The following is a 576,716-nucleotide window of genomic DNA, read 5'->3' on the forward strand; positions in this document are numbered from 1 at the left end:
CGAATTAAGTCAATCAGAGAAAGGCAATTATCATGTGATCTCACTAATATGTGGAATATAAGAAACAAAACAGAGGATCATAGGGGAAAAGCGGAAAAATAAAACAAGACGAAACCAGAGAGGGAGACAAACCATAGGAGACTCAATCATAGGAAACAAACAGGATTGCTGGAGGGGAGAAGAGTGGAGGGATGGGGTAATTGGGTGATGGACATTAAGGAGGGCATGTGATGTAATGAGCACTGGGTATTATATAAATATGATGGATCATAGGCCTGTACCTCTGAAACTAATAAAATATAAATATAAAAAATGTTTAGAAAAATGGTAAATTAAAACTAATTAATTAACATATAATTTATTGGGTTTTAGTCTATTTATTTATTAAAATTATTATGATGATAATTTTCATAATCATATGTCAAAGATAAATTGATTTAAATAAAAAATACAGCACCTGGGACAATGGACTTTTTCTTTTTTTTAACTGGACCTACAATTTCTTTTTACTTTATTAAATTTATCTTTATTTAAAAACCAGAAGTTTAAAATATAAAATTAATTTGTAATGGACAGAAGATTTGAATAGGCATTTCACTAATGACATGCAAATGGCTAATAAGCACATGAAAAGATAAAAACACTGGTAATGTATTGTTTACAATTTTGATAGTGGAAGAATTTCTTTTCTTTTTCTGGCTTGTGGCAGCAGAAGCAAGATAATGAATAGAACAGAAGTGGTAAGTGTCATAGTGAGAGGTATATTTTGCACGATCACTGTAACTCCTAAGTCTGAGTTTCAGAAATTGACGTATGGTGTATGCTGAAACTCCACTCCACGTTCCAACTAAGGCTCAAAGATAAAACTCTGCTGTATCACAGGCTAATAATTGCTTCTGCAAGTGGATTATCCTCTTATTCCTTAGTAACCAAATCCTTGCAATGGGCCCAACTGAAAGCTTTATATCCTAGCCTCCCTTGCACCATCGATGTGGCTAATGAGATATAAATGGAGGAAGACTTTTAGGAACACTCCTTAGGAGTGAGGGGATGAGCATTCTTTCTTTACTCCTTTCTTCATGGGCATCTGATAGCTAGAATTTATCAGCCAGATTGTGAGTAAGTCTTGAGAATGGAAGCTATGCGATGGGAGGGTTGGAAGAAAGATACAGTGAACCTGGGCCTCTAAAGACTTTGAAAAGTCACTATGGTGGTTCTGGTCTGCCTATATACACCTTCTTTTAGATTTAAGGGAGAAATAATTTATTTCTATATTAAGACTCTCTTTGTTTTTTCTGGAATACACAGTGGAGTGTGATTCCTAAAGTATCCATCTGCTAAGCACAGAGAAAGATGAAATGTCCCTGATATCAGAAGAATAAAGCACCTGATTCAGGAATGGTTGCCATTATGAAACAACATCTCAATGGGGCAGCTCTTATAGAATCCACTGTATCTGATGCACTTCCAATATTAGTTAAAGATAAATGTTTATGTTTATGAATCACATAGTCATAAACGGCTCTGAAGGGAAGCTGGTCTAAATACTAAACTTCTGAAATTGAAGTCAGAGAGGACTATTCTGTTTCCCATGCTGTGTCCCCTGGGGATTTTGTTAAAAACAATGCTAAATAAATCCCGCTTCTGAGCCACAAGATGGATCCCACATTGCCATATGTCAATTGTTCTAATTCTTCTGCCTCTAAGGGAGGACTATTTATTTGTTAAAAAGTAATGCTTCCATATACTAAGAAATTCAAACAGTACAATAGAATAGAAGGTATCTTTTAAACTACTAAAACCTCTGGGGCGCCTGGGTGGCTCAATCGTTAAGCGTCTGCCTTCAGCTCAGGTCATGATCCCAGGGTCCTGGGATGGAGCCCCGCATCAGGCTCCCTGCTCAGCAGGAAGCCTGCTTCTCCCTCTCCCACTCCCCCTGCTTGTGTTCCCTCTCTCGCTGTGTCTGTTAGATAAATAAATAAAATCTTAAAAAAATAATAATAATAAACTACTAAAACCTCCATCTTTCTGTTCTATAGATCTTAACTAAGAATTTTTCTCCACTTTATTGAGGTATCATTGACAAAATTGTAAGATATTTAAAGTGAACAATGTGATGATTTGATATATGTATCCATTGTGAAAGGACTCCTCCCAATGAGTTAACACATTCATCACCTCACAGTTACGTTTTTTTTTTTTAGTGAGAACATTTAAGTTTTACTGTCTTAGAAATTTTAAGTATACATTTTTATCTATAGTCACCATGTTATACATTAGATCCTCAGACCTTATTCAAAGAATTTTTTTGTACTTACCTCAGTGCTTAGTATATTTTAGTCTATTTATTTATTAAAAACTATTATGATGATAATAATTTTCATAATCATATGTCAAAGATAAATTAAAATACAATTAAAATGAAAAACCCTCATAATCATTTCACAGGACATTTTGGGATTCAGATGTTGTAATGGGTTGAGTAGCATCCATTTATTTAGATTTGGGTACTCTGGCATCCGAAACTGGTACCTTCTACCCAATAGCTCTCTTCTATATTCACAAATTTATGGAGTGGAGGATTCTCTTAGGAGAAAATCGGCTGGTCCCCTGACTGCTCCACTTTCCAACTAAGGCTCCAAGATATAAAATCTGCCTGTTGAATGGATGTGGCTTTAGCTGAAGCTGGTGGCAGGACAGGACAATGGGACACTTGAGAATACAGTTTCCGCATGTAGAGGAAAGCCTGTGGCAGAGAATTGGGCTCAGTCTCTAAACATAAGTTATTAGAGAGGAATGATGGTTTTGCAAGCATGGACTGGCAACAGAATTCACCCTTGCCCAGTGTATTTATTTCCTGGGGCTGCTGTAACAAAATACCACAAACTTGGTAACAAAACAACAGAAATTTAGCCTCATGAAGCTCTGGAGGCCAAGATTCTGAACAGTGTGTTGGCAGGGCCATCCTCTGTCTGAAGGCCCTAGGAAAGAAGCCTCTCTTGCTCCCCCTGGCTTTGGTGGCTCCTGGAATTCCATGGCAGTACACTCCAATCTATGCCTTTGTTTTCACCTCTCTGTGTCTGTGTCCCTTTCTCTTCTCTTGTAAGAACTAGTCATTGGATTTAAGGCCCATTCTAATCCAGGATGATTGTCTCAAGATCTTTACTTCAGTACATCACAAAGACCCTTTTTCCAAATAAGGTCACATATATAGGTTCTGGGTGGTCATACCTCTTGGGTGGCTGCTATTCATCCCTCTGGAGTCCACCCTCTGGCTCCCCAAAATTTATGCCCATTGCACATGCAAAATACAGTCACCCCATCCCAACGTTGCCCCAAGTCTCAGTCCATCACAGCACCAACACTTAGTCTAAAATCTCATGTAAATATCACCAGCTCAACAGCCCCAAATCTGATCATCTAAATCAGGTATGGATGAGACTCTGGGTATCACCTATCTTGGGACAGAATTCCCCTCCATCTGTGAACCTGTGAACATAGAGCACAAGTTCTTTGTTTCCAAAATACAATAGTGGACAGGTACAGTATGGGCATCTGCATTACAAAAGGGGAAATTAAAAGAAATGAAGGGGTCGCTGGTACTAAGCAAGCTTGGAATCTGACAGGGCCGATTCCATTAGGTTTCAAGGCTTGAGAATAATCCTCTGTGGCTTGAGGTTCCTTCCTTTGTGCCTGTGGCTCCATTATCCCCTGAGTCCTCAGTGGCGGCTCCATTGTCCTTGGCCTCTGGGTCCATGGCAATCCCACCCTGAGGCATTCTAACTTTTTCTTGAAGGTTAGCACATATTTGCAGCTGGGTAGCTCTAGAAATCCACTTCCTGCCTACAGAATTCTAGGAGTGACAACCTTCTTTCATGTTGTCCAGTCTCTGTCCCTATCAGTCCACACTGGCAATGTTTGTGCTGATACAATATCATCAAAACCTTATGGGCCTCCTGTGTATCCCAAGGGGGATCCATATCACTGGACAAGAGGGTTCTCCACAGATACTTCCTAAATGACCTCATCTCTATTCTTGGCTTCTGTTGAGATGGTTGATTAGAAAATGAGTCACACACCTAATCTCTTTAGCAAAATGTTGTCCAGCTACACTCTTGGCTTTTTCTACAGAGCAGGTTTTCTCAACAGTGAATTTCCTAATTTTAGCATCCTTTGCAATATGGATAGACTGAGAACCTCTCAAATCATGAAGTGCTGGTTCCTTTTTGCTTAACAGTACTACTTCCTTAATTTATCTCCTTCCTTTTGCATTTTACTTTAAGCAGCAAGGAAAAATCAGGCAGCACCTTCAATACTTTGGAAATGTCCTCAGCTAAATATTCAGGTTCATCTCTTACAAGTTCTGCTTTTCCAAAGTAGAACACAGTTCATCCAAGTTCTGCTGCTTTTTAACAAGGTTTGCCTTTCCTCCTGTGTCCAATAACACATTCCTCATTTCCTTCTGAGATCTCACCAGAAGTACCTTTAACGTCCATATTTCCACCAGTCAGCTCTGCAAAGCAATCTAGGATTTTTCTGTCAAGCACCTCAAAATGATTTCAGCCTCTATCTATAACCCAATTCCAAAGCCACTGCCATATTTTTAGGTATTTTTTTTACAGCAGCACCCCATTTCTGAATGTCAAAATCTGTATTAATCAGTGTTCTACTAGGGAAAGAGAAATGAAGGAAATATAGAAATCTCATTCTATCTACTAATCCATCTATCTCAATGAATTGGCTTATGTGATTGTGTGGGCTGGCTAGTCCAAAATCTGTAGGACATGTCAGCAGGCTGGAAACTCTCTGACATGTCAGGACCTGAAGTTGCTGTCCACAGGCAGATTTTCTTCTTTCTCAGGGAAATATCAGTTTTGCTCTTTTTTAAAGAAACAGCTTTAATGAGGTATAATTCACCCACTTAAAGTGTATAATTCAATGGTTTTTAGTGTATTCACAGATATATGCAATTATCACCAGTCAATTTTAGAATATTTTTATCACCTCAGAAAGAAACTCCATATTCTTTCCTATTCCTCCTTCCCTACATCTACTCCCTCCACCCCCACAGCCCTAAAGACCCACTAATCTGCTTTCTATCTCTACAAATTTATCTATTTTGGACTTTTATATAATTGGAATCAGATAGTATGTGGTCTTGTAGCTGGGTTCTTTCACTTAGCACAATATTTTTAAGGTTCATCTTTGTTGTAGCATGTATAAATAGTTCACTCCTTTTCATAGCTGAGTAATATTCTACTGAATGGATTATAAAATGAATTATCCAGTCATCCATTGATGGATATTTGGGTTGTTTCCACCTTTTGGCTATTATGAATCATATTGCTATAAACATTTGTGTATAATTTTCTGTGTGGATATATGTTTTTATTTCTCTTGGGTATACACCTAGGAGCAGAATTGCTGGATCATATAAAAACTCATGTTTAATCATTTGAAGAACTGCAAGACCGTATTCCAAAATGGCTGGACCATTTTACATTCTCACCAGCATTTTTGATTGTTCCATTTTCCCACACTCTCACCATTTGTTGGTTATCTGACTTTTTTTTTCCTAGCCATTTTAGTGGGTGTGAAATGGTATCTCATAATGATTTGAATTTACTAATGATGTTTCATATGTTTCCATGTACTTAGTGGCTACAATATACCTTCTTTGGAGGAATAACTATTTGGATACTTTGCTGATTTTTTTATTGGGTTATTTGTCTTATTATTGAGTTGTAAGGGCTCTTTATATATTATATAAGGTATCTTATAAGATATATAATTTGCAAATATTTTCTCCCATTATGTAGGCAATCTTTTCTCTTTGTTGATAGTGTTCTTTGAAGCACAAAAGTTTTTAATTTTGATGAAGTCTAATTTATTTTTTCTTTTGTTGCCTGTGCTTTGGGTGTCATATCTAAGAATTCTTTGGTAAATGCAAGGTCATGAAAATTTTCCCCTACATTTTCTTCTAAGAAAATGTTTTTGTCCTTATATTTAGGTCTTTGATTCATTTTGAGTTAATTTTTGTATATTGTGTGAGATGAGGCACCAACTTATGTTCTTTTGCATGTGACTATCCGGTTGATCCACCACCATTTGTTGAGAAAACTATCCTTTTCTATTGAATGGTTTTGGCATCTTTGTCAAAAATCAGTTGATCACAGCTATATGAGTTTATTGCTGAACTCTCACTCCTATTCCATTTCTCTTCCATTTGTATGTATGTTTATTTTTGTCCATACAATCTTGAATACCCCTGCTTTGTAAATACATTTTGAAATTGAGACATGTGAGTTCTCTTTTATTCTTCTTTTTTAAGATTGGTTTTTCTAAACAATGGATCGTGGATCACCATATCAGAAACTAGTGATGTATTGTATGGTCACTAACATAACATAAAAAAAAAAAAAAAGACCGGTTTTGCTAATTAGAATCCCTTGCAATTACATATCAGTTTTAGAATCAGCTGGGATTTTGATAAAGATTGCTTTGAATCTGCATTTCAATTTGGGGAATACTCCCATTTTAACAATGTTAAATCTTCCAATCCACAAACATGGGATGTTTTTCCATTTATTTAGATCTTTAATTTTTCTTCACAATGTGTTGTAGTTTTCAGATGTTTTAGAATTCTTTTGTTAAGGTTATTTCTAGTATTTTATTCTTTTTGATGCCATTATGAGTGGAATTATTTTCTTAATTTTATGTTGTATTGCTCATTGCAAGTGTACAGAAATAAAATTTATTTTTGTATATTGACCTTGAATCCTACAACCTTCCTGAACTCATTTATTAGTTCTAATAATTTTTTAGTGGATTCTTTAGGATTTTTCTACATATAATACATGTCACCTGCAGATAGACATAGTTTTATTTCTTCCTTTCCAATTTGGATACCATTTATTTCTTTTTCTTGCCTAATTACAATAGCTAGAATTTGAACTAATATGTTGAATATGCACAAGGAGATCAGAAATCCTGTCTTGTTGTTTATATTAAGGGGAAGCATCTTGTTTTCCACCATCAAGTTGGGGGTTTAGCTTTGCTCTCAAGGTCTTTCAACTGATTGAATAATCACCCCACGCCCAGATTACTGGGGATAATCTCCTTTACTTAAAGTCAACTAATTGTAGATGTTAACTACATGTATAAAATAACTGGACAGCAATACCTAGATTAGTGTTTAATTGAATAACTGGGTAGTATAGCCTAGCCAGATTGACACATTAACTGTGACATCCAGGTTCTTTAAAAGGTGGGTGTATTCTGAGAGAAAATGGCTATGTATGTGATGTAAAAGAGGTATAATAGTAAAGTCCATAATGCTTTAGAGCCCCTTGGTCTCGAGCCCTAAGAGGATTAAAAAAGAAGCACTCCCTTTCTCACAAGAGTGTTGTCAAGGACTTCAGCTTTGAAGTGCAGCATTACTGTTTTGGTTTCACTAACATCGGATTTTCTAGGTGGTGTCCTAAAATCTATCTTTTCTTTGAGCTTCAACTTGATAAGCATCCCACAAACACCTCAAATCTAAAATATCAAAACAGAACTAATTTCTCCCTCCCATGATTTCTTTACCTCCTCTATTTTTGCTTCTGTTCTAGTCCCCGCCTCAATGTGTGGTATTATCAAATACATGATCTCTGAATTCAAAATCCTCAGAGTCATCCTAGTTTCTACTCTCTCACTTAACTTCCCAATTAATACTAAAATCCTATAAATTCTTTCCTCTCAGTTTCTTTCAGACAACCTCCTTTTCCATTCCCTCCACTACTGCTGTAAGTCAGTCCCAAATGGTCCTTTCTGCCTAGCGTCATGTTTACCCTTCAGTGAATCCTCCACACCATTACAAGAATGATTTTTCTAAATCCCAAATCTGATGACCCAAATGCTCTGCTTAAAACCCATTGCTGAGAGAAAAAAACTCTAAACCTCAGAGTGTGGTAAATAAGGCCTCCATAGCATGTCCTCATCTTTACTATCTGACCCCCACCAAACAAGCATCAAAACTCCAGCCACACCCAAGTACTTGCATTTTCTTAAATGTGTTATGCTGCTCTCTACCTCTGTACTTTTTTAAAATTTAAATTCAATTTAGTTAACATATAGTGTATTATTAGTTTCAGGGGTAGAATTTAGTGATTTATCAGTTGCATATAACACCCGATGTTCATTACATCAAGTGCCCCTATTAATGCCCATCACCCAATAACCTCATCTCCCAGTCTACCTCCCCTCCAGCAATCCTCAGTTTGTTCCCTATAGTTAAAAGTCTCTTATGCTTTGCCTCCCTCTGTTTTTATCTTATTGTATTTTTTCTTCCCTTCCTCTATGTTCATCTGTTTTTTTTTAAATTCCACATGAATGAAATCATAATGGTATTTTCTTTCTCTGACTATTTCACTTAGTATAATGCCCTCTAGTTCCATCCGTGTCATTGCAAATGGCAAGAGTTCATTCTTTTTGATGACTGAGTAGTATTCCATTATATATATATATATATATATATACACACACCACATTTTCTTTATTCATTCATCTGTTGATGGACATCTGGGCTCTTTCCATATTTTGGCTATTGTCAACATTGTTGCTATAAACATTGGGTGCATGTGCCCCTTTGAATCACTAGTTTTGTATCCTTTGGATAAATGCCTAGTAGTGCATTTGCTGGGTGATAGGGTAGTTCTATTTTTAACTTTTTGAGGAACCTCCATACTGTTTCCAGAGTGGCTGCACCAGTTTGCATTCCCACCAACAGTGTAAGAGGGCTCCCCTTTCTCTGCATGCTTGCCAACATCTGTTGTTTCCTGACTTGTTAATTTTAGCCATTCTGACAAGTATGAGGTGGATCTCATTGTGGTTTTGATTTGTGTTTCCCTGATGCCGAGTGATGTTGAGCATTTTTTCAGGTCAGCCATTTGTATGTCTTCTTTGGAGAAATGTTTGTTCATGTCTTCTGCCCATTTCTTGACTGGCTTTTTGATTTTGGGGTGTTGAGTTTGATAAGTTCTTTATGGATTTTGGATACTAGCTCTTTATTTGATAAGTCATTTGCAAATATCTTCTTCCTTGCCTTTTAGTTTTGTTGATTGTTTCCTTTACTGTGCAAAAGCTTTTTATCCTGATGAAGTCCCAATAGTTCATTTTTGCTTTTGTTTCCCTTGCCCTTGGAGACGTGTCCAGTAAGAAGTTGCTGTGACTGAGGTCAGAGAGATTGTTGCCTGTGTTCTCCTCTAGAATTTTGATGGATTCCTGTCCCACTTTTAGGTCTTTCATCCATTTTGAGTTTATCTTTGTGTATGGTGAAAGAGCATGGTCCAGTGTTACTCTGCATGTGGTCATCCAATTTTCCCAACACAATTTGTTGAAGAGACTGTCTTTTTTCCAGTGGTTATTCTTTCCTGCTTTGTCAAAAATTAGTTGACCATAGAGTTGAGGGTCCATTTCTCTCTATTCTGTTCCATTTATCTATGTGTCTGTTTTTGTGCCAGTACCATACTGTCTTGATGATTACAGCTTTCTATTAAGAGCTTGGAGTCCGGAATTGTGATGCCACCAGCTTTGCTTTTCTTTTTCAACATTACTTTGGCTACTTGGGTCTTTTCTGGTTCCATAAATTTTAGGATCATTTGTTCCAGCTCTCTGAAAAATGTTGATGGTATTTTGATAAGGATTGCATTGAATGCGTAGATTGCTTTGGGTAACATGGACATTTTAACAATACTTGTTCATCCAATCCATGAGCATGGAATATTTTTCCATTTCTTTGTGTCTTCCTCAATTTCTTTTACAGGTGTTCTATGGTTTTCGGAGTACAGATCTTTTACCTCTTTGGTTAGGTTTATTCCTAGGTATCTTACGGTTATTGGTGCAATTGTAAATGGGATCGATTCCTTGATTTCTCTTTCTGCTGCTCCATTGTTAGTGTACTGAAATGCAACAGATTTCTGTGTGTTGATTTTATGTCCTGTGACATTGATAAATTCCTGTATCAGTTTCAGCAATTTTTTGGTGGAGTCTTCCTATCTGTGTACTTTTGATTGGGTTCTTCCATCTCTTTCAAATGCTCTTTTCTCCCTACTGTGTTTCTCCACCTTCATGCATATAGGAGGGCACCTACTTATCTTTTAAGACTCAATATCTAAAGGACATGGTGGAAAGGAAGAGTCTTCAAAGAAAGTTGAGGAAGAATTATACATGAGAAGATATAAGAGAACGTATCGTGCCATGAATAATTTTAGGAAATAATATGGTTACTCAAAAAAGATTGAAATTATAAAACATCAAAATATTTACTTGGGACTCTAAGAAGTTGACAAACTTTTACTTGTTTTTATATTCAACCTTTGTATGAGAATTTTTTTATATGCAAAGTTACTTCATACAGCAAGTTTAATAACTTGCATTGTAGGTATGACAGGAGCAACGTCTATGTATCATATAAAGTCAAAAGAAATTTTCCTCTAAAGAGTGATGTGGACTTTAGTTCTATAGCCAAGGTTATCCATTATCTTTTTGTTTAGGGCAGCCATTTGTGTTAAGTGTCATAGGACCTGCAATTAGCGTATATTGTAATAACTGCATAATATGGTTGTGCTACAGTTTAATAAATTCACTTCTGAGCTTCTGCATAGGATATTTATATTATAACCCCAAAGTAAGTTATTAGACTTTACGATGCACAAGAGAAAGAAAAAAGAGTATACACAAGGGCTTTATGAAGACTCTACTTGTATTTATGTGTATATATGTGCATGTCCAATATTTGTGTGTACATGTAAATATTTATGCATACACAACACATTCTTCTGGTGCAGTTTTAAGTCCGTTTTCTCCTACCCTGTCCTGAGTGGAATGAAGTTAAGCCTGTCTTCATCTTTCTTAAACATTTATGCCCTTGAATATTGTTAATAAGCCATGTCTTAGCCTAGTCACTGTTCAAAAGTTATCTAGTCCTTTTCATTTGTCTTCCTTCTATTTCCCAAATAGTGAAATAATTCCATTTAGAAATTCAAATTCATGGCAGGCTTTAGGGGTACAAAAATGGGGTTCCTTACTTCAAGAAATAGCACTGAAAGTTTCAATAGGGTAGGAAGATTATTCTTCCCTGGGGTTTTTTAGGAGATACTCTTATTTATCCAAATATTCAAATGATCACAGCAATAGTAACACCATTTTGTGTGCCAGGTGTCATTTGAAGAATTTAAAAACACTTAACAATTTTTTTAACAGAACAAGGGGATCTGGTTGCTTTGCACTTCAGAAAACTGCAAACGTAAAAGTTCTTAAAATCTTGGCATTTTTTCTGAAATGGAAAGTCACCCCTGGCTTCAACAGTGTTATAGGCTGTGACATTAACTGATAAGTGAGCCAGAGTGAAGCACCTATTATCCTGTAAGATTACATTCCAGTTATTGCATAAGTACATTTTTCATTATACAAATGTACTTCTGTGATTTTATATCTTTGAGTAGTTTTAACATTAGGAATACTTTACTCTCCGGAAAGATTTTAGTTACAGTAGTATTTACTCAAAAATGGGGGTATGTGCCAAATGATAAGGTCCCCTCAAATCTGTGTTGAAATGAACAGGCTGCAATTCCAGCTCTGCACAATTACTGCATACCAGAAAGTGGAAAGAAGGATCAGCTATACTGGTGGGAATTGCCAAGAATTAGTCTGTGACTTATACATATGAATTTTTCTCTGTGCATATGTAATAAGGGCAGAGTGGCCCGAAGAGAAATAACTTAATATCACATTGGCCACATATCCTGGATCCCAGGTCCCAATTGGGAAGGAGGGAAAGACATTGCCCTTCCTTTACTCATGCCTGCCAGAAGACTGAGATGTCTCTGCAGGACTGAGGAGTGGAGGAAGGGCAAGAAAGGGAGGAACAATTGTGTGTTTTCACACTTCTGGATCAACCCAGATTCTGCTGACCACGGTATGTTGTCCTCATATGGCCTGTATAGAGACCTTGCGAAAAAGAAGGGATGCATATCTAAGAGGTGATGTAAGAACACGTGTTTAACAAACAGCTGTAAGAGCACCAGTGCATTCACTCATCTCCCTAAAAAGAGGATGAGAAGTTGATATATACATTAGGCATGGGGAACTCCATGTTCAAATCTACTTCCTGTGACCACCAAATACCTTATTCTCAAACTCCTTATGATTGAAATAAACTTAGCCTTCCCATCTCATTTGAATATTCTTCAAGCTTTTTCTTGGTTCAAGAAGATCATTAAAACATATTTGGTACCATAAAGCTACTAAAGCTTCCCTTCTACTCTTATGAAATGATATTAGAATGAAAACGACCTCTCTGCTGCCCCCACTTTTGTACTTTCCACTCTAAACTAGTAGCTTGCTGTGATTGCTGCCATTGCTGATGGGGCTCCTCCCCGTGAGCATCTATTTAATGGCTCAGGAGTAACTTACATATACTGGGGCATGATAACAACCCATTGAATGCCCCAATTTCTTAAATCATAACATTTTTAAACCCATGCTACTGAGCAAGAGTGGTGCTTTTTCAGCTAAAAGAAAAAGGTCCAATAAACATTGTAAAATGTTTATTTATAGGTCAGAATTTTATTTATATTCAATCATAATGAATAAGTGTGGGGTTTTTTTGGAGGGGGTGGGATTTTAGAACAATCAATTATTTCAAGGAATTTGCCTGATTTACCTTTTTCTATGTTTCCTTTGTCTTCCCAAAACCTAATGTGACCTGTCCAATATAAGCAAGACATAGAGAGAAATAAATCAGAGAGAAACAAAATCTAGCCTGCCTTACAGTTTTCTGGATTAAATATAATAAAAATCTTTATTTCTTCTGCTAAAAGGAGACATAAGATATTAGGAAAAACTACTTTAGACAAGCTCATACTGAGTTTTATGTGTTTTTAACCTGCATTCTTCTAAAAATTGTTATTGATTCCATTTCTCTAAGGAATAGAGAGGAAGCAATCCAGAGGCATGTTTTCTAGGTAGGATGAATGCCTGGGAGCATTAGCCTGAAACACAAGAATTGGGGAACTAGGGGCACCTGGGTGGCTCAGTTGGTTAAGCATCTGCCTTCGGCTCAGGTCATGATCCTGGGGTCCTGGGATCGAGCCCTACATCGGGCTCCCTACTCAGCGGGGAATCTGCTTCTCCCTCTGCCGTTCCCCCTGCTTGTGCTCTCTCACTTTCTCTCTGTCAAATAAATAAATAAAATCTTAAAAAAAAAAAAAAAGAATTGGGGAGCCATTCATTTGGTTGAAAGCAACTCATCTCTTATCTGGAACTGACCGAGCCGGTTCAATCTACTTAGGTCTCCAGTTAGGAATGCCAAGAGAGATAATGGGCTAGTGAGGCATGTCTAGCCGTTGGGAGGGAATCCGAAACTCCCAGCTCCACGTTGGAACTGTTTGGTAACTGTTGTCAGGCTTCTCTCAGCGGAGCAAGGAACACAGCAGTACCTATTGTTTCTAGTGAGCTAGATAAAACAATGAACACAAACATGGGTTTGTTGGCTCCTGTCTTTCAGCTGTCTCTCTTGGTCACTGTATGGTATTCTTACATCCGGAACTTTTTTGAAGGTAGAAGGAAAAGAGAAAAGTGTATGAGAAGACTTAGAAGTGTGAATGAAAATGAAGTTAGTTCACAAAGGGAGGAAGACCTTTGAGCTGATGTGAAAAAAGTCTCCTCCTTGTCTTCTTTTCCTTCTCTGAATTCTGAATAACTTTGGGGCTCAGAAGATAGCACACGAGAGTGAAAGAAAAAATTTTGCCGGCACCCCACTTTTCTAGAACGAAAAAGATCCAGTGGCTCTCATTCTTCTTTTGAAAACATCCTGAAAGAACAAGTAGGCCAAACGGCTTTCCCCAAGCCATTAACCAAGATAGTGCCAGAAGCAGATTTTCTATCAACTGGTTTAGAAAAGTTGCATATGCTGTTCCATGATTAAAAATGATTTTTTGTTTGTTTTTTAAACATGACCTTAATAATGGAACATAAGGAAGGCTCCTAAATTGTGGCCCTGTTGAAATGTTGTAATTTCATTTACAACCCCAGAGCTTTCCTTTTTGCTGTTTTATTTTTGTCACTTATGTTTTTTCATTCTGTCTTTTTTAAATTAATCAGATCAACATTTACTTATTAAATGTAGAAATTTAAAAAAAGGAATGTTATGATGAGTAGATTTGTAAAATTTATTGTGTGAATTAATATTTCTGTTGGGCTTGGTTATAATGAAGTTACCATTGGCTTTCAAAATTTGTGTGATGGCGCTAAAGCGTGTGGGTTCCATTTCTCCCTATAAAATTTCATTCAGGAATTATTGACACTAAAATTATGAAGTGTATGTAGAATGTGCAATGTTTATAGAAGACTTTATAACATCCTTTATTAGTTATTCTTCACATCACATGTATGTAGTGAGTAAGAATTACCAGGAAAATAATAAAGATAATATCCTCAGACCTGAGACAAAAAATTTGAAAACTCTCTCAATAACAGAGAGTAATGTTCAGGATCAAGGGATAGTTCTAACACTCTAAGTGCACATTTACATCCTTTTTAATGAAAATATGACCTTGAGCCTCAAAGATAGCTTCAGCTCTGGATACAATTTAAAATTACATCTTTATAAAAAATTGAGCCTCAAGTCATCAATTGGAGAGTAAAAGAAGAGTTGAAATTTAGAGAAAATATTGTGGAAGGAGTTTGCTGCAAATTCTTAGAATCCTCAGGACACATGACTCCTTGAAGGGGGAGAGCAAGCCTCTGTGATAGAATGAAGAGGGCAGAAGAGGGCTCCTTCTGCAAGGTAAACAGGGAAACCATCCTCAAAGATAACAGGGACAGGAGAATCCAGAGGGTGAGTGAGCTGAGGAAACATCACTGGTAGGATCAGCCAGCTTTTCCTGAATTTTTATCTCTTTCAGATCCTTCCTGTGTGCCACCTGCCTTGTTAAAGTGAGCCCAAGAAAGTAAGACAAAATGGCAAGAATAAAGAAAACCCTAGAAAATATAGAATAAGCCTCCATTACGGGTCTTTCTGTGGCATATTCAGAGACAAATCATCTGAAAGATGCCTCTGAATATCCAAAACACAAATTTTTATTTTAAGCACAAGGAGAACTTTATCATATTCTGGTCCTGGAATGGGATAGCTCTTTGCATATGTTTTATTTAAGAAAATAAATATGAAAATGGAAAATTATTTAAGTGGGGCAGAAGTTAAGTCTTGGAAATGATCTTAGAATAAAATTTGATGAGGTTACGTAAAGGCAGCTTTGATTTTCAGAAGTTAACAATATCTTAAAAGAAAAACTGTGTATGTGTAAGTGGCAATACATTTTGGAGGACTGATATTTAAGTCCAAAGAAGTTGACAAAACACTCAACTAATTTTTCAAAAAAATTTTTTAATTTAAGTTCAATTAGCCAACACATAGTAGTACAGCATTAATTTTTGATGTAGTGTTCAATGATTCGTTAGTTGCGTATAACACCCAGTGCTCATCACAACACATGCCCTCCTTAATACCATCACCCAGTTACCCCGTCCCCCCACCCACCTCCCTTTCCACAACCCTGAGTTTGTTTCCTGGAGTCAAGAGTCTCTCATGGTTTGTCTCCCTCTCTGATTTCTTCCCATTCAGTTTTCCCTCCCTTCCCCTATTGTTCTCCGTGCTATTCCTTATATTCCACATATGAGTGAAACTATATGATAATTGTCTTTCTCTGATTGACTTATTTCACTTAGCATAATACCCTCCAGTTCCATCCATGTCATGCAAATGGTAGATACCAATTTTTAAAGATTTTTTTCGTATTCTTTCTGGGCTTAAACTGTCATCTAAAGACCCACTGATTTAGCTTTGTCATTGCAGTTAGTGTAATTTTTGTGTTGTGTGATTTGGATATAATCCATATATCACCATGGCATAGTCGATGCATTTATTAGTATCTTTAATAAACATATCCACTATTGAGTTAATAAAAATTATTTTATATAACATTTTATAAGCTTCTACTCCAAAACATAGAGATTGGATTAGAGATGATAACTCTCTATTCCTAAGGTGAGAGCACAAAGACACTTTGGATGTAGTCCTCAACTGCATTCCTATTTCCACTTAGCCATGTAAGGTCTGTGTTATTAACTACAGGGCTGTGAACATGTGAGGATGTGAGTGATATAGTATATTTCATTACTTTTGTAGAATCAACAATCCAAGTCTTTATCTGCTCTCTGCTAGGATTTTGCAAGTAACAAACATCCGATAAAGTTGATGCCATACTAAGTGGTTTAGATTTTATACTGTAAGGGATGAGAGATATTAAAGAATTTTAAAGTGGGAGGTACCTTGATCAATGTAGATTTTTTTTAAAGAGCTGTCTGTTATGGTGTGCTAGATGGATGAGAGGGAGTTGAGTCTGGAAGTTGGAAGAACATGCAAGAGTCTATTGCAAAAGCTACCGAAAGCTTGGAATGCAATAATGAGGATAAGGAAGCAAAAGATGAGATGGATTCAAGAGGCAATTATAAGGAAGACTGAATTAGTCTGAGAGGTGTGAGAGGGACAAGTCAGATTCTTCCTCAAAATTTTGGCTTGGACAACGGTTGATATTACCCACACTACAGGGCATATAGTAGAGGAAGCAGGTTTGGCAAGAGAAGAAAGAATATGGGTAAGTGTGGGATATGTTGAGTGTTCAGTGCCTGAAAGGGCATAAGTGCCATCTAGCAGCAGTCTCCAGCACATTTGGAAATGTGGACCTCAAGTCCAGAAGAAAGATTTGGTCTGGCATATAGATTTGGAAATCGTACAGTTGGTGTTTGGAATCTTGGGAGTAGATGAGCTCAGTGGGAAATAAATTATTGCAAAGGTGATGGTATTGCTTCAGTGAACTTCCTAATGCAGTGTTTTTTCCATAATAAAAATGAAGCTTCAGAAAGCACAGGGAATTTCTGAAGATGAGGCTTTTGGCCCTTTAACTTCGGAGTGGTTGATGACTACTGTTGCCAGTAAAAAGAAAGATAGTTAACATTGTTGCAAAAAGGAACAGGTGGCCCTTTCCTCATCAGTGATCAGTTATTGTGAATGTTTATCTCTATTTCTGCTGAGATCTTGGCCTCCATCCTCCTGGGATGGCTTCTAAAAGTATTGCCCACTAATGTATTCTTGGAATAATAGTGTGGATTTAGGTTGTTATGTGGTACTATAAATCATATGATCTGCTTTATGAACAGCTACCAGAGACATGCCTTTTCTACATTATATTTGCCAACTTCATAAAAGCATAAACCCTGGCTGTGTATCAGGCCCAACCTTACTCAACATCTATAATACTGGTCTGCCTGGGTAACTCACAAAGTCAAAATGCTAAAGCCACATTGGGAGGAACGTTGGAATTGGTCAAAATTTCGTCTCTGAATCAAGACTAACTTAGGCCAATGTGAATCAGTTTCTTGGGAGTTTAGAGTTTGATAGTTAGGAATTTCTGTAAGTGCTTCTGTAATAAATATTTTAAAATATTTTTAACAGAAAAATCTTCAAAATTAAGATATTATGCTGGGGAAATATACAAAATAAGTGTGATGAATATACAAATGTAAAGAGAAAAATTATAGATGAATAAAGCTAATATTTCTTTTCCACAGAATAATTGGCCAAAGAAGAAGAAGAAACCATTTGCACACAAGAAAGAATGAACAATAAATCAATAAGCTTGATCATAGCTATACAAAAATACATTAAAGACCATAGGAGATGATCCTTCTTATGTGTTATATAAAAAATATGAATAAAATAATAAAAACCAAGTATTTGGGGCAGTAGAGAAAGAAGTACAAGTAAGATTTTACAAACTTGTAAAACCTTCCTAGAAAAAATTGGAAATGAAAACAGTAAATATGATAGTACTCAATGATCAATAATCCCACTTTCAGGAATGCAGCCCAAGTAAATGTTTCTAAGAGGAAAAAAAAGTATTTTTTTCCAGATGTTTATGGCAAATTATTCATCATATTAAAAAATTGGAAACAAAATTTAAGGGATGGATTAGCAAATTATAACCTTTATCTTGATAAATGTGTGACCTATGTGGATACTTAGGAAATTATATAAAAAGTAGATTTAAGTAAATAAAATACCCAAGTACCACCACATATTTACAACTACATAAAATTTAAATATAGACGTATGCACCTGTAAAAGATTGGAAAAAATGACATAGCTAGTGTTTTAAAATTAAGTTATAGGGTAGAGTTCTCTAAATACAAAATTAACTAAAAATACTAATGCAGAAGAAAAGATTTTTGAATCTTTATTAGTTGTTTTAAATTTAAGTTCCTTTCAAATTAAATGGGATGGTCAATCATTTTTAGGGGACAGAGAGCAAGATAAGACATAAAAATGAATATCATATTTAACCAAATTCTGAAGTCTTAGTGTAAGGGGTAAATGTACACTCTTAAAAAAACTCAGAAAATCTATAGTGGGTAGCATGCGTCTTTGGAAGGTCTTAATTAAGCCAGCCATTGTTCTGTATGCAATCATGCTAGTTAATTGTTCTTCCCTGTTCTCCTTTTAGATGTGACATCATTGGACAGCTGTTAAGGTTTTAGTTCTAACATTTATCGTGCCATCAAAATGATTTGTGTAGAGGAAAACCTTACTAATTTTGACCTAAGTTGAAATTTGTGATAATTTAGGCAAGATGTGTTTTAGTTCTCTATGTATTAGCATCATACTGACTAGTTTACTAGATCAGGCAAACTCTCCTGTGGCAAGATTCCTCAGGGACAACAGAGAGACTCTGGAAGCCACTCTTCTCCAATCTTCCTTGTCTCTTGTGTGTCCACATGAACTGTTCCTGTCTGAAATCTACCTGTTTTACCTAAGGATTTGCTATCAACCAACACAAAAATATCCCTGGGGGCAATGCTCTAAACCAGAGGTCACAGTCTAGATACTGCCAAGAAGTTGTGTTTTGTTCGATCCATAACAGTGTTTGTGTTTCCCCTCAGAATTTGAAAGCCTTTTGATAGAACATACACTTTCCAGTTCACTGTAGCTCCCACCATCCCTACACCTGGCTACTTCATGCATTTGAGTTCACCACTTTAGCTGTGAAGATACTCTCAGAAAACCATCTCAAAACATTCCACATTTCTTGCTTCACTGTTCTCTAGAAGAGTATTTCCTATCAGAAGTGCTCATTGCCACGTATTTTCTGCTGCTTTGTTTATGTTTATTAACATTTCATGGACACACCCTGGGTTCTTCATTCAACTGTAATTGCTTGAGGGCAGGGATAAGTATTAAATAATTCTGTATCTTCACAGTGCCTAGGAGAATGCCTTTAGTCTAGGTGCTCTGTGGCTATTGAACGACTGGCTGAGAGATAATTGAGGGTAAAAAAAGAGCCTCACATCAGATAGAATGATACTATTATGTTGTCCTTTAAAGCTTGCAAAGCATATGGATTATGTCATTTGATCTTTCCAATCTCCTTGGACAGGAATGGGAGTGGTGACAGGGAACAGGGCGTGAACACCCTGGATTCTGAGAAGGGAGGTAGAAATTAGGATCTGTACATATGCTTATCCAAATACATTTCAAACTAGTGCTTTCACCCCAAGTTTGAGTTTTAAGACCCAAATGTCTAATTACTGCTATGTTATAAGAAATTGTATAGTTGAGGAAGTAGCTATCACTGCTGTACGATATTTATGGCTCCACTCTCTCTAGAAAGAATTGCACTAGACAGAATTGTCCCTGCCCCACGCAGTTGGGCTTGGCCATGGGACTAGTTCTGATTGGTGGGTTGTGGGCAGGAATGAGATGCATCTCTTTCCTTAGGACAAAACATTTGACTGCCAGTTCAAGAAATGCAATCCCTCTCCTTCCTTATGGCTGCTATCCTGGTAGCCCATGTTGCTGTGGACGTGACCTAGGACTGAGGCAACAGAGAATGTTCTCTCAACACAGGGAGAACTATGCCTTGGAGGTTGGCTAGAATCTGCAGGATTTGGAGAGTGTGAGAAGTAATCTTTTCTTGTGTTAAGGATCTGTTGTTTTGGGGCTCTTCACTGCAGCGTAACCTTGACTATCCTGATGAATGGTTCTTGGGACTGGGGTCGGGCATGTTGGAGGAGCTGTTACTGACTGATTCCAGAGTGTGGTTGTCAAGAGTGTGGCCCCAGAGCCCAATTGCCTGTGTTTCTATCCAGCATCATTGCTAGTTCTTGAACTTCTCAGTTCCTCGGGTTTCTTAGCAATAATATGGGATAATAACAGCACCTAGTTCATAGGGCTGTTGTGTGGATGAGTGAATTGCTTAAGGCAAAGCACTAAGAACAGTACTCAGTGAGAGTTATTATTAATATTATCACTAGTCAGAAAACTTCCTAAGATGATCATTCAACTCTCGTGTCTGGTTTCTTACCACCGAATCTGCTTTTCCTTTGTCTCCTATCATAGGGGCATCACAACACTTCAGTTAGTCATGCTCAAAAGTGTGGAATCTTCTTATCATGCTCTATCACCGGCCATATTCAGCCAGTTGCTGGCACTTTTATTTTGGCAATATAAATAAATAAATACAACTGTATAATCTTAAAATATCTTAAAAATCTTAAAATATATCCTCTTTTCTCATTGCCACCACCATAATTCATTAGCACTGCCTAGAGTATAGCAATAGCCTCCTAATTTGTCTGCCTGCATCCAATATTTGGGAAGCGGAATGATCGTAGTAGAAAGAGGATACAACCTGACCTTCTTGTCATACAACCTGACCTTGAACTCCAGCTCTATCTCTTGCCAGCTGTGGGATTTGGGGAAAGTTACTTAATGTCATTATGTCTTTTTCTTCATCTATACAAAGGGATATCTATAATTAATTCATAGGATTGTTGAGACATTATATGAGATAATTAAGGTAAAGCACTCAGTACATAATAAGGGATCAATCATTCTTAATTTGATTCCTTTTTCTCCATTGCATTTAGCCCAAATTGTTGCCAATATTATTTTCCAAAAGTCTAGGCCAGATCAAATTCCTCTCTTTCTCAGAACCATAGAGTGTAAAATAAAATACAGACTCCTTAATATGGAATTCAAGAGCCTCCAGAAGCTGCCTCCATACTTTTAGGACATTCCTCTTTGGTTCTGTGTTCCATCACTTGCTATTACTTGAACATGACTCTGAGATTCTGCCTGTGCTTTCCCTTCAGCTTAGAATGGTCTAGTTCCTTGGTGATTATAGTTAGTAATACTGTATTGTATCTTTGAAAGTTGCTAAGAGAGTAGATCTTTAAAGTTCTCATCACTAGAAAAAGATCATAACTATGTGTGGGGATGGGTGTCAACTAGACTTACTGTGGTGAACATTTTGCAATTTATACAAATATCAAGTCCGGTTATACACTTGAAATTAATATCCTATTATATGTCAATTACATCTAAAAAACAGCCTACTCCTTCTAAGTTCAGAACTAATGCCACATCCTCTGAGGTGTAAGATTCCCTTCATCCCTCTGTATATCAGTTAGTTGTTGCCATGAGATTGCTGCACCATGTGCCACACTAAAACTTGGTGGCTTAGAACATCAAGCACTCATTTCCACAGATCTAAGGGTTGGCTGAAGATGGAAGTAGGCTGGGCTCAGTTAGGGTGTCTAGTTTTGTTCTGCCTATCTCTTCTTTCCTATTAGGACAAGCATGTTAGCCTAGACATGTTCTTCTCATGGCAATGGTAGAGGTTTGAGAGCTCAAGCAAAAATATGTAGGCATCTTGAGACCTGCATATGGAGCTGACACTCCATCAATTTGGCTAATTCTGTTGGTTAAAGGAAGTCACACTGCCAAACCCAAAGTCAAGGTGCCTCTCCCACAATGAAAGGGCACTGCAGGGTTACCTGGCAAAGGGTGTGGTTGTGGGAAGAGATGAAGAATTAGGGCCACTAAAGCAATCTTCCACACTCTATTAGAATGAATGGGTCTTACTTGTGGGGTCTTAGCATCTTTACTTCTGTCTTTATTATAGGGGTTAAATAGTTCTGCATTGATTGTTTCTTTGTTTACATACTGTTTTCCTTGCTTTAAACTTCTGGGAAGCAGGGATGTGTTTGACTTATTCTAGTTTTTCCAACAGTACTTAGCATCTTGCTTTACACATAATCAGTGTTTGGTTAATGTTTTTCAAATTAGTATTTTAAAATTTGGACTAAACTAGCTAACTAACTTAGAGATGTGCTTTAGCATTTTGTAAAAAGAAATTTATGAAGTGGTTTTGTTCAAAAAGGAAGAAATTCAGATATTGCTCCTAAATGTAGGCTAAAGAATTTTCTTCTCTACAGAGTCATTAATTATATATGAATCGGTGCTCACAGCAATCTACCAATGGATAAAAGAAAAAATTTTGCAAAGAAGGAAATTTGGAAGGGTTTATGAAATGTGTTAGTAAACATGGATGCAGAGGAAGAGGTGTTTGTAAGATGTGAGAGAATATACATTTTGAAGTTTTAAAAATGGGCATAATAATTTTTACAGGTTAAGAATAAGGACATTGTATAACTGTGCCTTGCCAAAAATAATCATCAAAAAAGCATTTATTCGTATTCAATGATGATCGGTTGTTACATTGGAGATGGTAAAATGGTGATCCTCTAATTCTCTTATTCCTTAAGCATTTATTAACTAGAATATTTGTAAAGAAGAGCTTTTCTTCCCTCTCTCCACCACCATTTCCTTTAAGTGTCCCTGTGGACTAATGGAGTCTTTTTTATTCAACGTCTCATAATCAATATGGTCATTATTCTTTTTCAAGCTAAAATAGCCCCAAATTTGGCCAGTGGGAGATCCTTTAAGCTGGATCATATGTTCTTTTGACATGTCCCCATTAGTTTTAGAACACTTCCTTGCTTTCAGGCTAAACAAGATGTTCTGGGCTCACCTTGTATTTTCCCTGACTCCACCCAGAATCAAGGATTCCTGGTTCCTTTACCTGGAGAATAGTGTTTAGAAACCAGGATCTGGATGTTCGGGTGTGCTCATTGTTACTGTGAAGTCATTGCTTTTAGGTCCTTTTAGTGGACAGAACTTATATATAAATTTTTTATTTCTGTCCATAATTGTTGTACTAATACCATTACCAACAACAAATAACCTATTCAGAGTTTAAGATTTCTTTTTAATACTCTTTGTTATTAGAAAACAGGAACGTGGGAGCATGGTGTCAAATTATCACCTAGCGGATTACTTAGTAATTACAAAAAGAAAATATACCTTTACAATTGAGAGATCTGGTGGATACCCCCAAATCAATGATCAAATTTGCCATTATCAATAATGGGACACACTGGCATTATGTATCTCCTGATAATTTAATGCATTGGAGAAATTCACAATATTACCTTGCCAGAAATGTTTATCCTTAATTTATTCATGAGGAAAAGAATCAAACAATTCTAGATTGTGAAGATTTCTGTAAGATAATTTTGGCCCAATCTCTCCAAAAATGTCAGTGTCATGAAAGACAAAATCAGATGGAGGAACTATTCTAGATTAAAGGAGACTGAAGAGGCAGGATAACTAAACCTAATAAGGGACATTTATGGGACAACTGTAGATTCTGAATACTGATTTAAGTATAATTATGATCAATGCGTATTGGAGGATATGAAGGAAGGGAATGTGCATATATGTGATACATTAGTTTTTGTTTTTATTTATGAAAGAGAGACAAACTTTTATCTTCCATAGTAGGATGTCAAGAGACAATGAAGAGTAGCAATGTAAGTGTGTCATTTTGAGCTGTGAGGGTGAGTGCTGACAGTTTGAATGAAGATCACTGAGGGGTACCTGTGTGGCTCAGTGGGTTAAGGGTCGGACCCTTGATCTCATCTCAGGTCATGGACTCAGGGTCCTGAGTTCAAGTGCTGTGTTGGGCTCCACGCTGGGCAAGAAGCCTGCTTAAAAAAAAAAAAAAAAAAAGCTGATAGTGGTGGCCTTTAGGGAGGGGGGAGAGGTGGTGGGAGGTCAGAGGACACTGCTATTGTACAACTTGATTATTTTAAACTTTGCTCACACAACTTTGATAAAACTAAAATCTAAATTTAAAAAGAAAATAAATCTCAATTTAAAGACAAAATGAAAAAATGAGTGCACGTGATGAAGAGCTACGGGGGTGAGGGAGGTTGGGGCCAGACTGTGAAGGAACCTGTGCGTAAAGAGGGAGTTTGAACTAAACTCCACTAGTGGGGAGGCTGTTGAGTGTTCAAGCAGGGTCACGGTGATGCAGCTCCTATAAAGATCGAGAAAATTCTTATTCGAATACCTACTGATTTCATCCTTAGGGTCTGCTTAGAAGTTATTCATTCATTTATTCATTCAGGCACCGTGTTGGATGTTGGAAGGGTTGGAGTGAACAAAATGGACCAGCCCCCTGCCCTGGTGGTGCTTACTTTATGTACTGCTCAGGCTGATGTGTAGATTTGGGACATGTGAGGAATAATCACCCCTTGCCTCAGATTGGCACCTCAGAATTCTTTCAAAATGCTACTGTGTATGTGTGTGTGTGTGTGCGCGCGTGCACATGCTCTCCAGTGGAATCCAGCTTAATTCACACAATTTCATATTCATTTTGCAGGACCAATGTCCCCACAAGTGATCGTCAGACACTTCTGTGACTCCGTGTTCTCTCAACAGCCTGCCCGTGTCTCCCTTCTGGCTCTTCTTTCTTGTACCTAAGGCAGGAGATCCCTATGCTTTGTCCTGATGTCCTTTAACTGGGCTCTACATAAGATCCCTTTGCTGTGAATGGGAAGGGTGATGGGAGCAGAGGGACCATCAGAAGTGGGCAGAAGTCAGCATCAATAAAAGCTACTCGGGAAGATAAAAGGACTCTGAAGGGGGTATGAAGAAGAGGGGTTACCTCCCTAGGGGATGATGGCATGACTGCCCCAGGAATAAAGGCCCACACAGAAGGAGGCAGGTTCTAAAATGGAAAGGCAATATTGGGGGAATGGATACCTGGCTCACAAACAAAACTGTTAGAAAATTTCAGAGAAGGACATGAAGTGATGAGAGAGAAGGGAACCTGTGAGAGGAGAGATACAGAATTTATCTCCATTTTGTTTTATCCTTTGCATCATTATTTGACTGCCTGTAATAAGATGTTTGAAAACGCCTCCAGATAGGGATGGGATCTCTCATCCATATTGTCTGTAGTAAAAGAAATTAGGGCATATTTCTCAAGAAGCTTGATCAGTCTGATAATGAAACACCGGGAGTGCATCTTCTGTACGTCATAATGGTGAGACTAGAGGCCATTTTCTCCCCCTTAAAGTATTTAGATGGAAAAAAAGAAGAAAAAAACCACACAAAACCTATTCACCTAGATAAAATCAAGATTCTAAAGGATTTCTTAAAACAAACAAACCAAAAAACCAAAAAACAACAGCTAGGTAGGTCAGAAAAAGTGTTGTCATATCCTCGCTATATTGAAGGAGGAGAAAAACCCAGTAAGTCAGTGCCAACTCTAACTGTGCTTAATTGAGGGTTATTTCCACTCAGGGTGTCTTCTTGCAGGAGTTGAGCGATGCTAGAAACACCACCATGCAAATTCTTCTCTTATCACAAAGAACTTACTATCATATCACAACTTCCATCCACTTTCTAGATTCAGTCATTCTTTTCTCTGCAAGTCTTATTTATTCTTCTCTTCTTTCTCTCCTCCCTTCCGCCCCCACTGTATATTTTGGAAAAGAAAAGGGACCAGGTAGGGAAGGATTAAAGAAATGTTTCTCTGCACATACAATGTGAATGTGTAGAAGTATATTGTTACAATGTACACAGCAGGCTCAAGAAAATGCAGTGGGTAATGAAGACTTTTTTAATTGTTGGGGCCGACAAGCAGGTCTTCAGGTGGGGGGTTAGGGGATGAAGGTTGTTTAACTATCCCTTTGAAAAAAGACTGCCTGGGTTGAATAATTAATATCATTATGATAAGAACAAAATAGAGATTCTTTTAAAAGAGTAATGATGGGAAAAAAAAAAAGTAATGATGGTGGTATCAGGATCTTAGTATGCTTGTGAGAGGTATTAAAATTGAATGCTCTGTGTTTCCTGTACACTCCAGGAGTTGCAAGCAAAAGAAGATGGATTGGAGTCAGCAGAAGGTATTAATATGCATGTTGTCAACTGAGCCTTTAACGAATTATTTTTTCAAAGATAAAATTCGAATATTTTCTCTAGAAACTAAGAAGACTGTTTTACATTAGGTAACGAGCAGAGGCAGACTGACTTTGAAGCTAATGCAACTTCCGATTCCCAGCCTCTCACTTGGGGCCCTTTCTTCTAAGGCTGTGGGAGAGCCCCTAATAATGTGTCCAAAATGTTTTAGTAAAATTTGCAAAAGTAGTATATTTTAACTGCAATCATTTAAGATTGCTGTCTCTTTCCACTCCAACTTTCTCTGATTTCCTCTTATACTGGGTGTCATTGGAGTGGTGGTGAGCATTTTTGAGATGAAGCTAAGTGGAGGCTGAGTTGGCAATAATTTAATTTGGGTTCAGTGAGATATATTTATACGGCTTGCCATCAGTTTCCTATAGAGTTAAGTTATTGCCAGCTTTCTCAATGAAGGAAAAGCTTCCAGGAAAACTCCATCAGCCCCTTGTGCCTTCTCACCCCGCACTGTGACATGAAGTCTCAGAGAACATGTGCTCAGTGCCTCACCCCCTTACCTGAAGCTGTAGCCTGCTTTTGTATTCTGTAACGCTTTTTTTTCCCCTTTCAGATTTGTCTCACAAATAGAATATTTGACAACTTAGAATTTTCTTTAAAGAATCAAAGTGTAATGCTTCCCACTAGAAAGCTGCTCCTGCTTTGTAAGTAGAGAACATCAACATTAAGGTTCTAGAATTTTTCATAGGCTGGGAAGGGAAACCTGAACATAGATTTTAAAAAGTTTCTTTAAGAGTTGATAAAGCTTGAGTTTGTTGCCACTTTGTCTGCAGTTTGGAAAGACACTTTGGGACATTTTAATAAAACAAGTGAGAAATGACAGACTGTTGTTTAGGCCATAGCTGAAGAGTTCTTTATTTTATATACACTTATTTATTGAAGAACTAAGAGAAAATTCATATAATTAATGCATATGAAATAAAAAATGACAAAAAGATTAGCATTGACATCAATAGAAATCAACCTGACATTAAGAAGCAAACTGCAACATTTTTTTTTTCAAATCATACCACAACTGTAAGAAGAAAAGAGAAATTTTGAGTAATGAATAGGCTCCTGGATTGTTTGATAATCCAGTTACAGAAGAGGAGTGAACCAAATGAACACACTGGAAAAAGATTTAAATTTCTGGCTGGTTTGAGACAAAACACTAACATTGATGAAAATAATACAAAACTTGTAATACACTGTCAAGTGGTTAATGATTGGCATCAATTCAAGGGATATTTAATATTAACCACTCTACATGAAAACTTGAAATCCTTGAAATCGTGCAACTTCTATATAAAAGAAATTTGATAAAGGTTTTCCCTAATTTGACAGTGATTCTGAAAAACACATATTGCACTACTACCAATAAGAAATTTTTCTAAATGGTTCATAATGAAAAACAATTTTTGAGGAACCACAGTAAAGGATAGACTTGATTCTTTCTGTTATTTTCATATAAATGATATTATAAATCATAATGCGAAGAACATAAATAAAAAATATAGAAAAGCAAATATTACAGAACATTCAGGCAATAACTAATAAAATTACAATAATGACAAATTTTTGTGGCATTAATATCAAATAATTTTTTATTTCTTGTGATTTATCTTCTTGTTTTAAGTAAATACTTACTTTCACATCAAAATTTCTACTCTTTTCCTTAAAGAGGAACCCCAAATTGTAAACTTCAGGCCTTACCCTGTGGTATCGTTGTTTGATATGAAAGATGTTGTGAGATAAATATACCCCCCTCACCTCCTGCTTTTATTTATGTATTTATGTATTTATATATTTATTTATTGCTGGCCAAGGCATGGGCTTTGCATCTGCTGACTGGGCCATGGACAAGAGTGTTTGCATCTCTTGGGATCCTCTCTTTTGGTCAAGAGAGCTGGCAGAATACCTCCACATTTCATTAGCAGCCTCAGGCAAGAGCTTTTCCTTCAATAAATGATGCTGTGAAATATAATCCAACATCTTGTCTTTTTAGAACATTGCTTTTTGTCCTTCCTGACTAGGAGTTAAGAAATGCATATTTGCAATGTTGAGAAATAGCGTTCCAAATTTCATGAATCAGGATGATCCTTTATTGAAAGGCTTGTGGTCCTTAGAGGCACAGGTCATTCATGAGAAGTGCCAGGGAATGACAGGGAGTCTGAGAAATAAGGAGAGAGGTCTTCTCCCATTGAATGGACAATGGGCAATGAATACCACGGAGAAGAGATGCCACCTTCCACTCACAGGCTGCATGGTTCCTCGAATTAGATCTTCCAGAGCCAGAGTCAGCAAGACTGCTTGGGAAAGCGGTTTCTAATAGTCATTAATAAAACCCCAAACAAACCAAACCTTAATATTTATTGAGGCCCAACCACATGTCTGGAATTGTGCCACTGTTAGAGGAGGTGATTGAGAGGAGGTGCCAGCCAGTTGACCCACAAGCTGGATCTGGGCAACTGGAAGCTCCTTACCCCCTGCTCTGTTCTTGGAATGTGCGTTCTACCCATTGTTCTCACCCTAGGAGCCACTTCAAGGATACAGCTTTGAGAGACTAATGGGTTGAGACCATCTGGACTATATACATGACTGAACCCCATGAAGGCCTCTATAAAACTCTTAAGATTCTGGTGGGCAGGTGTTGAGATCCATTTATCTTGCGGCTGCCCAAGACAAGCCTCGTAGGTAAGTTGTCTTGCTTATTAAAACTGCCACCCACCAATCCGGAGTGATCTGTCTCTTTCTTCAGTCTTTCCTTGCTCTCGTGTACAGCGACCAATTTAGAATTTCACCAGGGGAACTCCTGAGGTTGCTAACCAACAGTCAGGTGCTGGGAATAGATGGATCATGTAGATGCTGGTCTAGCTCCTTAAGTAGTTAAACAAGTAATTGGAAAGTTAGGAGACAGACATACGTTTACAATTTTAAGTTTAGCCTTATGAAATTGCCTTTTTATTATAGGTCAATACTGGTTATTTCGTGTGATTGGCAGTTTCATATGATTGAATACCAGCAGTTTCATATGGTCCAACATAAAGAGCTTATGGCTTTATTATTTTCCTTTTGGGCCAGTTCTTCCCAATGCAAGACCAAATGACCAATTTGGTGTGTGTCGTTATCTCTGGTGCCTGCATCACACATGTCAGTACCATCACCTTGTCATCTGATAACTGATCATACAAATTCCTCTACACATTTCCAAATGCAGGGGGTGGGAGTCAGGGGGATGGTGGTGAGGGCCATACCTCATTTAAAAACTCTTGCAGTTGTTACAGAAATCAATTCAGGCTTGGTTGACTGAAAATATCCTCTGATGAGGTGGGACTTGAGCTAGAAATTGAAGGAGAGGGTAGACTTTATTAGGGAGAGGGAGACTGAGAATTCATTCTTTCCTCTATACTTGCAAAAGTGAATGGGCTGGAATGGAATTCCTGGGTCCAGAAAGGGAAGAAAAGAAAATAGAGAAGAATGGCCCAATTTTGGTGAAGGGAATTGGGACAGGAAGGGGAAGGTGGGCCCTGAGGGGTTTTTGTTTTTGTTTGTTTTTGTTGTTGCTTTTTAAAGTAGGTTAAAGGTCAACCCTTGAGTGAGTTTGGGTCTTATTCTGAAGGTAATGGCATTCCTGGGAGACTTAAGGAAGTGTTTCAGGAAAGCTCCATGGGGTCCTTGCTCTGCATCTTACACCCCTCCTGGAATCCATGTTTTAACAACTGGAAATCTGCACATAGAGTGGTTTGGGTTGGCTGTTGTGTATCAAGGGGCACAGCAACTCTGGAGTGGTTCTATAGTTCTCCAAAGAGGTGGAAGTTCAGCCCTATCCTGTCTTAGAAAAACAGTAATACCATTACTGAGAAAGAATAATTTTGTGTTTGTGTTTCCATATAATGCTCATGCGTTTGTGTGTGCCTTTAAAAATCTTAGATGCAACCATTAAACCTAACAAAAACTAGGAAACATGAAAAGAATTAGGTTCAGATATATTATGACTACTGTCTGGTCTATAGGACCTAATACACATCTGATGTATTTTACATAGATCAAAGCTCCAAATTACTAGGTGTCACTACTTCACACAGGACTATTACCTGTGTGTTTATATGGCTGCTTCTCAGGAACGTTGGTGAGAAGTTCATGATGTAACCAATATGAAAATGGTCCACCACTATAATATGCTGGATCTTTGAAGAGACAACGGATCAGAATAAAAAAGGTGCTTACACGATGACATTAGTATTAAAAATAATAATACAGGTGGTGATAAGTGCTATTAAAACAGAAAACAGTTTAAGGGGGAGAGAAACGAGTGGATGTTTGCGTTTTACAAGAAGGTGGGTTTGTAAATGCCGTGAGATGTAGTTTCATATAAGGATTATTCACCTATCTCATCATTCTCTCTCATCAAGGTCTTTAAATAACAGGATCTACTTTAATAAAAAATGCCAAACTCCTGGAACCTTCACTAGTCGTCAGCAAAGCACACATATAATCTGTACTACACAATTTAGCCCTTAATTGAGTTTGCCTTTCTTTGTTTCCCATTGTTTTCCCGTCAGCCTCGTGGGCTCAAAATAGACCTTAAGCTTCTTGAAGGCAAGAACCCGGCTTTAAACTGCGTCCGGAACATGCGCTGCACGTACGAAGCAGAGGCTGGTTTGTGGAAAAGAGCGCAAGGGTCTTAAATTTCAAACTGCAGCTCCGCCTTTGAGACGCTTTCCGCAGCCGAGTGCGGCCGCCCACCGGGGGCACTGCCTCGCTCCCCACACCCCTTAGCTGCCCTTCCTCATTGCTGTGCCCCAGTGCGGCCAGCAGGAGGCGCCACGGACTCGGGTTAAGCCTTTTCCCCCCTTTCCTACCCCACTTCCCCCAGCACGTGACGTGGGAAGCTGCCTCCGCCGGAGTCTTAGCAATAGGAGTGAGGGGGTGACGGGGTTTGGGGGTGGGGTGGGGTGGGGGGTGTGGAGAAAGAGGACGCGCACGCACACACACACGCTGGGAGCAGAAACATCCTCCCTAGCTTCGTGGGTTTCTCCTCCCACCAGAGCCAGTGTGTGAGAGGTAGGTGGGGGGGGGGGGCGCACGTTTTGGGGTGTGAGACCCAAATCCAGACCAGGCAACCTGTGATCTCCCGCCCAACCCCCGTCCCCGGTGATTAATACCCATTTTTCTTACTCTCCCCCTCCTCCCCCTCCTCGTCTTCCTCTCCCGCTGCCGCGCGGTTGACTTGCACAGCGTGCCCCCGCCCGCTTCCCCTCCCCCGGCTCCGATCATCACCAACTGGAATCTGGGCTCCTGCCTCTCCACCCCCCCCCTTTTTTTTTTGAGAAAGGAAGGTTCCCCCCCAACCCCTTTTCAAAAACCACTTCCTTCGGCTTCTTCACCTCTAGGAAATCTCGGGGCTTTGCTCTTATCGAAAGTGTTCGTCAGGGTGATTTTTGATGACCACAGTCCAGAAGTGCTGGCGTCCGAATGCATTTTCTTTGGCTTTGCCAAGAAGAGTCGTGAACTTCAAAACCCCCGACACGGATTATCAATCCTGCTTTGCAGGAAGGCAAAACCCTCAATCCCCGGCCACCCGCCACCCCTCTCCGGAGCTTCTGCAGTCGCCCGGGCGCTCGGAGTCGGTACGTAAATGTTCGCTTTGGAGTCTCCTGGCTCAGTGTTGAGGTTTGGGGGTGTCAGGGAGATAAAGGGTCGAAGCAGTGGAACCGTTAACTAACCTGCTGTTGGGTGAAGCTCTTGAATCCAGCGGAACCCGGCACTTGCTAATTTGGACGTGGCTTTTTAAAAAAAATATATATTTTTTTACGGTGAAAGGGGAGGGCTCCCTCTGGTCTTTTTTTGGGGGGGGGGGTGTTAATCCCCTTACCGAACAGAGAGGTTGGGCATCGGTGCCCCGGGCCGGAGCCACGCGCCGCGACCATCCGTCCAATCGACACGTTGCAGGTGAAGCCCCGTGCGCTGCACATCAGCGCGGCGGCGGCGTGAGTGTGCGCGGGGGTGAGTGTGCGCGGGGGTGAGTGTGAGTGCGCGCGCGGGGGCGCGTGCGCGTCGGGGGCGTGTGTGTGTGTGCGCGCGCGTGTCAGTGTGCCCCTTCCAAGAAATGCCCAGTGTGCACCCAGTGCACAATCAGAACCCATTCAGCACAAGCGCGGGGTGGGAGGAGGCGCTACCGCTGGAGGCGATGGGGAGAGCGAGACAGACATGTCGGCAGCAATGCAGATGGGGCTGGGGGCCGCACTTGCTGGCGAGTTAAGTGGGGATTGTGCTTCTGCGTGTGTGCGAGTGTGTGGAGTGTGTGTTGCTCGATGGTGCCGCTTCTCCCCCCCTTCCTCCTTCCTGCCCGCTGCCCTCCTTCGCTCGCTCCCTCCCTCTCCCCTCTTCCATTCAGGTTGGCATTCCCACCTCTCATCCATGCCTGTCCCAGGAATGGTATAGCCAGACCTTTTCTGAATTATTTATAGAACGGTGCCGGCAGTTTTCCATCCCTCTCGTGTGCACTCTGTGGGAAATGCGGGGTTTCCTGCCCCTTTTCCTTAAAACGAACTGATATCTTTTTCGGAATGCATTTTTCTCACCCTCCGGGGATACTCGAATCAAACCCTGACCGCCTCTTTTTCCCCCTTAGGAAGGGGACGCTTTGGGAATGACCATGCTCCACGGAGGGACAGAACCGGCCCCCAGCTTCTCTACACAGATCCTCCTCCACTAAAGCTCCAAAAATCAAAAACCGTGATTGCCAGAAGAATCATTAAAAAAATAGCCCAGCCACTAACCTCACATGCAAATGGAATAATTACTCTGGATTCTGCATTGTGAGCTGCTCTCCATATCCTGAATTACCTTTGAATTCAGTCTTTTTTTCTTTGAATTTGCATCTCTTCAAGATACAAGATTAAAACAAAATTCACGCTAAATTGGATTTTAAATTATCTTCCTTTCATTTATCCTTCGTCTTTCTTATGTGGATATGCCAGCGAGAAGAGGAGACTGGACATTCCCAACATGCTCACTCCCTTAATCTGTCCGTCTAGAGGTTTGGCTTCTACAAACCAAGGTAGGGCAAATTCTGTTTTATTTCGTTTCACCTGGGGTAGGGATTCCTTGTTTAGTGGAATTTTTGGAAGAAAAGGCGACAAGATAAGAAAATAATGCTGTTTGGGGGAAAAAGGCTTATTACAAAGGGGGAAATCTCCCCTGTTATATCTTTCCCTTCCTCATCAAACAGGTTTCGGGTTTTGGGGAGGCAGTGGGGGTGGATGTATGTAGGGACGGAAGATGTTGGGTGGCATGAGGGTCTATGTATGTAGACATGCATGGGAGACTTGTGTGATTTTTGAGTTAAATAGCATTTTATTCACCCAGGGCTACAGCTCTGATTTTTATGGGAATCTAGAAAAAAAAAATTTTTTTTTTTTCAGGCTAGCCTTTTCCCCCGTTGCCACTTCCATGCCTGTCTGTCTCCTATTCTCTACCTTCCTAGGAATTTTTTTTTTAATGCCCTTTTAAAAAATGAAAATAATGATTACTGTGGTTGTTGCCCTGAAGTCCACTTGCTGTCTAAAGCATTGACACCGGGCCCAGAGATCCCAGGAGGCCTACTGCAGAGGGACAGGTCTAGGTGGGGAATCTGGCTGGTCTAGGAACACCTGGAATTGAAGGATGCTGCAGGTTAAAAGGACTTCAGTCTCATGCTTGCAAAGAACGAATTCTGTCAGTATTCTCCTTTTAATTGATATTTTTTTCCTGTGCTATTATTTTTGAGCTGTAAATTTCTCCTTCTGTCTACACATCTATTTATACCCACACATCCTCCAAGCAAACTGTTACTTCCACACTCTTGCAAAATGGCTATCTTGCAGAGTTCTAAAATGCTGTGCATGAGGAAGGGGTGCAGAATTCGACACGTGAGTCTTTGTGTTAAACAAAGAGATGTGCCGTTTGCATGTGTTCGTCTTGTACCTTCAAAAGAGAATGAAGACTTTATTTTTTTTCCTCCTCTCGTCAATTTTTACAGTATATGAAATGTGGCTAGGCAGTATTTTTTTTTATGTACTTGAAAAGAGAAATAGGAGAAACGGAAAAGACTTAGCTAATGACTCTTCAGCTAGGCACTCATGCAATGCAAGACAACTCCTGAGGCAATCAGATCATCCACAGGCTGGAGGGCCATGATGGCGAGCTGGTGTGCTCTTCTCCTTGGTCCACTGACCGTACACCCCCAAACTCTAAGGGTGCCCAAATGCAGGAAACGGGTTGAGATAAAGATCTTCAAAATCCTGTAGCAGAATCATGGGTATTGATAGTCTCTTTCAAAGTATTCTCCCCCCAGATCTTTTTTTCTGGCATTTTTAATGACTATACTTTGAAGCAATCCAAAAATACCAAGGGGATGTGGGGGAAGTAGGAGAAGATCTTTGTCCCTCAACATCACACCAGAAGATAGTTCTTTATTGTCCAGAAAGAATGGATATCATCCACACTCACCGCCCCCCCCCCCCGGTTTCGTTCTTTTGAGCATTTAACTGGTAATCTGTACCCATCTGTACTGTCGGCAGAATGGGAGAATGGGATCCCACTTTGAACCATGTTCTCACCATGTCTACAAATAGCTGAGGTTATCTGGTGTGTGTTCACCTTACAGACACCTGAGCTGGTTCTCCATCTGCTTCTACTCCTTCAAGTGGGAGGATGTATTCTTAATTTTACTTCAAAATAGAACAGAGGTATGGGTGAGAACAGCAACTCCATGTGCACTGGTTTCCTACGTACAGATGAGCAAGGTGAGGTGGGTGTCCTTAGGGCCTATGCCCCTTTTCTCATTCCTGGTGCCTGCGAGAGTGCCCTACAGGGACGAGGTCCTTCGTCGTATTGGTTGGTGACCAGGTTGACAGCAGACCTTTGGACAGAGTTTCAGCCACATTCTCCTAGAATGCTCATGGGATTAAGCCAGGTTCTAGGCCATCCTTAGTTGGCCCTAAAGCTAGACAAAGGACAAGAGGTTAAAAGGGGAGGGTGGTGGGGACTGGGTGGTGGGAAAGCTACAAGGAGAAGGGGAGGCGCTTATTAGGATTCAAGGTGGAATCACCACCAACTGGTCTGCACCTTTACTACATCCAAAGCCGTTTTGGATCCCTGATGAGGCAGGTGTGTCCTATCCCCGTGAGCAGTCTTGTCGAGGCTGTGACTCAGTGGTGTTCTAGGCTGTCTCTGGGCCACTGTTCTCTCTCTCTCTGTTTTCCCCCCTCATGGCACAAAGAGCTGACTGGGTTCTATTTTGTCTTCTCTCCTTCTGCCACCCTCCATACAGTGTGGGTTACCTGAGGAAGAAATGTGTCTGCTGGTGGGAGGAAGAGCAAATTTAATTTCAGTTGAGGAGCCTCCGTGATGTACAATTAAGAAAAAAAAATAATAAAAAAACACTAATGGGAAATAAAGACTATTCAGGCAAGCCCTGCCAAGGAGTTTAGATTGGTGATTTGAAGGGAAGCAGAACAACATGGTTGCCTTCTATCCCTGTGTGTTTCAGGTGTAGCAAAGCATGACGGATCTGGGACCACAGAGCCATGTGGCCACCCAGAGATACCTGTTCACGTGCAAAGAGAGGAGCAGGGTGTGCCCCTCAATCGTCTCATTTCTTCTCAGCATTGGTTCCATTCCTAGGAAGCCTGTCTGTCTGAAGAGTCTTGCTTTGCCACTGCATGTGTGTTATTTCGGGCAGGGATGGATGCAGAGAAAGCAAAGAAGTAACGAGGCAAAATTAAGGGAAAGGAGGAGGACCAACACATTTCTCTAGTCACTACTTTGCACACCAAATGCCTTTCTTGTAGGTTGAGTGCGAAGAGCGACTCCCTCTGGTGAGGGGGTGAACGGCAGGTTGATTTTGTATTCCTCTTCACCTCCAGAAGGATGGCTTCAGAACCTTGATCATCTTCTTTGACCTTCATGCGCATGCACCAGCCTTGTGTGAGGAGGGGAAGTGGGCACGTGGGCGGCGGACACACGGACTGAAATCGGTTGGGGGGATGAGTGAAGCCGGACAGGGAGAAACGAGACTGAGCTGATTCAGCCCTCGACCATATCATCATTGCCTTGTAAAAAACATTCTCCCATCCTCTCCATGAATGTGTTGAGCCCCGGATGCAGGGGTTTGCCCCCCTATTTTCGTGTTCAACAATACGAAGATGAAGGTGACATGTTCACGACTGCTAACAAGTTAAAGCAAAAATGTCATGAATGTTTATGGAGTAGGAAATATAGCAGGCAGGGGAAAGGACAGGTTGTATGTGAAGAAACCATAGCAGAAAAATCAGCCTATAAAAGCCAGGGGCAGGAAAGAAGTCAGGGTGGAACTCACCATTCTAAAGGTTGGCAAACTGTTGTTCTGGGCGATAGCCTTTTCTGCTTAATAAGGAAGGCTGGGGCTGACAAAACCACTCATCTCGTGTAACTTGTTGAGGTCAGGAGTGGATACGCTGGAAAGTTAGGTCCTCTTTCCCCCCTGCCATTCTCCAGCCTCCTTAGAAATTCTAGAAATTTCTTCCTTTCAGTAAATTACATTTTCAGTCTCTGGTAGCGTGCATGCTATCGGATATGAGTGTCGTCTCTATAAATAAATATAGATCAAAAAGAGTTACTGGTCTGATGAATTGTTCACGTTTATTAAAGTGCATCCCCTCTTTGAAACCACAGAAGAAGTCTCTAGGGAGAGTAGATTAGTGGTTGAATTGATATTATCTTCCAGAAGGATGCCGAAGCTAGAAGAACCGAATGCAGTTGGGATGAGGGGGAGTGGGCATTAACTCAGAGGAGGTGGGTTTCTGAGGGTGCGCCTGTGGCTGTTAACGGTCTATCTGTGGCCCTTACACCAAATCCACTGTGTGGATGTGCTTTTGGAGTTTTGAGAACCCAGAGAGGTGTGTTTGGAAACCTTTGGTTGGTTCGTGGATGATCTCCAACTACCTTATTTTTGTCTTTTCACTTTTAGTGCGTGAAGCTGAGGTTGGCAGAGTGCATATGTTGGCCCTTTGTTGAAATCCTGCATGACTGCCCCGAGCAGAATGGCCACTCTGCTTTCTGTGCATCACCAGGGCTGGTTCATGATCATTACCATACTTTTATCCTAATTGTGTTTTTATGCTCTGTTTCCCTAAGTTTGTGAGCTCCTTGAGGACAGGGAGGGATATTTATTCATCCTGGAATCATTTGTCCTTAACACAGTGCCTGGCACATAACAGATACTTGAAACAAAAAATACTAGGTAAGTGGAGAGAGGAAGGGAAATATTAATTAACAAATAAGGCTATTTGTTGTTTGTTCTGGCGGGTGTTGTAGGAAGGATGTGAAGGTAAGATGTTAGATGGGATCAAGAAGGTCAGAGCTCCGTGACAGTTGAGAACGCATTTACTCTGACCTTCTCATTTCACAGGTAAAGAAACAAATCCAGGGACACTAGGTGACTGGCTTAGGTTGTGCAGCAGCTTGGTGGTGATGCTCTGTGCACCACACCACTGAACGAGATGCGGAGGTTATCTGCGGGTGTCAAATGGCTACATTGGCGTTTGTCAAACTTTTTTGTCTATAGGAATCACCTGGGGGTCTTGTTAAAAATGGACACACTGATTCGCTAGGTCTGGGGTAGGGCCCAAGATTCTGCATTCCCGACACTCTCCAGTGATGCCAAAGTTGCACGCCCATGCATTCTGGGTCTGCATCGTTCCTGAACCAAATTCTGTGTCATGGTTAACGTTGGCAGCTCCACATATATGTTCTACTTTTGGAACTTTCAGAATTTCTGATTTTTCTTAGAAAAGATCCAAGAGGAGCCTGTGTCTCTAAGGTCACCCATGTCCCCTCTTCTGTCACTCTCCCACCATGTGTGACTTTTTTGCCTCCTCTTCTTTCGTCCTCTGTGCATTCTTATTCTGGCCCTTTTCGTCACTGAGTCTTCTTTTTCTCTTGATGTTCTTCTCTAAAACACTCTAGATAGAGTTTATGTATTTATTAGTGTCTCTTAGTCTCTTTTCTTTGACACTCTATTCCTTTAACTTTATTTTTGTGTCTTTTGCTCCACATTATTCAACAAATGTTTGTTAAGTACCAGTATTTGTTGAACATTGTGTCATGAGAAAGAATTAGCTCTGGTTTGTACCTTCCGGTAGCTCATAATTGAATGGGGGAAACGTGTGTAAAGAGATTATTATATACTTAGGTAAGATCTGTGAGGAGGGAAGTCTGGGAAAATGAGGTGGGCTTCACGGAGGGGTTGACATTTAAACTGTGTCTTTAAGAATAATTAGGAGTTTTGTAGAAGGAGAGAATGGTCAGTTTAGGAGGATGGAGAGCAGATGGAGAGGCAAACTGGTATAAAAGGTCAAGCCTTCTGCTCTTCCTCACATCCCTTAACCTGGGGAGAAGAGCAACACAGAAATGTGCTGGTTCTTTGATTAGGAATTTCTGATTCCAAACGATGAGGCTAGAGAATAAAGTCAGGGTCTTCTGAAAAGGAAAAAAGGAGAGGTTCTTATTTCTGCTTTAGTTATTCTACAGTTAATGAATCCCACTCCTGTTTATTAGACTCACCTTTAGAATGAGCAAATGATTCAATTTTCGTCTTAGACCACTGGATTGCAACTAACTTTGTTGATGGCCATTATAAAGAAAGGGACAGCTGTTAGTTGGTTTGTAGCCAAGGAGAGAGCTGGATCCTAGCCCAGGCCAAGGTACTCGAAATGAAGGACCAGCCTAGCCCCATGTGTTTCCAAAGTAGTGAGGTAGAGAGTTGCCATGCTATTCAGACACTGGCCACTTTCTTTAATGGCAGAAGGGAGCGATGGAAGAAGAGGGGCTCAGTTATTCCCAGGGAATTTACAGAATGCTTTTTGGTAGCCTTTTTAGCTGGCCTGGGGTTTTAGAAGCTTTCTTCATGGAGATGCCCAGGCGTAGAGAGGATGGAAAGACACCTTTAGCACTTGATTGAACGGTAGCTTGGGTGCCTCAGGGAGGATGGATTTGACATGCATGTTCCTCTAAATTTTAGTTGCACTTTTTCTGCTGCCCATCCCTCTCCCTTTCACCCCACCCAACTTCCACCCATTTTCTCTGTATTGTGGTTTGTATTCATTTCATTAGCAAAAGGATCCTAAGCTCCCCTTGAGGACTTTTTAAAGATCTACTGCATATAAAGAGAGTATTCTGAGCCTGAGGTTTGTGGATCAGCCAGTGTCAGCACTGGCTGACTTGAGGGACATTCATTCCAAGGTACCTTGAGGGGCAGGGCCGTGGAGGCACAGTGACAAGGCTGCATGACGAGGGGGGCGGGGAGAGGGGAGAGGGGAGAGGAGGAGACTCCAGGCTGGCCCCGAGGGATCGGCAGACATGGAAGGAAAGAGAAGTACAGGCTTTGACCCTGCTTGGAGTCCAGCTTTACGGGGACGGGAATGTCTGGAGTAGAGCGCTTCCTAGATTAGGATAATTTAAGGTTTTGACTAATTAACTCACTCGACTCATAAAAACCAGGCTGTGTTCCACACACGCCATCCTCCATGTCTTTGTTCCCTGCCTCGCGAGGACGGTGAAGTTCCTTCTTTAGAAAGAAATGTCAAGTTTCCATTTCTCATTAATCTTTATATAGAGTCTATCAGGCCTTCAGCTGGCTAGAATTTCCGAGGAAATCAGATCTTGTTTCTTTTTGAGAGGTGGGACTTCAAAACAATGGTGGATAAAAGCACTGCATTGTTCAGGGAGGGGAGAAGAGAGGCTTCGAGGAAACTTGAAGCTGATGAGGTGATGTCTTTTATCTTTTACTCAAAGCTAATTGGACTCCGTGCAAATGCATAGACGTTCCGAAGCAATCCCCCCACCTTCTAGGGACCTCAGTCTGATCACTGAGCTGCCACGGTCACTGGTGTCTTTGGGTTAGAAGTGAGCTGTGTTCCGTGTGTGTCCCAACATGCACACACCCCATGCACCCATACACGCTAGGCTTGCGAGCATGTGCGTGTATTTGTATAGTGATTTACCTACCAAATCGCAACAGTAAAAAAAAAATCTTAAATGCATTAAATATGTTTGTGGGGTTTAGGTGCGGTAATGCGCACGCGCGCGCACGCGTGTGTGTGTGTGTGTGTGTGTGTGTGTCTGATGTGGGTTAACAAGAATATTAATGCTAATAGGCACCTTGCAGATGATCTATCCTCCACAACCACCATTTTAAAGCTGTGCAAATAGCTCCAAGGTGTAAAGAAGACATACACATGGTGCAGAGCTGCATCCACTGACTCTCTTTCCAGGGCTTTCCCGTTCACTGCCCTGCCTCTTGAGTCCCTTCGGAATGCATGTCTCTTCCGTTAGCTGATGGTGGGCATTTGCTCATCCACATTCCTTCGGAGCCCAGGGTACTCCTGGAGGTGTATTCAGAGATGTTAGGTTTTTCCAAGGTGTCTGGTGGCTGCCTAAATGAATAACGGAGGTGGTGGTGGCCTTGAGAGTCCGAAAGCTTCTTTTTGTTTCTGTGTGTGTGATTTCACTTGTGTGCAAGCCATTGCCTTGGGGCCTCGATTTTCTCATTTCTGAATCAGTGGGACAGGCTAGGCAGTCCTCCTCAATCCCAGCTCAATAACAAAATCACCCGGAGAGCTCCCACGAAAAGAAACAGAAGAGGCTAAACAACAACAACAAAAGCAAAACAATGATATCCATGCCCAGGCCAGACCCCACACCGTGAAATTAAAATCTGTCAGCAAGGGATCCAGGCAGGGATCATTTAAAAATATTCCCCAGGGGATTCTCCTGTGCAGTCATCTTTGAGAATCACCAGGCAAGATGATTGACGCGGGGCGCCTGCTCTCTCTAAACATCACGTTGTCCTAGCACTTTAACCTGTAGAGGGGGACCCCGTCATGGTCAGACTGTCACGTGACCGGCAGAGGGTCCCTGAGCCAGAGGCAGAAGAGGTGGCCGGAACACGAGGGGGTTTAGCGTGCAGAGGGCACACAAGGGGTGCAGCCTGGCGTGGAATTAAGTAAGAGCAGGGCTGTGTTTATTCCTGAGCTCTTTCAACATCAACGGAGGCCTGGTGCGGAAAGTTAGAAAAGTTAGGGAGCTGCTTTCCCTGACACCTGTGAAACAGGTGTGGCTGTAAATTAGGGCGGGTGGCCCTGGGTTCTGCAAACCTCCGCTGTTCCACTTAGTCCTTATTGAGGGCGCCCCATTTCTTGTTTCAGGGAGAAAACCTCATTGCACTCCTTTATAACACTGTCAGTGTAGGAAAACTATTTATAAATGGGGCTGGATAAGCAGACCCTGATTGACTGGTGAGGGGTGTGAATGGTACAATTATCTTAGTGCTGGTTGGAATTCGCTAGCTGTGTCACCCTCCCTCTCAGCGCCTGAACTAGAACATGAAAGGCACAAAGAGGAGGAAGAGGGTAGGAGGCACTGAGCTTCGTTCTTCTTTGACTGTAACTTTAATCACTGCTTATTAGGCTTAGCTGGGTTAATAGTTTTCTAGCTGGGTTAATAGTTTTCTCACATCCTTCCTTTTTGGCTACCTCCCTGCCCATTTTAAAATAAATGTGAGCCTAAATGTAGAGGTAAGAAAAGAGCAGATTTATGGATCTGTGTTCCTTTAAAAAAGACAGACCCGAGGAGAGTGAAAACACTAGTTCTTTTTTGGACATCTACAGATAGTGGTTGGAAATGCGAGAGAAAGGTCATGAGTGTGGTTTGGACTCTCATTGGTGTTCAGTGGGATATGCAGAAGTGGGAGGCATTAAATATTTAGGAGAAACCCAAGAAGTGTACTCACTGATCTGAATTTTTAAATAAATATTAGTTAGCCCTGTGTAAGCAAAACATCCAAATCATTAAGATACTGTAGCCTTTCCCCTTTGTATTTGTTATGCAGATCAGCTTTATCAGTGAGTTCTGCTGGGGGCCAGGATTGATATCTTCAGGGTTCACGGCTCTCTTTTTTATCACCTCCTTAGAAATTCCAGGATTGTTTCTGGGCTTAAAGGGGGAAAGGGAAAAATTTCAGCCCTTATCTGCTTCTTTCTGTGTCTGTTTCCTGGTTTTTCCTTCAACTCCTGTAGGAAGAAGGACTACAGAAGAAATCCTATCCCGGTCAAATATGGGTGCTCAGATACGGAAGGTCTTTCTTGGGTAGGAGAATGTTGGTCCCTTGCATTTTTGAAGAAAAAATACTGAATGGGTTTTCTTGGAGCCTGCATATAGAAGAGAAATCACTTTTGTTTGTTGATTAATTTGTCATTTTTCTATGAGAACAAGATTCATGCTTTATGTCACTTTATGTCCTCAGTGCTTAGCAGAATGCTCTCCGCACTTGGGCAGTGCTCAGAGAATGCTGGTTGTCGATAAAGATGATGATGAAAATGAATGTGCATTGAGGATAAAGTTGACATATTTATACCTTTTATATTTCCATTTCCTTGCCATCCAAGCACATCTTGATGCTTTGGGTGAATTTTACTAGAGTTGAATGGATGAGAGTATCTTTTATGCTAGCTAGAGGCCGACAAAATGAAAATATACCCATTTCTTCGTGTCTCCCCTCTTTGATCTTTATTTTACATTGTGTTCAATGAGGGTATTTCTTCAAAAAGCCCTTCCTCCTCACTAATTATACTTTTCCCCTCTCCTTCTAATTCCGTGTCAATACTGTCCCTTCCTCCGGCCCATCTCAAAGGCTATCTCACCCACGAGGTCTTGCTTGATCTTCCCAACTAGAAATAAGCTCTCCCAAGTTGTTGGTTCACATACTATTTTTACTTTCCCTTTGTTTGTAGCCCTTTTCTTATGCTGGCTTTTGGGGCAAGTCCCTTGAGGGCTTTTTCGTCTCTGTTCCCCCAAACACCTTTACTGCACTGAGCTTTCCAGAACAAATAAGACCATGGTCATTCACCTTCTCAACCTCTCCTATCTCTTCTGCACTATTTACAAAGATGCTTTGATTTCAGCATAAAATTCAAGGTTGTCTCTGAAATGTATGAGTGATCTCTCAGTTGCTGTGGTGGGGAATCTAGTTTATTGATAAATCTGCATTTGTGTGACTATGACAGAGGTGGGGGAAAGGAGCCAGAAGGTCCTGGGATGGGGTAGCCAGAATTTGTAGACCATTTTAGAGATAAACAGTGGAATGAAAATGTAAAGATTTATTGCTGTCGGTCCAAACATAATCGTCATCCAAACGGAATTGGCTTGCCTTTGCTGAAGACAATCTTCTCTTGAAATTGGGCCTGGAATTAGCAATAGATATTTGTAGTGTGCCCATGAGAGCCTGGCGTATGTTCACATATGTTATCACATTTAATCCTTACCATAAGGCTGACGTTATTTTGTTTCTTAGGTGAACAGAGTAAGGATTAAAGAATTCAAGGTCACACAGCTGTGAGCACCCAGGCTTCCAACTACACCCTTGATTGTAACTCCTCGCTCTTTATTTTGTTTATTTATTTTTTTAAAAGATTTTTATTCATTTATTTGAGAAAGAGAGCACACAAGCGGCGGGGGGTGGGGTGGGGACAGAGGCAGATGGAGAAGCAGGCTCCCTGCTGAGCAGGGAGCCCAATGCGGGGCTTAATCCCAGGACCCCAGGATCATGACCTGAGCCGAAGACAGACACTTAACCGACTGAGCCACCCAGGCACCCCACCTCTGCTCTTTAAATTGTAAGGAGCTGCTTCCATGCAAAAAAAAGTAAGGGTTTATGTTGTATGTAGAGGAACCTGTAAGTAGCACATACATTGAAACCTCAGCCCAAGTGACTTCTTCTCGATCATGTCTCTGCGTTTTGCTTTTGGCAAAAAGCAAAGTTGTTTTCAAATGAAAAAAATGGATCCCTACAAAATAGCCAAGCTCTGGACCTTACTTTAATTCGGTGAGGGCCGGGTGAGCGATTCATGGAACTGACAATCAGCATCTCTTTCATTTCACATGATGGTTAAGGCTGGGGCACCATCTTCTCAGCCTAGCTCTACCATTCTTTACATACACTCCACCTCCGAACTTGAACTCTTCTCCCTTTAAGAGGAAACAGTCCTTTCCTACTCATTTGAATTTGGACATTATGAAGAATGTTCATTTTCTGGTGCCCGTTTCTTTCTCAAACCCATTTTACTACTACTTTGGGTGGAAACAAATGGTTAGAGTAAGAGAATGGCAGCCAAAAATGCTGCTTTGTTGTTGGGTTTTAATTGTTAACAGGAATCATTATTATCGCTCTGTGAGTTAGACCTCCCTGCTTCTAAGACGAATATAAGGGAGCTAGTTTTGTTTCAAATCTCTGCATTAACTTTTGATTCAGAGGGCAGTTTATATATAAACATATAATACAAAGGTTAAATTCCATGTCTTTATTTTTCTATCTAAGGCAAGACAGCCTCTGTTGGTGCCACAGAGAGTTCTGGTACCTTAGCCCTACCATGTGCATGTTTTTACACTGCTTTCCAGTGACTCAGTACGGTGGTATTGAGGAGGGAACACTGGCCAGTGGGCCAGGAAACCAGGCCCCTTCTCAACCTCACCTCAGCTCTGTGTGATTCAGGCAGATTACATAACCTTGCTGAGCTTACTTCCTCACCTGCAAAATGAGGTATTTGCGGGGGGGGAGAGGGGGGTTGGCAGTTATTGCCTCGTGGATCAAATGAAACATAAAGAATCCCCTCAAACTACAAGGTTAATATACATACCTACAATATTATTACTCATAACTCCATCCTGCTCAGCATAACAGCCTTCCAGTGGCCTTTAGTTCAGTGTATCCACTCCCGCTGGGCGAGAGAAGAGAAAATATTTGTTGGAGAAGATAGGCAGGTGGGGGCAAAGTCACCAGTATTCCCAGTGCTGAGCAGCCCCAGGCCTGTTGTGACCTGTGGTTTTTAATCTTTGGTCCATGTCTCCTCAGGTTCTCTGTCACAGTATTTATCTAGAAAACTAGATAAAAAACTTGTCAAAAAGGAGAGCAAGGAGACTCTTCCTAGCTTTATGTATAGAACTACTTTTTCCAGGCTTATCTTTTATCTTTACATGACCCAGGAAGAGCAGAGACGGAGCTGGTGACGCAAGCTAAGGAGAAGCTTAGCCACGAAAGGCCATTGTACACTCAGGCCTCTGCCCCTGCCCCTCATTCTGTCTGCAGTCCCTCCCCCAGCTTCCCTCCCTGGCTTCAGTCCTGTTCTGCCTTCAAGAGTCAGCTCGGGGATCTTCTGCTCCAGGTCTTCCTGTCCCCCCAGGCTGGAGGCACCATTCTCTTCATGCTCCCATAGTTCCCCAGTTTGAGATGATGCCCGCCATGTCTCTGTCTCACGCACCTCTAATGTGAATTTCTCAAGGGCAGAAACCGCCTCTCCTCTCTACCCTATGCGTGCCTAGCAGAGTGCTGGCCCATGGGGGACACGTAATAAACAGCTGCTTACAAGGCGTGAGGGCCGACAGGCTTTCCATGCATTTATGAATTTAGGAGTTCCAACTACCCTTGAAGGTAGGTATAATTATTACTTACATTTTATGCATGAGGATTCTAAGGCACGGAGAAGTTAAAACTTGCTCAGCTCAATTGGAGGAGCCAGGATTTGAACCCAGCTCTCTGGCTTGAGCTCACATTCTTTGACTTTATGTTCTACAGCTTTGTAGTAAGTTTTTATGGTTGACCTGAATGATCAGAGACTTAGAAGAAACATATTGTGTGTCCGGTTTTACATAATGAGGACCGTGGAAGGAAGAGAAGACAGTGCACAGTGGGATTTGAAGAGTGGCTAGGACTTGGATCTGTATGAATGTTTGTGGACCTCAGTCTCCTGATGTGCTAATTAAATATAATAATATGAAATATTAATATATAAATTAAAAGATACCTGGGACTTCCAGAAATGCATGGGAATGTGATTAGTATAATTATTGTTGAATTTTGAGTGAAGCGGGTTGTATTTCCAGAGCTTGTGCTTCTGACCTGCTTGCTGTTTACTTTTGGTTTCTTCCGTTTTCCTGGCCACTGTCTCCTCCAGGGACAATTTAGGGGTGCTGGGGGGGTGGTGATGCTGTTGGTCTGCATACTCCTCCATCCATTCTTACTGCAGTCCAATATGGTGATAGATGCAGGAGACAGTGACTGAGACCCAGAACTCAGGAGTCAGACAGTCAGGGTTTCTGTTGTGCCCCTATTAGTTTAGTGGGCAAATGTCTTCAGTTCTCTCTACTCCCAGATTCTTATCATAAGATGAGGTGTTAATAATTCTGGCTTTTGGGGGCGCCTGGGTGGCTCAGTCATTAAGCGTCTGCCTTCAGCCCAGGTCATGATCCCAGGGTTCTGGGATCGAGCCCCACATCGGGCTCCCTGCTCTGCGGGAAGCCTGCTTCTCCCTCTCCCACTCCCCCTGCTTGTGTTCCCTCTCTCGCTGTGTCTCTCTCTGTCAAATAAATAAAATCTTTAAAAAAAAAGAATTCTGGCTTTTGAGTCACTGGGAGAGTTTAGTGAGTTATTTCATTTTGAACAGTACTTGTTATGGAGTAAATATTCAGTAAGTATTAACTACTTTGATGGCCCCTGGTCCCAACCAAGTCAGAGCCAGGTTGAGTGGCAAGGGTGTAATGTAGGTGGCAGTTGGGTCTGAATTAGAGGCTTCCAGATCAAGACTGGCATTGACTTCTTTGAGTATCTCATCAAATCATAACTGGCAAGAGAAGAAAGTACGGCCAGGAGCTGACATGTTCCTAGAATGTTCAGAGGACATGACTTCTTAGTGCAAAAAAGTGCAGAAGATACCCATGGATGGGAACCAGTTACTCAAGGATTTGAGGATTGAAGTGAGCTCTGGGCAAAGTGACCATGAACTGATCAAACATAGGATAAAATGAAAAGCTGTAAGGAAGTATGCAAACAAATAAGTGTAAATTTTGAGAAAGAAAGGAATGCTTTCAATGAAGGAAGGTAAGAGAGGCAAAGACAAACCAACTTGGATGTAATAATGAGAATCGTGTGCATTTCTGGAGTGCTTTATAGTTTACTAAGGGCTTTCTCATATGTCTTTTGGTCTTACCAATAACCCACTAGGAGGAATTCTGGGCAGGAATATTATCTCCATTTTACAGATGAGGAAATTGAGGTCTGAGGTACTCTAGCGATTGTCCAAAATTGCACAGTCAGGAAGAAAAAGAGGTGGAACTCAGTTTCAACTTTTCTGAATCCCAGGCCAGGGCCCTTCCTTCTCTGCCTCTGCCTTGAGAGAGCTGGGGAGAGCAGCTTGTTACCATGGTTGAGAAGCTTGAAGGAAGTCTAATTGGATAAACAAAGAGTTGATTCTAAGAAGAAAATAAATGACTTTCACGGGCAGGTGAAGATGTTCAGAAATAGTAAAAGTTGTGAACCCCGAAAAGGCAAGGTCACATATTATGCAAAAGATATAAGGGTTTGGAGCATGAGAATTATTATTTCACTTCTTTATATTTTTCTTTATGTTCCAGAATTTCTACAATACAGCACATTATTTTCTTTTCTTTTTTTTTTTTAAAGATTTATTTATTTATTTGAGAGAGCGAGAATGAGAGAGAGAGAGAGAGAGAGAGTACATGAGTGGGGGAGGGTCAGAGGGAGAAGCAAGCTCCTCGCTGAGCAGGGAGCCCGATGCGGGACTCAATCCCGGGACTCCGGGATCATGACCTGAGCCGAAGGCAGTCGCTTAACCAACTGAGCCACCCAGGCGCCCCCAGCACATTATTTTCATATTCAGAAAAGATGAGCTAGGAAACAAAAGCAAGAACTTTTTAATTATACCAGGAATTAGATAAAAGGAAATGGGTAAAAGTCATCTGCATAAGGGCAGGAAATATACTCTTACATTCTTAGAAATAGAACAGGGAACTGGTTTACTAATATAGTCACACATCTGTGTGTTTGTGGGTGTGTGTGTATAATCTGGATTCTAGCATGGGTTAGGGAACACAAAACTCAGTTAAAGTTGGAGAGGATTTTACTTTATTTTTTTAATTTTTAATTTTTACTTATTTTATTTATTGTTTTTTTGAGAGAGAAAGTGCATGCACACACACAAGCAGGGGGGAGGGGCAGAGGGAGAGGGAGAGGGAGAGAATCTTAAGCTGGCTCCACCCCTTGAGATCAGGACTTGAGTCAAAATCCAAAGTCAGACACCTAACTGACTGAGCCACCCAGGCGCCCCTTTATTTTATTTTGTCATTTAAATTCAAGTTAGTTAACATATAGTGTAGTATTGGTTTCAGGAGTAGAATTTAGTGATTGATCACTTACATACAATACCCAGTGCTCATCACAACAAAGGCCCTCCTTCGTACCCATCACCCATTACCCCATCCCCCCCCCACCCCATTCCAGCAGCCCTCAGATTGTTCTCTATAGTTAAGAGTCTCTTATGCTTTGCCTCCCTCTCTTCTTTTTTTTTTAACCTTATTTTATATTTCCTTCCCCTCCCCTATGTTCCATCTGTTTTGTTTCTTAAATTCCATGAGTGAAATCATATGGTCTTTGTCTTTCTCTGACCGACTTATTTCACTTAGCATGATACCCTGTAGTTCCATCTGTGTCCTTGCAAATGGCAAGATTTCATTCCTTTTGATGGCTGAGTAATATTCCATTGTACATATATGCCACCTCTTCTTTATCCATTCAGCTGTCGATGGACATCTGGGCTTTTTTTATAGTTTGGCTATTGTGGACATTGCTGCTGTAAGTGCAGGTGCCCCTTCAAATCAGCACTTTTGTATCCTTTGTATCCTTTTATCCTTTGGATAAATACCTAGTAGTGCAATTGCTGGATCATAGGTTATTTTTATCTTTACAAGATCCAAGTCATTTTTAACTTTTTGAGGAACCTCCATACTGTTTTCCACAGTGGCTGCACCAGCTTGCATTCCCACCAACAGGGCAAGAGGGTTCCCCTTCTCTGCATCCTCACCAACATTTCTTGTTTCCTGACGTGTTAATTTTAGCCATTCTGACTGGTGTGGGGTGGTATTTCATTGTGGTTTTGATGTGTATCTCCCTGATGCCCAGTGATGTGGAGCATTTTTTCATGTGTCTCTTAGTCATTTGTATGTCTTTTTGTAAAGTTGGAGAGGATTTAAAACACGAATTAAGAGTGTAATAAATAACCTCAGGTCTTAATGGCACATTCTAAAATGCCTCTAACAAATGGCCCCTGCAGGGCCAAAGGCTGCCATTTGAGAAAATCACAGAGGACTGGAAAGATACCTGAGGGCCAGCGTATAACCTTTTTTAAAAAAGAGATGATGGCTGGACATTAGAAATTCATAAGCCTAAGTGTTAGATTGGAAAAAGTATCAAACGTAATAGTCAGTAACCAAAACCTTGAAGAGACCAGGGCACAGTAACTATCCAAATGGTTTTGTAAAGAACAAACCCTATTAGGCCTGTGATGTTATGAGGATGGGCTTGGAAGGCTACTGTAGGAAACTGACATATGTAATTAAGAGAAAGAAAAAGTAATGAATGTTTTAGATCTGACTTCCCCTGAGAGTCTATCTTTTAAATAGAGAGAATGGGGTAGGCTAAATAGTTGGCGCTCAGAACGGAGACCCATGGGCAGGGGCTGCCCGCAGAGGTGATGCCCTGGCCGTGTGGCTTTTTTCACAGCTGGGGGGCACTTGGATTGAGGTGGGGACCGTGAAGTGCTGTGTTGGCCTTTCACGTCCGAACGGAGGAGGGACTGTGCTCCTGGCTGAGGGGTGAGGAGGTCTTAAGTCAGGGTTGGCTTCGCAGCTGTCCTACAGGAACAGCCCCACTTAAACAGCCTCCGTGCGCCAGGCTGCCAGGCCTAGTTTCCCTGCTTTGTCTCTGCCTCCCCTCCCACTGCTCGTCCACACGCTGCGTGTGATCAGCAATACCTAAAATGTCCGCTCTGGATCCTCTTCTCAGAAAAACCCACCTTTCTGGAAACACTCCCAACATTGCTCACAAAGTATTCCGGCGTTGAGGATCCCCGAGGCCCATCCATGGATGCCAGACTAAGAACCCTTGCTCTAGATCTTGTGTCCAGAGCCCACTCCAGCAGATGTTCCTCCAGTTATTTGTCTCCAGTGGGTGGGGACCTTTGGGGGGAGAATTGTCCTTGGGAGCCCAACTCCTTTGTTCTTCCAGGATTAACCAGCCTCGTGGATTTATTTCCAGAATGTTTATGAGGGCTTGCGCCAAGTGCAGGGCTCTGGGCTCTTTTCTGCTGTGGAATCAGGCATAATGCCTGTCCTCTAAGAGCTGACAGACCAGGAACTGAAATTTGGGCAGATGTAGCTGGAGAAGGAGGCAGAACTGAAGTGTCTTTAAGGTGGTCCATTCTGGCCATCTGGCTTAGAATTGAGCGAGCCAGTGGGGCCACTTGGGAGTTGGGTTCCAGTGCTTTGGAAGGGATGAGTGTAATTCAGATGAAACTGGCATAAAGGAATAGTAGCTTTATGACTCTCCCTACTGCGATAGCCCTCTCCTCATCTATCCCAACTGCCTCCTCGACTCTTGTCGAAGGCCCTGAGAACAAATTCTAGCCAGAGACAAATTCTCCTTTGGGACCCCAGAATGATGACTTCTTGATTTCTGATAGGATCCCCCTCACCTCCCAATGGAGTTGATATTCAGTGGAGATAACCTTTTTAGATTTCGTTCTTACCCTTCTCACGATTGCAGCCTTGTTTCTTGTTTTCTACTGGATGCCTGGTAGTTCCTTTTCAGGACGCCTCGGGTACCAGTGTCCTCAGCATCTCTAAGCTGGTACCGCTGTGGCTTTTAAACCAAGGCAAACCTAGATTTTGAATAGTGTAAGTCCAGAGGTAGACTGAAGCCCCATGACCACCGCTCAGAGAAGCAGCCCATGGGACTCCAGAGCCAGGTCTTTGGTGTTAAAGGGACTTCGGTTCAGAATCCCAAATTTGCCACTTGCCACCAGGTGATCTTGGATGAGGCACTTCATTTTTTGGCCCTCGGCTTCCCTCTTCGGTAAAATGCAGGTTATGTAAAGGTTGGATGAGGGAAGGTATATAAAGTGCCTGGAACTTAGCTCCTTTACCTCTCCCATCTATCTCCCAAGTGAGCAGGGCTGGGAGTTCTCAGTAGGGCAGGAGAAAGAAAGAGTGATTGATTGGTCCTTGCTGGCCTTTCCCATCTTCAGTTTCTCCCACACAAATGTCTACCCCAATTTCTCAGCAATCCTCCTCTGTAGCTCTAGTGCAAAGAGAAGAAGAAATATAGAAGCCAGATGTGTTCCTTTCTGCTTATGAGGGGGACAGAGTGAAGTGTACGGAATCCAGTGGCCCAGGGAATGGGGAGTGTTTTGAAATAAGTCTTGAAAATTAGGTATGTCTAGGGGGTGCAATTTGGGGAGACCTGGGGGTTGAGATCCTTGAGTTTTTAGAGCCAATGGCAGTCACGAGGAAAGAGAGAGAGAGAAAAAAGAGAGCTTGACAAAAGGAAAGAGAGGAAAGCATCATATCCAGGACATGAACTTCAATCAAGTTATTTGGCTTTTCCTCCACTTTTGGAGGGGGGGGAGGAAAAAGACTGGGAGAGGAGAAACGGAAGAGGAAAGGTGGCAAGCAAGGCGGGTAGAGGACGAGGGGGCCAGAAGGAGGTTTCCACTTTGCCGCCAGCGGGGAACGGGTCCGGTGCAGAGTGCCTGTCTAACTGTAGTCCCCAGAGAGGCGCGGTCCCCGCCGCCCCTGCGGCCACCTTCCCAGCCTGGCAGAAGACGGAGTCGGCAGCAGCTTTGGCACGCTTGAGGAGGAGAGTCAGAAAGCGACAGCTGCCCTGCCGCCCCAGGAAGTTCTGTCTGGGCTCCGGGGAGTGTTCGCGATCTCTTTGTGGAGGTCAGCCAGCCCCTCCCCGGGCTTGCTGGGGTGTTACAGGCACCAGGATAACCCAGCACGCTGCGCAGCTCACACGTGCTGTGTGTAACTTGCTCTGTGTACACTTGTCTTCCTCCTGCCTCTAAAGGGTGGCACACAGACATTTCGGGAAGGAGTTAAGCCTTCGGAGTTTACAGAATGTCAGGCGTTCAAATGGCAGATAGAAACCCATTTTGAATGTTTCTCGGTTTGAGAAACCAGGAGCGTCGGCAGTTCAGGGACACTTCCACACAAAACGAACGCGGTTTGCGGAAATCGGAGTTAGCTGCAGGCTGGTGGGATGTTGGTTTATGTGAAACCCTTTGTTTCCATCGGAGGAGGGATGGTATATATTAAAAGCTTCGGGTCCTGGTCTCCCCTTGGTATTGGAATTGGGTGGGAATGAGGCGGGGCGTGGAGGCAAGAAGAGCCTCCCTTTGCTCCTGCCTGGTTCCTCGGCGCCGATGGGCTCCAGCCCAGATGCAGCTGGAGGACGGAGGTGTTGCCAAGTCAAGCCGTGCTCCCCGCAGCTTGCGGGGTGGAAGAGCTGGCTTGGTGCATGTGCGTGCGTGCGTGCGTGTAAGAGACAGAGAGGGACAGAGAATGTGAGAATATGAATGAGCAATTATTTCTTCTCGGGGTACGAGAAACTTTAGAGAATGTTCACAAGGGCACCGATTCTGATTTTCTAGCCGGGCACCAGTATATTTGAAATGATGCCCAGGTGGTTCTAATGCACAGCCAGGCTTGAGAATTGCTATTCCAGACCTTCTGCCCCAGTTCTCCCACACCTGCTCCTTTGTCTCATTTGTGCATAGTTAGGCTTCACCTCCAGCGGTGCTGCCTACAACGTCCACTCCAAGGGAGCAAGGCGGTCCCAATTCCCCGAAATTCCTGGCTATTCTTGTCTGCCAGTCCAATGGACCCACGTTTCCAGAAGACACAGTAGATTGATTAAATAAGTGTTCTTAACCTTGTAATTTTATGCACACAGCTCCTCATGCTGTGGAAATCACTGTTCTTAGATTTTTTCATTGTAAGTGGATTGTTGAGATTGCCCAGAGGGAAAGAACTTTCTCTAATTTTAATAAAACAAGTGTTTATTTAGCTACTCGGTTAAAATAGTCAACTCTTTATTTTCTGCTATATTTCAAAATAGGCACTAAAGAATGTGTAGGTCGGATTCGTGCATTCTTGCTCTTTTCCGCTGAACCTCAGCCACTTACCGGCTAAGATGGATCCTCCCTGTCATCTCCACAGCACCTCATTCAGATCTCAAGAACGTTCCTACCCTAGGGCGCCTGGGTGGCTCAGTTGTTAAGCGTCTGCCTTCGGCTCAGGTCATGATCCCAGGGTCCTGGGATCGAGCCCCGCATCAGGCTCCCTGCTCGGCGGGAAGCCTGCTTCTCCCTCTTGCACTCCCCCTGCTTGTGTTCCTGCTCTCGCTATCTCTCTCTCTGTCAAATAAATAAATAAAATCTTTAAAAAAAAAAGAACGTTCCTACCCTAACTTGCAGTGTGTCTTTCTTACCCTGTACCCTGAAGACCTGGGTTCACCCTCCTCGTGACCTTCAGGCTTTGCTTCCTCTATTTCATTTGAATCACTGACCCTTGACTTGTCCATGTAGAATCCCTTGTCGCTTCCTTCCCTCCCCATTCTGCCACTTTGTGTTTCATCACACTCTAATTTCTCCATTACCGAGCCATCAACCTGCAGTCATATCTGCTTTTGCTGTCGTGTCGCTTGTGCTATTGAGGGCAATTGAAGACAGTCCCAGAGGTGAGCTCACCTGGCCTGCTTCAGAGTCCTTCCTTCCAGAACTCCATCATCACCGAAAGATGGGGTGCCTAGCCTTTTCTTACGAGCCCCAGAATCACATGCTCACCCAGATCTTAAACAACATCACCTCCCTGAGCATCTTCTCCTCCACGTTCCTGCTCACAGTGGATAGGCTCTTGGCTGAGGAAATCTGTACTCTGGTATAAATATCCATGATCATTCTCTTTTTGACATAAACATTCATGCTTACCTTTTGTGTGCTGGAAACTTCGGAGGGGTCCTTTGCTGCATCTTTGGCAACTTGGACAGCCTTTGTTTCTGACGCAGTTCATCCTATCATTTGGAGATCTCTTGTCACACTCAGGGCCCCCACCTTTCCTGACATCATGAAACTCTGTCTTCCCACTGATTCTTTACTGCTGCTTTCAGTGTGGTTGCCTTAATACCTTTATTTATTCAAAACAAAATTCATTCTTTCCCCCAACCTAACCCATCTTTCTGAGGTCCCTATTTCTTGGCTAAGTTCTAGCGTTCTCCCAGAGCCTCAGGCCTGGCCCTGCAGGGATCTTGTAGGTCTCCCTAAGACCTTCTCCCCAGCCCCTGATGGATGCTATGAACTCTGTCTTCAGAGTGCTTTGCATATGACTCCTTTCCACATAAAAGCAGCAGAGCCTTGTGGGAAGAATCATGGACCTTGGAGCCAAACTGCCTGATGTCCGTTCCTAGTGGTGGGACCTTTGAAAAATCACATACCTCTCTGAATCTCGGTTTCCTCATTTATATAATGGACATAATAATAGCACTGCTGGGCGCCTGGGTGGCTCAGTTGGTTAAGCGACTGCCTTCGGCTCAGGTCATGATCCTGGAGTCCCGGGATCGAGTCCCGCATCGGGCTCCCTGCTCGGCGGGGAGTCTGCTTCTCCCTCTCCCACTCCCCGTTTGTGTTCCCTCTCTCGCTGTGTCTTTCTCTGTCAGATAAATAAATAAAATCTTAAAAAAAAAATAATAGCACTGCTGTTTCACAATATTGTTTTGAGGTTTAAATAAATTAATCGCTATGAAGTACTTAGAACAGTGCCTGGCACATTGTGAGTATTCAACAAATAAATGTTGGATATTATTATTACCTAAACGTGAGGGGTTCTCTGGGGATTGTTTTGTCTCTCAGAGGACATTTGGCAATGTCTGGAGACCTCTTTGAGTTTCATGACCAGGGGACTTGGAGGCTGCTGTCATTTAGTGGGTAGAGGCCGGTGATGCCGCTAAGTGTCCTACAGTGCCCAGGACGGCCCCTGCTAAACAGTCGTCCAGCCCAAATCTCAGGAGTGTAGAGGCTGGGAAGCAGCGCTCTACATCTTGGCCCCAGAAGCTGCCACCATCTTCTTAAGGTGTAATCTACTGCCCATTTCTGTTTTTTTTTACTTCGGTCCTCAACTCTTTGGAAGGCTCACTTCATCGTATGGTTTCAGTTACAAAGTGATTTCGATGGTTCTGAAATCTACATTTCCAGCATCCTGAGTATGTCTCCAGCAGTTTTCTAGAACAATCTCCCCGATCACATTCTCTCCATAGTGGAAGATGTTAAAGGTGGAAAAAAGACCCCGTGTTCCTCTCCCTTCTCCATTCAAATGGCCGTCCTTCCCCAATATTTCCACCATTGCCAATGGCACACAGTCCTCACATTGGTTTCCACTGGCTGCGTCTCCAAAAGCGCCCGCTTCTCCTGGTCTACACCAATTTCTGCCAGTTCTTTCTCTGCATTGTTTCTTCTGACCCTCATTTCCATTTCCATGGCTACTGCTTACTGCAGGACTCTGGCTGGCTTCCCTGCCTCCCCTCCTCTCTGCCATCCTCCACACAGCTGCTGGAATTGTCTTTATTAAACACTGTTTTCCTCTGCTCAAGAATCCACAGTGGCTCTCCATTACCACTTATTAGCAAAAGGAAATTCCCCACGAAGCCCTTTATGGCCTGACCTCCCTCTACACTCGCCCCCGCCCCCCACCGCCCCAGCAGCCTTTGGGTTACTCCCTCCAGGTTCCTGGGTGCTCACCTGTCCGAGCTCCTCTTGTCCTTGTCTGTGTGCCTTGGTGTATTACAATTTCCCTCCCTGGAATGCCTTCTTCTCTCCTTTTTGCCAAACCCTGTCTGTCATGTCTTTCAAAAACTGGCTCAATTTGGAAATCCCCTAGGAAACCTTCCCGAATTACCCACCAGATTCTCCTTGTCCTATTACTCAGTATCTCATTTTGGTCTTAAGTACTTATTAAACTCAGCCTACGTTAATTTACACCTGCTGGTGTGTATAAAGAATTCCTAAGTATTTTTAAAGCTTTTCCAAATGTGTATGTTTCATTCCCCCACCGTTTTTTTTTTTTTTTTGCTACTATTTCTTTCTTTCTTTTTTTTTTTTAAAGCGAATTCCCACAGCCCAAATAAAGTGTACTGGATATAGTAGGGCTTCAATAAATGATGTCTCTGTAACTGTCATTTTTTTTTTCTTCTTCAAAGCTCAGGAGGAACTCCAAGGGCATATTTTATGGGTGACTTTAAAAATAACCGACTCTTCCCTTGCTGGTTGTGTTGGTGGTGGGTGGGAGGAGGATGAGGAGGAGGAAAATCTGGGTTTGCCAAACACACACAATGAAATGGCTCTGCTAAAGGGGCTGCCAGTGGGAGCAAGGGTGTGGTGTGAGAAAAACACACTAGGGCCACCGCCTGGGCACTTGCTAATGGAGAGCCTTCCTAGGGATAAAGGAGAGAGGTAGGAATCTTCAAACACCGTGCACTCTGGTTGTCGTCACTTACGAGGGAACACCTAGCTGTGGAGTGTTTTCCAGCAAATGGGTCAATCTTAAATATATTCTCCCATTGGATTTATGAGGGAGATGATGATATTCCATTCTGCAGCCGAGGAAACTAAGGGCAGGAAAGATTAGGAGACTTGCCCCTGGGATTTGTGACTGTTGTGAATTCTGGGTACTTCCCATTGTACCCCATTATCTCCTGCGAGGTAAGGCTTTAGGGTCACCTGTCCAGTTCCGTTTTCTGATAGTACAGATTGGGCTGTGAAAAGTGATTCCCTGATGGCATCAAACTCTGGACAAGTAAAGCTGGACCTTGTATTAGCTCCTCGTTACTGCTCTTTTCACTTTATCGTCAACGCTACATTTTATTCTTAATCCAAGGTACAAATAGATCTCTTCATGACCACCTCAAGGCCAACATTGTCCAACAGAACTTTCTGCCATGATGGAAGTGTTCTGGATCTTTGCATTCCCATGTGATGGCCTCTAGCCATGTGTGGCTGGTGAGACCGGAGAACAGAAATCTGAGTAGTCACAGCAGGCTGTTGGTTTCCACCTTGGACACCACAGCTCTGGACTCATTATTTTCTTATATTTGTCAGAATTAGCAGTTTGCCTAATCTGGGTTTTCACCTCCTCTCCCTTCTCCTTTCACCTGCTTGGGAGGTCACCTTAAACCATGAAGAACTGGAATGTGGGAGCCTGGGTGATCTGCAAGGGAGAGAAGAGAGTTTCTTGTCTGAGAAAGCTGACTTTTTGTCCTTGGGTGGGAAGTGTTTGTGAAAGAGATACCGCCAGTTCTAGGGTCTTCTCTCCTAGCGGCCCCCTGCCTGCGAGCTCAGGACTCAAACCTGTGGAACCTTGGACCTCTTGGGGGAGACAGGTTGAGGAAGGCAGCTGAGCTGTTTCTCAGAGGTTGGTGGAGGGGGCTCTGACGTGGTGAGGTGGCAGCTAGCCAGCCTTCTCTATGTGGCCCGGCAAAAAGGTATTAAGGAGATAGATGTAAATGAGTTCATTTGGTGCTTCTGTCTTTAGTTTCCACTGAGAAACACCTCAGAAGTGCCTAGTGGTTGAAGCCTCTCTTCACAGCTCTCCTTCTCTGTCTCTTGTGTGTTTGTGTCAGCATACGTATACACACATCTTTCTTCCCCATATCTTGCATTGCTGAAGAGGTCCTAGTTACTGTATTTACTGAGGCTGGACCCCCAGAAGAGGCTCCCAGTGGCACACTTGTTACTGCCGAGTCCAGTGGAAGCACCCAAAAATGAGAAACCCCCAAAAATGAGAAACCCCCAAGAGAATAGTTAATAGAAGTGATAGGTTGATAGTATGGCATGGGAGGGCCTGAGCCTCCCTTTGCCTATTTCTTTCCCCATTCTTGTTCACATACTCTGCTCAACTTTGATTTTAATCTAATTCATTATTTATGTCTACAAGGAAAAAAAAATACTGAACTCTTTTTAACCCAGGGGACGTAGGTATTGGCACACTCACCCTAGGTAAATTGAGTCTGTTGACACATGGAAATGAAGGATAGAGGAAGAAAGAACTTTCCTTAGAAATTCAGCCTTTAGGGGTACCTGGGTGGCTCAGTCTTTAAGCGTCTGCCTTCGGCTCAGGTCATGATCCCAGGGTCCTGGGATCGAGCCTCATATCGGGCTCCCTGCTCAGCAGGGAGCCTGCTTCTCAACCTCTCCCATTCCACTTGGCTCATGCTTGCGCTATCTCTCTGTCTCTCTGAAATAAATAAATAAAATCTCAAAAAAAAAAAAAGTTCAGCCTTTAATTACAGTACTAGAGGGAGGGTTCTGAGCTCTGATTCTCCAAGTCCAGAGAAATTGTGGAATAACATGACCTTGACATTAATTGTTTAAGGGACCTAGATGCTACTTACACATGTAAAACTTTATCCTTTGCTCTTCATTGCCATGTCTGTTTACAGGAAAGTAGAAGTGGAATCCTCTGCAAATCATGGGCTTACTGGGGAGCCCTCAGGGGACACTCCGGGTTTTGCTCATGATGTCACAGCTCATTGCTGGGCAGAGAGATGTGACACCACACAGGGGCCTCCGGACTCCATACGGAATGAACATTTGGGGGCAGTGACTTGGAGAACAACCTCTTGTTTTCAGACTGAGGCTTTTAAAACAGAGTGAGGGTATGAGCATTCAGGGGAGCGGTGACAGAGGGAAAGAGTTATTGCCCTGATAAGAGTTTTGTAAAAATTTTCTCTGAGGAATATGGATTTCAAAGCATAACTCAAATTGCTATGAGTTGCCTTTTAAATCAGGGCTCTGATCTCATCTGCCTTCTCTGAAACCTTTAATGGCTCATTATTGCGTGCAGAATGAAGTCCTCGCTGTCCCCCACCGGCATTCACAGGTCTGGCTCTCACGGGCCTGTGCGGCCTCCTGCCCACCGCATGGCTTTGTCCTCGCTCCTCCGCTCTCGTCATCTGTGTGTTCAGCATGTGCCCTTGACAGACACACTTGGCTTTGCTCAAGCCATTCCCTTGTCCCTTCAGGGAGGTCCAGCATCCCTGCCTTCCACTCCAGCCTTGTCAGAATTCTAGCTGTTCCTCAAGGTCCTACTGGAAGCCCACTTCCTCTGAGAAGTCTTCCCATATCCTTCCAACGGGCAGACATTTCTCTGTATCTCTCTCTATTCTCAATGGCGCTTGTCACCGCCAAGTCTTATTTTGGTTATTAATATCTGTGTCTGACTCTACCACTTGATGGTAGGCCCCTGGAGGGCCAGGCTGTGTCTTGTGCATCTTCATGTTCAGCATGGAATCTAGAAAAGTGCACTGCATACCGTAGGCATGTGAAACGGAAGTGTTCTTGGTTGCTCACTGAAAACTGCTGGCTGCTTAGCTTTCTCTCTTCATTTGCTTTTTATATACCTGGTATATATGTTGGACAGTACGTTCGGGCCCACTTGTGAAATCGAGGTAAGGAAGACACTTGCTCCCCGCCCCCACCCCACCCCACCCCCGCCCAGTGTACAAGATGAATTCTCCTCAGTTCATCTCAAAGTCGTTTGGATGCAGAACGGGTTTTAGCAAAGTAGGATAAATGCAGTTTGCTTCAGTTAGAACTGGTTCAGCTTGTTTCTCACTCTTTCAGAACTTCAAAGTAAGGTTGCGGATTTGAATGCCTCACAGGTTCTACTCTATTGGACAGAACCAGGGTAGCAATTTAGGCCAGACGCTAAGCCTGCTGCAGACGTGTGGTGACACCTCAGTCCTTGTTGCTAGCCTTCCCGCATCTTGAACGTTCTTTCAGGGCATGGTTTTGAATGTGTGTTTTCCCGAATGGTATTTACGGGTCAAATCCTGCTACAGGAAGTAGCTTGAAAATGAAAGTCTCTCTAAACCAAAGAATGCCAGGTTTAAAACATGTGACTCATTTGTTTCACTAACATTCAGTTGAATAGGATTTTGGGATTCAAAACTTATGGTCAAATTACTTATAGTTCATTGCAGTATTTCATTTCCTTCAAATATCTTGACGATGTATTGTTAAATCTATAATCAATTTTGTTAAATCCTCTTCTCCCGGGATGGAAAAGAGACCAGGATGGGTGAGCTGAGAAGAAGAATCATTTATATGTACCCTGAGAGGAAAAAAAGGACACCAGCTGACTCTGTCCCTTTATCAAGCTCTATCATGAAGGCATTTCTCTAAAGTGGACACTTTCCCCTGTGATGGGGTAATTGGTGGGCTCAGTTGTAGTTTTTCTTCACTTTTGAAACAAACTGTGCTTTTTTTATGCCCTAAGATTTTTTTTTCCCCCTTCACAGAAGAAAAAGTTATTTTTTTTTCATGTGGTTTTGAATGTCCCCAAATGGTTCCACTGACCTTGGACAGGGCTCAGTCTGCAGATGGTCAGGCTTACTTGCAGGGATCCCGATTACAGACACTGTCGTGCTTCTACCTAGAGGAGCCAGAGCTGCCCTGAGTGTGGGGATGGAGTGCTCACACTCACCCGAGGCCCAGCTCCATACTGCCTGCCTCACCGTCAGTACTCCCTCGGAGTCTGGTCCCTGCAGGGACGTGGCTCCGCTGCTGTCTAGCTTGGCCGGTTCCCTTGGTTGAATTGTGAAGCACAGTCCTGTTGGTTTGCTTGTGCTGAGGCGAGACTTCCGGGATCAAAGTCAGTGTGGGTTAGGCCTGGACCTAGTGGGCAGATTGTACCTGAGAGACGGAGTCACGGAATGTTAGTCCTGAAAGGGACACCACTTTGTGTGGGTGAGGACACTGAGGCCCATGCACTAAGCCAATGTCAAGGTCTATAGCTAGTGCCTCATCCAGGGCCAGAACTCAGGCCGCCTGACTCCCCTTGCAGGGCTTTTAAAATGACATCAGTGAGGGTGCCTGGGTGGCTCAGTTGGTTAAGCGACTGCCTTTGGCTTAGGTCATGATCCTGGAGTCCCGGGATCGAGTCCCGCATCGGGCTCCCTGCTCGGCAGGGAGTCTGCTTCTCCCTCTGACCCTCCTCCCTCTCATGCTCTCTGTCTTTCATTCTCTCTCTCTCAAATAAATAAATAAGAATAAATAAAATCTTAAAAAAAAAATGACATCAGTGATCTACATACTTTTGTGATCTTACATCTCGATTAGGGAGACATTTTGGAATATTTATCCCCAGTGCGTGTATATTTATTAAATAGGAAGACAGAGTCCACATCAGGTAGTTTGAAGGGGAGAGCTTAATGTTGGAAATTAGTTACAAAGGGATTGGAAGAGCTGAAAAGCTAAGCAGGGCCTGACCAACCCCAGACGCAGCCTCAAATCCACAAAGCGGAAAGTCGGTATCCGCCTTTGGGTCGCAGGGAACAAGATGGAAGTTGTCCATCGGGAGCTGGGACAAGTGAGTGGTGGCGGCTTAGCAGAGAATGGAATCCGTGGAGGAGATACAGCCCCTGGGAAGATGCTGATTAAAGCGGAATATCCTAGTTTCTCCTCTCTTTGGGACCCCCTCAATCTCTTGGCAGAGCCTTCATTGTTTAAACCTAACTAGACTCGTCAAAACGAATCAAAACAAACCTACCCAGAGTCTTTTTTGCAACAGAACCTGGGAAATGTGGCCTGCAAGGTTTTGCCCCTGCAACACAGAGCAGTGCAGAGGAAGGGGATGGGGGAGCAGATCTCAGAGCACAGAGGAAAACTGAGGCAAATTGTTTGCCAAAGGTAGCTATGCTCTTCTGCAGTGTGACCTGGCCGCTCTCCTTCACGGATGGAGCCCACGCCCCTCCCCTTGTGTCTGGGCAGCCTGCGACTGCTTCTACCAATCGAGTATGCAGAAAGTGACACTGGGTGACCTCTGAGGCTAGTCAGAAAAGGCCAGGGAGCTTCCCCTTTGTTCTCTCAGTACTCTTATGAGCTCCCAGCTGCCATTCTGTGAGAGGCCACGTGCAGAGGCCATATGTAGGTGCTCCCATTGACAGTCCCAGCTCAGCCCAGTGCCAGCCATGTAAATTAAGAAGTTCCAGATGATTCTAGCACTCAGCCCTTGGAGTCACCTCCCAGCTGCTTGAGTCTTCCCAGCGGAGGCCCCAGAAGGCTTGGAGTTGAGACAAACAGTCCTGCTGTACTCTATCCAAACTTCTAACCCTCATAATTTGTGAGCGTAATAAAAAATTTTTTTTAAGGATTTTATTCATTTATTTGACAGAGACACAGCGAGAGAGGGAACATAAGCAGGGGGAGTGGGAGAGGGAGAAGCAGGCTTCCCACTGAGCAGGGAACCCGATGTGGGGCTCCATCCCAGGACCCTAGGATCATGACCCAAGCTGAAGGCAGACGCTTAATGACTGAGCCACCCAGGCGCCCCATTTTTTTTTTTTTAATACCGCTAGATTTTGGAGATGTTTGTTATATAGCCATATATAACTGGAACACTAGTGACCAGGATGTTTATTTAGTACATAGTTATGTGTATATTAATATGTTGTATCCATTATAAAGCACACACAAAACCAAAAATTAAAAATGGGTGAGATTGGGGCGCCTGGGTGGCTCAGTTAGTTAAGTGTTTGCCTTCAGCTCAGGTCATGATCCCGGGGTCCTGGGATTGAGCCCCACGTGGGCTCTCTGCTCAATGGGAAGCCCGCTTCTCCTCCCTCTACTGCTCCCCCTGCTTGTGCTCTCTTGCTCTCTCTTTCTCTCTCAAATAAATAAATAAAATCTTAAAAACAATGGGTGAGATAAAATTAAATGTAAATAGAAGTTCTTACATTTTCTTCCCATACTATTGAGTAGTCTTGCCCAGTTCTTGGGGTGTTGGAGGCCACACATGGTTCTGTACATTATGTACATGGCCAGAAATATCTGATATTTCTGGTCTTCTAAATAGCCAATGACTACCTCTCCAAACTGTGAGGAAGAGAGATTGGTGGGGGCAGTGATAGAGAGAGGAAGGACATATTGGGGAGGTATCCAGTGAAGGTATGTGGTAAAGAAGAGAGGTAAACATAGGTGACAGAGAGATTCTGTGAGATGGAAAACATAGGTGACAGAGAGATTCTGTGAGATGGAAAACAGGGCTCCTAGATAGGGTGGAGATTTGTTCTGAAGCAGTATTAGGCTTTAGAACATTTAGTTTCATTTCTGTGATGCTGTTCATGAGGACCATCATCATATCCCAATGTGGATTCCTGCAGATACTATATAGTGGTTGGTGGATAGGGATGTATTACAGTCTCATTAACACAACTAGAACTATTATGGAGAGCTGATCCTAGAGTTGAGTGCCTCAGAGGTCTGAATATTTGTAGGAAAAGATTGGGTTGAATCTTTTTTCCTGGAACCTCTGGTGTATTTTGTATGTGCACACAGTATGCACATACAGACACGTACTTAAGGTCTTTACGTACATTTAAATTTTTATATCATTATGTACATGTAGACCTCCTCCTTCACTGCTCTTCTGCTTCAAAAAAACTAAAATATCTTTGGAGTTCTTCTTTCTTGTTGCTATACATACACAGATTACTGTTTAATATAGAGTGTGCTCGTATGTAAAACCCATACAAATAACATACATAATTTATTAAGAGTATTGAGGAGATTTAGAAAAATGGATTTCTTTTTCCTCTCTTTTCTGATGTATTCCCAATAGAATCTGTTTAGCCCCTTCTCACTCTGAATTCCCTTATAGGAATCATGCAGGTCAACCAGCTGCATTGTGTGGTGGCCAGCCACAGTTAGGGTTGTGGTTTCACAGATAAAGTAGACTCTGTCCTTGCCCTGGAGGAGCTCACAGTGTGGAGGGAGAGACAGACAGATGAGTGGAAAATTAAATCCTGTGGTGAGTGCTGTGATGGAAGTAGTTATAGTGTGTGTGGGAGCAGGTGGGATGGACACTCAGTTTCCATGAAGTCTCCTAGAGTCTCGACAAATGGGGGCAATTAGACAGCTTTACCAACCACGAATTGCATGTGCTTGGCTTTTGGAATCAGTGTGCTCTCTCCAATCAGACTGGATTGTTTGACTTGAATATCCTGTTAACGAGACAAGCTTATTTCCCCAAGGGGACCTCTTCAGCCCTTACATTTAGGCTAAATGCTTTTCACATTGGATTTTCGTATTCCGGGTTCCTGTCTACTGCTGGAATACCTTTTCTCTAGCCTGTCTACCAAGTAGAGAGACCTTTTGGGGATGACTGGTTTTTCAGTATTTCTGTTTCATTTCTGACCTTGGCACTCCGTATACGGGAGGTTCTTTGACCATGTCTGGAGTTGGCACATTTAACAAACGAAAACAGAGGACACTCAGTTGAATTGGAATTTCAGATGAACAACAGTAAGTTTTTAGTAAAGTATGTTCCAGGTATTGCAATATTTGCATACCTACACTAAAAATATGTTTTTTTTAAATCATTGAGATTCACATTTAACTGCATGCCCTGTATATTATCTGGAAAGTCATATCACCACCGTCCCTGGCTTCACTCTTCTTGGAGGGTTCACAAGGGAGTGGGAAGTGTTTGCAACTTTTATCTCTAGAAGCACCACTCCTGGGGTGCAGATTTTGTCCTTTGTTTTCCTTTTTCTTCATCAAGCTTAGCTCTTTCTTTCTTTTTTTTTTTTTTTAATGTGGTATGTGGCTGGGCCTGTCAGAGCAACTGTGCTGAACTTACTTCTGATATGAACTCTGGTGATCTTAAAAATCTGGCCTTTTATTGAACTGCTTCTACCAAAGTGATACTGTACCTACAACTTATTTTGCTCCATAAACTTGGAGTGGAAACTCTTTGTAAGGAATGGTGTCCAAAGCATGAGTCAGAGGCAGGAGTGTAGGCTCAGGAAGCAAAGGGCATCATTCACTGTTGGTCAGGGATCTGAGACATGTAATCTGATAGATCAGAAATCCTTTTTGTTTATTTCTTCTTTGTGGACTGTGATCTGGTAAACTAAAACTCCAGGCAAGTAACTTCTAGATAGGCCAGGACTCAAACAAAGGCAATGACAATAATTGAGTGAGCATGCTTTTGTTCACACTACACACCATGCTAAATGCTTTCCATGCGTGTTCACCTTGAATCTTCACAACAGTTGAATGGACCTCAGTACTCTTACCACCCTTATCTTCAAGTGAGGAACCAGGCTTAAAGTGGTTAAATAACTTGCCCAAGGTCACATAGTCAGTGGCCACGCTGGGATTTGAACTCAGGTTAGTTTGGTGATAGAGCTCCCACTTTGAACTATAACCCTAACACTGCAGGGGGATAGGCTGGCCTGGGGGGTCTCAGTAAACACTTGCAGATTGATCTGTCTATTCTTTTTTAATGATTTCTAACAAGGAGTCCCTCACAACCTCTTTAATAAGTTCTCCCACTGTGTGATGCCCCATTTTGACAGGCTGTTCTTCCGTATTTTAATATAATGCTCTTCTTTTGCAGTATAAAACCATTCCTTAGTTTCAGTGGAAATAGCAAACTGATCAGTATCTTCTATATAAAGTGATAACTTTTCTTTTTCCTTCAGCCATCTCTCAGTCTTTTAAGTTCTGTAATCACCGTCACGATCAAAGACCATTCAAGGGCCTATTTCCTGAAGTTTAGTACTCTTTGTGGCTCTCTTTTGAATTTCTTCTCAATTACATGTAGTAAGCGCATAGTAAATATGAATTTGATTGGCTTGGATCTTGCAGCCTTCTCAACTGCAACTACAGCAGAGCCTGGTGCATCGCAGTAGGTGTGTAGTGTTGGGAGGATTTCCTTTGAGCTGTACCCCTCTCTTGTTTCCTTGCTCACCAATGTGTACTACATTCTTCTTGATATGGTGGTCTGTGACCTTATTCAACAATTCCTGAACATGTACACAAATAAAGGGTTTACTAATAACCCTGTGTCCACTAGGGAATGTCTGGTACCCTAGTATAGAGGCCGATGGCAGGATAGATGTCACATGTGGTGTGATCATGAGACCGTAGACCCCTCACAGCTGGAGGGCCCCCACGTTAGCGGCTTTGAGCTGATTGCAGTGTAACCCCTGCAGCTTTCATGCTTCAGTCCTTAGAAGATTTCGGGAGGTCCTGTTGTCCCTCTGGCTGAGTGTTCAGATTGAGGGTCTTGGAAACCTATGGCAGCCCTGAGAAAAAATCAGGAAAAAGGGTGAGGACATTTCCTGCCATTGATCTCAGAGGCCCTGGAGGATGTGGGAGAGCTTTGGAGTTAGAGCCATTGGGAACTCTCTTTTTGGGATTTCTCTGGAGCAGCCAGGAGCTTTTGAGATGTCCCTGACAACTCTTTCACCTACCTGAGGTTTGCGTGCTGTACGGGCTGAAATGCAGATCAGCATCTACCTCCCCCCTGATTTCTCTCCAAGAGTTCTGTGTTCTTTGACCAGTGGACTCAACCCTGATCTGTATCCCCAAGTGCTCTTGGGGTTGAAGCAAGGATCCCCCGATGTCCAGCAACCACACATATTTCTGCTGTCACCTGCTGCAAGGACTAATGGCCTGCCCTCCTGGGGACCTGAGATATGGGGAAAGCAGGACGACCTCTGGGAGCACCCATTAAAGGCCGATTTAGCCAAACTCTCTTTTCCCAAACACTTAGTTCTTTCAAAGAAAGAGTAGTAGGATGGTGAGTTTGTGGTTCCTGGGTTTCCTGAGTAGCTGCCCATCAGTTTAGAGGAATCAAATGGCTGGTGACTCCAAATGGTCCACGTGTCCACGGACTTCCTATTATTCACCGGTTGCCTTTTGGACATTCAGTCTGCTTCTCTGAGGACCACAGGCCCTGATCTATACCGTGAATCAAGGTGCACTGTCTTTGGTATGCGGACGGGATTGATGTAACCTACATTCAGAGGGATTTCAAATTTTATAGCTAGAGGTACAGTTGCTTCTTGCAGAATCCAGGTCTCTTAAGTCTGAACTCCTCTTTGCTTCAGAAACAAGGCTTTTGAATGAACAATCTTTGTTAAGTCACCAGGTTGGCTGTGCCATCACCCCCAACTGTGTTATAGGCTTTGGCATCAGAGCAGAGCCGGATGACTCCGGCAAAAATGAATTTGAGACGATGTGTATATATATACATAATCTAAGACCCAGATCGGTAGGGCTGTGCTTTGTCTGCGAACAAAGAAAAAATAGGCCTTCTTTGCTTTCCATGGTGCTGTCTCAGCAAGGCACACACTTCCGCGTCTTTAGTGCCCCCAGAGGGCTAACAAAGGTTTGCTGTTCTTTCATCGTGGTACATTTTGAATTTAGTGTTTAAGCGCATGGGGCAGGGTTGGATTGATCCTTATGAGAAGAAAGCGTTTACCCGAAGGATCCCCCCTGGCAGGGACTTTCTTTTGGCTCTTGCTATGAGGCAATGTGGCTGTATTTGCCCCAGAACCTTCTTTTTTGTCTCTGTTCAGGTACACTTGGCATTTTGTATTGTATTTGCTCATGCACTAGCTCTGGGTATCATCTCCTTCCTCCCAGCCCTGGGTCTGCATTTAACTGAAAGATCATTGGCTTTCGAATGAACAGATGCCATACTTTCAAGGGTCTGGGTGGAACTGTGGTAACTTTTGTCACAGTTTTCTCGTAGAGGTGTCCTAAGGAGAGTGAATAAAAACAATTTCAGTTTAAAATGGGCTACTTCAAAGACCACATTGCTAAGAGTAAATATTCCAGTGTAGTGGGATTATAGGTAACCTTTTTCTTTCGTCTTTCCTAAAGGCTTAAAATGTGTTTAATTTTACTTTTTAATGAAAATAGCTGTTATTAAAAAGCATCACTGAATAAAAAAAAAAAAATCTGCCACTTCCTTGGTTCCGAGACAGGCCAGTAAGCCTAGAGGGTGATAGATGACATGAGTTTAACATTGTGGAAGCGATTTAGAGAAGAATTCATGCTTCATCCTCAGCTTTGCACTGTATGTCAGTGATGGTTGCCATGGTGATGTTTTTGGTGTCATCAGCAGAAGCTTTGGGCTGCATCTGGGAAATGAGCCACAGCCACAGGTGGAGTCCTATAGGATCACTTTTTATGTTAGGGGTTCAAGTTGAAAAGGAGAGGATAAATGGGTTATTGAAAAATAAAAGATACAGGATGGAGAATCCCCGTGGAGATACTATGTTGCAGGAAGGGGGATAGGATTGCTGTTGGGTGTACAGCGAAGACGTGTGTGGGGTTGTGGCTGTCTCTGCTCCCGTCACTGACCACAGCCCTTCAGCGAGGGGGATGCATGATTTTTGATCTATGTTACAACTGCCCTGGCCAAAGCTGGTTCACGGGCTTAGCTGCTTCTTGGGCCAAGCTGTTGACTCTCCCCTGTGGGGAGATAATGAAGAAAAGAAAGCAATAAGCAGCCAAGATTGGCATAATCCTAGGACAGTTCACGTAGTGAGCCTCAGCCCTTGCCTATGGGGATACAGACAGCGAGGGGGCACTTGCCCTCAAGTTCATGATTTATTAGCTACACTGACCAGACCACAGTCAGTGGGAAAAACAACGGCCTGCAGTATTCCAGAAGTTCTCGGACACAGCAGCCTTCACACTGGAGAGCAGATACTTTTGTGAGTACGTAAAGACTTTCAGGGAGTATGAAGGCATGGAGAATTTTAAGGGACTTAATTTCCAGATCTTCAGTTTTCTAGCGTATTCTTTCCTAAAACCAGTCTGCTTGAGAAAGTGCCACCCTCCCATCCCCCGGCCGTTCATGATCATTCTTTTCTCACTTTTTCAAAAGAAAAGCCTATCTCTCATTTTCTCAGAATTTTACTATATACTTTGCCCTAAGGTGAAAGAATTTCTAGTGGGGCTGCATAAAATGGGTAATTTGAAATATTCGTTTAGGGGGCACTTCCTTTATTCAAGATACCATAAACTACCCTATAACCAGCTTATTGAGAGAGATTTCTAATAAAAGCTTTTACATTTATTTTAAAAATTGTGGTAAAATATACATAAAATAAAATTTAGTAAGATTTTACTATTTAATACTCATCTGCCAAAATTTATAATCTATGTATGTTATTTTCACCAAAGGCTTACAATTAATAGTGGTAATAATATCTCAGTCCAGAGAAAAAACAGTTAAACACATAGAGCCTATGATTACAGGTAATATAAAATAATCATAAACTTCAATTTTTATACATATTTTGGTTGCAAAGTGATATGATAGAGAGTCATCATTAAAGTACTTTCAAGCACAGTATATATATCACATGACCATGAAATCTTGTGGGGGAGATGATGAGAGAATTACAATGTTAGGGAAAAATAGGAATGATAGGAAATTTATGACACCTCAAGAAGGCTTAATCTTATATTTTAAAAGTGGATGGTGGTAGATAACAAGTTACTATGGTATTTGTATTCCATCAAATACATTAAAAACAGCAACGTAACAGTTTATTTAAAAGTGTTAGTATTTACTATATGCCGGAAATTGTATCCTTTGCAGCCATTTAGATTACCAAGAAAAAAATTTTAATGTCCATTTAAAAATGGGCACCGGGGTACATAATTTTAAGAATCCCTTTAGTGGGTAACTGAGCAAAAAAGTTTGAAGATACTATTCATATTACTCCACCCTGAGTTTTTATTTACTTATACTAACTTCATTTTATGTTAACTTTTTATATATTTTATATACTATGTTTTATATATTATATTCAATTTATACTATCTTTTTATATATTATACTAACTTCAAAACCTGACCTTCCTTGTTTCCTGCTTTGACCCACCAGTATCTTTACTCAGTATCTCCACGGAGTGGTCTGCCTCATCCTCTGGAATGTTCCACAGAGCTGCCTAGCGCCGTTCCTAAATTAGGCTTGTTCATCCACTTCCTTGCAATCCTGCATTTTTATAACATGGGCAGTACTCTGGAGTCCATCGTTCTGCACAGCCGTTGCTTGGAATTAAGTTAGATAGATGGTTTCCCTCCAAGTACGAACGCTTCGTACTATGCTTCTGAAATCAAAGTCAGGTGAAGCACCAGTTACTTGTGTGACCTGATCTCATAGACTTCAGTTGGGGTTGGACTGACCTGTTTTCCCACTGCGTTATATTGTCGATTCCGTTCCTTTGACAGAGTAGGCTATGGTGGCACTCCTGGGAGTCTGAGCCCTCACCCTTGCTGACTCTCGGACCACCTGCCTCTCTGTAGCTTTGCTACGCCTGTAGGCACCTGTAGGTGCTGGTCGTAACTGTAGGGACAGGTGCTGTCTACTATGCTCAGTGCAAAGGTGAGCTCTGGAGAGGGAGAAGAGGAGGGGGTGACAGATCTGCTGTCATTGTGTTCCCAGGAACTTAGCGCTGTTTAACAGGTAAGACAGAGGCTCAGGGGTTTGCAACTGTAGCCAGTTCCTGCAGTATCTTTCTCCGGGATCACACAGGCAGAGCCAGACGGAAGCAGTAACACCCAGGAAGGCAACAAGAATCTAGTGATGCAGAAAACACAGCCTTTAGAAAGGAAGTGCAGGTTAGTTACAAACTTGTAACACCTCATAAAAATGCTTGCCTTGCCACTTCTCACTCTTTCTAATGTCATAACAATGATGCATTCAATGGATTCAGCGGATTCAGCGGCGGGAACAAGACGAGTAGCAGGTGCTTAGTTGCATTTTGTTTGGTGGGCTTGGAGATTTTTTTTTTTTTTTTTTTTGCCCCGCCCCGATTTGTTTCAGGCGGTAGACCTCTAAGCCCCTCATTATTAGAGCCAGGTTAGGAATTTGTATCGAATCCCTCTACTCTTGAAAAGTACATAATACTGGAAACAGTTTATTTTTCTAGCCCTAGCTCTCTGAGGAGTGAAGTGCTGTATCATAAACAGCTCCTGTGTTAGAAGAACCACATAGATTAATGCGCTCAATAGTCTAGATCTTGGAAAAATTAAAGCTCTGAGCTTAGAAGAAAATAGGTGAGTGAAGCAGTTCTGTGACCTGGCCCACAGCTCTCTCTCCATCTGAGACACATAGCATCCACATGAAAAATACTTGAATCATCGGGTAAAGGCTTTCACAGTTCTCTCTACGTGAGTGTGAAATGCACAGTAGGGGCGGAGCAGTTTTCAGCAAGTTCCCCCGAGACATGGTCGTACCCCCTGCAGAGGGGGCCGTGCTAGAACCTGGCCTACAGAGGGCACAGTGGCGCGCCCAGCTATCAGAAGGGCACGCTGACGGGCACAACTCTCCCGCTGTTGGGAAGCCAGACTGGGCCCAGAGGCAAGCTTTGTACCTGTGTTATGGTGGGTGGCGTGACCGCGGGACTGGCCTTGCTCTTGTCACCTCTCCTCAGCAGCATGGGGTTAGAGAAGGGTTTTAGGAGATGACTGAAGGCATTTATGGGAAGGGGATGTGTGGTGGTTCAGAGGATGTTAGAGGGAATGAATAAAATTAGCTAAGGTGGGTCATGAATAGGCATCGCTGCGTAAAATGGGGGTTGTCCTTTCTAGATTCGTTTTACAAATGCAAATTCAAGCAGGTAAATCTGCATATACATTGATAAAGCTTTTATGTTCGTTCACTGACTCATTGATTTGGTAGATATTTATTGAGCGTCTACTATGTGCCATGAACTGTTAAATTGCTAGCAACACCGTGGTGAGCTGGCAAGGCCGGGTCCCTGCCCGGGCGAAGCCTTTGCTGCAATGAGAGAGATAATAAACAGATGTGAATATAATGATGTCAGAGACTGATGAATGCTGTTGATAAAACCAAAGACAGATGAGGAGACAAGGTTCTGTTTTAGATAGATGGGGCACGACAGGCCTTTTGGGTAAGGTGACATGGAGCAGAGTCAGGAACCAAATGAGGTGGGTCAAGTAGCTACTCGGGCTGAGAGTATCTCAAGCAGAGGGAGCACGCAGGCAAAGACCCTGAGGCAGGAATATACGTCTTGGTTTAAGAGGAAGCAAGGAGGCTGTGCTGGGAGGACAGTGAGTGGGGTGGAAACAGGGCAGGCAGGTCACGAGGGTGTCAAGGGCCAGCTCACACAGGGCTTTGCGGGCGGTGGCAAGAACTTGGGATTTTATTCCAAATTCAGTGGGGACCCTCTTGAGTAGGGACGTAACATCATCTGACTCCAGGATCCTTTAGGTAAGCAAATGATCATCCAGAAACCAGTCTTTTTTTTTTTTTTTAAAGATTTTATTTATTTATTTGAGAGAGAGAGACTGAGAGAAAGAGCACATGAGAGGGGGGAGGGTCGGGAGGGTCAGAGAGAGAAGCAGACTCCCTGCCGAGCAGGGAGCCCGATGCGGGACTCGATCCCGGGACTCCAGGATCACGACCTGAGCCGAAGGCAGTCGCTTAACCAACTGAGCCACCCAGGCGCCCCTCCAGAAACCAGTCTTATAAATTACCATTTGATTTGCACAGCGAGCCTGATGGGTTCCTTCCATTTCAGATATAAAGGAAGTCGGATAGTCTCGCAGTTACTGGCTTGGACTGTAGGCTCAGACAGACTCACATTTGAATCTTGACTCTGCTTCTTGTGGTTTTATAACTTTGGGCACAGTGCTTAAATGTGGTACGTTTCTCTGTTCTCATCCTTAAAATGATGGAATCGTAATAAGAGCTGCCAACCGGGCTGTTTTGAGGATGGCATGAAATAATACCCCTGACGTGATGGCACAGGGCCGGGCACAGCCCCGGAGCAATGTTCAATGCACAGTGGCCACTGCCCTTCTCCTCCCAGAGGAATAGCCAGGCCCCCCTCACTCCCCAGGGTAGTCCTTGCTCCAGCCCCAGCCCATACTGCCTGCCGCTGAGGAGGGGCTTTTCCCATGGATGGAGATGGGGCGGGCCTCTGCGGGGACGAGAGGGGTCAGGGACATGATCAAAGTGCCAGCCAAGCAAGGTGACAACGGCAGCAACTCTCAGGATGCTCTGTGGTTTATCCTCACGGGGACACATGGTAATGAGATTGGGCTCTATCCCCAAGTACAGTGCTGTGTGCGCAGCAGGCCCTGGATAAATATTTGTTGAGATGAGAATCCTTTAAAGTGATTATCGTCTCTGTTGAAGGATACTGTATTGTATCCCATTAATTTGGATTCCTTTACAGTGTATGAATTCGGACCTGATCTTTATACTTCGTATGAAATGAAGAGATAAGTGACTTACCTCGAGACTTTATATATATATATAAAAAAAAAGATGATTAATTAATTTAGGCCTATCAGGACAGTCTTAATTAATTTGCCTCATTTTATTTTACTTATTATTCAGATTTCTTCATTTAAAATATTATTTGTACAGCCATTAAAAGTCATAAAAGAATTATTTCCAAGAGATTGGAGTTTTCATTAATTTTGATAAGATATTCTAGCCCTTAAAAATTACAAGTGATTTAGATTTAATTACATTATTCAGTGGTATGAGTTTAGGTTCAAAACAGTAAGTGCTCTGGCATATGGCTGAAGAGCTGACAGGGTGTGCTGGCGGTGGTGAGGACTGGAAGAAGAATTTTTCTCAGGCCCTGTTAAGCAATTTCCAGGGCACTAAACAGTGATAGGGGTTGCTGCTTACAAAGTGGATCAGTAGGATGTCCTGAAGTTCAGGGCTGCCCTCCCCACCTGCAATCACATCACTCTTCCAGTGGACAATTCCGGTTCTTTCCCCCAGCCACCTATAACAGACTAATGAAGTCTGTGGTCTCAGAATCCTTTGGTTCCAGTGGGAAAGGTAAAATGGCAGCAGTTGGGGAGACGGGTTTGGATTCGCAGGTGGAAGATGGTCAAAGGCAGTTCTCTTTCAAAGGTTTGTAGACTGGAGGATTGAAGATTGCCTGCCTTGGGGCACACAAACTTGAACCAGTTGTGACTCACATGTACCGTCTTTGACCTTTTGCCCAGGAGAGGGCAGTAACATGCTAACATTGAAGCTTTTCCAGTTGTCCTTAATAGACACTGCGAGAGTCTGTACAGAATTAGTCACAGCTGAGCCTCATTTTCGTTCTCCCCTCATCAACATTCAGTTTTACATTGAGTTGTTGCCACCTTTGGCTCCCATGGTCTGCGCACATACAGACCTGGAAGTGACATTTTCCACCTGTTCATAGGATACGAACAGGCGGGAAATCTGCAATGATGCTTTCTTATGTCTAATGCTGTGAGTGCTGCAGGCCTGGGTCACTGCTTCTTGGTGGATCAAGTTTCAGGGCAGATTTTGCCGCTCTGTCTCAGCCATTGAGGTGGCTGTCGTATCCCCGACTTTTTTAGGCTAGCAAATCATGCTGCCCAGAGTTTACATTCTCCATCCTGCTATAGAGCTCTATACCTTAGAAACAAAAGAAACAAGACAGAGCCAAACAAAACACACCCCTATCCTGTGCCTTACATAGGGTTTGAAAGGAGAGCAGTATTATTATTTTTCTCCCCTTTGTCTTCACAGCAGGAAGATTCGGTGGCCTGCCTCAGCCTTGTCATGCATATGGCTAGGACTGTTGGCTTTTCTCTTGGAGAACTTTTTGGCCCCAGGGTCGTGGGGAAGTTGTGTGCAAGTTGTGGGCATTTTTAGCTTTTGATCAGGCTCAATATGGGTGCATAACATAGTCTCAAAATACTAAAAACAAGGAGGAGGCATTGGAATATAAAATCATCCTCAATAGCTAGCAAAACTGTTCTGATCCTTGTTGGCATTTGGCTTAGCTTTATCTGAAAGCCACAGAAGAGTGTGAATCTCCCCCTAACTCAACTCTCTCTCACCCACCTACTTGTGGGTGTGGCTGCCTTCTCCGGGGCCACCTCAGGGTTCCCACAGGGGACACCAGCATAAGTACAGAGGTTAATGAAGGCAGCTGTGAGGAGCCAAGGGAATCTGTGAGAGAGAGTGCATGGGTTGAGTGGTGGGAGGTGAGGGGAGGAGGGAAGAGTGTGAACTTGAACCTTGCAGGTGGAGCAAGGTACATAGTGAGTCACCTCGTTGCAGGTACCATGTTGGAAGGTGTGTGTAGAGGATGGGTATTAGTAAGATGCACTTGGGTGTGAGAGAGAGAGAGAGGGGGAGAAAGAGAGAGAGGCAATGTGAATACAGAAAGGGAACATTCACTCATCACAGAATGACTTATTTAGCAGAGCAGTTTTTGGATATTAGTGAGATGTGAATTTCACCTCCACTCCCTTCTGTCCACCTTGCCAGGCCACAACCCATTCTTTCCCATTGTTGAGTGTTTAATGATTTCCAGCCATAGGGCTTCCCTGGCTCCTCCTGGGAGCTTGCTTCACACTCTGTTGAGTTTCAAATGTTTCTTGATACTCAGCCTACACTTCCCCTTTGCTCAATTTCACCCCATTATCTCCTAGTTATACCCCTGTACCATCCTCATAAATCAATCTCTTTTGCCACTTCATCATTTTGGTAGTTTGGAGCCTGATCTCTTCGTGTGTGTGTATGTGTGTGTGGTGGGTGAGAGAGGTGGATGGGAGGGCCAATGAGAAGGTGAGAAAAAAATAAAACCACTGGGGGAAAATGCCTTCGGGCAGTGCTAGATGGAGTCCTTTAAAGGTGAGGAGGTTTCCTTATCCTGCTCTTCCATAAATCTTAAAGCAGTCCAAGGTAAACCTCGTCACAGTGGGCCTGAGTGACAGTGTCACTCTCGCAGCCGATGCAGTGGGTGTGAATGGCACGGGGTGGAGAGGTGAGCAGAGTGGAACAGCTCGGAAGGGCAGGCCCTGTTGCAAATGATTTAAATCTTGGTGTCATTTCTCACAGTGAAACTGTAAATATCTCAGGGGACTGGTGAAATTTAGTCATATAATCTGTGGGTTTTAAACTCTTTCTCTGCACAGGTTTGTAAGCTTGCAATGCACGTTCGGCAGGTGGATCAGGAGCCTGTGTTCCTGGGTGCTCAGGTCACGGTGGCTGCTTCCCAGAGACCTCGAGCTGCTACCTTGAGGCTGCAGCTCATCCAGAAACACCCACTTCTCATTTTATATTCTATGGGGTGGAAATATTTCTGGGATTGAGAACACATTTTGTGTTTTTGAACTTGCACCAGAAAATTTTCTGGATGCACCAGAAAATTTTAGAAACTAGATTTTAGGCCACTACTCTACTACAGATCAATAAAGTCGATCAGTAATGATCATATTAATAGGTGGCATTTCAAAGACTACACACGGAATCGGGGCGCTTGGCTGGCTCAGTAGGAAAAGCATGCGACTCTTGATCTTGGGGTTGTGAGTTTTAAGCCCCACATTGGGTGTAGAGATTACTTAAATAAATAAACTTAAAAAAAAAACCCACGAAGACTATATGCAGAATAGACAGGGGGTGAGGAATAGTCCAGTTGTTTCGAGATGGTTTTTATTTTATTCTAATTCTCTACTTTGAAATTTCTTCTCTCTTTCCTGAATGGATATTTGTTGGTCATGTTTGGTGTTGATGGCAAGAAAAGGAGAGAAACATTTAATTACCTTTTTTTAAAAAGAAAATGTAAATCTTATTGAGTTAAAATTTACATAAATAAAATTAACATATTTAAAATGTACAGGTCAGTGACATTTGACAGATATACACAACCACATAACCATTACTCTAATCAAGAAAGAACATTTCAGTCTTCTCGGAAAGTTCCCTCTTACCCCATTTTACTCACAACTCCGTACCCAAGGCCACCATCAGTCTAATTCGTAATCCCTACAGATTAGTTCTTCCTGTTCTAGAATTTCACATAAGTGGAATTAGACATTATGTCATCTTTTGAATCCAGCTTCGTTTGCTCAGCAAAATGTCTGTGATATTTGTCCACGTTATTGTACATATGAATAGTTCCTTCCTTTTTAATGGGTGGTATTTTATCTTGTTTATGAATATACCATAATTTGTTTATTCACATGTTTATAGATGTATGGATTTGTTTCCAGTTTGGGTTACCATGAATAAATCTGTGAAGAATATTCATGTCCAAATCTTTTTATGGACGTATGTCTAGGAGTAGAAATGCTGGGTCATACTGTTACATGTTACAGGTTTTTTTTTGGTTTGTTTGTTCTTTTACTTTCAAGCTGAATATGCCTTTATGTTTAAAATGTATTCCTTATAAACAACATGTAGTTGGGTCTTGCTTTTCTATCTAGCCTGACAATCTCTGCCCTTTAATTGCCCTTTAATGTATATATTTAATGTAATTATTGATGTGGTTGGGTTTGTCTACTGTCATACAATTTGGATTTCATTTGTTTCTTCCGCTTTCCTTTCTGTGTTGCTTCTTTGCTGCCTTCTTTAAGGTTAATAAAATATTGTTTAATGTTTTCCATTTTATTTCTTCCACTGACTTCTTATTTATACCTCTGTTTATTATATTTTCAGTAGTTGCTCTAGGACTAACAGAATGCTTTCTAGTTTATTTAGAATCAATATTGTATCTCTTCATACTTCACATATTACATTGCATATTTCCTGTTTCTCTCTTCCCACTTCCTACCTCACACCAGTGACTTCCCAGCTCTCACTTCCTATTTTCTGATTCCTGCTTCCCACTTCACAAATGTACTCTCACAGTGGCAAAATTTCATTTAACTGTCCACTTTGTTCATTGTAAGACTCTTCTCTTATTTTTTACATCTACACATGTTGTAAACCTTGCCGTATACCATAATCATTTTTGCTTTAATAAACAATGTTATTTTATGTAGATTATGAGAAGAATGACCACCCAGTCATTTATATTTACTCACTTATTTTCCACTCTCAGTGCTCTTCACTTCTTCCTATAGATCTAAGTTTTTGTTTTTGTTTTTTTTAAAGATTTTATTTATTTTTCAACAGAGAGAGAGACAGCAAGAGAGGGAACACAAGCAGGGGGAGTGAGAGAGGGAGAAGCAGGCTTCCCACTGAGCAGGGAGCCCGATGCAGGGCTCAGTCCCAGGACCCTGAGATCATAACCTGAGCTGAAGGCAGATGCTTAACGACTGAGCCACCTAGGTGCCCCTAGACCTAAGTTTTTTAAATCTGGTATTAATTCCCTTATATCCTTTCACTTAGCTTTTATTTATTGAAAATATCTTTATCTTACCACATATTCTTGAGGGATATTTGTTCTAGTAATAGAATTCTGAGTTGACAGTTTTTCCCTCTTCCTTTTTTTTTTTTTTTAAAGATTTTATTTATTTATTTAAAGGAGAGAGATTGAGAGAGAGAGAGAGAGAGCACATGAGAGGGGGCGCACATGAGAGGGGGGAGGGTCAGAGAGAGAAGCAGACTCCCTGCTGAGCAGGGAGCCTGATTCGGGACTCAATCCCAGGACTCCAGGATCATGACCTGAGCCAAAGGCAGTCGTTTAACCAACTGAGCCACCCAGGTGTTCTCCCTCTTCCTTTTAGCTCTTTAGAAATATTGTTCCATTGTCTCTTGTTAACAGTCACTTTCTTTAGCTTTGAAAGTTTGGTTATGGTGTACCTACATGTGATCCTGCTTCAGGTTTCTATTAATCCCGTGTGGGGTTTGCTGAGCTTCTTGGAACTGTAAGTCATTGTTTTTCATTATATTTGGGAAGATTTTGATTGTCATTTCTTCAAATATTTTTTTCTGCTTCAATCTCGTGCTTTTTATCTTTTGAGACTCCAATTATATGTGTGCTAGATCATTTGATATTGTGCCAAATATCAATATGCAGCTCTTTCATTTTTATTGAGTACACCCCCCCTCTTTTTTATTTTTGTGATGTGCTTGGACTCTAGTTCTCCTTACTGCAGTCAGGAAATTGTCTTTAGGCAGAGAGCCAGGGTGAAAAAAAGGAAAGAATAAATCAACGATATTATTAATCTGTCTTCAAGTTCACCAACTCTCGGCCACCTCCAATCTTTTGTTAAGCTGATGCAGTGATTTTTGTTCTTATTTTAGTTATTGTACTTTTTAATGTTCATTTTAAGTTTCATTTGCATCTTTTGATGGTTTCTATTTTTCTACTGAGATTTTCTATTTGTTCACTCATTAAGACCACATTTTCTTTCCTTTAATTATTTGAACATATTTTCCCTTGTTTTAACACATTTATAATAGCTGCTAATAGCTACTTTAAGATTTTTGCTTGCCAAGTCTATAATCTGGATCACATTTTCCATCTTCTTTGTTCGTGTACATAATTTTATTAACAAATGCTGGACATTGTGGATAATTTGTTATAGAGACTCTGGATTCTGTTCTTTTCTTTGGAAAAGTATTAATTCTTATCTTGCAGTATGAATGCTGGCTGATCACCTTGAACATGTGCAAGCTTGGTTTTATGCTTTGTTATTGTGTACCTGTAGAAAGCCTAGGGCATTTCCTAAACACCTCTAACTTGGTGGAACTCAATCTAAATTTTGCCTTTTTGTGAATCTTGTTGGGGTTTGGATTTAGTCTTATTTAGGATGAGATTAGAGTAAGTCTTATTTTAGGGTGTGGTGCTTATCCTAAGGAGTGGCCTTTCTGGAATTTCTACTCTGGCAGGGCTGGAACTCCAAGAGACTCCAGCACTTCCCTTTCCCACTGGTGCTCCACCTCTAGTATCTGTGTTTTACTTTCAACCCTATAGTAGCTGTTATCTAGAAAAATCGTGGGTGTCTTGACCTGAGATATATCCCCAGTCCTCAGCCATGGATTCATAGGGGATCTCATCTTGAGCTTATGGGGACTCTCCCTGTACATTTCTCTCTGCTACTCCACCCTGCAGATTCCAGATTTAGCTGCTAGCAACTCTCACCTCTGCCTCCTTAGCATAGTATGACCACTGTGCTGTGCTGGGAGTTTAGCTGCCTGTACTCCAGGCAGAAAATGGTTTCTAGGCAAAAAGCCAGAGTGATCACAGGCTGATCTCATGAGTTTCCCTCTTTGCAGGAATTGAAATCCTATGCTGCTTTCTGTCGCTTGCCTGGAAATAGTTGCCTCATATATTTTGTCCGGTTTCATACTCGTTTCCAAGAGGAGGGCTAGTCTGATACCAGGTATTTCATCATTGCAAGAAGCAGAAGCCCTCTACTTACTTTTATCTTTAATAATGGCTAGCACTTATTGAATATGTACCTTGTAGCAGATACTCTTCTACTTATTTTATGTATATTACCTCTTTTAATTCTCACTATAGTGCCATGACATTGGTAGTATTGTTACCACCGTTTTATAACTGAGGAAACTGATGTGCAGAGTGTTAAGTAACTTGTGGCAAGAAATCCAGCTAGCAAGTGTCCAAGAGTCTGGATTCAAACTGGGCAATCTGACTTGAGAGTTCATGCTTTTAATCCACATAACCACATACTCCCTGACTTGACAATAGCCAGTGCTCTGGGAATATCACAGTGTCTGTTTTTATTACATAAGATATATTTTCTCTCCTCTAAGGATGAGATGAAGTACTTCATAAATGCAAGTATGATCATTCACATGGGAACCCCCAAGAGAAGGTGTGGCCATGTTATATTCTGGTGTATAGTCAAGTAGTTTTGTAAGTCCTGTTAGTATAACAGTTACTAACCATTGCTTATATTCAAGATTCGTATGGTACAGAGGGCTTAAAATTTCTTACAGGTCACACACACTAGTCTTTTGAACAGCTGAGGTAGAGCCAAACTCACTCAGCCGTGGCTTTTGAAAATCCCAAACTTTATCTTGTGTTTTCATATGCTTTATTCATCTTTGGACCACCTGTTCCTTCTGTCACCTTCGTCCCAGGCGTTCTTGGCTGTCCATTCTTAGATGCTTTGGGTTTTCTTTAGAGGGCAAATGGGAGTAAGCATTTCATCTATTCAGGTGAGGCCAGAACATGAGAAATAAGATGTCAAGCTATTGCCCTACGGTTGGGTTTTTAGCTGGAGATGAAGGAGAATACCAAAGCAGACACTGCTTTCTGGCGGCTGTTCACAGCTGCCTTGATGGATGACCAGAGATAGGGATGTGTGAGCACACAGGGCTTTGCGTATATCTGAACTGAGAGCCATGCTTTCCATATAAAATGCTGGTAAGCCTTACTCTCAGGTGTGTGCCCCTTGAGCAAGGGGAAGCCAAGATTTAGGACTCAGCCATGTGTATTGGGGTCTTGGCTCCTCACCAGTGATACAGCTGTGAATTTTGGCCAGATGCCCCCTTATGTCTCCTCATCATGTTATAATCATTTAATAGCCTCTGGAGGACAGGGGGTTAACCTAGGGGAAGAGATATGCTAACAGAAAAGCAGTGTAGGGTGGCAGATAAGAGACCTGGGTTCTAATCTGATTTTAAAATCACAAGTATCATAATCTTAGGTAAATTCGGTAACTATTCTGAGCTTTGGTTTCATTGATTCTGAAATGGGAATCCTAATACCTGTTGTATCCAACCTTAAGGATTATTGTGAGAGAATGAAATAATATGTGTAAAAACTATATTATCTAACCTAATTTTCTGAGAGCAAGAGAGTCAGTGGTATGCAACTTCTGGCAATTTGGCTATTGTGCATATTCTGATTTTTGGAGGAAATATAAATGGAATCGTTTGGCTGGGAGATTTGGACATCCACAGAGGAGGAACATAGGCAGGCATGGGTTGTCAAGGAGTATTAGGGTTTGAGTCTGTGAGAATAACTGAAATGGGCTGCTGTGATGAGGTGGTGAGTTAATAGACATTTTCTAAAGTCCTGGTGCTCAACACTGTGCCAGATGCTGTGGAGAACATAGCAGAGCTAGGAGGTAAGGGTTCATATCCTCTCTGGGCATGTAGTCTCCTCAAAAGGTAAAACAGGATGATGGTAACAGATGCTTTAGAAAAGTCAGCAATTTGAGTAGGTTGGTGACCAGGAGATACTGAGGGGTAGGAGGAAGTTTTGAGGAGGAGGTAAATATCCACTGTTACTTTTACCAGTCCTCTTCACCTTCAGGCAGGGTGAACCTCATTCTGTCAACTTGCATCAGTTCCTCTCCCAAGTTGGGCTTTTCCAGGGCAGGTACTTCTAAACCCTTTAGCTGAAAGGATCTGGCACAGATTAGGCCGACCCAAGCTTGGGGTCTGGCAGACTGAGTAGATTCGGGTCACGCACCTACAGCCTTTCCTTCAGGGTTTACTGTCCTTTTCCACCATGGGGCTTCCGCTTTGCTTTCTTGGTTTACCTTCTAGCTCCTCCGCAGGACAGGAGCCCACCTCTGAGCCTTAGCTATTTGGGTAGGGTGATGCCCTCTCTGAAGAGGTAGCAGCAATACCTGAGCTATGCCATGGATATGGTTGCCTTGGGGAAGCCAGGGTTGGTAGAGGGTGAAATTAGGCTAGAATTACAAATGCGAGGATATGTGGGTGGGGCTGTATCAGGTAGATGCCTGGGGAAATGGTGATTCAGTGGGTAATTAGCAAAACAAAAACAGATCGGTGTTAAATTAATCTGCTGCCCTTGGAGTTCAAGTAGTGACCAATAAAGGAGATAAATGGCTGTCACATGAAATTGGTTGGATAGAAGGTGCTGCCCCAGGGAAGGGAGCCATCTTCCAGGCCTCCGTGTTTCAGTTAGGGTCCTGGCAGGAAGACCGTGGTGAACTCAGAAGGTTTGGTTGAAGAGAGTTTGATAAAGGGACTATGTACAGAGGTATGGGAAGAAATAAGGGACTCAGCCTGCACTGATGAGTAACAGTCCAGGGGCTAGGAAGCTGTTATCACCCCTGGCTGAAGGAAGAAGGGGAGGGAAACTGGTAGAAGAACTGTAGCTATGGGAGAAGGGCTGCCCAGCTGGAGCTGTGGTCTCTCTCTCTCTCTCTCTCTCTCTCTCACACACACACACACACACAGCCCCTTTGAGTTCAAACAACACTTTACTATCTTCTTGGAGTACCAACACACACATGTCACTAGTTTTAAATGCAATCTTTTTACTCACTTTAACCTGGATCAGGATAGCACAGAAATTAGGCTTTCATAATCTAAGGCCAGACTATTTTCTACTTCGTCCTGATTTTGACCGCTAAGTCTAACACCAAAGTTCCCCCCAACCCTTTTGTTCTTGACTCAGCATTTCTCTGAATCTTTCTAAGTTCTGGAAATTGCCCCTAACTAGTCTTACCCTTTCTGGTGGAAGCTTAGGATAGGCATCCAAGAAAGACTTTTCTGCCTACCCTGCATCAGGACTTCTCTTCCATGATACAATCCTGTTTTTGAATGCATGATACCTCTGAAATAGGGCTTTGCATTAAAACAAATAAACCTGAATGACTGACTGACTGACTGAATGAATGAATGAAAGAAATGCAAACGAAACCTTTGCACAGATTCATGACTGGGGCTTTCTCTTTCCTTCTCAGTTCAACACATCCTTTCTCTGGAAATCCTAGCCTCAGAGTCCAGGCTCCTCTGGGCTAATCCTGTTGCTGGCAGGGACTCCTGAGCCCATGCTCCATCCTTGTACCTTCAGGCTATCTCTTTACACCAGCTCCTTCCTTTTAAAAAATATTTTTCATTTACAATCAATTTAGTTAACATATAGTGTAGTATTAGTTTCAGGGGTAGAAGTTAGTGATTCATCATTTGCATACAACACCCAGTGCTCATTAGATCAAGTGCCCTCCTTAATGCCCATCACCCAGTTACCTCATCCCCCTACCCACCTCCCCTCCAGCAACCCTCAGTTTGTTCCCTGTAGTTAAGAGTCTCTCATGCTTTGCCTCCCTGTTTTTATCTTATTGTATATTTCCTTCCCTTCCCCTGTGTTCATCTGATTTGTTTCTTAAATTCCACATATGAGTGAAATCATATGGCATTTGTCTTTCTCTGACTGTTTCACTTAGCATGATACCCTCTGGTTCCATCCACGTCCTTGCAAATGGCAAGATTACATATTCTTTTTGATGGCTGAGTAATATTACTGTGTGTGTGTGTGTGTGTGTGTGTATACCACATCTTCTTTATCCATTCGTTTGTCAGTGGACATCTGGGTTCTTTCTGTAGTTTGGCTATTGTGGACATGGCTGCTATAAACATTGGGTGCATGTGCCCCTTCGAATCACTATGTTTGTATCCTTTGGATAACTATGTAGTAGTGCAATTGCTGGTCTTAGTGGTAACTCTATTTTTACCTTTTTGAGGAACTTCCATACTGTTTTTCAGAGTGTCTGCACCAGTTTGCATTCCCACCAATAGGGTAAGAGGGTTCCCCTTTCTCTGCATCCTTGCCAACATCTGTTGTTTCCTGACTTGTTAATTTTAGCCATTCTGACCAGTGTGAGGTGGTATCTCATCATGGTTTTGATTTGTATTTATTTCCCTGATGCTGAGTGATGTTGAATATTTTTCCATGTCTGTTGGCCATTTGTATGTCTTCTTTGGAGAAATGTCTGCTCATGTCTTCTGCCCAATTCTTGACTGGATTTTGGTTTTTTGGGTGTTGAGTTTGGTAAGTCCTTTATAGATTTTGGAGACTAGCCCTTTATCTGATATGTCACTTGTGAATATTTTCTCCCTTACCTTTTAGTTTTGTTGATTGTTTCCTCTGCTGTGCAAAACTTTTTATCCTGATGAAGTCCCAATAGTTCATTTTTGCTTTTGTTTCTCTTGCCTTTGGAGATGTGTCCAGCAAGAAGTTGCTGCGGCCGAGGTCAAAGAGGTTGCTGCCTGTGTTCTCCTCTAGGATTTTGATGGATTCCTGTCTCACATTTAGGTCTTTCATCCATTTTGAATTTATTTTTGTGTATGGTGTAAGAAAGTGGTCCAGTTTCATTCTTCTGCATGTGGCCGTCCAGTTTTCTCAATACCATTTGTTGAAGTGACTGTCTTTTTCCCGTTGGATAGTCTTTCCCTATCCTTTGTTGAAGATTAGTTGACCATAGAGTTGAGGGTCCATTTCTGGGGTCTCTATTCTGTTCCATTGATCTATGTGTCTGTTTTTGTGCAAGCACTATACTGTCTTGATGATTACAGCTTTGCAATACAGCTTGAAGTCCAGAATTGTGATGCTTCCAGCTTTGGTTTTCTTTTTCACCATTACTTTAGCTGTTTGGGTCTTTTCTGGTTCCATAAATTTTAGGATTGTTTTGTTTCAGGTCTGTGAAAAATGCTGGTGGAATTTTGTTAGGGATTGCATTGAATGTGTAGATTGCTTTGGGTAACATAGACATTTTAACAATATTTGTTCTTCTAATCCATGAGCATGGAATGCTTTTCCATTTCTTTTTTTTTTTTAATATTTTATTTATTCATTTGAGACACAGAGATACAGAGAGAGAGAGAAAGCATGAGCAGGGAGAGAGGAAGAGGGAGAGGGAGAAGCAGGCTCCCTGCTGAGCCAGGAGCCTGATGTGGGGCTCGATCCCAGGACCCCGGGATCACGACCTGAGCCGAAGGCAGACGCCCAACCATCTGAGCCACCCAGGCGCCCTGCTTTTCCATTTCTTTTTGTCATCCTTGATTTCTTTCATAAGTGTTCTGTAGTTTTCAGAGTACAGATCTTTTACCTCTTTGGTTAGGTTTATTCCTGGCTATCTTACGGTTTTTTCACCAATTTCTTCTATCCTGCTGTTTCTGAACATGTTTCAATCTCCTTTTAAAAACGTCTCCAAAACCTGACCTTGCCTTTTGAGCCATCATCATCTTCACTTACATCAACAATCATCATTTGGCTCGAATTATTTCCTCAGTATCTACTCATCTGTTAATCACTTACAACCCAACTACTGTTGCTATCGGTTTATTGAAACTGAAATCTCTGTCATTGTTGTCTTCTTCTCCAGATCTTATTGACACTTTGTTAGTTCTTTTCTTCCCTTCCTCTCCATCCTACAGAGAATTAAGCAGTGGTCAACTTAGATGTTAGACATTATCTCCTCTCCTCTTTCTCCTGATACAGAAGCCATTTGTATATACCTTTCATGGATAGCCATTCAGCCTCCATTCGAAGGCTTCTAAGGATGACCACTGCTTGATGAGGTAATAGTAACTGTTTGAACATTCTTTTTTTTTTAGAGAGAGAGCATGTGCATAAGTTGGGGGGAGAGGGGCAGAGGGAAAGGGAGAGAGAGAATCCTAAGTAAGCTCCACACTCAGCACAGAGCCCGATGCTGGGCTCTATCTCACAACCCTGAGATTGTGACCTGAGCTGAAATCAAGAGTTGAATGCTTAACCGACTGAGCCACCCAGGTACCCCTGAACATTCTTATATGGGGCATAAACACACCTCCTTCCAACTTTCACTATTCCTTAATTCTCTTTATTCCCTCTCTTTCTGAGAGTTATTATTATTATTAATTGAATTATTCAAATCAGTTCAGTTCACTTTAACAAACATTAACTGAGTGCTTATTCTATATAATGTGCTATGTACTCGATAAGCATAAACAATAAGATTCCAAAAAGGACTTTAAAAATTTTTCCAAAACTAAGGCAAATAAGGAAGGAATTGGTTCAGAGTTTGGGTAAGATGATAAAATGTTAGCAGATGAATGAATTTGGCTCTTGAGTTTATGAGCGAGTCTGATTTCCCATTTATAGGAAATCATTCATTAAACAGACATTTATTATTGCCTGCTAAGTGGTAGGTATTGTTTTAGGTACTGGAGATACAGTGATAAAGAAAACAGACAAAAGCTCTGCTCTATACAACCGATTTGCTAGTGGAGGGCACAGATATTAATTGTGTAAAAGCATTATATAATTTTAGGGGTGCCTGGGTGGCTCAGTTGGTTAAACATTCAGCGTTTGATTTTGGCTTAGGTCATGATCCCAGGGTGGTGAGATGGAGCCCCGCATCAGGCTCTGTGCTCAGCATGGAGTCTGCTTGTTCCTCTCCCTCTGCTCTTCCTCCTGCTTGTGTGCTCTCTCTCTCCCCCAAATAAATAAATAAAATCTTTTTTAAAAAATATGATAAGCATGATATATTTTAAATAATGTTAAATTCCTCAAGTAAAATAAAGGAAGTTCAGGGCTCTTCTGGATAATGTAGTCATGGAAGACCTTGGAGGAGGTGGCATTTGTGTAGATACCTACTAAATCAAAGAGAGTAGTCCATGAGGGAACCAACAGCAAGGGCAAATGCCCAAAGACAGGAATAAGCTTGGCATGTCTGGGTAGTAGCAAGAAGGTCAATATGATTGGAGTATAGTGAACATAAGAATATTAAAAAATGAGATTGGAAAGGTAGATAGAGACCAAATCATGTAGAGCCTTTTAGGTTATCTTAAGAGGCTTGGATTTTTATTTTGTGTGATAGAAAGTTGTTGGAAGACGTGCTTTGATTTATATTTTAATCTAGCAACAGAGTGAACAGTATATAAGGGGAAAGAGACATTCAGGTGGCTGGTTTGTGTAGTCCAGGTGGGAAATGATGGGGATTAAGGCTGTGGAGGTGGTGGGCGGTGTGGGATTCTAGATATATGTTTATTATAGTGTAGTGCTGACTTAACTTGCAGATGGATTGCAAAAGGAAGGGATTGGAGGAAAGAGAGGAATCTTGGGTGACTATGCAGTTGGGTAAATGGTGCTGCTATTAACTGAGATATGGAAGACTTCAGTGGCAGTGATTTTGGTGCAGAAAAAATGTAGTACTTTTTTGTCTGAATTATTTTGAAGTATTTCTGATTTAGACATCTATATGAGCCTTCAGGTTGGAAGAGGTCAGGACTGGAGATATAAATTTGGGAGCCACCAGCATAGAGATGGTATTAAGAGCTATGAATTTGGATGTGATCACTTAGGGAGTGAGCCTCTGTAGCTGAGGGGAAAAACAGAGAGAGAGTCCTATGGCATTCTACTTTTGGAAGTTATGAAAAGCGGGAGAGGCTGGAAGGAGACAGCAAAGACTGACCACCATAGTAGGACGAAACCAGGATACTGCAATGTTGTCGAAGCCAGCAATGAAAGTATTTCACAAATAAGGGGATAGTCAACGTTGTTGATTGTAGATTCGAGAGGAAGATAAGATGGTAAATTGGCCATTGGATTTGGTGGTATGAGGGGGGTTATGAGGACCTTTTTATAAGCAGTTTCAGGAGAAGGTTAAAAGGAGAATGGAACGTGAGTGAATAGTGTTCTGTGAGTATTAGGAGATGAATACCACACTCCTTGTCTTCTTTTGTACACATTATACATGTTGGTTTTTTCTGCTGTTCCTAACATGATCTACTTTTTGGATTTTTTTATTTTTTTCAATCCTTCCTGGTCAGACCACTTCTAAATGAGCTCAAATGTTTCTAGTCCCATCTAGTCCAGAACTGAATATAGTACTCCATGTGTGATCTGTCCCATGTAGAATATATCAGGAAAATGATTTCCTTCATTCTAAGTATTCTACAGTCTATTATTACAGCCTAAGATAGATTGCATTTCTTTTTCTTTTTGACAACCCCATTGAACTTTTGACTGATATCAACCTATCTAAGAACTCTAAATCTTTAACACACATACTCTTTCAAAACTACTCCTTCCTGTTATTTTATAGTCTTTTTTTTTTTTTTTTTTTTTTAGGGATCTAAGTGTTAGACCTGTTGGTTGTCACTGTTGTACTTGATCTTATTTGATTTGGCTTGCCAAGGTCTATTTTGGGTCCAAATTCTGTCAGTCAGCGATTGATCTCATGTTTTTATAAGCGGTCCCTATGCCTTCAGGTCATTAATAAACATGTTACTTGCCTTCACATATTTTGTGGAGGTCAGTGGGCATAAATTATAAATTATTGATACATAAATATGAATGTAGACAGGCCAAAGACTTTTCGAAAACATAATGCAGCCATGAGGGAAGCCACACAAAGTCAGAGGGTCTGTTTCTTACTTGCTGTAGATCAGAGCCAATTTGGCAGCTGCTGTTGTCACCTGGGTGTGTCTGGAGCAGTTCCCCAAAGCTCTTTCCAAGCAGGGTTGGTCCATTCATCTCATCCAGTTGTGAACCTTGCTGACTGCACCATTATTCTGTCTGCCATCCTCTCTCATGGCCTCAAAGATCTTATGGGAACCTTGGACAGATGCCCCACTGAAGTCAAGATTCCTTATATTTACATTTCTCTATGTCACCAGTCTGGCAATCTATCAACAAAGTTTATAATAAGCTTTTATTTAAAGATAAGGTTAATAATAACTTGTAATAACTAATATTTGCTTACTGTACTGTGGTGTTCAGAGTGCTTTAATATATGTTTTCTCACTTAACCATCACAATAACCTTTGTTCCCTAGGAGGCTCCATTTTGCAAGTGAAGAAACTGGTCATCGAAGAAGTTAAGTAGCTTATGTAGGTTTCACGACTGCTTATAAATGGCAGAACCAGGATTCAGACCATTGACATGGGAGCCTGAAAATGGGGCTCTGGGCAGGTTACTGAGGCAGTCTGGTGTTTTCAGGAGATAGGAGACAGAGGAAAGCTGAAGCTTAATGCTCCTGTGGACACTCAGGGCTTTGCTCAGGTATGTGACAGGAGACTGTTTTCAGATATCCATCACTAGTGGGGAAGCTCTTTTTTGGCATATCATGGGGCCTGGCTTTCCCAGATGCAACGGTGGAGGTAAGCAGAGACTATGTTGTTAGGACTTTATGATTACTGGCAGATGGCCAGGGCAGAAATGGACCAATGGTGAACTTGTGCTGCTTCTTGATGGTCACATCTTTCTTTTTCCCCCTTTTTTTTTTTTTTAAACATCCACTTGTTTAACAGCTCTGTTTTAGAGCTGTTAAAAAACAAAATTCAACTGGGTAAATTTGAAGATCTAATTGGCTTTACTAAGCAATTCATGAATCAGTCTGTATCCCATCTAGCAAGTAGAGAGCTCCAAGGAGTTGTATAATATGGAAGGTTTTTATGGGAAGGAGGACAAGGAAGTTATTAGCAAAAGAGAAGGAAAAGGAGTGTTTCAGGCAAGGTTTCTCTTAGGGGTAAGGCAGAGGGTCTTACTAGGTAGATTGTCTCATCTTCCTTTGGGGGATGGAGAGAGCCCATGTGACTAATACCTTATTGGTGCTGACCAGAAAATTCCTGACTTACTGGTTAAGATGATATTTCTGGAGGAAGTTTAAGCTGCAATTAGGTTAGATATTAAGCCCTGGTTTGCTCACCTTGCTTAGCATAAGTGACTCCATTTTGGGACTGCGGTTTTCTTTAAATAGAGCTTTTCTATGAATCTGTGCAAGGTAGAACTGGTCATAAATACGCCACTCTCTAGTTTAGAAGTCCACTCCTCTGAAGGATTAGTGATAGTGATTCCTGAATAAATCTTCAGTTATATAAATGTCCTTAAAAACAAAACTTTGGTACTAGTCAGACCTAGTTCAGTTGAACTAGACTTAGTTTCATACTTAGCTCTGTACTAACTAAATGGAAACTTGGACAAGTTTTTAACCTCTTATTTACTCATCCATAAAATGGAAAAAAATTATAGTACATACTATATATAGTATTGTCTTGGGGACTAAATTAGTTAATGCATATGAAGTCTTACGATTCCTAAGAAGTCAATAAACACTAGCTATTATTGCTTTGCCATTGTTCTGGTCAGTACCTGATGTATTTAATGACTGATTGCTTTTTCACTATTTCTTTTTCCTGGATAAGTTTTCAGTTTTATCTTAACCATGTTTGCCCTGCCCTTTTCAGTTTGAAGATCATTGTCCTTGGTAGAATAGATGAAAAGCAAGATAAAAGTTGAGTGCCGCTGCCTTCTGTCTGTCATCTTTTAACTTCCCACCATCTCACAAGCTGTTTCTGTCACTTCCTGGATCATTTTCTTTTGAACACAGCTTTAACTATTAGTTTTTTACCATTTTTTCTAAGCTTTAGCCACTTTTCTTACAAGTGTATCCTTATGTTTTTATAACTGTCCTGTTTTTATATATTATGAGTATATCTTTAATACATTTTGTTATATATTCTGATTTAATCTCAGAACTTTCTGGGTATCCATATTGTCTCTCGTAAGTATCTTTTGCATTGGGATTATTAGCTGTTATACAGCCAGAATAAAATCATTTAAAGCATTGCATCTCTTTTAAATTACGTTGCCTTCTTAGAAATGTCCATAGGCTCAAATTCATTATTTCCAAATTTTAATTTTCCTTCATAAATCATCTTACTAAATTACACATCTTACTTTCCACAGTATCCCTTTCTTAGCTAGCACAAATTCCAGTAGATGTGATTGTTCACTCACAGGAATATTATTACTTCTACATAACCATCTAGGATAAGGATAGACAAACTTACCACCTACAGGCCATATCTGGTCTGTTATTTGTTTTTGCAAATAAAGTTTTATTGGAACACAGCCACACCCATTTGTTTACACATTATCTATGGTACGTTTGCACTCCAGGGGCAAAATTGAATAGCTGTGACAGACAGAGACCACGCAGCGCACGAAGTGTAAAATATTTACTGTCATTTCATAGAAAAACATTGGCTGGGTGGCCTGGGTGGCTCAGTTGGTTAAACGACTGCTTTCGGCTCAGGTCATGATCCTGGAGTCCCGGGATCGAGTCCCGCATTGGGCTCCCTGCTCAGCAGGGAGCCTGCTTCTCCCTCTGACCCTCACCCCTCTCATGTGCTCTCTCTCTCTCATTCTCTCTGTCTCAAATAAATAAATAAAATCTTTAGAAAAAAAAGAAAAAAAGAAAAACATTGGCTGGCTCCTTCTTAGGGCTTTCTTGAGGAAGATGATTATAAACCCCCTGTAGCAGCTGTCCTCAAAAGATTTCTTAACCTTCTGAGAAACACTGCTGTCAGAAGGAAAAATAAGATGCCGTTTTTTTTTTTTAAAGAATTAAGCTTCTAGCATGTCTAAACAATTGAAATCTCATATCGCTAACATATCTTGCCTTTCTGCCAGTTTTGTGATCTCTTTCAGGAAATATTTTCAATATCCTCTGTCAGGCTACGATGCTTGGTGGTCTACTCTTAACTGTGATATTATTTTCTGTCTTGTTTTATCTTTCATCCAAATACTCTCAGCCATGTATCCTGCTTTGTGAATTTTCACACAAGTCTATTCCTCTTTAAATGCTTTCTATACAAGTTTGTCTTCTTTTTTCCCTAGAGATTTTACTTATTTATTTGAGAGAGGGGGGCGGGGTGAGAGAGAGAGAGGGTACAAGCAAGGAGAGGGGCAGAGGGAGAAGCAGACTCCCCGGTGAGTGGGGAGCCTGATGCGGGACCCGATCCTGGGACTCTGGGATCATGTCCTGAGCTGAAGGCAGACGCTTAACCAACTGAGCCACCCAGGCATCCCTCAGTTTGTCTTCTTAAACATATAGGCAGAGCCAGATAGGAGATAAAGACCTTGACTTTGTTCATTTGCTGCAGACTTGCTCTGCTCCTTACGGTTCAGTTGTTGGACATCCTTCCCTGCTCTCATCCAGGTTCTACCTAACCAACCGGCAGGACGGTCCTGGGGAGGAGGTGGGGCAAGAGGGTCATTGTCCAAGTGGTCTCTGAGTGTATGCTGTCAATTAGAGAAAAAACTAGCCAGGAGAGCAGCTGCCTGGGAAGAAAGGATGGGTACAGGGCTTAGGTGTGGATGGTGGCTTGAGAGTACATCAGCAGGCAAGGTTCAGTAGCCCAGGCATTAAGCAAGGTCCAGAACAAGAGAGATGAACTGGAAGTTACGCGTACAAACTGGGGTTGGATGTTGCTTTTTGCAGTGGGGTGTGTGCAGGTGCAGCTCCTTTAAAATGCTGGATTCTAGCCATTCTCTGACCCCCTCACCTTCGAAGCGTCTGCCTTCTGAATTTGCAGTCCTACCCTGCCCTCTCCCCTGGTCTGGGTGTGCCCCTGCTGGATTTATTTCCTCTCTAAAGCACAGCTTCATACAAACAGGAATTCAGAATCTTGCTTCTTCTTGCCTCTTTTTGTTTGCCTCCCCTGATTCTCAGTCACTGAAGTTTATTCTTTGTGTATCCTCTCAGGTTTTTGTTTTTGTTTTTTTTTCAAATTAAAAACCCTTCAAATTAAAAAGAAGAAAATATTTTAGTCGGGAAAGAATTATGAGAAAAGAAGAGTTAATGGATTAATGGAAAAGCCAGCCACTCTGTATTCTAACAATAGGTCACTCACAGTACTTATTGCAAGAACCATTAAAATCATCAACAGGTCATTAGTGCTGACTTTGAACGAGCTCATCAAAATCTCACTATTAATAGCCTTAATAGCTTTGGAAACTGTTTCAGAAAGCTTGAATTTTAACAGGCAGGAATTAAAAGTAGAGCAAGATGACTGTTGGGCTCCTTGAGTTTTAAGGCCCCAAGGGAAATGCAAGGTGTTTGGGGTCCTTTCCCAAAATGCGAGGTTGTTGTGGAGGGCAGGTAGTTGAGTTCTCTCATAAAACATCTGCTGGTGCCACCGTCGGGACAGAGGTAAAGTGGATGACATACTGGTCTGCCGAGCCAGGCCCACCTTCCTTTTCAAAATGGTGGCACTCAGAAAAGGAAACCGTGCTTTGAAGATGCTGTCAGCAAATATCTCAAAAATGACCGCTGTCCTGCTTTCTTTTACAGTCCTTTCATGACATAACAGATCTCACTTTGTTCGAGCCTTTTCTAACACCGTAGTCCTGAATTACCCCTTCATTTCTTCCTGTGATTCCTGCTCCGTCACGCGCTGTGTAAGAGGATCTTGCAGAAACCGGGGTCCTGGATGGGTCATGTCACACACGACGCCTTGAACTTAGTCTACGGTCAGGACCCGGGAGATGCTGAGAGCTCTAATGCGAGACAAAGGCAAGCCTGCTCTTTCAGCCACTTCTTGTCCCTCTTAGTGTAGGGGTGGTTTTTGCTTCAGACATACATTATGGGATATGTGGATTCTGCCTTATATATGTTGTTAAAGCAAAGATTTCCTTTTTCCTTTGAGCCGTTAGGGGGAAGTTAGCATTTTTATCATTATCTTAATTTTTCCTTTATGACTATAGTCTTAGGGAAGGTTTTGTCCATGTCTATGCCTGGGTCTGTATGGGGGGAGAAGAAGAGAATACCACCTTTGTACGCTAGTCCCTAATTTTATAACTGAGGAAATTAAAGAAACTATAGAAACTATAGATTACTTCAAGAGAGTAAGAAAATCTTACACAGAAATAGAAGAGTTGACATATGAGCATCGCGTACTTTGAGAAATGTGTGCAAATCCTTATGACATGAGAGATGAAGATACAGATGTCAGTATGGATACATATACTCCGGATCTACTTTCTATCCTTTCACTCTGCTTTAACCACTGTGAGGCTGAACCTGGTTTCCCTGATCACTGGACCACCCAAATCAGATTAGGGTTGGCCGCTGGGATGCCTGGGAACAGAGCATCAGCACAATGAGGCTCGAGGCCCACTTCCCCAGTTTTGTCCCTTTTACTTCATTTCTACCATGCTGTGGGGTGCTAATGGCTTCCTCTTTCTCCCAAAGGCCACAGATGCCTTAGAGGGTGACCCCTCTCACAGGGCCAGCTCCTGCAGCGGTCCTTTATTAGCTCCCTTACCTTGCCTCTGTAGGCATCCAGGGGTTGTAACAGCTCCCATTCTTGCCAGACCCAGGGCGTTTCAATCAGCCACCTTGTTGTTTTCCCTTGACTCTGCTCACACCTTTATAAATAGTCTCTTTGTTAAATTTGCGTCAGTCTCCCTATTTGGGATTGCCATCTGTTTCCTTTGGGACCCTACTGATACAATATTAGATATCTTATATCTATATTATATACTTACTATCATGTACTCCTTTTATATGCTGTATGCAGTGTGTACCTTAGGTCTTTCTCAGAACCAGCCAGGATGTTGAGCTGTCTAGTTCCCTCAGAAGCACTGCTCATTGATTCTGGGAGGAAAGAACAACAGGGGTAGGAATCCCTGTTCCATGTAGACTAAAAAATGGTCTTGACTCTCTCCAGTAATGAGAAGAAAATTCCTCTTTCCTTCCAAATTCTCCTTGTAAGTAAGTAGACTTTTTAGTTGTTGATGGGACAGCTCCTTCCCCTGACCCAAAAGCAGTGTAGGTGAATTGTTGTGGAGGCAGTGTAGGGTTTTCTGGGTGACATAAAACATCCAGTTGGGCTGCAGTTAGGCTGGCCTCACCCTTGGTCTTCATCTCCCCTTCTGAGCCTAGGTGGCTGAATGTTTTTGGTAATCAGCAAGTATGGCGCTTAATCATGGAGCAGCTCTTAGCCTCAAGCAAAGATGGTGGCCTCCTTACATGCTCTCCACCCAGGAGAGCAGGGCTCCTGGAAAACAAAGGTAGTATTATCTTAGCATCCATCCCTTTGCCCTGGATAGCCTGATTCGTTTTTATTACACTTCTCTAAACTCCATTGGGTTTATTCTGTCCCTACTCTCTCTCTTTATAAGAAGGCATGTACCTAATAATTCAGACAATGTACTATAGAGGTACTTATCATGATTGTACTTTGCTAATGTCTGATGTTTTGTACTTTATGCAATATAGAACTTTAACAGCATTTAAAAGTGCCTCGTCTCATTGAAATCTCCTGTCTGATTCTCTGCTTTCACCTTAGTTCTAAGGTTAGGTGATTTGTTCTGTTGTGCGAATATTAGAATCATTTCTTTTTCCCAGAAAAAATGTCAATGTGAATTTTTTTTTTCAAGTTGAATCAAAACACTGTAATTTTTAAATCGTTTGCTTTGTCTGTAGTGGTATTTCTTATGCTAGTGCCCAAAAAGGATCTGGAGAATTGCTGAAGGGCCACATAAACAGAATGTGTACTCTATCTACATTTAGTAGAAGCTGCATCTCTAGTTGTTGGGCTTTGTGGTTGTTGTCCACAGAAAATGATACTGACTAATATAAGGTCGGGGAAGACATATATTAGACTTGAAGGGAAAGGAAAGGGGAAAAAAGCCACAGAGTCCAAGGATCAAGTTAGCAGGAATGCATAAATTTCTTTTCTCCCAGAGATAAACCATTGGAATAAATGATTCTTGGTGGTTCTATGGTGTCTGATGTTTTTCTGATACTATGCTTAAGATTCAAGTCCAGGGAGAGGGCATCTTTTTGGCCCAGCATGGGCCATCTCGTTTGACAGTCCCATGGAGATTTTACTCACTGTGGGAGGGGATTTCTTAGCACACAACTTGGGTGTTACCACCGGCAGGAGAGCTGGTGCCTGGCAGGCAAAGCCAACAGATGTCCACTTCAGCATCTCTCTTTAGTCTTCTGTTTATCTCTCTTCCAGATCATTAACTAAGATGTTAAATAAAACTAGACTTACCACGGGTACCACTGGCTCCCCACCAGGCGTTCCTCTGACTATGTACTTTATCACTGATAATTGTTCATTTGCCTTTAGTCAGGTTTTAGCCTCTGTGATGAGCTTCACACAGCTGCCAATTCGAATTTCATGTAAGGAATAAACTTTCATGAGCTGCTATATCAGTTTCGTTTTTAGAGTCAAAATGTATTATTTCATTGACTGTGGGCTCCTCTCTACTAATTTCGTAATCCTACCCCAAATAACAGTTCAATTTGGAAGACCGCCATGTGGCCAAAACATCAGCTTTTCCTAGCCAGCTTAGGTTGTGTGCGTGAGGGCCTGAGCTGGGACGACCAGGGGCACCCTGCGATCTACCATTCTGGCTAATGAACTGAAGACACAATTTCGATTTCAAATGACCTGCTGAAGCACCTCAGTGCTCTCTGAACCATTGAGGAAAGATTGAATTGGACTCAGTATAGTTGTATAATCTAAGCTTATTTTAGGATATTCAAATCCAGGGAAAATAGGTAATGATCATGGCCAATGTGTATGGGGGAGCTTACTCTGTGCCAGACACCTTGCGCTTTGCCTGTATCATCTCTCCTGAGCCTTCACCCCAATCCTAACAACCCTAGGAAGTAGGTATAATTATTATCTTCATTTTCCTGATGCAGAACCTAAGACTTGGAGGCAAAATAACTTGTCTGAGGTTACACATTTAATAATATATATTTTACCAACTTTCACCTCTATGGTGTGTTGCCGCTGGTGCACATGAGTATTTATCGACCTTTCCATCTCTTCACTGATGCCTTAGTGCACTGAGTGAGATATACATTGACTTGGCCAGGCCCTGTTGGAGGCACACAATACAGAACGCACAGCTTAAACATGGTGCCTTCCCTATCGTGAGGGAGCTTACATTATGGTGGGTAAGCTAAGATATTTATAGTAATTCAGTTAATTGAATGCTACATGCTCTGATGTACAGTTCATGGAGCGTGTATAGACTCAACCTGCCTGATGATGTTGTACCATCTAGAATCTTTTCTGGAGCAGAACTCAGGAGAAGCTCAGGTAGGTAGGTAGGTAGGTAGTAGGAAGGATAGATAGATGTACATTGTGTCTCTAAGTCTTGCACCAAGATAGTCATCATTGCAGAGGGTGGTGGAAATATGTTCTTCAGGTACTGAGAGTACAAAGTAGCCTTCTGTAAGAGTTATTTTCTTTTAAGCTCTGTATTTTATCCTAAAATTTTATTTTAAAGTGCCCTTTCTTTCATAGTATTTCAGGGATTATTTTAGTATAAAAACCAGTTCCTAAAAGTAGACACTATGGAAGTAAGACTCAAGAACATGTGCCATATTTCCCCATGCTTTTATATATCTCTGGTGCCCTTAGGGTTGGTATGGGTACTCCAATTTGTGAAGCATGGGATAGACCAATGTATCAGTCAGGATTCACAGAGGCCACCGTGGATATTTTGAATAGGAAGTAGTTGAACACTGGGAATTCGAGGCTCACAAAACCTTTGGGGGAGGGGAGGCCGGGGAAGCCCCATTCAGGAAAAATGTAAGTGTGGGGACTGCAGTGAACCAAGGGGGTGATTCTCGGGAGATGCCTGATGTCACAGGCATGTGCCAATGCCCAGGTACTTGCCTCAACTTGGCCCCAGAGTATAGTAGCTTCTCCTTCTCTTCTGCCTTCCCCATCTTATGCTAATGCCCCTTGCTGGTGGAGTCTAATCAGAAACTTGGCAGGGAGGGCGTTTAGAAAAGGTAGCTTCTAGGCTTTAGAGACCTGGTGCGAGAGGGAGCTTAGAGATGAGAATGGTGCTGGGGACCAACAAACAAATCCTGTGCAATTAAAATATGACATTTTGGCCTAAGATAAAGCAATATCATCTCCTTCCCTGTTTTCCCTGCTGCAGCCCTATCCCCTTGACCTTCCTCCTTGAGAAGATACTGTGCTAAGGAATGATGTTTGAATGGTAGGCATACCAGAGTTGGGGAAATTTAGTTTTATTGATTCTCCTTTTTTATTTCACCTTCCTGCTCTTTACCTTCTTGGTTCTCCCACTCCCTTCTTTAAGGGAGGAGAAGGGCTGTTAGTCACAGGATTGTGTTTGAATTCCTCTGGGGGCTTTTTATCATCTGAGGCCTCTCCAGAGATAAGCTCTTAAGGGGAGACACAGGGTGAAAAGCTGAATTGATTGAAAGGATTTGTAGTGTATTCCTCTGTGGGAATGTGATCTTTCTCCTGTGGTGAAGGGAGTTAAATGCTCCAGCCAGTTCATCTGCAACATCACTGATCTCATTTTCAAGATGCTTCTGATATGGACCCAAAGAAGAAGGTTTGTTTTTTCTCAGTCCCTGAGATCCCATTGGCCTTCAGAATTGGGGGGGAGGGGGCTTTCCATTCCTTTTCAAGAGACTTCTCTTTTTCGCCTCCCAACTTTCAAGCAAGATCTTGGTCAGAAGTTTCCTTTGGCTCATTTTGAGGCTTCCCTTCCTATTTGCAAATGGATATCACCATTTTTTTGATCCAATGAATTAGTTTAAGGTCATAAATCATCTTGAAAGATGGTATCACGTGGGTTTTTGTTTTTGTTGTTGTTATTTTTATAGCTGTCATTAAACCTGTAAGAAAAAAAATGCCATATGGCCTCTACCTGGCATCTTTCATGTCAGACAAGGACGTTATTTCCAAAATGTTGGGACCATTCCATAAGTGGTATTAGGGAATGTTAGTTTAGAAAGGAGTTTTAATTTTAGAAAAGTTGTGAGAGAAACAAATGATTTAATTTATATGCATAAGTATTTTATTGGGATAGTTGGAATAAAATCTATGAAGAAAAGGAGTTTATAATCTTAAACTTGGTTTTGTTTGCTTTCCATATGGGTTGTATATTGGGACTCCTAGAACTCTAAACTGTAAGGCACATTCAGAAGGTCACCAAGTACCAAACTTAGACACTGTGACTCATAAGATTGGAGATAAGGATGGCCAGGTCTACATGCCTATTTATGGGAAGGTTTGGTTATGTGCATGTTAATACATTGAAATCGAGCAGGTAAATATAGAGCTTTTGGGTTCTGCATGTGGAAGAAAAGGAGCTTGGCTCATTGTGGGAATTCCCCAGAAGGGGGATTTGGAAGCAGGTGAATCTCTATTATTAGGTGGAATTAGAAGTCTTTATTCTGTTTGAGAACAAGTGAGGTATTAAATAAGTAAGATAAGGGGCACCTGGGTGGCTCAGTCAGTTAAGCGGCTGCCTTCAGCTCAGGTTGTGATCCCAGGGTCCTGGGATTGAGCCCCACATCGGGCTCCCTGCTCAGCGGAGAGCCTGCTTCTCCCTCTGCCTGTCACTCTGCCCATCTGTGCTCTCTCTCTATGCGTCTGTCAAATAAACAAATAAAATCTTTAAAAAAATAAGTAAAATAAATAAAAATAAGTTGGTTGGACTGCCAGTAGTTTTGAGTGTGTGGAAAGATTGAGAAGGATTCTGGTGAAAGAAAGCTGACTTTCAAGTCAGTTGTTCCAAAAGACATCACAGTTGGAAGGGACTAAGGAATGAATCCTTTTCCAGCTTTATTTTGATAAATTCATTCATTTTGGAACTACAAATCCTATAGGAAAAGATCCCAACTTCATAGTGGGTGGTCTATGAATCAATTTCCACAGGCTTTTAGGGGAGGGAGCAAGTAATAATCCCTTTCATACACTTTCTATTCCCTTAATCAGTGTCTCACTGCAGAATGTGAAATGAATAGAAAATGAAAAGGAACTGGGTTGGTCAACCCTGTTTGTGATTGATAATTAGGAGAGGGATCAGAAGCCAGGAGTTTTGTGGACATTTCACTCAACATGTTCAGATTTCACACACTCAAACTCCTATTAATGGATAAATGAATGGCATTTATTAGAATCAATTGAGCTAAGATTTACTGACTTCTCTTTTTCATATGCTTTACCTTATATCGTTGTATTTAATCTCTTCAGCAATTGCATGAAGTTTATTACTATTTCCCTTTTACAGATTAAAAAAGTAAGGTCCAGAGGAGTTAAGAGACATGTCTGTTTAAATGCACACAAGGAGAAAAGGGGGGACCTGGTCTCAAAAGTTAATCTAATGGATATCTGATGGCCAGTCCAGTGGCCTACTTGGTTCCAGTTTCTGGGGACCTGAATTCTATCATTGATATTGCCAGCTGACCACTGTGATGTCTTTATTTGGGAAATTCTACCCAGCAGGTCCAAAAAGCCTGGTGAGGTGACCTAATTTATAAGAGGATACAAAAAACCCTGCAAAAAAAAATCTGATGTTTTCTAGCATATAGAATAATAAGAAAGCAAAAAGAAGCATTTTTGTATATTCTGGAATTGTCACTTAAAATGAGATATTCCCACAGAATGGGACATATGTTTTTCATCCAACCATTATAGGCAAGTTTTGAATATATATTCAGCTGTAATATTACATAGTTTCCTGAGAATATCCAGCTTCCTTCTGAACTTGGGGGGTAAATTTACCTTCTTAAAAGTTGGCCTCCTAAATGTGGCTTAGAAGATCAATTTTAAGACTCTAATGGCATGTCAGAAAAATTTCCAGCGAGCCCACATTTACCCTGGTCATTGCTGTCTCCTTCCTCCTACCCTGCATCATTCTATTGTACTGTACTTTACAGCTGCTTTTAGCCTCCTGACATTCCTCTCGTTAAATTCACTGTCATGTGGCGTCTCTTCTCTTTTTAAAGTACTGCAACACTTCCCAACATAATCAGTCCACTCTAATGGTCACCAGCTCTCTCTAAAATCTTGGATCAGCATCCTATGGTGAGCTGGCTACCTGTAGCAGTGGTTTTAGGGTGTCTCTTCCAAGAAACAGCAACCACCATTCACCAATATGGTGGATTGCTAGGGCTTTGTAAAAGCCGTAGGAGCCTTGATTTTGTTGGGGAGGAGAAATTTTTCTCTACCCTTCATGATTCTTCTAGCTGGGCTAAGAATTAAATTGACACGGGACAATGAGATTAACAGGAGAAAATCAAATTTAATATTGTACATATGGGGAATCCACACAGATATGAGACTTCAAAGACAGTCAGGCAAAATGAGATATGTTTGTCATCCTGAACTAAAGGAGAAAGGGTGTAGAGGTTTGGGACTTTGAAGGGAAGGGAAGCAATTCACAGGAGGATGAAAAAGAGTGAGTGTTTGGTAAACATTTGCGGGGCCTCAGAAACAATGGGACATACAAAGGAATTTTAACAAGCTGACTTTATTAAATTCCTTCCCGTCTATCACCCCTAATTCATACTATGTTGTAGTTATCTATGGTGATAGCTCTCTTCCTGGAGCAGGTTCTCTTATCTAAATTCCTTTTAAGCAGTTAGGTGGAATTCTTCCTGAGCCTTTTGGCCTTTGATTTTAGCTTGAAATAATCTGTGTGGTTAAGTGGCACATTTTGGGGGTGGCCTGCCCTGGGCCCCTACAATTAGTAGGATCATGGGATTTTGTTTGCAGACCCCACACAGGCAGGAGACTTTTTATAATGGGGTGTGACCCAAGGGAACATGATGTTCTTGGACTGGCTGCATGAATTTGGAAGAGGGCCAAGTGGGCTGGGAAAGACTGGGAAGACTGAGAGGCTCCAAAATGAAATGGGGCCAGTTTTGGGGCTTGCCCCCAGTTTCGAAGGCTCATTTCACCCTCTGTGCTTTTGACTTTCTCCCACATCCTCTTCCTTAAATGTAGCTGCCCCATTCCCAACCTTACCTGACATATTTCTATCCATTCTTCAGTCCCAGCTCAAAGGCTACCTCTTGGTAGAGCTTCCTTGACTTTCTTGTGACACGTCCTGCTCTATTTTCTGTGTTTCCGAACAGCTTGTGTGGACTGTACCTTGTGTGTGGTAATTACTTGTTTATGGATTTGTCTGTAACTGAGCTTGGAGCTCCATTGTCATTTGTGCCCTCCTGGCATGTAGTAAAGACTAGAGAGATATTTATCAAGTGAGCAGATGTGCTTTCCCTCCCATCCTCACTCCTCTTACTTGGGCCAGGGTTTTTTTTTGGTTTTTTTGTTTTGTTTTGTTTTGTTTTCTTTTTGTCTAGGGCAAGTGGCTGAGAACAATCCACACAACACATTTAGCACCTTGGAATGAAGGTTATGAAACGGTGTGAGGCTCACGCATTCCAGACAAGAGGATGAGTCTTCCCTCTTTCAATCCCTTAGGGCCAATCTCAGTTTGGCAAAGATGATAAATTTGTGGATGATTTCAAACCTAACAAACTTTCCGATTGAAAGTAAAAGCTAACTTAATATTCTTTATTGCTTCTTGGAATCTGATCTTGGCAAGATTCATGTAAAAAAATACTGTGAAGTAATTCTTGTGGAATTTTGACTCTGTGAAATGGAAATGCCAGGGATCTCATTTTCAAAAAGGTCCCCAGAGTTTTGCCCCCCATCCTCAGTCAGCGCACGGGCTTTTCCTTGCCGGCCTGAAAGCTCTGCCCTTTGGTGAGATATCCCACAGAGTAATCCCTTGGTGGCAAGGGAAACCCTTAGGGACTGTTAAAAGGATAGTTGCAATTTACATACATTCTTCTTCTTTTTTTTTTAAATTTTATTTTATTATGTTATGTTAGTCACCGTACAGTACATCATTAGTTTTTGATGTAGTGTTCCATGATTCATTGTTTGCGTATAACACCCAGTGCTCCATGCAGTGAGTGCCCTCTTTAATACCCATCACCAGGCTAACCCATCCCCCCACCGCCCTCCCCTCTAGAACCCTCAGTTTGTTTCTCAGAGTCCATAGTCTCTCATGGTTCATCTCCCCCTCCGATTTCCCCCCCTTCATCCTTCCCCTAAGAGGATCATTTTTTTTTAAAATTTTTTTATTGTTATGTTAGTCACCATACAGTACATCATTAGTTTTTGATGTAGTGATCCACGATCCATTGTTTGCATATAACACCCAGTGCTCCATGCAGTGCGTGCCCTCTTTAATACCCATCACCAGGCTAACCCATCCCCCCACCCCCCTCCCCTCTAAAACCCTCAGTTTGTTTCTCAGAGTCCATAGTCTCTCATGATTCTCCCAAATGCAGTGAACCAGGGGAAATGCTGATTTACCTGCATTCTAAAAACAAGTCTTCTAGTTGCCTTGTGATTGAAGGGCATTGGAAATAGCCTTTGAGTGACCTCATTCTCCTGCTCTACCAAACTGCCCTTGATGGAGGCAACAGCAGCCAAATAGAGATAACCAGTCAAGTGGTTGGAGGGTTTAAATGTCTTGCTCCTCAGAAGAGTGGCTGGAGTTCGCACTTTGGCAGCAATTGGCGGTGGTTCTAAGGCTGTGTTGTCCAAAGCAGAATATAGTAGCTGCTGGTCATATGTGGCTACTTACATTTAAATTCATTAAAATGAAATGAAATAAAAATTCAAGTTTCTCCATTGCTGAGCTGCATCTCAAGTGTTCACTGACCACTGCAGATATAAATTGTCATCATTGCAGAAAGTGCTATTGGGCACTGCTGCTCCGAAGAGCTAGAAGCCTGTAATGTTACATCTGCAAGATGCCTGACTTTTCCAGAATGGCCAGGAGCAGTCCCGGGAGGTGCAGCTTAAAATAGAGAGGGAGGTCAGTGAATAGTGTTTGTTTGCCTGTGGCCAGGGGTTGGGTGATGCCTTTGGGTACAACTCTCAGGTCTGAAACACAGCTAGTGGAGAGCGAGGAGGTGGAGTGGTTGAGACTCAAGCTGAAATCTAAGTTATCATGTGACTAACGCATGCCAGGAGTTACACTGGTTGCTTTCACTTTTGTTACCTTACTGTAGCCCCTAAGATAGTGGCTACTTGTCTGCTTTTTACAGCTGAGAAAACTGAGACCCAGAGGATCAAGTCAGGGGTAGTGGGGTCCGAGTTGGAACCTACTGCTTCTAACTCTTAAGTTCAGTGCTTTTCTGGCTTTAGGGGTGGGGAGAGAGAGGAAGGAGCAGATGGGCAAAGGATCATTAGTTAAAAGGGGAGACATTAATTTGAAGAAATCACCCTGTTTGCTTCATCCAGTCATGCCTTGGAGCCTGGTTAGTGCTTGACCACCTGCTCAGGGTCTCTTGTCAAGGGTTGTTGCTAAGGAGGATTTTTCTTCCATGGGAAGCGTAATGAATGGAATGAGGATCTGCTGAATCTAGAGTCAAAGATGAAAACTTAGTATTAATTATGTAGCAGGTACTGTTCAGTGTGCCAGATACTGTTCTGAAGTGTTTTTGCATAAGTAACTGGTTTAATCCATATATCCTATGAGGTAGATACTGTTATTATCCCGATTTTGTGGATGAAGAAACTGAGGCTTGGAGAGAGAGAGAGAATATTGTCCAAGATCACACATGTCCTGACCCTGTGCCCTCAAGCACGCAGCACGGAGCCGGAGGCTCAGGTGAGCCTGTTGTTCTCACAGACCTGATAATGCTCTCTGACACCTTAAAGGTGGCTTCCTGCCAATCATATTAAATCTGTAGCTTTTAGTTCCTCACAGTGTCATTCACACTTCGTTTCCTTTAATCACTAAACATGTGAAAAGTCATTCACTCTCCCCTCGCACTTCATGTATCATCCCTCTCCTCCTTCCTTCTTCTCCAACCTGATGGTCTCCCTTCTCTCTTGCTTTTCTCTTTCTCCTGTTTCTCTGTGAGTGGCAAGAGACCCCGGTTGGCTGTTATTCACTGCATAAGGTTGCTGAATTGCACCCCGAGTGAATGTCAGCCAGTGATGTAAGGGCTGCGGCATCAGCTCCATCTTAATGACCCCCCCCCTTGCCGAGGGGCCATCCGCGGCAAGCCCCCTCCCTGCGTCAGGTGCAGTCCCCGAAGGGAGAGGTGGGCGGCGGGTCACGTGGGGCTCGGTGAGTCCCTGCCCCCTGGACACCCCCACCCCGGCCCCGCGTGTCGGGCGCCGGTTTCTTCTCTGGCTGCGGCCCCGCACGATGTGGCAGAGCTTCACCATGCTGACGGCATGGGCAGTCAAGCCTGCCCTTTCCCAGCTAAAAGCTTTCTTCCTGAGGAGGTGGAAAAAAACCGACAAGAAGGAGAATCAGAGAGCCCGAAGGAAACAGGTACTCGAATACCTTCCTCTGCGGGTCCACAAACCCCTCCACCTCTGGCAAGGGAGACACCCCGCCACTGGCCCCCAGCGGCCTGTGCGAAGTCTTTGCCCTCATTCTGTCAATGTGGGGGTGCCTGGGTGTGCCTCGGGGGCGGAGGAGGAGCCTCAGGCCTAGATTAGGAGTTCTGACAAAGGGAGGGAGAAGAGATCATCCTCCCTCCAAGCCATGGAAGGGAAGGGACCTTCCAGAAAGCCAGAAGATAGGATTTTGATTTATTGCCTGAGGTGAGCAGGTAGCCAAGAAGAATTGTGTAAAAAGTAATAAATATTGACACAAACTGTACAAAGGTTGTGAGTTGGTTCCTGGCTCCTGGGCTGTGAGGTCAGAGCAGACTTCTGAGACTAATTTGCTTTACTGGTCGCCCGAGGCCCCCTTTCAAGCTCACTTCTGGGGCTTCTCCCCTCCCCCACTCCCACCTCCAACTTCTACCAACATTGGTGTTGAGGCTCGGAGTCCAATCCTTTCCCTAGAAAGATTGAACCAACTATGTGATCTGAACCAACTATGTGATCATTCATTCCTTTATTTGAAAATATCATTTTATTCTGCTTTAGGCTCATTATCTCTCACTTTTTTTCTTACAAATTCTGTGCCAACTGCTAGAGATATAAAAATGTATGGGGTGTAGTTGTTTTCTAGGAGAGTTCCTGGTCTCCTTGAGGAGACAGATAAGACTCAGCATAGTGTCCCAGTAGAGGTACTGTAGGGTCTCATATGAGGGCAGATCGGGGCCTGGAGGAGGAGGGCCAGCCCAGGGACATGCAGGGGGTGTTGGAAATGCCTTTTAAGTGAAGGTGATGCTTGGGCTGGCTAGTTAAGGAGGGAAGGACAAGCTGTCCCAGGCCCCCTTCGGCAGGAGTTAAGGCATGGAAATGCGAGAAAGCATGGCAGATTTGGAAATCAAGTAAAGGGCAGCAGGTTTGGAGTAGATGGGCTCCTGAGGAGTCATGCCATTAGAGGAGAATGAAAATTTATGGAAATGCAAACTGCAAAGATCATTTTATGTCACGGTAAGGGATTACTTTGAACTCTATCCTGAGAGCTGTGGGAATCTACTGAAGAATCTTTAAACAGAGGAGTGACACAGTGAAATTTACATTTTATTAAAAAAAATTCCTTGGGAAATGGTGTACCAGATTGCTCAGAGTGGGGTGATCTGGTGGCAGAGCTCGTGGAGGAGAGGCCTTCCTGGGGACCCGGGCCAGAAATGGTGAAGGTCTGAGGCGGAGTCGGGGCAGGAAGATGAGGCAGAGGGAGGACGGGGGTAAAGGGATTAGCTATAGGATGGGCTGTACCTTCTCTGGGGCTGGAGAGAAGGCTGTGTGTTGCTAGAATAATTGTGTCCATGTGTTTGTCCCATTTCATCAAACAAGTCCATTTCATTTTTCATCCTTGCACCTAACACCAAAGCATTATAAAGGCATCTCCTCTTCTCTCTGGAGCAAATTTGGGAGTGTTTATTTGTGTGTCCTATCAGTTTTGTAAGACTAAGCTCTTCAAGGGAGGGCACACAGTGTATTTATCCATCTATTATGTGTGGCATTCAGCACACCAGGGATACTTAATAAGTCTTTAATAATAATAAGATCTGAGCCCCGGGAGCATTATTATATTTGTCAGTGAAGGAATAAGTAGGTTTGGAAGCAGTTTGGCTAAGTTTAGTTTTATAAGAAAAACCTCAATTATTTGAACTTTGGAACATCTTAAAACCCATTCCTGAAACATATTCTGAATGGCTTCTGCTCTTGGTTTTCTTAGGTAAATATTTTAGTTGGCTTAATTGGGTGATTGTTTCCTAAAACATAGGAGGTGGTATTTCTTTGTTGTTTACTAATCTCTGACAATCAACCTGTCTTTAAACAGAGGTTTTTTTTGTTTTTTTTTGTTTTGTTTTTTACCAGGGTGGTTGATATTTTCTAATTCAGGTCCTGTTCTCTTTCCTAATATTTATATAAATTAGAACAGCTACCATTAGTTTGTCTTGTTTGCAACACTCCTTTTTCTCTTGTGTTCACTTCCTTGTCACATTTATCTTTATTACTCTGGGATGTTCCTCCCTACCTTAGGACCCTCTGCCTTTTCTCTTTCTTCCTGAGTCTTTCTAGTCTCTGTCGAAATTTAATGACCAGGAAGCCGTCAGCCATCAGGCCGCCGGATACGATGTATTTTCACGGTGCATCAGAGCTGGGCGCCAGACCGCGCCATGCCCCTGTTGGTTAAAATACATTCAGTTCATATTTTTCCCCGAGACTTCCATAAGCCTGATCAGAAAGTTTTGGTGGATTTAAGAACAAGAGTCACTGTTTCTGGCCCTCCTCCTCCATCTGGGCTGTAGATTACCAGGAGACACAGCACATACCCAGTGGAATTAACCTGAGGGTACTATTATTACTAACCCTTACAATATGAACGTTAGACTTTTGAGCTCCCTTTGTTGAACTTCGGTAGTCCTTATCAAAGATGAGTTCTCAGGAATGGGTGGTGTTCATCTTTATCTACTTGGGCAGTTTCACAGTCGGTCTTGGGTTTTCATGTGGACTTCTGCATATACAGAGAGTAGTAACTCACCTTCAGTGCAGATCTGTGTAACATGACTCCAAATCTGGAACTCCAAAATTCGCCCTTTGTGCTGCCCAAGGATCACTGGCTTTGACCTAGCTTAAGGAGGGTAGAAGGAGAGAAGGAAGTATCTTCATGCTGCTTTCCTGGAGCCTGCCCACGTTAAAAAGTATGAGCCAGTGCCCGTTTATACTACGTACCGCGTGTACCCATAATCCCGGGGCTCCTTCTCCTATCACTTTCACTACTGACCGAGCATTGCTAGATTCCATTAAAGTGGTCCTTTTCTTGGAGAAGTCCAGCAGTGTGCTTGGTGTCGTGCTCTTATCAGACCAGTTTGAAGGTCCTTTCTTCAGTTCCAGGCAATCAGTGAATGCACTGGGGTACATTTTGTGAGACGTCTCAAGCAAGGGGACATGACTTGAAGTAAGTCACATAAAAAACGGTAGAAGTAAGAGGTGTTGTTAATTTGTAGGAGAGAAGTGCAGGGCAGGGTGTGAGTTTTCTTCGAGTATATGAAATGTTGTCATCTGGCAGGGGATTAGTTGTTCTGTGTCTCTCTCCCTGAGGAGCAGAACTAGGTGCAAGGTAAAGGGAGACATTCAGTTCATCATAGGGAAGGACTTTAGAGTGTGATATTTAAGAATTTTTGTGGCAGAATCAAGCTTCTTGAGTTGAAATCCACCATCTGCCGGTTACTAGCCATATAAAATTGGGTTAATTTTTAAACCCTTCTGATCTTTAGTTTCATCCATAAAATGGGGGTATATTAGTATCCATCTTATGAATTGTTATGGTTATCTGAGGACATAATGTCAGTTAAATGCTCTTTATCATGACGCACAGTGAGTGCTTATAGTATTGGCAATTATGAACAGGCTGGACTATCTCAAAATAGTACCTGGGTCTAACAACAGTTTCCAGCGTTTCCTATGACCACTGAACATCATAACTTTCTTTTTTTTCAAATTTGGAATTCTTTGGCATATTTATGTGTGGTTTTCTTTTGTTTTCCTTGGCTGAGGGAAATTGATAGAGAACTGCATGCCTTCCAGAGTAATTTAAATGGCATAGATATTGCTGTGAGGTTTAGGAAAAGTAAAGTATACAGTGTTATGAATTCTAAAGAACTGGAGAATGGGTAGAATGGATGAGGATGCCATTTTGACTTGGGGAAAGTTGAATTAAGATTTTTTTTTAAATAAAGAAGTGAAGTTTTAAGATTATGCCTAATGAAGAGACAACCTCATTCATTTTTTTCTGTTTATTTTTACTCTGAAGTAGAAGAATTATGACTCCTAACGTTAAATAGAATATAAAATAACAACAAAAAAAAGATTTTAAAATATACTGTATGCATTTCCAAGTAAGGCATTCATGGGCAGTAATAAGTAAAATGCCATTTACTTTTTTTTTTTTTTTTAAGATTTTACTTATTTATTTGACAGAGCGGTAGAGAGAGAGAGAGCACAGGTAGGCCGAGTGGCAGGCAGAGGGAGAGGGAGAAGCAGGCTCTCCACTGAGCAGGGAGCCTGATGTGGGGCTTGATCCGAGGACCCTGGGATCATGACCTGAGCCAAAGGCAGACCCTTAACCTACTGAGCCACCCACGCGCCCCTGCCGTTTACTTTTTTTTAAAAGGTGAATTACTTTATCCTGAATTTTAAGAAACATGGAGATAATGAGATGATAAAGGATCATTTTTAAATATTTCTTGAGTTCTTGTTTATGCACTTTAAAAAAATCGAGGCGTAACGTACACACAATAAAGTGAACCATATCAAGTTCACAGTTGGGTGAATTTTTACATATGTATACATCTGGGCAGCCACCCTCCAGATAAAGGTATAAACCATTTCCAACAAGCCAGAGAGTTCCCTCATGCCCTTTCCAAGTCTACTCAGACTTCTGTCAGCCTTAGGTAAGTTTTGCTTGTTCTTGAACTTCATATAAAGGCAATCCAGCAGTATGTATGTACTCTTGTGTCTGGTGGCTTTTGCTTCCTTTCTTATCTGTGAGATTCTTTCGTATGGTTGCATGTAACTAGTTAATGCAAAAAGCTTATTTCTAAATGGCTTTCCGTATTACAAATAAACCTTTGGAAGAAATGTGAGGCTGGAAGGAGTCTTACACAACTTCACGTCCATGTCCTTTGATTTACAAATGAAGCCTCTGAACTAAAGATATTAAGTAATATGCATAGATAATGAATGGCCAAGAAACAGGGTATGCTGTATCTTCACAGAGATAGATCTATTGCAAACATTATTCTCAGTAAGAGTCATGCACATAGTGTCTAAATTATACATAGAAGATGTGAATTATTTAAAATTACAAATTATTATGATATAAATTAATCCTATTCACCATGGGACTGGTTTTTGGGTTGTATACACATTGTGACGATGACATTTTTAGAACAGTTTATTGTGATTTTCCAGACAAGGAAGTCATTGTCATCATGCCTATTCACACAAGTCATAAAGCCCTTATAGACAGCAAAACTGGAATTGCTTCTACTAGAATAAATCCTGAATACACCCATTTCCTCCTCTTGTGTGCGTGTAGGCACGTGCACACTCACACACACACTCACAAGCACACATACACCACCTACAACAGACCATGCGAAAAGACTGCACATTTTCTAGAATATGACCACTCATCTCTATATCACCAAATGGGTGATTGTCTCTCTCCACAACTTGTTGCTCCTGAAACTCAAAATGTTGTTCTTGAAATTGATTGACTGTAGCAAAGCTGTATAATAAAGAAGTGGGAGTAGATGGAAAGGTGGTAAAGCTTTGCCCTTCAGTGGGCTTGGACTTTAAATTTCGATACTGAAGGACAGGAGGTAAGGCCTGGAGTGCCTGTGGAGTTGTTTGTAGTTAGGAGGCCAGGCACAAGCTGGAATGTTTAAAGGACAGATAAATGCCATTTCTTCTCCAGGAATATGGCAATCCGGCTAATTAGTCTGACCCTCTGGCTAAAAACAAATTAAAATACTGGATAAAAAGGATGTCTTAAAAGCATTGAATTGCTAAAAGAGAATAAAGAATTGGGAGGCTGAAGTCCAAGGCTGGGAAAAGCACTGGGAGCTCTGTTTATCCCCTGCAATTTGCTGATCCTCAAAACTGAGAAGCAGTTTTGATGGCCTGGGAGGAAAGGGCAGAAAACAAAACTTGGAATGTGGTCCAAATGGGGAGCCTAGAGAAACCCTCCCATACTGTGTTGGGATCTCTGAGCTACAAATGCCCGCATCACATCCCCAAGCAAGTGCACAGAGAGAGCGGTCTCCTCAAGACTGAGCAGAAGGGGGCTGGAGGTGGGGAAGTGAAAGAAAACCTGTCTCTGAGAAGTTGTTAAGGACAGCAGGCTCAGACCATCAGAGTACTTACAACCTGTATTTGCATAAATGGATGGTCCAGAACCCTCTAGCAGGGAATTTAGTTTGAGGTGGTTCTGGGTTCCTGGTAGTCTTAGGAACCCGGCAGAAACAAATGCAAACTTCTTTGGAGGAAGACACCTTCATCTATGATGAAGACTATGGGACCTACCTCCCCTTTCCATTTTCAAGGGTAGTGAGCAGTACCCTCAGAGATAACTAGCACACAACAAAACCAACACGAAGCAGAAGAAACACCAGAGTGCAGAGACAGATCGGCAAACACTCCAGACTTTGGAATCATCAGACATATATTACAGATAACTATCTTTATGGTACTTAAAGAAATAAAAGGCAAGCTTAAAAATATCTCTGGGAACTAGAAAAGTATAGACTGTATTCTAGAAGATTTGTTAAAAAAAAAAACAAAAAAAACCCAACCAGAGATTTAAGGGATACTGCCTGGGGCTGGAGGGGAGCAGGTGGGCACCCCCAGGCAGGCACGCCCGATTTTCAGCGGGTTTTCCTGCACGTCTTTCTCCTCCTCCACCTTCTTCTCCTCCTCAGGGATCAGTTCTGCTCCGGGTTCAGTTCTTAGTACCTGCAAATTAAACCAATACAAGACAGATTAAGGGGAGAAAAGGAAGGAAAACAGGTATAACTTAATGCCTTGCCTGGAGTCGCACGTACTTAGGTGACAGTTTGCAGAAACCCAGATCTGCAAATTGATGGGCCACAACCCTTTCCAGCCAAAAAATTATTCAAAAATGGCAGAACTGTGTATGGAATGTGAAGAAGAGCTGGAACCATAGCAGAAGAAACTTAAGAGGTTGAGGATGAGGGTGAGGATGACCACGAGCTGATCTTTGTTGGAGAGATGTCAGGTTCAAAACCAGCAACTGCAAATATTTTGAACAGGGTAGACCTCAGCTCATATTTGAGGGGACTAGAGAATGGTGCACTCAGGTATTACTGCTGCATCCCAGCCCGCAAGTCAGCCTAGTGAACCCAACATCAGATGCAGGGGCTGCCTCACCAGTAAATTTTCGCCCTGAAACTAGATCTTTCGATAGTTCTGTTATTGTTCACACTTTGTCTAGACCTGTGTTTCTGAAAGTACATAGTCATCTCAGGGATGCATTGGATATTATTTATCAGTATGTGCAATTTCTGGGCTATCATGGGTAGTCATCCAATATAATTGGTTCAGAAAGCCTAAGTGACATTAGACAATGCCAACCAGGAACTAACTGCCTAACCTGTTCACAAATCAGGCAGTATGCTTACATGAAATAGGTACAGTATCGAAAACTGTGCTATCAATACATGAATGAAAGTCTAATCGGTAATGAAAATTGCACAGTGGCAAGCTACTTAAGATTCTAAACTGGGCCAAGTATTCTTGGTTCTTAATTTAGAAAATTGTTGAGAAGCTATTGTAACATTTCATTCTGAAAACGTACCTTCATAGTTTAATTAGTTTAAAAAACTTAAAAAGTAACTGTTCACGTTAACAGTTTTTATTGAGCTATTAGTATTTGTAAGGCTTTGTGCTAAATGCACTACATAAATCTTCTAATGTCTGTGAAACAAGCACTATTATTATTCTTGTTTTATTTTCTTTTTAAAATATTTAAAAAGATTTATGTATTTTTTTACTCGAGAGAGAGAATGTGCCTGCATGTGGGTGAGTGGGGGGAGGGGCACAGGGAGAGGGAGAGAGGGAATCTCAAGCAGACTCCCTGCTGAGAGAGGAGTCCCATGTGGGGCTCGATCGCATGACCCTGAGATCATGACCTGAGCCGAAACCAACAGTTGGATGCTCAATTGATTGAGCCACCCAGGCACCCTGTTACTCTTATTTGATAGTTGAGGAAACAGAGGCTCACAGAGCTTCAGTAATTCACTGAAGGTCACACAGCTAGCAAATGGTAGATCTGGGCTTTCAGTACAGACTGACTCACAGTTTATGTGTGTATGCAAATAAATACATAGATGTTATGTATCAGTGTATATTTTTTTAAAAATTGAAGCATTGCCTTAGGGCAGCGGTTTTCAAAGTGTAGTCTTCAATCTTCTGGGGTTCCCCTGAGACTCTCTTGTGGGTTTGGGAGACTGTCATAATAATACAAAGATACTCTTTGCCTTTTTCACCGTGTTGGTATTTGCACTGAGGGTGCAAAAGCAGTGGTGGATAAAGTGCTGTCGCCTCAGTATGAATCAAGACAGTGGTACCAGCTGTACCAGTAATTTTATATTAGTCACCACTGTGTACTCACGATAAAAAAATATTGTAGTCATACTCAGTTTCCTTGATGAAGTATTAAAATGTTACTGATGTTAGCTCTCTACCCCTGAATATGTGTGCTTTTAAACTATTTTCTGTGATGAAGTGGGTTGTATGCATAAAGCTGTCTGAAGTAACATGTTTATCTTGCAGAAAAGCACTTGTGTGATTGACTTGTGAGCTCAACCACTCACTTTTTAAAAGTAGAGACCATTTTTACTTGGGGGGGGGAAGCACCAAATAGAACTTCTAGGAGCAAAAAATAAAATAACTGGAGGTAAGAACCATATGATTGATTTAGCAGCAGATTTATATACAACTGAAGAGAGAATTAGTGGAATAGAAGATAAATCAGAAGAATTATCCAGAAGGCAGCCAGGGAGAGACCCTCCCCAGCGTGTCCTCTTTGAAAAAAGAAAATGTAGAAAAGAGGTTAAAATACATGGAGAGTAGAGTGAGAAGTGAGAAGGTAAAGACCTTCTCTGCATATGATCAGAGTTCTAGGAGTAGTGAGAGAAAATAGGTAGAAGCAATATATTTGAAGAGATAATGCCATTGATCATAGATCATACACATAGATCCCATGATCATATCATAAGGGTAAAATTTTTATTTTATCAGAGTTATGTAACAGTTTTTTAAATTTGAATATACCTGAAAACATGACCTTAAAGTAGCTATATTTATCTATATTTATATTTATGTACATTATAAATTAGATTTAGAAGAAGAAAAGATCAAATGTCCAGATTCAAGAGTTATAATGAATACTAAGAAACACAAATAAATGTATTTTTACTTCAGATTTCCAGATGATTTCTGCCTTAAAATTATATCATAATACTACAGCAAAAAATCAACTACATAAGAATATTTTTAAAAGAAGTCATAAAAATGACAGATTAGTATAAAGAAATGATCAGCAGGCTAACTCCTGACTTCTCAAGAGCAACTGCAGAATCCAGAAGATAGTAGAAACTTTATGTGCTGAAAGAAAATAACTAGTACTTTAGAATTTCATATCAGTAAAAATACCCTTTAAGAATGAGGTAAAAGAAAAAAAAGAATGAGGTAAAAGTTCAAAAATTAAGGAAAATAAAAGCTTGAATTTTAGACTCAACACTTCAAGGACATTCTGAAGGTTGTATTTTAGCAGAAGGAACACGAGCTTAAGATGAAAGGTCTGAGATGCACGATGAACAAATATTGAATCTAAATGAGTATTAACCACTTATAACAAAAATAAAAAATGAATAATACCGATAAAATTAAAAATGGGAAAAGTACATTACAAAAATGTATAAATTAGGTGTGGAGGTTAATGGGACTAAACGGTCTTAAGACATTTCTTCTATTTTCTGAGAAAAGGGTACAAATTTTAACGTTAAAGTTTGGTAAATTAAAAAGACATGTTTTAGTTTCAACTATAAACATTAAAACAGTAGCAACTGAGTATAACTTACAATTAGTAGGTGGGAAATAGAAGTGAGAAAAATATTCAGTCATCCAAAAGAAGGAAAAGAAAGAGAGAATGAAAAAAAAAAAAAAAACACATGACAGGCAGTGCAAATAGAAAACACAAGATAACCAATTTAAGCCCGTTAATTACAGAAACTAAAAATGCCCTATTTAAATAAATAATTCTCAGATTGGATTTTAAAAAATCTAATGATATGCTGTTAATGATATGTTACAAGCAACATATCTAAAACATAAGGACACTGGAAAACTAAATATAAAAGATTGGAAAAATACATGCCATGCAATATTAACGAAAAGAATGCTGATTTGGCTGTATTAATATAAGATATTAATAGACGAGTCACTTCAGTGATAAAAACTTCAGTGTACTAGGAAGATCTAAAATTTTTAGATTATATGAACCTAGTAACATGACCTCAAAATATATGATATAATTAACAATTAAGTTGCTGAAGGAAAAATAAAAAAATTCATAATTATGATAGGAGACTTAAAAAAATACTTCCCTCAGTCACAGATAAAACAAGCCAACAATTACCAATATAGATATACAAGATTTGACCAATATGATCAACAAACTTGACATAACAGATATGTGCAGTAAAAGGGTGCAGAATACAAACCGTTTTTTAAGCATATATGAAACATTTAAGAAATTGATCATTTACTAGAACTTAAATCACATCTCATTGAATTTCAAAGGAGTGAAATCGAAGTCAGAAGACCTTATTCTTTCTGATCGCTGTGTAAATATTAAGCTAGAAGTAAGTAGCAAAAGGATAACCAGAAAATCTGATATATTTGGGAAAAATAACTTATGTGTTAAAGGAGAAATCATCATAGAAGTTCAGAAACTATTTTGATTTGAACAATAACAAATTAGTATATGTAGGAAGTGGATAAAACAGTCTTTAGAGAAAAATTTATGGTCTTTAGAGCTTATATTTTTCAAAAGGCTGAAAATTAATAGACATTTGTCTCATGAAGTTAGGTAAAGGGAAATAAGATAACCTAGAAGACTGTGGACAGAAGGAAGGACTCAAGATAACAGTATAAATGAAAGAAATTGATAATAAACATATTCACAAAATCTGAAGTCTTTTTGGAAAAAAAAATCTTACATGCTTAAAATGTCCTGCAAGACTGGTCATGAAAGAATGATAAAAGGCACATGTAATCACTCTATGGAATGAAAAAGAGGGTAACATTAGAAAGGCTACATAAAATAAAAAGATAAATTATTATAAAAACTGTATGCTGATGGTTTTGAAAATGTAGTTGAATAGAAAAATTATTAGAAAATAGAACTCACCAGTACTGATTCACAAGTGAGTAGACAATCTTAAGAATTACGATAATCTTTAATACATTTACTTGGTAGTAAAAGAAATCTTCCTAAAAGGAAAATGCCAGGCTCAGAGAACTTCATTGGCAAGTTTGTCAACCATTAAAGGAAGAAAACTTTTAATCTTACATAAACTCTTCCAGAGAATATAAAAAGAGATGACAGTCCCTAGTTTTGTTTGTTTGTTTGTTTTGGTTTGGTGTTTTGTTAAGGTTTTTAAAATGAGGCTTACATATTCTCAGTACCAAAACTCAGCATGGCAGATTGGTGGAGAGAAGATAGACTTTTTAATTATTAATGCTGGGCATACTGGGCATCTGTATAAAAAAAATGTAAAAGGTTCCTCACTTTTTAGCACATACAAAAACCAATTCTATGTGGATTTGAGATGTAAATGTGAGAGGTAAAACTATAGACCTTATAGCAGCTAGAAGAATATCTCCTGAACTTGGAGTAGGAAAAATTTTTTTTATATAAAGCCAAATATTTCTAATAATAAAAAGCAAGTTTGATATGTTTAACTACATTACATTTGCACTTTTTATATCGTTATATCATAAAGATAACAAAAAGAGAGTGGGTAGATACATTTATAAGATATATAGCTGACAAAAGATCATATTCAGGATTGATTATGCTGTTCAACATGGTAGCCAGTAGCCACATGTGGCTACTTAAATTAAATTAGGTTAGATTAAATTAAATTTACCAAGCAATTCTTTACCTCATTAGCTGTATTTCAAGTGCTCAATAGCCACATGTGCCTACTGGCTACCATACTGTACAGCACTGATTTAGACTTTTAAAAAAATTTTTAAATTCAATTAGCCAACATATAGTACACCATGAGTTTCAGGTGTGGTGTTCAGTGATGCATCAGTTGTGTATTAACACCCAGTGTTCATCACATCACATGCCTTACTGATTTAGATTTTTTAAAGAAATACATATCCAGGGGTGCCTGGTGGTGCAGTCAGTTAAGCATCCAGCTCTTGGTTTCGGCTCAGGTCCTGATCTCAGGGTCCTGGGACCGAGCCTCTCATCAGGCTCTGTGCTTAGCACGAAGTCTGCTTGAGATTCTCTCTCCCTCTCCCTCTGCCCCTCCCACTCGGGTGCTCGCTCTCTCAGTAAATAAATAAATAAATCTTTTATTTTATTTTTTTACGATTTTATTTATTTATTTGAGAGAGAAAGAATGAGAGAGAGCACATGAGAGGGGGGAGGGTCAGAGGGAGAAGCAGACTCCCTGCCGAGCAGGGAGCCCGATGTGGGACTCCATCCAGGGACTCCAGGATCATGACCTGAGCCGAAGGCAGTCGCTTAACCAACTGAGCCACCCAGGCGCCCTAAATAAATCTTTTTAAGAGAAGAAAAGATTAAGAAAAGAAATATATATCCAGAATATACAAAATAGAGTATCTCTATATCTATATAAAGTGTTCATAATTTATAAAGAAATGAATATTCTTGTATAAATTAATAAGAATAAAGTTGACAACTCTCTAGTAAAATGGGTTAGTATAAAGGCTTTAAAAGGCCCTTCTGGAAGGGGATATCTAAATGGCCAATAAACATATGAAAAGATGTCAACCTCATTAGGAAGCAGAGGAATACAAATTAAAACCATTACAGTTGCCATGGTATATTCCACTGATTGGCTGAAATATTTGTACAAATTAATACCAAGTGTTTGTGAGAACATAGATTAAGAGGAACCCTACTGCCTGTGAGAGTGAAATTGGCCCAATTTGGAAAAGTAGTTTGACTTTATATATTAAGTTTGACATATATAGAGGATAAGTTTGAAATTCATAGGCAGGATATATATGTTTATATATACACATACATACATATATCCCCTGTGAATACCACACAGAGGGTAAAAATCTTACAGAAAACATGCGTTATTTTTCCAGGTCTTGGGCAACAGTTGACATGGCAAAATAGCTCCAAACTGAAATTGACCCAAAAGTCTTATCTATGTTCCAATGTAGATAAATAAATTGAAGTACATTCACAGAATGGAACAGTATAGAGCAATTGAGGTAAATGAATCACAGCTGTACCCAACATCATGGCTAAATCTCACACGTCTGATACAGAGTAAAAGAAGCAAAATGTGAAATAATACATGTGGTATGATTCTATTTATGTAATGTTATAAAACTACACCATACTACTTAAGGATATGTCATTAGGGTAAAATTATAAAATAAAAGAAGAAAATGATTATAATACTCAGTAGGGCTGGTGGTTTCTTCTGTTGGTAAGAGAGAGGGTTGTAACAAAGGAAGGGCACATGGGTCTTTTGGGATGGTTCTAATAGGTTATTTTTTATTCTGGGTGGTAGTTATAGGAGTGTTTGCTCTAGAATTATTTGGAAGAATGAATATTTGGAAGAGTGAATACATAAATATTTTATGAACTTCTTATATGAATATTCCACAATAATTAAAAAATGGAAGCCCTGAGCTGCTTATATTTTCTTGAGTATATTTGAAAAGGAGTTATAGAAGAGGGATATTTAAGAGTTATATTAATACATTCAACAAATAGAGCGAGGGAAAGATCATTCTAGGATTGGAACATTATGAAAACAGTATGGAACTGGGAAGACAAGAGCCTGTTTGAGTCCTACCAATAGTACCTGTATCCTTTAGGGGGAGGTGGGAAATATAGGGGAAATAAGGTTGTTACAGGTTAGGTATATGAGATTTTCCTAGACTGGAAACTGTTGTGAAATTATTCTTCAATTAAAAAAGAAAAAACTCTTTGTAGATACATCACCTTCTACAAAGCACATCTGTGGATTTCTTGAAAGAGAGCATAACCCCACTTATGTCCCCATGAGCATCAAACTGAATAAGAAAAATCTTCAACATCTTAACATGCTATTCTTTGTTTATATCACCTAACAGGATGTGGATAGTTGGCAGTTTCCCCATTTCATTTATTTAATTACAGATGAATCATTTGGTTTAACTTACTATTTTGACGTAGAAAATAATCATATCTAATATTTATAGATTTTTTAATGTATGTTTGGCACTTTTAGCAACTATGCCTATGTTGCCTAGAAGAGCTTCTTGGAGCAAAAGGAGACACCCCTCTGGATGTTCCTGCCTATTTTCATTTTCATTTTAATTTGGATTGAACATTGGCTTACGTAAGGCACCTCCCCAATTGCCTTGAGACCAAACACTCTTGAACTTGGCACTGATCCACTCACTTTTGCCAGGTCATATCATAGTGTCTTGTCTCATTTCTACTGAACATTATCCACTTTTTTTTTTTTTTCACTTTGAATGAGTTAGGGGCCACGCACAAGTTAGTGTCATATGTCAATTTAATTAATGTGTTCATAATTCTAACATCCAAATCTTTAATAACGTATTTTGCATTGAGTCAGACAGTGTTGGGCTCTAACTTTGTCTTCACCTTATAAGCTAATGTGACCTGAGGCAAATGATCAGCTTCTCTGAATTTTAACTTTCCTCACCTATAAAATGGGACGATAATTCTTACAGAAGCCTAGCACAGTATCTAATAAAACCTAATGCTCAGTAACTAGTGGTAGCACTAGTAAGTAGTAGTGATAATAGTAGTTCTTATTTGCAGTGGGGGTACCAGGAAATGCAATAGGCAGGTAAGGAAGGACTACATTTGTGCTCTGCCTCTTGAATTCTCCCCATATCCAGCAAGCAGGATGATCTAGCCACGTAGTAGCCATATTGTGGCAACAAAGAGTTCTCTCCCCTGTGGTTAAAAGCACCAGCCTAGGAATCAGGCAGGCCTGGGTGCAAATCCTTGCTCTGCCATTTATTACTGTGTGACTTTTGGCTAGTAACTTAACCTATCTCTAAAAACCTTTGAATATTAAATGCAATTATATGTATAAATGGCTCAGCATAGTGGCTGGCACATAATTATTCAATAAATCATTATTTTTTATTGTTTACCTAGGTATAGTTCTAGTAATCAAGACTATAAGGAGCTAGAAATAGTGAACGGGAAAAATCCCTTTATCTCATTGTCTGACCCTGTTGGGTCCCATTTGCAGCCTGCAGATTTGGTTAGCTGGGAAAGGAGACAGAGAGTAACACAGGCAACTCTTGTGTGTATTTATTGTCATTGTTTCTTTCTCATCTCCCTTCTCCTCGTTAAAAACAAGCCTTATTGGCAAAGCCAGTGGCTAAGATAGCTCTTTCTTTATTATGAAGAGGATGGCCGTGGAAGGTAGGAAGATGAATAAGGACCATATATTTATTGATTTTTATTGTGGTAAAAAAGCAGATAACATAAAATTTATCCTCTTAATTATTTTAAGGTATGCAGTACGATAGTATTAACTGTAACCACACAGTTACGCAAAAGATCTCTAGAACTTTTTCATCTTGTGAAACCGAAACTCTATACTCATTGAACGACAGCTCACCTTTCTTGGCTGCCCCCAGCCTCCGGCAACTTCCATTCTAAGAGTTTGGCTACTTTAATTATCTCTTATAAGTGGAATCATGCAGTCTTTGTCTTTTTGAAACTGGTTTATTTCATGTAGCATAATGTCCTCAAGGTGTATCCATATTGTAGTATATAATAGGATTTCCTTTGGTAAGTCTATTTGCAATTTTTTTTAAGGAACTACTGTGCTGTTTTCCGTAGGGCTGCACCATTTTACATTCTCACCAACAGTGCAAAATAACAGACATGGGTCCCAATTTCTCCACATCCTTGCCAACACTACTTGTTATTGTTATTATTATTATTTTATAATGGCCATCATAATGGATATAAGGTGATAACTCATTGTGGTTTTGATTTATATTTACCTGATGATTAGTGATGTTGAATGTCTTTTCATATCTTTGTAGGTCATTTGTAGATCTTCTTTGGAGAAATGTCTACTCAAGTCCTTTGTCCATTTTTTAATTGGGTTATTTTTGTTGTTGGGTTCCAGAGGTTCTTTATATATTGTGGATATTATCTCTCTAGCAGATATATATTTGTAAATATATGCTCCTATTCCATAGGTTGCCTTTAACTGTTGATTATTTCCTTTGCTGCATAGAGGTTTTTCAGTTTGATGTAGTCCCATTTGTCTATTTTTGCTTTTGTTGCCTGTGCTTTTGGTGTAATATCCAAGGAATCATTTCTAAATCTAATGTCATGAAGCATTTACCCTATTTTTTTTTTCTAGGAGTTTTGTGGTTTCAGGTGTAGCATTTAGGTCTTTAATCCACTTTGAGTTAATTTTTGTATATTGTGTAAGGAAAAAGTTCATCTTCTTTCTTTTGAATGTGGATATCCAGTTTTTCCAGCACTATTTGTTGAAGAGAGTGTCCTTTCCCCATTATGTAGTCTTGGCACCCTTATCAAAGACCATTTGGCCTTACACATGAGGATTTACTTCTAGGCTCTCTATTCTGCCCCATATATCTGTCTTTATGCCAGTATCATACTGTTTTGGTTATTGTAGCTTTGTAATGTATTTGAAATATATTTGAAAATCAGGAAGTATGAGGCCTCTAGCTTTGTGTTTTCTTTCTCATGATTATTTGGCTCTTTGGAATTCTTTGAGATTCCATATCAATTTTAGGATGGTTTTCTATTTCTGCAAAAATATGCCACTGGGATTTTGATAGGGATTGCATTGAGTCTATAGATCACTTTGTATAGTATGGATATTTTAACCATATTAAGTCTTCTAAACCATGAATATGACATATCTTTCCATTTATTTGTGTTTTCTTTAATTTCCTTCAGGAATATTTTGTAGTTTTCAGTGTACAAGTCTTTCGCCTCCTTTGTTAAGTTTATTCCTAAGTATTTTATTATTTTTGATGCTATTGTAAATGGGATCATTTTCCTAATTTTCTTTTCAGATTATTCATTTTTGGTGTATAGAAACACAGCTGATTTTTGTGGATTGATTTTGTGTCCTGCAACTTTGCTGAATTCACTTATTATAAGTTTTTCTATGGAATCTTTAGGGTTTTCTGTATGTAAAATCATGCCGTCTGTGAACACAGATATTTTTACTTCTTTTCCAATTTGGATGCCTTTTATTTATTTTTCTTGCCTAATTACTCTGGCTACAACTTCATCTATGTTGAATAAAAGTGGTGAGAGTAGGCATTGTTGCCTTGTTTCTGATCTTAGAGGAAAAACTCTCAGGTTTTTTTTAAGATTTATTTATTTATTTTAGAGAGAAAGAGAGAGAGAGAAAGTGTGTGTGTGCAGGTGGGGGGAGGGGCAGGGGGAGAGAAAGGTAGAGAATCCAAAGCAGACTCTGTGCTGAGCGCGGAGCCCGACATGGGGCTTGATCTCATGACCCTGAGATCATGACCTGAGCCAAAACCAGAAGTCAGACACTTAACTGACTGAGACACCTAGATGTCCAAAAAACTCAGTTTTTTACCATTGTGTATGATGTTAGCTGAGGGTTTGGTATTTATGTTGAGGTAGTTTTTTTTTTTTTTCCACCTCTAGTTTTGTGTTTTTATCATGAAAGAGTGTTGAATTTTGTCAAATGTTTTTTGCTTTAATTGAAATGATCATGTGATTTTTGCCTTTCATTATATTAATGTGGTTTATTACAGAGATTGATTTTCATATGTTGAACCATCTTTGCATTACAGGAATAAATCCCACTTGGTCATGGCATATAATTCTGTTAATATGCTAATTTGGTATGTTAGTATTTTGTTAAGGATTTTTACATCAGTATTCATCAGGAATATCGGTCTGTAGCTTTCTTGTAGTTTTTGTTTGGTTTTGGTATCAAGATAATGCTGGCCTTACTAAATGAGTTTGGAAGTATTTCCTCTTCAGTTTTTTTTTAAATTTAAGAAGGATTCGTGTTAATTCTTCTTTAAATGTATGGTAGAATTCCCCAGTGAAGCCATCTGGCTTTTCTGTGTTTAGAAGTTTTTGACTATTGATTTGGTCTCCTTACTAGTTACAGGTCTGTTCAGATTTTTTATGTCTTCATGATTATGTCTTGATGGATTGTATATTTCTAAGAATTTATCCATTTCTCCTAGATTTCCCAATTTGTTAGTGTATAGTTATTCATAGTAGTCTCTAATGATAACTTTTATTTCTGTGACATCAATTATAATGTCTCCTCTTTTATTTCTAGTTTTTGTTATTGGAGTTTTATTGATCTTTTCAAAAAAACTCTTTTTTTCCTATTTTTATTTTCTCTATTTTGTTTATTTCTGCTCTAGTCTTTATTATATCCTTTCATCTGCTAATTTTGGGTTTAGCTTGCTTTTTTCCCCCTAGTTCCTTGAAGCATAAAGTTAGGTTGATGATTTGAGATCTTTTCTTCCTTTTTAACATAAGTGTGTAGCACAGTAAAACTTCCATCTTAATACGACTTCAATGCATCTCATAAGTTTTGGCATGTTTTGTTTTTATTTTCAATAAGGACAAAGTTATTAAAATAACCTGGGCCTAGGACATAATTTTTCAGTAGAACTAAATGATTAAGCCATACTTAATTATTGTTATTTTCCCAATAAAAATGTGCTCTCATTATATATCTATCATCTGTCAATCATCTGTCTATCTGTCTCTGGAATGGACTTTCAAGATTACCTAATACAACATCCTTATTTTCCAGAAGGGAGACATAGGCCCAGAGAGATAAGTGTCTTGCCTGAGATCTCCTAGCCACTTACTTTCAAATGTTTAAGGGCTCCCGACTCAGTGGGAGAGCTTATACTTGCTATAAACTGAAAACAGAGTTAGAACTCAGCAGGCTTCAGGAGACCTTACTTGGGAAATGATAAGGAAGGAGGTTAATATTTTAATTTGTTCTCTTGTCAAATATTAAAGATTTGGGAGTCTCTTAGCTGATCATTTTCTGTACTCTTCATTAAACTGTGGTGTTTCTCTCCTCTGTGCCTGCTTGTTTGTAACTTTGGGCTTTATCAGTGCATGATGGGGGGGTTAGGGAATCTTTTTTTTTTTTTTTTTTTAAGTAGGCTCCATCCATGCCCAGTGTGGAGCCCAACATGGCACTTAAATTCACACCCTAAGATTAAGACCTGTGCCGAGATCAAGAGTTGGACGCTTAACCAACTGAGCCACCCAGGCTCCCCTAGGAAATCTTTTATTTAGAGTATGCTAACAGAGAAGGTGGTGGAGCGATTTGGAAAGTTTCTGCAGCAAGGCTCTGGCTGGTCTGGGGCTCTGATTCCCCTGCATGAAAGAGGCATGAGTGAGGCTGACTAACCTGAGAAACTCCGAGGAAATACGTTCTATCGATGAGAAACTTCTCTGATACCTCAGGCTTTTTCCTAATTCTTGTCTGTTTTTCAGAGAGTTGCGGGGAAGTGGGAGGCAGAGGGATGATGATGCTTTAGGGCAGTCGAAAAGAGCAAGGGTTGGAGAAATTTAAATGTTTGCAATATTTTAAATAAGCATCCTCCTCCTCATCATAATCATTATTACAAATAGCATCTGTTATGAGGGCAGAGGTGCCAGGCATTTCTCTGGGTACTTTACATACATTATCTCATTTAATTTTCACAAAAGTTCTGCAAGGTAGGTATTATCTCCAGTTTACAGATCAGAGACCTGTGGATAAGAAAGTTTAAACAGCTTATTCAAGGTCACTCAGTTACTGAATGTCCAAGCCAGGCTTGTTCTGTCTACAGTCCTTGCTAGATGGTGAAATTTGTAATATATAACCTACTTTGCCCATAAAGTGATAATGGTCTTTATGTATGGCGTCCTGAAGGCCCCCTCAAACACATTTTATATTCTGGACTTTTTCAAGGACTTCACTTGTCCACAGAGCCATGAGATCACCATGGGAGGATAATTTAAAAAATGGAGTGGACTTTTTAAATACAACTTAGGGAAATTATTGCCATGTAGTTGTAACTTACGTTCATTTTGGAGATGTATTTCAAATTTTACAAACACCATTATGGCCTTAATGATAGTTTTCTTAAATGATTCCCGTTCTCGTAACTTTATTGAATTCTTTGCATGCCCTTGCTGGCCAGTGGTGATGCCACAGGCCTTCTGAAGGATTAACCCCATTGCTTTGCTCTTTTCATCGGACACCCTGTCTACTGCTTGGTTCTTTTCCAAATGTCTGCCTTGATCTTTAATTACAATCCTCCATGGACTTGTCATAGCCAAGCTCATCCTGCACCTTAGCTTCGTCAGCTCTGCACTCCTGTCCCACTCTTTCTCACTATTACTCATTTCCCTTGGCACGATGCTGCTGTTCTCAGCTCTGAGTTTATTGTCAGTTAAAGGAGATTCTGCATCGGTAGAGTCCTCTGTTAACAATCTATCTCTCCTCTGGAAACCACACTGTAATCCCGTTTGCATACGTTATTTTCTACTTTATTTTCACCATTAAGTTTCTATAGGTAGAAAATACTTGCATATGGAATTTGCCTAAATAGTATCAGTGAAATATAAAGCATATATATTCTAATATATACACATACATTTGGCAAAATAAAAGGGAGTTAAGTTGTTCTGCCCAAGTGATTTAAGTCTTGATTTAATCAATCTGTGCTACCTATACTATTATTCTAATTAATAGGCACAAGGATCTTAAGCCAAAATATACTTCTTTAGATCCCAAAGTTAGAGGAACTGACATAGTATGAAAAGGATCTGAAGATCTACATTTAAAAACTTTTTCTGAAGCCCTCAGATAGTAAGTTTAATCGGTCACCTTGAAATACTTTACACAGGCTAATCACAGCCACCAAGAATCACAAAGCAGGGATACCTAGCCTAATGTTGTAACAAGAACTGTAAAATATTTATAGTCTGCAGAGTTCAGTTTACATTATTAATTCACTTTTCTGTCATTTCTTAAGAACTTCTGAGATTCTTGGCCTTTGAAATTTTGGAAAGAGCTGTTTTGATCGTAGCACACCAACAAAAATACTGTTTTAGCCTCTACTTTCCATTTATTCTGCTAATTGAGTGATTAGTGACCACCCAGGACAGTCATTCACAGATCAAAGAGCTCAGCCACCCACTCCCAACAGCTTTTGAAGTCCCTTCCTTATACAAAATGATTCAAGTGAAGGTGTTCATGTCCTGGGTAGGGTAAGAGCTAGGAGTTACTGCAACTTTATTTCAGCTTTCCTTTCTTATACTCCTAGCACTGGGATATAAACTTGGTGATGTAAATTAGTTTGTAAATTAATAAATTAGAGACTGGTGGTCCAACCATACTGGCTTTGTTATGGGCTGCCCACATAACCCTGAGAAAATTTCTTAACCTCATAATTTCTTTGGGCCTCAGTTTCTTCCTCTGGCAAGAGAGATGTTTCATCTAAACCAAGCCATGCAACTCTTAGTTGCTGTTATAGTCTTTATTATGTGTCTACACAATGCACACACATTCACAATATTTGCACAGTGCACATGGGCCTTTATATGCACACCAAAGAGGTGGAGCACTTTAAATAAACTTGGTAACTCAGAATTAGATCATGACGCTCACTTTATAGAAATGATTCTTTCCAGAATGATTCATTATGTGATTCCTTTAAGTCAGAAGTAGGAAATATCTGACCCTAGACAGATTTATGCACTTATTTTTATTCAGCTAATGGGGTAAATATTTCATATGCTTGTAATTGCTAAGTCCCAACATAACATGTCTTTAAAAAATTTAGTGGCAGTACCTAAAAAGGGATGGGAAGAGGCTGATACTCCATTAATTTGTTTCTCTGCCTTATTTCAGTTTTATTCTTCTTTCCTTCTTTGTCTTTTCCTATTAAATGACTGGTACAGATACTTGAAATGTAAGTAAAATATAACTTTAATAACTTTTTTTCTGATTGAAAGTAACACGCTCATTGTGTAATATTTGGAAAAAATAGAAACATTGGCAGAAAGAAGAAAAAATATCACTCAAATTCTAACAAAGATAATAGTTGTTGACATTTTTGTGTATTTCCTACCAGCATTTTTCTACTTATTTTTGTATAGATTGTATCATACCATTTTTTGTGCTGCTTTTTAATTTAATGCCACAGCATAAGGGTTTTCTATGGTATTAAAAATTCTTAGTAAACATAATTTTTTAGGTTATTTAGCATTCTGTCATATATCTATAGCATAATTTACTTAACCACCTTCTTACTGTCGGCCATTTAATTACTTTCAATTTTTCACTATTATAAATGAAGCTGCAATGAACATTTTGGTGTATAAAGCTTTTCTGTCTATATTTTACATTATTTCCTTAGGATAGATTCCCAGAAATTGAATTTACAGGGTCAAAGGTAGGAACATTTTTAAGGCTCTTGATCTATAATGCCAAATGGCTTTTCCAAAATGTTTTTTTTTTTATCAATTTATACTCTCTATAGTAATATGTGAGAATGCCTTTTTCCACCATATCCTGTCTACTCCCCTCTAAAAACTAAATAAATAATATTTATGATTTGGTAGGTAGAAATTATGCTCTACTGCTAAGTTAATTTGATTTCTATAATTACCAGTGATATTGAACAATTTTCTATATTTGTTAATCATTTGTAATTTCTCTTTTGTGAATTTTCTGCTTATATCTGCAGTATATTTTAAATTCCTGATTATATATATGAACATAATTTTGTGTCATCAGTATATAAATCAGATGAATGCAAACCTGTCTTTTCCTTTAAAAATGTGTTAAATTGCTTGTTTGGTTGTTCTTGGTTGATTTTTTTCCCCTTGGCCATTAGTTTCTCAGAATCATAGTTTTATTCATTCATTCATTCATTCATTCATTCATTTATATGTTAAAGATTTTATTTATTTATTTGACAGAGACATAGCGAGAGAGGGAACGCAAGCAGGGGGAGGGGGAGAGGGAGAAGCAGGCTCCCCGCTGAGCCGGGAGCCCGATGTGGGGCTCGATCCCAGGACCCTGGGATCATGACCTGAGCTGAAGGCAGACGCTTAACAACTGAACCACCCAGGCGCCGCTCAAAATCATAGTTTTAAATAGCAAGCTGTCATGATGAGTCTCTGGGTAGATGGCTTTCAAATATCTGAGTTTTATGTATAGATTTTCAGGCACACCTCTATTAAGTAAAGTGAGATATGTTCATGTATATCTTTTTATAGAGTTTCCAGCTGATGTGTACAGTCTGTAAACTTTGGCATTAGTTAATAATGATTGAACAAAAAATTTAATGAATGTTTTTTATCTACTGTTTCAGTATATTTCTTCCTTTATTTCTGTGGATTATCAAAATCAAAAATCAAAATTTTTTTCACGTTGCTCTTTTCAGTTGACATCACAACTTAAGGACTGTTCTGTGTTACTAAGAACTCCTTTGGAAATAGAATTTTTAATGGCTCCTGCTGCCCATCCCTCACTTCCAGCATCTGTCTTCTACATTATACTCTTCACCAGTACAAGAGAAACAGAGACACACACACTTCTTCAGTAGTTGGTCATATGATTAGAAATCAATGTGTGTACAGGCCCATGAATATTTTATTGATAACAGTGGTGAAGCAGAGTGCATTAGCTATTTTAAAATATGGCTGCTCATCCCTGATGACTGTTCCTCTGAGCTTTGAATACACTAGTTTCATAAAAGAGAATGTACTTTCAAGATGTCTGATGAATCAGTTTGGAGCAAGCTGGAGGATTCACTTCTAAAACCTCAGTAACATTTTGTCTTCCTGGGGAACTAATTAGATAACCTCCATACCCCCAAAGTCTTCAAGAGAACTGTATGATTAAGGTGGGCCACAGCTAGCCCTTGGGACTCTTATTTGAAGCTCTGGTGCTTCACCATATTCTCATGTACCACTAGGTTTTTGAGAGTGTTTTGTATTTACAGGCAGAAGTGTTTTTATACAAGGTGACATGCCTTGCCTTCTAGCACTTCTGCAGAACCAAAAAGGATAAGCAAGTTGTGGGAGAATAGGGAGAATGGGAATAGAGTAGGGAATACAGTTTAATTTTGGCCTGTGTACTTTTTTGGCTTATAGTGCCTGGGAATCTTAGGGCCTCACAGGCCCCCGGGTCACTTAGGGGATCTCATTTATTCCATTCCCAACATAGGAGGGGATAAGTCTAGCCTGTGTGACATTGCATTATGAGAATTTGAAATACTTTTTTAAAAATAATATTCTTTATAAAGGGACTAGGCCTAGAGAACCATGAGGACATTTTATTGAATTTGACAGATAAGCATAAAATACAAATTAGAACTGGGCCATTGGGAGATGGAGCTTCTGATTTCTTTCTTCCCTTATGTTGTTATAGCCCTGAATGAAAACCTTTTCTCAGAGTTAATTTAAGGATCTCGCTTTGGTTCTTTGTGACAGTTGTGTTTAGCCTATGCAATTTTAATTCAATTCCTTTCAATGATTATTTGTATGTGAATCACTAGGATGGCTTCTTTGGGTTGGAATCTGGTCTCTATCATTTTTTTTAACTGGGCAGGTATGGTTGTCATGAGGAACCAATGACGTGGCCATGTTAAGTGCTGAGCATGGTGCCTGGTGAAAATAAGTATAAGTGAATATTACTGTCATTATTTTTATTAGATTGTACACTTCTAAAGCACAAGGCTTGTTTTACCTTTATATTTCTGACAACTTGTAGGTTGTAGGCAAATAACTGTTGAATTTGATTAGTGTCTTCAGTAGTTTCCCTTGGGTCTGAGCCTGTCTTTCTCTCCTGGTAGCTTTGGTGGTGGTGATGGTAATGATGGTGGTGGTGTTTCTGGCAAGGCATGTGTAAGATGCATGTAATTTACTCTTCTGAGGCTAAATAGAGGATTGAACTTTGCAGGTGCCAGTCTGACATCTTTTTCCGGCGCCATTGTCAATTTCACTTCTAAAAGCTTCGTAAACTGCATTCCCTTTTTTTTAAGAAAGGTTGTGTGGCTGCATCTGTACAGTAGGTGAGAGCATTTAAATTTAGAATTACTAAAGGAGACTGTCCGATTTCATGAAGTTAAGAATAAAATTCCAGTTTGGCAGTGAAGTAGTGTGACCCCCATTGCATTTGTAGCATACCTATCAAAAGGCACTAAATAATGTCTTGGAACGACCATTATAGGTCTAAATGTAATTCAGTGGAGCCTGTAATTTTCTCAAGGCTTTGAAGCTTCGTGAAGTTACAAGCTGGTCAGGACCTTGAAGGGAAGAGGAGGAGAGCCTTGATGCAGGGGGATGCGAGGAAGATGCTCTTCCTTCTTGAATAGGAATCACAGTCCCATTAAAAGAAAATGCCAGTCTTGGCAGAAAACATAGATTTGCATATTATTCACTTGCATTTGCTTATTGAGTTCAAGAGGCTCTGTCTTCAAGTATGTAAAATAAATAGTGTAATCTGCTGCAGTTGTGCTCCAATCCAGTATCCAGGGCACTGTACAAATGAAATACTAACACATTTAAAAATGACATTCCAGAAGATGAAAGATGGCAGTCAACTAAAGGTGGCTGCACATCAGTGATCCTGACAGGGAGCAGAGGTAGTGGGGCTTGGCTAGATACAAGATTGAAGACGCCGTTGCCCTCAGGTGTCCTCACCTGCAGAGGAAACCTGCTTGTATGGGTGCTGGACTCCCTGGAGCTTGTGGTTTCCCAGATTATGGATCCCAGGGTTCTGCTTCTCTCCCAGAGAATTAAAGTCTGCATGGTGCCCAAAATGCATGGTCTCCTTTTTTTTTTTTTTTTAAAGATTTTATTTATTTATTTGAGAGTGAGAATGAGATAGAGAGAGAGAGCACGAGAGGGGGGAGGGTCAGAGGGAGAAGCAGACTCCCTGCCGAGCAGGGAGCCCGATGCGGGACTCCATCCCGGGACTCCAGGATCATGACCTGAGCCGAAGGCAGTCGCTGAACCAACTGAGCCATCCAGGTGCCCTGCATGGTCTCCTTTGAAATCCTCACTGGGCTGGGCAGAAGTCACACTGGGTCCAGGGTATTGGTGAGCAGGGCTCTGGACTTGACAGCCACCATCCACTCCATTTCACTGGCTCTTACAGTTTGGTTTTAGAAACCTAAATACTTGAGCTGGTTTAGGAGACAGCAATGACATAAAAAGTGGTGTGGGGGAAGCATAATTCCATAATATTGACAGGCCTTCCTGCGGCACCCCCTCTTCTCAACAGACAGATACACCCTGTAAAAATAGTGTCGGCTGTGTATATGCTACATTATGATGGTCCCCTAACTTCTTTTTCTGACCGGATTGCTGTCCCTAAGCATCCCTAAATAGACTGTCTAGTGCTGCCATTGTGCCCATGGAGTGGTGGCAGTACCGACCCACGAGTCACCAGCAGACAGATTTCAAGATGCAGTTTAGGCTCTGCAGTTTACAAATCCCCAGTATGGCTTTCAGAAGCTATAGAATAATCCATAGGAGATTCTAAGGACAGCGGTCCTAAAGTACTTTGCTTTCCAGAGATGATAGGTAGATGGACAAACTTCACAGGATCAAGAAGATCTGAGAGACCAAGAAGATCTGGGAGAACAGACAGATAGGGCAAGAGGAAATTACTAGAGGCGGGTAGTGATAATGCAGATAATAAGGAGTGGCAGAATGTCCAGGAAAGAGGGAGAAAACACCCATTCCTCATCAGTGTTGAAATAATATCCTTAATGCTTAATGCTAAAGTCCATAGTCCATGAAGATTTGACTTTAAGATGTCATGGGATCTTAGCAGTTGGCACTGGGGGAAGCAGGGGATGAATGAAATGGCGGGTGAGATCAGGGAAAGTAGGACTGATCCAGCAGTCAAGATAGCTTCAAAGAGACATAGGTGGAGGATGCACCACATGATAGTATCCAAAGAGACACGAGGAATGCAGGGCCTTCCTGGGACTCTGGAGAGCTTTGTGTTCACCTAGAAGGAGGAAATGAAAGAGTCAAGCAGAAGGTCAAGGCTCTGGTTGGTGAGCTGGATTTCAAGGCAAGCCTCCAGTTATAGTAGGGGATTGTAGAGCAATCGAGGAAGCTAGTTATGTAGTCAGGGTCGGCGTGGCAGGGGCTGCTGGTGGGCCGCAGGGTCTCAATTCCTCCCAGACATGGTGAGGACAGAGTTAAGATAGACCACTTCAGTCTGCGCTAACTGGAGAGTCTTAGACTATTGCCTTGATCAGACTTCGCTTAGAAGTCTAGAAAAGATAAAGTCTGTTGATCAGGAAGGCTGGAGAATGACTGACTGATGGAGAGCTTTGTTCGCCTGATTATACATCATTGTACCTGTTATCACTGGGTATTTTAGCTTTCTGGGCTCCTATCTACTTGCGGGAAATGCACTTCTTTTTGTCACGTGAATGACAGCCAGGTGTATGCCCATTTTACCAGTGCAAAAATCCATCCTTGGTGCCATTCTGTAAGCACTAGGAGATTGAGAACACAAGCAATTTGGAAAAATATGAGTTTGGCATGGTCTTGGGGAACAGAAATACTTTACTGCTGTTCACATTCTGATTTCACATACCAGCCTCTCTCTTTAGTTTTAGGTAAGTCACTTAACCTCTTGCTCTTGGTTTGTCCATTTACAAACTGGGTGTTTAATACATGCCTACCTTGCAAAGGTTTTGTGAAAATTAATTAGGTAAAGGTTAGAAAGTAGTTAGAAGATGGAGCTCTGATATTATTAAGTTAGGTAATTATACTGTGCCTACCTAAAATTCCCTTAGCAGACTCAGATAAAGCTTCTTTATGCCCTACGCCAAGCTAATAGGTGGCAAAATTGTTTTCTTTGCCTAGAGATGTTATATATATTGATTTTTGGGGTTAAATGTAAGTGTTTGTCCCCTCTTTTTTCTTCTTTTTAAGAGAGACAGTGAGCATGAGTGGGGAGGGGCAGAGGGAGAGAGAGAGAGAGAGAATCTTAAGCAGGCTCCACGCCCAGCACAGAGCCTGACACAGGGCTCTGTCTCACCACCCGAGATCATGACCTGAGCTGAAATCAAGAATCGGATGCTCAACGGACTAAGCCACCCAGGCGCCCCTGTCTTTGTCTCCTTTCATACTCATGCCACTTATTCCCTCTTCCTCTTTCATTTCTTTGCCTTCTCTTTCTAACGCCAGTTGAGCTATTTCATTGTTTGCCCAACTGACTTGGAATTGGGACAAAGGAGCTAATGGGCTTGTAGAGGCGGATGAAGGTGGATGTGGACTTCACCAGTCCTGGGGCCAAGTCCACAGCCACTCACACAGAGCCACTGTCACCATACATTTGAGGATGCGACGTGGTTTTCCTTTCCATTTCAGAGGGAAGGTGCTACATAGATGGAATCCCTGGCCACAGAAGAGGCTTCCGAGGTAAACACCTGGGGGCTTATTGGCCCAAAGAAGCGTTTATTGGCACTCTCACCTCTTCACGACTGCTCCAAAGAAATAAACCATATGAGATTCACAAACCCCCAGTCTCTGTTACTCACTTTCCGTAATTATTACTTGTCCTGGATGAGTGGGTAAGTGTAAGTAAGACTGCAGTAAATCCCCAAAGTGTTCTGAAAGCAGGTCGCTTTGACTAAGAATTGAGTTAGTCTTTTAGGAGTTTTGATTTCGTTTTCTTTCTTTTTTTTTTCTGCTTCCGTTCATGCTATCTCTTGCTGATCTTTTTGTAAGAGTTCTATTGAATTCTGTGCCTTATTCCCCCTCCCCCGCCTTATGTATAGTTTTATATATTAGTTTTTGTACTCGTTTTTTTAAATTTAGTTTCAGGGATAAAGAGAGCAAGCATTCCTTTTCTCCTCCATGACTATTTCTCTATACTTACTTATGAAAACATTTAAAAACCTCAGTGATGGGGGCACCTGGGTGGCTCAGTTGGTTAAGCGACTGCCTTCAGCTCAGGTCATGATCCTGGAGTCCCGGGATCGAGTCCCGCATCGGGCTCCCTGCTCGGCAGGGAGTCTGCTTCTCGCTCTGACCCTCCTCCCTCTCATGCTCTCTGTCTCTCATTCTCTCTCTCTCTCAAATAAATAAATAAAATCTTTAAAAAAAAACAAAACAAAAAAACCTCAGTGATGGTGTATTTTATAAAAATTCATTGAATTGCATATACACTTAAAATGTATGTTTTTGTCTGTGTAAATGTTACTTGTTAAACAAAAAGTTTTTAGGGCACCTGGGTGGCTCAGTTCCTTAAGCGACCGCCTTCGGCTCAGGTCATGATCCCGGAGTCCCAGGATCGAGTCCTGCACCGCTTCTCCCTCTGACCCTCCCCCCTCTCATGCTCTCTCTCTGTCTCTCTTTCTCTCTCTCAAATAAATAAATAAAATCTTTAAAAAAATTCTCAAAAAAAAGTTTTTATGAAGTTACTTTTGTTATTAAAATTCTTATAATCTATTTTCTTCTTTACCCATGTTTTTGTTTCGTCTGTAACATTGAACATTTCTTCAAAAGCATTTCAGCTTGTTTTTGTAATTATTTTCCAGCTTGGAATGTTTTTCTGCGCTGGCATTTTGAGAGGATGTATAGGGTAGTGATTAATAGCAGGGATGCCAGAAATAACTGCCTAACTTCATATCCCAGCTTCTCCATTTAGGAGCAGTGTAACCTGGGGTTACTTAGCTTTAAAACGTATCACCAGAAGTATAACTAAAAAAAGTGTAGCTTAAAAGTTATACTTAACTTTTGCACCCCTCAGTTTATTCATCTCTTAAATGGGCTAAAAATTGCATCTGCCTCAGGGTTGTGTGAAGATGAAGTGAATTATGACATATAAAGCGTTTGGAGCATGGTTATCACACAGTAAGTATTACGTAAGTGTTTAGGAGTGAGGATTGATTCTGTGCAACTCCATCATGGTGCCATCATCATTCAGTGATCTACAGTCATTCTCGAAATTAATCGGTTGAGAAGCACTGAAGGCCCTGGGACTGGCTTGGGTTGCGGAGGTTTATTACTGGGCAAGGATGATGGGCCTCAAGAGGACCCAGGGTGGGGTTGGGGGTGAGTATCAGACCCCCTGCTGGAACCAAGGCAGCTACTGGGCATGTCTCCTTCCCCTGCTGGCTGAAAGAACCATTGTTATCTCGTCTCTGCTTCTCTGTCTATGCCAGTCTGCTGTTTCTCCTTGCCACCCGGCCCTTCCTGCGTGCTTGTCAGTGTTCCTCAGCTCAGAATCACTCACTCCAAGTCATACCTCAGCCTGCCGGCTGTTCAGCCTCACAAGTCCATTGCCCGCAGCTAATTTGTTCAGCTTTTCTGAATGCAAATTGCAGTTCTCCATGGCTTTTCGAAGTAAAGTTCATCATGGGATGAGCTGATGTTGTAAGAGTTCTGCACAAGATGAACTGACCCAGGATGTGGGAAGAAACTCCAAAACTAATTTTTTCTCCCCATTCATGTGAGAATTTGCACTCTTTCTTCCTTCCAGTCTAATTCACTCTCTACTGTCTTGGTTAAGGGCCCATTACTGCCCCGTTCTGTTCTGTTCCACTAAAAAATGCCGATTGTGGCCATAGTTCGAGAAACACTGCTCTGGGGCTTGTGTGTACTGGTGGATTGGATTGGGGAGCCACTGTTTTTTTCTGCACTCCTCTGTTCAGTACGTCTCTACCTGCAGTGCCCCAGTATTACTTGGGGCACTTGTGAAAAATGCCGATCTTCGGAGTTTTATCTCCAGATTCTGCATCACTTTTTCTGGGGTTAAGCCTGCATATCTGCAGATGTTGCCAAGTGCTCACCTTGTTTCTGAGGCAAGTTGCCTGCAGATCGTGTTTGGAGGAACACTGCATTCGATATGAGTTCTCTAATACAAGCTATCTACTTTGCTCCCACTTTTTTCCCTCTGTGCATGAATACTCTGTCTTATGAACAAATTGTATTTTGAAAATCAGTTTCTTAGACTCTCGCTTAAACTTTAGGAAGTTTGGTGGATTCCTATGAGAATATAAAAAGTCTAGTTAAGCCTTCCTTTAGATTTTGTTACCAGCGCTTCCCAGACTCCTTAGGCGGCAGCAGAATTTAGAGATTTCATCTTCATTTAGTTGACACTTAAGTCATTTTTTTTTTTTTTTGGCCCTGATTACTCTTTTTCTGTGGTTTGGTATTTATCTTTCATTGTCTACCAGATTTTCTACAACTCGTAATGCTGACCCTTGGAAATTGGTATAAAACACACAGAACTTACTTTTAAAATTGTCCCCCATCGCTGACTTCTTCCCCAAATGTTGGTGTAGAGGAAAATTTTAATACAGTTTTAGACTCCCACCTTTTCCACATTTTATGGCATTTTACTCTTCACCAATTTCAGATCTATTACCTCCTCTCCAGCAATTTTTTTTTTAAGATTTTATTTATTTATTTGACAGAGAGATATAGAGAGAGCACAGATAGAATGGCAGGCAGAGGGAGAGGGAGAAGCAGGCTCTCCGCCGTGCAGCGAGCCCAACGCGGGGCTCGATCCCAGGACCCCGGGACCATGACCTGAGCCAAAGGCAGACGCTTAACTGACTGAGCCATTCAGGTGCCCCTCCAGCAATTTTTTTTTATGGCCCAATTATCTCCTACATGAATAGCTGTAACCTCCTTGGGTGGCTACTTACTTTCTATTATTCTTTAGTCAGTCTCACAGACTCTGACCAAAGTAACCTGTCACAGGTGCTAATTTAAATGCGCTTCTCCTTTCTCTCAAGTCTCTATGAGCAACCAAGCTCATAGAAGGAATCTTGAAGCAAAGGTGGAAAAAATATTTTCAGTAAAGGAAACCACCACCACCAACAAAAATATAAAACCTGATTATATATACATATTCACAACTAAAAGATTTCATCAAACTAGAAATAGAAGGGAACTTCCTTAACCTGAAAAAAGACATCCACAAAAGCCCTACAGGTAATATCCTACTTAATGCTGAAAGACTGAATGCTCTACCTCTAAGATTAGGAACAAAACAAGATGTTCCCTGTACTTCTCCTGTGAAAAATTGTATTGGAGGTCCTAGCCAGTGTAATGAAAGTAGAAAAAAAAGGTGAAAGGAAAAAAGTAAAACTCTCTGTTTGTGATCATTTATGTAGATGGTAGCAAAGAATATACAAAAAAAAAAAAAAAACCCTACTAAAATGAATAAGGAAGTTTAGTGAGGTCACAGGGTACAATGTCAATATACAAAAATTAATTGTACTTACATATGCTATCAATAAACAATTAGGAATTGAAATATAAAAATAAATTTGTGACATCAAAAACATATTCGTACACAAATACTGAATCACTATGTTGTATACCTAAAACTAATGTTATATGTGAATTATACCTCAAAAAAGGGAAAAGAAATCCCTAATTTCTTTTGGTTACTCTTCCTATAATAAGCCTCTTTCAATCCAAAAAAAGAGAGATATTTTTAGGGCTAAATTTTGTAAAATATCTGACTCAATAGTGAGATGTCAGTTCTCAAATTTTTGTATAGACCCAACACAAGCTCAATAGAAATCCCAGGAAGCTTTTTGTAGAAATTGACAGCTAATTCTAATATTTATACTGAAAAGCAAAAGAAGGCAGAACAATTTGAATAAAAGGATAACGTTGGAAGACATATATTGTTTGATTATAAGGCTTGCTACAAAGCAACAGTAATCAAGATAATGTGGTATTGTCATAAGAATAGACATAAAGATCAGCCAGGCTAAAGAGAGCTCAGAGGTGGACCCACACATATATAGTCAATTTATTTTTATTTTTTTAAATTTTATTTTATTATGTTATGTTAATCACCATACATTACATCATTAGTTTTTGATGTAGTGTTCCATGATTCATTGTTTGCGTGTAACATCCAGTACGCCATTCAATATGTGCCCTTTTTAATACCCAGCACCAGGCTAACCCATCCCCCCAACCCCCTCCACTCTAGAACCCTCAGTTTGTTTCTGAGAGTCCACAGTCTCAGAAGGAAAGAAAAGGAAAGGAAAGGAAAAGGAAGGAAGGAAGGAAGCCATAAGACCAAGTGTTGGTAAAAATACGGAGGAACTGCTGGTGGGAATGCAAAATGGTATAGCCACTTTGGAAAAATCTGGCAATTTAAAAGTTAGAATTACTCTTACCATATAGCCCAGCATTCCCATCCCTAGGTACCCCCTTAAGAGAAATGAAAACATGTGTTTACAAGGAGAACTACGTGTGAATGCTACAGCAGCTTTATTCATAATCATCAAAAGTGGAAACACCCTAAATGTCCATCAACAACGAATGGATAAACATATTGCGGTACATCCATACAAAAGAATATCACTTGCCAATTAAAAGGACAAAGTGCTGATCCTTGCAACAATATTGAGGAATCTCAAAAGCCATTATTTCAAGTGAAGGAAGTCAGATTAAAAAGGCTGCATAGAGTTATGGTGGTTCCATGTACAGTATATTCTGGAAAAGACAAAATTATAGGGACAGCAATCAGATCAGTGGTTGCTAGGGGTGGAAGAGGGCAGAAGGGATTAATTGCAAGGGGGCACTGGGAACGTTTTGGGTGATGGTAATATTCTATGTCTGAATTATGGTGGTGGTTACATACTGCATAGTTTGTCAAAACTTACAGAACTATACACCTGAAAGGGCAAAGTTGGTTTTTTTTTTTTTAAAGAGTTATTTATTTGGGACACCTAGGTGGCTCATCGGTTGAGCATCTGACTCTCGGTTTTAGCTCAGGTCATTGATCTCGGGGTCGTGTGACTGATCCCTGACTGGGCTCTCGTAAATAAATAAATCAATCTTAAAATTGAAAAAAAGAGATTTATTTATTTATTGGAGAGCGAGAATCTCAAGCAGACTCCTTGCTGAGCTTGGAGCCCCACGAGGGGCTTGGTCTCACTACCCTGAGCCAAAATCAGGAGTCACATGCTTAACTGAGCTACCCAGGCACCCCTTGAAAGGGCAAATTTTAATGTGTGCAACTTATACCTCAGTATAATTGACCAAAAAAAAGTTTTATTATTAGTTAAAATTTACATGCTGGTGTATGTATGAATGAATAATTTATTTGTCAGTACCATTTAGTAATACCAAACCTACACATTCGCATAGTACCTTTCCAGTTTGTAAGCTACATCCATACCTGTTTTCCCATGTAAGTCTCACAACCCTGCGAAGTAAGCATTGTTGTTCATGTTTTGGAGATGAGCTACTTCTCTGAGGTTCAGTGAGGCCAAGTGACGTGCTTAAGGTCACATAGTAAGTCCATATTCAAATCCAGGGCTTTTCCCACTATTTCTCATTGCCTCTTAAAAAAAATAGATCATATTTGCCAATTTTGAAAAAAAAATTGTTTGTCATTATGATTTACTTGGCTGTTCTTTCTTCTCCTGGATTAGCTAGGATTTCCTGCTTTGGTGCCTTATACTTATTCTCTGGTCCATACCAATCCCAGGGAGCTTCCCGATGTTTTGCTCAGCCCCCTCCCTGCTCTCACACATCCCCCACCAGAGCTTGTCCATTTCCTCTGAAGTACAGATCTCCTGGGAAAATGCTCTTGATAAGCCCAGAGTCACCCTGTGGCACCCACTCTGTCCCCTTCCTCTTGGCAAATGTGACACATACTCTTTGTGTCATATATAACTAGTCGAGCTCTGCATTATTTCTTCATCTATCTCCTAGAGAAATTTGTGTAAGGGAGAGCCATGTTGACTAGATGAGGAGACAGATGGAAATTTGGAGAATTGGTGTGGGAATGAACAATCACATGACTCGTGGAAGAATGAGTGAATTTCAAGGCATGAATGATTAATTAGGTGCAAGGATAAAGGCTTAGTGGCTCCTTTCATTAAACTCTGTGGAGCCGCGACTGGATCAGTTATGTTCCTTCAGGCTATATTGCTGTATCTCTAAGTAGATTCTGAAGGGAAGAGGAGAATAGGAAAGAAGATGTCAGGGTTTAAAGGTAAAAAAACGTAGTTTTGCAAGTAGAAGAAAGTGATTCCAGTGGGGATATTTTGATGTGGAGTGTGAGAAGAAGCCAGAGGAAAAGATGGTTGTATGAAAACATCAGGACATTGCATTAGGTGATGAAGGAAGAATTTGGTGCTAAAACTGAGGGCTTGACTTAGACCCAAATATAAATTAGACAAACGAAAAGGACAAGGGCACATGAAGAGCTGTGAAAACATTTCAGACGTGTTAACCTTGAAGTGAGGCCTGTTAACTAAACAGATGGATACACGTGTAAAACCAGGCCTTTCTTTGTAGTTTAGGAATGAGTAAGATTTGAGTCAGAGGCTGGGTTAGGGAAGGGGAAAGCGGAGGGTCATGGTTAAATTCTGGGTGGAAATGAAGTCCTCTAGAGAGACAAGGTGAGGAAAGAAGGAGTGGGCCAGAGAAAGTAAGAGTAGAGCAAGAGGCCGCCAGGTGTGAGCCAACCAAGGAGATGCAGAAAGGGCAGGCGGCCGGAGGGATGGCGAAATGGGGAAGAAGCTAATGATAAATCTTGTCAACACAGCCAGGGACAACTGGAACAGCAGAAAAAAGGCGACTAGAATTGTTCACACACACGTGACTAGTGACTCGTGTGTGTCAAGGTCGTTTTAATCAAATGACGTGGATAAAAGGGTGAAGGCCCTCAGAAAGAACTGCAGAAAAGGAAATGTGAAGAAAAAGAGAAGATATTTGAGAAGCAAGGTGAGGAATGAGATGAAGAGGTTGGAGTAGGAAAGACAGAAGGAGTGAAGCTGAGATATTCTTTCTCACACGCACGCTCATTCATCAGCCATAGTGAGGCCAGAGAGAAGTTGAAAACTACACAAAGGCGGCCTGAGGATGAAGGGTTTCGGTGAGGCTCTGGGTTTCTGTGAGAGTTTCAGTGAGGCTGAAGGAGCAAGTGACAGGAACACACAGAAGAGCTGAGGAAGTAGCCTCAGGATGGAGATGAGGGGAAAGAGGAGTCTGGAGTCCAAGGACAGGTGTGGGCAGTAGCCTTGGGTCGCCATATTTAGCTTCATGTCACCGCAGAGAACTGTTTCCACGAATGTTCTTTCAATCAGAAACTCTTCAGCGTATGGTATTTCATAAGTGCTTCGGTTTCTTAATCATTATGAAATTGAGGTCTTAACTGCTAACTGTGGCACTATTATGGGGAGGCCGACGAGGACTTTCAGTGCTGTAGTGAGCCAGCCCAGTTGATTTCCCAAACAGCTCTCCAAGGCAGCTGCAGTTTCCTTCGCCTTGGAAGCTGAGAATGAACTGGATGTAGTGATGGAGGTCTGTTCCTTCCCCTCCTGTTCTTGTATCTCGCTTTTTCTTTTTTTTTTTTTTTAATTTATTTGAGAGACAGCGAGAGAGAGAGCACAAGCAGGGAGAGGGGCAGAGGGAGAAGCAGGTTCCCTGATGAGCAGGGAGCCCGATATGGGGCTTGATCCCAGGACCCTGGGATCATGACCTGAGCTGAAGGCAGACGCTTAACTGCTGAGCCACCCAGGTGTCCCTTGTATCTCCTTTTGTTGCCACTCTGGCAGCGAGTGTCTAAGCGCCTTCACTGACCACCCACATTCCTCTGCGTATCTCTTCAGCTTTATCCCCAGCCTGCCCTTTCCGTGGACTCTATAGCTGCTGGCCAGGCCGCACTGTTGCTCAGCCCTGATAAGCAGGTGCCTCCCTGCTTTTCCACCTTAGTGTCCCCTCACTTGGGTGCCTTCACTCAAGCGTGTGTCCTCCTCACCTTACATCCCCTCAGAGCTGCTTCTGGATGAAGTCATCCTCAGGACTCAAGCCCAGAGCAGTCTCTCTCTGCTCACCTTCCTGCCATGGGTCAGGCCAGGGTTGGGGGGCCAGGTGTGTCTCGTCTCTGTGCCCGAGTGCGTGTCCTTGTGGGCAGACGCCAGGGCTAGACTCCCTGGAACACCACACTGTGATTCACACGATGGGCCTCAACAAGGATTTGTTGATTCATTGGATTTTTGAGGAGAAAGGGATAGGAGCTCTGGTGTGAGGTTGTAGGTCAAGATTTTGCTCTCAAATTCTGATTTGCTCCAGTTTTATTGAGATGTAACGGGAGATAGCTGAACGATTCAACTTACATGTACACCACAGAAGCCTCTGCCATCTCATATATCACAATCTAATTTAAAATTGGAAAGTCAGAGATACCCTGAGTGCGCTCCTTGTATCTGGATGTACAGGTCTCTGCCCATGGATTCTGGCATGGCTCGTAATGGAGTTGAGTCAGGGAGGAGCTTTGGCCTCGGTGGGGCATGGGAAGGAGTGCAGGCCGTGCCAATTGTCCCTGCCCTGCCATTTCCATGGTGATGGCGGACACCGTAATTCAGGCCCGATGTACATGCTGTTCCAACAGTATAAAAATGGCAGGTTCAGAGACAGTGGCTATGTGCTTTTTAAAAACAATATAAAATTTGAAGGGTGACCAAATTGTGACTATATTATTATGGTTACAGCAACGATTCACAGACATTTTCTCATTCTTCTTCCACTTTAATTTCTGCATATTAAGAAAAAAATGCCAAGAACTGTCACATATTGACTTGAAGTATCACCTTTGTGTTTTCTTGTGTTGCTGTATTTCTTGGTTTATACTTCGGCTCATAATTTGTCAGGGAAAATTGATTCTAAAATCCAATTTTTTCTTGCTGCAGATTCCAACCAAATCAAAGAGAAAAAGAAAAAGGAAGTTAGGGTTTCATTAACCAGTCTGTTTCTTCAGCAGTGTGAAGTCCCATTTAATGACCACCTTTTCCTTCATGAAAATGCTCTGCCTTTCTCTGGACTGTGCTTTGTAGTCATTCTGATAATTGTTTGGTGTGTTTTTCTGATTCCTGATTTTTTTTTTTTACATTCCTCATTTTCAAAATGTTCACTTCGGAAGGCTGTTTTCTTGAAATAGTCGACAGATGTTTATCCATTCTTTGCCGAGGGCTAGGCACTTCCACAGCATTGCTGCTTCTGATGCTGCTAACCAGAACCTGAGGATAAGCAGGAAGCTTGATCAAGAGAGGGTGTACTTTATTCTAGGGGTGGGTGGTGGTCGAATTCAGGTCCCACTTTTGCTATTTTGAAACTAAGAGAGGCACCTAGGCGTTCTTGTGGAATGCAGGAGGAATCTGTATTATTTATGATTAGAGCAGGAAACGACACCTTGAATCGGTTTAGTTTGAAGCGAGTTTGGAAAAGGACTGTTTACCAAGGTGTGGACAGTGCACAGAAACTACAAGAAGTAGTACAGTATCCCGGAGCTAGATGCAACTTGGTGTAGTTCCCACCACCTGTAGTCCCAGAGGAGGAAAATGGGAGCAATTTTCGGAATCTGGAGGGGGTGCTGTGTGAAGAGAGCCACGTGGAGAGGGTCATTTTATGGAAGCTGTGACCTTTAGTCAAGTGATACAGCCAACCCACAATGGACCCTCGTGGAGGGAAGCATGAACCGTAAATGCCCTAGACTTGGTCATCTTGTCCCCCCAGGGTTCCTGCGTGTGCTCTCTATTGGTAAAACCAAACCAAACTAGAAGCCACAGGACGAGGAAGCCCATCGATGTGCTTAAAATAGGTCTGTCTCCCAGGGCTCAGAGCAGAGCACTGAGCTTGAGGGGAAAATGGAAGATTGGGGTATTTACAGATTTTTAAAGCTAGAAGAGACTTTGAGAACAACCAGTCCATCTTCCTTGACAAAGAAATAGAGCCACAGACTGGTTGAGTTAATTCTTTCTCAGTTATGTGACTGGTGGGCGGCAGAATTGTTATCGAGCCTGAGATTTTGTGATCCTCAGTTCTGTGTCCCTTCTACTCACCATACTTACAGAGTAATTTGAGAGGAAGGGGAAGAGAGGAAGGAAGGGCAAGGGAAATTAGAGTCATGTTTCAACTTATTAATTCTCTGAGTAGATGCTCAATTCCACATGTGTTGTTAGAGGGATTTAAACAAGGTCAGAGCTCAGTTATAATTGGTTGTGTGCTTAACAAATATGTGTGTGGAAGGCGGTAATAAAACTGGCATTTTATATTAAGGAATATATGAGTGCATCTGGAGTTGGCCTAATAGCCAGCCCACTCAAATTGTGTAGCTTTTGTTCCTTATTGATTCTGGCCTTGCTACTGTGCTCTTTGTGAAGTCTTTTATGGCCTTGGCATCTTGTTTTAAATCTAAGCTTGGAGTGAAGGCTGGATCATGTATGGCTGCCATCTTTCATCAGCAGAATCATCTTAGAACTCAGAGGCCAAGGGCAAGAGGACTAATTATGTACATATGCATAAATCACTCATATAGGCATTGATTCACATAGATATGTACATATGCAAATAAACACTCAGGTATATAAGTAATTACCAGCTAACATTATTGACCTAGGATTCCTATATGATATCTAGAAACTGGAAATGGTATTGCTGTTTGTAGTATTTTCCTTCATGTTATAACCCTTGGGGAATGAAAGAACTAAATGAAAGAACTAAAACAGTGCCTTCATTTCTACATCAGTATTGATGGAGACAGGCAATTCGTTATTGGTATTCTTAGGTACTCTTCATTGGTTCATTTGTGAATAGTCATCAATAAATGTTTATTGAGCACCTGCCATATGCCTGGCACTCTGCTAAGTACAAGAGATAGACAAGGAACACAGATGTAATCCTTGTTCTCACTTCATTAGGCTTTGCTAGAAAGGTACCTTGCTAACTAGAGTAAACCCAGAATTGGGTTTGCCTTTCCTATACTCCATGCAGGGAGAATCACTGTTGATGAGTGAAGATGTGGATTCTAAGGATAAGAAATTAGTGTTTTGATGTAATTGAAGTTGTCATATTACTTTGCACAAAATTTGGTGGCAGTTTGGTGGCTGGAGGGGGAAAAGGGGGAAGTAAGTGCTGCCTGGTTCGAGGATTTAAAACCTACCTTAAATATTGTTTGTATTGGATATCAGGTTATTGCTTGTAGACTAGTTTTTTAAAAAAACAATTTTAGTAATATCATTTGACTTTCTAAATGAATATACAGTAAAACTGACTTTTTTTGGATGTACAGGCCTGTGATTTTTAAAACACTTGTTTGGATTCATCAGCACAATTAGGATTCTAGAACTCCTTCTTGCTGCCCTTTTTTAGCCTCACCCTCCCCAAACCCTAATATGTTTTGACATATGACAACCATTGATACGTTCTCCATTGATGTAGTTTTTATCTTTTTGAGAATGTTACATACATGGAATTATGCCAGATACAACATTTTAAAACTGACTCCATTTAGTCACCATTTTGCCCTTGAGATCCACCCATGTTGTTATGGGCCTCAGTAGCTCTCTTCATCACTGGGTCATGTCCTGTTATTTGTGCCATATTTGATGTACTAATCCACTGAAAGATATTTAGATGGTTTCTAGTTTTTGACAACTGTGGAAAGGTGTTCTATATACAGTTGCATGCAGTGTTTTGTAGAATAAAAGTTTTCAAGTCAGTTAGATAAATACCTTGGAGTGCAGTCTATGTGGTAAACTTGTTCAACATTATGTGAATCATAAAAACAGTCTTCTAGAGTGAGTACACCATTTTCATAACCACCAGCAATGTATGCGAGTTCCACATACATTCTGAAACTTGCTAGCACTTGATATTGATGCTTGAGATATCTCTCTGACATTCTCATAAGTGTGAGGTTAGACTGACTTTTTAAAACAACCCATTTCTAAGGTCAGTGGAAATTGTATGAAAGCTAGAGAGGGTGGTAGGGGAGAGGGAGACTCCTTTCTAAGTAATCTGAGACAAAAGAAACTCCTTATCTCCTTCTGAACAGAGTATATTCACATTCAATGAATAAATGTCAGGTACCTGCTCTTTGCTGGATGCTTTCAAGTAAATCGTTTAATATTCACAACAACTCTGTGAGGTGAGGACAATCATCCCCATTTTATAATGAAGAAAATGATGTCTGGATAATTTAAGTTATTGCCTCCCCTCCCCACAAGGTGTCACATCCAAATTTCAGTTCTAGATCTCTTTGACTTCTAGATCTTTTTTCCTGCACTGTGTCAGTATCATTTTATTAGCAGTTATTATAGCAAAATTCACATTTACGGGATTCAGGGGATGGCTGTCTTAGAAAATTCTAAAGCATATGTAATTAAATTCTAACATAACATAACATGAGACATTCTCTCATTTTAGCACAGCCCTTAAAAAGTCAAAAATAATACCAAGAATTAACTGCAGTTCTATGAAGCACTAGAAATGAACTCTATATGCATAGTGTCACTTAAAGCAAAGTTCCATGGGATTCTAACACACTTCTGTGGATGTAAATTTCAGTGGCAAATATTGCTTGCTTTCTTCACTGTATCATGATACCCTTCTAACTAATATTTTGTTATATATTTTTTAAAGATTTATTTGAGAGAGAGAGAGCGAGAGAGCGAGCACAAGTGTGTGAGCGGCAGGGTAGGGCAAAGGGAGAGGGAGAGAGAATCTCCAGCAGACTCCCCCACCTCCTGAGTGCGGAGCAAGACGGTAGGGCTGGATCCCATGACCCTGAGATCATGACTTGAGCTGAAGTCAAGAGCTGGATGTTCAACCAACTGCACCACCCAGGTGTCCCATATATTTTGTTATTTTTGCAATTTCAGTGTATTGTTTCTTTCTGATCTCCCAGGCAGAATTAGGTGGCCTTCTATGGTGCACTGGGAGTGCTCTGTTATAGCTCTTGTCACATCGTACTTGTAATTTCCTGTCTTTTTGTCTGTTTTGGCCACGATACTGAAGGCTCCTTATAGATTGTATCACGTTCAGTGTTGCATCTCATCGTGTAGCACATTATCTGGCACATAGAAAACATTCAATAAACATTTGTCAAATCAGTCTTCACCGGAATCCTGTGGCAGCAGTGACGAGTCTCACGTTTTGCAGATGAGGGAGCTGAGGGTCAGAGAGGTAAAGAAAACTGATCCAAGATTGCACAGTAAGTTAGGAGTAAACGTAAAGCACGTGTTCTCAACTCCGCAGCTTTCTTCTGCCCGGCACGACATAGCATGATTCTTGTTGTTGGGCGGGGCTGGGGTTTACAGTAGTTTGTCGAGGGTTACAGTGGCTTGGAATATACTGAGGCAGCAGAGCAGGTCATCCTGGGGGACTTGGACGTGGCCTTTTTCAACACCCAAATTTTAGATATATGTTAGCACAGTTGTTTATCTGCATCTGAGAACACCAGTGTTTTCTTGGTAAGTGTCTATAGGTCTAGTCGCCCCAGCCCCATCCCTGGCTCATGATTGCCCTCCCGATATCTTCCTTGGATGTCCTTCCCAGTTGAGATTTTCCTGTTGCGCTGTTCCTGTGCTGCTTTTATCATCCGTCACCCATTTGCGCTGCTCATCCCGCACCCCTTTAATAGTCAGTGACAAGCCAATAATTTTTATTAACACTTGAAAATGCTATTTTGCTGTTAAACCAATACTTGCAATTGCCCTAATCGGCTGCCAAATGGTAGTAATCAGAATCAGGTTTCAAAAGGTTTGGATTTCATCAGGGCTGCCCACACTGTCCTTAACGGCATATAAATTAATTATAATTAAGAACCATGTGCAGATGTTAGAAGAGAAACTTTGAACAATTTTGGTGTCTGCTCTTGCAGAATATTAAAGGGGAAAAAAAAGCCCATGAATGAATTGTTGCTGGTAAGAGTACAGATAATCATCTATGTTTGTATTACGCATTTCTATTAAAATGCACACACAGAAAGTGTTTTATAATCCTTTATTAGTTATCTGTACAACCCTTGTGTTAAGAACTTGGGTGACAGTAGAAACGATCCTTCTACTTTGTACAGAAAGCAGGAAAGAACAGCTCAGATCAAAAAGCCTGGATTTAGCCATTGGAAGTGTTGTAGGACAAGGAAGGCACTCAGATGGTAGGTCAGCTTGGACCAAGTAAGCACAAGAAGGCTCTTATTCAGCAGAAGTCCTAAGAAAGAAAATTTTTCTGCTAAGGAATTCAGTGCCACATTAGCCCTTTGCGGTGATGAGGACATCGTCTTGTAGGGGTTGAAGGGACTGGTGGTCTTTAGAAGGGCATTCTTGCCTGCATTGTGTAGGAGGACTTAATTGTTCATCTGCTGGGTCAAGGGTTTACCTGTATCTTTTCCTTCTCGTCTGTCTTGCTCTTCTCTGATTAAACACTTTCCCAGCAGCAATTTAACTAAGTCCCTCTTTTCTTTGATTTTCTGTATTTGTTGTGGCTACAGTATGTTGAAACGGATTTGGGGTTGGTTCCACACAAGAGTGTCTTTAGATAAGTAAATACCCTAACAGGACCAGGGAGCACTGTTTATTGCCATGCCAGTCACTACATTAGAAATGGAGTCATTTTGCTCATAGGATGTCTAGGTAGAATTTTCTTTCATCACTGGTTTCATGAGCACAGAGTCTCAGCACCTGCCCCAACCTCCCAAACTACCAGGGATTTCTTACCGTGTTCCTTTCTGAAGAAAGAGCGGGGGCAACAGAGTTCAGAAGCTCAAAGAGTGTAATGGCTGATGGTAATAGTGTGAGACTGAGGGGAACAACAATGCAGAGGGAATAACAATGCAGAGAGAAGTTTTAGGTTCTAAGTCAACTGAAATCAAAGATTCGTGCCTTTTATATGTTATTTCTACAGATTTAGAGGATGTTTAGATGATGTTTAGTTGATATTTAGCAGACCCTAAATGCATTTGGAGGATTGAAATTGGGTTTCCAATTTCATATATAGATGGCATTGTAATTCATTTGCTAGAAATAGATATTAGTTTTGTATTTCAGAATGGCATTAGTTAGTACATATTTGACATCTGTGATACTCACACTTTCTGCATCAGATGATTGGTGAACGCATTTATTGCCTAAGCTAAGCATTCTGAGTCAAAAGTACCTTTTTGGTTCAGCATTTTCTCTGCTCCTCTAAATTTGAATTTAGAAAATAAAACTCAAAATTGACTTGGAACTTAAATTTAATTTATGTTAATTAAAAATTTTATTTTGGATCTGTTCTGCAGAGTTGAGTTAATCATACTTCTCAGTTCATGGCACACTTTTATTATTGGCTCAGATAAGGACGTCCTGTTTAATTAATTAGTTCTTTCCGTACCTTTATCTTCCATATACATTTTAGAATAAGTTAATAAAATTCCTTTGAAAATCCTACTGTTATTTTGATGGGATTGACTTGAAGTTATAGATTAATTCGGGAGAAAATAGAACTCTATAATATTGTGATCACATCCATGAATGAGGTATATGATTACATTGTTCAAGCCTTTTTTCATACCCTTTAATAGAGTTTGAAATGTTCTCTGCAGAGGTCTTATGTATTCTTTGTTAATTCCTAAATAACTTAGAGTTGCTTTTGCTGATATGACTATCATATTTTCTAGTTGGTTAAAAGAGAGCTATTGATGTTTTCTAAGAGTATTGTTTATCTAGCAATCACACCGTACCCATGTTAAAAATAATAGTTTTTAAATTCTATTGGATTTCCTATGTAAATAATCATCATATCTTCATATAATGCTAGTTTATTTTTCCTTTCCTTCCCATTCTTCAAAACTTTTGTTTTCAGGGTGCCCGGATGGCTCAGTTGGTTTCGGCTGGGGTCACGATCTTGAAGTCATGAGATCGAGCCCCAGGTTGGGCTCCGCATGCAATGGGGAATCTGCTTGAGATTCTCTCTCTCCCTCTCCTTCTGCCCCTCCCCCCCACTCTCTCTCTCTCCCTCTCTCTAAAATCAATAAATCTTAAAAAAAAAAACCCTTTTGTTTTCTTGACTTCTTTTATTACCAAAATTTCCAGTAGTAGTGATAGCTAGCCACTAACCTTGCCTTTTTCTGAATGCCAAAATGGATGTGATCAAAAGTCTTTAGTATATTCTTGTACCAGGTAAAGATTGATGATCTTCTTCATTTCCTGTTATCAAAGAATTTTTTAAAAACATACGCTAACATTTATATCATAAATAAATGTTTCCCTTAATCAGATGTGTTTCCATCAGTTTTTTTGAGATATTCATGTAAGTATCTCCCTTAATCCATTAAGGTGGTAAATTATTTTGATTTATGTTCTGAAGTTAAGCCGTCCTTACATTCCTGGTATAAACCACACTTGATTATGATTATTATTATTTTTAAAATATACTATTTTTTTGTTTAGCTAATATTTTTTTTAGGATTTTTTTTGTCTTTATATTCATAAATGAAAGGGACCTATAATAATCTTTTCTTCTACCTTAATTATCTAGATTTAGAACTTAAACTTCCCTTGTTTTTCTATTTTGCTCAACTCTTCACTTCTTACTTAAAAGTTTGGTATGCCTCTGGGCATCTGGATGGCTCAGTTAGTTAAGCTTCCAACTTTTGATTTGGGCTCAGGTCATGATCTCAGGGTCGTGAGGTCAAGCCCCCTGTAAGGCTCCATGCTCAGCGTGTGGTGTATTTGGGATTCTCTCTCTCCCTCTCCCCTGGCTCCTTTCCTTGCTCGCTCACTCTCTCTCTCAAATAAATAAATAAAATTGTAAAAAAAAAAATTTGGTAGGCCTCATCTATAAAACCATGCATGCCTGTTTTGCTCTTATTTTGGCAAAGGTGGGGTGCACAGGTGGTGGACTGGTTTTGGTGAATTAGAACTGGGGGACTTTGATAACCATTTCATTTTTTTAATGGTTATTACTATATTTAAATTTTCTATATTTTCTTGAACCTTGTTTTGCTTTTTTTATTAGCTATTTATACATTACGTTTAAAAGCAGTTCATTTTCATAATATACTTTTATTATTTTAAAATTTCCATCATATATATAATATATATATATATACACACACGTTATTATTCCCTTTTCCATTGTCAATTTAATTTACATTTTCTCTCTATTTTCCGTGATTGGTCTTGTCAGAACTTTGTCTATGGTAGTCTTTTAAAGAATCAGCTTTTGGTTTTGTTTTTTCTTTTATTTAGCTTGTGTTTCATTAATTTATGCTTTTATCTTTATGTAATTTCTCCCTAAGGTTGACTCAGGTAATTATTAATTATTTTTCATTTTCTGTTTTATTATAAATGTTCTTAAAGATATAAACTTCTCTGTAAACTGTTTTAGTTGTGCTCTAGAAATTTTGATATTTAATGTTTCCATTGTTATTCTGTTCAAAGAGTTTTTTAGTTTCTTTTAATCTTTCCCTTCACTTTAGAGTTACTTGGTAATCAGTTTTAAAAAAGTGTTTGGATATGTGATTTTTTTTAGCTACCTTTAAAAGTTCACTTGTAATTTAGTCACATTATAGAAAAATGGCAATTGTTTCATATTGATTCTTTGGAATTTATTGAGGCAGTTTTGTAAATTTAATATTTTCCATGTACTTTGAAAGAATATGTACTCTCTATGGTACATGTATATCTGGATCTCTGAACTAGTAGAAGCTTATTACTCAGGCTTTGTTTTTGTTTTTTCTTTTTGAGAGAGAGAGGTGGGGGAGGGGCTGGGAGAGGGGCAGAAGGAGAGGGAGAGAGAGAATCTTAAGCAGACTCCGTGCCAAGGCGGCGGCGGGGGGGGGCTGATTCAGGGTTTGATCTCATGACCCCAAGATCATGACCTGAGCCAGAATCAAGAGTCGGATACTTAACCGACTGAGCCACCCAGGCTCCCCTCAGGCTTTGTTTCTTTGTTTTTTTTTTTTTAAAGATTTTATTTATTGGACAGAGAGAGACACAGCGAGAAAGGGAACACAAGCAGGGGAGTGGGAGAGGGAGAAGCAGGCTCCCCACTGAGCGGGGAGCCTGATGCGGGACTTGATTCCAGGACCCTGGGATCATGACCTGAGCCGAAGGCAGACGCTTAACGACTGAGCCATCCAGGCGCCCCTGTTTTTTTTGATCATTTATGTCATTGCTTATATTTCATCTGTTGGATTTATCTGTTTCTCCCCAGGTATTTTAGTTCATACTTGACACATGTTAAGCCTAGATGTTAAGATTCAGGTATGTTTATGATTATTGTAACTTCTTGGTACCAGTATGTGACATCTCTCATTGTCACTTCTAATGTTTTCACATATGGACTTTATTTTATCTTGATATTAAAATTTTGATAGATATTCCAACCCCCAAGAAGGTTCTATTCATTTATACTTCACTTGACTTACACTGTATGAGACTCCTTGTTTCCCCACACTCTCTAATGTTAGGAATTTTAAGGCCTGTTTTTATTGGTAGCTTGGGAAACTGGACCTGATGTATAGTTCTGGCACTTCTTTTTTTTTTTTTTTTCTTAAAGATTTTATTTATTTATTTGACAAAGAGACAGAGAGAGAGCACAAGCAGTGAGAGCAGCAGAGGGAGAAGGAGAAGCAGACTCCCCACCGAGCAGGGAGCCCGATGTGGGACTTGATCCAGGACCCTGGGATCACGGCCTGAGTCGAAGGCAGATGCCCAACCGACTGAGCCACCCAGGTGTCCTAGTTCTGGCACTTCTAATCTTCATTTCTCTCACTGCATGTCATATTCTAATCACAGTCTTCTTAACTGGTTCACTCCAAACAGCATGGTCCTGACTGCATTACAGGATGGTGCTTGGAAATTTGAGTTAATCATCTATTAAATCACATTTTATCCTTCCCGTTGGTGTTACCCCAGGACTCAGTTTTCTCTGAGGACAGGATTGGCTCAGATCCTCACTCAGATGTGTCTTCCCTTGGAGCCAGTGTGGGCCAAGTGTGGACTGGTTCCTGTTGTAGTTATGTTGTACCAGCTGGAAGCGTGAACCTCAGCTGCTGTGGTCTTCTGCTTGCCGGACATCTGATGACCACTCAGCTTGTGCTTCAGGGAGGCAGAGGGCCAGGCAGTGGGCAGTCACATCTCCAATCCTGTCCCTTTGCTGTTGGTTCTGCTTGTGCACCCCAGTGCCCGAATTCTGGGTGGCATGGTCTGGGGGTGCCGAGCTCCCCTGATTGCCATTACTGACCTTGGCCTGAATGACTCTTGAATTCTGTTGCACTTGACTGGCAAGCCAAGTGCAGCCAAGTAAGCAAGCCAAGCTTGCTGCTAACCTGAAGCATGTTGTTCAGGGAGTTACATCGGTCAGGGAGCTAATATGTCTTGCCCCCCATGACATTCCTGTTAATATTCCTCTCAGCCTCGGTCTGCCTTTCTCTTACCATCTCCCACATGCTGACTTTTTGCTTTCACAAATAGCTAGTCTCCTTGAACAACTTCTGTAGAAGCTTAAAGGTAACATCCTTTGCATCTATAGAGTACTTTATATTCTTCAAAGCACTTCCATATACATTCTATCATTTGATCCTCACAAGAACTCTTTCAGGTATTTAGGTTGGGCATATATCCTGATTTCCCTGCCGAGGACATGGTGATAGTGATTGGGCAACTTGTTCATCCTCAGGGACTTAGTTAATGCAGACCTGGTATCAAAATGCAATTGGGTTTTGGTTGGTGATTTTGTTCATTCATTCATTCATTCATTCATGTATTCATTTATTCATATACTCTTATTATATTGAGAGGTAGGAGAAAGGAAAGAGCAAGGGTTTGGGGATAGACAAATTTTAATACCATCCCTTATTAGTTGTGTGAACTTTGTCATTTACTTATAACCTCTCAGAAGATCAGGTTCCTTCTTTATAATATAGGGAAGAATTATGACTTAAAATGTTTATATGTGATTTAATAATACAGGAAAATTACCTGGCAATAATAGAGTCTGGCTTTATGGTAAATTACAGGTAAAATGTTATTATAAGTACATAATATGTAATATAGGCTACTATTATAGGTAAAAATGGTCAAATATTGACAATTTTATAATGGTAGAAACTCAGTGGTTTATATTTATTGAGTCCTTGCCTATGGTATGTGAGGCCCTGCTAGATCCCAAGCATGCAAATAGAAATGAGAAGAGGTCTTCTTCGTATATATCTTCTCTTAGACTGTGGAGGGTGGAGCCTGTGCCTCTTGAATCCCCCACACCAAGAACAATGTTTGCCCAGGTAGTAGGGGCTCCGTAAATGGTGACTGAGCCTAAGAGCCCCTGCCTGCAAGGAGAATACCAACTAGTTAAGAGAGGCAGTCACATAATCATATGGTTATAATAAGCAGGTATTTAGGTCGATACATGCAAGCTCTCGTGAGAGCCAAGGCAACAGCGCTCAGTTCTACCAAGGGAGAGTGAAGTCCAGGGGCGGGTTGGGGGCAAAGCTGCATGAAGACTAACTGTGGTCTGTGGAAGGGAGCAAAAGCAATTTGCTTACCTTGGACAGCATGCTTTCTCTCAACTGACCCCCTCCTAACGTGTGAAATTGAGTTTGTATTCAAAGCAGCTTCTCTGTTTGTCTCACCGCCCCTTTGTTGCTGGTATCTGCCTTAATGTATTGCTTTGTAAAGTGCTCTGCTCTATCCTTAGTATAAAAGAGACGGTCTGTAAAACCAAGATTCTATTCTTTGGGTGTCACAACTAGCCATTGCATAACAAAGTCTAATATATTGTGTGAGAAGAGATAGGGGAACACAAGAGATAGTTTAAAAAGAGCAAATAAAACATCAAAGTGGGAGAGTGTAGAGTGCATTAAAGTTAATAAACTGTCATGGCAGGGTGGACCACTTTTCAATGTGAAGGAATCTGATTTAGGGACTTGTCAGTGTAGGATCAGAATCTTATTGGAATGAAGCTAGCCGCTGGTTTTGCCAAATTTGAAATCTTTTGGTTCTTCCTGAGAAGCAATCTCTGAAATAGAACAGATTATTCTTATAATTATTATTTTGCCAACAGCTCTTTGAGGTGCTCAACCTGTCTTCCCCTGAATGTTCAGTGCCGCTCACCCCCATATAGCACTACTTTGCTTTAAGCTCCAGGACGAGGAATGCGGGCCCTGGGCCTCTTGCTAGGTTGGATACAATTCATTGACCTGGGTTTCCAGGGTTCACGGAGACCAGAAGACTGTGCTCAGGGTTGAACCACTGAGCTACTCGTCTTATTCATAAGCAATAGACAAGACGATCAATATAGCTCTCCTTCTTGGCAGTGTGGAAGGATGAGCACCACAGCGAGAGTTCCAAAATGTTTTCTGCCAAGAACTGGATTGGATTTTGTGCTTCTTCAGCCACAGAATGTCCCCAGCCTCTCACTCCTGAATCCTTAATGCCCTTTGCAGTCAGTCTGCTCAGACTGAATGCTTCCTTATCTTTCTTTTCAATATCCTCATTGTTTCTTTTTGTTAGTTGAACTCTCAAACTCTCAAAGTTTTTAGATCCCTGGTATCTTACCTTTCCTTTCATGCAAGTAGGAGATATTAAGTAGCACTTTCATCCTTGATCTTGGTAGAAGAATGAAAATCCCTGCTTCTGATTTTGGGTATAGTTTGTAGAATACTTCCTTGGAGAACAAAAATGCTATGTTTACATATTGGCATGCTGGTATTATAGTATCACTGACCTTGGGAAAATTACATAACTGTTTTGAGCTTCAGTTTCTCCATTTGAGAAATGGGGATAAAGATGACTAATTTATAGGATTTCTATGAGGACTGAAGAGATCACATATAAGGAAATGCCTAACACAGTGCACAGAGTATAACAGGTGTGCCATAAATGATTATTTAAAACAAGTCAAAACAACATAAGCAGGATCAGTTCTATTTAAATAAGAAGAGCCTTTAGAGAATGGTGAGAAATGTAAAGAGAAATGACCAAGCTCCATAGGGAGCTGTGTCCTCAGTCTGGTGCATAGTGTAAGATTTAGGGGCATATGGGGAAGCAAAATGCAGGAGTGTGTTATAGGTAAAAGGTGGTGAATTATGTACAAACACGGAATCAGTCATCTCGAGGAAGTTGTTGCTATAGGATGCCATGAAAAATTTTTCTAACGTGGCTCTAACATTACTACAGATATCAATAGTATTTGTCCACATCACCATACTTTGATGTATAACAAATCACAATAAAACTATTCCTTATAGGGGTCCCTGGGTGGCCGAGTTGGTTGGGCATCTGACTCTTGTTCTCAGCTCAGGTCTTGATCTCACAGTCATGAATTTGAGCCTAGTTAAAAACGAAAAACAAAAATCCTATTCCTTGTAATAATTGACAATGTGAGAAGCAGTGTGGTGTAATGCAATGAAATGTAAATTGACGTGAAAACCAGAAGATCTGGATTCGTGTCTGTTTCACTTAATTGGTTCCCAGTGTTGGACTTCTTAGCTTCTTTGAGCCTTAGCTTTAATATCTATAAAAGGGGAATAATAATATCTTTCTTATTTTTTCCCCTCTTGGGTTATTGTCAGGATCAATTGAGATGTTTTTTAAAGTACTGTCCATGTATTGGTTTATGGTGTTTTGTTGTTGTTGTCCCGTAGTAATAAAAGTCAGTTACTAAAAGAGTTGCTGAAGAATTTTTCAGGCTCTTGTCCTCCTTGAGGTGAGCACAAAGTAAAGGGGCTTATGTTTCTTTAGCTCCCAATAGCCAGCTTATCTAGACCATGTTTTGTTCTTAGCCTCTCCTGAGTCCATTGTGCAGTTCATTTGCCTGGTCTCTGCCATTCCCTTGGCCCAAGAGCAATTCAAGGATGGGTTGTGGCAGAAGTGCCAGGGATCACACAGCACCAGAGGGACCCCCGCCTTGGTGTGACTGCCTGGACCACTTGCGTCCTCTTTCCCTCTTTTGCCTGTTTGCTGCTGATGGCCATAGCAATAGCTTTTATTGTCTTGCTTAAGGATTCCTGATGTTTTTGAAAGTTTCATTTTCTTTCTCCCATTCTGCTGAGCAGATACGAGAGATCAGGGACTGGGCTTGAAGATAGACATTGGGTTGATGATCAGTGAAAGGAGATATAAGGCCCTTGACTTGCAGTATCCAGCCCCTTCAAAGATAGGTCGTGGAGTAGAGTCATAATTTAACCACTCTCTTTGTGTTTTCAGGGAGTCGACGAGTTGAAGATGAAGCCCAGAGTAGAGTGCTGTTCTCCCAAGTTCTGGTTGGTGTTGGCTGTCCTGGCCGTGTCAGGCAGCAGAGCTCGTTCTCAGAAGAGCCCCCCCAGCATCGGCATTGCTGTCATCCTCGTGGGCAATTCCGACGAGGTGGCCATCAAGGATGCCCACGAGAAAGATGATTTCCACCATCTCTCCGTGGTACCCCGTGTGGAGTTGGTAGCCATGAATGAGACTGACCCAAAGAGCATCATCACCCGCATCTGTGATCTCATGTCTGACCGGAAGATCCAGGGCGTGGTGTTTGCCGACGACACAGATCAGGAGGCCATTGCCCAGATCCTTGACTTCATTTCAGCCCAGACTCTCACCCCCATCCTGGGCATCCACGGAGGCTCCTCAATGATAATGGCAGATAAGGTAAAAGAGGGCTACAGGGAGGAGAACCTGGGGGCAGGGGTGGTTTGTCTTGAGAACTGAATGACACATGTGTTGTAATGTAAAACTTGATGATGAAAGACGGAAAGTAACCAGAATGCTCTGAGTAAGTAGATAGATCAGGGATCGGTCCCTTCCTTTGGAGATGAAGGTGAGGAAAAGGTGCAGGTATTCAGAGCGCCTACAGTCTTGAACAGGTGTGTGTGTCCATTTGTTTGTAAATGGATTCACTGAAATGACTAAGAGATGTTGAAGCTTATAGTTCTGTGATACATTTTCTTCAAATATGTGTGTGCATAGCTCCTTTAAACCTTTAAAGTAAGGCGTGCTCTGTTCTTTTTTGGAAACACATATTCTACTCCCCCCGCCCCATGCCAGCTTCAGGACTATAAAAAGAAAAAATCCCTTGAGGCAGATTATTTGTCTCCTTGCAGATACAAATGTCGTAGGGAAGTACTTACTGCTAAGGTGTCTGTGCGTGTCACACGGGGATCTACACATTGGAATGGATTTTAATCCATGGAACCAGTAGCAGCTGCATTTTCTCCATGCTTAGATTTGAAGGCATTGGTTCTTAACCTTGGTTTCGCATTGGATCACTTGAGGAGCTTTCAACACTTCTGATGCCTGGGTCCCACGCGCAGAGATTCTGATCGTTGGCCTGCAGTGCAGCCTGGACGGCTGGCTTCTTCTTGAAAGCTTCCCACACGATTCTAGTACGTGATTAAGGTTGCGCACTGCAGCTTTACGGCCTCAAAGAAATCGTAGACTTCTACGTTAACGTGAGGTTAACTTTCTCTGACAAGCTAATTAGGATCTGACAGTGATGTTTATTCTCTAGTTGCGCAGAAGGTGTTTTGTTTGTGGTTCTGTTTTGCTTTTCCATTTTTTACTTATTCAGAGATTTCTCCTTGCCTTAATGATTATTGCTCATTGCTTAGGTACAGCGCTTCTCACATAGGCGTTGTCCTTTGCGGTTATTCATACCTTAGAATGATTCATTTCACCACAAGTGCAGGATTTATTGGCTCTCATCACTTTGGGTTTTTTAAATGGTCTCTATCTTTGCTTTGTCATCTTCTGCTTCTTACCATCACTTTCAAAACTGTCTGTAGTTCTGTACTTAAAGGACGTGCAATGGGGTCACTGATGTTTGTAAATACCTCAAAAGCTAGCACTGACAGCACAAGCATGCTCCTGGGCCAGCTGAGAACACTACAGTGCAGAGTTTAGCAGGCTCAAGTAACCGTGTGTGATCACTACCGCCATCTGTCGGCAGCAGGCAGAGATGACTCTCTTCTGTTTGGGAGCTTCCTTTATTCAGTCTAGGAAAGGTCAAGTTGAAGTACTCAATGGAGGGACCGCGGGTTGCATATGAGAAGGGTATTCTTCCATTGACCTGGGCACAGGTAAAGACATTAGAAAACAAATTATGGCACTAGAAGCCCATGCTGAGAGAGGTGGGATAAACTGAAGCAGAATAGAAAATATAGACCAACTGTGACAAACCCCTTGAGCTTCTGCTTCAGGTAGATTTTTTTTTTTTTTAACATCATTGTCCTTAGCTGATTATGTTATATTTTAGCAGTGGTATTTTGAGAGCACAATGTTGTGCTGAAAGAAGGCCAAGATGGAGGAGCCAAATTTTTGAATCATAAATAAGTGCGTACTTGAGAGCATGACAGGTGAAAATAATTTTTTTTTTTTTTTGGTTATGCAGGCTATCGTGCAATATTTCAGCACTTCCGCCCTCCCGCCCTTGTAGAAAAGGTTATTGGTTACACTGGTTAGTTGTTTCTCTGTTGTACCTCTTACAAATGCATAATAACAACATAATCGATCATATGAGGTAAGACGCAGCCCATGTTGAAAGACTGGGCTCTTTTGTTCATTGATTTGTTCTAGGAGCTTTAGTGTTTCCCGTGTGCTCGAGCACGTAGCACTTTGTATACATTGTCTTATTTAACACTCTTAACAACTCAGTGAACTAAGTGGTATTATTTTTCTCCGTTTGACAGATGGGGAAACTGAGGCTCAGAGAGATTGAAAAAAAACATAGCCCAAATGATGTAGCTAGTAAGTGCAGCCAGGATGTCAGCATTGGTTGCTGGCCCCAAAGGCCACATGCTCTCTTGCCTCTCAAGAAAATGGCGACGCTAGTTAAGGTCTCACATACCTTCCTATTCTTTACTTTATCCTCCCTTGTATAGCACTGTGGTAGATATTACCTAACTAAAAGTAATCCATCACTTGATTCATAATGGCAATCCTGGGATCTGACTAAGGAGAGAAATAATGAAGAGTTGAGATGGAATAGCTCTTAGGTGCAGCCTGAGTCCACAGTGGGCCCCCGGTTCCTACTTCTAGGGGTAAAAGGGAGGATTGAAAGCAGTGAGGTGATGGCAATGAGATTCCTCTCTGGTCTCTCTCCCCTTTCACCTCGCCACCATGGCAACCACACCCAAATATTCCATCTTCTCTTTTTCTCTTTGCAGTAAAAAAAAAAAAAAAAAAAAAGGCAAACAGTGGTTTTTAAGCAATTTCCTAAAATAGCCTAAAAAATATCTGACTTCTAACCTGAAAAGATTTCCAAAAGGGAGGTAGAAAAAAGAAAAGGAAGAAAGAAGGAGGTCCTGATACCACAGAAGCTGGAGGGTGGAAAGCTCAGCCCTGAGGGGTCAGACACCTGAATGGGCTGGAAGCTGCAGAGGAGGGTGAGCAGGGACCACCCGGGCTGAGTGGGCAGCAGCGCCACGATTCCCGGGAGCTGTGCAGAGGGACATTCGCAGGGCTAAGGGATTTGCATGAAGGCAAATAAAGAGTCCCCAGATCTCAGAGAAGTAAGCTTTTGGGGCAAGTTTCAAAAATAAAACATCTCAAGTTCTAAGGCCAGTTTTTTTTTTTTTAAATAGAAGTTTATTTTTAAGTACCATGGACATATTTTACAAACATAGAATGAGGACACAGAGTTTGACAACTGTGAATCAACTGTGCGGCCACAGGACAAAACATTTGAAAATGAAACGGATGCAGAAAATCCAAGAAATCCAGCTTTGCCACGCTTAAGGCCTAGTCTTTGAGGTACAGGTACCATCTGAAGGATGATAAATAAGCCTATTTTGCTTCCCCCTTCTAGGAGATAGGTAATCGCCATGCCATTTTATCTTAGTTTTGTTGTTGTTAGTTTGCTTCAAATAAAGCCCACTTATTAAGTGTTCTTGTGAAAGGTTGTATTATAGGAATAAAATCCCTGATTGAAGGAGTTCGTAATGGAAGAAAACACGGATATAGAGATTTTTGACCAAAGTGGAGAGAGACACAAGGTCAGCATCTGGTCAAATAGCTTGTGCTCACTTTTTTTTTTTTGCATATGCTAATTAATGAGTACAAACATTAATGAGTGTTTTACTTTCCCAATGAGGAAATGTACCTTATACCATGGTGGAAAAAAGCATGAGAGCTAGAAGAGTAGAACCATTAGAAGCTCTGAATTTGGAGTCAGAGCTGGTGTTAACCATCACTTCTAGATGTGGGAATCTGGACTATTCACCAATAATCTAGACTTACTCTAAATATTGATCTCCTTGCCTATATAGTGGGGACCATAATATATATTATAGGGTGGTTGAAGGTTAAATGAGAAAATACATAGCAGGTGCTTCACTAAGTGTCCAGCACAGCATTCTGCAGGCTAAGCTGAAGGTTATTTGGAACAATTTGAAGAAAGGGAAGTTTCATGATACAAGAACAGAATGGGAATTGGATAGAGTCATGGCCAATTGTAGAGACACTTCTGAACTGGATGCTGACGAAGAAAAGAGGTCAGGTGAAAATCTGGGGAAAGGTTCTGATGTGTGAGGTAGGACCCTTGGTCCTTCCCCACCATGAAGCCAAAGCTCATTGGAAGTATAGTCATGCCATAGCCAACATAGGAACATTCAGCTATGGAAGAGCTCTTATAAGGAAAGTACTGCTAGGTGTCTATAACACAAGACTGTTTAGAATAGTAACAGAGACCATTTAAAAATGTATGAGGTGATTTTTGGCAGTTCCCCACCTGAGTATAAAGAGCCTACTTTATTTTGCCTTGTTGTAATTGCTTTTATTCTCCCTGAGATCCTGGATTTAGTATGCCCATCTCAATCTAAATAATGAACTAAAGCTAGATATACTTCCATTTCTTTTCAGGAGGTTTCTCTGCTGATTTGCTGGAATCTTTCTTGGGTTTTCAGATTTTAGCTCAGAGAGGTTAAATAACCCATCCAGGATACCACAGCTTGTGAGCAGTGGGAATGGGATTCAAATCCCAAAAGTACCTATCTTGAAGCTCATGCTTCCTATTGATATAATTCTGCCTCACAGAACCCTAAGTAAGAATTATAAGTCCTGAGTTTCAGTCTCCATTCTCATGAGCTTTGGAAATTTGAACAAACAAATCACATAAACTACGTGATACTCAGTTTACAGTTTATAAGATTTCAATTTTGTTTTCTGCCCTATCCACTTTACAACACTTTGAAGGTAAAATGAAATGAAATATGTGGGAAACTCTGGAAAAGTACTGTACAAACAGTTGCTTTAGGTGAGAGAACAAGGAGCACTGTGACAGGGAATGACAGACCTACCTACTGACATTAGCATTAGGACCAGTGACAATGGTTTGGGCAGCAAGTAAGCAAGGAAAACGGAAAGTGGGAGTTACAGTAGGATCAGGCAAGAGGACACAAGATCTGGTCTTTAATGCTGCAAGAATGGAAGAGAAAAGGGTATGCCAAGCAGAGGGTCAGGGTCTGGAAGTAGATGGGTTGATCAGAGTGAAGTGTAAGGTAGTTAAAACAGGCACCATACTCCATATCTTGTTCCTAATCAAGGGCACGTGAAAATATTCTCACTCTGGTGTCTGTTGTTGGGATTCTTTCTAAATTGTTTGGTTGAGAAATGTTGCTTTGAACAGCACTTTGATTTTTTGTACAGAGCGCTACGTTTTGAATCCAAGTGGGGCTAGGAAGATGGCCTCTACTCTTCATTGGCCCTATCTTTTCTTGCTCTCTCCCATACTGTCTGTGGCTCCCCCAACACTCATCTCACGGCAGTGTTTGGAGAGAGTGGTTGAGCCAGCAGTAACGTGTGACACTATAAATAGACTCTTGCCTTCCAGTTACTCGTATGGGTTTCCGTATCCAGCATAATCTGGAAACCAAGATGGCTATGCTACTCATATTTTACTCTGTTCTTCTTCCTTAATTTTGGTGTCTTTCAGTTTACCTGGCTTGTAGTTGTCTGTCCTATGGTCTTCCTGGGGATTGAATACTTCAAGAGCGAAGTGGTTTTACAGTATGGATGAGGAGAGTTAAGACATAGTGGAGAAGGCAAGAGGGCAAAAAAGCTAATAGAGCGTGCCAATTTTGTGCCAGGCGTGATGCTAATGAGCATTTTAATTCTCATGCGATCCTGTGAGACAAATAGTAGTAGTATTTGCTTTTAGTTGATGTGGAAACCAAATTCGAGTATGTACCACAGCCAAAGTGACACAGCTAGAAGAAGAGTGGGACTGGGATCCAAATCCAAGTATGTTTGTTTGGCTGATTTTGAAACTTGCAGTCCACACACTGAGGAGTCCGAAGAAAGCTGGGGTAGTATTCCCTGCCTGCAAGTCCGCTATTCCTCTCCCATCTTCCCTTCTTCCTTGAGTTATACTTTGGGGAAAGATGGGTGGGCAGCTCTCTCTAAGACCCCGTATACTTTGCAGTGATGCAGCGCTCATGTCTGTGTGAATTCCAGGACTTTCCACCTGTGTCGGTGGAATGGGTGTCTTGTTGGCCGATACACCCTCCCTTTTAGAACTGGAGCTAGGATTTGCTCTCAAGAGACTGGCCAGTTGAAGTCCAGGTGCAGTTTTAATGTTTGGAGAAACTGAGGCCGTGGAAATTACTTTAGGCATTTATAGACATGAAAGCATCTGGTGCTAGAAAGTAACGCATGAGCCATCCTGTGTTTCTCATCCATCCTCCAGGAAAGTGGTGGCGTGTCTACAGGAAGGCGGGGTACGGTATGGAGAGAAGTCAGGCTTTGGAGACGTTAGGCTTGAGCGCTGTGCATTCACCAGATACGTGAGCTTAGTTGTGTGCTGTTTAAGCTCTCTGAGCCTCAGAATTTCCTTTTGCAAGATGGGAACAAAATAACACCTAGTTCTCAGTGGGTAGTGAGCTTTATGAAGCTCTGTAGCCAATGCTTGATAAACAGTAGGCCCTTTCTTGTATTTTCATATACCAGACCATTCTTAATCTTTTGAAGAAAGTGGGATCCTAATGTTTTCCTGTTAACTGAAAGAGAAACCCTTGGGATGTTAATACCCTTCATTTGAGGCCTGGTGGATAAGCAGCAGCTCAGTGGGTTCTGCCTCTACGGTGATGCAGTTATTGATTGTGACACGATCAGGACTTACCAAGATTTTCAAAGCCGGGACATACAGTGATTTCAATAAACTGATACACACAGGATATAAGCAATGAAGATAAGTCAAGAACATTAAAAAAGAAAGCCTAGCAGAATAAAATAGTATTTGAATTTAGGGTCACTCATAGATTTGGAAGTGCTGATATACAAGAAAAAGTGAGTTGTTAGATGAGGGACATATTAAAGGTATTCTGTAGGAGGGTAGTGATATGTTACCTATATGGGGGGGCAGTTAATTCACTAACTATCACCAGTTAGCTTTTAATTGATCATACTGATACCCCTGAAAAGCCCCTTGGGTTATGATTTCTACTTGAAGAATATATTTTTATTCCCCTTTCTGAGACTTCTGTGATTCTTTTTGCCTTGTTCTTAGACATTAGATCTACGTTTTATTCAAAATAATATTTTGATTCTGTGGTTTAAGGGTCCAGCATGCATGAGAATCATGTTAAAGACCAGTTTGATTCCATTTTTCTAAGGACAAAAAAAATTATTGCTACAATTCTCTTTTACAGTGACAAAGAACACCCAAATTATCATGTGTTGTTAGGCGGTTGCAATGAGAAAAGAACTAACACTGATTGGTCATTGACTTTTTGTCAAGCTCTGAGCTAGTCACCTTCTGTGAGCTTAAAAATGTTATTCTGTTTAATTCCCTCATTGCATTTATGAGGTGTGTATTTTGTCCTTTTACACAGATAAGGAAATTGTAGATCAGAGAGGGTAACTGTTTTGCCTAGGACCGTTAGCTAGTGATTTGCTCATAGTGGCTTAAACAAATAGGTGCTTATTGGTGTCTCAGAACAAGGCGCCTGGAGACAGGGACTGCTGGGGGTGATTCAGTGAGGTAGTGATGTCAGGACTGACCTCTGGGATTCCCTTGGTATTTTTTTCATGGTTACGAGGATGCTTCCCCAGCTCTAGGTGTTGTGCCCATACTCAAAGAAGGAGAAGGTGGGGTGTGGGTATTAGATGAGGAGGAGTCTTCTCTACGCCCCTAATCTCATGAGCTCAAACAAAGTCATGTGGCCAACGCTGTGGGGATCGTGAGGCTTTCTGGTGGAAGTGACAAAGGGGCAAGGGTTGGGAATGGCTTTTGGGGTCAGTCCACAGCATCTCTCAAAGGAAGTGAGTGACAGTCTGGGCATTCAACCAGTGTCTGTGTGTTTTCAGAGCTTGAACATCTCTCATGTGTCATTTCTCTTGGTTCACACTAAACCCTGCTTTTGTGCTCTTTGTCTAATCTCCTCACATTTTCTCCAGAACCGGGACCTTGGCTCATCTGTTACTTCTTTTTTTCCCTTAAATATCAGTTTATTCCTTTCTGCTGGCATTTTTTTTCTAGCTTAGTGGTCCTCAGGAGATCTTTGGAAATGTTTTGAGGGGGGAGGTTTTTGATGTCGTCATGACTGCTTTTGTAAAGTGTGTGTGTGCATGTGTCTGTGTGCTTTTGGCCCTTAGAACCAGGAGACCAGGCACACTGAGTGTCCTGCAGTATGTGTGACAGTATCCAACAGTCCAGAATAGTTCTACCCAAAATCCAATTCTTCCCCTCACTGAACATATTCAGATCACTCTCATATTAATAAATAAATATAAAAGCTTTCCTTGACCCTAGTTCTCCCTCCCTCTTTCTTTTCTTTTGACAATTCAGCTCCTTAAAAAGTAGTTACATTGCTGTTTTCACTTGTCTCTCACTTTGTACAAAATGCCAAATCCAATGGACTTTTTGTCATTCTTGACCTTCTGCAGCATTGAACACTGTTGACCCTTTTAGAGCTATTCCAAAAATTATGATGACAAGAGTAATTAGGTTTGTCATACATTTGGTGACAGTGGGAAGGAGAATGACTAGAATTTAGAACATGGGTAGGTCATAGAAGTGGAAATGTCTAGTAAGCCGTTGGATTTGGACTTGGAAGTAAAGGGAGTGATTTGGGCTGTAAATATAGATATGAACTTCATTAGTGAGCAGAGGGTAGTGGAAACCAGGAGGGTGGTGGAGATGGCTCAGAATGAACAAGTGGAATGAGGAGAGAGGTGGGTCAAGGACAGAACCACCTTAGGGTGCACCACTGTTTGAGGGATAGCCAGAGGGGGTGGAGATGATAAAAGAGCCAAGATAATTATCAGAGATAAGACGAGAACAAGAAAAAGGAGGAAAGAGAAGCATTATAAAAACCAAGAGAGAATTCTAAGGGGGGTAGTTACCCAGTCTGGGAATCAACCCAGGACACTCCCTTCCCCCTCAGGATGGTTGTGCAAACAATAAGGAGCCCTGTGATGGTCCTCTTCTCTCCAGGCTCTGTGATGACGTCAAGCTGGCACTCCTTCTCTCTTGTCTGCACTGCCACATGGTAGGGTAGCTGTGTGATCCTTTAGAAACTCAAATCTGATTGTTAGACACTTTTGCTTAAAACTCTGCACTGCTTTCCCACAGCTTGGAATAAGACATCCTCTTTGATCTGGTCCCAGGCTACCTCTCCAGGATTTTCTCTTAACCTCCCCGCCCTTGAAGAGTAATGTTAAGCCACACTAAATTATTTATCGCTCCCTGACTGGTCCTGGCTGTTTTGCATCCCTGTGCCTTTATTTGTGCTATCTCCTCGCCTTAGAATATTCTCTCCCTTGTCCATCCAGAAACACCGACTCACTTTTCAAGAGAGGCTGTGGCACTTCTGTGAACCCTCTTCTGACTCTCATCTTTGCAGGATTTACTTTTATTTTTTTTTCCATTCCACCTGCACCCTATTTATGCTTTTATCTTAACCTGTTTTATTTCCCTAATCTGTCCCACTTGCTATACAATGAGCTCATTGTAGACCAGGGCTATACTTTACCAATTTTTGTATTCCTAACACATGCCATCGTGTCTGATGCATAGTAATAGCTAACATTGATTAAACAATTAACAATGATTAAACTGTGTGCTCTCTATACTATACTGTAATGGGTTGAGTGGTGACCCCCCCCAAAAGATATGTCTATGTCCTAACTCTCATAACCTGGGAATATGACCTGATTTGGAAAAAGGGTCTTTGCAGATGTCGTGAAGTTAAGGATCTCATGATGAGCTCATTTTGGATTAGCCAGGTAGCCCTAAATCCAGTGACAGATGTCCCTATAAGAGGTAGAAGAGGAGAAGACATAGACTCAAAGGTGAGGGTTTTGAAAGAGGGGCAGAGCTTAAAGTTGGTTAGCCACATGCCAAGGAAGCCACTAGAAGCTGGAAGAGGCAAAGGGCATTTTTTTCCCTAGAGCCTTCAGAGGGAGCATGACTCTGACAATACCCTTGATTTCAGAACTTCGGAACTGTGAGAAAATAAATTTTTGTTGCTTTAAGCTGCCAAGTGTGTGGTAATTTGTGATGGCAGCCCTAGGAAAGTAATATCCACACCATAGTTATGAGGGGGTTCTCTGGGATCTCACTGCCGAGGTTGTTTCCTGGGTTAGTTATTTACTGTGTGATCTCTGGCAAAGTACTTAACTTCTCTGAGCCTTAGAGTCCTCCCTGTAAAATGGTGATATAAATAGATCCTATTTCTTAAGGTTATTTTTTTTTAAAGATTTTATTTATTTATTTGAGAGAGAGAGAATGAGAGAGAGAAAGCACAGGAGAGGGGGGAGGGTCAGAGGGAGAAGCAGACTCCCCGCCGAGCAGGGAGCCCGATGCGGGACTCGATCCCGGGACTCCAGGATCATGACCTGAGCCGAAGGCAGTGGCTTAACCAACTGAGCCACCCAGGCGCCCCTATTTCTTAAGGTTATTAAGTATGGTTATTGAAAGTGCTTTGAAAAGACCTGGCAAATAGTAGGACAGTGAGTGTGGGTCTATGAGAGGTTCTCAGTTCAGTCTCCGTTGAGTAAATGAATGAGTGAGGAGGGTGATGTAAATAGAAACCCAAGCCATCACAGTGATCTGAACTCACCTAGTTCTGTGCTGATTGGACGTGCATTTTAGGAGCTCTATCCAAAGGTGGTGCTCTGACATTCTGGACCCCCCGGGGCCTGGACCAATGCTGAAAGGGTGAAGTGTCAGCATTCCGGGTAGCTGCTTCACTGCTGGGGCCTTTGGTGGAACTTTGGGGCGGTGTGGTCTGTGTTTTAGCCCTAGGACTTCCCTTTACACACTCTTTTCCTTGTTTTTGTTCTCGCTTCTTTGTTTTGTGTGTACATGCATGCATGTGCTCGTGTGTGTGCGTGCGCACGTTTGTGTGTTTGCAAATGTGGTTGCTGCTCTCTTTATTCTTTCCAGTTCCCTGGATGGTGCATCTCACCTAGGGCTGCCCTCCCAATCCAAAGTCCTCATGCTTTTAGATTTTTCTTCTTCCCTACCCTCTGGTCAAAACTCCTGCTTCTTTTCTTTTTATTCTCTTTCATTCTGTAATTTTCATAGTCCTTATCACAGCTGTAATTATAATCATAGTAGTTTTTTTTATTAGCTGCCTGCCCTGCTATACTACATGCTTCATAAGGGCAGGAACTATGGCTTTTTCATTTTTATATCCCCAGAACCTAACATATAGCTTGGCACATAGTAAGCCTTTATTACATACTTATTAAATGTATGAATGAATTAATTATTTCAGTGCAGCAGATGTCAGTTGCAATTAAGAGAAAAGTATTTTAAACCCAAATGAAAGTGGATGAGAGAATTAATCTCTGGTTGCTGGAAAATACATTTCTGTCTCTCTCTAGGCTGTTATGCCCATCCCGCCCTTCCTCACATCTGCCAGATACCAGCAGTCAACAACTCGGCACTCACGTCTAGAATTTTAACACTCATGTCCACGTTATTTCTAGCACGCAGACATGGCAAAAGTGTTGCCTCAAGTTAGGGGTGCATTCTGTGGTAGCAGAACAAAACTTCCATGCAAAGCAGTTGGGTGCCTGTGATAATCTTGATTATTAGCCTACTTTCAAAGGAGGAAGCAGAAAAAAATAAGCATTTTTTTTTAAGTTCTGGAAGATAAACATATTTGATTCACATGACATACTAATCAGCAAAATATCACCAACTAAATTTAATCAATGCAATTAGGTTTCCAAAGGTAGTAGCAAGAGGTTTTGGAACTTCTTTTAGCAAACAGCATCTTTTCTCCTTTATTTATTCATTCATTCAAAAAATATTTGTTAGGGGGCGCCTGGGTAGCTTAGTTGGTTAAGCATCTGCCTTTGGCTCAGGTCATGATCCCAGGGTCCTGGGATGGAGCCCTGCATCCTGCTCCCTGCTCAGCGGGGGGTCTGCTTCTCCCTCTCCCTCTGCCCGTCCTGTTTGTGTTCTCTCCATTTTTCTCTCTCTCAGAAAAATTAATAAATAAATAAATCTTTTTTAAAAATAAAAAATATGTTTATTAGGCATCTACCAGACGTCAGGAACTGTCCAAAGTCCTGGAGCGATAGCCCACAAGAGAGACACATCCTCATGGTGCATTGACTGAAAATAAACAAAGATATAAATTAAACAATATTATTATAGCGAGAAGTAAATGTTTTTTTATGAAAATAATAGGAAAGGGGTATTGTGTAGGGCTATTTTAGGGTTGTCAGGGTAGGTCTCATAGGAGGTATGATATGTATGTGAGATATGTATGATGAGAAGGATCAAGATGCATGAAGATGTCAGGAGCAGCATTTTGGCAGAGAGAAGAGCAGGTATGAAGGCCTTGAAAGGGGCATGTTTTTGTTGTTTGTTTTTTTTGGTAAGTATCAGGATGGTCAATAAAATTGAAGGGTGGCGGGCAGTGGGGACAATGGTAGAAAATGAGGCTGAAAGGTGTCGTGGGGTCAGATCATGTAGGGCCTGAGGGTCTTGGTGTGGAGTTGGTTATTTCTCAGTTCATTCCAGAAGGTGTAAGAAGGGAGTGATGTAACTTGACTTAGCAAATTTTTGGATGCTGACAAATAGTATAGTGGATCGAATATATACCTTGGAGCCATTTAAAGTCATGTCTCCACCTTTCAGAAGCTCAGTGACCTTTTGCTCTGTTGTGTGACTTCTGTGAACTGGTTTTTGTTTTGTTTTGTCTTGTTTTCATCGCTATGAGGGAGGAGGTAATATTCATCAACTTCAAAGAGTTATTATGAGATGAAATGAAATAACCTTTAAAGGACTCATTACTTTGCCAGGTGCACACCTGGTTTTGAATAAATGGCTGGTAGTGTCATTTTTAGTAACATTGAAATACAAATTCCTCGTGACTCAGCAATGATTTTCTTTTAATGTATCTATGGATTACAGACCTGCAAACAAATTAGCAAAGTATCGTAGGCAGTCAGAAACACTATGATTGGCTTTCCTCTGAATTAGCTGCCTGTTGTTTTGAGTTGTTGGAGTTCCCATGCACCAGTGTCCTGTGGCCAGTTCCCGGACTTGTGTCTACATACTTACAGTCTGATACATTTTCCCCTTTTTCCAAATGTGGGTGATGGCACTGAGAAGAGAGGCATTGGGAATGGCTCAACTGGGGTAAGATGTTGGGGTGAGAGGTGTGGGCATTGAGAATGGGAGGTAGTGTAATGGTCCCTCCAATCAGTGCAGCCTGCCTTGCCCTGAGGACTTCTGGCACCCCCCATCCCCGACCAAGTCCTCCTGGCCTGCCACCATGTGTTTTGGATGTATTCTGTTACCTTGACAACGTGTCATCCAGAGTTGTAAGGCACGGCAGCCTTCAACCTTTGAGCATCATCGTGTTGCTAAGACAACAGATTTCATGGGAAACCAGTCTCCACTGGAGTTCCTGTGTGCTCCTGCCACCCACCCCGCCCTCCTCCTCCTTCTGCCTGCCCGTCTGTCCACTGCCTTCCATCTGTACTCTCAAGTCTTCTGCCTTCACAGATCCACTGTTTGCACGGTCATTCCAGCTCCCTCTGGCCCCTCGGCCTTTATCCACTTACCACTCACTGTAGTGTTCCCACTACTTATACAAAAGCAAATATTGTCAATTCTCAAAGAATAAAGCTGCATGACTTAAGAAGCTGAGGAGATGGTGGGAATGAAGGAGTTAAAAAACATCCAGAAAGGGGAGAAAAGAGCTTGATAGAGTTTCTTTAGTCCAATTGTACAATGTGTGGAAGTGGTTCTTACGTTGACTGGACCTGAGAATTAACAGAGGATTTTATTTTATTATTATTATTATTATTTTTAATATGAATTTTCTGGTTCCATACCCAAGTATTCTTTTGGAGTAAAGCCCCACTAATTGCTGTTTTCACAAATTTCCCATAAGGGATTCTGAGATACAGCCAGGTTTGGGGACCATTGGTGAGTAGAACACGGCATATTGTTCTGATGATAAAGTTTTGTGATAATCAGTATCTACCTTGTCGAGCTTTTCTGTTTATGGTCCCCAGTGCAGTGCATTCATGTGGCTGCTTAATAATGATTAAAAAGCAGGAAGAGCAGAGAAAGATGAGAAGAAGCTAATGGAGAAGAGGAGAAGAGCAAAGGAGAACGGAAGGGAGGGAGCAATTGGAAATGACAAGGAGAGGCCATGGAATTGGGAATGGGGAAAATCAACCATCAGACGTCAGGTTCAAGGGCTCTCTTGTCTCTGACTTTCAGCTGGAATGCAGGCCGTGAAGTGTCTTGGTCTCCGTCCACTTCCCATGCTCTTTGGGGTGTGTTGGGACTCCTGGGTTTTCCCTGATTAGTGAGAGACCTGTGTGGGGGCTAGATCTAGGGTTTCAGAAGAAGTCAGCTTCTTTTTGTTCCCTCCCTTAAAAAAACCAAGTGCCTACTATGTGTTAGTGCTGCACTTTATAGGAGATAATGCTTTACCTACATCGAGCAGATTTAACCTTCGAAGAAGCCCTAGGATTTCGGCAGTAGGATTATTCTTCTTTTACAGATTGAAGAAACCGAGGGTGAGAAAGGAAGGTAAGTGGCCCATGGTGACAAGCTGGCCACAGCAATGTGGAAACGGGACCCCTGGCCTGAGTGCCAGTAAAGCCCATGGACATCAGCAGTGTGTCGCACTTCCTCTTGAACACTTTCCTTTACTTGGTCTTCTTGGGACATCTAGCTTAACTTGGGAGGAGAATATCCCAACTATCCAGACAGTGGTCAACTTGAGCTGAGGCAAAGGTGATTCCTTCCCTTGCCCAGTCCATCTCGATTAGAACCCAAACATTCAGAACAAGAGGACAGCTCTGAAGGCAGGAAGAGGGTAGGATGAGAGACAAGAAGTAGAAAGGGAAAGAACAGGGCACCTGGGTGGCTCAGTCGTTAAGCGTCTGCCTTTGGCTCAGGTCATGATCCCAGGGTCCTGGGATCAAGCCCCGCATCGGGCTCCCTGCCCAGTGAGAAGCCTGCTTCTCCCTCTCTCACTCCCCCTGCTTGTGTTCCCTCTCTCGCTGTCTCCCTCTGTCAAATAAATTAAAAAAATCTTTAAAAAAAAGGGGGGGGGGAGAAAGGGAAAGAACATTGGATGAGAAAAGGACATGAGACTGAGCAAAACTGCCAGGTCAGTACCAGTCTGATGGGGCCTGGGACTGACGCTGCATGGGAGCCCTGGTTCTTTCCAAACTCTGAACTCTCAAGGGTGGGCCTGGGCCCTGAAGCCCAGGACACTGCCAAGTGGTTGCCCCAGGATTTGACTTCGGGGTCAGATCAGACTCTTCACTGATGTTTCTGGGGTGGCGGGGGTGGATTTTTTTCCCTAGCTTTTGCTGTGTGTCAGGAGAAAGTGAAATCAGATGTACATCAGTCTAAGACTCATCTCTGCAGATGAGAACTTGACAAAGAAGTAATAATATCTCTGTCTCACATCCTGGATGGCTGTAGGTCTTAGAGCAAACTAAATTTCCTATTTCCTGAATAATCTTAGAGAATCAGCTTTAAATACTGTTACCTTGGACCAAAATCCTTACCAGTTCCTAGAGGGGGTAGCCAAAGGCTGATTCAACTGACCCCTCGTCATCCCCTTCCTCCTGGACCTCTCTTTTCGCTGGGCCTTCAGCATGTGCTCTCCCTTTTAGTTTCCCCAGTGATCAAAGGCCTATTTATGTGCAAGAGTGATCGTCAGGTGTCTGAAAGGTATCTGAAAGGTCAGGGTGGAGGGACAGATATCTAGGTGGGCTCAGGCAACACTCGTGAGAGGCAGATTTATCTCTCAGTATGGCAGTCCGTTCCAAAGGGGGAGAGCCCATTTGTCTCCTTCTCTTATGATTGGGACAACACAGAGCACACACAGCATACTCAGTACGTATTTGTTGGTAATGATAGATCCTTTGAAATCAGATGGGAACAGGCCATATGCTCTTGGAAAAGGGCCTACATTGCAAGGTAGGATGGATGAGTGAAGATGTGTTTTTGCAAGTTCTTTTCATCTCTAACATCTGTGATCCTGTGAATAATTCTCTTCCCCTTGGCCCCTGCTGGCTGCTTGCCTGGGATCTCTGCCAGAGCCCTCCCCAGCCACCCCTCTGAATAGAGATCACAGAGGGTCTCCCACTCTGGATGGATGGTTCCAGAAGCCGAAGTTGATACTGAAAGTAGGAAAGAAGGTTTGTATCCCAGGGTCAGAGCCCAGGGGTAGAGAAGTTTGGACAGGAAGTGTGAGTGCCCATTTCCTAGAACCAGGCAGGAGAGGAGTGGGGATCTTCAGCTGAACTTGTCAACAGTAGCAGCTCTGGCTACACACATGTTGCCCATGGAAGCTTTTCTCAGGCTGAGAAGCAGGACCCAAGACAGGGCTCTGCAGGGTAGAGAGCAAGGATGGCACCCAGGGTCCCAGTTCTCATACTGCCTGCCTGCCATACCATTTCCCCAAGGAGAACTAGCCCGTCTGTATGAGAAGAAGCTAAGAGATAGGAAGACTTTTTTTTTTTTAATATTTATTTATTCATTTGAAAGAGAGAGAGAGAGAGCTCACCTGTGCAGGGTGGGAGCGGAGGGGGCACAGGGTGAGGGAGAGGGACAAGCAGACTGCTCTGAGCGTGGAACAGGACATGGGCTCGAACCTATACCCTGAGATCATGACCCCAGCCGGAACCAAGAGTCAGACACTCAATCGACTGAGCCACCCAGGCGCCCCAAGAGATAGGAATACTTCTGTTGTGAATGATCTGGTCTCTGATCACTGTTGTTCTCTGAGCCTAGACTGGTGACAAATGTCACCAAAGAAAACAGTGTGGCCTTTGGGTTCTGGAAGTTCTGTGTTTGGGCTCTGCAGTTTCTGAGCCCAAGGGGAAGTATACTACCTTGAGTAGTGACTGGTGTCGTTTTAGTTCTTCTTAGAGACTAATTCAGCAGTTATTATGGAAACTAGTCTGGGAAGCAAAGAAGGGGATTTGGGCGGAAGGGCACTTCCTCCTCCTTCGGTGCATTCCTTGTGCTCCCTTTGATCCGTTTGCGACGCTCCCCCATCATTACAGTAGGGGCTTCCGATGCTTCCATGAGTTGCACGTATCTAGAGCTGGTTTCTTGTCCGATGGAAGGTGGCAGTCAGTAGAGCTTGACTAGGGGTCATTTCTGTGTTTTGGGGACTTCCAAGGACCTAGGCATGGCTGCCTCTGTCAACCTGATCTCAGTGCTGAGCCCTGGGAAAAGTCACACAATTGGAAAAAGAATGTATTTTCAATTATTTAAAAATTCCCCTTCCCCCTGCTCCTTTCTCCCCTTGACAACTGCTACCTCAGTTAGTTGTCCAGTGGCATTTTTCTGCCTCCTGGCTGCTTAGAGGCTGACGCTGCTCTTTGCATTGTCCCCTGGTGGGGCTTCCCCAAAAACACTCTGTAATTTAGTCTTGGGTCTGTACTCCATGTAGCCCCCCAGTATCTCCTCCTTATAGGTCCCCATCTCATTTCAAACTGGGTGACAGTCTAAACAATCAAGTCCTTGCCAGGGTCTGAATAGAGAAGAGCAACTAACGTGTAACTACCCACGCCCCCCGCCCCCTATGAGCATTTACGTTTTAACTCAGAGGAAGAAATTTGTACGAGTGGAATTTCAGATATTCAGATATCATGTTTGGCCATAAGGGACATACATATTTAAAACAGAAGATATTTTGCTGACGGTCCTGAGGCCAGGCTCTGCTGGGACACCTTGCTGCAAACAGAAATGCTGAAGGGCAGCCCCTTGAGAAGGGTGTAGGTTATCCCTGGCCAAGCAGGGGACAGCACAGACCCTGCTCGGGCACCTTGGAGAGCGTTGTCCTGTTAAAGCGGAAGGCCTCCTAGAGTTCGTTTTGGGAAGTAGAATAGAATCAAGTAGAAGTAGGAAGCCCAGATTAATCAATGAACTCTGTGGATTTCTAGACTGTTTTAATTTTTTAAAAGATTTTTATTTATTTATTTGAGAGAGCGAGAAAGAGAGAGAGAGAGCATGAGCAGGAGGAGGGGCGGAGGGTGGGGGAGAAGTAGACCCCACACTGAGCAGGGAGCCCAATGCGGGACTTGATCCCAGGACCCTGTGATCATGACCTGAGCCAAAGGCAGATGCTTCACTGGCTGAGCCATCCAGGCTCCCCTAGACCGTTTTAACTTTGCAAACTCTACAGAGAGGGCTCAAATCTTACTTGGCACTAAGAATTCTTTGCTGCCTTTTACTGCCCCCTGAGACTCACCTTCTAACCCCGGGTCCTTCTTTGTTTCTCCCGCTCTTAGATTCTTTGATTTCTCCTCTCTGTCCTCCTTTCCCTCCCTTCGCTGCTCCCCGTCCCCCCATCATCTCGTTTCTGGTTCGTGTCTCTCTGTCCTTCTCTCCCCTCGTCCTCTCCCCTGTCTCTTGTGCCCCGCTCTTGCACGGGACTTGGACTTTATGTGGTGCGTGCAGCTGTCTTCATGCTTCATCCTGTCAGCACCGAGGTCCCTCAATGACCTACCTCAGGACCTGGCATAGTTAGAAGTTCCCTGGTGGTCTGGTCTTGACTTTTGGAGCTGACAAACATTAGTTTTACAGTCTGTGGCAAGTTGGCTCAGTTGGTCAGAACTTGGCACGTAACGAGGCCAAGCAAGGATGTGTGCCCTGTCTCTGTAGAGCACTATGAGCTCTCTCCCTCACGGCAGAGACGACCTCCACCCATCAGCTTTCATTTTCACACCCTCGGTCCCAGAGGGGGTGTGGCTGAGGGGTTGTGGCTGGGTCAGTGCCTCATTTATTGATAACGAACATCAGTTATAACATTATATATTTTTAATTAATGTGTTTATTTTGAGGTCGTTGTAGATTCACATTTTATATTTTTTAAGGCCTACAGATAGCATCCCCGGGTTAGCTAAAGTATTCAGGCCCAGGCGGACCTGGACTCAGATTCCGGCTCTCTTCCGCATTAGTTCTGTGACCTTAGCCGGGTTACTTAACTTTTCTCTGACTCACTTTCCTTAGCTGTGAAATAGTAATAAAAAAGAACTGGCCTCTTTCAGTCTCCCTCCGCCTGTACTTCTTCCTCTTCCGCTTTTGTGACTAAATCTATTCTGGTACACTGTTTTTCTTCTTTCTTGTTCTTTCATTTTACCAACGTCTCTAGAACACTCCCCCCCCCCCAACTCTTCTCTTCTCCCTGTTTTGTGCTTCTCTTTCTGTTTTCCTGACTCTTGGCCCATTTTTCATCCTCCATTTCTTGCTTCCTCCATCATCACCCCTCATTGAATTTCACTTCCTTCCCAAGGCACGTTTCTGGATCCATTTCCTCTGTCATTCACTGTTCCTGGGCCCTTCATGGCTTCCGGGAGAATATGCAACCCTTAATTATTTATAAGCATGAGAGAATAATTACAGAAATGATTTAATTACTTTTTTACATAGATCCTAATAGCAACTGCAGGGCTAGGTGATGGTGGAGTTGGAGCATATCAGCAGGCACACTTGATAGGAGGAAAAGCATTGGTTTAAGTGGGTTTGAGGTGGGGGTGCAGCTATAAAGAGTTTATAGAAAGATTTAATCGCATATGTCAAAGAACTGAAAAAAGAATCCCACAATAGGCAATTATGCACAGCTAGGATTATATAAAATGGGAGGTACATGTCACCAGTATCTTAATTAAGGGGAGAGGGACTGGGGCTATTGTTTTAAAAATTCACTTTGGATCAGGTAGGTAGTATAGGGGGTAGAATACTACTGCTCATTTCGGGTGGGTGGGGGGAGCTCCTTCTGGCTCCTCTGTGGGGTTGAATGGGGATATTCTTTTTTTTTTTTATAGATTTTATTTATTTATTTGACAGAGAGAGATAGCGAGAGCAGTAACACAAGCAGGGGGAGTGGGGGAGGGAGAAGCAGGCTTCCTGCTGAGCAGGGAGCCCGATGTGGGACTTGATCCCAGGACCCTGGGATCATGACCTGAGCCGAAGGCAGACGCTTAACGACTGAGCCACCCAGGCGCCCGAATGGGGATATTCATTTAGTGGCATTGGGGCTACAGTGGAAAGAGCCTAGACTGAACTGCAGTCAGGGGGCCTGTTTCTCATCCTTGCTCATAATCAGCGATAGCTGTTTGATCCATCAAGTCCCTTAATCTCTCTTAGTCTTATTTTTTTCTTCTGTAAAATGAAGGGATTGAGATTTATAACATGTAAAATGCTTCACTAAAGGAGAAAATGGCAGAGAAATTAGATGAGGAAGACTGATTTTGATAAACTGAGATCTGGGTGGCCATCATGAGAAGTTTGCAGTAGTCAGCTATAAAAGCCAGGCAGAAAATCCATTCTAGAAGTTTCTGATATGATGTCTAAGAGAAAAGATGTTGAATGAAGGAGAGGGGAGTTAAGTAGGGGGAAGACTCAAAAAAATAGTCAGCATAGGTAGGTTAAAGGTAAACAAAGGAAATGAGGAACAGTGACAAAATATGAACTGTGTTGTCACGTTATGAGTTTTTGAACTGCGTCCTCTCTGAGAGTTGCTGACATTTGGCATACAGAGGGCTGCAACGAGAAGGCTACAGCTCTTTGCATGCAGGAAAGAAGGGAGACAGGCTTCCTGAGGAGGAGTGCGGTATCCTTATCCTCACCCACCCTGGTCCTTATCCCTTCACAGAAGTCCAGGTGAATGTGTCATCGTGCTGTACTTTGTCACACACCGTTCAGCCTGGAGGGGATCTTAGGGGGACTAGTGTGGTCCTCTTATTTCATGGTAGAGGACACTGAGGCCAAGAAAGATTAAGTGACTTGCCTGAGGCCACACCTCGATTCTCTCCTGGAGTTGGGCTCATTTCCCAGATTACCAGGTCAGCCTCTGGTAGGACTTTTACCTCAGCAAAGTACCAATCCTGTCTATCCTGTCTAGTAGTACACAGTCTAGCAGAGAATATGACATAATGAATTGCTGTCCCTCCCCTCTCCTGACTAGAGGTGAGGGATGAATTAAACTGAAATTAGGGTGGGGAGGGAGAGAATGACATTTTTTTTTTAACCTGATTCTCTTGTGTCTGCACTAAATGTGGTCTGAGATGATTGATTAAAAGTATATTAATGAGCAGTCAGATATTGATAAAACTGAATATCATTGAAATAACTTCTGGATTCTCTATGATGGAAGACCTGTATGTTGGGGATTGCATGAATTTATGATAACTCTAGCAAGCAGATTTGGATAAAGTCAATTCTGTCTGCTTGGGACTCTTCAGTGATCAAAGTAACTACCTACAGGCTATAGACAGGTCTTCCCTTTCTTTCAAAAACGGAGCCCTGAGACGACCCCTTCACCTTCTCATCTTGAAGCATCCCTCTAATTAAGATTCTTAGGAAAGAGGGACTCAAGAATGCATGGAACTGGGGGATACATACTGGAAGAGCAAGAAGGCTTCCAGGAGGAAGGAAGAGAGAAAACAGGAGAGAGATCAGAAAAAAACTCCACAGTATGTGTGGCTGGAGATTAAAAAATATAGCCCAGTCTTGTATTTTAAGAGTTTTCACAGTGAGTTTATGTGCTTTCTCTTTTTTTTTATTCTTATGTTAATCCCCATACATTACATCATTAGTTCTAGATGAAGTGTTTCATGATTCATTGTGCACAACACCCAGTGCTCCATGCAGAATGTGCCCTCCTCAATACCCATCACCAGGCTAACCCATCCTCCCACCCCCCCTCCCCTCTAGAACCCTCAGTTTGCTTTTCAGAGTCCATCGTCTCTCATGGTTCGTCTACCCCTCCGATTTCCCCCGCTTCATTCTTCCCCTCCTGCTACCTTCTTCTTCTTCTTCTTTTTTTTTTCTTAACATATATTGCATTATTTGTTTCAGAGGTACAGATCTGAGATTCAACAGTCTTTATGTGCTTTCTCTTAATTCGATACAGTAATTGTATAAGATGGGAAATAGAGCCTTAGATTGTTTCTCTGAGAAACAAAGGTAGCTACTGTCACCACCCCCATTATCCAGAGAAGAAAACTAAGACTCCAACAAGGTAAATGATATATTAAAGACTGAGAAATTATAAGTGGTAGGTCTGGGACTAGAATCTGTCTTCTGGCCCCCAATTTAATGCCTACAGGAGAAGAGAACCACGTAAACAACACTACAGTGTAATCTATGGTGTCTGATCAGGACAGGGGAGTCAAACAGGGTACAGAGGGTTTGGCCTGGGAAGTCTTTGTGGACCTTGGCTGAGGAGATATAAGTTGAATAAAGAGCTCAGATGGGGCTGGAAAAGATCATGAAGTTCCTTATAGGGAAGCAAAAGAAGCTGTGGCTGTAGTAAGTCTCCATGCCGAAGAACCTAGACTATTAGAAAGGTTGGGCAGGTATCTAGGATAGGGATTCATGGGTGAAGGCCCATGCACAGGAATTTAAAGATAAGGGCGAAGATTAAACTTCAGCATTCATGAACAAAAGACAGTAGCATTCAAGCAAAAGATGGCAAACCCAAGTGTACAACATCTCACCTTCTCTATCCTCTCTTGGGGGAAAAAAGAGCCACTATTAAAGCTTTCCACCAGGATACACTTAAACCTGTTCTGAACAAAACCCAGAATGGGCTGGGACATTTTCCCTTCATTAACACTTCATTAAGCTTTGTCAGATATAAGCCTCCTAGCCAGATCCTGGCAAGGGACTCTTACCGAGGTGATAATGAGGAGAAAATGTACTAGGTTCTTGGCCTACTCTGGAGTTGTTGAATGTAGACTGAAATATATTTTGATAACATTGCCTTTAAGATGGATATTAAACATAATTTTACACTGGGCAGTATAAATAGAATACATAGGCACAAACAGAAAGAGAGATGCACACCAACATAACATGATACATTTCAGTGATCTGGTGATTTGTTGCAAGCAAATTATAAAAATCCGAGTTGTTTTGGATTTAGCAACTGATAGGATCTTGATAGATTTACAACTTGTATCCTGTTTTTAAAAATGTCTCTTTCAAAAATAGACATCATAATGTTTGCGTGACTCTTGAAATGTTGTTGCTTCTAGCCCTAATCGATGTATTCTGGCTACTTAATGTTTATCATTTACTAGGGGTTTTATGATTAAATAGTGCTTGCTTTCCAGTAGCTTTTCTAGTGTTCCTAAAAATCCTGTCTCAGTGATTTAATATACTGTGAAAGTCTGAAGGTGCAGACATTTTAAGAGGAAAAAAAGTATGTGTAATCTTTACTTGGAAGAAGCTTCTGATTTGATCATCCACAAAAAATTGGAAAAAAATTTAAAACTGGATCAAACATGAATGGCCCCAGAAATATTTGATGTGGACACAGATAGATAATACTCAGAATAATCAACAATCTAATGTCAACCAAAATTTTGGTGGGGGGGTAGTGTGTGCACATGTCTGTATATTCTGGAGAACATAACAAATGGTGTAATGTGTTTTCAAGGTGTTTTTCCTTGGCCCAGTGTTGATACTTTAGTTTTTTTGTTTTGTTTTGTTTTGTTTTTAAAGCAGCGTTGTGACCATGATAAGGTGGATTTCCTTAAAAAAGGAAAAACCACTCCAGTATTCTAAAGAGCAGCTTATCAGAAATGAGTTGGGAAGGGGAGACGGTGAACATTTATGGAATACTGGCTCTGTATAAGAGCTTGATGTGTATTATCTCATTATAATTCTCTTAATTATTTTTGCTGGTGAGAAGCCATCACTTCCCCCAGTCCTAACTTTCACCTGATTTCCATAATGAACTATAGAAGTTAGCTTTCTTTTCACGGACATTTTCACAAAAAAGTCAACATTTAAATAATGTCATTGAATTACCGTATATTAGCTCCTTGAAAAGTGATCTACGATTAGTTTAGTCACTCAGTCAATGCGAGTGAGCATCCAGTATGTATTGACACGGAGCAAATCACAGAGACTACACAGTGAAGTTGGAGAAATAGACGGACATAAGTAGGATTTTAATCAGTGCTAACATGCAGAATGCATCAGTAGGCACCGAGGCCAGATGAGAAAGACCACATTTGAGAAACCAAGATCAAGGAGGCCATCACAAAAAGTTTGCAGCAGTCAGCTACAAAAACCAGGTGAGGTCACCTTTAACACTTTAAAGACTTGCCGTAGGGCTTGGCAAACCAATGCATGTAAAAGCTGCAGATGTAGATACTGGCACTCAGTAGGCACCTAGTAATGAGCACTCATTAGTGTTCACTGAGTGTGGAAAATGGAAGTAAGTAAGTTAAAACAAAAGACCTAAATACAACACAGCGAAATGCCCGAGTGACCAAATGCAGAAGATATGGAGTGGTGAGTGTGGTGTTAAGAGTATGGTTTTAGTAAGCTCCCAGAAGTCCCTTGACCATTGCAGGGACAGTTCCTTCCCCAAGGCTCCCCTTCTGCTGGGAGTGCTCCAGTCTCAGGGGAGACTTTAGTGCTTCTGGCACACAGCCTCTCTTGTCCATTCCTTAGAGGAGAGGTTTCCTGGTTTCTTGATTCTAGTTATTTTGTAATGAAGATGGCCTTGGTGGAATGATCTAGCAGGATGTCTTTATTTTCCCAATTAAAGGTATTTGTTTAAAAAAACTCTCTACCACATTAAAAAAAGGGGGGGTGGGTATTAAAAACAAAACAAAACTAGGAGGTGCATAATCTCAATATAAGGGACAGTCCTTTTAAATTGAACACCTTCAGTTGTATCAACAACCACTGCGTTGTTCTTATTTTTCTCATTTCTCTGTGGGCCAGTGATAACTTTATCATGGATTGTCATTGATCCATGGACCGATGTTCGGGAAGCACTGGTGTAGATATTATTGCTAGAGGCAACGTTAGCAAGGAAATCACTTCTAAGAGCTATGGATCCAGATGTGTCCCCTGAACGGTTGGTCTGGAGCCTGACAGGTTGGGGGCTCTGTTCATATCCTGCGTCTCTGACAGAAATTGCAGCTCAGCAAAGAATGTGGCACTGAGCTTCTCTGGCATGTTATCATGCTCAGTGGCTGACTGATGAGGCTCAGGGGTTGAGGGGGAGTGAGCGATGTACTCTGTCTTCACTTTAGCAAGCCTTTATTTCTGTCTTGTGGGACATCTTCATCAATAATCTGAGAAAATAAAATACAGACACAACTTTTGTATCTTCTGGTTGGAAGGTTATTTCAGAATTGTGGTGTGGAGGAGAAAGGACCTATCCTGGGTGAGAGTTCTGCCTCTGTCATGACTAGACGTGTGATGCTGGACAAGGTGCGCCATTCACTGGGTCTCAGTTTCCTTGTCCAGAAGAGGAGAATCTTGTCCCCTGGGGCTCACCAAGTTACTTTCAGTGTTCCAAAAACCCAGTAGTAACTTCATATTTACCTACAGCTAGGCTGCTTAGGCTAAGACGACGGTATGTTTCTTTGCTTTGAGTTAACACTGTATCAGCTCATTGATGTACAGTTATCTCACGCTGCTCCAATACCATGGGCACTTAAATGCACGGGGCATTATGTCCTGCCCATAATGAGGACTGATTTTCCTTTACTTCTTCTGGCTCCAGGAGAATCAAGCTGAAGGAGCTGTTCATACATTTACTTTTTAGAAACGTATAAAAAAATGATAGGACAAATGATTCAAAGCTCAGAGTAGAAGGGAAAAAGAAGATTTAGTATATCAAATATAAAAGTCAGCCATGTAATATTATTTTTAAATTAAATCAACAAAGCAATACCCATTGATTTTTGGACATACAAAAGGTGGAAAGTGATTTAACTTGAACTGAATAGGTACTTTGCTGAGTGCTTTATGTTTTATTACATCTGGTTATAGCATTTAACTGTATTAGTGAACGTATTATATTAATGATATTATTTTGATGTTACTGTAATCCTAGAGGTAGATGTTATTAGTCCCATTTTACACAGGAGAAAACTGGGGCCAAGAGGTACTAAATGGTTGTCAAGGTTGCACAGCAGGTGAGAGCTACAACCAGGATTTAAACCAGTCATCTTTGGCTCCAAATCATGAGACTCCCCCTGCACTGATACATTCATTCATTGTCACCTTCTAATGCAGAGTAAGGGTCCAAGGAGCTTTTTTCAGCCCTGGAATCTCGTTTCCTGTTTTATTCTGCTGTGTTTCCTTTTTTCCTTTCCAGTGAGATGACCTTGAATTCCTTTCCAGCCATATGTTTCTAGAATGCTTGGAATTCTTACCAAATGAACAGGTTCCGCAAAGCTGGCCCCAGTGATATGGAGGGGTGCAGTGGGGCAGAACTGAGGCTCCAGAATGAAATAGAGCAGTGCGTCATACACCATGGTAGCATGCATCACGTTCTCTTAGAGATGACGTGGAACATGCCTCACCATTTGAATTACAGGTAGTTCGGTCCTTCATTCCAGGATATACTCTTTCCTCTGGCTAGGTGGGGAGAAACATTACATTGTATTCTGAAGGATTCAAGTATAAAGATATTCCATGATTTCCATATAATATAAACACACACACATATGCAGATTTTCCATTATGGAGATGTTTGACGTTCATTGAATGAGCTGTTTTTGCCTATTCCATCAAGTCAGAGCTTTTGACCTGGTTCTTACTCACTAAAGGTGAATTTTTAAGAGCCAGTTGATGCTGTTGGGTGGCTTTTCTTATGCACATTATTCTTGGTTCTGGGCTTTTCTTGTGCCTGTCCTTGTTTCTCTAAGGACTGTGGACAACAGTGGCATAAATCTGAGGCGTGAAGTCACAAGACCTTTGTCTGACATGTGGGTCTTCCAGTTGGCTCTGCTTCTTGGAGGCTGCATGACCTTGGGCAGATGGCTGAACCTCTCTGAGCCAAAGTTTCTTCATCCATAAAATGCTAATGGATGATGTAATGATTAAAATGAGATAATATATGTGAGACTGCTTTGTTAAGCTGTAAACACTATGCAAGCATTAGGTGTTGTTATTACTCGGGTTAGAAGAATTGAAAAGAACTCAGGGATTTTCACCACGATGACTGTATATGGGGTTACATTTCATCTGGTTGAACCACTTTCAGACTGCCATCATCTGGAAAAGGTTCTGGCCCAAACCTTCCTTCTGTGTAAATAAATCATGGTAAAAGCTGCTCCTGGGCTCCATCACTGTCATTCAGTGACTTCGTAGCCGTTATCCCACCTGTCTCCCTTGCTTTGTGGACGTCTGTGCACATTATGCCATGTAATTAATTTTAAATGATGGAAAATCAGCCTGCCAGGCTGCTGTCAAAACCACCAGATTCTTTGCTGTTTCTCTTACAAGATTCATTCACCTTTTTGCACATGCATGCTCCACATGCCAGAGCTGACTTCACCTGAGTGTGAACGGTCGATGTTATAAACAGAGTCCCTGATGGCACCTTTTTTGCCACGTGTTGGCAGAGCAAGCGGGTGAAAGGGCTGACCAAAAATGGTGCAGGCACTGAGGGCCCCACTCAGGGAATGCAGATCCTGTGACCTCCCCAGAGGAATGCTTCTGAACAAGTCAGCCTGTCAATGAAGGGGAGTGTGTGAGGGCTGGAGTGCCTGGCATGACATTGAAGAGGGGGGAGGAGATGGGGTTTATGCCACCTTGCCTCAGCAAGACACTTGGAATAAGCTAGCAATTCCCTCTCTACGTCTCCCCTGAAATACACTGGCCTCCTGGGCAAAACATCTGGCTTCTCCAACCACTTCCCTCCCTGTGGCTTGGAGGCCATGTTGGAGATCCTCCTGTGTTATGCCTGATCGTGTGACAACTGGTTGAATGAGTGTTTTGACCCTATTAATCCTTCAGGAGGGGACAGGGGAGGGAATAGGTGGTGGGGCGGTGGGGAGAAGAGACAGACCCTGACCTTGCGGGAAGTGGAGGCCCAGGGGTGGGCACTGCAGTCACAAGAGGCCATTTCAGTAATGTGACGGAACAAGCACGTACTGTTCAGACATGTGAAAATGCAGGTTATTTCAATGATGGATGGAGAGCGAACTAGGAAGGTAAGATGAGAGGATAAGAGTTTGACAAGAAAAAGAGTGCCAGAGTCTGGGTTCTGAGGGTCGGGGGTGCTCCAGATAATGGAAGTTTCTCTGGACCAGCTGAATTTAGACTAGTTTTTTTCCTCAGAGAATGAGGCATCTGAGGGAATTTCAAGGGCTTCAGGGGTGGAAAATGGGCCACACGGGTGCTTTGGGCCATGGCTGGCTCTGTTCCAGGCCTGGTCATAGCAGGATTTTAAGAAGTGAATTTGTTAAACACTTGATTTTCCTCTCCTTTTCCCCATTTGGCTCATTCTTTTCCATTCTCACCCCTCTTACATGCAGCCTTTTGCTCCTTTATTTTTTGTAACAATGATTGGTTTCACTTTTCTGCTTGTATCTCCCTCCTAAATTTTTTTGAAGATTTTATTTATTTATTTATTTATTTATTTATTTATTTATTTATTTGAGAGAGAGAGACAGCATGAGTGTGAGGGGCAGAGGGAGAGAGAGAATCTCAAGCAGACTGCGAGCTGACTGTGGAGCCTGATGCTGGGCTCAATCCCAGGACCCTGAGATCATGACCTGAGCTGAAACCAAGAGTCAGATGCTTAACCGACTGTGCCACCCAGGCGCCCCATCTCCCTCCTAAATTTTTAAGTTCTTTGGTAATTTATGGAGATCCAGCTAGAGGAAAAGAAGAATTGCAATCAAGGAACATACTATGTTTTCTGTCACACAGATATTTATTCTTACTCATAGGAAAGGCAGTGCATTCATGGAAGCACCAAGGGAGGCTAGGGGAGGCAGCCTTTAGCCCCTTCACCGATGTTCATCAGCCACACCACATCCCTCCCACAATGTGACTTACCCAAATAAACATACATAATGAATGCAGACACGGTTCGCTATGAAGGCCACCCTCCGCACAACTCCGGAATCAGACTGCCGAGCCCAAGGCCCTCTGTGTGGAAATCCTCAGCCACCACTGAGAATAGGGTGGTGGTTAAGAGCAGTGCCTATGAAAGTCAAGTCACGTTCTGCCCACTTCCAGCTGCTTGAATTTAGGCAATTGCGTTAACCACTTAGAACCTCAGGTTCCTCATTTTAAATCAGGGTGATAATACCAAGCTTGTGGGGTCGACAGTCAAAGAAAGGCCTTACAGTGCTTGGCCTGATGGGAACCCTCTTTATTTGGAGGCTGCACATGGGCCGGGCACTATGCCTCCTCCACAGACGCCTCCTTCAGTCCTCCCAGCCATCCCGTGAGGTACTGTACAAGTGAGGAAATTGAGGACTTCGGGGATTGTGATTTGAGCTGGGCCACGCATTTGTGACGTGACGCAGGAGGAGATTTCCCAGGGAGAGATACATGGTAGGTTGGAGGAGCTGGCCAGGGGTGGGGGGCAAGAGGCGCAGAGGGTGTTTATGGTGGGAGAGGTGTGGTTTCCTAGAGTCTGGGACCTGGTGAGGCCTCTGCCGTGAGGCTTGGCCCTACCAGACCAGAAAAGGCCCATTCTGGGCTGGACTGTATATGGAGCAGAAAGCTTTCTGGGAGGGTGCAGCAGAGTATCTAGTGGAAATTTCAGCTTCCTATGCTAAGACTGAATCTATACAGAGAATGATTTGCTATAACCCAGTGAACATAAAATGGAGAGAAGGAAGCGTGGAATTACAACATATACCTGTTTTCATTATTACTGTTGTCAAACTAAGAGGAGAATGTATTCTCCTCCACAGGTTAACCTGTGATGCACACCTTCTACCCTTTGGGCATCTGGGAGGGCCATGGGGTGTGGGCCTTTTCTTCTTGGTTTCTGGCTTGACCCTCACCTGCTGGAACCGCTCTGTTCACTCTCTTCTGTCTTGAGAAAGCCTGTGGCCCTAACAGGAGAAAATTGAGAAAGGCAAGCCAGGCCAGAAGGCCAGAAAGGATCTTTTTTTAAAAGGAAAGCCTGCAAATGAATGTGGAAGGCAATATGGTTGAGAATTAGTTGCAAGGTAAAATAAATGCTGAACATAAAGTACATAATTTGAGTAATTAATGTTCCAGATGGGAGAACAGCTTTATATTCTTATTCATATTTTCTAAAGGTTCAGAGCCACCCAGTAAACTGTTTCCTGAATTCCTGTCATAGCTGGCTTGATCCCGAAGTACCACACATGGCAGAACTACACTTAGGCATGGCTTCCAGGTGGCTTTTTAATTTCTTCATACATGAAATCCCCTTTTTTGTGTGTGTCCTGAGGCCAGAATTCACAATGGCCACAACCACGGTGCCATGAATGGGTTACAGGTGCGGCCAAATTATTCGTCTGCTCAGCCCCGAGGGGCTGTCGAATCCCCTTGCCCTATGGCACAAGACCACAGTCTCCTTGGGGGTCCTGGGAGGCGGCCTGGGCACAGCACAGCAGGATTGATGCTGGGGCGGTGGTTCTCAGGAAGAAGGTTGAAAAGTCCTGGGTTAGCATCTGTATGCCTTTGGGAGAATCTTTCTTAAGATCCAGGTTAACTATATGCAAATACACTCCCAGCCTGCCCAAATCAGAGAGGAAGGCTCCAGTCCCGAAGGTGCAGCTTCCCTGTCTGAAATCTCCCTTGAAGAAAGGCTGGGCTTGGGCAGCATATCCCTCTGGCCCCAGGCAGGCTTCCGGCCGCTTCTTTCTCTTGCAAACCCTCTACACTCTTCCCTTTCTTCTTCTTCATAGTTGAACTCTTTAACACGATGTTTAAAGGCATGCTTGGCTGCCTTGTGGAGATGCAGAGTTGCCATGGCAATGTGGCCTGTTTTTTCCAAATTAGGACATATTCCTGCCGTCTTTTTTTTTTTTTTTTAAATATGGTATGTTTGCTCTCTCACACAACTCCTTTGCTACATTAAATCCTTCCCTCTCCTTCTCCCCCAGAATGCTAATTTAAGTACCTGTCCCCAGGACTGGATAGTTCCTCAGCCTAAGGAGGCGCCTCCCTCAGGTTCTCCCACCTCCTGTCGTCCCACTCCACGTGGGGCTGTGGTTTTGGAGATGCCATTTCAGTGGCCCTCTGAAAGTCCTGCCTGCTAGCTTTGATCCCAACTCCTGTTCACTCTGGGCTGGGCTGTTAGTGAATACATTTCTGTTTTCTATAAAAACCAGTTGTGAATGGAAAGAGGTAAGGAAAAGACAGCAACAGCTTGAATGTTAAATATTATTCCACAGAAATATCTTCTTAAGCACATGATCATTTTAGGGAGTGTTCCCATGAGAAATGGGGCTCTGGGTAAATGAGGGTGCATACACCTTGACTTTCCCCTTATAAGTCATTTTGGGATCGCAGGAAAATATGAACTTCAAATCAAGCATGCTCTATAATCTGAGAGTAAGGATGGAAATTGGTCAAGGCTTTAAAACGGGAGGAGGCAGTGGATGGAAGTGTTCCATTCCTTGAGGATTATTTCTGCTTCGTAGATTATAGATAGTTCTTTGAGCTACTTGAGTTACTGTCTGTGGTGAAAATGGGGGAAGAAAACCAGGAAGAAAAGTGAGACAGATTTAACTCTCCTTTCTCTCACTTTCCTTCTTGGTGCTCTGTCCTTGTCACCTAAAGGTGAGTTAGAAAAGGTTCCTTTGGTCCCTAGAGCAGAGGCGCACAAAGTCAGCTGCGCTTTGGAATCATCTGGGGAGGTCAAAAATATATAGATGTCCGGGTCCCTCCCACAGGGGGTCTGATGTAATTGTTTTGGGATGCACCCAAATGTAATTTTAAAGAAGAACACTCCAGGTGATTCTAATGTATAACAGAAGTTGAGATCTACTGGCTGAGATGGTGATTGTCTTTGGAAGATGGAAATCATGGCTTCCAAAAACTTGGCTACACAGTAGCCATCTCTGAAATCCTTTTTGCAGGAGAAAAAGGCACATCATTCTCAGGTTTAGTTAGTTCAGCCCCCACCTTCCACCCTACATATCACTTTTAGAAAATGTAAGGTCCTCATGGAACATGACCACTCTTTGACCTGTTAGAGGGGTTCAGGGAGAACACCAATGCAATTAGCTAGGTAAGCAGGCGGGAGCTGTCCCAGGGCCAAGGGTTCCCGGAAGATGGGTGTGGGGGGACAAGAAGGGAACCCAGGCAGTGTCATGGCTTGCTAATGGGAAGACAAGGAGAGGGACATAATGTGCTGTTGTGGTCACTTGTGGGTCAAAAGATGATGCCCTTAGTGATAAGCCTGAGACAAACATGATTTGGCATTTTGATTTACTTCTGGAGCTTGACTGAAAGCTGCTGATGGAACTTCCTGTGGAGGGTATATTCCAGTTCTAGATGTTATCAAATAGGAAAGCTGTGCTCTCCCCTTTTTCTTGCCTTTGCCTGCGGGCAGTGGGCGTTAAGTATAGCAAAATGTAGTGAGTCTTCAAATGACAGAATTATGATCACAGGAAATATCACTAGAATGACCATCAGGTTTGTTTTGTTGTTTCCTCTATGATTTTCATTAGGGAGGGATCCTTGGGTTGTAGGAAGGGCCTGATACCTGCTTTGTCAGGTGATCCTGTAAGGAATCCCTTATCCTCCGGGGATCCTGTGGAGAAATCCCTTATCCTGTGGAGAAATCTCTTATCCTCCTGGGATCTCATTTCCTCCTCTTGGACATGGAGTGGGAATGAGAGTGACGGGGGCTGTCAGGGTCTCTTCAGTTGTAAGGATGTTGTTCCCATCAGTCTCATGTTGGCATCTGCCATTTGCTAAAACTTACCTGTTGGGTGGCAACATGGTGACAGCCCCATCTTAGACCAGGATGACAGATAGGCCAGATGAGAGGAGTTCCAAATTTTGAGTAACTTGGGCTCAGGTGTCATTCAGGAAAATCAATGAGGAAACAACTGAATTTATAACAGAACACGTCTTTAGTTACTTAAAGAACTGGACTTAGGAATCAGGGAAAAGCTATGGAGTAAAATTAGAATAAGGCCAAGATTCTGGGGAGGCAGAGAGGAAGAAGGTTCTGAGGCCCAACCATGACTGTCCGAAGGCAGGTTCTGTTTAACCTCTTGTGAGGACAAATGTCCTAACAATTCTTAGATTTGAGTGCCTGCAACTCTCTGGATGGATTAATTCAAACTGTGCGATGTCTTAGTGGTCAGCCATCTTGCAAATTCAGGGCAGATCCACCTCCACTATCTACTTCCAATTCAAGAGATCGTAGTTTTTTATACCATACCACATGCCAAGTATTGTTTTAGATCCTGTTTGCAAGAAGCTTTACAACCACAGCAACAACTGCAACTTTAACAATGACCATTTGTATACTATATGGAATACAAGTCATTTTCACATGATCCCATTTATTCCTCAAGGCATTTACTCATTCATTCGCTTATTCAGTAAGTGTCTACTGAGCACCTACTGTGTATGTTTTAGGCACTGGGGATACAACCGTGAACACAGTCACTTTCTTCATGTGGTCTGCAGCGGAGCGGGTCATGAAAGAATCACAAGTGAACCTAAAATTCCAACCTTAATAAGTACTAGGAATGTGACATACAGGGTGTGAGCAGACTTTACCCAGCCGCAGCAGTCAGGAATGCCAGCTGGGAAAGAGCATGTGCAGTGGTCACGTCGGGAGAGGGTGTGTGGTCAGTTATGAGAGTCTGAAGAAGACTCGTGGGCCTAGAGCCAGGAAATCAGGGAGACAAGTAAGGAAAACACAAGATGGGAGACCATCACTCTACACCGTTTGCTTTCAGAGTTTCGTGATGGAGAGACTACATCGGATAGGGAACAGCAAAGAACCTCTTCACGAATGCTACTTGAAGGAAGTGTTGTTTTTGAAGAGGGGTCTTGAGGGATGGGCCAGCTCCCTGGAGGTGGAGATGGAGTGGTGGGAAGTGAGGCAGAAGGAGGAGGAGGAGGGTCTACGAAGACCGGCATGCCTGGGAGGGACAGCAAATACCCATTTTGGCTTTTTTGAAAGGTGGATATCAGGGGAGTAACAGAAAATGAGGATGATAAGGTGGAGAACTGACTTTATTCTTTAGGAAGCAGCACATTTTTGAATCCTTGCAGAAGAATACAGAAAACTCCATTTCACTGACATCAAAAAATTCAAATTCAGACAATAATGAGAAACTATATTTTATCCATCAGGGTGACAATTATCTTTTAATTAAAAGACTTTGGGGCGCCTGGGTGGCTCAGTTGGTTAAGCGACTGCCTTCAGCTCAGGTCATGATCCTGGAGTCCCGGGATCGAGTCCCGCATCGGGCTCCCTGCTCGGCGGGGAGTCTGCTTCTCCCTCTGACCCTCCTCCCTCTCATGCTCTCTGTCTCTCATTCTCTCTGTCTCAAATAAATAAATAAATAATCTAAAAAAAAAAAAAAAGACTTCGTATTGGTGACAATGTGGGGGAAATAGACACTCTCATAAAATCAAGGTAAAAATGTAAATTGAAATGACCTTTGTGGAAGACAGTTTGGCAATAAATTTCTTAAAAATATGTACACCCATTATGGTTGTTTAACTCCTAGAAACTGATCCTATGACAAAAGTCCTATCAAAAATATTTATCTGAAATATGGTCATTAGCATTATTTATCACTGTGAGTAATTTGAAACATTTTACATGTTCTGTATTGAGCTGCTTGAATTAAGTCATGGTATGAAGGATAAACAGTCATTAAAAAGCACATTATAGGAGAAAAGACTATTTAATGAAATGGGAAAACATTGTATTCTATAAGTACATGAAAAAACCAGGTTATAATAGCCAACAAATATTTACTGAGTCCCTTCTAGGTTCAGGACACTGTATTAGACCCTGGGGATGGGGTGTAAATTAAAGCCTAAACTCTAGAAGGTCAGAGCCGGTGGGATGGCAGAGATGTACATTCTGAAGGTTTTATCCAGTAGTAGTTTGGTGAGGCATACATCAGAGTACACTGGGGTCCTGTGGAAGACTATCTCCAGTGTAGTGTGTGTTTTTCTGGGGGTGGAGAATGAGCTCGGGAGGAGCGCATGGATGTGAAAATGAACATACTGTGACCATATGGGCATTTATAAAAGGTCGATCTACAGACACCAGAGGAATAAGTTCTTATCTCTGAATGGAGGTAGTATAGATGATGTAAATGGTCTGTGTGTTCTTTGTAATTCCCCCATATCCCACAAGTACTAGATATTCTAGTATTCTTATGGTAAGGATAAATATTTATAAAAAAGGAATGTTTATAAAAAGGGAGGGCTTAGGAAACTTGCTAAATTTTTATGGATTCCATTTTCATTTGCTAACACTACCTCTTTAAGTTTGTTCCCCTGCTTCTACTGGCCAGCACCAATAAATAAACTCACAAAACATGTCCCCTCACCAGGGGAAAAAACAAAACAAAACACCTCTACCTATAGAAGCATGGATGTATTTTGATTTACTTCTGGAGCTTGACTGAAAGCTGCTGATGGAACTTCCTGTGGAGGGTATATTCCAGTTCTAGATGTTATCAAATAGAAAAGCTGTGCTCTTCTATCTTTTATCTTCTCTCTCTTTTCTATCAAATAGAAAAGCTAGTGGAATTTGCATCCTCTGCTCTTAGGGATGGTCAGATAATAAAGACAACAATTTCCTGAAAACCTTATAGAAAGCTAATGAAAAGCAGAGTGCTGCTTATTGGATTTATTTTGGGCCTGCCGACTTGCTTCTCTTAAGCCAGTCAGATTACTTTTTGTTTCTGGGTAAGTCAGCACAGTCTTTACAAGGTTGAGTAAGAAAAGAGACTAAAAATATATAACCAAGGAGGGCGGCTGGCCTGGCCTGACCTGGCGCAGAGATGGGGCCTATAACACTGGTCTGCTGACTGGGTCTGGAGGATAAAATTATGGGGCAGTCACCAGGTTCCCCCACATGAGCCTTTTTTTTCTCCTTTCTCCTGTCCTTGCGTAGTTTGTTGCCTTTCTCCTACTCAATTTCAATGCCTTTCAATCCATCACGTTTATGGAGTGTTGCTGTGAAGCAGCGGGCATTATGTTAGTCTCACTCTCTCTGTCCTTGGCTTTACTCACCAGTCCTGGGCCTTCATGCCTGTTGGGGCCTGAGCTGGCATTTCCAGTGGCCAGAAAGGCTGGTAGCTCCCCATCTAAAAGAGAGGATCACCAGCGATTAGTAAACACAGAGACTTCTCCCACTGCTGATACTGTCATTGGGGGCAATTTAGAATTTACCTGCACTGGTTTGAAAGGAAACCAGAAAATCAACTTACCTGCATTTTTCACTACATAGCTGTTATAAGATATTCGAATGCTTGTGTTGGTTCCAGAGAGGATTAGGGCATTGGGTTTTTTTCTCCAATTCTATTCTCTGTAGTTTTTTGACAACTCTCATTTTCATTTAAGAAATGAAAGAAATGTTATCTCTGCATGTTTGTTACAGCCTCATAAAGCTAGAAGTCATATGTCAAAACAAAACAGAACAACAAATGTATTCCTTAAGGTAGAAGCATGAATAAGTTAACCTTATTTGTTTCATTTTTTGCAATACTAATGGTTTTCTTATCTGAAAACGTCTGTGTTAATGAGTTAAATGAGTCTGTGTGTGAATAAGTCAGAAAAATAATGCAAGTCAGTCACAACACAAGATATAAAAATGAGTTTACTGACTTTGTCCTGCTTTGGTTTTGGACCTCTCCCTGAGTTATAATCCCTTACCTTAGATACTTCCCTCTATAAGAGCCCTTGCGTTTGTCGAGTATCTTTTAAAAATGTGGGAGTTTAAAGGGACTCTGGCTTGTTGACAAACCTCAAACATTTTCTTCTTCTTTTTTTTTAAGATTTTATGTATTTATTTGAGAGAGAGAGGTAGAGAGAGAGCACGAGCAGGGGGAGTGGCAGGCAGAGGGAGAAGCAGGCTCCCCACTAAGCAAGGAGCCCAATGCAGGGCTTGATCCTAGAACCCCAGGATCATGACCTGAGCCAAAGGCAGACGCTTAACCAAAGTAAGCCACCCAGGCACCCCGGCAGACCTCAAACATTTTCTTTTTATTTAAAAAAAAAGGTTTTTTTTTAAAGATTTCATTTATTTATTTAACAGAGAGACACAGCGAGAGCGGGAACACAAGCAGGGGGGGTGGGAGAGGGAGAAGCAGGCTTCCCGCTGAGTGGGGAGCCCGATGTAGGGCTCGATCCCAGGACCCTGGGATCATGACCCGAGCCGAAGGCAGACGCTCAACGACTGAGCCACCCAGGCATCCCTCAAGTCAGTGTTTTACTTGGTAAACATGTCTGAGACCATGCATCCCTGGCTGCTAAGCACCATGGTGGACAGGGTTAGAAAGGTAACAGCTTTATTTTGAGCAGGGGGTAAAGACAAGACAGCACTTCCTCATACATTTTCTGATGACACAGTGACAGATTCACCATCTCTGACTGCCAGATAGTGGGTCTCAGGTGCTTTGTAGAGTGGATTAGAACTGCCACACGTATTCTTGTCTCATATTGGGAAGAAGGAGGAGAGGACATTTTCTTCAAGGTGGCTCCTTTCTTTAAGACAGAGCTGTGTCACAGAGGTTCCATAGTATAAGCATGGAACAACTGCTTTTGTAAAGAGAATCCTCCTATTCTTGCCTCTGAATTCAGGGATATCCTCATCTGAGAAACAAAGAGAGAGGTTTTCTGAAATCTGAACAGGTTGACCCACCAGGGCTGGTGTTCTTTTACCTCCCACATCTCCCTCTTAGAGATTACCATCACCAACGATTCCAATTTTAATTTCAACAAAGATAAATCTCAAATATTCTACCAAGTCTCAGGAAAATCCACATTATCATTAGGTCTTCTCAAATTTATCTGTTAGGCCAGGGCTGCAGATAATGAACGAGGAGTGCGAGTGTTGAATGAACAATTGGAAAGAAAGGGTGTCAGCATCCTTTAGAACTTAGTTACTTCACCGTCTTTTCTCATTCTAGGCCACAGTCTTCTCTTCATGTTTTCAGGATCTTATTAAAAATGAATGGCTTTATTTAATTCAACAAATAGTTATTGAGCACCTAGTATATGCAGCTACTCTTCTAGGTGGCTCTTCAGGGATAAATAGACATGGCTCAGGTCTAGTGGAATTTGCATCCTCTGCTCTTAGGGATGGTCAGATAATAAAGACAACAATTTCAGATAGTGATTAAGTTCTGAAAAGAAAATAAAATGGAATCTTAATACAGAGTGACTAGGAGAGTAGCTAGTTTATATTGTATGTTCAGTGAAGATACTACTGAGGAGGTAAAATTTTAACTGAGATTAAATTATAAGAGGCGCCTATGTGAAGATCTATGATAGACACACCCTAGGAAGAGTTAACAGCGAGGGTAGGGACTCTGATGTGGAATCGTGGAAAAGAAAGAAAGCAAATGTGACTGGAATATAGTGAGCAAAGGATGATTGATAGGACTTGAGTTAAAAAAAAAAAAAGACAGACAGCAGATCATCTATATTCTTACCACGATAAAGACTTTGAATTTAATTCCACATGTTATATGAAGCCATTGGAGGTTTATAAGCACAGACAATATGATCTGATAATATTAAAAAAATGTATGAGACTTTCACTTCCAGCCGTGAAGGAGTAAGGCAATCTGCAATTACCCTTCCACCATAAATAACTAGAAAAGTAGAGGAAAACAAAGAAAACAGCTGATTTTTGACATTGGAAAAAAGCATCATAGGAATATTATTCCTGAGGAAAGGGAATCAAGGTTATCCGAGGCTGTTTACCTAGAGGTAATTCGAGGACTGAGGCACAGGAGTGGTAACCCAAGCAGAGTTCAGCAATCTCACTGAGCTTAAGAAACAGAGATTAGACTTTTGGGAGGCTGGGCAATATTTTTGTGAGACAGAATACCCAAAATGAGAAAGAGGTCCAGAAATATGTATAGAATTCCTCTGAGTCTTTGTCCAGATATCAACCTGTGCATATTTTTGGTGAAATTCTATCAAACTGGACAAGGACAATTTCTGAGGAAATAACAATTATCAAGGAGCCATAAGAAGAACAATTTGAAGCGCTCCCACGGGGCCAGGGACCATTCTAGTTCCCTAAACCCAGAGAAAAAAGAATGCACTGAATATGTGGGCATTCAGTAGAGATCTCAGAAGGGCCTAGCCCTAGAAATGAGGATAAATTTGTGTTAAAATAAAAGCTATTCAAGAATGCTATAAAAAGGAACAAACTAACCTGGGAGTAACTGCCAGAAAATTAGTAGTAATTTAAAAAATTGCTGCAAACACACTTACATTTACGTACATACACAAACCAGGAAATATGACCTGTAAACAGGAAAAAGAACCCCAGCAAAACATAGAAACAGATGCAGAAATAAGATGTTAAAATATGCGTACAAGATACTAAAAGAGGTATTGTAAATATGTTCAAGGATGTAAAGGAAGACATGAACATGATGGGGAAGAAAAATGGAATGTATTTTTAAAAAACCCAGTGGAATTTAAACAAAGGGAAAATAAAACCCTCGATATTTGAATTTAAAAAGTAAACTGGATGGTATTAACAGATTAGACATTGTAATAAAATATAAAGGAACTAGAAGACATAGCAAAAGAAACTATTCAAAATGAAGCACAGAGAGAAAAAAGACAGTAAAATATGAACAGTTTCAGTGACTAGTAGGATAATATCACTCAGTCTAACTTGTATATGATTGGAGGCCAAATGGGAGGGGCAAAGAAAAAAAATACTGAATTAATGCCTAAAATAGAATTCCACATTTGATGAAAACTCTATGAAATTATTTGATAAATACAATTTATGAAAGTTAGAAATCTGCAGATTGAAGAATTTCAGAAAATCCCAAGCATAAAAAAAAAAATGAAGAAAATTACAATTAAGGCACATGATAATGAAATTGCTAAAGACAATTGATAAAGAGAAATATCTTGAAAACAGCCAGAGAAAAAAGGCACATTACATTTAGAGGAACAAAGATAAGAATAGTAGCATACTTCTCATCAGAAAGTATGCAAGACAGGAGAAATAGACCAATGTCTTTAAAATACTGGAGGAAAAGACTTCAACTAAGCATTCTCTACTCAGCAAAAAGATCTTAAATATGAAAGTAAAATAATGACTTTAGTGGGAACAAAATGAATTAATCAGTGATACATTTGTACTTAAGAGATATTAAAGAAAGTTTTTTAGCCAAAGAAAAATGGTACCAGATGGAAATTTGGATCTAGACAAAGGAATGAAGATCATCCTAAATAGTAAATATGTGGGACTTTATAAACATTTTAAAATATCTTCGAAAGATAATTGATTGTCTAAAGCAAAAATAATAAAAATGTATTATGGATTTTAGAATATATACTGAAGCAAAATATATGATAATAATAGTCCTAATAATGGGGGGAGGGGTGAAATTTCCTGTTGTAAGTTTCTTATACTGTCTGTGTAGAAACATAGCATTATTTGAAGAAAGAGTATAATAATTTAAAGATGTATATTGCAAATCCTAAAGATATCATCAAAGCAATGACAAAAGGTATATAGCTAATAAGCCAGTGGTGGAAATAACAAAGTATTATAAAAACCAGTCAACCTAACAAAAGGCAAAAAACAGGAAAAAAAAAGATACAAAGGATAGATGTAAAAATAGAAAACAAATGAGCAGCAAAATGGTAGATTTAGAGCCAAACATATTAATAATTATACTAATGTAAATGTCCTAAATACTCCATTGAAAGGTATAGATTGTCAGATTTGATGAAAACCAAGAAACTGACATTAAATATAGACACAGATAAGTTAAAAGTTAAGAGATAAAACAAGATATATTATATAAGTGCTAATCAAAAGAAATCTGAATATGTAATATTGATATCAGATAAAAATAGACTTGTTGACAGGGAATATTCACAGGTATGAAGAAGAACATTTCATAATGAAAAAGGGCCCATTTTTTTTTCAAGAAGATGTAACAATACTAAATGTGTGTACAGCCACCCACTTCAAAATACATGGAGCAGACACTGATGGGTCACTGTTGGAAAAGAAAAATAAACAAAACTGCATTTGTAGTTTGAGATTTCAACACTTCTTTCATCCATTTACAGAACAAGTATGCCAAAACATATTAAGGATATAGATGAGTTGAAGAACATTATCTACTATCTTGACCTAGTTGACTTTTGGAGAATACTTCATTCAACAACAGGAGAATATATGTTCTTTTCTAGTACATGTGTAGTATTTACCAAGATAGGCAATATTCTGGGCCATGACACAAGTCTCAATAATCTTAAACTGACTGAAATCTTATGAAATGTGTTCTGTGACTACATCAGAATTAACAGAACTGTCTCTGGAAAATACTCAAAATTTGGAAATTAAACAATATACTTCTAAATAATACATGAGTCAAAAAAGAAATCACAAAGGTAATTAGGAAATATTTTAAAGTGAATTACAATAAAAAACATAGTAAGACTTGTGCAGCAATAACTAATGCAGTGCTTAGAGAGTAATTTATAGAATTAAAAGCTTAAATTAGAAAAGAAGCAGGTCAGCAATTAGAAAAGGTACTGCAATCAATGATCTAAGCTTCTATGTTAAGAATCAAGGAAAAGAAAAACCATATTAATCCATAATAAATAGAAGAAAGGAAGTTATAAAGAGAGGAATCAATGAAATGGAAAATGGACAAATGAAAGAAAAATAAGCAATGAAACCCAAAACTACATCTTTGAAAAGATCAATAAAACTGATAAATCTCTAGCAAGACTGACTACATATTAAAGAGATTAAACATCAATTGCCAATATCAGGCATGAAAGAGGGACATCATTATGGATCCTACAGCAATGAGAAGACAAAAAGTAGTATTATAACTAACTTTATGCCAATAAATTTGACAACTTAGGTAAATGGACAAATTCCTTGAAAGACACAAAACTATCAAAGCTCATTTAAGAAGAAAAGACAACCTGAATAATTTTATATCTTTTAAAGAAATGGAATTCCTAGGTAAAATCCTTCTTACAAAGATAACTAAGTCTAGGTGACTTCACTGTTGAATTCCACCAAATATTTAAGGAAAGAGTAATATAAATTCTACACAAATTCTTCTAGGAAAAAGAAGAAGGAACATTTTAAAACTCATAACCAGTGTTACCTTGGTACCAAAATGAGACAAGATATTATATGGATACTGTAAACTAATGTTTCTCATGAACAGAAGCAAACATTTTCAACAAAATGTGAGCAAATATAAATCTAGCAAGGTATAAAAAGATAATACATCATGTCCAAAAGGTGTTTGTCCCAGGAATGCTGGATTGGATCAGCATTTGAAAATCAATCAATGTAATTCACCATACTGACAGGAAAAAAAGAGAGAGAAAAAAACCATATGATCATCTCAGTAGATGCAGAAAATCATTTTGACAAAACTCAACACTCATTCATGATAAAAACTCTCAACAAACTGAGAATAGAAGGAAACTTCCTCAACCTAATGAACTTATCTATGAAAAACCTACAGTTAACATCATACGATATGGTGGAAATAAGGCAAGGATGTCAGCTCTGTTTCTACTTAGCATTATACTGAGGGTTGTAGCATACTCAATAAGTCATGAAGAAAGAAGAAGTAAAAGTATTATTCTTCACACATGACATGATCTTTTTTTGTAGAAAATTCTAGGGAAGCTACATAAAATCAGTAGAACAAACAAATGAATTTAGCCAGGCCACAGGATTTAAAATTGATATATAAGAATCAATTGTATTTTTATGTACTATCAGAGAACAATTGGAAATTTAAGAAATATAAGTAAAATGCTATTTGCAATGGCATTAAAAATGTAAAATGTAGAAAATGTAACTAAGAAGCATTGCTCAGAACTATTGAAGACTAAGTAAATGGAAGGATATATTGTGCTCATGGATCAAAAGATTCAATATTTTAAGATTCAGTTCTTTTTACTATAGTCTTTAGAATCATCTAAATCTCAATCAAAATGTAATTGGGAAATTTTTATATAAATTGACAGTTAATTATAAAGAGTTTATGGGAATACAAAGGACCTAGAATAGCCAATAAAATTTAGAAAAAAGAATGCAGTTGGAGGACTTAGACTATTTGATTTCAAAACTTACTATAAAGCTACAGTAATAAAGATAGCATGCTATTAGCATAAGGACAGATATATAGAGCAGTGGAACGGCATGGGGTTTATAAATGGACCAATACTTCATATAAGTTGATTTTCATTAAAGATTCTAGGGTAATTCTATGGAGAAAAAGACTTTCCAGAAAAAGGTTGGAACAATTGTATATTCATTTGGAAAAAGAAATGATCCTCATCCTTTCCAGGTATCTCTAAGGAACTGAAACTTGAAATCATAGATTATGTTCTTTGGGTGTCATTTATGTAAGAAGGATTGGAACTGTAGTCATCAAATCAACAATCAAAGAAAAGGCTCTTTCTCTATATCAAAAGATCAGCAAATGGATGCACATTTATATATTTTAGATTAAAGTAAGATGTATAAGGAATAAATACTCCTTGCTTTAACCACAGTTTTCTGTCTGATCCTGATCTTGTCACACAAGAGGACTTCTACCTTGTGTAGTTGTCATGAGATTTAATAGGTGTGTCGTAAGGTTTTAAAAATTACCACATACTTTTATTTCTTAGCCATTTATCTCATTAGCCTTTATCTGATTCTGTTATGTTTTGGTTACTTTTCCTCATGAGCACACTTTGTTATACCAAATAGGTTGTAAGCGCATGAACTGTGTACTTCTTTATAGCCCCTATGACCATCCTCCAGTGCCTGATACATTTAGGTCTTCGGCTACTGCTTAACTGACTGACAGTATGGAACCACCCACAGATGCCTTTCAAAATCTGCTAGATTGTTTGGTTCCTTTTGACTGAATTATTGGAAGGGTGGTACCATTATTTTTAACTGAGTATAAGTGTGGTTCCACAATTTTTTCACAGAATTCTCTCTCTTTTTGCACATCTAAATTCCTTTTTGAAGCTCCTTTGTTACTAATTCATAAGCCTTCAGGCCCAGCCCTTTAGGAAATACAGTACAGAAAGAAGAATAGAGAGATGCAGCAAAGTAAATTGCTTTAATCTCATTCCCTGATTTTCATTTGACTTGTTATATATGTTAGAGTTAGGACATACTTCATGGCTAGGATTTAGAATATTTATGGGCAGTTCCTTATTGCTTCATTACCTCCCATATTTATTCTTATAATGGAGAAAGTTAGTAATGTTTTAAAGCCTTAGAAACTCCAAGGAATGGATTTCCTTCATTTTCAGTTTGGTTGGTAGAAACAAACCTGGCTCCTGATAGGATAGCAGGCCTGCAATTCCTGTGAATTCAATAGTTCACTTGATTGTAAGCTGCTTGAAGATAATGGCCATATCTTACTTAATCCTACATGGCTCCAAGGTAACTTTTCACAGTGGCTGGTGTTAAATTTTTTCCTAAATGATGAAATGATCAAGGGTCTGGGGTTACTACATGGGCCAGGGTTGATCCTAGGCAACTGGTAACATAGGGAAAATTTGTTTTATGCTCCTTCCTGCCTCTTTTTATGTAGCTCCTTTCTTCTTTTCTTTTCGTTTTTTCTTTCTTCTCTTCTCTTCTCTTCTCTTCTCTTCTCTTCTCTTCTCTTCTCTTCTCTTCTCTTCTCTTCTCCTTTTCCTTTCCTTTTTCTTTTTAACCTTTCTTCTTTTTTTAACCTTTCTGACTTCTGCCTTCTTCCCTGACACCAGTTCCTGTCTATTACTCAATTGGCCATTAACTAATCCCTGATAACAATGAACTGATCATTAGATTAGCCTTAGCATTTTTTTTATGGGTCATCTGGTCACTTTATTTAAAAAAATTTTTTTTTGTTTTTTGAAGGTTTCTTTTTTATTATGTTCAATTAGCCAACATACAGTACATCATTAATTTTTGATGTAGTGTAGGGCTGGTATCCAAGATCTGTAAAGAACTTCTCAAACTCAGTACCCAAAAAACAAATAATCCAGTCAGTAAATGGGCAGAAGACATGAACAGACACTTCTCCAAAGACATACAGATGGCCAACAGACACATGAAAAAATGTTCAACAGCACTAGCCATCAGGGAAATACAAATCAAAACCACAATGAGATACTATCTCACACCAGTTAGAATAGCAAAAATTAACAAGACAAAAAAAACAAGTATTGGCGAGGATGTGGAGAAAGGGGAACCCTCTTACACTGTTGGTGGGAATGCAGGCTGGTACAGCCACTCTGGAAAACAGTATGGAGATTCCTCAAGGAGTTAAAAATAGAGCCACCTTACCACCTAGCAATTGCACTACTAGGTATTTACCCCAAAGATACAGACATAGTGAAAAGAAGGAGCACATGCACCCCAATGTTTATAGCAGCAATGTCCACAATAGCCTTAGCATTTTATAACATCTTCTTAAAGGCAGAGCGATGCATCTCACAGTCTAAGTTTGGGGTCAGGAATGACCTCTGCCAAGTATGTGGTATGTGTAAGGAATAAACAGAGCCCTCCATCCTGGGACCCTTCTTTACTGTACTCCTTGGTTTCAGAGGAAGAGAATGACTTTGCCTGAGGAGCTCGAGAAGCTCCATGTAAGAAACGATATTTGAGCTGGACCCTGAACAATGAACGGTGAATTTTTTCCAGTGGGGAGGTGATTTGGGGTAAGGGACGGAGGAGGGAAAGAGGAGCAGTAATAAAACATTAGAGAAAAGTAGAACAACAACCTGGGCAGAGGTACAGAGATGAAAGAGCAGGGTATATTTTAGGCACATGGAGTAGTCTTGGGTAAATGGGGCAAATGTTGCATGGTAGGAAGTGGAAGGAGATTGGAAAAAACAGAAAAGCAAAGAAAGCAAAACAACAACAAAAAAAATAGATTGGGTTGGATTGTAAAGGGCCATGTATATGATTCAAAGGAGTCTGACCTGTGGGCAGTGGAATGATCAAATTTCTATTTTAGCAAGCTCTCCTGGTAACAAGGTGGAGGGTGAATTTTTGTGGGCAGGGAGACCAGTTATCAGGCAGTGGCAGTCATCAGTCAAGACATAGTAAAGGCGCAGCAGTGGGGAAGAAGAGAAAGAAGGATTGCCCTTTATATAATTAGAAGATAGAATTGATAGCATTTAGTGACCAAATTCTCCCTTATCCCAGTTCATTTATTCATTAATTCCATCAACATTTATCTGGCCCCCTAATGTAGGCCAAACACTGTGCAAAATACTTGAGAAGTAAATAGGACATGGCTCCTTCCTCTAATAAGCTCAAAGTTCAGTAAGTAAGGTTGACATTTAACAATTAAAATGCAATGCAGTGAGTACTGTAAAAGAGGTAAGCAATATGTGTGCTGTAGGAATACAGAGCAAAAAGGTTTCTAAGAAGCTCATGAGGGTAAATTCGGTATTTTACCCACTGTTGCATCCCTAGCACTTGGTTTGAGTGCTAGGGAACCGACTAGGTGCTTAATAAATATATTGAATAAATATTTGAGTTTGGATGAGGACGTACATGGGCAGAAGAATGACAACTCCTTTTCCTCTCTATTGTAGGCTGGAGAAGACATCTTTCTCTTGGTTTTGAAAATGGAAAATGTATCAGACTGTGCCCCTTGGTGGTGGGCCTTAGGATGGCACTAGATACTTGGTTCTAGACCTTGTCTCCTCTTTTCTCTTAGGGCTCATGTAGATTATTTTGGGGCCTAAAGCCTCTGGGAGCTGGCTAGTAGGGTCAGAATAGCTGTTGGTTTACCCTTTGTTATTATCCTTTGGGATTTTGGAAAGTCCTAGCTTATTCCATCAGAGATAAGGGAAACTAAGGGAGAGGCTTTGTGCAAACTCAGGCCAGAGATTTAAGGAGAGAAATAACCACGGAGGGCCAGGAACCAGAGTAGGAGACTCCTGTGAGGAATGTGAAACCCCAGGATAGGAAGTTTACATTGCTTGTTGGGTGCTCCCATTCACCAGAAGAATCTCCATTTAATTCTCAACTCTGCAAGTTCTGTATTTCATTTTATTAAGGAAGATGGGTTGAGTCAATGATCTCTTAGTGGCAACTAAGAAATCCAACAAATTCTGAAAAACAAAGCATTTCTGTAATTCATTTATTGTTAAAAACTGACCTAATATGAATTCATTTCGCAGCAAAATATGATCTAAAGGGATGTGAAGCTATTTATAGCTTAAGTGAATCTTAAAAGTGTCTATGTTTTTATGTTTTATGGGAGAAACATTTATGTGTTTGATTATAGGGCCTTGCCCTCAATTTCTATAGGGTGATGTTGGATGATAATTCAGTAAAATGGGCCACCATATTGCTTTTTAAAATCTGAAAATTTAAAAGTTATCAAGCTATATCCTGCTCCTAGTGTTTTAGATAAAGGATTGTGGATTTATATTTCCTCTCAGAGATTAGTAAAGGCTTTTGGACTAGATGAGTGTGAGTTGAGGGTTTTTTAAATCAAAGAATAATTGACATACAATATTGTGTTGGTTTCAGATGTACATAGTGATTCGATATTTATATACATGATGAAATGGTCACCACAATAAGTCTAATTACCCTCTATCACCATACAGAGTTGTTACAGTATTATTCACTATATTTCCTATGCTGTACATTATATCTCCATGTCTTTATTTATTTCATAACTAGAAGATTGTACCTCTTCATCCCCTTCACCTGTTCTGTACATCCCGGAGCTGAATTTTGAAGATGCACAGAAACCTTGTTTTGCTTCTCAACAGAAGGTAGTATTATCCCCTACATTGGTTTGCTAGGACTGCTTTGACAAATGTCACAGACTGGGCGGCTTAAACAACAGAACTTTATTTTATCAAAGTTCTGGAGGTTGGAGGTCCCCAAGATCAAGGCGTCAGCGGGTTTGGTCTCTCCTTGCCTTGTGGATGGCCACCTTCTTCCTGTGTCCTCCTATGCTTTTTCCTCTGTGTGTGCCTGTCGCTGATGTCTGTGTGTCAGATCCTCTCCTTATAAAGACCCTGGTCAGATTGGATTAGGGCCCGCTCTGATGGCCTCACTTTAACTTTATCGCCTCTTTAAAGACCCTATTTCCAAATACAGTCACGTTCTGAAGTGCCGAGGACTGGGGCTTCAGCATATACATTTTAGAGGGACAACAGTTCAGCCTATCATACTCCCATGGGGAGTTTGAAAATGTGTGAATGTATTTTTTTGGAGATTACAATGATGGTCGAGTGTTATTCTCACATAATGGGGAGGGGCCAGGGCTGCTTAACAGCCTGTGGTGTAAGAGAGAGCCCTGCTCTATGAACTGTCTGTCCAAAAGGTCAGTAACTCCTCTGGTATGAAACACTCAGGGAGGATCGAAGGAAAGGTGTGGATCAGTCCCTGGGATGTGGTCCGTCATGATGGTTCTGCCTTTGATGGAAAGTTGAGGCCTGGTGATCTTAAAGTAACGAATGTCCTCATCTTAAAACTAATTTCCACCGTCCCCTCTTTATTTACTTTTTAGTTGGTTCCATTAAGCATCATTCCTGGACTTTGTGAAGGAGAAATAAAGCACAAATGGATTTCACTCTATGGAGTTGAGATCGGAGTTGACCCCTCAGTCTCTAGGAATAATGAGGAATTTATACTTTTTATGTTTCCTCAACTCACTCATGACTCTTAGATTGAAATAACAACCCTTTTTAAAAATAAATCCTCCCTTGCCTCTAGGCTTACCGTGGTATGAAATAAAATTGCATGCAGCACTTAGCACAAGTGCTCAAATGGCCAGGGCATGAATTAGGACCCAGAAATGTATCTCTGGCAGGTATGGGCCCTGACGTCCTCCTAGAATGGCCTTTGCTTCCAGCATGTCCCTTCTCTTTCCCACTGGGTCCCTTGCTCCTGCCTGCCCTTTGGTCCCTTGCACGTTTGGAACCCTGAAATGCTTTACAAATACTCTCACATTCATTAGAGCCATCGTAAGTTGTTAATTAAATTATCAACCAGTGCATCCTACAAATGTTAAGAATGACAACGAAGTGAATCTATTTCATGGGCATGCCCTGCCCAGACTGTACTCCGTTTATGTTTTCTTGAGTCATGCTGAATTATTCAGTCCTCTTTTTACAATCTCAACAACCAGAAGAAACAAAAAAACTGTAACAATTGCCGCTACAATACATAAATAAAAATGAATAATTCAGAACTCCTGTCTTCTTCTACTCCCCGTTGTCGAACTCTGATGGATGCCGGCTCTGCTTTCCATTGCGCGGTACTCAGCGAGGCAGGTGGAGGAGAATTTTCAGGTTTGGAAATAAAGACATAGAGCATTTTAATTGTTTCCCCTGAAGAACCATTCCTGAGCTGCTAGCAAGTCATGGCCCGACTTTAATCCTCTGGGCTCACATGTGTAGGCTCTCCTTACCCTCTACCTACTGTCAGGTTATTCTGAAGCGGTTAAAACATCACCACCTTTGCCGAGTCAGCAACGTTTGAAGCCCTTTTGTATTCCCTCTCAACAGTTTTACCAGCCACGGTAGCTTCAGGTTCTCAGATGTGAGGCTTTTGTGCATTTGTGCATGACACATGGTTGGGTCAGTATCCCAAGTGCATTGCATCAGGTGGAGAAGGAACTGAAAAGAGGAATGGGATGCCTAGGGTCCTTGCTTGCTAAATAATCCATGCTTCCTTCTGTTGGAATTTTCTACCTGCTTGTAGAAGACCATTTTTAAACTTTCATTCTACTTTCAAAGTCATAACCAAAGGGATGGAAACAGAAAAAAAAAAAAAAAAATCCTACCAACTCTCCAGTTGACCACCAATGATAAAGATTAGGGGAGAGCCTCTCTGTGCATTCTAATAGTTAATTAAATCTTTCGTGTTTGTATGCTGGCCTCCCAGGCAGACAAAAGAGGATAGAATAACCCGATGCCTGGGTTTAGTAGGCCCATCTCTTTAATATATTACTTGGCAAGATTTTTATTTTTGCAATTTTAGCTTTCGGGGTTTTGGCCTTTAGGTTTTTATTTTTCTCTCTTCATCCATCACCTCCCTCCAGCCCTCAATAAAAGGGAAAGGCAGAATCATCAGATTTTTTTTTTCTCTTCTTTCAGGGACAGTAACGTGTATTAATATAACTAGGCGGAAGCCTGGTTAGGGCCCCGCTTTCTCAGCATACCCTTTAACCATTTGGAGGGGTTGGGGGCATGTGATATGGAGGTGGGTGTTGGAGCAAAAAAGGGAGAGATGCTTCCGTTTCAGAGGGCCTGGAGGCAGAGTCCCTGAGAGCTGTTTCCATAGCAGTGCTATGGAAACCAGGTTCTGCCGCTCACTCCTTCCCAGAGTAGAATTTCCATGCGTCGCATAGCATAGGCTCCAAAAAACCCTGCTGGCATCTCATCCCAACTGTGACTTTATCATTATGACCTCATTGTAACCTACATTCTGACTTCTTTAAATAGGGGTAAATGGAAAAAAAAAATAATAAAGGAACCTAGTCCAAATCACTGGTAGAAACTCTAAACCTTAAACCTTCTGTGCATTTTCCGGTAGGCTGGAGAGAAAAATCAGTTTTACTGTATATCGGTTGGCATTTCCATATGCATCCACTTTTCTGGGTTCCATTTTCTGGCATTGTCAAATCCCATAGTATTATCGATGTCAGCTCCTTATACCTTTTTTTAAAGATATAATTTGTTGAACTAAGCGTACAGGATCTGTTTCTTCAGAGATCTGTCATCTCCTGTCTAGCCACATGTGGTGATCTTATCCTTCGTATGACCTGTACATGTGTGCTGATCTTCACAACGGGGGACCAGATGAAGGACCGTGGGTGATTGCTCTTCACTTTGCAAACGTCTCTCAAGTGTATGCACTTGGCAGAGTTTGTGGCATCATTTCATACATGGAGACCTGCATTTGTGTGTGTGTGTGTTGGGTCTCCTGACATAGGGTGTTGATTTACACTTGCAATGATCACCTACGTGTGGTCTTTTAATGGGAAGATTACTGTGTAGGGAATGACGTCAGGGGAAGCCCATGAATACAGTTCTAGAAGAAAAAAGGCAAAAGTCTATAGCACATTTTTAGAAGGGAGATAGAAAATACACGAGTATTTTAGCCCACCTTTCCACTGCAGAGATAGGCATAGTGGGCTTGAATGAATAGCGCCAGGCAGTATTGTTTGTAGGAAGAGCTTATTTTCTTTGACTTTAAAAACTGGCCATCTTTTTCTTCTTCTCCTTCTCCTTCTTCTTTCTTCTTTCTTCTTTCTTCTTTCTTCTTTCTTCTTACTCCTCTGGTTCTCATATTACACAGAAACATTCCCCAAAGCCCATTATTAGACTGTGAACACATCTTTCCTACGGTCTCTTCAAATGTCTCTAGCACATGTCCCCAGATCTCCCTTCTCTAGTGACTTCGTTTCCCTCCTCAATAAACAACTCACCCTTAATTATTTTTAATCATTTTCTGCTCAAGGAATTTGTGAATCCCTGGATACTCAGTGATTGCTTTATTCTGGTGGTGTCAGAAGTTCCTGTATATATATCTTTTTTATTGTCTGTTCTCAGTGGTGCCTAATACTAGATTAAGTCCTGAAACATAGTCCTGTCATGTGTTTTTTATTTGAGAGGTTTCCGTGGTTTAACCTCAGTACCGATATATTTGCCCACTGGTCTGAGAAAACGTACCTTAAGTAATGCTTATATATTTGCTGCCCACCTAACTTTTTCATTCATCGATTCAACCAATATTCATTTGTTTGTTCATTCATTCAACCACAGATGGATCCCAGTTGTGTAGCATTGTGCCATGTGTCCGTCACATCAGAGAAGCCCAAGATACACAGTTGAACCATATGGGATTGCTGACACTCCGCTGCTTTTGACCTATCAAGGGACAATTTTATCTGCTTTGACCTAAGATAAAGGCATAGAATAAAAAGACCTAGAAAAACAAGGCTGACATTGAAAGATAGTTTTAAAAACCAAAGAAATGGAAGTTCAGGGAGGAGCTGAACATAGTGTTGAGTGACAGGAGGAACTAGAAGATGAGAATCCAAGCCCTCTCAGTACATACGGGTTTCTGTGGAGACCACACCGTAGTCACTAGCCACATGTGGCCATTTCAATTTCAATTTAAATTAGTTAAATTAAAAATTCCCTTCCTTAGTAGTTTGAGCCCCATTTCAAGGGCTCAGTAGTCACGTGGGGCGGGTGGTATTCAGATTGGACAGCACAGATAAAGACATTTCTGTCACCACGGCAAGTTCTATTGAACATTGCTGCCATAGAAAACCCTGATCACTGAAGAACAGAATAGGTCAACAGAACTGAAACTTCCTTGTGAATATCTGTAATGGTAGAGAAAATGTTTGGTGACTTGGATGAGGCTCTGGTTATTCACCTGAAATTTATTAGTTCTCTTCTTAAGCGTAGTAGCTGTTTCCTAACAGTTAGTGGCCCCAGTGAAACTGGTCACAAATCCTAACAGATAAAATCAGCATCACATTAAGAAAACACTTGCAGCATGAGGATTCTCTCCTTTGCTGGCCATCTCAGCCAACCCTCATGGCTGAAAGTTGCATTTGAAGTCTGACCTGGCTCTTCTTTCTCTTTACCGTTCTCTAGCTGAGAGTTACTGCACATGGAGGAATACATTTCTATTTGGGGAAGGGGAAGGCTATCATTTGCCCACCTTCACCTCTTTCGAAAGGGTTTTGTCCTTTAGGCATTAAGTTCCTAAATCCAAACACTTTCCAGGTTACCTGGAAACTCAGATGTTTGATCCCAGCTGTAAATCTCTGCTGTCTGAAATAGATTTGGGTCACTTTTTATCTATGGCAACTTTCTTGTTTTATCCAAAAGGATCCATTTTGGGGAATCCTGAAGGGGTGACATAGTTCATCATTTTTGCCTCTGAGTCATTGCCCACATTGATCTGAAGACTCCACCGGTGGCACATGAGAACACATGTACACAGAAACATAAATACTGTCAGCCTTGTGCTTTTGAAATTTCCCCAAAGGTGAAGCCGCACAGCTTAATTAAAGCAAGGCTGAGAGGAAACTGAAGACCTCTGAGAAGGGTAGTTTTGTCACCTGCGTTGTTAGACTGGACATACCTTTCCTGCTTTGGATGTACTCGCTTCAAAAAGGGAACGCAGTCTAAATTTGCCATTACGTTTACTCTACACCTTAGTGAATGAATTAGCACTTTGGGGTTAAGCAAGCTTGGGTCTAGGTCCTGCATCCGTGACCTCTGGCAGGTGCCTTAATCTTTCTGACCTCCGGTTTCCTTGTTTGCCACAGAACAGCGTAGAGTGCGCATCAGGATGAAATGAGAATATGTATAAAGCCCCGGTGCATAGTAGGTGCTCATGAATTTTAGCTGTTATGATAACCCTTATTTTGCTGCTGCGGCTGTTACTGCTGCCAGCAAAATTTTTAATCCTCACCCTGTTTCCAACTCCCGGTACCCAGAGTCCCCGAGTGGAGTAATGTTTGGGATCTACAGCATTCTCACATGCTTGCCTTGCCATCTGGTTCTCATTTTTGCCCACTCTTATTCTTTCCTTATATCATAATTCTGATATTCAGTATTCAAATGGATGGCTCTTTAAATAACTTTATGGCTTGGTCTTTACTTTGCTTGATTTACAGTTTTACATAAAATTTCCCCGAACTTCTCAATTGCTTACCTCATTGTAGTCTGGATCCCAGTTTACCATGCTTCATGTAATGCCTTTGCTGATCTCTACAGCGGTCACTTTGAGGGCAGGTCCATTATCTTTCCATTCCCAATGCAAATGATTTCATGGTTTTAAATATCATGTCTGTGTGATGGACACCCTGATCCACATATCTGTCTTACTGTTAATTTTCTCTTCCACTTCCATTTCTTTCTGTTGTGATTTAATCTCTTGCAGATACTTCAGATTTAATAGACTAAAACACTGAATTCTTTATTTCATTTGCACTTCTTATTTGTCGGATTTCGTACTCTTCTTCCTCTATTGAATGCCAAGCACTGGAATGGAATCTTGCTAATAGACAATGTTCAAAGTTGAAATAGATTTAGTAGCAGATAAGAGGAAAACTGGAGGAAAAATATGTACAGATGAAAACAGAGGGTTGGGCAGTGCTTAAATAGTGGGAAATGCACATATAAGAGGGGAATAAAATTCTGTCCAAATGCCTGATCCCCAAAGTGGTTTCAGTCAACATTTTGCTAAGAATTTTTTTCCCATATAGAAGAAAAGAAGTGCTTACATTTTCTTGTAGTTTCTTCTGTGGGGCATATCCCTAGGAGTGGTGTTACACAGTGTCTTGACCATAGATTGGGGCTTAGCAAATATTTGTTGAATTGATTTTTTATGGTCAGGTAGACTGATTAACTGAAAAATTTAACCCTACCTATGAACACCACTATATCTTAAAATCATTGGACATACTTCCTTTTTTTTTTTTTTTTTTTTTCCTTTTTTCTTTTCAGACTTCTGTAAAACAGTGGCCATGGATCATGGAGACTTTTAAGGATCTAGAGAAAGCTAGAGACCCCTTTTTCAGAAAAAAGTATCCACATGCCAAATTCTGCATATGGTTTCAGGGGATTCATAGATCCCTTGAGGCCATTCATGAAGCCCAGGCTTAGCATCCCTGCTCCATATTCAGATTTCCCCTGACATCTTCCTCATTCCTTATCTCCATTAAAAGATGACCCCTGTGCCCAGTTCCAAACCAGAAGTCTTAGTGTCATCCTCCACTTTCTGCCCTCCAATCAGGCTACTTGTGTTAGTTGCCAGGTCCTACAGCTTCATATATTAAATGAAATGATTCTATTTAATGAAAGAAAATGTCTTTTGTAGCACTCGCATATGTCATATTGTCCTGAATGTCATTTCGCAGGCATAGGAAGGATGCGTCTTTCTGACAAAAATGGCCATACTTTTTACAACACTGGGTCGTTTGTAAATAGGGCCTCTATCTTACAGAATGAGAATGCGGCAACGTGGAGAGTTTGGTTTTTATCCTGACAGCTCTGTTTTATTTTGGCATCTCCCTCATTATCTCCTTTCACAGTTATACATGTCCAGTGCCCATTTATGGAATTTAGGCCCCTGGTGTTGGCCAATTACCATAGATGTCAATGGTTAATGATTAGACAAATGAATCTTGCTGCTGGATTCAATAAATTCATCCTACTCAATGTGACAAGGAGCTAATGTTTTATTGCCCCCTGGTACCTTAATCCAATTCATACAGTCAGACTTCCCTACACGATGGTAAATCATTGTTTGTGGAGATATTTTAGAGGTATTGGAAAGGAGGAGAAGGCACACTTTCTGCGATCCTCTTGTCATACAGTGTGGGCAACCAGCCCAGGATTTGGATATATGGACAGAAGCAGAGGAGTATTATTTCTTGTTCTCTGATTCATTTGACAGGAGCAATCAACATTTTTGAATACTTACTGTGTGCCAGACCCCATACTGAGCATTTGGATGCAAAAACTGTAAAGAAGGACACAAAATCTGCCTTTATGGTTGTTGTAGTCCAGAGTGGGATATAGACATACAAACTGTTCATTCAGTAGTAAAAGGAATTGTTCTCCTTTTCTGGGGCCTGTAGTAAGGAAGGCAGGCTGCTGACAAAGTACAGAGGCTCACTCACCAGTGAGAAAATCTTTTAGAGTGATCCTGTGTTTATTCAACTACATTTATTCAACAAACATGTACTGAGTGCCCATTGTAGTCTAGACCTTGGGAATACTGAATGGACAAGATAGTCCCTGCTTTGATGAAACTTACATTTTCATGAGGGAGACAGACAGAAAATAGACAACACAAAAATATAACTTGAGACAGAATTAAGCACTAGGAAGAAAGTAAAGCAAGGTAAGGGGATAAAGAAAAATGGAGGATGGGGAGGAGTTTATTCAGAGAGGATGGATAAGGAAGGTCTCTCCAAAGAGGTGGCATTTAAGCAAAGACATGAGGGTGGGAAAGAATGAGGAGCTTTCCAGGTTAAGAGAGCAGCAAGCAGAGAAGCCCTGAAGAAGGAATGAGTTTGGCAGTTGGAGAAAGAAGGAGGCCTCCTGGCTGGAGCAGAGCGGACAGGGGAGGAGGCAGGAGATGAGGTCAGGGAGACAGGCTGGGCCCCACAGACCCAGCAAAGATGTCTGGACCTCGTTCTGCATGTGCAGAGAAGGAGTCGGAGGGTTGTATGTTTACAGAAGAGTACTGAGTGCTGGATGAAGATTAGGTGGTGGAGTAGGGGCACACCAGTGGAATGGGAGACGAATTTAGATAGACTGACTCATTCGTTCAGTATTTTCTAGAGTTCTACTTCATTCTAACTTATTCCTGCCTTTGAGGAGCTCATCTTGTAGTGCACCTTGCTGATATCTCTCTTCCTTTCCCTTGGTGAACTCTTTTGAAATAAACCCTCAAGATGACCAGCTGAAGTGGCTGATACTTCACTTTGTGAGTTCTCTATCTTTGGCATGCGGCTCCCTGTCTTAGATTAGGATTTTCAGATTTTGAGTAATAATAATTGCCACTGTTTTTTATTTCCAATGTCACAGATGCCAGGCATATATTATCATCTCTTTTAATCCTTGCAAAAACTCTGCAATGAAGTTATTGTTATTCTCATTCGACAGAGGAGGACGTGAAACCTCAGAGGGTTGATGTCATGGCCACACGCTAGTACGGGGTAGCTAGGACTTGATCGTAGGCCTCTTGGCTTCCAAACCACATGGCCTTTCTACCACACCACTGTGTCTCGGAGTTGAAGAGCATGGTGAACTGATTTGGGAAGTTAGAAAATTAGTTTTTCTGAGACTGGTATTCTAGAGCCAGTGGTTCTCAACGGAAGGTGACTTTGTCCCCAGGAGACATTTGGCAGTATCTGGTGATATTTTTGGTTATCACAAGTTGAGGTAGAGAGTGCTACTGGTATCTTGTGGGTAGAGGCCAAAGATATTGCTAAACATCCTACAAGGTATAAGAAGACCCCAAAATGTCCACAGTGCCAAGGTTCAGAAATCCTATTTCAGAGTTATTTTTCTGCATACCTGACCTGTTTATAATTTTAATTAGTATATATCATCAGTTATCACCCTGGTTATATTTCTTTGCTCTTGTTCTAAGGAGAAGTTAAGGTTCAACTAGAGAAGGGAGACTCTGTTGCCCAGATGGATTTAGTTTTGTTTTGTTTTTTGTCAATAAGTGGTTGTCTCCCAGCACTGTTTTTTCTATCACTGATGGTAGCCTGGGTTCTGATTCTAGGGCTCAGGAGCCCCTCAGGCGTTCCGAATCATTCTAGTACTTGAAGTCCTAGGGTTTCTGCATTGAACTCTCCTATTACTTCACGCTGGGCTTCTCTGGGGTGGTTTAGGTCAAGCTGTCAGCACTGGAAATAGCCTTTCTACCAGGAAATTGTGTGAATTGGGAGCAGGTCAACCCTAACTCCCTCCCACTACCAAACTCAAAGTGACCCCAGAAGCTCTAAAATTTGGAACATGGTCTAGTAAGCAAATTGCCCTCTACCAGATAGCACCCCTTCAAGGTTTAAAATGCTGATGCACACTGATGGGAGAGACAGAATGACCCCTGTATCTCTGCCAAAATAAATAAATAAATAAAGATAGTGTACAATATAATCTCTATGGCTTTCTTAATCTAGACATTACTGTAATTCAGAGCTGCTACTGTGTTTGGCCCTGTAAAGGTAGCAAGTTCTCCATACATTTGTATTAACTTTACAACATATAAGGTCATCCCTGGTCATCATTTGTTTCTCTAGTCAAGAGACTCATTCCATTACTTAAAGGATAAAAGATGATGTGTTATCTTTCTGCTTTTTAGACTTCCCATCAGAGGACTTGTCCACAGCTGGGTGCCCTGGGTGAGGCCCCAGTTCCATGAGCGTTTCTCTCTGAAAGAGTGTGATACGGAAGCAGGCTGAGGGTCCTCGATGTGGCGCCCTGCTTTAAGAAGCCTCTTGGCACCTTTACTTTCCCTCTGACTTGCCTGATGGCAAAAGAAAAAAAAAAAAAAGCCTTCTGCTTAATAAACGTCTGCTTGTAATATTCTGAAACAAGGAGGCTAATCAAAGGCCCTGTTCTGCAGAACAGGGACGCTAGATGACAAGATTAATTTCCGTAATCAAGCAGCTTAATTTGGACATTTTCCCCCTCTCTGTTGCTGATTGAAATTGAGGCAAATTTCGCAGTGGTGAGATTCTGTCCTGGCCTACTAAAGCTTACTTACTGGGACTGGAAGAGGGAAGGCAAGGTGACGTGGTCAGAGAAGATGAGGGGAGGGAAGAGTGAGGGGAAGGGCCTCACATGAAGTGAAATGTGAACGAATGCAAGGAAGTGACTGGGATTTTTCTAGGGCCTCTTATTAGGAGTGGTGTAAAGTCATTTGTGCGGTTGTCCCCACAGTTGACCACTCACCGACCTGGAATGTTTCCATCAGAAATAACAGCATAGTCATCATAGTGATTCATATAGCCGTAGCGTGCTTGGGCTGAAGAATCCCAGATAGATCTTCTCATCCACCTGCCTCTTTTCATAAAGCAGCCCTAGAAATGTTAAGGAACCCGTGTCCTGTTCATTAACATCAGGCACAATTTCAGGCCAGAAAGTCAAGACACCTAAGCAATCTCATGGGATTTGCCAGAAAAGAAACAGCAACATGGTGATAGACCTTATGTTTGTATAAAGTATTATAATTTACAAGGCACTTTCAGTATATTTAAGTGGCAGGGCATGTTGCTCAAATTAGAGTTTGAACTGAATATTTTTGGATCTTTAATAATACAAATGATAACAACCTGCATGCTTATTGTGTCTTACAAAAGCAAACACCTCGCAATGGGGATGCAAGCATCTTCCTTTTTTTCTTGTGCTGTACTTAGCATCGAAGAGTATTACTTTCAAGAGAACACCAAGTCTTACCAATCTTGTAGTTTAGAACAACTCTTTGGAATTTTGACCTTCGGGTTTTCCTAGATCCAACCTTGTTTAGCTTATGAGGTTATTTTATGCTGATCTGTGAGCCCTGGTGGGAGAAGTGGTGAGGTGGGTGCATCTGTGGGCAAGAAGCCCTGAAAAACTATAGGGTTTAATACTGATACTGTCTTTGATCCTCCACGAGTCATTGGACCTTTCTGGGCTTCAGTTTCTTAATTGTAAAATAGGGATGCTAATATTGATCTGCCTCACAGAAGAATAACTAATAAATTTTTTCAAAGCTCTTCCCAAATGTAAGGTAACTAAATAAATACCAAAAGATGAAATAGGGTGCCTGGGTGGCTCAGTCAGTTAAGCGTTTGCCTCCAGTTGAGGTCATGATCCTGGAGTCCTGGGATGGAGCCCCTCATTGGGCTCCCTGCTCGGCGGGGGCCTGCTTCTCCCTCTGCCTTTACCCCTCCCCTTGCTCCTGCTCTCTCTCACTCAGTCTCTCTCAAATAATAATAATAATAAAAAGATGAAACAAATGGACTCCTAAATAAAATGTATTTAGGGAAAATTCAATCAAGGCCAAACCCGACTGAAATTAATAGCCAAGCAGCCAGGCTGTGTGTTGTGTTGGGTATAAGAGAGGGGGCACCTTAATGCTCAGTAAATCCATGTGAAATCTAGGTTAGCACAGGGAGGTCTATGTGGACTGAACACCACTGACCACTGTGCCCATTAGCCCTAGCCTTCATGACCAGGATCTTAGAGAAATATGGCTGGGCCAATCTGTTCATTCATTTAAAAGATATTTAGTGAGTACCCATTATGGGCAAGGTGTTATTGCTTCAAGACAGTCTTCCTGACCACATGGAGTTTAGAATTTATTGGAGGAGATAAAACATAACCAAGAGTATATAATATAAATCTCCCTGAGAATCCCTGCAGGACCTGTAAAACTAAAGTTATATATGAATGCAGAGGGGAGTTTTAATTAGTGTGATCAGAGAAAGCACTCTTCTTTTTTTTGCTTTTGTTTTGGGTTATTTTATTATTTATTTATTTTTATTATGTTATGTTAATCACCATACATTACATCATTAGTTTTTGTTGTAGTGTTCCATGATTCATTGTTTGCGTATAACACCCAGTGCTCCATTCAGTGTGTGCCCTCTTTAATAGCCATCACAAGGCTAACCCATCCCCCCAGCCCCCTCCCCTCTAGAACCCTCAGTTTGTTTTTCAGAGTCCATCGCCTCTCATGGTTCGTCTCCCCCTCTGATTCCCCCCCTTCATTCTTCCCTTCCTGCTATTTTCTTTTTCTTTTTTTTTAACATATAATGTATTATTTGTTTCAGAGGTACAGGTCTGTGATTCAACAGTCTTACACAATTCACGGTGCTCACCATAGTACATACCCTCCCCAATGTCTATCCAGAGTTTGAACTGAATATTCAAACTCAAATTAGAGTTTGAACTGAATATTTTTGGATCTTTAATAATACAAATGATAACAACCTGCATGCTTATTGTGTCTTACAAAAGCAAACACCTCGCAATGGGGATGCAAGCATCTTCCTTTTTTTCTTGTGCTGTACTTAGCATCGAAGAGTATTACTTTCAAGAGAACACCAAGTCTTACCAATCTTGTAGTTTAGAACAACTCTTTGGAATTTTGACCCAAAATTCCCAGCCACCCCATCCCTCCCACCCCCCACCACTCCAGCAACCCTCAGTCTGTTTCCTGAGATTAAGAATTCCTCATATCAGTGAGATCATATGATACATGTCTTTCTCTGATTGACTTATTTCACTCAGCATAACACCCTCCAGTTCCATCCATGTCATTGCAAATGGCAAGATTTCATTCCTTTTGATGGCTGCATAATATTCCATTGTACATATATATACACCACATCTTCTTTATCCATTCATCTGTCGACGGACATCTTGGCTCTTTCCACAGTTTGGCTATTGTGGACATTGCAGAGAAAGCACTCTTAAGGAGGATTTGAATTCCATGGATTGCCATGGACAAGGGCAAAGATGAGGGCACTTCAGGTGGTGTCTAGGACCAGCATGGCCAAATATGAAAATGTATTAATTTTCAAGAATGAGGAGTTTAGATATCTTGCTCTTGTATTTCTGTTGAAGAGTTAGGACTAAAACCTAGGTGGGGAGAGATTATGGAGAGCCCTAACTAACTGTGGAGAGCCTGAAAGGCATAAGAATGTAGGAAATTACAAATTGTAGGAATAGCAACTTAAAACACAGACAAAGCACTGATCTTTCTGGGATATGAGAAGAGCAGAGAGTGAAAATCAATTTAATAAAACCCAAGTAATGCACAGTATAGGATGGACAAAACAAGCCATAGAGGATTAAAGTAACATTCACAAGATTTCTTATCTGAATATAATAGCTCACTAACAAAAAGAATCTGTGGAAACCACAGGACACAGTGATACCAGAAAGAAGAGGCAAAAAAAAAAAGTTTGACAGATGCATACTTGACTACCTTGAATGCACATTCCAGTGAAAAGATATAATTTGGCAGGTTCAGGGAAAGATAAAAATGGGTAGGTAATGAATAAAGCACTTGGTGAGGTGCCAACTTATGTTGAGCACAATCTAATTCCATGTAGTGTACTTTACCCAGACCAGAGGGGCATAAAATGACTGGTTGGAACAAATGCTCATTTGGGGTTGATTGTCCATCAGTGGAGACTTGGCTATGGGTAATCCTGTGTGAATTGCTGTTCCTGCAGGAGTGTGTCTTCCTTTTTGGCTCCCCACTTGTCCTGCCCCTTCCTTTCTCGCTGCAGGCTTTAGGGTACTTTGCTATATGCCCAGATACAAAGTGAAAGAAGTCTTTTAATTTTTTTTTTTTTCTGAGAGAGAGGGAGAACAGCTAAGGGAGAGGGAGAGAATCCCAAGCAGACTCCCCACTGAGCATGGAGTCCACTAGGGGTTTGATCCCAGGACCCTGATCATGACCAAAGTCAGACGCTGAACCGATTAAGCCACCCAGGTGCCCCCATTTTTACATTTTTAAAAAATGTTTTGGTTCAGTTTATATGGGAAACTTTTTAAAAACATCATGGTAATATCAGTGAAAAATAATCTAATTCCAGGGAACAGGTATTGAGGACTATCCAATTGGGAGGGAAACGGGGGGTTTTGGAACATGATGTCTAATCTCAACTCTGATGGTTACTAGTTTTCTGAACTAGACAAGTCACTTAATATTGGCCATCCTCTGTGAGGCCGTGAAAATGTGTGATGGTATGTGCATACCAGCCCAGTGCCCGGCACAGGACATGTGCTTTATTTTCTTCTAAAATTAAGTGTAACTTGATTATTTTTCTTATTACAAAAGCAGTACATGCACATCGGGGAAAAATTGGAAGAGAAGGGAAAAATTAAAGCAGACACCACCTCACCAGATAGTAGTTAGCACTCTAAACATCTCTCGGTGTGTGTTATGTAAAATCAAAATGAGGTCATACCATGCATATTTTTTCGTATCCAGCCCTTTTCTATTTGTCAATATACGATGGTCATTCTTTCCTGTCAGAAACATCCTTCTGCATCATTTTTAACGACTGCGTAAAACTATGCGATTTAACCAAATTTCCAAATAGAGGGGTTTTACAAATAATACAATGATGGGACATCCTTGAAGAGGAATTTTTTTTTTGTCTATCTTTAATTATTTCTTCAGGATAAATTTGCAGAACTGGATTTGCCTGGTCAAATAGTATCAACATTGAGGCTTTAGATCTATCCTATCAAATTGATCTCCAGAAATTTTAAACTACTTTTCGTGCTTATCAATAGTATATGAGAGTACCTGTTTCCCCACCTTTGCCATAAAGAAAAAAGTGTCTTGCATATTTAAGAAGGTAAAATGTCATTATTTAAATTTCTATTTAAAGTTAATTATAGTGAGGTTGAACTTTTAAAATGTACTTATTAGCCACTTGATTTTTAGTTTGCCCTTGTGAATTTTCTGTGATTCTGGTAGGTACCTTAAAATGGTGGCTGTTCTTTCCCCTGTGTCTGTCCTCATGATTTGACTTAATAAATTATTACTTTTTGTTTACAAGTTTGTTACTTTGGTGTGACTGCCAGCTCCTTCAGGAAAGCATCATCCTAGGCTTTTCTGTATCCTGAGCAGCCAGGACATGTAAGGACTCAGTAAGCATCCGGTGGGTGTGTGAATGGGTGGGTGTCAGTGCATGAAGCTGAGCCAGGGCGAGCGCCCCTTTTCTGCTCACCCAGACTCCACGCCGTCAGTGACTGTGGGTGGCCTGGCTCATCTAAGCCATGCTCATGAGCTGAGCTCAGCGCTGTTCTTAGGGGCCAGACCAGAAGAAGGCTTAGTCCAACAAAAAGGGGAGGACTGTAAGACAGTGCATAAAGAGGCCAGGAACTGTGGTACTGGGCTGAGTGGCCAGTATAGGGCCTGGTAGAGGCCAAATGGGGGACAGTTCTGTGATAGGGCTACATTTCTTTTGATTTGTCAAATTTTTTTTCCTGTCTGACACCTTGGAATTGTTCTATCTGATTTCCTCATCGATCATCTCACCCAGAAGGAGCTCTTTGGAGTATAAGGGATTCTTGCTGTATTTATTTTTTGAGGAGGTCATTTTCACTCAGCTAAGACCAATTGTTTTCATGTGGGACAGTGGGGCCACTTCTGCAGGCTGACTGGGATGTTGTCACAGGTTGTCTGTCCCCTCAGTCATTTGGAGGTTAGAGCTGGTGGTGTGGCATATCCTGGTGGTACTCTCTTGCCTTCTTGCTCTTTCTCTCTGGAAGTCTTGTCTTTTGAACACCCCATAATTATAGGGTAAAATACAGAAATGAAAAAAAAAAAAAAAGGAAGGACATTGATACTAGATGATAAATCATTTACAGAATCTTACAGGGTTTTGCTATCTATGAGTCACAGATTGTGATCTAAACATGTCATGATAGAGTACAGAGTATCTTATATAGTCTAAGCATGGTGGTAATATTTGCACAAAGTATTTCATATAATGTGCTTAACAAATATTTACTACTTATATAGACTCAATTCTAAATCTGTGTCCACTATCAATAAGTATATATTGGTATGGCAAGCTTTGTTTTATGACAGATTATGTATTGGTTACAAAACTACAAAATATGTATTGTTTGTTGATTGTTACTTTAGTAGGGACAATTGCTTAATAAATCGCCCACTTATTAGGCTTTCAACCATAAATAAAAAAGAAAAAGAAGGTAAAGCTCCTTGAGGAATGCATTTTTAATTTGTATAAACTGTTAACATTTGTTGATCTACTAGAATATTCTCTTTGAGATAAATAACATATCTAGGCCTTGCATCTTACATCATTTGCTTATATATTTATATCAGAATATTACATGACATTTAAGATACATACATGCAGTAGAAAATGAATTTTTGACATTTACTTGGTTTATTGGATCATTGTAGATTTCCAAGCCTTATATCTTAATTTCATGATAAATGGTTTTTGAACATGTGACATCCAATTTGGCCATTCGTAGAAGTAAAATGAATCAGTTTGTAACTTTTTTTTTTTTTAATTTTAAGAATATGCTGCCCAGGAATGCATGTTGGTTTCCTCTTGTAATTTCTGTGCTTTTGAGACTAGAGATGTTAATGCCATATGGAAACCCCAGGGGTGGGCAAAGAGTGACAGTTTAGACAACTAGTGGAGATTTAAGTAAATTTGTACATGAACAAAAACCAAGAAAATATTAATAACTTTGCAGCAGCTTTAGCAAAGAGTGATAAAAAATGGTCAGGAGTTTGGATAATGGGAGTCAAACTAAGGATGACAGGTACCATCGATGAAGGGAGGGCGGGAGAGGAAAGTGAATATGATGATGCTCTACAGATCAGTGAACACTGCGAATATTCCACCATACCCTCAAGACTTCAATGGGAGAAGGCAAGTAGAGGCTAAAAAAAAAAAAAAAAAAGACTTATGCCCAAATATAGCAAAGGGGTGGGGCTTCAAGGTCAACTTTGAGCCCAGCTGTAGGTAAGTCATTTGGTTCTAAGGCTGGTGCAGTAGGAGATGTTCTTTAAGGGAACATGAGTTGGACCTCCCACTGGGTGATGTATTGGATGCCGAATCAAGGAGCAAAAATGGCATGCTTTAGTTGGATTTGAGGGAGCTGCTTTGTATTCCTGTTACCAGAGCTCTTTATATTCTGGGGCTGATCTTTCATCAGCACCGAACGGATGGCTCGTGTTGTTCAGTAGGGCCCCCTGGGAGAAATAGAGTATTCTGGAGCTCTGATCTCTTCCAGGAAGGCTGCAAGTTTTCAGGTCTGGTAGATTTTCATAGTAGGATCCTAAGTGCCCTCCCTATCCCTGCTTAGCACCCTCTCCTGATGCATTCTGCCTCCCTCTCTCACCATGGGGGATGTCTTTAACTTGCCTGCACCCCCTGCCATCTCTGACAGTCAGTTTTTCACAGAAACAATCTGTGATGCTCCTGACCACCTCCCCTCCTCCTTTCCTTTTCCTCCCTTTCCTCCCTCCCTCCTGCTGATTTGTTATTATGTACTGCAGCTGCCCGGAGGATTTTAAATAGCCCCATAATGGCACAGCAGCGCCTCTTGGAAGTTTAAATATAACCTTCTTGTTAATCTTGTCTGTGGAGGCAGCAGGAACAGCACCTGGAGAAGGAGGTGATGGGCAAGAGATGCCCTGGGGCTCTACCCTGCGATCGTGGTTTAGCAATCTCTCAGGTGTCTTAGGATCTGACAGCATTTGGACCCAGCCTCATGGTGGTGGCTGTGCCTCAGCTTAAGTGGATTTGATGTTAGATTGATAGTCCCTAGAAACGTAAGCACGATGCAAAAGAGACACGTCGAACAAGGGCAAAAGCCTGAAACTCCTCTCTACCTTCTGCCAAAGTGTCACTCACCCTCTACCCCCCAGAGGCAGAATGTGGTCTTATTGAGCCTTTGGCCCCATATGGGGGCCTGGAGTGGGAAGGGTGGATTAGTATCAATGACATGAGTGGCCAGGATTCTTAAGGAACAGGTGTATAAATCATAAGCGCTTTCAAAAGCACAGCCTAAGGGCCTCCGATGGCTTCCACACTGCCCTGACCCAGGACCATGAAGTTGTTCAGGAGGAGAAGAAAGGCTGCAGATGCTGGCCCCAGTTCCCAAACCTGTCAGTGTTTTCTTAGACTTAACAGATGTTAAACCCTAATATTAATTCAGTCGTTCAATGCATGTTTATCGAGACCGGTGATTATGGGGACTGTTCTGAGATCAGTGGAAGAAAGGGGCCACAAGGAAATGAAGTACCTTGTTAAATTCAAGGAAGATTTTGATGTTGGAGTAATAAACTGTTCAGAACAGAGATTTTCTGGAAGATGTGTCCTGATATCCATCTGGTTCTGTTGTTTCATGTAGAAATGTTCTAGGATGTGCTGCTTATCCAAGGATAGGAATAAAAGAATGAAGAAATTTCATGGGAAAAGAAAAAGAGTTTCAGTTCCATAAAGTGTAAAGAACTATGCTAAACTCTTAGTTTTGGTGGAAGTGGTAGGGCAGTATTTCTCATCTTAAGGCAGTTTACAGCATAAGAGGGGAGCCTGAGCATATGATAATAAGCACATCAAACTTTTCTATGGTATATTTTTGAGTATGTGGAGAGTTTATATATGCAGTTCTATTTTATACTGTGAGGTGAACATTGTTATCTTCATTTTACATAGGAAAAAAAAATGAATACAAAAGATTAATCTCCCCAAGTTCAGCCAGCTAGGAAGCTATGGGACCAAGACATCTATCTCCGTATAAGATTGTGCGGTATTCATCTTTTTATCCCTGTAGGGGCTAGTATGATGCATACGATATGGCAAAATGGACACTTTTTTTTAACTGAGTGAATGAATGACAACCCTATTTCCTCTTTTTTGTAACACTGCAATCATATATTCGTTTCACGATAAGCCCATAAAAACCATTTTAAACATTTTAGTGAAAAGGTTACTGAGGAAAGGGGATGGGTCAGGAATAACCTAGGTTATTAGGCAGGCCATAGCAGGTTATGGTCACACCTGTGTGCGGTTAAGGAGACATCCCAGGTCACAGTAGACATACCTTGGTAATTAGAGGGCCATTCCATGTCACAGTAGTCACACCTGAGGAATTAGGGAGACAGCCCTGGTCAGGGTAGACCTTCTTGGAGTTTTAGGGTGACATTCAGGTCAGGGTAGACCCACCTGAGGAATTAGGGAGCTATCCCAGGACAAGGTTGGGTGTAATTGACTGCAGAATGCATTCTAGAGTTTTGCTATTCGAAATATAGTCTGAGGACCAGCGGCATCAATATTTTCAGGGACCTTGTTAGAAATGCAGAGTCTTGGGCTTCACCTCAGACCTTCTGAATCACAGCTGTGACTTAAAAGATGGGCTGGACATGATTGAGCAGGGAGGGAGGCTTTTTACAAACTGGCATTTGGAAGTTATTGGAGGTAGGAGAGAAAATGCTGGTGAGGAATTAAGCAGTGCTAGAGTATCACTGTAATGAAATAGCAGAGAGGACAGAAAGGATCACAGGAGGGCAGCTAGCCAGCTTGAATCTTCCTATGGGAGAACAGCTGAACCTTTCAAGTTGACCAGTACTGTTTTATAAGATTTCTAAGAATAAAGATAATGCCAAGTCACCTTTTTTTTTAGTTTTATAGCCACTAAATAAGGACATTACGTGGGTCTCATGTATCATGAAACTCTGTTGCCGTTTTATTTAATAGCTTTTAATACCCATTCGAAATGGAAACCAGTTGTTATTTTACTCAAAATCTATAGTTTTCTCTCCGCTTGTGTGAAGCTGGACTTATTTGAAAATGGTGAGACAGGTCCTAGTCCTATTCTGAGAACCATGTTAGGGATTTTTCAAAATTATTAGCACAGTCATGTCCCGAAGTGAGTCAAGCAGAATGAACCAGTCCCTGGCCCAAATGGGAACTGGTTTCTCTAACTTTCCACTGTCATTGTAAAGGTACGATTGATACATATTTTTAATCATCTATTTATGGCCGTGAGTGAGAAATACAAAAGCTGGATGCTTTATCTTCCTTTAAGGAGCTTGCTGTCTAAATACAGAGAAGTGGCAGCCTCATATTTCTTGTCATAATAAGATCTTTGAGGTGAGAATGAACAAGGCAGGTATGACAGGTAATTAGGAAAACTGGTATCTCGTACCGGTTTTGCCACTAAATTTGTGTTCTTGGAAAACACCTTAATTCCTTCAGGTTTCAGTTCCTCTGTTAAAATGTGAAGTCGGGGCTGGGTGGACTCTAAGGTCTTTTCCTGTTCGTGCTCCCAAGCCTGCACTGGAATGGCAAATCAAGAGGTGGACTGATGGATGAGGTTTGCCCGACCAGATGGAAGAGACTAGATGTGCTGCAGAAAGTCTGTTTATCTCACAAAGGTTTTTTAAATGAGTTGATCTTTTCTTTTTTCTTTATAAGGTGACTTACTATTTGCATTACTAATTGCCTGCTTTCAAGGTTAATGGACATTTCCATTTCAAATGGTTCTAAAAGCTTTTCGGAATTAGGGAAGGGCTCGTCTGGGCATTTGCAAGCCCAGCTGCTGTTGATCCTTGCCTGTGCCCCTTAGTCACCGTTATGCTCCCCTTTTGTCCCCTTTCCTCCACTAACCAAGTGAGATTGAGGGGAAAGATGATAGCCACGGAGTCTGGATGATTCCCCAGGCTCAGCCTTACAGAATAGGGTACGGGCTCAAAGTCTGAGGGTCTAAGCCTTCGTTTTATGGGTCTGTAGTTGGTCTTCAGGCAAGGACATATTTTACCATATTTAAAATATATATTGTTCCCCAAGAACCTTCTACATTTTCACTCATCTTTCTTTGGCAATATCAGAAATAGATGTTCCATTAATAGCTAACATTTATTGGACTTTTACTCCTTGTCATGAACTGTAAAGCACTTGGTATATATTATCTCATTGAATTTGTACAATGTAGTGAATTGTATGTTGTTATTATGTCCATTTTACAGGTGAGAAAACTGAGGCTCAGAGAGTTTATGCTAGGTAGCTAGTGAAGTGCATGGCAAGGTCAAATCCAGTTCCTCCAAGTGTGAAACCTATTTTATTATTATTATTATTATTTTTTTTTTTTGCCACTGCACCAACCTGATGTTTTCCTCTAGAAAAGGTCTAACCCATATTTTAATGGTGATAATTCCCTTCTTATGCTATCTTGCACTCTTAACTTTAGATACCCTGATGAAACTTTTTCTTATCTTGTTACATTACTAATTCAGTTAGCTTATCGTCTGCTAAATATTCCTAGATTTTCCCCCCTCTACTCAATACAGATTGGCTCAGCTTCTCTGTATGAAACCGCACTTGTTCCTGTTAATTTTACTTGCTTGGTTCTGCTCCTGTCTCGATGATGTCCTCCAGTCATTTGGAATTCTGTTGGATGAGCAGAACTGTGTTCTGATTGCTCCTTTAAGTCCTGAAACATCAGAGTGGCCCAAGAAATCCAACGGTTCTGTGGCCTTCCACAGTCATCCCAGGAGCTGGCTCTAGGCATGGAGCAGCTCCTCTCTTGGCCAGGCTACTTGGCAGTGGAGAATTTCAGCACATACCTGCAGTGCAGTCTGGCTTCTGTGCCCAGGAAGACGAGGTGGCGTGGTGTCCATCTGGACTCAGTGATCACCTTCTGGGAGGCCAAAACCTGAATTAGATTGTCATGGCTGAACAGAAAGGGGCATTTGTATATTCTGAGGCTTGGCGAGGAGAGAAACACTTGCCAGTATTTGGTGGAGTTTTATCTTTTCACTCTATGGCTAACATTGTTTATTTGTAGCCTCATTTCTTCTGGTGACTGAATTATCTAGAACAACTTTGTGATATCTCTGTCAGACTATTGTAGAGGAATTTCCTGCTGGAGATGTGCTGGTGTGAAAATATTTTATTTTCTTGGATGTCTCTGAATCTTTGTGACCTCTTGGGTTGAGGAGGGGGCGGTGTCATAATAATGGAATTAGCTGAGGTGTGATAGTTTGTACTGGTGATTACTCATCCTAGTTGAGTGTCTAATTTAGTAGAGAGGGGTCTTTGCAGATGCACTGAAAAGGACCTGCTCCTAGAGAAGCATCTAGCGGCCCATTGCCAGAGAAACAAGGGGGGGGGGATCCTTCCTCAGGAACAGCGAAGTATGTAAGCTAGTCTCCTTTCCTTTCCTTTAACTTTTTCCCACTTTCATTAAGGAGTGGAAGACATAGATTTCCAAGGAATTAAAAACCTGCCCTCCTCCATTTTTAACTCCTAAACAGTCTGCTTGTGACAGTAACTTACTGATTATGTCCGGATGCTGAGGCAGGTATTGAAGAGCCCCACTGGAGCCCACCATTCAAATAAGGGTCCAAACCATGGAGAAAGCCAGACCAATGAGGGCTTCTCCAACCTGTGGTTGTCAATGAGGAGCTACGCTGTGGCTCTGTTCTTGGAGCCTTTTGGGAATCGCCAGGGAGTGGATTCAAACAAGGCAAAGTAGGCCAAAGAAGGGTGGGAGAAAAACAGAGAACCACATTTGGCAAGGTCCTTAGTGCTCAGTTCATTCTGTTTGCAAAGGAGGGAAGGTCTGGAACACATGTTTGGCCAGAGGCTAAATATGGCCTGAAATTTGGGGGGGACCAAAGATTTGCAAGTTGTATAACTTTATCTGAAATATCAGGCCCACTTTGGGATGACTTTGAATTATAGACACAACAAATGCAGTTAGGAATATTACATGTAACACGAATTTCCCCCGGTCTCACCACTTTGTGCATGCATAATATCGGTTAACTGTCCAAATTGCATTGGTTCTTGCTTCCTCTTCTTCATTCGAGACCATGGTCCCCCACAAAGCTATCATCTGCAGGTGTGCTCTGGGGAGGGCTCAGGAATGTATGGCACAGGTTTCCCAAACAGTTTTGGTGCTCTCTTTGCTGGGAATGGCCATTTTCGGTGCATTTCTTTTCCTTCTTTTCCCCCTTGGTACTGCTGCCATTTCCTCTTGTTTTATTTGCATGGCTTCTGCTTCTGTCGAGTTCCATAACCTCTGCCTGGCACCCTGGCCTCTCCCAGACCCTGCTGTCTTCTCCCATTGAGACCACAGTCTCCCTGCAGATAGTCCGGTTTCCCACTAAGCCTCACGTGCCCCAGAGCCTTCATAATGCCAAAGCTTCCACAGGTCTGTGGTGAAGTATCTGGGAGAAAGGTTCTTTCCCCCATTATGTTGCATCCCGTTACCAAAGCTGGATGCTTGTGACATATTTTAATGAAATTTCAGTTTTTACTTCCGTCTCCTCCTTCCTTATGCCCTGAGGACACACACGGGTCAAGCTGGGAGAGAGGGTCAAGTGATAGCTATCAAGGTGACTTCTAAGCCATTCCTCTGCTTTGTTAATAGATTGAACATCTTTGATTCCTTCTTTCCTTAGGCTTCCCCAGGCTGCCCTTTCATTTGTCATGAAAATAGACATCTGCAGAGCCCACCCCTCCAGTTTCTAGGCATGCCCAAACACTGAAAATGATCATGGTGGCTCATCTGGGACATGACCTTCTTCATTGGTCCTGGACCAATGGCTGCCCTTTAGGAAGTGAGAGGCCCTGCCTTTGGTTGTGGTATTATTGACAAGAGCCCTGGATGTGGAGTCAGAATGCATATTCTAATCATAGTTCTGACAATTACCAGCTCTATAACCTTGGGCAAGTCCTTAGTATCTCTGACCTTCAGTTTCCTCATGTGTATATTTGAGTTAAAAATCCCTACCTCACAAGGCTGCTGAGAAAGCAGCAGAGCTACTGAAATAGTATTCTTATGGTTAACTCAGAAATTGTAAAAAAAAAAAATGTGCACCCTAATATGAACTAGAGCATAGTATATTGTCCACGGTACCATCTTTTGGTTCTTTTTGTCATTTCAAGTTTTGTGACTCTTTTTCACAAGAGGTAGAATGTTAGCTCTGTTGTCATGAACAGATTCTGGTTAAGTCCCTTCAATTCTGTCTGAGCCGCCATTATATTATATTATAGCTATTATATGGTGACCTGTGCTAAAATGAGGAAGCACCATGCAGAGGGCTCCCCTGAGCCATCTTCTCCTTTCCATGATGGGGGACCCTGGCTCTAAGCGCCATGTCCCTTTGGACATCCTGCTGTGTCTCTGGGGCAGTGCTCCAGCCTTGTCACTACCATGCCAACGTCAGCCCCTGGCCTTGCTCTGCCTTACGTTCCTGGCCCCACTCTCTGGGGTCTTATTTCAGCCCTAGTCTTGCCCAGACCAACCTGCCCACCTTAGGTCCTGCTTTCAGCACTGGATTGGGCCCTAAGAATGGTCCTAATTTCACAGTAATAGCTTCAGCAATAGGAGCTAGTATGGTTGCTATGTTTGAGGTCCCTATTACATATTTTATAAAATCACTGCCCATTGGTGCTGCCCACTGCCCAGCATACCACCACCACTCCACCAAACTCCCTTGCACCCCCCCAAAATAGAAAAGAAATGATTTTCTACAGAGGGCTCATGGGAGATAACTACTGTGGAATGTAATTACCCCACAAGTTATGGAAAACATAATGAGAGGCCTCTGTGGGCTTGTTGGTGCTGTCTTTAGCTATTTGGATCTCCCGAAAGGAGAAGTAAAAACATTTCATCTGGGTCAGGTGGACTTAGGATTTAGGGAACAGTGAAAAAAAATTGAGGTCTTCTATTTTTGCTTTTAAAAATGAATCTATGTATTTAAGGAAAACAGAGATAATGAGCTCAGAGAAAGATGATTCAGATCAGAACGGCTTGAGGATGAGGGAGGCAGGGAGGCCTGAGGGGCCAGGACAAGAGGAGGCAGGAGGGCACAGGAGGGACAAAGGTTAGGACAGAAAGATGGGGTGCTTCTAAGGAGCCAGGCCCCTGCAGGGTTATTGTATGAGGGACCAAAGGCCCTGTAGGCTGAAGATTAGAGAGATTGACTCAGAGGGACCATGTCCATGATAGACAGGCAGGTAGAGGCCAGGAAAGCTGAGGATAGATTTGCACCTGGACTAGAGAGTACTTTGCATCCCCTAGTTCCATAGGAGCTCAGAAGTTTGAAAGCTGGGCAGACATCCCAGGAGAGGAGCCATTCCCAGCTAATAACCTCAAGTATCAGGTATCTCAGGTGCTGCGTGCAGATAGTGATGATGATGTGTTCCTGCTTTAAATTCATGCCGAGCTTAGCTAACATGAAACTCTACTTCTGATTTGCTTTACCTCTATGATCACGAATGTTCTGGTGCCCTTCTTTATTTTAGTAAAAACTAGTCCTGCCCATAAATGATTGCATCAGAAGCTCTATGGCCTGAAGAGGGCGGGGGTGGGGGGTACTGTTGGAGAAGGGAAAGTTGCTCCTTGCACGTACAGCTTCTCCAGCCTCCACCCTGATCCTTCCCCCTAGTTTTTCTCCTCGGCAATGGTAATAGCAGGTGGATTTCAGCTGATACGAGTGGTGATGCGAAATGCTGAAAGACATCCTCTTTAATCAGATAAAACAATAGCTAACATTTATGGTGCATTTATTTGTTGTACTCAGTGCCTTGCCAAATTCTAAGGCATAGTTCTGAATCATTGAATCCTTCCAATGATCCTTGTACATGGGCGCCATTATTCGCCCATTTACAGTCGAGGTCCAACGATTTCTCTGAATATTCAGAGCCATTAGTAAGCTCATCTGGGGCTGACACTCAGGTGTAACGCCAAGGTATTTACTGCCCAAATAGTCTTCATTGTAGGGTCTCTTGAGGTGTGAGAAGGACTGGCCCAGGGGATGCAGAGAAGTGGGCCACCCCGAGCTGTAGCACCCTTTATTCCCATTCTACGACTGTAAGCTTAAGCTATCTTCCAAAATCTTTCTGCTGGAATGTGGAGGCCATGCACATTTAGCTTAATAGCAACATCCCTTTGCAGTTATTGCCACTTAAGATCTCACTTGGTGACAGGATATCCTTATTCACTGTTGTCAGTGGTTTATCATTCGGCTACCCTGGCATGGGTCCTATAGAAGCTGTTGTTGAATATAAGAGTTTATAACCTCCGGCATGCAAGGGCTATGGATAAAACCCTACTTGACTGCTTTAAAAACATTCTCTCTTGTTTAATGAGGTTTTTAAGTGTATATAGGAAAAGAAAACCAAGACTCTTTAAGAAGCCTTTGGCAAGAAGCTCCAGAGGTTTAGCTGGGGCCAACTTGAAATGTGGAGATGAGCTATTAATCATATGGTCAGCAAATTAAGTGAGTTCGACATTTGCAGGAGGTTTATTGCTCTATCACTAGTTTTGTCTTCCAATTGCTTGGAGGCAACTTAGGCGGGAAGCTGATGGTCAAGGCGAGGATGGCCTTCCTTGGAGAAAAAACGAAATGGTTTCTCCTGGCAGCTAAGATAGTTCCAACTGAGTCCTCTGAGTTCAAAGGGAGATGCCTGGGCTGCAGCTATTCATACCTTCCCTCAGATAAACAGCCTTCCTGGCTGGGAGCAGGGTTTAACTCCCATGGGAGGCATCAATACAGAGAAATTAAAGGCTCCTCAAAGAAGGGAAACCAAAGTTTATATAAGAGGCACATACATAGTGTTCCTAGTAGGCACCAGGTAATTTCTGTGTCTAAATAACTGGAGGACTTTTTGGAAATCACTCAATTTTTCCATCCCTTGGTGACCTCATTTTTAAAATGAAGGCATTGGGGTAGAGGACCTCCAAGCCTCCCTTAAGTGCAAAAATTCTATGGTTCTAGCAAATTCTCGGCAAGAGTTGAGTGTATTGATAAGGTCTAATGATGTACTGTATGGTGACTAACATAACATAATAAAAAAAAAAAAGGTCTTTATATGAGATTTTTAAAAAAGATTTTATTTGTTTATTTGACAGAGAGAGAGAGAGCACAAGTAGGGGGAAAGGGAGAGGGAGAAGCAGACTTCCCGCTGAGCAGGGAGCCTGATGCGGGGCTCGATCCCAGGACCCCAAGATCATGATTTGAGCCGAAGGCAGATGCTTAACCAACAGAGCCACCCAGGTGCCCTTTGTATGAGATTTTTAAATTGTATCTTTCTATAATTAGTATATAATGGTTATAATCAGTAGAAATAACAGAAATGTTATAAGTTTAATGGTTACGTTTGCTGAAAATAGTGTATTTGCAGTTAACATTCTGTTGAATGCTGTGGTGGCCTCTCTGATGTTCCAAGAGCCCAGCTCTGTCGCCTAAACTCAGCATCTCTTCTTAGGAACAAAGTAGAAAGCTTCATCACACACCGTCTCCCTTCCTCTGATGTCTCCTGACTTTGGGAGTGAACTTACATCTTTCCACCTCTCCCACCTGAGCCTCTCTCTAGCTCCCACACTGCCATAGTTATAGCCCAGATGGAACCTGGTATTTTTTCCTTTCTTCCACCTCCCTTAGCTCTTAGATGGCAGGATATTAGTCCCAAAGGGATTTAAGATTCCAGGGGACTTCATGGGCATCCACAATATGGAATGTGATGCATTTGTAGATTGGGTGCTGACCAGTCTAGTTGGTGAGATCTTTATTCTTAGACATGTGGGTTCCATGTTTACGCCAACTGTCTACCTTCTCCTTCTCTCTTCCATATTGAGTGAATAAGAGGAGGTCTGGCAACTTATTTACAGAAGTGGCTCAGCCTAAATTGTATCTCCAAACTTGTTGATGAGTCTGTTACATGAGCTAGTAGTCTTAGTTTACAGGCCTTCGGAGAGTAATAGGATATAGGAAATCTTTAGATAATTTGCAAACCTTATGAAAGCTCATATTTTTTGCTCTCTTCCCCATGAGACCTTTTTCTAGCTGCATTGGCTGTTGCTTGTGCTTCATCTCGCTGGTATTGCCGCCCTTCAGCAGAGGTGCTTATCTAAGTAAGCTCTAACATCGCGCAGGGGGCGGGGGCTGGGGAAGAAGCAAAGGCTCTGTTAAGTTCGCCTTTGAGGAAAGAACATTCGAGATAGAGCAGATGTTTCTGACAAGGTATATACACAACCCTAGACTTTGAAGACTTCTTTTCTATGTAAGGGCATTCCTGGAAGCAGACCATCTTACCTGCCATTATCTCCCTCAATCCTAGATCATATAAAATAAAATCTTCGCCTTTTCTGATGATACATGTGAGCGAAGCAATCAATGGCTGAAGAGATGAGGAGCGCCACTCTAGTTCATCTTCTTTTATATGGGGGCCACTCATAAACTTTTTTGGGGGGGGTGCTGCTCATAAACTTAAGAAATTTTTTTTTTTAAAGATTTTTTATTTATTTATTTGAGAGAGAGAGAATGAGAGACAGAGAGCATGAGAAGGAGGAAGGTCAGAGGGAGAAGCAGACTCCCTGCTGAGCAGGGAGCCCGATGCGGGACTCGATCCAGGGACTCCAGGATCATGACCTGAGCCGAAGGCAGTCGCTCAACCAACTGAGCCACCCAGGCGCCCCTAAGAAAGTTTTTCAAATAATAATCAGTGGATACTTACGCCGGCCTCAGTTAGGCCTGACCATGTGTTTCATCCAGTCACTTGTTATGCCTGTTTATCTAGGTCTTAAGAAACACACAGATACACACACACATCCCTCTTAGATGAATCGGAATTTGGGGAGGTAGAGGATGAACATAAAGCAGCAGGGAAGAGCTGTCCATCAAAGTTTCCTTGGAGGAGGCCGATGACTGGAACATTTTTTCTTTCTCCTTTGAAGTCTGCATTTGTTGCCTCTCTTTTGTGGAGAGTCTCAAACAGGGGGGACTAAGCACTCTTGAATAGACCCTTTCTCCGCTTCCTCCGCAGCCCCTGCTGATCTCAGTGGCTGCCCCAGCCCGCTGTGCCCGCGGCATTGATGAAGAAAGGGACCGGACAACAGGCACAGCGGCAAAAACAAGCTGGGCCACTTTCCCTTTCTTCCCCTTGGCGTTACTGAAAGAGCTATTTCCAAGCTTACATGGTTCACCTGGGTTTGCATTCAACCAGGTCTTTTTTTTTTTTTTTCTTTCCGCCCAACCCTGATACTTTGGGGCAAAATCAGGCCCATTCCTGGTTCCCGAGGCTTTTCATTGCCCCTAGCCTCTGGAGCTTAAGACACCTAGGCAGTGGCAAGCCTGTTTTCCTCATTGTGTAAGTGCGCGCCACCCCCCACCCCCCCGCCCCCGGGCTGGGAAGTACCCTGGTTGACATTTTATGTAATTAAAAGAGAGTGCAGTTTTGAAAAGCAAGTGAGTTCAGCTATGTGCTGCTCTTTGGGAGGCCAGGATATGAAGTAGGAAAGAATGAGATTAGCATGTTGGGAATATGGGAGATTCAGTTCGATTGTATATTAGCAGGGTTACTGGGTGGACTTCTCCGGACACTTGGATCAGAGGAAGCCAGAAGGTCTCTTAATTTGGTTTTAGACTTAATTTCTTCCTCGAGCTTTGGAATCCTGGCTGAGGAGCCATGGATGATTACAGTAGCAGGAGAAAGTGAAATTTACCTGCTGAGTTTCGTTTAGGCACTTGAACTGAAAAAAATGGGCAAAGGCAGAACTCTCAAGCTCTGCTGGGGAGGCCAGTCAGCAATTATATTTTCCTGGGTGGTGGAAAATTAGCATAAAATTGAGGGATCCAAGATATCTGATACATGATCTAACGCTGCTGATGGGTCTGTGGCTTTGGGCAAGTCATTTAATTACTTTGTGCTTTTGCTTAATTTATTACAATAAATATGGGAAGTTGAAATGGAAACATGATGTGGCATAGTCTACTCCCGGAGTCCTAGATCCACATTTTAGCTCTGTTGCTTAGTACATATTTGACACTGGACTGGTCACGTTCACCCTTTGAATCTCAGTTCGCTCAGCTAGCACGTGTGAATAGTAGTAACAATAACTTTGCCATAGGATTGATGTGATGATTGAGAGAATGCATGTAGAATGCCTAGCACAGTGCTAGCTCACACTGCATACTTAATAAATATTATTACTGGTGGTGGTTCTGCTATTATCATAACATTTTTATTATATAAAGATACAGTGGAGGATTAGGGTCGCTTTTCAGAGTGGGTGGCTTTGAGTGGGATTTTTTTTTTAAAGATTTTATTTATTTATTTGCGAGAGAGAGAATGAGAGACAGAGAGCACGAGAAGGAAGAGGGCAGAGGGAGAAGCAGACCCCCTGCTGAGCAGGGAGCCCGATGTGGGACTCGATCCCGGGACTCCGGGATCATGACCTGAGCCGAAGGCAGTCGCTTAACCAACTGAGCCACCCAGGCGCCCTTGAGTGGGATTTTGATTAGTGGCAAAGGGCACGAGTATGAAGCAAGTTGGCCAGAAATGTGAAGGTGGGAATGTAGAAGACATGCCAGTGAATGGTGGAGGCAGACTGGTGTAGCTGGGACAGAAGGCATGTCGGGGTTGTGTTGTGAGACCAGACCGGAAAGGGGTGTCGGGGTGAAAATGGGAGGGATGCGATTGGCCATCAGGGTAGTTCACACTTTATTCTGTTCTGTGCATGATGTGACAGGTTTAAACTTTGTGAGAAGAGGAGTGACATGATCACACTTTTGGCTTATGGTGATACCCCGTACATATTAACACAGAAGGGCTTAGAATAAGGATGGATGCTAGGGGGTCATCTAGGGACTGATTTTAGTAGATAAGTTGGGAAATAAATGAGGACTTAAAGAAGGTAGTGGGAAAAGAGGAAGGACACATTTATTTATTTTTTTATCATTTTTTTAAGATTTTATTTATTTATTTGACAGAGAGCACAAGCAGGGGGAGCAGGAGAGGGAGAGGCAGACCCCCTGCTGAGCAGGGAGCCCTCTGTGGGGCTCGATCCCAGGACCCTGGGATCAAGACCTGAGCCCAAGGCAGACACTTACCCAGCTGAGCTACCCAGGTGCCCCAGGACACATTAAGACATAAGTTATTATTGAATTGATGACAAGGAATCTTTTCGCTTTTTCTTTTGAATTAAATTATTAGAAACTAAAATAGAGCACAAACATTTAAAAAATAGCATCAGTCATAAGGAACATAAAAGCAGCATTTAGTGAGGTGTGTCAGTTTGCTATTGTTGTATAATACACTATCCAAAACTTAGTGGCTTAAAACAGCAAACCCTTTACTATTTCTCAAGAGCCCAGGAGTCAACTGGACAGTTGCCCTGGTCTCAGCTCCGCTCACTCCTGTAGGCTTTGGGTTGGGCTGAGTTCTCTCATGTCTGAGTGTTAGCAGGATACAGGCTGGTCTAAGATGACCCCAGCTGGGACGGGTGTGCTCTTCACCATGTACTTTCTCATCCTCCATCGGGCTGGCCCAGGCTGAGTCTCAAATCACGGTGGGCTTCCAAGAAAGAAAGTAAAAACGTGCCAAGCCTCTTGAGGTCAAAGCTGAGAACTAACACAGGGGCACTTCTCCCACTTCATACTGACCAACCTGAGTCTTGAGGCAAGTTCATTTCAAGGGGTAATGAAATAGATTCTACCCCTTGATGGGAGGAACTGGACAGTCCTATAAAAGGAGTGGATACCCAGGGAGGCCACCAATCAAAGCCATTGGCACATTTCAGTCTATCACATGGGGACAGCTCAAATTGAACTATTTTGTTCACATCACAAATATTTGTTGAACATTTACTATATTCTAGTCACTACTTCCAGACATTTCCTGCCTTCAGGAAGCTTCCTATTGAGCAGGGAGACAGACATCTACGTTCCTAGTTAGGACACAAAGGGATATATATGTTCTCTGTTAGTTATACATTCAGTTTTCCTTCCCCTTACCTGCTAAGGTGCAAATTCTGAGGCTATTGAACCCTCAGGCTCAGTCTTTCCGGGTTCATGAGCTAATCTACATCAAGTCTGACCAGCAGGTTCTAGAGTTTTGCTGCCTGGAGGGGACTTCTTTGATTATTTAAAGTGATTTTATTTATTTATTTATTATCATTTGCTTCATTACAGTGGAATAAATTTTGTTTCATGGGAGAGCCCAAAGACCTTCACCAGTCTCTCCAGGTATTCACAGACCTCAGTCAATCACCTTTGTCCATGTGCCCCAGATTTGTGTGCCTAGATCATGGCGTCTTTATTACCATGGTGTTTTAGCTTTTGAAATATTTCTCTGTTAACACCTACCTAACTCTGCCTGTTGGCTTGGAGCAAGGGGCTGCATTTCACCTACTGTCTATCTGGGTTTCTCTAAAAATCCATTCCTGTTGGTATTTCTCATGTTCTGTATTTTAGAGATCAATAGAATGTCTGCAATTCATTATGTAGGGAATCCTGTTGCCTATCAGCAGAAAGTAGGTATTGTACATGGTATCACTAACTTATTCTCTTCTTTATCCCTGGTGCATGAGCCCTTCCATTTTATCGTGTCCTGCCCCTTTGATTACTGGAGTGGGAGAAGGCTGAGCTGACCTGGGGGATCTGAATGAATTTTCAGTAAAGGCATTGAGTAAAGTGAAGCTCTTCCAGTTTTTTGGTGACATATTATAAACTTGTTTGATTTCTATATTATTTAAGTTAGACATCGATTAGACAAATAATAGTTTTTTATATTAATCATATTTTTAAAATTTCCCACCTGGTCCTTGGAAAAATTTGGTTTCTTTTGGGAACCACAGTATCCTTGGGTGAAGTCATTTGTACTCTCTAAATGTGGGAGACCTCTGAGTGCTCACACAGTATATATATCCCTTCCTGTGAGTACTGGACAGATCCATTTTCTCCATCTCCCTAGACTAGAGGATGGACACCTTCCCTGTCTCTACCTTCAGAGTTTCCAGCTTGCTGAAGTACTGCAGCTTTGACCTTTAGTGGGGAGATATGATGAGGCTAGGAGTGTGATGGGGGAATAAAAATATGTGGGTGACTCAGGTCTAGAGCAAAGGGCCTCCGAGGTTGGATTCACCAGAGTGAAAGATAGCTCAAGAATGATGTACAAAGTGGAATTATAAAGTAGTGAGGGTATTTTTTTCCTCAAATCTGTAAGAAATGAGTCTCATTACATTATTGTCAGAAAGGGAGCCACATTGAATCACCTATTTTAAAACTGGAAAAGCTGAGAGATAATCTAGAATTCTTTTTGTATTTTATTATAGCCTCATCTCAAAGACAAAAATGATATCTTAAAATCTGACAAATTTATCCCTTGAGAGGAGGAAAAGCATAATTCTGTTCATAACCTCAGTGGCAAAGATCATCTGAATATAGAAGAGGAGCATTTTCTCACAAACTGCTTAGAAATGTTGACAGTCACAGAAGCCTAGTCTCTGGTCACTACCAGGAGAGTGAGTGAGAGTGAGTGTGTGTGTGTGTGTGTGTGTGTGTACGTCAAGCTCCCCTTTCTCTTCCTTTCCTCTGTGTCACCAACATACGTCAGAAAACTAAAAACAATTCATTTTTCTCTGTAGCCTGTTTCTTTCCCTCAGCAGACCTGTTGACCGGCCTATGCTTTCTAATTATGGAAAAGTGAAGCCTATTTCATCAACTCAAATAAATCCCGACTCTGTTTTATGTTTAGCCTCACTAGCTCAAAGTCCAGCATGTAACTCTGTTGACATAATTGATCCACAGACACTGAAGAGTGAAGGTGTGACTCCAGTAATAACACATACTCTGTGATGGGGGTATGCGTGTGTAATTACCTCACATTTATGTTATAGTGTCAGACAGACCTGACTTAGTTTGTTCACATTCTACTACATAGATACCATATTAATAGACTCTCTGAAGGAACCTTAAAGGTCACTTAGTTCAACATCTCATTGAATGCAGGAATCCCTGACAGGTGGCCCTGAGCTCTTTTTGTTTAGAAAACGTTGGAACATTTTTGGTGGCAGGGAACTTATCTGGATGACCAAGAGAATCCACTTCATTCAGATTGTGAACGATTTTCTTTATATTGAGAAAAAAATCTCTTGTGCTGTAACTGCCATTTTGAGGGTCCTATTCTCCCCTCTGGAGTTATTTTCACCATTTTATCCATGTGACTGCCTTCAGGTACATTATGATAACTCTCAGGCAGTCCCTGTGTTTTTTCTCCTTCAAACTAAGAAGTCTAAATTTTTTCCCCTAGTTCTCAAATTCATGCTGGACATTGGATCAAAGTGCCAGTGATCAGTTGTGTTTACCATTCAGTCCAATAGAATGATCATCTCCCTTGTTTGGTATGCTGTTATTCTATTAAAGTAGCTTAAGATTGTATTAATTGCTTCGACCCCCTGGTTTCCCAAGTTCACAGTTATCTGAGATCCAAAGTAAGCCAAGCCTTCCCCATGCTTTCTTTGTGCAGTTGGTTTTATTTTTTTTATTTTTTATTTTTTTATTATGTTATGTTAATCACCATACATTACATCATTAGTTTTTGATGTAGTGTTCCATGATTCATTATTTGCGTATAACACCCAGTGCTCCATGCAGAATGTGCCCTCTTTAATACCCATCACGAGGCTAACCCATCCTCCCACCCCCCCCTCCCCTCTAGAACCCTCAGTTTGTTTTTCAGAGTCCATCGTCTCTCATGGTTCATCTCCCCCTCTGATTGTGCAGTTGGTTTTTTTTTTTTTAATTTTTTTATTCTTATGTTAATCCCCATACATTACAACATTAGTTTTAGATGAAGTGTTCCATGATTCATTGTTTGTGCACAACACCCAGTGCTCCATGCAGAATGTGCCCTCCTCAATACCCACCACCAGGCTAACCCATCCTCCCACCCCCCTCCCCTCTAGAACCCTGTTTGTTTTTCAGAGTCCATCATCTCTCATGGTTCATCTACCCCTCCGATTTCCCCCGCTTCATTCTTCCCCTCCCGCTACCTTCTTCTTCTTTTTTTTTTTCTTAACATATATTGCATTATTTGTTTCAGAGGTACAGATCTGAGATTCAACAGTCTTTGTGCAGTTGGTTTTAAATTTAACCCAGTTCAGTACCATTTGCTGAAGTTGATCTCATCTTTTTAGCCTTCCATATATTTTTGAAGTTTGATTCTTTCTTCTGTTTTTTAAAAAATTTTTTTATTATGTTAATCACCATATATTACATCATTAGTTTTTGATGTAGTGTTCCATGATTCATTGTTTGCGTATAACAGCCAGTGCTCCATTCAATACGTGCCCTCTTTAATACCCATCACCAGGCTAATCCATCCCCCCCTCCCCTCTAGAACCCCCAGTTTGTTTCTCAGAGTCCATAGTCTCTCATGGTTCGTCTCCCCCTCTGATTTCCCCCCCTTCATTCTTCCTCTGACACCTCCATCTTGTTGTCATGTGCATATTTTATAAATTTGTTGAAGCATTCTTCTCCCAGCATGCTAACTCACACCAGACTCATTAAGGATCCTTTGGTTATCCACTAGAGATACCCCTTTAAGCTATTTCTCCATCTTTTCACCAGGATTTCATAAGGGTCTTTGTTGAGTGTTGTGCTGAAATATTTGGCCACATCTGTGATCAGGAAATATTTCTTCTTGAGAAAAATAAAATATAGGTGCTGCATACCATGTGTAGAAAATGGCTTCCATGGTTTTTCCTCCTTTTGCAAGTTTCATAAACCATTCCACTTACCTATGCAAATATCTTTTATATTTCTTGGCAAAGTTGCTCTTACAACACCTTTTCTGAGCCTCAAAAAAAAAAAAAATCAATTTTCTCTACAAATAATATCATACAACTTAGATCTGCAAATATTCTTGCTCTTAGATGTTTCTGACTCTTGGCTTTTGACTTTCTCCTTTATAAATTTTCCTGCCCTGTAATTTTATAAACTCTTGCTCTCTGTTAACACTTTCACCTTTAATAAAACTGAGTTCTTTAGCTTCCCTTCCCTCCATTCTATGTACATCCCTTAAATCCCAACTTTCCTGTCATTAATATTCCCATTTCTCCTGGCATCTACACGGTTGTCTTTTTAAAGAGTTTTGGGAAACATGGTGCATCTGCCATTTATTGTTGAAATGAAGCCATGACTGGGGATGGATACAGCACCTGCATTAGGCCACATAAATAACATTCTGTAATATTTGGGAGGGTAAATCATGGTAAGTGCTTTTCTTTGGCTAAACCGCCATGGAATACTGGCTGGAATTCAGGCATAGAGATTGAAGCTGCTTACTACATAAATGAGACTGGTTTAAAAAGTAGCTCTGTGGTGAATAAGGATTCAGACGCCAGATAAATAAAAATTGTGTCTTTGACTGTTTCTGTGCTTGGGCTGCACTGGGCTAAGTTCACTTTTGTGTTACCTTTGGTATGTCTAGGTCAGGATAGGCATCGTTTAATCAGTTAAAGATAGGGGACCATTCTAAGTCATTATTTCTCCAACTGGAAAAAGGCAGTGGCTGGGCAACAAGTTTAGAAAAGTTTCTAGATGTGGTGACATCGGTTCTCTTGATTATACATTAAAATATTGTTTTGACTATGTTGAGTTAAATAAAATATGAAAAATAAGGTTATCTGCTTCTTGTTACTTATTTTATTGTATTTATTCAGCAGTTTAAAACTATGTATGTGGCTCAAGTTATATTTCTGTTGGATAGTGCCATTCTAGAACTTAACTCTCAAGGACTGCTGTTTAGCAACAAACAGATAAACAAACAAACTTGAGTTTTGTAATATCCATGAAGTTAACAAGGAGTGAAGAAAGTTACAGAGCAGAGCAGTTTGTCAGTCGTATTGGGTCCTGTAAGGATGGGAGGATATATTATACCTGGAAACTGAAAAGGACACAGAGTCAGTTTGGGATAACTGTGAAGGGGTTTATTTCTCCCTGAAATTAAAAGAAACTATTTGGTCAAGAATGAATTGGTTTCCTAGAAACAGGAAAAATCTCAGAGCACTGGTCTTGGATCAAAGTATATGAAACCAGTGCAAATGAGAAAGTCAAGGGCAGGATGACCTAAAATAATGGGTTTGGGGTGATTTTACAACAAGGAAGACTGGGGAGAGATGGAGCAGCATTTTCAGTTAAATAAAATGGGATCAAGTAAGATGATTCTTAAGAGCTGCCCGACTAAAGTTCAGCTGGTGAGCCCCAGTGTGGTTGAAAAGTCATTAAACTATGGACCTACTTTTATACTATTTGGTAATAGATGATATATGATAATACTATAGTTGCTCTGAAGCCTGTGAGTATACCAGTCCCTCCTCCAGGCTTTCCCATATCAGCATAAAGGGCTAATGCCTGACAGACCAGGGGCCCACGACCCTGCTCTGTCCCTAAGGCCACCTTGAGTTCTGATTGGCTGGCGAAGGTACCAATTGTTAAATATTTTGAATATTATGTATGCTTAAGGAAAACTGTAACCTGTAACTTCTCTAATTTCATATACTTTGCACCATCATGTAATACGATCAGAGGAAGTTGTATTCTCCAGAACATTTTTCAGAGAAAATAATATATTCTTCAGAAGAAACAAAATGAAAAATCCACCTGGGGTGGAAGTTGAGTTTCAGGGATTTCAGAGTGAAAGAAAGGGTTCTGCTTGATATAGTAAGAGATCCATGAGCAAGGTAGAAATAAAAACATATATACAAAATCTCCAAGAATAGGAGGATGATAGAGGAAGAGGTGCGAGAGCAAGAGTATGGAAGTCCACTTTGGCAATCAATGTGGCCCATCCCTAGCTCTGTCCAAATCTTACATTAAAGTGCTAAGCTCACAGGATGGATGAAAGAAATAGATTTTTTTCCCTTTATATAGAAACCAGTTAAGTCTAGACTTGATATTTCAACTGGCTGGGTGGAACAGTAGCAGATAATCAGGACAGACATGGCAACTTGGAGAGAGACTGAGAGAAGGTAAGCCAGCGGAGTTGGATGTAAGAAGTTAGGAAAGATTTTTTGACTCTCCTGGCCTAAGAATTGATATTTGGACCAAAGTCAGTGAGACTGCCCGAGAGTAGGAGGCACCACCTGATATGTGGGCTACAAGCACGTACTTAGCTCCTTAAATATCTGTGGCATATATTCTGTATTCTGAATATCAGTGTTCTTTGAGGAAGGGTGACAAAGGAGAAAGGCGAACAAGACTTTGGAGAAATTTCCCCAGGTGCCAGTGATGGAAAGGCACCAAACAATGTGGCACCTTCTCCTGTTTAATTTTCAAGGACTCCACATTTCCTACCTCTAAGTCCAAACTCTGCAAGCAGAATTCCCAGTTTCCTGCTTATAAAATGGGAATACCACTTATGTGAAGAAAAATATATGTGGCCAATAAATGTGAAAAATGTTTAGCCTCACTCTAATGAAAAATATGGAAGTTAAAACAACAATGACATACCATTTTTCACCTACCAAATTGGCAAAAATTTCAAAGACTGTATGAACTATGGAGTATAGTGAGATCAGCACTTTCATACAGTGCTTACAAGAGTGTGACACAATAGGACATTTCTGGAAAACAGTGTGTAAAAATGTATTAATGACTTTTTAAAAGTTAATATCCCTGACTGATTCTTTCCTAATTCTACTTCTAAGAGACTGTCTTTGTGACATCGATATCTAGACAGAGAGGCAGAAACAAATACATCCCTCGCAGTACAGTTTACTAAGCACTTACTGTGTCTGTCACTACACTAGGTACTTCACAGGTATCATCTGATTTACCCTGTGAGTCAGGTGCATTGCTGACCCATTTTACAGGTAAGGAAGCCATGGCAAGAGAGGCTAAGTCACTTGTGTAAGGTAACAACTAGCCTGTAGTTGGTAGAGTTCTGTTCCAACCTAGACAATTTACCACAGAGCTCCTGCTCTTAACCCCTAAGCTATAATGCAGTCAAGTGCTTACCTATTATGTTATTTTACCGTTTACTTTTCGCTCCTCTGCCAGACCATGAAAGCTTAGGCAAGAAGCTCCTATCTCTGTCTCCAGGCTCTAATCTAGTGTCTGGTGTTTATGAGGTCCTTGATAAATATCTGCTGGAAGAACAACCTAACAGAACCTTTATTGTCCTCAGGGCCAACTCCTCACTTACGCTTTAACTGTTCCCACTTACAAGAATTGCCTTCTCAACCTGCGAATCACTGGTAGTCATCACCACCACCACTACCCCCCCACCACCACCATCATTATCTTACCTGTCATCCATGAAAATGTTCCTGATTCCTGCTTATGTGTGATCCTTTTATTTTCTAAGCCCCGTGACTTTTATTTTCATTCATTTTGTGATAATGACGTTACACTTTGCATTATTGTTGTTTGCATGTTCTAGGTGTCAGAATTGCAAACTCTTTTCCATAAGGGATAGCTTCCCATGCATCTTGCATCCTCCTTAGTGCTTAGGAAAGGGTCTTCCAAGTAGTGTTTGTTCAGGAATAATTAAATGCATGTTATTATGTCTTTAGAAGTAAGTATATAAAGTTAGATTAATCATAAAACACATTCCCCAACTGGAGCTCTTGATAAAAAGACTTCAGCAAAGCATTGCTTTGTTGGCACCATGGTATAAATCTATAATTTCTAAATTATATGTACTCTTACTTTGTACATTTGATCTTGCAAGATTAGTAACCCAGTGGGTGTTAATCCCTTCTGCTAGGCCCTTGTCCCCCAATTAAGGCCTATAAGATCATACTAAATGCCTGTTCTAGACTCAACAATTCCATTATTCCCATCCATATTACTCCTACTTCCTATCCCAGGGATGTGTGTTCTCTGATCAAGTTGGCTTGAACCCACATTGAGCTAATGAGCCATAATTAACCCACCTGGATGTTTACCTTTCATCTCATTATACTTCTCTTTTTTCACTTTCTGATAAAAACTCACTTGCAAAATTAACTAAATTGGTCCCAAAATGGTTCTATCTTCATCTAATGTGTGTAACTGGTTTGGTACTCATTTGTACCAGTCATCAGCTTGGGTAAAAAGGAGGGTCATATCTTTTGGTTTTTGATTTGCTGTTAAAACTCTCTCCTAAAATAAAAGGAAAAGCGATTTCACCCTTTGAAGGTCTCCCTAATATCCATGCCAGATTTCTGAAGAACACTAAGAGTTTACTCAGGCCATGGTTCAGCCTGATTCTAGACCTCAGATCAAAAGAGAACTGCAGTAGAGCAATCTACTGGTAGACCTTGACCTTTTTTTTTTTCCCCCTCCTAGTTTGTCTTTGGCTTGCAATATTTCAAGTTGTATTAATTTTCCCCTTCACTGATCCCAAGATTGGTCCATTCTTCTGGGATGTTTATGTCTGGAAGGACTTCCAGAATCAGCCCTGTACTGTGTTGAAACTGATCCTCTTTTGTGAACTTCCAATTCTTTATGTAGAGCTGGGTTCATATTGCAGATGGCCCATTATGTCATGGAGGATTCCCTCATTTTCCTTTCCTGTCAGTGGTCTCAGTCTGGACTATATCAGTCTACATAAGGGTTTCCAGTAATTTTGAAGAAGATTGAAGATATCAATCTCTTTTCTCCCAATAGGATATTTGACCCCTTATTACTCCCCCCACCTCTTCTCCAGAGATCAGTGTTGTCCATACCAAGAATGTTACTTTTGCTATGCTCTAAAAATCTTTTACTTCTTCCCAAAGAGAGGATGTGTTTGTTAGTCTTTGGGTGCTTCTGGAAAGATGTAGACTTCTTTTCCAAAGTGATTCTCTGTGTCCACCTTGATGAAGAAGCAGCCAACAACTTTTCCTAATGTCACATTCTATCTCACCATGGCCTGCCTCATGTATTTAACAGATGTGTATTCTCTATGTACAGACATTTCTGTGTTGACTCCATTCTGCCTTTTTTTGCGCATGTATGCACAGTGCAGGTGTATGCATGCACAAACTTGCAACTGAGAGCATTAGCTATTTCAGATAATGTAACAATTGAATTTGGGAAAAACAAGGAAAATTCAGGCCTCTGAATAGAGAAAATTTTGTCTCTTTCATAGAGCCTTGTGGTTTGTATATGGCTAGATGGGAAGTTTGTGCCTGAGAGTCTGTGCCTGAGGATGGGTATATGGAAACACTGGTCACTTCTGCAGTTCTAACTATCCAGTTCCAACTCAACACCCCCACTGGACTCCAGCTGTTCAAGGGTTCCTATTTTCTAGTCTTTGAGTGTGAAATGTCCTCACAACTGTAATCAGTGACATCACAGGGCCCTTCCGGAGAATGGGCCTCAGATTATTTATTTTACCATTGAGGGGGCTGGTAAGAATAGAGGTTGAGATTTTGCTAAATGAGAATACATTAGGTACAGAGCTGGGGGTGGGTTTGATGAGGAGGAACAATGTTGGTGAGTGTGATTATTTTTGTAGACCTGTGAAGATATTTAGAAATGAGTTGATTTGTAAAAGAAAAAACAAATCTGTTGCAAGGCTGCTGTGTTGCCTGGGATAGATATGTACTGTCTTAAGGGAGCTGGATATTTAGAATTTAAATTTATTATTTCTGCCTGTCTCCTCTTACTTTTAGTTCAATTATTCTGCATGTAGAGTGTTCTCACATATTTGGAAAGAGTCCATGCTGTTCTGGGTTGTACTGAAGGTCCAAACTCGGAAGCTATATTTAATCAAGTAGAACGGATGCTTAGACAATGAGGACCCTAAAAATGATGATGAATTTGTCAACCAGTTTGTAAACAGGTACAAAAACTTCTCCTTGCTTATATTTCTGGCCATCATATGTGGGGAGCAGAGTCACGCTTCACGTGTCTGAAAACTGACTGTGTGTCAGGCACTGTGCTAGGCAGCTTCTTGTGTGCTGTCTCATTTGATCCTCTTTACAGCTGTATAAATTAAAAATTAGCACTTTTATTTTCTAGAAGGAAATAATGGTTGAATAAATGAAATGGTTGTCTAAATTCACACACCTAAAAAGTATCCAGATTTGAATATGAATTTTTTTATTCCAGATCCAGTTCTTTTTCCATAGCCCAAGTTATGCTTCTTCTCTTACTGTTTTTTTTTTTAACCTTGGCTTCTTAGTAAATCTTTTTATTTATTTATTTTTTAAAAGATTTTATTTATTTATTTATTTGAGAGAGAACAAGAACACAAGCAGTCGGGGAGGGGCAGAGGGAGAGGGAGAAGCAGGCTCCCCACTGAGTAGGGAACCCACTGTGAGGACCTGATCCCAGGACCCCAGGATCATGACCTGAGCCAAAAGTACATGTTTAACCGACTGAGCCACCCAGGCGCCCCAGTAACACATGGCTAACACATGGCTTACCATGCAAGTTTATGCCTAAGAAGGGGATGTGTTTTTGTTTGCATCTATTACGTAACTTGCTAAAGCAAATAGTTTTTAATCTCCAAGTAGACTCTAAGCCATCAAGTACATTATTTGACTTTCCCTCCAAGTGAATTGTACCAACTTGCTGTGCCAAGTTCTATGTTAGCCGTGTGTTACATACTGAACAAACACCAGTGGCTGGAGAGATGAAAGGAAGACAGGAGAATGCTGTAATGTGTACTCTTGCCCTATTAGGCATGTGCCTGAGAAATTGGGAGCTTTGCACAAAGCTCTGGTTGCAAGCTTTGTGCTGAAATGGTAATCCTAAGGGCTAAATTAAAGTTTATTTGACCTTTAATCTCAGGGCTAAAAAACAGTGTAACCTCCTTCTACACAACAAATTTCAGTGAAACCTATTAAATATTTCAGAAACGAGTCTTTCTGCCAATTACTCAATCACCATTTTACAGAGGGTAACTTAATATTTTACCTTGTTATTTCCTGATGCCCTCAGCATGAGCCAAATTTGGTCAAAGTCAATGAACATTGAGTTCTTTCGAAGTGATCATGCACAGAGAGATCCGTATGAGATACCTGGGAGTTCAGAAGACAGGACTCTAAGTTTAATGGCTAGAGCCAGGTCTTCCATCCTAAACTCAAAAGGAAGTGGGAAATGATTTGAACAGAGCGCAGAGCAGCTGTAGGTACAATGAGGAAAAAGTTGAAGATTGGGATGAATTTAGTTTTGTTCAGGGTGTTATTGAAAATGGTACTGGAGAAAGAAGGGCAAGGTGGGGGAGATTTCATTTCTTTCAACTGTGGGGAATGAGATGTAGTTACTATTGTAGAAAGCAGGAGCCATATGCAGATTAGCAGAAATTCAAACAAAATAGAAGATCAGGTAAAATAAATAGCTCCTTCTCTGAACTGCTATGAGTTGGCCTGATGTTGCAGCAGCGGCCTTCCCCAAAGCCTAGTGGAGCTGCTTGTGGGGCCTGGTGGCCTTGGAGCACAAGGAGACCGCTGTCTCATCACTGTGTGTTATGTAGTCCTGCTCCTTATTTTCAATGTACATGTGCAATCTGCATGTAATCTGTGGTACCTGACATCATCTGCCAGCTTTTTTCCCTTTATTTTGGGGGCACATTTGCAAGCAACTTCTTAACCCTTTCAATGTGTGTGAAAGGGATGTAGTTTGGGTAGTATCTTATATAGCTTGCTAAAGCAAACAGTCTTATCTCCAAGGATACTCCAAACCATTAGGTAAATCATTTGTCTTTATCTCCAAGTGAGTTGTACCGACTTGCTGTGCCCAGTTCTGTGTTAGCCATGTGTTACATACTGAACAAACACCAACAAGAAGGGCCTTGGGGGCAGGGTCTTAGGTGAATGACCTTGGATTACTAGAGGGGACTCTGTCCAGCCACCCTTTCTGCTCCAGCAGTTCTCAGGCTCAGAATTGATTCTCACCAAGGTGAAGGTCATCTAGGAAGATATTTTCCCCATGAAAGTGGGAAACTGTAGAATAAATTTCAAGCAGGAAAGATACAAAGCAAGAACATACTAACTCATGGTAGCCTTTTTATTTTTAGTTAGGCTCTTGATTGGCAGGAGCAAAGACCAACTAAGTTATTTCAGAAAAAAAGAAAAAAACCACACACAAAAAACAAACAAAAACGAAAACAAAATACCAGGTAATTTATTGTGAGCCATTTATGGAAAGAGCTGGAAAGCTGTGAGGAACTAAGACCACTCCAGGCTGGCTACCTGCTGGGTCTCTCTTGAGGACATCGTGGTCTGTATTTTAAAGTCTTTCTGATTCTCACATGGATCTGAAGACTTCTACTTCAGGCCTCCTCTGCCATAGCTTCTGTTTTCTCATTGTTTCACAGTGCTCGTGACCTTGCTTTGTCATGGGCCCTCATCTAGTTCATGTTATAGATAAAAGACCCGCCCATTCTTTCCTGGGTTTTGGTTCAGATTCCTGAGAGAGACAGAGTCTGATGAGCTGGGCTCTTCTTTTCAGATCAGGCCCAGACTGCTTAAGGACAGACAGGCTGCTTCGGCCAGGCATCCACTTCTAGTGAATAGTACTCGTGCTGTGCAGAGAAGCTGAGCCTGTGGGCAAGGGAGGTTCATCTGAAAGAAAAACGAGGCATAATTGATATACTCCTTGACATATCAAAGAAGGAGGCTTAACTGATTGTGCCTCTAGAAGTTACTGAACAACAGGAAAACCCTCTTCTAGAATATATTTAATAAATAAAACCAATGAGGTATCTGAAATGTTTTGCTATGACCAGTGCAGGAGCTCTTTGCCTTTACGTGAAGGAAAAGAGAGGGGAACCTGGAAGTTACTCTCAGGATTAGGAAGTTGAGAGAATTAAGGAGAGATGAATTTACCCTTCATCACCAAACTTCCTTACTGAACTCCTACACTTACTGAGCTCCTGAGGAGCTTGTGTCCCACCCCATTGACACCTGGAAGCACCTCTGGTTCAGATTGTGTCCTCTTTTTTTTTTTTTTTTTTTTTTTTTGGAAAAATGGTGAGAAACTGTGTTACTGTGTTATTACTCAGGGATGCTGTTGTTACTATATAGCCATTCAATTTCATGAGGCCAAGAATAAAGATATTAGAATATACACTTGCTTTGTCAGTAAGAAAGTAAGAAAAAAAAAGAATATCATGTTTTCTTAATAGACTTGGAGGCAATTTTGAGAACTGATAGCATTTAGAAGTCATCTGTGTATCTGTGAATGGGGCACAGGGACTAACAAGGTGAACTCGAGGAAATTTGGTCTCAGGCTACTTTTGTGAGTTGCTTGGATTTAAATTCGCAATCCTAGGTCATCTCTCTGTAAGGAACGTTAAAATGATTGACCTCTTGACCAGTGTGCACAATTACCGAAAGCTATTAGAGAGCCAAAGGGGGAAAAAATCAGTGTCAAGAAATCAAATACGCTGAGAGAAAGGCAAGATTAGGAATTGTCATTCCCCTAGCTTTTCTGAAGGAACACTGAACAGAAATCTTAACAAAATCAATTTGCAATTATTTGGAGAGAAGAAAGTTTTTTAACTGGATAGCCTGACTTCATAAAGGACAAGTCCTGTCATACTAATCCGATCTTCTGAGATGAAAATGAAAAGCTGGATAGATTTATATATAATTCATTTAGACTGTAGAGTGCTGTGGATATGATACTGTATGGTATGTCCATCAACCCCTACATTGCTGCGTGAGATAGTGGACATCAGACGCTCATCATCCACCTAAGGACAAATTTAAGGCTGACTCTAAGGCCAGTGTTACTTATATTTCTATCCACAGTCGTATTTGGTTTGAAATGCATGGGTGTTTAATTTGCTGACTACACAGAGCTAGTGGGAGAATTGGCAGGAGAGAGATAAGTACAAAGAAGCTTAGGAAATGCAATCGTCCCACCATACTGCCCTCTGTTCTTATCATTCCTATGACATATTCTAAAACTCATGTTGTCACTTAACTTAGGAATGTCATCAATTATTTGGTATATTTTGATCTTGTCTTCCAATCAACTCACCCTAAGGACGAGGGTGATGACTTATACTTCATCTCTACCTCCTGTAGCACCTGATAGGTATTTAATAAATGTTTGATTGATTAACAAACAATAAGATCATAAAGAACAGGTTGTATGATGTTCAGTAGAAGAATACTGTAGGGTAATAACATGCACCAAATCTATCACTCGTTAGCAGTACCCATGTGCTAGTGAATGGATGCATAGGAGTGAAGCTTAAGGAAATCATGAAAATAATCTGTATCACTAGGGAGAGGTAGAATTGAACTAGATGATTGTGATCATTCTGTGATTCACAAAATAGGAGGTGTAGATGGTTCAGATGGAGCTACAGAGATGATTAAAGAAACTTGAAGATGTATGGTGCAGTGGTTGAATGTGTGCATTCTGAAGTCAGACCTAGCCAGATTCTCAAACTAACGGTAACCTTGGGTGAGTTACTTAACGTCTCCAAAGCTCACTTTTCCTATTGGTGAAATGGAGGGTAATAGAGCTTACTTCACAGGGATGTGAGAATTAATTGACATAATACATGTATAGCACATCTAGTACACTATAAGCAACTCAGTAAATATTGTAATGGGAACAGTATCCTTCTTTTAAGCAAGCCATCATCTATCTTGAAATCAGTCTGATTTCGTTCCATAAAAATTTTGAAAGCCTATTACATGCCTTTCATCAAGGAAACCATGAGAGCCAAAGGGCTTAATCTGCAGCATGATGGAATCCAGATAGACATAGGGAAGAATTTCTGAAAGTCAAGATTGCCACTGGCCTAAGTAACCGAGGAAAATCGCAGAGTTTTCTTTGAAGCCTTGGAAAATAATCTAGTTCTACTTTACATTCTCCCAAACTGGTTTAATCACAGACCTGTTTTAAGCTGGACTAGTGTCTTCTCAAGCCACTCTGGTTAATATCTGTTCTTTGAGATCTTGGGCTGGCATTATTTAACAGAGAGTTAAATAAGTCGTGCTTATAAAAGATTAACATATTGGCACCTTTTAGCAATACTGAATTAACATCAAAATGTCATTGCTGAGCCATAAGGATGGCTCTGTCTTGTTTTGTTAGCATGGATCAGGATTTAACAGCCAGCTAATGTGAACCTGATAGCTTCAGGTGAATTTCTCTACTGCCAGTTCTAAAGATAATGAGACTGTGTATGTAAGATTCATTCTTGTCTGGGATGATTCATCCATAGGCAGAAGACCCACTGTGAAGGATCCAGATTAGAGATTAATAAATGCTACATCTGATTGTAACAATGACTCTTCTCCAGAGAGCTTTGAGCTCCCATCAGAGGAAAAGTATTCAGGTGAAATGCTATGCATTATAGAAACCACTGAATGTGGTTTAAAAACAAGTAATCAAACTTCAAAATAAGAATGAGTAAGTGGGCCATTTGTTTACTTGCCAAGTTCTTATTTGCAAGAAGGATCTCGCCAACTTCGATATCTCTCTTGAGTGAAGGCTGCTGCTTGTCCTAACTTGGCCAATCTTCCAGAGTCAAGTCGAGATATTGACAGCATTTCCCCTCCCCAAGACCCCAGAGAGAAGAATGGAAATACTGGTTGGGCTAAGGGTGTAGGCCATTTGGGACATTCCAGTGAGGTCTTTATCCATTGAACTATAGGACTGTGGGAAAAGAAGGCAAAGAAGGAAAGATCCTCAGATAGGACTGCAGTGTTGACTGTAGTAGTGACAAGGTGGTTTCTGGAAATGTTGGCAGAGTTGGTACCACTGAGTCAGAGGGCACAGGCTGGGCCAGAGGGAGTGACCCTTGAGTGAGTTAGAACCTGGATCTGCAGTATTCTGTACCTTCTAAACCAAATATTCCTTCTTTGTATGGGTAAAAAAAAGAAAATGCATATGTTGTTTCCAAGGAATCATGGACAAGATTGTGTGGTTAGAAAACTAGTTTCAGCTTGGTTCTCTCTGTATCAGTTGAGGAGCTGGGTATTGGGTTCTAATAGATTGTGTCATACTCTCAGTGAGACTTATATCCCCATGCCAATCCAGGGCATGAGGAAAAGAAAATGAAGAGTAAGCAGTTAGGAACTCTGAACTCTTAAGGATCCATTTTTAGTGCTAATAACCAGCAGGCATAAATGAGGAATAGCAAATGTAATTTTCAGTATTAAATGAAGAAAATCTCAAGTCAACTTGGATGCAGCCAAATCCTGGACACCAGTTTCACTCTATTGAGGCCATGCATACTGGAATCTGAACAGTAAGTCTCGGGAAGGTCAGAAAGCTGGGAAGACTGGACTGAACCCTGCCAGGGGGCTGCCTGCCACAGCGTTGGGGCCAGCAAGCTCTGAGAAACCTGGTGTGATTCAGATTGGTGTGGCTATACAGGGATTTGATATAATAATGTGCAAAGCAGCAAACTGTTGGCACTACTAATGTGCTAATCATCTCACTGTTAAAGTCAGGAAAGGGGTGTCAGACCTCGGCTGGCATCTGCAGAAATAGGGAACAGGGGCCAGCATCAGGGATGTTGGCACTTTGTCAGGGACTATATAGAAGAGTTGGAAGTTCTGAGTAGGGAGCCTCATCCAAAAGTGATGGAATAAAACTCAGGACCATGAAGAAGACACTTCATACTTTGGATTGGACCCATGGTGAAGCTGTTAGGAAGGAAGGCTTCTTCTGATTGGACATGTCTGTACTCAGCCAGGCTCACATTAGGTGCACCAAATCCTGGGCTTAGAGGAGCCCCATCAGCTCTAGAAGATGTTGTAGGTGAGGAGAGTCCTTGGCCAGTCCTAGTTTAATGATTGGAAGGCATGCCTGGTGGTTCAAGTTCTAAGTCCTACAATTAAGAGAGGCCAAGATAGGCAGGTGCTGACGAGCTGTTGAAGATATGTATATATATTTTTAAAATGCCTGTATGCAATTTTATTTTCATTTCTGGAGCCCTTCAAAATGCGTTGCCTCTTTTAGAGGGAGGACCAAATTGGTTTGGGAGATGTGAATAAATTCAAAGCCGCGTTGATTGTGAACAGCCGTACTTTGCTGATGTGAGGAAGCAGTGCAGTGATCAGTTTTCCAATCCAGGGACTTAGGAAAACTGATCACTGGATGTTTAGTGCAAAAAATACCTTCTCAGAAAACTTCTTTCTACCATTGGAGACAATGGCTTGTTAACCTGTGCCAAATGAGCATGATTGGTCCAAATTCTAAATTCAAGGATGCTTTGTTTTTCTATATGGAGAAGGGACAGAAGCATGAGAACTCCCTGTTTTCCAGAGATCTCTTGAAAAAATCCATGTGTATGGACATAATCACTATGTCTAGAACCAGTGCTTTTGTTATTTTCAGTAACAAATTAGGTGCTAACACTCATCGCTTGATCAAATACAAAATGCATTTTCTATCCTTCCCCTCCTGTGAGCATCTTCCCACTTCTGTACTCCCATTGGTATGTGAATGTGATGTTCTGATCAAATATGTATGAAGAGATGGGAATGTTAATTTATTTGAAACAAATGTCAACATCTTTATTCTGAAAAATGCTGCTAGTACGTCAAGTACCATCAACAGCTTGTATTTAACCCTGTCCTTTCATTAATAATCACAATTCTTCTGTAAACTCTACCCCTTTGGCTCAAGTTAAGTGGAAAGACTTTGAAGGCATAGGCAGTTTGGGAGGTGGTATTTCATACCTAATACTTTTTTTTTTTGTTTTCCTTTGGTTATATTGTTTAGTTTTACGTTGACTTTCTTTTTATCCTGTTAACTGTCCAGATCGATATTAGTGTTGAACACACTTTTTTTTTTTTAGTAGGCTCCACATCCAGTCTGGGGCTTGAACTCACGGCCCTGAGATCAAGAGTCACATGTGCTACTGACTGAGCCAGCCAGGCGCCCCCACACTTGATTTTATAAATTCACCTAGATAAATATAGTCTGATATTGATAATCCTGCGTAATGAATATGCTAGTTTAATATTTACACTATTTTTTTCTCTCTCCATTTCATTTTCTTTTCCAGCTTTTCCTTTCCCCCACCTTCTTCCCTTGCATTTATTTAAAAGTACTTTTATTCAGCCACTGAACTTGATTGTTGCTGAACTTGTCAGTTTACTCTTTTATAGAAAAGAACCTCTTAATAAAAATACAAGCCAATCCGTCTGAGAGTTGTTTTGATGTGCATAATGGAGTAGAACATAGAGAGGAATTTTAATTTAAGATGAAATGAAATAGCCTTGTTAAGACTTTGGCAGTCCTGATACCTTACAGGCGAACACGAACACATTCTAGAAGTTCTCTTAGTACTAGCCAAGCCCTTTGCTCCCTTACTTAATTCTGTAATTCATTTGGGTATGTTAGTGAGAGGAACTCTGCCTTTTTATTCTTCCCCTCTTATTGCCCCCTCTGTCTGCCTTCTAATAAGCTTTCTTCTTGCTATTATGTTGTCTCTGAGTTCTGGAATAAGAAGAACCTTGTAGGCATTCTCAAAGTGAGTACCTTTAGTTTGCTTCTCAACTGTGACTTACACTTAGCAATTGGAGCACATCCAAGAAGGAGACTCAGGGAGCAAAATGGGGCAAAATTCAAGGAGAAAGCCAAATTATCTTCAGAAAAAGCAAATAAGAAAAAGAATGCTGGCTTCTGCAGGAGTTGTTTAGTGATCCAAAATGGCTCTTAAACTAGCCCTGTCTGCTTGAATTTTTGTTCCTGGGCTTTTGAAAACCCAGAGTGTTCTCCTTTGTGTCCAAAGGTTTAAAAAAAAATGGATCTGGCATTTAGCAGGCAGGAAAGATCCTGATTCTCCACCAGTGAGCTTCCGTCATGTGTTTCAGTCATGATATTTCTGAGTAATGGCAAGGCTAGAGAACATCAGGCATTTTCCCTATCTTGCAAGGCATTGCTCACAAAACTCTGACACTATTCAAAGCCACCCACAGTAGCTAACACCTGCAGCCTTAGTCACCTGAAAAAATGATAGTGTGGAATCAGAATTTCTAGTCCCCAAAGGATGGGGTTTCTTGGAGTTAGGTGGGGAGAGAACATCCTTCCCTTATTTTGGGAGAGAAGAGATTTTGTCCTCCATATTCTGCTTCTACTCTGCTTGGTGTGGAAGAAAGAAAGAAGAAATAGCCAGGAGTAGGTAGGCAGGTGGACAACCCTCACCTCTCATCCCATCTTAGGGCAGATGGGTAACGTTCCATACTTGTTTCCTAAATCTGGTGGTAGTGGAGAAAGTTTTCAGATAGTCTAGCAGTTCTAGCCTTCTATCAAACACAGATCCTCCTAAAGAACTGAATTTAGAAGGAGAACAGGATTTTCTTCACTCATATACTAGGAGGAGGGACTAGAAGGAAAATCAGGTTTATTTAATCTGATTCTGTGTTAATGTTCTAGCAGGATCCTAATCCCTATGATGTTAGGAAGTCCTCCGATCTGAATAATGTGAAAGATTTTGTGATACTAAAAAAACATAATCTCAATGGGAAGCCAACAAAGATAAACTAGATTTGAGAATTATCTGGTTGCAACATCAGTTACTACATTTTTAAATTCAACAAACATTTACTGGGGCCCTGTTTCAGGTACTGAATTGTGGCAGCGAACAAACAGTGATCCCTGCCCTCCTGGTGTTTACACTGTAGTTGGGAAGAGGCAGTAAGTTCATAGTAAACATATCAAACTACTCATGTAGTCTGTCAGATGGTTATAAATGCTAAGGGAACAAGAAAAAAATGGAGCAGGATAAGGGGATCAGGCAGGTGTTGGTATTCCTTAGTAGGACGAGAACTGGGCTTTGTTGAGAAGTTGAGATATTAGCAAAGACTTGAAACAGGTGCGTGTGGACACATGGATAGCTGGAAAAAGAGGGTTCCAGGCAGAGAAAATACCTAGAATAAAGGTCTGGAGCAAGAGTGTGTATGTTCAAGAGAGGTCAGAGTGCCTGGGCAGAGTGAGAGGAAGGGTGGGAGGATGGGATCCATGGGGCAGTGGCGGTCCAAATCAAGGCTGTTGGCTTTTTCTTTTTAGTGGATTGGGAAGTCATTGAGGGTTTGGGGCAGAGAATAACATCTTATGATTTAAGTTTTAAAAGGATTGGCCTGCTCCTTTGTTGAGCATGGTCTAGAGGGGGCTGGAGGGCAGAGGCAGGGAGACCACTGAGTAGGCTCTTACCTTGACTGACTGAGGGATGCTGGGTGGCTCAGACAAAGCTGGTGAAAACAGGTGGTGTTCTAGATGCCTTTTGAAGGTCAGCAATCAAGGTTGGTTGATTGGATATAGGGTTCCAGAGAAAGAGAGGAGTTGGAACTGGATTGACTTGCCTTTAACTGAAATGGGAAAGACTGAGTCCAGTTTTGGAAATGTTGGCCATGTTTCTAAGATATCCAAGTGGACATGTAGAATAGGTAGTTTGATACATAAATTTGAAGATTTGGAGAAAGAAGTGTGAGAGGGATTGGCATATAAATAGGATTTAAATCAGGAGATTGGATGAGATCTCTGAGGAGGTGAATGTTGATAGAAACAACATGAGGACCAAGGCTTCACCCTGGGGGACTCAGCTTTAAAAAGTCAGGAGGAGGATGAGGAACCAGCAAAGGAGACAGAGGAATAGCAGCCAGTAAGCTAGGAGGAAGGTCAAGAGAATGTGAAGCTCTGGAAACCAAGGAAAGAAAGCCTAACTAAGAGCCAAGTGATCAGCCATGTCAAATGCTCCTCATAGGTAAGGATGAGTGCAGGAGTGTTGACAACACTGACTCCATCTTTGGCCCCACGCCTTGTGCCCCCCGCTGGTGCCCAGGTGGCAGGCACCCCTTGAGATAACTAGTAGAGGTCCCCTCTGGTGCACAGATAGCCCCACTTTAGATAACTACCCTGTGACCTCATCATCATGCTCCTCACTCCACAAAAGCTGGGGACTGAGGTCTGGATAAGGATGGAGAAGAGCTATGTAGTGCTGTGCATCATCTGTCTGCACATTCCTCTCCATAAATTACTCTGAACAGAACTCTGTGTAAATGGTATGGAATGGCTTGCTTTGTTTTTCGGCATTAAAGTGTCTTCTCAATCTGGAGGGTACATTAGTGACTCTAACAGTGATTGCAGATGGACATTGGAGTTGGCAATATCAAGGTCACCTCTGCCTTTCACAAGAGGAGTTCTAGTGAGGTTGAAAGTTTGGTTGGAGTTAGTGTAATACAGAATGGGAGAAGAGGAATTGGAGGAAGTGAGTATAGATGATGTTTTCAAGAAATCTGTGGCAGAGGAGTAAGGAAAAGGCCATTAGTATTTTCTGCCTGTCTGCCTGGCCCCAAGTGGGATCCCTCACATTTTATAAGAGAGTGGTTTATATATATATAACTATTCAGGCATAGCTGATTTCTATGAGGTCAATATATGCCATCAGCATAGAAATTTGAAACCAGATGAGACCATCGGTTATTTCAGTAATCTCTCACCCAATAAAGGAACCTTCTTTTTTTAATATTAATACAAAACCATTTTTTTTCCTATGCCACCTAGGGATCCAGAGATGAATAAGGCACAGCTCCTGCTCTTGAGAAACATATTTTTTAGTGGGAGGAGAGAGGCATGTATGCTTCCTGTGTGATAAATATTAAGATAGAGGCACATACCAACTCTTGTGAAAGTACAGGGCAAAGAGAACTAACTTACCTGGGGAAGTTAGGAAAGAGGATATGCATGAAAACCTGACACTTGAACTAGACCATAAAGGTGAGTGTGATGTTTTCCAGGCAGAGTGCTGGGGAGAATCTCTTTATCAAATAATAATCCAGCTCCTGTTCAAATGCTTATAGCAACAGAGAGCTCACGGCCTTATGAGTTTCATTCCATTCTAAATAGCTATAATTGTTGCACACCTGTTTCTTCTATTGAATCGAATAATGATGTTTAATATTTCTACTCATTAGTCCCAGCTTTCTCCTCTGGAACTAATGGGCAGAGACTTGTCTTTCTAACATATAGGCCATTTCAGTGTTTGAAAATAGATATGTTTTCTTTTAAGACCATCTCTCTTCCATTTTGAAAAAGGGAACTGAATAGTCTCAGGTTGGGTTCCCTGAGAAGCGGACCCTGAGACCAAGGTGAACATACAGGAGGTATTAGGGAGTGTTCTTGAGCTCATCGCCATGCAAAGAGAAGATCGGGCAGGAGTGGGCAGAGGGAGAAGGAAAGGTGTGATGCCGTTCTAATGGAAGCTCCAGCCAACCCTGTGGGAAGTTCTGAAAATCGACTGATCCTTCAGAGGTGTCTAGAGTCAGGGCAAGAGGACAAGGTCTTTCTACTCCATGACCAGCAGTCATTCAGGGCAGTTTATCCTGGAAAGGGGGCATGAATTTGGGCAAGGTGGTCCTCTCCAGCTGATACAATTCCCAAAGTGATCTGACAGCTAAAATCTATTGCCAGGGGCATTAGCAGCAGCTTCAGTAGTTCATCCTTAATTTCAGAAGTGGGTCTGTAGGGGATCTGGGGGATGCAAAAGAGAAATCTCCCATAATGATAACTCTATTTTGGGGACCATTTTTGTTTCTTATTAGCAAATAAATACCACGAACATCAAAGTGATGGGGGGTTCAAAATAATGGTTCTAGACAGATGGGGTCTACTGTACAATTCTATCTTCCCTGTGTTAATTATCTCAGTCATGGTGGCCCTTTATACACAAATGCTTTACAGATGCTCAAACGGCAAGGTGAAGACATACATTCATGCAATAAATGTGACTGGGAATCTTCATTAGGAGATAAAAATGTAAGTGGAGAAGCATAGTGAGCTGCAAACTGAATTATGTCCCTGTCCTTCATCTTAGAAGATGACACTTCTTGTGATGATAGCAGTGCAGGCTGGGTGCCTGCAAAGATGGATGCGTGGCCACCAGTCCTTTCCACTCCATGCACACATGAAGATTGCTCTTTGATTTGTGGCTTTGGCCATAATTTGCAAAGCCTGTCACTGCCTGCAACTTACAGTTAGCCCAAAGCTTTGTTGAAAAAGAGCTGTCCCATTCCCAACTTCTGTATACCAGATGGATATGTCAACTAAATTAATAACTGGACCGCTCATTATACCAGAAAACATTTGCCCAAGCTATAACTCTGTCTCCTGATTTCTGTTTGGCTTCATTAACCTCTTCTTGATGCCACAGATAAAATGGTCATGTAAGGCATCCTTTATTTAATGAAGGATTGGTAAGATAAAAAGTTGAACGGGGCATCGATGGGGGAGAGGAGTCAGAAAGGATGATTGTGGAGGATGGTAGAATTAGGTAAGAGGAGGGTATGGTGGGGGTGAGCTGGAGCCACATTAGTTTTTCTCTCTTCTTATTTTCACCTTATATTATTGGGTTTCTTTACATAGTAGCTGGCGGTTTCTTTAGGAGCTCATTTATAATTGTGAGAGGGTTTTAAGAGAAGACTAAGAGAGAAGAGGGTGGGGTTGGTATATACTAGATTGGTTTTCTTTTAAATTTATTTTCATTACCATAGGCTCATTTACTATGGACCCTCATGGATTATTTCTCAGGGCCATCTCTCCCTGTGTATTTGAACCAGCTGGGGTCTCACAATAGATGGAGAGTTGTGGGTATTCAAGAACCTCCTTGTGATAAGATATGTAACCTTATCATAAAACAGGTTAAATTCCTTTGTTTACAATTGGGATTCCTTTCACCCTTAGCCTGTACATTTTAAGGTATATTCAGAAGCTTTTGTCACTTTGTTACATCCACTAGGTTTTGCGAAAACTCAAGTGGAAAAAGGGAATTTTGGGAATCCTCCAATGAAACATTGTTTGGAAGTAACAGGAAAACAAATAGATTTTCCTCTAAAGCCTTTCAGGGTGGGTGGTTCTGTTGCTGCCCTTCCTTTCCTGTTGTGGTTCTCTGTAGACCCCTGACAAGTCTTGGAATAATTAAACTTTGTTGTCCTGGAATCCCCCTATAATCCTATAACCTAAGGACAAAGCCAGCATTACCTGAAGAGTAGTACTTGTGTTGTAGTAGGAGACCAGGGACAGGTGGGTCAGGGGGCAGGGGCTGGCCGCAGTTTGGAATAAGCACACATGAAGTCCTTATTTTATTCTGAATGAATTCCCACTCCTCCCCACCCGTTCTTCCTGCGCTACACGCTCTACCTCTCTGAATTCCCTGGTCCTATGAGACTCCTCTCTGACCGTATGTTTAAGCCAGAGGAGGGAGCTATGATAAGCACCATTTTACCCCTAGCAGAAAGAATTGCCCTCAAATGACTGTCTACTGTTTCCTTCTGGATTGCCTGTGGGAAATGTGAAAAGTTCAAGCCACATGAAGCAATCATAGCTCTGGCAGAGCCAAGGGGCTGGTGGCTTTCATTGCCGGATCAGGGTCTCTGGATACCAGCTGGCTATTTCCCAACCTGTATTTTTTCAATAGTGGATGCCCCCCAAATACTCAGCAATTTCTCGGCTGTATAAGAATATGTTCCTGAACTAAGAAATCGCTGTATAATTTTGTTTAAAAGCCTGGTCTCTTGTGACTATACTTTGAAGCTCTAGTCTGGGGGATAGAAAAGAACTGCCCCTTTTAGAAAGACACAATTTTGTTCACCTGGATTGTTATAAAATGGAGATGAACCATCAGATAAAAGATTGGGGCACTGACAAGAAAAGAGATGCCATTACCCAGGAGGAAGTCAGGGGAAAATGGATTGAGAAGGAAGGACAAGGCCAAGAGGGTCTTCATCTTGTTGTTTCGGATTCTTCTAGCTGGAAGGCAGAGATAAAATGCAGGACTTGACATGTCAGAACAGCAGGTGAAATACAGCTTAAAATGGAAGAAATTTAAAATGGCTTCTCCCTCAAAAGGAGGGAGAAAACATAAGATTCTCAGAATTGACAGAAGGTTATGTGTATAATACACAGGTGAGACTGAGACCGTGGCATTAGACAGGTAAGAGGAAGAATAATCTTCTATGTGCAGCTCTAAAATAAACCCTAATCATACATGAGCTTGAATCCAAGACCTTCTAACTTGTAGCTTAGATGTACTGTTTGCGTCTTACTCTAACTTGCATATCTCATTATCACAGTGGAAAACGGAAAACTCAATGTGCTGTTAATTCAACAGTTAATCTCTTGGTAGAAAATACACTGACCCAATCTTATAGTCCCATGTGCTTACCACCGACCTGCTAGGCCAGGGTTATACCACCTCTGCCCATAGATTTAAGCATAGGTGGATGGCATTCCCATTTATTCACTCTGAGTGATACACATCCACAGTTGTGATGAGTTCAAAAGGCTCAAAAAATGAAAAGTGTGTGTATCCCTAGAACTCATTTGGCAGTGAAACCTGACCCAAATTGATGTGAGGCCATTTAGAGTCTTTATCCCCCTTAAGGTGACTCTTTATGTGTGTCCCAATAGAAATATTCACATATTTGATTGTGGGAAGCTTCCCTGTGCTCCGAAGATTTCAGACAATGCGAATATAGACCTATGTTGATTTTCCCCTTCAAATCTAGGAGGTAGTTTTAGGAAGAAAGGTGTTGGAAATGCTTGCAATTCAAACACCCCATTTTAAAAGGCATGTGAAAAAGTAAACAATGAACACAAACCTTTGTATCCAATTGATTCAAGCTCTCCCTTACCATCTTTGGTTTCTTTCTTTTCTTTTCTTTTCTTTTTTTTTTTTTTTTTACCTTTTTACTATTCTAGGATGAATCCTCCATGTTCTTCCAGTTTGGCCCATCAATTGAACAGCAAGCTTCTGTAATGCTCAATATCATGGAAGAGTACGACTGGTACATCTTTTCTATCGTCACCACCTACTTCCCCGGCTACCAGGACTTTGTAAACAAGATTCGCAGCACCATTGAGAACAGCTTCGTGGGCTGGGAGTTAGAGGAAGTCCTCCTGCTGGACATGTCCCTGGATGATGGAGATTCTAAGATCCAGAACCAGCTTAAGAAGCTTCAAAGCCCCATCATTCTTCTTTATTGTACTAAGGAAGAAGCCACCTACATCTTTGAAGTCGCTAACTCCGTAGGGCTGACTGGCTACGGCTACACATGGATTGTGCCTAGTCTGGTGGCAGGGGATACAGACACGGTGCCCTCGGAGTTCCCCACCGGGCTCATCTCTGTGTCCTATGATGAATGGGACTATGGCCTCCCTGCCAGGGTGAGGGATGGGATTGCCATAATCACCACCGCTGCTTCTGACATGCTGTCTGAACACAGCTTCATCCCAGAGCCCAAGAGCAGTTGTTACAACACCCATGAGAAGAGAATCTACCAGTCCAACATGCTAAATAGGTGAGTGTGGGACAGAGGGCGCCCTGATGGCAGAGGTCAGGGGAGGGCCTTCAGGACTGGGACTGGAGGTTCGGAAGAGCTGGGAAAAGCAGTTTAAGACGTCAGAGGTTGAAGGCCAGCCATGGGGATGGCAGTTGTTGGTGATGGTGGGAGTGTTTCAAGTCCAAAGCTTGCTGTGCTGGGCTCCTGTTCTAAGAAATACACAACATCTCCCGCTTATTGATCACTTGCTAAGCGCTAGGTGTTACTCAAGGGTCTTGCAGGTTTGACCTCATTTAACCTGCAAAGCAGTACTCTTATTAGGCAGGTGTTAAAGAGTTGCTTCTATTTTATGATCCAAGTGAATAAGGTTTGTAGGTGTAAACTGTCCACAGTCAGTCTCCAGGGAAGAGGTTCAGTCTGGAATTGTGGCCAGGCCTCTGGGGGCCCCTACATACTTGACCGCCATTAAAGACACAATGGGCATTGACACGAGAGAGGACCTACCAGTCCCTTTACTTAGGACTACTGCTGTACTGGGGGGGAATGGACAATAGGTCACATGGGTCTGGAGGCACATGAAGAGGGTCCTTCCCTTGGTTTTTGTCTCCTTCCCTTCTCTCTGCCTTTTAAGTGTGAGAGTGCTGCCGTAGAAGCAACTTCTGTAGTTGCTCTCAGTCTGATTTCTTTAGTAGGAAGAAGACATGGGTGGAGTTCCGCTCCCCTGGCCTCGCCTCATAATCCAGCCGTGACTCCAGCGTATCCTCTTGCGGGTGTTACGTGACTGTGTAGGGCAGAAGATCCTCTACGAGGTTCTGTGATTTGTAGAAAACCACTGCACATGAACACTGTAAAAATTCAGACCACGCAGAAGACCACAAAGAAGAAGGAAAAGAGAAAAATGGCCTTAAAGCCAGGGAACCAGCGATAGTCATTGTGGAAATAATTAGTGAACATCTTTCTAGCTATTTCCCGATGTATGTATACCTATATGCGTATAAGTCTACAATTTTACATAAATGGAAACATAACTGTACCTGCTGTTCAATAACCTGACTTTTTTTGACTCGACAGTATGTTTTGGGCCTCCATTTTAAATTCATTATGAATTATATCTGACAAATAGAAAGCTATGCAGAAAGCACATACTCCAGTACCATCCAGCTTAAATAAAATATCAAAGTGCACTCTGGGGAGGTTGAAATACAATTAATGGAGTTTGAAGGTGTACCTACTTATACTTGTTTAACCTCTGGAAGGGAGTTGGACTAAAGCCTTTTTTTTTTTTTTAAGATTTTTATTTATTTATTTGAGAGAGAGAGAATGAGAGACAGAGAGCATGAGAAGGAGGAAGGTCAGAGGGAGAAGCAGACCCCCTGCTGAGCAGGGAGCCCAATGCGGGACTCGATCCCGGGACTCCAGGATCATGACCTGAGCCGAAGGCAGTCGCTTAACCAACTGAGCCACCCAGGCGCCCGGACTAAAACCTTTTGACTAAGCTCTTAGTTTAGAGTTGCAGCTAAAGCTACTTTTTTTTTTTTAAGGTTTATTTATTTTAGAACGAGTGAGCGCGAGTGGGGGAGGGACAGAGGGAGAGTGAGGATCCTCAAGCAGACTCCCCGCCAAGTGCAGAGCCCAACTTGGGGTTCGATCCCAGGACCCTGAGATCATTACCTGAGCCAAAATCAAGAGTCAGATGCCACCTAGGCGCCCCCTAAGGTTCCTTTTAGTGTAGCTCTATCTGTGATCCAATCCTAATATTATCCCACCTTGAACTCTGCTTTCGGCAGAGCCTAGTTATTCCTGCTTGTTTGGTATAGTCTTGGTTTTCTTCCTCCCTCTCTAGTCATTCTATCTCAAAGTCCTTGGTGTGTCTTCTTCCTTTAGACCTCTCTTAAATATTGGCATTACTCAGGGTTTTGTCCTAGACCCCCCCTTTTGCCCTCCATTGCCAGGGCTACAGCTGACGTCTGTAAGTTCCCCCAAATTGACCTCTGGTTGAAACCTCTCTGGTGAGCCCCAGTCTGTATCACCAGCTGTGACTAGATAGGTTCTTCTAGTCCACCGGGCCTTAGAACAGACCATATCTGAAGCTTAGAACACACCATATCTCTCCCATTCTCCTCCTACCCTCTTCTGGACAAATCAGTACCACCTATAAAGGCTATATCCTATTACCCAGTTGCCTCAAGTAAAAATTGCCCAGCTGGGCGCCTGGGTGGCTCAGTTGTTAAGCGTCTGCCTTCGGCTCAGGTCATGATCCCGGCGTCCTGGGATCGAGTCCCGCATCGGGCTCCCTGCTTCGCGGGAAGCCTGCTTCTCCCTCTCCCACTACCCCAGCTTGTGTTCCCTCTCTCGCTATCTCTCTCTCTGTCAAATAAATAAATTAAAAAAATCTTAAAAAAAAAAAAATTGCCCAGCTGTCCTTGCTTTCACACCCCCGGCCATCTCCTCGCTGACCATCTCCTAGTGCCGTTTCCCATGGATTTCCTCTGTACTGTGCTTACCGGCTGCATCCCTGTGCCGTGTCCCTGGTCTGCTCTTCCTACCTGCATTGCTGCAGGGCCTCGTAAATATCTTCTGGCTCCCTGTACTGCTTCCTTCCAATCTACACTGTAGCCAGAGTGATCTAAAATGAAAATGTGATTTCATCACTCTCCTGCTTAATGTCTTTCAGTGGCTTTTCATTGCTCCTATAATGAAGTCCCATCTCCTTGATGTGGTTTCTAAAGTCTTCCACTGCCTAGGCCTGCCTGTCTTTCCAAGACTGTCTCCTGACACACTCTCCCTCGAACACTATATTCTTGCAATACTGAACCTGCTTTAGTTCTTTGACATTACCGTGTTCTTTCTCGCTTCTAGCTCTTTTCTCTGCCTTGAATATATTCCTCCAGCAGCCCCTTCCCACCAGTAGTAAATGCAGATGCTCCTTCACCTGCCTCCTTTCCATTCCTCAGGCTTCTGCCCTGGCCTCACTTCACGGAGGAAGCTTTCCTGGACCCTGGACTAACGCAACTCTGTTATGTGCTTTCGCTGCATCTTATGCTTTCCCAGTAAAGCCACTCTTGAGACAGTTGTAATTCTGCACTTTGTCATTGCTTGTCCCTGTAAGTTCTGGGAAAGCAGTGACCTCTCTGTCCTACTTATTTCCATGTCTCCCCGCGCCCCCCCCGCCCCCCCCGACCCAGTGCTCTGTGTGGCAAAGGGAAGAAAGACACCTAGAGTGAATGAATGACCTCATCCAAGATACCGAGCTGCCCAGTGCATTTACCTCCCCTGCAGGAGCTTTCTTGTTCTGCTCCTCTTTGCAACATAATAGAGATTTCCTTGAAAAACTGTTTATTTGGTTCTGTACATTCAGGTTTTCTCCTATGGTCATTAGTGTTAAATTAAAATCTGATTCAGATTACTCTACCAAATATTGGTTCATTAAAACCAATACTAACCAAAATGGCTGCCAAACAATGCGAGGAAATCAAATGAGTGTTAACTTCAAGTCCATCAGTTTTGGTCCAGGAATGCCTGTTTTTATCCTTAAAACTTTGTCCAGGTAAACCGTCATCTATAGTAGATATTCTCATTTGCCACTTGGCTTACTTTCCATTAGAATGCAAGTGTTCTTCTCTCTGAAGCCTGGTCTCTGACCACTATACCTTTAAAACCATGCTTGGTTCTACCTTTTGTGACCCTGTCTTGTGGCCATTCAGAAAGGGAGCCCTCCTCAGACGTTATTGTCACAATGGCCACAAATACCCACGGCCATCTTAGCCAGTGTAGCAGTGCTAAAAAGAACAGGGATTACCCAGTCCAGATGATTCATAAATTCCTTGAGTCTACCAGGGTAGAGCAGAAAGTCCACCTTGATTCCTATGTATACTGCATAAGAAGTGTCTTCAGACTTATCAAAGTACTTTTTCACGAAGGGCTTTCCTCGCTGAACTTTCTCTTCTGCCCCAGTTCCCTGATATTATTTTTTGGGGGAGGGAGGTTCTGTATCTAACTGCCTTGAGACCTCCTCTCTTGGCTGTCTGCACACCTGCATCCCTCATGCGCCCCCATCTTTTCCTTCCCTCCTCTCAAGTGCAGCTCCTTGGGGCTCTTGAATCCAATCTAGCCTCTCTTGAGAATATTTTAATATCCTTTTCTATCAAGGCCCAGAAGGGATTGGGGTTGACTAACAGGGACTGTAAGGAGCTAGCCTCAGAGTCTGAGCGATGACCATGTGGCACAGCACTCTGAATCATCAGTGGAATTCAATTAGGCTCAACTCAGTCTCAGCTCCTCTTACTTACCCTGGTCTGAAATCGGCCTCTTCCTCCTCTTCCCACCCCCCCCCCCCGCCCCGCCCCCGTTCAAGAGCTCTGGTCTCACTAGGGTCACTCTTTTAAATAACAAACCAAGCAGCCACAACATTTAGCCACAGCGGGAGATCTTTGCAAATAAAATTGTTGCAAATGGTTGGTTGTTTTATGAGGATGAGTTTTTCTTTGGCCCGCTGCTCTCTGCAACAGCCTCCTCAGGAGGTATTTGGGACTGACCCAGCCCCAGGTGACACTAGAAATACAGTCAGGAAATGGTTTTTCCTCTTCCCGTCTGAAAACCCAGGAACGTTAACAGGCCCCGTCCTCTCCGGAAGCATTGTAAGGGGGAAGTAAAGTTCCCATTTATACCTGACCAAACTGCCTTTCTTTCTGTTTAAGTCTAGACTTAGGGAACAGGGATTGGAGACTCTATATTATCGCTGAATCCCATAGACAGACACACATTAGAAGTGATTCACTTGTTAGTTACCAAAGGAAGATTTTTTTTTTTTTAAATGACACATAAGCATTCTCAGAGAGGATCCTTGAAATAAACATTATTTATCAGGTATCAATCCAAATTCCCTACTGATAATTTCTTAGCTCCTTGAAGCTTGGCCAGCCAGATATGGTTTTGGTGACTATCTCTAAATAGGCTCTAGGTTGCTGGACAAGACTGGCAGGGTTGCAAGAAATATATAAAAACCCAGTTAAATTGGAATTTTAGATAAACAATAACTAATTCTCTTAGCATAAATCTGTCCCAAATATTGCATGGGGCGTATGATACGAAAAGAAGACTTGTTTATCTGAAATTCAGATTTAACAGGGCTCCCATTTTGTTTTGTTTTTGTTAAATGTGACAACCCTATTTTGTACACTAATAAGAATTAATTTTCTGTTGGAACTTTGTAGCATTCATTTATGCCTTATTAGTAAATGTAGCCCAGTGCCCCATACTGTTGCCCAAGGCATGCTGAAGTAAGAGTTTTATTCCAACTGCGAACTTTATTTGATTGAAAGAGTTGAATAATTTCTTCTGTCATGGGTTGTCTAAGTGAAGGATCTTCTTAGTTCCTGAGAAAAGTCTTAACGTTTTGGTACCAGACGATCTGAAAGTGTTTAGAAAGTGATTAGGCCAGTCGTCTAAACCTGTCTTTATTCCCCTGAGCTTGAGAAGAATTGTTAGCTATTAGTAGGCACATGTCTATATTTTTCCTTTATCACTTCCCCGGGGGGAGTAGTTAATGGTTATTTTCCTTTTCAGTGTGCACTCCAGTACTCTGCTAGCCTGTTTCTGTCACTCAGGTGATGGCACACTGGCCATTGACCTCCAGGCTCAATGTCTGTCCTGAGCACCCACCCAGTGCTCCAACTTTTGGAAAAAAACAGGTGCTCTTTGAGATGGCTGGATCTCAAGAGAGCACACCTCTTATGAATCGTGCCTAATTATTTCCCCCTGGTGTCCTCAGTGTTCCTACTCAACATTTTTATTGCAGCCTCTTTCCTCATAAAAGTTGCCGTCTAAAAGGCCAGAATCCTCCTCTTGGCCGGGTGTTTGAGAGGTGATGATAGCTGATGTGAAGAAAGGCGCTCTGTTAGGCTCCTCCTAGGAGAGCTGCATTGAGCTCCATCCTCCTCTAACCTTGAGGCAGACTCCCTAGCCTCAGACCCATTGTAGTAGCTGGATTGTTCCCAGGGGAGGCCCACTTGACTCTCTTGGCCTGAAGAGTGCTGAGAGGTTAAGAAATAATCGAAGATTTGAGTCCATTGATTTTTAGACCCCATGGGCAAGAGCTGCTTGGTCATTACCCATCTTTTTGTTAATAAATGTTCATGGAGTGCCACGCATGGGCAGATTTCTGGGAAAGCAGATATTTATTATAGGTTTACTTAACATAATTTACATGTGAATAGCCAAAAGCTTCCATGGAAGCATAGTTGTAAGTGGGCTATTGGGCATAGTGACCCTTCACCTGATTAAAGAAAGCCACTGGAGTCTAAGGAAAGCTACATTTTCATATGAAATCCGTAGTAGAGCAAGACACACCTGTGTGTATAGAGAGAGATGTTATCTGCTCAGTGGTGTAGGAGATACAAATTGGGAGAAAAAAATAACTCAGGAATTTACTAACTGTCCTAAAAGATCTGTTCAGTGAGCTTTCACTGCCCATGGAAAAATGACTCAATTGAGGGTTATTCAGACTCTCCCGTTTTCTTCTCATCTTCCACATTCTCCTATCGGATGTATAGTCGTTTCAGTAAGTGATCTGAGCTTCCTTCCCTTAAATTCAAACCTGTGAAGAGCATTCACAAATGTTTAGCCCTGAGACCCCTACGTGATTCCTTCCATAATCACTACCTAATTCTGTGGCGGACTTGTAAAATTTAAAACACACCCATGACATCATTGGTGTTTCTTTCCTCTTTCTTCTCTTCTGTTTTCTTCCTCTTCCTCTTCCTCCCTGCTCTTCTACTTCTTCTTCCTCCTTAAAAACAAAAACAAAAACAAAAAAACCCAACTATTTGCTGTTGGAGGAGAGGGCAGGAGATAAAGGAGGAGTGACTGGGAAAAGACTTCCATTTCATGGGGGACAAGTTTGAGGTGGGAGAGGATGTACATCTGTGCTGGGAGCAAAGACACAGGTGGTCCATTGTCCGTGGGAAGGAACAGGATGGTCTCGAAGAGGACAGAAGCAGAGCAGACTACGGCAGTGGCTATCAGTGGAGGACAGCAGATTCTGCCTCAGGAAGGACATGGGTCGGTGGCAATGGTAAGGGTTAAGAAGAGAGTCATAAAGTCTATGCTGAGAAGCAGCCGGGCTGTGGAGGTTAGGAAGTCCAGAGTTGGTTGTCTTTCTGAGTACTTACTGCACACCAGGCATCGTGCGGTTACTGAAGATGACCCTTGCAAAAATCCTGACCTATGCACAGATCTCTGGGAGACACTCTTGATTGCTCTGTGAGCAGGACAAGTTGCATGCCCACCCCCACCCTCCCGAGAACTCACTACCCCCATCTCTTGCTTCATTTCTCTTGGTAGCCCTCACCTGACCTACTGTATACATTTGGTTCTTAAGTATTTTTGTTGTCTTACTCCTCTTAGTTGAATTCAAACTTCATGAGATCAGGGTTTTTTTTTTTTAACCTCTGTGTTCCCAGCACAGTGCCTGATACGTTATAGGCACTTGATAAATATTTGGCAGATAATTTTTTTTTTTTAAGATTTTATTTCTTTATTTGCGAGAGAGAGAATGAGAGACAGAGAGCATGAGAGGGAGGAGGGTCAGAGGAAGAAGCAGACTCCCTGCCGAGCAGGGAACCCGATGTGGGACTCGATTCCGGGACTCCAGGATCATGACCTGAGCCGAAGGCAGTTGCTTAACCAACTGAGCCACCCAGGCGCCCCAAATATTTGGCAGATAAAAGCACAAATGAAGACAGGAATCACTGCTCCCATTTTATGTTTTTAAGAGACTTGAGGTGCAGGGCCCCCCAGTTTAGCCAGTGTGATGTCAGGGTCTGGCCTGGCTCTGCCCCAGGTATCTGGTTTCAGCCCCTCACTCTGCTGTGCATTAACCAAGCTTAAAGGACCGTCCTGTCCCTGAAAAGCAAAATTGGAAGAGTCCTTGGCTAATGGTCTAATCCAACCCTTTCAATACATGTATTCTCACGGAAGAGATGGGAGGAAGATGAGTGATTTTACAAACGTGGGATTAGAGTCTCAGGGTGGTCACTGACCTGTTAGAGGCGGGGGTGGGTGGTGGGGACAGGCAGCGCCCTGGTGTCCTGATGGCAGGAGCGGTGCTCTTCAGAGAGCATGCTCCCTGCTTGACCATGTCCTCTGAAGGGCTGGCTGGCAATCAGACCTGTCCTGTTAACCTTTGCCCTGGTATGGCCATAGCCCCATGATTCTTGTTCCCTTGGTTCTTACCCAGACAAGGGTGCAAATTCACGGTTAATGGGAATTGAAGCTGGCGTTATTTAGAGATTGAGGGGGAGTCATTTCTCCATCTGCTCTCTCTTCCCACCAGAGAATAAAGGCTGGCTGGGTGGAGGTAAGGATGGAGGCGAGTTGCCAGAAAGCTAGAGTGCTGTCATTTATGGTTACAGACATGGGCTGGAAGCCTGAGTGAAGGCTGGACCGTAGCCGGCCAAGGTCAGCCTCACGTGATCTTGAGAACAGAGACAGTTCTGTGGCTTTTGCATCTAGATAGGACCTCACACATCTCAAACAAATAATGGTTTGAGCCTTTCTCTTGTTTCCTCTCCTAAGATGTCCGGGATACATAGGCGGTCTTCTCCTGGAAGGAGCTCTCCGGGACCTGATGTGGCTGATGAGGATTTGGAAGGATCGGGGTGTTCAGCAGGCAGTGGGGCAGAGGAACCTTCCCTCGACTTTTTCGGGGTTTTATCAGTGGCTCCTTCTCTTCCGGGAGGGCCTGGCGGGGTTAGCGTGCCCAGACTGGCACCAGTCCCCAAGCTGGGCCGGCTGGTCACACATGAAGGAGCTGCTGCTGACAGATTAGAGCTCCCCGCTGCTGAAATCTGTTCCCCCTTGTCCGGCTTCCAGCAGCAACAGCCGGACGGGGGCAGCCGCTGCCTCCCTCGCTGCTCGGGCTTTCTCTTTTCCTCATTCATCACTGCCCCGCTCCACCCTCCACCTTTCTTTCTTTCGCTGTTTCCATCTCTTTTCTCGATGGGATTGTTCTGTTCTGATCTTTGGCTGTCCCTCTCTTCTCACCTGCTTTTATTTAAAAGCCTTCAGGTCTTTCTTGCCTTTAGCTTCCAGTGTTCGCAGATGACCGTGTGTAGAATTCTTGCATGCGTGTGTATATACATATATTCACATGTGTGTGTGCTTCACATTCACAGAGCACATATTTATGTGTGTACATTTTCATCTGTCCAATGGAGTCGTGTGTTAAAAGAGCTAGATAGAAACACTTTTGCATGGTAAATTCCCTCATTCTTCTTACCACCGAGACTGTTTAGTTGATCACCTGAGAAGGGTTGTCTGTGAGCTAGACGTTGGAAGGAAGCCTTTCACATGGCTTGCCTGGAGTTAGTTCGGTGAATATCAACTAGCTATTTCCTTCCAGTCTTAATTCCATTTTTAACGTCACGATGAGTGTAAGGATCATTGCCAAGTATCCCTAGCACATCCATTGTTTGGGCAAAGGAGGTAGACTCAGGAGTCAAGTGGTTCTAAATACTTTTAAGAAACCCGTAAATGTCGTCTTTTTCAAAGGACAGATTTTTCCTGACAAAGCAACAGAAAAAGCCATGGAAGCCACACTGTGACAATATTATATTCATGCAAAACCGTCCTTTTCACAGTTCCCTGGAAGAGATCACAAAAGGAGTCCAGATGAGGACATGTGTCAAAATAATAGTGTTTGACATCAGGGCTGATGATCACAAACCTCAAGTTCAGAATCCTGCTAATTATGTGAATAATAAAAATGACCATTTTCTTTTTTTTTTTTTTTAAGATTTTATTTATTTATTTGACAGAGAGAGATAGCGAGAGCAGGAACACAAGCAGGGGGAATGGGAGAGGGAGAAGCAGGCTTCTTGCCGAGCAGGGAGCCCGACGTGGGACTCGATCCCAGGACCCTGGGATCATGACCTGAGCCGAAGGCAGACGCTTAACGACTGAGCCACCCAGGCGCCCCAAAATGACCATTTTCATACAGAGAATCTTCATATATGTAATCTCACTGAATCATCACTACAAACACATGAGGGCTTCTTGGATCCGCTGCATAGATTACCTGTGGATATCAACAGAGAAAACTCAGATACTTACTTTTCATTTTCCCAGTGGCATTTCCAGACACTCTCACCCACTCTTTTTTTCCCCCTCCTTGAACAACTGGTTCTTTACTTGAGGCACCGGTGACTTTACTTGAGGCAAAAAATAGCACAATAGAATGTCATTATAATGTAGTTTATCATTACATAGATCTTAATGTGTCAAATCCCTCTCGTTATTGACTAGAGAAAAAACCAAGTATGTGTGTGCATGTGTGTGTTATAGACTATGGCTTAAAATAGTGATACCACAGCCTACCCAGGGTCATTATTCTCATTGTTCTGTTACCACACTGCACGTGTGTTCATACATACTTACCTCTGTTACCTGGGAGAGGAGAGGTGATATACCTGATGTAGCTAGAGCATAACCCAGAACCACGAATAAAGCAGAAAAGGGCTTTGGACTAAAATCACTGGTACAAATCCTTGTCCTAAAGTAAATGTGCTTTATGTTAACTTAGAGTTCATTTACTCTAACTTTATATATACCCCTAAGAAGTTTGTGGAGCAATTGTGTTAGATATGGCCTGGAGGGTCAGTACCCAAGTTTAAACAGGATACATAAACATATATACGCAACTAATGAATCGTTGAACACTACATCAAAAACTAATGATGTATTATATGTTGGCTAACTGAACATAAAAAAAAAAAAAAAAGGATACATCGACATAATTAGGTGGTCTGTCCAGAGCTGGTATGGTAGCTGCATGATTGTCAGGATCCAGGTTCCTGCTAGCTTTCTGTTTTCTCGTTTATAGGCTGTGGCCTTCATCCCCATGCCCATATGGCTGCCAAACTCCAGTTTCGAGCAGCAGATTAAAGTTAGGAAGGAGGCCGGGCTCATCTAAGGAGGTTACCCAGAAGTCCCATACTTTGCTTATAGCCCATGGTCAGGAATCAGTCAGTGGTCACAGCTAGCTGCAAGGGAGGTGGACAAGTTTAGTTTTTGACCTGGGCAGTAAGATGCCCAGTCAAAAATCAAAGTTCTGTTAACTAGAGAGATGGTCAAGGACCTATCTTTGGTAAGCGACCAGTAGTATCAGAGATACTTGCTTCTCTATTTCCCAGATGACAACAGCTTAGAAATGATGAACATGATGGGAATCAGGCAGGCCAGCTGACAGCATTAAGAAATAACCAACAGAATGGTAAGGTGCCTAAAATATTAGAAAAACCCAGCAGAAGACCTTGAAAGGAGCACTTGTCTAAGACCGTCTGGGGCAAACTGCCCTATACTCCCCAGGAAGCATATGCCCCCTTTAAAACATCCCTGTATAAAGAATAGCATAGTCATCGTTAGGTCATTATTAAGAGCTTAAAATATATTGATTATCTTTGGTTTAAGAAGTCAGAGAACTGTATAATACCTTTCTAAAATTTTCCATTTAAAAGGCTTCCTATAATCAAGAAAGAGCTTGGTACTTAAAAATACTAAGCTTCAGCAATTTGGAAAATTTACTTTAAAAAAGGTTATTGAGTGACTACTATGTGCCAAGTGCTTTATAAGGCCACATTTAATCTTAAAAGTACTCTATGGAGGCATTATTACTTCCATTTTTCATAGAAATTGAGATCCCAAAAGGTTAAGTCACTTGCCTACTTTGCTTGGGTTTCAAACCCAAGTCTTTATGGATTCCGGGTGTACTTTGCCCCACATTGCGCATCTGAGGGTCCATTCTGAGGGCTGTCCCACTGCTGAGCAGAGTCAGTTAGACAGGACTGGCACGTTCGTGAGCACATCGTTAGCCTGAGGCTCAGGGTGGTTTTGTACTAACACGTTTCCTTTCTTGGCCTCTGCTAAATTCCTGTCCTGACGCCATGATAAATCCACCATCAGTCTGGGAACAGCATCCAGTGCACACATGCTAGGGATGTCCCAGTCTGAGTCTTATTTCTCTCCCTGTCCTGAAGCGTGTCGCATGCAGCTCTGTTTACCAGCCTTGCTGTGATCTTGCTCATGCCTGCCTTTTCTGTTTGGAAAGGATGATGCTTTTTTTCTTATTCCTGTATATTCCAAAGTCTTTTAGGCCACATCTGGGACAACAAGAACTTGAGTCTTTGCGGGCCCGAGAGTCCTTGGAATGGAAGCGGGAGCAGGCTTTCTGTTCTAAAACCTGCCGAAACTCCTGGAGGTGACAGACCCATTGAAAATCCTGTCAAGGACGTGTAATAAAACAAAACAAGACCTTGGCCTCTGTCATGATTTACAGATGTCCTCCAGGGCCACTATTCATTTTTGACAGGTGGGATAAGTTCAGATTTGTTTAAGGCTGAAACCTGGCCAGCAGTTGGAGAAAAGTACAAATGATGCTATATCAAGAGTGAAAGAAATGTGACACATGGGGGCCACTCCTCTGTGCCTCACACTATTACGTCCCCTGATAGTTGACTTAGAGACACGTGTCGTTCACTAGGTATGTTCAATCCCTATCATGTACTGAATCCTGTGCTGGATGGTGGGTATACAGACAATATACATCCTCCATTTCATTGGCCCCAGGAGGAATGGGGCGTCCAGAGAAAGTTCTTTTAATTAGCTGACCGGGACCTGTTTTTCTTGTAACACAACCTGACGTGCCTAAGAGGCTATCAGAACAAGCCTAAGATACGAAGATCAGAATTTCAGAACATCATGGTTAAAAGTATCAGAATTTTCCCAGTATTTCTGGACACGAGGCAATCAAGGATCCCTTCTGACAGAGAATAAGATAATGGAGTTAAGGAGGGGAAAAGAACCATCTTCATAGAGTGGATTCTAGTTTAATTCTCTGATCTTATTGTCACAGGTGATTAGCCACCTGCAAACTTAAAACCTCCAAAGAAGAGTCTTTTGAAATATACCAGAGTCCCCTTCCCCACAGGTACACACACGCACCTTGCGTGCTCGCTCACCTGCAAGTTTAAAAATAGGAACCCCGGTGTTGCCATGACTCCCAGTGCTACTGAGCAGCCTTGCTCTCCCTCAGATGTGCTTGCGATTCACAATACGGGTTAGCAAGGATCTGGCTCAGAGCGGCCTCTAGCGGTTCGATCCTCAGGGACGTGCTTCCTTCCTGGATCATTCAGCCCAATTGCCAAATTAACCCACACTAGACAAGTTGAACACTTGTGTGTTCTGAAACATCCTGCCTGTGGTCAGCTCTTTGCAGAATCGTTCTCATCGGCAATGCATAACAAACCAGTTGGCACCTACTGTTGCTCAGAACTGTGGGGAACGGTCCAGTAGTTCACTGTCTTGTAGGGGCCCCAAGATCCGCATCCCACACACACTTAGCAGCAGCAGGAGAGCTGGGGTGGGAGAGGTAGTGATGACAAAGGAGGTAATTCCAATAAAGTATGTTTGCTCTTATCATCAGAAGTTACCATTTTCCTTTTTCAGATAAAGGAGCCTTCTAAAATGTATCACTGATTCAACAAGCTCAGGGAAGTGTTAATATGCTGACTTGCTCCCATGTTATCTTCCGTTCCCTGTGTTTTGAGTCCCCTGTGTCAGTAGATCTCAGTCCTCACCGTGTGGGGTTAGATTTTCCTGGGGAGCTTTAAGAAACCATACAGATCTCAAGGCCCGACCCTGCAAATTCTGATTTAGTTGAATGGGAAGGAAGTAGGGGCCCTGGAATGAACATCTATTAAAAGCTCCTAAGTTGATTCTAAAGGGCAGTCCGGGGTGGAAATGGCTGTTCTCAACTTCAAGGTCCTTTTTGTGGCCCCAGCGAACAGAATGGGGTGAAAGGCAGTGATAGTTTTGCAGAAATTTGAACTTGGTGCTAATGAAAGCATCCTTTCTTTGATTCTTTCCTAATGATCAGTCTAAAAATTGGGATTCCCTATTAGGGCTGTGAAATTCAATTTCTGGAAAGGGTAGAGGATGTGGACAATTCATCAGTGATGATCCTCTTGCAGGTGGTCATGATGTACTGGTACGGTTTTTGGTCCTTTTGCTGATGCTCCATGTGTCTGTTTTGTGCAGAGAGGTGAGTTCCCATCAGTAAAGCTAGCAACATGAGCATCAAAACAAATCTGACTTTAAATGGCGTTCCAGTTCTTCTGTACATAGATTGGTTACAAACCCCAAAGAAACAGAACTTCAAAGCTTCGACTTTGATGTCTGCTGGTCTTGAGAAATTTATGCTTTGCCAAATTTTGGACTGTACAAGTGGTTTTAAAATGAAAGTTATTAGCACTAGAAAATGATGTTCTTTGTATTACTACGCTGTTATTACATTTAATGGAATTGCTCCCTAAAGTGCCACAGAATGAAATCAAAGGGAAAACAGTTTAGAATAAGGAAGACACAGGATGAGGGCCAAGGTGAGAAAGGAAATGGTGGACCGCCCCAGTCTCCCCACCCTTCGCCGGAGCCTGGGAGAGCCCTCCTTCAGGGGGACCAGTTGAATTGGGCTTGATAATGGTCTGGCAGGGGGTTGCAGGGGGTTTCATAATGTGTGGCATTATTGGGGTTCCTGACTGCTGTGAACAAGCAAGAGAGGGAGGCCACAGCATCGCTTTGGAATTGTATTAAGGAAGGACGTAATTTTGTGCAATGCCATCTGTCTGACAAAAGACTTTGCACGGCATAGGAGACTTTACGTTTGTCCAAAGAAATAAGAAAAAGAAGAGAAACACTGCCTATTGTTAAAGCCCTTTGTGATTTGTAAGAGAGAGAGAGAACCATGACAGAGTCCCCAGACACACTTACCAAGTAGGTGATGATTACATGACTGTTCTCATTGCCTTTGACCCCTGGCTTCCACCCAGCCAGCCGTCTCTCCCACATTTATCATGAAGGTGCCTGGATGAACAGATGGCATTTTGCATCCTGTCCTTAAGGCCACCAGACTTGGGCTTCCTTGAATGAGCTGGAGGGAATACTGAGTCGCAAATACTTGTTCTTCTCCAAGCTCAAGATTCCAGATCTGAGCTATTGTGTGGAGCTTTCTGTCATCTCTTCACCAATAGCGTAACATGAGGGAGGAACTAAGGACTATTAAGAAACATTCATTAATTGCTCCAGAGTGCATTTTCCCTCTTTGGGACTCAACCAGGCATGTTCTAATATTGAGCTGGCTCCTCAAGGTTGAATTGAAAATGTCTCATGCAGGCAGTCAAATCTTTATTTTGCATATGCCCGAAGACTGGTGCCATAAAGTAGGATTATGTGTTTAGCTGTTTGTTTCTAAGCATATAGAGGTTTTTCCAGATTTCCTATCACGGGCACATGAGACCATACTGGGTTTTGCATTGGAGGAGAAGGGTGGACAAAAGGAGTTAGCGCTACTCCACTGCAGTCCTCAGACAGTTCTGGAGCTGTGAATCTTAGTGCCTGAGAGCCATGGCCATTTAGTGTCGCTTCTCTTTACAGGGATTTCCTTTCCCTTCTTGGCATTGTTTTCGTCTTGCCTCAAGTGACGTCAACTTCATTTCATCCTGGCTATTTGGTGTTGTCTTAAGAACCTGGCAGCGAGGAGAAGGGGCATGACAGTTAATCTCTCCAGAGCACCTCACTGTGCTGCCCACCATGCTTCTGTGTTAAGTCAAAGGGGTGACCTAGAAAATCCATGTGTCTCCTGGAGGAGCCGAGGGGACAACCGAGAGTGGTCGCCTGGTGGGGGTTCCCCCACCCTTTTCTGTGGGAGATGATAGTTCATATATCTCAGTGTTGTCAGGAAGACCGAGATATATTTCTCTTTCTATTGCAAAGGTAAAAGTGGAAAGTGGGAAAAGAGAAAGCAAGCACAGCATTTGATTCAGCCTTTGAAATCTTTTGGGTCCCGTGTAAAGGACACACGTGCTAAGTCTGTCAGCCCTGCCAATGACACGTGCTTCAGATTGTGAGCTTTTTTTTTTTTTTTCCAAAAAAAATTGCCTGTTCCTTCCATTCCTTCTGAGCACTGGGAAAGGATCCTGCTTCTCCACACTTGGTTGTACCAGCTGTCGAATCAGTCACTCTGGTTATTAGTAAGCAGCAGGGAAATGTGTCTATAAAAAAAGAAATTGACAGGAGACAGAAAGAAGGAACAGGACCTGTCTGAGGGGAAGGAGACACTTCAGAAATAAAAAAGAGCAGGCATGATCCTGGAATGCCTAGGTGCTGGGCCCCTGGTCAGAGCCCTAGAACATTCGGAGGAGGAAGGGTCCATCCTGATGGAGGAAAGATGCTGTGGAAGGAAGAGTAGTGTTACAACAGGAGAGCAGTCCACCCCAACATAGCAGCGTTGTGCCTTGATAGGAAAATGAAAACCCTGCTTTTGTGAATTTAATTCAGGGCTAAGGAGGGGTGCATGCTCAAAATTTCTCCAATATATTGTGCTTTCCTTAACCAAGGAGGAAGAGCCAGGGCCTGATCAAACATCAATTCCAAAAACATGACAAAATCCCCGCCAAGCATCTTCCAGGAAGGGGATGTCTAATAGTTGCATTGGATGATGAAAAGACCATCACCTGGGCATCTGTATTTTTTTGGATGGAGACATTGTCATTGAAGACCTGAAAGTGGCTAGCATAGTCTTTCTCAAATCAAGATGGGGATGAGGAAGAAGTTGTAGCCCATGACTTACTGAATTACATAGATTTTAGTATGCTGTAAATAATGAAGAATTGGATATCTAGAGCAGAAAGCTCACTTTTCCATAAATCTCTGATAGTTTCTTTTTATACATTGGATGAGCTATATATTCCTTAGCAAGCCCATAAGACTCTTGAATATCTGGGCCCAACTTTCATGATTGGGCTTATCTGCATCCCTCTTCCATCTCCCCACTGTGCCCCAGCATACACTGCTTGGGATCCAAGCAACAGCCAATGACTGGGCTACCTGACTGGCTATTCTCTGTGACCAGTTTTTTTACTACTTCATATATCTGCATGGTTTGTTCTCACTAATGCTCCTCTCTGAGTTCCCTTGGTGAATACATGAATGTCCTTTAAGATCTGACTCAAGTGTCATCTCCTCATCATGAAGCCTTCTCTAACAATTCGAGGCAGAATTAGTTATTCCTTCCTTTGGGCTCCAGTAGCCCTGTGTTCATACTTCTGTTACAACACTTAGATGTGCAAAGCAGTTCCAATTTAAAAGTATATCTGGGAGTGTTTAAGTCTGGGAAGGTCTTTTGTAGCTACCCCGGGACTCCTTGTACAGAAGACTCATACATGTTTTATTGAATGAAAATGTGAATGAATCAATAAAGATGGGAGGCAGGGCTTGTGCATGGGGAGTGAAAAAGTGGTTATTCATTTTAAAAATTAAGTATGCTATCCTTCATGTGTGAAGGTGAGTTTTCTGATTCATTGGCAGTAAAACATGGGCTCTGAACTAGTTTTCTACATTTGTTTTATGTGCAGGGAGGGGTCATGTGGTCTTTTGCCCTATAATCTGTGACATCCTTGGAAATTATTCCTCTCTGCCCTTTGTTCCTTTTCTATATGCCATCAGTCAAACCCCAGTAACTCCTGCATGGCCTCTAAGTTACGTCAGTCTTTCCTCTCTGCTTCCATAGTCACTGTCTTCATTAGCTTGTGCCTGGATTCCTAGAACCATGTCCTTTTAATACCACACAAAGAATTTTACCCACTGTCAGATTTATAATTTTCAAATATCATTTGGATCATTTTACTCATGTGATTAAGGACCTGTGGGGACTTCTTTTGGCCAAATTGAAATTTAGCATGGCAGTCCTCCTCCCTGGATAGCAAATTACTGATCTCAAAACCTGATCTTATATTCACTTTCCAAAAGGGATGACTTTTCTAGGCAAACCCTTCTCTTTTCCATCCAGACCAATGTGGTCCATATAGTGGAGGGGATAATCTGCTGGGAGGCAGGAGAACATGGTTCTCTTTCCAGTTTTGCTCCTAATTAGCTGTGTTACAAGTCATCTTACCTTTCCAGACTATGGTTTTCTCATTTGTAAAATAAGGTCTTAGGAGAGGTGCTTGCTTGAAAGGAATTCGGAGGAGTTGAGCCCTATCTATGTTCCTTGTGATTCTCAAGTCCTTTGATTTTTTGATTTTATGAGGTATTAAATTTCTGTGTTTCCTTCCAACCTTATGATCAATGAAGTAGCTTGAATAGGTTTTGAACCCAGAATCTTGGCTTCATCTCCAACACACTATTCTCCACTAGCTGACTTAGCACCAGAACAGGGATGGAGAGTAAGGGCCTCTGTGTTAGCCTGCCTTTTGCATGGATCCACAGAATACTGGGAGCAGTCCTTTTTCAGATTGGTTTTAGTTTTTTGGTTCAGCCAAGCTTTTGATTCACTTGATAAAGAAAAATAAATGGGCCAGATTTGATTTTCTTTGATTGAAAAGATTTATTTTCTATTCTTCCTGCCTCAGCAAACACTAACCTGCAGGTATTCACAGTCTAGTTACCCAATTCCGGGCTGAGTTTCTTGAATCTGCCTCTTCCTCTTCTCAGGCCTAATTTTTGATAGAGCATTTGCTTTTTAAGAAACCCACGTGAGGATGAATGAGGTCAAGGTCAGGATATGGGCCTCAAACTACTTCTTGTCAGCTTTTCTTATTTGATAGGTTCTACTCATGGAATTGTTCCCATGCCACAGTTGAATTTTTGTGGTATAACCACATAAAGTTTGCCCTCCACCACTTTTCTCCATCTCAGGGGAATGGCATGTGCATCCTTCCATTTGCATGTGTTAGAAATTTGCAAGTCATCTTTGCTTCTTTCCTCTCCCTCAGCCCTTAATCTAATCAGTTTTCTAATCTTACTGGTTCTACGGTAAAATATATTTCAAATATCTCCACTTTCCCCCCCATTTCCCCTAAAGTCCTAGTTAAATCACACACACACACACACACACACACACGGTTTTTTAGTGTTTGTGTCTTCCTCAGACTAGACTATTAGCTCCATGTTGGCAGCAATGTATCAGTCTCCCACACCATTGCATTTTAATGCTTAGCACTTTAATTGGCTCAGAGCAGGCACTCATTAAATATTCGTTGAATGAGCAAATTCACTTAAGCTAATTGTAAAATTAAGCTTGATTATCTATAGACTTGATTTTCTCTGGGCCTTTGGATTATCTATTTAAGACTTTATTTCAGGTTCTATTCTTAGATTCTTTATATTGTCAACAAATAATGCAGCACCTACTCTGTGCACAGAGCTGTGCTCAGTGTGAAGGACAACACAACAGAAAAGACATGTTCTGATTCTTTTCAGATTTTAAATTTAGTTGAAGCAAAGCCTGCACACACAAAAATGTGTACTTTTACAAGACAGAATATGACAAAATGCCTCAAATAGATAGTACAGTTAATATGCTCTAGTCAAGAAATGTTGCCTATGTAGGCTGAAGTTGCAGCCTTGAAACATTGTGGAGGATTTGGAGGCAGTGGAACTTGACCTAGCCTTTGAGGAATGTGGAATCTAGAGGTCTAAGCAAGGTGACGTTTCTCTAGTTGGGAATGATAGCATGAGCAGAGATTTGGACTTGACACTTGACACTGAATATTCATGCGAGGGTTATGTTGGGATCAACTTAACCTGAATGGAATTATAGACAAGTAATAGGAAACAAGTATGGGGTTAAGAGTGGGACAGAGTTGGTTTTTTGAAGGACAGCATGCTATAGTAGGAAAAAGTACCATATTGGGAGTTGGCATCTCATTATGTGACCTTAATCAAGTCATTTACTCTGTCTGCATCTCCTCCAAAAAAAAAAAAAAAAATAGTATGGTAAATAGCACGTATCAGTAAAAGGTAGGATTATATCAACTTTTAGTTATTCTGTGTTAAGGATTTGAATTAGACACCACTGGCATATCTGTCTGCTTTAGAATCTTCTATGAAACAACCTATTTAGTTCTTGAATCCCTGGCTTGGGCTGAATGAATGTCACTACTAACTGGTAAGTCATGAAAACCCAGAAAGTTAGATTAATGTGATTTAACCTTATCCTGGGAGGTAACCATAGGAAAGACTTGATTATGTGGTTATCTTAAGATTAATCTTGTATGACTATATGAGGCAATGGGAAAAGTGACCCAAAGGTGGGGAGACAAGTCAGACCTGCTCCAAATGCAGTGAAAGGGCCAGAATGTTCGTGGTCTCAGGGATTGCAAAAGAATTTTGAAGTTTACTTCTTTAGGATCTGGTAGTATCCCATATAGAGATAATACAGGAGATAAAATATCAAAGCTGGCTTTTCAGTCTTGAGATTGAAAGGATGGTGAGGGATCAAGGGAAATTGAGCAGTTGAAGTGGGAGCCTGTTTTCCACAGAAGATGTGTTAAATTCTGAGCTGAGGGCTGCACATGTTGGTGAGGATATCTTGAAGTGCCTACAGCAGTCTGGAATGTGAGGTTACAGATTTGAAATTCATCAGCATAGTGTTGATACAGGTGTCAGTGACCAGCTGAGAAAAGATCAGTTCTCTCAGGAGAGCAGTTTCTAGAGAAAGTAAAGTGAGATTCCTACTGGGCCACCCAGAACAGTTGGAGGGAAGGAGGAGGCAGAAAATTCAGCAAAGGTCACAGGCCTGGTGGAGGTGGAGGGAAGACTGTGGTCAGCTCGGTAAGGGGCAGGTTATTGAAGTCCAAAGAAATGACTTTTAAGAAAAAAAAAGGATCAGGGGCACTTTGGTGGCTCAGTCGGTTAAGCCACTGCCTTCAGCTCAGGTCACGATCCCAGGGTCCTGGGATCGAGCCCCGCATCGGGCTCCTGCTCAGCGGGAAGCCTGCTTCTCCCTCTCCCACTCCCCCTGCTTGTGTTCCCTCTCTCGCTGTCAAATAAATAAATAAAATCTTAAAAAAAAAAAAAGAAAGAAAGAAAGAAAAAAGGGGTCAGTAGTGTCAAATGTGGTAGAGAGGACAGACATTTGTGGACTATAATCTTTTATTTCCTCTTTTATACCATCAACTACCATTAATTGTCAGTTGATTCTTTTTTTATTATTATTATTCAGGTCCATTGCCTAATTTTTTAATCATTTTATAATTTTTTAAACAGTGTAGGGAAAGAATTAAAGGGAAGGGAAGGATTTAAGCATTCTACTCTATTACAAGGTATAGGAAAAGGTCGGTGGGGAAGGTGCTTAATACTCACTATTGGTAAAATAAAATTGGGGCCATTTGCACGATATCAGAAGCCAGGTGGATCTCTTGGTATCCTGGCCCCTGTACCTGTTCGGTTGGTGGCTTTGGCCAGGTTACCTAAGCCCTCTGAGCATCTTCAGCTGTAAAAGCAGAGGTAACACTGAAGGCTACCTGTTATTTTCATGCTGGTCAAATGAGACTGAATGCAAGGTTTTTAGCAGAGGCCTGATACAAAGAAAATGCTCATTGTTAATTATCTTTTTTTTTTTTTTGGACTATCCCTGCAGAGAATTAAATGGGATACTGTATTTATTAAGTGTACACATTGAAGATTTTATTTTCCTTCCTCATTTTTTCCCAAGAGGGACAGATTTCTTCCAGTCAAGTTTTATAAGACCAAGATCTCTATGAAATCTAGACAGCTACTTGCTCCTGAATCTTCCTCGCCATGGGCTCCCAGCATTGATTAGTCTAAAGCATGGAGAGAGCACATCTGTGAGGAATGCTGAGGAACAGGCCTGGAAATGCTACATGATGGGAGGAATGAGGTGATCTTAGTCTCTCGGTGTGAAGTGTTCTGCTGATGTCGGAATGGGGAATCATCCTGAAAGAAAAAAAAAAAAGTGTATATTTCTGAGAGCAAAGATGCATGTGCTGACAATTTAGATTTTTGCCCAGATATGCTGGCATTTTCTTTCTGGGGGCGGTTCTTATGTTTCCAACAGTGTTCCCACTGCATACCATGTTCTCTCCTCCTCCCACCCCCCTACCCATATGTCTTCCTCTTTGTCTCGCCCACCCTACTCCTGGTTTCTTTCTGTCTCTCTCTTCTCATAGGTTATTTCCCTTTAGTAACAAAGTGAATCCTGTCATAGAAGATAGGACTACTTTCCCTAAACCCATTCTCCCCATCTTCAGCTATTTCTTTTCTGAAAGTTCTGGAATGGGCAAGAGATCTGGTGAAAATAGTCCTTTCTACATATTCTGTTGTACTTCTCCCATGTTTCTTTTCCCTCCAATAATTCATTTGGCATTGTTCTGTCTCCCTGGCTTCCCCAGGTGTCTTCCCTAATAGCTCTTCCTTTCCTCCTCCTCCAAGACTGTCTTCCCATGAATTGGCTAGTCCCAGCGCAAGAATGATCTGGCCTTGGAAATCTTCGTCATTCAAAAGTGAGGGCAGACAGAGAACCCCACAGAAATGGGAGGGACAGAAGGACTGAAGGTTTCTGAGAATGAGTTTGGGCATGGGTAAAGGTGACCTGAGCAGCCAGATGCAGCTGCAGGGATGGCAGTGAATTATTTTGGTCGAAGAGTTTTGATAGATGACATGACTCACTGGGACTAGTTTACGTTACCCCTCACTTCCATGTAGGGAGTGAATGTTAGGTTATTGTTAGCATGTTTTAGTTTCTTGTTCTGAAGCACAGGATAGCTAGTGCCAAATAAATGACAGAAAAAAGCAAAACATCAGTCTTAGACTTTAATCACATCGCTGACTTCACCTCTTACTCAGACGGAGACACGGTACCCCAATGAAAATACCATTATATTATGTTGTTTGATTTGTGTGAGAAGACACTTAGGTGTGTAGAGGTTTTACTGTTGGATGATGAGAGAGACAGGTTTGTTTGTTTGTTTGTTTGTTTTTCTGAATGCTTTTATAAAAAACTGAAAATAGTATCAGTTCTATGCAAAGAAAAATCCAGAAAAAGAATTGATAGGTAAGAAAGTGGTAGGTTATTTGGACATACTGACCAGAATTATGCTAGTTTACAGGTGACTGTAGGTAATAGAAGTAGCAATAGAAAATTATATTCTGTCCATCTATCCGTTCAATTTTTATTGAGCGTTGGCCGTGTGCATACCCAGCCCTAGGTGCTGTGGGAGATCTACCAAGTTTACACTTGATTCCTGCCATTAAGGAATTCTCTATATTCTCAATATTGAAGCACCCACCCAAAGAATGTATGAATGGGCATCCTCCCTCTCTGGGCCTTTTCTGCACATTCCCTTTCTTAAAATTATCTCTGAACCCAAAAAGAGATACTCTGAGGGTCTCTTTAGGAATTAAAGTGCTAACAAGACAAAATGCTGGCTTGAGATGTTTTTAAAAAGTTGATTTTTTTTTTTAACGTGTATAGGAAATATTCTGATGCGTGGGGAGTTACGGGCACCCTTTGGTGGTTGACTGATGAAATACTGGAGAACTTTCCGACAGTGGTTCTCAAAATCTGGATCTCAGAAAGTTCCCAGCCCTCAATATGTCTTCCCACCCTTCCTGAAAAGTGCACTGACTCTCTTGCTCCAATATTAGTCCTGCCCAACACATAATCCTGGGGCAGGGCGGGAGGAGGGTGTGTGAAGGGGAGGCGCTACTTAGAGAACAACCCGAGTCCTGGGCTGTTGAATGGAAGCAAAATGATTGCATTTAAATCAGGTTGAAAAGTCATTCATTCATTCACTGTTCAGCCACCGTTTACTGAGTGCCAAACTTGCTACTAGCTTTGTAGATAGAGATAAAAGACAAGGGTTTCTGTCCTTGTAGGGCTCACAATCTCCAGTGACAGACGTGGCTGAGAAAAGAGCTGAAATGCCAAATGCAGTCAGTTTTACAGGCTGTTTGCCTGTGATGTGACAGTAAGGACTGACACACAAGAGCAGGTAAAGGCATGCCACCCCATGCCCAGAGGAAAGGGAACATGCAGACGTATGTTTCTGTGGACCCCCAGTTTCTCCCTTATGAGCAGCTTTCCATTTTACCCCACGATACTGTTATTCAGAGCTGTTAATAGGAACATGGTTTGCCTTTTCTCGTTTTTACCCACAGCCTCCCCATCCCCAGCAGGAATCTCAGCACCAGATCCTCCCTCCTTGAGAGACAATGACCATCTGAGTCTGTATCTTTGTCACCATTTCACACACTGCAGAAATAATGGGTAAAACATTACGCCTTTAACAGGACTAATCACCATTATTATTGCAATAACAGCATTGATTTGCTTCTTACAGCTTTTAGCATACCCTCCCATATACCAGCTAGACTTTCCAGAATGGTGAAGGAATATGCTGTGGTCTCACAGCTAACAAGGAAGCTCTAGAACCTGGATCACCCGATTCGAAAGCCCCAAAGGACTAGGTGCAAATCCTCACAATTCCAAAGGTTTTTATGCACGGCCTTGGTAAAATGAAGCTCCACCGTGATACTGTAAATCTACAGATCAGTTGAAGAACTCATGGGGAACCACCAGTGAAACGTAGGCTAGAGGTGAATACTGCTGGAACCATGACCATGGGATATAGCAAACAAAAGCATTGAGCTGGAAATCAGAAGACTACATCCCAGCCTACACTCTGCCTTCTCCTAGCACAAGTCACTTAGCTGCTTTGTGTCTTAGTTGCCTCTTCCATAAAATGTAGAGAATGAGCTAAATGATCCCCAAGGTTAAGAACACAGACTTTGGAGCCTGGCTCTGCCACTTTCTCGTTGTGTGACATGAAGCTAGTTATTTCATCTTTCTGAGCCTCAGTTTTCTCTTCCCAGAAAATGGGGATAATAACTGTAACTTATAACTCTTAACTTATAGAATTGTTAGGAGTATTAAAGAAGTCCATAATTTTAAGTGATTAAACAGTGTGTGGTTTAGGGTAAATGCTATATAATTGTTTCTTGAATTAAAAAATTGGTCCCTTCAGCTCCACAATATTATAGGTCTTTGAAGCTTAGTTATCACTGGAAGTAGAGAAAGAAAGTACAGTTTACAAAGGACGCGTTGAGAAGGGGAATGCTGAGATGGCAAAGCGTTATGATGACTTCAGCAGGAAACTCAAGAAAAAGGGGTAGAGTGTAAAAAAAAAAATTCGCTATTTCATTGGCATAGGTGTATATTCATGCCAAAGATCTTAGGGAAGCAGAGGGAGGTGGTGTCAGGCTTTGGGCCTTCCAGACACAAAGCAGAACAATTGAAGATCTGCAGGAAACTCCGGCCTGGTCCAGTGGTCTGGGGTGTCATTATCAAGTTCATTTTGTAGTTAATGACAGCTGGCTTGCTTATCCCCCCGCTCCCATTCTTGAAGGTCACCCCGGTTCGGGGCTCCCTCATCCTGGCGCTGTCGGAACTCAGGGTCCAGTGAAGTTGGAGTTTCTCCTCGAGCCTTTGGGGCCTCTTCCCTGGACATTGCTTCACATACAATTGCTTAGCACCATTACTTGTTAAATAGAGGGAAAATGAAAATATCCTAGTTGCCTGCATTCCAGTTCTGTGACGTCTCCCCATAGACTGGCCTACCGAAATAAATCCCAGCAATAAGAAGGCAGAAGCCTGCAGGCGTCTGTGTATCTGGTCTGATCGGTTTCCCTCATTCTTGACCGAGTCCTGTCTCTTGCTCATGCTGGGGCACAACCTGTAGCTCCTCGCTGTCCGTTCAGCCTAAGAAACGGTTGTTTAAAACAGGGACCTTGAGCCTTGGCTTCCTCATCTGTGTGACAGGAGATCACTTGCAAATGTAGTGCGATGATCAAATGAGATGAAAAGTCAGAACGCCTCAACTACAGCACTGCCCCCCTCCTGTCTCTCTCCTCCCCTTCCCTGTCACCTGCCCACCCTCCTCTCCCCTCCCCTGCCAGCTCCTTTCCTCTCCTCCTTCCATTCTTCTTTGTATTTAAAGTGACACAGTTTGGTGACTAATTCCTGATCTGCTCTTTGATTTCCCCAGAAGGGGATCTGATCCCTCCAGGGGACACTGTTGTCCTGAGGCTAGACAGTGACAGTGGAGGAAAACAGTGTCCTGGGAAATGAGAAGCAGTGTCATGCCCAGGGAAGGGTGTGCTCAGAGGGGCTTCTGGTAGGCACAGAGCCAAAGAGATTGCAGTGGATGTATTTGCATTAGTGTTCTGCCTCAGGGAGTTGTTTGCCCTTAACCGCCATCTTAATTTACTGATTCAGGTGAAGGGAGAAGACGAAAGGAGAATTTACCATCTCTTGAGAACCGACTTAGCACTACACTAGAATGCATTAATTTAGACAGTGATTTTTGGAGTCTGTGGTAGGGCCAGGAGCAGTCTCAGGATTCTTTAGCTTGCTTGTAACTTCTCTTCCTCAGAAATAGCTTGTCTTAGCCTTGGCGCAAGAAGTTTCTGTGGGACACAACCTTTGGGAGCAGAAATTAGGGACGAGGGGACGGAGGCAGGGAAAGAGGAAAGGCCAAGGCAAGGCGCTTTATTGAGCTGGTAGCCCTGTGGGTGGCTGGTGTGTGATCCCGCCAGGCCTTTCTAGGAGAGCAGATCAGTCAGGTAACCAGTTCTCAGCCTCACGTAGTCCTTCCGGTCTAACATTGCCACCTCCCTAATCTTTGGGCCCCTTTCGCAATATTTTGCCAAAGTCGTTCCATTGTCCACTGCATCATTCACTAGGCCACCAATCCATTAGTATGTTAGGCGTGTCTCTAGGAGTCTTTGCCAGACCTTTGACCCTTAATTCACAAGAAAGTGCTCCCCTGCCAATAAATTCTATATCCCGCTCTCCCTCAAAATCCACTTCCATGCGTGCTCCCTGCTTTCTGCAGATTTCTATAGGCCAGGTCTTTCCCTTGCAATTCCTTCGGTATGTAAGCTCTTTTCTCCTAGCTATTTGCCTCCTGCTAGGAGCTGTGTTCTTCAGCTGTACTTGTGCATGACCTGACTCTAGGTATCCACCCAGAGGGAATGAAGGGAGACAGGTGTGTATATCTGGAAGGACAGGAATCCTATTGAAAAGCACCTGCTTCAGATAAGGTCTTTGGACACTCTCTAAGGTCAGGTTTGTTTCCTCTGACCGTCGGGGTGGAGCTTCTCTTGCCACCTTGGAGGTTTTAGGAAAAATCTTCCCTTGCTAGGCACCCACACGTCCCTCTGTGGGTCTCAGGGTCCCATTCTTTTCCCATTAGGATTTTCACGTAGGAGACGTTCCAGCGTTGTGCCTTCAGTCTCTTTTGTAGTATTGTCACTGTTCCAGTTAGCTCCTAGGTCTGGTTTTCCACAGTCGGCCCTGTGGCCACAGGCAATGCAAGTCTCCTTAAACATTGGCCTGGGAGACTTCCTGGATGTCACAGAATACCTCGAGTTGATAGCTGGCTGCCCTAACCCTTCCAGTTCCTTTTTTTCAAGACTTGCAGATATTTGACTGAGCTACCATACAACCTGATCCGTCACCCTCTGCCTCCACGTCACCCCAGGCCACCACAGGGGAGAGTCTTAGTATTTGTGGTGCTGGTACATGCCAGGAGTTACCGCCACCCCGCTCACCCCTAGCAGTGGGGTCTTTGTTGAACACCACAATCCCAGCTCTAGCTACTCCTGTAAGGAATGATCTTACCCTGAAGGCAGAGCCCTTAGGTAGGTAGGGATTTTTTGTTGTTGTTGTTGTTGTTGTTATGGTTTGGGTTTTTTTTTTTTTTTTTTTTTGAAAACGATTCAAAAGGAAACCGGAGTTGGGGACCAGAAGAATGTGACAGGGAAGGAGAGAAAATTGATACAAGGATATGTTATTGGGTTGAGCACTGCTGAGGGCAAGTGATCCTCCATCCTGCCAGAATCCTCTAAGGAGTCTTTAAAGATGTGCCTGAGAACCGTATCCTGAAAGACGACAGGGGCAAGTGTTTGCTTTTCTGCTCCCATTTACCCTCCCACGCTTCCAGGTTGCGTCTAGTTCTGATGTACTATGGCATCATGGCAGCGGGGAAGCCCCAGGGTAGGAAGCCAGAGCTGGACAGGATGTGCCTGAAAGGAGGCGCCACGTGAAGCTGGCTGAAGCCTGAGCACACACGGTCCCCTCGTCTATGCCTGAAGGGGGGCACCCAGTGGTGCCGATGCTCGGCCTCCGTGAGACCGGCCGCCTCCTTCATGTGTACCGCGAAGCAGTCCCGCAGCTCAGCTTTCTCTCCAGCCAGGCGGGAGCACAACCGGGAGGACAAAGCCGTGGATCTCGAGTTGTGACTTGGTCCCGCCCAGCCCTGCTGCATTTCCTACTATGTTCACTTTCTCCCGCTCCAAAATAACTTCACACTCTCTCTTCTCACTTCAGACCTAAGGTTCTTCCTCTCCTCTAACTAGCACTCTCTGCTGGTAAATCTGCCTTCTAATTCATTGAGAAAATGGAATTATTTTTCCCAGGAACGTCTTCATTTTTATACTACCAAATCTACCAGCCTACCTACATCAGTAGCCTTCAGATAATGACCAGAAAGGCCGGTGTGGCTTTAGCTTTGCCAGAAACCCTGAACTTGGTAGTGTGATGGTCTCCTATGCAAGTGCCACTGTGTCCCTTTTCTTTTTCCACTATTTTATTTTTTTCATCATGGTAAGTATACTCTTTAATCCCCATTCCCAGTTTCCCCCACACGTCTCCTCTCTGATAACCACGAGTTTGTTCTCCATAGTTAAGAGTCTGTTTCTTGGTGTGTCTCTCTTTTTTTTTCCTTTGCTCACTTGTTTTGTTTCTTAAATTCCACAGATGACTGAGATCATATGGTATTTGTCTTGCTCTGGGTCTCTTCTTATAGTAATATGACGGTAAGCCAGAGTGTTACTGTCATTTGGTTATTAGGAAGGGTTTCCCTTGGCTGATGTGCCATATGAAAACAAATATTTGTTAAAATTTATTGGGAAATTTAGATACTTTCCTGAAAGGGAGCTACATCCAAGCTTTGGAATTTACAGCAAAGTACCAAGGTGATTTATTGATGCTTGTCTGATTAGTATGGACAAGTGAATGAAGGAGTAGGTCTACACCTGAGTCTTCATTCAAATGGGAAAAAGCAAACATGAATAACATGTATGAGTGACAGGATGCCTTGTGCACGTATTTGTACAGGGGATTGATTCAGGAAGCGAGTAGATCAGTGTGTGGAGGAGCGATAGGAGTGGCGGGTTGTACGCGGGAGTGATAGTCTCCTCTCTTGGATGGTGGGGGTAGGTCAGCTTCTGGCTCTGGAAGTGGAAGATGAGTGATGATGGGCCATAGTGCATCTGGAAAGGACTTCTGTGTGTGAGGGACTATTTGGGGAGGATTCATGCATATGAGAGCAGATGTGTGGGTGGATGGTGGCCTCTAACACTGTGAGTAGTTGAGCCTGAGCATGTGCCTGAGCCAAGTAGGCAGGGCAGTACTCTTGCATATTTTAGAGTGGGAGTCTTGGTAGATAAGGGCTTCTTTAGTCATCATGCATGTGTCTGAGTTGGAGAGAGGTCACTGAAGCCTGTTTTCTCCTCTTTTTCCACTTACAACATGAAGGGAACCAGTGAGTGTACCCCCTTTTAAAATTAAATACACCCAAACTGCATGATCAGTTATAGCCCTGTGTTGCATTAACTTTCTCCTCTCTACTACACTTAACCTCATGTGACAGAGGTTGACTACCAGGGGTGTCACGTGGTTGACTGAAGGGGCTTCCGGATTCTCTTTAGAAGCTGCTGTGCAAGGCAGCATTATAGTTTCTCTTCTTTACATTTTTTACATTTTTTACCATCTCTAGTCCCATAGGAGATGCCTAGAGAAGCTTCCCAACACCATAAAATGCTGTAGGGCAAAGCAAGCAATTTATACTTGGGTATAAGCCAACAACAGCTCCTGCTTCTACCCCCTCCCCTCACCATTCATCTGTGAAACTGCCTTGGTCCAGGTGTTTGCCCTTTTTCCTGGGTATTTCCTGCTCAGCACTTGAAGGCTTGTGTGGACTTTCACAGCTGTGGTTCTCTCCTTAAAATACTCTTCGTTGAGGGGTGCCTGGGTGGCTCAGTCGGTTAAGCGTCTGCCTTCCACTCAGGTCATGATCCCGTGGTCCTGGGATGGAGCCCCGCATCGGGCTCCCTGCACAGTGGGGAGCCTGTTTCTCCCTCTGCCTGCTTCTCTCCCTACTTCTTCCCCTGCTTGTGCTCTCTCCCTCTCTCTGACAAATAAAAAAATACTCTTCATTGAGTTTCTTGAATGATCAGCATGAGAGGCTTTGTCTCCTCACCTTAAGAGTGAAAAGTAGTGGGGTGCCTGGGTGGCTCAGTCGTTATGTGTCTGCCTTCAGCTCAGGTCATGATCCCAGGGTCCTGGGATGGAGCCCTGCATCAGGCTCCCTCCTCAGCGGGGAATCTGCTTCTCCCTCTCCCACTCCCCCTGCTTGTGTTCCCTCTCTCACTGTGTCTCTCTCTGTCAGATAAATAAATAAAATCTTTAAAAAAAAAAAAAGAGTGAAAAGTAGGAGGAAAAGCAGCCTGTGTGGCCTGCAGGTGACAGAGGTATTGTTCTGGGACCTGAAGTCCCCCCTCCCCCCTTCTACAGAGAAGTACACAGGAGCAGCCACAGCTGAATCCCCACCCAGAGGGAGACAGAAGTGTGTGTGTGTGGTAGATGCGGTGGGGGGAGGGGGGGTGGATGGAGTGGACCATGTCAAGAATAAAGAGAAAATGGTTGCCTATGAGAGCCAAAAGACTTCTTTCCATAAAGAGAAGCAGGAAATCATCATTATAGATTCAAGAGAGAAAGCAGGTCATGGAGGAGAGAAAAGAGGAAAGATGTGACAGAAAACATGGGAAGGAAGGGCCCCAAAGAGTGTCCTTCCTGGTTAAGGACTGTGCCTCAGTATTTGCCCCTGTGCTCCCTCTGGGATTGACCGACCTGTCCTTTTATTGTGAGGGAGAACTGTGGCCATCAGGGAAGCTACCTCCAGGGACAAAGAGATTGTGATTTGTAGAAAAGGGACAGGTTTGTTTTCCACTTTGGACCCCCACCCACTGCCAGGCTGTGCTTTCACCTCACCTCCTGTGCTTTTTTGTATTTTTCACTTTTGATTTAGGACAGTGAAGGCATAGGTAGAGTGGTTTCTGAGAGATCGGAAATCCTGAAGAAGAAGTTGACCATCTGTCATGGTTTTGGGAAAAAAGGAGTGGTTCTTGTGGGTTTTCTCACTTCCACTTCATTATCATCCAGCACATATTTATGGAATGCCTACTGGGTTCGGACAGTGTGCCAGGAGCACCACTATACCAGCTACAGTATTGGGCACATTTATAAAAATATCAGATTTAGTTTGTGATGCTATGTTGTCGGGCAGTTGTTCTACCATTTTCCAGATGAGAAAACTGAGGCTGACTCAGAGTAACTTGCCCAAGGGCTGCGATGGCAATAACATCCCAAGCGGGGCTTTCTGAGTTTAATTCTAGGGATCCTTTCTGCTTTGCATTTGTTTTAAATCAGAATTGCCATGCTCTGCCTGTTTTCTGAGCTGCAGTATGTTTTAGAGTCAGCCAGACCTCATTATGAATCCCAGATCTACCTACTACCTATTTAACTTGTATAAAACTATCTACACCTCAGCTTTAGCAGTTGTAAAAAAGAGATTTTAATTCCTTATATTGAGGACTTCTATGATGTTTGAGTTATTATTCACATATACACATATATATGGATATATCTATGATCTTTATGTGTATATATATTATATATAGCCTAATATAATGCATAATACACTTCTTAGATAAGAAATGCTAGTCCTCTTTCCCCCATTCCCCCTTCTGATGAGAATTTACTCTCCTTTTCTATGGTTGCACAAAATTTAGTAGTTTTCTGTAGTTTCTTATTCTTGTGATCAAAGAACCAAGCCCTTGCCTATTTAGTCCCATTAGGGTAGGCACAGTATTCCAAGGTGATGGATAGGAAGGACTGTCTCAGTCATAAAGACCAAAGATGGAAAAACTAACACCACTGGGTGTATACAGAACAGGAATAGAATGATAGAGATACTCCACCGCACTAAATCCCCCTCTATTTTGTGTTGTCTTGAAGAATATCATACAGCATTCATTCCCACGGGACAGATTAATCCTTCACCTGAAACTGTGAGAACAGTTTCTTTCATTGAAAACATTTCTTTCTTTCACCTTCCTTTTCCACTCTCATTCCATACCCTTTTCTTTCATCCTTGAAATTTCAGCATTGATCTCTTACGCGGCGTTTCTTCTCACTGCATTGTCTTCCAAAACATGTCCTGTTTCATCTGCTTTCGTCCTCTGTGACAGTAAAGTGTGTGGCCTGTTCAGCCATGGTCCCTCTGAAAGAGTAAGATATTGAATGTTAGAAAAACCTTGGATAAGATGCTGCTGTGTGATTGCTGTGGACCCTGAGAGCTTAGGACATTTTCATATTAAGCACTTAGATTAGTATTGGCTCATAGCGTGACCATTTCTTTCAACATATTATTATTTTTTTAATTCCAGTTAGTTAACATACAGTGCTATATTAGTTTCAGGTGTACAATATAGTGATTCAACAATTCCATATATCGGTGCGCATCAAGATAAGTGTACTCATAATCCCCATCCACCTATATTACCCATCCTCCCACCCTTCTGGTAACCATCTGGTAACCCTCAGTTTGTTCTCTGTAGTTAAGTTTTTTTTTTTTTTTGGTTTGTCCCTTTTCCCCCATTTATTCATTTGTTTTATTTCTTTAATTCCACATATGAGTTAAATCATATTATTTAAGTCCCATGTCCTCCATGAAGCCTACTCTGACTTCACCTCCCCACACTGTGCTCTGTTTCTAAACTTACACAGTATTTATTGCCTGTTGCATCACCCTAGTCCCATGTCTTCATTTCATCAAGTGATTTTTATTAAGAGGTTGTTCCATTCAAAACTTTATATTAGGTTTGCTGTAGATAAAGTGGTAAATTAGATATTCATATTCCCGGGAGTTTTCATCCTAGCATGGCTTAGGCTACCGGTTGTCCTTTGATAGTTTAGTTGTAGTTTTTGTTTTTTTAAGCCCTACAGAGAGGATTTTGTGGCTATTAGCTACGTCAGTTTGGACTCAGATCATTATGGACAAGTTAATGATTTGGGAACAGATATTGTAGGGGGAATAAGTAAACACTGGAAGAAACACACCTCCATCACCACTTTGCATAGGGATCAAATTCTTCTGCTTCCACAAATCTTCTGGCTAAAATAGACATGAAAAATTATAATGTCTTAAAAAAAACTTGCTCTTCTGACATCATTATGACCAATTTGTTATTGCTTTGTCATCAAGGGGTCATTTTTGCAATATGCTTCCGGAGCTCATATAGTCTTGTATTGCTCACTTGAAAGATCAGCGTTCAGTTTTTTCTGAGACCATTCTTTTAGAGCATAAGCACTAGACTTCTTAAAATGTGACTTTACCTGTATAATAAGTATTCTAATAAGCAGAGAAATCCAGTTCAAGAAGCCTTTCATTCATTTGCTCACTTATTCATATATTCATTCTACAGTCATGCATGCATTTGTTCAAAACCTTTACCTAAGTGTTGATTGAGTGTTTCTTGTCTTAGAGGATGAAGAACAAAGACAATTCTTTAACCTTCTATGCATGACTATTTCTGAACAGTCCGATATTATTAAGAACTTTGGTAGTCATTTTCTAACCAGAAAGAAAAATATTTCTCAGTGAAATAATGTAGTAAGTTTAACTTGAATGCTGTTAGCTAGACTTTTTGGAATTCACTTTCTGCCACATCTATATTATTCTAGGAGAAGTGAGTATTACCTGGAGGATGATAGCTGAGAGGCTTCAGAAAAGTGAATGAATGAATACATACATGGTATTATTCTCAGAATAACTCTCAGTTCACTCTGTCTGGTCATTTAAAAATTTTTTTGACTTAGTCTTTTTAGTGAGCGTGATTGTCTTCATTACTATCACCATCATACGCTCCACCACCATCCAGTATTTAGCACTGTAAGACCCGTGGTACACTAGCAATGCTCCAGGCACTATGAATGAGAATATTTATCAGAATGATTAGACCACTATCTTCAGGAGCTCGGCACCTAATTTAGCCTTAACAATGCGGCTATAGTGCATAGAAACATATTTCTTAGAATTTTGAAATCTCTTAGAGAAAACTCCTTAATTTGGTTTTCCAAAGAATTAGGTGCTTTATGTCATAAAATATATTCCCAGAACATTTGATCTTCTAGTCTTTCTTACCCATTTTGGGGTAGATGGAAGGCTGGGCACCCTACCAGAATTTCCCCTTAGGCTTGAGATTAAGGGGGAACGTCAATACTATTCATCAGAGTTCAAAACCCACACAATGCTTAGGACTCAGCAGGACTCTGTGGAATGGGGATATTTTATGGAGAAGATATGACCTCCTTTTCAAAGAGCTTCAAGTCTAGGTGACCTTAAATCATAAGCATAGAAACATAATATTTCTTAGAATTCCCAAATCCCTAGAGAAACGATTTCTCTCCAGTTTCTCTAAAGAAAGAACTGTTCTTTGTTTAAAAATCTTCTCCATATCAAGCCTCAGTCGTGGACTGTTTTTTTCCCACCATATCAGAGGAAGCATCTTACTGAATAGATCTGCTTTCCTCCTGTTTGCTGGGAGTTATTAAAAGAGCTGACTGCAAACAGATTTTTACTGCCTGAATGTGGACTTACATCAGGTAGCACCCAATAAGACTTGACAAGCTGACATCTCTTATCCATCAACAGTGATGGGTGGGGGAGGGGCAACAGGAAGGAGAGACTCTTATTCCCACCTACTTTCTGAGAGACAGACTTTGGTTGAGTGATGTAGGGTCCATTTTTAGAAATCTATTTAATTTCTGAGTTGGAGTTTTAGAGATTTTGTTTATGGAATATAGGGCTAGAAACAATACCCACCTTGTCAATGCTGAACAGAAGCTGAAAATTACATACCCTTTAGGTCACAAAGGAGCAGTAAGATGAGTCCTTTGGAGGAAGGAAAAAATCCTTACAAAACTCCAGTGACAGAGCATCTTAAACACTGCACTGTTCTTTAGCCAGGCAGCCTAACAGCTCTGTGTGATTGGTAATGATGTCAAGCTTTTGTTCAAAAGGAGGAAAAGTCTTGTAAACTTAGATTTCCAAACATGTAAGCTTTATAGCGCCAACTTTTGTCCCATCCTCTTCAGATTTTGCTTTCTTAAACACTGGTGACACTGATTTTTTTCAAAAGAAAAAGCGAAAACTACAGCCAGATTCTGAGTTGTTCACTTACAGAACTTTCATTTTACACGTGGAATGAGAGATGGATACATGTGACTTCTTGTTCTATTAAGAGTATGTTACAAACACTGATGGCTCATTCCTAGGAAAGAAGTAATTCTTGGCTGCCTTTTCATTGGAAGAATATGAATATTGAATTCTGCTTAGTTAATTTTCAGGATAATTAGATTCTGTGATTCTTTTGGAAAGAAGCTGGTGCCACTTTAGTGGGGGAAATCATACTGGTTGTCTTGTGTAAGCTGGGGATCTCTTAAATATGTGAGATCTAAACCATTAAGGTCAATGTTCTTTGAAGATCACTTGCTAAAATTATTAGGACTAATAAGAATGGTGATTTGGTGGAATGAAATCATCAATGTCTGCTAATTATGTTTGCTACAAGCATAAAAGTAGCACATCAAATGGACTGGGAGTGGGAGTGAAAAAGTCATGTTATAAATGTAGAATGCCTTTCAACCAAGGATGTTAAAAGAAGTACCTAACATTTCTCATATTTATTGTGAATGTTTTCTATCTTGTTGATTCCCTGTTATACTTTTAAAAATTATATTCTACTTTACTCTAGGTGGTCAGCATCTTGAAGAGAGGACTGTATGCTATTTTGGATTTCTTACATTTTTAAAACCTTGCCTTGCATACAGATATGGTCAATGAATACTTATTGAAGTGAAATAAATTGAAATGAAGAAATATTTATAGTATAACATATCCTGAATATAAATTAAGACCAAGAGAAGTTATGTCCAAGAACTGTTTGAAGATGTAAAGGTGGCTAGAACCTTGGGAGATAATGATCATATTAACTTAGGGTTTAAAATTTTGAAGATGAATCATTGAACATTATATCAAAAACCAAAGATATACTAGTTGGACTAGTTGGCTAGTTGAATTTAAATAAATAAAAAAATTTTTTTGAAGTTAGAAAACATATGCCCTGTACTTTATGGAAAGATATTTCTAAAGCCAATAGAAAGGGCTTGCTTGACTTGATGTTCAGAAACTAAAATATCATCTAAAGATAAGATTCTAATGAAAATAAAGCTCACTAGATACTTCAACATATATTTTATCTGTGTATTCGGTGACTTTTGACAAATGCTTTCATAGGTGTGACCTCTGTCAAAATATAGAGTATTTTCATTGTCAGATTGGCCTCATGCCCCTTCCTAGTCACTTTCCTACCTACCACTACCACCCCCACCCCCAACATCAAAGGTAACCAACCATTATCTGATTTCTTGCACTATAAATTAATTTAGCCTGTTTCAGAACTTCATATAAATTCAGTCATGCGATATGTATTATTTTGTGTCTGACATCCTTTCAACATAATGTTTTGAGATTCAGCCATGTTGTTGCATTTATCAATAGTTCTGTTTTTAGGCTAATATTCCATTATATAAGTATATTAGAGTATGTTGTTTTCTGTGGATGAACATTTGAGTTGTTTCTAGTTTTGGCTATCATGAATAAAAATGCTGTCAACATTTTTGTTCCGATCCTTTTGTGGGCATAGGTTTTCATTTCTCTTGGGTAAATACCCAGGGGTAGAATTTTGGGGTCATAGGATAGGTATATGTTTAACTTTTGTAAGATACCGCCAAGCCGTTTTTCAAGGTGGTTATATAATTTTACATTCCCACCATAAATGTACGAGCGTTTTAGTCAACAGAGGGAATATGATGCAGGATATTGGAGGGCTGAAGGAACAGAAAGAGAATAGTGGGAAGTAATACCTTTAGAAACAGCTCTTATTCCTGGAGCGAGGACTGTGGTTATCAGAACTTAGAAGCTTAGAGGAAGATATATATATACATATTCATGGTGCCACCTAAGTCTGAGATGGTGCTTAGAGCTCCAAGGAGAAAGTACTGCCCAACTGTTCTTGTTACCTTTGAGTCACTGACTCTTTCTTCTGCCACTGATATTCTGGTCACTGCTTCCAGTTGGTGGGGGTGTTTTCTTTTGGCAATTCAGTTCTAAAATTTTCCCTTTGACTTCCATTTTAAACTTTTGTTTCAAGAGTGTTTGTGATTGCCTGTTTGAGAATTTTTATAACAGCTGCTCTAAAATCTTTCAACATCTGTGTCGTCACGTTGTTGGTGCCTGTTGATTGTCTTTTCCCTTACAAGTTGAGGTCTTTATGGTTTTTTGTGTTATGAGTAACTTTAGATTGTATTTTAAGTACTTGGAATATCATAAGATTCTGAGCCTTGTTTAAAGCCATTAAGTGTGGTGTTACTTTGAATCCTGGTGTTCTTCCCAATATGCATGTTGATACTTGATTTTCAGAAACCTCAAGTAGCTGTTTCATGCCTTCTGTCTAGGTTTTGTAGTTGTGTTCAGTGAGAGAGAAAAGTTGGCATTTATTCTGTTTTACCTGGAACCAGAACCAGTAAACTTGATTTTCAAAAGTACACATGCATAAGATAAAAGAAAACCCACTTATTCATTTATGTATCTAGGTCTATTATTTATTGTCTGGTTACCACCATTAGAATTTAAGTCTCACAAGAGCAAGGATCTTTGTTACCAGTGTATGCCAAGTACTCAGAACAGTTTCTGGAACTAAATACGTATCAAAGGCATTCAATAAATATTTTGGAATGAATGAAAAATAAGCTGATAAACAAGGAATAATAACAGTATTGCAAGAAGATCATTTGAATGACCAATACTTGTGATCTTATGTAAGTTGATTAACCCTCTGTTGTGTATCAGTGTCTTCTTTTATATAATGGGAAAATAATATTTATTTTATAGGGGAAAATGTAGAAAGTGTTCAGCACGTTGTAGGTGCTCAAAAACATAGATTCCATATTTTCTCTCCAGTCCTCTTCAGATGCAGAGACTATAAAAATAACTTAAGATTTGGAGACAAAAGAATAACCAAAAGATGGGATCATTTCACAGGGCTGTTGGTTTTGTGTTAAGTGGATGACAAATGAAAGCAGAAATACTCCATTCCTATTTTCCTTCCATCTTCCCTATTAAGGAAAATGATCTTCAAATGGAAAAGGATAATACCATAGACTTTCAAGTTAGATGGGCTTCACAGATGACTTTTCTTAAGTTCCCTCAGGTTAAGCCCAGTTCTCTCTGTAAAGTGGGAGTAATACGACTCCCACAGAGCTGTTTTAAGTGTGGCAGGATAAAAATCATGGGGGATTCTCCTCATTCCCCAACCTGTCAAAGAGAATCTTATAATTGCCAGCTCAGTTCCAAAACCACTTCTGACGGGCAGTAGTAAACTGGCAACCTTATTCATTTTGTTGCTGTTGACCTTTGGGTCTAGTATGGCTGGGCTAAGTTTGACATGACTCTCTGCCTGCTGAATCTCCACCTACCCTACCTTACTTCTCCTGTAGAAAGCCTGGGTCTTCCTTGGTGCCTGCAGACCAAAACACCACATCCATTGGGCTTCCAGATTTGCTTGGGAACTCAGCTTGGATCCACACCAGAGAAACTCTCTACCAGAGCTCTGTGGGAGACCTAGAAGCCTGTTCCTCTCACCCAATAACCTTGCTCAGTATTTTACTTGTTACTAATTCTCGGTGCATCATTTCTCAACCAAAGAGTTTTATTTTTTTTCATTCCTTCTTTTCTTTCAGGCATTGAATAGAAATACGCTACGCCCCCCCACACACAAATTTCCAAAAACCTAAATCAGTCAAATTTTTTCACTCTACTGTCCACTAAGCATCCATATTTTATGTATTTTCACATTCTCCACCTAGCCCATGCCCTGCACCAAATAGGTGCTAAATGAAAATTTCAGACTTTAAGACTGCCACACACTCATGCAAGAGATCTAGTAAGTGTTCAAAAAAAAGCCTTGATTTAATTATTCACTGATACAACACTATTTAACTTTTTTTTAGATAACTGCAACATTCTAAAGACTGTGGGAAGATGCTGTTAATGTCTTGGAACTATATAAATATATCGCCAATGGACATCTCGGAGTATCTTCAGTTCTGTTTATTATTCTTTGGTGTCATAGCTATTGAATTCAGGGAGATATAGGGATTGAATATGGAAAGGGGGTCAGAAGCTTCTCCAGCGTCACGGACCATCATTTAAAATATGTCTTTCACAGAGTGTGAGGAAGCCTGCTTAACTGGCTATTATTCAGTATGGAGATTTTCCAAGATGCCACCTGATGCTAGGGTAAAGCTGCTGTTCTCCTTTGAATAAATCTCTTTAGGATGTAAAAGGAACTATAAGGCCTTCATTAATAGGGTGAGAGGTGACCAGCTTGATACTTAGTAGTTTCTTCAGGAATGAAAGCAAAATGAGACTTCCATTTACCATCTCAGGCAGAAAACCAGCTAAGGAGCCAAACCAAAATCATAGGAACATTTTCATTTTTATTATAATCTGTGTTTTAAAAATTCATTGCCACTTATCTACAAGCCCATTGTGATTAAGAAAAATATTTTTGAACAGGAAGGGACTATGGATGCCTTTATGGGCAGCAAGAAGCAAAGAGTTGGAGAGACTGATTTCTATTCCATAGCCGGTCTCGACAAGAAGTTTGGCAAGACATAATGAATGTGGTGCAAGTTCCTGAGTGGAGGGTAAAGGAGCTGTCCCTAGAGCCCGTATCAAAGGGAGGGAAGACAGCCGTGGGAGCTGTCTGGGCCTGGGATGAGGCAGGCCAACATTACTCCTGATGTAGTTGACTGCCAGTTGTCTGCTCCAGGGATCACAGAGCTCTGATGGGTGCAGGGACACAGGTCCAAATGCAGTGATACGGTGAAGGAGATGTGTGCTCCAGCTTGGGGGACTTGGTAAATATCTTTATAGAGAAGGTGGCATCTGAGTTGGGATTTTAAAGGTCGTTAGGACTTTGGTCAGACATGGCTGGAGGGAGGAGGGGTGGATTTATAAGATCAGGCTAGAGGAGGAAACCTGTGAGACTTACTTGGGGAATCCTGCTGTCCATTGATGGACTTTAGATCTGTAGGAGGCATGTTGATATACTGGAAAATATGGTTAAATAATGAGTTTACCTTGGCTTTTTTATTCTCTCTACTGATTGAGTTCTGCTTAGGTCACTGGAAGAAACTTTATTTCATTTGTAACCATTTAGTCTCCCACTGGGAAAGTATGGGTTTATGCGTTTTTCTTTTGATCTTGACAGGGTTAGAATATAATCGTATTGGAGGATGGCACTTCTGATGTCTAATCAGTACTTAATTCTACCGCTAATCCCCGCTTTTCCTCAGCCTTGTTGATCCTCAGCCCTTTGCCAGTTCCAGTATATTTCTGGGATCAGTAAACACTGTGAGAGTCATCGAATCAAATAATTGGAGAGGACCTCTAGAGGTCATTGTGCCTATAGGTAGATGATTTCCAAAGCCTCCCAAGATGGAGATTTTTTTATTGTCTCTTTGGAGCCCTCTGGAGATGGAGACTGACAGCGTCCTCCAGGGGTTCATTCTAGTAATTAATCAGCTGGAAGCTTCTTCCTTCTGTCTAATTGAAATCTTTCCTGATGTAACTTAATTTATTTTCTCCGGTTTTGTCCACTCTGGGCATAGATAGCAAATGATTACTACAGTGCTAGCAAAAACCCTTCATGAAATTGAAGACAAAATCTCATCACCTTTCTACCCCTCCTTTCTATATTAAACAACTCCGGTTTCTTACACTGTTCATCAAAGGGTTTACTTCCATGTCTTTAGCTATCTTCATTGAAGTTCTCTGAACTATTGAGTTTTTCTACATTATTTGAAAATAATTCCTACAGTGAACAGAAATTTAGACTCAGCACAAAATAACTATTTGGGAGATCTCATTGTGACTTACAATGTGAAGAAGTTCACGGGCCATTTACAGTGGAAGTAAAAATGACTGGTGCTAGGACCAGGTTTTAGGTAGGGACATTGGTAACACAATGCATTTTTATTTATTTTTTATTGTTTTAACAGACTTAATCTCACTGTGGTATACCTATGTTTCTTTGGAATCCTTGTGGATCTGGTCATGTGTCTTGCTGTCATGAAATTACTTCTAAATTATAAACCTAGAGGAGACAAGGCACTGTGCCTTATATTGTCCACTCCTTTTTTGTCTGATCAGTTTGGGGACTGTTTCCTCTCATGTATTTTAGAGTACCTTGTCCAAAGAACCTGAAATAATAGACGTAATGATTACTACAAATAACTGTAGGAATGTATGATACTTATTTGCTCATGAAATGGCTTTGTGGTTTATGAAAAAGCTAAGGAGATAGTGGGTAATGGGGATTAGACAATGTGGGAGAGCAGGGGGATAAAATTCAACATTCATTAGATACTTCCTACATATAAAGCACTGTGTGAGGTGCTGTGGATATCGAAGATGGGTAGAGATAGCATATTACCATCAGAGGAAAAGGCAAAGAATGGATAGGATGGTCCAGTCCAGGTATGTTGGTGTGATGGCACCTGGGCATTGGAGAAGGAGAATCTAAGGAAGTATCGGTTGTGGGAATGTTCCACTGAGCTCAGGTATTTGGCACTGATTTGTCAGATAAGAGGAAACTGGCTCCTCGAAATTTGGTGCTAAGTAAAAGATGAGGAATGGCAAGTATCAGTGACATGCATTTTATTTATAAACAAGGAAATAATTGTAATAATAGAGAATTACTTATGTATTTTATTATATATTTTACTTATATAATATATAGTTACATATTATATATATTATTTATATACATATTAGTTATGTAATATATATTCCTTATATAATACATAATTATATAATAGTATATATAATATACTATTACTATATATGTAATAGTAATAATACATAATATGATTGTAATAATAGTTAAATTCTTTGAGCTTTTACAACATCCCAGGCAAAGTTCTCAGTCTCTCTACACGTAATAATTCATTTAACCTTCAAAGTGGTGCTATGATGCACATACTATTTTATCTCCATTTGATAGAGACAGACAAGGAAATGAATAGGGAGAAGAAATCTCATGGGAATAGAAGGAGTTGAGGGGTCTGAGTGTGAGGTAAGGCGTTTACTTGGAGATGGTGCCAATAGGATTTAGCGATGGGGGGCTCCAGATTAGGTGGCTATGTGGATGCTTCTCCGGTCGGGATGGCACCGAGGGATGGTGTGGTGACCAAGAAGGACTGTAATGCTGCAGGCATTACTTCAGCATATTTCTGAACACAGACAAAAGCAGAATAAGAGGATATCTGTAGGTTGTGTCAGGATTTGGTTTGAGTCATCGAGAGATGCTGGGTAATGGCGCGTGGAGAGATTGGCAGTTGAGCAGTATGTTTCACAGGGATGACATCCTTCCTCTCTTCATCAGCCCGTGCCCTTCTCCGTTCTTTCTCTTTTCTCACCTATGGCTCTCTGTTCTCCTCTGAGACCCTTGAGGGGCCATTTTCCCCTGGCCCTGCTTGGCTGTGCAGTGGCTGCCTATCTGGTGAGGCCTTCCTCACTCCATCATGCCCTTGGAGCATAGACCTCACTGTTGGCCTCCCAGTGTCCACCATCACACCTTTCCTAGCTGGGATCCACGATACCTTCTTCTCTTCACATAACTGGAGATGCCACCTGCATGACCCCATTATTTCTTATGTCTTTGACAAGTCCCTGCATGACTCATTTCTTCCACACCTTCAGAACTCCTGTCCCGCCCTGTCTCCATTCGTGCTCACTCCTAGTCCTGCCGCAGCCTCTCCCTCACTTTGGATGACAGAGGCAAGTAAATGCCTGAATGTGTACCCTGGGTAGGTTTCTGTGTGAGTTTAGATCTGAATCTGAATATGATTGTGAATGGGAGTGACTATACAGAGGTATGTACACAATTAAGGGTGTATTTGCGCACCTTCCTATACGTGTATATGTGTTCTTTGGGTGGCAAGAGGCAGCTGGGCGTAAACTGATTGAGGTTGTGGTCAACCTTACTTAAAGAAAAGGTTAACTGCACAAAGGTATACAGAGGAGGGTGATTATCTAGTTTTTATAAATTGAAAACATGTTAAATTTCCATTATGAAATTGATCAAATTTTGGTTAATCATTCAACGAAATATGAGTTTTAAAAAATATTACGTGTACTTATGTGTGTGTGTAGGGGAAGAGATGAAAGTATTAAGTGAAAACACAAGGTTAGAACAGTTGTGTATAATATGATACATATTTCTATTGCATTTACATATTCTTGGAAAATGTCTTGAGAAAATTACTAACATAATAATGCGGTTACCTCTGGAAGGTGACATTATTTCTCTTAACTGCATTTTCTGATTTGTCACAGTGAAAAAATAAAAAAATATAAGCTTGCGAGACAACAGCAATATTTTAGGAGCAACAGAAACATGAAGAGTGGGTGCACAGGAAGAGGTCCACTGTTACAGCCAAATAAGGCCCGTTAGCCTTCCTTTCCCTCCTCCAGCTCACCTGATATGAGTGGAATCACAAGAAAAGCCCGCCCACTGCACAAAATCTCTTCCTAATGCTTCTGCCCAATTAGAAATTTATTTGAGTACATCAGTACCCCTGGGAAGGCAAGCATTTTTCAGGGATTTGCAGAACAGTTTAGCCCACAAGTCACATTGGTGCAAATTAGGAAAAGGTATTCATTCCTCAAAACACTTTCCTGCCATGTGCTGGGAAACCATCATGATGAAAACCCGAATTGACCGTGTTCGTGTCCTGATTGCCCTCCTGCGTCTGTGCCAGGACTTTGCTGCCCACTTGTAGGCAGCATTCCTTCCCCGCGATGTGAGTGTAATGTGTAGTTTGCTTTCCTCCTAGTCTGGCTGACACCTTAGCTCTAAGGAATGGGGGTTGAACACATGGAGGAGCAGTGAATGTGGAGCACCTTGCAAAAGATGCCTGAGAGAGCTCTGAATCTGGAAACTTGGGACAGCCTGAAACAACATGGGGCATCAAACTAAGGAAGAAGAGGGACCCGGAAGGCCAGAGCCTGAGAGAATAGAAAGGAAAGAGATTGAATCCAAAACTGTACTTCAGCTTTTTAGTACTGGTCTGTGCTCTCCTGTGTTCATGAGCGCATGGGAAGTGATCTGTTCATTCTCACAGAGCCTCTCCTCCTGGGGCCTTGGAAGTGAGCTGAATCCCTGGTTTGTAACCAGAATTTCCTCCCAGGGATGGAGAGACTTGTGCTGCCGGTGTGTGGACCTCCATGGAGGGCAGATTAACGGGATCTATTCCTGTGTTCAAATCCTAAGGCTCATTTAACAGCAGTGCTTCTTGGTTTAGTGCATAGCCTCTTATGACAATTTTCATTCTAGGTGTTTTCATCTGTCCCTGATCCACCAAAGTCAGGAGCCCGAGAGCAGACCAAGAAACCAATAGATCTCTGAGCAAACAGATGCCATGTGGGTGCTCTGGTTGTGTTGTCATATGATGAAGTGCTCCTTGGATCTAAGCAGTTTTGATTGATTGGTACATAAATTAATCAACTAAAAAGTAAATACTTGAGATTCCCTCTTCAAGGGAAAGATCCTGGCAAGCATATTTTTGAACTAGTCAAATTAGACATTTTTGTGTTAATTTATTTATTTATTTTTAGATTTTTTAAAATTTATTTATTTGATAGAGTAGAGAGAGCACAAGAAGGGGGAGTGGAGGGCAGAATGAGAGGGAAAAGCAGGCTCCCCACAGAGCAGGAAGCCTGATGTGGGACTCAATCCCAGGACCCTGAGATCATGACCTGAGCCAAAGGCAGACGCTTAACCACTGAGCCACCCAGGCACCCCTAAATTAGACATTTTTAACAATTCTAATTCTGTTACTGTGGGAATGATGGTAGAAGCTGAGGAGGGTTTGTCTAAGGCCCCAAGGAAAACAGTTCCTGGGAATGATAATGGAAGAACTGTGAGGTACATGAAAGAAATCCATGAGTCATTAGACATTCATTATACAAATCTTAATTAAAGTGATTATTAGTTGGCAAATTGCTAAGGTTCTGTATTGCTGAAATTATTCAAATTAAAAAGAAAGAAAAAACCCTTCTCAGAGTTTGAATTGACCAATATTGATTTGTATAGCAAAGACACTACCCTTCTTTGGTAGAGGAGTTGCATATTGATTTTCAAGAGGCCTTCAAGGATTCTTCTCATGGCAAATCTAAACCTCTGCCTTACTTTGCATTTGTCTTTCATCCAGAGAACCCTGAACTGAGGTTATGTTCAGGAGGATGGGTACAGTTCTCCCCCTGGATCTTTGAGTGTTGGCCTGGAGGAGAAGCCATAGGAACTGGTGAACAGCAGTTCAACATGCAGATTTCGGCTGAGCAGTTCTGGGCTTCCTGTGGTATAGGCCAGCCTTCACCAGCAGAACAGACCCTCCACTGTGATCTGGCCTCATGCAGTGGTAGTAAATTCACTTAGAGCAGATACTGTTGCTGCAGTTGGTGAGATAAACTTCGATGTCTAGTAGAACAAGAACCCTGTGAAGGCAGGGACTGTGTCTATTTTATTTGCCACTGAATCCCCAGAGCCTAACATGTAATAGTTGTTTGATATTAGTTAAATGAATATTAGTTAAGTGAATAATAAATTAATAAAAAAGTATTGCAGAGGGAGGCTAGTGGGGTACTTGAGCAGAAGCTAAAGAGAAGTTTTTATTTTGATAGAATTATACTGACTGAATTTTTAGTCTCCCAATCTTAATTTTATTCTCTGAGTTGGTCAGTATCAGGGCAATAATCCATACTAACCAAACTCGTAACAGACTGAGGTATTAACCAGATGCCAGTTAGTAATAGTTTCCATTATCAGTTGTTCCATAACCAATCACCTTCAAACTCACTAGTTTAAAATAACAACAATCATTTGGCTAATGATTTGGCAATCTGAGAAGGAATAACAGGGAGAGCTTCTTTTAGCTCCAAGTGGCATCAGTTAGAGTGACCAGAGCCAGAGGATCTAATTTCAAGATGGCACATTCCGATAGTGAGCAAACCACTGACGGCTGTCAGATGGGACTCAATTCTCCTCTACATAGGCCTCTCCATTTGGCTACCTGGGCTTCCTCAAGGCATGGTGGCTAGTTCCACCTGGCACAGTGTTACTTCTGTACTGTCTTGGTCAAAGCAGGCCCCACCCAGTTTGGGGGAGGAGAGGAGAAATAGACTACCTCTTGAAAGAGGAAGTGATGAAGAATTTGTAGCCATTTTTAATGAACTTCCAATATTCACTAAAAATATCTATTAGAAAGATTTTCTACTGATTGATTGCTCACTATACTCTTTTCCTTGTAGGAAATTTCCACAGTTAGCTAAATTACATAGGCCAAGAGGAGGGGGATAGTACTTGGCTTCCTTAAAATTCCTGTCAGTTCCCGCTCCTAAACTCTGACAAATAAATCCACTGGTTTTACTTAGATTGTATGTTTATGATGCAGATGATGTTTTAAAAGTCCCAGTGTGCTAACATCTCCCTCCCCATCCTCCCCACACACAGACTGCATACTGCTGCTCTTCAAAGAACTCCTCTTCTATTGAAATACTGGAGTTGCCATTGCTGAGTTACAAGAATATTCTCTGGTAGACCAGATTCCCTGGTCTACACCACAGGGGAAGCAAATTACCTGGTCTAAGGGGCTGGTGTCACTAAAGTTATGATGTACCTATTTCAATCCCAGTCTTACCTGCCAAATGTATTTGGACAAGAAAAAAACATTTTTATGTTTTTGCAGGTGCAGTCCTCTACAGTGCTAGAAAAGACTGGTTCTTTTATAGGTTTCAAACAGGCAAGTTTCTTTTGTTAATTCAATCTTTCTTTAGAGATTCCTGTTAAACAAGTTGCATATGTTAATTCATTTATTTCTTTTGCAGATTTCTTAAACCCTTAGAATGACCTTGGTAAGAGCTCCAGGCTCTGCTTGGTCTACTTTGACTTAGGAGGCCCAAGCAGCAATAATTTGTTAATTACCTGTTAGTGCTTGGCAGTATAGATGTGTTACTCTGTGTCCCCCCCACCCTCACCCCCCAATAAATATGATCACATCATGGGTATTTGGGGACAGGGGGCCTCCAAGAGACCAACTCACCCAAGGTCTGCATAGTAAGTGCCATCACAGGTGGGACATGAGCTCAAGTCTTCCTAACTCCACAACCTTTGTGACGTTGTATGCAAACCCATATCAGCCATGATAGGTTGAATTTTATTAGTTTACTCTCAGAGCCAACTTATCTCCATTTCTTGAGGTACTTGGTCCTAACCCATAATAAACTGACTTAAGCTATGGTAGTGATTGCATTTTTTAAATTCTTTATTTAAATTCAGTTTAGTAAACATGTTTAGTAAACATGTACTCTATTGTTAGTTTCAGGAGTAAAATTTAGTGAATCATCAGTTGAATATAATACCCAGTGCTCATTACATCACATGCCCTTCTTAATGCCCATCTCCCAGTTACCCCATCCTCCCACCCACCTCCCCTCCAGCAACCCTCAGTTTGTGTCCTAGAGCTGTCTTGTGGTTTGCCTCCCTATTTTCATCTTATTTTTCCCTCCCTTCTGCTATGTTCATCTGTTTTATTTCTTAAATTCTACATACGAGTGAAATCATGCAGTATTTGTCTTTCTCTGACTTATTTCACTTAGCATAATACCCTCTAATCCCATCCACATTGTTGGAAATGGCAAGATTTCATTCTTTTTGATGGCTGAGTAATATTCCATTATATATATATAATCCACATCTTCTTTATCCATTCATCTGTTAATGGACAATGATTGCATATTTTTAAGATGATGCATAGATTGAAAGTTTTTTTTAGAAGCAATAGGGAAATTGGAGGCAAAAGAAAATCACTTATACTCCCACCACTGTAACACAAGTATTTTAATTTTATTCTAGCCTTTGACCACCTCATGAATAGCTATTTTTATACAATTGCCATCACAATGTACATCCAGTTTTTCACTATGCTTTTCAGACGATGTTGTGATGGATGGACTTTTCCCCAAGTTTCTAGATATTACAGTAATAATTTTCATTTGCTGTGTAATATGCTGTGTAGATGACCGAAGTAGATCCTTGTTTTGGTTTATAAAATACAATTTATACACACACACACTTGAAAATTTACAGAAGTATGAGAATATGAAGATTTTTTAATCACAAAAGAGCTAATGCGGTTATATTTGGGGTGTTTTCTTCCAGGCTTTAAAAATGTTATAAATATATTTTGTTTATCCAGACTACACATGTCATTTTATTATATACAAAAGTGATACTATGCTATCAAAACAACTTCAGTTACTGTTTGCATGCCTCCACAAAAAGAATTTGTTTTCCTGATGCTTTTTCTATAGGGACTCTCCTTTAGGGGATTGCATTGTTCTCACCAGGCAGGGATTTGTTGGGAATTGGAGACATACCTAAATGTAAAATCATGTCCTTCCACATCAGCCTGCGTCAGGACAGGACAGCATGTACGTGCCTCCATTAGCAGTGTGTGTTATGCATTCATTGCCTCATAAACCATGGAGCAAGGCTGATAATGATGTGGAGAGGTGACCTCTGGCTAAATGCTGAAGCTGGAAGACACCTTCCTATTCTGTGCACCAGTGGTTACATCTGAATAAGGTCCCAGCCTCTCACTTAGGAATGCTACCTACCTAGTTGGGAGTGATCTATTTATCATCCTACTTGTTAGATGGAAAAGTGAACCTTATCTGTTACTTTGATGTGTGTTTCAGAGGCACATGTTGAATTGGGTACAGAAGCCTAGTTTCCAGGAGGAGTAAATACCATATATAACAGCAAAATGCATTTCTTAGGATCAACAGTCTCTGCTTTAATGAACTGTGGAACAGTAGAATCGGTGCAGGTTTGCTGTCTTTGTTCCATACAAGGAAACATTTTTAAAATATGAAATTCTTTAAAGGCACAGGGAAGTACAGAAACTACTATCTCAGATACCTGCTTTCACTGCACAGACTTAATGTTCACATGGGCCATATTTGCTTCAGCTCTCTTTACAAGGTGATGATGCTTCATTGGTGGGTATTTCTTCCATAGGCACAATCTTCGGAGAACAAAAAAACCTTTGGGGATGAGGCGCATGCAGTCTGGGCCATCATTCCAGCCTTTCCGCTCTAGTCCCTGCTCTCAGAATGTCACTGCCAAAAGAAATGAAGTTCCCCACCCCCAGTGACAACAGCACCCACAGAGGAGGAAACAAGGGATAGAACAAAAGGGAAGATGAAATCAGATGTTGCTCAAAGCTAGTACAGTGACAAGGGGGAAAGGGGTAGGATAGGATGCAGGCAGAGCTAGTTGTTAATTGCACCATCTGTGAGTGTGTCAGAAGCCCTGATAGACTCAATAGACTTTTTTTTTTTTCATCACATTCAGAGACAAGCTGCTTCCTGAATTGGATGAATTTTAAGGTTATGGTTACACATTTAAAAAGTGAAAATTGAGGCTTTTCCCATTCTTTGCCTCTCTCCTGAGTTGTGGGAGTAATTCATGGCAACTCAGAATTTACATCTTGGAGCAAACTTGCTTGATGTGTCTTCATTGCATGTAGGGGAAAAAATAAGCCTCATCAACCAGGGCCTTATTTTCCAAGAACCTATCATTCAGGCACTTATTATCAACTTTGTGAAGTTTCTAGATTTTTTGCTTTGCACCCTTACCCCTCCTGCTGGGATTCGGTCATTTTGCTGCTTGTTAGGACATCCACCAGCAGATGTGGAAGAGCAAAGAGAACAGCTAAAGTATTATTAAGTTTTGCTTCATGATAGGAGCTCTGCAAAAGACTCAGTGGGAGAGAATTTTGAACCCTTTGCCTACAATAAGGTTTGGAGTTATCTGTTGATTTTGGTTACGTACGCCCTCCCTGTCCTCCCTTTAGTGCTGATAGTGAAGAGTTGACTTGCAGAAAAACAGAATGGAAGGGGACTGCAAAATACAGCCAGAATTGCAGTGAGCCATGACTTAAACATGGTCCTGTAATATGATGCTGTAATGAGAGGGAGCCTGAGTCCATATGCGTTCATTGAAGTATCAAATTGGTGTGCAGTCTTTCTTCTCACTCAGCATAGGTCAGGCACACATTAAAGTAGAAGTTTTCAGTTGGGGATGAGGCTGTGTGGTGGAGGCAGATTCTAGAATCACCTAGGGCAACTTTTTCAAATTGTTTGCACTGGTGTCTCTGCATGCTAACATTTGAGAGGAGGTCAGGGTGTAGACTTTGGAAAAATTACTGAGGTGATCATACAATCTTATGTCTCACCATGTAAAAGAGATGCTGGTGATTTTGAGAGGGCCTGAGCAAGAATAATGCAAATAGTTAAAGGGTCTCCAAAAAGGTGAAAGAAAGCAGAATTTTCAAATCTGAGGAAAGGAGGACTTCCGAAGTAGTTAAATAACTTTTATCAGACATATCAAAGTTTCCTTGGGGGATGCTGGCCCCTCAGGTCATTCTCCATACTTCTACCAGCATGACCTTCCAACCTGAAAATGCTTATGCTGCCCCCTTCTAGGTCTTTATTTAATACCCCAAGCTCTGTTTCCTTCTTGACTCTCCCAGCCTTCCTTCTCCTTCCTCTTCCAATTTGAGTAAGAACCAGTCAGTTCATCACTGACTTTGAAGTCCTAAGGAGGTGATAGTTATAATAAGAAAGGTCATAAATGTAAGGTGTCGTACCTTAAGAGTCGCCAGCAGAGCTCTGAGCTGTGCTTTTTCTCCCTGTAATGAGAAAGAACAATGGATGCAGTTAAATCCATTACATTTCACATTCCACATCCATCTACTCTGTTCACAATAGTCTCTTAGATTGTCTTTCGGCATTCAATCACTGTTTCCACTACTATGTTTCAAATTCGCATTGTTTCTCTTATCTAGTCTCTGAGCCCCTTAACTTGTCTTCATGCCAAGCCTTATTTTTCTTAACAAAAAATTTAATTAGAAAAACTAATTGGATCCACTTATCTGCCTTGTTTGAAAACTTTTCTTGGATATTTATTTATACAGATACAGCATCATGTTCAAGACCTTCATAAATGACCTCAGTCTCTCTTTTTAGGCTTAAATTTTGCCACTGCTTTTCCTGACTACAGTGACCTTATTCCCTTTCCTCCATCCTATCCTGAAGCCATAGAGTCATCATTTCTGCAAACATTTGCCTTTGTACATGCTACATTCTCTAGGCTTCCATCCCTCTCTTCTCTTCCAGGTGAACTCATTCTTTAAGACCCAGCTAAACTAGCTCCTCCTTGTGAAGCCATAAGCTCCTTCCCCACACAGCTTCCATGTATCCTCCCCTATGCTCTCACTTCCTGGTGTTACTGTACTTGGCATGTTGTACTTGTGGTGTCACTTATTTCTTTTTTTTTAATTCATGTGTTTTAATTTTTATTTAAAAAAATGTTTTTATTATTATGTTCAGTTAGCCAACATATAGTACATCATCAGTTTTAGATGTAGTGTTCAATGATTCATTAGTTGCGCATAACACCCAGAAGTCACTTATTTCTATGCTCTGTTCATGAGAGAGGGGACAGTGGCAGGCCAGTATTTGGAAAGGCAGAGAGGAGGGAAAGGACAGTTGAGTGGAGGTGATGATGCATATTTCATGCAATGGGTTCCCATCCTGAAATATATGTGTGTGTGTGTGTGTGTGTGTGTGTTGGACACACCCAAAATACAAATTATTTTATTTCTTTGATAAATGCTTCTTGTCTGTTTTCTCTTTAGAGAATTGATTGGGGCATCCCTTAGGAATCTAATTGCAGTTTTTCATAAAACACCAAGCTCCTTGTTCCTTGTCTTTGACATCCCATCAAATCCTCATTATTCTTCAGAGTCCATCACCTCTCAAGTAGAAGGAATGCAAAGCCTCAAGCCTAATCAAAGGGGAAAAATGAAGAAAGGCAAAGAGAGACATACATACATATATATATATATATATATATATATATATATATATATATATATATAAAATCCTTTACCTCACTCATGGAAAGGGTATCTTCACTTTCCCTAGCCCTGGACAAAGGGACAAAAAAAATTTCTCATCTTTTCTCAGAAGACGGCATTCTTTTTTTTCTTTTTAAGATTTATTTATTTGAGAGAGAGAATGTGTGTGCAGGGGGAGGGGCAGAGGGAGAGGGAGAGAGAGAGAGAATCTCTAGGAGACTCCCCACTGAGTGCAGAGCCTGACTCAGGGCTTGATCCCATGACCCTGAGATTGTGACCTGAGCTAAAACCAAGAGTCAGATGCTTAACTGACTGAGCCACCCAGGTGCCCAGAAAAGGGCATTCTTTTTTTCCCGTGATGAATCCATGTGTCCTTGGTGCCAGTTTGGGGCTTGAAATAGAGGGGGAAAGTGGACATGTGGTCAGCAATATTAATTTTTATATATGCATTTCTGTTTGTACCCTCAATGGTAGGAAAGAGCTAGTGTGGTAGGTTAAAAAAAGTATAATTTGGGCATCAGACAAATGTCAATTTTAATTCCCTCTTGTCATTAAATAGCTATATGACTTTGACAAAATGAGTTACATTTCTGAGCCTTAGTTTCCTCATCTGTGATGTGGGATTACATGGGTAACATATGCAAAATACCTGTAACAGAATAAGTGCTTGGGAGATGCAATTAATGTCTTTTACTTTTCTCTGTATTCACAGTGCCTGACATATATTAGGGCTCAGTGATCATTTGTTGCATAAACTTGACTTTGCTCTTGTCAGATGCTTCACCTAGTAAATTTCACCTTTTTTTGTAGGCTTTAGCTTGGGAAGAGATTCCTCAAATGTTGGGTTGTATAAATCTGAATCAGAAGGATGGTGTCATTAAGAGGTAAAAGAACTAAGTTTTGAGATAAGTGATATCAAGGGAGCCTTTGAATTTCTTGGGATTTTTATGGCAAGGCTATATGATGCAGGTAAGTACTTCTGTGGATTGATAGGAGAATAAAGAGTGCTTTTATTTCTCATTCAAAATTTAGCTATTTATTTTACTTTAAGACCTAACTGTTGCTTACTGTCTAAGCCCTTTGGTGTTATCTATGTTCTATTTCTCTCTAGTTCACCCCTTCCCCATCTCCCACCAACATTTATACAAGAGTGATTCCAAAAGCAAACTGTCCTAGACAGGAGTAGTTGGAGATCTCGTGCTAGTCTCAGATTTATTTTTTAATGCAGAATGGTGTTTTTCTGGCCTGGTGAGTACATGAGGGGCAATTCTGCTAGGTTTGATGAATCTACCACTCCTGGGGGTGAGGAAAGGTTTGCTTCCCTACTCTTTGCAAAGAGTAGGGGAGTTCCCAAGGGAGTGGGAGGAAGAAAGTGTGCTTCGTTGAATGGTTTCCATACCTGTCTACACAAGAGAACCACCAGGGAGCTTTAAAATGCATTTTCTTAGGTTCTATTTCAGCCATATTGAATCCCTGTCCCTGAGGTTGCCCCCCAAATCCATATATTTAACAGGCTCCCCAGATAAGCATCAGAGACCCAGCTTGGCCTCTGAGTACAAAGCTGTGTAGAGGAGGACTATGTAGCATGCTATCTTGGGGTTCTCCATGAATGCTGTGGGAAAGCACAAAAATCCTGGCAGCTTTGATGGTTCTTAAATCTGATGGCCTAAAGTTAGAAAGGAAGGGCTGTACATTATTTGCTGGGTAATTGTAAATGTCTCAGGAAAAAGATCTTTCCAAGCACCTAATTTCCACAGGGTTGTCTTGACTATATTTTTTGAACGGCTTCTCCCTATGTTATAGGGTAGATTTCACCAATGGGCAAGCAGCCTAGATCACTGATATAGGAACTTTGCACCTATCTTTACATGCCCAATAATATTTTCATTAATGTTGTTTCCCTTCCTTAAGCCACCTGAAAAATGAAAACAAATCTACTTTTCCTGTGCAGATGGCTGAAAAAAAAGTTGTGAAAGAAAGCTAATGGCTATAGGGAAATGATTTACCTCACTTTTGGCTTTATTGAAGATTCTTAAGCCTCTTTTCTACCATCCTGAGGACTTCCTGGATGAAATTTTGCTTGGGCAACAGCCACACTTCAGTTGCCTTCTCACTTAAACTGGAGCTTTGGGTATGGTTAGAAAAAGAAATGGGAAGAAGAGTTAAACTCACAAAGATCATTCATCTCCTCTAGTGGTTTTTGTCCATTGCTGAGTTCTAATCTCCTCTTTCCACCAACACCTACTTACTTGGATCTTGACTTATTTTGGCAGTTCTCTGTGGATGTGATGTGGTTGCCATGGAAATGTTATCCGGCATGCTGCATGCTGCTTCATCTTCTCTCCATCTCTTCATTCCTCTCCAGTGTGTGCTTGCGCCCTCACATTCTCTCCCTCTTGTACACCCACCCCTAACCCCCTTTGTAATTGAACACATCAAACACTGCAATTCTTTAGGCTATTTTGCTCCTCTCCCCCAATCACGCTGAATGTGTTTTAATTTTATATAATCAAAACAACCTGGTAGTGATTGGAAGAGATGGAAGGAAATTGACTCAAATGCTAAATTCCTCTAGGTTATGCTAGGATGCCCAAATATGAGGGAATTCAGGCAAGTGTTAATCAAATTAACTTCCCTCTGCTTTCACAGGGATTAAACCTTTGCTGAGGTTCAGAGAGACTTATTAATAACAACTTTCTGATTTCCACCTGGACTACTACTTCGTGTCCTGGTGTTATCTACAAAGGAGAAAGTCTGAACTATGCTCAGCTCTTAATTTCCCATCTGTGAAACATTCACTTTGTGTATTATCTGCATTGACCCGTAGACCTCTCTGCAGATACTGACATCCTGGGTTATCAAGAGTTGAGTCAAATATAGAGAAGATATTAGTGTGAATATTTGCATATTCACCCTCACTTTCTCTTCTACTTTTTAAAAAAGATTTTATTTATTTAGAGAGAGAATGAGCAGGGGGAGAGGGAGATAATCTCCAGCAGACTCTGCACTGAGCACAGAGCCTGGCCTGGGGCTTGATCCCACAACCCCAAGATCATGACCTGAGCTGAAACCAAGAGTCAGAAGCTTAACCAACTGCCACCCAGTTGCCCCTCTCTTCTGCTCTTATGTGATGTGATGGATTAATTGGGGGAGGAAGGAAAGGTGAGGGAGGAATTTTGTAGTTATGTGAACATTGAGAAAAAACTTAGTCTCCTTCCCTCACTGAGGAGATTATAATTTTTCTCAAAAAAATTGAAAAATACTAGAAAACAGTAACACATTTCCCTTTTGTTTTTCTGGTTTCTTTTTTAAAGACCTTCTCTTCTCAATGTTATAAGCAAAATGAGTTGTTTTTTTTGGGGGGGGAGGGACAGAGGGAGAGAGACAGAGAGAGAATTTTAAGCGGGCCCCATGCCCAGCGTGTAAGCACAGCACGGGGCTTGATCTCACAACACCGAGATCATGACCTGAGCCGAAATCAAGAGTCAGATGCTTAACCAACTAAGCCACCTAGGAGCCTGAGTTTTATTTTTTCTCTGTCCCTAAACTAACAAAATGAATTTACATTAGTAAAGACTTGCAAATAATATTTTTTACATATGTTTCAGGTTTCCCTAATGGTTTTAGTTTCCAAACTAAAAGAAATCATTGCCAACAGCCACAATAATAAAAAAAATTATTTCTTTTTCTTTCTTATGGAATAAGATTTGGGTGGGTTATATGATTCTCATGGGCAGACAGATGTTTTCATGGACAATATAATGGGGAGAACATTCAAAGGGGGAAAATTTTTAAAGGGCCCATGCAAGAATGAAGTCAACTCTGCTTTTTGTCTCATTGTTTTCAGAAAAGAAAGATTATAGGTATACCTTCTTTAGAACCTTTTTTTTAAATCAGTAATTGGAGAGTCACTTTCTTCCACATGAATTTATACTAAATGGTGTGTGTGTGTGTGTGTGTGTGTGTGTGTGTAGATGTTGGAGGCTGGGAAGTGAGAACGTAGCAGGGGAAACTTCCAAAACTAGTCTTCTGGAAGTTCAAAACAAATCAATAAGTACTTATCGAATACTTAACACAAGCAAGGCACTAATTTGGATTCTGCAAAGGATACTAAGAGGACAAGATTTGATTCTTACCTTCTAATAGTGTATTGTCTATCATGGGAAAGAAGATACAGACACATAAAAAGTTAAGTAACAAAAAGGAATGAAACAGGTCAGGTTGGTAATGAATGAAATACTGAAATGTAAACTGGCAGCTAGAAAGGGCAGGAGGAGAGAAGAGGAAAGAGGCACCTTGAATGTCAGGAAGGTGTTAGAGAGAGGGTAAGATTTGATCTGAGGCCATAATCATGAGCAAGATTTGGATTACTCAATTGAGTGAAAACATAAGAGGGGTAGGAAAATGCATGTAATGTTCAGGGGACAGTGAAGGAGCTGCTTGGCTTCAGCAAGCGTTCATACAGAGAATGAGAGAGCTCCAGATAGATGGGGCCAGGACATAGAGAGCCTTGACTGAAGGTGGATTTTTGCTTTGGGTAATGGGGAACCATTGGAGAGTTTTGAGTAGGTAGCGACATAGAATTAAAAAGTCTAGCAAGATTAAGTTCAAGTTGTATTTGGGGTGGGGGATTGATATAAGGCAGAGGGCCCAGGAGGGGACTGGGTGTGATATGACAAAGGCCTGGTCTAGGATGAAAATTGTGGGGATAGAAAGGAAGGGACAAATGCAAGAATTATTTTTGTAAAAACAGGAATGTTTTGAGGTACTAATCAGGCATGGGAAACTAAGAAAAGGAAGCTATCAAAAACACCTGGGAGGTTTCAAGACTGAAGGAATATTTATATATTAATAGTTAATATTTACTGAGTGCCTACTATGTGTCAGGCACCATTCCAAGTGCTTGGTAAATACCAGTGAGAGTAGGGAATTTGAAAGTCCCCTGTTCTTTTTTTATTTTTTATTTTTTTTTATTTTTTATTTTTTATTTTTTTAAAGATTTTATTTATTTATTCATGAGAGACAGAGAGAGAGAGGCAGAGGGAGAAGCAGGCTCCCAAGGAGCAGGAAGCCCGATGCGGGACTCGATCCCAGGACCCTGAGATCATGACCTGAGCCGAAGGCAGACGCTTAACCATCTGCGCCACCCAGGCGCCCGAAAGTCCCCTGTTCTGAGGGGAAAGAGAAAACAAGTCAATCTCTAGCACTAAGAATTTATAACAGGAAGAATTAAGTGGAAATGGCCAACAAGAGATAGAAATGGGAGATGTGAAAGAGGTCAGAACCACAGGCATAGAATTGGGACTCATCCACTTAGAGGAAGGGTTCATGTCCTGAGAATGGCTGAAATGAACAGAGACCCTTCCTGAATTTCCCAAAAAACCTCCGATAAGGAAAAAGGTAAACAAAAACATACTGGAAAGAAGGTAAAGAAGGAGCAAGTGAACAAAGTATGAGAATACTCTGTGTATTTGATTGTTCAGATCATAAGTATGGTTCTGCCTCCCTTACTGAAGATAACTGAGAGTTGATTATAGCTCCAAAGAAGTATTTTCATATTGTATTTTAAGTCCAGAGAGAGGTTGTATATTCTGTGCCAAACCAGAATAAACTTTTTCCAGTCTTAACCAAGCCAAATAAATATTCTAACTCTTGTTGTATGTCTCTAACAAGAACTCCAAGAATATGGTCCTAAACTTTCATAACTGACTTCTTCCCAGAATGTGATCTGAGAATTAATTCCTCTGTAAGTCCAGTCAAGCTCACTGCTTTGTGGTTTGTCTCCTGTTTTCCTATAAGGCAAATTAATTCCATTTCTTCATTTTTTAGGGGGGGGGGTTAGTGCTTGTGAAATATGACAGATTGACAGCCCCTGGAGTCTGGAGTTCTCTTGTTATTCTATGAATGTATGTCCTGACCAGAATCGTGCCTCCAGGCTTTCTTAGGGCTGTAGAGAGTGTGTTTCACTCTCTTCCCTGTAGAACCTCCCTTATAAGGTTGGCACAAGGGAGAATTAAAGGCAACTGAGATTGGTGGTGGTATAAATAATGATTAAGAACCCAGGCTGTGGAGCCATTCATATCTGGGTTGGGATTTTAGTTCTACCACGTTAGAAGTTTAGGACTTCTTTGTTTTTCTTTCTCCTGGCCATTGCTTCTTTTGTTGACATTATTCTTGGTATGAGGCAGTGGAAGGAATATGGGTTTTAAAATCACTCAGAATTAAGTAGGATCAACTGCTAATGCCACCAACCTTGGACCTCCATTATAATGTGATCTCTTATTTTATAGCATTGCTGTGAGAATTGAAAATAATGCAAAGCATCCAGAACAGAGCTTGGCATGTACTCAATAAATAGTAGCATTGTTAGAGGGTTGTTTTTTTTTTAATTGAGTGACCAGAACAAAAATACAACTTCCAAGCAATTTCACTTATAGGCTAGACAGCCATGAGATTCATTCATCTTGGGGAGACAAAATTCTGGGAAGGGGAAAATATCAATCAGCTTATTTTGTACATAATGCTAAACTACAGCTGACATTTTAACCGATTTGACTGGTTCTGAGAATGCAGTTAATAAGAGCAGTCAGCTTATTCTTTTCTTCATTCATGTTGTAAAGATGAAATTATAACAGAGAGAGAGAAGTCAAAACTGTGCCAGAATTTTAACACTATAGGAGTAGTGGTCTCATTGCCAAAAGACAGAGGAACTTAGCTTGGACTTCGCTATGTTAAGTTTCATCTGATACCAGAACGTTCAGGTAGAATGGTCCAATCAACTGAAGGTCAGGAAAGAGATGGGACCTCTGATGGAGATTTTGGAAGCCTTGGTATAGAAGTGATTTGCTGACACGATGGCTATGAATTGAGTCTCAGAGGGAGAGAGCAGAGGTGAAAGACAATCTTGAGGTGTCCCCAAGTTAGGGAGTTTCAAGTGAAAATGGATAGAAAAGGAGAGAGAACTAGCCTGAGAAGTAGAAGGAGAGTCAAGAAATTATTCTGTTTTAAACAACAAATAAACAAGGGAAAGGAGAGTTGCTGAAAATTTGGGAGTGTCAACTGTTAGAAGCTGTATAATGTCAAGGAGAATGATGATGAAGCAAATCCTACTAATTCTATTTTTGCTGACCTTGCTTGGATTATTGATGACCTTGTAAGAATAGTTCCAGTAGAATGATAGTGGCAAAAGCCAAGATAGCAAGGGTTAAGGAGTGAGGTCTGGTGCAGAAAAAGGGACATCAGGTTACTTTTTAAAACAGTTTGCAGTAAAAAAGAGGTAGAAAGTGGAATTACTTTTCAGAGGTTGGAAAATAAATCATTTTGTGCCCTGACTTGGTCAGCAAAGAGTTAATGGTATAAATGCACAGTAATTTCAGAAGCATTAAAGAGCATGTTTCCATGGAAACGTCAACCTACAGAGGGAGAGAAAGAGCTAGGATCCCCTGACAAAGAAGGAACAGCAGAGTTCTAGCCCCCACACAGTACAGCAGGGAGAAATGATTACATGTTTCTTTTAGCTTCCCTGTGAAGGATGCATTTGGGGTTCATGGTGCTGTCCTTTTGAGGACAAGCAAAGAGGGAAATAGAGTCTGTTTTAAATAAACCCTTACCCTCACCTTGCTTCAAATTCTGACTCAAGGATCAAGCTTATTTTAGAATATTGGAAAAGATCAACGAGTGTCTTTAAGTAACTAACTGAAACTAAATAAACAAGTAACTTTAATCTTTCCCTGACCTCTCTATCCTAACCTGGTCTAGAAACAGTGCCATAAAGTACTGTGATTTAGAGCAACACTTGAAAAAAATCCAGAAACATAGGATGTGTGTTTGGCTAGTAACCTTTGACCAGCACCTTTGCATTGGGGTTTCCATCTTGGTATATTCTCCTGGATTATATATACATTTCATCTCACTGTTTTCAAGTCCATGAAGTCCCTTTTACTCCTGCCTGGTATACATGTCCTGCACCTTCAAATTCAACCATACTTTTGGGGATGGGTCTTCCCACTAAACGGTAGTCCCAGAAAGCCATTCTTCCAGACTGTGCAAAGGGAGCCACATTAACAAAATTGCTAACCAACTTTCCTGACAGTTCACTTTCTCCACTCCCATTTTATATTGAACTTTGCATCTCTTTTGTCCCCCTGGTCTTTCCCTGGACCCTAGACTCAAAAACTCACTTTATTTTCTATGTGAAAGGGGCAGGTGTGGTTCATAATTGGGTTTTCTGAAGAAAGAGATGTGTTTTTGAATGTGTCAACAGCCTCCACTACTGTTTCCCTATCACATCTGTAGCATGATGTGATTATGGAGCACCTATCTCCCCTAAAGATGTAATCGTCACCCATCGGCATCTTGACTCCTCTGTCTGTTTGAAACTGTTGCCTGACCCTGGAATATCCTCACTCTTTTGACCCTCTTTCCCTCCCATTCAATACAGTTGCTTCTAGGAATCTCCATTTAAAGACATCTGCCAATCATTACTGGGAGACTAAATTACAGCTCCTTTGTCCATGGATGACAGCTCCTCATAATCTCCACTCCCAATCCCTGTAACTGAAGCCATCTCACTAATTCATTTGTTCACCCATTTTGCTACCCTTCAGTAGAGCTGTTGGAGGGAGTTGTGAAAATAAGCGTATGGTAGCTATAGAGGGAGTAGGAACTGTGTAAATGGAGGTACTGCCAGTGTGTAGATTTTGTTGACCACCTAAAATGTAAGAGAGAATAGAGAAGGACTCCAGAACGGAGAAGAACAAATGGAGGAAATAGAGAAAGATCAAAAAGGAGGAGAAAATCCTCCTTATTCTTCTCCCTTGATATCATTCCCAGGTCACTCTGGATTCTTGACCAAGGGTTTCTTGGGTATATATGCCCAAGGATTCTTATGGTTAAGTCTGAAAGTTCACAAGAAGAAAAAGACTCCTGGTCAAAGTGGAATGTCCTAGAGAAATCTTTGCCAGTCATTGTTTGGCTGGTCTTGGCATAGCCCCTGAGTAGTGTTGCCAGCTCATGAGCTAAAATGGATGTCAGAAAGGCAAAGCTTCACCTTAAAATTATTAGTAAGCATAAAGAAGAAACATCAGCGTGCTCAGGGATCAGCTAGCCTTTGACCTGTCTTGGTGTTTTCTCTGGGAAGGTCCTGCCACTTGGCTTTGATAGCTTCTAGGTCTATATTCCAACAGATAGAGCACCTAATCCGTGGAAGAGGAAAGGGATTTTTTGTTCAGTGTTTTTTAAAATGAAAGTGAGTTTAACTTATGTACAGCATGGAAATATGAATTCAAAAGGAAAAAAATATCCAGTGGCAATAACATTATCCAGAAGTTCTTGATTCCCTCCCACTGGGGAGTTTCACCTTTCCTACTGCCTCTAGTAACTGGATTTCCTGTAGCACCTTAGCACGTCTCACCTCTAGCAGAGGTGACTAAAGGTTGTGGGCATGAGGACAAGAAATAATTCCTTCTCCATTACTGAGTTCTGTGCACAGTTCCCTAAATGAGAAACAGCTTTACTGCTCAGCACACTGCATTGAATCACTATATTGTACACCTGAAACTAATAGTACGCTGTATGTTAACTATACTGGAATTTAAATAAAAACTTTAAAAATACTATGTAAACCTCAGTGTTGTGATTAGGTCTATCTGTATTCCCTAAGTATCTGATATAAGCATTAAATGAAGTGATGTAGTAATAAAAAAAAAAATTTTTTTTTAAAGGCAGCCTCACTAGTTCCCTAAGGAATACACAAGCGAGAATTTGCCCCTTACAAAGGAACTTTAAAGAGAGTTACACAGCGTTCAAAGCAGGGCTCTGGGAGGTCAGGATGGGGGTCATTTTGAGGAGTCATTTACTCTAGGCTAAAATTATGGGGATATGAGTTCATCTTTTGCCTTTCTTAGGAAGTGAACTTTATATTGAAGTATGATTAAGTAATTCGCCACTACACAAAACCTCACAGGGGTAACCAGTCCTAGTACGAAGACAAATGTTCCTGAGCCTTCAGAGTTTGGGATATTGTGGGAATGAGAGGAAATGTCCTGGACTGGTGTTACTATGGAAAAGAAGAGATCCAGGAATTGGGAGACTCAGACTCTGAATTTAACATGCCAAAGAGTAGCAGCATTTCCCCAAACTCCAGGGTGTTTGGTTCTAACTATGAAAAGTTAGACTGATCCAGAAGTCTCTGCAAACTAGCATTCTCTGATATCCAAGGAACCTAAAAAAAAAAAAAAAAAGAAGGTAATTATAACAGAAGCAGCTAACACGTAAGGTTCACTGTGATAGGTGCAGTTCTAAGTCCTATATGTCCTCACAACCGTCTTATGAGGTAGGTACTATTTTTACGCACATTTTTTTATGGCAAAGAAACTGAGAAGTCAAATAATTTGTGAGATCATACAACTTCAGGCCTGGTAGATCAAGGACTTGTGCAGAGCTCATCTGACTCCAGTGTCCTTGCTCTTACACACCACACTGCATGGTCTGTTGGTGGGGGTGGGGTGTGTGTGTGTGTGTGTGTGTGTGTTCAGTCCATAATCACATTCCTTTCCTCTTTGCTTAATCTCTTCTCTTTCTCCCTCTTATTTTCTTTCTACTCCTCACTACTAAGCACTGTCCAGGCTTTGTCATTCATTTGGGTGTAGGCTATTTTATGAATGAGGACCAGCTCCTGGGTTTGATCCAGATGGACCCATCAGTCCAGAAGAGAACTGTTTCCTGCCACATTGACCCGACTTGGCGAGAGGGTAGTGCAGGTGGGCAGGCATGAGGTCATTCCAGTTTGTGGCAGAACTACTCCCAATGCTCATTGATTTAACATCTTTCTGGAGGAAAGTTAATGTTCTCTGCCCTCTTATGTTCAAGCAGGGATTGTTGGGCAACTTCCAACAGTGCTCTTCTGTTTTCTTTCATTCCACATGAAAATAATTCATGGTATTCAGTCATGAAGCAGAATTTTTTTTCTCTATTAGGCCTAGAGGCCTGAGAAGTCTTTTCATTGCAATAGATGGTGAATTGATACATCACCATTTACCCCTCACACAAATGCAGCTCAACCCAGACTGCTCAGGGCCCCAAGCACAGTCCTCACCACCAGCAGGCAAGAGGAAGCATATTAAATTTATATCAGTCAGTCCTCAAGATACTTTACTATCTCATTAATTTAACACCATGGACTTAGAATTTAAATAACTAAGATATGGACTAGCCTAAACTTGAAACTTTTATGAGTTGTGAAGAATGGTTTGCAAAATAAATTAATGATATAAACACCATTTCAGAGCAAATATTTAATTTACTGGAAGACAAACTATTTTTAATCTTTTTTCAAGTAATTATAAATTAATATTACAATGTGCTCTTTAAATTAGTTTTTCTTGAGGTTCTCTATTAAGTATCATTATACAGAAATAAGGGAAAAGAACTGTATTCGATAGCTTAGGAAACTGGTATTTCTAATTCTTTTGTTCAACAGCATGGTTTAAGATTTTTATATATGACATTATATGTTGAAGGAAACTTTTAAAACTTCTTTAAATCCCTTTTCCTTGAAAAGAAAACCATGGTTGGCAAGAATAAAATAAGTCACGTATCTTAAAAAGATTGCCACACAATTTAGGAACTGATGGGTCCAGGATTTGAACGAAGGTTGTGTGACTCCTTGCTCAAACCATGCTACACCACCTGGGTGGTGGTCATGGTGGTGATGGAGTATGTGTGTGATACATAGTTCAGTCCTCTGCTCTTCAGTTGTTTTTCTGTTCCTCTTTATGTCTTTTCTACCAGCATTTTGGGGCATCGTCTAGATAATCATTTGCACGTAGGATATCTTACCAATGAGATATCTCTTCTGGGTTTAATCCTACAGGGACCCATTGGTAAGTCCAGTGGAGAATTGCTCCCTGGCCATGGCCTGCCACATTGACAGCATTCCACTGGATGGGTCATTTTGGACTCACTGTGATAAACATGAATTTTTAAGTTGGGCCAAAGTCAGAAATTTCTATTTAGTTTACCAAAACATAACACCAGTTGTCTAATTTTTACATATCTTTGCCTCTTTCCCCCAGTACTGGCCTCTACTTAGGTAGCTTTTAAGTGTTTTCAAGTCCACTATTTCTAATCCTGTGAGAAATTGTTTCCACGATTTCCAGAGAAAATGTGTATACAAAGTAGTGCTAAGTGAAATAGTAAAATGATTAAGAGAGACAAGAGAAAGACTGCAGGATGTGTGGTTTTGCCATCCAGCCAATGAAGTGTAATAATGTAACAACCGCAGATGAACTAGAGAGCGTGTTAGAGGAGCATCCCTGTACTTCCCTCATCAGGTGAGTCAGATGGTATGAACCGGTCGATTTTATAGATGAGGGACTTGAAGGCCTTAACAGGTGAGTGACACACCAAAGACTCAATTAGAGAGTTACAGAATTTTGGAGTTAGAAGTTGCAAACAAGGAGTCAAGGATTCCAGTCTCCTGTCTGGAATTGTTTTTCCTTTCTTGCTTTGCTCTTAATAGCTGGAGAATGGAAAGAGAATATGAAAAAAGCCACTGTTTTTGAGGCATGGTGGTGAGCAGGAAGGATGCTGGACCCAGGGTGAGGACACCTGCATGCTGTTTCCAGCCCTGTCATCTGATCATGGTAAACCACAAACCCTTCTGGACTTCATCTGCTTCATCTAGCCATGAAAGGATCGGATGAAATGAAGAGACTTATCTTTCTTACTACTATATTAACAGATACTAATAAAAAAATCCAGTGCCTTGTAAAAATATGGAGGGCAGAGTGAGTATTGCTGTGCCAAGACTCTTGGTTTGCTGGGAAAATTCTGGCAGAGCTCTTCTGGATGCCTACCACACAGGACATACTGCTAAATCATTGCTTTAGGTATCATTGTGGTGCAGTGGATGAGCTCTGAGTGGCATGGTCAAAGTCAAAGAGGCACAAGGGCTTTTTTACCTCAGCTTGACCTCATTAAACCCACTAGAGTATGACTTTGGCCATATAAAGTGAATGTATTGGCTCTGAGCCCCTTGGGGTTCCGAGGCTCTTTCTCAACGAGGAGTCAAGCAGGAAATGAGATGCATTTTATTTTATGCAGTCTGTATTAAGGATCTGCATAGTCCAGGGCATGACATGTGACATGAGAATGTGCTAAAATGCACATCTGGGACTTGTAAAACTGCTTTCACTTCACTTGGTGATAAATGAAAAGAACACTGAACTGAAAACCAGAAGACTTGAACTGCAGTCTTGAATAGGGAGGTCAACTTGGAAAAGAGGGTAGCATCTTGGAGCCTGTTTTCCCTTTTCTGAAATGAGAGTTCTCAATGGATAGCTTCTAAATGTTCTTCTGGTTCTAACAATTTGAGATTCTGTGTAATACTAGAACTTGATGAGACACAGTAAGGTTTCTTATGGGTCCATCTACATCCTAGAGACAAATCAAGCAATATATATATTTATATACCAAGCCTTGCTGGGGCTTCCAGGAGACTTGAGTCTTCTGAATTTGGCTGCCACTTGAGCTAGGCTTTCTGACTGTATACTTAAGGATGGCATGTTTAGAGAAAAACAGAATAGCTGTGGCATCTTTTAATTATAGTTTAATCCTTTACCAAGGATTTACACATGGAAGCTTTGAGGTTTTAATTAATGTTCAAAATTGGCAAAATGCAGCCAGATCCAGAGGTTGTTGGATATTTTCAGGCATTATGGAAAGTTAAATGGACTAATATGACCATTTGACCTAGTTTATCCTTCCTATGAGGAATGCAATCTCCATTCCTCCAATGTATTCCATTGATAATTGGGTCTCGTTAAAATGTAGTTATCATACTTCACTCGGTGAGATCCAAAATGAGGCAAGTTTCTTGCCTTTAGATATTCAAATCCTGCTAATATATTCTTTTTCTGAATAACCTTATATTTGCCTCCTATTTTCTATAGTCATCCTACCCATTATTTCATTTGATCAGCACAGCAGGCTTACCTGATAAGCTGGAGGTAGAGTGGTGTTTCCATTTTAAAGAGGAAAAACTGAGGTTCAGGAGCCAAAGTCCCATGCCTAGAAGTGACCACAGTCCCAATTATTTTTTCACTTTTTTGTTACTAGTGAGTGGATTGCTTTGTTCTGCTATTCAAAGGGCATCATTGTTCAGGCCAGGTGTATATTTGCACGCTCCTCACTGATAGCTAAATGTTGGCTCATCAGAGGGAATTACTCAGAAAAACACAATGTGAATGATTAATCTATATGCTGCTGAAGGATATGAGTGATTATAGGATACTTTGGGAAAGAATATTTTGTATATTGTCATAAAATTTATCAATATTTTTGGTAAGTGTAAAATGTGGGAGAAGTGCCTAGGTAGAATAAAATGATCCTGTAGAGCTGGAAGAGAGAGAACATCCCAGAAAGAGTTTAAAAGAAAAATCAGAAAGATGTGGAGTAACTAGAAAAATGTAACTGTAGAGCAACTACCTTACCCATGAGTGTGGTTTATGTTCTGGAAGTTTGAATTTTAAAACTTGTACGCCTGAGTCAATTCTCCTTCAAAGAAGTCATCTTGAGAAGCCATTCATGATGCTTATTACTTAAATTATTTTTGGAACTTCTCTTATAATTGCCTTCTGAAATGGACACTTAAAAAAAACATATCTTAATTTAGATGAAGTTAGAATTATTCTGAACCATATCCGGTAAAAGGAGGGTACTTAAGCCAGGTGACTTATTTCTCTCTCTTTCCCTTCCTCCCTTCCCCTTCCTTCCTTTCTCCTCCCTCCTTTCTTCCAAAAAAAGAGAGAAAACTAAAATTTGTTTGCATGTCTCATTAACCTTCTCTGAAGAGTTCCAGAAATTATTCTAAGCAATGCAATATTATTGTAGTAAGAACATACTTTCCAAGTTAATTACATTGGGTGCTTACATTCTGGTTTGTTAGTTTAAAATATTTTTGTTTTGTGGCTTTGTGATTCTGTTCCTTGGAACGAATTATATACGGCTTTGGCTGGAGTGTTGAAACTGTGAACTATGGGAGATCTGAATATTATTTTCTAACTGGTGATGGGCTTGAGCAAGCAGCATAGAGCTGAAAGATGAGGGGCAGTGCAAGGAATGGGGAGGATGCTATGTGGAGCGTCGAGTTGAACTAGGAGTGCTACACATTTACCAGTTGGAGGTGTCCAGAAATAGCAGCCAGGGGATAAGAGGAGGGGACTTGAAGTCATGGCATGTGATAACTACGTAAAGGAACTGGAGATGTTAAACCTGATGTGGCATATGACAGGATGGGAGGGTGAAGAGATCATGGGACTGGGAGTGTGGCTTAACCTGTTAACTCTGCTCCCAATTAGCTGTGGAACATTGGGCAAATAATTTGACTTCTCCGTGCTTTGGTTTCCTTCACCTATCAAGTTAAAATTCTAGAACTAAATGAGCTTAAGTTTTCTTCAAAGATTAAAATTTATAAGGTAGCCGTGATAAATGTCTTTGAATACTTGAAGAGCTTTCATGTGGAAGAAGGATTAGACTAAAACTGTATAATATCTAAGGAGGAGACCAGGATCTAGGGGTGTCAGGGGAGCAGATTTCAACTTTAAGTAAAAACAAAACCAAAAACCTCTGCCCAACAGTGAGATGACTACCTTGAGGGTGGAGGGTGCCATGATACTAAGAGCTGAGAGAGCCCATCTTATGTTGTAGAGGGAAAGCATAGACTGTAAGAAGTGGTGGACTAGTTGATCATGAAGGTCTCTTTCAGTTCTGAGAGTCTAAGAATCTCTCTTCTTTTGAGGTCTTCAGTGTTCTTGATTGCATTTGTGAAGACCATAAGACCAGAGAATGACAGGCTGAAAAAGCCCAAGCAGCTCTAGAAGTAGGAAGTGTTCCATGAAGGTTTGGTTCATGATCTCTAGTCATCTTTATAATTGCCTGAAGGATATGCATCTTAGCAACCTTGTTGCTTAACCTAAGGTTACCTGGAAGAATGAAGAGTCTCACAGTTTTGTTGAATGAGAAGACTTACAAGAGGAAACTTTAAGCTGTCTCCTAATGCGTTCTTCTTCCCTTCAATGTGTTGGGAAACTGTTGTCGGTCACAAATTCGAAGCCCCTTGGAAACCTTGTGGCAATTACAAAATACATCTTTTGCTTCTCAGCAGAGACATGTCTCACAGCAGCGTCATGCCCAAGGCTCTAGAGTAGCATGTCTTGTGAACACTGAGCTCATCATTATTGACTCCTCGGGCCATTATGGTAAAGGGACATTAATTACCATCTCCACAGTTGCACTAATGTGATTGTAATGAGCATGCCAGTGGGAATTCCCGGTGAGGGAACTCTTCATCAGATCAGAGCAACCAACAGGGGAACAGGGTCAGCTGGAGGTGCAGGTGTCGAGGAGGAAGCCAATTTCATTGGTCTGACTCTAGTTACTTCCAGAGTTTCTGCTGATTTATGTGCCTGTGCCTGGAATACTTTCTGAAATACCTCTCCCTCCTTCCCCACAACCCCCTGGTATTTTCTGTTCATTATACACACTGCAATAGCCCTGGTTTCCAGATGCATCTTGTGGAACCAGATCCCTGACTCATCTCACAACTCTTAGAAGTATGGGCTGGGCCAGATCTTAGCAAGAGTTCAAAAGTATGTACCTATCTCTGGGAGGCAGAGAGACCCTATGCTCAGTATGCCACCTTTCTTACCATAACACTCCCACTTTCTTTTCTTCTACAACCTTCACCCTTTAATGGACATCCTTTTGTGAATAATAATTGTTAACGCTTAAGGAAGGTTTACTGTGTACCAGGCCTCATGGTAAGTTATCTCATTTAAGCCTTACAAACCTAATGAAGTAGGTTTCTTTTTATCTTTTCATATTATTCCTATTATGTGAAAACTTGGACAACTCAATGCATAACCAAATGGGAGCTGGAGGGATACCAGGTTTCACGGTGGTATTTATATATCTATCTATGTGTCTGTCTCCATTCACCTTTCTCTCTGTCTTCCCAACTATCTTGTTGTTGGCATACCTTCTTCATACTTTTAACCTTTCTTTTATTTTATCTTTACAGGTATCTGATCAATGTCACTTTTGAGGGAAGAAATCTGTCCTTCAGTGAAGATGGCTACCAGATGCACCCGAAACTGGTGATAATCCTTCTGAACAAGGAGAGGAAGTGGGAGAGGGTAGGACATATCTTTTGGCAATTCTTGAGCTAAGTAGATGGGGTAGGGATATAAAATTTTGCAACACGTTCAAGGAAAACCAAACCAAACCTTGGTTTTGGTCTCTGCGCTGGGAAGTAAGAGTGCAGTACTTTGAAGAACATAGAAGAAGTCATTCCTCAAACTTGCATCTTCATTTTCTTGCTCCTTTGGTTAATCAAGAGATTAGTTTCTTAATGCATTACCATTTTTATTGATTATGGTGCTGTCTGAATCATGACTTTGTCTTAATGGAAGAGAGTACACATGTATAATATAACATAATTTCAGGAAGAAATCAAATTAGTGGTACAATTCAGAAGTTGTATCCTACACAGTATACTGGGGAAGTCGATGAAACCTGATTTACAAACACACAGGTTTGAATTTACTGTGATTAGAGGCTTGCCATGCGAGGCTCCTCTCAGGATCTCACCCCCTGCCAGCTGATCCCAGTGTCTGAAACTCTATCAATCAGAAATTAATTTCTGTGGGTGCCAGACTACCTAGGTTCAATTCCTAGCTCCTCTACTCACAAACTTGTCTATGTCAGAGCTTGAACAAATCTCTTAACTACTCTGTGCCTCAAGTTTCCTCATCTATAAAATGGGATTAAAAATAATAGTACCAAGGTAACAGGGTTGTTATGAGGATTAAATATATTAATATACATAAAAGACTTAGAAATGTGCCTGGCATATAGTAAGCCCTTAATAGGTATTTGCTTTTATTGTTATCCCTGATTCCTACTTAAATACGGATGTTCCCGAGAGTAATGTCAGCACTGGTGTTTCTCCTGTATGTCCTTCAGGTCATTTGTTCCTTGAGGTGCTTTGTTGAGAAATGGTTCTGTGGATAAATAAGGTTGGGAGATGTTACCTCCCCTTTCTCATTCTGGGAGGTTCCCAGAACATATTAACATTAGAAGAGGAGTCCTGTCTCTAGCAAAGAGCCATCCTTAATTTTACTTAATCTGGTATATCCCAAATTTATTTTACTGTGAGATCCCTTTGTTCATGAAATTCATATTCTGTAAAACATGCTGGGAAACACTGATTTAAGGCAATTTCTATAGACTCTGCGGGTCAGTTGGCTGAGAACAAACATCAGGATGTCAGCATGGATCTGACTGGTATGGAAACCAAACTATATATTTCTAGAAAGAATAGCCAGGAAAAGAGATCAGAGATGAATTTCTTGAAATTCACCATCTCGTCAGAGAGCCCTGGACAGGTAGTTATGTGAATGCTCACCCGTGAAACAGCATGTGTGGCTCACGTAGTGGAAATCCGGGGCCTTATTCTTAAAATTGAAAGACCTCAATCTGTCCTGTAGTTTCTTATATCAGGGCACAGCTATAAGACTGAGATTATTCCTTATGTTCTTGATTAAAGTTGTCCTCCTTCTACTGAGTTATCATTTGTTCAGAAGTGCTTTTTCCCTGGGCTCCTGCTCTTCACCCCAATCAGGGTGCTTTTCACTGCTGCTATAGAGACATAATAATTTAAGAAGTGTTCTGGGACCACATGTAAAACGGGCACTTCTCTGTATCTCCAGAAGAGGAGTTATTAATAACTGAGCCTTCATATGTGGATCAGAGATGTCCAGCTGGGATAGCTTTTATGCGGTAGACTCAGGATTACTGCCTCAAGTATGGGGCATCTCACACCTGTCCTTAAAGAGACACCACTTACTGTCACTCATGCTGATTTCTCTAGGCTGGAATCTGAGGCCTGTGACCAGCCTCCACTTTCCAAAACTAGACACCCTCCCTGGGATATGGTTCCCTTCCCTTCTTAACAATTCTACCTTTATGGTGGCCCTTGAATTTATTCCTCCTTATATGATCCAGGAACCATGTGATAATTTTTTAAATGGGCCTCCGTGTCCTTGATGCCTACCTTTATCCATTCAGATCAGTCCTGGACATGGCTGCTAGAATGAGTTTCAACTCATTGAAAGGCACAACTCTGATTACGTTCTTTCTCAGCCCAAACTTGCTCAGAGTTTCTGTAGTTTATGCATCGGGTCCAGACTTTATTTTTGCATTCAGGGCTCTGGTCTACCTTTCAAGACCTGTCTTCTCTGCCTTGCTGTTTCCTGTCTCGTCATCAAGCTACACTGGGCTGTCTTGGTACACCTTGCTTCCTGTACAGCATGTCATGACATTTCCTCTTTCTGGAGTGGGTCGTCCAATTACATAAATCATAACCATCGTTTGAAACCCAGTTAAAATGTTATTGTCTTCTTCTCTCATCTTTGACCGAGATATAACCTCTCACATTCCCTTGTCCCCTGCAGCTTTTGTTCCTACCTCTGTTGTAGCACTACCACATCTGTCGGTGTTAGAGTTGTGTGTATGTGTGCTTCCAGACGGCAGACACTGTGTCTTTATATCACTGTGTCCTCCCAGCAACCTAGATGAGTGTATTGCATAGAGCGGTTCAATAAGTATGTGTCAAATGAATGAGAACCATTACATAATACAAGAGTCTAAAATCTATCATTAAGAATCCCAAGTTTGTGCTATTGCCCTTGATGAAATACCTCTTTTTGGGGGCAGAGGGGAGATAAAATCTTTATGTAGATTGAGTTTTCATAGATCATACTTTAAATGTACTAGGGAAGCTTGTTATTTAAAGAAATTCTGTGGTTTATCTTTTTATAAGGCCTTTTGGGAGGTGGTGGGCTCATAGAATAGAACATTTTCATACTGACTTGATTAAATCAGGGAACATTGCTGAAGAGAGGGGTCTTTACTGTTCATTGAGTTCACAGAGCCAGGAGGTTCCCCAATGTGGAACCCCTTGTTAGGGCTCACTTATGGGCAGAGAGGGGTGGCAGGAACTGGGCACAGACCTAGAGCATGTCTGGGATGTGCTGAAGTTGTACCGTGGGAAGTGATACACTTTTTTTCCCCGTTACCCTGGCCCCCAGGACCCTCTGTGTTCTCAGGATTTCTAATACCACTCTAGAAGGTTCCATGTAGTCCAGGGAAGATTTAGTGTCTGTGGACTCCATAGATGTAGGCACCAGGGCAAAGAGTCTACGGTGAGGAGATGGATACTGGGAAGATAAATGGGGAAGGAATCTGGATTTGTGGGGGAAATGAGGGCTAAAAGACAGGACCCACAGCTTCTGGTCATGCCCCTAACTAACTACGTGACCTGCTGTTTTCATTTCCTTGGAACTTTCTCTTCTCGTGTCTAAAATACTGACATGAGATTAAGAAGACATCTAGGGTCCTTTCTGGCTCTAGCTTCTGGAATCGCAAATTTCACGTTGTAAATAAGTCAGGGCTTGGAATGGATTTGGGGTGCGAGCTGAGGCATACAAAAGGAACCTGAGTTTGTTTCTAAGGACAGTAGCTCCCAGCGAATATTTGTCATTCTTGTCATTTAGATAAATATCATCTCCTCAGAAGGCCTTCCTTGGGGACTCAAGCTAAAGTACTCACCCAGCCACTCTATCAGAAGAGCTGATTTTAATTTTCTTCAGTGTATTTTCTACCTGATGTTTTGCCTATTTGCCTGATTGTTTACTGCCTGTCTCCTCACACCAGGACAGATTCTTCCTGGGAGCAAGGACCTTGTTCACCTCTGTAATCCTAACGCTTAAGGAGAGTGCCTGGCTCAGAATGACCACTCAAAAGATAACCGTTAAATGAATGAGTCCATATGCTTAGGAGTGTTAGTTCACTTCTGCCCGAAACTCTCCCAGGTAGACAGACTGGTTTACTGAAGAGTGCAGGAGAGCAGGGGCATACTCCACCGTGGGTGTGAGCAGGCCACAAGCAGCGATGCTCTGCGGGGCGGGGCGGAGGCCATCTTCAGTGAGGCCCAACTTCCCAGTGGTGGCGAGCCTCAACAGTTTCCAACAAGGAGCCTCAGGTTGAGGAAGACTCACTCAGATGCTGGTGTAAACCATTGTGAGGGGCCTTCACTATATCCTTTCAGGTTTTAAAAAGTAGTCTCACAGCCATCGTCTTATAAATCTGGTTTCTTTTGAACGACTTGAAGTCCAGGCAGCATAATCTGGGACTGAGCATGGTTTTGGAAATCAGAAAGAGCTGAAATGAAGCTAATGATGTACTACATGTTGGCTAATTGAATTTAAATAATAATAAGAAGATAAAAGAGCTGAGATGAATGCCCCAAGTGCCATTTATCAGCTGCGTAAACCAGGCGATGATACTACCCGACTCTATTTCCCTTTTGTAAAAATAGGGTTTTACATAAGGCTGTTAATAAAGATTAAAGGAGATTTTATAGTAAAACACCAGTTAATAGTGACTGAAACATAGCCAGTATTCAACAAATGTCAGTTGGTGCCCTCCTCCTTTTCTTAGGTAACATTTGCACACGGTACTAAGTCAAATGGTACAAGAGGGTATCCAGTGAAAAGAACATCCTCTTATCTGTGATCCTCGGTTCCCCCAGGCCCGTCCCCTGAGAAATTATTGTTTCCAGGGTCTAATGTATTTTCTCTGAAAACACTTCAAGCATATAAAAATTTTATATATTTGCTCAACCTCCTTTTTTTTTTTTTAATTTTATTATGTTATGTTAGTCACCATACAATACATTATTGGTTTTTGATGTGGTGATCCACGATCCATTGTTTTCATATAACACCCAGTGCTCCATGCAGTACGTGCCCTTCTTAATACCCATCACCGGGCTAACCAATCCCCCCTTCCCCCTCCCCTCTAAAACCCTGTTTGTTCCTCAGAGTCCATAGTCTCTCATGGTTCATCTCTCCCTCCAGTTCCACCCCCCCTATTTTTCCCTTCCTTCTCCTAATGTCCTCCATGCTATTCCTTATATTCCACAAATAAGTGAAACCATATGATAATTGACTTTCTCTGCTTGACTTATTTCACTTAGCATAATCTCCAGTCCCATCCATGTTGATGTAAAAGTTGGGGATTCATCCTTTCTGATGGCTGAGTAATATTCCATTGTATATATGGACCACATCTTCTTTATCCATTCATCTGTTGAAGGGCATCTCGGCTCTTTCTACACTTTGGCTATTGCGGACATTGCTGCTATGAACATTGGGGTGCATATGGCCCTTCTTTTCACTACGTCTGTGTCTTTGGGGTAAACACCTAGTAGTGCAATTGCTGGGACATAGGGTAGCTCTATTTTTAAATTTTTGAGGAACCTCCACACTGTTTTCCAAAGTGGCTGTACCAACTTGCATTCCCACCAACAGTGTAAAAGGGTTCCCCTTTCTCCACAACCTCTCCAACATTTGTTTCTTTCCGTGTCCATTTTTGCCATTCTAACTTCAACCTCCTTTTTTAAAAAAATAAACAGCATCTGCTCTTGTGAACTTTTAATGGGATCCTATGTAAGTAGCTACTAAAGAGGCATGGGGTGGGGGCTAGAATAGCAGAGATCTTTGGATCAGAATTACATTCACAGAAAGCCGAGTAATCTCTTTGGTATATAGGAACGCGGACAAGAATGTTTCACAGGGAATGCACACATACATGTGTGCGGGGATAGCATGGTAAGTTGGAAAGGGCAGGGGATGGTGGAAAAATGTGTGCAGAGTGGGTTGATTTGTAAGTCTTCTCTCTAAGTGGGGGACAGCTGCATAAACTTGCATTAAAAATAGGCTGGCACAGAGAAGCCGTTCCAACGAGCATTCAGGCTTCGGTCTTTATCAGACCCTCTCATGATTTGCTTCATTGCTGCTGCTCTCTGCTTCCATTTAATCGTTCCTAAAATGGGGATAATAAAAATGAAATGCAGTGGGGGTGTGTTCTGAGTAATGACTTCAGGAAATGATGATGGTGCATTTTCAGGCTGTAAGATGTAAACACGCTTTAGAGGGACTGTCTGCGTCCGAATCGCAGGAGGGTATGTATGGGTGGCATCTCTGCTTGCCTTTTCCTCAAGATAAGAAGGGTACCTTATAAGCCCACTCCCTCTTCTCTGCCTCCACCTATCGGAAAATGCCCTTCTTTATGCAGATTAAAACATTCTCAGTTTGTCGGGGTCATTGTTTTCGCTCCCCAAATCCCAGTTACCACCTTAGGCTTGCAATGCTGAGATAGTACAGCCACATCCCGTCCTGAAAGAAGGGCTAGAAATAAAAGTACTTAGCACACACTGCTGGGCCCATAATAGTATTTATGAATTAATGGATAGATCAGGGGGAGAGAGGAAGGGCACTAAACTGGTAGAAGGAAGATCCCCAAGAGTGACAACAGCAACAACATAATAAGACCAAATGCTCTACCAGCATCTGGAGCCGGGGATGAATGAGACAGGTTACGAGATGCTATATGCCTCCGACAGCCTCGTAGCCAGGAGGCGGCGGGTGCTGTGTGATATGAGCACCTGAGGGCGACGGTGATCATATTCCAGAATGATCAATTTGGTGATGATACAACAGAGGTTGATTGCTGCTGTGGCAGATGCCACTTGAAAGCTGTTGACTGACAAAATAAACCAGCCACTCCATCTCCTCCCTGGCATGCATGCGCGCTCGCTCGCACACGCACACACACACACACACACACTCACTCAGTCACTGCCATCCACGCTGACAGACTGCTCCCGACACAGGAAGCGCATCTGTTTGGTTATCCGCAGTATGTCTGTGCCCAGCCCAGTGTGAGATATTGCTGAGTAGGCCAGTAGATATGCTGTGACAGCCCGAACACACCTGTACAAGCTGTGCTCCACCTCCCATCCTTGGAGGAGAGGCCGGGAAGGAATCCGTGCTCTCCTCAGACTCCACAGAGGTTGTCTGAGGAGGTAAAACAGAAGCTTCTCGTGTTGGGGGTGTTTGCTCTGGATCTCCCTGATGATACTGCCATTTGACAACATGCTATTTTTACCGACTTTGAACTGAGTACTAATGTGCATCATTGGATTAAGGGATTAGAAAACAGGATCCATAGAGGAAGGCTGTGGGAATTGGGTTTGTTAGGGGGAAGAAGAAAAGGCAATGAAGTGATGACTTACTCCCTTTAAATGTATGAAGACTTACTGTGCCAAGTGTGGAGATCAGCTGTTCCCTTTCTCCTCTGAGACAGAAGCAGAGTAAGTGGGCTTAAGATCAAGCAGAGAGGATTTATATTAGCTATAGAGAGGACTTCTTAATAGAGAGAAGTTTTGAGTAGTGGAACTGTTAACAACACCAGGGGATGACTTTGGAAGTCCTAAAAATTGGATATGTCCTCCTTTCTCTACAATGTACAGCCCAGCCCAAACAACAATGCACGAAACACATGGCTTTAAGTTTTCCTTCCGTTCTCCTTCCCTCCCTCCCTCCCTTCCCCCCTCTTCCCTGTCCTTTCCTGCCCTTGCCTTCCACACAGAATTCTTGAGCACCGACCATGAACCAAGCATTGCCCCCACGAAATTAGTATTGTAGCTTTCCTGGTGGCAGGGGAAAAAGGAGAAACAACACTTATGATTTTCTTATAAAGATAATTTATTAAAAGACTCATTAAAGACATTTTGCTTACTAAAGACATTTGGGGGGGATAAGGTAAAATTTACCAGTACACATTCCTACAAAGGTATTGTAAAGAGAGGAGCGCCTGGGTGGCTTAGTCAGTTAAGCGTCTGCCTTCGGCTCAGGTCATGATCTCAGGGTCCTGGGATCGAGCCCCGCATTGGGCTCCCTGCTCAGTGGGGAGCCTGCTTCTCCCTCTCCCCCTCCCCTTCCTCATGCTCTCTCTGTCTCTCTCTCAAATAAATAAAATCTTTTTAAAAAAGTCTTGCAAGGGGAAAGGTTCTTATTGTGACACTTGAAATTTCTGTAACTTAAGATGGTGTTTCAATCTTACTATTTGATATGGTCTAATAGTTGGGTGGATGTTTCATGTTGCTTGGTTAGTAAAGACTCCGCTGATACTTATTTATGACCGTGGCTTACAAACAGAGTGGCATGGTTTTGGCTGCCTTTCTGAGTTGTGGTTATCACAGACTCTCACATCCAAGTGTTCCCTTCTTATTCCCTGAGCTCTCAGAGCCGTGATGCACCCTGTTCATTAACCCCTTTCTTGGGGTTCCAGAAAGATTCCCCTGGGGGCCCTGGGAAGAGAGAGTATACTCTTAACCCCCAGTGTCTCAACACTGCTGTTATTAAACTCAGTTCATAATGTCAGATTGCAACCTAATTTATGTTTCTAAAATAATTTGAAGAGAAGAGCAGGATGTATTGGGAGAAGAGACTTCAGAAATGTCATTTCAGAAAGGCTAGTTGTCTTCGTGTTGGTCGTCAGCCACTGAACGAACGAAAGGGATAAAAGAAAAAGATAACCTTGGTTGACTTTACTTTTGAAACCTGTACATGCTGATGGGGGAGGAAAAGCAGAGTTGAACTTGGAGACTGAAGCTTAACAAAACACGGTAAAGAGGAAAGCGTCCCCAAAACTAAAAGACAGCTGTCATCCATCTTGTTTGTTTTACTGAGATTTTTATTTCATGACAGCTATCAGTGGTTGGCTCCTGAGTCCTCTGAACTATGTTTCTAATTTCCAGGTTATAATACTTCTTCCAGTAGTGGTATTGAAGAAGAAATAGTGGTGTACAGGTTAGAAGACTCTTGTGTTTATATGCAGGTTAAAAACATTTATGATTTTCTTATTGTAAAGGTCATTGATGCTTATTAAAGACATTTAGGGAGATGAGATAAAATTTCCCTATATACACACAAAGACTTAGTATTTACATTTCTTCTATTTCTTACTGATGCTTTTTTTCTGTGCATGTTGTGTGTATGTTATATATAACCCAGGGAAATACAGTAGAATTGAGACTACAACTTATGAACAGTTTATAATCTACTTTCCTCTCTTAATATGATATTGTGGATGTTTTTCTGTTTTGTTGATATTATCCAAAGCATGAAACTTAATGACCGTCTAATATCCCATCGTGAGGATGTATCATACTTCTTTAAACTGGTCCCTCGTGACTAGACATTTGTGTATTAAAAAAAGACTGATACTCATGAAAGTAATTGCAGAGTTTTTGATGGTCCAACTCTGAAGCCACAAGACTGCTTTTCAAAGTAACAAGTTTGACCACTTTTCCTGTTATCTAATGTCCCTAAAATGAGAGCCCTTAAACTGAGAATTGCTTGGGTTATATTAATTCACTAACAGCAAATGGACATATATATACAGTTGGAATGGAAGGCTCTCTTTTGTGATTCCTGGTCTTCCAGGTCTCCTGGAGGATTTTTTTTTTCTTTTTCTTTTGATCTTCTGGTGAGTGTGTTACCCTCTAACTTTGCTGATAAGAATATTTCTTATCTTTGATAGGTGGAACATACAGAGAATGGGGTTGGCCATGTGGTTTGTCTGTCTGTCTGCAGTTTTCGTCATTGGGATCATTTTCTTGAGAGGTGGAAGCTTGTAAAATTCAGACCCATTTCCCAAGGAACTCATAGGCCTCATGCTTGGCGTGTCAACCTTTCTCGTGCTATTTTTGTTCTCCGTGGCATAAGAGTCAAGGAGGAAGGGAGAGCAGTCCCCTTCTTGCACCAGTGGGGGCAGCACTTGGCTAACGCATGTAATCTACAGGCTGATGAGCCTTCAGACTGGACCAAGCCTCTATAACAGGGTGCTATTCTTTTTATACTTTTATGGATTTTCCACCAAAGAAGATATTTTGTGCGTACATTCATGGCATGTCGACTTTAGCTGAGATCTGAAGTTTGACATTAAAACTATAATATCTGGATGTCCTTCATATACAAACAAGCTCTATTGACCTAGCATGACAAGATCATCTGCTTTGAGTCTTTCCTGCAGTGATGATGGATTTGTACTAGTCCATATGCAACCCCTCTCTCTGTAATACTTATTTATGAGAGCTGGCCTGGAACAGAGTAAACAGAATCCATGTACACAGGGAGAAGAGCTCTGACCTTGGCACGTTAACTCTGCTAACCAGCCTGCAATACAAAGCTTTGAAAGGAAGTATAGGCCAATGAAGAAAATAAATGGTCTTTAAGAAAGAAAGCTATTAACAAAAAACCTGGATACGAATCTCCCACAATAGCTATAGAACTGCAATTATTTGGAATGATTTTAATATTTTCTCTATTAGAATTATCTCTGTTCATAATTCAGTGAACATTTTAGTTCATTGTGTGTGGAACATTTGGTTATATGTACATGTATGCATATCTATCTATATGTATACATCTATCTATTCTATATCTATACAGAGACAGAGAAGTGGGAGGAGAGAGGGAGGATTTAAGATGGCTTGGAAGCTCTCACCTGGTGTAATCCAGGTGTTCTCTGCTGTCATAAAGGCTACCCAACTGCTGGTTCGACAGGTATTCTAGGACTTAGCTCTGTCAGTTAAGTGTTCTAAAGGTTTAAACTTAAAGCAAATCTGCGCTAGGACATAGGTGAGAGGAAAAGTGTGAGCTTGGAGAGGCAGATAAAGAGAAGAACACATGTAGATGAGTCATGGGAGACTGATGGGCATCTAGAGGAAGAAAACCATTCTCCTTTGCTATATATTCCAGGGGACACAACATTCTGTGTTTACACCAAACTCCTCTAGATATCCTTTCACATTTTTCTATTTCAAGGGTTTGGTGTAAGATATCTTCTAAAATCATTGTCTTTGGCTATTCCTGTAATATGTACCATTTTTCTTCATTCATCCCCTAGGGAAAGGAACTTGCTGGCAAAGGAACAGAATAGTACCTCGCAAGTAGAATTTCTGGTGGGTAGTTCAGCCACCTCAGCATTCTCTTTATAGAGTAGTAAAACAAACAAGACCTTTATTTTCCCTCTAGGAGAAGGGAAAGATGTGCAGTTCTAGAACAGTCTAGCCTAGAATTAAGGTTTGGCCATTGACACATCTGACATTGATACAGCACTTTATTAACAACGTGGTTTATCAAGAACTTTAGCATATATGATCTCATTTTGATTCCTACTAAACCTTTGGCAAATACTTGTACAGATAAGTAAACTGAGACTCAGAGAGGTCACATGATTTGCCCAAAGGTACACAGATGAGTGGCAGAGCTGGGTGTAGACACTTATATCCAGCTCCACTTAACGTCCCGTATACGTTGTGCCTTAACACACAGAAGACTAGAAGACTACAACTAGACTGATGGGACCGAAGTGTATCAGCGTCAGTAGGAACAGCTGTGTAGACCAGAGGACAAATCACACCACGGAAATGCTGGAGGGGGTGGGGAGTAGTTAGTCGTTAGCCCAGACTGTGACTGGCTATTTCAGAGTGACATTTTCCTGAGATCAACAAAAATGAAGAAGGAAGAGAAGGAGGGAAGGACAGAGGCAAGAAAGAAAAGAACAATAACAACAACAAAAAAGCTTTTCTGCATTTCTCTATCCCTATACCTCCTCCCTGTTATTACACACACACACACACACATACACACGTGCTTATATCCTCTTCTCAGTCGAGAGCAAGAACCTATCTCCTCAAAACGGTGAGGATGAACATGTATCTTTCACTAATAAAGGTATGGCCACCTACAGACACAACTGTCCGGGTCCTGATCACGTTGAGGGGATTTTCTAAGAAACCATTATCTTCTGCATGCCAAGCTCTTCTGAAACTCGGCCCCCATTGCGGTGTTGCTGAGGCCATGCAGCCCCCTTGATCAGACAGCTGCTGGAGGTGTAGAGGAATGTCGAAACACCAAGGGGAATCTAAAATAGCTGACCTACAAAACAGCCCTTAAATCTTAGGAGAGTGAAATGAAATTTTAACTTAGCTTTCCATAAAACACAATCAACCAAATATTTTATGAACTCAACTCGCTAAGAGAGAGGAGCTTGGGGAATCTCATGTAAAAGGAGATGAATGTTCATTAAGATTACATATATCTTATATTAAATATATATATTTTTCATATATATATAGATGAAGGACAAAGAGCCAAATTCAACGAATAAGAACACCGATCTTCTGTGATTCATCACTGCCGCTTAAATAGTTCCCCAAATGTGATTGTGGGTCTCACTGTGGTACATGAGTTAATTTAAGAGGGATGAGTATTTTTTTTATTTAAATAATCATGTAGTTATCTTTGGCAAGTGGCACTTGTCTCACATTTACAGTAATATGAAAATTTTAAATACATTTTTAAAAGGAAGGCTATTGCATATATTAAATTAAAAATAGCCTAGGTGATACACAGATGTGGACAAAATTGCTACAGTGGTGCTTGAATGAGTGAAATTTCAGGAAATCGTTCCACAGGGCAAAATGTGCTCCCTATCCCAGCCCCCAAGTCACATCTCAAGCCTGACCCACCTTTCCATCTTCTTCGCCCTTTACCTCCCTGCATTTAGTCTCCACGCCAACACAATTGCCACTAACCCTTCTTCAACACCCTCTGCACTTTTATGCCTACGTGCCTTTGCTTATGTTGTCCCCTTAACCTTGGATCATTAAACGTGTCCTTTCAGCCATAGTTTAAAAGCCAAGAGGCATGATATCTTACCTCTGCACAGCACAGTGGTTTATTTACAGAAGCATAAATAAATGTTGTTCCACCTTTCTTTTCCTCAATTTCATCTATAAAATGGGAAGACTAGCCGTGAGGATCAAATAAGTTTTAATTCATGTCAGATTCTTAGTGCAATATCTGGTGTGTAACAGGTGCTTTGCAAATGTTCAGTTGCTTTGCTGAACGTATTGTAAACCGATGATAACACAATTGAAATTGGGTTCTAGAAAACAAGAACATGAAGAGAAACGACAATGTGTACACAGAGAACGAATTTGGGTTTTGGGCTTAGTCACTGAAAGGAAGGCACCAGGAAATAACAGAATTCTTGACATGCTCAGGGATAAATTCGTAATGAGCAAGCGTTCCTCCTTTGTTGTTAAACTTTTTGCACAAGGATTTTTTCAGAAATTGAAACTTAAAATAGTGGCAAAGTGCATGGCTTAGCATGGCAGTCCATGATGGGCCGTCACCCAGACATCAGGGAATGAAAATCCTCCTTCGCTTTGATTTATCATATTTGTGGGTTGTCGGTAACCATTGAATAACAACCAAAACACATTAAACAATAATGACAGTTCCTGAAACCTTGTAGTGTGTCCTTGTGCTATTTGATCTCCTTGGGTTTTGTTTCATTGTAATAAACCTGTACTTTGTGGTTGATAATAAAGAACCGCCCATCTCCCCTTCCTCGCCTCCCTATTGTGTGGTGAGTAGATTGGCCCACAACCATTCCTTCCATAAAGGAGAGTGGTTTATGTCAAAAGACAGTCCTAGTCAGGGTCGAGTATAAAGGGGATGATAGTTAACAATTGACACCTGAATAGTGTTTCACGGTTTGCACCACACTGGTCCTCAGTGTGGTGTCTGGACCAATAACATCAGCATGCCTAGTACGTTATCTGAAATGCATATTCTCAGTTCCTACCCCAGAAGCTCCAAAAGTGAGGCCCAACAATCTGGATTTTGACCTATAAAATGCAGGGATAGTTTATCACAGACATTTCCTTCTCACAAGGACAAGAGAAGTATTTGTTTAATGGATATTTAAGACGGCCACTCTGTCATTGTCCTTTGTTCTCATTTTATTTTCCAACCGTTAACTGTGAAATAAAACTGAACATCTATCCCTCCATAAAGTTGAGGACAGATCCAGAAGCCTGGCAAGAAAGAGTTAAGGCCTGTCCCACTGACTCCAGGACATTCCGAATTACCTATCCTATGGGGTAGCTGCTACAGAAACTTCCTGATTATTAGGCTGGTAGTCTGGGTTTCTTCATTCAGCAAATATCTACAGAACCCCTACCAAATGCCAGGCACTCTTCTGGGTGTAGAGTAAACAGTAATAAGTTCCCTACCCTCAAGGAGTTTATGTCTTGCTAAGGAAGGTCAGACAATGAACACATCAACAAGTAAATAAATAGGATAATTTCAGAGGGCATCAAGGTGCTATTAGGGTGGTGAGATAGGGTGCAGTGGTTCTCAGCCGCATGATGTCATCCCCCAGAGGGGCTTTTGGAAATGGCTTTATTATTTTAAATAAGTTGCCAGTTTAATTCCTAAGGAATATGTCCAATGGCTATTGTTTGAAATGAACTGACAACTTCATGTAAAAACTTTCCACATTATTCCTATAAGACCTATGCTTAAACTTTATATAGATACTGTGCTGAGACTATAGACCCATTTCTGAGCCACAGGGGAATATGGGTAGTATTTGATCTTCCATTTTTTCCTAGGTTTCAGAGAATTTTGTAACTTGACACATCAGCCTATAAACATTCCAGTATTGATTGATTTTTCCAAAGAATTGAGATGCATTAGGCCTTACTGTGTAGTAAGTTGCCTGCCCTAACCTGCTGCAGGTGAGCAGGACACCACTTTGCGGCTATTGTGGTAATGACCTTCTCCATTGTTTCCATGTGACCCTGGAAGTCATGGTGTGATACTATAGGAGGACCTAGTGAGGATGTTTAGGAGAGGTGATAAACCAGCAGTCCACAGACTGCTTTTGGATCATAGACATGTTCTATGTGGCCTAAGAGAGGTGTATTTAAGACTAAATTGGTTTCGGCACTTAAGAATTGAAAGATTTCCCCTTAGAACTCCAGATTTTTGAATTTCCTGAAGAAATCAGGAGAGTGGCAGCACTGGGCTCACATTCTGCTGGAGCTGAGGGGTGTAGCCTCCTTTGGATGGAATGCATGCTCTCCAATTCAATACAGCCACTCCCCCTCCCCATCCCCCAGTGTTCTATCGCTTTTATTAATGATCTAACTGGTTCTTATAGAAGTTTGAAACTCGCAGAACAGAAGTGAATTCAGAAAAGATTCAGTCCCTGCTTAAGATCTAGAATGTCTTCCTTGAGAATGGGTTTAAGAACTGGTATTTATGGAGCAGACACCATCTTTTGATTGCTTGCTGCAATTCACCTTGGCGTCTCTAGGGGGAGCTGAGAATTCTGAGTACAGTTTAAAAATGCATCCATGTCCAAGGCAATTACAGTTCTATATTGTACTGATTTTCCAAATTCACCTTAGGATTGTGGAAGAAAAAAGATACTACTTGTCTAAATGGCTTTCTACTTATCAGACAATGAAATACAGAAATACAAACTGTTGATGCCTTAAAAAGTTTTAGGCATAGAAAGGTTGTGAATTTGTCTTTTCTTTCTTGGCAAAGTAACAGGTAATCCTAACTGGACAGATATCCTGGAAAGGCTTCATAGGTGTGAGCTTTCAAGGGGAATTTGAATGATCCAAGGGCATTTCCTGGCAGAGAAGCGAAGTCTTCAGGCAGAGGAAATCTCAGCCAGGAGACCAGAAGAATGAAGGAAGGGGGTGGGTAAATGAAAGAAATGTGGGGTAGGAAAAACTGAAATTAGAAGGGGGGACAAATGTCACACTTAAAGTAGTAGCAGAAAACTGATAGAGATGAAAGAGAGAACGAAAGAGTCTGAGTGTAGTGAGAGAGCAGGGGGCTTCTGTGATGCTATTCTGATGAAACTAAAGTGGAGGAACAGAAAGAAAAAAAAAAAAAAGCAGAATCAAGAAAAGAGGTTGAAATGGTCCCGGCAGGAGAAGGTCCCCACTCAGATGAGAATTTGAGCATTCAGAATAGAAGGGAGGGGCACCTGGGTGGCTCAGTCGTTAAGCGTCTGCCTTCGGCTCAGGTCATGATCCCAGGGTCCTGGGATCGAGCCCCGCATCGGGCTCCCTCCTCAGCAGAGAGCCTGCTTTCTCCTCTCCCTCTGCTGCTCCTCCTGCTTGTACTTTCTCTCTGTCAAATAAATAAATAAAATCTAAAAAAAAAAGAGAAGGGAAAGAATGTTAATCATGAAAGTAATGGCACATGTATATTTACGTACATATGCTGAATATGGATATAAGGGGAGTGCTTGGTCTCTTTCTGTCTTGGAAACACTGTAGATTCCCCCAAGCTCGTCCCCAAAGTTAGAAACACTCTGTCTCCACATGGAGCTTTCTAGTATCCAAAGAGCTACAGTGAGTGTATAGCATTTTCTTCTACTCTGCAAAGTTCAGATAAACCTTTCTTCTCTAATCTCCATTGGCATTTCTGCTTTCCACGTGAAAGCAGGATCTCAAAGTCCACTGGAAGAAGGTATTGCTTTTCCTCCCTGTATTTAGAGTTCTCCCTTCTTTTCTCAGGCAGATTCAGTTCAATTCAACAAACATACTGAAGGGCTTCTCTATGAAGGACCCTGTGCTTAGACACTAAAAGGAGAGAAAGGTAAACAAGATGCCCTGTTCTCCAGAAATGTACCCTCTTAAGAATGTTACATGGGTATAATACAGGGAAGAATATGATTGTCATAGGCAGCCACGAAGATAACCCCCAAAGATCCCCACCCATATTTTTATTCTCCAGATGAATCATTGGCCACTTAAAGACTAAAGGAGAAAAATGCCCTAAACTGTGGATATAAACCTATTGTACACAAAGCTGGGATTTCTTTTTCACAACTGGAGGAATCCTGTTCCATCTTGAGTGAGAACCTCTCTTTTATGCAATGGTATTAATTTGTGTCTGATTCCAAAAATATAATAATTGTTCATTAAGGAAAAGCTAATAAAAATAGAGAAAAGCCTGGAAAAGAAAGTAAAGTTCACCTCGAATTCTACCACCCAAAGATAATTTCTGTTTACATTTTGGTTTCGATCAGCTCAGTCTTTTTTCTTCTATGTTCTTATATATTATAAATGTGCTTTAGGGATATAAGTGCACGTGGGGCACCTGAGTGGCTCAGTCAGTTAAGTGTCCAGCTCTAGATTTCAGCTCAGGTCATGATCTCAGGGTCGTGAGATCAAGCCCTGCCTCAAACTCCGCACTGGGCATGGAGCCTGCTTAAGATTCTTGCTCTCCCTTTCCCTCTGCCCCTCCCCCTCTCCTTCTCTTAAAAAAAAAAAGAAAAAATATAAGTGCATATTTTTATAAAATTGGGATAATATTATATATATATCCTGTTTTGTAATTTACATTGCTAAGAATGTTTTGTGAATAGTATGTCAAATATATATTATTAAAATATAAAAATATGATATAAACTATATCATTAAGTATCCATTTACCTATTTTCTATTTATGTTCATCTATTTATCGTGTAATTTTTAGTGCTGTATATTATTCCATTCTTTAGAAACTCTGTACCTAGGTTACAAAATCCTTGCACCCCTGTGTGGCCCCCCCCCCACACACACAAGGGGCAAAATCTTGGCTACGGCTCATTGATCTGGCAGTAGCGAGATCCCTTCATGGTTGGTGTTTGCCCTGCATCACTCACTTCCTGGCGAATTCCTGGAGGAGAGAACACCAACAGGTGTTTCGGAGAACGCTAGAACACCTGCCTGTGTTGGCTCTTCCCTTATTGCTGAACATGAACCCTGCTCCTTCTCTAAGCAAGCACAGCCCTCCTGGGACTGACGTTGGAGTTGCAAATCTGTCTCTTGATGCTTTTCCCTAAATGCCTTTTTAAACATGCTCAATAATAGATGAGCACCTGGGCCCTTCTTCACAAAGGAGAGCTCAGGCAGTTTTTAGAACATGAAAAAGCTATTTGGCCCTTTAGAGCAGATTCTTGGAACTTCCCCAATTCCCCAGGATACCATTTAATAACCACTCGCTCCAGGACAGCAAGTGGTTTGCCTGGTGGGTTTTGTTGCTCTATTTGTTCTTCGAATTAGTTTTTCAATCCTAGACTCAACTTGCACTGAATCTTTGTAAGCAGTGGTTTGGCATGGAAGTTCCCAATCCCCATCCCCGATTTCTTTCTCTGCTCTCTCTCCACTGCTACATGACTCAAGCAGGTGTCTACTACTGTCTCAGTCCTAGCATCCCAGAAACAGGTGCATCCATTCCCTTCGGCTTATCAAGTCTTGGCTCTGCCATCAATTAGTGGGTGACCTTGGGCAAGTCACTTGATACTTCTGGCTTCTCTTTCCACATCTTCAAAACAAGAGGGTTGTGTTAAATCCCTAACGTCCCTTCTAGTTCATACAGTCTCTGGTTTCAAGCACATATTTGGATTTTCTGTAGAGTTCTGACTGTGCCATATTTTTTCGTGACAGCTATTTGTTCATCAGTTAAAAGAACTGTTTAATTTTTAAGCTTCATTTCCTACATTGGGCAGCCCAGTCATTCAGCTTCATGAGCTTTGTTAACAGCTACCTTCCAGGAAGGGGACTAAGAAGGGAGGCTGAATTTTTCCATCATCCTGCTTCTCTTGCCTTTGTAGTAATCTGCAGTGGTAATAATCTAGAGCAGCTTTCTTTGGAACCTTGATAGCAAGCACTCAGGGAATAGCCTTTTGAATAGCCTTTGACTATCTTTGCCTTATGCAGAACCATCTGTGTCTCCTTCATGAAAGAGACATTGGTGCTAAGAATCAAGCAGGGCCACCTACACGTCATGTGTCCCAGTTGCACACACAGACCACCAGAGTTCCCAACCCCCCCTGGAAAACAGGCTCTTCCTCTTCTTCTTTTCTTTTTTTTATTCTGTGTTTCTGGATATTGTCTTGTAAGTGACTCTCTCTCTCTCTCTGTGATCCCTTTCTTCAAAATTCGAAATAATTTATAGGGCAGGGTCGTACTTTTTTTCCCCCTTTTGATATTTTAAAGTTATTATTCTATTCTGGGACCAAATTGCATGTTCATGCTTTGAGTTACTGTTCATTCAACAGATTTTTAATACATGCCTGCAATGTGCTGAATGCTGTCCTCCAAGAAAAGAGTGTGAGGAAGATGAGAAGATTGACATGTAGGTGGGAAAAGCCAGAGACAGTGAGGAAAAGGGAAGGCATTGCAAGAGAAGCTAGAAAAGGAGGAACAGTGTAGACTCCACCCAGGGCAGGAAGCCAGAGAAATGAAGGGAAAGGAGTCAAAAGATTGAGCAAGTCAAAATTCTAGTGTATGTGCCATCTCTTCTAAAGAAGATTCTCTAAAGTGACAGGCACCCTGGCTGACACAGTAAACTATCAGTAATAGCTAACACTTCTATAGTACATCAGTATTTATAAGCCAGGCACTGTGCTAAGCAGGTTACTTATTAGCTCATATTAATCCTCACATCATCCCTATGGAATCAGTATTTAAGATGAAAAAAACACCAAAAAATCATGAGGGCCCAGAGAGGTGTAGTGGCTTTCTGAAGGTCACACAGCCAGTGGGTGGAGGCCCCAGGATTTGGACTGTGCAGTTAGACTCCAGAGACTATACCGAATACCACATACCACTGAATGTAGCAAAGGAAAACATATGGTCCCATTCGCATTCTGTTGGGGGTGTAGTATGGATCAATGCACACTAACCTGTAAGCGTCGTGATGCCTGTGTCCCTTCCCCATCAGTTCTTGCTGCTCTAAAATCCAAGCCTCTCGCTCAGTAGTTGCCAAAGGTGTCCAGCATTTGTGCTGTAGCCTCAGACATGGCTTGAGTATAATCACCACTGGTTGGGCAGTGTGGGTCTGTTCTGGGCAGAGCCAGGTTAGGAGAATAAGCCTAAGAAAAGGCATGACATTTCGGCCCACAGGTTTGCTGATACCCAGAGACGTGAAAGTTATGTGGCTTTTCACTACCGTGAATGTCTTGTGCTTGATGGTTTTTCTTGTTTGGTGATTTCCTCAAGATGATACGCAACTAACACCTCACTGATTTCTAGCCTGCCTGGGTTTCTCAAAAGTGTAGTTCAACTACGCAAGTAAAACAACTGGCCCGACTCAGGTAATTGCTAATTTTTTGTTGTTGTTGTTCTACACGGAAGGAGAAAGCTGTGGAAGCCTGGCATTTTCAGTTCCGTTTCTTCCGTTGAAATGTTGTTTCTTGTTCCTACCCTCTCTCAGACACCTGGGAGCCTCTGTTTCTCTTTTTTGCAGACCTTGGGGGGTGGAGGGGCAGCCAGAAGTTGGGGCAGGATGTCATCCTCAAACTGAGATCTATTTCTTTTAAAGATTTTATTTATTTATTTGACGGAGAGAGAGAGAGAGAGGAAATAACAAGCAGGGGCGTGGGAGAGGGAGAAGCAGGCTTCCCGCTAAGCAGGGAGCCCAATGCGGGGCTCAATCCCAGGACCCTGGGATCATGGCCTGAGCCGAAGGCAGACGCTTAACCCACTGAGCCACCCAGGCACCCCCTAATTGCTATTCTTAAGCTTCAGATTGTGCTCTGTAGACCTGGAGGCCAGGCTGGCTTTACTGCCTTGTCAATGGCATTATACTGGGTGGGCAGGGATGCCTGGACCTTCGTTATCTGGTCAATACCAGCCCAGAAGAGCAAAACACACTGGCAGAATGGCCGGAACTGGACTCCAGAGCTTTCAGCACTTTCAGTTACAAAAGAGAACAGAGTCAGCCCTTGTACACAGCAACTTGGCCAAAATGATAATCAAGTGTCAGCAACAGAGCTAGCGGACTCATTGGTAGCAAGCAGTTGGGAGAGCTGGTGCCGAGAGCGCCTGGTGCATCTGTGTGCAGCATTGCCCTGCAAGGCTCTTAACCTGACAGTTTATGCAGAGACCACAAGATACAGCACATCGGCTGCAGATGTCTTGAGATGGGCTTCATGTCAGGATTCTCGCTTTGGTCTTTCCTACACAAACATGCAAATGGGATTAGTTCACTGCGGCTGAGAGTTCCCATTCTCCAGTTTCCTGCTTCTCAACTTTCCCACATCTTCAGATATTTCCCTATAGCTCCTTTGCAAAGACACCAGGGAAGCTTTTCTTTTCCTTCGCCACCTCTTCCCTTTTTCTTGTAGCTAGCCCTGCAGGACGCTTCTCATTACGTCTCTTATGATAATTCCAGAAATAACCTCTACCTTTTCTGTCATGCCTTTTAACCGAGGGTTCCCGTTGAGCCACTCTAGCAGCGAGGGCTGTTTTCAGCAGCCTACATCTGCTGTGGCATTCCTCTGCTTTTGGGTCACGGAGGGAAAGTACTGGAAGCATAGGTACGGCTTTTTTTTTTTTTTTTTGAAAGTTGGGGGAAGTGCAGGAAGGTGGGAGCAGTTGTGCAACCCCCTTTTTGGTGGTTTTTGACAAAATCATATATTCAGTTCAGCGTCTGGCTTAACATAGAGTTAGACATATTGTGTAACCACATAGGAACCATAGGCCTATACTGCAGGAGAGAGGAAAGATGACCCATTAATGATTATAGGCAAAATATGCCTACTGAAAGTGGATGGTAACACACTTATTTGAAATGGTGGAATATTATTCAGTGTTGAAAAAGGAAGAAAATTCGGCAATATTTGACGATATGGATGAACCTTGAGGCTATATGCTAAGTGAAATGAGCCAGTCACAGAAAGACAAACATTACATGATTCCTTTTATATGAGGCATATAAAATAGTCAAATTCAGAGAATCATAGAGTGGAGTGGGGATAGGGGGAAATGGGAGTTGTTAATCAAGGGGCATAAAATTTCCATTATGCCGGATAAATAAGCCCTAGAAGTCTGCTGTACGACTTCTACCTGTGGTCAACAGTACTATACTGTGCATGTAAAAAATTATTAAAAGGGTAGATCTCGTGTCAGGTGTTCTTACCACAGTAAAATAAAATTGTTAGAAGTTTAAAAATAAAATTAAAGCAAATTTGAGACAAACTCATTTCACATGGTTCATATAAAGTCACAGTGTTCTTGCACTATATATACTGGATGAACAGAATGGAAGTTGTCTACTGGGCTAACACTGTACTATGTGCTTCTATTGTAATTGTCCTTCCTCACGCCATTGAGACTTTCTAGCACTCAGTCCAATAAATGGACCTACTACCTTTCTGACCTGTCTTTGGTAGTTGACACTGGTGACCCCCCTTCCCTTCTTACAAATTCTTCTCTGGTTTGTCTCCCTCCCTCACTGGCTTTCCTTCTGCCCCTTTCCTCCTAACTCTTCCCTTGCCTACCCTTATTTATTGGTATACCCCAGGGCTCCATTTTTGATCCTCTCATCTTCTCACAGACCTATCTCCATGGACTTCCTGGACACCCCATACCTAAAAGTGATGACTTCCACATCTATACACTCAGATTTTTCTCCTGAGCCCTCAACCACATTCTTAAAACCTTTACTTTTATGTCCCACAGAGACCCCAGGTCCACCAGACTCAAAACTAAATTCCCCATCTTGTTTCACTCTTTCCATTGTGCTCCTCTTCTTATATTAACCTTGGTGCCACAATCTACCCAATTATCCAAGGTAGAAACCCGGGAGTCATTTTAGGTGATTCCTCTTTCTCATTTATCTGTCTCATATCTACCTGCTACTCTTCATTTCTCCTCTTATTGCCTTTGTCACTTATTGCATGAATCACTGCAGTTGCCTCTTTCCCTGACTGTGATCTAGTCCTATTCTAATGTATCCTTCACACTGTGTTGGAAGGATCCTCCTAAAACATAAAATTATTCATGTTGTTTCCCTGACTAAAACTTAGCAACAGCTCTCTGCTGACATCAAGATAAAAACTCAAAAGCCACGCTAGGGAGTTTTAACTTTCATTTGCTGGTTTTAGACTCCTGCAGGCTGCTTCGTTCTCATTTTCTATGATTCCTCAACTTAATCCCCCAACGTTCTATCCATAAGAAACTGATTGTGGTTCTTTGAATCCTCCGTTCTCTCATCTCCGTGCACTTCCACGTGCTTTTCCCTTTATCAAGAGAGGTGGGCTTTTCCTCTTCCACCTCGGACCTTTTCCATTTGACTAACTCTTAATGATGCTTCAAGGCTCAGTTCAGTTGTTGCCTCCCTTGGTGAGCTTTTTCTGACCTCACCGTAGGCTTGATTAGAAAACTGAGCACGTGCGTTCTTGAATTAGCTGACATATACCTTCATCCATACACATACCACACTGCATTGTACTGGCTCATTTTTAAATATCTCTTCTCTCCAGACTGCAAGTTTCTGAAGAGCAGAGATGGAGTCTTTAATCTCTATATCCTTAGTGCATAATGCAGCCTCAAACATAGTAAAGGCTCAATACATGTTAAATGAAAGAATAAATAAAATCCTAAATGCTTTCATTCAATCTCACAACTTCCCACCAGCTAAATATTATCCAAGCTTATAGATGAGGAAACCAAGATCTGCGGGAAGTTGGTCACTTTTTCAGGATCACACAAATACCAAGTCATGGAGCAGTGTGAGTCTGTCCAGACCTTGTAGATATTTTGCATAGGTCAATGGACTGGTTTCTATCTACTAGCACTCTGAAACAGCTTTCAATGCAGAATGTTTCTAGCTTGGTTAGGAGAGGGGGAGGGAAGAGCTCATACTAAGAATCTAATGTCAGAGTTAGGCTGAGTGAGAACAATCATCAATAGATCCTGAAGCCCAGTGAAACAGATAAGCTTTATGCTGGCCTTTGGTTTAGTCCCAGAATTTCTAGTAATGCCAGTAAAATCAACACCAGCCCACGCCAATCAGCTGATACTCACTGAGCTACCATTATATGCTTGGCTCTTAGTGGAAAGATCTGGGAGATAGAAGACCAGAGTGTAAGAGGCCATGTTAAGCCTGTTACATTAAATGACATTTCCTGCATTCATTTATTCCTGCCCGTTACATTAAATGACATTTCCTGCATTCATATATATATTGAGCATCTCCTATGCACCAGGCACTTATCTAGTATTCTAGAACGAAGATTCAGTAAGAAAAAAGACAAAAATCTCTGCTTTTATGGAGGATTCATTCTAACTGGAGAAACAGAAAACGCTGGAACTAAGTAAATTATACAGTATGTCCAATAGAAAGATAAAGCAAGGAAAGAAGTATTAAATATAGCAGGGAAAGTGTTACAATTTTAGGTAAATAGCCAAAGAAGACCTCATTGAGAAAAGGGACTGAAGCATACCTGAGGCACGGCGGGGATGGATTGGGAGTTACTGAACTGAATGAAGGGGGACTTTTTTCCTGTTTGCCCATTGATGGTAATGGGATATATTTCCTTGTTCAGAACTCCAGAGGGAAGGCCTGAATCTCCAACCCTTAAGATTCTGTTGGAAAGACAAGTCAACATACATATAAAGGGAATTTTCCTTCATCTTCATAGGAGTGCACACATTAAGGTCTGTTGAATTTTAAGTGAGAGAGAGAGAGAGAGATTCCCTCCTATGGGGTCAAGGGAGACTTCTTGTGATCTGACTGGTGTCCAAAAGGAAGAACAGAATTTATGTTGACAGAGGAGGAAGAAGGGGTTTGCAGGCAAGATAATGCTGTGAAAGAAGGGAAAAAAGCACAGGGACAGCATAATGAGAAGACAAGGAGAACGATGGAATAGGAGGGGAGCTTCCACACAAAACAGTGGAAGGAGTGAGAGCATGAGGTTGCCCTGGGATTATTGAGAGAATACAAATGGCTAGACTCTGGAGGGCTTTGACTGCCAGGCCAAAGTGATTTCTTTCCATTTTCACTTTGTTCATAAGGAGAGTCCTTGCATTAACCTTCAGCTGAGAGGACCAAAGAGTGTAGAGCATCTCACAGAGCATGGCATGTGGTGGTAGGTGCTCAGTGAAGGTTTAGTTGAAGTGAATTGCTGGTTATCTAAGAAGGGGCATTATAAATAACATGTATAATTTTTGAATGCTTAATCATGTAGTTCACATCCACATGGAAATACTAAACTGTTAGAGCTAAAAGAGTACTTAAAATATGCTTCTCCAGCCCCTCATTTTTCAAATGAGAAAAAGAGGGCTAGAGCTCTGAATGATTAGTTCAGCTTGGTTGATGGGGAAAATGGGGTTCTTCAGGATTATTTTTCCAACCACCTCTTCTGGGGACTTTTCCCCCCAAGCAGACAGTTCTATCTCTCCCCCATCCAGACAGTATGCTCTCTTGATCTAAATCAGTATTCCTCAAATGGACAGTCCATGGAACCCTAGCCTCACATGATCCTCTATGAAAAACTCGTTCCTGTTAAGTTAACTTGAGAGAGGTTGTCCACTATATATCATCATCTTGAAAAACTAAAGTGCACATGGGAAAAACATAGGCTTTAAGATTCCTATAATAAAGAATACTGTTTAATTTTGCTGTAGCATTTCTCCAAACATATTTTATCATGGCTTTTTTTTCACTAAGTGCCTATAATCCTGTGGAACTCTCCTAGGAATCATGAGCAATCAGTCCTCAGCACCAGCTGGCATCTTGCTAGCCTCTATAGCAAAAGAGGAAGGTAGATAAATCCCAGAAGAGGAAAGCCTTAAAATAATCAAGGAAAAGTAGACAATTGAGGAAAAGCCAGTGCTCCTCCTTCTGTTTTCTGTCTTCTCTGCCTATCTTCCTGCTTTTCAGTGTCTACTATCTGCAAACTATCATGCTACTAAGCTATGCGTATATTATCCTGCTTGTTCCTAATAACCCTCTTACAAAGTTAGTAATAGCCTCTCCAAATGAGGAAACCAAGCTCAAAGATAGTAGGTAATATGCCCATCATCATGCAATTTAAATTAGTGGCAGAGCCCAGATTCAAACCAGTGTTTAATTAAAGCTAGTATTTTTGTCTATCATGCTATTCTTCCCTGGTCACTTCTCATCCCTCTCTTCATTTCTTCTCTCCCTTCTGATGCCAACCACACACGCATAAATGTTAAAACCAATATCCTAACAAGTTAAAGGAGATACTGGACTCTCAAGGAGATTCCAACAATAAAGCTTCTATATCTGTTATGCTTCTTAGGTATTCAATTTAGCATGTAATTTAGTTTTCCTTAACTAGATCACAAGATCCTCCAGGGAAGGGATTTGTTATACAAATTCTAAAGTCTTCATTCCATACTGCTATGCATGCCTTTTATCTGGAAGGTGAAGATGTTAAAGTCCAGAAGTATTCATTGATGTCATACCCCTTTTCAACTAGATCCTTCCTGTTATCATAGGAGGTAACTGCAATAAGTTCTTTCATCAAAGGAGAAGTTGTTTTCTTTGTGAGGGTGGGAGGGAATTTGAAATTCTAGAAATTCTTATAGCAAATGACAGTCTGTCCCCTTAGGCCTTTCACACCTGCCACCTGGTCTTCCGTGACTTAATGTCATCTAATTGACTGCGTTAAATTGGGCTGTGTCTTTCACCATTGCTTGCTCTAAAGATGGCAAATTCCAAGTGTCTAGAAAGTTGTTTAGTTATTGATGTGCATGCTTCTCTGTCTCACCAGATTATAGATTCTGGGAGAGTGAGAACAATCTCTCTCTCCCCCCTGCTTTTCTCATAGCATTCGGCCCTGGGCCTGGCTTGGCATAGGTTCTCAACTGTTTGCTGAGCTCTTTCTGAAGCTGTGCTTTAGAAATTGAGCATTATGATGGACTAGATAGAGCTAAGGTTTATCCTACTTCCTATATGCTCCTGTGTAATTTGGCATGTCAAAATTTTGATACACCTATTTTATTACTGTTCCAGTAATTTAACCAAGGCATGTATAAAGTACAGTGCAACTCTGCCCAACAGCAGACAGGCCCAGCCAAGCCTAACCAATGAAATTACAGCCTTTATAATCTATATCAAACAAACAGCCCCTAAGATATCTGAACCAATGCTCTTTGACTTGTCAAGCTCAGTCAGCCCACTGTTAGCTTTCTTTCATCCAACCCAAACCAATTGTATGGAAGCAAAGCTGCAGGTTTCATTGTTACCCAGCATTAACCCAAAGTATGGAACCTTATTCATCAGCTCTAGACTCCTGCCTCTGGAGTATTCCTGGTGGGAGGCTCATTATTGTGACCCTCAGAGCTTTTTCCTAGTTGGAACAGTCTTTTTTGGAAGACATTCCTTTAAATCCCCCTTTGAGTGGATGAGAACCTCTCTCCAGTGCTAGTAAGGCAGCCCCCTCCATCCTACTCTACCTCTTTTGTCTCCTCTTCTCCTCTCTCTCAGAAGTGAAGAGTCGGAAGCATTCCTCAACATGATGGCGGGGGCATGGGGAAAGGAATAAACTATTTCAGTTCTTTAATTTATAACTTCAAGACCACGTACATTATTGGTTTATAACTGCCAGAAGTCATATTATAACCCTATATGTGTTAATATCCCATCAGTAATGCCACTTAATGAAAAGAAAAGCATAGAAAGGCAACATGATATATTGAGAAGTATTTGACCTCTGAGCTTTAGGTAAACTTAAGTTTAAATATGAGTTCTGTTGCTTACTGGTTATGTAACCTTGAACAAAGTTACTGAAGTTCTCAAAAGCTCACACACCTAAGTTCTCCAAAACTTGTTTTCCTATTGCATGACATAGAGGTAACAATTGTATTGGTTTTCTATTGCTATATAACAAATTCCCACAAACCCGGTGGCTTTAACAGCACACTTATTATCCCAGTTTCTGGGGGTTAGAAGGCCAGGCATGTCTTTAGGTCTTCTACTCAGGGTCTTAGGATGCTACAGTCAAAGGGTTGGCCATGCTTGGTTCTTATTTGGAGGCTCGAGTGAGGATGACTCTGCTTCCAAGCTTATTCTGCTTTGTTGGCAGAGTTCACTTGCTTGTGGCTTTTCAACTGAAGTTCTTACTGAGTATTGGCTAGAGGCTACGTTCAGCTTTTAGGAGCCACATGGAGGTCCTGGCCATGTGGCCCTTCTCCATAGGCAGTTGACAACATGACTGTTTGCTTCTTCAAGGCCAGTGGCAGAACCTCTCCCTCCAGTCTGACTTTTTAAAAATTATGATTGTTTTCCAGACTTAGAGCCAAATATATTTAGAAAATAGCCTTATATTTTTCTTAAAGGAATTATTTACATATCCCCAGTGTAAGAAAATTGGCTTTTGTCTCCAGGAGCTGAGTTGATTGTCATTCATCATTGAAAAACAGATGCTCTTTCACAGTGTGGTGAGGCATTTTAGTTGATTGCTGATATAATTGATAGTATTTCTTTTATAGCATATACTATATTGAGTGAACAATAAGTTAAGTGGCCAGGGGAGCATGACATATAGAAAAGGTATAGAACTCCATGCCCAGAAACCCAAGTTCAAGCCTTAACTCTGCGACCCCACAAGCAAGCTCTTTGACTCCACACAGTCACTAAACTCAGTTTCCTCATTTTTCAAGTGAGAAATCCGAAATAGAATATTGGTTGTTAGAATATTGGTTATCACAAGGAAATCACAAGCATCAGAGCCTCTCACACACAGCTAGCATGCAGGTATTTGAGAATACATGGAGAAGGAATATATAAACAAATAAATATGTATTTTAGCAAATTCTAGACTATTTGCAAGAGTTCATCTAATCCTTCTTAAATGTGTTTGAAGTTATAATATTATATGTAAATGCCATGAGAAAGCAAATAATGTGTATAGTAATATGCCACTGAGAATTATTAGGACCTTAATCAAGAGAGAGTCCCAGCCTCTCAGATCTGGAACACATATTTGCGGTCCTCTGATTGGAACCCCTCATTTACTGATAAAGATAAGGTCTAAGCTACAAGGTTGGGTGGTTCACCCAGGGTCCTATGCTGAATGGCAGAGATGGAATGAAAAGCCAAGGCCTTGCCCTCCCTGCCCAGCTCCCCCCTCAGGAGGGCAGAGTATGCATATGAGTGATTCGCAGGGAAGAATGGTGAAAATAGGTAGTGACTTTTATATTCAAAACAATGAGTTTTTTTTGAAAAGGAAGAAAGTTACATTTTGAGCAGTGACTTTGGTTATTTAATTTCACTGGCATGGAGCTGTAGCCTTGAATTGCCAGAAATGTCACAAATTCTACCTGAGTGATCCCAGAATCTGAAGAGGGAAGCTTCTGTTTTCTAAACTGAACTCGTTAAAGCCCATGCACATACATTTCTTTTGACAAGTAAACACAGAAATGTGGCGTCGCACAGGGCTCAGTCCTGGATCCACTTCTGGTTAAGATTGTCATCAGTGACTTGGATGCTGCAATAGCACACTCATTAAGTTCACAGATGAGACTGAATTTAAAGTGGAGGCTAAAGCCTTGGGGGATGCGATTAGAATTGGAAATGACCTCAACAAATTGGACAAGTAATCAGAAACTAACAGGATGAGGCTCAGTAAAGACAAGGGCAAAAGGAAGCTGGGAATTCAAAATAAAGGGGAAAAAAGCCTAGGACATGGAAATGGCAGGTCAGGCTGAGGACTACCGAAAGATATGCAGGTTACGTAGCAGGGTGACCAGGATGCACGTCAAGTGTATGTGTTTGGGGTCCCCCATTTTATGGAGAGGAGAAATAGGGTTCTAAAGTTTTTATGGAAGGTTTACCTCCTAAATGCTGCTGCTTGCAATAGAATTATGTCCATTGAAAAGTAACCTAGTATAAGACCTAGTGGTTAATATTGCTCCCAAATTTTAAAAACTTCCAATTAAAAAAACAACTTTGTTATCTCCTGGCTCTCAGGTAGGTATGGTCATTACCTATTCAACCTACTGACTGGGTAGGCTCCTTCTCAGTCATACATTTCCTTCCTGGAGGTACAGGGCCACCTGACCATTCCTTGGCCCTGAGCTCCTTATTCTTAATAATGGTCCAGGAGTGTTTAATATTTTTGTTACTATCATTCCTTCAAAGCAGCATGTCACTGAGATACCTGAACGTTTTGTCTTCATGCAACATTATTTCCACTTGAAAGTGGACTCAGACCAGAGGAACATAGACCATCAGGAGAATTCAGCCAAAGAGAACCTGTCACATAGTGAAGGGGAATGAGCTGGATGCTGAGCCCTACCCTGGGGCAACAGCTATGGGGAGGAACAGAGAGAAGGTGGGATTGTGGGAGAGAAGGTAAGATTAACAACAGTGGGACAGGAGACAGGACAGAAATACAAGTTTTGCCCACAATTTTTAAATGTCCTACTTGCACTCAAAGGCCTGAGCTGGATTTACACATGGTCCGTTATTTATGATCCAGACCTATGCATACATGCAGTTGATATCTGCATGTTACAGGTAGGAAGATGGAGGGAAGGGGCAAGATGGTTATTCATCCAAGGGCATGCTAAGTGGAAGAAGTAGCATTTGACTCATGTTTGTGTGACTCCAACATCTGTTGTTTTTGGTTTTTTGGTTTTCAATTTTACTAAATTGACTCAAAAAATAGAGGAAGAGAAGGTGAAGAATAAGAGGTGGAGAATGTGAAGGAAAAGAACATGGAAAATTCAGTCAGTGAAAGGGAGAGCGAAAAATGAAGAGAGAAGGAATAGAGAAAGGAGAAGAAAAAAAAGGAGCAGTGATAGGGAGAAATAGATAAGAGATAGGAAGTGAATGTCTGCAGGAAAGTGCAGTGTGAAACTCCAGCAAAGGACAGTATCCTTCCGATAAGAGCTTTCCGAGGGTTGATAGAGACATCTTTCTTCCAAGACACACCGTAATTTTCCAGTCTTCCTCGAGTACTGGGTCCTGTTGAAAACTCCAAATTTTTGGGAGTTAAAAGAGAACCTGGTGAATCTATTGGAAAACAGAAGAATGATTAGAAGGGCAGTAAATGGAACACGTATGGGAACTTTAAAGGAAATGGGACATTGAATGTTGATAAGTGACCCCTCACCGGTCTTCAGGTATGAAAAAGCTATTAACACTGTGACTGCTGAGAACTGCAGAATTTATCTGGTCTTAGAGCAGACCTCGGTGTCTCTGAACACTGTGACAGCTTTTATTGCCTTTACCACTGCAGAATCTTTTTATTTTTATGATCTGTCCAAGGCCCTGTCTGGCACTAGGGTCTGCTACTGACTGGTTGTCACAGTGTGTGAATCAAGCAGTGCTGTTCCTGAAATTTTACTGGGGCCTTTAGTAGGATGGGCATGCTTGGAACCAGACCTCTGGAATGAATATGGCTTTGTGGGAGACAACTGGGTTTACATCCTTGGCACTGAAATGTATTGGCCTGATGACTTTAGGCAAGTTACTCAATTTTCCTGAATATCAGTTCCCTTCTCAATAAAATGGAGAAAATATAACTCACTATATCATCTATCTATATAGATATAGATATATAGATATATAGATATATAGATATACCTTCCTCAGGGCTTGGGTGATGGGACGTAGTCCACAAATGTTATCTTTCATTTCCTTTTCCCTTCCCATGGGGTACAACAAAGACGAAGAGAGGGTCTCATCTTCATCCTGGGCTGTCCCATATAGAGGAGCCAGAAATAGGGTAATTGGGGTAAGAGGAGGGGTTATGTCCTATGTCTAGAAAATTCAGATCCATTTCATCTCCATAGATAGGGGCAGGATGGGGCTTGCTGTACTGAAGTCACCAGGAGTACACGTTTTCTGGGTAACATTACTTACTAGAAGTTCCCTCCACCCCCATTTGCCAAGTGATTCTTCACTCTTAAAGGCTGGCATCTGTGCTCTGATTCTTGCATTTTTAACACCAAACCATTTTGAAATGAGAGCTCAAGTGCCGTCCCATAAGTGGAGAGGGACTCCTACACCCCTGGAGGTATGTTTAACTTGCAAGTTAAAAAGACTCTTTCTCGTTCTTTTGATGGGGAATGGGGCGGGGGGGGGGGGCAGGATGAAAACCACAAACCCTAGCTCCGACTCTGTTTAGAAAGCATGGCTTTTTCCAGATATTATTTTCAATGATCAGTGATCAGTGCCCTGTGATTAACTCTGCCAATACCCTCCTTCTGCCTGTGAGTGCCATGTCCATCCACATTCATTCAGCATGTACTCATGCATGCATATGAACCTATCTTGGCCTTGGTTTAATTCTTGCAAAAAAAAAAAATCAACGAGTTCAGAGTCTTTTAAATCTGTTATTGCCATTTCCAGGAATTGTGGGACACCTTGGACTAGTCTCGTAAGAGACTTTTTTTAGTTACCTTGTAAACCACAGTGTAGAAAACAGGGTCAGGGAAGGTGTCCTTATTGTATCTTGTGTACTTAAAGTCATCACAGATGGGCTCTTGCTCAGTTTCTTTGAGCAGGTCTTGTTTGTCTGTTTTCTCGTATATCGGCTTTGGCTCAGGTCAAGGAGTGCATAACTTTCACCATCTGGGACAGTAGAAATATGACAGCAGGTCTTTCTGAAGAGTAGAAACCTTTCTTTCCACTTCAGTGGGAAATCTAATCTCATGTCTTTTAAATCCCCTTTGCCAGTCAGACCTGCACACTTATTTACAGCCTGGTGACATCATTTTGGCCTAGACTCTTAACAGAGCTCTGTTGGAGTTAGTGAAACAATTTACTGATGCAGAATGGATTTTGCTTATTTGGTACACCAGGCAGAAGGGAAAGGAAAAAAGTGTGGAAATGTTTGGTGGGCTATTGGAGCAGGCTTCTTCGTATATATAGCTGATGTCTTGTCTAATGTCTTGAACAGGGAAGAAAACTAGTAAACCGTTTCATCTGGGTCCTGTTTACACATAGGTTATGAAGGATAATGATTTGTTAGCTTAGGTAAAGCCCTGTGTCGTGATTCTTGTTCTCAATTTGAGAAAATGCTGACTAAGCCATGAACTATTTCTTGCAGCTAATGCAAAATGTATGGAAATTCTGACATTTCTATTGTCTGGTAGATGCCAACACTTTACTGAAGACCGAACATCTCATTTAAGAAGACCAATTGATGTTTTTCTTAAGGAAATGTATATAGGTACACAGCTAATTTTCTCATTGTCCTTTTCTGTACTTTTATTTTTTGAACTGCTCGGTGTGGGCCATGAGTGTTATAACTAAAGATATACAAAAAGGAGCAGTGAGCATAATTATGAATGGAAGTTCTTCCTCCGGGTTCAACATCAATCTCACTTGCTCAGGGAAATCTTTCCCGTCCCCCAAGTCTAAATTAGCTCCTCCTCTTGTACATTACTCTACCACCCTGCCTTTTTCTGTTAGCTTCCAGAATATAATCATTGCTTCTCCATTGCCTATGTTTATTGGGTGAGGGCAAGATTATACTAACCAGTCCCTTGACCTGCAAAGTCTTGAGCATGTGGATGTCTCCCAGATTTATCTCCAGTCTGGCACTCTCACCTGGACTCAGATTCTTGTGCTTACCTTACTGGCATTTCTGCTGGGACCTCTGATGGATGACTCAGACTCCCCCTGTCCCAAATCAAACTCTTGATTTTCTCTGCATGCCTAATTTCTACCCTCCATATTCACTTTAGCCAATATTTTACTGAGAGCTTCTTCTACTCCAGACCCTGTTCTAAGTGCCTTACATGTAGGCAGTAACTTACTTCATCTACGTAACAACCCTATGAGGTAGGTATTGTTAACATCCCCATTTTACAGGAGATGAAACTGAGATACAGAGACAGATACAGAGAGAACTTGCCTGAGGTTCCTAGGGCTTGTAAGTCGCAGATCCACGTCAGTCTCGGGCCATGTGGCATCCATGTCCATCCTGGCCTTAGCCTAATCACTGTTCCTCATAGGGTCCCTGTAGACCGCATCACCCTTTGCTAAGGCCCAAAAGCTCAGAGTCATCTTGGATTCCTCTCTTTATCTCCATCTAATATCCAATTCATTAGCAATCTGGTTGTCTCTGCCTTCTAAACATAACCTGTAACTAACCAATTTGTACTTCCTCTGTTGCCACCACCACCATGGTCAGAGTCACCCTCATCTCTTCACTCGCCTTCTGCATCTACTCTTGCTCCCCATAGTCAATTCTCTAGGTCACAGCCAAAGGGGTCCTTTTAGAACATAACAGTTCATGTCAGTTACGTATTCAAAACCCTGCAGTGGTTTATCATCAAACACTGATGATCCAAAGCCTCCCTATGTGGGCAGCCTCCTCCCAACCCTGCCGGACTCATTTCCTGCCACCCTTCCCTTGGATTCCCAGCTCCAGCCAAACTGGCTGACTTGCTATTTCTAACACACTCCAAGGAACATCCCATTGCTAGATCTTTGCCCTCACAGAGTTTTCTCTGCCTGAAATCTTCCTCCTTCACATAGTCAAGTGACTGGCTTCATTCAAGTCTCTGCTCACCTGTCACCTCTTTATCGAAGACTTCCCTGACCACATTGCCTAAATTCCATCACACACCATCCTCTTTTCCATGCTTTATTTTTTTAATAGCAGTTTTCTCTAGCTGACATTTTATTATAGATCTGCTTATTGTCTTTCTTCCTCCCTACAATGTAAACTTCTGGAGGGCAGGGACTGGAATGTTTGCCTCAATCTCTGGCACCCAGATGAGTGCCTGTCTCCTGATAGGTGTATAATAATATTTAATATATATATATTAATTAATATAATAATATTAATTAATATAATAATAAAATTGAATGAAGGAATTAATGAATTAAAGAACAAAAACATATATTTCATTGTAAGTAGCAGTACATGAAAGTTCTTCCTGAGCTTATGATTCCATCATAAAATGCCAGAGGTGTAAAATGTGCAGCATAATGTGGAGAAACTCAAACACATACTCATTTCCTCATGGTTGCTAATTGCCTAAATGAAGCAGAATGTCTTGCCTAAAGCAAATAAATGGCTAGATTCAGGGCACTGAGTTACAGAGCCCAGGTTCACATATTTGCTAAATCTTCTGTGCTCACACTCAACCGTTTCATTCCTACTTCTGTCTTTTGTTACCAACAGAGATAGAGTGTCTCTTGATTCCAATTGGAAAATTATCTTTGCAGAAAAACAGTGGGACAGAGGAGGGGAGGAATAAGTCCAGATGTGTGCTGCTTTTCCATCCTCCACTGCTCCTCTCAGGACTCCGGACTAAAGGTTCTCTGGGAAAGGGCTAGCAGGGTATGAGGGAGAAAAATGAGATAAGTAATCCTCTTCACCCAGAAGGAGCTCTTAAAAGAGGGTCTATTGATTTCCCTTCTTTATAGAAATCAGGGAAAAATGCAAATACCCATCTTTCCATGTCCAATCCCTGTTTAGTGTCCTGTTTGACCATCCTGTTCTTCTCAATGTGAAGAGATTTTCCCCCTACTCCTCTACATTCTGTATTTTAAGACTTCCTTTTAGCATTGACATCCCATCAGACCCCAGAACAAATATTCATGCTGAGTAAACAGCTGGTGTCCTGCCTTATTGGATCCTCTCTTGGCCCAGGTACCTGAATGCAATCCATCACTTCCTGTAAGTGCCAATAGGTGGTTTTCACGCATTGGCATTACGCAGTGAGTTGTTGGCTAAAAGGAGGGACAGAAAGAGGTCAAGGTAGCATCATTTGCTACCCCTCTTTTGTGGAATTTTTCCATAGCTTCCCAATAACACTCATTCTTGGAGTGGACTGTAGTGCACAGTATTCCATTGAGCTCTAGGAAAAATCAAGGGAGTGTCATGAGTATGGAATCTTCAGAAATTACAAAAGTAACACATGATAGTGGGAAACAATGAAATAAGGCAAATATATGTATATAAAGAAAACTGTTACTAACCTCCCCCCAGCCTCACATACCCTCCCCAATCTTGCTTAGCATGGCAGAGACTGTAGCTATTTACCAAATAAATTTTGTTTGCTCTTCTTTCTGACTGTACAGCTGGATTCTATTTCCCAGCTTCTTTTAGTTAGGTGTGGCCATGTGACTGATGCCTAGCCAATGCAATGTGAGCAGAAGTGATGGGTGTCATTCCAGGCTTGGCCCATAAGATCCTCCCACATAAGCTCAATTATGCTCCTTTTGTCTCTGGCTAGCTGGGATGGAGACCCCTCCATGGGGGCCTGAGAGCCTCACGCTGAAGATGCCAGAGTCTCCGTTGGCCTGGGTCCACAAATAATTGCATGCAGGAGGCCTCCCTGCCAACCTCAGTACACTTACATGAACTAGAAATGAAATGAAATTGTTATAATCCATTTCATAAACTATTCAGTATACTGGTTAGCCTACCATAGCTGATACAGGGGACATCATAAGTTGTTTTTTAATATGTGTATTTCTTTGTTCCCCATTTGATTATGAGCTCCTTGAAAGCAGAATCTGTCATTATCTTCTGTACCTCCTGCAAGATCTCACAAAGAGCCTGGCATAAGACATGTGATCGATAACTAGCTATTGGTCAGAGTTTATTTTTACCTGTTATTCTAGGGTGAATTAAAACATGAGTCAGAACATGGCCAAATCATATGGGTTTTTCATTTTGCTTTGCAATGTCTTAGGTATGAAGGATCTCTTATGTATGTAGAGCAGCTCAGAACTGACATGGTCAGCCAAGTGTGACACACATTTTTTATTATCCATAAGTGGATTATCTGCTGTGACCTAGCTCTTCCATCATTTTGGCACATTCCTCATATCAACAGCTGTGTGGTAGGCACTGAGAAGGGCCCTGAGCCAAGAAAGAATGAGAAACGAGACGGAGTAGGTTTGGGAGTGGGTGCCTATATCACTGACGGGGCTGTGAGTTGTGAATACATTCTTCAAGCAAATAAAATGTTGATTATATTTTTACTATTAAATTCCTCTCTCTTATTCTCTATTGTGAGACATAATCAAGAGTTGAAAATAGGAATATTTAAGTTAAAACCAGGTAGGGTATTGAATAAACCCCCATCATAGGCAAAAACAGAAATTTTTCAAAGCAGGAATTTATCAGTTTGGCATCAGATCTGTTCGAGGGAACAAAAGGCGTTTTATTTTCACCAGCTAGCTGTAGTCAGGCAGGTGACACATGGTAAATATTAAAATCCTCTTTGTATATGGTGATAAAGTTTATCCTGTGGTCCTTGATTAATCCAGAGAAAACCCTGCCAGCCTTCATCCTCAGTTGCAGGGACCAGTGTCCTCATGAACTTTCTGCCACCGTTACCTCCCATTCTGCTCCCTCCCTCTAAAGATCCGTTGAAAAATGAGAGTCTAAACCAGAGGTTCTCAAACTTCAGCATGCATCGGGCTTGTTAAAACCCAGATTTTTGTGTTCCGCCCCCACAGCTGCTGATTCAGTAGGTCTGGAGGGAAGCCTGAGAATTTGCATTTCTAACGAGTTCCCAAGTAATGCTGATGCTGCTGGTCTGGGGACCACACTTTGAGCACCGCTAGTCTCACCCCCTTCAGCCTCACACAGACATGCCCAAGTGTGACAGTCTGATGAGGGGAAGGAGCCTGGCAGGGAGAGCTCCCTTTCCCATAAAACAAGACTAAAGCTGTAAATGAAGCTGTGAGTGAAGAGGGAAGCTTGTCAGGACAACTCTGTGAACTGTCACCTAACACCATTGACCCACACTGTCTCTTTTGCCTCTCCAAATGTGCTCCCTCACTTCCCCATTAGTAAAATGAAAGGGTCATCGTAGATGAGCGGCAATCAATCCTGCTATCCATTAGAATCATCTGGGGAGTTTTTAAATAGTACTGTTGCCTCCTTTATTTAAGTTTATTATTTTATTCTGCTTAGAGATTCCAATAGAACTGGCCTGGGACAGGGCTCAGGAATCAACATTTATTTATGAGAGAGCAAGAGAGCACATGCACCAATGTGGGGAGGGACAGAGAGGGAGAATCCTTAAGTAGACTCCACGCTGAGCGCAGAGCTCGACATGGGCACAACCCTAAGATCATGACCTGAGCTGAAACCAAGAGTCTGACGCTCAGCCCACTGAGACACAAGGAGCCCCAGGAGTCAGCATTTTAATAGCTTTACAGGTGATTCTAGTATCGAGCCTGGTTGAAAACTATCGATTCTCTCTAGATCACCTCTAGATCCAAGAGTCTGCATCATTTATGCCCCCCTCCTGTGGAATCCCACCATGTCTGTCTGTCCCTCCACCCTCTGCCCAGGTCCCCAAACCTCAAGCCTCACTTGACTCTTTGCCCCGACCTGTCACTTCCTTCTCTTTATGCACATGATATTCTATTTACTGCGTGGCACAAAGTCACTTCATACCTCATTAACTTCCTCTGCTTAATTAGGCAGAGGACAAGTCCCAAACAACTGAAGAATACATGGAAATTCACTGATAAAAATATAAACAACAAATTAGGAGCAGTTTCAGAACCCCCAGGAAATGTGAACTATAGAAGCAGAGAAGGGAAGGGACCCATTCCTAAAAAGCGACTTCGATTTGTAAAGTCACACAGAGTTCAGTACACATTTCATTTAATATTAGCCCCACATGATTTATTCTCCTGGGCTGGCCCAACCCCATTTTGTTGTGATTTCTACAGATTTCACACCTACTTTCTATTTACAACAAGTAACTCGGGTGAAAGGAGTTCTCTTTCCTAAATAACCCTTCATCCTTTCAGTAAGCAAAATGACACAGAACACGGAGACAATGGCCTTGGTACTGTGGCTTTTCCCAGATGCGCTTCTTTTACAACCACAAAGATGGCAGACATGAAGGTGGTGGCGTTGCCTGGTGGGAGTTCGAGGGCTACGGGTTAGTTTTCCATTTTATTTAGGTACAGATTTGGAATTTCCAGGTGCTAGTGGGGTGTAACGTTACTTCACTTTAATTTTATTCTGACCTTTTGTGACATGAACTGGCAACACTAGAGACTACTTTCTTTTCTGAACTGCATGTGAAGCTTTAGTTAGTGGCCCCTTTCCGGTTCGGTTGTCATTCTCAGTGAGGTGCTCTGTTGTTGTTGTTTTTGTTTTTCGTTCCTAGTCAAATGGCTTTAGCTAAGCTGAAGGGCAGTTTAGTTGAGGTGAGGGACACTGAGGCAGTTTAGTAATCTAAATCCACAGGAGTCCAAGCCTGGTGCCTTTCTGCTAATTAATTCTCCATGTCAGGCATCTGGAAACCCGCCTCTTCTGTCTCATCTGAGTTGACTAATTAATTAAGCTGTGTTTGTAAACAGGCATTTTCTCCCCCAGCACTTTTTTCATCATCTGTTTCTTTAGCCACAAGCTGGTGACCCCATTGAATGGTAAACTACCTGGCCAGTAATTTTGCTCCCCTGCGGACTGAGGAGGTTCCATTTGGAGGCTGCCCAGAACTATAGAAGAAGCCCAGGCTTTGGAGGGAGGCAGATAAGGATTTCTATCCAGTTCAGCCATTTCTTAATTATGTAACCAGAGGTAAATTACCTTGTACCTCAAATGTCAGTTCCCCCATTTTCCTCCTGCCAAACCTACCACTTAGCCCAGTGTCTGGCATGTCATTGGTATAAATACCTCTAAATAAGTAAATACCTCTAAACATCGGTTATTTTCTGCTCAATGGGGCACTCATAGTACCTTGACTTTGTGCAGGGAGTAGCTGATTTCAGGACACTTCCACATACATTATCACATTTGTTGCTCTTAAAACCCTCTGGGGGAGTTTTGGTAAACGTTCTAACCCTCATATTTAACAGAGAATTAGACTCAGCAAGGTTAAGGGACAAGGTCCCATAGCTAGTGGGAGGCATAGTCTGACCAAGTCCTCACACTCCTGGCCAGTGCTTTTGCTTTGAGATCAGGGATTCTCCTGACCTTTAAGAGATGGTGTGACACTAGATTTTAAACACGGGGCGGGGGTAGGGGGGGGAGGGTTACACAAAGTATCTTAAGAGCACCATGTAAGGAAAATGATGAGATACCACTGATGCTAAAGGTGTTGAAATGCCTACTAGAGAAACAGTATTTGGTACATGGAAGGATACTGGTTTCTGAGTTTCCCATTCTTTAGCATCCTCCTCTGTCCCACCAGCTTTTTCTGGTTTGTGGACGAGTTGTTAGTAATTGTTGTGATCCAAAGTTATTAACTAATTTCAATAGCATTAATACTTCCATTTGGACAGTTTGAGGTACATTTGATTCTCTTACCAGCCCTGTGAAATTAGTAGAATATACATATGTACATTGTATATTGTTGAATCTCCCCACTTTGCTGATAAAGAAACTCAGATTCCCAGAGGCTCAATGATTTGTCATATTCACAGGACTTGTCAGTGGTAGGGCTGGGCCTGAAACTCGACTCTGTGTTCAACACTCTTCCAACAGTACTACAATTAAGAAGGACTTAACGTCAGCGAGGCACTTATTTATATTAAAGAACTCTAAAGAACTTGGTGCTATTTTGTCTTTTAATTCTACCTCTGTCATCTCTTGTTTCTAACTTCTTTGGTTTTACCTGGTATGTGTAGCCTTTTCCAAGGTGGATATATTTCAGTTAATCTTTGCTATGTAACAACCACCCCAAAACTTAGTGGTTTGAAACAACTACCATTGTATTACTCACTGTTCTTTGGGGCAGCAGTTTGAGTTGGGGGTGAGCGGAGTGATTCTTGGTTTCATCTCACATGACGCCACTCATCTGCTAGGGTAACCTGGATAATCCAAAATGGCCTCACTCTCATATCTAGCTGTTGCTACTGGCCATCACCTGCGCCTCATTCTGCATGTTTGCCCATCCTCAAGGAGGCTGGCTCAAGTTTCTTCAGAGTTATTAGCAACATTCCAAGAAGGCAAGGCCCATTGCACTGTTACTAGTCAAGCCTCTATATGTATCACATATTTTGCAATTCTACTGGTCAAAACAAGTCACAAGGCCAAATCTAGAGTCAATGAGAGGGGACTACGCAAGTATGGATATTGGGATATATGATTCATTGTGGGTACCACTAATACAATGACCTACCATGAATGGCTGTAAAAAGTAATATCCACCTTATAAGACTGTTCTGAGAATTAAATTCAATAACATATGTGCCTTGCTTAGCATGGTCCCTAACATATAGTGAATGCTCAATAAATATTAGCTAGTATTATTAGCAGAATCACCATCGTTTATTATTAGCTGCCAAGAACAATTTCTCCTTCTAAAATCCCACTCACTCATTTGTTCAACTAACATTTACTGAGTGCCCACTGTGGTACTATTCCTTACTCTAGGCATTGCAGGAATAATAATAATAATAATAATAATAATAATAATAATAATAATTAATAATAATAATAATAATATTCATTCCCTGCCATTGAGGAAATTATAGTCTGCTAGAGGAGACCAGATACATAAGCAGCCAAATATGTATGCTATAGCAAGTTCAGTGATAGAGATACGTCCAAGGTATTTAGATAGGATAAAAGAAGGCTACCTAACCCCTCAGCCCCGCCTGGGGGCATAGTGGGGAAAGGCTTCTTGGAGTAGATACTACCCACGTTGAATCCTAAAGGTTGAGTGGTGTCATCCAGAAGAGAAGAGATTTAAACTAGAGAATCCCAGTAAGGGTAAAGGCATTCTGATAAGAAACAGCAGAGTGTGTTATTATCAGATCAAGGTAAAGGCTAGGAACCCTGAAGAGATAAGTTAAAAAGAAAGCAGAAAGGCCAGAAAGGAGAGAGACAGGAAGAGAGGGAGGGAGGGAGGGAAAGAAAGAGGGAAGGGGAGAGAGGAAGGGAAAGGGTGGAGAATAACTATGTACTCGTCCAAGGAGGGTGGATATCACTCTGTAGATGGAGGAGGCACTGACAGGCTTTGAAAAGGGTAAGGATGGGGTCAGATCTGAAAGTTAGATCATCCTAGGGGCCCGCAGAGGAGGGACTGGACAAGATAGGACTGGAGGTGGGGAAACCAGTAGGTAGTAATGGAGGAATCCCGGTAAGAGGTGGAATGTCTGAGAATGAAAGCCACTGTGAGGTCCTATCCTGCCATTTCTAGCCTCCAAAGCTGGGGGAAGGCATTTCAGGGAGAAAAGGAATGACTTTGGATAGCATAGTCCAGAATATTCCAGAAAGACTGTTTTGCACATACTTAGCAGCGATGTATGTCCACAAAGTTGGACGATTCCGCCTCAGGAGGGTGGTAGAGCTGAGACAATCTTAGAAGGAGCGGTATTGCTAGGGATTTAGTCCTCTTGTCAGTGGCCTCAGTGAGGTATGAGGAAGCCATTCTATGAATCCTACAGGATACCTTCTTAGAAGCCTATCTTTCATGACTTTTTTCTCTTTTCTCTGTGGTCTAGTCTTTTAAAATTATAATGTATATTCAATGACTTTGACCTCTTCTATTTGTGCTCCTTCATTGCCTCAGTGATTTTTATGTGTCTTTTCAATTCATGCCTTGTTTCTTTTCATATATATTCACAACCTTATGCCTTGGATTTCCTGGATGATCACACTTTCAACTGTGCTGCTTCATTGTCCCTGAAAACACATTCATAATTATCGGAGTTTACATTCAGATTTGTGGTCTGGAAAACATTTTCATTATACTTAACACAATATGTTCCTTTTCCACAATCCCTCCTGTTACTTTCCTTTTGGCCCTTCTGGACGAACACCCTGCAGAACTAAAAACAGCTCTCTTCAGTCTCACCTGATGAGGTCCTTCTCCAGGTCCAGCCACCTTTTCTAGCTCTGGATATTTTGCATGAGAACCCAGTTTTCCTTGTTGGGTTGTTTCACTGAATGTGCAACTACTTGCGTCATGTTCCTTAGCGTCCCGAGATACACTTCAGAGGTGTGCTAGCCCAGCATGTCTAAGATCCATGGTAGATTCCTGTGTGTTTCAGGTAACCTTTTCTTTAAACATCCTGAACACATTTGGAATTCCGAGGAGGATCATGATGGAGGAGGTGATGAAACTTACCAGGAGGCAAAGGGCCGAACAAGCTGGGATCAGTCCAGTAAGCAGTGTTTGAAGAGCAGTATAATCATCGCTGGCTCCCAGGGGGCTCCCAACTCAGTGCCTTCTGGATGGTGGCACTGCTTCTGCTCTGTGCATTTTATCCTCCAGCCACTCTGCATTCCTAGGTCCTCTAATGCTGTGGCGGCCTGAGGCATGTGGGGCTGCCTAAGGAGAACAGGACGCGTGGGCTCTTCTGAGTCAGTACCATTTGCTGAGCATCATTATTACTCCATGCCTGATACTGTTCTTATGCATCTTATCTAATACTTGAGGCAATATGGAGTAGTGGGGAAAAGCCAAGGTTCTGACATCAGATTGCCTGGGTTCACGTCTTGCTTCTACCACTTCCTTGGCATGGGGGAACCCCGAGACAGGGATCTTACAGAAACCTTCTGCTTATGAGCTCCTAATGCTGGAAAAGGATTTGTGGAAGGGGTGTATGGAAAATAAAAAGGGAGATAGAAGGCATGGAAATGAGTGGGCCTAGCCTCAGGGTTTGGCACGTAGGCCAGTTGGGAGGAGATGCCAAATGACCTGCTGAGTGTGATTGGCTGACACTGAGACCCTGTGACTGTCCAGGTCACCCCTTTGAGGCCTGGGGGCCAGGTAGGGGATGCAGTCACAAGCCACTGTCAGACTTAACAACAGAAACTCTAGCTCGTTGGCCCTGCCTAAATCCAGAACTCTGAGCTTGAGTGTAGGCCTCCCGCTTCTCCTTTCCTTGGCCCCAGGCAGGGGAGCACTTGCTTAGGAATGGTGATGCGATCTGCCTGTCACTGGTGAGCCAACCCACTTCTTGGTTCCCAAGATGTTCACCAAAGGCTGATGACAAATACCACCACAACCACCAGAAAACTACTGGCATTTACTCAGAGCTCACCGTGTTCCAGGCATTCCACAAAGCATTGTATGTACATTATTTTATTTTATTTTTGTCAAAATCCCATGAAGATAGCTAGAGTTACTCTCTATGGCCTTTGATAGGTGAGATAAACAGTGTATGATGAGGACTTGCTTTGATTATAAAGAGCAGACACCCAACTTGAACTAGCCTAAGCAAAAGGCAAATTTATTACAACGATACCAGACTGTCTCACCAGAACCCACAACAGAACTGTGGTGGGGCCTCTCGAATAGCTACAAGCCAGGACTCTGATGCTCTCAGATATCTTGCCCTCGCTCACTTGTATGTACCTTTCTCTGGCCACTGGCTTCATTCTCTCTCTCCATAAAAAACCGTTTTCTTCATAGGGTACCGAACATGGCTGCCCACCGCTTCTGAATTTTATGTATTCCAGCTTATGCTCCTGGGATGACAATGACTTGGCACTCCTTTCAGTTCTAAGGTTACAAATCCCAGGGATTTCCCCCAGCAGGCAGGTGCCCCAGGCCTCAGGCCAGGGTATAGCCTGAGAAGTGCAATAACATGGCAGCTTCCACGGACCATGCCGTCGGAAGGACCAGTGCACAAAAGGAGGAGAGACTGAACTAAGAAAAGGGGCTGGGGGAGAGAGTGAGCAAGAAGAGTCAGGTGGAAGGTGGCAGGCTGGTAGAGCTGCAAGCATCCACAACACAGAATTTAAAAGGTTAGGCAACTTGTCCAGAGTCACACACAAGCCAAGCCAGGCCTCGAAGTAGGCCTTTCTGACTTCACAGCCTATGCACTTAACTAATATGATGAAACAGAATGAAGTAGTAGAATGAATGAATGAATGGACTAATTAATACATACACGCATGCGTGCAGCACATATATTGAATATATATACAAATACTTGTGAATCCAGTGCTCAAATCCCAGGAGTCACATTCAGAATGGTCAGACATTATGCACCTCTGCTCTCTTCCCTCACAGCTTCTCATCTGAGGATAAAGGTGGAGAGTAAAAGAAGCTAACCTGATGATGAGCCGTGTTCATGACTGAAGCCTGTGACCCAGGCCCCAAAAGCAGGTTATAGCAGCCCCGCTGGAGTCCACCCACATCCAGCAGTCAGCATCCCTGCTGAGCTGTGTTCTGGGGCAAGCCCATGTTCTGGGCATGTTGCACACACATCCAGAGCCCTGCGATGTGTGCTCGCTTCGGCAGCACATATACTAAAACAGAGCCCTGCGATGTAGGAAGACGTTGATTCAGGGAAAGCGGGACTAGCCTGGGTGCTGCTGAAATTTGACATGCATGTCCCTGACTGGCTCCCACATGTCCTACAGGGTGGCGCAGGGCTCAGTTTTGGAGTTTCAGAGGAGGGGCCTTTTTTGGGAGATTTCAAACACTTTCAGACCCTTCAGGACAACTTGCCAAACCTTTCAGTCTATTTGAACCTCTGTGGCAAGCTATGAACAAAATTGTCTGACCTAAAAGAATTAATGCCCTTTCCGAAATCTTCATCTCATGCCAGGGCAGGTTTTATGAAGAGGGAACACCCGGCTCTTTGGGACTCTTTAGGTTCAAGGCCTTTGGTAAATCTAGAAGGGTCATAGCATTTTTAATCCTCGTGATTTCTATTTTTATTTGTATGAAAGTAGCACGCAAAACGAAAAGAATTGTGTGGAGTTTACCCTGACGTGTTTTAATGACTTGAGTTAAAGTTTGAAAAGTCGGAGTTTGTTCAGTATTTCTCACTTGCCACTTGCAAGCAAAACAAAACAAAACAAAAACAACAACTGTGTTTCTGGGAGGAAGTTAGGCCTGTTAAAGAGTTGCACCCATGTTTCAATCGTAGGAGTAATAGTGATAATGAGGAGGGGGGGGGAAGGAAGAGGAAAATAGCAAATACTTGCACAAAGCTGAGATGTACCAGGCACGGAGAGATGAAATAACTCACCAAAGGTCACACAGCCCGTCAGCACTGTGCCTCCCTCCGCGACCTGTTAACCGTCCTGCCTGCCAGGCCCACACCGCGGACTTGCCACAAAACCTTTAGACACAACCACCGCTCACTGTTTCTGGGAGGCTGGGCTGAGGGTGGGAAGCTATGGGGCTGAAGCAGACTCTTCCCTCTCAGATCACAATAAGGTGAGGAATAAAGAGGTCAGGAATATTCTGTTGACAACACAGCAGAGTGAAAGAAACATGGACTTCTAGAGTCAAAGAGGTCCGGGATAAAACCCCGGACGCTCAGTGAGTCTGTGTTTTGTCTGTATTATGGGGATCACAACATCCCTGTTCTGGGGAATTTGTGACAGAGGAATGCCACGACCCCATGCGAGGTGCCTGGCCCACGCACGGTCCAGCCCAGAAGAGCTACACTGACTCCAGTATTATCGCCAGCTTCATTCGTGATCACTGGCCTCATCCTTCTTTCTCTCTCGCTAGGCCAGTTTTCTCATCACATCTGTTTGTGGAGCACAACTGTGCTCTGGTGCCCAGGGAATTAGCAGCTTCCACTCCTGGCACCCCCTTCTACTCTAGCTCGCCATTTCCCCATCCCTCCGCTCTCCAGAGCAGGAGACACGGAGGCCAGAAGGAGTGGAGAGCAAGGACCGCTCCGAGGCCGATGGCTGGTAGCAGCCGTGGGAATGCACAGTCCCCGGGGAGCCCCGGGCGTCAGACAGGGAGAGCAGCCGAGGTCTGGGATGACAACCACTGGCTCAGTTTCGCTGGGAGACCCACACAAGTGCCAGGCAAGAGTGGCTGGCCGGACCTCCCCGTGGCCCGTGTGTCCGGGCTGCCAGTCCCCAGCTTCCTGAGTGCAGAAGTCGTAATGGGCCCAGGCGGTCATGGATCAAATTTGAATATGGAAATTACTTTCTAATGCATTTTTCAAATGCTGGAGTTCTGAACCTAGACGTCACCGAGTATGCAAATGATTAGGAGAAGGAGTGTCACGCTGTGCCGATGGCCTTGTTAGGTTCTCAGATTTCGCCGTTATCCTTATAACAATGCACACGGAGCTGAGTCCGCCCAGGGCAGCTTTATAATCTGGATGCTGGAGAGAGGCGGAATGAAGAGAAACCGTGTGTGCGGCAGCCTTGCCTCCTAAGGTCTTTTTGTGGAAGAACACCGGAATTCAACCTGGTGTAGCCTTTGGAGGGTACCATGTATTTTTTTCCCCTGGTGACATCACTCAGTGATTTACTCAGAACACACTTGTTCACGCGAGGACAAGGGACAAAAAGAAGTAAAATAACACAGTCTCTGCCCTAGAGTGCTTAAAGACATATTCAGAGAAAAGATTTGTGTATCAAACCATGTAACAGCAAAAGGGAGTGGTTGACCCACAAAATTATTCCAGAAGATCAAATAGAGCTTTTTCTTGGAGCAGGGGTGACCAGGGACAGCGTCTGGGAAGTGAGGAGGCCTGAGAAGGGCTGAGAAGGATGCAGAGCATTTGAGAGGCATGGAAGGACTGACGAAGGGAAGACTGAACAACACAGAGGCAAAGCTTGTCCGCCAGACAAGCTCCGTGCAAAAGGGAGGAGCAAGGAACACGTTGAGAGGGGGGTAGATCTTCTTTTCTTTAAAGTAAAGTAGGAAAATCAAATGTTCTATATAAAGAGATGTGATACTACGAAAGAAAGAAAGGTAAAGGTAAAATTCTATCCATAAAAAAATATAGCAAAAACAGAAGAGAAATCTCAGAGGGAGAACAATATTTCAAGCATATCTGACAGGGGATTACTATCCTGCTACACAAGGAGCTCCCTACAAATAAGAAAGACAAACAGCTGAACAGAAAATGGGTGAAGGATAAGACTAGAGGGTAAAAGAGGAAAACCTAAATGCTAACAGATGTGCAGAGGTGCTCTCGCTCAGTGCAAGCCAAGGAGATGAAAATTCAAGCAATTAGATACCGTTTTTCTTTCCTTAGATTGGCAGACTTTAATAGCGATAAAAACCTAGTGCCGGTGAGAACATGTGCAAGGGGCACTCGTGTGCTTTGCTGATAGGAAGTTCAGTCACTACACACCTTTGGGAAAGTATTCCAGCAACATCGAGAACATTTAAAAACATAAATATCCTTTTATTTTGCTTATTCACATTACTGGGGATGAATGCTTTGGAGTTATCAAGATACGTATTGTGTATTTTGGTTAAAAAAATTTTTTTTAGGAAATATCCTAAATATTTATTAATAGGGGTACACCTAAATACATGGAGACATGTCTGTTATTATGGACTACCTTGCAGCTGTTAAAAGGAGTTAGCTCTAACTGGGAGTAAGCCCAGAATGTATAACGAAGTGGAAAAAGTAAGTTGCAGAGACATGTGTGTATTATGATATGATTTTGGAAAACACACACGTGCATACACACACGTGTCCCCTTTTTCATATATATGTATATGTATTTTGTATGAATATAGAGACTGGATGGCCATACGCCAAAATGTCCACTTGTTTACCAGTGATGGGGAAGAGGGGCGAATATGGAGAAATAAAGATTGAGCAAAATGAAATACTAGCAGACACTCAACCTTTAAAAGTCCTCGGAGCTAGGATGGGTAGCTTAGGGAAGAGAAATGGGAGTGCCTTCCTATACTCAGATTATTGCTCTGTTAGGAGTCTCAGGCCTACGCCAGGCCAGCTACCTGATGTGACGCGGCTTTGGGACAGAATGGGATGCGTGTCTGGGCTGCCTTGCAGGCACTGTGCCTATTCTTTTAGCTTACTCAGAGAAATCACACGTAGTTTTAAATTTTGCATTTTTAGGGTACCTGGGTGGCTCAGTTGGTTAAGCGTCTGCCTCCGGCTCAGGTCATGATCCCAGGGTCCTGGGATCGAGCCCCACATCGGGCTCCCTGCTCAGCGGGGAGCCTGCTTCTCCCTCTCCCTCTGCTGCTCCCCCTGCTTGTGCTCTCTCTCTCTCGCTCTCTCTGTCAAATAAATACATAAAATCTTTAAAAAACGTATTTAATTTTTTTTTAATTTTGCATTTTTAAAGTCAGTGGAATACATACAATGAGCAGCAAGTGTTGAGTGTTAGAGCCAGATGCCATCTCACACAAGAAACAAAAACACCTTGATTTTTGAAAAATAACCTTTGACACCTTAAGAGGCTCTCATAAGTGCTTTTGTTCCAGGATCTTAAAAAATGACTTTCTGTGCACGTGAGAGAGGCAGCCCGGGGAGACTGATGTCCTTTGCTGTCTGTGCCAGGACTGAAGCAGCCTTCACAGCAGCCGTGCCCTGCCCAGTCCCCTCTCCCTTCTCCGTGATGACACACGCACCAAAGGGACAAACTCAGGGGCTTTCAGCAGGAACGTGGTCCCTGTGGCCTTCTTTTTTATGCGTAACCTTCTCAGGGTTCTAATTGGTGCCGGTCTCACTAGTGGTAATGGAGGAAATCTGTGAGCAGAAGGAAGACTCTAAGTCTAAAATCACCACAGATCGGTTCTCTAGAATTTTCCTGAGCAGAGGCTTATGGAATAACATGTGGCAGGTTTGTGAGGTGTAGACTTCCTTTTGAGGAGAGATCCCCAGCTGAACAGGTGTTCGGCTTGTACCGAGAGTACCAAACCAGAACCCCTAAAAATGACTCTATGTTTTTCTGAGGAAACTAATCAGAGATTTTTTTTTTTCTCTTAAGAAAGATGATTTCAGTCCTCTAGAGCTCTTTTTAAATGTTAGTATGGCGGAGAACTGCATTTTTTATAGACAGATGTTGTTAAACGTGCGCCTGGTAATGATGTTTGTTCAGTGCCTATCTCTGAGGAATTCAGAGCACTTTATACATGTTTTCTTCATTATTTCCTCAACGTTTTTCTTTTTCGGATCATATTTTAACTTAGCTATAAATTCTTCATTTAGTTTTTCTCACTGTATTTTCTCTGAAATATCTGCATTTCCGGTATTACAAACTCACACCAATCCAGATATTCTAGGAAAGCATTCAGAAGTTTCCCTTTTAGTGTCTCAGGCTTCTCTTTGTCTTCTTGCCATTCTTCATGACTCTAAACGAACTCTCCCATCTATCGTATCTCCACCATACTTGCTCTCCCTTAAACAAATTGTTGAAACATAACTTATTTTTCTACATAAGAGGTTTCTGTTATACTTAGTTGTTCACTTGTTTCTAAGTGCTTGCTCCTTGCCTTGAGGTAGCTAATTTGAGGTAATTAAACATGTTCTTTCACATGAGCACTGTGTATTGGCACTATGAATCTAATATTCATAGCAGAGGGCTTTTTTTTTTTTTTCCCTAAAATTGTTTCTCTTTTTAGTCCTCGGGAATTTGTTAACCCAGTGCTTGAAGAAACAATAAAAAAGAATCATTACTAAAAAAAAAAAACAACGAATCATTACTTTAAGACAAGCTAATCTTTTTGTGTAAACAAATCAGACACTTCCCTCCCTTGAGGAAATAACCATGTAGAACACTTTTTCACTGGATTCTAATCAGATGGAAGTGTGGTAGAGAGCCTCAGTCCTAAAAAGATCCTGGGATCATGAGATTTTATGCAAGGCACCTTAGAAATCATTCCCTCATTTTACGGATATGGGAACTGAGACTTAGAGTTTTAAACATTTGTCCATGGTCACAAAAATACTTAGGGTTACATTCAGAATTTAGGGTAGGAGACAAGACCCCTGAAAAGTTAAAGTCACTAAATAAGCTAGTGAATAGCATGAAATAATGAATGATTTGGTTACTCTGGGCCATTTGTGGGTTGGCAAATATTTAATAACTGGGGGATGGGCAGAGGAAGCCCAGAATTGTGGTGTTTGCCAATTTCATGGGTGCCCCCAGCTAATTTCAAGCTATCGGCATGACGCCATTGAACAAGGAGTTGTGAAGAGAGGAGTGCTATCTAGTTGGTTCTCTAGAAAATGAAGATTGTCCGGCTAGAATGAACAGGTCTTTAAGGAGGAGGAGAACTGAGTTAAACCATTTCTCCCCACACATCATACCTTTCAGCTGTGAAGGACTATCTTTGATATCTCTTTTGAGCAACAGTAGGACTTTGATCCTTTGCTCTTGCTATTGCCTTGGTGGATAGAGTACTCTTCACCTAATGCACTATCACATTTCAGGGCCCAGCTCAAAGACAAGGGTCTTCATCAAGCTTTTCCCCGACACTTTCAGAAATAATCACTTCTATTGTGAATCCCAGAGTACTTTATTTATACCTTTTATTAGGTAATTACCAAAGCCTAATTTGATGTTACATTCAGTAGATAGTGTCTTTCCTCTCTTGACCGTTCTCAGAGGACAGGGATCGTGATTTACTCCTTCAAGGGCAGAGCCCCAGTGCTGAGTAGTGGGTACAGCCCAAGCTTGGGAGCCAGATCGTTCAGCTTCAAATCCTGACATTGCACTCATGCACCATGATGGTGTGGGTAAGTCATCAAACCCCTCTGTTCTCCTCTGTAAAATGAGACATTAAATAATAGCCCCATCTCACAAGCTTGCTGCGATGATAAATGAGATTTTTAGAATGTTCAGTGCCTACTGTATCCTAAGCCCTTGCTAAATGCTACCTGGTATTGTTATCTGTAACACATAGCCCAGTGCTTAGCATGCAGTTGCTGTAGGTTGAATTGAACTGAAGTGAAGCAAGGAATGACCCGGCTAGCTTATTGGGAAGTTGAGAAAAGGTATGCTAGTGGGGACTCCGTATGCAGGTTATTATTGGATAAAGGAGAATGATCTAGTAAATAAAAATCATTTCTCATAGAATTATAGGATCAACAGCTAGTTTCCCAGCTGTGGTATGATGAACACAGAGCAGAGTGGGATCATCTGTGCCCTTCCCTCACCCCATGTGCTAGATACTGTACATCCATAAAGATACCATTTGTTATTGCAATAGCTTTTATAAACTGCTGTTAGTTGAAATACCTCCTTTTAAATACTATGCAGTTGCTTTTTAAAAAATCTAAATGCTCGACTTCATGTATAAATATTATTAAATTTCATTCCATTTGGTTTAGCCCATTCCAGTTAATTCATATCACTTCCAACCTTGATTCTGCAATGCAGTATATCTTCTTTTCCATTTAGCTTTGTGTTATCTGCAGTTTTGTAAGCATTACTTCTGTTTGGTTTTATGAAACACTATGCAGGCCACTTGTAAGAACAGAGTCTCCTGACATATCGCTAAAGACCTCTTTCCTTGTTGGCATTGATTCATTAAACAATCTTTTGTTTAATAAATATTTTAAACTCCTTTCAAATCTGTCAAAGTATACAATAATCGATATTATATTCCATGTTGTTCACAAGAGCGTCATGAGAAACTTTGCCAAAATGCTATGTCTGCAGCATTTTTGTCTTACAGATAGAGTAAGTCTATTAGAAAAGAAAAGGCTGCTTGCTTGTTGAAACCTGTTCCTGATTAACCTATATTAGCCCTCAATACCAATAACTTCCTTTCCCAGTATGAACAAAGGATTCATATTTCAAAATAGTGAAGTTAACTCTGTCAAGGTGGACGAAGCTGAATGCACACACCTTGACCATGTAGGTGAGAAGTTTGGACACATCCCGAGGGCAGTGAGAGGCTGTTGGAATTCTCAAATAGCGGTTATATAACGAAGTGATGTTTTAGGAAGAGCCATCTGGCAGCAGTGTCCACGGTGCTCTCTGGGGGGTGGGTACCCTGTGTGAAGCTGGAAGTTGCCTGCAGCAATCCCAGAATGGGCTGCTGCACCCCTGGACTAGGCTAATAGCAGTAAAGATAGAAGAGAAGAAATTTGGATTTAAAAGAAAAGACCCCTGTGCCCGGCTAGCTCAGTCGGTAGAGCATGAGATTCTTAAAAGAAAAGACCCCAAAGAGACTATTGGGAGAAAATGATAAGAATGAAAAAAATAAATAAATAAAAATAGTTACATGAGGGATTCCCAACTTTTTCCCATCCCTGAACATGCAGAAAATGGTATCAGTTTGGCCACTGGGATAAATAGGGCGAGTTGGAGGTGACCCAACATCATGGGCCCCCAGGGTGGGGTCTCCCCTCCCCCAAGCTCTACCTCCCTTCTAACCACTAGCCGATGACATAAATATCCCCATATGGCTGGGAAGCTATTTGGATAGTTCTACTTGAGAAATAAGTACTCTTAGCAGTATGAAGAAAAACAGACTTGCACCAAAATAGGACCTTCAGTTCAGAGAAGACAATACACAAAAAGGAAAGCAAACATTTGGTTCAGTGCCTAATTCTGAATACGAAAGTGAAATATGGACCAACAAGTTGGTCCAGGACACCAAGCCACTGTCCATGTTATAGTGATACAGTAAGACAAGGGCCACGGCTATACAGACCTAATATGGGTGTAGAAGTAGGCGGTGCCTACTAGGCAGGTGGGAGGGAGATACAAACCACACCTAGGGAGTTACCAGGTAGAAACCTAACTGTAGACAAAAGCAGACACAAAGGAAGGAATTTTGGTTTTGTATGAATGTGGAAATCTAAGCCTCTTTCCTTGAAAACTTATGAAGTGCTGCCCATTTGTTGCTCCTTATTGATTTATGTAGTTAATAATTAAGTAGTTTTGTAGTCCTGGTGCCACACTTACGCTGCTAATTTGCATTGCTGCATGGAGGAAATTATAGATTGGGAAAATGCAGGAGCTTACAATCCATAATTCCTGGGGTAATTGAAGATGTTTGGTTATAGAAAATGAAAAGGTGTTCCCTCTTCAGTAAACTCAAGGGCAGAGTGAGAACAAGAACCCACCAACAAAGTCCGACAGATTCTATTATAAAATAGGAATGAATGGTTCTTCGAAAAGATAATGGAACTCACACATTTCTCCTGATGATTGGCAGCAGGGCCACCTCGTGAATGATTCCAGGGGGCACCCACTTATCACACCAGACTATGTTTGAATGGTGCTCCCTGAAGTTGGAGTACATAGCCTGTGCACACAGAAAGACCTATGCGATTCATCCCAGGGCTCCCACCAAACCCAGCAGGTGCATATCCGCCTTGACCCGTGGCATTCACCACCAGCCCAACCATGCTTCCTTCCCCAGCTAAGCTGCATCAGTATTCTTTAATCCTGACTTACCATTTTATTCCAATTCAGATCTACCCAGTTCTCCACATGGCTTCCCACTGGACCTCTGTTACAAGCCAAAACACATCCTTCTGGCTCATTTGCTCCAGTCATTCTGTTGACCTTTCCAGAGCTATTTGCTGCTCTCACCATCATGCTCCTTGTTACAGTTAAGTAGGAAAAAAACCACCAGCCACTCAAAGCAGGAAACTCCGGCATCCTCCCAACACTTGTATGAGCTTCTGTGTTAGCACTTACCATCTATCACTGTAAACATTTGTTTACATTTCTGACTCCTCCACTCAATGTGAGCTTGATGAAGGGCAGAATGATGCTTTGTCGAGCCCCAAGGTTTTGCAGGGTGCCCAGCACATGGTAGATCCTCTTTTAGTGTTTGGTAAGTGAGTGAGCAAATGAATATATTACCTTTCTTAGATATGGACATGGTAGACTCCTTTTGAGCATACAGGTTAAAAAGAATTTCCCCTCTACTATGTTCAATGCCTGTGACTGTTTACCTTTGTTTAATAGCTTCCTGGGTGATACCAGGAGAGGCTGTTGAGGTCTCTTGCCAGTGGTTTCTGAGTCTTTTGTTTACCCCTGTGCAGGTGGGCAAGTGGAAAGACAAGTCCCTACAGATGAAGTACTACGTGTGGCCCCGAATGTGTCCTGAGACAGAAGAACAGGAGGATGACCATCTGAGCATTGTAACCCTGGAGGAGGCCCCCTTTGTCATTGTGGAAAGTGTGGACCCTCTGAGTGGAACCTGCATGAGGAACACAGTCCCCTGCCAAAAACGCATAGTCTCTGAGTATGACCCCTTCCCCAGTGCTCCGGGTGGCGTGGGAGGCAGATTTACTACAGCTGTCAGCACCTGCCTGGGCGGGGACGTGAGGCATAGAATGAATTGGGCACCATGTTCAATTTTCAGTTGCTACTCAGCAATGGAATTACTGAGCAGCCCTGTGGTTCTGTCCAGATCCTGACCTGGGAGACTTACTGCTAACTATGCTCACATATCTATGGCCTTGCCTGCTCTCTAACAGCCAGGACCTCAAATTTATAGAGATTCAAATTTGCATTGGTGTTGAACCATGTTTTCTTGAGCCATGGTGCCCTGAAATTTTGAGATTTAGAAACATTTTTGGAAATAGGTAAAAATAAGCTGCTATCCCATTACAAGTCAGGTAATGATTCTCTTTGATAAGGGTGGGAAATGCCTGGAAGAGAAAATAAAAGGGTAATTTTTCTGTATCTCAATTTGGTGCTGGTTAAATGGGTGCATTCAGTGTGTGCAAATTTATCCAACTGAACCCTTAGGGGTAGGCGCACCTTCCTGATGTACATTATACTTCAAAGGAGCACTAAAAAATGTGAGAAAACGTGGTTCAATATGATGAGCTAATGAAAGAATCAGGATTCTGTGGTCTCATTTATTTCCTCACTCAGGTCTGATACACACTGTGCTGACCGGTAAAGGGGAAGACCTGCTTTTGGGTTGGAGTTTTCCTGGTAAAGGGTAATACCTGCCTCTTGTATAAAGCCTTGTTTTTTTTGTTTTTTTTTTTTGTTGTTGTTGTTGTTTGTTTCTTCAACTGGTTAGGAATAAAACAGATGAGGAGCCAGGTTACATCAAAAAGTGCTGCAAGGGGTTCTGTATTGACATCCTTAAGAAAATTTCTAAATCTGTGAAGTTCACTTACGATCTTTACCTGGTTACCAATGGCAAGCATGGGAAGAAGATCAATGGAACCTGGAACGGTATGATTGGAGAGGTGAGTGTCAGAACGTCAGGGCCATTTCCATTTTTCATGTATTTTGTTTCCTGCCAATATAAGAAAAAATGCTCTTCTATAAATTTTAGAAAGTAGAAAACAGTGAAGAGACTTCCCATTCCCACTCTACTAAGGAAACCGCTGCTGGGCTCTGTTCTCCGTGCGGCGGCCCCTTGCCTTCCTGAGCCCCCTAACGGAGCACTGTGCCTTTCTCCCAGGTGGTCATGAAGAGGGCCTACATGGCGGTGGGGTCGCTCACCATCAATGAGGAGCGGTCTGAGGTGGTCGACTTCTCTGTGCCCTTCATAGAGACCGGTATCAGTGTCATGGTGTCGCGTAGCAACGGGACTGTCTCACCTTCTGCCTTCTTAGGTAAGTGCTACGCTTGCCTGCAGGAAGCACGTGGACATGAGGACGGGTACTTGGTGTGAGGATCAAGTGAAGGAGCACGTGGCCAGGCTGCCTCAGCCAAGAGTTGGTTTGGCAGGAGCTTATTTAATTTGGGGGACTTCAAAATCGATTATTCTCAAACGTGAACACTGAAAAATACCCAAAACCAATAGGAGAGCATATGACCCTGTAAGAAAACAGTGCTGGCTGGGCAGTCAGGGCTCCTACTCTAGTCCCATTCCTGCCACTTACTCATCACTTGACCCTGAGCAAATGTGCTCCATCCTGGGACTCAGTTTCCCTCATCCATAGAAGAAGCCATTTCAACCAGCTGATCTCTGAGGCTACTTCCTGCTTTAATAATCTCTAATTCTTGCTATCATTGAAAAACTTTTTTTTTAAAGATTTTATTTATTTATTTGAGAGAGAGAGAATGAGAGACAGAGAGCACGAGAGGGAAGAGGGCAGAGGGAGAAGCAGACCCCCCGCTGAGCAGGGAGCCCAATGCGGGACTCGATCCCGGGACTCCAGGATCATGACCTGAGCCAAAGGCAGTCGCCCAACCAACTGAGCCACCCAGGCGCGCTGAAAAACTTTTTAAATTATCTTCAAGAATTGAGCTCCATGCTCCCAAAAGAGGTTTTCTGTTTTTACATGCATTTTTCTGAGCTTTGTCAGATACAGCTGATCCAATGCTTCCTTCCACTCTACCCCGTCCTTCCTTGTTCCATTCTGTACTTCCCTACTCTCCAGCATCACTTTTTGCGTCGAAAACCTTAGATATGATATAAGACCTGGTGAGATAAGGCCAAGATTTCAATTAGATGAGCTCCTTTGTGAGCTCATACCCCATATTTTTTTGCAGGGGCCGTGAGAGCAAGGGGTGGGAAAATAAAATGTCACCTCGAGAACAGGACATTGGGCTAGGAGACAGGAGGCCTGGCTTGGCCATAAACAAACCGTAAGCCCTTGGATGAATCACAAACTCTCTGAAGGACATCAACTTTATTTTTTTTTTTTTCCACGAGGATATTGGAATAGACCTTGACTAGTGTTTCTTTAAGCTCTATTCCAGCGGGCAAGAGGGGGGAGGGGAAAGCTTTTAATTAATGTACTATAAAGTGGAGTTATAGGTCCCATAGAATTTTTCCATTAATTACTCAAGTTTCTCAGCTAGCCTTCTTACAGTGAGGTAGGTTCTGGCCCTGCCAATTTTATGTGAAATGTTATTAGAGAGCACAGACATTATATGCATTAATCCTCATAGCAGCTTTATGTATTTTATTTACTTTTTTCCTTTGCAAGGATAATTGGAACATTAAGAGATACAGACAAAACTACATTCTAATTCTTACCCATCGGTATAGCACTAACCTCAATTTCTGAACTGGAAGAGCCAGTGATATATCAGCATAGCCCTAGAATGACATAGCGGGGCCAGGCAGGGTGCGTGTGTGCACGCACATATGTGTGCATGTGTGTGTGTGTGTGTGTGTTCAGAGGAGAAGCAGTTATTTGCAGGGGTAAAAGAAGCCAACATTTATTGAACACCTGTTATGTGGTGTTCCAAGCATTACTATACATCCTTTTGTTATATTATCTCACTGATACTCATCGATACTATTATTATACCCATTTTATGGCTCGGGAAACTGAGTCTTAGACCCAGTAAGCAATTTTCTAACAACCTGTCAGTTCACAGCTGACAGACCTAGGATTAAAGCCCAGATGTGGCTGCCTTCAGAGCCTGCATTCCAGTTCTCATGGGGACATTTCAGAGTGCAGCTCCTAAATCAGGCACCGATGTGATGGGCAGAGACAAGGAAGTGATATATAATACAATGAGAAAGTACAAACTTTGCCCCAGAAGACCTCAGATTATAACCTGGCCCTGCCACTTTCTGAGTAGGAACTTGGGAAAAGACCTTGACTTCTGTAAAATAGATATGGTAGTATCATAATGAAAGGGCCATTATAAGGATTATATAAAACATATGGTGAAAGTACTTTCTAAATCGTAAAAGCCAATACAAATGTCTGTGATATTTTGTGTACAGAAGGCTGCCCTGGGCTCCATGGGGGAAAAGAAAGCCTGGAGAGGATGCTTTTACTCAGTTATTCCCTAATTTTAGTAAGCAATGAAATCAGGGTAGGACTGCAATCAGTGAGAACCGAGGGGGCGAGGGCCTTCCCTGCTCCACCATAGAGTGGCTTTGAATTAAACCTGCTGCCCTCACATCTCTGGCTGCCACTGAAAGGTTTTGCATTTCACGGTCGGTATGTGCCTTATCAGGGTCCTTTTTAAATTACCAAGTGACCAGGTTTTTATCATTCCCTTCAAAAGTACAAAAGTAAAGTAGGTTTCAAGTAAAGAAAATATTTTCTAATTTCCAGCCAATTTTTCTCCTTTTCTCAACTTCATCTTTATTAATGATTTGGAAGATGGAAAAAACAGTATGTTAATTCACTTAGTTATGAGTTTACAATGTGATGTGACAGCTAAAAAGGCCAGAACTATTTTGAGACACAATTGAGGGAACATTGTATCGTGGGAATGCATAGCAATTGTCCCTTTTCAGAGAGGTGGCTCTTGGAATACAGTGTTCAATTTCTAGACACCTCCAAGCCAGAGAGCTTGAGATCCATGTAAGGGATTCAGCAAGAATGATTAAAGAAATTAAAGAAAGCACGTGAAGAACATTCTTGCTCTCTTGCCTGGTCTTATCCTGTCAACGCTTTCACTTGGTGTGAGGGAATAGCTTGTAATTGTTCTGTTAATTATAGCTGAGGCATGTTCCCTTGTCATGGGCTACATTCCCACTGTTATAGATACCGATTGTCAGTGTGGATGGATTTTTTTTTTTTTGACATTGACTTCTGTTCTCATGCCCTAATGATGCCCCATAAAATACACCACATCCAAGTGGGTTGTAAAGTAAATGTAGACTAGGAAGTTTAGGAGAGGTGAGGCAAGGGGGCAAAAGAGTTACTCATTGGATGTAGTTATTACCAAATCAAGTCAAGCCTGAAATAGCAACTAACATCTGTGGAGAATGAATTTGCGCACAAGGTTCGGAGGAAGCATTGGTGAAAGCTTTTTCCAGGCCTCCATCATGCAGTGTGGCCATATAGGGGACAACATAAACCAAGAACCTGTTCCCTATGATTCACTTACCCCAATCTAGTACTTCTTGCAGATGGACATTTGCTGGCAATAGCAGAAACTAACTCAAAAAGTTCATAGGCAAGAAGCTCTCCTTCTCATGTGTTTGAGAGAAAATAGACCTTGACCTGCCCATCAGGGCAATGGAGACACTCAGATGCAGCCTGTCACTCCTCCCCGACCCAGGCCCTGGCTCTCGGGAGAGACGCAACACACCTGTGGTTTGTTTCCCCCCAACAAAATACACGTTGCCTGAGCAAATGAATACACAAATTAATCAGAATCTCTTTGTTCTCTGTTTTAATTCTGAGCACTGGTTTTTTTTTTTTTCCCTCCCCAGAGCCATTCAGTGCTGACGTATGGGTTATGATGTTCGTGATGCTGCTCATCGTCTCAGCCGTGGCCGTCTTTGTCTTCGAGTACTTCAGCCCTGTGGGTTATAACAGGTGCCTCGCTGATGGCAGAGGTAAGGCCAGCTACGACTATTACATTTCTGCATTGTCGTCTCTTGTTCTCCATTCTGAGTCTCTCTACTCCTCATTTAGTGTCTGCCCGCTCCCTGACTTACCCATTTCTGAAAATGAACCTTCAGCCTTCTATGTCAACAGCTTGGCAACTCATTAGAAATACCCCAGTTAAGAGGTTAGTCCAGATCTCTATGTCCCTCGCTGGCAGAAGCCTCACCGGCGAGCCCAGTTCTACCCCAGGGTAAATGAGAGGGAAGCTGCTCGTAGATTCATGTAGTATAAACATGTCAGAGGAAACTATTTTGATAACCTTAGGCTGTGAGCAGTCTGTTTGAACAGATGGACGAACAAGGCAGCTATACTCCATATATTAAGAATAAAGAAAATTAGGCTGCCCCGGGATATATGCAGCGTAGTTGTGGCTGAAGGAGTTCTCCACCTCTGAGGTACAAGATCTCCAAAGCCTATGACCCTGGCTCAGCTGCCCCTGCCAGGGAGTATAGACATTGGGTGGTTGAAATAAAATGGCCAGCAGATAGCAATTTGCACCCATAGCTACTGTTGGGGGCAGTCCAGTTTTCTGGCTAAGTGGGTCCAGAGATATGAGGGCTGCCCATGTGTTCGAGGCATTTATGAGGCTTCACAAAACATTTACTAGATTCTTGAAGGGGGACTTGGGACCCCTATAAATAACTCATCCGAAACTTTCTGAGAATCCCAGAATTAGGAACTACTACACTTTTTTCTGAGTCTTCTCCCATCCAGAATGAGTTTTATTCTGAAATTATGCCTCCAAGACGGAAGCCTTTTTTAACCCCAGCTACACAAAGAATGATCTGTGGGGCACTTAAAAGACAAAGGTGCTTGGACCTCATTTTCTAATATTCTGACCCACTAATTCCAGGGTGGGTCTTGGACCACTACTATGTTTCAAAATAGTGGTTTTCTACTTTGGTTGCAGGTTAGAATAACCACCCACCACAACTGAATAAGAATCTTTGGGGCTGGGGGGCTTGGCAGCAGTGTTGTATGAAAACTCCCCTGGTACTTCTAATAGTCCAGGTTGTGAACCACTGATGCCCTGAGGCATTTCCAGGGGCCAGCCTACCTTCTTCAGCTTGTGCATTCTGGCCTGGAAGTTTGAACGTCTCCACAATATGGTGCAATCAGGGGGCTTTGTACCTGTGCCAAAGGGTCTTCCAGAAGCCATGACCTGCTCCCCATCCCGAGGGGCATTAGTAACAAGCAAAACATCTGAGAAACACCTGAGTACGTACGTATGTTGACAGAATCAAGAGCTCAAGTGAGCGTATGTTGTCCCTTCACCTTGAAGAAAATCAAGGAGGCAAAAAATCCAGCCACAAAATTCAAAGCGAGGGCTTAGAATTACTTAGGCAACCAAGGGGCGCCTGTGCTCACGAAGTGCTTTAAATATCAAGTCTCCTTGGGGCATTTTTACAATGTACAAAGCTTTGATTTATGAACAACTTTGGAGTTACACATCTGTTCCATGAAATCAGGTCCACATGCACAGATGTGTGCGCACGGTTAGATACGAGGCTTGACATGGGTAGTCACTGATTTAGTTGTCAGAGCAGATGCTATCAGGATCACAGATAACATCGTAAGACCTGTGCTAATGTGTGGTGAAACTGTGTGGGCAGATGTTCGTTTCTGCAGTGGAGGGGCTACATGCAGACCCAGACATCAGGCGAGATTTTGCCATCGCCAAGCATTGAAAGCGGCGAGGCAACAATAAATCTCTGGGCAGAAGTCTTGGCACTGTGAATATAAAGGTTGGGTGGAGGAGGGTCAGAGACAGTCTGCCTTTCTGCCCTCAGATAGCATGGCCAAGCCAGGGGTCTGTGACTTCCTCCCTGGGCTTCCTGATATTCTTGTACAAGAAGCTACCATGGTCGGAAACCCAGTTGGGATGCGTTGGCATTGGAGTGGGGTCGAGGTTGTCCTGGAAACATTTGGTGCTAAGTGCTAGAAGCTAAAGAAAAATTAGGATAAAGGACATCCAAAGCCATCTAGCATCCATGTGAATAAAATTGTAGGAGGTCCATGCCGAAGGTAGAAGAACATTCCATACGGTTCTTGTTGACCTTTTTTGAAGTTGAAATCCTTTCTTGGTAGATACAAATAGAAATTTTAGGAACAACAGTAATGAGGATGTGCATGTGACAGTAATGGGGTAGTGGCCTTTGTCATTCAGTTTTCATGTGGTCTTGAGAGTCTTGTCTACATGGGGGCAGGAAGCTGGCCTTTCCAGTGCCCTAGCTGAGTGACGACCGTTAGTTGAAGCAGGATCCCACACACACCCCACGCCCCTGGATTTTCTTCTAAAGAACCCTCTTCTGCCTTCCTGGGGGGTCCCAGAAGAGAGACACAAACTCTCAACTTAAAAATGTCTGCCTCTTAGTCGGAGGGTTTCCTGCTTTGAGCAGGAACTGACCAGCTCTGTGTATTTGTCTACACAGAGCTGGTCTCTCTGTTTAGATAGGACCGGTGACTCTGTCTTAACTTTCTGTCCTTGTCTTTTCATCATGACAGAGCCAGGTGGCCCATCTTTTACCATCGGCAAAGCTATTTGGTTACTCTGGGGTCTCGTGTTTAACAACTCCGTACCTGTGCAGAACCCAAAGGGGACCACCTCCAAGATCATGGTGTCAGTGTGGGCCTTCTTTGCTGTCATCTTCCTGGCCAGCTACACTGCCAACTTAGCTGCCTTCATGATCCAAGAGGAGTATGTGGACCAGGTTTCTGGCCTGAGTGACAAAAAGGTAAGAGGACCATTTCCCGTCTTCCCCTCAGTCCCATTCTGAGCCCATACTCAAAGTTCTCCTGTACCTGTTAATTTTCTCCATCTTTAGACTCGGCAGTTCTTTCTTATGTCTCCTTAAATTGGGACCTGGGAGCAAACATCAGTTTCCCTACCGAAATAATAGTACTTCACGTTCACTTTCTGATTTGTGAAAGGTTGTCACCAGCACTCCCCGGGCTGCAAATAAGGGGCTTGGTGTGTTAGTGGCTTCCTGAGCATGTGGTACCTCCTGCCGAATGTGCTTGGGTGGCCTGCCAGCACAGGGCTGCCCATTTGGTGTGTTATTAGAGGGCCGCCCCCTGCACCCACACCGAGGGCCCTGGCCCATTGTGGCCTCCGTTTTCCTCCAGGAGGGTAGTTCACATTGTTCCCGAAGAGAACTAACTGCTCTTTAACTGATGACTGCCCTGTGTGGTGTTGATGAATAGGTAGCCCCCATACCAATTGAGGCCTCCCTGCTGAGCTGTGCAGTTGCGAAAGGAACGAAAGTGTCCACTGGTTTGCATCTTTTCTGGACGAGGATGTGCCAAGTCTGTCCTAAATACCATATTCTCTCGGCCTGCCAGAAGCATCACGGTTTCTGTGGGCGGTCTATCTCCTGAAACAGTGATCGCCAGCATGGTCCAAGATGAGTGAGAGGACCTACCTCCATGAGGTGTCCGGTAGAACTCATGGATGCCCCGCATAATTCTGGGAACTTCCACCCACAACACATTTCCTGCACTGTGTTTCCTTAAGATTTAGAAAATGTGATTTCCCACCCCTCTCCCCAGTTTGAAGCTATGAGGTATGGACGGATGTGTGTTTAGAACAGATAGGTCAGAGAGCTGGTGATTTCTAACGTGGGGTAGGTTTTCCCCAGATAAAACCTTAAACCCTTAACAGATGGTTTGAGAAGAGTATGAAGGAAGAGCTAGTCTTTTTGAGGACCCAGGTTCTGATTTTTCCATCTATTCATCTCTACTCACCAAGAACACACAAAAGCATGTGAGGGGAAGGTAAACAAGCTTCTAAGGGAATGAAAAAAAAAATATCTAAGTACATATATGGATCACTGTGTTTACCTTTTCATGTTATCTCTTTCTCTGACTCGTCTTCCTTTATTTTCTTCTTTATTTTTAAAAATAATACCTCTCTTTGTATTTCCTTCTCCCTTATTTTTAGGTTTTTGTTTACTTCTCGCTTCTAACGCATGATTTATTATTCATTTATTCATATATTCATGCATTTAATACTTCATTCATTTTAAATATTTCTCTTTGTTCCTTCGTCAACATCTTTCATCATTATGATCCTGGCTCAGAAAAGGTGAATTACATACCTCCCTTCACCTCCTGTTACACCAATTTTTGTGCCTGTTTCTAAAGCCTGGGCAGTAGTGGTGTTAAGAACAACTACCTCCTTAGGGCTCTACACTTGAATGTGGCGTAGGTGAGGTAGACCATGCCCATTCTAAAACAGGGATGTGGCAGCAGCATGGTAGACCATGTCCTCACACATGGATTTGTCAGAGGTATGGCAGACCATGTGCTCACATCAGGCTCTGCAGAGGTTTGGTAGGTGATGTCCCCACACACAATATGGTGGGACCATCTTGCCATGCCATCAGTAATATGGCAGAGATACTGTGGACCACAGTCCTTCTTGGAGCTCTGGGCTACTAAGTGAAGGATCCACATTTATCATTTTGTTTTCTTCAAGTATCTCTGAGGATTGCTTAAGACACTGTATTTATCGTTCCCATACATTCATGAGCCACCCGGCAACAACTGTATGATCTTCTATTTGAGATAAGCCTAATTAAGATGCAAGGAGATTGTTTTCCCTTTTGTGGTTTTGAATATATTGCTCGAGACTGCTTAAACAGAGAGGTTGTGCACCTGTCTGTCCTCCACACCATGTTGGTTATGTTCTGAAAAGTTAGGTCCCATCCGTTCTTTGCTTAGAGAACTTCAGTGGCTCCACTGTGGATAGAATAAAGACCTTTTCCCTGATTGCCTCTGAGGGCCTTCACATGTGATTCTCACTGGGCTCTAGTTGTCCAGGGTGGTCAGCCAGGCCTTAGGCTCTTACAGCCCAGGCTTCCTTGACTTCTCATCCTTCGGGCCATGCCTCTCCATCTGTGCATCTGCCGGGGATGTTCTTCTCCTGACTTCTTCACTCACCAAACTCCTATGGAACCCTCATGGCCCAGATTAGAGGTCACTTCGTTTGTGGAGTTTTCCTTGGCTCATCTGGACAGTGAGCCATTCTCTCCTCTGACCTGGTAGTCTTTCACCCCTTTATTAATAACACCTGTCTTCCACATGGTCCTGTCATAATCTGGACACCTGGACCTGACTGGATCTCCCCCATCTGACCATGAGCTCTGTTGGACCATGATCATAACTTGGTTATCCTGTTTTGTTTTGTTTTGTTTTTTAAAGTCTGTGGGGAGAGGGAAACAGGGTATATTTATGTAAGAGCCTCTCATGCAAAGCAGCAGACTAAGCATTATAGGCAAAGAAGGCAACAAGAGAGCAAGAACCCTTTAACAACGGTCTAATTTGAAAATACTTGAAAATGGATATCAGATACATTTTAGAACTTTGCAGATGACAAAATCATAAAGCGTAAGCATCCTACCAGACAGTGTCAACATAATTTACATAATTATAGAAAACATTTAAGTAACTAATGACATACAACGCACATCAGTGTCAGGAATGCTAATATAAATCAGAAAGAGGGTTTTCTGAAAGTGCACTTAAAATGTCAAAATTGATACTAGTTTCCCTTCACAACACCTTAAGAAAACAAAGTCTTGGGCCTGTCTTCGCACAACAGCAAGTGTATTCTGTGAATTTAGAAAAAGAAAAGGTAAAGAATGAAGTCGTCAAGACAGGAACATTGAGAATAGATATGAGGTGATTTTGAAGATTCTTTTTTCAATGGAATTAAATTTTCATCAAGGAAAATAACATTTAAAATAGGTAAGAGTTCTTAAACTTGTTTTGACTGTCACGGATGGCATATCTTCCATACAACTCAGATCAAGTGATAAATATCTTGGAGTGATGATGGGAAGGTATTTATAGCCATTAAATTTATATATTCTTAGGAAATTATCTTCAATTTTATGGCAGAAAAGTGTTTTCCAGATCTCATTTATGGTAAGGTACAAAATCAGAATGTTCAGAGTTAAATTTCCATGAAAACCTATTTTGGGGCTCCTTTTCACTGGATGGCTTCCATCTTGCAGTAGCGCATTACATCAGTGGGTTCAGAATTATTCCACTACATGCTGTATCTAAATATGGGTGCAAGTTCTAACATTTAGCAGCCCTACTGTACATTCCATCAGTTCCCCCAGCGGGAGGAGAATGTAAGGAAGCTGATGACCTCTTTCTGCTCTTAACAAAGAGCTCCCCATGCTCATTCTCCCGTGTCTCACCTCCCCAGACGGATTTCTCATTTTGCAGTCTGCCAGCCATAGAAAGAGCTTGACCACCAGGTGAAGGAAGGGACATATTTGCTGGTCCCTACGTACATTATGCATGTTACATCTATTTTATATGTGTCCTCTGCATATAGGTATGACTATTCCCATTTTACAAATAAAGACCCCGAGACTCTGGGAAGGTTCTGGACTTCCCTAAAGTCCCACATTCTCAAGTGACAGAGCTAAAGGTTTGCGTCCCTGTGGGTTTGGCTCTAAAATCACTTCTCCAGCATATCTCCCTTCTAGCTCATCTTAGACAAAGTTATGATGTCTTGAAGGATTGGTATTGACACACCTGCCCCCACTTTTTCATTGAATTTTCGATTCTGTGATTTAATGAGTTTCTCTGTCAGTTTCACTTAACCCTGAGGTCACCATATGCTGCCTCCACCAGGACTACTGTTACTACGGATAATGGTAATAACAGTCATCATCATTATTAATATAACTTCAGCAATGCTATCTCTGCTCACATTTTTTTCTCAGCTTGTACAAGCCAGGCGTAAGGCCAGCTGCATTACACAGAGGATCTTATGTAATGGTGCTATTAATGTTTTCATTTGTCGATGAGGAAACTGAACCTGGGAAGGGTTAAGTCATTTTCCTTCTGATGTGCTTTGCCGCCTATAGCCCCTAAACAGTGTGCCATCCTGTTCAGGTCCCAGGGCTTAATTTTCATTCAACATCTTTCTTCCTATCCTCCCACCCACCTTGTCAAAGCATAACAAGTTAGATCCTTTTCATCTACCAAAAAGCAGCTGTCTGATGAACTGATCCACAATAATTAGATAGTATTCCAACATTTTCACTTTCTCTTTTTAATATTTTATTTATTTATTTATTTATTTATTTATTTATTTATTTATTTATTTATTTGAGAGAGAACATGAGTGGGGTAAAGGGGCAGAGGGAGAAGCAGACTCCCCGCTGAGCAAGGAACCTGACGCGGGGCTCAATCCCGGGACCCCGGGATCATGACCTGAGCCGAAGGCAGACTGAGCAACCCAGGTGCCCCTCATTTGCACTTTCTTTAAGAAGTTTTTCAGAGGCATTCCTTTAAAAAGAGAAGGGTGGTGATTTCTAGTACTTGTACAGGCTAATGGCCCACACATTGACTTTAGCCTGAGCCTAGTGTGACCCTGAGCCTTAAGCCACTGTTGGAGGGTGGGAGAGGAGCGGCAGCAGGAGAGAGAAGGGGCAGTTATGGGGTCGTGGGGTGAAGGAAGCAGAGGTTGCCGTCTGACCACTGGGTTCCCGAGGATGCTTGGCGGCATCCTGCTTCACACATTCCTACCCCCAATGTCATATGTACCCACAGTGTAGTTTGCAGTTCTTGCCCTCAAGGAACTGTAGGAATTTTTATTAACTTTAAAACGTCCAAAAAGTGCCTGTCTAATTAACGAGGGCAACCACCTTTGCCTGCAACACTGAAGGTACAATCAGGACAGCCTTCTAACAACTAAATGAGGACCCATGGCTTTTCTAGATAATGATTATTCTATGTGAAGTCTTGTAGCATCTTGAAGTCACCTCGCACCCTTTTGGAAAAGAGACCATGTAGGACTTTTAAATCAACATGCAAACAAGTCAGTATGCATTCTGGAAGAGAACCAGCCTGGTGATAAGCATATTTACACCACGGTACACTGAAATGTAATGATTGGATGGTATTTGAGCATGTGAGGAAATGGGCCCTGTTCTTTCCGCTGTTCAGATGTGTCTTCCTTGCCCTATTCATTTCAGGCTGAAAGCCAGTGAGAGACAGCTGACCTCAAGCTTGATCTGTCACACCTTGGTCCTGGCACAGACCTTCTTGGTCAGATCACGGACTACTGAGGCAAAAATAGCTTACTAGGGCAAGTGGCAGGCGTGACTAATGAGCCAGGGAGCTAGAAATGGGCGCCTGGACTGGACCTTCAGGTAGCTGTGCAAACTAGGGTGTGCTTTCTTACGTGGGAGTCCTGTGGAGCTGTCAAACAACTGGTCCTCTTGTAGTAGCTGGCCAAGAGCAATTCTGGAGGAAGTGATAAGAAAAGAAAACTCCCCCGAGCCTGGGAGGACACAGGGCACAGGGCACGCATGTGGCAGGGAAGGGACACCCGCCCCTTTGTCTCTCAATTACCAGAACCAATCTGACATTGTACATGGACCACTACCCCAAGTACTGAGCCTCCCTCATTCCTTCCAGGCTGGACTGCACCCAGATGCATCCAGAGCAAAGCCTGGAGCTTGCCCAGGCCTAGTGCTCTTGCTCAGGGTCATCTCTCACCACTTTGCTAGTGTTGTTTGAAAATGAGACTACTTCTGCCCACTCCTAATTCCTGAGTCCATTTTGACTTGCCTGGATGCCTTGACCGAGGCATCTAGTGGGGCTTTGCAGTGGTCACCCTCCCAGTCCCAGGATGCAGATGGCTATGGGGCTCCCAAGGGGGGGTCCAGAGTCTCCTTTCTCTCCTTTCTGTGTACCCCTTCACAGCATCAGGCTTCACTGTGTCCTCCTGTCCTTGAGGGACCACCTGCTTCCTGATGTTCCATGGCTTCCCACACAGCATTCCTCACCCCTGACCTCTGCTGTACTGTCGGGGCTTATCGTGGGTTGCATGGACACCCCCTCACCCTCCCGCCCCTGCTCCCAAAAGATACATTCATGTCCTAACCGTGGATCCTGTGAGTGTTACCTTTATTTGGAAAACAAAGATCTTTGCAGATGTAATTAAGTTAAGGATCTCAAGATAAGATCATCCTGGATTATCGGGGTTGGTGCTAAATCCAGTGACAAGTGTCCTTATAAGAGAAAGGCAGAGATTTGACTCAGAAGAGAAGATCAGGAGAAGGCAGAAACAGAGATTGGAGTGTTGCAACCACAAGAACCATCTGGGAGCTGGAAGAGGCAAGGAACAGACTCTCCCCTAGAGCTTCTGGAGGGGGCACAGCACTGGCACTTTGATTTTGGACCTCTGGCCTCAGAACTGTGTGAAAATAACTCTGGGTTGCTGTAAGCCACCATGTCCATGGTAGTTTGCTACGGCAGCCCCAGGAAACGGATACAGGGCCTTCGTGACTCTCCTATGACCTGCTCTCTGAGCTCCCCTCAGACATTAGACTTCGGGGTGTCTCCTATTCATCTCCATCTCCTCTGTCAGCACCCAGCCCCACCCTTCCGAAGTGGGTATTTCTTACAGCAGCATCCGGTTCAGCTCCTCTTCTCACGAATCTCCTTTGCTTCGAAGAATTGATCTCCATCACACTGAAGATTTGCAGAGACATGTTGTACACACCACGAAGGTCTTCTCCATGCTCTTGAATTTTAGGGAGACAGTCAAAAACCCAGGTGTCCTTGAGGGCTCCCGTTTGCTCTGTCCTTGAGGCTGAGGACTGTTAGTTTCTCGCAGCATGTAGCGTGTTAGATGTGTGCGCACTTCCCACGAAATCTTCTACTAGACCTCTTCATAGTAACATCATTGTCAAGGGGGATGGAGGACTTGTTTTTGTATGCTATATCATTTCCACAACTCTTTTCTAGGGACAATATTATTAATGCACCCCTCTCATATTCTGGATTGTGTTGTATTGTTCAAATCACAGAACTGGAAGGGACTTTATTTGATCATAAGGCACAGGGGACATCTTTCTCAATAAAGGTAAACAGGTGTCCTCTCTTCATGTGGATGAACATATCTTCCTTGTTAGATTCTTTGTTACACAGGAGTGCACATTTATATATGTACATGTATGTTCATATGTGTATATATATGTATAATACATATACATACATATATAGGCAGTTGACCTTTGAATAGCGTGGGGGTAGGGGCGCCAACCCCCTGCACAGTAAAAAATCTGAGTGTAAGTTTTGATTCCCCAGAAACTGAACTGCTAATAGCCTACTGTTGACCGGAAGCCTTACTTATTACATAAATAGTTGATTAACACATATTTTGTATATTTATATGGATTATATACTGTATTCCTACAATAAAGCTAGAGAAAAAAATGTTACTAAGAAAATCATAAGGAAGATGGGGGTACCTGGGTGGCTCAGTGGGCTGAGCATCTGGCTGTTGACTTCGGCTTAGGTCATAATCTCAGGGTCCTGGGATCAAGCCCTGCATCAGACTCCACCCTCAGTGAGGAGTCTGCTTGAGGATTTCTCTCCTCTCTCTATGTCCCTACCCCCTCCACTCAAGCTCTCTCTCTAAAACAAAAAAGAAAAAAGAAAACCATAAGGAAGAGAAAATACATTTATAGGACTGTACTATATATAAAAAAAAGTCCTCATTTAAGTGGACCTGGGCAGTTCAAACCTGTGTTGTTCAAAGGTCAATTGTATATCCATCCTCCAAAAGTACACACAGACAACAAGATAACTGGTTAGCTAGGAACTTGACACAAAGCTACACTAGGAACACGAGCTTCCCCTGTGCATAGAACATAAGCTTTGTAATGTGGATCTGAGGAAGGTTTTCTTATCTGGAAAAAGAAGAAAGTTTTGTCTCATTCTGTTGATATTAGCAGAACCATCTTTCTGTGAAATGAATCAAAACAAGAGAAAATGAAATGAAGGCAGGAAGGAAGGAGAAAGGAAAGAAATAGAAATAAAGGACGGAGGGAAGGAAGGAAGGAAGGAAGGAAGAAGAAAGGAGAGGAAAGAAAAGCATCAGAACCAATCTTTGGCTCTGCGTAACTCTTCTTAGAAAGATGTCCCTAAGTAAGATACTAGAAGAATAGAAGCCTTCCCGGAGCCATAACATTTTTAAAATGGCAACTAAACAAACTAGCATGAGTGTGAATTCATAATTTCCCCACCTCAACTGAGTTGAACTGGGCCCCAAATAAAACCAGCAATAGGCAACAAATGATTTCAGTTAAGAGAAATCAAAGCATACAGCGTGGCATACTGTACTTAAGTTTTAGGTGCTCTGGGAGTGGGAGAAGCTTGAGCACTTCTTTGAACTGGTCAGATTATACGAATTTATCTGTGTGGCTTCTGTCTCAGGCCTCTCACTGTCAGGCCGTCTCTCCCAGGTTGAGAAGAGCAAGGGGCTGTGGGGACCCCAGGGATGGATGGAATCTATTTACAGCTGAGTCTCTGGTCCCAAGAGAATACAGCAAACAAGAGAGGTCCTCAACATCTTTTTTTCCCCCCTCTCATTAAAAACAAAAACTAGAAATAAGTGTTTCAGTATAAGGGGGCTAAACTTTTATATGCTCACTAAATCTTGGCTTGTGGGTTGAGGATTTATTAAGAATTAGTGTTTCACGATGGGCAACTAAGTTCAAGTCCTTGGAGACAAATTAATGCAGCTGTGAAAATTTATATGTGGCCAAAGGCATCAGGCCTAAAATGAATCAGGTTTTAGAGATGTCACACTTGTATCCATAGTAAACACGGTGGCCTGTGCAGGCTCTCGGCTTTGTGGATGCTTCAGCCTTTTGCCCTTCCAGTGCTCCACTCCCCTTGTCATAATGACGACAAGAGTGGACAAGGGTCCCAGTGGGCTGTGTGAGGCCTGTTATATTTTTGGAAGATTTCTGCACAGCAGGGCATGTGCTGGGGCCAGTGGGGGCCTGAGAGCGCCAGAGGCTGGGGAAGTCCAACCATGTCATTCACAATTCGATGCTGGGTTTTCCATTTCCAGCATGGCTCACAGCCATTAAGAGACCACCCACGCCCTGTATTTCCTCTGGCATTTTTATCCAGTCTTGTCTGGGGGGCTTTGATTCAGACTATCAAAGGTGTTAACCCCAGGCCAATATGATCCTACATGCAGCTTGGACTTTGGGGGGGCAGTCAGGAGGAAGAAGAGCAGAGTCTCGGGTCCTCACTTTAACAATTTGATGGTCAGTTCGTTCGAGTAGATCTTTTTGTTGTGGGGACGTAAGAGCAGTGGGTGCCTAGGGAGGGGGTGGCGTAGAGCAGGGTATGAATATTAGAGTCACTTGGGGAACCCTTTCAAACAAATAGGACTCTGTACATGCAGGTAGAAATTAAAATATAGGTGTGAAAGCTCCCACCTAACAGGACCTGCCAGGAGGTGGCTGGGAAACCACAGTATAAGAAGGATCATGAGAGCAAACTACTTTGGGGGAAGTAATTAAAGGGTTCTGGCATCCCCCCTTTTCTCCCAGTCGCCTCAAACCTACTGAAGGCACTTTGCAGGAATCATTTGCAGCGCTTGGTATTCACCGCCTGCAGTTAGAATGGAGAAGGGGCTGGCGTTTGGCCTGGACCTGAGAGGATTTCAAGGGTGACAGGTCTTGGCTCAAGCCAGTCACCTGGTGGGAGGGCCTTGGTTCCTCCGGTCTAGATTAGGCCATGAGGACAAGAGGGAGTCAGGCTGGGCCAGGAGTGGAGGCAGGTGTTTTTAAAGATCCCCTGCTCAGAGGGCGTCCTGCTCAGGATGAGGCAGCCAAAACAGAAATAGGCAGGAGGGGTGTCATCTGATGGAGAAGCCGAAGGGACCGATGTAAGCAACCAGCTGCCTTCAGGGGGTGGCAGACCAGAGTTCTCACTTTGAGAGACTCTCTGAAGAACCCACAAACTTGTCTGACATGGGGAAGAGTCTGCTTTGAACACCGGCCATGCAGAGAGACCATCAAAGCTAGATCACCGCCAAGCCCCTCAAGTGAGGGCTCTCCTGCCTCCAAGGACCTTTCCTGTCCCCACTGCCTTTCTCCCCAGCCCCGAGTGGGAGGAGAACAGCTTGAATACAGGATCCGTAATGGCTGCCTTCACTTTGACTTTTATCTTGGCCAGCTGATAGTCACTGGGATTCCTGGGGCCAAATCTGCCTGATATTCTCTGCTTTTCTTACCGAACACGTATTGAACTATTTAATGGGCAGATGCTATGTGTCTGCTCTTAGACTCTTCACATCTGTGGCTACTTTTAGTCCTCATACCCACCCTAAGGTAAAGATTATTGACACCATTTTCCAGATGAGGAGAGTCCTGTAAGTGTCAAGCAGATTCACTGAAGTCACACAACTAGCAAGTGAGGGTGTCAGGATTTGGTCTGGAGAGAGCTGCCCCATTTTACCACACCAACATAGCCGTGTGCCCTCTCTGTGTTCTCCTCGAGGTGTTGGCCTGAGGCAGCAGAATCCAGTCTAGCCCCCTCTCATGGGGATCCTGTCTGGCCTGGCTCCTCAGATTCTTGAGGTGGGGGTGTTTGTGGACCCCCCCCAGAGAGCGGATAGACCACTCTCTCCTCTGCTGTAAGTGCGCAGGAACTTAGAAGAGACTTTGTTCACTCAAATCCGGGCTCTGTTGTCTTTGTTTCTGAAATCACAGCCCCCTGCCCATCTAAAAGCCACTGACTTAATGAGGGTTGACTGGATAAATGAGTTAAACAGACACAGAATGTGCTGAGTTTTCTCTCTCCTTGGAAGGAACCCATGTACTTGCTTAATCCAGCTAGAAAGGAAAGATCCCACTCTCGGGAACCTTCCTTTTACAGGAAAGGAAAGGAAGGCAGGGAGGAAAGAATTAGAGAGGAGGGGAACATCCCCCACTGCATCCCCCGTCTTCATCTTAGGACAGAAATAAGGCAAGCACAGTATTGGCTGTTTCTGAAGTACCCCTTGCAAGACCATGAGTAGCTCAAGTCCATAAACCACCTTGATATTAAAATTGCTAAATGCTTAATTCCTGAAAACTTGCTCACACATCTCTCAGCTTATCACTAGCCCCACAGTGTGTTCTGAGTGAAGTGCAAGCCCGTTCAGTTTCTTGCAAGAACTGATTGCCAGCAGACCCCGAGACAGCTGGGACTCAGCCTTTTTTGGACGGAGTACAAAAGAGATGTTGAGCTGGGTGTCATCCTGGTACTAAAGAAAGAATGCGAGGATGTCTAACAATGTCTCCTGGTGGCTCAAATACAAATTGAACAAGATGGCTAACAGCATTGCGTGATGAAGGACGCTGCAGCCACGGCCCTCCTGGGCACAGGAACCTCTGGGGAATGAGCCTTTTTTTGCTCCCAGAAAAAAAAAAAAGTTGCGTTTGAACACACAAGGTTACCACTCACAGGCCTATACGTGACATACCCACCCACTGCTGCACACACACACACACACACACACACACCACAGAGGGTGCAGATGCTGTTCTGACTTGGAGCACTGAGCCATTTTCTGCTTTTTCCTTTTCCCCTTATAAAAGCGCGTCAAATTAATTGCGGCCAATTATGTACAAATCCCTCTCTCTCTGCCAATCAGGACCGCCTGAACGGGCAAGAGGCGCTCTCACCTGCTTCATTATGCAAATTGATATTCAAACGTGGAAGAACAATGCAGCCTTCAACCCAGCAGTGATTCCAGGTTGCTAATGAGAAGAAGCTGCTGCCAGAGGAGTTGTTCTAATCCTCTGAAGCTGATGGGAGAGGCCGAGGAGGCTTCATGGTGGAGATGGGGCCGAGTCAAAGTCAGCACCAGCTCCCAGAGCACCCGTTGCCCTGGTGCAGCTCAGGCCCCCACATGGAGGGTCGCCGCTAGGTCTCACAAGGTTCGGGGTGATTAGGAGTCCACTTAGTGTAGACAGAGCAGCTTGATTCCTTAATCACCCCTGTGGTCTGACAACCGTAAATACATTTCCCAGGACACGGTGGGCGTCTGGAAGCATGGGGTCAGGTGTGGTCCTCAGTGTACCATTCTCACAATGCCTGTGGTCAAGGTCAAGTGTGATCCACCATGCAAAGTCCACAAAAACAGTCCACACCCACGCACCGAGGAGGAAATCAGCAAACACTGAGCTCTCACATCATGAGACTAATCTATTGGGAAGAGGCCTATATGCCGTTCAGCCGGTCGTTCATTCAGGAACTCCTGTGTGCAGAGAAAGAGATCTTTGCTTCCCTGCTAACGGCAGAACGTCTCTAATAGCTGCCTCACCTGGTTGCCTTGTCTCTGCACTTCAGAATCTCTTGAACTGGAATTACAGTCCCGCCCCTCAACCCCAAGTCACGGAAAAGAGGCTTTTAACAAAACTATGTCATTGGCACTCTGGTCCTCTCTGCCAGGGCTGGGAGAGCCAGACACCGCACAGCCGTGAGGGGCATTCTGCTTGGTAGCGGTGGTCTCGGTGACGTGGAGTGGGGCTGGGAGGCGACTGGTTCTGGGAAGCTCCAGGGAATAGGCTTCCTAACTCCCATTTCGGTTTTCGGTTTGAAGTTTCATGAAATCACGCGTCATCCAGTACACCCATGTTCCAGGACAAGGCCCTCCAGGTTCCAGATGACCCAGGCAAGTGGCCGTTCCGCCACCAGCCCTCCCTCCGGCGGTCCCAGCGCTCCATGTGAGCTGCTATGTACACATCAAGCCAACATGACATCCTTGCGGCATCTAAGGATGTGCGGTTCAGTGAAGAAGTCAGAATCCCTGAAAGAAAAATGGCTCCCAAGGCCGTTCATAAGCTGGGCCAATCGGTCTGAGTGACCACCACTTTTCTTGAAATGGTTTCATGTGCTTATACCCCTAGTTCCAACATTTATATTGAAAACAAAAAAAGGTTTAAACTATCTGCTTCTTTTTTTTTTTTAAAGATTTTATTTATTTATTTATTTGAGAGAGAGAGAGAGAGAAACAGCATGAGAGGGGAGAGGGTCAGAGGGAGAAGCAGGCTCCCCGCTGAGCCGGGAGCCCGATGCGGGACTCGATCCCGGGACTCCAGGATCATGACCTGAGCCGAAGGCAGTTGCTTAACCAACTGAGCTACCCAGGCGCCCCTAAACTATCTGCTTCTTAAAATGCAAATACCTTTGGGACATTGAGTGATGGTATAATCTCACAAATCAGTGAGACTTTTTTTTTTTTTTTAGACCATCTCCCTCTTAACACCTAGATGTGATCTATTTGGACTGAAGAAAGCAAGGGCTTTAATTTTGTGGACACAGATCAGGTAGGAAGATAGGGACTGTCAGGTTTGGACACCCTGGAGGGGAGCTGAGGAAAGTGCCAGGCCCAGGAAGTGGGGTTTGAGTGTACAAAGTGTAGTGCAAGGGCCAGCCCTAAGCCCCAAGCAAAGGAAGTTCCGTCTCCTTTCTTCAAGTACTTCATCACCCATCTCCTGCCCCCCAACATCCCCAGATAGCCTACCCCATCCCCATACAGTAGCCAGAGGCCATGTCTGTTACCGTCTGCTGGAATCAGTGATCAGATGCCTATTTCCTTCACCGCACACGAAGATCCTTGAAGCAACGGACACTACTGTCCATAACTCTGTTCAGCTCCTGGCACCGTGCCTGCTACATCTTAGAAGTGCGTTTAAGTGAGGGCGCCTGGGTGGCTCAGTCAGTTGAGCGACTGCCTTCGGCTCAGGTCATGATCCTGGAGTCCCGGGATCGAGTCCCGCATCGGGCTCCCTGCTCATCGGGGAGTCTGCTTCTCCCTCTGATCCTCCCCCGTCTCATGTGCTTTCTCTCTCTCATTCTCTCTCTCTCAAATAAATAAATAAAATCTTTAAAAAAAAAAAAAAAAAAGAAGTGCGTTAAGTGAGTGAATGTTCCCAGAACATAAGCTAGTAATACGAATGCTAAAATTCTGTTCTCTTATGGATTAAATTGTCTTTAATGAGCTAACCATCTACAGTATTGTTTCTCCAGGGAAATAATATTTCTGTTTCTGAACAGCTGATTTATAAATGAACTGTTGAGGACAACATGTTCATAGGTTGGAGCCGGCCTATTAAAAATTCCATTTCCGAAGCCAAAAATAAATTGACCTTTGTATTATGTGTTTCTTTGCAATATTAGAAACCATGGGCCTCGTCCATGGTAATCACTCTGTAGAGCCACATCTGTAGTTACAGCCTCAGAGAATGGACCAGTCATTAGTGGCCATGGGTAGCGTTCCCTGGGCTAGATGCTTTACATTCTCGGTCTCATTTGCTTATCCTCCCAAACCTTTTAGGCAGATGCTAGCTCTGCTTTAGAGAAGAGAAAAATTAAGACTCAGCCACTACAAAGTATGGGATGTGGCTGGGCTCCCAAACCCCTTTGGTGCTTCAGATTCCCAGTTATAAAATGGGGATAAAAATGTTGCCAACATTAGAGCTATTATTCTCTTAAAGACTTATTATACCTGGAAAGTGCTCAGAACAGTGTTGCACGCATACTCATCCCTCAATCAATGTTAGGACTCAAATCCTATGGCAGACCCAGGGTTTGGGTCTAAACCCATCTCTCAAAGCCCATGCTGTTTCCAGTAGACGATTTAACATGTGCCTTGACAGACAGACTGCTGCTAATCCACTCTAGAGCCCAGTGTGGTCCTCCCTCTAGCCTCCTGGCTCGCTGCACTTGCCTATTTCAGGGAGATTCGGGGTGGGGGTGTCGGTGAAGGGCAAGTAATGTCAAGGCTGGACAGGTGTGCAGGGAAGAATGGAGAAGCCACTCCTCCATGCTTAAGTTCCCAGAAAATAGCTCTGGATCCAAGGCTGCCTGGAAAGGGTACCTGCCATGGGCCAGAGGTGCCCCGTACCTCTTTCAGCCAGCCTTCTGGTTCTTTCGAGACAAAGCACATAGCATCCTCCTAGGTGCAGGCTAAGAACTCATGCATGTTTCCAGTATCTATCTGTCCCCCATCGCTGTGATAGAAAACAATTACTTCCAATAGGATTCCATTTGACTACTGGGCCCCACCCCAAACGGTTTCTTACAGGAGTGGACAGATTATAAAACTGGGTTTCTCTTAAAGCCTTCCCTGCTCGTGTGGTCTGTATTGCCAAAGAATCGTCTGTCCTTTCAGACTCTCAGGAAAAGTAAACCTAACTCTCTTGGAGACTTGGGAAAGAACCTTAGCTCCTCTGTAAATTATTGATGAAACCAGAAAGTTTATAACCTTCCTGACTTTACCGTCATTACCCACATTGACTAGTTTATTTAGTGATGGAAATTATGTTCTTATTGTCATAAATAGTTGCTATGTTATCATTATTTGTCCACTAAGGGAGGAGAAACTGATGCTCCCTAATGACCCTTTTGCCATTTGGAAAATCCCAGAATGTCAGATTCGATGTGGGTTTGGGAGAGCTGAGACCCAACGGTTTCGGTCCCTAAGGCTTCTCTTCTCAGTTCCCAACTCTTCCCATCCCCCAAACTACTTTAGGTCTCTACCAACCAGTTCACACTTAACACGTGCTATTTAGTGCACCTGATCCTGCGTACATGTACAATGCAACCATAATGTAAGTGTTCTCTAATCAATTTCTTTGCTTTCTAGTCTCACCACCTAACCTTTATTTATTCAACAGATAGACCCTAAATGTCTTACTGGAACAGGGAAAATAAAAGCAGATCTGAACAGCTCTGTGCAGGCATGCTATCGCTAATCTTTTTGTCAGCCCTGAGCTCAGAGTCCAACCACACAGTCGGTCTTAGGAGTCCTAGCAGGTGCCATGCTGCTCAGGGCTAATGCCTAGAGGCCCTGGAGAAAGAAAGACCAAGAGTTGTGCTTCTTCATCTCAGAGGGTCTCTCCAGAAACCCCTCTGCCCCTTGATAAGCCCCTTGTTCAACCAGATTCTGCCTCCTACCAGAATCCTGCCCCTTTCCACAGTTCTTTGGATTGACGAAGGCCTGTGTTGTACCATCTGTCTGGCTTTTTATTTAAGTTTTTCTATTCTCTGCAGTTAACATAATACCTAGTACATGATAGCAATTAATTAAGCAAGTATTTATGGGATGGCTGTCAGTAACTCTATGGGTAGGATGGCCAGATTCAGCAAATAGAAATACAGGGCACCAGTTAACTTTGAATCTCTGATAAGTGGCAAGTGTGATTTTAGTATAAGTATGTCCCAAAATTTCATGGAAACCCTACCTGTGAGGTATTGGAAACATGCTGAGACAGCCCATGTCTCTTAGTCTAGTGAGGAAGGCAGACACTCAAACAGTTCTTAAAACAGAAGATAGTAAGCACAGTGGAATTTCCTTGGCTGCTCATTTCAAGGTTAAATAAACCCAATCTTTTAGCTTTTTACCTTAAAACTTGCTCTCTTGTCCTTCACTCACTTTCTGAACCTTCTCAAATTTCTGTTGTGAGTTGCAGAAAAGAGCCCACAATGACCATAGAGCCCTCCCAGTGGCACATGAGGGGCCTGATGTTTTCCTTCCCACCTACCATACTTCCTATTACAGGCTCCCTATTTAAATAGCAGCACTGCATTGTCAACTCATGCAGCTTGTGGTCCACTAGGGCTCCACAATCTTTTTTGACCGTGCTTTTGACAAAGCCAGTTCCCGTCCCTTTCCACTCGTTTGGTTTGACATCCTGTGAGAGTTACTTTGTATGTTTCCTAATTGAACTTCATCCTTTTAATAATCTCTTTCATCATGCCAGACTTATTGTTTTGATGTTTAATTCTGTTTCCCAAATGGCCAGCCATCCAATCCAATTTAGTGTCATAGCAGATTTAAAGAGCAAGTTTTCCATCCCATCATTGAACTTATTAAGGAAAATGAGACCTTTCCCTGTGGAATAAGTTACCCCACACTCCCAACTCAAGCTGATCACATCTCCCATTTTACTAAGTATCCCACCTGCCTAGTCACAGGGGCCTCTTTTTTGATAAAGAAAAACTTCCTTCTTTACAGCTTACTTTGGCATTGGCTAGATAGAGCCTTTTTCCCTTTCTGTTAATTGGCTCCTGATTTGGAATTTATAAAATAATTTTAAACCTGGTGTCTTAAATGAATCATCATGGAGCTCAGTAAGGGAACGTTGGAATAGCTTCCTACTCGGTGGCTGAGGCAGCATCCCCATTAGTGCATGTTTCCTCTGACAATGTCCACTCAGGATTTAAAAAATCTAAGTGTGGAATGGACTCATCTAGATTATTTTCCCAAATAAGGTGTTGCAATTCATAGGCAGGCTGTCCTGCCAGTAATCCTATCCCTTCAACCCATTTGCGTATTCTACCAAAAGTCTCTTTGCCAAGCCTGGAATGAAATACACCTTGGGTTTTATTTTAAGTGGAAAAGTAAATTTCAATATGTTAATCTGATGCCAGCTTGAAGTTGTTCCTCTGAATATGCACATCAGACCAAGCTATTGAGTCTAGATTCAAAGAGGAAGGTACTTACAGGTGGTATATTGTTGGAAGCTAGAGTTCTCAGATCCCAAGATATCCTGTAGGTAGGCCACCAGATAAGAATTTTCTGATCTAAAATCTGGAAGAGGCTCTAAAATAAGTTTATTTCTGTCTCAGGCTTGCTTTTTTTACATTAATAGAATTATATGTTACATGGTGTGTAACATACAATAATATTTAACATGTTTATCATATTTGTCTCTCCCTACTATACTATAACCTCCATGAGGACAAGAATTTTTGTCTCTTCAGTGATATATCTACCATAACTATGTAGAGCCTTGCAAATAGAGGTGCTCAAATATTTGTTGAACAGATTAATCATTTAGCCAATGAATGACTAAGATAGTTATCTAATTCATATAGAGTTCGTAGTATAAGCCAATACTTTTCTTTCTTTATTAGCTATTTGGATTTGAGAAGCAGTGGAAGGTAGCTTCATAACTAATGGTTTGGGGGTAGGTAATGTAGATCAGAAATATTTGACATTTATAGTAGCAGATAGAATTTGCTCATCTTGTGGTTTCTACTATCAAATCATCCAAATTGAGCAAGCAGTACTGAAGAAGAGTAGTGAATGAATGGGGTCTCCCACTGTACTGCTATTGTGGTTTGTCAGATCTTAAATTACAATGTGATTTCAGGACTTATTTGGCTAGATATTTAACTTCTTTGAAGCCCCGATCACTCCCAGCCTCCTGTGTGAGAGGAGTAGTGGTCTGTCTGTGTATGTGCCAGGCCTACGCAGTTCTCTGAACAATGAGATCTCGCCTTCTCCATCAGCCAGCTGGCCATTTCTGCTCTCCCATGACTCCTTTAGCAAGAAGTGGCCAACCCTGAAATACCGCAACAGGGCTGCTTTCCACTTTCATAGGGGAAAAGAGATAAATGATAACAAAACGAGCTTATATAAAGGAATTATTAAAAGTAAAAACGGTTTCTAAGTTTTTCCTGAAAAATACATGTTAAACATAACCTCTTAAACCATCTTTGATCGTCTGAGTCTAAATCCCTGAATAGCACCCACATCCCAGTACCATGACGCAGAGCAGGTGCTCACTGAATATATCTGCCTGGAGCATAACCGTAAAGAGGAATGTGAGTTATAACATAGTTCAGAATGATTTTCAACAAAAGGGTTGGAAGTAAAAGGGCTTTTTGGCTTAACCCTCAGTCAGTTGGCAAAATTAAATTCCACTCCTCTACCCATATGGCTATTTACTTTTGTAGTCCTCACCTTAGAATAATTGTGTTACCATTGTAATTGGAGGCCCATTAAGGATGACTTAGGCACACTGAACTCCCATTATCCCTAAAGGACTAGGGCTTGCCTGGGCTCTGGTGCAGGGCAGGGGCCCAGTGGGCTCTCAGTTCATGTGTGGTAAGCGGAGGGGGGAGGGGACAGGAGCAGAGAATGGCTGTTCGGTCTTGGGTAGTTAATAAAATGCCCAGGGCTCTGCTTCCAGCTATGTACAGTGAGGAAATCACTCAGTGGGCATTTCCCAAACTGTATTTCATGGCCCACTGGTGATCTGGGAAATATAATGGGTCTTCTTTAAAAAAAAAAATCCATGGCAAAATAGGTTTGGGAAAATTCTGTGTCAGGGTTAAATAAGTTTCTTTACCAGAGGACTTGTCAAAACCCTCCCCTGAGACGGTCCACTGTGAACCCCAGAAAGGGATGCAATATGCACTGTGGGATCACGAAAGCTCCCTCCCAGCACTGACATTCTATAAGCTGGAGTGCCTCAGCATAGGGTTGGCTTTATTGACCAAGGCAAGAAGTTCTGCTGTGCTGTAAATGGGTCACAATGTGACCATGTGTGCTCATGCTGGCATTTCCATTTCTCGGTTTGGAATTGACTGATCTGATTGATTTGCCAGGAGAGCAGAAGTGTGCCTGTCCCCCGTGATATGCCTCTCCCTGGATCCTCACTTGCCCTAGGCCCCACCTGGCACAGTCCATTGGCAGTCCTACCCCCACCCCGGCTTCATAATAGGAACCTCAGGTTATCATTTTAACAACTGGAGCACCCCGAAATTCATCAGGGTATCATGCATGTGGAAATCCTGATAGTAACCTTCAGTATTCTCCCCCAAACTTTGTAGGAGCTGCTAGGGCTGTTCTTGAGGCTCCACAATCCGTTTCCATGGTGAATCCATTTGTACCCTTTACTTAAAATCTTTAAAGGCCATTTCTCTTTGCTAGCACCCACAGCTCTTATAAAATATCTGCAACGTTCCGTGCACTCTCCCAGGTCGGTGTGAGAGGTGGAGTGGATGGCAGTTAACAGCCCTCTGAAGTTTCACCTACGGGTAGTCGAGCAAGCACGGCCGAGGCCACCTGTCATACACGGGCTGACTTAGGGATAAAAATCAAATGCCAAAGTCCTTACACCTCTGTTCCACTTCATCTGCATGTTACCATAATCATCTCCAATTCTGTCACATTTTTGGTGCCAAAGAAACACTCATATGCATTGTCAAGTCCTAAATTTGACAAGCTCTTGTGGGATCTCAGATCTGACATATTTTCTGAAGGGAAGATGGAGAAGGTGCCAGGAAAGATGTCCTCAGCTAGCATGAGGACAAATTAACTCCTTATTCACCAGATAAGCCAGGATAGCTCTAGCTCTCAGAAATCCCGACGTTCAACTTCGTGCTGCGTGATGATGCATTCGCCGGTAAGGAGCATACATTGATTGATTTTTTCATATATAGCACGTGGATTCCCATTTATGCTATTCAAATAATTCTTTCATTCCTTTAGTCATTCGTTCATTCACATCAAGAGCCTCCTAAATGCCAGGTACGGTTCTAGGCACTAGTGGTACAACAGTGATCAACATAGACAAATCTTTTCCCTCGCATCACTTGCATTCTAAAAGGAGGGAGAAGAAAATACATTTAAAGAGCAATTTTTGACAATATTAGGTGTTAGCTGCTAACATAGAGCAGAGAAAGGAGATGGTGAGTGTTGGCAAAGGAGTTGCGATTTTAAATCGAGTGGCCAGAGAAGGGCTCAGTGAAAAGACCATCAGGTCTGATCTGAAGCTAGTGAGGGAGTGATGGATATCTGGGGCCTTCTGAGTGGAGAGAAGAGCACGCTAAGGCAGGAGCTTGCCTGGTATGTTCCTGGTGGTGCTAGGAGGCCATTGTGACTGCTGAGGGATGGGCGAAGGAGCATAGTGGCAGATGGGGGTGAGATGATGTTGACCCTACCGCCTTCCCTCCTTCGTCCTCCTGAGTATACAGACTTGGATCCTGTCAGGGCTTACGTTTAATGTCTCTTTCATGTATCCTTCCCGTTATATTGCCCCTGAAAATAGTCCAGACCCTCAGTCATTTTCCAGTAAATGTCCCTGCTCCAGCCTCTCTGCTCTTCAGGCCATACTGCTGTCGCTGCATAGTGATACCTACACGCCGTGGCGTACCCATAGCATCCTTGTGCAGCCTGACCATTCGGGGTGCTCTGTGGTATAGCTTCTGGCCACGAGCCAACTCTGTTCCATGTTCCCATGGACAAACATCCTTTCCAACTTCAGTTAAATCACAGTGCTCGGGTCCCTCCACACCTTGGCTCATGCCACACCTCTTGCCCCGAGCGCCCTCCCCACACCTCTGCTAGTAGAAGTCTTGGCCAGTCTGGAAGAGCTCCATCTCTGCCTCCTGTCGTTAGCCTCCTAACCCATCCCCTCATGATGATCTCTGCTCCCTCTAAACTTGCAGAGCCCTGACTTGCCTTATGTCTTGTTTGGAACTTGGCCCACTCACCTCGTCATTGGGTTCTTCTATCCTACAGGCATTTGCTGAGCATCTGTTTGATGTGCATAGAACTCTGTGATGTGTTTTATGGTTCTGTGAGGACCCTGGGTTTGAATCCTTGTTCCATTCATTTCTAGCTGTGTAACCGTATTCAAATTACTTAGCTCTCTGTGCATCAATTTCCTTGTCTGTTAAATGGGGATAACAATACTACCTTGTAGAGTTGATGGGAAGATTAATGAATTACTGTATGTCAGTTGTATGGTACGTTATCATGGAAGTTTTAGCTGTTTCTCTCATTATATTACCATTTTAATTTCCAAATGCATGGTAACGGAGGGATTGTATCTGTGGCCTCATTTCATTTCAGATACTCATTTCAGAGCTCAGTGACTTATGCATGGATTATAGCCATTAATGTGTGTTGATGATATTTTATGGCCAGACTGCCAAACACATAAGACTTCAGAGTACATGGCGTGGCAAAGCTAATATTGAAGTAAACTCATCTGCTCGGATCTCCTAGCTCAGGGCCAAACCTCAGATAGCTCACATAAACTCTAACACTGTTATCTGATTTTATGACATATTTTAGGAAATACTTATTAAGGTTCATATACCCAAATTTTGTAAAATGCCAAAGAGGTACTAGGAGGAAAACTAATAACCAAATTCCAGGAATCTGAAGAACTGGTGTATTTTATGTTCTGGATGCTCTTCTGGGGGCACCGCAGGAGAGTAGTGACCATGGAGGGCATTGTATTCCCTCCCTCCCCTCCTCCTACCTCAGCTCCACACTGAGCCCAGAGAGGCAAGGGGCTCCTTCCCCAGCAGCACAGCATCCAGAGTTAGGAAGACATACTTACCAGGCTTCTCCCATCCAAATGCGGATTTCTTCATATGCAGATTTTCGTGCGTTTGCCGCTATGGACAACCGGTCCTAATATTAACAGTGCTAATGTTAATGATAAGAGAAAAAGAGAACAGAAATGACTAAGGTATTGAGTGCTTACTATATGCTAACTCACTTTCTGGTAGTAGCAGAATGATACCGGGTTCTCCAGGGGCCCAGGAAGAGAATTGAATTACTTTTGGCTCTTCTGTTATATACCTGTGTTTTCTAACTACATTCTGTAATGTTACTGTTACTGCAATTCAGTCACCTACCCTGAGTGAATTTGAACAATATTCTCTCCAATGAATAATTTATAATGAAATGTAGAATAATTGTTTTTTCCTCCCACATCCATCCCAGAGTATAACTTTCATGAAGGTGAAGAATCTGACGATCTAATCCATCACTGTATCCGCAGCGAGCTTATTCCACAGGGAGATCCTGGGCCCCGAGTTTTGAAATGGAGGATTTGTAATGGGATGTTATACCTTATTTCTCTTCCCAGAATATAGTTGAAATTCAGTTTCAGAACTAATTGGCTTGTTTATTAAGTCTCTCAGTTAATAAGTGATGGAGCTCAGATTTGAACTTCGGTCTTCAGAGCCCACATGTCCACTTACACTGTTTTATCATTAAATTGTCCGGTCAGCGTAAGCACAGACTGCCTCTTTGTCCCGTCTGTCCCAAGCGTTTATGGGCCGTGGCATAGTGAGGAAGATCATGCCTTCAGAAAGCTTAGTGTATATATAACCATCTCACCTTCTTCTCCCTTTGGGCGAACAGGGACCATGTTGGGGGTGAGGGTGGTGAGGCTGCTTTCTCCAGCCACCCCCTCCCATCGTCAAACATTGCTCAGAGTCTGAAGTCACACACACATACATGCTTCATCCTAGTTAGGCTGTAGGATATTATTATGGGAAGATTGAATAGCAGACAGAATAATAATAGTTGCTGTACTTACTCTGTAGCTCATGGGGAAATTGGGAAGATCAAAAGAGAGAAGAGATGGGGCTCCTGGGTGGCCTAGTCGGTTAAGTGTCTGACTCTTGATTTCGGCTAAGGTCATGATCTCAGTGTTGTGAGATCGAGCCCCACATCGGGCTCCATGCTGGTCATGGAGCCTGCTTAAGAGTCTCCCTCTCCCTCTGTCCTTGCCCCCCTCCTCTCCCTCTCTAAAAAAATAAAATTTAAATTTAAAAAATTTTTAATTAAAAAAATAACAAAAGAGAGAAAAGATGCAAAAAGAGTTGCACTTTGAGCAGGGGATGGAGCTATGACCCAGCACTCCCAACTCCTGGGTGTTTACCTTAGAGAAATGAAAATTTATGTTCACACAGAAACCTGCACATGAATGTTACAGCTGCTCTTTTTGTAATTACCCCAAACTGAAAGTAACCTAAATGTCCTTACATGGGTAAATGGATAAACAAGCTGACACATCCATACAATGCAATTCCACTCAGCAATAAAAAGGAATGACCTACAGATACATGCAACCGCATGGATGCATCTCAAAGGCATTATTAGAAGTACAAAAGCCCATCTCAGAAGGTTACGTCCTGTATGATTCCATTTATATGACATCTCGGAAAAGACAAAATTTATGGAGCTAGAGAACAGACCAGTGGTCGCCAGAGGTTAAATGCGGGGGGGTGGGGGGAGTGTAAAGGAGTAGCACGAAGGAGTTTTGGGGGGGATGATGGAATTGTTCTGTGTCCTGATTGTGCTTGTGGTTGCAAAATTCTGTATGTGGTTAAAATTCGTAGGACTAATGAGGATTTAGTGTTTCACAGGTACGTAGCTCCAGTTGGGGAAAGATAAGCAGCCCTGGAGATGGATGGTGGTGATGGTTGCACAACAGTGTGGACGTGCTTCATGCCACAGTCCTGTACACTTACAGATAATTAAGATGAAAAGGGGCACCTGGGGGGCTCATTTAGGCCACTGAGTCCTGATTTCGGCTCAGGTCATGATCTCAGGGTCCTAGGATCCAGCCACCTTGTGGGACTCTGCGCTCAGCGGGGAGTCTGTTTGAGATTCTCTTCCTCTCCCTCTGCCCCTCCCCCTGCTCATGCTCTCTCTGTCTCTCTCTAAAACAGAGTCTTTTAAAAAAATAAAATGAAAACAAATTTAACACTAAATTTTATGTTATTTATACTGTAGAATGAATGAATGAATAGAATAAAAAATTTCATAAAAATAGTAAAAGTCAGTAAGAAGAGAAGTGGTGAAACAGGGTATGCATGGTAATGAGAATGATAACTGATAACGGGGGGGGAGGGGTGCTGGGTAGGTAAAAAAGTGGTCCCTTCAGGATTCTGATGTTCTGCCACAGCCTCACAATTAGTAGCACAGGCCAAATGACACCCTTGTATCTGAAGCCTTCCTACCTTTTCCTGCTGGTGCCTTGAAAGGCGAAGTGGCATTTGGGCATTGATTCCTTTTGTGATTCAAATGTAAAAGCAGGCAGAATGGGATGAATATTTATGTGCAGGATTGTCAAGCTTTGAAGACAAAAGCCCCCAGATTCCCTGTCCCATGTGGATGGACCCTGCAAACAGGACGTACAGTATTCATCCCCGCAAGGTCATGGTGCTGGTTTGTCCTAATCTGCACATGCTGACCAGACTCCCACTGAATGAGAAGAACCATTTTCAGGGCAGCCAACTACCCCAGAAGGCATTTTCTTGCCACCTTCTCCACGTTAGTAGAGCTGCTGTCATTCACAAGATCTAACTCTGATTAACCTCGCTGGGCTTCGTCTGGTGCTCAGCACAAAAGCCTGCACACAGTCAACATTGAGGAGGGTTTTTGTTTTGTTTTCAGAACCTGCTCTTTCTCCTGGCGTCACGGCCTCAAAGACTTCTCTGCAAATATGTTTCCTCACTTACCATGGAAACTAAGCAGTGTTGGAGGAGGGGTCTTAAAGCGGAGGGATTCTCGCAGTGTAAACGGATGTTAACTTCCCATCTCCATCCTTCCAAATCCAGCCCATCCTCCCTGCCAGCTTAAATCCAGCCTCCTCCAAGAAGCCCTCCAGGCTGATTGTAGCCTTTCTCTTTTGGAACTCTGGCGGCAGTGGTCTGTAACTGTGCGGTCTTGTGTTTCACCTCGTTGTGCACCTGCCATCTTTCATATTCTTGGATGGGAGGGCCAGTGTCTGGTGATGCTTCTGTTCCTCCTTACTCCCCCTGGTGTCCAGACCGTCGTGGGAGCTCAAGTCCTGCTCCGCTCCTCTCTATCTTCGTCCTCCAACCTGTTGCTCGTGCTGACACCCCTGGGCTCTTTCTAATACAAAAACCCACTCTTGACACACCTCCAGAGTTCTTCAGTTGCTTCTGATAATGATGCTGATGACACCAACAATAATAGTAATGATAGCAATAATAGCTAATGTGGTGCATTTATCATGTGCCAGGCACTGTGCTAACATTTTGCGCAGATTAACTGCTTGAATACTAAGAAGCCTGATGAGGTAGGTGCTGTTATTGGCCCCACGGTACAAATGTGGAAACTGGGGCACAGAGAAGTTAAGTGAAGTGCTCCAGGTCACCCAGCTCTCCAGCAGCAGAGCGGGGATTTGAATGCAGATAGTTTGGCTCGAGAGGCTCTGCTGTTTCTTATCCCTTAGAGCATGAACTCTAAACTTTTTTGCACAGAATTCAAGTCCCTTAGTGATCCAGGCCCCATCTCCGTCTTCAGCCATGTCGGCCTCCAGTTATCACGGCCACATCTGTTAGGCTCTGACAATGACAAGCCGCCGCTTATCTCCAGTCATGCCCAGACTCTCTCACCACCCTGTGTCTTGGCACACTTGTCACCATCTAGAAAACCCCTTTGCTCCTCGTGTCCAGTGGGAAGGCTCTCCCTTCTAGTCTTGACCCCCCTGCTGCAGCTTCTAGACTGCTGATGAGGACCGTGCCCCATGCTCTGTGCTCCCACTGCTGTGGAGGCACGTGGTGCCGTAGCTCGCAGCACGTGGTTCACTACCCCCCTCACCACACCTCATCAGGCCTTTGTGTCTGCTGTTCCCTGGCCCCGCTCCCCATGCCCCTGGTCCTTGCATGCCTGCCTCCTCCACGTCATGTGGGTCTTCATTCCGATGCCACCTTCTCGGAGAGGCCTTGGCAGGACAGCCGGTCGAAACTCGTTCTTCTGCCCATCACTCTTTTTCCTGTCTAATGGCTGATTCAGCCTCTTCCTAGCACTTCATTTGCACTCCATGAAATCGTCTGTGTTCCAGTTATCTATTGTATCTATTGCTGCATAGCAAACTACCCTGACCCTCAGTGGCTTGGAGCAAGAACCATTTCATGGCATTTGACTGTTTGGGGGGTCATATACTTGGGCAGGGCTCGACTGGGTGATTCATCCACCTCATGTGGCGTTAGCTGAGGTGATACGGTAGTCATCTGGTGGATGGGCTGGGCTGCAGTAGGGTCCACGATGGCTTTCGTCTCCTACCTGACACCCTGACCAGAATGATTGGAAGCCTGGGCTAGGCTGGGACTGCATATGGGACCGAGATGGCTCCAGCACCATGGTTTCAGGGTTCTTGGACTTTCTGCAGAGTGGACTGCTTCCCTGGAAGCGAAGTTCCAAGAGGCCCAGGTGGAAACTGCAAAGCTTCTTATGACCTAGCCTCCAAAGTCCCAGAGTGTTACTTCCGCACATTCTACTGGCCAAGCAAGTCACCGAGGCCAGGCTAGAATCGAGGGGAGGAAACACAGACCTCACCCCTTTGGGGGAGGAGTAGCAAAGAATGTGTGGTTGTGTCTTTGCCTCCCCCCTTTACAGTGTGAGCTTTCCGAAGGCAGGATCTTAACTCTTCTTCATACTGTGTCCCCAGCCCCAAGAAGAGCATGTACACATGGCAGATGCCAGTAAATCCTTGCTGAATATCTGTATGAAGGAGAGAATAAAGGGATGAATAAAGGAATGAATGAAAACATGAATGAATGTTTACATCTCTGACTCTCTAATAGTTAAATCTTTTGAAAACAGAGCTGGATTTTTTTTTCATCTTTGTATCCTTAGTTCTTAATACAGTTCTCTACACTCATAGATGCTCGGTATATATGTACCAAATGAATTGATGCATTTTAATTATTACAGTTAAAGGAGAAAATGTGAGTTATTACCAGCAAATACATAGGTGTTGGATATGAGTAACTGCTGTGAGTGAATTAATAATGCCTTATACACACGAAAATAAGTTTACATATTTATTTAATAAATAAAACAAAACAGACCAGACCCCCATTTCCCTTTCCCCTTCTCTCTGCAACAGGCTGTATGAGAGGCTCTCTATTGGGAAGGTGGCAGCCATGGCAGCCCCAGAACCCTCCAGTCCCGTCGTCTTTGGGTGGGGCAGGGACCTTTACTCCCGGCCTTCTAGCACCTTTCTCCTGCCAAGGCTGCCAAGACTAATTCACTTTGAGGTTATTAAGATGGGGGCTGAGACGATGGTCTGAATACCTAAGAGGACTGAATTCTGTTTCCCTGCCGCTGTCCAGGAGGATCAAGTGAGAAACAGTTCTCGGTACATTCAGCACGGTTTTGCCCTTGCACAAGTACGTGCCTACAGTAATTGCTGGAAGCCATGTGTTGATTCCACGGGGGTGAGTGTGAGTCAGCATTTGATGTGCCAGAGAGAGAAGGATACCCTTCCATGGGGCCCCACTTAGAGCGTGTGGCTTCCCTCCCAGTGAGCAGTCGTATGGCTAGCCAGCCCGCGTCTGAGTCGGCAGTGGGAAGGCTTGGCTCCCAGAAACCAAGCCTCAGCTTGTCCTCCTGCTTCCCCACGTGGCCTTGAACAACTTACTTGGTCTCTTCGGGGCTTCAGTTTCCTCACCTATGAATTGGGGCTGCTCCTTAAGGCTCCTTTCTTTCTGCGCTTTTATTTCTCTATCTATCTCAATCTGTTGTTAAAATTCCAATCCGGGTAACTCTGGAAAAAGATTCCAAGTTCAAGGAAGCCCTGTAATGGCCAAAGGTGACGAGTAAGGAATACTATGTTAAAGTCCCTACTGTAAAATCAGACAGAGCTTTTTAGTCCCACGCTGGTCTCCTTAGTGTATTTGGGTTTTTTAATTTTTTTAATTGTTTTTTGGGGTCCTCCCTGTTCTGTGGATTTTAAGACTCCTGGTTCTTGACAGTACAAAATGTTACTCCCTCCCCAAACCCCAGAGAGCATCGATTACCATTCAGGTTAAACAAATGCCATATAATGCCTCACAGCTTGGGGAACGTTTTATTACAGGGCATTTAGTGGAAGTGTCGAGGTATTTGGAAGATTATTCTTTCCTTCTTCCCCACAGGTCTCGCTGAACATGCAGTTCTCAGTGGCCATGAATTTTAGTCAAGTTCAAGTTCCAATGACAGTTAAAAAAAAAAATCTGTTTTATTTAAACCTCACAAGCTGGGACAAGAAATTTCAAAGAAAAAGCCAAGCTCACTTCTGCTTCTGCTTTGGCAAATTCTGGGACACTGCACTCACATTCTTGGTCCTCAGAGCTGGCCTAGTTTAAGGAACAAATGAGTTTTCCATCTTAGGAAACACTGGCTAACACAAGACAATTTTAGATACTAAGGTTTCATCCTCACCGAAGCAGTTAATAATTTTTGGAATCCACCACGTGCCAGATATTGGGTTGAGTGGTTTCCTGTATATTATCTTATTATTAATCAAAAATAATGCTTCCAGAAAAATGGGGCTCTGTAAATTAACTAACTTGCCCATATTCACACAGCTGGTCAGAGAAAGAGCTAGGAGCCAAATGCAAATGATCTGCCTCCAAGACCCTGCTTTCCAAGGACTGCGCTTTCCCATTCTTTCAGTGCTGCTGGCTGGTTCCTCTGATTGTTTTCTTATGGAGGATGCTTTCCATCAGAGCCTTGCTCTGTCATCATCATTTACTTCCTTCAGATTTTTAATAGCTTAATCGATTTTCAAATATTTTCTCTCCATTGGTGGCCTGTCTCTTCATGATCTTAACTCTGTCCTTCAAAGAGTTCTTAATTTTGATGAAGTCTAAATTTTTTTTTCTTTTTTCTTTTTTGGTGGATTGTGCTTTTGGTGTCACATGTAGAAATCTTTGTGTAACTCTGGGACTTTTTCCTGTATTTTCTCCTAGAAATATTATAACTGTAATGTGTAACTTGGGGACTTTTTCCTGTATTTTCTCCTAGAAATATTATAGTTCATATTTAGGTGTATGATTCACTGTGTGTTAATTTCTCTGTATCTAGTGAGGTGTGGAATGAGGTTCTTTTTTTTTTTTTTTTTTTTTGCATATGGATATCTAATTGTTCCAGTACCATTTGTTGAAGACACTCCTATCTCCACTTTATCTGCCTTTGCACCATATATGTGTTGGTCTATGGATGGGCACTCTACTTTCTTCTGATGATTTCCTTATTCTCTCTATGTTAATGTCACACTGTCACGATCACTCTCACTTTAGGACAAGTCTAAAAGTCAGGTCTTGTAAGTCCTTCAACTTTTTGTCTTTTTTGCAGTCATCTTGGCTATTTTAGGTCCTTGATCATTTCTTTAGTTTTTATTTATTCAAGGACATAGTTAATAAAACAGCATCTGGAAATCTGAAGATAATTTAAAATTTAAGGTTATGAAAGAGTAGTACACAAACTTTCCATAATCTAGCTTCATCCGGAAATGAGGCACTCGGGGCATCAGATTCCATTTGGTTAATCAAAATTGTTGCATATACCTTATGTGGATTGCCAATTAAAAAACAAACAAACCAGAAATATACTAATTTATGCTGGAATTTAAATGGACATGATTTCAACTTTCACTGATGTTTCAGAAAATACTTTGGGCCTAGAATATCTTGGTCATTGTGAGCATCAGTTGTCATCGTCCTAGCAAAGTGGGGAATCACTGATTAAAGGGAGTCCATTTGTTTGTATTGCTGCCTGCCATAGAAAATACTCTGCTGTTGATTGGGGGATACCTTCTGTCAAACAAGTGAAGTGTTATCATTGACAGTGACATGCATAGCATTCTGTCTCTTCCAGTAAAGCATATCCTTGTTTACTTAAGCTTGCTATCTGCTGGGGACAGTGAGGAATACTATTAATTAAGCCAGTTGATTCCAGATAATGTTAGCCATTACTACTTGTCCTCTTTGCCTCAGTCTTCATCTGTGAAACGAGAGGTTTGGACTAGTTAACCTTGAGTGGCTTACCCAATTCTAAAATTCTTTGTGACTCTTTTATTCACTTAAAAATCACAGCCCTTTCAAAACCAATTAAACAAAAACTCTTAATGGCAAAAAGCACTGTGATCAGTCAGACTGGGAGCCTTTTGAGTCAAGAAGAGTAGTGGTCTTTTGATGCACCACAGATTGCCTGACACCACTGCATGACTCTGCTTTTAACTATGGCCCACTCCGAGCACTGAAGATAGCAATCATGGTTCCTGGTGCTATGACACTTTGTGGTTTATGAAATCCCCATATTCTGGGAAGCTCTTGAGCTTTTCAGGTCAAGGGAAAGAGAAAGGAGAATGTCTCTAAGCCCACACAATCCAGAGGTTCAGAGTACTCCTGAGTTGGCATGTTAGATTTTCAAATATATTTACAAAGTCAGTGGTATAGTATTGAAAGAGGACTTTAAATGTCTACCTTGTCTTTCCTATGCCAAGCTACAGCAGAGCTACTCTGGTCATATTCTATCCAATCATTTCTGTACTAACAGAATGGGAAGGTTGAAGAGTGTGAAGTTTACTGGGGAATGCAGAATATAGACATAAGTTAAAAATAATATAAAGAATCTTTATTGAGGACTCACTGCATGCAAGGTGCTATGCCAGGCACTTCTTATACATTAAATCCTTTAATCCACATAACAGTCTTGTGAATTAGACTTTGTTGTCTCCCTCTTGCAAATGAGGAAATGGTGCACAGAGAGTTCATGTTATTTGCCCAAGATCGCACAGTAGTATGTGGCGGAGCTGATCTTCAACCTATATTTCTCTCATTCTAGAGCTTAAACTCTTAATGACTATATCAGGGACTAGCTCTCAGAACTTAGCCAGCTCATTTAGTGCATAATTGCATTTGTAGTGTGATAGAAACTAAGAACATCAAGTCCTTTTGGGTAGACTTGGTGGAGGAAAGAACTCACAGAAGGTGTCTTGAAGAAACTGTTTGAGTTACATTTTGAGATGAAGGACATGAATTGGCCTCAAGAGAAAAGTGAGTTCATGCTGAGGGGACAGACTATACGAGGCCATGAAGATACAAGTGAATAAATTATTTGTTCAGGAAGCAAAGTACAGACTTACTCATTGCAGGGCAATACCAGAAATAAAGCTGATGTCATAGGTGTGAAAAATCCAAGAGATTTCACTTTGTTATGCTGGGCACTAGAGATCCACTCCCAGTTCTTAAGCAAGGGGAGGAACATAATTAAAACTGTATTTGATTTTACAATTTATTCTATAACTCATATAGAATAAATATGGGCTTTCCATGCATCAAGGAAGGTCAAGAGAAAATTTCTTAGCAAAACATATTTGATACCCAATAAATTATGTTTAGGACTACATTATAGCTCATCCCACTAAGGTCCTATAGCCTCAAATGATGCAATGACAATGAATTTAAGCCCCTAAATTAAGAGGCCTGGGAAACATACTTTACACAGTTTTCAAGCATAAAGGTGACTAAGCCACTGTAGTTAAGCTGCACACTCCCATCATCACTGGTCTTGTGCAGTATGTGTAAATGGAACACGCAAAGGTTATAGATTAATCCAGGATTGGGCTAACATAAAGCTCTCAACAATACGTATTAAACCGAGATGAAGTCTTCTTTCAGTTAGCATCTGCTGTTCCTGTGTGAGGGCCATTGTTTGGTGAACTGTAGTTGGGTCCCTTCCATATAAATCCACAAATGCTAACTTAATATCTCTTCACATTTTCTGAAGCATTTTCTTTCTTTCTCTCTCTCTCTCTCTCCCTCTCCCTCTCACTCTCTTTCTCTCTCTCCAGTTCCAGAGACCTAATGACTTCTCACCCCCTTTTCGCTTTGGGACTGTGCCCAATGGCAGCACAGAGAGGAACATTCGCAATAACTACGCAGAAATGCATGCCTACATGGGAAAGTTCAACCAGAGGGGTGTAGATGATGCATTGCTCTCCCTGAAAACAGGGTAAGAACTGCTTCCAAGCTCAGAGTCTTTGATATGTTTCTCACATTTATTAAATGTACACTGAATCAGATATATCATGCTTGGGTGCCAGACAAAGTTAAAGCAAAGAAGACTGCATTTGCTTCCTATGGATTTCCAAGTTGAATTTGACAATATAATTCAGGCCAGTGCACAAAGATTCCTATGCTATTATATACTTTTATGTATTTTTGTTTTACAAATTATATTCTACTTGCATTAATGTAACCATGAAACAGGAATGAAATAGCCATAAAAGTAGAAAGGAAGAGTCAAGGCTAAGGTTCATGTATTGCACATGAAACGAAGCCCTGTTGACCAGAAGGTGAAAATGATGATTCTGGTGTCTTGTGGACAAGGGAGAAATGAAAGAGGAAAGGGGTGAAGGTTTTTAGACAACAAAGAGTGAGAATGTATTGACTGATCTCCAGTTCCAGCTTTTGTTGGTGGTCTTTGATCCAGCTTTATACTCTAGAAAGTATTGTTTGTTGAAAGGAGCTCCACGAACTGCAAACATGTTGGCTTGCCTAATCCCAGCCACATTGGTCCCTTTATTCATTTGGCCCCTCAAAGCCACAGCTGTGGAATAAGACCGATAATTGAGCATTATAGCTGTTGGGACTTTGGAGTGAAGGGGTCTTGTAACTGATCTCCTGTGTTGTATGATAACTAGCAGCACTTGGACCTCCCAGTGGCCCCGGTTCTGGAAAAGCCACCCAGATACATGTTTACTTAAATACTGTTAGCGTCTGTCTTATCACTATAAAGTCACAGCAGATATCAGGAGACAGAATTTGAGCTTAGGCATAGGACCACCTTGGTAGGTCGTCTGGCCCCTGGTACAACCACGATTGTCAGTCATATCAGAGTTTGGGGTTTTTTGGTGTGCCACTTTTCTATCGGGTACTCATGGGCTTTTTGGAAAATGTTCTGTAGCTTATACCAGGAAGGGCTTATTTTTTCTCAAGGAGGGATAAAGCTAACTTACCTTGTAAAAGTGAAGAGAAGGATGCATGCCTTTCTTCCTTGCAGGCCTCTCTATATGTGGCTACCTATGTGGCTGTATCTGGATTTCTTTCTCTACTTTTGATGTGTTTCAATGTTGGTTTGAAATATTGGTCCAGGCCTTCCTGCCCTGACCCCTAGTCTTACTCCCTTCCCTACATATTCCTTTCTTGGAAAGCACAGTATATAAAATGAGATTCTTGGATGTTTCGGAACTTGAGAGATCTGAATTCTGTATGTTGGGTTCTGCTGTAGTTGCGCACATTTGCTCTTAACACAAGCCTGTGCTGCGACCACCCCGACTACTCATTTCTTTCCTTGTGCTGCAAAACAGAATATTGAAACCTTTCTGACCACAAAAACAGCATTATGCAGCTATTGAAACATAGACACCTACACTTATCCCCACTCTGGACTGTAATGAACTGAGAAATGAAAAATGTTATATAAATCTAACCCATGTTATTTGTTGTTATCATCATGATGGTTACTTTTCATTATTTTGGTTATTATTTTTATTGATTCCTTTTTACTCCTTCTCCTTTCAGACACAGCTTATGAGTTGGCTTCAGGCCCGACTTACATTCTCATCCTTCCCAGTGGGAGGGAAAAACTCCTCCTTTCAACCTGAAATCACATAAAGAACAGGCTGGGATTTATTTAGGCTTTAGATTCTGGCTGAGTTCCAACTCGAGCCTTACTTTGAACCAGTTCTCCCCATCGTTTGCTAGAACGCTACTGCTTCATATTAATGGCCCCATAGGTAGTTTTGTCCTAAAATTCCTCCACTGGATTGTTTGTTTGCTTCTTTTTTGCACAGGAAACTGGATGCCTTCATCTATGATGCAGCAGTGCTGAACTACATGGCAGGCAGAGATGAAGGCTGCAAGCTGGTGACCATTGGCAGTGGAAAGGTCTTTGCTTCCACTGGTTATGGCATTGCCATCCAAAAAGATTCTGGGTGGAAGCGCCAGGTGGACCTCGCTATCCTGCAGCTATTCGGAGATGGTGAGTCAAAGATGGTGGCTCTTCTGATAGCCGGTCCAAAACACCAGCCCTTCTTTCTTTTCCACTCCTATAACCCCTGCCTTTCCAGAAAAGTATTTCACAGTATATTGAGAAACTTGGGCGGGTAGGTATGAGAGTCCTAGGACTGCCATAACAAAGTACCACAGCTGAGTGACTTAAATAATAGAAATTTGGCTCACAGTTCTGGAGGCCAGAAGTCTTAAGATCAAAGTGTCAGCACTGGTTCCTTCTGAGGGCCTCGAGGGAGAATCTGTTCCATGCCTCTCCCCTAGCTCATGGTGGTTTGCTGGCAACCTTGAGCATTCCTTCACTTGTAGACACATCACCCCATCTCTGCCTTCATGTTCACATGGCATTTTCCCTACATGCCTGCTGTCTGTCTCTACATGTGTATGTCTGATTTCCGCCATTTTTAAGAATGCCAATTATAGTGGATTAGGGGCCCACCCTACTCCAGGATGACCTCCTCTTAACTAATTCCATCTGCAGTTACCTCATTTCCAAATAAAGTCACATTTCAAGGGACTGGGGCTTAGGACTTCCAACAGAGGAATTTGGCAGGAGAGGAGGAGGTTTGGCCGGGGCCGGAGGGGGAGACACAATTCAACCCATAACTGGGTGAAATTTGGGAGGGAGGATTAGAGAAGTTGGTCAAGGAGATATGTCTCAGGATTGCAGGGTATGATCAAACTTTCAGGGATAAAGTAAGAGAAGTTAGTATTAGGTGTTCCAAACAATCTTCTCACATGTGGCCGGAGCAGCGGGTAGAACTTTGGAAAGGTCTCTGCTTTTTCTGGGTCCAGAGAAAGGGCAGAGAAGTATACTTGTGGCCACCTATCCATTCTTCCCTCTCTCCCATCTTGCTCTTTCAGCTAGAAGAGGTAGGAATCAGGGACTGGGTCCTCTGAGGCAGACACTCATAAGGGACTCCCCAGTGTCATTCTGGTAGGAGACGGAGCAGCCAGCTTGCTTTGAAAAAAAAATCTCATCTCCAATCTCATTATACTCATGTCTTCTGCATCCCTCTTCACTTGGGTGTCTAGAGTACCTACTCTTCCTGTTAGCTAATCAGGAAGCTAATCCAGTTATGGATGAGCAGCCTGACTCTGCTTGGCCCCACAGGCCATTAGCCGGGCAGTTCTCTAAATTATGTCTACAGAACCTTTGCTGTTAGGGATGAGATGAGAGGCAGAAGAACACAGCTGGATTTTCAGATCCGGGTGAAGTTGGCTGTTCCACTAGTTAGGAAAATCATAGTTTGATCAAAGAAATGAGTGAAAAGTGATTGGTTAACATTGGAAAGACAAGGGAGTTCTAGCTGGAGTGCTAACAGGCCGTGTTGGTATGAGGGCTTCTATAATTCTCATGTAGCTCTCACTCAAAAGCAATAACAGAGCCTCTGTCTATGAGGAAGGACAGCAGTAGAGATGACTGGGAGAATTTGCCAAAGCTCTAGTCGGTTTATGCAAAGTTCAAAGTTTTAGCCAAACTGGAATTAATTAGAATGGGCAGTTTCCTTCATGAGATTTTCAGAATTTTGTTTGCCTAGAATTAGATGCCTTCTAGGGCACATAGATTCCTTCATTTTCCTTTTGTCTAAGGTTTCTGCCTTGCTAATTCCTCATATCCAGTGAAGTGGATAAAGGTTATTGTCCCCAGCATCAATTGAATTAATCAAAGCTTCTCTAAGTGGTGTTATAAGGAGGCAGGTCTGAATTTGGTGGTCTCGTTTGATTCAAGCTCGCTCCCCCCTACTCTTAATATTTCTATTTCCCTCTGCAACAAGAGATCAGTAAGTGTGAGGGTCCGTGGGGAGTCAATCAATCTCTCTGCTTATCTCTCTCTGTCCCTCCTGCCCCAGCCCAATCTGATTTGCATATTTTCAAGAGCAATTTTCTGAATCTCGTGTTTGATTAATGTTCTTTCTTACTCTCTGCAAAATAAAATACAAAGTGCTTACTTAGTCTGATACTCAAGCCCTTAGCAATCTTGCTTCAACCTTTTTTGTTCAGCTTCCTTTGCCTCCTTTTACTCTGGTTGAGCTGTTCTGCCTGTCTTTCCAAACAAGCCTTGTGTTTTCCCACCTTCTCCCCCTTGATCATGCCATTTTTGCTGCCTGGAGTGCCTTTTTATGCAAGATAAATTAAAATTCACCCATTCGCTATGTCTACCTGCAAGTCCTGCCTTCCTCATGAAAACCCACTAGCCACCCCATCCACAAAATTACTCTTAGGAATTTGAACCCCTGTTACCTGCATATTGCTAGTCATGTTGATTATTTATATACCAATTGGCACTGGATAGATAATGGAGAGTAGGGGGTAATGCCTCATATCTTTGTGTCACTGTGGTATCCCCATTAAGCTGTCACTGAATACATGTTGAGTATATTGATGAGTTAATATATAGTGGTATTAATAAAATTACTGGGAACGTTCCCTATTAATTTTCTTTCTGTCTCCTTGTCTCTTTGTCTCTCATGTTTTTCTCTGTCTTCCCCAATACCCCTTCTTGTCCCCTTTCTCTGCTCTTCTGTCTTCTCTCTTTACCCGTTTTCCTTCCTGCCGTGTCTCCAGGGGAGATGGAGGAGTTGGAAGCTCTCTGGCTGACTGGCATTTGCCACAACGAAAAGAATGAGGTCATGAGCAGCCAGCTGGACATTGACAACATGGCGGGCGTCTTCTACATGTTGGGCGCAGCCATGGCTCTCAGTCTCATCACCTTCATCTGCGAACACCTTTTCTATTGGCAGTTCCGGCACTGCTTTATGGGTGTCTGCTCTGGCAAGCCTGGCATGGTCTTCTCCATCAGCAGAGTAAGTGGTTTGATTGAGGTGCCGGGAGCTTGTGAAGGATAACTTAGTCTAGCACTGTGCAAAGCAGAGAGACCCAGGAGGGCACTAACTCCAGCCCTGTGCAGCTAAAGCCAGAAACTACGTCATGTATGTTTCCCCAGGGGGTTGGGGGATATAATTTCAGGTGGCTCAAAAACAAAAACGGGTGATACTATTTTTCGTTCAAGAAACAGCTTTGTGTGTGGGGTTTGGGCATTTGGTTCTCAATAAGAACTGGCAGATCTATCAAAATGAAAAATTTGGCCTTCTTCCAAATGCCTTCCATCACCATTAGTTAATTCTGTATGGGCTGTATTAATCATTTAATCTTTTTTTTAAAAATCACATCTCTACTCAAATAGTGAAATGTAATGTATCTCTCTTATTCTGACATACAAAGATATATTATTGGTAGTTCACTGTTCCTCGCTGCTTTAAACACGTGTGACTTATGGGGGGTTAAAGAGCTTTACAGAACCTGCTGAAGTAAGTACTGACCCATAAGAAATTCACATTCCAGAAACTTCCTTAATTGGAACAAGAGTATAACTCTTAAGTTGTTCTTTATTTAGGTCTTTGCTAAGTTTCTAGTCAAAAGTGAGGATTTGGAACTCAGTTTTCAATATGAACAGAGGATCACAGGGAAGGGGGGGGGAAAAGCAGGTGTCTTTTAATTTTGTCAGTATGGTTATGGGATTCAGTCATGAGAAGTGACCTCAGTTGTCCTTTTAGAATAGAGGTCTAGATTTCAGCTATAACTAACTTCGGCTCTAATGGAGTTATGTAAGAAAATGGATTTCTCATTAAGTTGTTCTATCTTCTCATCATTTTCCTATAGTATTTTAGTGATAGAGAACAGTTTCCTCTCTGATTGTGAGCTGATTCAAGCGATTCAGTAAGTAAGCAGGAGGAAGGAACGTGTGGTCCCTGAGCCACATTGCTCCACTGTGTGGTCCTTTCTAAGGTCCCAGATAGGGTGCTGGCAGGAGCAGTGGGAGCTGGTGGCCTGTAATAGAAATCCCATTCATGGGACTGCCGTGCAATTAAGGCCTCTGCAGAGGAAAAGCACTCGGCACTTTCCCTTGGCCATAATCAAGAAGGTTTAGAAAGCAAGGAGGGTAACCTTACCTTGAAGATCTCGTGTCTCCCTACTGCCCTCTGAGATGGCGAGGCTCACCTCCCCTAAACCTCTCTTCTTTCCCACTTAGCTGCAATTCTCCATTCTAATCTTCTCTGCTCTCTTCCCCATCTGTCGGGATAATTTCCCTTCCAAATCAATCCCCTTTGTTTCAAAGACCCAGTTCAAATGACCTCCCTTTCACATATTTCCCTTGCCAGAGAGAAAAGTTCCAAATGTGTCCACTTTTCAAGGCAGGGAGCAAGACATTAGCAGGTTAGCTTAACTTGGGACTTGACCCCAACCCATTACCTCTCCTGGACGGTGTTCTTCAAGGCCCGGTACACAGAGCTGCACCAGGGAGTTCTCAATCAATACTAATTTGTCACAATATTAATTAGGTATGATAAGATTAAGCAAGTGAGAAAGTATAAGAAGGAAACCAGGAGCTAAGGAGAATAAATGAAAGGTTCAACAAGGGAATTATTTATTCCTATTTAGTACTTGATATCTCTCCTAGCTCTGCCCTCCCACGGTGTAGGGCACAGCAGGAGAAAAATCCTTCTTTGACCCCAGGGCTCTCGGACTCTCTCTGTGAATTTGGTTCATGCTTGGCTCAAGAAGAGAACTGCTCAGCCATTCTTTGGGTGACCAAAATCCTAAAAGCCACTCAAAATTTGTCAGAGCTGGGAAAGAGTGGTTCTTGTGAGCTTGGAGCTCTCCCATGCTGTGCCGTCAGCCAAGGGTGGCCGTCCAGGGCAGAACAGCCCCAACACCCGTGGTGCATGGCTGTCGATTTCCAGGCAGCTGACGATAATTTTTGCCATCCATTGATATCACGGCCTCATTTTTAAGATGCGGAAACCTAGGCCTAGGAAGGAAAATCAATGCAAGTCGATGGTGGAGTGGCGGCATAGAATGTCATGTCTTATGATTCCAGTCTGTTTGCTCAAGTCACTTGGACTGGCCTTGTCCCCTCTCAGAGAGCCTGGCCACTAAGCTTAGCTCATGATATGAAACTTGCCCAGTTCAAGAGACAAATCAGGCAAGCTTCTAGCCACATCATCCTCTGAGTATAGTAAGGCTGTTTCAGGCTTTCCCTGACTTTTCTTCTCCGGCAAGACAGTTAGTAGTTGGGGGGGGGGGTGGAGGGCGAGCATTGTCTGTGGTCATTTCCAGCCTTGCTGGAGACCTGACCCGTCTCTTCCTCTTCCTGCTCCAGGGTATCTACAGCTGCATCCATGGAGTGGCTATCGAGGAGCGCCAGTCCGTGATGAATTCCCCCACCGCGACCATGAACAACACACACTCCAACATCCTGCGCCTGCTGCGCACGGCCAAGAACATGGCCAACCTGTCTGGTGTGAACGGCTCCCCCCAGAGCGCCCTGGACTTCATCCGACGGGAGTCATCCGTCTATGACATCTCTGAGCACCGCCGCAGCTTCACGCATTCCGACTGCAAATCCTACAATAACCCGCCGTGCGAGGAGAACCTCTTCAGCGACTACATCAGTGAGGTGGAGAGAACTTTTGGTAACCTGCAGCTGAAGGACAGCAACGTGTACCAAGACCACTATCACCACCACCACCGGCCCCACAGCATCGGCAGCACCAGCTCCATCGACGGGCTCTACGACTGTGACAACCCGCCCTTCACCACCCAGCCACGGTCCATCAGCAAGAAGCCCCTGGACATTGGCCTACCCTCCTCCAAACACAGCCAGCTAAGCGACCTGTACGGCAAATTCTCCTTCAAGAGCGACCGCTACAGCGGCCACGATGACCTGATCCGCTCCGACGTGTCCGACATATCCACGCACACGGTCACCTACGGAAACATCGAGGGCAACGCCGCCAAGAGGCGTAAGCAGCAATACAAGGACAGCCTGAAGAAGCGGCCGGCCTCGGCCAAGTCCCGACGGGAGTTTGACGAGATCGAGCTGGCCTACCGCCGCCGGCCGCCCCGCTCCCCGGACCACAAGCGCTACTTCAGGGACAAGGAAGGGCTCCGGGACTTCTACCTGGACCAGTTCCGCCCGAAGGAGAACTCCCCGCACTGGGAGCACGTGGACCTGACGGATATCTACAAGGAGCAGAGCGATGACTTCAAGCGAGACTCGGTCAGCGGAGGCGGGCCCTGTACCAACAGGTCTCACGTCAAACACGGGGCGGGCGACAAGCACGGCGTGGTCAGCGGGGTCCCGGCACCCTGGGAGAAGAACCTGACCAACGTGGATTGGGAGGACCGCTCCGGGGGCAACTTCTGCCGCAGCTGCCCCTCCAAGCTGCACAATTACTCCACGACAGTGACCGGGCAGAACTCGGGCAGGCAGGCGTGCATCCGGTGCGAGGCTTGCAAGAAAGCGGGCAACCTGTACGACATCAGCGAGGACAACTCCCTGCAGGAGCTGGACCAGCCAGCTGCTCCCGTGGCGGTGCCGTCAAACGCCCCCAGCGCCAAGTACCCCCAGAGCCCGACCAACTCCAAGGCCCAGAAGAAGACCCGGAACAAACTGCGCCGGCAGCACTCCTACGACACCTTCGTGGACCTGCAGAAGGAAGAAGCCGCCTTGGCCCCGCGCAGCGTGAGCCTGAAAGACAAGGGCCGGTTCCTGGACGGGAGTCCCTACGCCCACATGTTTGAGATGCCAGCTGGCGAGAGCACCTTTGCCAACAACAAGTCCTCAGTGCCCACTGCCGGCCACCACCACCACAACAACCCCGGCAGCGGCTACATGCTCAGCAAGTCGCTCTACCCTGACCGGGTCACGCAAAACCCTTTCATCCCCACTTTTGGGGATGACCAGTGCTTGCTCCATGGCAGCAAATCCTACTTCTTCAGGCAGCCCACGGTGGCGGGGGCGCCGAAAGCCAGGCCAGACTTCCGCGCCCTTGTCACCAACAAGCCAGTGGTCTCGGCCCTTCACGGGGCTGTGCCAGGCCGTTTCCAGAAAGACATCTGTATAGGGAACCAGTCCAACCCCTGTGTGCCTAACAACAAAAACCCCAGGGCTTTCAATGGCTCCAGCAATGGGCATGTTTATGAGAAACTTTCTAGTATTGAGTCTGATGTCTGAGTGAGGGAAGAGAGAGGTTTTAAGGTGGGTACGGGAGGGTGGGGCTGCGGGCATGTGGTGCGCATGTCACGGAGGGTGACGGGGGTGAACTTGGTTCCCATTTGCTCCTTTCTTGTCGTTTTCTTTTATTTACGGAATCCTGGAGTTCTGATTCCTTCGGAGGGCAACCCTGGTGACCAGCACCATCTCTTCTCCCTTTCTAGTTCTCTACTCCCTCCCCACCTGTCAGGCGTTCCTGGTCCCGGGAAAGAATACAGTGGGCTCGCTCAGCACAGCACCGGGAGGGCAGAGTGGAGAAGGGAAGTGGCTGCGTGCAGGCTTCCTCCCAGCACCGAAGGACTGTTTGCCACCCACTTGGAGTGAAGCAGGGAGAAGCAAAAGGAGGCCACGTGAGCACAGGATAGCTCTTCCCAGATGGACCTTTAGGTTTAGGTGAGAAAGCAAAAGCGTCCAAATACGACCATTTAGCATACTGGCTGTGAATGCAAAGAGGCTTTTGCTAAATTCTTGTCACTTTGGTGGCGTCTATTTAGGGATCGTGTGCCACGCAGAGGGCAGGAGGCCATGTGTGTTTCTATATAAGCCAAAAAAAAAAAAAGTGTTCGTTTCCATTCCATGAGACCCGTTGGTGGTGAACTGGGACAGAGAGGTCATGGGTGGATGGCGGAGAGCACGTCAGAGCCATGCTCCATGGTGCATTCGAGGCAAGAGAGGATGGACTGCATGTGCATGAGTGTTCACATACACTTGCATGTGCCTGTCGTCTACACAGGCACGCAGTCAAGGGCCTGTACGTGTAGACAAGGCAACCTTGACTCATGATGCCGTTTCTTTCAACGTCCCTAAACGGTGTGCTCAGTTTGGCTTATATACAAACAGAGATGGTCGTATGTTACCTGAATGTTGGCTGTCTCTCCCCTTCACCCTTCCTGAATGAGGAGGATGGAAGTTCTTGACAGAGAAGATGACGTGGTCTAGACAAAAAGGTGATGAACAATCCTACAAGAGCAAGGTACAGAAGTAACTCCTCTGTGGTTCAACCCGCTTTGACCAAGAACCTTCCAGGAAGGCTAAAGGGAAATAGAAGCAGCCATAATTCTTCTGCACACACGCGAGAGCAAAAGATCCTCTAAAGCTTTACTGAGCTTTTCACACCTTCAGCTGGCCAGGATTTGGGGAGGGGCTAAGTCAGACTGGAAGAATAAGCAAGTTGTGTGTCGTAGGGTAAGTGAGAGAGGGGGATGTTTTCAATGCTTTGATCCCTTCTTACTTAACCTGGAGCTAGGAGAACTTGTGCCATAGAATTGATCACAACTGATAGGGAACAGACGGCTAAGGGGGATGAGCTTGCTCCATGAGTACAGCTCAGGAGACATGGAGGGAAGGGAAGAGATTTGGAAGTGCAGAGGGTAGGAGGGGAGGGACTCCCTCACTACCCCACTGGGTCTGGCTCCCTGAGAATGTGACATTGAGCCCAATGTGGACACTCTCAGTAAAGGCCCTTCCACCTTCCTGCAACACCTTCTTTCCCTCCCAGGTGTACCATTCAAGAATAAAAAAATATATATATATGTGTGTGTGTGTATATATATATATATATATACATATATATATATATATAAAACTCCAGGGATTAAGGGTACTGGCAGATGCAATGCCCCCTTCACTAAGTTGGACACTTGTGAAAGGAAATGAATATTTGTCACTGCCGGTCCTGAAACTTGGGGAGGGGGTGTTCTGTGGGTCAGCTCCACTGTCCTGCCTTCCTCCCCTTACCCAGGGTGGCAGCCAAAGAGCCCCGGGTCTGTTTGGAAGCTTGACTGCAGGATCTCCATGTTGCACACAGGACACATAAACCAGAAAGGTGCTCATCCTCCTCTGGAAGGAAGCTGCCATGTCTCTTCAAGTCACACCCTCCAGGGCTGCTCTTTGCCTTCCTGTTTGCCCTGACTCACTACCCTTCCTCATTCCCCGCCCTTGACTGTCGTCCCCTGTCCTCCTCCTTGATTTTTACCTCAGTATCTTCCATTTTAAAGCCAACTGAAGGCCTTGTAAAGCTATGTTTTCTTTCTAAAACGAACCTGGGGGCAAGGGGCTGAACCTCTCACAGATTTGGAGAGAGGAGCGCGGAGTGCTTTACCTTAGATTCAAGGAAAGACTTTGAGAGAGAGGACAGAGGGTGTGAGGCGTCTCCAGGAGGAAGAAGGAGAAGGGCCATACAAACATTGCTTCACCCTGACTCTGTCCAATGTCAGGGGCTCCTCCCCTCACTCTTCCTCTTACCTCACCCCTTTCAAATAAAAAAACCAAACCAACTAAACCTAGCGAACAGCAATCTAGAACAAAGGGGGCTCTGTCGGTCTCCACTGGTGACAGAAATCAAGATGGTGTTTATTTCATATGTAAATATTTTGTTTTCTAATTAATTTTGTATAGATAAAGTGTTCTCTTGTGAGTATTCAGGGTGGTGGGCTGGAGGGAGTGGGGTGGGGATGGGAATGAAGAGGGGGAAAAGTGTTTTGTTATGGGTTTTCATTTTCCATTGGGGGAATTGTTTTGTATGGCTTTTGCTTCAGGGTGTCTGGGGACAAGTGTATGCGAATGGAGGCCACTGTGGTGAAAAAGCCAGGGAAAAATACTTTGTGTCCATGCCTCCCCACCTCACCAGTCTTCTTGGTCCGTGAGATGTGTTCATGCCCGTCCGCCTGGGCTTGGTGCTGGGTCCAGTTTGGCTCTAAGCAAAACCCAGGTCCCGCTCCTGTCTCCTAGGTAGACCGCAGATTACCAGCATTCCATGCAAAGTCAAGCTGGTAGCACCATATTTTCCCTGTCAGCACCTAGGGTAGGAAAGATTCCCAAAAGGTCTTAAATCAGAATGGAGGTCAAATCAACCCTCAGTCTTGATGTGGCTGGGAGGCTTAAGGAAGCTCAGTACTGAGAAATCTCCCAAATAACCCCTTGTGATGTTTAACAACCATCTCAAACCAACTCTTTTCTTCCTAGTACCTGAGTACCGGCCCCCTCCTGACTCCCTCCCTCACTCCCTAGGTATCAGCACTGCAAGCACACCCAGAAAATTCCCACTAAGTCTGCTCTTTGAAGCATGCGATACCTGGTTACAGGGAGGTAGCACCGGATATATGTCTTACAAATATGCATGCTTTTCTAGAAAAGATTACCAGATCTGCTCAAAACTCAGTGGCCAGATGATTCTCTTAGAAAGGTTGCAGAAGTTGGTTTTAGAGGTAGAAGGGTGGGTATGTGAGGGACGGTGCCAATAGTGACTTTATCTTGCCCTGTCCTCATTTCTGCCCTCAGGAAGGTGCTATTTGCCTTGAGCCAGGAATTCATAACCTGACCTTGGATTAACCAGACAAACAATTTCTTTCACTGGATTATTTGTTTTGTGAAGGGTGGCAGCCTCTCTCTATCTACCATGGGATGAAATGTCCAAATCCATTTATGCAAGATGTTACATCCTATTTTGTCCTATCTTCCCTTCGTCAAAAGCTGTTAGCTGGATAATTTCATTTTTCTAAACCTTTTCTTTGGCCCCCTTGATCATTTCTCTTCAGCTGGATGTTTGAATTGGGACCAAATAAGGTATTCATGGTCTGCTCAAGAAAACTTAAAGAAAGGACGGCCAAGCATTGTCAAGTTGTAGATGTTACTTCATTCCAAAATAACAAGCCAGTAAAATGCATGAGGATGAATTCAGCAGTAAGCCCCTTCTATTCCACAGATGGGTCTGGACAAAGACCTGATCTATCCAAAACTGTGAGATTCCACAGACACCTCGAGAGCACCAACTGTTCCAATTTTCTTTAGAATCCATGCTTTCTATCTTTGGTGTCCTCTATCATTCCCTTCCACCGGGAAGTGGGTTGCTGGGTGTGATCCTGTATCCTTTCAGTGGCAATGCTTAAATCTCAGCATTTCCACCAACCTCAGATGATGTTCCCCTTAAATTTGCCTGAGTCAAGAATGTGCACACCCTTCAGAGTGATGCATGTACTGTGGATCTCGTAATTTCAAAGTATGTTACCGTGTATCCTCAGCCAGAACGTGGGAAACGTTATTGATGTAGAGTCCCCCGTACTGGCCACAGCCATGTTGTGATTGGGGGGGTGGGGGGAATCCCAAATGATTCCATTAAGTGTTGGTGGTGTCAGTAGTGCCAAAACGCATGTGTAATGTGAAAAATAGGAGTCTTCTATACAATTAAGTGATTATCACCTGCCCAGTCTTCTGTGGCCACGGGGAGTTGCCCAAGGTGGAATTCTCCACGTGGGAGGTGAAGAAACTGCTACCAAAACTGCAGCGTGCTGGTCACCTGCGCATCTCACTTAAGAATTAGGGTTTCTTTGTTTTTGCTTTTTGTTTGGCTTTTAGTTAGTTCAAGATTTAGGGACAGAATAACCAGATTGTTTGGGCAATAGCCTTTGGAAAAATGCTATTCCAGAACTCACTTTATTCTTTTAATCCCCATCTTTGTAAGAAAGCCCTGTCGTTGCTTGTGTCTGTCTGGTGTGTTAGGAAGTGTTCATATGTGTGCATACATAATGCAGCTGCAGTGCTATTGATGAATGCATTGGGCATTTCCAGCTCTTGTGGCCATAACTTCTGTGCTCTCTGAGCCCAAAGCCATATAAGAAATGTGTGCTCCATAGACTGCCAGACACTTTGTGGTAGAGCACTTGCATTCTTCACCTGAGTGTCAGAGACTCTTCTTTCTGTCTAAGGAACTGATTATGGATGACAAGCGGCTAAAGGTGGACAGTTACACTGAAATGGGTCTGACCTTACAAATGGTATATGATCCACGCATGGTGTGACTTCAGAGGTCCTGAGAGGACCTTTCCTTTTCATTTCCTGCCCCACTTCCAACTACTGGCTTCCTGCACGCATTTATTCCTCTAGCACTGAGCTGCTCCTCTGTCATCTAGATGCAGATAATCCCAGGAAAGGTGACATATTAAGCCATATTAGGGATTTATACATTTAAACACCTAGTTTACATTAGGATTCTCATTTCTTTTCCTGGGAATAATAATACAGGAGAAGATAGTCATGATACAGAAGAGGGAGAGAGCAAAGAACACTGAACGTAACAGAAAGGAGCAAAAATGCAAGTCCCAGAGTATAAAGAAATTTAAACCATCTCATCCTCTAACTGCTTTTATTTAAGGCTTATGTGATGCAGAGATAGGACTCCTAGGTAGGAATTATTTTTAATAAGCAGTCACATGAGTGTGTAGTTTGTGAGTTTCTAAATTCAATACCTTGTAGGGCAGGTTAAGAATTAGGACTCTTTCTATAGAAAATAGAAGACTGGAGCTTCTCTTCCCTTATAGGGACTGAGTAGGCAGCTGGAGAGATCAAACTGAATCAATGTTATGAAAAAATGTACTTATCTGTTCTCTGTCCCAGTTCAATTAATCTTCCAATTTAGCTGTTTTTCTATGTTCTGTATGTCCCCACTTCTGTAGGGGGTGCCCAGTGATCTCAACACACACTAACTGTTAAGGAGCTACCGTACTATCAGGTGCTCCTTAACCAGTGGGCAATTCTTTCTTACACCTACCAAATATTTGGGACATGAATAAGATGTAGATTCATCAGTCTGAAAACTTCTAATGCCAATCTAGATCTAGAATTCCATTCTAGTTTGGGGGTTCCAACATTACATAAAATCATGGGATATCTGAATACATCCCACCTCCATCCTATTCCAACCACATTGACTCAACCACAGAGAAGCCTTGTGGATTCTATCACTTAAAGTATCTAGGCCTATCTATTCTCAATACAAAGAACTCTCTCCCCAGAAAAAAACCTTAAAGGGAAGTCAATGCTATTTCCCTGCCTCGGAGACATTAGTGAAGTTTGGAGACTCTGATTTATGATATTGAAGCAAGGAAGAAGAATTTTATCCAAAGAGTGATGGGTTAGGACAGCAGTACTGGAATTAAGTGGGAAAAGTTAGAAATCATCCCTATTTCTCTGCCAGAATGTCCATTTGCATCCATTTCAGAGCTCATCACAGTGAGTTGCTGGCACGTTCTGTGCTTTAAAACATAATTGCTGGTGTGATTACAAGGGTGAGGACTCCTGATGAGAACTAAAGGTGGCAAGCAGAGTGGATGAGTAGAATTCCCCATAGCCTTGGGACTCTGGTGTGTAGAATCTGTATTTTGGCAAAGGAAACAAATAGAATTCAGCGCCAGGATTAAGGGTAAAAGCACAACACTAAGCCCAATTTAAAACTGTTATTTTTCAAGATTTGGTTTCCACACTTCAAACCTGAACTCTCTTTATTTTTAATTATTTTAATAGCATTATGATGTAGGGGGTGAAGCAGATTCCAGTACTATTCAGGAGACAAAAATAAAAGCTCTAATTAAGTACGTTAGTTCAATCAAGCCAATATCTATTGAGCACATACTATGCCCCTGGGCTGGTACTGTGAAGAATATAAAAGATTTTCAAATGGAGTGTATTATAGTCACGTATAATATATGAATGCAAAAGTCTCAAATATTTAAATGTATGTATTATGTTTGTACAAATAGATATGCATAAATTAATATATTTATACAAGCAAGCTTTAATTTTTTCTGTTTCAGCATGTGAGTAAAAGGTATTATCCTTTACATTGTTTTAAAAAAAAAAAAAACACTGGAGAGATTCAGCTCTTCCCATCACAGCCAGGCCTGGACCTCTTGTTTTTGGAATCATTCCACCTCTAGGGTCTGAAGCTCTGAAATTCCCTCTCTGACCACAACCTTGCATTTTGTGTATCTTATCTGCCTTCCTTTACACTCTCTCTGCTGTTCTGGCCCATCAACTGTTCTGACTGCAGTTACTCGCCTCTTTGGTCTAGTTCTGTGTTCACCCACATCAGCAATACTCTCAGCAGCACTCTCTTCTTCCTCGTGCCTTCTCACCACAACGAATTGCTTTTTTTTTCTTTTAGATTTTTATTTATTTTCGAGAAACACAGAGAGAGCGCGTGCATGAGCTAGGGTAGGAGCAAAAGGAGAGGGACAAGCAGACTCCACACTGAGTGTAGAGCCTGACATGGGGCTTGATCTCACGATGTGGAGATCATGACCTGAGCCAGAACCAAGAGTCAGATGCTTAACCGACTGAGCCACCCAGGCACCGCCCCCCAAATTGCTTTTCTAACTCTGCATCTCATCCTGCCATCATCCATTCCACCTCCAAGAACAGAAGGTCTTCTACCTATGCTAAGAGCATAGATTCAATCCATTTAGTCTCACCTGAACCCTTTCCAGCTTGGACATCTTTTTTATTTCTCCAATGTTAACTCCACATCACGTTTGCCAACTGGCTGTTAAACTTGGTTTCCATGTTCCTTTCATTTTCATCCCCTCTCTTTCAACAGGCAGTCTTTCCTACTGTCTTGCTAAGAAGATTTTTTGAGTTCTCATATAACCTCTCCTCTCTACCTCTAAATTCCTGCTGTCCTTCATTCATCTTTTCCATCCTCCCTCCCAGCTCAGTGTTCCTCATCCCCGTGCTCTGATACCCACCCTCTGACTTGTCCTGAGGTCCACTCCAGCCAGCAGTACTTCCTTTCCGCATCCTTCATCTCTTCCATACATCTGCCTACCGCCACCTCTAACACATCTTCCAGTCCTGCCTCCATCTCTAAGACCAAATCCTATGACAGTCTCTAAAAGCAAATCTCTTAATCCAGTTAGACTCTTGAATTTCTGTCCTCTGTTTATCTTCTCGCTTTCCAAACTTCCCCAAAGGGTAGCCTATCTTCACCTCCCTCATCACCTAAGGCTCATGGCTTAACCTTTCAAAGTGGGCTGCCACTCGGCCACCCTACTGAACTACTCTGGGGCAGCAGCATTCCAATGAACTTCTTACAAAATCCAATAACCCTTTCTTCCCCCTCCTCTTCGGCTTCATGAATGCTAATCTAAATTTACCATTGGGAAGCAGTATGTTCTGGTTCTAATCCTAGCCCTCTGGTTCTCTCTCCGCGTTCTCTTGCTGGTTCCTGCTGGTTCCTGCTCTTCCTCTTATCCCGTCAGCATTGACTTGCCGTGGTGTTCTGAGCTTGACCCTCTTGTCCTCCTTATGTCCATGCTTCTGTAGTAATATTTTTGCCTTCCACCATTTTGACAACTCTCTGGGGATAAATTATAAATCTTTGTACCTAGACTCTCCTTTTCACTTCAGCTTAATGCATTTACTTCCAGTCACCTCCTGGACATTTTCATTTTGAGTCAAATATCTGAGACAGTCCCTGCAAACCAACATAATCACCAAATTCCTCCTTCTGGCTAAACCATTCCTTCTGTCACCAAACAAAAGCTTTCCAGTGACTTTGCCACTTCCATTTCCCTCATCCTGTGCATCTGATCATCTGGAAAGCCTGTAAATTCTTATCCTAAAGGTTTCCCAGTCTTCCCCTTTCATTCAGGCCCTTCCCTCTAGTCTGGATGATTTCAGTATCTTTTAACATTGTTCCAAGATTTTTTTACTCTTCTCAGTATTCACTTCCTAAATATAAATTAAATGTTATTCTCCAACTTAAAAAAAAATCCAATGGGCTATACTTGCCACAGTCCAGCAGTAAGAATAACTACTTGTTATTTGCCTGTGTAAGCCCATGCAGCAGGACAAGCTGAATCATACATTTGTGTCTTACCTTTCCTATACCAACTTGATTTCCCATGTGTCTTTCCTTCAACTGCTTCCTTTGCCCAAATTTCTCTCCTCCATCATTCCCATCTCCATTCTTGTGTAATATCCATCTCCCTTTATACAGATCTTCAAGAACAGAACAAATGGGCCACCATGTCCACCTTCCTTCATCCAAAAAAATTATAAATATGCCTTTTGTGAATGTCCATAGCAATCTTTCTAGTGATAGCTATCACAGACCATCTTATTTTATGGTTATTTAATTATACATCTCATATCACCTGCTAGATTATAAACTCCCTGTGGTGGTCTGGGGCCATACATTTATTCATCCTTTCTATCTCTTGTAGCACCTACCCATACATCTTGTATATGGAAAGCACTTATACATATTTGGTATTATAAATTATAATTGAAAAGAAGTCACTTTATTCTACCCAGAGGATACTTGAATCTGCAGTAAAACCTAAGGATGAGTCCTCCACATTTATCTCTGTATTTCTGTACCTACCCATAACCACAGAAATATGCTGAATGTAGACATTCTCATGTTAATTATTATTTCCAGTGGGAATTTGCATTCTTCAAAGCTTTGTTCTGTGAATTATTGTGTGACTGTTTTATGGTTAGTAGTACTTAGGATACTACATGTACACAAACCAAATAAGTGGCAGAGGGAAAGATCATGGAGGATATTGATCAAATGTTAGGTATCCAGAGTTTTCAGATGCTTTGAGTGGACTTGTCTCCAGACACTTCACTCCTGGACTGAGTGTCTAACAACCTGACCTATGCTGGGATTGATCCGGCTTTGATGCAGTCTGTAGTCTTTTTTCCCCCTTTTTTTGGGGGGTGGTGGTGGCAATGACTTGCAGTACCAGAAGGACCTTGTCACAGTTCAGGCTCACTAATCACATAATCAAATGGACCCCAAATGGTGGTTCAGTAGGACTGATGTATTATGCTGCACACTGGTACTTTTTGCACCTGTATCTGTGCTCAGCCAGACTCGGGAAGCTGTGCTGCTCACAAACTTGTTTTGATGATCTTTCCTCTTTCCTGGTCTCTCTGGATTCTCACCATATCTAAGGCTTTGTCTATAGGACTACTTCTCCCAAAGGGAAGTCAAGAGTTGAAATAGTCAAGCACTTCAATTCTGATCTATATACTGCAAATGAAAGTAGGTTAGGATTTGAATGAGCTGACTCAGAATTCTAGTCTCTGAAGCACATTTTTCTCTAAATGTGAAGGGATTAATTACATTAGAGGAGACAACATCATCTCTGACCTAATGGCTCTCCTGTCCCTTTATTCCTGGAGCCCTACTCAGCTCCCTCTGCCTCCATGGTATTCCACTAAGCAGTCTGTCCTGTTCCTTCTAGTCAGTGTCAGTCCCTATTTGTCCCCCTGATGAAACTCTTGGAGCTGGTACTGTCCTTTTACTTAAGTCGCTCTGGTAACTGATAATGTTCCATTCTCCTGGCCAGCTTCATCTATAAATCTCATTATGTCATTGATCATGAATTATTCTCCGTTGGGAGGCATCTTCTGCTACTGTGTGCTAATTTAAAGCGTACTATAGAGAACTGAGCTCAAATAAGTTATAGGCTGTGACAAGTCTCTTCTTCAAAAAAGTGAACAAAGTCCATTCTTTATTGAGACAGGAGGGAGGTAGAGGAAATGTGATTGGCAAGATGGGAGGCACCCTAACAAAAAATATAAGTCTAGAGGGAAAATTTTTCTTCTTCAAAATCCTATCAGGTATAGATAGTCCTACTGTGGGAATGAGGTAGTTAATATTTTAGAGCAAAATGTAGCTCATTGTATGTGTGTGTATAGCTTTTTTAGATGGGAGATGAAATACACACACCAATGAAACAAAGAGTCTGATAATAGCTGGTGGAAGGGTAGGAAGGCACCATCCTAATGAAGGACATTCATAATTCATTGTTGGACCAGTGGAATGAAAACAAATCCAGAAAGTCATAATATATCCAGAAGGCAATTTTATTCATGAGGTGTTCAACAACTTTTTTTTCCTATAAATACCTGAAATATTAAGGCAGGATAAGAGGGAGGAAAAGGATAGGAAGTCTACAGTGGAGTTTCCCTTCATGTCACAAAGCCAGGAGCCTGCACCTGAGTCTCTTGGATTCCCCTTGGTTACTGGTTTTAATGATAGCTTCGGAAAAAGGGCAAGACCCAAAGCTGACGACCTTCCAGATGTCTGTTCCTTTAGTTCCTTGGAGTGCAAGCTCACTCAAGCTTGGAGCTTATTTCCAGGGCATAATTGAACTGAGGATAGAAGTATACCTACTGTTCTCTATTTTTACTTGTAACCTGAGATATAGCAGAAAAGGAAATAATTTTTAAAAAATTAAGAAGCACTTTCTGAGGACCACCTTCATGCTCAGGTGTGGACTGGAGGTTGTTTGCTCCAACGCCAAAAATACCAAGGAAGGTAACAGCTGTCCAGAGCACTGCTAGGAAGCAAGAAGCACATCACACCTGCCCTCAACTATAATTGTGCCCAACCCGTGATGAGTGAGGAATCTGGATCAAAACACATCCATGAGGTCTTGAGTGTCCACAGGGTCAGGCCATGTGTCAGCCCTGAGCCAGTGTCCCTCAGACTACCGCACCCAGAGACACCTGGGCAGAGAGAAGTGACCCCATCACACCACCCTTCCCCACAGAATCTAAGCCACCAGGACATGATTCTGTCTGTCCTGCTTGCATTAAGAGACTCAGTCTCTGAGATCTGACAGGAGTTCAGCTTCAGGGTATGTGGCCACAGGAATGTGAAATGTGCTGAGCTGCCTTTTCTCCTCAGATAAGGATATTACTTATTACTTAGACATTAAAAAAAAAAAAAAACCTAAAGCATGCCTACCTGAAACCTCAGTCATATGCAAAAGAACACTGCGTGTAGTTAACTCCCAATGTCACTGTCACATTTTAATTATAATTGATCATTTTCTTTTGAAATCAAGGGCTATTTAATATTTCCTTTGGCTGCAACAAGAACCATTTGAAAACCACAGTCTGGGCCATAAGGCTGCCTCTGCCTGAGTTGTGCTCTCAATAGCTTAGGCATTGCTTCCACTTATTCACCTGGACAACATAACTGGCTCTAATTTGATCTCTTTGCCATGAGCTCCTTTATGCTTGTACACCTCCCCAATACACACACTCCTAACGGATTCGAAATTGCCAATTTCAGTCACCTTATGGAGGAACAGGGATACATCTTGGTAGATGAAAGTGCTCATTTAGAACTGGATGGACATAACTCTACTTTATCAAGCTAGTGTTTTCTCTTTTGTTCTACCTAGCCTGTGGATCACTGACAGCTCAAGATTTGACAGACTATCTAGGCTTTATGTGAAAGGAGCATTTTATTTACAATGGAAAACCTAGTTGTCCTGTTGTATGTCCCTATTTTACCCTATGGAATTTGTGTGGAACTCTGGTGTCCTTGATGGGTCCCATTGATGCTAGGAAGATGGAGAAGCAGAAGCCAGCCCTCCTCCCCCCCAAGAAAAGGATAGACAGTCCTGTTGCTTAGATAATTACTTACCCACATGTGCCCATATCTCTTCTTGACAACACCATGAACAGGAGAAGAGAGGTCTGTCCTCACTGGGGACAGGGGTGGCAATACATGCCTTGAAAAATTCAAACATTTTTCGTTTTCCAGGGTCAGGAGCAGGGGAAATATCAAGACTTCATGTCAGTAGGAAGCAAGGAGACTAGAGTAGCATCCAGGTAGAATTCTTACTGAGAAAACATAAAATAAACAGTAAAAATACCCTTTATTTGATGCAAATGTAATTGGAAGACAACTTGGGCACTTACAGCTTTGTTTCCCCTCACCCACTTACCATCTCTTGCATTCTCTTACTGCTCTTTTTCAGTCTGGGGATCTGGAGGTATTCTATGTCCTGAATCACACACACCCTACACATTCTGTTCGGATGAGAAGCTGAGAGCGCACAGAGCTTGAATATGTGCATAGTATTTAATGTTTCCAAGCCAGAGTCCAATAAGCCTAGCAACATCAGCTGTATTTTGATGACTGAGGACAGAGCCTGCCGTGCATACTGGGGATCTTGGATCCCAGAACAAAGAACAACTTTGTTACTAGGCTGCTTCTGAGACTCATAGGCACTTCCACAGATCAGGGCAATTACCTTGGTTATTTCTTGGTTGGTAGCAGGCACAAGAAATGGAGCATATAGAAATTTGAGGAGCCGTTCCTTGAGCATTCTTAATTCTTATGTAGAAAGGCCCTGAGCTATGGCAGTTTCCAGCCTGCTACCCTTCCTTGGAGGATAGAGTTTCAAGGGTCACCAGCAGCCCCTTTAGGCTACCACCACATTTAGCCTGTATAAATCAAAGTCATCGGTATGTGAATATGGGATAATTTACCATGACCATTTCTCTAGATGGCCTCCTTTGGCATGGAAATACCACTTTTTTTTTAAAGATTTTATTTATTTATATGAGATAGAGCATGAGAGGGAGGAGGGTCAGAGGAAGAAGCAGACTCCCTGCTGAGCAGGGAGCCTGATGCAGGACTCGATCCCGGGACTCCAGGATCATGACCTGAGCCGAAGGCAGTCGCTTAACCAACTGAGCCACCCAGGCGCCCGGAAATACCACTTTTTAATTTTACCGATGAAAAAGTTGAAGCACAGCAAAATTTGATGATCAGCCAAAACTAAGGTTATTTAGGAAATTCTCAGCAGGACCAAAGCTTGTCTGTATTTCCAACCCTCATCCTAGCTCACTGAGTAATGCTACCTGAATTGTCCATCCCCACCCTTTGTTAAGCATCTAACAGTGGAAGAAAAATCACTAAAGCCAGGAAGCTGATTTATCCAAACCTGTCCCATGGAATTTTGTCTTCTTCACAGACCCATACACACACACACACACACATACACACACACACACATGCACAGAGTCCTCATGAGTCTACAGAGACAAGTCAGAAGAGGTAAGAATAAGGCAAAATCTTTGAAAATGAGAGAAAGGTAGAAAAGTTTCTGTAATGAAGAGTTGAAGGCCAAATGATATAAACGTTTTTGAATTTTGTGGGGTAAGACAATGTGAATAATTTTTTTATTAAAAAATTTTATGTAGCATGTAACCCACATAAATAAAAAGCTTAAGGAAAACTGAGGCAGAGGCTTTCTTGCAGAGTATTAACATGGGGAAGGGAGTTTTCAGGAATGTGTGCAAGGAAATCAAGCTACTCTGAAGATACCAGAAACTTTTGTCAGCCCACAGTGAAGAGGGAACCTCAAGGGAGAGCCCCCCAGACTCTTCTTCTGGGTACCCCTATAATTTAGTCAAGTTCAAACACAGCAAACCTGATTCCAATATTAAGGCATGTGTTTGTTCTGGAAACTTACGTAGAAGTATAAAGAAGTTCACATATACAATGAATCCAGAAGGAAGGCTTTATATCCCCTTGACCCACAATCATTATTGCCTGCCTAAAACATGAGGAGGGGAGGCTTGAGCATTGCAAAAACTAATAAAGGTCTCCTCAGAATTCTTATGAAACTTTGACTTTGCCCCAAGATTATAATGGTGAATTACTTAAGAATCCAGGGCCCAGGGAATCCTACAGCCACCTTCTCCTGCAATCCACCTGTTCACTGATGAATGGCATTGAGCTCAGGAAGTAATCATCAGGCTTTCCAAAGAGGATAGTGTCTTTAGTTTAATCTTTCCACAGAACAGATATTAGTTCATGTATGGAGAGCATTCTGCTCCTACCAAGAGCAGTAAAAGAGCTCTAAGTGTCTTAGCTTAATGTAGAAAAAAAATTTTTTTTTTCATTTCATCAGATCATCCTGTCCCTAGAGGGAAGACAGGACAGGAAGTAGAAAGATGGAAAAGTCCTTAAATGGGTGAGTGGGGAATCCTCCATATCATCAATTACACAGTGTAGTCATTCCCAGATGCTGGTTCAGGAACCTGGTTTCAGGAAAGAATATGGGCATAGAGAGGAGGTAAGTTTTAATGTAGGGGGATGATGTAGAAGAGGGTATCAGAACTCTCCTTAAGCTCAAAGTTTAGAATTAAGCCAATTATAAATATCCTTTCTCTACTTTTTGCTTCCCAATGAGCCACATGAAATCATGATGGTATCATAGTTAAGAGACTCCATGGTGACTTCATCCTTCACATGAGTGCCGTTACAGATATGTGGATCATGGCACTTGTCACTGAGAAGTAACAGGGCCAACAGCCAATGAACATTTGCAGCCTCCTCGTCCCCTGAGATGACCATTCCCTGTTATACTACAGCTATATCCTTTTGTGGGTCGGGGGGGTGGGGAGATAAGAGGATTCATGGGGACCCTAAAAGCATAAAATAACAGAATTATTCAATTGAGCTCCTGTGCTTAGTATTAAGATTATAATAGGAAAAAGACAACCTCAAGCATAGCTTGAAAGGGTAGCTCAGGGAAGCATTATGAAGGAAAAGTTTGACAAAGAAAATCCATACCTGCACAAGACTGAAGCTGCTAAGATGACAATATACATAAAATGAGGGTACTTTCTCATTTGGGGTAGATCTTAGTGGTCCTGGAGGCTAGGTGTGTTATGGAGAGGCAGACCACAGTAAAGTCGATTTCAGAGCCCAGCAATTCCTGCTGAGCAGCAGCCTCCACATGAAACTCTTTCTCGCTGAGATGAGGAGAAGGATGTAGGTGAATCCTCTGGTATTGTGGCTTTGATTTCTTCCCAGGCCAGGCTTGTCCATTTGGTCACTGGCACCTGGGCAGCTCACACCTCTCCTTGGCCTCTTGCTTTCTGTGTCTGACATGAAAGAATAATCTGCATAACCTCGTTTGGGTAAGGCCTGGTAGACGGAAAGGTAAATTAGACCAAGAACAAAACTGGTATCTTCTGGGGCAGTTATTGTTTTCTGATATCCTTTGTTGCTTTTTCATTTTCTTTGTCACATCAGAAAGAAATCGACTTGGTCATCACCAATCACATATCCTACTGGCAAAGTTTGCTATGGAGGTTCGTGAAGAACAAATAGAATCAGCATATTTCATTTAATCCTGACCATTTTGGGGGTTCTGTTCTCTCCCCCCAGAGCCACCTCTTCTTTGAGGCACTTTATCTCCTCTTTCCTTCCCTGGCAGCCATGATTCCAAAACAAATTTTAGTGGTTGGCACTGAACAAAGAGAATGATGGCTGTAATAGGAAATAGACCAAAATACCTATGTTTTTAGCAATTGCAAAGTAGGTTTTAACATTGAACCTTCCAGGTTCCTTACATGGAAACTCTTCCTCACCTCTCAGTCTTCTTGGCAGCTCTCCTGGTTCCTTGTCATGATTTTAGTTTCCCTCCTCTTCTGCTTTCCTATGGAGGAGGGGTGTGTTCCTTAAGCTGCATTATTATCTAAATTATTAGATTGTTAAAGAAACTCTTGGTAATTTCTCATGGTTTTCTCATTTTTTAACTTGAGGAGATGGAGAAGGTAAAAAAAGGACAATTATAAACAAATAAGAAAGGACTTATTACCAGGTGCTTCAATTCAAGGTCAAATGCTGGGAAAGTGTGGGCCCTCCAGTGATAGCCTGCAGTTCTGCTAGTGGAGAAGGGTGTGCTCTGGAATATTAAGCAATCTCTGTGAATGTGCACCAGGGCTTTGATCAGGGTGCCTGTCTTGTGCACGGAGGCATTTTGTGTGGTTGTTACTGTCTTCTCTCTTTTTATTGTTTCAAAGCACAAGCCCTGTGTGATGGGGGATGCTTGGGTTTCAGTCTGATGGTGATATAACACTACCCGAAGGCCACAGAGTTGCTAAGTATCTCCCCCAATGAGTTGTTGTACATTATTTTTTTAGGCATTAATACTGTGTCTCCTTTGGAATGAGAGAGAGAAGGTGAAATAAGAAACAGATTCAGTGAGAAATAGACAAAAAGCTTTATTCTGGAAAATGCCCCTCACTGAGCTGAGAAAATTTTAAAAGCAATGAAGGGAAAATTTAAAAGCAATAAGAGAGAATAATTTGGGGGTGAAAAGATGACGACACCAACATCCAGGTGCTCTGGTCTATTCCATAAAAGATTTGTTTGCTATTCCCTATGAGCTCTGGCAGAAGGAGAAACTTTGCTGCTATTGATTGTTCAGAAAAATGGCGACAGAATGACTTTAGACAGAAGCACAGGCTTCTTTTCAGGAAGACATTGATAAGCATTAACTTTTCAAAAATTCGTCTACAGACCTTTAGGGCAGCTCATCTCAAGCGATTTCTATTCTCCAGTCAAGAATATTCTGAGTAGAAAAGTCTTAGACCCATTATGATTACATTTACTTAAATTGGGAAGCCAAAGGGCACTGTGAAGAACAAAATGTATCAGGGGAATAGAGTTACCTGAACCTTTTTTTCAATTTTAGAAAGATTTTGGATCACAATGTTAGGTCACCTCTGAGAGAGAAAATCTTTTAAATAAAATTATTTCTTCTCTTCCCCAGTGAAAACACCAGGTTTCTAATCTGATTACTATTTACTTCAGGAAGGAAATTGGTAGATTAGATTACAAATAGGCATTTTATAGATTGATTTAATCCTGAGTCTTACACATATTAACATGGAATTTACTGACTCAGACATGATCTTTTAAGCTATAAAATATTACTAAAGGGCAGTAGATCATAACGCTCTGAGCAAACCAGAAATGCTAAAATGTTAAGTAATCTTCCCACATATTCAGAATCTCTATAAATTCTACTATATCCACACTGGATTTAGGAATTAGGCAACAAAAGGAGAGAGGCAGAGAGCCATTGATTGAGACTCAAGGTCATTTCTTGGTTATTAAAAAAAAAAAGGAATAAATCCAAGAACAATTCTCAAATCAGAATGTAAACTCTACTTTTGTCATTTAGGAATTTGATTAAGGATTAAAGTAAATATTCAGATTTTTTTTTAACTGAAACTCTTCTTTTTGGGAGATTTGGCCTGCAGTGTAGGAGCATGTTTTAGAAAAATGGTTTATTCACACACTGCTATTGAATGAAAAGCCCCTGCCAGGGATACAAAATTGAACAGCATGAAGTCCATGTCCTCATGAAGCTTACATATTTATGAAAGGGAATAGACAATAAATAAATTTCAGATACCTCAAAGTGTCAAGGAGAAAAACAAGGCAGATTGAGGGGGGCAGGGGATGATAGGTTGGGTGTGGGCTGTTACTTGTTGTAGGGTAGATAGGAAAAGTTTCTATGAAAAGGTAACTTTTGAGCAATGGCTAAAATGGGAGTGAGCCTTGGGGCTTTCTATATGAAGCATTTTTTCAAGCAAAGAAAAAGCAATTTCAGAGACCCTGAGGGTCAAGCCACATGCTTGACATTCTTGAGGAAGAGCCAGGATGCCAATGAGTAAGGAGAATGTGAAAGATGAGGTCAGAGAGGTGGCATTGACCCACAGGCCTTGGAGGCCAATGTTAAGGGCTTTTACCAGGAGCAAGGTAAGAAGTCACTAGAAGGTTCTGAGTAGAGAATGATATGACTCGACTCCCATGTTAAAAGAAGCATTGTGATTGCTATGTTGAGAATATACAATGAGAGTGTAGGCAATAGGAGAAGCAGCAAGGCAAGTTAAGAAGATATTGCATTAATCCAGGTAAAAGATGACAGTGGCTTGGGCCGTAGTAGGTGGTAAAAAAATGGTTGGGTTTGGAAATATTTTGAAGCGTTTGCTGATGTGTTAGATATTAAATAAGAAAAAGAATCGAGAATGACCCTAGAAGTTTTAGTCTCAGCTACTGGAAGTTTGGAGTCACCATCAATAAAATGGAAATCCTATAGATAAAGCAGATTGGGAAAAAGAGCCTTATAGTAAGTTTAAGATGTCTACCAGATACCCAAGTGGAAATGCTAGTTAGGCTATTGGATATATGAGTCTGGGGTTTAGGGAAGAAGTAGAGCCTGCAGATATGAATTTGGAATTCATAGGCATTTGAATAGTATTTGAAGCCTGGAAACTGAATCCAGGGAATGAGTAGACAGAAGAGAGTCCCTGGGCCAGAGCCCCCAGAGATGAGGAGGAAGCAGCACTGGGAGGACCAGCCAGGGTCAAATCAATGAGTAGAATAAGATTATCTGGGTACATGGAGGTCATTCCATTGATAAGCTGAGAAAGAGCTGTATCAGGGGACTGGTGGGAACACAGGCCTGAGGGCAGTGGGTTCATGAAAGACTGGGAGGAAAGAAAGTAGTGACAAGATGAATTAACAACTCTTTTAGGAGTGAAGGGAACATAGAAAGAGCAGTAGGTCCTAAAGGGTGTGAGGTTCAAGGAAGGATTTCTTTTTTTTTTTTTTTTAAGATGGGAGAAATAACAGCCTGTTTTATGCTGACCAGAATGACCCAGTAGAGGGGGGAAATTGATGCTTAAAGGGAGAAGATAATCGCTGGAGTGATGTCTTTGATGAAGTTAGAGGGGAGGGGATCAAGGGTACAAGTGGAGGGAGTGGCTTTAGGAGCCTAACCAGGATGTTAGAGTAATAGGAGGGAAATACTGAATTTGGGCACAGATGCAAGTGGGTTGGTAAATGAGATGGTGGGAGTACATCTTTTCTGACTGATAACTTTTTAGCCAAATACAAAGGAAGTTCATCAGCTAAGAGTGAGTATCAGAAGCAAGTGTTGCAGGTTTTGGAAGAGGAGAAGGCATGAATTACTTATATAGCCATCTAGCAGAAGAATAAAGCAACAAAGAAAATGTAGGAGACATGCTAGGTGGCACAAGGGACTCACTTGACGTTCTTAAAATCATGAGTTTAAAAGAAATTTAAAAAATTTTCTTCAGCTACATCCAGCTTAGGTAGAGTGGACAGTTGGATTTAAACAGGGCTGGGGTTTAATCAGGTAAATGCAATGGAGGGAGCAAGGGACACAGTTAAGGGAAACTGTGAAGTAGTGATTATGATTGGCCATGGAATCTAAGCTAGGTGAGGAGAAAAGTGAGGAGGTTTAGGAAATCAGGAATAATGACATGTCATCAGGGCAGGGACTGAGATGCAGGCTGGAGTCACCAAATTATTGAATCATGTTCCAGAAAGACTAATCTGAAAATTGGGAGCTAAGTCAGAGTGGACGCTTGAGGCTTCCACTACAGAGAGGTCGTGGTTATTGGTAGTGACACAGTCTGGGTCTGGGGTGGGGTTGTGAGCTGAGGTTAGGTGGAGGAGAAGGTTATTGAAGGAGCAGAGGCCAAGGAACTGAGAGGCCAGGATGTGGGAATAATGGTTTATGTGGCTGTGGAAGGCAACACAAATTCGGTCAGGAATGGTACTGAAGCCAGTGACTGGAGTAAGGGTGATCCAAGAATATTTAAACAGCTGCTTTAAGTAAGGGAAGCAACGAGTGTAGTCTGATGTGCCTCAAAGCTGGTTCGTGCTTTGTTTTCTTTTGATTTTTAAGGAAGAGAGAGGGATGGTGGTCCAGACGTGGCAATGAGGAATAAAGAAGGTGCCACCTCCACCTCTAGGCCCAGTAGCATGAGGAATGTGGGAGAGGAAATGCCTGCCCGCTTGAGAGGGCTACAAGGTCCTCAAGGAAAAGCCAAGTTTCTGTGAGAACAAGGTGAAAGCAGTTGTCAGGGTTGTGGCCAATGATGAGCCACTGAATCATAGAAGGATCTGGAGAGCTTATCAAAGGTGGGAAATGAGCTCAGATGGGAGATGCCTGGGCATCTGGGAGTGAAAGTCTAAGTGATAAGAGATAGTCTGACCTTCTCATGGTGACTATCCCAAGCAAGACTTAAAGGAATTTTGGATCAATCCTGAGGGTCTCAGGTCTCTTTGTCAGATTGAGATGGTAAGGTTGTAAGTGCTGGAGGTAGGGTCTTGCCGGCAGCATGGAGTTCTGGTGCCTCTTGTTCAAATACTGATATTTGGGCTTTTTTTTTTTTTTTTTTTACTTCTACTAAAATCTCTGTTGCCCTCTTTAGTAGGCCATAGCATATTTTTATAGATGTCAGCAAATGTGATCGTGGGTTGAGGCCACATTTTGACTATTTGCCCTGAAAAGAGCACATTTTCACAGTAAATCTTGTCTTTTCTATTTTCAAGGCTCCCAACTAAGTTAGTTTCCTTAAGGGAATCATAATTCTTTGTTCACCTTTCTCCTCATTTATCTTTTAAAAAAAAATCAAAGAAGTAAAAGGATTGTAAAGCAGCTTGCCTTCTGCTCAGTTTTGCTAAATGAAAGTGTTCTCTGGCTGATCATTTTTATTTAGTATTTTCTTTTGTTAGGAGCGGGGGACAGTAGCATAGGAGATAATCAAAAGTCTTTAAAAGATTTGGGAGAAAGGTTTGGAAGAGCAAGAGAGAATTAGGAAAAGGACTTTGAGTGGGGCTGCATGAAGGGGACAAGGCTTATAGGGAGGGCCTGAAAAAATCAGAAATTTCATGAAATAAAATTTTTTCAGGAATAAAAATCCAGTGTGTTGGGTTTTGGAGATGGACAAGAGCAACCTAGAGTCTATCCCCAGGAACATTCCACATACTTCTGACACAGATGGTGTGCTATTTCTATTTCATTTCCCGTGCCCTTTGGTCGGGGGGAGGGAAACCTCTCACAGTTTGAAGATTCCGAAGCTGTTCAACCATTTCGAGTGCACTAGTTCTCCAGGCCTCCACAGACTCTGGAACAGGGCAGGAATTTCATTACAGTCATGGCTGCTACTTGTTTTCTGTCCATCAGGAAAGGGACCCCTTAGCTTACTTAGTCATGTTCCTGCCTGGCATTTTCCCCAAAAGATTAAACTGTGTTCATCCTGGCTCATCCAATGCCATGTCTTGGTTCTTGTGTTGGAAGGATATTGCAACCAACTCAAGGGGTTATCCTGTGTTTTATGCATTGAAGACTAATAGACCGCATTTAGGAGGGAAGAAGGAAGCAAGTCAAGCCAGCCAGGGATCATTTTGTCACGTCTTCTCTTTGCTCTCTGACCTCTGGGCTTGCAGCCTTTCAAAGGTAAGCAGAAAACAGCATGGCTTCCATTGCCTCTGCCTCAGATTTCCCCTATTTCAGGTTGCCTGCCACACCTGGTTAATTGGGCGCGCCTGTTTGTTAAGGGAATTTGCAGGAAGTGAGGGGCAAATCTTCATAGGAGCTTTGTTACCCAATGACCATTCCAGAGTTAATACTTCAGAGTAGCCCTGATGCTTGTGGAAACATTTCAGGGAGCTAGGCGGTATGTTACGGTGGAGATCAGAGAAGGGACAGGATAGGGCAATGAGCTCTCGTCCCTAAGGGCAAATCTCTTTTCTTCCACTTGACAGGAGCCAATGTTCCATCAGTGTCATAATTACTCTTAGCCACAATGACTGGCGCGTGTGTGTGCCCGTGAATGTGTGCGTGCACAAATGTATTTGAGTATGAGGGGGTGATGATGATGGAAACCACAAAATACAAACCCACTGTACGGTTGGATTGCAAACTCAGAGCCGCCCCCCTCCCAAGGTCACATGGCAGAGGGGGAAACGTTCGAAATTTTCCCAGTGTAGTAGGCTCCCCAGGGAAAACACAGAAGACTCAGGCTTGCTTGACTCTGTGAGGCCCAGATCCCTCCCACCCTCCCTGGGGCCGGCTCTCCTTCCTCTTGACTCTCAGATCCCCAGCCCATCCACCTCCAAGTTCTTTTTTTGTTTGTTTGTTTTGTTTTGTTTTCTGTAAATATATATTTCTTATTTTGGACGTGCAGGGATCAATTGAGATTCTGGAGTGGGGGGAGGGGGCAGATGACTGGGTCTTTTTATTTTTTCCTTTTCTCTCTTGGATTTTGGTGTTTGAACTTGAAAAAAAATAATTACAAGTATATATATAAGCAAATGACTTACCTTAAAAAAAAGAAATAAGTTGATTTCATTCTTTTGATTTATCTTGTTTCTCATTGGGGTTGGGTGGGGGTGGGGGGTCTTTTGGGTGGAGGGCTTTTTTGTGAGCTGTATAGATTTCCAGTTTGGACTTGTTCAAATGATGCAGGAACAAAAATTAAAATGAATTTAAAAAAAGATACAACATAAAAACAAGAAAAACTTTGTGATGTATAAAAGCTGTAAATAGTCAAAGATTCTTTCTCTTTTCTAATGGCAAATTATTTCTGTCACTTTATATTCAAAAAATAAAGAAACCTACCACAAATTATCAGGGTAAAAAAAATCCAGAATCAGAGTTTTTTTGGGGGGGCGGTCTTTGTGCCTTCTTTACTGTGGCTTAGAAAAATGTATTATAACAAGATGTTGTTTGGGAAATATCTCTTTCCCAGTCTGTTTCTGGTTGCCAGTGGTAGTCTGGACTCATGACTCTGGTTGAGTTAGGAATCTGTTTCTGCTAGCTGATGATGTGGTCTCTTGGTAAGGGGTTGGGGGAAATTAAATGATTATGATTTTAAAGCCATTTTTTAGTTTCTGTAAGATTCTTTACTCCATAATAACTGTCATCTACTTTTCTTTGTCTTTTCAGGATGGAAAATTTTAAACATATTCAAAACTAGACAGAATGGTATAATGAACTCCCTGTATCCATTGCCCAGTTTCAACAATTACCAAGTTACATCAGTCTTGTTTCAATCATATCCTATCCCTTTCCCCATCTATATTAATTTGAAGCAATTTCCATAATTATATAATTTAATCTGTAAATATTTCACTATGTATCCCTAAAAATTAAGGATTCTAGAGTAACCTCAATACCATTAGGACATCAAATTTTAGCAACAATTCCTTGATAGCAAATAATTAGTTACTGTTCAAATTTCTAATTGTCTCAAATTTAATACTGTTTTATAGCTGTTTTTATTTTCATCATAAGCTAAATAAGGTACAAATAATTGGTTGCTATTCCTCAAATTTATTTTAAATCTATAGGTTCACCCTTCAACTCTCTTTTTTTACCTTGAAATGTATTTGTTAAAGAAATGGGAGTCTTATCCTATAGAGGTTTCCACAGTTGGTTTTTGGTGGTGGCATCCCCATGGTAATGATTAACATGTTCCTCTGTCCTCTGTATGCCCTATAAATTGATAATTGTCTTACTCTTTAATGCTTTCTTCTTCCATTGCTTAGAAGTATCAAGAAAGCAAATTGGACCTCATTGGAGCCAACGTGCAGTTCGTTTAAAAGAATTCACTATCTTCCAGATGGACAAAGCAATGTGGGTCTAGTCACAAGGTGACTCAGCTCTTCCCACTGCCAAGACAAAAACAAAGACTTGGTCTAGCTTCCCAACCTGTTCTTTCAGCGATTACATTTACTTGAATTGCCTTCTTTTCTTCTCTAGTCTCAAATCTGTTACTCTCTGTAAGAGATAATTATCTCTGTAAGAGATAATTATCTCTTACTATAACTTGATTTCTAAATTATTCAAGTTAAATGATATTTCTGATAATAAAAGAAAATAGCATAGATATGTGTAGCATTTCAAATGGAAATCATAAAGCACATTCCAACATCACTTTATTAAGAGTCATGGGCTCCTTCTGTAATCCTAGTACTGGGAAGGACTATAGAGAGAACCCCATCATATGGCTAAAGAGGCTCAATGAACTATATGTGTGGCAAAGTCCTAGCTGGAAGCCAGCACTTCTAATTCCTGGTTCAGAGCATCTTCTAAGAGGATGTATAGTTTTTTTGGAGTTATTGTCTCAAAGGGATTCTCTGTGAGGGTTCCTCCTGTATTTTCCTCTCTACTAAAACCAAAAAAAAAAAAAAAGTTCCCTTTCTTTCTGAACATACCTGAAAGTAGACAAACATTAATGTAAAGCCAGAGTTCTCAGATATAGTAATTCTCTTCAGTTATGGAGATATTTCTTTAAAGCCCAAATTGTCCTTGGGCCATCGGATTGCTTTAATAAGAATCTGGAAGTTGCACAGTAGGTTCAATTGAAAAACCTGAGACTTGTTCTTTTAAAAAGTTGGGAGAAACAGGACTTCTGCTCAAATCTTGGCTCTGGTTTTAAATAAGGGAAGCTTAAGAGTAGGTATCTGAATTCTGGTGGCAACCCCCATTAAGGACATAGTTCAAGCTTTGATCATGACCAGAGCATCTCAACAAAACAAAACAAAACAAAACAAAACAAAACAAAACAAAAAACAGAGACTCAACTGACCAGGTCACCCTGTAGGAATATACTCGAGACTGTGGCAGGTGTCTGTTCTTTATACTACCTGCCTCACCCACCACCTGGGGCTCTCAGATTAGTTAGCTCAGAGCACCTGTATTCTTCACATCCCTATGTCACCTGAGTTCCATTACAGCGGAACTGTATCAGCAAGAGGAGTGATAGGCTGAGGGGGTACCCAGTCATGTCCCCCTCAGCCAACTTACTGTCCCTGAAAGATGGGCTTCCCAGGCTGCTCCAGAATTGCTATTTCTCTGCATTTCTTGCTCAAATATTTACCCTGACCATTTGGTTTAAATATTTCTATTCTCATCCTTATATAAACCCCAAATAATTCTTTCAAAAATATAAATTATTTTCAGGAAGCAACTTCTTACAGAATCCTAGAATGACCAAGAGAATGGGAAACACCACCAGAAAGGTAATTCTGATACAGAGTCTTGGAGCCTGTCAAAAATCGTATGCCAAAGTGGTCATTTGTGGTCTTTAACAAATTTTTCTTCAATAGACTTAAGTTTCTTAACTCTAAACCCAGATGTGAACCAGCCTGCCTTTCACCTGACAGAGGTTGACTACAACAGTAGTTCTCAATTTTGGTTGCATACTGGAGTAATCTGGATGCTTTTAAGATGTTGATGCCTGGGTCTCATCCTCCCTAAGATTCTATTCAGTTATTCTGGGGGACAGCTTGGCCATTGGCATTTTAAAACGACCCCTCAGGTGATTTTAATATGCAGCCAGAATAAGAACCACTATCATTATCTGTATTTCAGAGAAAGGAGGTTTCATATTTACTTCTCATTCAGTTCAATGCTACAGCTGTTTTCTGTGGTCATTTTCAACCTCATTAAAGACCACCACTCCACAGATGGTCACCCTCTGGAACGCCTGGACCTCTTTCCTGAGTTGCAGAATAAATATAGGAAATGTTCAATTTACTGTCACAATCCAGTTCTTTAATTTTGCATACCACCACAATACATGGCTAAATATAGATATACTGTAAAGTTAGTCTATCTAAAGGAAATTCTACATATAAATTTAAAATGAACATTAAATATAACTATTCCCATGACCATAGGAGGAAAAACAAAAACTTACACCTGTCATAAGAGATTATGGATATACCATAATTCCTGGATTTACTCCACAATTAGAATGATCTATGACCTTCTAAAGATGCACCTCTTTTTTCAGCCTTTCATACCTTGAGTTCTGATTTTCCATCCCCCTCAGGGAAATTTATCCTAACTGATGTTCTTTGCCTAGGAATTAACCCCCTCCCATCTGCCAGGCAATTTCTAGGACATTGTAATCCCCCCAAGAACATGCCCATAATCTGAATAATTCAACCAGTCTGACATCACAGGGGGCTTCATCAGGATAACCAAAGGTGGGTTTCAGTCCTCCAAATCCAATCTTCTTTAAGGTTCCACCCACTAGAGTAGGTGGCAGGTTTTTTCAGGTTGACCAGTAGGCACCCCGAGTATCATCCCACAGATAATGGAGTCTAAATTAAAGGTCAAAACTTGGAACCCTGCAAGCTGATTCCAGCAGGAAACGATTTTTTTTATTGGCACAGTTTTTTGAATATTGAAACTTGAATGTCTCTAGATAGTATTAGCTTCTGAGTTTAGCACAATTCCTATCATTTCTCATTACTTGTCATACCTTAAAAGCTAGTTCAGTCTGCAGCATTCTCCCCCTTTCCCACCACCTCCCCTTGACACGCACGCATTTACCAGTCCTTTCTCCTGACTGCTGCAGTATACTCAACAAAGTTGTATTTCCATCATGTAAATAGCATGTCTTGTTTCAGAGCAAAGCAGTGACAATGTTTTATTTTTCCTCCTGCTCTCAGTCTATGTACCAAGGTCCCACCAATGACTAATAAAATGGTCCACCACGTATGTAGACCACCTATATCATTTAAGAACACACACCCACAAAACCTTTGAATGTCGTTTTTCTCTCTCTTTTGCTTTTTTTTTTTTTTGAGATTAAATTTAATATTTGGGTAGATCCTTTCTTAGTCCCAAAGCACATTACAAGTTTTCTCCTATCCAAGAAACTCTTCAGACATCAGGGGAGAGGGGATTTTTTCCTTCAAGTTACACCTAAAATAACCTACCATTTGATGTGCATGTATTATCTTCCAGGCCTATTCATTCGTGATCTCATGTAAGCCTCTTAATAACTCCATTTCACAAATATTATTGGGAAATTAATCAACTTGCCCCAAACCACACAGCTATTGTTTAAAATGATTAAAGAAGACAATGTAAGTGATATAAACTTTACTTAACACTTCATGAAGTGGGCAGTCTCTAGTCCCAAGGGTCCAGAGACATGCAAAATGGGGCAGAAGACAGGAGGCTTGTATAGGACAAAGAATAAGGAATAACAGGGTAAGAATAGAGCCCAGAGTTGGCTTGGTGTTTGGGGATTGGCTGACTGGATATGCTGTGTTTCTGGTCAAGCAGAGCATTTACAGGGACGCAAAGTTTTATCTGAGTTTTAGTTTGCTGATGTGGCATCCCACGCAGGAGTGGCTCCCTCTTGGGCTTAGAAATTTATATCAACACTATTAAGTAAAATATCAGCAGTTCAAAACTAGCAAAGCTGATCCCAGACACCCCACTCTAACGATGAAGTCAAACAGCCTTATAGAGCTACTGAAAGGAGCAAACAATAAATGAAAAGCGATTCTGGAAACTATAGAGTACTCTGGATGAAGGTACCATCATCTTATTATGTCTAATAATGGCTTGGTATTCACTTGCCTATTTCTGATACCCAACAATTAGTTACTTATACTTTCTTAGGCATCAATCTTGGCAAATCTTGTTCCTTTGGACCCTGTAACACTCTGCTTTGTCCAAAGTGTCACAGTCGGTAGCCATTAGAGAAAGTCATAGACAAATGATATTTGCAAGTGAAAATAGCCATCACCTCTGCCACTGTAAATATCGTCTATTGAAAACTTAATAATTACCAGCCCTGTGCTAAATATTTCCCATACATCATCTCATTTACCCTTCATGGAAATGCTGGGGACAAATCATATTTCCCTCCCCATCTCTCATTTTACAGAGAAGGGAATTGGGGTTTAGTGAGGTTCTTTAACTTACCTGGAGTTGCACAGGTGAAACAGATACCTCTTACCCTTCCACTGGAGAGCCTTTAAAGGCCTACACTGCCCGAAGGCATATTATGTTTGTGGCAGCCTGCCTTCTTGCCATGCCAGGCCCAGAGGTTTTCAACTCTGGCTGCATATTAGAGTTACCTGAGGAGACTTTCAAGATACACTTGTTAAATTCTCAGTATTTTGTAAAAGCTCATTGGGTGATGCTAATATGGAGCCAAGGTTAGGAACAAGTGATTTCATTTAAGGCCATAAAATAAAATCAGGGCCATCAGATGAGGGAGAGGCTAGAACAAAATTTCTGTGGCCCAGTGAATGCAAAAAGGATTTGTGGCCAGAATATAGAAAACCCAGAAATGGTTTTTGCCCCATATGTCCTTTGGGGATGTGCCAGTTATTAAGTCGGGCCCCCGAGTTCCCCATGCACCCTTGCTTGCCCTGCTTTGATACTAGAGTTGATCTCGGCAAGCTTCAGTTCTCCTTTGCCAGCCACTCGATGTTAAGCTCTGCCAATAGAGGGCGCCGGAGGGGCACCGGGAGGCTGGCGGATCAGCCTCTCCTGCAGCTGGCCCCTTAATCTGTCCCACATCTGGTGGCCAGTTCCCAGGATTCCAGGACTTCAGCCAGTTACTTCCCAGTCAGCCAGCTTGGGCTCCTGCAACAGCCATGTTCTCACCACAGCAGCTGACTCTCAACCTTGCATAGCTCTCGTCTGTGAAGTCCCTGCCTTGTGCACTCTTCCCTGGCGACAAGGGTGGAAGACTTTCTCTGCAGAGTTGTCTTTCACCTTTCCAGTAAACAGTTACTCCGCAAACAATTCTTCAAGTGACATTTTGCCTATTCGGTTAATTGCTGTGGTTTCCGTTTCCTTACTGAACGCTGATGACCACATTGGGTTACCCGAAAAACTTGTTTTCAGCACCAATCACCCTTGTTATAGCCCAGCTGACAGATCACAAAGTGGGGATGGAAAAAAGCTTTGCACAGGCTCCCCCGTGAAGCCTGGATAAGCATGTCTGCGTTATACAAATAACAGATGTCATGTTTCAGGAAACAGATCTCATGGGTGTGGTAGGAATATGGAGATCCATCTCAATTGATGATTTTAGTTAAGAAAAGACCCCCTGAGCTAGACATATTTGTTCTGACAGTCAATGCTGGACTTTTGCTTTGCTTGCATTGCTATATCACAATGGTAAGAGCATTCAAGTTAATTAATTTGCAAACTGCATATAATTAGGAGACATATTTCCTGACAACCTTACATAGATTATTATATTTACATAAGATTAGTTACATAATATATAATTTATAATTAATTTTCTATGTAACTTATTTAATAATAATATAATTTAAGTAGATGCTTATATCTTTTTATGTATTATATTTATTCTGGTGATTGTGGTGGTGCAGGGGGAGAGATAAGGAAGTCTTAATAATTTTGTCTGAGACTTTTTTTTTTTTTAGGGTAAATTTACTGGCAAATTTTTGTCAAGCTGGTCTGCTCCAAGTTAACACTGATTATAAAAATGGGGTGGTGGCTGTGGAGAGGATCCCTGGGCAAGTCCTATGTGAAGATGCTAAGGGAAGAGCAGAGCTTCTGCTGCTTCGACTTATTTTCATTCATTCATCCAAACATTTACTGAGTGTCTACTATGTGGCAGACATTGTTCTAGGAGTTAAAGGTACCAGAGCTTGCAAAACAGAAAAAAAAGTCCTGCCCTCGGGGCGCCTGGGTGGCTCAGTTGGTTAAGTGACTGCCTTCATTCAGCTCAGGTCATGATCCCAGAGTCCTGGGATCGAGCCCCACATTGGGCTCCCGGCTCAGTGGGGAGCCTGCTTTCCCCTCTGACCCTCTCCGCTCTCATGCTGTTTCTCACCCTCTCTCAAATAAATAAAAAAAATCTTAAAAAAAAAAAAAAAAAGGTCCTGCCCTCAAGGAACTCCCGTGTTGGTACTTAATTGGGTGGAGTCTTGAGAAGTCATCCATGGCCCCAACGAACTTGGGGATTGACTTCCAGGCAGGATGTCACTCGTGCCCACTGCATTTGGCCCCACACAGAAGATACCTTAATTTCAGAGAAGGGGTTCTCTTCCAGACAGACTCATTTTGAAGAATCCCTCCACAACAGAGTATGGAAACCGTACCTGAATTGAAGTGAGAAATAGACTCATATGTAAGAGTGTAGAGAACTCTGGAATTGGGGGTGGGGGGTGGGGGGTGGAGAGGAGGACAGAAAGAGGTAAGTGACTCGGGAAGAGAAAGTGCGTCCATGCAGTTGTCTTTTTGAGTCTCACACCCGCCCCCGTCAGGTAGGGAGGCTGATAGCAGTATTGTCCTGTTACACATGAGAGCCCTGAGGGGGAAGTGACTTGTCCAAGGTCACGAAGTGAGTAAAGACTGGATCCCAGGTTGTCCAAGCCCAGCACTCTCTCCACGGCACCATGCTACTTTCGTGATGATTGGCACGTATCATTGCAGAACATTATGAAAAGAAAAACGTAGCATAAGTTGACGAGACTATTGTGACAGAAGGCAAGGTAAAATGGAACCAAATACAGAGACAGATGCGCAGTCTTCCTTACGACTGATTTAGTCACTATTACAAAACCTTCACGTGAAGGAAACAACTTGGCAGGTCCTTTCTAAACATTTACCACCACGAGTTGAATTGTACAAACCCACGGAACGTGCTTTGGCTCTTCTTCCTACCATGGCGTCACGGGGCTGCTATCTCATTGCGCAGATGCACCTGAGGAACTTCCAAAGTGAGGGCTGCATTTTAGCACCATTTCTGCTGGTCTGCAATCTGATTTCCCACAACGCTGAGCCAGCACCCGAGCCCCTGGTTGCCGTGTCGCTCCCTCGCCATCCCGCTCAGTCAACAAGTACAGATGTCTTCCTTACAGGCAGGAAGACGTGTGGGTTCTTGCGGAGGCACAGCCTTGCTGTAACCTCCGGTACTTCAAGACCCTACACTCTTTCCGCCCCAGCCTGTAGAGTCTGTAGGGTGGCGATGCCCTGTCTCCCACATCTTTCCGCACTGCTGTTCTTATCTAGCAGGAAAGACAGATGAATGAGGGAAATTCTAGGCTGCCACATAGCCACTGGAGGAATTCCTATCACCCTCCCCAAACCCAGTCTTGGCCATTGAGATGCTCTCATGCCATACTGTCAAGGGCGCCAAGCTCCCAGCCCCTCATTATCTGAAGATGAAGGTCCCTGTGTCCCCCAGCCCCATCGCTCTGGTGCCCTGCCATCCGTCCCATCTGTGGGCTCAGAGCCATGATGCCTTCTACCTTCCAGGGTGGACATCAAAGAAGCAGGATTCAAAGTTCAAGAGAACTTTTCAAGAGAGTTTGGAAAGGGGATTGAAGGCTTCACTACACAACTTGGTAAGGATTGGTGGAAGGGGTGGTAGAATGAAACCAAATATAGACACAGGCATACACCCTTCCCTATGATTAAGTCGCCCTTCCCAGTAACAAAACAAGAACATAGAAGCCCAAATCTTCCTCTCCTTTTCCACATGAAGGTGAACGTCAGACGTGGGTCAGGTTTCTATTTTTAATTCAAACCTTTCTCTCCCTTCCTAGTTTTCTCCAGAGTGTCAGGATCAGTCAGGCACCGTGACCTGAAGGGAGTGCTCTCCAAGTTAGTGCAGGCTGTCTCCCCTTCCAGGAGCCTTCCAGGAGGCCAACCCAGCTTTCCCCACCAATTTCTTGACCTGGGACTGTTGGCTCATAAAAACAGAGAGCCACATCCCGGGACTGGATGCATGTCAACCACATGGATGCTTCTGGAAAGACCACGGGCCACTCTCACACTAGCTTTTCCCCCTGCAGTCTGAACCCATGCTCCCTTCAATCTACAGGAACTTCCTCAGCCACTCTGCCAGTTAGATTAGAGCCCTGGTTTTCAGGCTACAGTTCATGAAATGTTTCTAGTCTTTTGCCATCTCCATGGCAAAGAGCAAAGAGCTCTAATCTGCATCATGTGGGAAGGTAATAGGCACTGTCCCATGAGCCTCCGTGTAAGGCCTCTTGCATTCACGTGGGCCTGGGTCCCGGCAGGTGGCATTCAACCTATAATAATCCCTGTTCTTTCCCCAATCACCCAAAGCCAATGGGTCCGGCACAGACTCTAAGTTAGCCTTTGCAATTTAGTTACCACAGGTAGCTTCGTGTTTGGATGTTTGAGAAAGGAAAAACAATAACTTTGCCTTGCTTGGGCTCCTGCAGTGTCCCGGTGTCCGGGAGCTTTACAGCCTGCATCTCTCAGACCCACTTACCGCCCTTTCTGTCCTCTCACAAATGCAAGGCTTCCCTGGTGGAACCTGGCGGGGGTGAACCATCTGCACAGGAACAGAGCAGAGCTGCTGAGGGCCAACGGCAAAAAGGGAGCTCTGCACAAAGGAACCAGAAGGGCAGCAGAGGCACTGCCCATGGGGAGAGTGTGATTCCATTGGCTGGTATCTAGCCTTATTCTGAGATATCCCCACCCCACCCCTGCCCTACCTCACCTTATGAATAGCTCAGCAGGACCATTACCAACACTTCTAACATAACAAGTTTTTGTGTGGACAGACCAACTCTTTCTACCACAGTCCCTTTCAGGCCAGGGGTTCAATGCACGTAACAAACTTTCTTGTCTTCAGATGTTCATGCTGCAGAGTGGTCGGGTGAAAAGCAGCCTTATCCAAGTCCAAAAGAAAGGAGAAACTGAGGCATTCAGTGGTTCGGGGACTTGCCCAAGGCCACTCAATTCAGGAGCAGTGATAAGGTCTTTTGACTTTGAAATGGATGTTCTGCTGTCCAACACCTTACTGCATAGCCCAATTTGTATAGCTCTATATCCCAGGTGTTCTGCAAGATCCCAGAGAGAATGGGCAAACTGGGAGGAGTTACATCGGGGAAACTGACTGGAGCTTGCAAATAGGCTCCCTGACAAAAAGGCACCCCCCCCTTACCCCGTGAGTTCTCACTTCTTATATCGCCTTTCCATTCTCCTGTGCATCCGGACTCAAAGCCTGGGTCATCTTTGACTCTCCCTGGGTCCCCACCCAACATGAATCAGTTGCCAAGTCCTGTCAAATCTGCTTGTGAAAAACATCTAAATGCCTCCCCTGCTCCCCCCTCAGTCTGGTCAGGCCCTCTGATCTCACCGGGACACTGGCAATGGTGTCCCCTCAGACCTCCTCACACTAATCCCTCCTTCCAATCTGCTAGGTTGACCTCACAATGCCACACAACCCTGGCCATTTCCCACCCTAAGCTATCTGTGGCTCCCTGCTGCCTATGCATGAAATGTGAGCACTTCCCCTGACATTATGGTCTGGCCTCATTTTCTAGCCTACTTGTCTAGTGTTCCCTTACACAGTTGGAGCTGAAGCCCACTTGGTTTATCTACTGTTCCTCAGTCACACTTTCAGGCAAATAGTCCTATTCATACCCCCGCCCCCCATTTAGGAAAAACACTCTTGTGTTTCTCCTCTACTACAACAACGAACACTTCTGTGACCAGATAGATGTGTGGGTCTCCACTCGCCAAGCGATTTTGCAATGCCAACTGGGTGTTCCACAATTCAGTTGAGTTCTGACACTATGTACCTTGATAGAGCATCAGATCTCATAGGTTAGGAACTCAGTCCCACAAGAAGGCCCCTGCCATGCCAATAACAAGTCCAGGTTGTTGCCTGTGCTTCTAACTGACCGGCTCTGAATTGACGGTTCCTAGGACATTTCCTTAGGTTCAATTAATTTGCTAGAACAGTTCACAGAACTCAACATCTTTATTATGAAACTGGTGCATCGGGGAACAGCCCGATGGAAGAGATGCATAGGGCAAGCTGTGGGGAAGGGGCATGGAGCTCCTGGGACCTCTCTGCGTGTTCCACATGCCCAGTGGCACCTCCACGTGTCCACCAACCCGGAAGATCTCTACACACCATTGCTTCCAGCTTTGGAAGGAGGCTCTTATTGGCCGTGAGTGATGAAGTCCATCTCCGGCTACTCTCCTCTTCCCAGAGATGGAGGTGGGAGTACGGTGGGTCTGAAAGGTGCAACCTTCCAATCACAGAGCTGGTTCTGCTAGCAGCCAGCCCCCATCCTGTGGTTATCCTGGGTCTTAGGTATGGTTGAAAGGGGCTTGTTGTGAATAAAAAAACACACCTTTCTGTCTCTTATCCCTTAGGAAATTCCAAGAGTTTTTGAAGCTCTGTGCCACGTATGGGGATAAAGACCAAATACATGTTTCTTATAAATCACAGCAGTCCACCTTCTCCACTCCATAAAATGCCCCCTCAGACATCACTTCCTCCTTGAAGCCTTTTCTAGTCATCCCAACAAATGTGGCCTCTTGTTCCCATGATGCCACATTGCTCGCATGCCCATTTTTTCTACCTGGTCTCAAGATCAGGTAGAAAATTGCTAGATTGGCAAGTTCCAGTGAGAGAGACCACCACTAATGCTTCTTTGCACTCAGAGGTATGAGCAGGGGCTCAGTGCAGAGTACAAGTTGAAACAATGCTTGTTAAAGAACATGGAGAGATTGGGGCAGGAAGACACAACTTTGCCTTTCTTTATATTTTTATTTTCCTTTTCATCTTCTCCCTTTCTCAACAAATATTTGAGCATCCACTCTATGCCAGGGAAATGCTTGTTACTGAACATATAGCAGTGATGAGCCTGACAAAAATCCCTTCAAGATGATCCGCAAACAGGTAAGAGAGCTAGGACACCGGATGGGGATTCATGCTGTGAGGAAAAGTGAAACAGAAAAAGGGGGAAAGAGTCTGGGGGCAGTGGCCGGGGGGGGCCTCCCTGAGAAGGTTCCATGTGAGCAGAGAGGGAGTGAGCCCTAAAGCATCCCTGAAGATTACAGGGTCATTCCCTGAAGAATGCTGGAAGAGCGCTCTCTGAAGTAGGAATGGCCAGTGCATGGTATACGTATGGCATGCTGGGGAAACTGCTGGCTGAGAGGGGCGGAAAGGAGGAACAATATATGCAATATTCTCTCTTTTTCCCTTCTACCTTCCTGACTTCTAAGCCAGGCTCGCCGTCATGGCAGACAGAAGCAATATGAGCAGTGCCCAGGGCTTAGAGGGGGTCAAACCTTGGGTCCCTTCGCTGGGTCCCAGTCGGTGGAAGGCATACCAGCTCTGGCTAGGTAATATAATAAAAGGCCTATTTTCTCTGAAAAATCCTCACTTACCAGTTAATTGTATTGCTAACATAGCATTTGGATGGCTGCCTAGCTTTCTGTAGCTGTGGCATTTCAGCATCCTCTCCCTGTGACTGATTCCCAGGTGCAGAGGAGGCAAACAGAAATCAGATAGGAACAGAGAACCCAGAGGGAGTGGCAGAAAGCCTGGCAGCCCAGCGAGGGACAATGAGCACAGCCATAAACTCAAGAGAGCATGGAGCCGCTGTGTCCGACAGGGGCGGCAGGGCCCCACCAGCAACCCCAGGCTGTTGGGACACATGCTGCTGGACGTCATGTCGACATCTGCCACGCACTAACTCTTGTCTTCCCTCTTTACGGTATGAGGGAAGGTCTCACGAGTGGCCTTCTCTGCCCAGGTTTTGTTAACCTTTGACTCGTCCGGATGTGTCTTTATTCCCACCCTCTTCCACGCTGATGGTTTTGCTGCAAAACCACACATCGCCGCCTCAGAAGTTCCGAGAGCACCAAGCTGAGGATCACTCACGTCTCAGGGTAGTGTGTGTAGGGTCTCTAAATCAGCCCTCTCACAAGTGCTGGCTGGTCTGCAAACAGCCCTGCTTGATACCGAAGGTGCACATTGCCCCTTAGTTTTAAACATTCTTATCCAGCCTTCAACAGAGAACACACCTCGGTTTCCCACCTCACTGCAGCATCTAGTCTCAAGATTTCTCAGCAGCCCTGGGCATTTTCTTGTTCGCCTTCATCGTAGCAATAGTTCAAAGACACACGAAGGTGTGACACCACCTACCTGTGTCAGACAGGCCTTGCCATGCTGAGGTCAGGGCGTAGCTACTGATTTATGCTATATTCTCTCTGCATATGCTACCATAGACCAGATTTCTGGTCTATAGACGAGAAATTGTCAAGCGAACGACCGTGTCGTATTCTTCGGGTCTTTGTGTTTATCATTTCTATTGTTATGAAGTGACTGCACATTTCAGGGCTGGTTGAGAAGAGAAAACCAAATATTGTGTGAGCACTTTCCAAGTGCCAGGCAGCGGGTCAGGTACTTTCCATTTTCAGGTTGAATCAGGCAGGAACACTGGGAGGCAAGTATTACTGGCCTCATGCTCACCATGGAGGGAACGAAAGTTGGGCAGAGGGTCAGGAACCCTGTTTTCCACGGCCACACAGCTTTGGTGACAGCTGTGAGGTCCATCTGACTCCACAGATCGTGGGCTCCTACAACCCCCACTGCTCCTGAATCTGGAGAAGGAAGAAACCTCACAATGTACCAAGCACTGAAATTCCAAGTTGATATGAAAAACAGCATGTTGGAACTTTGGGTGAATGGTCGCCCTGGTAACGGGGCCGCTTCCTGCGGAGAGTGCCAATAGCACACGGAGGGCTGATTCCAGGTGTGGGCAAAGAAGCTTGGAATCCAGAAACAGTGTAAGACCGTGAGAAATAAAGGACGGCGGGAGTTTATGAGCAAGGTCATTTACTGAAAAGTCTGGGTCATTTTATTTCCCCTCGCTGAGCCTCTGGGTGGTGTGCCAAATCGGATGTGGATGGCAGCACATGGCCTTGCACTCTCCTCCAGATTCTCAGGCCACACAAATCAGCTTTCTTCGCAACTTGACTCATTCTTCCCGGGTACATAAATGAGCCAGGCCTCTCCTGTGTGCTGAGAAGTGCCCTCCTCCATTTCTGGGTCCACTTTCAGCTATAATCTCGTTTAATTCCCATTACAGACAAGTCTCTGGAAAAAGTAGCCATACCCTATTTGATGGAGAGAGAGAGATAACTAGGTGCCATTCAGTGGGCCAGGTGGCTCATGTTATTCTTCTCACCCCTACCCAGTCAATAGGTCCTATCATCATACCCATTCTATGGACTGGTAAACTAAGATCACATAACTTACCAAGGCCACACAAGCAAGAAGGGTCAGAATGAGGGTTCAAACTCAAGTCATCTGAGAATGTAAGTTTTATGAAAAGAGATTTTCATCTTTTTCTTGTTTACTGATATATCCCTAGGATTATACAAATGCCCCAGAGTGGATGTTCAATCAATATTAGCTGAGTAAATGAATCTATCATTGGAGTGTCCCCCTTAATCACAGTGCCATGCTGTCCCTGCTGCCTTTCTTACTGCCGCAATGCTGGACTGCCCTTTCTTGCCACCTGACTTCCTCCCCGCCTCCCTACCCTCTCACCCCTGAACTTGCTATGAATAAGCCAGTGAACACCTTGCTGGCTTCCTCTGTGTTATGTGACTGTTGACAATCACTTGTTCAAAGTCCCTTTCCTTGGTGGTGTAAGTAAGAGCCATCCCTTGAAACTGTCTTCCCACCTCCCTGGATGCTTTCAGGAATTTTTTTTAAACTATGTTTCTTCTCTGTAGCCCACCTTTTATTTTTTTTTTTAATTTTATTTATTTATTTGAGACAGAGAGAATGAGAGAGAGAGCACATGAGAGGGGGGAGGGTCAGAGCGAGAAGCAGGCTCCCTGCCGAGCAGGGAGCCCGATGCGGGACTCGATCCCGGGACTCCAGGATCATGACCTGAGCCGAAGGCAGTCGCTTAACCAACTGAGCCACCCAGGCGCCCTGCAGCCCACCTTTTAAATATTGGGAAGCTCTGCCTTTAGCCTCCTGATTTTTACTGCGCATACACACTCATTTACACCTAATGCTTACATTGCCAACCCAAACCTGCAGTTTCCAAATCTATAGCTGTGAGCAAACCAGTGTCTAAGCACCAGGATAATATTTCTGCCTGTCTGTTACATGCTACACCTGGAGGTCTCTCGGAGGCCTCAAATATGCCCTCTCTAAAACGGAACTCGCTAGTTCGTCCTCCATACCTGCTCCTTCTCCTGCAGCCCCTACCTTAACGGATGGTGCTACCATCTGCTGGCTGCCCAAAGCACATCCAGGTACCATTGCCCTCACGGAATAGTCAACCACACTGTCCACTTGACAGGCTAGTGGCTCTCAAGCCTGCCCCTCATCTTCACCCTTCGTCCGGTGCAGCCCCGAAGTTACCGGTTACCGGTGAGGAAGCTTCCAGTTTCCCCACTGCTGCCATGCAGGATCCTGCTATCTCTTTGAAACACTGCACTGTCCGTGTCATTCAAGAGCCAAACAGTCATTAATTTAAGCTCCCTGTCACCTACAAGATAGAGTCTAAACTCTTCTTATACCACGGGTTCTTCATAATCAAGCCCTGTCCATTTTCCCTGCCTCGTGTCCTGTCAACCTTCGGCAATCACTGTCCACTCCACTGAGTCGCATTTTATTAAAGGTGCCATGATCTTTCCCTCACGCATTTCTTCTCCTTGGCACATTCTCCCCTTTCTCTCCACCTCACCCCCATCTTCCCCAGCTCCTTCCTCCACATCATATCCTGATGCCATACTCTGGTCCAGGGTCCCTACACCATATCTTCTGTTGAGGTCTTCCTTGATGCCCTTCACTTCAGGCACAATTAAGGGCTGGCCACAGCCCAGGACACTTCTCCTTTTTAGCACTATGACACCGACTTCTAAAATGAAGGCTGGGACCAGACATCTTTGTGTTAACAGGGCCCATCGTAAAAACTAGTTTTTCACTTAATGAATCTTTTCCAAAAAAATGAGTTGGTGAGTCAATAACTAAGAGAAGGAATGACTGAGAAAAACTGAATTCAGAGCTCTGGCTACCCCGAAGTTGCTTAGTCAGTGTGATACAAATGAGAAAAGATCCTTAGATAGGAGAACGATTTGGCTCAGAGACCGTTGACTTCTCTGAACTTAATTATGTTTCTTTTTCAATTAGAATTATCTTAACTAATCCTCCAGCAATTCTGTAGCTGGGTTACTTGTAACCCTCAGAAGGGAATATATCATTTAACTTATGCTCAGCGCTGTGTAATTAAACTGCAGCTTCAGTGCATGTCATTTCTCGTATATGCCAGTTAGGATACTTATATTTTTAAAGAAATGAAACTTGGACCAGTGGCCGGGGAGAACTGGAGGACTGAGTCATTCATCTCTTCCAGTCAAGGAACAGCAGTGAAACACACCGGTTTAGGGCACTGTTCTTCAGCCTGTGTCTCAACCCAGTAGTAAGTTGTGAAATCAGTTTAAGGAATTCTGTCTAGCCTTTTTAATGAAATAAAACAGAACAAAATCAAACAGAAAATACCAAAGAACATTCCGCACAGTGGAATGAAAGATCAGTATTAGTTTGTGAAATTTTCGTTTCAGGTGTGTGTGTGTGTGTGTGTGTGTGTGAGTGTGTGTGATAGGTCATACTGTAATATTTCTTCCTATGGGTCACCATCAGAAAGTTAGAAAACACTGGGTAAGAGGGTGAACTTTCCTGAATATTACTGATAATGAGCTTTGTTGCCAACCCCCTGGGTGACATCGGACAATTGCTTAACCTCTCTAAATGTTGGTTTTCTCTTCTATAGAATAAGAATAATAACCCACACTTCGTAGCATTCTTATGAGTATTAAATGTGTTCAAAACATGTAAAGCAAGTACTTAGAATAGTGCTTGTCACAGAGTGAGAAGTATATGGGTTTTAATGGTATTATCATTATTATGATCTATAATGAAGAACTAGACTAGGTTTGCACTATTAATCTCATAAAGAAGAGAGAATAGATTTGCAGAACGCTGGCTCATAAATACACATGAGCACAGATCCAGTGTGAGAAATAGAAAATGATGCTAACGTGTTGAGTCATTAATTCAACTGAACAGACATTTATTGAGCATCTACTACACAGTCCCTGTACTTCAGAGATTAGATTCTATATTCATACTGTTCCTACTGGTAGGAAGGCACAAGGCCAAGCATGGACAAGAATACCAAATTGTGGAGTTCTAGTCCTTGCCCTTGAGCACTTAAAACCTAGTAGAGAAGCAAAGACATGAGAACAAATGTCTCACTGAAAGGCAATATATACTAAATACTATATTGATGGTCTAAATAGTGCCACAAGAGAATGAAGAAGATAACTTCTGGCTAAAGACATCAGGGTATAGGAAGAGGGGAGTAACAAGAAAGGTTCTGTTTGAGAATGAATGAGTATTATTTAAATGAGAGAAGACAGAAAGAAAAATATTGCAGGCCAGGAAAAGGACATAATCAAAGGTATGGAGCTGGGAGGTTGAAATGTCAATTTACAGAAGGAGCCTGGAATCAACAGAAGGACTATAGGAGAGAAGAATGGAAGCAGAGGGAGAACTGGATTTGCTGCCTTTGACTTTGTTGTTACCAATACGTGCATCTTCAGGGTTTCTTTTTCCAGCATCTGAGCATTTTTTCCCATACTCCCAGCTGAACTTCTCTTCCACTGCCATTGCAGCAAGCCTTTGACCTAGAGTAGTCTTCCAACCCACTGAACTTGCCACTTCTCCCACTCTCCTTTACTCCTACACATCTCCATCCTGCCTGTGCCTGAGCATCACCTTCACATTCATTCCCTCACAGACACCATTAACTCCTTTTGGTTCTTCCCTCTCCTGGCAACTTGCCAGGCAAAGCCCAAGCCTGGTTAAACCAAATTGTTTGCCTATTCTGTGCCTCCTCCCTAACTGGTGATCTCTTTAAAACAGGTGCTGTTTCACCTTAATTCATGAGCACACATTTCAATTGGCACTCAACACTGATAATGAGTAAACTTACATCCTTCCATAGTATCTCTGTATGTATGCAATCCCCCAAATTACTGTTTTATACTTTGTCTATAAAGCCAGTTCAAATGATTGCTTTGTCATTTATTGATTGCATTAATCTTGGTGTGCCTCAGTTTCCTCATTTATACAATGAGGATAATAATGAAGGCACCATATAGGATTTTTAGGAGAATTAAATGAGCTAATGAGTAAAGCATCTGTGTGCTGCCTGGCACATATAAGTTTGACGGAAATAATTACTATAATTATGGTTCTCCTCTCTTCTTAAAACACTGCTCTTCCTTAGCTCTCTTCCTATTCATTCTTAATTAATGACCTTCCCTCATACTTTATTTGGACAAAAAAGCAATTGGACAGCAACTCTATCTCCCTTCCCCCCAAGTCTACCACGCTTCTGGTATCAGTACCTTTGCCCTTCACCCTCCCTCTCTGCTCTTCCCCAGAACCACCCTTTCTCTTGTGCTCTGGACCCATTTCCTCTCACTTTCAAGGACTTCAGCCCTGCAACACTTTACTCTCTCTCCTGCATTCATTAATCTTTCCTCTCCACTGAATCATACTGTTTTGTACACAAACCTGCTCTGGTATCACTTAACTTTGAGATAAAGCACAATTTCCTCTCAAGCACCGCAGCCTCATCAACTACTCTCATTGCTCTTCTCATCTTTAGATCAAAACTTCTTGAAAGAGCTTCTTAAGGTCACTTTCTCCATTTCCTGTCCTCGTAGTCTTTCTTCAGCCCTCCCGTCAGGCTTCCAATCCTACTGCTCCATTGAGACTACATTTGACTAAGTTGTCATGACTCCCATGTTGCCTCTGTTTCTATATTTCTCTCCTCAGCATTCCACACAGTTGATCATTTTCTCCATTTGAAAACACTTTCTTTCCTTGGCTTCCATGATACCTCACTCTCTTGGTATTCCTTTCCCTCTTCACTGGTCACTTCCTTACAGACAGCTATGCCAACTTTTCCTCCTGTGTTCAATCCAAAAGATCCGTATGTGCAAGCTCTTGGCCCCAGGGCCCCCTCTCTCTTCTATCTACATACTCTTCCTAGGTGACTTCACCCCACCTCCTGGCATTACCTATGCTGCATATCCACCTTATCCTATACTTTATTGCTATCTTGAATTTTTTTCCAAACTTAGCTGCCTGTATGAAATATTTGTATTTATTTATTTAGCTACTTCACTTGAAAGTTTAATAATTATCTTAAACCTAACATGGTGGAAAGAGAACTTCAGATTACCTACCCCATCCCCTGCTACTGCTTGAAAGTTGCTGACCTCAATAATAGCATGTAGTTACTCATGCCAAAAAATCCATCAAGTATCTTTGATTTCTCTCTACCTTTAACCACTGCATCTAAATCACCCAGTCCTGTCAGCTCCATCACTAGAATATATTGCAGATCAACCCATCCCCTCCACCTCTACTGCTCCCACCCTAATATAAGCCTCCATCTCTACTGCTCCCACCCTAATATAAGCCAGTGTAATTCTTGGCATTTTCACCCTGCCTACAGTTTAGTCTCTACAGAACAGCCAACATGATTTTTAAATACACAAATCAGATCATGTTGCCTCCCTTTTAAAAACTCCTCCAGTTGTTCCCCATATCACCACACTTGGACTAGCATCTCAACTAACTTGGTAGACTGACTTTCAGTTCCCTCGCTGACCCGGCCTCTGCCTTTCCCTCCACCCTCATCTGAGAGCATTTGTCCCTCAGCTCTTATACTCTACTCTCTCTTTTTGTTTCTCAGGTTTTTCAGGGCCATGGCCACCTTTGTACTTGCTGTTCTCTCTGCCTGAGATGCTTTTCCAGCAGTTATCACAGGGCTGGCTCCTTCTTGTCCTTAAGGTCCCAGCTTAAATACCACATCCTCAGGCCATCAAGTTACTCCGTCATTCCACTTTATTCTAATCCTCTTTATGGCACTTAAATCTAATGTATTTATTTTTTTTATGTCTACCTCCCTCCCCCCCACTAGAGAGCCAGCTCTATGCAAGTTCTTCTGTCTATTCACTACTCACTGTACAAACAGTGCCTACAACTAGGACATTCTAGGGATTAAGTAAATTTCTTGCTGCATAATGAATGAGCAATGGCTTTTGAGCTTTGTAATGTAGGTTCCAAGGGGGCCATAGACTGTTGAAAGGAGTACTATTCTCCCACCCTTCAAACCCCAGCCTCATCACCCATAGACCAAACCCACAGAATCCATCCTTGGATCCTGTTGTCCAGTCTTCCTTCTCCCCCAGTACTTCTCACCTAGATGACTTCAATTACCTTCTAATGACGGTCTCTGCCCTCATTCATTCTATATACTACCACCCCTGATCGAATCCTTTCTACATACCACCATCCAGCCTATTAAAATTCCACTGTTACCATATTGTTCTCTTGCTCCAAATCTTACAGGTTTTCCAAATTTACAGATGAAGTTCAAAATCCTTAGCCTGTGCCAAAGAACCTTTTGCAATGACTGTGAAAGCTGCCTCTGGATATAGAAAGAAATACTAAGTGTCTCTACCCCAGCAGCTGGAACACTTCTGAGATGAGTTATTCTCCCTTTCCCTTGTAGCTTGAGCAATTACTTAAAAAGTGCCACTGAAAATTCAATGCCAAATGTCCCAAGAGTAGTATCTGCTGCCCACCATACTAGAACACCTGAGCAAGGTTCCATAGCAAGTATCACCCAGGTACCTGAGCTGAAGCCAAGAGCACTTTGAGATGATTTAAGCGTTCCACAGAGTTCTTCCAAAAACTATCTGGTTCTATGATCACTTCCTTTGAAAAAGGCTTTGGTGAGTTTGGTGAGTGGTCTAGTGTGTCACCTCTCCTCCTTTCATTCTTTTGATTCAAATCAGTCTGGAACCATGGGTCTCAATCCCAACTGTGCATTAGAATAAGACTGGGAACTTAAAAACAAAAACAAAAACCAAAAACAGTGACCAGATCCTATTGCATTTGAATTGAATCAGAGTCTGGGGTGGGGAGACACCAAGCATCAGGGTTGTGCAATCCTGAGTCTATGACCCGCTGATTAAGAAACAAAACAGAATGGGATGGGCTTGTAGGAAGAAAGTCTTCAGGGAATTTTGATACTTCCTAAAACAGCAAATACCAGAGTTTAAAAAAACTACATGAGTGTGGGGTAGGGGTAGGAGAGAGGTAGTGGGCATAGGACTAAGGCATAGTGAGGATTAAGGTAATTAGAATAATATCTAATATTTGACAGTTAATATATACAAGGCATATAGTAGGCAGCTCTGCTCAGAGTGCACTAACTTACTTACCTCCACTGCAATCTAATGAGGAAAGTATTATCATCCCCATATTACAGATGAAGAATCAGAAAATTAATGGTCAGCAAGGTCAATATGGGATCCGAACCGAGAACCCAGAACCCAGTCTTATCTACCACCCGTAGTAACAGCAGCAACAAGCACTTACACAGAGTCCTGATTGTGTACAAGGCGCTGCTCTAAGCATTTCACAAATATCATCATTATTATCACATTATCTCCAGTCTGTAGGTGAGACGCCTGAAGCACAAGCTGGTAAGTGGCTCCACCAAGACCACAGCGCACTCTTCCAGGAGCAGGAAATCAGAACATCCTCTGCTGCCTTCTCAGAGCACCATGTTTCTGCTGATCTCCTCCTGGGGACAAGGCGTGTGCACTTATGGTTTGCCCATTTTCAAGAAAACGCCTGACAGCTTCTTGGCAGTACCACATTAATTATTTAAAAGTTAGCCTAGAAGTCTGTCCAGGAAGGCAATGGGGAGCCCACAGCAGACAGCCAGTTAATAGTACGTGTGGAAGCAGAGTCCCCTCATCCTTCACAGACGCATTGCTGCAGTAGGAAATTCCCAACTTGATCTCTCTATGAGGAGGAGCTGGGCTACATAGACTTCACTGAAAAATATTTTGGGCTCTTGTGAGGTTCCCTCCTGCTGCTTTCTGTCCATCTGCATTCTGGGTGAAGAGTCCATGTATGCTGTAGAGCAACGGGTGGTTCCTAGTGTTCATCAAGGCTCCTTGACCCTAAAGAGCACACCATGCTTGAGACCACACCTTTTTCCTTCCTCCCTCTCCCATGAATATGTACCACCTGAAACTTCAATCATAAGAAATGCCTAAATGCATGAAGAAAGCTTAATTTGAAAATGCCCATCCTGTGTCCCACCAGGAGCCTGCTTTCTGTTCATCTGTTAAATGCACCCACTGTTGAATTTTCATCTGGGACTAATGAGCAGACATGATATCCTTCCCAGGAGTTAGAATAGTTCCCTGATGCCTATGGCTTTTGGAAGAAAAAAGAGGCGTCAGTGATGGGAATTGCAGGTAACTTGGCAGAGTTGAAAAGTTTGTATTCACTTGTATAAGGTAAGAAGGGGCCTTCGTGGGTTTTTGAGCAGAAGAGTAACATGGGACCTACTTTTGAAAATCAATCTGGCAGTGATATGTAGAATAAATTAGAGCAGGGAAAGGAACAGTTGGTTGGAACATGGTGTTACAAAGCCAAGGTCTTGGAAATGTTGGCACGGAACATGTGGATTCATCAGCACAAACCATTCTCACTGTTAAAAAGCCGGTCAGAGAGCACAGCTAACTGATGATGGATTTGTATTAGGAGGACGGCACTTAAAATATGTGTCTACCCTGAGCTGTTTTTATCTTCAGATACCATATTAAGGAAAAGCTTCCATACATCTGTCATTACTGAGTTAGTGGCCTCCTTGGTACATTAAAGCTTCTATTTTCAGACATGAATGTCCTGGGCAAGTAACTATTTCAAAGGTATGAGGATGCTATTTCATCTCTCTTTATGTTATGCAGGGTTGGATGCAGGCAGAACTTTCTTCTTTTACCACTCCCCCCATGTGTTGGCTCTTCTCCCTCTTTGGTAGCTTTATCCATCTCTGACCCCGGTCCAGGGCACTCCCTAGATCAGGAGAAACACCCTTTCTCTCTCTGCCCATCAACCTCCATCATGCCTGCCATCCCCCTAAGGTCAACCTAAGCACTCCCTAAGGGGGCACATCTGGCTGTACTTTGAGCTCCAACCTGGCACAGTGACAGACAACATCAGGGGCAAATAGCTTGTCCCTGTAAAAGAGGCCTTTCTGATCCCTTGGCTAAGTCTTGCTGTGACCTACAAGTGCCATCATCTTTGCTGCCTGCACATAGTATGAGGCATGGTCAGGACATAAGAGAGACCCAGACCCAGGTACTAGTGAACCTGGGTGCCATGTTTCTGCATATTCTTCCATCTTTTCAGCAAAATAAGGGTAGGGAGACCTCATTCAAATCCTGCCATTGTGGCTCCTGTGCGTTGGTACAGAAAGCTGGATATGTTACAATCGATAGTTGGGGAAAACAGATTTTTTAATGATTCCGAAAAAATTGCTAACTCACCATGCAGGCTGCATTCTCCCTTCCCCTGGTCTCCCAGAAGCAACAAATCAGCTTTTAAAATTTTCCTTCCGCCAACTACTAACCTCAAGCAGGGATCTAACTCACCTCTATTCCCCTTCCCTCTTTTCCTTTCTTTCTCTCTCTTTCTGTTTTTCCTTGCATCGCATCACACCACTTCATTTCCTTTTTTCAAACTTTCTGTCCTCTCCTCACCCCCAGATAAAGCCAAACACTCTATTCCTTTTAGAATATTCCCTCTCTCAACAAATGGCAATTTCATCGACCCGGGAATCTGATGCAAAATCCTGGAGATTATTCTAGATGGGTGGTTCTCAAACTTGATCTATATCAGAATCACCTGTAGGGTTTGTTAATATACAGGTTGCCTGGCTCCAGCCTCAGTGTTTGTGATGCAACTGTTGATTCAGAAGACCTGGGACAGCTGAAGGCCCCCAAATGTGCAATTCTAATGAGTTCTAGGGGATGCTGATGCTGCTGGTCCAGCGATCACACTTTGAGAACCACTGTTCCAGAAACTCCCTCTTCCTTGCTTTCCCTTTTCCTCCCATCCAACAAATAACTGATTGATTGATTATCATCTCCAAATTAGCTTATCCCTCCACCACCACCGACCACCACAATTCTAGTTTGGGCTTTTGCCATTCTTTCTTGAACTATTACAATCACCTGCAAGCTGGACTCTCTACCTCCACTCTTGCCCCTTCCATACCTACTGCTAGGGAAATGATCTATTTAAAACACAGTTCATACCCCCTCTCTCCCCTGCTCAAAACCTGCAGTGTCTCCCACACTATCAACAGAACAGTGATGAGCTTCTTCAGCGTGGCATGTGAGCTGGCCCTGGCTACCTCTCCATTCTCCAACATTCCTCATAGTAATGAAGCACTAGAAATTCCAAGCACAAGCTCTGTGATTTCCATTTCTCTTAGATGCTGTCACTTTTTCTAGACCACTCTTCCCAGCTATATGTCTTGACTCTCAGCTAAGGCTTCAGTTGTTCTCAAATCCTCCTTTAAAACTCCCATGATGAAAAAAAAAACAAAAAAAAACCCAAAAAACTCCCATGATGACCTCAGTGGCCCCCTGCTGTTTTCCCTAGCAAACCTGTACACTATTCCTTAGCACATTTTATTAAAATGTTCTATTTGCATGTCCTCTTGTGGCAGGAAATTTATAGAGTTTGGGTCTCTAGCACTTAGGTCAATGAACACTTGCTGAACTGAATTTCCTCCCTCCAATTTTTCTCTCCTCCTGCTGATCAGCCCTGTCCTAATCTCCTAACCCTACGTCCTTTGATCTGCCCAGAAGAGATCAAAGATCTTAAAAGGGCCAATAATGACTGAACTTTGACCCACCACCAGTGGCTGTTCTCAGTCCCTCTGCAAAGCCCAGTTTTATTTTCTCATGTATCCTTAATGAAACAACAGCTCTACTTTGCACAGAATCAGCCTTCCTCTTCAAAGAGCTTGGGTTGCTTTACAGGTCTGGCTCTGATACTCTAAGTGGAACCCTAGCATGTGAAGAGAGGCCCCAAAAGAGATTAATGTGGCACATTTAAAGGCCAAAACCCAAATCAAATACATTTCTTTTGCTGTGTTCGTGAGTCACTGTGGCTGCAGGAATCTTCAGTTCTGCAGAATTCAGTATTTCTAGGGTTTCATTTTTAAATTTGAACGAAGCCAGACTAGTGCGTGCTGGTTCATGTGCTTCTGACCTCAGAGAAAGTGGGTAGAGATAACAGAAACCAGGCACAATCCCCAATACTAAATGTTTTATTTACTCCTGTCCCTCGGGTTCTTTCTGCTTTAGTTTTGTGGGTAGGAAATTACATGCTCAGGGGAAGATGCCCACAACTCCTTAGCCATCTGTATGGTATTCACATATAACATCCGTGACGCTAAGAATGTAAATGGGTGAAATTGATGAGATTAGTGGAGGCTAATGTAATATCTGGGACTAAATTTTTAACAGAGGCAAAGTGAATAAATTTTGGAAATTAAACAACTGACAATGTTTCATCGGACCATTTTATGTACTCAGTATATGCTGTACACATTCTCCTGTAACCATATGCAAATGTATAAACCTCGCATATTAAATAGTAGACGCGGGGATGAGAAACGCTTTGGGTGTACAAAATATTACTATTTTCATTATTATTATTATTATTGCAAACTTGAACGCTCTTTATTAGAATCATTATTTGCTTGGAGAAATTTGCTGAGTTTGGTAATTTTCCATGATCATGAATTTCTCCGTCAGGCAGCAGGGCTTATAGAAAGGAAAAGGGTAAGTAATGTAGACAACTGGTTGGAAATGAATCTCGTTTATTATCAGAGCTTCTCTGGCCTGATGGCTGCATCCTCTGGCCATTAATAATCTGAGCCACCTGTCCCATACCTTCCATTTCTGAGAAAGAGTCACTGTTTTCTGCACTAGGTTGTCAGATGTTGGGAGACTAACAAGTGAAGAGACTCAAGGATTCTTGCCAGTAGCAACTGACTTGATCTATAAGCATCAGACATAAGGGAAGCTCTGGGTTCTTTGTCCTAACAACTTGCTGAGGGGTGGTTGTGGATGCTGCCTTGAAATGTGGATGGAAGCTCAGCTCAAGGCATGACATGGCTGCCTGCCGTCCCAGGATAGCATAGCCTTCCTCAAGCGTTCTCAAGAGAACTATAACTTGCATCCTGGTGAACACTCTCTACCAACAGGAGTAAGAGTAAATGAATGGTTCTTGATCATCATTTTTTGGCCCTTTCAAAATTAACCTTTATTTCATTTTCTAATGCTAAGCCTGGAGTCCTGGGACTCTTTTTGTTTGTGATTGTCTCCCTTTCTAATTCTAGATTTGCAAATATGAATGAGGAAATGTCCAACCAAGTATGTAGTGCTGTCTGGCTTATGAGCCATTGATCCAAATAACTAGGGTTTTTATGGATGTGAATGTCAACAAGCTTAAATCAGCAGCATCCAAGCCACTTGGCAAGGGTTTCTAAACAGTGGGGTGTAGGTATTTTTTACTAATGAATACATTGCAAATAGAAAGCATTTGGGCTGACCTAGTTGAAATTTGGCAGATGTGACTGTCCCAAACTCAGCAAAGGGATATTAAAAAATAATGAATTTAATAAAGAAGTTCCATTTTAATTCAAAATTTTTTATTAACTTCATTGGTTTTTAATTTGTTTCCTTTTAAAGTTAATTCCATTGAGCTGAAAGGCTCAAATTAAGGTTTTGTGTGTATTGGGGGAGATCACCCTCACCAAATTACAAACACACAGGTCAGGCTACAATTGGGCAGACCTTGGCTGGCCTAGAAAATGCACATGAATCAATGTTATTGTGTTCATGAGAGGAAGGAGCAGAGGAAGATAAGAACCTTTGCTTGGAGTAACAGTGACCTCAAAAAGTCCAAGGCTACAGAGAACACAGTAGAACGTTCAGGAAAGTATCTTTGACATTTTACTGTTTTCCACTCCATAATCTCTTCTCCTTCCTTTCTGATTCCTTAAACAAGATATATCCCAACAATGATCACAATAACTACAATTTACAGAGCACTTAGGATTGTGCTCTCCATTTTATAAGTATTATATCATTGAAGCCATACAATCCTCTTACTTTAGCCCCATTTTACATATAATAAAACTGAGGCACAGAGAAGTTGAATAACTTGCCCAAGATCACATAGCTAGTAAGTGAAGGAGGCAAATATGAATGCAGACAGTCTGACCAAAGAGAAATGAACAAAGTGCCACAGATTTCCTAGCTTTATTGCAATTATCGCCTATGGCTAACAGGAAAATGGAGAAATTTGATCCTCCAGATGGGACTAAATGGTGGAATTGGTCATGTTCCCAGACTCTGGGGGCCATAAGTAATCTGTCTGCTGCTCTATGCTCAGAAAACATAGAAAATATTTTGATGTGGGTGTGGTAGGCAGCCTTCAAGATGGCTCCCAAAGATCCTCACCTCCTGGTATTTATGCTCCTGTGTAGTCTTTCCCATCTTATGCCAGGGTTGGTCTGTGTGACCAATGGTACATGGCAGAAGTTATAGCATGTCATTGCCAAGATAGCTTATACAGGAGTGTGGCTTCTGTCTTGGTTGCCCTCTTGTATGTACTCTCAGATCATGGGTGCTGGGGGAAGCCAGCTGCCATGGGATGAAGACATTCAGGAGACTGGAGTTACCATCGTGGGGAGGAACTGAGATCTCCAGGTAATAGCTAGCAAGGAACTGCGATCTGCCAACAACCACAGGAGTGAGCTTTGGAGCAGAGTCTCTAGCCCCAGTCAAGCCTGGCTGACAACTTGATTAGTCAGCACCACCCAGCTGAGCCACTCCCAGATTCCTCACCCTTAGAAACCATGTGAGATAATAAATGTTTATTGTTTTCAGCTGCTAAATTCTGGGATCATTTGTTATGTGGCAATAGGCAACTATAACAGCCTCAGCCTCCCTGACTTATCCATGGTTTCACTTTCCATGGTTGTAGTCACCAGACTACAAATCTCCCTGTGATCCTGCTGACTACCTTCATAAAGTCAATAGTAGCCTAAAGTCACGTCCCAATGTCTATGTCGTTCTCACTCCGTCTCATCACATGGGCTTTGCATCACCTCATCATCAGGAGAAAGGTGAGTACAGTACAATAAGATACTATGAGAGAGAGACCACATTCACAAAACTCTTATTGTAGCATATTGGTATGATTATTCTATTTTATTGTCAGTTGTTGTCATTAACTTCTTACTGTCCCCAGTTTATAAATTGAATTCTATCTTAGGGAGGTATGTCTAGGTAAAAACATAGTATATATAGGATTCAGTACTGTCTGAGGTTTCAGACCTTCACTGGGGGTCTTAGAGTGTATCCCCGTGAATAAGGGGGGAGGGGTGGCTGTACTATATAAGTTGTGAGGGAGGAGACTATATTAGTATGTGTCCCAGAGGCTAGGATAGGAGGGCGGGTGTAGGCAGACCCCAGAAAAAAAAAAGAGATGATCTCCATGATCTGAGTGAGGAAAGAAGCATTTGATTGCAGAAGTATGGCTTTGCTGTTCAGAAGTTTTTGTGTGAGTCTGCAATCAAGAATGAAGGTGGGTGGGGGAGCTTCATGCAAATCAGCATTGATGAGAAAGTGTGAGGTAACATGTGCCCTGTGGGAATGGGGTGGAGGTTTCTGAGAGGAACCCACTAAGGCACGTGATGAGTTTTGCAGGTGCCTCTCCAGTTTCCCTCCTTTGCAAAATGCTCCATATTGAGGCATAAAGCTCTGTAGGCCACAGGAGTAAGCTGAGCTTTGATTGGGGAGGCCTCCCTGTGGCATCTAGAAAAAGCTCCATTGACTTGCCGGGCCTCCACAGTCCCACAGTTAGAACTGAGACTCTAGAACACCAGGAAGCAGCTGAAGGGTTTCTGGGCCATAATCAGAAACATAAGTTTCATGTCAAGATCACCCACACTTTGGACTACACCCTTGCCACCTTGCAGAGGGCCCTGATCCCAGGTGGATTAGCTGTCTAGGACTGCCATAACAAAGTACCACAAGCTAGGTGGCTTAAAACAACAAAAAATTCTCTCACAGTTCTGGAGGCCAGAAGTCCAAAATCAAGGTGTCAGCCGGGCCATGCTCCTCCCACAAAGGCTCTAGGGAAGGACCCTCCTGTAGCTTCTGCTGGTTACCAGCAGTCCTTGGCACGGTTTGCCTTGCAGACCATCCCCCCAATCTCTGCTTCTGTTTTCACATGGTGTTCTCCCCATGTCTGCATCTCTGTGTCCGATGTCTCTGTTCTTACAAGGAGACCAGTCATGCAGGATTTAGGACCCACCTTGTCTTTAATGACATCTGCAAAGACCCTATTGCCAAACAGTCACATTCACAGGTTTTACATGGACATGAATGGGGGGAACTCTATTCAATCCAGTACGCCAGGTGTGATCCAGTTCTCAAATATGTCTCCTCCTTGTCCTCTATTCATCTGGTCATCTGGTCCTTGAGTGTGGCAGTCCTGCCTGAGCCCTCCACAGACTCAGCATCTGTTTTTTTGACCTCTGCTTAAATGCTCCCCTGACCTCCTTCTGCCCCATCTCTTCTACCAGCCAGAGCAGCAGCGTGACCAGTTGACGTAGCTCGGGTCTGGGATTGAGGAGATTGATGATCTGGCTTTGAGTTCAGTTGCTACAGTGTGTTTTTAACTTCCTGGATTATCTTTTTCCCCATCTGTAAGACGGCCTGGCATCAGGTGTCTTACGTCTGCTGTGAGCAAGCCGTGCATTGGGAACACACAGTCCCTTGGACTCTAATGCCACAGGTATGATTAAAGAAATTGGCAATGTATCATTCAGTATTTGCCTCCTCTTTCCCTTCAACAGATTCGTATTTTTAACACTGGTGTCTTAACCTTCCAGATGCCTCTATCTTAGACCTTCCAGTGTCCCCTCCTGTTCAGCCAGATCCTGGTAAGCACACCCAAGGTTCCTGGCAGAAACATGAGCCCATCATTACCACAACTTTCCATGGTGGTGACGCTAAAGCCTCTGGTAGAGCCTGCCTCCTCTACGCAGAGAGGCCGTGCCCTCCATGTCAAGGGAGCATGCAACCAGGAACTGTCTCCCTGTTCTCCTAAATCTTGGCTTATTAGCCACCCCTTTCCTTTCTGAAAGGCACTGAGCTACAGGCTCCCTCTGCCTCTTTCAGCGTTCCCTGTCATGTTCCGCACCCCACCACCACCCCCTCCGCACAAGGCATTCGTTGTGTGTCTAAGCAGAGTGCTGGTGAAGCTGTGTGGGCTTGAAGAAAGCTCACCATGCACGGCCCAGCCACCGAGTGGGGAGCTTGCTGGGGGGCTGCATGGCCCAGCCCACCGTCTGCAGGTGGCAGATGGCTGCATTGCTGAGAATTCTTCTGCCTGCAGGCCTCTCCCAGCATGTTTCCCTCCAAGAGGAGCGGGCTCTGACCCCTGAGCACACAGTTCCAGCTTGGATGCCTCTGGGAAGCTGGGATTGCAGCCTGTTCCCTTGGGAGGCCAGCACCACTGGATTTCCAGTGTTTTTATTTGGTCTCTAGTGATTCCAGGCAAATCTAAGATGGGAAGACAGCAAGCCAGGCAGAACTTTGATTTCCCATACCTCCTCCCTTCCCATGCTTCTGAAACCCCAGGCCCGTTGCCCAGGGCTTGCAGGGAGAACCAACCCCACCTCTTACTTTCATGAAATGGGAGCTCCAGAAAGGTCGAGCCTCAACTCCAAGTCCCTTCTATTAATTTGAAAAATCCTTTGAGACCCAATTTTAAAGTGGGTTCCAAATCTACCCAAAGAACTTGAATCTTCTCAGAGGACTAGGGACGGTTCCTGTTCTGGGCCCCATTCTTCACTGTCCACAGTCCACATCAAAGCAGCTTCTCCACAGAGTGCAGGCCTGAAGGGCTGAGGCCAGCTTGCAGGAGGCATGAGCAAGGCAGTGAGGGACGTGCCTGGACCGACTTCCCGTAGTGCTCAGTCTCACAGCATTCAAGTCAGTCCAAGCTGGAAATGTCAGGCTTTTCTGTAGCAACACAAGGAGACGATTTTACTCAGCTTTGAAGAAAAAAAAGAGAGAGAGAGAAACAAAAGAAACATCTGAGAAGAAAAATGATGACTGTGTAGAGACTGAGTTGTTTAGCAGAGGGGGAAGTAGAGCTCGGCAGGAGGCAACCAAGACCCAGAAATTCATCCTCAGTCCGTGGTGGAACTTGCCTGTCATCACTGCGTGAGCTGCTCATCCCCAGAGCCTGGAACTGCTTGGAAGCTGTGGTGAGGCAGCCAGAAAAGACACCAGCAGCTCACCATGGCTCTGGGGCTGGTGGGCTCTGGCAGACAGACAGACAGACAGATAGACAAAAAAGGACTTAGCCGGTTCATGAGGCTGCTGATGAGACTTGACACCTTTACAACACAGGGTCTAGGAAGCGGGGCAGAGTCCAAACCTGCCCTTCATGGTGTCAGGGCTCATGGAGAAGGCTCTCTGATGACCTGGGGCAGTCACCACGGGGCCAACCTACTGCCAGGGACAAACCAGCATGACTCACCTTCTGGAGTGATGGGCTGAAAGGGATCTGTATTCTTCTCAGCTTTGCTTTCTTCCGTAATCCTTACTTCAGACTCTGCATATATGCTCTAGTAGATATTTGACTTGTTTGCTTGACATCTGCCTCCCCTCACCATACTGGAAAATCCATAATCACCATACTGGTGCATTTTGTGCCAGTACCTGGCACATAGTAGATGCTCAATAAATACATTTGGGATGTATGATTAAATAAATGAATAAAAGATACCCATAACTGTAAGACACTAGAAACCACCTTTTTGAACAAAATATAGTAAGTATTGTATACTCTTTGATTATTGTTTTACTAACTCACTAGTATCTGGTGAGAAGAATAAGAGCCATTTAAATAGAGAAAAAAGCCAGAAATCCAGATTATAACTTTGTTTCCCAGTGCTCAAAGTAAGTAACTAAATTCAGCGTTTACCCTGAAAGTTGAAAAGTCCCTTTGCTTCACAGAGCGCTACTTGTAGGAACACAAGGAAGTGGATTGCCCTGTCTCTGCTTCCAATGATTCATCGCTGGGGAGTTCTCTTTCTATGTCAAACAAGGTATAGATAAGCTTGATCATCAACACTGGAATCCAAAGATCCATAGCTGATTGGTTCTAAGACACATTTTTGTTTCATACTTTACAATATCTGAAACCATGTTGCAGCTCACCAACATAGTACCTTACAGACTCAGGGGTTTGTGGGGCTAGCAGTGCCTTATGACCTCATCATCATTCTCCCGGCTCTGGCCAAGTCCCTCTTGGCTATGTGCATCATTGCTACTTCACTGATTATTATTACTCTTTGTGCACCAAGGGTACACTGTGATTTGGCTTTGAAACAAAAAGTTATTGTGTTTGCGCAGAAAGGGACAGAGACAGAACAGGGCATAAATTTGATAATATTAAAGCAAATGTTTGATATTGGCAGAATGATCACAATTCTTGATTTTCTTGCAAAGCGACACCATGTGCTTTACAAGACATAAGGAAGGAAGGTGTCTACAGTAGATGAGGTTTTGTTACATTTGTTCATTGATGCGTGCCCCCAAATCAACATACACCAAAGAGGAGGTGCCATTTTCAAAATGTGCTGAAGGGTTTTTGCAGCTTAGAAGAAAATCCCAGAAGAAAATCTTTTAAGAAATTCTGCATCCCACTTATCCTGATGGTGCAGAAGCTGTCATTTTGTGGAAAAACATAGATGTTGATAACTCTGAATTGAAACAATTTTAAAAAGTCAAATTCTCAATGTGTAATAGTTTTAGGAATTCCTAACCAAATTATTTGGCTTACACTTTTCTTATTGATGTATGCACATCAGTAATATAAAAAAAATTCTAATTATATTTAAATAGGCTAAAAGAGCTTTTTTAAAAAGTATTAAATAAAAATTAAAAGCACTAATGCATTGTGTTAGCATTTTTTTTCTAGTATGTAAAATCATGGTATGTCTTAAATTTTATGATATGCTAGATCTGATGTAATATGACATCGTATTTCAGACTCTCATCACTCCCATTTTGTCTGACTTAATTATTCAATAATATTTTAGATTTTTTTTTTTTTAAGAGAGAGCACATGCAGTGGGGGTTGGGAGCAGAGGGAGAAGGAGACAGAATCCCAAGCAGGCTCCACGCTGAGCGAACCTAATGCCGGGCTCGATCTCATAGCCCTGAGATCACTACCTGAGCCGAAATCAAGAGTCGGTCCCTTAACCAACTGAGCCATCCAGGTGCCCCCACATTTTTAGATTCTTAAACAATATCCACAGTCATTTTGTTCATGCATTTAAATTTTACAAACACAATAGTTTAGCAAAATTATCATAGAGCTGTGGTCAACTGCTTCAGTACTAATTTAGAGGATTTCTATGGTGACCTGTTGTGAAATTGGCTTTTATGTGGAGTTCATGGTGAAATTCTAGGAGTTTAACTCTTGAGTGACTGAAACATAATATATTAAGGGGAAAAAAAGAATCCTAGCCACAAGAGAGTATTACCACACATTTCAAACACCAAAGCGATGGCCTCCAGTATAAATGTTGTCTACAGCACGTAAGCACTGAATTCTTAGCTACTTAGAAAAAACTGCTAAATTTCTTTCTCAGAAAACCAGCATTTCATTACCGGGAGGCAAGCTTGGTGTCAGCTGGGATAATTCGATTCCTCACTATGTACTTTACCTGGCATGGTGCCTGGCACTTAAAAGACAGTCCATAAATATTTTTCAATGAGTGAATAAAAATCACCCCTGCTCAGGCTACAGGGGATTACATACCAATCCTCAGATCTTAGAGACACAGTGTAAGATAGTAAAGAGCATGGATTTGGAAGAAGATGGATTTGCCTTCTGGCCACTGGTTAAGAGTAATAGAGCATACTTACTGGGTTGTTGGGGAAATAAATTGATGTAATACCGGTATAAGTGAAGGACATATAGAATATACTAACAAATTATTATTATTATTATTATTATTATTATTATTATTATTATGGAATGTGATAAGTGCTCTTAGAAATACAATGTAGGTAAAATGGGCTTATTATAGTAGACTAATTATAGTAGACCTACCAGTGATGATGGGGTTCTTTATCTATCGTTAGGGCTTAAAGACTGAGAAGAGGAAGCTTGCAAGGTACAAAAACAGGGAACCAGAAAGGACAATCACATAGCCAGTGACATACCAATTAAAGGCATAGGTAATGCTTAAGACTGTCCAATATGGTAGCCACAGCAACATATGGCTATTGAAATTCAAGTTTTAATTAATTAAAATAAATGTAATTCAAAATTCGAATGTGCTAGTGAGCATGTGAGGCTAATGGCCAGCATATTAGACAGGGCAGCTGTAGAATATTCCATCATTGCAGGAATTTCTACTGGGCAACATTGCTTTAGACTATAGTCTCTAAAAGTCTTGTTACCCATGAAAATTGTTACCAAGCATAAAAATGCTTGCGAAATTTCTTGGTTCCTACCATCTTTGGAGAAGTAGTTCTGGTGTCTAAGAAATACTGTCTGTAGGAGGCAATGTGATGAGGTGGAAAGAGCACTATGGATCTTAGGTCTAACTTGAACAACAGCTGAGCAACTTGCTTAAGCAAGTCACTCTACTTCCCCTTTCCTTAGCTTTTCATCTTTAAGTGAATGAGTTGATCTGGATATCCAAGTCGCTGACAGCTTTTGGGCTTGGGAACTCCAGTGAACAGCTGTTAGCTCCATGCCATTCACCATTTTGCAGCTCTGCACAGTTCCAGTGTTGTAAAAGAGAGCAGCCATGGTAAACAGTATTGTTAGGGACTGAACGTTTGTGCTCGCCCCCTCCACACACATACACACACCCTCAAATTCACACAAGATCCTAACCCTCAGTGTGATGGATTAGGATGTGGGCCTTTGGGAGGTGATTAGCCATGAATGTAGAGCCCTATTGAATGGGATTACTGTCCTTATAGAAGAGACCCCAGATAGCTGCCTCACCACCTTCCACCATGTGAAGACCCAGCAACAAGATAGCAGTATATGAACCAGAAAGTAAGCTCTTCCCAGACACCAAATCTGCCAGTGCCTTGACCTTGGGCTTCCTAGCCTCCAGACCTGTGAGAAATAAATGTTTGTTGTTTAAGCCATCCAATCTATAGTAGTTTAATATAGCACCTTGAATAGACTGGGACAATTATGAACAACAAACTGTGACTTTATTCTATCATGATAGAACAAAATGACTGTGGATATTGTTTAAGAATCTAAAAATGTGGGGGCACCTGGATGGCTCAGTTGGTTAAGGGACCGACTCTTGATTTCGGCTCAGGTAGTGATCTCAGGGCTATGAGATCGAGCCCGGCATTAGGTTCGCTCAGCGTGGAGCCTGCTTGGGATTCTGTCTCCTTCTCCCTCTGCTCCCAACCCCCACTGCATGTGCTCTCTCTTAAAAAAAAAAATCTAAAATATTATTGAATAATTAAGTCAGACAAAATGGGAGTGATGAGAGAATAATAATAATAATAATAATAATAATTTGTTAGTATATTCTATATGTCCTTCACTTATACCGGTATTACATCAATTTATTTCCCCAACAACCCAGTAAGTATGCTCTATTACTCTTAACAAGTGGCCAGAAGGCAAATCCATCTTCTTCCAAATCCATGCTCTTTACTATCTTACACTGTGTCTCTAAGAACTGAGGATTGGTATGTGCAAGCTTAAAAATCTCTCTGTCAACCTCTCTCTTACGGTGGCCCCATGTATTTTGTGCATATCTTTCCTTTTACTACACTGTCATTACCACTCTCTGTAGATTATGAGTTCCTTTAAGGTGGGCTCCTGGTTTTTTCATCATTATTTCTAGAGCACCTAGTGTAGAGGGAGAACTCAAATTTATTAGTGGATGTCTGAATAAATATGGATCCATTTCTGACCTTCTTTTATGTCCTCATAATTCAAGTACCCCCTCATGGATAGCAGAGGTTAAGCCACTTGCCCAAGACAAGTGGAAGATCTGGAATCCAGGACCAGCTTAAGCTGACTCCAAGGCCCATCCTCTTTTCATCCTACCACACTGCTTTGCTAAAGTCCCTGTGTTTTTGTGACTTGAATTTCTGTTCCCCTCCTGGTTGTTGACTCTAAAGATTTCAGTCCTGGTGGGTTTTTCTGGTCTGGTCTTTTAGCCTCTTAAATTCATTAGACTCGGGCTGTCATGTTCTGTATTCGTATCTCCAATGCCTTTTAAGCCCGAAGTCCAGCCTCACCCCCAACATAACCCCTGAGGCAAAACATGTAAAATTTCCGTGATTTGAGTAAGAATATAATAGCTATTCACATGTTCCTTGGTGTATCTTCTTTTATCCTTCTTCCTGCCACTTCAAAAATTTATTGACAGGACCAAAGGTCAAAAATTTTTTAAGTGCTCAGAGATGACTCAATGTATTGTTTCGATATATCTTAACATTCTGTTTACAAAAACAACAACAACAACAAAACACAAACCTGTTTTCCCCCTGAGAAATGAGAGAGTGAGCAGGTCTAAGAAATGAAAATGAAGTGGAGGGAAGTGGACCACAGGACAAAGGATCTGACCCACTGCCTCCCCATTTTCTACAGCTTCCCCATTTCTAGGCATTTGAGCTTGTGTAATATGTCTGCCTCTACCACATTGAAATCTAAATGTCTCCCAGCAATCCACTGCCCGCACACCTGTCATGGTAAGTATATGGGGAAGGGGGACTGTAGAATCCACCCCTTTCCTAAATTCAGGAAGAACGGTGTCTGGATACTTGAAGAAACATCTTTCTGAGGAAAACAAAATTGGAATCGGAAAACAGTATTTTGTAAATCAACGTGAATTTGTAATTTCTATAATTGTGTGTGCTTTTTTGTTTCAACTAACGTCTGAAAACACATAGCTGGGTTGGCATAGCCTGTGGGATCCTTGGTTTTGTGGTATTTGTTTGGGCCAGATGGTAAACATAATCAGATGGATGGTGGATTCAGACTGACACAGCTCCCAGACCAGGTGAGCCCCTCCTGTTTCTCTGCCTCTCTGTATCATCTCAGGAATACACTCCTCTTAGATCTTGAGCTGGTGCCTGATCTTCTAGTTGGGGAAGGCCCTGCCCAATTCAAGCTGTAACTATAAGATTCCATCCTCATGGCACCAAAGTTACAAAGGCTCCCTCATAGGCATCACCTTTTCCCATCTGCAGCTCTCCAGACTGGTGTCTGTTTGTATCTCCCCGTCTTGTGTCATCAAACTGAAGAGTCTCCCAGGTGGCCATTCAAACTGCCTTTGGTTAGTGTCACCAGTTGTTCCAAGCTAGCCTTTTCTACTTTGTCTCTCCTTTTTTCCTTTGTCTTCACCCCAACAAGTGGCTACAAGTCTTCAGTGGCCAGTGCTGTCTTCCCTCAAGAAACTATCTTTAACATCCAAATGGCCAGCAGACACATGAAAAAGTGCTCAACATCGCTCGGCATCAGGGAAATCCAAATCAAAACCTCAATGAGATACCACCTCACACCAGTCAGAATGGCTAAAATTAACAAGTCAGGAAACGACAGATGTTGGAGGGGATGCGGAGAAAGGGGAACCCTCCTACACTGTTGGTGGGAACGCAAGCTGGTGCAGCCACTCTGGAAAACAGTATAGAGGTTCCTCAAAAAGTTGAAAATAGAGCTACCGTACAACCCAGCAATTGCACTACTGGGTATTTACCCCAAAGATACAAATGTAGGGATCCGAAGGGGTACGTGCACCCCGATGTTTATAGCAGCAATGTCCACAATAGCCAAACTATGGAAAGAGCCAAGATGTCCATCGACAGATGAATGGATAAAGAAGATGAGGTATATATATACAATGGAATATTATGCAGCCATCAAAAGGAATGAAATCTTGCCATTTGCAACGATGTGGATGGAACTGGAGGGTATTATGCTGAGCGAAACAAGTCAAACAGAGAAAGACATGTATCATATGATCTCACTGATATGAGGAATTCTTAATCTTAGGAAACAAACTGAGGGTTGCTGGAATGGTGGGGGGTGGGAGGGATGGGGTGACTGGGTGATAGACATTTGGGAGGGTATGTGCTATGGTGAGTGCTGTGAATTGGGCAAGACTGTTGAATCACAGACCTGTACCTCTGAAACAAATAATACATTATATGTTAAAAAAAAAAAAAAAAAGAAGAAGAAGAAGAAGATAGCAGGAGGGGAAGAATGAAGGGGGGAAATCGGAGGGGGAGACGAACCATGAGAGACTGTGGACTCTGAGAAACAAACTGAGGGTTGTAGAGGGGAGGGGGTTGGGGGGATGGGTTAGCCTGGTGATGGGTATTAAAGAGGGCATGTACTGAATGGAGCACTGGGTGTTATATGCAAACAATGAATCATGGAACACTACATCAAAAACTAATGATGTAATGTATAGTGATTAACATAACATAATAAAAAAAAAGAAACTATCTCCAATCAGCAGGTCCCTCTGAACCTACGAATTCCAATTCTTTTTTTTAAAGACACTTTTTGTTTCTTTAAATATGTTTCTCTTTTCTTGCCTTAGGATTTCCTCAAGTTTTTAACTTATTTGAAGGGTCGAGATACCTAACCTATGTGGGCCTGATGTCTAATCAGTCTTCCCTGGGAACCAGGCTCTCTCTGATGCCTCACCCAGAGGTGGTCTTGCAGAATCTCCCACCAAAGAAGGAGACTCACCAGGAAAATGCATAGCCACTCTACAGGTGGCATTTCCAGTCACTTTCTGAATTATGGTCATTTGGGATTTAAATAGAACTCCATGGTCCTCCCCTGAAGATTAATATTTAATTCATGAATTATTGATTCAGTAGCTACACAGCTTGGTATTGCAGAGAATTGCAAGAATAAATGATACTTGTGTCTTCCCTAATGTGGCTTACAGTCTAATGGGGAAGTGAGATGTAATACACAAAAAAACTGCATTATGCAATAGAAAATGATAAACCCTATATATTATATACAATTTGCTGAGAGATCCCAGAAGAGAAAGAGTACTTACCCACTTTTGGGAATTAGGTAAGTCTTACCATTTGCACCTGTGCTTAAAGGATGATAAAATTTCAAGAAAATGCAATCAGAACAAAAGCACCCTGGAAAGGCAATATGCCAAGTCAAGACATGAGCGTTTGAAGGTGACAGTGAGACTTCTCATTGGGCTGGAACATGGCTGTGGTGGAGAAGTTGGAAAAGGAGATTGAAAACAAAGCTCATGGTTTCTTGAAAGCCAGAAATTTAGGCTTTGTATCTGTGTAAAATGGTAAACTGCTGATAGCTTCTGATCTGGGAACAATCTGGCCTGTGATTTAAGAAGATCACCCTGCCAAGATTGTACAAAGAGCATTAGAGGAGGAAGGGACTGGATGCATTAGTCAGCTGAAGCTAAATAACAAAACAAACAGAACCCTAGCATCTCAGTGGCTTAAACAAACGTAGTTTCTTTCTCTTCTCTATACACATCCACATCGCACTGGCAGGGACTTTGCTCCACCACATCCTCATCAGCAACCCCACCAACACAAGCTCCACTCTGGAAAGATAGAATTCTCCACTATAGGAGGGAGAGCAGGAGGCACTGTTTACTTCTACTCATATCTCTGCCCCTATTTCACTGGCCAGGGAGAGTTATGTGCTCATGCCTTACTTCAAGGAGGCCTTGAGTGCAGGGGAGCATGATAGTGATGAAGAGCAGTCATGGAAAGGGGACATAAGTCAGGAGACTGACACTACTGTCCAGGATGGGAGTGATGAGGACCTGGACTAGAATGGTGGCAGAGGACATGAAAAGGAAGGAAAGAATTTATGAAACAATAGAGACAGTAAACAGGATCTAGATATGGATAGCCAAGGAGGAGAAGTCCTGGAAGCTAGTATTAAACTTTTGAATGTGTTGGTTGTGGAGTTCTGGACAAAGAACAGGAACATGTGAAAACTGCCTTCGGATCCCCTGTATTTCTCAATAGCACCTAGAGAATGGGGAGCTGCCCCATTGGAAACATATTTATTTTATGTATCCACCAAAGACAATGGATCCTTCCGTGATTTCACCTGGAGGCTGAACAATATAATTTGGGGATGCTGAAGGTCATAATAAGAAATAGGCTAACCAAGGGAAAAAAAAAGAATACCTTTCCCAGAAATAATCCCGTACCTTCAGCTCTTCATTATCTCTAACAGAGGGATGTGATAGCTACTACATGGATGTAATATTCTTAAACTTATATTTCAATTAATAAATAGCATTTGATACTTTGGGGACTGCATAACTATACTTTCTACCCATAATAAAGGTAATTGTTTTCTTTACCTTTATTTCTTTTACCTTTATTTTTTCCTGTGTTTATTTATTTTGCCAACTCAAGAAATGCTTAAAAGTTCATTGGTATCTTTATTTTGGCTTTACATCTCATGTCAGAGATTATGTTACCCCTACAACTAATGCTTGGCATTAGCCCAGGATACATGACTCATATGTTTTGATGTGTTGGGAGTTTTTTAATACCTTACTAAATCAAATGTGAAATTTGGTGCTCAAGGCTTTCTTACTTAGAGTCTGGTACACAACAACCATAAAAAGATGTCAAAGCCTATTCTGTTGATAAGCCATCCAAGCAATATTTTCCATGATAACCCCTATCTAACTCTCAGCAAGCCGTCGAAGGAATGATCCCGCTTCCTTTTGTTTGCCTGGGATTTCTGAGCTCAATCTGAATTTCTGGGCTACACAAAAGCGATGAAGTCAATGATGCTATTTGCTGAGAAAACGTCACTCAGTATATTACTAGTTGCCTTCTGTAGAACACTCTTGGACTCATATGATTTCAGTCATGACCTTTAATTCCAGGACGGTCCTGTCTGGGGGTGACACCGGGGACGAAGTGGAACCAAAGAGACAAACTGTATTCTGAGGAAAATGGGTGCCACCACTCTTGCCATCCACCTTTCCAGACTTAGCAAATAGGACATTTGCTTCATTGTGCAGGTAAATGGCCTATATCCTCCTCCCCCCAGCTTGTGCCATGAGGGAGTCTCCCTTCAACGCCCCTATTCCAACTGGAAGCACTTGTGGGAAGTGTTCAGTTGCACAATCGGGTTGTGCGTGGGCCATGGGCCATGGGCCGTGGGCCGTGGCCTTTTCTATGACTTCACCTGCATACAACTGCCAGTAAAAATCAGAGACAAAAGCTACCTTTAATTGTCCTTTCTCAGGGACTGCTTTTTCCCCAGAGACAGACTTTGCTGGGGCGTTTTTGGGCTGAGTCCAGCAGACCCAGAAAATATGGCGAATGAGAGAGCCAGGTTTTCTGGCAGGAAGAAGGAAACCAGCTTTCTTGCTCAATGAGGGGCCTATCGCAAATGAAGTCCAAGTGCATCATGCCACAGCTGAGAAAATGCTAAGCTAGCTGGAACCCATGGTTAACTTTCTATAGAGATCAATAACCATCAATAGAGATAGAAGTATGTCACAGTGCCCTCAGCCTTTGTCATCAGGGCACAGAGATCCTTCAGCTCAGGGTATAAAGGTGGGCAGGGACTCAAGGAAGCAGCAGGTAAGGAACAAGGACACATTAAAGAAGAGAGAGGCTTCTATTTATGTCATCTGTTTATAAATGCACTTGCTATCACCACCGCAAAGCAGGTAGAACTATCCCAGCTCCCAACCACTTCCTGCTTCATCTGCCATTTTGTCACTTCAGAGTCCTCTTCCCGCCTGTCCTGAATGAAATACTGGGGCTTAGGGATGAGCATTCAGGTTGATGTGTTCAGGGTCCTGCACCACTCCGGGAAGAGTCTTGGTTGCTGATCTACTAGCCTACCAGTTGGTGACGTGGAAGAAATGAACCCAAACAACACTGCATGACTGGCCAGTTTGAAGTCATTTTACCTCTTTGTGGCAATATTTGCCTATAAGTACACTCACTCTTAGTTGCTGAGGTGTCTCTGTTGAATTATTGTGGCTCCGTTGTGGCCCCAGCTCATCAGTTGGGCATCGGTTTCATACTCCATGGAACAACATGGGGTTGGAAAATCTGAGAAGTAAGCTAAACCTGTTCTTCTATGTTGAGGCCTTATGTGTATGAGCTGTAAAGGCCTACAGCAATCCCCAGAAGATCCTTTTCTTAAAATATCTCCTTCACATTTCAACCCTGTTAGGGATACTTACCCTTTAAAATTCAAAATTATTAAAGTCCAAAGTTATCAATTATTTGCTACTCCTTCTGAATAACTTTAATCCAGTTATTTTCCTACTTGCTAGGAGACTAGTAGTTTTTATCGGGTTGGCAGGTTTTGTCTGGTTGGTCGGGCCTGGGGGGTTGCTCTAATTGGGGCTTATAGATGTTCGGGGAGCAGCAAGAGAGCACTGGTGCTGGTGTTGAGTTGGGGAGGGGAGAAAAGGGAATTGTCAAAGACAGACTCTGCCTACGTTTCAGTTTCATTTAAGTTCTGATGTTTATCCTGAATTGTAAGTCCCTTGTTTTGTTTGCTTGTTTGTTTTACAGTCCCTACGGGTATCATTTGGTCTACTGGGAAGCAGTGGCTGTTACTTCCTGAAAATGCTACCACAGTCTTTGTATTATAGGAATTTTTCCTGCAAGCTTCTTAGAGGGCACTTTGTCATATGAGATATTCATGCCCTGGTGGCTATAGCAATCTCAGCAAAAAATCATAACTTTGCAATTAATTATGATCAAAGGACTGTAAATCCGACTGAAGTCTCCCAAATAGTCCAAGTCTTTTTCTAGAATGTTTCATCTGCTACCTATCAAAAGACTTCCGCAATGTTGGCCTCATGAAATGCCAAGCATACTGAGCTATTTGTTCTACACTGTTGGGACTTGTGGTGTCTCATAACCTTGGGTGGAAGAGAATATTTCTGAGGTTCTTGTTTCTTGGCATGGACTTCCTTTATTCCATTACTGGGCTCTTTTTCACCAAAGCGTTATCTCAGGTAGCAGCGAGGTGGGCACTCCATTTTTTCCCCACTTTTTAGGTAAGGAAATGGGGGGGGCAAGGAAGTCAAATGATTTGCCTAAGTTGATATGGCTAGAAAATTGCCAAGCCAGAATTTGAATTTGGACCGATTAACTCCTGAAACCATTTTCTTAACTTCTCTTCAGCCCTGCCTCCTAGAATGCCAGACTTCACGTTGTTGGTGTCAAAGTCCATTGTTCCAGGTTATCCAAAGATCTGTAATGTCCACACCAGTGCTGTCTGAAAGCTTGGTTGGAATTATTCTCTGTTTACTTTTTCTCAGCCAGAGGCCGAAATGCCTTCGTTTATTATAGAGTACTGATCTATTAAGATTGTTTTATCTGGTTTCCTAAAAATGAAATCTTCTACTCACCAGCAGAGACAGAGATGCACACTCTCTCCTCAACATTTATGCAAACAAGCCACAAGCAGTGTATTTTTTAAAGAAAATCTTAAGAAATATCATAGAATCAGTTTACATAGAGCTCAATTCCTACAGCCCTGACACCTGTCTCCACGACATTCTGGAACTGATAAAAAATTGGATAATAACTGTGAAATCATTTTTGAAAAACTAAAAGGGACGTACCCGTAAATGATGGTCTTGTTATTTATCCTGCTGCTGTTACAAAGGACTTTTTTATTTGGTAGGGTTTTATGTAAGTAATTTCCAAATGACCTTTTTTGTTTCAAAAATTGTAATCCATGGTATATATGGTAACTCTGTTGACCAGAGTATTGGATTAGCATAACAAATTTAGCTGGTAATACTGAATAACAGTTTTAAATAACTTGATAATTTCTTTCATAATTGATGACTAGCCAGATTAACACTATTCAGAATACAATTTTATAAAATTATGTATCTTTCCAATTTCTAACAAATTCATGTATATTTCTAGGAAACACACACATATATAAATATACATATAAGACTCATGTCACTGAGTTTTCTGCACAGGGCCAGGGCCTCCAGTACTAACCACAGAATGAGCATGAAAGAGAGGCTGAAAGCCAAGCTTTGGGGTCAGGCAGGTGGTTCTATTCCAGCTTCTCCACTCACTGCTTGACATTGGCATATTTTTAACTGCTCTGAGCCTGTTTCCTCATCTGCAATATGGTGCCCATCCCATAAGGTGTTTGTAGAGTCAAATAAGACTAAAGCACTTAGCACAATGCCTAGCACATATGTAAATACCCCAGGGTGAGATATTATTATTTTAGGACTATTAAGAAGGGATATTTTCCTTTTGGCTACACACCAGTGTTTGATTGCTTTGCTACCATATTCCATTCAGCATACCAGAAAATGTAAATTATATTGAAATGGCATGTCCTCATATTTCCTCTATAGCCTCACAAGCAAATTTCTCCCAACTTTCTATTTTGAGAAATTCCAAACCTACAAAGTAATGGAAAGTCTGACAATGAAGTTTCACTCGGATTCACCAAGTTGTAATATTTTACCATGTGTGCTTGCTTTGCCCACATTCCCATCCTTCCTCTCTGTCCCCCACCAAACTATTTTAAAGTAAGTTGCAGGTATCGTGATTAAAATTTACCCCCAAATACTTTAACAAGTGTCTCCTAATGACCACCATGATAATGCTCAAGAAAGTTAATATGGGGGCACTTGGCTGGTGCAGTTGGTAGAGCATGCAACTCTTGATCTCAGGGTCATGAGTTTAAGCCCCATGTTGGGCGTGGAGCCTACTTAAAAAAAAAAAAAAGCTCATACTAATATAAGAATATCTTCTAATCTATAGCTCATATTCAGTTCTCCTAGTCTCCCATGTCTTATATAGCCTTTTTTTCCCATTTGATCCAGAATCTAATCGAAGTTCATACATTGTATTTACTTGGTACATCTCTATGACCTCTTTTAGCTAAGAGTAGTCCTCTGCTTTTTTAAGGAAATCTTTCATCACATTGACATTTTAAAAAGTTCAGATCAGTCATTTTATAGATTGTCCCAAAATTTAGATTTATATGATTATTTTCTCATGAGTAGATTAAGCATTTTTGCCAAGAATACTACAAAGGTGATGTTGTGACCTCTTAGTACATCAAATCAAGAGACAGAGAGTGTCAGCTTGTCCCATTATCGATGATGCTGAATAGGTTCGGTTGGTTGAGAAGGTGCCTTCTGGATTTCCCCAAGGTGTTACATGTTTTAATTAGTAATTAATATATACTCTATAGAGCAATACTTTGAGACTGTGTGAATATCCTACTCCAATAATATTCACCTAATGGTTTTATTATTCTTTCTTTCTTTCTTTCTTTCTTTCTTTCTTTCTTTCTTTCTTTCTTTCTTTCTTTCTTTCTTTCTTTCTTTCTTCCTTCCTTCCTTCCTTCCTTCTTTCTTCTTTCTTTCTTTCTTTCTTTCTTTCTTTCTTTCTTTCTTTCTTTCTTTCTTTCTTTCTTTCTTTCTTTCTTTCTTTCTTTCTTTCTTTCTTTCTTTCTTTTTCTTTCTTAGTAGGTTCCATGACCAGCATAGAGCCCAACACAGGGCTTGAACTCATGGCCCTGAGATCGAGACCTGAGCCACGATCAAGAGTCCGATGTTTAACCAACTGAGCCAGGCAGGCGTCCTTCTTCCTCTGTACTTTTAGCTCAATGCCATCCATTATTTTTTTAAGTTGAGGATCATAAGATTTGTATCTTTATTCAGTTCTCTCTTTTTTAAATGTTATGTTAGTCACCATACAGTACATCATTGGTTTTTGATGTAGTCATGGAACACTCCATCCATTTTTAAACAATTCCTTGCTTTCTGGTACAAGATATTCCAGAACTTGAACTTTCCATGCCCCATAACTAGAATCAACTGATCATCACTCCATCGTGCCCTGGTTCCTTTTAATGGTGAGTATATAGTCTTACATGTACTCAAGACTAATGAGTAAAAATGTATCCACATGTATATGCCACTAGTTAATCTAATGCCACTTTTAATCTAATAGTCTATTTGAAGTGACCACAATTTGGGGGAATTGGACTTCTCATCGGAGATCCTTCTGCTGTTTGCTGGGGGGCAGGGGGCGGCATTTTTTGTTTAGTTGAGCATATCTGAGGGGATGTGGAACATAGCCTAAGGCAGGATCTTTTTGGCTGATCAGATATAATAATCTGTCCCATTACCTGGTGAGTTTTGTCTCAATGCTAATTAGAGCCATTAACTGAACCACAGATAGCTATATATATGCTGTATGTGTGTGTATATGGATGGAATACATACATTCTTAAATCACATATTTTATTCACTGAATATAGAGACTGAGAATCCTTCCAGGAACTCTCAGTTTTTTAAAATCCCAATCAATGTTCAAGTCTTGGGGCCAAGAGAAGGAGCTAGGGGGTCTTTCTGTCTTGGCACATCCAGGCTTTAGCTGAGAGCTACCTTCAGAGTTCAAGTATATTCATGAACTCTGCTCTCAACTTTGCCAACTCAGCTAAGTGTCTTTCTTTCAGTCACCTCCCAGATATTTGCTTTGGGCATCTTCTTTTGGATTCTTAATGCTCACTTGATTTCCCTGCAGTAGGCAACTGGCATCCAGCCCATGCTTAATCTTAGAGGACAGTTGTGGGTAAATGTTCTCCTACATGGTCCAGTAGTGAAGCTTTTTCTCTCCTCTCTCCTTGAGGCTGGAAGCACATCTCCATTTCATGCCTCTTGTAGGACGCTCATCACTGTTTGTCAATATTATTCTCAGCTAACATTTTTCGCTGCATGTATAACTAAAAATTTTTTATCTTTGGGGGTTATTTGGTTAAGATTATTCAGTAAGTTTAGATTGGAATTATTAGCTCTTGAGTCTCTAGTATGTGTTTAAGCTGATTATAAAATTTATATGCAGCCATGGACTCCAGCAGCCTGAATCACCTTGGTCATTTCCAAAGAATTATACCTGCTATTTCTACTCATCTAGTCTTTGAACTTGTATGGCCTTAGGACAATAGATTACATTAAATTTAAAATTCAGTGTCTTCTATCTTCATCCATCTATAGCCTACCCAATTCTTGTTTTCATTTGGAATCTTACCAGATGAATTTGTAGAGACTCAAAATAGTTACCACCCAGATCCCAACAGTCCCACTGAGCACCTGTGAGTCTTTCTTAAGATTGAAGCCTGCCTGTGCCATGTATTAGGCCTCTTCTCAGAAATCTGGGGAAGGTTCCCTCTGTTTCCATGAGTTTTTTCTGCTTTCACCTGTCAGTGGGCACACAGCTGTATCTCTGCATTCCTCATTGCACCAATCGTTGAGTCATCTTGGGATTCTTTGTCTCAGAAAAAAAGCCAAGACAGTTTAGGAAACCCCCAAGCACCTCACCTGCCCCAGCTGCCTCCTGAGTCTTGACAGTTAAACTCCTCAGGGGGTGTTAGTAGAAATGACATTGTTGTGATCTTTGAATTACAGGCTGTGGACTCTTTCTCTGCGAATCTAGATGTGTTGTTGGGAATACAGCGTGCCCTTGTAAGGTACCAATTTAACAATGTGCAGGGCCCGTGGCCTTTGTACTACTCCCCCAAAGCAAGGTCTCAACTAGACTGGACATGAATTACAAGGGAGTTCCACTGTGGACAGCCTGCCCACACTGCCAAGAAAGGCAGGAACACACACTATTAACACACAGTCTTAGCAAAAGGAGCTGTCCCCGGATCTGGCTACTATAAAAACAAACCAGAAAGCATGTACCGAGGAGCCACTGGCACAGAACCATGCTAATGAGAATCAGTGTGATGTATTAGGAAGAGCAGGGCTGGTGAATGAGAGAGCACCGCTTCTAGACTCGTATGTGTACACAATCCAGAATGAACTTCACCGGGAGAACAAGTCTGAAAGGAGAGGCCCAGGTTCAGGATTGTTTGGAGATTGCCCTCACGGTCAGTGGTGGGTGGGGCATGGGAGGATGGCCCCTGGTGGAGTGGTCCTAGGCGTGATGCCCGGACACGGGGAAGGAACTCGTTAAACGTTTATGGGAGCAATGATAGTTGACGGAGTACCTCAAACTAAGATCAAAGAATGTGCTGAGCCTAATGAGCAGATCAGCTTAGCTCGGTGATGCCGCAGAGCCAGCTTAGGGGGTGAGGTGGTGACAGTGCTCTCCCAAAGCCACTTCGCATCTTCCAACATCTGTACGGAGTCTGGGACACATGGCTTGTTGAGACAAAGAACTCATACTTGTCCTCGTATAGAAAAAAGCCACAGAGTTGCTTTCTAATGAAAGGATGATTAAGTTTTATTAATTAGAACACAAGAACTTTACATGTATTATAAATAAAATGGAACCAAATACGTTACTGGGTAAGTGTGAATCCTACACATGCACAGGGTAATCTGGTTCTTTTGATGAAATTCCTCCCTGATAATTGGGCTTTCTTCAATATCTAAGAAGACAAATTAGGCTGCAGTGTTGGCAGCGGGCTCCAATGTGGCCGTGGAAGCCTTGATGGGGGAAGGCACTCTGTGGCCCTGGGTCTGTGGTGTGGTGTACCCTTCCCATGCTAAGTGCTGTGTGCTGTGTTTCATTGCAGGTAATGTGTCTCTCCTGAGTATGACTGCTCTTCCTTCTGTTGCCTCAGTGACAAATTTCCATGATTATATACATAACATTTACAATGACAAACACGCTGATAAAAACCCCTTTTGGCTGATGACAGTAAAGAGCAAGTACACTATAATTATGACATAAAGTGAGATTATGAAAATTTCATACTGTTGGCTAGAATCCATTTGCAGAGAGGATGTGCCCGTGTCTCCTCAGCCATTTCCAAGTAACCTTTCATGTTCCGAGCTGAGCCCTGAGGAGCTCAAGCCTGTTCCCCTTGAACAACATGCTAGGGGAGGGGTTCCAGCCAGTCCCCTGCAGGTCCTCTTGTTAGGTGCAGGCTCAAAGGACTGGGAACTGAAGCCCAGCTCGGCTCTTGCCATGCTGAGCAGTTAGCTAATCCGCCTACCAGAAATTCAGGTTTGTGTGCCCCTATGCCAGACTGTCCACTCCAAGAGGGCAAAAGCAACACCTGCCTTGTTCGTATCTGTAATTTGCTGCAATGCCAACCCACAGTAGCTTCTCCATAATCATTTATTGAATGCAAAGCAACGAAATGACTGATCTGGAAGGCCATAGTAAGGGGCCGCACTGAGTGGATGATAGAACGTGAGTCTGGACACTTCTGCCTCCCATTCACACATACTGTGTCCCCTCCTCACCCTGGACCTCCCAGGGCCTCATCTATGCCCAGGAAGCCTGGGCCTTCAAGGCTGACAGTCAGTAAATCTCTTTGATGTTTTAGCTGATGACAGGGCATTAAGTCTAAGCTTTCCAGGGGATTCTTGAAAGTTCAAAGGAGTGGCTATATTTTTGGTGCTGGGATGTCTGGCACCGTGACCACAATGTGAGAATAATCCTCAGGTAGCACCCATATGGACAGCCACTGCTCTGCCTTCTAATGCCAGACCTTCATGTTCTCTATTGTTTCTTTCCCCTAAAAGGGGGATTATGCTCCTCTGAGGACTTCCATCAACAGTTCTTTATTTTTTAGGTAAACTTTTCATTGAATTACAACATACTTACAGAAAAGTATACAAGTCATGAGTCAAGCAAAATGAATTTTCACAAAGAGGCCTCACCTGAATAACCAGCCCCTGGATCAATAAATACAGCTTCCCAACACCACAGAAGTCCCACTCTAACCCCACTGGGTAACCACTATCCTGACTTCTAATAGCATAGGTTAAGTTTGCCTGTTTTTACGTTGTATACATGGAACCATATAGTGTATATTCTTCTGTGCCTGACTTCTTTGGCTAAATATTAAGTTTGAGATGCATTCATTTGTTGTGCATAGCAGAAGTTTGAGTAATATCCCTTTGTACAAACGTAACAACATAACAATATTTACCCATTCTACTGTTATGGACATTTGTTTCTAGTTTGGGAATGCTACAAACTTTCTTATACATGTCTCTTGGTGCCCATAGGGTTGTATTTTGTTGGGTATGTTCCTAGAAGTGAATTGCTGGGTTATAAAGTATATCACGTTTAGCTTTAGTAGATACTAGTAAAGAGTTTTACAAGCGGTCATATAAATGTATACTACCACCTGCCGTGTTTGAAAGTCCAGTGGCTCCACATACTCACAATACTTAATGGTGCAAGGTTTTTAATTTTAGCCATTCCGGTGTATATTGTGGAATTTTATTGTGGTTTCCCCTGATGACTATTGAGGCTATGCTCCTTTTTAAATGATTATGGGCCAGTTGGACATCCTTAAAAATACTATTCAAATCTTTTACCTCTTTTGTTTTCTGGATAAATAGTCGTCTTTTTTATTATTGGTTTTTAGGGGTCTTTTGTATATCTTGGATATAGAAAAGATATAAAAATATAAATATGTTCTCATACTGTGCTTTGCATTTTCTTTCTCTTAGTATTTTTGATATGATAAACAGGTCTTAATTTTTATGAATTCCAATTTATGATATTTCCCCTTTATGATTTGCGCTTTTCATTTTCTATCTAATAAATTGTTCCCTGCGCCATGCTTATGTAGATATGTTCCTATGTTTTCTTCTAGATATTTTGTAGTTTTCCTTTCACATTTAGATCTACAGTCCGTCTGAATTGATTTTTGGGTATGGTGTAAAGTAAGATAAAATTCGTTTTTCTCATTTATTTTTTTAAAGATTGATTTATTTATTTTAGAGAGAGAGTATGAGCAGGAGGAGGGTAGAGGGAGAGGAAGAGAAGCAGAGAAGAAGACTCCTTGCTGAGTCGGGGAGCCTGCCGTGGGCTCCATCCCAGGATCCCTGGGATCGTGACCTGAGCCAAAATCAAGAGTAGGAAGCTTAACCAACTGAGCCACCCAGGCATCCCTATTTTTCCCATTTAGATAGCCAATCAAGCTAGCACCATTTATTGCAAGGAATACCTTCTTTCCCACTGTCATAAACCATGTCACCTCCTATGCCTGGTCTATTTCTGGGCTCTATTCTGTTCTATTTGTGTATTTGTTTATCTTTGTGTCAATACCACATTGTCTAAATTACTATTACTTTATAATAAGCATCAGGCAATAGCATGAGGGCTCCAGCTTTGTTCTTCGAGAATGTCTTGCTTTCCTCATCCTGTCACATAGCTATGTAGATTTTAGAATCACCTTTCCAGTTTACACACACACCTGCTAGTACTTATATTATGATTATGTTGGATCTACAGATCAACTTAGAGAGAATCTAAACCTTTACAATAGATCAGTACATTAACGTGGCGTATTTTCCTTCATTTGTTGAGTCTCTTAGTTTGTCTCAGTAATGTTTTATGGTCTGCAGTGTGGTGGAATTGCACAACTTTGTGTGATTTATTCATAGGTATTACACGTTTTTGATACTTTAAACTATAACTGTTAAATATATTTCAATTTAAAAATGTGTTGCACATTTATAAAATACAAATAATTTTGTATTGATCCTGAGTCCAGCCTTCTTGAGAGTTTTACTTATTAATTCAAATAATTTATCTGTGGATTTTTTTGGATTTTCTACATAAGTTATTAGGCCATCTGTAATTAGTGATAGCTTTATTTCTTCCTTTTCAACCCTTATACTTTATTTTCTTGTCTTACTGCCCTGGCTGAGACCTGTGATACAGTGTTGACTCTAGGGGGAAGGTGTGGCGTCCTTGTTTAACGCCCAGGATCAGGGAAACTTGACAGAGTTTTTAGCCACCTGAGTTAAAGCAAGGCCTCCCCTCTTCCCAAGTCAAGAAATCTGGGCTTGTAAGCTTTCAAAACGGGGCAAGGGAGTTGGGTGAGGGGTGGTGCAGAAGGGGAGAATTTGCCCTAATAGAAATGGAACGTGGCAGACCTGTCATGCCTAGGCTTTGCCCACCCGTAGTGAAACAAGTGTATGCCATGTTACAAGAGGAGATGGAGTCTCATCAGTGGGAAATAAGGATGTGCTGGTCTTCGTGAGACCCTATAATCCCCCCAACACAGGGAGAATCTAGCTGACTCAACAGAATTGCCAAATCTTGGACTTGGGGAGCATCTCATTCAATCTTCTACCCAAGGCATGAGTTGCTGGGAGTATCTTGAAGAACTTGGGGTTGGAGGACAACTGTGGTCATCCCACATCCAATAGCGTCGTCAATAACATCCCACCAGCCCTTCCATAGCCTCTGCCTGTTTCTTCCTACAGTTTCAGAGTTACCTGCCTATACCTCTTACCAAGCCAGAGATGGTTCTCACATTGTACCTTGGCTGACACTTCTATGGGTTAAACTTGGATCTGCCATTCACAGAGCACTGAGTGAGCATGCCCCAAGTGAGCTACCACTCATGAGCATCCAGCAGTGTCTGAGCCCTGACCCTGGGGCAGCCCCCCACTGCTGTGCCTTGCTGAGGAAGCCCCTTCCCCTCCGTGCCACTCAGCATGTTTAGATGATACACAGCCCTGGGCACTCTGATCATGGGTTTCAGTGAAGCCTGGTGGGACCCTCCTCCGGGCAGAGTGGATGGTGAAGACCTAATCTAAAGCAGGAAGAAAACCTAGATACTGACAGGGCAACTTCAGTCAGGTTCCCACTCTTCTGTCACTACCTCCACTCTCTCCTTAGATAAATCACAAGGTATGCAACCCTGCTCTATGCCTGCTCTGGCTTTTGCAAATCCTTTTGCTTTTTCTTGCTCAAATCTGTGACCAATTTACAGGGTAAGACCCGACCCCCCCCCCCCCCCCCCCCCGCCCCGCCGCCGCCGCCAACCTCCCCTTTCATGTCCTTGTCTCTCTGGTTTTTCACTGTACTTACTCCCCAGGAGGCTTGTCCACATTAGAATCCTGTTCCTAATCAATGGCCCATTTGGACTCATGCTCTGTACATGAGGAAAGGCCGTGTCCCATGACCTGGTCTGTAGCAGGTTCTGTCACATGGATATTATGTGGCCCTGGCTCTGGCTCACTCATCTCCCCCATAGCTCACTGTGGGAGCCAGAGGTGGAGCCCGCACACCCCCTGTGACAGGAAGCATAAGGCACACACTGCCAGCAGAATTCGTATATTCCCTGTCAGTGAGAATATTTCCTCTTGAAAGAAAAAGAGATGGAATGGGAATGACTGATCACAGGTTCTCACTCTCCTTCTGTGTTTGTCTCTCTCTCACCTCTCCCAGCCCTGTCTAGGGCTGCTTTCAATTTCTCAACCCTGAAGGGGGAAAAATATCCCAGCGACCCACAAGGCTGCAGAGAAGAAGCAGTTACTCCGAGGGAGGGAAGGAGGTGCAGGGGGGGTTCTGCATGAGTGGCGATGGGAGCTGCACGGCAGAGGCCGAGCCAGGGGAGTGTGAGGAGCTGTCCTCTGGTGCCTCCAGCCAGTCCTCCCCGTCCCTTCATATGCATTCCCCACATCACCACCAGGACTGGGACACGAGCTGTGAATAATTAATTTTTATTGAAAGAGGGGTTTTTTTTTTTTGTTTTTGTTTTTTGTCTGCAGACATTGTGTTCTGCTTTTGCCATGACTATAAAGTCTCCAGCACAATTTTGGATTTAATTATAGCCCTATTTCGAGGGAATAAAAAAAAAACCCCTATGTCAGGAGGCTCAGATAATTGGTGATGCCAGGTGGAACTGAGACATGGGTTTTGGGGACCAGAGCAGTTGTTTCCGGCTGATTCACATCTCATGAACCATTCAGCTGGGCTTTGGTTGGGTGCAGGCCTCTGACTGCCCCAGCTCCAGAATTAACTTTAACCTGGTGCCGGGAGGGGTAGACAGGGAGGGAGGTGACTTCGCATTGTGCTGCAAACCAGCTCCTAACCCTGTCCCCAACCCCTGTGCCCTCCCCCTCCCCCCAGCATCCTGGTGACCTCAAACCAGGTCAGGATTCTTCACAGTGGCATTAACATTAGATTCCTTAGGCCGGTGCAGAGCCCCAGAATCTCGGTTTCAGACATGCCCTCTGAGTCTCATGATGAGGCCTATTTGGAAACCAGGCATGAGGCTTTGCTCCTGCGTGTGCGGCTGATGCTTCTGAATAAGAGTCACCAGGAGACGTGAGGCATCAGCAGGAGCTGACCACGTTGTAAGACTGGCTTTGGACAGCTGGTCCGGGAACTTGACATCTCATGGACACACAGAGAGGGCAATGGCAGAAAGATAGGCAGGGAAGAGGGGAGAGAAAGGAGAGCACATTTCACACACAGGACCCAGGGTGACACAGGGGACAGTCTGGGGAAAAGGTGCACAGTTTCAGGACCAGACATTGAAATGTTTCCTTGACCATCCCAGGTGGCCCGGGAAGGGATTTAGAGAGGTGAGTCAGAGTTGGAGGTGTCCAAGAGAAATGCTCATAGATAGAGGAGTTAGGTATTTATGAGTACTCTTGATAGAAATTTTTGCACAAAATTTCACAACTTATGTCCTTCTTTTGCAGTAAGGCCTGAAATTATTAGCCAATATTTGAAAACTATATGGGGAGGGGAAAAAACGAAGGCTAAAGGCAACAGAAGCAGAGGGAGAAACACGCTAGGCCAGGGGAGACCAGAGATAGGTGATCACCGAGGAATCCGGGAGAAGAGAGACGCCTCGACGGACTAAGTCAAGAAAGACAAAAATACACGAAGAAACTGGAGCAGCAAGAGGAAGACAGACAGTTTACCGAGACTCCAAGAGAGGCAGAGACAGAAAAAAAAAAAAAAAAAAAAAGAGCGAGAGAGAGATAGTTGATAATAATGTGTTCCCCAAAGCAATCCTATTTTCTTCCTCGCCGTGGTCACGCTCATCATCCTCCTGTCTCAGCCCCACCATCGGCCGCCATGTTAGCTGTCCCCGGGCATCAGTCACAGGCGTTCATCGTGTTCTGTGAGAACAGCGCATCCTGGAGGTGTGCCCCGTGGGTGTTCTGCCTCCATCCCACCTGTTTCCCCACCACCCGCACCGGTGAGCTCCTGCGCTGCTGATGGCCTTACAGAGCAGCCCGTTCCTGCCCAGGGAAGGGGGTACCTCAGAGGCGGCCATGACAGAGGAAGGGTCCCGGACAGGCTGTGCCAAGATAGCTTCCTGGCTACCAGCAGTGGGACAGACTGCCAGTCCACGTGCCCCCCGCCCGTAGAAAGCACCATATCCACATATATGGGCATACAGAGCCTAGGTGATTAGAGTAAAAGTGGTTTTATGCCCTAGCACTTAATGAACGATGTTAGGCAATTTTAAGTGTTTCATACGTATGTTGTCTTCTCAGTGAATTTGTAAGCTCTTCCAGGATTGGGCTCTATCCCATAAGGTCTCTGCAGTTATGGTATTTTATCTTGTGTGGTTAAGAAAGCTTGAGTTCAGAAAGTGTATCAAAAGAACAATTGTTTCAATGGCAAAGACAAGTGAAAGATGAGAGAAATTCAGCCTTTTCATGAAAAAGTTATTTTCCAGCAGGAATTTCAAAAGTAAACACTTTTTTGTAGCCGTTAAGTTGGTAGCTATAAAACCTGAACATCGCTGAGTAAATCCAACTTTGGATTATATGGTGCTCTTGCCAAAGAGACATGCCTGCCTTTCCTTCATTTGGCCACATCACCCTTAACACAGTCTTAGGACCATGATCATCTGTGTCTCCCCCGGCACCTTGCAGAACCAGCCATAGGGCAGGCGCCGCAGGTATTTGTCTATGCGGTATAATTTCTAGGATCCCGGAAATGCGCCCTTTGCCCTTTAAAATAAGCCTTCCCCACCTGCACCCGGTCTTAGTGAGTACTTTAAATTCCTTCTGGACAGCGTGCTCTGTTCCTTACTTTAAGATAGAGCTTAAAAAATAAAAATACCTGGCGTGAACACAGTTTGAGACTCAAGAGCAAACAAATAATAGTGTCCTCAGAGCAGGAAGGGGAAGATGAAATTACAACCAAGCCACCCAGTCTGCACCTGTGGGGAGACCCACCCGGGCTCGTTGGTCATCTTCTAGTGCAAAGCATCCCCTCCCCTCCCCCAGCCCCTCACCTGGGTCAGCTCATGGGTAACACTCAGCTGTTTATTCCAGCCTCACCCTTTCGTGGTAGAGTTAAGAGCCCCTCCTCTTTGCTCCCATTACCTCTTTGCAACCATTCATCGGTGTTGTCTGGCTCTGAGCATCATGCCCGGCACACAGTGGGCACTTAATAAATACTTTTTTTTTTAAGATTTTATTTATTTATTTGAGAGAGAGAATGAGATAGAGAGAGCATGAGAGGGAGGAGGGTCAGAGAGAGAAGCAGACTCCCCGCTGAGCAAGGAGCCCGATGCGGGACTCGATCCCGGGACCCCAGGATCACGACCTGAGCTGAAGGCAGTCGCTTAACCAACTGAGCCACCCAGGCGCCCTTCAAGATTTTTTTTTTAAAGATTTTATTTATTTATTTGAGAGAGAGAGAATGAGAGACAGAGAGCAGGAGAGGGAGGAGGGTCAGAGGGAGAAGCAGACTCCCCGCCGAACAGGGAGCCCAATGAGGGACTCGATCCCGGGACTCCAGGATCATGACCTGAGCCGAAGGCAGTCGCTTAACCAACTGAGCCACCCAGGTGCCCAATAAATACTTCTTTTGAGCTGAATTCAGCAGTGGTAGAGGAGAAGGAGCGTGGACTTGAGAACCAGGTGTGGCTTTGACTGGATAGCTCGGAAATGCTAGCTTTGGGACTTTGGGCCAACAGTGTAACTCTGAGCCTCATCAGCACAAACGGGCATAATGAAACAAACCTCGGCGGCCGGGAGGATCTCATGACATAATGAAGACGCTTCAGTCAGCACAGGTGTCCCCTGGCTGTCTGTCAAGGGAAACCTAGGGCGAAAGCTTGAGATGAATCATCAGCCCCACAAGCATGTGTGCTAGTCACACACCCTCTTGGAGAACAGCTCTCCACATACATTTGGGAGCGGGGTGGCAGGGACAGACCAACTGACTGTTGGTCAAAATCAGGGAAGAGTCAGATGTAGGCAGCTGGGGGGACGTCTCAACCCCGTCGCATATAAACTGCCTCCCAACCTCCTTTTCGCTTTCCTTCAGTAACATTGTGGGTTGGGCTTCATCATTCTCAGGTTTAAAAAAAAATCACTGGTGCTTTAAACTTGGATCTCAAACTTGATTTAAATCTCATATCCTCCACTCTCCCCAGGAGCTTCAAGGTGAGGTGAGGTAAGGGATGCTATAGACTGAGTATCTGTGTGTCTTGCCCCCCCGCCATTCAGTTGTTAAATCCTAACACCTAAAGTGGTGGGGCCTTCAGATGATTAGGTCACATGGGTGGAGCCCTCATGAGTGGGATTGGGGCCCTTATAAAGGAGACCCCAGAGAGCTCCCTTGTTTCCTTCAGCCATGTGAGGACACAGCAAAAAGATGGGGAGCCATGAGAGAGGGAGGTTGAGGGATGCTACGCTGGTCCCTGGCACTTCTCATCAGCAGTTTTGGAGTGGAGAGGGGCACAGTCTAAACTGGGAACATGCCTGTTCCAGCACTGTCTTTGAAGTCTAGCTCTCCCCGCCCCCAGGTTGTGGTGGGCCAGGGTCTCAGAAAGGAGGTAGCGATGCCAAGCATGGTGTCATATGTCATAACTGACAAGCTGCTGAGAGTGACGGCCGTGGCGTTGGCATGAAATGCCTGTGCTGAAGGTCTGAGTGTGACTTCCCGGACAATAAGCGTTTTGGTGTGTGCGAGGAGGGGGTACACCGCACCGGAAATAGCACTTGCAAAGGCACAGAGGCACAGGAAATGCTGCTCTGCTTGGGGGCAGACAAGCACTTGGGAATGGCCAAAGAGGTACTGGTAGGAAGGGCTGGTAAAGCATGCTAAGGTCAGGTCAGGAAAAAGCCCTCTCCGGTCAGGCAAAATGAGCTGGGTCTTACCCAGGGATGATGGGGACCCTGAAGGACATTTAGGCAGAATTGTGGCATGTTGGGAAAATCTCCCGGGTAGATCTTGGAGGCCAGATCAAAACAGATAAGACTGGAGGGCAGGAGAGCCATCTCGTGGCTCAGCTGAGGGGTTCAGCTCTGGTGCTTTGCTGAGCCCTGCCTCCCCACCAGACTCCTTCAAGCAAAGGTCCCACCTACTTGCTCCAGGTCACGTCCCCTGCCCCCACTCCCTGGGCCTCCTTTCCAGAGCTGCCCAAATGCAGGTGGGCTGGGGAAATTGTCAGACTCACTGCCTGAGGTAGCACTTTCCCTGCCAGCAGGGGAAGGGAGATCTTCCTTTTATGGAAGGCCTGGGATTCTTCCTTGACAACAGCTCCTAGGTCCTTGCTTAGTAACGGAAGATTCTCCCCCCCCACTTTTCAAGTTCTCCCAACAGTGGCACCCACGCAGGCCCCACCACGCTCCCAGCCTGCCAATGGCACCCCCTACTGAGGTTGCAGAAGGGACTCTCAGCCAGGGCCCTCACACACATACACACGCACACACACACACGCAGGAAGAATGACCCTGCCAATGGAGAGAAACACCAGGGACTGTGCTGGACCCACTGTGATGAAAGGCATTGACCTGGTGGCTAAAGCCACACAGAACTAGGGAACTCTAGATTCCAACTCTGCCTCATACTGACCTGATGAGTTGGGCCAATTATATAATCTCTCTGAGCCTTAGTTTCCCTAACTGTAAGATGGGAACAATCTCTACCTTTCGGGGTTATTTTAAGAATTAGAGATAGTGTCTGTAACATGCCTTACTCACATAGAGTTATAGGATCAGTGAGTATCCCTGTTATTATCATTCCTGCCCATATCAGCACTGGAGGCCTCCCAAGAAGACTCCCTACCTCACTTCCCACCCTAAGACATCAATTGTTGAAACCCTGCTAAATTCAGAAGCCTGTCACAAATATTATAGGAGATAAAATATGTAAGACAATAACCCTTTCCTTGGATTGTTTACAAGAGATGTCAGAATGGTATGTTTTGCTTAGAGCTAGATTTTAATAATAGGTTTCATTTGTACCTCCCTCAATAGATCTTCTCAGACTCAGGTTTCAGGGCCTGTATTCCCTTAAGGGGAAAGAAAAGAAAAAGAATGTATTGTTCATCTTAACCCTAAGCCAGAAATTCTTTTTCAGAAATTCTTAATATGAAATGTTGTGATGATTTTTAAAAGTATGCGTGCATGTGCATCTGAATGTATTGTATATATGAGAGTGGAAGAAAGTTTGAAGTTTTTGTCAAGGACCATCAGGTGATGTAGTAGGAAGAGCGCCCCTCCCCCTCCTTAGGACTAAGGAGAACAATGACCAAACACAGGATCTTGGACGAGATATCTGACTTCTCTGCCAATGGCAATCATAATCTGCTCTCAAATCACAGAAGAGTCATTGAATCCAATAAAATAATAGTCATAAATATTCCATAAAAGAAAACATTAAATCTTTAGCAAAAGATGATTGAGAAGTGGAACATAAGCCAAACTGTATATGGGTGGAGGTTGGAGGGCTGGTATGTCAGATGGGAGAAGGTATTTCAGACTACAGAACTTGGCAAGTGGTCTCTTTTCCTGACTCCCCTCCCTCCCCGCCCCCCCGCCCCCCGCAAAGGTCTTTCCTCCTCACTCTCAAGTTGACACCCTGAAGGCCTGTAAAGAAAGAAGGAAAACCGAAGACATGGGTTCTTTCCTCTCAAATGAAGAGGCCCAGCCTCTAATACTCATTGACTACCTCTGCCCACTTCCCTCCCCGCCACTGCCCCCATTGTCCTTCTTCCTTATGGCTGACATCCTCAATAAGACTATCTGTAGATGACTTGACAGGCTACTATCTTCTCCATCATCAGCCTGACTGGGAAGATCATTTCAGAGGGGTGGTCACTGCATTTGAGGTTCACACTGAAAGCTCTTATCTTGGAATCTTATCTTCTCCAACCCATTAAGATATCATGACACTAATAAAAAAATTGAATATCTACCTCTTTGCTAAGTGCTTTACATGTATTCCTCACTCAATCTCCACGACAATCCCATGAAAAGAAGTTCTGTTGTTACCCTCATTTTTTAGATGAGGAAATGGAGGTATTAAGATTGAGTAACCTACCTGAAGTCACACAGTAACTGGAATATCTGACACCAAAAGCTATGCTCTTAACCACCCTCTTGTGACTGTGAACTTAGAATCAAGTATGGACGACCTGTTATCTGAAGGACATCTTGAGGTCATTAGGGGATTCTGACAGTTCTCCGGAAAGATGAAGTCAGAGGAAAAAGGACACTAAGCCTTCTCGTTTCATAGGTGAGTGAGAAAACTGGAGTTGATAAAGGAGCAAGGGCTGGATGGGCCTTTGTAGTAGAAAGAGCCCTGGAATGACCTAGCAAACATTCTTCTGTCCCAGCTTGCGAGGAGGCCTTGGGCAGGACAAGCCCTCTGGGCCTCAGTCTCACCCTCTGAAATATGAAGATCTTAGGAATGATGCTGTCTAATTCCCCTTTGGATTCTGCTGGAAAATGATGTGATTTGGATGTCACGTCATTCTCAGGAAGCCATGGAGACCCCTCCTCCTGGAGGGAGATTTTAATAATCTCCTCTTCACCTCTTTGGAGTTTGTCTCCAAAACAGAGTTGACAGTTGTCATTAACCATAAGTAGAGGGACAGAGAGGATGAGGAAAAGGAAAAAACACATCTAGAACCTCCCCCCTTTTCTGGTGCTTTTTTTTTTTCCTTTAACTTCTCCTTCTGGCAGCCAAATAACACATCTTGTCTCAGAGAGGCTTTCATGGTGTATAATTTAAGGCCTATAAATAGATAACTGTTATTAACAAACACATACACACACATTTTTCTCTCTATTCAGACATCAGCAGAAATATTGCAGCTAGAGGACATAAGCTGTTTAAAATGGGAGGCACCTTTTTCTCTCCCCTCCACCAGCTGGATGGCTGCACCTGTCTCTTCCTCCGCCTTTTGCTCTCAACTCATTCTATTCTTCTAGGTTTTATTCGCAACTCTGTCCCCCTTACACCGCTAAGCCCCACCCTCTGTGTTCTTATTGTGATCTTTCTATAACACTTGACTCTCTCCTCTAATCCTTATGCCTTAGTCTTTTCCTCATTACTTATCAGTCCCCTCACCCCTTTCCAAAGGCAGTTAAAACCTTATTAGTCCCTCCCTAAAATCCCATCTGATGCAGACACACAGGCATGGATACAACTACATTAGCAGAAAGAACTAGGACATAAGGGTTTACAGATATTCGCATCAAAAAGAAGCAACCTCAAGAAACAAAAAGACAATAAAATCTGCTACTGTTTGTTACAGAAAATTAAAATCATGGTCAGATCTGGTAGGATAATATAAGATGATGGATTCATTGGCGGTTAATATATTAAAATCCACATGTATGTGGCATAATATAGATTCCAAAGAGCTTTTAAGTACGTGATTTCAGTTGAACCTCAAACCAATGAACTAGAGGGCGAAGCGGACATGGAGACTGAGCGAGTTTATTCTCTTCCCTAAGATACAACAGCCAGAGATGGAGAATCAGGGCCCGCGTCCAGCTTTGTGTGAACCCCCAGGAGGTAGTCAGGCAATGGCCATCTTAGTATTCATCACAGTGACTTGTAACTGTCTCTTTACTTGTTTTTCTTCTCCACTCTTCTGTAAATTCTTTGGTTGTATCCCCAGTGCTAGGAAAGTGCCCAACACAGGGAAAGCAGTAATAAACATTTTGTCAATGGATGAATACGTGAATAAAGGAAAAGATGGATGCATGCATGCATCTTCCCCCAAAAGCCAATGTTAAACTAAGGGGTAACTAAGGGGAGTTATGACTTAGGACATCTCCTAGAATCACCTCACGTCATCCTGTTTGCTTAGTGGCCACCCACTGCAGCAGCAGGTCAAGATCCACATTCCCCATTCAACCACCAGCACCCCGGCCCTTTAGCAAATGCTATCCTGTCCATCCAGACAGTCTCCGCTCATTCATATCCCATCTCTAACACTAGCTGCATTCTGCCTTGTGTTATTATCTGCCACTACCCCGTCGTCTTCCCTCCTATCACATGCTTTAAGCTCCTTAAGTAACCATGCCTTATTTAACTCCCTCACTCATTAATTAAAGGAGAACTAATATGAATTAAAGATCCACCATATGCCAGACATTATCAAAACCCTAAGAGATTTATACTTTAATCTTTATCTTATGGATGAGGAAACTGAGACCTTGAGACCTATATTACCAGAACATATAATAAGAGGTTAATACATGTTTCTTTAATGAAGGAAGGAAAGATGGTGCAGGCAGTGGGTATTGATCCAGGATTCAAAGCCAAGCCTTTCTGATTCTGTAGCCCAACACCACAAATGACTTATAAAATCAATGAATTGGAAAATCAACCCCTAGTCTCCAGGCATATGTAATCATCATCATAATTCTGTGAACCCATTTTAATCTTTTCTTCCAGAGAGCATAAGGACTAATGTGCACAGTGCTTATCCCTGATGCAGTTTTATTTACGCACAGGGGGACCTGTTATTATTTCCATTTTTCAGGCTAAGGCATGAAGCTATTTCCTGTGTGACCCATGGTTACCAAATGAGTGAGGATGGCTCTGGGGTAAGAGGCTAGTTCCCCAACTGGATGCATATACCCTGTCCTTCCACTAGCTCAACAAATAAAGCTTCTTTTATTTGCTTTTTAAAATATCCTAGTTTTCATGTCTCCAAAAGGAGACTCAGGAACTGAAATGAAGGCTGTCAGCACTCTCCTCTCTCAGAGGCTCACCCATCAGCTGGCACACTCTATTAGTCAATGCTTCTGCACATTGCACATTGTGATCTAGAAGGATCCTGGAGTTCTGTAAAGTCCTAACGAGCCTTCTGAGCAGGCAAAGAAAGACTAAATTCTTTTCTCTCTTGGTATTAACTATGCTCTCATTCTCACTCCCCTGCTCTTACTGTCCTCCCTCAAGGCTAGGTAAATCCTGCTGGTCCTTCAAAGCCCAGGAGAGACCTCACATCCTCCAGAAAATCTTCTCTGACCACACCTATCTCCTCATTGCTGTTTTTTTCTGAATCCCTAGTTTCCCTAATGATCAAGACTTCTTAATTGTTTCATGTGTTTTAGATTGTTTGTCAACTAGACTTTCAACATCTGTAAGATATGCGCCTAAACACTAGAAACACAGTAAGTGAATGGTAAATAAATTTCAATCCCTTGAAACCTGGAAATATACAAATGCTATATATGATAACTTCTATTAATAGATTAAGCTAAGCCCCTGTTAATCTAAATTAACCAGAGAGAACGAGAACGCTCCATTATTCAAACTTCCCAGACTTTTGGGTTTCTGCCAGCTGGGCCAGTGTTTCTTTGAAAGCGTGCATTAGTCACAGAGGTCAGGCCTAAGGAAGACCTCGATCTGACATGAGGAGCAAGTGAGCCCTGGTGAGACACCCATGTCGATGTCCGCTACCCAGCCCCACACGGCTTCGAGAGCCATGAGCAAGCAGGGCCTGAGGCTGACGCTGAGCTACGGCCATATTCAGTGTCCTGGGCAGCACGTGGTCTGAATCCTAGCACAGCTAGTTGAGGCCTGTGCCAAATGAGGTGGGAAACTCGTCGGCTCCCCTCTCCCAACAGCCCGCCCCATGCCTGACATCCCGGCCACAGCCCCTCTTCAGGGAAGAAACGACATATCCCTTGGACAGTGGGTTCCCGCAAGCGAGGTTATGAACTCTGGGGAGCACCAGGCAAGGTGGTGTGTTTGGAGGCTGGGACTCTGGTATCCCTCTCTCAAGGCTTGCACACATTTCGTGTACAGGCCCTCCCTCTCTTTCCCTCTCGCTCAGAGTTTGCTGGACATCAGTGGACGATCGCATCGCACAGTTACAAGTCTAAGCTGCCCTCTTGGGTTTTTAAATCTTAATGTAAGAAATTATGTATTCCCTAAAAATAACATTTGAATCAAATGTCCTCTAGAACCAAACCACGGTGGGGCTGTAATATTACAAAAGGAAAGACAGGGAAGTCAAGATCTAGAATTCAAAGTCAGTTAGAACCTCCCGGTTTCCGGTGCTCAAAGCTGTAGGGGGCCCTTGTTACTCTGTGTCTTACAACAAGACTGACCATCAGATTGAAGCAGAAACTTCTTCTGAACCCCTGTTTAGGATAACAAAAGCTTTCCTTGGGAACTGTCATTTTCATGCCTGGCTTTCACGTGGGGGTGAAATTCTGTATGTAAAATTAACCACCAAGGCCGGGCACAGATCAGCAAATTTATAGATAATTCGTATTTCTATTCGTAAGTGAATGCATCTTGTTTTTGTTGTTTTTTTTTTCTCTGCCTGTATATGTGCATGATTCAATAGGTAACTGCTGAGCCTAGAAGAGTGAGCAATTGTGCCTCTATTTCCTCTTCTGTTTTTTCTCATAGCTAATGTTTAAAAATACTCTTTTGAAATGCTAAGAGACTCTGAAATATTTAAGTAAACAGACTATTACGTTGAGAACCTAAGTGTCAAACAACAAAGAAACAATGTAGCAATTTGCTATTTGGTAGACAGAATATAGAGCTACCTTGCAGGAGACAAATAAAAAGCGAACACTGCCTGTCAATAGACCTACCGAGAAGATCCCACAAAAAGGCAAAACAACAGCAACAATAATTTCCTTGTCTGGGACAAACTGATTTTTCATTGGAAACACCTTTCAGACGTTAATCTCATTTTCATGCCATATCGCTGAGATGGGTAGGTGAGAAAACTGAAGCTCAGAGAGGTTCAGTAACTTGCCTAAAGCCACACAGCTACGTGGTGATTGAACCAATGCTCAAACCACATCTTTTTACTCCAAACTCAGTGCTATTTCCAGGATGCCATGCTGCAAGTAAGAGGCATTACATACCTCCAATCATCGTTTGTTTCTGGGTAAACCTAGTGGAATATCTGTTGTTGTTGTTTTGAGCAGCTTTATTTAGATGTAATTAACATACCATCCAATTCACGCAGTTAAAGTGCACAATTTAATGGTTTTAGGTATATTCACAGTTGTGCAACATCACCATAATCAATTTTAGATTTTCATCACCCCACAAAGAAATCCCGTATCCACTAACAGCCACCCCCCATTTTCCCCACCCGCTTCCCATACCTCTGTCCCCACTAGCCCCAGGCAACTCTTAATCTACTTTATGTTTCTATGGATTTATGTTTCCATTTATAGAAATGGAATCATACAGTTTGTGTCCTTTTATGTCCAGCTTCCTTCACTTAGCATAATGTTTTCGAAGTTCATCTCTACTGTAGCATGTATAAGAACTTTGTTCCCTTTTATTGTCGAATAATATTACTTTGTAAGGATTTACCACAATTTATTCATTCATCACTTGATGAACATTTGGGTTGTTTCCACTTTTTGGCTATTATGAATAAAGTTGTTATGACCTTCTGTGTACAAGCCTTTGAGCGGCTGTGTTTTCTTTTCTCTTGGGTATATATACCTATATACCTAGCTATAGCTAGGTGTAGAAATGCTGGGTCATAAGGGGACTCCATGTTTAACATTTTGAGGATGTTCCAGACTGTTCTCCAAAGTGGCTGCACCATTTTACAGTCCCACCAGCAATATACGAGGGTTCCAATTTGTCCACAACAATCCTCAGCAACACTTTTATATTATCTCTGCCTTTTATTATGGCCGTTCTAGTGGGTGTCATGGGGTATCGGACATTTGTTTTTTTGTTTGTTTGTTTTGTGATTATTGTTTTTATTGAAGTGTAATTGGCACACAATTCCTATTAGTTTCAGGTGTCCATAATAGTGACTTGATATTTTTATACATTATAAAATGATCCCCATAAGTCTAGTTACCATCTGTCACTATACAGAGCTATTACAATATTCTTGGCTATATCCCCTATGCTATACTTTTCATCCCCGTGACTTATTTATTTTCTAACTGGAAATTTGTGCCTCTTAATCTCCCTCACCTATTTCGCTCATCCCCCCAACACTTCCCCACCCTGGTAACCAACAGTTTATTTCCCATATCTATGAATCTGTTTCTGTTTTGTTTTGTTTGTTCATTTGTTTTATTTTTTAGATTCCACATATAAGTGAAATCATACGGTATTTGTCTCTGTCTCACTTATTTCACTCAGCATAATACCCTCTAGGTCCATCCATGTTGTCACAAATGGCAAGATCTTATTCTTTTTTGTGGCTGAGTAGTATTCCATTGCATATATAACCACTTCTTCTTTATCCATTCATCCATCCATGGACACTTAGGTTGTTCTCATATCTCAGCTATTGTAAATAATGCTGTAATGAACATAAGGGTGCATATATCTCTTCAGATTAGTGTTTTCTTTTCTTTTCTTTTTCAGAGAAACACTCAGAAATGGAATTGCCAGATTGTATGGTATTTCTATTTTTAATTTGTGTGTGTGTGTGTGTGTGTGTGAAAACTCCATACTGTTTTCCATAGTGGCTGCACCAGTTTGCATTTCTACCAACAGTGCACAAGGGTTCCCTTTTCTCTACATCCTCATCAACACTTGTCATTTCTTGTCTTTTTGATAACAGCCACTCTGGCAGGTGTGAGGTGATATCTCATTATGGCTTTGATTTGCATTTCCCTGATGATGAGTGAAGTTAAGCATCTTTTCATGTACTTGTTGGCCATCTGTATGTCTTCTTTGAAAAAATGTCTGTTCAAGTCTTCTGCCCATTTTTTAACTGGGTTATTTGTGGGGGGTTTTTATATTAAGTTGTGTAAATTCCTTATATATTTTGGATGTTAACCCCTTATCAGATGTATCCTACATCCTGGTGAAATATCTTGTATAGCCCTTTTTTCCTGGCTGCCTCTGGATTACACGTATAGGATTATTATTGTTATCAGTGCTGTATTGGTAACAACTCTACTGAACTGGCCCTTATTAAAACAAACAAACAAAAAACTTACAGCTAAGGACTTCAACGCAGTTCTATCCAAATGAAAATCCAAAACCTGAAGGGCTAAACCACTTTATTCCATACCATATACTAATGCTACAAGGAGAGCAAAGTGTCTCATCTTTATCCATCCTCTAATAAATCCCAGAATAGGGGTCGGCAGCCCATGACCAGGGATGCCCTGTAGGACATGGTGTCAGTCATAGGCAAAACCATCAGGCAAAACCCCTTGTCAGGGCTCCTCTCCCTCCCCCAAACCAAATGAGATATTTGTGAAAAAGTTTTAAAATGGCCAAATGCTACATAAACATCAAATATTATTGTCACTTTCATATTTGTGAGCCTCCACAGAAATACTTTTTATCTTACTCCCCTAATCCTGCCTTCTATATTTGCCAGTCCAGCACCTGTTTTGCATATAGTAGGCTCTTAGTAAAAATGTACTGATATGACTATTGATTTTTATACCTTAAGGATATCCCTTCTAGGAATACTTTCTTAAAGCTGAAAAGATTTATTTAACGCATAATTGCAGCAGGCTAGGAAAGGATGGGGTTCATATAGTAAACCTCCTTTTAAGTTCAACCCTACATAAGCACTCAAGAGCACTCCAGACATCCAGAGCCATTTGTTGTTTCTAGACCGCAGCTGCTGTTTCTTACTTACCCACATGTTGCTCCCTTCTCCTGAACTATCCTTCACGACTCCACATTTGCCCGGCAATTGTCTTCTGAAACAGAGCTCAGGTGTCATCTCTTCTGGGAAGGTGTCCCTACCCAAGACCCATCTAACTCCTAACTCCATCTCCACCTTTAGACTAGCCAGCACCCTGCTGTGATCGGTGATCTCCTTCATCTCCTCTATGGGTGGTAAACTCTTTGAAACTCATGACTTGCTAAGTTTTGTATCCCAGCACCTAACACTGTGCCTGGCACATTTGTGGTGCTCAGTTTATGTTAAATGACTGTTGGTGCCAAGAGCTGTTGCAAGAGAAGCTGGAATGAGGAATGGAAATGCCTATTCAAGTTGTTCTCTCCAAAAGTCTGACTCAGACTCTGGGTGTCCTTGGCCCCCAGGTGGATAGTCCTACTGTACTTCCATGTATTCCTTAGCAGGAAGTTTAGGCAGGTCATTCACACAAGGTTCAAGTATCTTCCATGGCTATCAACAAATCGAAACCACCATCCACTGGTGATAATATCATCTCTCCCCACCCTGCGCAATTTTTAAAAAGTCATGAAGTATGGGTACACATACAGAAAAGGACATAAGCCACATATATATGTTTAACAAAAAAAATGAAAAAAAATAAAAAGGACACCTACATATCCACCAGGCAGGACAAGAAAAGGAACACTGGCAGCATCACAGAAGATCCCATGGGCTCCTTCCTGAGGACAACTTTGCTCTTTCTCCCTAGAGGTGACCACCGTGCTGACTTCCATGATATTTCCTTGGCTTTTTCTATGGTTTACCACTCATGTATGCAACTCTAAACAATAAAATTTTGCTTCCCATTTTTGAGGTTTATATAAGTGGAATTATTCTGTCTGTATTCTTTCATTTGGCATTGGGTTTGCGGGATTCATCCATAAACCTGCATGTGTTAGAGCACTGTCATTGCCATATAGTATTCTGTTCTGTGATTAACTACAAAGTAATTCATCTCTTCTTTTGTCAATGGGCATTTGGGTTTATCAAAGTGATCGTTATCACAAACAGTGCTGCTATGAACATTCTTGTGTTACCTGGTATTATATGAACAAAATTTGTTAGCGTACATACCTAGGGGTTATATTTCTGGGTATTTACATTTCTGGGTAATATGTTAAATAATGCATAACTTATTTCCAGGTGAATGCACCAATCAACACTCTCATCATCAGTCAGGAAAAGTTCCCAATGTTCTGTTGTCTCTTCATTGTCAGACTTGATGAGCTTTTGTCCATCTAATGGGTATGTATGGAAGGAATCCCATTGTGATCATATTTGATTTTGCTGATTATTAATCACATATCTAGTGGCAATCGTATTTCCTTTTTGTGAAGTGTCTAAGACTTTTACGCATTCTTCCTATGGGTTCTCTACCTTTTCTTAGTGATTTGGGGGGATTCTTTAAGTATTTTGAATACTAGTCTGTTATTTGTTATGTGCTTTGTGCTGTGGCTTATACTTTTATCTTTTTTTATGTTGCCATTTGTTGAAAAGAATGTCTTGATTTTAATGTAGAAAAATTTACAAATGTTTTTCTTTGTACTTAATGGGATTTTTTTGGTATCTTATTTAGGAAATCCTCACCCCAAGATCATAACAGTATCTTTCCTTATTGATTGTCCTTCCACCTGTAGTTTCATGCCACTGAAATAAACTTTTAAGGTAAGGTATAAGGTAAAAATCCAACTTCATTTTTTCTATGTGAATACCTAATTGCCTCAGCAATTTCCCAAAAAATCTTTGCTTTCCCCACTGATCTTGGTATCTAGGAAAGCCAATGGATTCCCTCTTCTTCAAGAATATCTTGGATATTCTTATTAACTCTTTGCATATCCATCTGAATTTTAAAATCAGCCTGCCAAGTTAAAAAAAAAAAAAAAACACAAATTCATGAAGTTTTGCAGGTTTGCATTAAATTTATAACAGTTTGAGAACAAGTGATATCTTTCAAAAACTGACTATTCTGATTCATAAACTTGGTGTTTCTCTCCACTTATTTCATTTTCTTTTTTAATGTCTCTCAATAATACTTTATAATTTTCTTGGTAGACATCTTGGATGAAAATATTTTCTTAGTTTTATTCCCAAGGATATGATCTTGTTTTATGTGATTATAATGATAGCTCTTTTATTTCATTTGCAATTTGTCACTCGATTATATGAATTAGATTTATTGTTTAAGTATTGAATGTGAATACTATAACCATGTCAAACCCTCATAATAATTATAATAATCTCTCTATGGGTTCCTTTGGATTTTCTATGCATAATCAAATCATCTGTGAATAGTGACAGTTATTTTCCCCCACTTTTCAATTCTTCCAGCTTTTATTTCTTTTTATTGTAATGAATGATCTGGCAAGGAACTCCAGGACAAGGTTAAATAGAAGTGTAAGTGGGAATTCTTTTTTTGTTCCAAATTTCCAAATGAGAACTCTCAAAGTTTCAACATTTAGTGCAATGTTTGCAATAAAATTGTAGTAGATACCCTTTGTAAAATTAAGGAAATTTCATTCTATTCCTCTTTTGATAAGAGTTTCATTATGAATGGTTGTTGACTTTTACCAAATACTTTCTCTGCATCTCTGTGATAGTTACACCATTTTTCTCATTTTTTCTCTTAGTGTGGTGAATTACATGAATCACTTTTGCAAAGTTACACTAATCTTGCATTCCTAAGATAAGCCCAAATTAGCCGTGGTGTATTTTTTATGCATATTGCTGTATTTAGTTTACTAATTGCAGTTTTTGTTTTGCATTTACATTCATGAGTGAGATTGGGCTCTAATCTCCCTTTCTCATTTTGCCTTAGTTGAATGTGAGAATCAAGATTATGGGTAGTGTCATAAAGCATAATGAAAGATTTGTCCTTTTATTCTATTGTCCAAAGGAATGTGTATAAGTTGGAAATATTTCTCCCTTGAAAATTTATAGAACTTATTGGTAAAACCATCTGGACCTAGAGAGTTCTGGATAAGAAGGTTTTGTTTTACTAGTTAAAGAAAAATTCAAGATTCTTATTTCTTCATGAGAAGGATTTTGTATATTATATTTTTCCAAGAATGTATACATTTTGTATTTATTTTCATACACTGGCATTAAGTTTTTCATATATCCTATTATTATCTTCTCAATGTGTGCAGTATCAGTAATAATGTCTACTTTTTCATTCCTGGTATTATCTGTGAATTTCTTCTTTATTTTTTTATCAATCTCACCAGAAGCTTGTCAATTTCATTCATATTGAAGACCCAACTTTTGGTTTTGCTTGTTTTCTTTATTATATTTCTATTTTGTATAATATATTTTCTATTCCATCAATTTATTTCTTAATTGTTTTCTTTCTTCTAGTTTCTTTGTTTTTATATTGCTTTGTTTTTTCTAGTTCCTGAAATTGGAATTTCTAGCCTTTGTTTTTTTCCTAATTCATCCTTTTGAGGCTATAAATTTCCCTCAATATAATGTTTTAACTGCATCTCTTGGTGTTCTGGTAACTAACTTGTGATAAAGAAACAAAGCAAGCAAGCAAAAGAGAGAGAGAAAGAAGGAAAGAAAGAAAGAAACAGAGAGAGGGAGGGAGGAAGAACGGGGTGGGGAGAAAAGGACAGAAAAGGAAAAGAAAGGAAAAAAGAAAAAAATATAAAGTTCTGATTTGTAGCATGCCAATTCCATATATGTGTTGTAAGTAATCCACCATGACTGATTTCAAGCCACTATTGGGTTAACAATCAGCTGGAAAATTTCCTGAGTATTTAACAGTTGGCTCTTGTAAGCTCTTACAAGCCAGCTCCAGCACGCTACTGGCTGTATGTCTTGAATTTTAAATAGCATTTTCACAACGTTTAGTTCAAAATATGTTCTGATTAACACTAAACTTTCTTTTTGGCTATACTTCTTTGATTATTTAGAAGTGTGTGTCTAAATTTCCAATCATATGAGAATATTCTTGTTAACTTTTGTTTTTTTATTTCTGGCTTAATTGCATTTTTTTTTAAAGATTTTATTTATTTATTTGACAGACAGAGAGATAGCAAGAGCAGGAACACAAGCAGGGGGAGTGGGAGACGGAGAAGTAGGCTTCCCGCCAAGCAGGGAGCCCGATGCGGGGCTCGATCCCAGGACCCTGGGATTATGACCTGAGCTGAAGCAGACGCCCAACGACTGAGCCACCCAGGCGCCCCATAGTTTAATTGCATTTTTTTTTTAAGATTTTATTTATTTATTTTTTAGAGAGCGAGCGAGAGAGAAACAGCATGAGAGGGGAGAGGGTCAGAGGGAGAAGCAGGCTCCCCGCCAAGCCGGGAGTCCGACGCAGGACTCGATCCAGGAACCCGGGGCCATGACCAGAGCGGAAGGCAGACGCCCAACCATCTGAACCACCCAGGCGCCCTAATTGCATTTTTATTGGAGAGCATGCTCAAATGATTTCAATTCAATAAAATTTCTTGAGATTGAGTCAAAGTCCAGAAATAGTTGATAAATGTATATATACCTGAAATGAATACATTGTCTGCAGTAGTTTGATACAATGTCCTATATCTATCCATTAGGTCAAATTTTTATCTGGTTTAAATTTGTCATAATGAGTTATTGTGTAAGATGTATCTATGACTGAGAAAAGTACATTAAAATCTCCCATTCTGACTGTTATTTTTTTCCTCTTGTGCTTTCATCGATTTTTAGCTTATATGTTCTGAAGCTTTATTTTTGTAGGCTTTTTATGTATTTTAAATTGTAATATTTTTTGTCAATTAAAACATGTCATTGTGAAATTGTATCTTTATCTCTAAAAATGTTTAGTCTATTTTGCTTCATAATTAATTAATCCTTCTAAGATATCTGTTGATTAGTATTTGCCTGCTATATTTTTTTCATCCTTTTATCTTTCATTGTTTTGTATCCTTATGTTTCAGACATGTCTTCCAAAATGCTATATACAGGAATATATATCATATATAATCTAGGCAGAAAATCTTTGAGCTTTGTTGATGTTGTTGTTTCCTGGAGAACTTAATCCACTTAAATTTGTGTAGATTCTAATATTTTGGGACTAAAAGTCTGCCATCTTATTTTGTGCTTATATTTGCCCTACTAATATGTTTCTTTTTCTTTCCTTTATTGCCTTCTTTTGGATTTATTTTTATTATTTATATTTTCCTTTTATTAGGGAGTTATACACTATTTCTATTCTTCTAGTATTTATTCTAAAAAATACAACATACATACTTCATAAAATTTTTAAAATTAATGAATGACCATGTTTATTACAGATAGTATAAAGACCTTAGAACACTTAACTCTATTTTCTCTCACCAACTTATACGTTAATTTTGGTGGATGTTTTCATTCTTTTTTTTCTTCTTTTTAATTTGATAAGGCATAAATTACTATTGTTTCAACAATCAAGTACACTTCTAATGGAATGCATATTTATAATTTGGTCCTTCCTTTCTTCTGTTGAGAAGAAAACCTGCCTGAGGACAGATGTGTGTCATAAAGACTGGAAACCCAGAACAGATGGTGAGACAAGACTTATAGTGAACACACCAGTTGCTTGGCCTGACTGATGGAGCCAGATTCAAGGGGACATCTGAGAGCCAATGGTCAAGGCAGAGCTCTGGTCAGAGCTAGATGAAAAGACAGAAGCCAGTAAATCGAGATAATGAGAGGAGCCAAATTTTAGGTGAGCAGTTGGGAACTAAGGATTGGGGCAAGCAAGGGGCAGTTAGGATCCAGCAAGTTGTCCTGACCACAGATATAAGGCATCACAACCAGGAGACCTACAAATTGAGGCAACTCCCAGCACAATCTGGGAGCATCTTACCTACCATTTGCTGAGTGGGACAATGAGCCCACAGATGTGGTAAGTAAGGTCAAAGAATTGGAGGCTGAAGAGAAATAAGGGTCAGCAATAAGAGCAGATCTTATTGCATCTGTTGACACTTTCTATTCAAAGTACTGATTTCCAGAGCATAGCACAAGGCGCAGCACTTAATAGGCATTCAATAAATAAACGTCTGTTGACTTATTTACTAAATCTTATTAAATAAATGGACTATACCAGCCTTTAGAATGATAAAAACATGAATTGTACCTGTTTCCTAACCTCAGGGCACTTATATTTAGGGGTTGAAATCAACATTTAACTAAAATATAAAGCAGGATGACATAATGCTAAGCAGAATTTTAAATGTCAGGGGGGAGCCCTGAGCTCTACATAAGATTGATTATCAGGGAAGGTTTCAGGGAGGAGGTGGCAGGTTTGTTGGGATGATCAACTAGGGGGCGTCTTCATGACAATGACAGCCTCAGGGGCCTCACTAATATACTGAACCTGTGCTTGCTGAGTTATTAGCACTGGAGGTCAGGGCAGGACTTGCTCTGAGCCCCGGGGGGGTAAGTCTGGCAAACAAGGACGAGAGACTCCTCCAACCTTCCGCTCTCTTCCCCCACCAGCCAACTTGGAGCACTGTTGTCTCTGCTTCTATGACTTTCCTTTGCATCTTGTGATGCTTGTCACATTCTACCTCGTCTCCCAGAGGGACACATCCTGGGTCATTCTAAGTTTCTGAGACTAGGAAATGAACCAAGGCAGATTCTTGAGGATCTCCAGAGCCCCTAATGACAAACATCACTGGGATTCAGCACTAGATGAAGAGCCAGTGTTGGACTATATCGCTTTCCACTCCCAGCCCCAGACCCTCACGGAGTTTTCATTAAAGCAAAGAAAGCAAGCGAAGGGCATACTGTGTAGCTCCCACACTCTGTATGCAAGAAGCCTCCAGGTCTGCTCTGACCCTCGGCTTCCTTATAATTTCATGTTAGCTCCAGAGAAGTCTCCAGAAAGGGAAGCAACACATAGAGGCTGCCTGGGATTCTCTCGCCTACATCTTCCTGCCTATCAACAGCATCCCAGGATCCCAGACTGAGCAGCTGCTCTAACCCCCAAGGTCACTTAAACACACACAGCAGCGCAGGCAGGAGCCATCAGATTACTAGTGGGGTCCCCTGAGCTACCAAGCAGCCAGAGGTAACCTTTACCTGTGCCACTTCACAACCTGCCACCTCCCCTGCAAGCCCTTCCCTGTGATAGCCTCTTTCTTTTCACTTTTCTTTTCTGAATCTCTGTCTCACACCTTTCTGTCCTGCCTTATAGTTACATATACTTTATGTGTTGCCATGCACAAAGACTAGAAGAGTCTTGAGGGTGAAATCATGTTACACTTGTAACATCACAGAGTCTAGTAGAGTGCCATTCATCAAGTAATAGTCAAACAGCAGGTCGGTCAACAAATAGTTATGGTTGAGTGTTAAACGCCGAGACTGTGCTACACTCAGAGGTGGTCTGTGGGAAGTAATTTGATCCTGAGATTTGACTACTGTATTAGTTTCCTATAGCTGCTATAGCAAAGTATGATAAACTGGGTGACTTATAAAGCAGAAATGTATCATCCCATGGTTCTGGAGACTAGAAGTACAAATCAACGTGTTGGCAGCATTCGTTCCTTCTGAGGCTGTGACAGAGTCTGTTCTAGGCTTCCGTGCTAGCTTCTGCTAGCAGGATAGTCTCAGTCTATTCCTTGGCTTATAGAAGGTGTTACACCTATGTTTTCATTTGGCTTTGTGATTAAGGTAATGTAATGAATATAAATGCATCTGAATAATGTGTCTGTGTACATGGAATTTGTTTATAAATAAATTCCCAGTGTAGACCCTGACTCATTTTATCTCCCTGGTTCTGCATATGCCATTTCATGGGTGTTTCAAGTGGTTATAGTTGGCATGACAACGCTGCCTTGTTGTGTTCAGTATCTCCTCTAGTTTCATCGAGGTGAGGCGCTGCCTGATGCGATAGGGTACCCTTTGTGACAGGTTGGTGGGGCCTTAGACCAAGAAGAGAGAAGTCAGCGCAGGTGGGCTCACAGAAAGAGAGATTGATGCCTCGGCCATCAACTCCTCCTAAAACATTATGTAAACCATGCTCATTTTCCATTCTGCAAGCATGATCTTCTGTCCTGGATTGACAGCTCCTGGGAGACTGGCATCTGCAGTCTGCTCGAGGCTAAGAGGAGAGTTTGTCACATATCACCTTCACTCAGGCACCACATAATCCTTCAGCTTGCCCCAGCTATGACCCAGCTGCCACTTTTGAGAAGCACCACATGGCCATGTGCAAACAACGGATGTTTCGCAAATGTTTTTGGTATCCGTGATGGTGGTGATGATGGCCAGGGTGCTGGTGGAGGTGCTGGTGATGCTGGTAGAGCTATGGTGGTGATGGTCATAGTGCTGGTGACAGTGATGGTGGAAAATGTAGGCTCTTAATCCCTTGCTTCAGTGAGTGTCCACATGAGCCTGAAGTCTGGTAAGAAGTGGAACCAGGCTGTAGAAATTTTTATATCCCTCCCAATGCCTGGCCCAGGACCTTTCCTACAGTAGATGCTAAGTCAATATCTGACAACTGGGTAAATAATCAATATGATCATTTCCTACTGAGGTCACAGTTCCATGCTTAGGAAAAGAATCCTTACTCTGCAATTTAATAGCTCTGTGACCCTACAGAATTTACACAAACAAACTTTGACAAAACTCTACCTGGACAGAGTAAGCTGTCAATTTATGAGCTCTGTACATAGTATTATTATCCTAACTTGGAATTTATTTAAAAAAAAAATACCTGAAGTCTCTATTGGTTAGTCATAGAGGCTGAGAACCTCTTTGCACACTTTAAACACCAGCGCACAATGGGTGAACTATGAAGGCACTGACATTCTGCAATCAGTACCCATCTGTTTCTGCCCCTACACAATGCTAACTGTGGGGCTGCAATGAAGATGGCAAGTTTATAAATGACCAACATGCCAATAAGTGACTCAGCAATAAAAAAAGAACTGGAATTGTTGGTTTTGATTCATTAAATCAAATCTCATTAGCTGTGACTAATGTTTCTAAGCCCTCTGTCTTCGGGAAGGAAGAACTAAGCACCTGACCTCAGACGCCACCTCCTCCTCCCTATTGCAGTACTTTTCAGAGAGGGAGGACACGAAGGTGAAGAGACAGGTCAGTGCCTCATCTACAAACGAGATTCTCTATTAGCTTGGATTGCCTTTCTATTGTTTCTTGTCAATTTCTTCTTCTTTTCTGCTGATTGTTCCTTTATATCCTTTCCCCATTCCCTGTGAGGTATTAGACTAACTCATCTCATTTCTTCCCAAATGAGAAGAGGAACCATATTCAGGAAATGGCCAAGGTCCATTTAAAATTCCTTATAAAGGCATTTTGTATCTTTCAAGAGAGTGGTAAGTAGCTAGCTCAGAGGAGAAACACTGCCTATTCTTGGTGTTAAGTCAGAAATTATTCATCAAGATTGAAAATCCTCTACCTCTCTCTCTCTCTCTCTCACACACACACACACACACACACACACACACACACACACACGGCCTTCAGATATAACAAATCTTTTTAAAACAGTTCTTGAGGGTGAGGTGACAGTTTAGGAGAAGAGACAGGTGCACAGGATAGAACTGTGCCCTAGGCAGGGTGATCAGTTCTCTGCTGGAGGTACAATGGTTTGCTGTGAGAACCCGAATGAGGCCAGCTGGGACGCTTGGAAATGTCAGCTGCAGCCCATTTTAATCAGGGCTTTGTTTTTCCCAGCTTTGTTAGTAGTTGATTGTCTCAATTTTGTTGGGATCCGAATCAGCTGTTAGCATTGTGGAACTAACCAGACCAGCTATGCTTCTACGTTCTTCTTAATAATAGCTCACATTTATTTCGTGCAGCTTTCCCACACAGCCTCTACATGCATTATTTAATTTTATCCCCCCACTATCCCTGTGAACTTGCTTTGACAGAAAGCATGGGTGGCCCAGTGCTGAGCTCAATGCTGCCACCCAGTAGAAACTCACTGGGTTTTGTTGAATGGGGTTGACTGGCCAGTTGGATGAAGGAAATTACCTATTTAGGTTAAGTGACTTTCCCAAAATGTCATGGGTCTTTAATACCAAATCTGGACTAGAAGGCAGCCTTTCAATGTTCCTGTCCACTCTGTCACCATGTACCACATAGTCAGGGACCAGCCAGTCCCCAGGTGGGACTAGTCCTCTGCCCTGAGATTCTCAGCCTTACTGGAGCTGGCATATTTTTCATCGGGCCCTCATGATTATTTTCAGTTTCCATACTGATTTTCAGGTTTCAAGGTAACAGTCAAAGGAATATTTTCTTTAGGTTATCAGTGTTACCACAATCATTATCAAAATTCATTTGGTAAGAGTATAAGGTATATAGGTATAGGACATTGGCATTAATCAAAAATCACCTTTCTGCATTTCCATTCTTTTGCCAGGTGGACTTCTCACTACTGATGTCCCTAAACTTCAAGTGAAATGGTTTATATATTTTTTATGTAAAGTATATTTATGCCTAATTTTTACTCAAAAGATAACATAGCCACAACCCTAAAGACATAGAAAAAAATCACTTAAACTCCTACAGCATTAATACCAGCTTCATCTTTGCATATCACCTCCCCAGGTTTGTTGTAGGGCATAGCGATAGTTACAATTATAGTTTCAGATGATTTTTTTTATCTTCTTTCATCAGTTACCAGTCTATCATATTTTTCATATCATTCCACTGACATTATAACTACCATTTTAATAACTGCATAATATCCTACCATAGTGATGCACCATCATTTACTGAATCTTGTACCTCATTTTTAGGCATTAAGTTATGTCCAGGTATTTGTTATTATAGATGAAATTGCAATGACGGTATTTTAATTACAGACCATAGTGTTTCACTTTGATGCCCATGACTCATGAGGACACTCAGATTGGAAGCTGGATTTGTAAAATGCGGCAACGGTCATTGTATAGTACTTACAATTGTTACTGTGCTACGGATACTAGAATATTGAAGACACAATTCTCTCCCTCAAGAAATTCACAGTTGTTCTGGAAATGGGATAAATGCACATGAGGCCATGGAAGCTATAGAAGAAGGCACAGTAAAATATCCTCACACTGCAGAGACATCAAGGGCTCTGAGCACTCTGAAAATGTGCAAGTCAAGGGGGGTGATTGGAAGGTAGACAGAGAGGATGGAGTGCAGTGTCTGCCTTCTTGGTGTTCTTGCCTCCCTGGGGCCTGGGTGCCTGCCCTCACTCTTTCTCAGAGCAAGGCTACACTTCACTTACATGCCGACTATTTACACAGTCCAAAGAAATTAGCCATGGGAAATAGGTGAGCCTCAAACTGTCAGGGGGAGGCATGAGCTGGAGGAGTCAGGGGAGAGAAACAACTCACAGAATTGGGTCTCAGACCCAGAACTGCGCTAAAGAGGACAGAAAACACCCTCAGGGCCAGGGCATGGGCAAGATGCTCCAGGGGAAACAGGCATTGGTATTTGCCTCGCCCTTCTACAAGATAGACAAACTGTCTGGAAGGATATTAATCCTATTGAACAGTGTCATAATGTTTCATTTAGATATCGATTTAACAAACATTTCTTAGGTATCCATGGGGCTTCTGTGTTCTGGGAGCTGTGATAGGCTTTTGGGTGCATATCTGAATAAAATGTAGCTATTTTGAAGAATCTTATAATCCATTTAAGGAGGAGACAGACTTACCAACAACTATCTATCTATGAGATAGAACACAATAAAATAAGTGGTAAAATTGAAGTGTTGCATTTGAGTGGGGTAGTCAAGAAAAGAGTCTGAACAGATGCGGCATTTGAGTAGGGCTTTGGAGGCAGAGGATTTCAACAGACCAAGAATGGAGCAGATGGTAGGTAGTAGGGCATCAGGTTTAGGCAAAGACCCAGGGGCACGAACAAGCAGGGTATGCTAGAGTAGCTGAGAGCAGTCTGTTGAGAGGGGACTAGAAGCTGCTCCCAGAGATGTGGTGGATGCTAAATTAAGAAAAGTAGGTGGGGCCAGGTCAGGGAGGATCAATCAATGCCAAGGGATGTGAACTGAGCCTTCCATCCATGGAGGGCTACTGAAGGAGTCAATGAGGTTCTCTCACCCCTTGGGAGCCCTGGACATAGAAGGGACTCACTTCCAGCATCCTGTTCGTTACCCACAAATTTGCCCCCAGGCTGTGATTCTCACTGGGGCCCCACTAGGATCTGGAATGTCCTAGAGCAACTGTAGCCTCTGGCTCTGGCCACACAGCTAAGGCCCCTTACCGCCCTACGCAGGGCTGGAGTATCTGCCCAAGCTCTGTTTTGCACCCAAGCCATGTGTCTCTGAAACAGCACAGCCCTAGGAATGATAAGTCAGGAGGCCTCTTAAGGAACCCAGCCGGCTCTTTGCATTGACTCTCCAAACCACGTGGCATTGGGCATTATGCCCAGGACAAAAAGAGCATGGGTAGTGAAAAAGTCAGAGTCTTTTTGACAATTAGGAGCAAAGAACAAAAAAGGGCTATTTTCTAGTTCTAAAATCTAAGACTTAGAGAGGCCTCATTTACATAGTGCATCTCTGAGATATTAGTTCACTCAACTAAATTTAACTGAGTAATTAATATTTGCACAGAATTGTGTTGAATGTTCTTTCAGATACAGAGGTGAAACTGACACAGATCCTTCTCTCAGGAACATATAGTTTTTATTAGAAAATGAGACATAGCCTTCAAAGAATGCAGGTGACGTGCTATAACCTTTGAGAGGAGGAACTGATTTCTTCCAGCTTGGAGAGAGAAAGAGGTGGGGCAGAAGGAGGCTTCCGGAAGAAGGTGATATTTGAATCGGGGGAAAGGAGGCTTTGAGGCATGGGCAGAATCTGGGAAGGTGTAGATGGGGGCAGGGGGAGCATTCCAGGTGATGGGACAGAAAGGTTAACAGCCCAGAGGTGGGAAGGGGAAGAACTTGTAAGCTGCTTGAGATCAGAAATGTTGCCTTCCGTTTCTGTATCCTCAGTGCCTTTCCCAGTAGTTCAATAAATAGCTATTAAATAAATGAATAAGTGAGTGAGTGAAGAGAAAGTAGTTTGATTTGAAGCACAGGGACCATGAAAGGAGTAATGAGAAATCATGTTGCAAAGGCCACACCTTGAATGAATACGGACTTCATTCTGCAGGGAACAGAGGAACCACTGAACAGTTTTTAGCAGGTTCAGGATGTGATGAAAGCTCTGTTTCAGGCAGATTAACCTGATATGTAAGACTGATCTGAGTGAGGCAGAGAGACCATTCAGGAGGTTATTGCTGCAGTCCAGGCAAGAGGTAATAAGCCTCTGAATTAGGGCAGCAGCCATGGGAACAGAGGAGGGGACAGGTGTGAGAGGTAACAGGAAGGTAGAATTGACAACAGACAGGCTGTTGGGGGACAGAAGAGGGGGAGAGAGACGGAAAGATAGCAGGGAGATTTTGAGCCTGGGTGGTGGGGAGGATGGTGATGCATTAACAAAAATAGGCAACACAGGAGGGAGTGCAGGGTTGAGAGGGCAGATGATGAGATCTGCTCTGCACACACTGAGATGTGGAGATGCTTTCTTTTCTACCTGTAACATGAATCAACTCTTTACTGGGAAAATACATGAGAGTGGTGAATGGGCTCCCCAGGCAAGCGGCAGCATCATCCCATATTTATGGACTGGGTCAAGACCCAAGTCATTTCCTGAATGCTGATTTTACAGACAGAATCTAATGGTGCTTTACACAGAGAAATATTTGGAAAAAATATTCTGTTTTAATAATGATTTGAGATAAAAACTTGCCAGTGTTCTTCCTTTCCCTCATTATTAATGAATTAGGAGATACTCAGACCTAATAAAAAAGCACATAAAAGGCTTGTAAGCATCCTTCAGATCTTCTTCACCAGTCAGTCACTTTCATTTTATAAAGCTAGAATTTCCAGTTTTTAAATATTGCATAAGATCAGTATTTGACTATGGCTTTAACACTCTATTTCAACAACAAAAGAAGCATTGAATAAGCACTATCTACCAACTGGTACCATACCAGGAACTGCAAAGATAGGTTGGAAAGAGGAAAAGAAGAGCCTCCCACCATCACAGAAGCCACAGTCTAGTGGAAGAGATAAACAAATAAAAACAATGAGCACATACAGCATAGTATGTGCCAAAACAGAAATGTAAGCAGGCAAGAAATTTGAGAGTTACTTATTCTATCTTCAGAGAAGGAATTAGGGAAGACTTCATAGAGAAGGTGACACTTGACAATGGATTTGGAAGACTATTGTGGAACAGTGATGGGAGGTCATTCTACATAAAGATAGAAGATAAAGAAAATGAAGACAACTGTTTGTAGAGGTTGAGTTGGAAAAAGGAGAGAGACAAGAAAGAGAATTAGGGGCCAGATCATGAAGGCCCATTACATGTCAAATGCTGAGGGAGGGACATAGACTGTTTTGATCAGCTGTTCAGATCAGCACTCTAGATGGGTCACCGTGGCAGCACCATGGAGAATGTCTTTAAAGGCTGTGAGATGGGGAAAGGACAGCAGTTAGAAGTATTGTCACCGTTCAGGTGACAGATGGTAAAAGTCAAAGGAGATACAGAGGCAAGATTAAAACATAGAAGATCGTTTTAGGAGATAAAATCAATTGGATTTGTTGACTAAAGAAAGGAGAAGTCTTAGGGTATATCTTAGATTGCTGGATGATGATCTGACCTATAGAAAAAAAAAAAGAGGGGTGCCTGGGTGGCTCAGTTGGTCAAGCGACTGCCTTCAGCTCAGGTCATGATCCTGGAGTCCCGGGATCGAGTCCCGCATCGGGCTCCCTGCTCGGCAGGGAGTCTGCTTCTCCCTCTGACCCTCCCCCCTCTCATGTGCTCTCTCTCACTCAAATAAATAAATAAAAAATAAAAAAATCTTAAAAAAATAAAAAAATAAAATAAAATCAGGGAATTCATATGATTATTTAACCATGGAGAGTGAGAAGAGAAAAGCCTCAAGGACAGAGCCTGGGAATAGTCAACCTACAGAAGAGAACATGGATACAAGGTAAAAGACTGAGAGAGAAGGGTTAGTAAGTTAAGTGAAGAACCAGGAGACTGAGAGTCAAGGAGCCAAAGAGGAGACTGTGCAACGAGAAGGAAGGGGTGGGCAAGTCCAAACAGCACAGAGAAGCATAGTAATAAAGGACTGCTATTGTATGTTGTAGTCAGGAAGAGACCAAATGAGGGCTGGACGAGGAGAGAGAGTTCGGAAGAAGAAACAAACTATAAGTCTAGACTAAATTGTCTAGAAGTTAGAATAAGAAGGGAAGGAAAGACAGATGCAGGGATAAGGGTGGGATTCTTCATTTACTACAGGTACCACAGGGTGGCTAGTGCTCTCTCAACCCTGCAAAGTCCACTAATATTTACTGAGTGGTATGCATTCCCTCTTTCTGAGTTCCTTCCAACCTATGGCAACCTCTCCTAAAACATATACCACATGCATTTATTCTTTACCTCCTACTACGTATCAGATAATGTTGGGGAAAGTATAATAAATAAGATACAGACAGCCTTTATCCTTGACAAAACAGCAGACTACTGGAGGAGAGAATATAAACAAACAATTGTAATGCAATGGGATAAATATATATATATATATATATATATATTCAGTGGTGACTTGGAGCTGGCTCATACTAGCTTATTTCCAACTTTGCATCCAGTGACACTAAGTTGGTGGCTTTAAATCAGCAATGGTGGAAGTATTTACATAATGGGAAATAGCAAATGTGAATCATTATTTCTTTCTCCCAGAGAGATGGTTGTTAAACCTTTACCAGCAAATCACTGGATATGGTAAAAGTATATAAAATGGCAGAATAATTGGGGGGGACCCACTTTCTGGGGGATGGGAAGGGTCTTGAAAAATGGGTAGGAATTTAATGGCAAAGAAAGAGGAGAGGGATTTGTAACTGGAGGAAACAGCTTGTGCAAATACAGAGGTGGAGAAAGCACCAACTTTAAAGGAGACATAAAGAGGTGAAGTGTGAAGGGATAAGGGAAGTTCTGAGCCTGAAAAGAAGAATGGGTTTTGCCCAGATCATGTTGGGACTTATATGCCCTCCTAAAGATTTTGAAGTAGGAAGCCACTGAAGGATTTTAGGCATAGTAGTTACATAATCATTAAATATTTTAGAATGCTCTTTCTGGAGGAATGGGCAAAGGGTGGTGTAGCGAAGACGACTAGTTATCTACCAAACTCTGTTCTTCTCTTCTTCAAAGTAATAAACTTTAGTCTTGTAATATGATCATCTAGCTAGCTAGAGAGTATATTCCCCTTTCAGTGCTGTAGGGTTTTGTGGCTTAGTTAGGCCAATGAGATGGATGTGAACAAAAGTTATGTACGACTCTTCTAGGTCATTCCCAGGTTCAAAGACAAGGAGTTTATCTGGTACTCAGATTAGAATGTATCCATCTTCAACCATGCAAATGGAAATAATATCCTAGGGGATGGCAAAGCAGCGGGATGGAAGGAACTATGGTTCCTGAACTGACCACATGGAGAATAGTCACCCTGTTAACCTGGACTTCTTACCTCCAGATATTATGATACAGAGAAGTATTTTTTTTTGAGCCACTGAGCTTAGATTTCCATTCATGATAGTGTAACTGTTACTAGACTTTCTTTCCCATTGTAAAAAACCATCAAACTGGAAAATATATAAAGTGACTTTTTTTTTCAGGCATTGAAAAATAGGAAGTACAGGGCTGTGACCTGAGAAAAGGGAAATAAAAACACATAAGACAGTGCATGGTATCTTATGATCTAGTATTAGAAGTCACATGGTACCTTTTTGTTTTGCTGTCACATGGGTCTGTCCAGGTTCAAGTAATGAAGCCATAGACCCTGGATAGAGAAGAGGGAAGAGTGTGTGGAACTGAAGATACTCTTGTAACCAAATTTGAAAAATGCAATCTATCACACCTACCCTGTGATCCAGCAATCCCACTCCAAGGTATTTACCCAAGAGAAATTAAAAAAAAAAAAATCCACAAAAATACTTGTACATGAATATTCATAGCAACATTATTCATAATATTTGCATTCAATCCAAATGTTCCTTAGCAGGAAAATGGATAAACAAATTGAGGTGTACGCATATAATGGAATACAATTCAGCAAGAAAAAGGAATGGATTACTGACATACAGTAATCTGAATGATTTTCATAGACATTTTCTGAGCAAAAGAATGAAAGAGTATATCTGTATTATTCCATTTATATTAAGTTCCAGGACAGGCAAAACTAATCTTTTAAGAAAAAACAAATCAGAAAAAATGATGGCCTATGGGAGATGGCAGGATTGACTAGGAAAGAGCATGAGGGAATTCTGGAATGATGGATATATATCTTGATGTGTATAGGTATATGCATTTATAGATATATGCATTTGCCAACCCTTAATGAATTGTACACTTAAAATCTGCACATTTGCACTGTTTACATATTTTACCTAAAAAATTATAAACAAATGCTGAACTCTAATTAGTAAATTTAGTTTTAGCAGTTGTATAGATTAGGAATTCTAGAACTATTTTTTGTTTATTCTAAGCTTTAAAAAAAGAGTAAATATATTGAAGATCATGAGAGTCAGTTTCTTACTGCTAGCGAAAAGAATCATACACACAAAAAGAGGAGAAAGAATGTGTCCTGTAGTATGTATGATTTTACTATGTATGTATATATTAATATATCTTTCTATTACATACATGCATATATTCTAGTTCTGTCTCCTGAGAAAGCTGGAAACAATGACAGGACCACTAATTGTATGTAGAACCCAGATCCTCGTTTCTAAATACCATTCTCCATTAAAAGGAATAAGCATTCCTTGGAGAAAAGGCTCATTCCTGGTAGGGGAAGGACAAGATGAACGTGGAACATCTTGTTGCATAAGAACATAAGACAATTGTCAAAGAATGGTGGGGAGACATCAAAAGGACACAAGAGTCAGCTGAAAGGGGCTCCCACTGGCCAAATCAGGGCCCTCTGAACATCGAAAGAAATAATGATGGTAATTGATTATAACCCATTGAATAAAATAGTAATCCATAAGGTTTATAGATATAAATAAATACTTATTAAAGAGCCCCAGTGATATTAAAGAGGGCATGTACTGCATGGAGCACTGGGTGTTATACGCAAACAATGAATCATGGAACACTGCATCAAAAACTAATGATGTAATGTACGGTGATTAACATAACATAATAAAAAAAAAAGAAAAAAAATTAAAAATAAATAAATAAATAAAGAGCCCCAATGAGTAAACACAGAGGGAATGAAGGGTTTAGAAAACCATCAATGGATGTTAAAACCACTGGGTGAAAATTTGATGAAAGACAGGATAGTTCCCATATTCTCAAACTATTTCCCCATAAATTACTTATTTGTTGCAAGAGAAGAAATAGTGACTTAATGGAAATGAAAATACCACCTTAACCAAATAATCAAAGTTAATATCACCAGTATCACAAACTGACATCACAGACCTGCCAAAATGATATCCCAGCCTAAACTGCCAAGCCTGAATTTACTCACAAGGAAACATCAGACAAACCCAGACTGTATTACATTCTACAAAATAACTAGACTGTACTCGAAAAAAAATGTCAAGGTCAAGCAAGACAAAGGAAAGCAGAGGAACTATTTCAGGTTGAAAGAAGCTAAAGAGGCATGACAGCTGAATGCGATGTGTAATCCTGGGCTACACCTTGGACCATGGGAAACAAATCTTATAAAGAAAGTTATTGGGAGGATTAATAAAACTTGAATACAGACTGTGGATTAAACATAACTATTATATCAATGTTAAATTTCGAAAGTTTGAATATTCTATGGCAGTTATTTAAGAAAATGTTCTTTTTCTGAAGAAATATGGAAAGACATAATGAAGTATTTAGTTGTAGAAGGTCATGATGCCTCAACTTACTCTGAAATGGTTTACAGATGGAAACCACACACACATAAGGAATGAGAGAGATAGAGGCAAAGTATAAATAACTAGCTTGGGTATAGGACATATGGAAATTATACAATTGTTACAACTTTTCTGGAAAGTTTGAAGTTATATGTAAATAAAATAAGCCTAAATCAAGACTGGGAAGGAAAAAAGTAACAACTTCTAGAGAGGTGTAATGGGTCGATGGAACAGACTTGGAAAATAATTGAAATGATTGGGTTACTTGTAGGTTTCTGATGGAGAAACTAGACGAATAGTGATGTTATAAAGGAAAGAGTCCACCTTGGGGGATAGGAAGGGTGGGGTGGGGAATGAGATGAGATTATTTGGGGCAGATTGAATTTGATTGCTAGTAGAACATCTGGGTTGAACTATGTGGCAGGCAGATGGCTGGACTAGTCTGGGGCTCCTTCGTGCAATGACCCTATGTGGCCCAATAATCCCTCAAGGTGGGAAAAAGCAAGAAGCTCCAAATCACATGCTCACTTCATTCCATTTGCTGCAGCCTGACTTGGTCATTCCAGGGTACAAACCTAGACTATAGCTCCAGTGATCACTTTTTGAAATCAGGAGCTGTTTGAGGAAGACAAGGACTTGATGATGGGACAAGAATGGGTGCTTGTTGGGAGAGCAGATGCAGCATGGAGCACATTTCCCCAGGATGGACTAATATGGGCTCTCCCAACAAAGCTACTCCTGGGAGACCTCTCCTCTCCAACCCCTCTCATGTCTCATCCTCTCATCCAACCCACTCCCCAACCTCAACTCAGGAGAAAAAACTGGACCTAAGAGCTCGAGGTCCTTCAGATAGACAAATAGATTCTGACCAGTGTGATAGAACATCTGCTTAGATCCCATGAACTTCTTTTTAAAAATCTCACAGGACTCTGGGCGTCTGGGTGGCTCAGTTCTTAAGCATCCGCCTTCGGCTCAGGTCATGATCCAGGGTCCTGGGATTGAGCCCCGCATCCGGTTCCCTGCTCTGTGGGAAGCCTGCTTCTCCCTCTCCCACTCCCCCTGCTTGTGTTCCCTCTCTCGCTGTGTCTCTCTCTGTCAAATAAATACATAAATAATCTTAAAAAAAAAATCCCACAGAACTCATCTGGTTTAATAAAGACTTCAACTCTCACTGTCTATGCCCAAGTTCCCTCATGGTGAACCCCCCTTTGTTGTGGAATTCATCTCAGCAGTGTCATGCTGACATGCATTGCCTCCAATTCAGCACTTTTTGGGTTTTTACTGTATGCCAAACACACAGGCTACTTTCTAGTCAGGTCCAGAGCTCTACAATACTACTCATAGCTGCTTTTAAAAATATTATGAAATATTTCAGATGCAAAGAATTATACAAAGAAAAATATGAAATATTTCAGGTGCAAAAAATTATACAAAGAAAAACATTATGAAATATTTCGGATGCACAAAAATTATACAAAGTGTGTTAGTTTTACATTACTGCATGACAAACTTAGCAGTTTAAGATGACACTCGCTTGTGAGCTCACAGTTCAATGGAATGGCAATCTAGGCATAGCATGGCTGGGTTCTCTGCTCAGGATCTCGCACTGAAATCAAGGCAGCGGTTCACTATTTACTATTCATCTCATGTGTGGTTCAAGGTCCTTCTCCAAGCTCACTCAGATTATTAACAGAATTCAGTTCCTTGCAGTTGTAGGACAGAGGTCCCCATTTCCTTGCCGGCTGTCAGCTGGGCCTGCCCTCAGCAAATAGAGGCCGTTCTCAGCTTGTTGGTACATGGCTCCCCTCCATCAATCCAGCAACAAAGTCTTCCCCTAATATCAAATCCCTTTTGTGCTTCAAATCTTTCTCGCCAGGATGAGTTCAGCTGATTACCTCAGGCCCATTTAGGATAATCCTGTTTTAAGGCCTACCTTGAAGTCAACTGATTTGGGACCTTAATTACATTTACAAAATCCCTTCATGGCAGAACTCCAATTAGTGTTTGAATAACTGGGAAAAGGTATTTGTACACCAGGTGGCAAGAATCTTGAGGTCCCTCTTAGAATTCTGCCCACCACACCATGAATCCACCATCCAGTTCAAGAAAGAAAATATTCTAGGGCGCCTGGGTGGCTCAGTCGGTTGGGCGACTGCCTTCGGCTCAGGTCATGATCCTGGAGTCCCGGGATCGAGTCCCGCATCGGGCTCCCTGCTCGGCGGGGAGTCTGCTTCTCCCTCTGACCCTCCCCCCTCTCATGTGCTCTCTCTCTCTCTCTCATTCTCTCAAATAAATGAATAAATGGGCGCCTGGGTGGCTCAGTTGGTTAAGCGACTGCCTTCGGCTCGGGTCATGATCCTGGAGTCCCGGGATCGAGTCCCGCATCGGGCTCCCTGCTCGGCAGGGAGTCTGCTTCTCCCTCTGACCCTCCCCCCTCTCATGTGCTCTCTCTCTCTCTCTCTCACTCTCTCAAATAAATGAATAAATAGGGCGCCTGGGTGGCTCAGTTGGTTAAGCGACTGCCTTCGGCTCAGGTCATGATCCTGGAGTCCCTGGATCGAGTCCCGCATCGGGCTCCCTGCTCAGCGGGGAGCCTGCTTCTGCCTCTGACCCTCCCCCCTCTCATGTGCTCTCTCTCATTCTTTCTCTCTCAAATAAATAAATAAAATCTTAAAAAAAAAAAAAAGAAAATATTCTAATGAACTGATGCCCCTATGTGCCCTCCCTTCCCCACCATACTGAATGTAGTGTTTTCCATCTTTCTATGCTTTTTTTAACATGTGTATATATCCCTAACCAATGTAGAGTCATTCTTTTGCATTTTTTAAACTCAACACATTCTTTTGTAATTCTTTGTTTTACTGTTTCCCCTCAACATTAACATTCATGGAATGTATCCATATTGATTAGTGTAACGTTAGCTCATTTATTTTCACTGATGTATAGTATTTCATTGTATGATTACATCATGATTTATTCATTCTTCCACTAACAAACATATAGATTATTTTCAAATCTTTGTGATTACAGATGCTGCTGTTATGAGCATTGCCATGTGTGTATGCAAACATATACCTGGGAGAACCGTCGCTCGGTCATAGGGGATGTACATCTTCGACTTATCTAAACATCACCAAATTGTTCTCCAAAGTAGTTGCAACAGTTTGCACACTCATTCTAGCTGCTAGTTATTAGTAATACAAATGACCAACTTATTGTGCATTTTTATGCAGCAAGTAATAACCTCTGTACACGTACTATTATATTTCATTATCACAAACTTATGAATTAGGTAGTGTTATTATACTTACTTTACTGATGAGAAAACTGAGACTCAGAGAGGATTAGTATCTTTCCTAAGTCACATATTTAGTGACAGAGCCAGGATTCAAATCCATCAACCTGAATCCAAAGAATTTGCTCTTAATCACTACACAACACTGACTCCCTTTCCCCCAGTGAAAATGAGATAGAATTCGGGAGGGGAGGGAGAGACAGGGTAGGAAATGACTCAAATGTGTGCACCCAGCCCCCACCATCACCACCATTTCTCTTCTCATCCAGACATTCTTGGACTCCATCTACTAGAATATGAGGCATAAAATCTTATCATGTAGGAAAAGTTCAAATATGAGATCATTCTTTTTAATAGGACTATAGACCCACGTCATGCCCTGAGAGGAGTACTGTTCTAGGGTCAAGCCAATCTCCATTTGAATCATATTCCACCATTAGCCAGGTGATTTTTGAACAAGTCCATTAACTTTTCAAGTCCTCAGTTTGTTCACCTATAAAATGGAATAATAATAGCTACTGAACAATCTGCAAGATGAGATAAATGAAAACATCTTGCACTGAGCCTGGCATATGAGAGGCACTCAGTAAATGGTGAATTGAATCCTTAGGAGTGGGAGGTTTCAAAGCCTCAGAAGTTCTCTTCAGTCTTTGAGATCTGGAGAAGCTAGGCATCAAGGGTGCAGTGACCCATTCACAGAGGAATGGTCCCAGCACAGTAGAATGGTCCCGGGCAGGGGGGCGGAGAAGTGAGCAGGGATGGCAGCAGTTATATAACTATGGGAAGTAAGATGAGTCACATGACACACATGGCCATGGGAACTCTGAGCAAGGGAGGGGAATACTGCATGCTGTAAGCCCCGATCTACAGTCCACATCACTGCAGCATGCAGAGACCAGATCCTCACACACATAGAAGAAAGGCAATGTGTGTGGTTATGCCTGATCTTAGGGCGACAGACTGAAGGAAGGTAAAAGCCCAAAGATAAAAGCATTGATGTTTACTTCAGCTGAGGTCAGAGATATGCAAACCATGTCCATAAAGCAGTCAGGGTTCACTTTCCTAAGGTGGCTTCTCAAAGATACAATTGACAAATGCACACATACGAGTTTGTTTAGTCTACAAACTACCTCTTCTTAAAAGGGGTGCTGGATGGGAGCTGAATTAGGCTAACTTCTGTACATCCAGCTCTGTGCTTGGTGCCACATTAAAAAGCAAGGTGAGCAAGACGTGGCACTGGATCTCAGGGAGGCTGGCTCCTGCTCTGTCCAGTGCCATCTGCAAGGGCACCCCACAGTGGTGTGTTCTATTCCTCCAGGACTCCTCTCCCTCCTGGAAGAGTCTCATCTCAGGAATGAAGCCCTCTGAGCCTGTAAGATAAATGACTCATTGTCTTGCTCCTGGCTAAAATGTGTCTCCTCACTAAGGAATGCAGCTAACACTGAGAACTTCAGGTAAGCAAGTGAGGTGAGGTGAGGTGATCTCTTAGCACAACTCTAAGCATGTAGTTGAGCCCTGGCCATGACTAGGCTAGAGAATAAGCAGGGGGATAATTTTTGTACATCACAGTTCTGAAAGAGAAAGAAACTGTGGAAGCACAAAGGTGTTGGCTCTGAGAAAGCCCCGCACAGAACAGCATAATCAGCCTAATCTCACGATGGGTTTTAGCTGAAGGTAGCCTCATCTGGAAAAAGCTCCTCATCTAGGAGGAGTTAAAACTGGAAAGCAGGCTCCAAATGTCTGTGCCCCAATGAAGGGATGATTACTAAGATGATGGGTCAGTGCCAAAGCCAGGAGTCCAATAGTGAGGAAGGACTGGGTCAGTCAGATGCCTATGTCGTTCGGAATAATGGAAAAAGTGGACATCTGATTCTACAACGGGATGCTCTTGAAAACCTGAGCCATTAAAGATACTGAAAAAAGAACCTAAAAGAGAAGCAAGGGAAAATAAGCGGGGAGGGGAGAAGAAGGTAGAGGTAGGGGAAGGAAGGGGAGAGGAGGGGAGAGGAGGAGGGGATCTTGCTTCTCACACACGCAAGCCCCAGGATCGGAATCTTTTAGGGAGGAAATATTACCTGTTCATATGACTATTTCTGAATGAGAATGGAGAAATAGGGCTGGTTGTTCCCAGACTTCAGGTATTAGAACTTTTCCCACTGGGGTTGTATTGGAAGAACAATGATAGCAGGGCCATCTAGGTGCAGGAGGGCGCCCCCAGCACCAGCCTGGGGGAAAATAGTTCTAAGTGATAATAAGCCACCTTGCGGATTAAGCCCCTAATTGAAGAGGCAGATGGCCTTGGTTCCAAACTGTTTCTTTGTGGCTGTATCACAGTTTGGCTGTGGGTGAGTCATTTCCCAGCGCATTTCGATTTCCCCTCTGCAAAATGCCCTGATAGTCCTAAACCTGGGCAAGGGGAGAGGAGGGAGCAGGAAGAGTCTAGAAGGAGTAAATGTAACTTCAGATTCAGCTTGGCTTCGAGAAGAAGCAAGTAAGGCACTGCTTCTTTTCTTTGGTTGAGAAGTATACTTGCTTCTTTGTTAGGTGACAGATTTTGCCCCAGCTCCATCTAAGCCTAATTTTTCTCCAGGGCTGAGCTCCATAAAAGGTCCTGCCTTTGGAAGAGTAGAAGAGTTTAGAAATGCATGCTCTCACATTAGCCTCCCAGGGCATGATTCGAATATATGCCTCAGCAAAATAAAAATTTAGCATATGTTAATACCCTTTGGGGTCTCTGACAAAGAGTCAAAACTGTAAAAATATTGGTAATGTTTATTAAATTTTTTTCTGATTATAAAAGTGATATGTGCACATTTCAAAAAATTAAATGTTCAGAACCCATAAAGAGGGTAATAAAAGTTACCCATAAACAATGGTGAGTATTTTGGTTTCAATCTCTCTATATGTAAATAAGATAATGGGATCGCATTATGTGAATCCAATTTTACATCTTATTCTTTATACTTTATACTGTGAGCATTTTCCAGGGTCATTAAGTATGCTTCAGAAACATGATTTGTAATAGTTTCATAAAATTCCTTCCTATGAGTACGATATAACTTATTTAACCTTCACCCATATGGGGACATTTATGCATGCTGTTTCCTATTTTTCTCTCTTATAAATAATGGTATACTTAAGTATTTTATATGAATTTATGATTATTTCATTAGAATAGATTCCTAGAAGTGAAACTACTAGGTCAAAGTTAGCAGGCTTTCAGTGGCAAATAGCAGAAAACAAAATTCAAACTGGCTTTAAAATAAAGCAATTTTGTTGTCACATGTGGATTAGAATTCCAGAAGACCAGCTTTCAGGTTGACTGATCCATTGATTCAGTGATATAGTCAAGGATCCATTCTCTTTCTCTGTCATCTGTCAACCACAAAGGCAACTCTATCCTTGGCTGACTCCCCTCATGGTTGTAGGATGGCCACCAACCACAGTCAAGGCTACAGGGGTTCTCACTTACACCTAATGGGAGAGAGTACCTTTCTGTCCCTGCATCTCAAGCCAGAGTTTAGAGACTCATCCTGATTGGGATATAAGTCCTAAGCCTGTCCATAAACCAATGACTGTGGACCAGGGGTTTGGTTGCTCTGATTGGCTTGAGTCAATCAGAGCCTATCCATGATGGTAGGGAGGTGGTCAATTTCCCCTAGACATATGGTCCCTTGGAGAAAAATGAATGACCAAATAAAAACCTGGACAATATTAGGAAGAAGAGAAAGGCAGAAATGAGGGCTGAATTAGCACCAACAGATACTTTTTTAAGGGGCTTGACGTGAATTTTCAAATTATTTCCCATAAGGGTTGTACCAATGTAAAATCAGCAGTGCATTAGATGGTCTGTCTAACCATACTTCACCAGGACTGATTATTTTATTTTAAAATATTTTAAAGCTACTTAATTCCAATTTGATGGACCCAAATAACTATTGCATCCCTATGTAAATTTACATTTCGTTGTTTATTATTATGTGCCCTTGGTCATTTAAGATTTCAAAACCTTGAAAACTAAAATTCTGATTATAAATATTCTAAAGAACTCCAAGCTTCAGGCTGACCTACCGCATCCTTAACCATTGAGTAACAAATATTGTAATATCTGGGAGCTGTCTCTACCAGTGAGTGGAGTCTAGGTTTAGTCTCTAGCCCCTAATGTTCCTTTAGTGAGTGCCCAGGTGCCCATATCATCTGCTATGCTTCCAGCCCCAATTCCTAGCTCACCCTCTAGGGTCCCATTGGGATTGGAGCTCTGATCTTTTCCTCTGAATAGGAGACTGGCTGGCTAAACCTTAGCACAGTGCTTTGTTTTGTTGAAGCAGGGAAGAATAGCTCTGCTCCCAAGGTCCTGGTTGATGTGCCCTGAGAACTGCTGCCGTACCCTCTCCTTGTACACTGAGTCTCTTAAAATGCTATCTCCACATCGCTGGACCAGGGCTTATGACATAATTTGACTGCTTGCAAGGCCAGTTCTACAGCCAAGTCAGTCTTTCTAGAATTGCACTCATAATCCTTGTTTACTTCCATCCCCCTCCAGCCCACCATTGCATTGCATCCTGCATCTTTGCTACAGCTGACCTGATGCGATACCACCAACACGTGGAAGTCTCCTCCTTCACCAAGCTTGGCTCCTTGTGAAACCCTCCACTACTTAGTTTCCTCCTTCCAGGAGGTTGGGAGGAAAAAAGAGGAGAAGATGCACCCTCCAGGCAAGTCTCTAGCAAGAGTCAACAGGAAGGGAGACCCTATCAAATAAGTTGTGGTATTCACTATATATATATGCCATGCTGAGCTCAGACCTAGGCTGCCCAGGCTTTCAAAAAAGGGAAAGGGAGTTCATAGTTATTTTAGAAAAGTCCCCCAGGATGCTGGTTCAATGTGCTGAAAATCTTGGACTGTTTCCTCAATGCATGGAATGTTGTAGCTAGCAGAGACATTAGAGATCATCTTCATTCATCCCACCTTTCAGCAAAAAGTGCCAACCTTGGGCTGGTTGCTGGGAACACAAACATGAATCAGATATGACCTCTATCCCCAAGAATGGGAAAGGCCAGGACAAACAAATGCATACAAAAGAGTAGTATTGGTGCTGTGATAGACATTTATTCATCTGAGACACAGAGAAAGGAGAGTTCAGATGAGCTGCACAGAAGATGTACCCTTGAACTAAGTCTTGAAAAGTACACAAGTTTTTTCCAGGTACACAAAATGGGACAGGATGTGCTAAATATGGAGGGAAGCCAAGGAAAAGCTGGAAATCATGAAATATCCTAGCATATTCTGAAGAACCCTGAGTAATTCAGTGTTGCTAGCGCATGTCATGAGGAGGGATGGGCAAGAAATGGGGCAGCAGAAATTGATCAAACACCAAAAAGGACCAGAAAGGAAAAGACATAGGTATTTATCTCAAATGTCTCTGTGGAGATTAAATAAGGCACCATACTGCAGGCAAGTAGGAGATTATAGTCACAGTCCAGGTATAACATAGAAAAGAGGAAGCATATGAGAGATGGTGAAAATTAGAATGCCCCAGATTTAGTTACCAGTTAGATGAGAAACTAGGGGATAAGCAGTACTATAGGAAAGCTACTAAATCACTCTTTCTTGCCACTCATACATTCATTCAAGCATTTATTTATCTACTCAATAAATATTTGAGCGCTTGCTAATTGCTACTTAGGCTTGAGGGAAACAAGCTAGTCATGATGATCTCTGTCTTTATGAAAGTTACAGGTAATTGAACAAGTGGTAACAATAAGAATGATTAATGTCATGATAAGGGAAGTACAGGAAGATTAGGCATGATTAATCTTATCTAGGGGACAGATAAAGCCTAGCTGAGAAACTGTTGTTTATACTGACTCTTGAAGGTGGAGTTGAAGTTAGCCAGCTTGGGACAAGGGGGAAGGGAAAGTGTTCTGCACAGAGAAAAATAATTAGCTAAGACCCTGAAGAGAAAAACCTGGTAACATCTAGAAACTGAAAGAGGAGAAATATGACTGGAGTATAAAAAGAGAGGGTGAGGGACAGGATATGCAGCCCAAAACAAGGCTGGATCCAGAGAGTAAATTCTTGGTAAGCAATTAGAGAGTTCAGGCCAGATTCTAAAGGGCTGGTAAACAATTTTGCAGAGTGCAGAACATACTGTAAAGTCTCTAAACTCTGCAACATGGCTTGTCAGGTGAGAAGCATCATCAGATATGCATTTGGAAAAGATGATTCTATCTACATGGTGGAGAATGATTTGAAGAGGACCAGGACTTGAGGCAGGAAGACCAGATAGGAGATGGATGCAACATTCTGATGAGATCTGAACCAAGTTAAAGGGAGCCAGCTTGGTAGTGCCTGGGGTGTCAATCTATGAGGGAAAATGAATACCTTATTAAATTTCTAAAACATCAAAGGAAATGTATCAAGATAGACACAATTATATGTTTCAGAGGCCTGCTAAACAGAAACATTGTATGTAAAAAGTGCTTTGATAAGTGCTATCATTGTGGGAGACATTCACTGTGGTTGTGGGGGGCACCTTGCTGCCTCAGCCACCCCCTCCCAATGCTACCAGGGGAAATGGTAGGCATACAGCAGATGATTTCTGAATTATTTTGTAAGGAGGTATGCAAGTGTGGGGCCACAGCTGAATTGTTGAAAACAATAAAACAGGTCAGCAAATATTTTCTGTAAAGAACCAGGTAGTAAATATTTAGGCTTCGCTGGCCAGTTTGTCTCAACTACCAAACTCTGCTGTTGTTTGTGAAAGCAGCTAGAAACAATACAGAAACAAAGGGCATGGTGGTGTTCCAATAAAACTTTATTTACCAAACTGGTAGCCAGCCCACTAGATTTAGTTTGCCAACGCTTACCATAGAAGGCAATTTGAGTGCTCCTTCCATGGGTCTTCCTTCTCTGTGCTTTCCCTCTAAATAAACAGTGAATTTACATTTAAACAATGTCGTTTTGAAGGTATGCCAAAAAACAAGCCTGCCTGGAGAATTCACACATCTTGCATCCATCCTTGAAGGACAGATGGTGGTGATCTGGATTATGGCAGTAGAGAAGGAGAGAAGTGGGTAGAGCCAAGGTCTATTTAGATAGTGGCATTATTAGGACTTGGTGATTGGTTGGATATGCAATGAGGCAGAAGATGGGGTTAAGAAAGACTTCTGCATTTCTGGTTTTGCCAGTTAGTAAACTGTGGGGTAGTAGAATAGAGGAAGCTGTTTGGAGAGTGGAAATGAACAGAATAGTTCAGATGTTTTCTATTTGAGGTGTCTGAATGACATACAGATGAAGATAACTCTCTAGTAAGAAGTAAGATTGCTGAGCCTGGAGCCCAGGAAACAGCTCTGGGGCTGGAAATACAGGTTTGAAAGTCACCAATGAAATAATGAACTCATAATGAAATGAGTGAAATAACTCAGAAAGAAAGAATGGCAGAGGGCTAAGAATAAGCCTGGAGAAACACCAGAGTCAAAGGGACAGGTAGAGGAAGAGGCACCAAAGAAGGAAATAGAAAAGAACCAGCCCATGAGAGGAGAGTAAAACCAGACAAGTGTGGAATACCAGAAGCCAAGGAACATGGATTTTAGAAGAGGGAAATTGGTCAGTAAGGTCTGATTTATAAAGAGAAACAGGATTTTCTTAGAATGCTAGAGACATAAGCATTTAGCAATACCCCTGCTCCCCACAGCTTGTTTTACAGAAAGGAAATAGACCTCTTTAATCCTGGCTTCCATTTTTCCTTTCCACTCTCCCCAGCAGAGGCAACTAAGGAGAAGGAATAAGTGTCACGGGATCAGCATCCAGGGCCCAGCTGCGATGGGGAGAAGGATTAGGTATTAGGAGGAAGAAATCTGGTTTCCCACCAAGAGTACCTGGGATGCTAGGAGATAAATATTAAAAGGGGTCAGACTTATAACTAGCAGAGTTCCCTTTTCTCTGCTCAGACCCCTTAAAATGTCCTCTCTTTTCTTTTCTGGGCACCACAGCACCCTCATGGGCCCAGACTGACATCTTCATCTGCCTCCCCTAGCCATCGCTATATCCCTTACCATCTCCTTCAATGCCTCCTCTTCTAAGGCTGCCACCATTTCCCAAAACACTAATGTTGTCATGTCCAGGCATACCAACAAAAACCATTTAGTTTTATCAAGGAAGTTGGAAAATAACTAATTAATTCCATCTCCCAAAAGGAAAAGAAAACGAAAGTTTGTAATGAGGAAGCCATGGCTGAGCTGCCCTTGCTGTCCTGAAAGAGAGGAAGTGCTAATCACAGCAATAAGCCCCTGCTGAGGTCCAGCAGGATGAACATAACTGACTTCCCAACCTGCCAAAACTCTTTTCTCCCTGCCTTCAGTCTCCAGGAGGGAGCAGGGAAGAAATCCTGGGTGGCCATCCACCCCAGAAACTCAGCTTGCAGCCCACACCTTCTTGGGACTGTGCATTAACTTAATGGGGCAGCGCAGTGGGATGTACTGGGGATGAAGAACAAAGCATATTACCCAGGTAGAGCTTGATGGAGGCCACAAGGAATTAGACTATGATAGAGATTCTCTGGGGTGTGGAGCTTCCTTGTACTAATCTAGAGGCAAAGGCAAGATGTGAAAGGGAGTCTTTCCTCTAAGCTATCTATGAAATAGTTCTTACATTGAGGGAGTTCCATTATTGCCCTTGGAGTTTCCTCAGAATTCAGTCCTGAGCGTTCATCATTAAACATTAGATTTAATCACAAAGCATTAGTGATTCGAGCATTTAGAAGTACCACTGGTTCTAGTCTATAAGCTGGGGAAGTTATATGATTGTTTCTTACCTACGTTGTCATGGCAACAAGCATGCAGCCTGAGAGTAATCCTGGCAAAGTTCCTAAGCTTCTGGTGGGCAGAGAATGCTTGAATCTGTGTGAAACTGGTTTATTGAGCAGTCAGAACTCGGTGGGGTGTATACATAAAATAGTTGTATTTTTTCCAGTCACTGCTTCCATCTTGCTCTGTAGAACCTCCTTTTCCTAATACATAGCACACCCTTTAATAAGATCTTAGGCAGGTTCTGTAATTTTCCGGTCATTTTTGGCTCTTAAAATGCAGCCCAGTTTCAAGTTTCAGTGGACTTAAGTCATGTCTCCTTCCCTCCCTTCGCCATAGTATTGAGCTGCATATTAGTTTTCTAGGGCTGCCGTAACAAAGTACCACAAACGGGGGCGCTTAGAATTACAGAAACGCATTGTCTCACGGTTCTGGAGGCTAGAAGTCCAAACTCAAGGTGTCGGCAGGGGCACGCATTGCCTGAAAGTGCTAGGGGAGGACTTCTTGGATCTTCCAGCTGCTGGTGGCCCCAGATGTTCCTGGGCTTGGGTACCATGACTCCAGCCTTCACATGGCACTCTTCTATGTCCCTTCACATCACCCTCCTTCTGTGTATGCCTGTGTCCAAATTTCCCCTTTTCTTACTATTAGAGCCCACCATAATGACCTCACTTCCAAAGAAGATCACACACTGAGGTAGTGGGGGTTAGGGGACACATATTTTGGGGGGGACGCAATTTAACCCATAATAAGCTGGGACTTGGGTCTGTGATCTGATGCTGAGATACCTCCTATGCCCTATCTCTGCAAATCCTGACTCTTCCAATAATGTTGGGGTCGGGGGAAAATAGAGAGAGGAGGACAAATGTCTCCTTACACAGCTGGTCACTATGGTGGTCCTTTCTCTGCTGCTTGTGGCTATTTCTCTAACTCATAGAGATTGGCCATTGAAGTGGCCAATGCAGTGGGCTCCCAGTTGTGGGCTGTCTCTCCTTAGACACGTGTGTAAGTTCTTCAGAATGCCATAGGAGCCTACCCCCAGCACAACCCTCTGATAAAGAAGATTCAGCTCAGGCCTGACCTCTTCCACCCCTTGGTCCTCCCGCTCTCAGACCTGTAAGCTACCCCCACCTCCCCAGTCTCCTGCTGCAGAGATCCTGACATGATAGGAAACATTTCACTCATCATCCTGTTATGTATGCTGCATAAACACACACACACATATACATATACATATGTATATATATTATATATATGTGTGTACGTATATATATGGATATATATATCACAACTAAGATATAACTGAGACAAATCAACAGCAGATTAATGTCTTGGATAATGTAGAAAACATAATAAATTGTTATCAATCTAGAATTATTAGAATTATCTAAGGGAGAAATTGTCCTTGTCTTTACTCCTTTTTTCTAAGGCTAATGATTGGTTTCAAACATCATTTTCATGAACTAAGAATTTGTCACAGAGATAGTTGAAGAAATAATAGTCATAAATTGCTGATTACAGGGGGACAATAGTAAAGGGGACAACACAGAATGATAGCTACTTCTTATTGATTACTTTCTATATTCTAGGCATTGTTCTGAATGTTTTTATAAGCATTCTCTAGTTTCTTCCCTAAGCCTTGTAAGATAGGAACTGTTACTACTCCATTTCAAAGGAAACTTCTCAGGTCAGTAAGGGTCATGCCCAAGATCAAGCAGCTGGTAAGATCTGCAGGAGGAAGTTGAACACAGACAGCCTGCTCGCGAGTTTACATTCTTTCCATTGTAACTCCCTACCTTCCTTGGAATCCATGTCATATGCATACCACCACTGAGTCCTGCTGACCTAGGGGACTCCCCTGGATCATGTCTCAAGATCTCCCCTTTCTCCCACTTGACACAACTATGCCCCAAGTGCACAGAGCATTCAAATCAGTGCTTACTGACATTTTTTCTCCCCACTTCAGCCTCGCATCTCTCCACCTCTGGCCTCAAGGGAATCCTATGAATTCATACCCACCGGTACTAAACTGAGCTCTAGTTTCTGCTAATGAATACTGAGCATGGAGTGGAATTCATCAATATGTTAGATTTAAATAAGGGTGCAGGGGACAGGGAATAAAAATAGACACACATGGGGAAGGGAAAAAGTGTTCCCCTCAATAGAAACCAAAGAGAGAGAAGGGGAGGCTGGGAAAAATAATCACATGCCAATTCCTTTTACCTCTCATAGGTCAATTTGAAATGTTCAGGCTAGAAGAACATCTACATCATATAACAAAATCCATGTGCAATTATAATTAGCTCTGGCAGTATTTGTGTTATGTTCAAAGCATCTTTGAATATGAATTTGGCAGAGGCAACAGAATGGAAAAGGGAGCAGAAAGCTGACAGAGGAGAAGAAGAGGGAGTATCCAGATTGAGGCCAAGTGGCAGAGGGCAAAAATCTGTGTTCAAGTTTCTCTGACCCTTTCCCCAGCAGAGTGCCACCTGTCAAGTGAAGACAACATTGTTAAAGGCTCCATCAATGCCCGTAGTAAATGTCGGGCCACAGTGCAAGATGATACATCAATGGATGAAGGTAAACAGAGAGTAGGGCAAGAAAGAGTTGGGGAAAATGAAGTATAATGGACTCATGTCCATGATTTCCAGTCCTGGCATATTTGGATGAAAAATAAAACTTACAGTTCACAACAAGCAGTGATGCTAGATCTTCCTATGAGGAAGAGAGAACAAGCACATTAGACCTCCGAAGGGAGGAAGGGCTGAACCAGTCACATAGAACACACACACACACACACACACACCATCTCCTCTCACACTCACTGCTCATTGCTAGTGGCACCTTATTCTGTGACATTCACAGCTTAGTGCTCAATGCAGATGCACTAAGTCATTTTCATTTTCTAGGAGACGTAATAGACTGAGTTAGGTCCCCGAGAGTGGTCCAGAGGTGGTTAGTATCAATACTGTCATGAATAGAAAATTCACTCCGATACATGTTTCAAGGAGAGAAATCTGAGATGGAGGCCAGGATTGCTATATCGTTGAGGGGAAAAGAAGAGGGCTAAAACCTCAGGCACAGATTGCTTTCATTTTTCAAGCACTTTCAGAGATCTACAGTTCACATTATTTTTAACAATCTCAGTTTAGTATCTATCAGCCTTTATTGCCAGGAAGGGCTTTCTTATATCCAACCTAAGTCACTCTTATCAAAGCACAGATGTATATCTTAATGCAATGACCATTCACAGACAGGAAGGTATTGCAAAAGCTACCCCCTTTTATTTTACTTCTATTTTCCAATCTCTTAATCATCTTCCTGACCAAATACTAAAAAATTCTTCCTGCTCCACTGAAATTATACTGCACTCCTGATGGCCTCCATCATTTCATTCCTATACAAAATGATCAAGTGCTTACCAGTGTGTCAGATCTTGCAGGGGTACAAAACATGTTCCCCATCCTTCAGAATCTTGCAACCCATGGTCTTAAACTGTTAAGTCACTGTGTGATAGAAATATGGAGTTACAAGAGAGCCTGTAGTTTGTTTAACCCACCCCGCATTTTTCAACCATACACACCAGAGCTATTGAGAGTTGTATGAACCACTGATGTTGGTGGGCATGCCATAGGCTGGGAGTTATGCCCAATTCCTAGGTAAGTTACCTTTCTTTCCCACTCAAGGAACCATATCTAAATGCAAGTCAGTGAATACAAAATTGTTATTTGGATAAATTAATGTGCTTTTATTTATTATTATAAAAAAACAAATCATTTATAAACTTGTACACTTTGCTACCATTATTTAACTACACTTTTGAAAAAAAAAACATAGTTAAAAAGCACTAACATAAGTCAATTTCCCACCAAGTTTGGGGTTTTTTTCTGTGATAGCCATGATGGGGTTATCCAGTCTTTGGTCAGAATGTTTAGGACCAGAGAGTTCTTTGCCTAACTAAAACCCTTTCCATAACCTTTCCTTAATCCCCCATCTTGATGTCTGCAGAGCAGCCCCCACTGTTGTTAAAGCCTCTCTATTTCAAGTGATATGCACTGCTCAACTCTGTTTTGATTGCACTTATCTCATTGTAGTTGATATCTAAATTGTCCATTCTAAATATAACTGTAGTCTAAGATTCAGACTCTGGTCTCCATCTCCTCTCTCTCAATACTTTTTCTTATGGAGACAGCTACTTTAAATAAAGCTCTCCCAGATCTACATTTCCCTCCCCATATTTGCACTGAGCTTTAAACCTACATTTGCCTTTGCCTCTGGACATTTACCTCTCTTATCTGGAGTTCTATGCATCTAAAATAAAGTTCTACATCCCTTTTCATATAACTGAAATCTAAAGTTCCTCCTCCTGGTTCCTACACTTCTCTATATGATATTGCCTATGAGTGTTTCTGGAAGATATGGGGCATGCTGAAATTGCCTTAAGACTATTGTCATCTCACTTTAAGCTGTAAGAAATTTGAACTCAGGGTCCTGTCTTATCCATCTTGGTTTTCAGCATCAAAGCCCAGCCTCTGGCAAATAGCACACACACACACACTAAATAAATAAATAAATAAATAAATAAATAAATAAATAAATAAATAAATAAATGTATGCGCATGTGTGTAGGTGAGTGGATGTTACCAATTCCTCCTGAAATTCAGGTATGAAACATTCAAGACCCACATTTGGCCCAACTCTCTCTTCAACCCCATATTCATCCAGCCATGAAAACTTGTTGATTCTTCTTCCACAGTTTCTCTTTCTTATGTCTACCCACTTTCCAAGGTGAATGGCAACCCCTGGCCTTGCTAGGTCCTTCTAGCCTCATGCTTAGACCTCTATGCCCGCCTCCTAAACAGCTGCTCTTTTCAAAGCCATTCTTTACAGTGCCAGGCAATCATTCAGAAACACCATGCCCTTGTGCAAAATCTTTAGTGTCTCTTCATTGTGGGGAATGTGATATGTAAACACAATACTATAGTTTTCATTGCCTTCACAATCTGGTCTTCATTTTTCTCCCTCTTTACTACTACTCTGTGCCACAATTTTTTATCTGCTCTAACCAACCTAGGTCATTCAGTTTTCCTCTGATACCTGGTTTTCCTTCCCTGCCTCTACACTTTTGCTGATGTCATTCTCTACTCTTCCTCCATGAAAATGTCTTTTCTCATTTCCCATCATCTTAGTCAATCACATCCACCCATCCTTCCAACACAAATCTAAGTCCTACGTCTTTTGAGAAGTCTTCCTAGCCCATTTTCTCTGAGCACCTAGAGCTTTGAATATCTACATCATTCCTTGAGTAATTTTTTTTAAAGATTTTATTTATTTGAGAGAGAGAAAGAGAGAGAGAGAACAAGCAAGGGTAGCTGCAGAGGGAGAGGGAGAAGCACGCTCCCCGCTGAGCAGGGAGCCTGAAGTGGGACTCAGTCTCAGGACCCTGAGATCATGACCTGAGCCAAAGGCAGCCGCTTAACCAACTGAGCCACCCAGGCGCCCCATTCCTTGAGCAATTAATCACACAATGCCTTCTGACATCTCCTGTGCTGCTGTTGTCTTAAGCTGCTATTTATCTCTCATAATGTTATTTAACTTTTCACTAATTTATGTCTGGTCTCTACAACTAGATAAAAAACTTGCCAAGAGCAGAGACCCTGTCTTATAATTCTTTGCATCTGCCTTAGGATTTAGTACAGTATCTTATGCACAGTAGGCACTCAATAAATATTTTGATTTATACTCCCCCATGCTTCAAAGTCCAGTTAAATGCCACCTCATTCATAAACCTTTCCCTTAAGACTCCAGCACACATCTGTTTTCCTCCCTCTGAATTCCATTGTGCTTACTGTCAGTCCTGCTAAATGCACCCATTATGGAGTATAATCCTATTTATGTCATCTTGTGTATAAAGTGTGTTCATCCTACTAAATAGTCTGTTTCTTGAGAACAGGGTTATTGTCTTAGAGCTCTCTTATATTCTTCTCAGGGGTAGGCACTAGGTAAGTTCTCAGTGAATATGTATTCAGTGATCTATTAAAATTGTTTCAAATTCCAATTAGAATTGGATGTCTAACAAGACAGACATTAGACAAGATACTCCCAAAAGGCTTGAATTGGACATGAATTTAAGTGTTACTACAGTTTGATATAACTTAATTTATAAGTAGGGACCTACAGGGTTACATATATACATATACAAAAGGACATATATTTTCTGGGTCTTGGGTTTCTACCATGATGAAGAGATATCAAGTCAAACATAAACAACAATAGCGTATGTTGTGAAGTCTCCTCGGACAACCTGTGGTTAGCTTGTAGGGCATTTTACCCACTGATAGTTGCTTCTTTAGATGTTATGTGTTCAAAAAGTGGTTGTGATGGCTAATATGAAATAATGCATAATAACCCCTACATCCTTTGCATTTTATTCAATAATAGATTTATTCATTGATTCATTCACTACAGACACTGTTGGCACTGGTTGGGGAAAGGTGAACAAAGTAGAAATGGCCTTTGCCCTACAGGAGGAGAATGACTTAACAAATATACACAAATAGATAGTGACAAACATTATGAGGAAAAATATGAAGAGCAAAAACTGAAACTGATTTGATGTGGTAGTAAGGGACAAATTCTCAAAAAAGCACATTGAAGCGGAAGCTTGAAGGATGAAAAATGAGACAAAGGAGAAGCTGGACAAACAGCATTCTATGAAACTGTATGTACAAAGGTCCTGAGGTACATTTGAAGTTGAAGAAAGAGCAGTATAGCTGAAACATAGTGAAAAAAGCAGCTTTTATAGAGAACAGATAATGAAGACATTAAAGGCATTATAGTCTTTAATCCTTGCTGAAGGCCAGACTTGGAGCATCCCCTCGCTTTGTCCTAGGAGCTGTGACCCTCAGGGCACATCACTATGGATTGTGGTTGATAATGGAGGCAGCTGGAGGCAGAGGAAAGATGTTGAACTTTGTGACAGACCTGAGGTAACTTCCTAATTCTACCTCCAGGTAGCTGTGTGACTTTGGATACTTCATTTCACCTCTCTGGGCCCATATGTTATCTGAAATAAGTCATTCATTCATTTAACAACTATATACAAGTAGTTATGTGCCAGGGTATATTATAGATACAGAATATATGGAAGGAGATATATATCAATACAGGGGATACCTAGTGAGAAAGAGAAAGAACAAATCCTTGCACTACTGGAGCTTACACTCTAGTGGGAACAGGCAACTCTAAATATATACCTTTCCCCCTCTCTCTCTGTCTCTTTCACACACACACAATATTAGAAGTCAAAAAAGAGGGAAGAGGTCAGGTCGCAATGGGGCCTAATGGGGAAGTCTCATGAAGAAGAAGACATTTGAGTCAAGACTTGAAAGAGGTAAGTGTGGGGGCCAAAGGGGTATCTGGGGAAATTGTTCCAGCAAGGAGGCTGGTGTGACTGAAGCAGAGTGAGGAACAAAATAATAAGATCCATCATAACCGATCTAAAAATTATCTTCTGCTATGAAATTTAGTGGTTCCATGATAATCTGCAAAGGAGATTATCCACAGATGAGTGATTGAAATTGACATATTGGGGCAAAGTGCATGACAATGTGAGAGTTATAGGCTCCCTCGAATGGAGGGAACTCTTGGTCTAACCCAGGAATGAGTGGTAACAGACAAACAGAATGAGATGAAGCAGTGTGGGACATGGGCCATCAGCTGTGGGAGGCTCTAGAGGGAGAAGGTGGGATCCTGACAGTGAGGGCAAGGAACAGGGGCAGGTGGGGTTAAAAGATACCAATCATAAACCAAATGTAGTGCATTCCAGGGCTGACCACAATCAAGGCCCAGTGAATTGCAACTCCTTTTTTTTTAGTTTTTTTTATTTATTTGAGACAGAGAATGAGATAGAGAGAGCATGAGAGGGGGGAGGGTCAGAGGGAGAAGCAGACTCCCTGCCGAGCAGGGAGCCCGATGCGGAACTCGATCCCGGGACTCCAGGATCATGACCTGAGCCGAAGGCAGTGGCTTAACCAACTGAGCCACCCAGGCGCCCTACAGGTGTTATTTCACTTAGACATTAGGACAACCCTAGCAACAAGCACTATTTCCCTCTTTGATAGATGAGAAATGCGCTGGCTCTTCTTACCCTCTGTCTGCAGAGACCAGGCTCTGTGTGCAGTGGGTATGTCTTGGCTGAGTTAGGGATACTCATACTGCTCCCTCGGCCACCAGGGTGGCTGGAGGCCCTAGCAGTAGCCCTCGCCGTGAGGACCTCTTCCATCTAGCACTGTTCACGTGTGACATGAAAAAGGCTGAACTCATTCAAAGGCCCTACAAAGGGGGAGGAAAGATGTACTTAATATGAAGAGTACTGAACTGCTGAACTGCTTGGTTTGCCAAGGGAAGGGGCTAGTGAGGGTGGGGGATGTCCTCATTTTCTGAGCACCCGATGGTGGTAGGTTGGAGGCACAGGGTCTGAGCAATGAGAAATTGAACCATGGTTTTAGAGACCTGCAGGACCGGGGAGGGGACAGGGATGTGGGAAGTGGGGAGACCAAGAAAGCATAGCCAGTGATTCTGGGCACTGTGTGAAGCAGAGAAAAGCGGTGCTATTGATTAGCAGGGAATTGGACAGACTTGGGAGAGAAGACCTGCCTTAGAGGCTTACGGGCTTTACTGTGGAGGTGCGTGGTGTAAATCCCTCCTCCATTTCTACACGAAATCCGCAGTAACCTGGACACGGCTCCATAACCAGGGGTGGGGAGCCATGCACTGGGAGGGAGAAAGACACACTGAATCCTCGCGGCTAGGATGAGAAAATGTCAGCCCCCATGCCCCAGAAGTGGATCAAGGACTTCTGCCTACATGCAGATAGGGAAACTGAGGCTCAGAGAGTGTCCACTTCCTTCTCAGAATCACACAGGAGGCAGCTGCTGAGATTGTGCAGCCTCCGAAGCTCAAGTTTTCCCCCTCCATTGTGCAGTGTCCTTGGACCGCTTAGGTTGGTAACTTGGCACTTACTCCAAAAATTCTGGCCTTGAAGTCTTTTGTGGTTTTTTCCACCAACCTGACTGCTAGATAAAAGCAACATCTGCATATCCTTTTTTTTTTTCTTTTCTGTTTAAACACAAAATAAGTTGAAAACAGAAAAGGAAATAAACTACAACAACAAAGCCTGACGAGGTTATAATTGGAGCTAGGGCAAACAAAGGTGAAAACCATGGATAAATGAAAAGACAGGGTGCTCGGCTTCACTACAAGTCAAGTAGAGTGATATAAACAAATTATTATTAGTGGTATTTAATTTAAAAATTGGCTTCCCTAAAACAATGCCTGAAGGCTGGGCAGTGAGAGGAATGAATCAGAGCCTGGAGCTCGAATGCTTTCCAGTGAGCACCTGTCCTCCAGCTTCTGCTGGGACAGGGCTTATGCATCATTTGAGTAGCCAACAGCTTACCCGAGGGAGCAGTTTCTGCAGCTGCTGGCTAATACATATTTCTTTTCTTCTGCATTGCTTGCACAGAGGTCAAGGAAGTATTGGAACCAGTAAGAAGGGCCTGCATCTACCTCAATGTGTCTTAACCTTTTTTCCTGTGCTTAAATGCTTTTGGGGATTAGAAAAAAGCAAAAGACTTTCCTTACACAGTGGCACAGTGGCACATATGTGGGAGGTTTGCATGTAAGTTGTCGGGGAATGGGATGGAGGGTTGGGGCTGGCAGAGCATAGAACTCCCGAGACCCCCTAGGCAGTAGTTTCTCATTGTGAGGTCCCTAGACCACCCGCATTAGATGCCTGGAATGCTAATGAAAAATGCAGGCAGGTTCCCTGCCCCACCCCAGACCTGCTGAAAAAGAATCTGTAAGGCTTAGATCCTAGTGCCTTTGATCCCATTCTCCAGGTGATTTTTTTGTGTGCTAAAGTTTTAGAACCTTGCTCTAGCATGTCTGTGAACCCCAGGTTTAAAATTCCTGATTTAGAACCACCCAGGTGTACTGGTTCAAAATACAGATTCATACTCAGAAACTTCAGTTTCTAAGATGGGATGCAGGAATCTGCAACCTGATCACCTCCGTGATTCTAGTGCAGGGACTCCAGCACCATCTTTTTTTTTTTTTTTAATTTTTTATTGTTATGTTAATCACCGTACATTACATCATTAGTTTTTGATGTAGTGTTCCATGATTCATTGTTTGTGCATAACACCCAGTGCTCCATGCAGAATGTGCCCTCTTTAATACCCATCACCAGGCTAACCCATCCTCCCATCCCCCTCCCCTCTAGAACCCTCAGTTTGTTTTTCAGAGTCCATTGTCTCTCATGGTTCGTCTCCCCCTCCGATTTCCTCCCCTTCATTCTTCCCCTCCTGCTATCTTCTTCCTTTTTTTTTTTTCTTAACATACATTGCATTATTTGTTTCAGAGGTACAGATCTGTGATTCAACAGTCTTGCACAATTCACAGCGCTCACCATAGCACATACCCTCCCAAATGTCTATCACTCAGCCACCCCATCCCTCCCACCCACCCCCACTCCAGCAACCCTCAGTTTGTTTCCTTAGATTAAGAATTCCTCATATCAGTGAGGTCATATGATACATGTCTTTCTCTGATCGACTTATTTCACTCAGTATAACACCCTCCAGTTCCAACCACGTCATTGCAAATCAAGATCTCATTCCTTTTGATGGCTGCATAATATTCCATTGTATATATATACCACATCTTCTTTATCCATTCATCTGTCGATGGACATCTTGGCTCTTTCCACAGTTTGGCTATTGTGGACATTGTTGCTATAAACACTGGGGTGCACGTACCCCTTCGGATCCCTACATTTGTATCTTTAGGGTAAATACCCAGTAGTGCAATTGCTAGATCATATGCTAGCTCTATTTGCAACTTTTTGAGGAACCTCCATACTGTTTTCCAGAGTGGTTGCACCAGCTTGCATTCCCACCAACAGTCCAGCACCATCTTTTGAGACAATGGCCTAGAAGAACAGCCCCAGAGGGCCATGTCCTCCAGGCTTTCTCCATTGTAGTTTCTCATTTAAATAAGTCATCCAAGAAAAGTACCTGTTCACATCCCATTCTGTAATAACCTAACCCAACTGAGAGGGATAATGACTCATAGATGTTAATGTATTGTTTTGCCAGGTAATATAATTTCAAATATATTTATATTTGTCAGGACCCTCTAAAATCTCAAGCCCTAGTAGGGACCAACAGTTTTCAGGCAAGAGGTGAGAGACAGATAATCTGGTTGTTGAGTTTTGCAACTCTCTACCACCTCCAGACTTGGAACCATCTGAGGGTGTAGGCTGTAGCTTCTTTAGCCTTGTACAGGTATCTCTGGCACAATTCTCAAAACATAATCCATGCTCAATAATTGTGATTTGATCCTTAGATTTCTTGCATGGGTGGGTGGGCACCCACCTGTGTCATTGGTCTCCTTTTGCCAGATCCTTTTTTTTTTTAAGATTTTTTTTTCTATTTATTTATTTGAAAGAGAGAGACACAGCAAGAGAGGGAACACAAGCAGGGGGAGTGGGAGAGGGAGAAGCAGGCTTCCTGCCAAGCAGGGAGCAGGGAGCCTGATGCAGGGCTCGATCCCAGGACCCTGGGATCATGACCTGAGCCGAAGGCAGTCACTTAGCGACTGAGCCACCCAGGCGCCCCTGCTTTTGCTAGATCCTTATCTAGAATCTGCATCTGGGTATGTCTGGGAAGCAGGACTGGGTGATCAAGGTCTTATCCAGAATAGAAGATTTACTCCCCCTTCCAACCCCATCTCAGCAACGATTCAGTCTCTGGTAATACAGAAGAGAATAGTCCCCAGTGATTTAGTTCTCTTTTGACCTCCTTTCCTCAAGACAGGGGAAGTTGTTGGAAGTAAAAAGAGATGAAGGCTACCACCCGAACAATTCTTAAGCCCAACAAATGGTCTGGCAGGTTTTTGTGTTCCAAACTGAGCAGCTGGAAAAAAGTAGACAGATTCAGAAAGGCAACTGGTCTCAAGAAAGTTTCCTCAGAAACTTAGTTTAAAATTGGCTTGGATAAGAACCCAGCCTCATTGATTAAGCACTGGCTGAAAGACGATAGGGTAATGATAAATTGCCAAGGAGCCCATTTGGGGGTAAATGTCTAATTGGTGCCACAAGGTTTGGGATAATTGACCTCCCAATTCTTAACTTTTCTTCCAAGGACACTTCCCTTAACTTGTGAGTGTCAGGAACCCAAATGCCAGCCACAGAGCTATCACGTTGAAGTGTCAATATCCTTCCAGATTTTCTTTCCTGTGGGGGGATTCAGAACTCCCATAGAGAGTGCATGGAACTGCTAGGGCCAGTATTGGTATTAGAGGGAGCAGGGCTGGCTTTGATCTATTCCCACCCCCACTTTGTGGATTCCTAAAATAACTTTGACCTCTGGAAAAAGTATGGTAGCTCTATTTTCAACTTTTTGAGGAACCTCCATACCGTTTTCCAGAGTGGTTGCACCAGCTGTCTTCCTTCACAGCTTTATTAATGATCTGGAAGTGGTTGGGAATGGTATGTTCATGCTCAGTTGGGAGCTTGTACAAGCAAGAGAACAGTAGAATAATGATACAAACAGACTAAACAAAGTGGAAAATGGCCCCATGACATTCAGCTTAGAAAAATAAGCTTTAAGATTTTTTTTAAAATCAGGGGATAAAGGGAAGCAAGGGGGTTGAAAAGAAAATACTTAACAGATATAACAAACTTAGAAATACTCAGGTAGAATAAGAAATGTGCAGCTCTTTGAAGAGCCCGACAGCCAGAGGTCAAAGTTATTTTAGGAATCCACAAAGTGGGGGTGGGAATAGATCAAAGCCAGCCCTGCTCCCTCTAATACCAATACTGGCCCTAGCAGTTCCATGCACTCTCTATGGGAGTCCTGAATCCCCCCGCAGGAAAGAAAATCTGGAAGGATATTGACACTTCAACGTGATAGCTCTGTGGCTAGCATTTGGGTTCCTGACACTCACAAGTTAAGGGAAGTGTCCTTGGAAGAAAAGTTAAGAATTGGGAGGTCAACCCCTGGCTTGTAGTCAAGGAGGACACTCTGGATGGAACAAAAGTGTTTCAGACCTAGTGAGGAAACAGCTAGATGGGCACCCAGGCCTGGTTGAAGGAAGTTTCATCCCAAAGTAGAACAGTCTTCCACAGAGAAAACCAAAGGGCATACCAGTATCAGAAGGAAAGCACAAGAGCGCTTTAAATGAAATTCAGTGGAAATAGTTGCATAAAATCATAAAACCAATATAAAATGCTGTCCACTGAATATTCATGTCCCTTCCAAATTCGTATGTTGAAACCTCATGCCCACTGTGAGGGTATTAAGAGGTGGAACTTTTGGGGAGGTGATTAGATCATAAGGGTGGACCCCTCGTGAATGGGATTAGCACCCTTATAAAAGGGACCCCAGGAAGCTCCTGCATCTCTTCTGCCTTGTGAGGCTATAGTAAGAAGACAACTATCTATGAACCAGAAAGTGGGTCTCCACCAAGCATGGAGTCAGCCTCCGGCCTCCAGAACTGCAAGAAACAAATTTCTGTTTATAGGCCACTCAGTCTGGGGTATTCTGTTAGAGAAACCAAAACAGACTAAGATACAGAATAAAAATCATCATGGATGAGGTACCCAGTGATGCTCAGAAGAAATGGACATGTCAGTGTCCATATTGATTCTCATGACCTTACATGTCTCTGTTTCAATGCATGGACTCAGGCCAAGAAACAAGTGGTCTTAAAATTTGTCACAAAGAAATAAATACTGTGTCATAGGCATAAGTGAAACTCAACTGGTGTGCAGCAGTTAAGTGACAAGAATGCTGGAATGAGAATCAGAAGAAACGGGTCTTTGAAGCTGATGCCTCTGCCAAATATACACGTGGCATTGGACTGGACCCCTAGTTAATCAGAATAGGCTAACACCTACAGCAAACAAACCCCCAAATTTAATGAAATCCAAGTTTGTTTCTTGCTTGTATAAAATCCAAAATGGTGCTCCTTACCTATAGGTCACTCTCTTTTAGGAAGTGATACAGAAATCCAGCTCCTTTCTACTCCCGGCTCTGCCACTGTTAGCCCACAGCTTTCAAGGCTACTCTGCCCGTTTGCCTCTTGCTGGCAGACAAGGAAAGAGCTTGCAGGATCCTGCATGGGAGGTGGTCATAGACCAATCCTGGGAGTGGAACACATGATTTCCCTTCAGATTCCATGGATTAGAACCTGGTCTCAAGGCTACACCTGATTGGAAGACAGGCTGAGAAACAGTCAAGTTTTGTGTGCAGGGAGACGAAGAACCAGTTTACCGAAGCACCAACCACTCTCTGCCCTAGCCCTCTTTAGCCAAAAGATTTTCAGCCCCTGCAATGGGAAAATCAGAGTGAGAACATTTTACTCTCCAGAAATAGCTTAAGGCCATTAGCGAAGAGAAGTGAGTCGGGAAGAATAAGAAGAAACTGATGGGCATTTAGATGGGCTCACTGCACACAGAACTTGGAAACTGAGGGCAGAAATGCCAAGGGGAGTATATCAGGTTAAGTAGTGTCCCCCCAAATTCATGTCCACTCAGAACCTCCGAATATCACCTTGTTTGGAAATAGGGTCTTTGCAGATGTCATCAGTTAAGATGAAGTTATACTAGATCACAGTGGGCCCTAATTCAATGACTTGTGTCCTTATAAGAAAACAATAACTTGAACACACAGGGAGAGTACCCTGTGGAGACAGAGGCAGAATTTGGAGTGATGTGTCTACAAGTCTAGCAATGCCAAGGATTGCTGGCACCCCCCCAGAAGCTAGGGAGAGGCAAGAAAGGATACTCCCCGGAGCCTTCAGAGAGAACATGACTCCAGCCACGTCTTGATTTTAGACTTCTAGCCTCCAAAACTGCTAGAGGGTAAATTTCTGTTGTTTCGAGCCTCTCAATTTGTGGTACTTTGTTTTGGCAGCCCTAGGAAACTAATACAGGGAGTGATACTTCTATCCATATTAAACACTGTTTAGACCAAAGACAGCAAAGAACCTTCCATCCTGGCATGCCAGCAGGTCATGGGAAGATGATCCAAACTGGAAACTTGGGCTTGTGGCTGAGAACACTGAACTGGAGTCCAGCAGACTCAACAGGGATGAGGGAAACTCTTATGCTAAGACCCTGATAATTGGAGGCAGACTAGGAGTCATAGTATTTTATGATACTATGAAACCTCCAATCATAAAGATTGTCATATGGTCTGACATAGATTTTTTTTCAATTTGGATATTATTTAAATTAAAAATCTTCAGAGATAGCAAAATTAACTTCTATCATTTTCATTAAATACATATTTAATCCCCTTTGTCAGACAATAGTTATATTAACATTTAGTGGGCCAAGAAAATCCAGGTGGGATCCAGTTGTCAGAGACCAGTCTTTCTGTGGTCCAAGGCATTACGCCAGCCTATCAAGTACCCATTCGGTGCCAGCACACAGATAGTGGCTAGAATACAATGGTTAAAGCCATCGGTGGGAAATGATAGCAATCTTTTCTTAATTCTAATTCTCTCCTAAGATTTCACCCATAAATTAAACCCTGGGTAAAGTTTTTTTTTTTTTTTTAAAGATTTATTTATTTATTTTTATTTGAGAGAGAGAGAATGAGAGAGAGCGAGTACATGAGAGGGGGGAGGGTCAGAGGGAGAAGCAGACTCCCCGCCGAGCAGGGAGCCCGATGCGGGACTCGATCCCGGGACTCCAGGATCATGACCTGAGCCGAAGGCAGTCACTTAACCGACTGAGCCACCCAGGCGCCCCAACCCTGGGTAAAGTTTTGTCTCCCAGACATTCCCCAGTAAAACATACACTTCCAAAAGGGAGTTACTATCAGGCCTTGAAACCTTAGTAAGGATTGGCTCATCAGATCGGTTCCCATCTTGAGAGCAAGTGATGAAGGCATGAAATGAGGGATGGGGGGTAGGAAGGGAATGGGATGGGCGGAGGGGTGAGTGGGGCAGATGGGCTGCCAAGAAGGGATCTGTGGTGGAGGGCTCCAAGTATCTGGATCCCAAATGAAGACACCAAACATCCGAGAGAGGCAACACAGGATGAGAGGAGAAGCCAGAGGGAGAGGTTTGAGGATGTCAAAGCAAGTTCTGCCGACTTCACGATTCTGCCATCTGGAGCTCTGAAACTTCAGGTGCATGCAGTTCAGAGAATCACGGCAGAGCCAGTTTTAGTGCTGTTACCATAATGTCTGCCTTGCCTTGGTTTACTTACTAAGCTATTTGTCTCAGAACAACAGGAGGCGGCGAACACCACAAGTTATTTATATAATGTGTTTTTTCAATTGCTTTCCCCCTTCTACCTGCAGTCTGTTATTCTACCATTTTTGTAAGAAAGAAAAGAGAAAAAAAACCTCTCTCTCTCCACAACAGGTGCACCCCCAGTCCTGCCTTCTACCAGCCCAGGGTTGGGTGATTTGTTTGTAGACAAGCTTGAACTGTCTAGCGGTCGGTATTCTCAACAGGCCTCTGGTTTGGGATCCCAGTTCCTGGACCTGGACTGGCTGGCCTCCAGCAACTGATGCCCAGAGATGCAGCTCAGCTGTCAAGGTACAAAGATAATGAGAATGGAGAGGCACACAGCGATCCGACATAGACCTTTCTTACAAGTGAGAGGTCAGCAATACGCTATCGACAGTGTTTCCCTCATGGTCCTGTTCACAAGATCAACTAGGATGTTTATTTATAATATAGTTCTGGAGCTCCACCCTTGACCCGTACATTAGAATCTCAAAGGGAGGGGACCTGTGAATCTATTCTAGCAACCATCTCAGGGGAGTCTTACCACCAAGGAATGTGACCATGGGCAACAGGGAGCCAGGGAGGATGTTAGGCAGTTGGGTGAGTGCATCAGCTGCATGACTTCCAGGCATCAGTCTGGAAGGTGGGAGGAGGTAGGTTGGAAGGCGAAGCTGATGAGACCACAGGTGGGGACCATTTAAGGGGGCTGTTTCAATCATGCAGGAGAAGAAAAGATCAGAGTCTGAACCATGGCAGAGAGAACAGTGGGAGATGGGGGAGCATAAAGGCATTAGAATCGACAGGCCTTAGTAAATGAGCAGGCAGCTCTCAAAGGTCCACCAGCTCATGCTGAGTGCCCCTCAAGGAAAAGCCTTGATCTACTGGGTTCATTAAAATAAGAACCTGTAGGAAGCAAGAGGCTTCACGGTACTCTGCCGAAAGTCTAAATGTGCTGAAACGTGTTCTTTAACTTTCTGACCCATTTCCTGTTAGCTGGTTGGAACGAGTTTCCCACCCTCGTAACCCCTGCGTGTTTCTGCACTCCCAGACTAACCGTAGCGTAAACACTGTTGCTCCGCCTTGCAGACCACTGTTGCGGCTCTGCAAGGTCAGGCCTCGAGGTGGACCATGGCCAAGAGGTCGTGACAGGCCCTCAGAGCTCCCCTGAGGTGCCTGGGGCTTCGTGGAGGGAAGGGTGTGCAGGTGCTGTTCTTCCCCAGCTCCCAGCCTCCAGTCAGGTGGCATGTGTCTCCTGCCCACCCCCCCGCCCTCCCAGGACAGCCTCTTTCCTGGGCTCTGTGCCTCATCAGCTCCCGCACTGTCCAATCTTCTCCCAAGAGTTTCTTCTCGCCCGTGCCCACGCCTCCTCATTCCTGGTTGCTTCTGTTATTGACTCTGTGACTGAATGTTTTAATTAAATCACCATAAAACCCTTTGTGGGGTTGTTTTCCTTAAATTCCACACTCACTGGCCACCATCTGTGTTGTTAGCCCTCACCGCACTCCGTCTGCCACCAGCAGCAGTCGGCCAAAGGGAACCTGGGCATCCTGGGGGTTTGCTCCGCCGAGATTCTGCCCGGCAGGGTAATCTCAGGCTCGTGTCTGGCATCCGCCCGGAGGGCAGAAGGAAACTCCGGGCTGACTTTCCATCTCACATCACAGACGCGGTGGCACGTGGATGCTGGGAGACTCTTCTCCACTGCCTCTCCTCTGTTATTCGCTTTTCTTGTTTTTCCTGGTTTTGTTGTTGTGCTTCCTTTCTACTTTTTTTTTTCTTTTTTTTTATAGGAAACTCTTTTCTTTTTTTTTTTTTTAAAAGATTTTATTTATTTATTCATGAGAGACAGAGACAGAGAGAGAGAGAAGCAGGCTCCCAAGGAGCAGGGAGCCCGATGCAGGACTCGATCCCAGGACCCCAGGACCATGACCTGAGCCGAAGGCAGACGCTTAACCATCTGAGCCACCCAGGCGCCCTAAAGATTTTATTTATTTATTTCAGAAAGAGAGAATGAGAGAGAGCACATGAGAGGGGGGAGGGTCAGAGGGAGAAGCAGACTCCCTGCCGAGCAGGGAGCCCGATGCGGGACTCGATCCCGGGACTCCAGGATCATGACCTGAGCCGAAGGCAGTCGCTTAACCAACTGAGCCACCCAAGCGCCCTCCTGCTTCCTTTCTACTTAATCCTGACCTGAGCAGCTGGGTGGAGAATGGATTGGGGGAATATTTCAACGTTGAGACAGCATGCTCTGAAAAGAACGAGGCAGGGTGGCAGGCGACAGGGACAATCTGCAGGAAGGCAGTGCAGAGAAGGGAGACACGGAGGAGGTCATCTCTCCACTCGCTGTGGCAGGTTTGGGTAAGGCAGCTGGTCGGGAGTGCCAGGGCACCAAACCTGTCCTAGAACGTGGGCTGGGACAGCTTTACACCTGTTGCTGTCTCCCCTTTCGGTGGTGCGCAGCTTTCCTGTGACCCTCCAGGCACCTAGAG

The 576,716-nt window shown here is 42.1% G+C and overlaps 1 protein-coding gene and 1 pseudogene across 1 annotated transcript; both read left to right on the forward strand.

The window, feature by feature from the left end:
* The first annotated feature begins 31,636 nt into the window (after positions 1–31,636).
* Positions 31,637–436,401, forward strand: GRIN2B (glutamate ionotropic receptor NMDA type subunit 2B). Its single transcript, XM_045870040.2, has 14 exons — positions 31,637–31,875; positions 32,880–33,308; positions 157,322–157,750; positions 262,963–263,561; positions 332,771–332,885; positions 386,898–387,100; positions 387,893–388,064; positions 388,283–388,436; positions 391,958–392,083; positions 394,641–394,870; positions 427,160–427,320; positions 429,164–429,351; positions 431,949–432,187; positions 434,545–436,401. Exons 3-14 carry the CDS (start codon positions 157,340–157,342, stop codon positions 436,399–436,401), a joined length of 4,455 nt encoding a protein of 1,484 aa, XP_045725996.1. The 5' UTR covers positions 31,637–31,875; positions 32,880–33,308; positions 157,322–157,339.
* Positions 112,110–113,631, forward strand: LOC123839882 (zinc finger protein 280D-like; annotated as a pseudogene).
* Positions 436,402–576,716: the final 140,315 nt, after the last annotated feature.

Source organism: Mirounga angustirostris, unplaced genomic scaffold (assembly GCF_029215605.1).
Source record: "Mirounga angustirostris isolate CCGP_5_RB_7025 unplaced genomic scaffold, mMirAng1.0.hap1 SCAF_5, whole genome shotgun sequence".
Taxonomy (NCBI): Eukaryota; Metazoa; Chordata; class Mammalia; order Carnivora; family Phocidae; genus Mirounga; species Mirounga angustirostris.

What these genes read in the sequence shown, in the direction of transcription:
- GRIN2B (XM_045870040.2), top strand. Translation starts at nt 157,340, where the DNA reads ATGAAGCCCAGAGTAGAGTGCTGTTCTCCCAAGTTCTGGTTGGTGTTG. An exon ending in CAATGATAATGGCAGATAAG is followed by an intron (nt 157,751 to 262,962) that starts GTAAAAGAGGGC and finishes TTACTATTCTAG; the next exon opens with GATGAATCCTCCATGTTCTT. An exon ending in CTGGCCTGAGTGACAAAAAG is followed by an intron (nt 394,871 to 427,159) that starts GTAAGAGGACCA and finishes CTCTCTCTCCAG; the next exon opens with TTCCAGAGACCTAATGACTT.